This window comes from Bos taurus, chromosome 27 (genome assembly GCF_002263795.3).
Source record: "Bos taurus isolate L1 Dominette 01449 registration number 42190680 breed Hereford chromosome 27, ARS-UCD2.0, whole genome shotgun sequence".
Lineage (NCBI taxonomy): Eukaryota > Metazoa > Chordata > Mammalia > Artiodactyla > Bovidae > Bos > Bos taurus.
Genome location: NC_037354.1, coordinates 42,269,382 through 42,846,097, shown reverse-complemented (window position 1 = coordinate 42,846,097; position 576,716 = coordinate 42,269,382). Strand labels below are relative to the sequence as shown.

At 45.3% G+C, this 576,716-nt stretch overlaps 2 protein-coding genes, 2 long non-coding RNA genes and 1 other non-coding gene across 9 annotated transcripts; 2 read left to right on the top strand and 3 right to left on the bottom strand.

The window, feature by feature from the left end:
* Positions 1 to 27,724: 27,724 nt before the first annotated feature.
* Positions 27,725 to 48,121, bottom strand: LOC104976146 (uncharacterized). Its single transcript, XR_816117.4, has 4 exons — positions 47,564 to 48,121; positions 46,567 to 46,742; positions 42,254 to 42,380; positions 27,725 to 31,066 (listed from the first exon to the last, which is right to left on the bottom strand). It is a non-coding gene; the product is annotated as an uncharacterized lncRNA (long non-coding RNA).
* A 100,519-nt stretch (positions 48,122 to 148,640) lies between these two features.
* UBE2E2 (ubiquitin conjugating enzyme E2 E2) lies at positions 148,641 to 522,513 on the top strand. 3 transcript variants are annotated; one of them, XM_024986323.2, is made up of 6 exons: positions 148,641 to 148,829; positions 154,183 to 154,366; positions 165,367 to 165,417; positions 437,039 to 437,171; positions 469,469 to 469,616; positions 521,747 to 522,099. In XM_024986323.2, exons 2-6 carry the CDS (start codon positions 154,191 to 154,193, stop codon positions 521,842 to 521,844), a joined length of 606 nt encoding a protein of 201 aa, XP_024842091.1. In that variant the 5' UTR covers positions 148,641 to 148,829; positions 154,183 to 154,190; the 3' UTR covers positions 521,845 to 522,099. The 3 variants fall into 3 exon arrangements, with proteins under 3 accessions (XP_024842091.1, NP_001178119.1, XP_024842092.1); NM_001191190.2 differs by lacking the exon at positions 148,641 to 148,829 and having other exon boundaries at positions 154,189 to 154,366; positions 521,747 to 522,513; XM_024986324.2 differs by lacking the exons at positions 148,641 to 148,829; positions 154,183 to 154,366; positions 165,367 to 165,417 and adding an exon at positions 315,897 to 315,931.
* On the bottom strand, positions 165,342 to 167,831 carry LOC112444598 (uncharacterized). 3 transcript variants are annotated; one of them, XR_009493196.1, is made up of 2 exons: positions 167,267 to 167,831; positions 165,342 to 166,638 (listed from the first exon to the last, which is right to left on the bottom strand). XR_009493196.1 is itself a non-coding variant. In XM_059882392.1 (2 exons), the coding sequence occupies exons 1-2, from the start codon at positions 167,776 to 167,778 to the stop codon at positions 165,946 to 165,948; spliced, it is 705 nt and encodes a 234-aa protein (XP_059738375.1). In that variant the 5' UTR covers positions 167,779 to 167,821; the 3' UTR covers positions 165,342 to 165,945. The 3 variants fall into 3 exon arrangements, 2 of the variants coding, with proteins under 2 accessions (XP_059738375.1, XP_024842172.2); XM_059882392.1 differs by having other exon boundaries at positions 165,342 to 166,138; positions 167,267 to 167,821; XM_024986404.2 differs by having other exon boundaries at positions 165,342 to 165,579; positions 167,267 to 167,801.
* LOC132344079 (uncharacterized) lies at positions 475,065 to 476,536 on the bottom strand. The gene is made up of 2 exons (XR_009493197.1): positions 476,270 to 476,536; positions 475,065 to 475,290 (listed from the first exon to the last, which is right to left on the bottom strand). It is a non-coding gene; the product is annotated as an uncharacterized lncRNA (long non-coding RNA).
* Positions 506,901 to 506,979, top strand: MIR6532 (microRNA mir-6532). The gene has a single exon (NR_107806.1). It is a non-coding gene; the product is annotated as a microRNA mir-6532 (primary transcript).
* Positions 522,514 to 576,716: the final 54,203 nt, after the last annotated feature.

The window sequence follows — 576,716 nt, the reverse complement described above, 5'->3', positions numbered from 1 at the left end:
ATGGTCAACCATCCGCTATTGTTGTTTTTTAAATTTAATCATTCTTTGTGTTTATTTTTTAACTGGAGGATAATTGCTTTACAATGCGGCGGTGGTCTCCACCCTACATCAACGCAAATCAGTCATAATGACATATGTGGCCCTCCCCTTCGCACCTCCCTCCCACCCCATCCCACTCCTCCAGATGATACAGAGTGAAGTCAAAAGGAGAAAAACAAATACTGGGTACTAACGCATGTATATGGAATCTAGAAAAATAGTACTGATGAGCCAGTTTACAGAGAAGAAATGGAGACACAGACGTGAAGAACCGCCTGGGGAACACCGCGGAGGAAGGCGAGGCCAGGACCCACTGAGAGGAGCCATCCGCTCTGATCCCGCTAATCAAGGGGCTACGCCGGCCCAGAGGTCTCCTGCCTGCTCCCCTCCAGCACGGGGATCTGTTCTCCCCGAGGAGAATCACACAAAACTCCAGCTTGCCTGGTTTTTCCTGGCTGCCTCTCCTCCCAGGCACCCCTTGTCTTCCCTGCTCTTTTGAGGACACGGTCTAAACCTACTACTCAGGAACTGTGGGGAGAAATGTGTTTACCAATACACAATGAAACTGAGTTTCAGAGAAGATGAACATGCTCCTGGTCACAGAGCTAATCGGTGTAGAAGATAAGATTAAAATAATGCTGTCTCAGACTTGGCAGTGTGTGCACTCCATCAAAGCCTCAAAGCTCTGGAATCTTCCGGGAGCAGCCTCTCTGATCTCCCCAGCGGCCTTCACACTGCAGGCAAGTACAGATGACCCCCCACCCCCGGCAAACACCCCCAACCTCCACGTGTCTTTTTTCTGGATGGAGGAGACAGTCCAAAGCTCCCTCCCCTGTAAATCCGGGACCGCACTTTGCTTTCACCAAGGTCACAGCCAAACTCAAGTCTTAGCAACACTTGCATGGTTTGCTTTTTTTCCCTTTATCCAGAAAATACAATCTCTCAAAAAATGTGAAAAAAAATTGGAACAAATTCAAGGGACAAGTCTTCTGGAATGGGAAGAATTAATGTAATGATGATGCCCTATTTTTAAGTGAGGCTTTGCCAAGGTCATGTTCATATACTAATTGGAACTAGCTGTATTGATACTAATCATACTTGGCAGAGACTCGGATTTAATGGATAAGAATTATTTGAACTAGCAAGTCAAAGCATGAATCCAACCAGCTACAAAGCCCTGCTTACCAAGTCATTTCATTTGGGTTATGTAAGTACAATTATTGATGCTCTTTACAGTTTTTATGCTCCAACGTGAGCAGCCATCTCTTCCTATATTCTTATGTATACTATTCCTCATTTAGCAAAGTCCTATTTTTCCTTGATATGGCAGAGATAACCCTTAAAGTCCATCTTGAAATTATCACCAATTTTAAGATGATATTGGTCGTATCAAAAATAATGAAATTTTAATACAATATCAACATTATCTGTGGATTTTAAAAACAAACATAACATCTTGATTTTTAAGTGGTATCTCTCACTACCATGGGTCACTAATAGTCACACACCTGCTAAGAATTTTAAAAATGCCCCCAAATATTATTGCCATTTAATTCGTCCCATTCTTCTTAATTATGTGATTGTGTGGAAAAATTGAAACCTATTTCGATAATCTTTTCTAAATAACGTTTTCTTTTGTATAGGTTTATTTATTTTCCGGTTATTTGTTTTTGGCCGAGTGCTTTGCCGCTGTGCACGGGCTTTCTCTAGTTGGGTTGAGCGGGCTTTCTCCAGCTGTGGCGGGCTTCTCTTGCAGTGGCTTCTTCCATTGAGGAGCACAGTCTCTAGGGTACAGGGCCTTCAGTAGCTGCTGTGCACGGTCTCGACAGTTGCAACTCACAGGCTCTAGAGCCCGGACTCAGCAGTTGTGGTGCATGGGCTCAGCTCTCTGTGACATGGGGGATCTTCCTGGACCAGGCATTGAACTTGTGTCTCCTGCATCGGCAGATGGATTCTTTACCACTGAGCCATCAGGGAAGCCCAAGAAGCTTTTCTTTTCCCCTTATTTTATTTTCTAAAGTGGTTATGCTCAATGTTATATAAAATATTTTATTACTACCATTTGATTTTATCAGTTCTCCCTTCTAAAAGTGTGCAATAGGCGTAATACCAGCCACGGCCAAGAAAACCATGAAATTTATAGCCCACATGGGAGCGCTTCTCAGATCAAAAGGGGGTGCAGTTAATGAATACATCAGGCATAAGCCAACTCTGTCCTAGGCAAGCTGAGAAGTATAATCAGCCCAGCCCAGGGGTCCCTATCCAAACAAAGTGTCCTGAGTAAAATTTTCAAAGGATAAAGCTGAATACACAGAGATTCTCATTGGTACAGAATTACATATTAATGAAAATCAAGAAGCAATCTAATATGGGTAAAATTAAGGTAAGGGAATGTGAGCTTAATTCTAAATATAATCTGGTATTATATAACCATAAAAACTAATGGTCTTGAAGATGATATGACAGCATAAAATGGCACGAAAAATACCTATCATATATTCTTGAGTAAAAAGCGAGCACAGCTTCCAATCAACCCTGGACGCAGAGCTATGTAAAATTTCATGCAGAATCATCCAAGGATAAAGCATGACCAGCTATGGAATCTGTGGGGCTCTTCTGAGCGGGGGACCCTGTGTCACTGCCAAGGTCACAGGCCTCTGAAACCCGAGGACAGACCAGCTGCAAAGAGAGAAAATGAAAGCAAGTGAGTCATTTATCAGGGTTATGGGATTTGTTGGTTTTATTTTTGTTATTGCTATTATAAGGTCATTTTTCCATAAATTAAATGAAAAAGACTTTCACTACTAGTATATCTTTAGTTAGCATAGTAAGCGAAACTTTGTTTTGACAGTGTGGACATTTTCTGCCAGCCTAAAAATAGACACACCCTAGAGCTCTTGCTCTCAGTCGTGCCTGGACACCAGCAGTTCCTTTGCCACCTTATGAGTTTAACGTCCACACTTCACTCATAGAGGTTCTAACGCAGCAGATCTGCAACAAAGCATTTGAAAATCAGCCACAACATATTATAAAAGGCCTTTTCCAAGAAAAGGATTTCAAGTGTTGGTTTTGGCCTTTGGGATCTCATTCTCTTTCAAAAATAGCACATTTTTCATAATTCAATCATGACGACACGTCGTGTGGGGAAGGGGTGTGATCTGTGGTTTTGAGTGGATGCTCTGTTTGGGGTTTGTTTTGCCCATTTCCATTCACTCAACCTGGAGATTCTCCCCCTAGGTTAACTTTCAAAATAATATATAAGCTATGAAATTCTATGGTAAAATGATATTCTATTTGTAAGAAGCCCAAGGGAAAATGTTAGATACAGAGAAGGAGAAATTTGTTTAAAGAATTGTTGAGATTTTTTTTTCCATCTTTATGTCTTCCAGCATGGCTTTATATGGGGTTTATTGTGGTGACCACAAAACGTATGAATGACAGTATTCCAGACAATAGGTAATTAACCACAGATTCATCCATGGATTCATCCATGTACGAAGGATGTAACTGACAAACCCACCATGCATTTCTCAACACAAGCATCATCTCTTTGCAATGTCTGTCATGGGCACTGGCAGAATCAGAATTAGGGTGAGCACGTGAGGCATCCAAGGCGAAAACTAAGGAGGCCCTTGCCCGACCCAGAGAACAGGTGCCTCCTTAAATTTTGCGCCTGGTTTACCCTGCTGGCCGCACCCTGAGCACAGGAGGCGAGACTTAGAGCATGCGTGCTGTAATCCATCTTCCTGACTCTGGAACCAAATAACCAGTTTCCCTTAACAGATTTTCAGAGAACATTCTCAATCGTCAGTAATTGTTTGAATTGGACGTTATCTTCAGGAAATCTGGCTTTTAAGTATCCATTAACAGTATGACATTTACACCTGATTAAGTCCTTGGATGACATACATAGAATCTCTGTACCCTTTATTCTGTATTTTTAGACCTAAAGATGACCTTTAAACAAAGCGTCACCCGCCGCTTCCACATTCCAGAGAGGAATCAGGAGCCCTTTGCAAACAAGCTAGCTCTTTGTCCTCTGCTGGTTGGCATTGCTTTGAGAAGTAACAAGGAGTAAGAAAAAAGGGATGTTTCCGGAGGGGGTAGAAACAGGGGATGATGATTGTCTACTCTGACTGCACACAGTTCATCTCAGTTCTGGGCACTCTTTTCAACCTACAGCCCCAGTTCACCAAGTTAGGTGCTACAGCTTTTGCTGTTCAGAGCAAATGGAGCAAACATTGCCCCAGCAGCCAGCCTTGGCATCGCCTAAGAGTTGGTTGGAAATACAGAATCTCTGGTCCCTCTCTAGACCTGCCGCATCGGTACCTGCATTTTAACAAGACCCCCAGCAGCAGATGTTATCACACTGAGAGGCATCTCCTGTTCCAGCCCACTCCTTCTCCAACAGCGTTCCCAATAGTACTGACGTCAGAAGCAAATGGGCCAACACATCACAAAGAGCCCAGGCTTACCTGTCTCTGAGCGGCGGTGGCCGCTAGCCCTTGGTGTGTTTGGCCAACCTCACAATGGGTTTCTGCCTTGGTTACTAATTAGCAGACTGAGATCAGCACTCTGTCTCAATTCACACTCTTTGGCAATCCCATTCTGTGCCCCACAGGACTTGGGAAATTTGTGGGAGTGATTTGGGTTTGTCACGGGATTGGGTGTGCTATTGATAGGCAGGAGTCAAGGATAATAACGTTCTGCCATCCGTGGCATAACCTTGCATACAAAGAGGGGCCCTGCATGCTACGAAAATGCCAAGCATCCCACTGGGCATTCCTGGAGGTGAAAAATACATCCATCAGTCTATGGGGTCACACAGAGTCGGGCACAACTGAAGTGACTTAGCAGCAGCAGCAGCTTGCACTTGGCTGCAAAAAGAAAGAAAAAAAAATATCCATCATTATGCGAGTCCAGAACCCAGCTGTGTTTCACACAGGAGCGCAAAGTATTTGGGCAAGAATGCAACTAGCTGTGCAAATCAAGGGAAGTCAAACAGGTTTTTCAGCAAGATTTGTTTATGAATTACCTGAGAAATCACATTCAATGGCAATGCCTCTCCTGATAATTCAATTGCCGATTCGACACGCCTGTGTAGGGCTGCATTTGTGGATACAAGCTCTTCTGGGTTATACCTTTTAAGGCCAAGTGTATGCCAGGTGCCAGCAGCACTGACATAATCAGGAAGTTACCAGAAATTCGAATCCTCAGGCACGATGGTAAAGAATCCTCCTGCCAATGCAGGAGACACAGGAGCTGCTGGTTCGACCACTGGGTTGGGAAGATCCCCTGGAATGGGAAATGACAACCCACACCAGTATTCTTGCCTGGAAAAGTCCATGGACGGAGGAGCCTGGTGGGCTACAGTCCATAGGGTCACAAAGAGTCAGACAGGACTGAGCATAGAACAAAACACACCTACCGCCTAATGAGCCAGAATCTACCTTTTCACAAGATCCCAAGGAGATGTGCACGCAGGTAAGTTTGGGGAACACTGTTCCCAGGGTTTGTACGCAAGCATTCTATATTAAAATAAATTGTATCCGTTCATTTTTTCTTTTTTATTTATAGTTAGGGCATTCTGATTTTTATAAAGTACCTGTGTAGAGAATTTTATCAATGAATGTTAAGTGGATATAACAAATATTTGTGGTTTTTTTTTATATTTTTAGCATTGGATCTTTTGCCAGTTTGTATTTCTTTTGTCAAACACATGCAAATCCTTTTTTATGTTTAATTTTTATTTTATATTGGGATATAGTTGATTTACAGTGTTGTGTTAGTTCTAAGCATTTTGTGTTAAATAGAGAACATTGTGTCAGTGATTATCAGTCCTTTTTGTCCTAAAAATACTCACTGCAGACTGGGAGCCACCCAATTAATGGTATCACCATTGACAGAAACTCCTGTTACCGCCACCCACGAACCAGATGGATCACCTTAGACGATCACAGCAAGCCAAATCAGGGTCAAACCCCAGGGTTCTCTGGGATCAAGACTTGCCTTTTCCCTCACGGCCATCCTCTTACTCTCAATGATCAACCCCATGGCCAAGTTAGTAACCCCCCTCCTCCCAGGACCATGGTTTCCCTGGTCACTCAGATGGTAAAGCCTCTACCTACAATGCAGGAGATCCGGGTTCAATCCCTGAGTCAATGCCCTGGAGAAGGGAATGGCCACTCACTCCAGCATTCTTGCCTGGGGAATTCCACGGGCAGAGGAGCCTGGTGGGCTACAGTCCATGCAGTCACAAAGAAACAGACACGACCGAGCAACTAATACACACCCCCCGCTGCAAAATTTTCTCCTACTGTATCCACGAAAGTTTTTCAAATCCTAATATGCTCTGCAAGCAACCCCACCAGAGTAACGAAGCCGGTACAGATAGAATCTATTAACAGTGGCCTTGAAACTCTAAGATTATATATGAGACTTTCTGAGCCTCCAGAGTGTTACATACACCCACAGGCAACTGGATACAAAAACACACTTCCAGAGCCAAAGTGGATGATCTGGCAGGGATAAGATGGGTCAGTGTTGATACTTGTATAACAGGTTATCTTTCTTCATTATGGCATAAACACTCAAAGAAATGTTTATTTCAATTATAAAAGCTAAATGACATAATCTTAGTTTGAATTATGCCACTGTCAAGAGAATTAGAATCCGAATCACCCAAGTTTCAGCTACACTAATTATCTAGGAAAATCTAATCATTTCCAAATAAAGAAACATTTGACCTTGTGTATGTGAAGCACACTAGAATTACCATTTGGGCAAAACTTTTTGAGGGCACACTATATATTTCTGGTATTTATGGCATTTTCATATGTTCTGGTTCAGTTTCCAGCAATACAAAGAGAAATACCCAGTTTCCCAGTTATATTTCCTGGTTAGGGGCTTTGTATGAGTCATTTATGAGGCTGCCCTGGTGGCTAAGTGCTAAAGAATCCGCCTGCCAATGCAGGAGACTCGGGTTCCATCCCTGGGTCAGGAAGATCCCCTGGAGGAGAAAACGGCAGCCCACTCAAGCATTCTTGTTTGGGAAATCCCATGGACAGAGGATATTTAAGATAGTACAGGTATAAAGCAGGAAAAGAGCACTTTAAAAAGTCCGAAAACCACAGGACTTCCCTGGTGTTCAGTGGTTAAGACTCTGTGCTTTCAATGTGGAGGGTGTGGGTTTGATCCCTGGTCGGGTACTAAGATCCAACATCCCGCAGAGCGTGGTCAGAAAGAAAAATAAAAAAGGAAGACTGGCACTTAGCCACTGTGTTGCATTATCAGCACTGTGATTCCAGTTCAAATATCAAACTCTGCAAATCAGTCCCCACTTCTACAAAGGACGTCAGTGGACCCAAGGGCCTCTCACTTTCTTTCCAGCTAGAACATGTGATCATAGCCAACGAGCGAATGAGTAAATGCATTCTTTGAACTGTACAGAAATTTTGTCACATCTCCAAACTCAACCTCAGTATTAGATCTCTTGATGATCTTGCAAGGGATTTGAACTGTCAATCAACCCTTGGCTATATATATTCTTGGAAGAAAGCAATGTCATTCTTGATACAAAAAGTCAGGTACAATTTGTTTCTAAAGTAATGTTTTAACTTTTTTTTCTCTTTTTTTTAAATTTTTTTAGTATGTTAACTTTTTTGCCCTCCTGAGTAAAATTAACTAGCATTTTTGATCAAATGGAATTCAGAGAATAGGCCACAAGAAAAGGGGTCACAAACCCCAGGCAAAAGGAAATCCACAGGACATTGAAAATGCTGGTGATAAAGGGCAGAAAAGCAGTTAACATGTATGATAATAACCTAGATTTACCTAAATTCCTAAACTCTAGTGACTTAAATTCCATCCGTTTGAAAGACTTCATCTGTACAGGTTATCATCTGTTTAAATACTTTTCTCATATTTTTGCAGCAATATAAAGCAGATTGTAGGCATTTACGGCAAGTCTTTGGTGACGTGGCAAAATCTACCAAAATTCAAAACGTGTTTGACCTTTGATTCAACAGCTCTACTTCTTCCATTCCATTCAACAAATACTGCCACAAACACAGAAAGATGTGTACGTAGGAGGTTTTTCACTGCAAGGTGGTTTGCAATGGAGAAAAACGCGAGGCAACCTGAATAAATAGCCGGCAGTAAGACAGCAGTCATGTACGCTGTATGCTCATTTCACTCTGAAGTAACTTTGATTTACAGAGAAGTTGCAAAGACAGTACAACGAATTTCCACATACCCTGTACTGAGAATCCCCAAATGCGAACATTTTATTACAATTGCTTTATTTTCTCTCTCTCTCTCTCTACACACACACACACACACACACACACACAAGCAAATCTGTCATTTACAGCAAAATTTAAAAACATTTCTTCCTAAGCAAATCAAAACTACAATGAGGTACCCCCTCAGTTCAGTCAGAATCAGATCAGATCAGATCAGTCGCTGAGTCGTATCCGACTCTTTTCGACCCCATGAATCACAGCACGCCAGGCCTCCCTGTCCATCACCAACTCTCGGAGTTCACTCAGACTCACGTCCATCGAGTCAGTGATGCCATCCAGCCATCTCATCCTGTCGTCCCCTTCTCCTCCTGCCCCCAATCCCTCCCAGCATCAGAGTCGTTTCCAATGAATCAACTCTTCGCATGAGGTGGCCGAAGTACTGGAGTTTCAGCTTTAGCATCATTCCTTCCAAAGAAATCCCAGGGCTGATCTCCTCCAGAATGGACTGGTTGGATCTCCTTGCAGTCCAAGGGACTCTGAAGAGTCTTCTCCAACACCACAGTTCAAAAGCATCAATTCTTCAGCGCTCAGTCAGAATGGCTATCATTAAAAAGTCTACAAATAACAAACGCTGAAAAGGGCGTAGAGCAAAAGGAACCCTCCTACACTGCTGGTGGGAACGCGAATTGGTGCAGCCGCGATAGAAAAGAGTCTGGAGGTTCCTCAGAAAACTAGAAATACCGTATGATCTGGCAATTCCACTCCTGGATATATATTTAGAGAAAACCATAGTTCAAAAGAATATGTGCACTCCAGTGTTCATAGCAGCACTATTACACTAGTCAGAACGTGGACGCGACCTAAGTGCCCACCGACAGAGGGCTGCAAAAAGGAAAACTGTGGCACAGATATGCATGGAATATCACTCAGCCATTAAAAAAGATGAAAGAATGTCATTTGCAGCAACATGGATGGATCTGGAGATGCTCATACTAAGTGAAGTAAGTCAGAGACAGACAAATACTATATGATATCCCTTCTATGTGGAGTCTAATATGACGCAAATGAACCTATCAGTGAAGCAGAAGCAGACTCACAGAGGCAGAGACGGCTCCTGGTTGCCAAGGGGCTTGGGGGTGGGCAGGGATAGGTTGGGAGTTTGAGGTTAGCAGATGCAGGTTCTTACATTCAGAATGGATAAGCAGCAAGGTTCCACTGTGCAGCACCAAGAATTGTATACTCAGTGTGGTAAACTATGATGGAAAAGAACATATATATACTATACAGATATATGTCATTTTGCTGTACAGCTGAAACTAATAAACTTGTAAGTTAACTACACCTCAATAAAATTAATTTTTCAAAATAAAGATAAATGAAAATATTTGTTTCTTTTTGCCCCAGGAGTGGGCATGGCGTGCACTTGTTAGGTCTTTTGAGCTCCCTTTAATCTGGGAGCATCCCTTGGTCTTCTGTCTTTCGTGACCTTAGAGAGGACAATCTGGTTCTTTCGTATGGAAGGCCTTTCAGTTTGGCTTTTGTCTGACGGTTATCTGACTCAGTCATGCATCTGTAAGTAACTGTGTACTTGGTGACATCAAAGACCTGGGGATATTCTGCTAAGGGGAAAACGCGGTCATGTTCATCATGGTCAACAGAAAGCAGAGGACCCACTGAAAGAATCTAAAGAAGGCTATTTTGACAGAGGGACGCTTTTCAGAGGCGCAGGTGCGGTTAAGGGAGCAGCGCGGGGTCAAGGGGAGCGCCACACAGCGGGAGCGCGTCCCGGGTGGGCAGAGGAAGGCACCGGGAGCTGGAGACGAGGGGCCGCCGCGACTGGGGTCCAGCGGGCTCAGACCGCAAGCCCTCCTGAGGAGAGTGCGCTCCCCCCGCCCCACGCAGGAGGGACAGAAGGCTGCGCCTCCTCCCACCTCAGACAGGGGCGCCTCTGAGGCGGCTGCAGGGGCTGCTTGGAAAGACGGGGGCGGCGGCACGGCGCAGACACGGGCAGTCGGTTTCCCACCTGGACGTGTGCGCGGCCAGCAGAGCTGAGGACGGCGCCCCGCTCCCCATGCCGGAGGAGACGCCTGGAGACCGAGGCCAAGGGAGGGGTGGGGGGCGAGAGACCAGCGGAGAGAGGGTCCAGAGCCCACCCCTCAGGTTTCTTTCTTTTTTTGGCCTCCCTGCCTGCACTGTCCTTGTTCCCCAACCAAGACTCGAACCCGCGCCCCGCCCCGGCACTGGGAACACACTGGACCCCCGGAGAAGTCCTCTCCCTCAGGGTCCCGATTTCTGAAGGACATGGAAGAGGAGGTTCCTGCAGGTGTCTGCCGGCCTTCAAGACGGTTTCAGCCAGTTGAGACTGCAGAACCCTTCTGAGAAGCGCCCGAGTTGGGTGTTTTAGGAGGCGAAGGCGTGGCCTGTGGAAGAATGGCGGCGGACGCCATGCTTGTCCGGAAGACCTAGCCAGGCGAGCCCGGGAGCTGCACGTGCCTGCAGAGCTGAGCGGAAGCAAGCGCTGCGGCAAGGGGCGTGTGCGGACTCCCACCATCCCTGAGCTCACGAAGGCTAGGGTAGCGGACGCAGCCGAGGAAGCGAAGGCCGCCAGCCAGCCCCAGCCGCACGGCCACAGGGACCAGCTGCAACCGCACGCACTGCCGGCCTTCCCTGGGCGTGGGGAGGAGACCTTCTCTGAACTGCATTTGAGACTGACGTTTTCAAATAAATAGAATCCTGAATGTTGAAATGAAACCATTCTAACCACTGAACATAACAAACTTATGAAGAGGAGCTGAGATTTCATTAAGGAGCCCACTCAGCACCAGAAGAAAAAGGGAGGTTTAAAATAATATATCCATTTTTGGAACTTCTCTGGTGGTTCAGTGGTTAAAATTCTGCGCTCCCAAAGCGGGGGGCACAGGTTCGATCCCTGGTTGCAGAACTAACATCCCACAAGCTGCACGGTCAAAAAGAAAAGAAAAGTCACTTTTTAAAAAATGAAATTATTTCATATTTATGCTCCAATTAATTGTGCTCCTCAATAAATCTTTACATTTAAAAAGTGAAGTATATATAGAGATGCAAATAAGAATTAGAAGTGCATTGAATTGCTAATTATTAACAATCGTTAATATCTAAGGGAGAAGGCAATGGCACCCCACTCCAGTACTGTTGCCTGGAAAATCCCATGGATGGAGGAGCCTGGTAGGCTGCAGTCCATGGGGTCGCACAGAGTCGGACATGACTGAAGCGACTTAGCAGCAGCAGCAGTTAATATCTAAAGGGCTTCTCAGGTGGTTCAGTAATCCGCCTGCAATGCAGGAGACACAGGAGACTTAGGTTTGATTCCTGGGTCGAGAACATTCCCAGGAAGAAAGCATGGCAACCCGCTCCAGTACTCTCGCCAAGAGAATCCTATGGACAGAGGAGCCTGGCGGGCTACAGTCCATAAGGTCGAAGAGTAGGACACGACTGAAGCAACTGAGCGTGTGTGTAATACATGAAGGGAAAATGAGATTATGAAAAGTAACAAGGATGGAAGAGAAATTCTTTGGTATTTGAAACATAGTAAGCCATGTATTTGCCTATTACTTCTAGAGTTATTGTAAGGGAAAAGAGGCTTTCTGGCATTTTCTCAGTGAGGCACTGTGAGTGATACATCATGAGGGCCAGAGAGGTCCATTCCTGCAAAGCCTTCATCCAAAGACCTGGCCCCAGAGACGCTCAGTCTCCTCCCTCACCTTCAATCCACCTTCCTCGGTGGTGTCTTACATTAAACGTGATGGTCCAAACGTCATTTTATGTTTAAAACTGAAAAACCATTAGAAAAAATACTGCAAATGCCATTATGATCTTAGTCATCTCCTTTTGAAGGCTCAGTACTCAACGGGTTTCTTCATAGATGAACTTAGCATTTGTTCAGTGCTTTCAGTAGATTTGTGTTTACTTCACTCTGCCCAGGTTCCTCCTGTGGTCTTAGAATGTGTTCTCTGCTTCCCATGAACACAGCCGCGACTGAAAGCTTTCCTTATCTGCATGGCTCTGAGTGCCTCCTCTCGAGCTGTCTCTCCCGTGCCTCCTCTCGATCTGTCTCTCCCGTGATCCGTCTCTCCTGTGGAGCGTCTCCAGGGAGCCTCCCAGGAAAGCACACGTGCGGTTCTGAAGGTCCAGGAGGGCCCACAAAGGCTCAGCTTCTCCCCTGGCTCCACGGCCCCATGAGCGTCTCCTGCCCGCTTTCCTGGCTCACACCCATCACACCTCTGGTACTTCTGCTGCAAGGCCTGCAATGCTCCCGGACAGCTCACTCCCAGCCTCCATCACCCCTACAGGCATTTACGAGGGCCTACTATGTGGGGGCTATCTGGAGGCTAGAGGACAGCAATGATGAAATACGCTCAACCTTGGCTGGCCACACACCAAGGCCTGGACCTTCCCCTCGCTTCCTGACCCCAGTTGGCCAAGAACTATATTCTAAGCTTAGCATGAATACCACCCCTCTAATTCTTTTTTTCAAAAGTGACCGCCATGATGATCTTGGCTGTCAATTCTGTACTTTCAGCTGGTTGATAAACAAACAAATCCAAGCTATAGTTCATTTCCTTTCACATTTTCTGCCCGTGATAACCTACGTCTCTGGGTCATGAACAGGGTAATCTTAGTTTTATGAGCAGAGAAAGTTGGTAACAGTAATTTTTAAAAGATGTTATTTTACAAAACAAAACCAGACAGGACTTGACTGGATCCCATGGGGGACTGTGACCGCCCTTGAAGTGCCGTCACAGTTCCACTGGTCGCTGAATGGGCTTAAATCAACTTTGTGATGAACTTCTCTGGCATAAAGATTCATGTGGGACAAAAATGGGGCTCAACATTTATTCTTCTCTTGCTGTTCTTCCCGTAACTCTAAACTCCCTGAAAGGGCTACAAAATAGTTTAGGGACTTTAGTTCAAAACATCTGATTTATTGTGATTGTCCCAGCTCTCTGCTTACTTGTGCCTTTGAATAAAGTTAATCCTAATGTAACGTTTCATATATGAAGCACATCTTTTAAAAAACCTTTACTTACTTCCCTTCATGGGGTCTTGGTTGCAGCATGTGGGATCTAGTTCCCTGACTGGGGATCAAACCCAGGCCCCTGCGTTGGGAGCTTGGAGACTCAGCCCCTGGACCTTCAGGAAGTCTCCCCGAGCACATCCTCAACGAACTTTTTGTTAATTTCTCACTTACCAAAATAAAACTTTCAACAGAATTGTTTCTCTACATTGAGTTCACACTTTTTTTATTTGAGAGGAAAAGAGACAAAATTTCAAAGCAAATGAAATGTACAGGCTAGAAAAGATGGAAAATTAATAAATCCATGGCGTGTGAACTCACTTCTAAACCTGCCTCAGGGGATCAACTAAATATTGTGTCTGTTGGGACAATATTGTGAATCAGCTTTAGAATCAAGCTTGGTTATAAATAGTCCTCCACCAATATTTCAAACTCCTGGATGGTATGTTTTCTGGATTTTCTTCAACAATAAGTTGACGACCAAAAACATTAAGTAACATATTCTACAGCCGTGTTGATCTACAGCTGAAACTGAAATCTTCTATTTAAATAGAGTGGAACTGTGAGGAATAATCAGTTTGTTGGTATAAAACCATTGCTCCTGTTGAATCTTCAACGTCCATTCCCTCAGTTTCCTGCTCAGCTTGAAGCTGAATCCTTATCCTCTACTCCGCCCTCATTCCCAAGTCACATTCCTTTTAAACACAAACTCAACTCTTGTCCCTCAAGCCGCTTCTCCCCAAACTATTCCTGAACAGTATTTCATTCCCGCCAGAACCAAATTCCAACGGAAGGAATGTGCCTCGAAGCCAGAACCTTATCTTTTTATAGAACAGAGCAGCATCCACAGCTACTTGACCTGGACAGCAAGTATCGCATCCCCAGTGCCACGTGCTGGAGAGCTTGGTGACGGAATACCTTGGGCAAGAAAGCTACAGGAAATTCCAAGAGGAGGATCGGGGCCAAATCCTGCAACTAATTTAATTTAGCCTGACAAATCACAACATGTAATTGATAATAGCAGTGAACACCAAAAAAAAAAAGCACAAACGTTAATCCTTAGGCACTACGCTCAAGATATTCAATTATAGCTTGGAAAAATACATGTAATAAAATATACAGATTAACGCTTATAAAACTGTTAGCCTTCTCGGCATCTGCTGCACTTAATCTGATGTGCTCAGTAAGGCATTGAATAGAAGCCCTTGCTCAGGTACTGTCCACGTTATAAACCCGACACCCTACATATTAGGCATTAACAAATACAGGTGGTCACTTGAATATTCACACAAACTGCATAAGCCACTACTTCTTTTGATCCCTATAAAAGCGCTCCCTTGGTTTGGAATTATCACTTGTTAACCAGTGAACAAGTGAAGTTTCTCAGTCATGTCCAACTCTTTGCAATCTCATGGACTGTATGTAGCCTACCAGGCTCCTCCATCTATGGAATTTTCCAGGCAAGAATACTGGAGTGGGTAGCCATTTTCTTCTCCAGGGGATCTTCCCGCCCCAGGGATCGAAGCCAAGTCTCCTGCACTGCAGGCAGACGCTTTACCATCTGAGCTACCAGGGAAAGCACTGTTGATTACTAATCTTGAGGAAACTGTAGAAAACAAGTACCGAAAACTTTTCAATGGGGAAAGAGGTAAATTCCACAAATTTTATACAAGGGCTGTCCAATGGAAATATTATAGCTATAATAAAAAATGTTAAAAGAAGCAGATGAAATAAATGTTAACAGTATTTTAATTTAGCTCAATATATCCAAAATATTACCATTTTATGTAATAAGTATAAGCAGTTATTGACAAAATATTTTAAATCCTTTTTTCATGTGTCCAAAATATGATTATGTATTTTTATTGAAATATAGGTCACATTCAACACTATGACAGTTCAGGTGTACTACACAATGATTTGATCTTTGCATAAATTATGAAATGGGCTTCCCAGGTGGCTCAGTGGTGAAGACTCTGCCTGCCAACACAGAAGACATGCGAGACTCCAGTTTGATCCCAGGATTGGGAAGAGCCCCTGGAGAAGGAAATGGCAAGCCACTCCAGTACTCTTGTCTGGAGAATCCCACAGACAGAGGAGCCCGGTGGGCTACAGTCTACAGCATCACAGAGGGTCGGAAACAACTCAGCACACACACACACAGATCAGAATTCTGAAACGATCACACTCTCTATTAACCATCTATTCACATGCAAAGTTATTACAGTGTTACTGACCACATTCCTTACTCTGTATGTTACACACTGTAAGTTATTTGTATACGACTGGAGGTTTATGCCTCTTAATCCCCATCACTTAATTCTCCCATCCTCTCTCTCAAGCCCCACCCTTCTGGCAGTGACCAGTTTGTTATCTATGTCTATGAATCTGTTTTCATTGTGCTTTATTTTGCTTTTAGATTTCACATATAGGTGAAATCAGGCAGTATTTGTCTTTCTCTGATGTATTTCATTTAGCATAATACCCTCTAGATCCATCTGTGGGGCCACCAATGACAAGATTTTAGTGGCTGAGTAATACTCCACTGTGTGTATGTGGGTGTATATGTGTATACCTCACATCTTCTGTATCCATTCATCTGTTAATGGACATGGGTTGCTTCTATACCCTGGCAATTGTAACTAGAACTGCCATGATCATTGGAAGGCATATATCTTTTCAAATTAGGATTAGTATAGTTTGAAATCGGAAAGTATGATACCTATAGATATTTTTCTCTCTCAAGATCATTTTGGCTGTTCTGAGTCTTTAGTGTTTCTATACAAAGTTTAGAATCATTTGTTCTAGCTCTACAAAAAAATGCATTTGGTATTTTGATAGGGATTTCACTGAATCTAGTTTGCCTTGGGTAGTATGATCATTTTTAAAATATTAACTCTTCTTATCAATGGCTATGTTATACCTTCCCACCTATTTATGTCATCCTTAATCTCATTAATTAATGTCTTATTTTGGTACTTTCAGAGAAGGCAATGGCACCCCACTCCAGTACTCTTGCCTGGAAAATCCCATGGATGGAGGAGCCTGGAAGGCTGCAGTCCATGGGGTCGCTGAGGGTCAGACATGACTGAGCAACTTCACTTTCACTTTTCACTTTTCTGCATTGGAGAAGGAAATGGCAACCCACTCCAGTGTTCTTGCCTGGAGAGTCCCAGGGACGGGGGAGCCTGGTGGGCTGCCGTCTATGGGGTCGCACAGAGTCGGACACGACTGAAGCGACTTAGCAGCAGCAGCAGCAGCAGCAGCATTGGTACTTTTCCAAATACAAGTATTCTGCCTCCTGGGTTAGATTTATTCCTAGGTGTTTTATTCTTTTTGATGCAATTTTAAATAGGATCATTATCTAAATTTATTTTTCGGACAGTTTGCTGTTATTATAGAAATGAAACAAATTTATTAACTTTGTATCCTGCAACTTTACTGAATTCATTTATTAGTTTTAAATTTTTTGGTGGCATCTTTAGGGTTTTAATACATAGTATCATGTATTTCCTTTCATCATGCTGAATATAAAATGTCACTCCTTTCTACCTGCAAAATTCTGCTGAAAATTCACCTAATCAACTTACGGGAGTTCCCTTGTGCATAACCACTGCTTTTCTCTGGTGCTTTTAACAGTCTCCCTGCATCTTTAACTTTCCATTTTAATCAGAATGTATCTTGGTCTGAAGCTCACTGTGTTTATCTTCTCTGGCACTGTTGTGTTTCCTGGATCTGATGTTGGTTTCCTTTTCCAGGTCAGAGTAGTTTTCAGCTATAGTCTTCAAATTAAGTCCTCTGCCCCAGAGTCTCTATTTTCTCCTACTGGCACCATGATATAACCAATGCTAATGTATTTGATGTTGCCCCAGAGATATCTTAAACTACCCTCATTAAAAATTTTTTCTGTTCTACTAGGGTGATCACTGCTGCTGAGTCTTCCAGCTTGCTGATCCATTCTTCAGTATCATGTAATATCCTACTGGTCCCTCCTAGTGCACTTTTTACTTCAGTCATTATATTCTTCCACTTTGTATGGCTCTTGTCTATATTTTCTGCCTCTTTGTTCAAGTTATTACTGTGTTCATCCATACTCCTTTTCTGAAGTTCACTGAGCATCCTTATGATCACCACCTTGAACTCTTTATCAAGCCAATTGCTTATCTCCACTCTGTTCAGTTCTTTCTCTGAAGTTTTGTCTTGCTCTTTCATTTGCAATGTATTACTCTACCACTTCATGTTTGCCTTGCCCCTGTGTTTATCTCCATGTAGTAGGTATCTTTGAGCTTCTCTGGTAGCTCAGCTGGTAAAGAATCCACCTGCAATGCAGGAGACCCCGTTTTGCCTCCTGAATTGGGAACATCCTCTGGAGAAGGAATAGGCTGCCCACTCCAGTATTCTTGGGCTTCCCTGGTGGCTCAGACAGTAAAGAATCTGCCTGCAATGTGGGAGACCTGGGTTCGATCCCTGGGTTGGGAAGATCCCCTGGAGAAGGGAAAGGCTACCAACTCTAATACTCTGGCCTGAAGAATTCCATGGACTGTATAGTCCATGGGGTCACAAAGAGTCAGACACAACTGAGTGATTTTCACTTTCAATAGGCATCTTGGTTATGTTTCCTGACCTTGCAGAAGAGGCCAATGGAGGAGACATCCTATGGAGACAGTAAGCACTCTCCATATGCTCTGCTGTGTGGGCTCCTCTGCTGTGACGGGCCAGCTGCTGTGAGAAGACTGGAAGGCTCTGCCCACCCCCCAGTTGGCTGCCAGGTCCTGTTTCATTCAGGGGCCGCTTGCCCAGTGGTGGACGGGGCCGGGCCTCCTCACAGCTGGCGTGTGGCCTGGGGGGCCCCGGACTGGTGCTGACCTCTGATACACAGGTGAGCCCCGCGTCAATAGGCTGGAGAAAAGGTGCCTAAATGGCACTTGGCAACACAAGTGTCCTCGTAATGGAATGAGCTCCCCAAAGAGACACCGCCAGAATTCTGTCCCGAGAGGGAGTCCAGCAGATGAGCCTGACCCAGGCACCTTTCAGATTCCTGCCTCTGAGCTGGGACTCAGAGAGCGTGAGATGTGCGTGAGCCCTTTAAGAGCAGAGTCTGTTTCCAACGGCTCCTGCACACAAGCTCTGTAGGCCTGCAGGGCCAGCTGCTTTGGGGGCTCCTCTTTCCGGTACAGCACTCCCAGGCTGGGGAGTCTGGAGTGGGGCATGGACCCCTCACGCCCTGGAGAGAAGCTTTGCAGCTGCAATTACCCTCCCACGTGTGGGTCTTCTCAGGCGGGCGGGTCTTAACTGCACCATGGGCCCGCTCTTCCTACCCATCTGTGTGTGTTTCCTTCTTTATATCTTTAGTTGTGGAAAATCTTGCTTCCTATTCCTTGGGTCCTTCTCATCAATAACTGGTTTTAAATAGTTTTAATGTTGGTGTACCCATAGGAAGAGGTGAGCTCAAAGTCTTACTCTGACATCTTGGTACCACCTCCAAGACATATCTTGTGCGTGTGTGTGTGTGTGTGTTAGTCACTCAATAGTGTCCAACTCTTTGTGACTCCATGAACTATAGCCCTCCAGGCTTCTCTGTCCACAGAATTCTCCAGGCAAGAATACAGGAGTGGGTTGCCATTCTCTTCTCCAGGGGATCTTCCTGACCCAGGGATCGAAGCTGTGTCTCCTGCATTGCAGGCAGGTCTCCTGCATTACCATCTGAGCCAGCAAGGAAGCCCATGTATCTTATACTTACACAATGTCTTAATTAGGACCAACCACATTTTGAGTGGTCTATAGCCACATGCAGCTGTTGGCTAACATTGGATTGTGCAGGTACTAACCGATAAGCTACTAACCCTGGCACAGTTCTAGAACTAATTTTATCTTGGCAGAGCCTGAAGCAAAAACTTATATACTACTACTTCATTAAAGCTGCGATGTCAGGAAGTAGACTTGAGACAAAGAGGGAGTGCAGCAAGGAAGGAAGGTCACCATGTTGGCTCATGGAATCATCTTCTGAGACCCGTAGATCATTGTGTCCCAGTAGAAGGAAGAATTCCTCAGCTAGCTTGCATCTCACCTTGACCCGAGCTTCCTTCACGGAACATTGACTCTCCCACACTTTCCAACTGCACAGAGCCTGACACCAGGTCAGATTCCACCACATCTCACAGCTTAGAGGCTACAAGGAAAGCCCAGAGAGGCAGTCAAGCAATGTTCAGCTGGGGCGGGAAGCAGGGCATGGTTGGGCTGTACCCACGAGAGTGTAGTTGCCATAGCAGCTGGGAAAACAAATGGCAGAGAGCCCCAGGGACAGGCGTGGCAGAGAGGACCTGCGGCGGTGGGTAAGGAGCGTCTGATGCGGTCAAGAGAAGAACGCACGAGTGACTAACAGCTGCCACTGATACACCCAGACTGAGTCATGGCAAGCTAAATTCACTTTATGCTTTGTTTAAAGCACCAGATGGGAAGGTTATGCTGTGATGTGCCTGAATCACCACCTCTCCATTGTCCGTCTAATCTTCCATTCTGAAGGAGCTTAATTCCTTTGTGCAAACCAAGCTTCATCCTCCTTGAATTTCCATATGAAAAGATTTTAAAGGCCCAAAAACCAATAACACCAAGACCAGAAAGCTTTGTCCTATTTCTCTTCTGATCCTAGGACCCAGTTCTGGTGACTGGGTTTCTGCTCTGTTCCTTAGCTTTGCACGTTTCCCCTCGATTTCCTTCCTCTTTCCCATGGAGCTGGAGATCCATCAGTCTGAGGCTGGTGTCATTCCTTTGCTTCTTTGTATCACCACATGTTAGCTTCCCAGGGCACTGATCTACCCAGAAGCCAGACGACGCGTCTCACTGGGCCTTCCAAGTGGAGATCTGCCTTGGTGTATCCTTGCCACCCTGGTCTCCACAAACTGCCTTCCTCAGCATTCCTGGACTTCCCATGACATGAGCAGAGTAATCTGTGCCCTAACTCTACCCTCCCAGGTATTTTTAAAGGGACAAATGTTCTCCCAAGTGAAAACATGTGCTGTTTTTTTGTTTGTTTATTTTCCCCTAGCAAGGGCCTTCTCCAGGGGCATCTGCTCCTCGTTCTGTAACCTGCACACCCCTCCTTCTGGTCAGACATGGCCCAGTCCCAAGGTGCATGGCTCAGTGAGCAGAAGCACATTTGTGCAAGTCCTTGCTTGCCCCCTTCACCTTTGCTGTCTGAAAAACATTTCCTCCACACTCTTCCAAAAACTCTTCTCATCCAGTCTCTGCTTGAATGTTCTCCCTCAGAGAGGCCCAGTCTAATGCAGATCTTTATTACATCTCAGTTCAGTTCAGTTCAGTTCAGTTGCTCAGTCGTGTTCGACTCTCTGTGACCCCATGAATCACAGCACGCCAGGCTTCCCTGTCCGTCACCAACTCCCAGAGCTTGCTCAAACTCATGTCCATTGAGTCAATGATGCCATCCAACCATCTCATCCTCTGTCATCCCCTTCTCCTCCCACCTTCAATCATTCCCAGCATCAGGGTCTTTTCCAATGAGTCAGCTCTTCGCATCAGGTGGCCAAAGTATTGGAGTTTCTGCTTCTGAATCAGTCCTTCCAGTGAATCTTCAGGACTGATTTCCTTTAGGATGCACTGGTTGGATCTCCTTGCAGGCCAAGGGGCTCTCAAGAATCTTCTCTAACACCACAGTTCAAAAGCATCAATTCCTCAGTGCTCAGCTTTCTTTATAGTCCAACTCTCACACCCATACATGATCACAGGAAAAACCATAGCCTTGACTAGATGCGCCTTAGTTGGCAAAGTAGTATCTCGACTTTTTAATATGCTATCTAGGTTTGTCATAGCTTTGCTTCCCAGGAGTAAGTGTCTTAATTTCATGGCTGCAGTCACCATCTGCAGTGATTTGGGAGCCCCCAAAAATAAAGTCTGTCACTGTTTCCATTGTTTCCCTATCTATTTGCCATGAAGTGATGGGACCAGATGCCATGATCTGTTTTCTGAATGTTGAGTTTTAGGCCAACTTTTTCACTCTCCTCTTTCACTTTCATCAAGAGGCTCTTTAGTTCTTTTCTTTCTGCCATAAGTGTGGTGTCATCTGCATATCTGAGGTTATTGATATTTCTCCCAGCAATCTTGGTTCCAGCTTGTGCTTCATGCAGTCCAGCATTTCTCATGATGTACTCTGCATATAAGTTAAATAAGCAGGGTGACAATATACCCTCAAAATTCATCATAATTTAAATATTATACACCTGTTTGCTATTTACTTATCTCTCTTTTATTTCAGACTCTATGGTCCATGAAAGTTAAAATAAACAGTTTATATCTAGTCCCCATCATAGTTTCAAAATCATTATTTTTTCAGTGAATGATCTACATATCTAGCAACTAGGCTCTTTATATTAAAAATCAAGGAGATGACCCCTTACACATAGCTGTGAAAAGAAGAGAAGTGAAAAGCAAAGGAAAAAAGGAAAGATATACCCATTTAACTGCAGAGTTCCAAGGAATAGCAAAGAGAGATAAGAAAGCCTTCTTCAGTGATCAGTGCAAAGAAATAGAGGAAAACAATAGAATAGGAAAGACTAGAGATCTCTTCAAGAAAATCAGATACCAAGGGAACATTTCATGCAAAGATGGGCACAATAAAGGATCCACAATACTATGGACCTAACAGAAGCAGAAGATATTAAGGAGAGGTGGCAAGAATATGCAGAAGAACTATACAAAAAAGATCTTCACAACCCAGATAATCACAATGATGTGATCACTCACCTAGAGCCAGACATCCTGGAATGTGAAGTCAAGTGGGCCTTAGGAAGCATCACTGTGAACAAAGCTAGTGCAGGTGATGGAATTCCAGTTGAGCTATTTCAAACCCTAAAAGATAATGCTGTGAAACTGCTGCAATCAATAGGTCAGCAAAATTGGAAAACTCAGCAGTGGCCCCAGGACCAGAAAAGGTCAGTTTTCATTCCAGTTCCAAAGAAAGGCAATGTCAAAGAATGCTCAAACTACCGCACAATTGCACTCATCTCGCAAAGTAATGCTCAAAATTCTCCAAGCCAGCCTTCAACAATACGTGGACTTCCAGATGTTCAAGCTGATTTTAGAAAAGGCAGAGGAACCAGAGATCAAATTGCCAACATCTGCTGGATCACAGAAAAAGGAAGAGAGTTCCAGAAAAACATCTATTTCTGCTTTATTGACTATGCCAAAGCCTTTGCCTGTGTGGATCACAATAAACTGTGGAAAATTCTGAAAGAGATGGGAATACCAGACCACCTGACCTGCCTCTTGAGAAATCTGTATGCAGGTCAGGAAGCAACAGTTAGAACTGGACATGGAACAACAGACTGGTTCCAAACTGGGAAAGGAGTATGCCAAGGCTATATATTGTCATCCTGCTTATTTAACTTATATGCAGAGTACATCATGAGAAATGCTGGGCTGGATGAAGCACAAGCTGGAATCAAGATTGCTGGGAGAAATATCACTAACTTCAGATATGCAGATGACACCACCCTTATGGCAGAAAGTGAAGAAGAACTAAAAAGCCTCTTGATGGAAGTGAAAGAGGAGCGTGAAAAAATTAAAGTTCAACATTCAGAAAACTAAGGTCATGGCATCTGGTCCCATCACTTCATGGCAAATAGATGGGGAAATAGTGGCTGACTTTATTTTCTTGGGCTCCAAAATCACGGCAGATGGTGACTGCAGCCATGAAATTAAAAGACGCTTGCTCCTTGGAAGGAGAGTTATGACCATTCTAGACAGTGTATTAAAAAGCAGAGATATTACTTTGCCAACAAAGGTCCATCTAGTCAAAGCTATGGTTTTTCCAGTCGTCATGTATGGATGTGAGAGTTGGACCATAAAGAAAGTACTGATGCTTTTGAACTGTGGTGTTGGAGAAGACTCTTGAGGGTCCTTGAAGTGCAAGGAGATCCAATCAGTCCATCCTAAAGGAAATCAGTCCTGAAGATTCATTGGAAGGACTGATTCGGAAGCAGAAACTCCAGTACTTTGGCCACCTGATGCGAAGAGCTGACTCATTGGAAAAGACCCTGATGCTGGGAAAGATTGAAGGTGGGAGGAGAAGGGGAAGACAGAGGATGAGATGGTTGGATGGCATCATCGACTCAATGGACATGAGTTTGAGTAAACTCCAGGAGTTGGTGATGGACAGGGAGGCCTAGCGTGCTGCCCTCCATGGGGTTGCAAAGAGTCAGACACAACTGAGAGGCTGAAGTGAGGAGTCAGGATCTGCCAAAAGTCAGGGAGGCAGCGTAATTTGTAAACCACTCGCTGACAGCACTAGAAAGTATCAGGACGGGGCAAACCGCAAAAAACAAACAAACAAAAAAAACTCTTAGTTCCTAAAGACGTTCAAACTCAAATTTCAAATGTGCTCTACTCGCCCAGTGTAGCTCAGCCTGGTCTCAGCCCGTTGCCTCTGCCAGCACTGCTGGGCTTCCTTAACTCCTGCAGGAATTCAGGACCCATGGATTCAGTGCCCTCCTAACTCTCAGAATAGCCTCGTTGGCACATTAATATGGAATGTGCCCCCCGGGACTTTGCATATGTTATTCCCTCCATTCCTTTCTCATCTGCCTTCTCCACATTCACTTTACAGAAGAAAGGCGAACAGTCACCTTCTTCAAGGAGCCTCTCCTGACCACTCCTGCCTGCTTCCCTTCTTGTGTGTTTGCACGGTACCTGGCACTCCTGTGTGCCTGTTTGTCTCCCTGCCAGACTCCCCCTAAGAGCTGGGACCATGCCCTGCTGTATCCTTGGTGCTTGGCACATTCCTTGGCATGGAATAGAATTCAAAATATTTGGAATAAACAAAGGACGCCGCCATAGGGATTCCCAGCTGGTTGACTCATCCTTCTGTGGAAGCCAAAGAATGGACCCAGACATGGATGAAGGTCGGGTGAAGGTCATGAACACTGCAACACAGGCGCCATCCCATGTGACGTCCTTTCTGAACGACTCCACTGAAGACGAGCTTTGCTCTGACTCGCGAGGCCTGCGAAGCCAGGCAGAAGTCAGGGTGTTGGGAAACGGCCAAAGAGAGGAGATAAGAGGTTGTGGCTGTGGTGAGTGTGGGTTGAGGTCATGGTTTCGTAAACCAAGTTTGAATATTTTTGTAAGTGCTGGGGTGCGTAGGACGGTGGAAGAGTGTGGGGAGGAGGCGTGGCTCCAGGTCGGAATGTGCCTGTTTACTGGATTCACTCTCCGGTGGTTTTACAAGCCTGAGGCTGGAGCCCAGTTTCACTTTTGCTTGCCAGAGAGACTGTGAGGGCTATTTTTAAAGTAGCAATGTTGGCAGGATCCTGTGAATTCATCTGTGTGTGCCCTTCCCACCCAAATTCTCGATTTATAACAGGGTTAGAACCTGGCTCCTGTTTCTCGTCGTACACGTGTAAATCCAGCTGGTTCTTTCTCCCTCTTAAATAAATGCACTGGTATTTGCTTTATTCTTGAATTTAATATCAGGATTGCTAAATGTCTGTTAAGGTTTAGGTGAATAGGGTTGATATAAATGGAGCCAAGAAACCCACATATTTTAGATGATGGGCAAAATTCTAATGCAGTCTCTCAAAAATATACCCAATGGAACCCTTTGGGATACTGGTCTTCTCTAAGTGATGCTCTCATAAATGCCTCCCTCCAAGAATCATGTCCAGCTAGAAGTATCTAACAACTAGTAGTATCCCCATTGATGTTAATCCTAAGAAAGTATAAATTTTGGGAAGCTATATGTGTGTAACTTTAATTCTCACAGCAACCTGCTGGGATAGGTGTTTGTAAAAGATCATGGTGTTACCCTGTGTAACCCCTAGACTTGCTGTGAACATTCTCCAAAGAGTGGAGAGGGGCTGAGAACTGAGTTAACAATAGATCATGCCCTCATGATGAAACCTCCACAAAAATCCCTGAAGTATGGTGTTCAGAGAGCCTCCAGGGTGTTGACAGATCTACGTGCCAGAGGGGTGGGGCATCCCAATAGGGATAGGAGCTGCTTGGGACCCTTCCAGTCTTCCTGCGTGTTCCTTCATCTGGCTATTCATCTGCATCCTTTATCATAGCCTTTATTATACAATAAACTGGTGAATGTGTTTTCCTGAGTTCTCTGAGCAGTTCTACCATGTGATTCAATCCAAGGAGGGGTCTTAGGACCTCTGACTTGTAGCCTAATCAGAAAATGAGAGTAACCTGGAGACTTACTACTTACTATTGACTTTTAAAATGAGGGCAGTCTTATGGGATTAGCCCTTAACGTATGGAGCTGCACTAACTCAGATCAGTATCAGAATTTAATTAAATTGCAGGACATCCAGCTGATGTCACAGAGATTACTTGGTGTGGGGGAAAAACATGTCTGATGGCAGAAGAATACTATGCTTGTGGGTATAAGCGAAGCAAGGCACCCCTAGAAAGTTTTTCCTATACGCCCCTCAATGATCTTCACCTTCTAATATTGTCATCCTTGTTTTAATCTTCTCCTCCTGGAGATGACTTTAGATAGACTGTATATATTCACTCCCTAAATAATTAAACGCTACTTCAGGAGACCCACAGGTAGGAGATGTGCTCAGCATCGGAGTCCCATCTCTTTGGCATTTAAAATGCACAGGCAGGCCAGCCAGCTCCTTACTGCTCACATCTGTATGTCCCTATAGGCAACAGATGCTGGGAATTCATGCTTCTCCCAGCCCTCAAACCATGATGGATAAGAGTTAGCAGACAAGTGCAGGAGCTCCCTCACCCCTGGGTAGGATCCCTGTGACATCCATATTCTACCAAACAGGTGCAGTCAGCCCCAAATGCATCACCAGTGAAAAAATGTCAGGTCACTGGGTGGGGAGTGAAGTGTGAAACCAAGCGAAATGAAAATAGAGGAGACAAGATGAAGGAAGAGATAACTGGCCAGGAGTATGGTGACCATCTTCTTATACCAGAGCCACGGACTTCAGCCAGGGCATACCTCCCAATGCCACCAAGTCATCCACTAGATGACAACACACGGATCCGGGCTGAGGACACCAGCATTTGTCCATAGCCACCACCGCAGAGTGCCTTACATGCAGATTATCCCCATGGGCAACTGAACTGGGGAGCTCTGAGAGACGCTCTGAGAGACGGTATAGAACATGGAGCTCTAAGCTGTATGCAGTCCATCGGAATGCAATCATCTGAACTTGTAAAAACCTGTCAATCTGAAGAAGGTCACTATGCTTTTTAAGAGATTTGAAGAACAGTGTTCAAATGCATAAGAATTCAGTCTCTTGATTTTTGTCTTGATTTGTGTCAGAGACCTTTGAGAAGTTACTTCACTTCTCTGAGCCTTAATTTTCTTACCTGTGAAATGGACACAATAATTCCTACTACATTTGGTAATGGTAAAATAAACTGCAAAGCAGCAAGTTTAGAGATAGAGAACCGCTTTCTTCAAAAAAAATTATTTTTTAATGGAGTATATATTATGCTACAATATTGGGTTGGTTCCTGCTGTACAACAAAATGGCTTTAAAATTCTTTAACTTGCAATGATAACAGTGCTGGCTGTTTTGCCTACACACCAGATTACTCAAGCGAAAATGGTAATATCAAGTCAAAGTCAATACTGGTGCATAATATAGATTGAATGTTCACATGCTAAATCTTAACCCCCAATGTGAGTGCATTTGGGAGGTGATTAGGTCATGAGGGTGGGACTCTTTACAGAAGAGAACTCCCTTCTTCGGTCTGCCACGTGAGGACACAGCAAAAAGACGTGTCTATGGGCTAGGAGGAGGGCTCTTCACCAGACACCAGATCTACAGGCACCTTGATCTTTGGCGTCTCAGCATCTGGCACTGTGAGAAAAAAAATGTTTGTTGTTTATAAGCCACTGGGTCTGTTGCATTCTGTTACAGCCCCCTGATGGGCCAAGAGAATATGCTTATGGTAAAAAACTCAACAGTGCCTGTTGGTATTGAAATACTTGATCTACAAATGTTAAAATAGCATTAATAATCTAATGCTGTTTTCAGATATATGCATCCAAAAATGTTTATTCCTTCAAACCTTTTTTGATAAAGTTTTCTTATTAAAGCTGTTATATGTAAAAGAAATATGCTATCAAAACGGTGAGACTTTATCTAAATAAGTTACCATCATCAGGTAAAAATGAATTTTGGATCTCAAAAAGCAAGATGATAGAGAAGATGAAGGCATAGCTCTCCACAATTGTGATTTTCAATTCATAAAATATAATGTGTAAAACCACACTGCTGCTGCTGCTAAGTCGCTTCAGTCATGTCTGACTCTGCGCGACCCCATAGACGGCAGCCCACCAAGCTACCCCGTCCCTGGGATTCTCCAGGCAAGAACACTGGAGTGGGATGCCATTGCCTTCTGCACTAGCACACACAAAGTTTATCGTTATAAGAACTGGTGGTTGGAAGCACCCATTTGAAGAGTTTGCATCTGGAAAACTTGGAGCTAGAGACAAAACTTAAATTCATAAGAGACTGCCAAACAAGATAAGCAGGCCTAAGTAGCCAAAAATACATAAACTTCAAATTTGTGAGAGAAGAACAGAAACGCTGTGTCATCTTGTAAGTATCCCAAGGTTCACAAAAGTAGTTCAAAAGCCCTGATCATCTCTGATAGATAGACACAGATATTTACATTAAAACACGCAACACTGCCATCATGATGAACAAAATTACCAATAGGTGACAAACATCTATGATTGAAACTTTTTTGGCCAATTTCTGTTTCAGTCCGTTCCCTTGGAGCCTCCAGTGCAGCCTGACACGTGGTAGACTTTAGAGAAACGCTCACTCCCTTCTATTCATCAGTATGGCGGCAGTACCAGCAAAGAAGAGAATGCTAATGCACATTTCTGAGTCCCAAATCCAAGCGCAAACCATCACCAAATAGGGACTATTGGTAAAAGCCCAGTCACGGGAAATTAAACACGAATGTTGCTATAAAGTGCTTTGGGGTTGTTCACGGGAGAAATGAATACCAAAGAGACAGAGACTGAGGGAGCCAGTCAGCATCGAACTGGATAACGGCTCAATAGTCGGGTCCTCCCCAAAGAGTAAGGTCCGGGAGGTCCAGAGCACTGCCTGGAACAAGCAGGCACAACGGAAGGGCTCAGAAACTGAACCTGCAGGAGATCCAGAGGAACTCTTAACACTTTCTTTTTACTCAGCCTGAGACGAGCCCTTATGTGGCCAGAGAAGACTGGCCCCAGTCCCGTCTCTGACCTCTAGCGCAGGTGGAGCCCTGCGATGGAAAACGAAGACACAGGGACAGCGCTTCTCCAGGAAAATACGTCCTCAGGAAGCTCAAGTCCTTTCACACGGATTTTGTGTTCATCAGATTTTGATTATTCATTTCTCCCAAAGATCTTTCTAAGAATGAAGTATGCACTGAGCCGTAAACACAAACATTCTGATTTTGGTGGTCTCAGTATCCAAAACTGTACCTTCCACCGTGCATTAAGCCAGTGGGAACCCACATTTAAAGGCATAAGACAGCTACAGATTTGTAAATGTAAGCTGCTCTCAGAAGGAATATGACCTTGGGAGGCATCCTTCTTTGGCCAAAGACAAGTCCGCGAGAGGGACTGGCTGGTTGGCTGGAGGCAGCCAACCCTCCAGGCAACTAGGAGAGTGAACACTGCAGTCCCGCAATGGGGGACCGTACTGCCTACGGCTTCTAAACACGCAGGTTAACTAGTGAGAGGCCGGTCTAAGGTGGAAATGGCACCTAAAAACCTGTTCTGGTTTTGGTCTAGTCGCTAAGTTGTGTCGACTCTTGCAGTCCCGTGACTGTAGCCTGCCAGGCTCCTCTGTCCCTGGGGTTTCCCAGGCAAGAACACTGGAATGGGTTGCCACTTCTGTTGCTGTCACAGTAACAAGACCCACCATCCCCTCCTCAATTCAAGATCCCTCTGAAGGCTCCTCCCAGCTGGAGTTCACACAGGATTAACCGAGGCCTTTGTGTGTTGACCGTGTTGCAATTCAACTACTCGCCCTGCACAAGCCTGTCTCCTTCACTCCTTCAATAGACATGGATTCTAAGAGCTCGCCCCGATAAATGGACTGTGTGCAAAAAAAGAAAATAAAGGTGTAAGACACTATGCCTTGAGTGTCCTTCCCTGATGTTCATCCCAGGCTCAGCCAGAAGCAGTTTGCCACCCTCACATCCTGATAAATGTATTCTCAGCTCGGATGCTACCATCAAACTTTCCAAAGCCATTAATCAAATTTCTTTTCACGTGGCTAGATGCAGTGCTGCTTCAGGACTTGCTGAGCTGCTCCATCTCAGAAGCCTGTGAGTGGCTGTTGAACGTCTTGGTGCCCTTGCCCACCCCTGCCCGTCACCGGGGTGGAGAGCTGCCTGTTGTTAGGCAGCGGGGCAGGGGCTCTAACCCAGCCGGCAGCTGCACCATCTTTATTGGAGAAAGCCCCTTGCCAGCGTTTTCTGAGCGATGGCAGAAAGAAGATGCTGGGAATTTGGCTCAGTGTTTCTCTTGGCCAGAATGATTTTATTTGGAAAGATTTGGTCTCGATGTAGAGAAGGTCTCTGCCTTCTTAAAGCATAAACAGTGACCTTATCCCAGAGACTCCATGCCACCAGGTTAGACCTTGTTGAAGAACCGCCAGGGTGTGCCCCATCTTCAGACTCACCCCTTGGATGACTTGGACTCTGTTTACCTGGTGAGTCCCAGTTCCAGTAAAGTCAGCCGCATGATAACTGCAAAAGCCAGTCTGCCAAGGGGAGAGTTATATATTTGTTTTGGGTGGTGATGGGGAAAATTTTTAGTCAAAATATATGATTTGTGACCAAAATTATTCATATGCTCTCGGGTTTGACTGCCTCGGCATGAACAAATAATCAAGAATACAAAAACATAGCCCAAGCTTTCAGGACTAGATCTTATTTGGGAACAGAGTGTTAAACCAATTACCAATCAAGGTTCTTGTTCTCCTTAATCAATAGAAACTGACTGGAGGCCAGACAAGAAGCTCAGACAAGGCTTTGCGGGGCAGAGGGGGGCCCTGCTGCAGCAGAAAGAGTGAGAACAAATAACCGTCTCCCCTGCTCACTCCCCAAGGAGAGGCGAGCTGCTTCCCTGTAAGGATGGGGTAGGGGTGTCCAGGGGTGAGCTGGAGGGTGTCTTGGATGGTCCGCCTGCCCCTTTGGGGTGCTGAGTGCAGCGGGCATGCGCAGGGCCCTGCTTTTGTTCCTGACTCTTCAGAAGCGCCTGCCCCTTTGGGGGTGCTGAGTGCAGCGGGCATGCGCAGGGCCCTGCTTTTGTTCCTGACTCTTCAGAAGTGGCAGTTGGGCTGTTTTGTCTTTTTGTACCTTTTGTCCGTAATTTGCTCCAACTGCACATGCACTCGGTTACTTTTAGCCCCTTAGAGTATCTGTGTATTTTGTTGCTCAAGGAGACATTTGTCCAGACACAGGAACTGAGCAAAGGGGCCCAGCCGGTCTCCCCACCGCACCAAACGTCCCAGCATGCAAAAGCAGTCCACACGCACAGGGCGCCTCTTGTTGGCACACGCCCACGACCTGGGAACTGGGCAGGTCCTTGTAGGCCGCAGTGCCCCTCCTTGAATCCTTGAGACACTGAGAGAGTCACACATCCCTCTGAACTTCAGAATTCCTGGAGGTGAGGAGATCAATTCAGCTTCGTTCCTGGGTGCCTGGTAGATAGCGGTCATTCTTTCATGTGCTGGGGACACGAAACGAGAAAGAAAAAGGAAAGGGCACTTCAGCCTTTATGAAGCTGAGATTTTTCTACTCCTCGAGTCTGGCTAGAGGCATAGACAAGATAACAAAACATGTAATGTTATCAGCACTTAGGAAGTACTTAACGTCAGGTCGTCCAGCTAGCCCCTCCCCTCAATTTGTTTCACAAATAAGTGCTACAGAGAGGAAGAGAAAATGGAGCGCGTCATTTCTGAACTATGTCTAGAAATCAAAAAACAAACCTGACCTAGGTAATATTTTTTTTCAAATTCCATATTCTGACGTAGCAGTGACTTGTAAAATCAGTTCAGTTGGTCAAGTCCAGCGTTTTCCTAAGTTGAAAAGTGAAATGGATGGACAAGCTGGTGGTCCACGGGTTAAGACCTGGCCTTCCAACACAGAGGGTGCGGGTTCAACACCTGGTCGGGGAACTCATCCCACACGCCCCACGGCCAAAAACCCAAAACAAAAAGCAGAAGCAGTATGGCAACAAACTCAATAGAGACTTTCTTTCTTTTCTTTAAAATAGAAAGCTGCTCTGTAAAACATTTTGAAAGACATTCCCTATAGTCCTATAGATTCTATTTACTTCCCAGAATTTACTTCCCAAAAGTAGAATAGATGGAAAGGGGTGTCTCCTTCTCAACGCATTTTCCAAAATCGGTACCTTCTCAGTAATTTCTAGATTAATACATTTACATGATGGTGTTAAAAACTATAGTGAAAACAGAGAAAGACAAATACCATGTGACATCAGGTATATGTGGGATCTACCATAAAAATGATACAAATGAACTTATTTACAAGACAGGAACAGACTCACAGATACAGAAAACAAGCCTACGGTTACCAAAGGGGAAGTCGGGGCGGGATAAACCAGGAGTTTGGATTACCACACACACACTATTGTGTATAAGACGGATAACCAACAAGGACCTGCTGTATAGTACAGGGAGCTCTACTCAATATTTTGTTATAACCTATAAGGGAAAAGAATCTGAAAAAGCATATATATACACACACACATACACACACACCCATATGTATACACACATCCATATGTAACTGAATCACTTTACTATATACCTACAAGTAATACATTGCTAACCAATTCTACTTCAATTAAAAAATAAAAATAAAGAATGAAAAACTGTCACAAAAAAATTAAATTGAGATATGAAAGCAAGACTGCATGGCAGGAAAAGAAAGTAGACGGACGCCATCTTCCTCCCCTCCAAGCAAGGGGACAGGTCTTGCCCCAGAGGTGCAGCTGTGCCCCAGCCCCAGAGGTACCTCCTCGGATGCGAGAACCCTGATACGTCTCTAACCCAGCCTAGAATCATCCAGCCCAGGTGCAACCTGAGGGCTCTCACCTGCGCCCGCACTGTTTCCATAGGCCTTACTCTCTCAGCACCCGTTCACCCTGTAGATCGTCCACCGCTGGGAACTGACTTTTTTCACTTTAGTCCTGAACAACTAGTAGGGGTTTTGCTGCAAATATCAAGTGCCCTTTTCACTTGGTGTGATAATTCTAGGTCTATCCATGTGGCTGTAATTGGGAACATTTCATTCTTTGTTACGGACGAGTGATATTTCATCGTGTGTGTGTGTGTGTGTGTGTGTGTGTCTATATATATACATACATCTTCATGCATTCAAGGCAATGAACTATATTTGTTATCTTGTAATAACCTATAATAAAAAAGGATCTGAAAAACATGTGTATATATAAAGCTATCATTGTGCTGTACCCTTGAAACTAACATAACACTATAAATTAACTACACTTCATATTTTGAAAATATGTATATCAATTGCCTTTAGAAAGCAGATGTTCTTAATCATTTTTATGTCTTCTTAGAATGACATTTTTAAATGCATAAAGTAAAAGGCATAGGGATTAAAAAGAAAGCAAAATATATTGAAATACAGTTGCTTAAAATTTTTTTAATATTTGTGATATAAAAATACAAAGAGTCCTTATTAATAAATTAAAACTGAACCTACTAGTGGTTCTACTACTGCTGTAATTTCAAAGTGATCATGAGATTAATATGCAGATGACACCACCCTTATGGCAGAAAGTGAAGAAGAACTAAAAGCCTCTTGATGAAAGTGAAAGAGGAGAGTAAAAACACTGGCTTAAAGCTCAACATTCAGAAAATGAAGATCATGGCATCCGGTCCCATCACTTCATGGGAAATAGATGGGGAAACAGTGGAAGCAGTGGCTGACTTTATTTTTCTGGGCTCCAAAATCACAGCAGATTGATTGCGGCCATGAAATTAAAAGATGCTTACTCCTTGGAAGGAAAGTTATGACCAACCTAGACAGCATATTAAAAAGTCAAGATACTACTTTGCCAACAAAGGCCCATCTAGTCAAAGCTATGATTTTTCCAGTAGTCACGTATGGATGTGAGAGTTGGACTATAAAGAAAGCTGAGCGCTGCAGAATTGATGCTTTTGAACTGTGGTGTTGGTGAAGACTTTTAAGAGTCCCTTGGACTGCAAGGAGATCCACCCAGTCCATCCTAAAGGAAATCAGTCCTGGGTATTCATTGGAAGGACTGATGAAGCTGAAACTCCAATATTTTGCCCACCTCATGCGAAGAGCTGACCCATTTGAAAAGACCCTGATGTTGGGAAACATTGAAGGCAGGAGGAGAAGGGGATGACAGAGGGTGAGATGGTTGGATGGCATCACCAACTCAATGGACATGAGTTTGGGTAAACTCTGGGAGTTGGTGATGGACAGGGAGGCCTGATGTGCTGTGGTTCATGGGGTCGCAAACAGTCGGACACGACTGAGTGGCTGAACTGAACTGAATGAGATTAAATAACATGTTGAGATATCTACAACATCAGCAATGTCATGAACACAAATGTGGCTTCTATTAGTGACAAAGGGAAGTTAGCAATGCCAGGGTGTGTTGCCTACACTCATAACTGGAGGAAACTCTGTATTTCTGTTAGAGTTAGTGAAGATGAAAATGGAATTGTTTTCACATCCAAGAGCATAGGCTCTGAATTCTACCTACGCAAAAGGTCCAGAGACTGCAGGGGAAGAGTCCCTAATGAGAGACAGGAGACAGCTCTAGGTTCTCTTAAAATCTCCCTACAAGGTAACAAAGAAAGCAAGCTCTGACAGAACCCTGCCATTTTAATTAGCAGGCTGTCCCAAGATACTTATGTACCCTGTCTTTAAACTGGATGAAATTCTGGTTCTCTGCCTTTATGGAGGTCTGACAGTACCTTATAGTAACGTCTTTCCCAAGCCAGTATGCCAAAATTCAAACACCCGGACTCCTGTAATTCTCAGACAAAGTTAGGCAACCAGCAACTTTCCAATTACTGGCTGGAAAGGACAGCTTAGGAACCACACTCTGGGCACTGTTGAAGGCTGCTGAACAACTGTGATCATGCAGCATGTATCACCCAGTGCAGAGGGCCTCCCTGGGGGCCCAGTGGCAAAGAATCTGCTTGCTAGTGCTGGAGACACGGGCTCCATCTGGGAAGACCCCACGGGCTGCGGAGTAACTAAGCCCTTGTGCCACAGCTATTGAGCCTGCGCTGCAGAGCCCATGAGCTGAGCCTGCGCTGTAGAGCCCATGAGCTGAGCCTGCGCTGCAGAGCCCATGAGCTGAGCCTGCGCTGCAGAGCCCATGAGCTGAGCCTGCGCTGCAGAGCCCATGAGCTGAGCCTGCGCTGTAGAGCCCATGAGCTGCAACCACCGAGCCCGTGTGGCACAGGTGCTGAGGAGCACCAAGAAAGCCTGTGCTCTGCGACAGAGAGCCGTCGCCATGAGACATCCCTGCACCGCAACGGGAGAGCAGCCCCTGCTCGCCACGACTAACGTAGAGCCCACTCAGCAAGGAAGTCCCAGCACAGCCAAAAATAAAATACATACTAAACTTCAAAAACAATTAAAATTAACCCGAGGCAGAGAGCCTGTTGCCATCCCGAAGGTTACAGACTGCAGGCTCTCTCATTCTTATCTTATCTTATTCCAAGATGCAATGCTCACATATTCAACGTCACATACAGCACAATCACCCAAGGAGAAAGGAGGCTGACTAAAAACCACGAGCGTAAGCACACCAAACATGTCCAACCTGAATTTCAGCCTCGCCCTGTTCGTATAAGAGTCGGGGCTGTCTTCTAGACAATTCCTCTATCTAGACCACTAATTTCACCAAAAAAAACCCCTCTATTTCTAGCCCCTCAGGTACTCATTAACAAACCCTGTGGTATCGATCAGAAATCAAGTCAACTGCTCAGAGTAGCTATCTCTGGAAGGTAGCCCCTTGATTAAATGCTGGCCACTCAATTCTGGAGGGTGTCATTCAGCAACTTCCTCTGGTGTCTGGATTAAAATGAACACAAATGCAGACTTATCACACAGATTATACTGGAAAATGTTTCTAAAGAATTACAGGTCACATACCTAATTATCACTCCTTTGGTAAGAACAACCTGTTAGGTTATTAAGCCACAACACTATTTTGGAAACAAGGATGTTCTCTTGTGTCTATCATCGAAAAGGATTTGGTTCCCTTTGTCTTTGAGTTGGGGCGCTGCAGTTACCCTCCATTAAATGCTGTTTTGCAAGCTTTGGGAAATGCCCAAATTTACAGTTTCAGGAGAGACGTCCCGTCATCCCCTTAGTGAAGCCTGGAGGGATCCAGTTCAACAAGCCTGTCCGGAGTGACTGAAAAGGATCAGGGATCAGCCCAAGGAAGAATCAGGAGGCAAACAGAGCCACAGAAGGTGGGGACCTGGTTGCTCTCTGAAAGTGACAAGCTGGAATTGAGTGCGAGAGAAGATGTTATTACAGCACAATTGAAGAAGCAGAGAAACAGCAAGTGGGACTGGAAAGGAAGACTTGGGGGCTAGAGAGAAGGGCAGATAATAGGCTTCCTCCTTGAATGTCAAAGCAATCTCACGAGCCCAGACAGCAGTGCCACGTACACTGGGCTGCGCCTGGTGAGACACAGACTGTAAAAACCACCCAGGTTAGGATCGCTTAAGGAAACGAGGAGGTGAAGCCCTCAGCTAACCCAGGAGTCGAAAGTCAGCCCAAACAGAACGCTGTGTGAAAACTGCCAAGAGAAAATGGCAACTATAGAAAGACAGAGGCAACTTAACTCACTCTGATCTGAAAAATAATTTTAAATAAAGAATGATGCTTCTAATAGCAGGTATACTGAATCACAAACAAAGCAAAGCCCATTAGAATGCCAAGGACGCAACAAATGGTCCCGATTATGGTAGAAAATACCTTTTAAAAAAATTCTGGGACTAAGCTAGACTACATTTCCTTCACAGGACTTGTGCCAGTTCTGACCCATCCATTGTGGATGAAAATGATAAAGCTCGTCCAGATATGGCCACGCAAAGCACTCACGCCTCTCTCCACACTGGCTCTGGGTTCTTGAAGAAGAGCATAGACTAAAAGCAGGGGAAAACATGAGTACCAATGAACAGTGGGATTATAAGTGATCTTTTTTCCACTTTTTTTCAACTTTCTATAACTTTTCAACTTTTCTGCTCAAAATCTGTATGATAACCAAACATCATAAAATATTTCAGGGGCTTCCCTGTTGGCTCCATGGTAAAGAATTTTCCTGCCCAATGCAAGAGACACAGGTTCTATCCCTGACCCAGGAGGATCCCACGTGCCAGAGCAACTAAGCCCAGGAAAGTTCAACCACTGAGCCTGTGCTCTAGAGCCTGGGAGCCACAACTGCTGAGCCCACACATTGCAGATGCTGCAGCCTGCGTGTCCCAGAGCCCGTTCTCTGCAACAAGAGAAGCTGCCACATGAGAAGCCCGTTCACTGCAACCAGAGAGTAGCCCCTCTCTCTGCGACCAGAGGGAGTCCACGCACCGCAGGGAAGACCCAGAACAGCCAAGAATAAGCGAAAACGACTTTCAAAATGCCAGTTTATGATGGAGAAATATACATGTATTTATATATAATTTATATATATATATATATAAAAATTCCTTTTTAAAGTGAGTCATCCCTACTTCCTTTGGTGACTCCGGATGGCATGGATTTTGCCATTTTGGTAGGTTTACTTGGGCTTCCCAGTTGATGCAAGTGGTAAAAACCCCACCTGCCAACGCAGGAGAGGTAAGAGATGTGAGGTCTATCCCAGGGTTGGGCAGATCCCCTGGAGAAGGGAACGGCAACCCACTTCAGTATTCTGGGCTGGAGAATCCCATGGACAGAGGAGCCTGGCGGGCTACAGTCCACGGGGTTGTAAAGACACGACTGAAGTGACTTAGCACGCACACAGGGAGACACTTGTTCACTAGTACACCCCTAACACCCAGGACAGGGCCAAGAACATTGTCGGCTTCCAAAACACATAGTTTGCAAAAACAAATTGTTTCTGGTATCCTTAACATTCTGCCTAGTATCTAATGCGCCTCTTAAAATGTGACAATCTCAACTAAATAAAATGCTTAAGACAAAGCCAAAATACTTCCCATATTCTCTTCATGGTGCAAAGTTTCCTGAGACTATTATGTCCATTACTAGGACTCTATTTATACAAACATGGCCTGAGATTGCACTTGATACTTTCTGGTTTTGTTTTTATAAGGGAAACACTGTTGGCTCATATTGATCTTGTAATCAACTCAAACCCTCAAGTCTTTTTCACATAATTTGCTGTCAGACCTGATTACCCTCCTTCTGCACTTGTACAATTGATTTTTTTGCCCCCAAATGCTAGACTTTAAATAATCCTTGTTAAGTTTTACCTTATTTGTTTTGGTCTATTATTGGAGTCCCCTGAGATGCTCTTGAATGCCTGATTCTGCAATCTTGGATATTACCCATCTCTCCACACGTGTCTTTGATAATGTTACCAACTTCTAAGTCTCCAGAAAGTGAAAGTGTAGTTGCTCAGTCGAGCTCGACTCTTTGTGACCCCATGGACTATAGCCTGTCAGGCTCCTCTGTCCATGGGATTCTCCAGGCAAGAGTACTGGAGTGGGCTGCCATTTCCTTCCACAGGGGCTCTTCCCCATCCAGGGATCGAACCCTGGTGTCCCACATTGCAGGCAGACTCTTTACCATCTGAGCCACCAGGGAAGTCCTCAGTCTCCAGAGTTGAGGATAAAGCTATTAAATGGATAAGAACAACAGAAAGATTTCATTGAGCACCATTAGCAAACTCATCCAGGCAGCAATGCTCTTGGGACAGGTATCACTGGATGCTAGATTTTAAAGAACTCATCACAGTCATCCAGTATACATTAGTATATTGTTGTACTATACTAATAGTACATTATATTAATGTATTACTTATATAATAAAATGCATATTAATACAAATGAAAAAAGATTAAATAGTCCCATATGAAAACTCTGTCAGTATCCTGGAGTAATTTCCTTGAACGTATGACAATTTCCTTTTAAATACCAAGGTGCCTTCTTACTGCTCATCATCTGTCCCAGACATCAGTCCTCTCTTAACTGCTGCTGCTGCTGCTAAGTCACCGTGTCCAACTCTGTGCGACCCCATAGACGGCAGCCCACCAGGCTCCTAACTGCAGTTGACAGTTATTCTTGAGAGGGAAGCCGGAAGAGCACACAGAGTCAAGCCGTCCTGCCCCTTCTGCTTTCTGGTGACATTGTACCATGTGTCCTGGCAGCTGTCCCCTTCCTCCTTTGTCTGGTGGCTACACAGCTGACCCTTGTCCTCTGCATTTTGTAAGGGCCAGCTGTCATCACTGGAGTGCGGCAGGCCATGATGGATCCTGCGAACGCAGACATGGTGGAAAAGAGAGGAAACCGGTTCTGTGGCAGGAGACCTGGTCCAGCAAGAGGGCTGGCCCTTGAAGAGGAGTAACCAGTAATCCAGTATTGAATGTCCAAAGAGTGTTGATTGGAGCTGGTGTCAGTACTCAAGAGTTTCTAGGCCTGGAGGTTTTGCTTAGTGGGTGCATGCTCAAATCCAGATGAAGCATCGTCTTCACCCTCGATGATGGAAATAGGTGACCAAGATGGGCAGTGTGTGGGGATGTTAAGGGGGCAAGGGTTCAGGGAGGAAACCTCAAATGATGGTGCTATCAGGCTAAGTAGAGGTGTGGTCTTAGTCCCAGAGTCACTCTTGGCCCTTGAGAAAAGGTGATGAGATCATGGTTCGGCATGATCCTTTTCAGCAGACCCCTAATATGCATATGGAATTTAGGAGATATATCTGGTCCTCCAAAAGAAGATAGTCCCCTAAGGCGAGAACGAGGACATGGTCCAAGAGAAAGTAGAAATGTCACGTTCAAAAGCAAAGACCTGGACCTCTCATGAGGACCCGATCTGTACCAGAGCCGGCAGCTGAAACAGCACCAGGACTGAAGCACATTAGCTAATTGGGCATCTCTGAAAAGCTGAAGGGAGGCCATGGGTCCTTGCCGCCATGTTCTGTCTCTCCACTTGCACACACTCTGAGCTGACACTCTCACAGCCTCTCACACCCTCTTTCCGTGTCCAGCACACTCATGCTCCCGACCAGCTCTCCTGCGTAACCCAGTCATTTCCTTTGCTGCTTCCTCTGCCCTCTGGAAAAGGAGGAATCAGAAAAGTCAAGACTGTGTGTGAAACCTGGTTGCAGAAAAAAGATTCCCGGAGCTATCTGAATAATTAGCATCTCATTTTATTCCTGTCTCTTATAGCTTTTCCACTTTTGAAATCTCTTCTAAGGAGACCTTACTAAATCCTCCTTTCTCATTCCATTATTCCAAGAGTGGAGAGCCTCACGAGATGGGTCCTAGCAAACTGGGAAAAGATATGCATTAATATAAAAATAAAATTTACGATATAAAATCAAGTTTGGACCGACCATCTTGACTTGCTTGGGACTTGAAGGGACTTTTACGATGTGGTTCTGGCGCCCAGACTGGGAAAGTCCCAGGCAAACCAAGCTGATCACCCTAAAACTGTAAGCAAACATTGCACCCGCCCGGAAAACCACCAAAATTTTCGTCTAAGTTTCTACTTCCTGGATTCCAAATAGAATTGTATTCCTTTATAATTTTTCCTTCAAACCACTGCTGCACACAGCACGCTGGTCTGACTAAGTCTGACCTCCTTCTTAACCTCTGTGAGATGTTGATAATTAGAACAGATCCACCCTTCAAATTTTCACCCAATCCATCCACTTCTCTTGATCTCTACAGGCTCCATCCTGGTTGAGGGCCTGGTCACTAAACACAAGCCCGGATGAAGACACTCACCTTCTTCCCAAGGGTTCTCAGGCTGAAGGAGAAGTTGTTTTTCATTTTTTCTTTTTCTTTTCTTCCATTTTGTGTTGAATTTCCAATCCATTATGAACCCACACTTTTGTAATGCTCAATAAAAACGGATTACTAGGAAAATGGTCATGCACCTGAGTCTTGAAACAACGTCAGATTTTCTCTGAGTTCCTACATGCTTCCTGTCCATTTCTATATCGACTTTGTCGTTCATAGGGAACAGTCAGACTTGCTGCCAAAGACCACACTTCAAGAAATGACATTCTAACAGACATCGCTTCCACGTTTTTCTCCTTTCTTCCTACCAAAAGAATCTAACACGATCTTTCAAAATGTAAATTAGATTGTGTCAGCCCACAGCTCACAAAACCACAGGAAGAGGGGGAGGGTTGTGAACAGACTTTCAAGACAGATCTCTCGGATTTAAATCTCTGCACACCACTTCATAGAGTTAGTGGCCCTGGGCAAGCCACCTCATTTCTACGTGTCCCATTTTCCTCATCTAAAAACTGCATCTGCTTCATAGGGTTGCCGCAAGGATTAAATGTGTTCATTTTTGTAAAATGCTTAGAACGACGTCTAAGGCATGGTAAGTACGTATGCTACTTTTACTGTTATTACGCATCATTAGCGTGGCCTACAGCATCCTGCCTTCATAAACGTCATGCGTCATTGTCATCGTTGTTTTCGTTATTTACATGGCCTATGAGTCCCTCCCTATCTCTCTAGCCTCATCTGAATAACTAAGGCATCAAGCCAGCCTCTTAACACAAGATAAAAGAACAATACATTCAGGATTTCATGCAGATCATCTGTGGAGGGCTAGATCATTTCTCATGGCATTTCTCAGGGACGGGGGAGCCTGGTGGGCTGCCGTCTATGGGGTCGCACAGAGTCGGACACAACTGAAGCAACTTAGCAGCAGATCATTTTTCATCTAATAGCCACCCCTTTCTCTCCACTTACGGGAGAACTGTATACGCACCCCCTTAACTTTGCAAGGGACCATGAGACTTGCTTTGGCCAATGTGGTGTTAACAAGCATGATCTTCACAGAGACTGGTGCGGTTGGGCTATGCTCTTGAGCTTCTACTGTCAGTATGAAATGAACAAGTTCTGGGCAGCCCACTGGCTGGCTCAGACGTGAATGGAGAAGGTTGAGAGCCACCTGGGTCAGACGTGAATGGAGCCTGCAGCCTGGGGCCAAGGCCACGCCAGCCAGTCTGAGCTCAGCAGGACTGCCCTGGCCATTGAAAGAGTGCCATTGAAAATGTTTTGTTTTTTGTTACACAGCTAAAGCTAACTGCTCACACTGTCTCACCTCTTTTCTTTTTCCTTTACTCTAAAATCTGTTTCTTGGGATTTTGTCCCATTTCATTGCCAGGAAACCCCACTCCTATATGCTGTAATGCATCTGGAGAAGTAGCACATTTGAAAAACAGCTCCTAGTCCATCCCATGATCTCAGAGTTTGGGCAAGCTCTTGAGGTTTTACTTTGGGCACTCAAAACCTCCAGTTTTTAATAAATGTCTTTTTAAAATGTTTATACAATACATACATATATAATACTTTATATACAGATAGAGATATAGCATTTTCTTGACAGATGCTACATAAAGTAAATCCAGAAGTACAGAAGTTGTCTCTTCGTTCCCCACCATCTTAGAATAAGCTCGGGTTTATACATAGAAGCTGAATGCAAATTGAGTGAAGAGTACAAGCAACAGAAGTGCAGTGGTCTCCATGCCAGGGGAACAGGCGAGCACAAAAGAAAAACTGAAGTTGTTATCAGTTCTGTTCCTTTCCTCCTAGATAATATAAAGCAGAAGCTAAGAACTCTACAGCTCTTAGATCAAGTTTAAAATTAATCTTAACACATGCCAGTGATATTCTAAAGGCACCCACCAATTTGTAATCAGGTTAATGATTGGCGTAGTACTCAAACATTTCCTTCATAGCTTTCTCTTAGAAGCTGTAAATAAATACTGACTCCGATGGTTTCCCAAAGCCATGGCACACTTCAGTCTTTTTCCTGCAAAGACAGAGGGAAATGATTACAGTAACGGCTCCTGAGGCCCCTGGGGAATGCAGACGTGGGCCTGGATCACTGCAGAGCTTCCTTCATTAGCCAGCTCCCAGTTCCTGTGAGTGCTCCTGGATGTCAGCTTGCTTCTGCTATAGATTATGCTCCTCCAAAAGCACTCCCTTCAGATGTTACTCCCACATGTCAAATGCACGACCACTTGAGAAAATATTTTGAAATTTGAACTGAAAAGGGAGCTGATGGGTCAATAGGGACCTTGTTCAGTTCAGGTCAGTCGCTCAGTCGTGTCCGACTCTGTGACCCCATGAATCGCAGCAAGCCAGGCCTCCCTGTCCATCACCAACTCCCAGAGTTCACTCAGACTCACGTCCATCGAGTCAGTGATGCCATACAGCCGTCTCATCCTCTGTCGTCCCCTTCTCCTCCTGCCCCCAATCCCTCCCAGCATCAGAGTCTTTTCCAATGAGTCAACTCTTCGCATGAGGTGGCCAAAGTATTGGAGTTTCAGCTTCAACATCAGTCCTTCCAATGAACATCCAGGACTGATCTCCTTTAGGATGGACTGGTTGGATGTACTTGAAGTCCAAGGGACTCTCAAGAGTCTTCACCAACACCACAGTTCAAAAGCATCAATTCTTCGGCGCTCAGCTTTCTTTATAGTCCAACTCTCACATCCATACGTGACCACTGGAAAAACCATAGCCTTGACTAGATGGACCTTTGTTGACAAAGTAATATCTCTGCTTTTTAATATGCTGTCTAGGTTGGTCATAACTTTCCTTCCAAGGAGTAAGCGTCTTTTAATTTCATGGCTGCAGTCACCATCTGCAATGATTTGGGAGCCCAAAAAAATAAAGTCTGACACTATTTCCATTGTTTCCCCATCTATTTCCCATGAAGTGATGGGACTGGATGCCATGATCTTCGTTTTCTGAATGTTGAGCTTTAAGCCAACTTTTTCACTCTCCTCTTTCACTTTCATCAATAGGCTCTTTAGTGTTTCTTCACTTTCTGCCATAAGGGTGGTGTTATCTGCATATCTGAAGTTATTGATATTTCTCCCAGCAATCTTGATTCCAGCTGTGCTTCCTCCAGCCCAGCGTTTCTCATGATGTACCCTTGTTAAAGTTAATATCCCTCCCTTTATAATTCGTTGACTGATGTGAAAAGAGTCTTGCAATGGTTTTTTAATGTCAGTTTGAAAGGTTTTTCTCAGTTTGACTTTTGGCCATGCTAAAAAGTTCATGGGATTTATGTTTTCTTAGCAAAATACACAGAAGTTCCTACTTGTAGGTCAGCACAGGGCTAGTGGGTGACAGCTATACTGCAACTTACCCAACCATCTACAGCTAAAAGCCAGAACTCAATTCACCTGCCCTGAGAAAGAGCAGGTGAGTTCTGCCCCTCCAGTCTACATAAAGCAGCGGGGGAGGGGACTCCTGCTGCTGCTGCTGCTAAGTCGCTTCAGTCGTGTCCGACTCTGTGCGACCCCATAGACGGCAGCCCACCAGGCTCCCCCGTCCCTGGGATTCTCCAGGCAAGAACACTGGAGTGGGTTGCCATTTCCTTCTCCAATGCGTGAAAGTGAAAAGTCAAAGTGAAGTCACTCAGTCGTGTCCGACTCTTAGCGACCCCATGGACTGCAGCCCACCAGGCTCCTCCGCCCATGGGATTTTCCAGGCAAAAGTACTGGAGTGGGGTGCCATTGCCTTCTCCGGGGGGCAGGGGGAGCAGGCTCCAAGTGCTCACTGGTGAATGGAGGTTGCGTCCGGAAGCAGCTGGCGACACCACGTGAAAGGTTGCCAACAAAAGTGTCCTGAGGGTGAAACCCCACCGCTCTTCTCGTCCGGCAGACAATCTGATTGGTTCTGCGGACCCGCTCCGGCGGCAAGCGCTGTCTTTACGTTTCTGTTTGTTTGTTTGTTTGGAGAGGATAAAACAAATTCTTTAGGCCAGCAAACATAGACGATATTTAGCATTAAAGCTAGTGGAATTGACTATTATCCTAAGATTAAAGCCAGGCAATGATATAAAGTAAATTGCAAAGGTTCTCTTTTCTCAATTACCTTTTTTTTTTTAACTGAAGTATCGGCTATTCACACTGTGTTAGTTTCAGGAGCACAACATAGTGATTTGCTATTTCTAAACGTTCCAAGCGATCACCGCAGTAAGTCTAGTTACCGTCTGTCACCATGCAAAGCTATTACGGTTTTACTGACGCCATTCCCCACGACGTACATCTCACCCGACGGTTCATCCACTTTTGAACTGCGAGCGCGTTGCTGTTAGTCCCCCCCCCACCTGTTTCAGTCATCCTCCACCGGCCCCCCTGCCCTTCTACCGCAAGCTGTTTCTTCTCTGTAGCTACTCGTCTGTCTGTTTTGTTATGTTTGTTCATTTGCTTGTTTTTTATATTCCAGTATAAGTGAAATCATATGGTATTTGGCTTTCTCTGATTCATTTCCCTTAGCATAACACCCTCTAGGTCCATCCACGTTGTCTCAAATGGCAAGACTTCCTTCTTTTCTGCGGCTTAGTAACACTCCATTGTGTGTGTATGTACCACGCCTCCTTTATCTAATCGCCCAGTTGATGGAAAGCTTCCATGTTGGCTATTCCATTGACTATTGTCATATGATGCAGTGAACATCAGAGTACTTGCAGGTATTCAAACAGTGCCTTTGTTTTCTTCCAATAATAGCTAGAAGTGAAACTGATGGGTCACATGTGGTTCTCTTTTTAATTTTTTGATGAAACTCCACATTGTTTTCCACAGGAGCTTCACCAATTTACAACTCCACCAACATTATCTCCACATTCTCATCAACACTTATTTGCTGTCTTTTTAACGACAGCCATTCTGACAGATATATATTCTTGCCTCTTTTATCGTAGATGAATCGACCACATAATTGACGGTTTATTTCTGGGCTCTCTGTCCCATTGATCTGTGTGCCTGTTTTTGTGCCAGCATCAGACTCTTTTGATGATAACAGCTTTGCAGTATAGTTTGAAATCAGGGGACATGATACCTCCAGCTTTATCCTCCCCTCTCAAAACTGCTCTGGCTATCTGGGGTCGTTGTGTTTCCATACAAATTTTAGAATTATTTTTTTTTCTTGTTCTGTAAAAGTACCATTGCTATTTTGATAGGGGTTGCATTGAATCTGTAGATGGCTTTAGGCAGTATGGTCCCTTTTTCTCCCAAACTCAGAGCATCTTCATGATCATTACCTTAAACTCTTTTTTTGGGTAGACTGCTTATCTCCACTTCACTTAATTCTTCTCCAGGAGTTTTAACTTGTTCCTTCACTTGGGAAATATTCCTGAGTCACCTAGTTTTCCTAGTTCTGTTTTTGTCTCTATCAGATGGTTCGGCTACCTTTCCTGCTCTTGGGAAGTGGTCTTCTTTAGGAAACATGCTGAGGGGCCCAAAGCGCACTCCTCTCGTCACCAGAAGCCTGTGCTCTCGGGTGGCCCACGTGCTCTCGGGGGGCCTGCCTGTCGTGGTGGCATCTACTGTGACCCAATCTGCTGCAGTGCCTTCCTCTTGCAGAAGACACCTGGCTGTCTGTAAGTGGGGCAGTGTCCCAGGGAGCTGGCTGCAGGAGACGGGGGGCCGAGGGCTGGGGTTGGCTTGCTGGTGGATTGGGGCTGGGTCCTGGGCCTCTGGCGGGAAAGCCCTCATGGTAACAGGCTGGGAGGGGAACTCCAAATGACACTTGCTACACCAGCGTCCTTGTGGTTGGACAAGCTCCCAAGATTGGCTGCCATGAGCGTCTACGTCGCCAAGGGGAGACCCAGTCACCTCCTGCCTCCCTGGTAAGCTCTCTAAGATCAGCAGGCGGGTCTGACCCACGGATCCTTTCAATTCAGGCCTTCCACTGGGACTCAGAGTTTGTGAGATTTTATTTTACAGAAGACCTTTAGCAAATGGAGTATCTGTTTCCTACGGCCCTCCAGCACTCCTGTGTGCAAGCTCCACTGGCCATCAGAGCCAGAGGTTCTGAGGCCTGTCTTCCCAGTGCAGGACCCCCCAGGCCACAAAGCCCTGTGTGGGGCTGGGACCTCTCACTCTAGGAGGAGACGCTCCGCAGCTGTCAGGGTCCTCCCGTCTGTGTGTCCCTACCCAGAGGCATGAGTCTCGGCTGCACCACAGCTCCACGCCTCTCACCTGTCTGGTGTGACTCCTTCCTCATATCTCTAGGTGTGGAAGATCTTTCTGGCAAGTCTTCCAGTTTTTCTCACCAATAGTTTCTCTGTAAATGGTTGTCATTTTGATGCCTGTGAGAGGCAAGGCCTTCATACTCTGTCATCTTGGCCACACCGCTCCCCCTTGAGCTTGGATGCCTGGATTAGTTGACAAAGAAGAACGTGAGCACAACAGTTCACAAAATCTCTGCATCAAACTCTTCCATAAAACATTGAAAATCATACATCATCTATCATGCATCCTCTAAACATAATTTAGAGACGAACAAGGAAATTATGGGAGACATGTAGCTAGTAATGCAATTTACATATTTTCAAGGACAAATTCTGTCAGTAAAAAAAGGTTTACAGTGGAAGTCCCCTCTTCACAAATAAAACACATAAGGTTGTAATAGCTGATTTACTGGGAGTTTGGGACTGACATGTACACACTGCTGTATTTAAAATTGATAACCAACAAGGACCAACTGGACAGCAAGGAGAACTCAGTTCAACATCCTGAAATAACACAAATGGAAAAAGACTTTGTAAAAGAATAGATACATGTATATAACTGAACCACTTTGCTGTATACCTGAAGCTAACACAGCATTATAAATCAACTACAGCCTAATATAAAAAATTGGGGGTTTCCCTGGGGGTCCAGTGGTTACGACTCTGTGCTTCCACTGCAGGGCACAGAGGTTCGATTCTTGGTTGGGGACCTAAGCTCCCACATGCCACAGGAGGTGGGCAAAAAAGTAAAATTAAATAAAACTAAAAATAAAAAAAAAGTTAAAGACACATGACTTTCTGATGTGTAGTATAAAATAATGAATCAAAATGAAAGCTGCAAAGACTGCTTATAACAAAGGCTGCTGAAAAGCAGAAGAAGGAGGAGGAGGAGACAAGAGGAGTTAAAGGCAGAGGAGGAAGGAGAGGAAAGGAAAGGGAAGGAGCAGGACCAGCCTCACCCTCACCCTTAGGAAGAGTCCGTACACGTGGCACAGCGACTGCATTGACCGACGGTCCTGAAACAAACGTTGAGCAGAAAGATGAAAGGAAAGCTGTCAGCGACTTGCACGCTGAGCTGGGTTTTGAGCGATCTGAGTCACAGCCTCATTTCCACCCTTGACGGAGTGATGGGCTTTGGGGCGATCAAGAGGCACTTGCACTCACTGGAGGCTGCTGTTCACTAAACACTTAGCCCGGATCACTGCGATGAACTGCAGTCTCCAAAATACTTGCTGCCCCTCCCTGCAGGCAAGCCCTTCCCTGGAGAGAAGTCACACCTTCTGCTCCTCTGATGAGACTTCCAAGGAGAAGCTTTAAGAGCCAGTATTTTTTCACCACGATCTCTTTATCCCTCTGTCAACCAGCAATGTCTCAAACAGAGGCTTCTCTGTGGGCCCGGCCCTGGAGCGAAGATCTTCACCAAAGGGAGCCAAGTCTGACCCAGCCTGGACCTGCAGCATGAGCAAGAAGGAAGGTAGCTGAAATCTGGGGGCGATTTGTTACCATAGTATAAAGACCAGAGCTGACTGATAAAATCAGACTGACCTAATTTAAGATTTAACTGAAATATAGAAGTTATGTTTCCCATGCTTATTCCCAGCTGAGTAAGACAGTATTCTGTCCCCCTTCCAGGACCGCCTGTGATAATAAATTTGTGGTTTTCAGTTCTTCAGCTACATATTAAAACATTTAGAATAAATAACCTCTCAAGTTCCTTCCAACTCAAGTGTTCTATGTTCTTCTGACTCCTTTCATAGACTTTCTTGAGTCTCGAGTGAGCTTTGTAAAGGCTTCTTCAGTGACATTCACCTCTGTGCTCGTGCGCTTAGTCGCTCGGGCGTCTCCGACTCTGTGTGACCCCATGGACTGTAGCCCGCCAGGCTCCTCTGTCCATGGGATTCTCCAGGCAAGAATGCAGGAGTGGGTTGCCCTGCCGTCCTCCAGGGGATCTTCCCAACCCAGGGATAGAACCCAGGTCTCCCACAGTGTGGGAGGATTCTTTACCGACTGAGCCACTAGGGAAAAGTAGTTATCTTAGACACATTCACTTAAGTGAGACCAAAAATATTTGCTTGTTACAAAAATTCCACAACTATTACTGCAGAGATCTAGAGCATATTGATTTGTACTCCTTGATACTTTCCTTTGTAAATTTGTTATTCAGGTTTTTATATATTTGCATACCATCTTTCTGATTAAATTGCAAGCATTTTTGTAAGAAAAAAAGGGTTTTTTATTTTTCTGTTACCTTGCTCCTTGCCATGCCTTATTATGTTTTAATAGTTGCTAAAGAACTTGCTTGTTAACCAATAAATATTTTTCTTAAATTCAGAATGATGGAAACCAGATTCAACAATAGGATAAAGCATTCATTGTAAAGATTTTAAAGATGGCAACAAATTTTCTGATGCTCCTCGGATCTAGAGACAAGAGTCTAACTTCCCTCCCACTGAATCTGGGCTAGCTTGAGAGGCTCGCCTGTAACCAAAATAATACAGCAAAAGTGATACTCTGTAACAAGTCAGAGAAAGTCATGCGGCGTCCATTTTGCTCACTGGAACGCTTACTCGCGGAGCCCCAAAGTGTAAGAAGAGCAAGTACTCTAGGCCACTACTCCACGCGGAAGCCCCAGCCACATGCAGAGGCCACACGGCACACACATCAGGAGAGACCCAGGAGAGCTCGGTTTTCAGGCCATCATAGCCTGTGAGCCGGATCTGTGATGGGAGAAACCTCCAGATAATTTCAGCGCCCAGCTATTAATGTCACCCCCAGCTGTCCGAGTCTTCCTAACAAGCGCACCAAGCTTCACGAAGTAGAGACAAATCCTTGCTCTGCCCTTTATAAATCTCTGAAACGCCCATGAAAATCCATAAGCATGGTAAAATGGCTGTTCTTTATGCTACTAAAATTTGGGGTGGTTTCTTACACAGCAATAGATAACTGGAACTTCCATAGGGTGTCTGCAAAAGTCAGCCAGACAAGTGTCACACAAAGAAGTGTGTGCAGCCACGCGCTTTCCTGCTTTGTCTATTTTCATTAGAGTGTAGCAACCCACTGGGGTAAACAGCTCTTCAGTAAGAGCAATCTGGAAGACAGGAGTGTTAAAGCATCAGGCAGAGATACAATCGAATTATTATCAAGCAATTGCAACATAAAAAGCGTAGGCGCCGGCAGCATCTGAGGGCCCATTCCTCTACCGTGCAGTTGCAACACCACAAAGGCAGCAGTCAGGGGTGTCATCACAAAGACAAGTGGAATCAATACGGACTCCAAAATGCATTACAGCCCACTTTAAAATAAATATGTAAAATCTGCTTTAAATTGATTCTAGCTCAGCGGGGAGCAAACTGCTATAACGATTTTTACACACGAAGCCCAGGGAAGAGAACCAGGAGGAAGCACCCAGCGTGCCCGGCTTGGGGTGGAGACGGGCGATCCACTGAAACTCACTGGTGACAAGGCGTCCTTTACGCAAGACAGGCTTCCCCTTACGGATACTGGAAGCTCTGCTCTGGGAGAGAAAAGCCAACATGTTTAAACAAGAACAGTTAGATACGACTATATATGACATCATAGAAAAAGCAAGAGAGTTCCAGAAAAACATCTATTTCTGCTTTATTGACTATGCCAAAGCCTTTGACTGTGTGGATCACAATAAACTGTGGAAAAGTCTGAAAGAGATGGGAATACCAGACCACCTGATCTGCCTCTTGAGAAATTTGTATGCAGGTCAGGAAGCCACAGTTAGAACTGGACATGGAACAACAGAATGGTTCCAAATAGGAAAAGGAGTTCGTCAAGGCTGTATATTGTCACCCCGTTTATTTAACTTATATGCAGACTACATCATGAGAAACCCTGGACTGGAAGAAACACAAACTGGAATCAAGATTGCCGGGAGAAATATCAATAACCTCAGATATGCGGATGACACCACCCTTATGGCAGAAAGTGAAGAAGAATTAAAGAGCCTCTTGATGAAAGTGAAAGAGGAGAGTGAAAAAGTTGGCTTAAAGCTCAACATTCAGAAAACGAAGATCATGGCATCCGGTCCCACCACTTCATGGGAAATAGATGAGTAAACAGTGGAAACAGTGTCAGACTTTATTTTTCTGGGCTCCAAAATCACTACAGATAGTGACTGCAGCCATGAAATTAAAAGACACTTACTCCTTGGAAGGAAAGTTATGACCAACCTAGATAGCATATTCAAAAGCAAAGACATTACTTTGTCAACAGAGGTTCGTCTAGTCAAGGCTATGGTTTTTCCTGTGGTCATGTATGGATGTGAGAATTGGACTGTGAACAAGGCTGAGCACCGAAGAATTGATGCTTGTGAACTGTGGTGTTGGAGAAGACTTTTGAGAGTCCCTTGGACTGCAAGGAGATCAGCCCTGGGATTTCTTTGGAAGGAATGATGCTAAAGCTGAAACTCCAGTACTTTGGCCACCTCATGCGAAGAGTTGACTCATTGGCAAAGACTCTGATGCTGGGAGGGATTGGGGTCAGGAGGAGAAGAGGACATCAGAGGATGAGATGGCTGGATGGCATCACTGACTCGATGGATGTGAGTCTCAGAGAACTCCGGGAGTTGGTGATGCACAGGGAGGCCTGGCGTGCTGGGATTCATGGGGTCACAAAGAGTCGGACATGACTGAGCGACTGATCTGATCTGATCTGATATATGACATATATGACTTATATGTGTATATATGTTTTAAAAAGCCAGTGCTCTTTCATGTCAGTTCAGTTGCCTAACAAGTCTGCCCTGAGGGAGCAACCAGGCGTATTAAGCTCGTTGGGGTTATTTCGCTTGGGTTTGCCTGGCTGGTTAGTTGGTCAGTTTTGTAGCCAGGTGCCATATTATTTTCTGTGCACTTAACATAGGCTTTATGACATTCTCTGCAGGGTACTACTCTAGGCACTAAAAGATACGGAAAGCATAAACCTTACCCTTGAGGAGCTTACATGTTAGTAAGGGAGATACAGGTGCAGCTGAAAGGTGACTATTGTGCGATAGCCAAGACATGGAAACAATCCAAGTGTCTACCCGTGAAGAATGGATAAAGAAGATGTGTTACGTATACACAGTGGACTACTACTCAGTGGAATAATGCCTTTTGCAGCAATGGGTGGACCTAGAGATTTGTCGTACTGTGTGAAGCAAGTTAGAAAGAGAAACACAAATATCATATGATACTGCTTATATGCAGAATCTAAAATATGACACAAACGAACATATCCACAACACGGAAACACGGACGCAGAGAACAGGCTGCGGGTCACCAAGGGGAGAGGAAGTGGGGATGGAGGGGAGGCTGGGGGTCGCCGAGGGGAGAGGAAGGGGGGATGGAGGGGAGGCTGGGGGTCGCCGAGGGGAGAGGAAGGGGGGGATGGAGGGGAGGCTGGGGGTCGCCGAGGGGAGAGGAAGGGGGGGATGGGGGGGAGGCTGGGGGTCGCGAAGGGGAGAGGAAGGGGGGATGAGGGGGAGGCTGGGGGTCGCCAAGGGGAGAGGAAGCGGGGGATGGAAGTGGGGAGGCTGCGGTCGGCAGACGTAAGCCTTTATATTTATATACAAGATGGATAAACAGCAATGTCCTACCACAGAGCAGAGGGACCTCTATCCAGATGATAAACCATAATGGAAGAGAATATTAAAAAAGAATGCATAGAGGTACAACTGAATCACTTTGCTGTACGGCAGCAATCAACACAACATTGTAAATCAACTATACTTCAATAAAAATATTCCAGCAGAAAAAGGTTAACTACTGTGCAAAGTAGGAGGTTCTAAGAGCAGAAAACAAAAGCTGTTTGGTACACACAAGCCTATATCAGAAGGTTTCAGTTGAATTTGGACATTAAATAGTCCAGATCACATCCATCCTTCTTTTCAAGATGGCAGCCTCCTTAGAAAAAATAATTTTGATTACATGCTTTTTTAAATCCCTCACCCTATCTTTCAGGTATGTTGCCACAAAGCATTGCTCACTAAATAAGTATGGAATTAATGAGTGCAGGGGACTTAGTGTAAGATCTGCCACTTAGAACCTATCCTCCCAGGTGTCACCAGTGGTAAAGAACTCACCTGCCAATGCAGGAGACCTAAGAGATGCAGGTTCAACCCTTGGGTTGGGAAGATCCCCTGGAGGAGGGCATGGCAACCACTCCAGGGTCCCTGCCTGGAGCATCCCATGGACAGAGGAGCCTGGAGGGCTACAGTCCAGAGGGTCACAAAGAGTCAGACACAAATGAGGCGACTTAGCACAAGAGCACCAAACCACCAGCCTGGTGTCCCGGGATCTCCTTGCCTATTGATACTTCCATGGTGTCCATGGTTCTTGTTCTTGTCCTCCCATTTTAAAAGCTGTCAATGTGGTTTTCGTAAAACTTGAAGTGTTACCTTCAGAATTTTGTATTTTGAGCTTTATCATGAATTGTGAAATAAAAGAGTTGGTTCCCTTCTCTTTCTACTCAAAATGGATAGATGAGCGTGTATTTCACCACCTCTGAATGACTCAAGTCCTGTCTTCATTCCCTACTTCCAGCCAGAAAGTGCTCCCTCAGTCACAGGGTCCACAGTCTGCCGGCTCTGGGAGGACCTCCGATAAAAGATGTATTGACTCTAAAATATGACGAGAAACCTGCAAAACTGAAATGAAAACTGCTTAAATACCTTTAAAGTATAAAGTTATATTCCCTGATGACTGCACCTCAACTTATACATAATTGCAGAGAACTTACACATAGTGTGGGCTACGGGCACATTTAACATATATGAAGAAAGCAGTGGACATGTATTAGCAAAGTCCGGATACAGAGGGGACGGTCCTCGGGCTCCAGCCTTTGCTCTGCCCACCCCCTGCTTTTCCCTAACGAGACTCTGGCTTTGTGCAGATGCTCATCACTTCTGCAGGCAGCTGAGTGTCTCAGGGAAAACCGACTCCAGTTCTAGAGATAAACTTTACGGTCTAATGGTGATGTCGCTCCCTTTGGCGGTGTTTAGTTCAGAAACCGGCACACAGCTCAACTCTGGCCAGTGAGACATGAAAAGTATCCTACTGAGGGACGGGTGTTCTGGGGGAAGCTTCTCCTCTTCTAAAAGAGAGATAGCCCCTTATGCCTGAAATTTCTCTGTCTGAACACGAGGTCTGGAACTATTCCAGCCATTTTGCTGAAACCTGAGGAAAAGCCAGCACTGAGGAGGGCAGAATGAAGAGGGAGAAAGTCCCCGGGTCCTTGACCACACAATCCAGCTGCTGACTCCTCTTAACCTTCTGGAACTTCCCGCTGCTGCTGTGCTCATGTCCGACCCTTCAGCGGCCCCACAGATGGCAGCCCACCAGGCTGCTCTGTCCACGGGATTCTCCAGGCAAGAGTACTGCAGTGGGTTGCCTTTCTTCTCCAGGGGATCTTTCCGACCCAGGGATGGAGCCCACGTCTCTTACGTCTCCTTGCATCGGCAGGCAGATCGTTCACCCCTGCTCCAGAACTCTGCTGGAACTTCCTACCACGTGAGATACACACATCTCCTCTGCTTAATCCAGTTTCATTCATTGTTTTCTTACTGCCTTCTAGGTACCCTGTCAGCCCACCCCAGGAGAAAGCATCCCAGTTCCCACGTTTCTGTTCTCATCTGTTTCAGGCATTTTCAAAGAGTGACCAAACATCTTTCTGTCACTGGTGGTAAGTCTCCCAAGCACAAGGATCACGTCACGCTGGTTCCAAGGTGGTTAGCGATACCTGTGTGAATAGAGCATGTGCTTTCTCACAGCAGTGTCATGCATTCGTTCTTTTTCTGGCCCAAGTACATTATCTATGTTTATATGTTTTCAGCTTCATATTGGAGAAGGCAATGGCAACCCACTCCAGTACTCTTGCCTGGAAAATCCCATGGATGGAGGAGCCTGGTAGGCTGCAGTCCATGGGGTCGCTGGGAGTCGGACACGACTGAGCGACTTCACTTTCCCTTTTCACTTTCATGCATTGGAGAAGGAAATGGCAACCCACTCCAGTGTTCTTGCCTGGAGAATCCCAGGGACGGGGGAGCCTGGTGGGCTGCTGTCTATGGGGTCACACAGAGTCCGACACGACTGAAGCGACTTAGCAGCAGCAGCAGCAGCTTCATATTATTCTTTCTTTTTGAAGTATATTTGGTTTACAATGTTGTGTTAGTTTCAGGTGTACAGATATCAGAGGTTGGTATATGTATAATATATATATGTTATATATATGTATATTTATAATAAAATTACATAATTATATATAAAGAATGTGCCTGCCAATGCAGGAGATGCAAGACGTGTGTTCAACCCAGTGATGCAACTGAGTGTGCACACACACACACACTCACACACATATATATATTCATTATTCAGTCTTTTTTTTGTAGATTATTACAAGATATTGAGTATAGTTCTCTGAGCTATAAAGTAGGTCCTTGCTGGTTATCTATTTTACGTTTAGTAGAGTATATCTGTTAATCTCAAACTCCTAATTCATCCCTCCCCTGACTCTTTCCCCTTTAATAACCAGAAGTTTGTTTCCTCTGTCTGACATTCACTCTTGCTGCTGCTGCTGCTGCCAAGTCACTTCAGTCGTGTCCGACTCTGTGCAACCCATAGACGGCAGCCCACCAGGTTCCCCCGTCCCTGGGATTCTCCAGGCAAGAACACTGGAGTGGGTTGCCATTTCTGTCTCCAATGCATGAAAGGAAAAGTGAAAGTGAAGTTGCTCAGTCGTGTCTGACTCTTAGCAACCCCATGGACTGCAGCCCACCAGGCTCCTCTGTCCATGGGATTTTCCAGGCGAGAGTACTGGAGTGGGGTGCCATTGCCTTCTCCGACATTCACTCTTGACAATGGCTAAATCCAGCCTTGTGTCTGGTTCAGTAAACTGTTGCCCATTGGCAAGTCCTCTGTAGTAGATTTCCAGCATGAAAGCCACTAATGAAGATATCAATTGCTTCTCCCTAAGTGTTCATTTGTGTGCTTATTTGGAACTTGACCTACAGAACCATGTGACTAATAAATTGGGTATTCTTGTAAGCCATTAAGTCTGTGACATTTGTTGCAGAGCACTAGAAAAGAACTAGGGTGTCATATAAATCATGCAAACATTTTTAACACACAAAATGAGTAATATATGCTGGGGGTCAGCAAACCACAGACCGTGGACTCAGTCAAGGCCATGATCTGTTTTTATACAGCCTACATGCTAAGGATGGGTTTTACATTTTTAAAGCTTTGTAAAAATTAACATTTCATGCAAGGATGGGCACAATAAAGGACAGAAATGGTAAGGACCTAACAGAAGCAGAAGAGATTAAGAAGAGGTGGCAAGAATACATAAAAGAACTATACAAAAAAGGCCTTAATGACCCAGATAACCTTGATGATGTGGTCACTCACCTACAGTCAGACATCTTGGAGTGTAAGTCAAGTGGGTCCTAGGAAGCATTACTATGAACAAAGCTAGTGGAAGTGGTGGAATTCTAGCTGAGCCATTTCAAATCCTAAAAGATGATGCTGTTAAAGTGTTGCATTTAATATGTCAGCAAATTTGGAAACCTTAGCAGTGGCCACAGGACTGGAAAAGGTCAATTTTCATTCCAATCCCAAAGAAAGGCAATGCCAAAGAATATTCAAACTATGGTACAATCGTGCTCATTTCACAGGCTAGCAAGGTAGCGCTCAAAATCCTTCAAGCCAAGCTTCAGCAGTACATGAACCAAGAAATTCCAGATGTTCAAGTCGGATTTAGAAAAGGATGAGGAACCACAGATCATACAGCTAACATTAGTTGGATTGTGGAGAAAGCAAGGGAACTCCAGAAAAACATCTATTTCTGCTTCATTGACTATACCAAAGCCTTTGACTGTGTGCATCACAACAAACTGTGGAAAATTCTGAAAGAGATGGGAATACCAGACCACCTTATCTGCCTCCTGAAAAACCTGTATGCAGGTCAAGAAGCAACAGTTAGAACTGGGCTTGGAACGATGGACTGGTTCAAAATTGGGAAGGAAGTACATCAAGGCTGTATATTGTCACTCTGCATATTTAACTTGTATTCAGAGTATATCATGGGAAATGCTGGGCTGAATTAATCACAAGTTGGAATCAAGATTTCCATGAGAAATATCAACAACCTCAGATACGCAGATACCACCACCCTAATGGCAGAAAGTGAAGAGGAACTAAAAACTCTTGATGAAAGTGAAAGAGGAGAGTGAAAAAGCTGACTTGAATCTCAACATTCATAAAACTAAGATCATGGCATCTGGTCCCATGTCTTCATGGCAAATAGAAGGGGAAAAGTGAAAACAGTGACAGATTTTATTTTCTTGAGCTCCAAAATCACTGCAGACCATGACTGCGGCCGTAGAATTAAACGATGCTTGCTTCTTGGAAGGAAAGCTATGAGAAACCTAGACAGCATATTGAAAAGCAGAGACACCACTTTGCCAACAAAGGTCCACATAATCATGTACAGGTGTGAGAGTTGGACTCTAAAAGAAGACTGAGCACCAAAGAATTGATGCTTTCAAATTGTGGTGCCAGAGAAGACTCTCAAGAATCCTTTGGACAGCAAGGACTCCAAGGGACAACAGAGGATGAGATGGTTAGGAAGCATCACTGACTCAATGAACATGAACTCTGAGAGATAGTGAAAGACAGGGCTGCTTGTGCTGTAGTCCATAGCGTCGCAAAGAGTTGGACATGACTTAGCAACTAAACAACAACAACAAAAAATTTTTAAAGAAGAATGTACGACAATGACTATATGTGGCCTTCAAAATCAAAACTGTTTCCTGTGTGGCCTTTTATGGAGCAGAAGGGCCCCTGTCACACTATCTATCACACTCTTATGCCTGAGGACGAGTGTCAGTACTGGTTCAGGGGCCACACTGCCGTGTCTTTCTGCATTTGGCCTCGCTGACCCGTTTCCCAACATCCTTCTCGCCTTGGGAGTTTGGTCTGCATAACCACAAGTGCCCCTGGTTCCAGGCTGGATGTGACACAGGGAGTCTGCCAAGCAGTCAGAGGGCAGGAGAAAGGGCAAGCTGGGGTGTCCATCCACTCCTTTGTCCTGAGCACCGCCTCAGGCAGGCACGACCCTCAACCAAAGGGCACAGCTCCTTTCGAGGCCTCTGACCTGTACCTTTTTCTCCTCTGGGGTCTGGGACCTGCTCGCTCTCTCCCCTTGGGCCAAGGGTATCAGCACCCTGACTTCCTTGTGATTTTCTACATTCGGCCCACACCTGTCTACTCACCTCTTCACTGAAGACTCTGCACTTCATTTGCCCTAAGTGGGGCCCGTGACTGATACACCCAACTCACCTAACTATCCTGGGACAGGAAGGGGAGACGAGGAACAGAAAACTTCCAAGTGAACAGCTGCGCTTGCTTTCTCATTCACAAAAGAACCTGAAGCAAATATAAAAGACTCTTCATCATGGCTGTTGCTGGTGGCAAAACAGACATAATTTTTATTTATTTTTTTCATAATTTAAAAAAATTTTTTTTGAATGCTAATTGCTTTACAATATTGTATAGGTTTCTAACATACCATTGACTCAGCCACAGGTATACACATGTCCCCGCCCTCGTGAGCCTCCCTCCCACCTCCCACCCCTCCAGGTTGTCCCAGAGCCTGGGTTTGAGTTCCCTGGGTCCTACAGCAAATCCCCCCGGCTGTCTGTTCCACAGATGGCAGTGCCTATGTTTCCACGGTGCTCTCTCCACTGCCCCACCCTCTCCATCTCCCTCTCCCCAGGTCTGTGAGTCTGTTCTCTGCCTGCGTCTCCACCGCTGCCCTGCAAATAGGTTCATCAGTATGGTCTTTCTAGACTCCACGTATATGCCTTACTATACAACATCTGATTTTCTCTTTCTGACATACTTCACTCTGTATGATCGGCTCTAGGTTCATCCACCTCATTAGTACTGACTCAAATTCATTCCTCTTTATGGCTGAGTAATATTCCACTGTTCATATGTACCATAGCTTCTTTATCCATTAATGTGTCAGCGAACACCTAGGTTGCTTCCATGTCCTAGCTCTTGTAAATAGTGCTACAGTGAACACTGGGGTACATGTGCCTTTTTGAATTATGGTTTTCTCAGGGTATGTGCCCCATAGTGGAATTGTTGCGTCATACGGTAGTTTTATTCCTAGTTTTTAAGGAACCTCCATATTGTCTTCCATAGTAGCTGTACAATTTACATTCCCACTGACAGTGCAAGAGGGTTCCCTTTTCTTCACATCCTCTCCAGCATTTATTGTTTATAGGTTTTTTTTGATGATGGCCATTCTGATCCATGTGAGGTGATATCTCATTGTGGTTTTGATCTGAATTTCTCTAATAATGAGCTACGTTGAGCATCTTTTCGTGTGTTTGTTAGCCATCTGTATGTCTTCTTTGGAGAAACATTTAAAACAGATGTAAACTTTTTAAATAAATAAATGTCATTTCCTCCTTTTTTTAATAAAATACTTGGAACATGTTATTTGGTGCTTAAACCTCCTTATCCTTAAGGGCAAACACAGGAGAGCTTGATGATAGCACAGGCCACTGCTGATACATGACCACAGTGAAACACAACAGGGGGATCTTCAGAGTGTTAGTAACAGTCTGCTGACAATTTCAGGAAGTGCACAGGGCAGGTTTAGTTCAGTGAATCTGAAGGGCGGATGGAACCCAGCGAGTAGCCCTGGCTGAAACAGGCCCACTGTGAGCCTGCATTAGGTCTCCGTGGTCTACTTCAGGGCCAGAGGTTCTTCAAACAGAAAAATAAAAAACCTTTATATATCTTAGTTATCTTTTAATATATTTATAGACACAGAAAATAAACTTGTTACCAAAGGGGAAGACGAGGGTGGGGGAGGGATAAATAAGGAGTTCAGGACTGACATAAGAAAAACCAGGGCTTACTGTGCAGCGCAGGGAGCTGTGGTCAGTGTCCAACGACAACCCACCTTCTGAGCACAGGGCATGTTCACTCTAAAGATGCTTCCCCCATGGCTCAGCCAGTAAAGAGTCTGCCTGCAAGGCAAGAGACCCAGGCTCCATCCTTGGGTCTGGAAGATCCCCTGGAGAAGGGAATGGCAATCCACGCCTGTATTCTTGCCCAGGAAATCCCATGGACAGAGGAGCCTGGAGGGCTACAGTCCATGAGGTCACAAAAGAGTCAGACACACAGACATGATTGAGTAACTAACATAATGGAAAAGAATCCAAAAAAAGTGTGTGTGTGTATATATATATATATATATATATATAACTGTGTCTTTACCAGCCATGCTATTTTGTATTAAGACTGTCAAAATCACTTATCTGAATTCAACTGACAGAGTCTTCCTGACTGGCCCCAGTCCTGCCTGCTGGCTGGGTACGTCTCCCAAATTGTACCTCCATCCTGACTCACAGCACCAAGACCTTCACGGCTCATCCCGCTCATCACCACCCAAGGCACGAAGCTGCAGAGGCAGCTCAGCCTGGGGCTGACTCCGCCCCACGGCCGCAGCGCTTCCCCGGGACGAGCTGTTCCCGCGGCTCTCCTCCCCGGAGCGCCCCAGCAGTTCTCCGTGCTGCTTACGGATGAAGTAATAAACTTTCCTGCCAGGACTTATAAAATGTTGCGGCTTTATGAGGCAGTGTCTCCTGCTGCTTTGGGCACAAGTCCAGCTGAAGCAAAGAATCCGGGAGGACATCAGAATGACAAAATGAACCATTGCACTAAGAACAGTGGAAAAGAAAAAATCACGTTCACGACGAACAAAGAGCATAGTAAGTGAGGTAAGTCAGAGAAAGACAAATGTCAGTGCCTTCACTCACGTGGAATCTGAAAGAACGATACAAAGAAACTGATGCACAAGACGGAAACACAGATCTCGAAATCAAACTTACAGATATCCAAAGGAGAAACAAGGCGGGAGGGATGAATCAGGAGGCTGGGATGGACACATACACGCAGCTATATATAAAATCGATGATCAAAGAGGGCACAGGGCACAGGCACTGCACGCAGCATTCTGTAATGACCTGTATGGAAACGAATCCGTAAAAGGCTGAATACACGCACATGGACGACAGAATCATTTTGCTTTAGGCATGAAACTAATACAACACTGTAAATGGACTATAATTCAAGACAATTTTTAAAAAAGAAAAAAGCTCATCTTCAGAGCAAATGCAAAAACATAAGACTACTAACTTGGATCTTTCTAGTGTGTGTATTTGTGTGTGTGTGCGCTCAGTCATGTCCAGCTCTTTGCGACCCCTGGACTGCAGCCCGCCAGGCTCCTCTGTCTGTAGAATTCTCCAGGCAATAATCCTAAAGTGGGTGGTCATCTACTGCAGAGGGGATCTGTCTAGGTGAGGTTACAAAAGTGAAATTCCTGAATTCATCATGAAAGAGAGCGTTACGTTTATTAGAAGACATTCTGCGTTTCTGAGGAGGATTTGCCGTCCCTCCTCCCCCAGTGCTATTAGATTCTTGATCGCCCCTGGGCAGGCATAGCTCGGGTTGGATCATCGGCCTCGCTCACTGAGGTTCTGACTTTCAGGGAAGTGCCTTTGGGGAGGTGTGCATGCTCAGTGCTTCCACGTATCCTCCTCTTTGTACCAGCTGTGTAAAGGATTTTTTCATCTTTATATAAGAGAAACCAAACCTGTGCAGGAACAGCCTGTCAGGAATACTTACAACTTTGCAGTTGACTCTCTCTTGTGTGTGATTTCTCAGCAAGGTGCTGCTGACAATATGTAACAGAATGTTGTAAAACCTACATTGTTTAACACCTCTGAGGGTGCCAAAGGAGACTCCATAAAGGGTGGGGCAGTGATTATTATTTATTTAAATTTATTAATCCTGGGCAGCATGCTAAACTCTAAAGAACACAGCATAGACAGAAGTGGATTGCCTCTCAAGGCCCATGCTTTCCTGAACAAACATGGAAGGGACTTTCACATTATCCTCGTGTAAGAATATGAGATAAAAATGCCTTGACTCCATGGACAAAGGCAGAAAAGTGCCAAAAAAAAAAAAGCCAAAGGCCTCCTGAGGCTTGTGTCTTCATTCATAATTTGCATCCATTTACAGCATGATCCTGGCGCTGGATCAAGGGTTAGCAAGCTACAGCCTGTGGGTGTGCCACCTGTTTCTGTAAATAAAGTTTCCTTGGAACTCAGCCATATCCATTTGTTCACATATTGTCTATGGAGGCTTTTGCACAGCAGAGATGAGTACTTGTGACAGAGACCATATGGCCAGCAGAGCCAGAAATATTTATTATCTGGTCCTTTCCAGAAAAGGTTTCCTGACCCCTGATCTAGACTGACCTGGGGAAAACATGAGCCAGATTTATAGTCATCTCAATAGGCTTACTGGTTAATGTACTTGTTCATCTTTACACATGCTAGGTCAGGTTCCATTTAACTTATCGGTTCATTAAGCATGGGGGAATGTCTGTTATTTTCCATGGAAGAGGAATGTGCACACAGTGGTGCAGGCATCATCCCTTGGGAGCAAAGGCACTCTGCCCACACGGAAATATAGGAGATTCCCACAGGGAAAGCCGGTCTCCCCCACTAAGTGTTCTGAAAAAGCCAAAGATCCAGATAGCTGGATGGACTTGAAGTTGAATAGATAGTTCGTAGAAGGAAGATTATACAAGACTTCATTCTACAGAGGACGCTAGTACACGGTTTAATTTATAGAACTGTTCTAAGTAAGATGTGAAAGCTATTGGCAGCATTAGGGTTTTATTGGTTTTATTTCAAAGCCCATGAGCTCTTGAAAAAAATCACTTGTCATCCACTTCCTAATTCTGTGGTTATAGTACATTGAACCACACACTTAACAGTGTGATAAAATCAAATGGCGTTTGTTTATTCAGAGACCACAGATGGCTTTCTTGATATGAAAGTACACAGTGCTTGAAAAGTGCTAGCCTGAAGGACTGCTGTTTAAGTCTTTTTGGAAGAACCACTTTCAGGGCTCCCACAAATGTGAACTTTGGAAAACTACTGTTGCATCTGAATAGGCCAGTAAAGGTGTCTAAATTACCCAGATGCATGGAAAGAACAGAAGTAACAGTTTTCCAGCACATACATGGTGCTTCAAATAGATGTCATATTTTGTTCAACAAGAATTAAATGCTATGACTTAATCTTACCTGCTTAACATCCAAGATCTGTTTCAGGGTTTTGGCAGCTAACATATGCACTCCCATGGCAACTGCATAAAAACATTATATAGATTGAAGTAGGGGGGAAATTCAAAACTTTTCAGACCCAGTTACTCCATGAAACTATTTTACAAGTGTCTTCTTATTTTGCAACAATTTTTAAAAATCTATTTGAACAATTTCTATCTTTCACTACCTGTACTTCTGAACAAAAGCACGTTTTTCACAAAGAACTATGAAGAAAATTCCAGGCTTATTCAGAGAACGGATAATGGATATTCTTAAGTAGAATCAAAACGAGCACCAAACAGATGAGTCGGGATTTGAGTTTTAGCCTTGGCTGGGGTAAACAATGAGATGAATGACCTTGACAAGTTACTTTCTGCCATGGGTTTCATTTTCTTCATCTGTAAAAGCAGGTGATTTAAATCAAATTCCCAGAGTGCTTTCAGCCCTAAATATTAACACAGTGATGACTAAAGCTTGGCATCAATTGTAGCTCTACGCAGTATTACTTCCAACCTTCTTTCAACCTCACTGCTACGCATGACAATGCCAGAGGGAGAAAACCACAATAAACAACATGAGTCTGATTCTCTGCTCCTGCCCTGGAAGGAGTCATCAGACATAGCTAGCTGGGCCACAGAGAACGTGCAATTCTCTGCCCCTCCTTAGCACCTCATACAAGATTAGACACAAGTTCGTTCTCGGTTTACCTAACTATATTATTTAAAAGAGTGAAATGAAGAGTGATTTTCAAAAAGAAGAATTCTGGGCCACTTGGAAGGGGCCTTTCCAGGTGGAACAGTGGTAAAGAATCTGCCTGCCGATGCCGGAGATGCAGGAGACGTGGGTGCAGCCCCTGGTCAGGAAGATCTCCTGGACAAGGAAATGGAAACCCACTCCAGGATTCTTGCCTAGAGAATCTGATGGATGGAGGAGCCTGGCAGACTACCATCCAGGGGATTGCAAACAGTCAGACACAACTGAGTGACTGAGCGTGTGTGCACGCACACACGCACACACACACACACACACACACGTCTCATGGGTCAACACATTGGCACCTTGCAGAGATAATCCTCCCTGAAGCACGCCACCCAGGCAGTTCTATAATCTGTCCTACAAATAGGGTGAGGTATTCCTAGCACTTTCAGATTTTGCTGATGGAAGGAAAATATGGTCCTGATTTGGAGAGCTGTTCAGCTGTTTCTTATAAAGTTAAACAAACATATAACCATCTGATGACTCAGAGAGAAATGGCTATTAGAATCACAATAGTTCACAAAAACTTCATACAATAGTAAGCTCTTCAAGTAAATAGGCTATCACAAGACTTCTGAAATTTTTTGGAAATGATATGAATTGTTGAATGATGATAACATCATGAACTTAAATATGACAATCTTTTCTAACAATAATTAGGAAGAATTAAGAATGTGAGAAAACGAAATTAAAAGGTAAATGTTTTGAATGACCAGGTTATGAAACTTAGTAGGGATGGCTTAAAACATTCAATATTTTCTCATATCAGCAAGGACTAGGCAAGCAGAAAGAAAACAATTAATAGACTATCTTATATTATGAAAGACCCTCCAGGAGGTAAGGGGTCCCAGAGAGAAGCTGATGATATAATAAACAATTAAAAGCAACCAAGCGAAACCTGCATAATGGCTAGATTTTTTTTTACTCTGCCACAGAGCATTAAAGACAACAAAGAAAACAGTGATATCCCTGAGCAATAATTCTCTTCTTTGAGTCATCTTATGTAAACCAGTAACTCCAGGGAGAGAGAGGCTTCAGTAAAAGTGAGAAGAAGTCTGACAATTTCTCAGACCCACCACCAACAGCGACGGAATGTGACAAACTCAGAAGACACTCAAATACTTTAATCCCACAATAACCTTACATGCAACAAACTCCAAACTCCTTCAGTTCAGTTCAGTCGCTCAGTCGTGTCCAACTCTTTGCGACACCAAGGACTGAAGCACGCCAGGCCTCCCTGTCCATCACCAACTCCCAGAGCTTGCTCAAACTCATGTCCATTGAGTCGGTGATGCCATCCAACCATCTCATCCTCTGTCATCCCCTTCTCCTCCCACCTTCAATCTTTCCCAGAATCAGGGTCTTTTCCAATGAGTCAGCTCTTCGCATCAGGTGGCCAAAGTATTGGAGTTTCAGCTTCAGTATTAGTCCTTCCAATGAATATTCAAGACTGATGTCCTTCAGGATGGACTGGTTGGATCTCCTTGCAGTCCAAGGGACTCTCAAGAGTCTTCTCCAACACCTCAGTTCAAAAGCATCAATTCTTCGGCGCTCAGCTTTCTTTATAGTCCAACTCTCACATATATATATGACCACTGGAAAAACCATAGCTTTGACTAGACAGACTTTTGTTGGCAAAGTAATGTCTCTGCTTTTGAATATGCTATCTAGCTTGGTCATAACTTTCCTTCCAAAGAGTAAGCGTCTTTTAATTTCATGGCTGTAGTCACCACCTGCAATGATTTTGGACCCCCAAAAATAAAATCTGTCACTATTTCCATTTTTCCCCCATCTATCTGCCATGAAGTGATGGCACCAGATGCCAAGATCTTAGTCTTTTTAATGTTGTGTTTTAAGCCAACTTTTTCACTCTCCTCTTTCACTTTCATCAAGAGGCTCTTTAGTTCTTCACTTTCTTCCATACGGGTGGTGTCATCTGCATATCTGAGGTTATTGATATTTCTCCCAGCAATCTTGATTCCAGCTTGTGCTTCATCCAGCCCAGCATTTCTCATGATGTACTCTGCATCCAAGTTAAATAAGCAGAGTAACAATATACAGCCTTGACATACTCCTTTTCCTATTTGGAACCAGTCTGTTGTTCCATGTCCTGTTCTGCTGCTGCTGCTGCTGCTGCTAAGTCGCTTCAGTCCTGTCCGACTCTGTGCCACCCCATAGACGCCAGCCCACTAGGCTCCTCTGTCCCTGGGATTCTCCAGGCAAGAATACTGGAGTGGGTTGCCATTTCCTTTTCCAATGCATGAAAAGTGAAAAGTGAAAGTAAAGTCGCTCAGTTGTGCCCGACTCTTAGCAACCCCATGGACTGCAGCCTACCAGGCTCCTCCGTCCATGGGATTTTCCAGGCAAGAGTACTGGAGTGGGGTGCCATTGCCTTCTCCGATGTCCCATTCTAACTGTTGCTATTTTACCTGCATACAGATTTCTCAAGAGGCAGGTCAGGTGGTCTGGTATTCCCATCTCTTTCAGAATTTTCCACAGCTTGTTGTGATCAACACAGTCAAAGGCTTTGGTGTAGTCAATAAAGCAGATGTTTTTCTGGAATTCTCTTGCTTTTTCAATGATCCAACGGATGTTGGCAATTTGATCTCTGGTTCCTCTGCCTTTTCTAAATCCAGTTTGAACATCTGGAAGTTCATGGTTCATGTTCTGTTAAAGCCTAGCTTGGAGAATTTTGAGCATTACTTTGCTAGGATGTGAGATGAGTGCAATTGTGCGGTAGTTTGAGCATTCTTTGGCATTGCCTTTCTTTGGGATTGGAATGAAAACTGACCCTTTCCAGTCCTGTGGCCACTGCTAAGCTTTCCAGATTTGCTGGCATATTGGGTGCAGCACTTTCACAGCATCATCTTTTAGGATTTGAAATAGCTCAACTGGAATTCCATCACCTCCACTAGCTTTGTTCATAGTGATGCTTCCTAAGGCCCACTTGACTTCACATTCCAGGATGTCTGGCTCTAGGTGAGTGATCACACCATCATGATTATCTAGGTCATGAAGATCTTTTTTGTACAGTTCTTCTGTGTATTCCTGCCACCTTTTCTTAATTTCTTCTGCTTCCATTAGGTCCATACCATTTCTGTCATTTATTGAGCCCATCTTTGCATGAAATGTTCCCTTGGTATCTCTAATTTTCTTGAAGATATTTCTAGTCTTTCCCAATCTATTGTTTTCCTCTATTTCTTTGCACTGATCACTGAGAAAGGCTTTCTTACCTCTCCTTGCTAGTCTTTGGAACTCTGCATTCAAATAGGTATATCTTTCCTTTTCTCCTTTGCCTTTCACTTCTCTTCTTTTCTCAGCTATTTGTAGGGCCTCCCCAGACAACCATTTTCCCTTTTCACATTTCTTTTTCCTGGGGATGGTCTTGATCACTGCCTCCTATACAATGTCACGAACCTCCATCCATATTTCTTCAGGCACTCTATCAGATCTAATCTCTTGAATCTATTTGTCAGCTCCACTTTATAATCGTAAGGGATTTGACTTAGACTCAACCTGAATGGTTTAGCAGTTTTCCCTACTTTCTTCAATTTAAGTCTGAATTTGTCAATGAGAAGTTCATGATCTGAGCCACAGTCAGCTCCCGGTCTTGTTTTTGCTGACTGTACAGGGCTTTTCCTTCTTTGGCTGCAAAGAATATAATCAATCTGATTTCCCAAACTCCTTACCCAGCCTTCAAAGCTCATCACAGCCTGACTACTGTATGCTTCCTGGTGTCACCTTGTGCTACCCTCCTCCTTACGCTGCATTCCAGGGTGTCCCCAGGGCTCCACTTGACCCAGCCTCCGGGGGGTCACACCAGCCTTGCTCTGGGCCTTGCAGGACCCTTTTTACTATCCTGAGTGTTGGCTTTGTCTTCCAGCTCTCAACTGACAGGTCTTCTCCCTGGAGTGATCCTCTGTGAGAGCCCAAGCTAAAAAGCCTTCCATCCAAATAAAGGGAAGCCTTAATCCATTTGTTATTTTTTTATGTTTGTTTTATGCTTTTTTTTTTAAGTTTTGGTTTTTTCTTATTTTCTGTCTACACCAGCTAGAATTTAAGCTCCATGAAAACTAGTGACTTATCTGTTTTGCCTGACACTGTTAACGAAAGAATTATTCTGACATTTGTTAAAACAGTAGAGAAGACACTCATCTGAGATAACCTCAATATGGGTATTGCAATAAAGAGAGGCGCTTAACTCCAAATATGGCAAAGACAGCTGGGGATTTACAGTCAGTGAGCATGTTGAAGGTAGGGGATAGAAGATGGATAATTACCAAGAGGAGATATCAGGGTGAGGGATTCTTAATTTACTGAGCCAACAGGATTCTTGCTGAAGGCAGACCAGGGTGATCAGATATCAAGGGTATAGAGGATGAGTTGGCAGGATGCTTTGCTAAGACTGGGTTCAGAGACCACAGATGGGATGAGGACCAAGGTTAAAGCTAGTCAAGGAAAGGGCTTGGTGGTTTGACCCTGGTGGCCTAGTGGTTAAACTCTGCAATGCAGGAGGCGTGGGTTCAATCCCTGGTCAGGGAACTAAGATCCCATAAGCCCTGTAGCGTGATCAAAACAAAAACAGCAGAAGAGAGAGCTTGGAGGAGCCTGGCTGAAGTTTGGTCAAGGAGAGTTTTTGCCAGCCTCTAGCAGGCTCTTGAAAATTATTGGCTGAAGGAATGAATGATTTGCTCAATATGATTTGCTCTTTAAATTTTTTAATTGCTTTACTTTCCCATTTCACCTTACTACCATAAACACTGACAACAGTAGAGATAAACCAGGAAAGAAAGCCAAAGAAGAAACTCTCCACTCCTTTCAAAGTAAAAAGAGTAAATCTTCACAATTAGTGGTATCTCCTCATGGCTCAGTCAGTAAAGAATCTGCCTGCTATGCAGAGAGATATGGGTCAAGAAGATCCCCTGGAGAAGGGAATGGCAGCCCACTCCAGTATTCTTGCTGAGAAACTGAACTGGCAGGCTACAGTTCATGGGGTCGCAAAGAGTCAAACACAACTGAGCAATTAAGTCTGTTCATTTATTTATCCCTCAAATATTTACTGAGAGTTCACTGTGATGCACTGGTTACTCTTCCAGGCCTAGACAGACACATCTGAAGGACACATCCTTGACTTCAAGTTCATTTTCACTGTCTGTTGAGTGATAAACCCTGAACAGAGTGGGGTATGGGAAGAGGAACAGCTGACATGGATAAAGGGCAGCAAGAACCCCTCTTGGCAGTGAGACCAGCAGAAGAAAGACTCAGGAAGAGAGCAGTGTGATGAGAACCTCACAAACGAAATACCCTACAATGTGCCGGAAACCCTCCCAACCTTCCACAAAATTCCAGACCCAAGGATGTGCCTGACATGACTCCATTTCGTGAGGAAGTCAGCACAAAGGCCACGCTGGGCCAAAAGTTTGTGCAGGGCTGAGGTTCAGCCAGGCAGCCAACAGAACACCTGCCCTTCCGGGCTGTGTTAATGGATTGGAAACGTGTGACTCTAAGTGGGAAAAGCATGTAGTTCACGTACTCCAGCACTGATGTCAAAGGGAAAAACATCACATAGACACTCAAGAAGGTACTCTTATTATTCCTGATCAAAGCAGAGGTTGTTGTTACCGTTGTTCAGTCGCTAAGTTGTGCCCGACGTCTTTGTGACCCCATGGACTGTAGCCCTCCAGGCTCCTCTGTCGGTGGGATTTCCCAGACAAGAATACTGGAGGGGGTTGCCATCTCCTCCTCCAGGGGCTCTTTCCAACTCACGGATCGAGCCTGCGTCTCCTGCAGGAGATTCTTTCCCACTGCGCCCCCAGGAATGCAGAGGGATGAAGAAAAGTGGCCCCGAGTGAACGCACTGTGGCCCCGAGACCGTCCCATGCCCTGCAGGCTCAGCGGCTCTCTCAGAGGACCGGGCCACAGGGGCGAGGACCCCAGGTGAGGCACCCACTGGGGATGCGGCTCTGGTCTGAAAGCTTTCGGCATCACCTGCACCCTCAGGAGGATGGAAGGTTCACAACCAAGCTGAAAACAATGTCTGGTAATAATAACTGTGCATGTTTAAAATGTAATCTAACCAAGATGTAAGGCTATCTTGGTATTTCCCAATGACTAGAAAAAGAAAGATTTTCTCATTTTTCAATTTTATCTCAGGAGTATCATAATCTAAGCCTGCTGCTGCTGCTGCTAAGTCTCTTCAGTCGTGTCCAACTCTGTGGAACCCCATAGACGGCAGCCCACCAGGCTCCCCCATCCCTGGGATTCTCCAGGCAAGAATACTGGAGGGGGTTACCATTTCCTTCTCCAGTGTATGAAAGTGAAAGTGAAGTTGCTCAGTCGTGTCCGACTCCTAGTGACCCCATGGACAGCAGCCTACCAGGCTCCTCCGTCCATGGGATTTTCCTACCAAGAGTACTGGAGTGGGTTGCCATTGCCTCCTCCTAATCTAAGGCTAGGTGAACCCAAACAGTAAAAGCAAAAAAAAAAAGGGGTTGATAAAGACCGGATCAATGTAAGATATATTTTGGCAGGGATTTCCAACACATGTTCGTTAAAAAAGCTGTGCTAATTGGAAGCTTTGCTTCTTCCATGTGAAAGCAGCTAATAAGAAGTTGATGGCAGCAGAATCAAGCACCAGAACCCCAGAAGGAAATTACAGATGTAATAGATACCTCTGGGTGCATACAAGACTTTTAAATCTAAATTGAATCTTTATTTAGAAATCAATTTATGTGGGGAGACTCTGCGCCCAAGGGTATTTGTTTGTTACTTTATGAACGTTTCAAGCCAGCAGCTTTTTTCTTTAGGTTATGAACGACTCTGACTAAATAAAATATGAGGATAGATTTTTGTAATAAATATCTCTGACAGTATCTATTTATTTGTCCATTGAAATGTGCAGGCTTTATCTAAAACAGTTATTTAACTCTCACACTATTTTATGAAATAAAACTGTCTCTAAATGACCAATTCCCCCTATGCCCTCCAAAGGAGCTGAAATAGTGATATTTTATCCTATTATCCTGGATGATAGGAGGTTAGTCTGACCTCCCCCCACCTTCCAAGGTAAAAAAACTACTTCGATTTGTTTAATCTCTGTTACCCACAGTAAAACATTACATGTGTGTGTGTACTTAGCAGCTCAGTCGTGTCCAACTCTCTGCAGCCCCATGGACTGCAGCCCACCAGGCTCCTCTGTCCTTGGGGTTCTCAGGCAAGAACACTGGAGTGGGTTGCTCTTTCCTTCTCCAGGGGACCTTCCTGGCCCAGGGATGGAAGCCCCGTCTCTGGCATCTCCCGCATTGGCAGGCACATTCTTGACACCAGCACCGCCTGGGAAGCCCCACATATTACGTAGTTTCTTTTAAAGAACAAGAGAGACATTTTTCTCTAGAGCTCTTACCAATGGCCCCTTTTAAAACCAGACTTCAACATCCTGAAAAAAGGGGGGCCGTACTTCAGGCAGAATCAGCTCTAGAGGAAGGCTGGCAGGAGGCTGGGGAGGGGGCCGGCAGGTAAGCAGGGAGAGAAAGTCGCTCCCTGACTCAGACAGGACCGGAGCAAGGCAACTGCTCCGCCTGGGGCGGGCAACGAAGCCGATGATCAGCAGTCCACACTACAGATTTCTTTTTTCTTAATTTTTTAAAATCTATTTATTTATTTTTAATCGGAAGATAACTACTTTACCCAGGATTTGTCAATTATGCTGCCTCTTGGATTCCCTGAGATGGTGCAACAGGCAGACTTTGCAAAATGCAAGGAGACAAACTCAAGAATCTGAGGGAAACATATGCAAATCACCCGTGCAACAGCTACATCAAATAATAAGGTAATGACCAAAAGATGAATTGTTTTGACTATAATCAGCACAGATTTGAAGTGGTGCGTGTATGAATCGTTCGCCCTCAGAGGCCAAGGTTTAGAAACAGCCTTCAAGGTCCAGTTTCTCTTGATCATTGAGTTGCATATTGAAGGTTCTTTTTTTCCAGGAAAAATTCCTGCTGTGGTTGAGAATTTCTTAATTACATTTTTAAGCTTTCTGCTATCATGGCAGAATACTGCAGAAAGTAATTACGGAGCTAATAAAAAAAATGGGAAACTTTATTTTGGTTTGTTTTCCCAAAAGCATACAATAAATGCAAAATTATAAACACAGATGTAAATGATTTGCTCCACATTTGTCTCAGCAAATTAAAATGCCATCTTCTCTTTATGAAGAAAATGTAGATTGTAACAATAGAGCACAACAAAGGAAGAAGGAAGACTACAGGTGGAATGTCAATCCAAAATCACTATGGGATTAAGGAAAAGCTAAGATACGACATAGCTAAGTAATTTCCAAAAAAAAAGTTATGATTAACACTATAGCAAATGTTTGTGGTAGAAATTTTGAGAAACATAAGAAATCCCTAAAAGAATAAAAAGAAGCACCCAAAAATCCAATATTCAAAATTAGAGAAAACTGAGCACTGCCCTTGGTGACTCGGTGGTTAAGATTTTACCTTCCAGTGCAGGAGTAGGGGTCCATGCCTAGTCAGGGAGCTAAGAGAATTTGATCACATGCCTCCTGGCCAAGCAGCAACACATAAAACAGATGCAGTATTATAACAAATTCAGTAAAGACTTTAAAAACGGTGCACATCAAAAAAAGCTCTAGAAAGTTAACATTTGAATACACACTTTCATTCTTTTTTCCAGTCCTATGTAAAGCGTTTTTGTTTTTTTTTTTTAATTTTTAATTGGAAGGTGATTGCTTTACAAGGTTGTATTGATTTCTGCCACGCAGCGAGTCGGATCAGCCATAAGTATGCGTAAGGCCCCGCCCCGTAGAGCCTCCCTCCCACCCTCGCCCCGTCCCAGCCTCTGGGCTGTCACCAGCGGGCTGAGCTCCTGTGCTTCCAGCGGCTTCCCACGAGCTGTCTGTTTCACACGTGGCGATGTATACGCTTCGATGCCACTCTCTCAGTTCGTCCCGCCCTCTCGTGCCCTCACTGTGTCCACAAGTGAGGGCACAGTCTGCATCCCTATTTCTGCCCTGCAGATAGGTTCGTCAGCACCATTTTTCTAGATTTCATACACATGTGTCATTACTCGATTTTTATTTTTCTCTTTCTGATTTACCTCACTCTGTATTACAGGCTCTAGGTTCATCCTCCTCCCTAGAACTGACTCAAATTCATTCCTTTTTATGGCTGAGTAATACTCTTTTGTATGTATTTACCACAACGTCTTTATCCATTCGTCTGTCAGTGGACATCTAGGTTGCTTCCATGTCATAGCTATTGTAAATAATGCTGGAATGAACATTGGGGTACATGCACCTTTTTTAACTTATGGTCTTCTCAGGGCATATGCCTAGTAGTGGGTCTTCGGGGTCATATGGTAGTTTTACTCCTAGTTTTAAGAAATCCCCACACAGGTCTCACGGTGGCTGTGTCTGTTTACATTCCCACCAGTAAATTCCCGCAACAGTGCAAGACGGTTCTCTTTCCTCCACACCCTCTCCAGCATTTATTGTTTGTAGATACTTTGATGATGGCCATTCTGACTGGTGTAAAGTGATACCTTGTTGTCATTTTGATTTGCATTTCTCTAATAATCAGCGCTGTTGAATATTTTTTCATGTGTTTGTTGGCCATCTGTATGTCTTCTTTGGAGAAACGTCTGTTTAGGTCCTCTGCCCATTTTCTGATCGGGTAGTTTGCTTCATATTGAGCTGCATGAGCTACTTGTATATTTGGGGGCATTAATCCTTTGTCAGTTGCTTCATTTGCAATTATTTTCTCACATTCTGAGGGTCGTCTTTTCATCTTGTTTATGGTTTCCTTTCCCAACCTAATCTTCCCTGGTGGCTCAGACAGTAAAGCGTGTGTCTACAATGCAGGAGACCTGGGTTCGATCCCTGGGTTGGGAAGATCCCCTGGAGAAGGAAATGGCAACCCACTCCAGTACTATTGCCTGGAAAATCCCATGGACAGAGGAGCCTGGTAGGCTACATACAGTCCATGGGGTCACAACTGAGCAACTTCACTTTCTTTCACTTTCCCAAGCAAACACTTTTTAAGTTTAATTAGGTCCCATTTGTTTAGTTTTGTTTTTATTTCCATTACTCCAGGAGGTGGATCATAGAAGATTTGCCACAATTTACATCATATAGTGTCCTGCCTATGTTTTCCTCTAAGAGTTTTATAGTTTCTGGTCTTAGAGTTAGGTCTTTAACCCATTTTGAGTTTCTCTTTGTGTCTAGTGTCAGCATGTGTGCTAATTTCATTCTTTTACATGTAGCTGTGCAGTTTTCCAGCCCCAGTTAGTGAGGAGACTGCCTTTTTTCCATTGTAGGTCCTGGCCTCCTTTGTCAAAGGTAAGATGCCAGTAGGATGTGGGCTTATCTCTGGGCTTTCTCTACTGCTCCATTGGTCTGTATTTCTGCTTTTTACCCCTGAGCCATCAGGCAGCCCCTTGCTCTTGGCTGCATGCATGCTCAGTCATTTAGTGTCTGACTCTTTGCAACCCAATAGACTGTAGCCTACTAGGCTTTTCTGTCCATGGAATTTCCTAGGCAAGAATACTGGAGTGGGTTGCCATTTCCTGCTCCAGGGATCTTCCCAACCCAAAGATTGAACACGCATCTCTTGCGTCTCCTGCATTTCAGGCTGATCTTTACCACTGAGCCATTGCCAAATTGATTAAACAAAAATAGTATCTGCTTCTACTTTCATTTTTCCAATAGCAGTCATGCTATTTCTTTATATTTATTTGTCATATGAATTTCTTGCTTTCCCAATTGCCTGTCCATTTTTCTAGTGGGCTGTTGAATTTTTCCTTACATAATGATATTCTATTAAGACTTTTAAAATATTATAATTCAGGTGGTTTTATCCAATCTGTCACTTGAGTTATAACCTTTCTGATGCTTTTTAACATACAATGTTTTTAGATTTTTAGATAATAAACCTATCGATATTTTCCAATCTTTTACTTTGTTTATATGCTTAGACTGGCCCACTCCCAAGATCATATAAATATTTACATTGTCTTCTTTAGTATTCTAATGAATTTAATTTCTAACATTTATTCCATAATTCACCTAGAATTTATGTTGGCGATGCAAAATCTTAACTTTATTCCTTCCCATATAACTAAACTCTGGACCAAATAACTCCTATTTATTTGATTTTTAAAACTCTTTTTTGAAACAGTGGAACACTTTCTTCAAACAAAATCTTACATGAGAAGCCACTGTATGTATTAAAAATAAAAGTGCTGCGGTGTCCACTGAACCAGAAGTGAGAAGAAATGAAGAGAGGAGGGAATTTTCTGCATCAGCCTTCAAGACCTCACAGGACACCATTTGCAAATCATTTTCCACCACCAGATTTGAAACGTCACTATTATGTTATAGGAGAAGGAAATGACAACCCTCTCCAGTATCCTTGCCTGGAAAATCTCATGGACAGAGGAGCGTGATGAGCTGCAGTCCATGGGGTCGCAAAGAGTTGGGCATGACTGAACGACTAACACACTAACACTATTATGTTATATGACCTACCTGAACGGGGACATTTGAATCTATCCATTTTATTCTAGTCATCTGTTCCTATACACTTCATCAGTTCAGTTCAGTCACTCAGTCATGTCCGACTCTTTGCAACCCCATGGACTGCAGTACGCCAGGCCTCCCTGTCCATCACCAATTCCCAGAGTTAACTCAAACTCATGTCCATTGAGTCGATGATGCCATCCAACTATCTCATCTTCTGTCGTCCCCTTCTCCTCCTGCCTTTGATCTTTACCAGCATCAGGGTCTTTTCCAATGAGTCAGCTCTTCACATCAGGTGGCCAAAGTATTGGTGCTTTAGCTTCAGCATCAGTCCTTCAAATGAATATTCAGGACTGATTTCCTTTAGGATGGACTGGTTGGATCTCCTTGCAGTCCAAGGGACTCTCAAGAGTCTTCTCCAACACCACAGTTTAAAACCATCAATTCTTAGGTGCTCAGCTTTCTTTGTAGTCCAACTCTCACATCCATACATGACTACTTGAAAAACCATAGCTTTGACCAGACAGACCTTTGTCGGCAAAGTAATGTCTCTGATTTTTAATATGTTATCTAGGTTGGTCATAGCTTTTCTTCCAAGGAGCAAGCGTCTTTTCATTTCATGGCTGCAGGCACCATCTGCAGTGATTTTGAAGCCTAAAAATATAAAGTTTGTCATTGTTTCCACTGTTTCCCCATCTATTTGCCATGAAGTGATGGGACCGGATGCCATGATCTTAGTTTCCTTAATGTTGAGTTTTGAGCCTTCTTTTTCACTCTCTTTCACTTTCATCAAGAGACTCTTTTGTTCTTACTCACTTTCTGCCATAAGTGTGGTCTCATCTGCATATCTGAGGTTATTGGTATTTCTCCCAGCAATCTTGATTCCAGCTTGTGCTTCTTCCAGCCCAGCGTTTATCATGATGTACTCTGCATATAAGTTAAATAAGCAGGGTGACAATATACAGCCTTGACATACTCCTTTTCCTATTTGGAACCAGTCTGTTGTTCCATGTCCAGTTCTAACTGTTGCTTCCTGACCTGCATACAGGTTTCTCAGGAGGCAGGTCAGGTGGTCTGGTATTCCCATACCTTGAAGAATTTTCCAGTTTATTGTGATCCACACAGTCAAAGGCTTTGTCATAGTCAATAAAACAGAAGGAGATGTGTTTCTGGAACTACTTTCTTTTTCGATGATCCAGTAGATGTTGGCAATTTGATCTCTGGGTCCTCTGCCTTTTTTAAAACCAGCTTAAACATCTGGAAGATCACATTCTGTTGAAGCCTGGCTTGGAGAATTTTGAGCATTACTTTGCTAGTGTATGAGATGAGTGCAATTGTGCAGTAGTTTGAGCATTCTTTGGCTCATTCATCAGTGCTCTGTTATTTTAAGTATTGTAACTCTGAAATATGCTTTTATATCCACACAACTACTCTCTATCTCACACACACAAACACGCACACACACACACATATATTCCGTCTCAATAATTTCTTGGATACTTGTATCCATTTACTGTTTCCATGTAAAGTTTTTTACAAATTCATTTTCCCCCAAAGCTACCAATAAAATTTCAGGAGGAATACATCCAAATTGTAAATTAATTTGAGGCTAATTGACATTCTAATATTGAGTCTTTCAATCGAAACTCAAAATATATTTTCCATATTTCAACTCAATTGTTCATATAACAAAGTTCACACGAGTTTTTTGGGGGTCGTGTCTTTGGGGTGGGGATTGGCTCTGCTGAGCCTTCGCTGCGGGGCACAGGCCTCTTAGTGGCAGCACACAGCCTTAGTTTCCCTGCGGCATGTGGTACGTTAGCTCCCTCACCAGAGATTGAACCCATGTTCCCCAACCAGGGATGAAACCCACGTCCCCTGCCTTGGAAAGCAGATTCTTAACACTGCATAAATTTTATACTCCATATTATGTTTTCAACTAAGCATTTTATATCGGTTTTATTACTATGATTGGAGTCATTACATTTTCCATCTTGTTATTATCTAGTAAAAGGAAAACTACTGATTTTTTTTTATCATTCTCTTAATGATTTTTGAAATTTTTCTGTTGATTCTTTGGGATCAGTAATCAAATTACCATCAAAGAACAATCTGACCTACACTTCGTGTTTCTTTTTCAAATCTTTTGGCATTGACTAAATACTCCAGAAGAATGTTGAATGGAAGAGGTGCCAAGTGAGGATCCTGCTTTTGCCCCTGACTTTGATAGCGATGCCTCAGGTGGTAGCTGTCGTTTGTCATATGTACTGTGTGAAGTAAGCATTCCAAGATGTTGATATAAATGTCGCTTTTATCCCATTAGTAAGAGTCTTCAAAAAAATAGATACTGACTTTTCTCAAACCCTTTGCAGCATCTGATTTTTTTCTCCTTTCAACTATTAATGTGATTGATTGCTTTGATATATTTCTCATGTCATCTCTGAATTTCTGAAAGTTATTGGTTAATTATATTAACATATGGTTATTTTAATATAATGCTGTATTTTATTTGTTTGAATTATATTTAAGAATTCTGCATCCATGTCTATAAGAGGAGTTGATGGTGTTTCAGTTTTGATTCTTTGTTAGGTTTTGGTATTACTGTTAAATTAGCTTCATAAATGATCTAGGAAGCTAAATCTAACATCATGATTTTAATAGGGTAAATTGCCAACACACTGTTCATGATCAGTAAATGATGAAAAAGTCCATTTGTATCACTGAAACAAATTTCCCTGGCAAGGTTAGACAATCAGTGGCCTTACAGTTGATGGTAAAGACTTTGAATGCAACCAACCCAGGAACCTGCAGGCGGAGTCCACCATAAAGATGAGCCATGCCGAGTGAGGGAAGTCAGACAGAGAAGGAGAAACAGCCTATGACACCCCTTACCTGTGGGATCTAAAAAGGAATGATACAAACGAACTTACTAAACAGGAAGACTCACAGACTGAGAGAATGAACTTCTGGTTGCCGGGGGGAAGGGATAGTTAGAGAATTTCGGATGGTCATGTCACTCTGCTATATATAAAATGGACCACCAGCAAGGCCCTACTGTACAGCACAGGGAACTCTGCTCAATGTTACGTGGCAGCCTGGATGGGACGGGAGTTTGGGGGAGAGTGGGTACACATATGAGAGAAGGCAATGGCACCCCACTCCAGTACTCCTACCTGGAAAATCCCATGGATGGAGGAGCCTTGGAAGGCTGAAGTCCATGGGGTCGCTGAGGGTCGGACACGACTGAGCGACTTCACTTTCACTTTTCACTTTCATGCACTGGAGAAGGAAATGGCAACCCACTCCAGTGTTCTTGCCTGGAGAATCACAGGAATGGGGGAGCCTGGTGGGCTGCCGTCTATGGGGTCGCACAGAGTCGGACACGACTGAAGCGACTTAGCAGCAGCAGCAGCAGGGTACACATATATGCATGGGTGAGTCCCTTGCCTGTTCAGCTGAAACTATCACAGCACTGTTAATCGGCTATACACCAATACAAAATTAGAAGTTCAAGAAAGAAATGAGTATTGAATTCCAATGCTTATCTTGATACAATTTGCAGGACTAGCATGCTTGAAAGGGTCATAGTGGTATGAGGTTCTTTGAAAATATGAAAGCACAAGTTATTTGTTAAGCAAAGTTAGCATGATGGAGATAAGCAAATGAAATTCCATTCAGCAAAGATTTACTGAGTACAACTGCTTTGCCAGACACTGTCTTAAATGCTATAGGATAGCCTCAAAATTCCATTTGGGATACTTGTTAGAGGCAAGATTCCTGAGCCCCACCCTCTGACTGCCTGAACCCGAATTACAGGAGGCGCATCAAGCTTGTTTGCTTTTTAATGGGCGTCCAGATTGTTCTTACCATCAGGAAATTTTAGGGTACTCTTGCTGTAGGAGACTCGAAATCAGACGGAAGTTTCCGGCAGCCTCATCAGTCGTGTGCAGAGCCCTGGTCCCTGTAGCTTGCACGGGACATCTGAGCTAGAGAAATGAATGTTTCCTCCCTATGTGGGCCCGAGGGCACAGGTCAGGAACAGCTCCCTAGAAGGACGTAGGGATGCAAACCAGTTATAAGTAATGGCCGTGGAATTTGTCTCACGATTTTACTGCAAAGCAAACTCACTCTTTGTACTTAATTGTACGTGTAAGTGCAGTGGCTTTGGAAGGCTGAGGGAAATTACAGAGGCCCAGGCCATCCTAAGCCATCATTTGGCGCCCTTACTGCTAGAGGAGTTAGGCCTGTCTCCGGAAATAGATGTAAACAAAAACAGCCAGATTCTTTGCCCTACTGAAAGAAAAAAGAAAAAAAAAAAAAAAAAACAGGAGGGAAAGGCAAGCCTTCCCCGTGGGACAGTTCTGAACGGAAACAGGAAGAAGGGGGTGAGAGCGGTCACTGGAGAAACTCACAGGGACCGCGAGTGTTTCAGATGGAGGACGGAACGCCGCCTGCGCAGAGGAGTGGCTCAGGGAGCAAACAGGTGAGGCTGTGAAAGCTAGAGGAGGAGGAACAGAAGGCGGAGCAGAGGAGCCCGGGGAAGAGTCTGAGGCAGCAGTTTCGGTGCGGAGGGTCCGCAAAGGCGGTTGCGGGCCGGATGTGGTTCGGGGCTCTGAAACTCCTCAGCAGGGAGGCAGGCTGACGATTTTCTGTGCATGTGCGTGCGTCAGTCGCTCAGCCGTGTTCGACCCTTTGTTACCCCATGGATTCTACCTGCTACCCTATCGGTTCAGGGTGGTTAGCGCTCTAAGGTGTTCTGCACGTGCGGACCGTGAACTGTACTTGGGGGGAGGAGACCAGCAGCCACCTCTGGAGGTTTCAGCTGCTTAACCCTAGGGGCGTCCCTGAGCACACCCTAGGGCCTCCCTGTAAACACCCTAGGACCACCCTGAGCACACCCTAGGGGGCGTCCCTGAGCACACCCTAGGGCCTCCCTGAGCACACCCTAGAGCCTCCCTGAGCACACCCTAGAGGCCTCCCTGAGCACACTCTAGGGGGCCTCCCTGAGCACACTCTAGGGGGCCTCCCTGAGCACACCCTAGGGCCTCGCTGAGAACACCCTAGAGCCTCCCTGAGCACACCCTAGGGGCCTCCCTGAGAACACTCTAGGGGGCCTCCCTGAGCACACCCTAGGGCCTCCCTGAGCACACCCTAGGGGGCTTCCCTGAGCACACCCTAGGGCCTCCCTGAGCACACCCTAGAGCCTCCCTGAGCACACCCTAGAGGCCTCCCTGAGCACACTCTAGGGGGCCTCCCTGAGCACACTCTAGGGGGCCTCCCTGAGCACACCCTAGGGCCTCGCTGAGAACACCCTAGAGCCTCCCTGAGCACACCCTAGGGGCCTCCCTGAGAACACTCTAGGGGGCCTCCCTGAGCACACCCTAGAGGCCTCCCTGAGCACACTCTAGGGGGCCTCCCTGAGCACAGCCTAGGGGCTGAACCATGCCTCCCAGAGGGTTCGTCTGGGACCAGAAGCATTCATGTCATGCGTAGAGTTGTTGGGGGTGCACATTCTTGACCTAGCCCAGTCCTCCTGACTGGGGAATTCTGTAGATAGGGTTTTGTACGCATGCTCAGTCATGTATGACTCCTGCGACCCCATGGACTGTAGCCCGCCAGGCTCCTCTGTCCGTGGGATTTTTTTTCCAGGCAAGAATACTGGAGTGGGTTGCCATTTTCTCCTCCAGGGGATCTTCCCGAATCACAGGTTGAATCTTCGTCTCCTCACCTCCTGCATTGGTGGACGGATTCAGCGCCTAGCAACATGGTATTAAGGGCCTGGGTGATTCTGAGGCCACCAACGTCTGAGAATCATGGTCCTAAAGAAAGGCCAGACTGATGCTGGGTCTTCCTTTCTCTGGCTTTTCTGGGTAAGATGCTACAGAAAAACCTGAATGAACTTTTTGGGCAACCCAATAGTTGCACCCAGGACTCAATCCATGCCTAGTCTACAGATTTACCCCTAGGCCACATCAAATTCGGGCTTCCCTCATAGCTCAGTTGGTAAATCACCTGCCTGCAATGCAGGAGACCTGGGTTCAATTCCTGGGTCGGGAAGATCCCCTGGAGAAGGAAATGGCAATCCACTCCAGTATTCTTGCCTGGAGAATCCCATAGACAGAGGAGCCTGGCAGGCTACAGTCCACGGGATCACAAGAGTCGGGGGTGGGTCTCGGCTTCCCCCAGCTACCGTGTCGTGTCCCTTGATTATTCGACTGCAGGCAACATACCCTGATCGATTCTGCATCCAGGTGTTACCTGACAGGTTAGTCCTCCCCTGGTTGTCTACTGGCCTGACCTACTGAGGGCCCAGAATGGCTGGGGGCTCCTTCACCCACCGCATGACAAGATGAGAGAAGGAACAACTTAGCTGAAGGAAGGAACAACAACTACAGTGAGGATGTCTGCCAACCGTCAGAGGGCCCAGGAAGATGAGAAAAGGCCCCTGCCTGGCTTTTGTAATTTATACGGACAAGTTGGCATGGTTTTGGCCATTCCCATGCCTACAGGTGAGCCAAAGCCACCTCAGACAGTATGCCTTGTTCTATCGGGGTCCCCAGGGCGAGACTTGGCCAGAACCCACTTTCTCCTCTTCCGCACGTCCAGTCTCAGACCCTAGGAGAGTTTTCCTCTGTCTGCTGACTCCCCACCACGTGTGCTGACTGTTCCCCTTGCTGGGACCCCAGCTCTGGTCCACACTCTGGGGCTGGTGTCCCTGCTCCCCATCCCAAAGAAATGACCTGACCCTTTCCGTCTCCCAGCCCTGGGTCCTGAACCACACAGCCAGAGTGTGTGTGGCACAGGCTCTTGAAGAAAAACCACACTGCACAAAGGAAACGAAGTGCATGAGAAGGTGACAAATAGAGGAGTCAACTGAAGGCCCAGGATATTCAGAAGAATTTTCAAGCTGAGGTCGGTGGTGCTTGTTTAAAGCTGAAAGGCAACCACCCAGGACCTAGTATGGCGTGCAGGAGACTACTCAGTATTCTGGAGTGACCTACATGAGCAAAGAATCTGAGAAAGAATGGACATATGCGTGACTGATCCACTTTGCTGTACACCTGAAACCCAACGTTGTACATCAACTATACTATAAAATAAAAATTAAATTAAAAAAATGAAACTGGAAGAGAAGGAGAGAGAGAAAATGAACATGCTTAAAGGGGACGTAAATACGACACTCAAATCTCCTTAGAGGCAGAGAGTGAAAGACTGTCTCCCTCGGAAGCTTTAAGGGAGAATAAAGTAGCTGACGATAATTCAGTGTTTTCTCTGAGCCACACACAGTCCCGAGTGCTTCATACACTGACTCAATGTATCCTCATACAAATCGTATGAAGTAGTTCCTATTAATACTCCTCTTAACAGATGAGGAAACTGAGGCATAGAGAGATACAGAAACTCACCCCAAATCAGACAGCTAACGAGAGACAGAGCCGGATTTGAGGCTGGGCAATCTGGTTCCACACTGTGCCCTTATCAGCTCCACAGCACTGTCTGTGAAGGGACAGAGGTTGACTGACAGCAGGTCCAGAGGAAGCCACGGGGAAGCCACCGGGAAACCCACTCTGGATATCCCCAACTCCTTTCCATAAAGAAAGAGATGAAAATTCCTAAGGAAGTGCTGTTCAATAAAAATACACTGTGAGGCACAAATGCAAACCACATTGACTTTAAACTTTCTAGTCATCGCATTTAAAAAATAAAAAGGATAAACAGCAAGGTCCTACTGGATGGCACAGGGATCTATATTCAATATCCTGTGATAAATCATAATGGAAAAGAATATTAAAAAGATGTATATATAACTGAGTCATAGCAGAAATTAACAAAACATTGAAAATTGACTAATACAATAAAGTTTTTAAAAAATAAGAAGAAACAGGTAAAATTGTTTGAATTAAACTCAGTGTATCCAAAATATTATAATTTCAATATTATAGTCAATGTTGCAATATGTTTTAAACATTATACCAGTCGCTGAGATATTTTACATTCCTTTTTGCATACTAACTCTTTGAAATTGACTGTGTGTTTTAAACTCAGTTTTAAAGTGGTTAATTTGGACCAGCCATATTTTAAGTACTCAAGAGCAGCATGTGGCAAGTGGCTACCGATATGGACAGGACGGGACTGAAGAGCCGCTGGAAGGAGGAGCGACAGAGAATCGAGATTCTCTGCTGAACCACAAAAGACGCCAGGATTCTTGGCCTCCGGAGGAGGAGAATTCAACCGGGGCCAGAGATGAGGCTTGATTGCTCAGAGCTTTTGTGTAATAAAGTTTGATTAAGGTATAAGAGAGAGAAAGCTTCTGGCACAGACATCAGAAGGGGGCAGAAAGACTGCCACCTCCCCCCTCCCCCCCATCTGCTAGTCTTTAGTCGGATGTTATACAGCTACTAGCAGTCTGCTAATTAAAGAAAGGAAATGTTTCAAAACTCAGAGAATGGCACCAGGCCCCACACCCACAAGATGCATTTTGAGATAACATTGGCACCAGGTGAGTCATCCCGAGCCATAAAACGATTGACGTGAATCTTGAAGAAAGGCAGATGCCCATACAAATACGTAGCTTCATTAAGATAGATTAGGAGAACAATGTATGATTATACCATACTGTTTGTCAAGTCTGTTCTGAGCCTTTAGGGGGAACCAACCTGAAGACAGAGTCTTGGGTAAAGGCATAGCACATTAACATAGCTTAAAACAAACATTTCCATAAGAAAAATGCACTGGCTAGCTCAAGGGTTGAGAAAACTTAAGTTTAGGTGGAACCAGGTGTCATTGTGGCAACACAGAATTTTAAGAGAAACCTCTTTTAAAATTTGTATAGAGAAGGGGAAAAAATATAACACTAGTTTGTTCCCTCCTGCTGCTTAAGAGAGAGGTAAAAAATGTCTGACACTTGCAGCCTATTTCCTCCACTGGGAGACTCCTGGCCTTCCTGCCTGTTACCCTCTCATGGATGCAGGTTAAGTATTTAAGAAGAGGGGAAACCCTAGAATACCTCTGGTTTGGATCTATCTCTGGTGGCTCAGACGGTAAAGAATCCCCCTGCAATGTAGGAGACCTGGTTTCAATCCCTGGGTTGGGAAGATCCCCTGAAGAAGGGAATGGCTACCCACTCCAGTATTCTGGCCTGGAGAATCCCATGGACTATAAAGTCCATGGGCTGGCAAAGAGTCGGACACAACTGAGAGATTTTTGCTTTCACTTTTTCACTTTGAGTAGTTGAAAAGAAACAAATAATAGGGCTGGCCAGGAAAAGCCAGATCTCCATGGAAATACACTGACACAAATCTATAGGCGTGTGTGCCTCTGTGTGTGCCCACACTGGGTACAAAGTTCGCATTCATGATCCATTGACCAGCAACCCACAAAATCTAACATCAATAAGGACTTCACATCTCCTCTGCAAAAAGGCTTAGTCTGCCTATGGTAGAACATAGTCTTTATTTTAATTAATAAAATGAAATTCAATTTTTGGAATTAATGTTGAGTTAATTTCAGGTTGTATCTTTTCCATCCACCTCCTCTCTAGTCTGCTACCCATGACCCCTGCTCCTCATTTTGGACGCCTGTGGCAACCTCACTGACTGTGGACTCGGGGCACCGTCTTTGCCCTTTGCACATGTATACCTCTCCCTCAGCTAGCTTTATTAATAACATGAAACCGTGTCCTGTGGAATGACACCAGAAGTCATTCTACTCGGGCACTTCCCTGGTGCTCAGTGGTAAAGAATCCACCTGCTGATGCACGAGACACGGGTTCGATCCCTGATCCGGGAAGATCCCACGTGCCACGGAGCAACTAAGCCCGCGTGCCACAACTACCGATCCGGCGGGCTCCAGAGCCCGGGGGCCACGAGCACGCACGTACCCTGGAGCCCGCGCTCTGCAGCGAGAGAAACGCTGCAGTGAGAAGCCGGAGCACCGCAACTAGACGGCAGCTCTCACTCTCCACGGCAGGGAGCAAAGCCTGCACAGCCACATAGACCCAGCACAGAGTAAACAAGTGATTAAAAAATCATTCCACTGAATACCTGCTTCAACGTGGCATCCTTTTCTCTAGCTAATGCCTTGCCTTTATTTAAAAGTCTGCCGTCTCTTTAGTAGCGAATGTTCATCAAGGACCAAAGAGCCAGAGAAGTGTTTAAATGTCATTTAGATTAAGAATCACAGGGCAGTTTGCCTAGAGGCCAGATTGGAAGATAGGCGTTGGGAAAAGAAAGTAAAACGACTGAGGAGCTGTATCTCTATGAATATAGTTTAAAACTATGGAGCAATATAATAGCTCTGCTCCTGAATATTCTTCCCTAGGGTAGGTAGGGAACACAGTATCGGAGGCCTTGCAGGCAGAACCGTCCCTTTTTCCAAGTTGGAAAATATCATCCTTTGATCAAAGAATGTGAGATCCTTTCATTTTCCCACTACAGTCAGTGTTTCAACTTCAAAAGCCACTTGCTGTTTCTGATCTGTTACCAGTCAGGCAGACACTTTAGTATAAGCTGCTATCTCCTTTATCACACGTACAGACTCGAGGATCCCGTGCAGCTCAAACCGCACAGCCCAAGACAGAAAGGTGGACCTGGGGGCCGAGAAAGTCAGCCTCACCACGGAAAGCTGCAGAGCCACTGAGAGACGTGCTGATGTCAGACGCAGGGGGGACTCAGCACGTCGCCCACGTGGCTGGGCGCAGCCTTCTGTTCCGAGTTACTTTCACTCCTGAGATCAGAATTGCCAGAAGGAAAAAGCCAGGATGTTGTTGGGCATGACTAGAAAGGAAGATACATTAACAAGCTCAAGTACCTAATACAGGGCAGGCACTGGGCTGTTTTTCAGGGACAGTGAACCTCACCGTCATCTCTGATGAGGAGGAGAGGCTGAGAGGAGCGACATACGCGCCTTAGGTTCACTCCTGAGTGGAAAGCCGTCATTCAAACCCCTTGCTCTCCAACCCTAAAGCCTGAGCTTTTTCTTCTCTTTCCCTTTTTAATTATCTTTCTCCTGAACACGCTGCTTCCAGAGAAACAGAGAGAGGGCTGGGTGTGATGGTCTGGGGACTGGTTTAGCCAGACGGCCAAGCCTGACCACACACATTTGTTTATTTGTTTTCGTTTTGTCCATTCTATGTACATCGTAATTGTGTCTCCCTCAAAAAAAAAAAAGAAAGAAAAAGGTTCAGTCAAAGAAATACAAGACACATGAGAACATCTCTGACTCATTTCCATAACAGACATCATATTTGCCAAAAGTTGTTGCATTTGCTAACTGGGCGGCTCACCAGTCTTAAGCTCCTGAGTCACTCACGTGCTTCGCTTCGGTGGGACCATGATGTCATGTTCTCCATCTGATTTTTTTCAGGAGCTCTTGGTATTGCTTATTCATATTATTCATTCAGCAGTGTTAGGCAACAAAAGACAATTAGACAAAGGACAAAAAAGGCAAAAGACAGCTGGGATGGAATGACCACTGGAATTGAACCAAACATGAACTAAGCCTTCAGTCCAGTAACAATTGTAACGTCCCAACTAGTTCTGTTTCGGTTTATTTACTCCTGTTTCCTTGTGTGATTGTTTGTGACGAATCATTTTCGTGTGTTTTCAATTATAAAAGTAATACAAGCTGTAGGACTATGTGCTCAGTAGCTTCTCTGTGCTTAGTTGCATGTGGGTCCTTTCATACGTCATCCATATGCTGTACAAACATTTAGAAGAAAGATTTTCTTACATTTTATAACAACAACATTCTACACACACTACTCATCAGTTCGTATTTTGTCACTTATTACAGTGCCTTTAGGTTGTACTTTATTCTCCTCCTCTGTGATATCTCTAGCAAAATATCTTTAATTTCTCGAGAGATGACCATTTAGGATGTTTTTAAGTTGGGGTTTTTTTGTTTGTTTGTTTTACTATGTGTGCATGGGTGCTCAGTCTCTTGAGTCGTGTCCAATTCTTTGCAGCCTTATGGACTGTAGCCCGCCAGGCTCCTCTGTCCACAGGATTCTCCAGGCAAGAATACTGGAGTGGGTTGCCATGCCCTTCCCCAGGGGATCTTCCCAACCCTGGGATCAAACCCAGGTCTCCTGCTTTGCAAGCAGATTGTTTACCTCTGATCCACCAGGGAAGCCCTGTTTTACAATAATAAATACTATTAAAACAAACTTCCTTGTGTACATGTACTTTTTTTTACAATAAGATACAGCCCCCAAAACAGAGCAATTGCTCTGGGCCTTTGCACATTCTCTTTGTATTATTAATATTATTAGACACAGGACTTAAGTGTATAGTTCAATTAGTTTTGACAAGAGCATATAACCCACCTCCTAATCAAAAAGTAGAATGTTTCCACCCAGTTCGAAAGTTTCCCTGTGTCCCTTCCTAGTCAAACCTGTCCTAATCAATCCCACCCATTCTGATCAACCATTGGTCTGATTTTGCCTGTTTCATAATTTCCTACCAACGGATCAGAAAATTTGATCTTTTTCCTTGTTTGGCTCCTTTGGTTCAGCATAATAGTTCTGCCTGCCCTCATTCCATTTTATTATACAGATATGGCACAATATTCATTTCTTTTTTATAATCATTTATTTTTAGTTGGAGGCTAATTGCTTTACAATATTGTGTTCGTTTCTGCCATATAGCAACATGGGTATGTGTATGTTCCCTCCCTCTTGCGCCTCCTTCCCAACTCCCACGCCCTCACACCCTCTAAGTTGTCACTGAGCATCGGATTTGCACTCCCAGATAGGGGCGTTCTGCCATACATTCAACTATTCTTCTGCTGACGAACATTTCAATTATTTCCGGTATGATGTTCCAGTAGATGACACTTCGATAACGCTCTTTGCACCCATGTATTTATGTCCTGGGAGTTCTTTCATCCCAGGATATAACCCCCAAAATGGGATAAAGAATTTTAAAGTTCTTTAAATTTTTAATTATGTTAGATACTGTCAGATTACCTTCCAAGGAGGTAAAAGCAATTCACATTCCTCCTGGTCCGTTTTCCCACACCTGTATCAACCTGAGAAGCTCTTTGGCTATCAGGGGGCTTCCCTGGTGGCTCAGCTGGTAAAGAATCCACCTGCAGTGTGGGAAAGACCTGGGTTCGATCCCTGGGTTGGGAAGATCCCCTGGAGAAGGGAAAGGCCACCCACTCCAGTATTCTGGCCTGGAGGATCCCATAGACTGTCGAGTCCATGGGGTGGCAAAGAGTCAGACACGACTGAGCGACCTTCACTTCACTTCACTTCACTTGGCTATCAGGGGTACTTCCCCTTAAGGGCTAAAAGCTCATTCATGGAGCAGCACCTACTAAAATACTAAAAATACACATACTGAGCACAAACTTTGTGTTGAGCACTTTGCTAGGTACTGGTGATAAAAAGGGAAGCAAAGCCTGACCCTCACCCTCAAAGTGTTAGTATTAGTGAGAGTGTTAGTCACTCAGTCACGTCTGACTCTTTGTGACCCCATGGACTGTAGCCCATCAAGGCTCCTCTGTCCATGGAGTTTTCCAGGCAAGGGTACTGGAGTGGGTTGCCATTTCCTTCCTCCAGGGGATCTTCCTGATCCAGGGATCAAACCTGGGTCTCCTGAATCACAGGCAGTTTCTTTACCATTGGAGCCACCAGGGAAGCTCCCTTACATGGCTTACAAGTCAAATAAGAAAAGTGGTGTGGTTGATACAGGAAGGAACGTTTCTGTGAGGCATCACAGGAGAGACAATTTGAGAAAGTCAGATTGTGAAGTCAGATAAAGAAGTGTGTGGCCAAAGGCTTCCAAATGCTAGCTCTGAAGAAGTCAGAACGAGTTGGATGAAGAAGAGGAAGAGTATTCTAGGCAGATGGAAGAGAGTAGGAGGGGCCAGAAAGTCATAAAACACTGACTGTCTGCATCAGAAATCCAGGGACATGGGGACTGTACGCAGCCTACCCGCAGAGGACACAAGGCATGCTACAGACAATGGTGGGGTTTCACATCTTGGCTACTGTGAACACTGCTGCAATAAACACTGAGATGCACGTATCTTTTTGAATCATGATTCTCTCCAGATGTAAGCCCAGGAGTGGGATTGCAAGGTCAGACTGTAGCTCTGTTTTAGTTTTTTTCAAGAAACCTCCATGCTATTCTCCACAGTGGTTGTACCGATTTACATTCCCACCAAGGGTGGGAGGCTTCCCTTTTCTCCACACCTTCTCCAGCATTTATTTTTGTAGATTTTTTTAATGATGGCCAGTCTGACTGGTGTGAGGTTATACCTCACTGTGTGGTTTAGGTTTGAATTTCTAAGCAAACTAAATGTCCATTGACAGAGGGATGGATAAAGAAAATGAGTAATGTACTATTACTCAGACATACTGAAGAACAAAATAAAGCCATCCACAGCAACACGAATGGACCTAGAGATTATCATAATAAGTGAAGTAAGTCAAAGACAAATATCATGTGATATCACTTATATGTGGCATCTAATAAAAAATGATACAAATGAACTTATTTACAAAACAGAAACTGATTCACAGATCTTGAAATCAAACTTAGGGTTACCAAGGGGAAATGGAAGAGGATGATAAATAGGAAGATTGGGATCAACATATACACACTGCTGCTGCTGCTGCTGCTGCTGTTAAGTTGCTTCAGTCGTGTCCAACTCTGTGCAACCCCATAGAGGGCAGCCCACCAGCCTCCCCCATCCCTGGGAATCTCCAGGCAAGAATACTGGAGTGGGTTGCCATTTCCTTCTCCAACGCATGAAAGTGAGAAGTGAAAGTGAAGTCGCTCAGTCGTGTCCTAGACCCCATGGACTGCATGCAGCCCACCAGGCTCCTCCATCCATGGGATTTTCCAGGCAAGAGTACTGGAGTGGGGTGCCATTGCCTTCTCCATATACACACTACTATATATAAAATAAATAATCAACAAGGACCTAATGTATAGGGCAAGAAACTCTACTCAATACTCTGTAATAAATTAGATAGGGAAAGAATTTGAAAAAGAATGGATATATATATATATATATACACATATATTTACACACATATGATTCACTTTGCTATATACCTGAAACTAACACAGGTATACAGTAAATCAACTATACTCCAATAAAATGTTTTTTTTTTTATTGGCAAAATTTGAATCAGGGCTATAGATTAGGTAATATAATGCTGTTTTATTGTTAAACTTTTTGAGTTTGATAACTGCCCTGTGATTGTATAAATGAATGCCTTGTTCTTAGAAATTACATACTAATAAAAAGGGCTTAATGTCTATGACTTACTCTCAAATGGTTCAGAAAACAGTATTATGTAGACAGGTAGATAAAATAGATTAGTTATTAAAATTGAAAACAAAGAGCACAAAAGATACTAAGTCAGAGAACTTTTTATCAAAATTAAATAAGAAGGACTGATGCTGAAGCTGAAACTCCAATACTTTGGCCACCTAATGCAAAGAGCTGACTCATTTGAAAAGACCCTGATGCTGGGAGGGATTGGGGGCAGAAGGAAAAGGGGACAACAGAGGATGAGATGGTTGGATGGCATCACAGACTCAATGGACATGGGTTTGGGTGGACTCTGGGAGTTGGTGATGGACAGGGAGGCCTGGTGTGCTGCAGTTCATGTGGTCACAAAGAGTCAGACATGACTGAGCAACTGAGCCACTGAACTGGAGTGGCCTTTATATCATACTCTGAATCATGATACCTAGGGGTTTATGAAACACTTGATCTTTCCTCTTAATGATATTAGTGTAAGAAATACATGCCATGTGGACTTAATGATAGTTTAGGGCAAAGGTTTGGGGTTTTTTGGGGGGTCTTATGAAAATTACACAAATATATTATTGGAGTAAAAAAATATCCTAGCTTATGTATCTGTGTATCATTTCATTTATTTTGTTCTGTGAAGACGTTGATTTGCAGGTGGTGGTTTACAAATGTATGCACTGAAATTTATAAAAGAAACAACCTTAAATAGTATTTTATTCAATAAAGGTATCCTGATTGAAGCATAAAAGAGATAGGTAAACAGGTAGATAGGTGGTAGGAAGAAGGATGGAGCAAATGTGAAAAAAATGTTAACAACTCGCAGATTTAGGTGAGGAATACGTAGGATTTTTTTGAACTGGCCAGGAATTTTTCTCTAAGTTTGAAGTTATTTCAAAATAAAAGTTTCTTGTATTAAGATTCAAAATAGAACAAGGCCTTCATTGACCTTCAGTCGGCTCTCTATGACTGGTGTGAATGACATGAAATGGAAGGCAGTGAGCTCTGAAGGAGAAAGTCAAACTGAAGCAAATTCTTGAGGAGACTTGTTTCCTGCTGAGAAATTTGAATGTCATCCTGAAAGCCATGCAAAGGAAAGGAGTGCTGGAACTCAACGGGAATGTTGAGAGTCCTTCAGCAGCTTTGAGGAGGTGGGCTCACCCTGGGACCAAGTGATGGGCAGGAGACCAGCTGGGAGGTGAGCACAGTGCATCAGACAAGAGAAGGCCTGGGGAGGCAAGAGCTGAGAAATGGAAAAAAGATACAGCAACCGTGTTAGGATGCTGCCTGACCCGGAAAGTGGAGGCTGTGGGAGGATTCTGGCTTGGCAAACTGGTCAGATGGTGAGTCAAGTCACCAAAACAGAGAGTGGAGATGCAGTGGAAAGCTCCAGAAGAGAGGATGAGTTCTGGGCTGGCCAGGAGGAGACTGACGTACACATGGAAAATTCAAGGGGAGGCTCGCAGAACCCAGCAATCTGGGCATGAGACACCAGCTTTAATGTCATCTGCATGTAGATGATTTGGGCTCCAATAAAGGACTGGTCCTTGAAGCTTTTTCCCTATTTCACCACTGTCAAGCCTAATGAGGGCATTTTATTTTCAAAAGGAAGCTAAAAGTGGGAAGTTGTTAGCCTACAATACCTAGAATGTCTTCTTCTCAGAACCTGTGGAAACAGGCCCATCTAAAAAATGTCATGAACAACTGCTCTACATTGAAAGAAGATAATTGTCACAATCTAGCAACATTTCCATTAAGTGCAACAGTGGTGAGCTGTTATGCAAAACACGGTCAGGGCTCATTGCACCATCGGAGCCAGAAGAGCATGTGAGCTCTGAACAAAAGGACAGACCTGACTCATCTCCATCACTCCCCCTTAGCTCAGTCAGGGGCTTTGCAGACACAAGAACCATGCAGACACGCCCCCAAAACCTCCACCACCACCACTCAAGCAACACTGGTTTCTGAGACTGTGTTACACCACATTGTCTGATGAGATTGGGAGGGAAAGTGGGAACCAGGAAACTTGCTACAAATGCAAATCCTTGGTCCCCACGCCAGACCTACTGAATCAAAACTGGGAAGTGGGCCCAGCTATCTGTGTTGGAGAAAACTCTTGAGAGTCCCTTGGACAGCAAGGAGATCCAACCAGTCCATCCTCAAGGAAATCAGTCCTGAATATTCACTGGAAGGACTGATGTTGAAGCTGAAATTCCAATACTTTGGCCACCTGATGCGAAGAACTGACTTATTTGAAAAGACCCGGATGCTAGGAAAGATTGAAGACGGGAGGAGAAGGGGATGAGAGAGGATGAGATGGTTGGATGGCATCACTGACTCAATGGACATCAGTTTGAGTAAGCTCCGGGAACTGGTGATAGACAGGGAGGCCTGGTGTGCTGCAGTCCATGGGGTCGCAAAGAGTCGGATACAACTGAGCGGTTGAACTGACTGATTGAGATAAGTGGATGAACATTTGCGGGGGGGGGGGGTAAAATTATATTAATTCCTCAAACCAAATACAAACTCCAAATGAATCTGAGTCTTTGTGACCCCATAGACTGTAGGTGGCAGGCTTCTCTGTCCATGGAATTTTCCAGGCAAGAATACTGGTGTGGGTTGCCATTTCCTTTTCCAGAGGTTCTTCACCACCCAGTGATCGAACTCGAGTGTCCTGCATTGCAGATGGATTCTTTACCACTGAGCCCCCTGGGAATCCTCATCTATTATATTGACAAACATTAAAAAGCTTGACAACATGATCTGCTGGTTGGTGAGGCTCTGGGGATCGTGAGGCAAGATCCTACATCGCTGGTAAGAATGTGCAATGAAGGCAAATTCCCCGAAAGAGGCAATTTCGACAATATTTAATGAAACTATGTAAGCGACTCAACTTGTAGGAGTTTATCCTACAACACTATGGAAAGACCACCTACACAAGGTCAATCAGTGCACCTTATCTGTAATTGCAAACATCAGAAACTACATAAAAGCCCAAGCAGAGAAGGTTGGCTTATTATCACAGCAGTCCTATGAAGCTGTAAAAAGAAGAATTATCTCTGTGAACTGATGCAAATTTATCTCCAGGAGATATTAATAAGATGAAAAAAAAAACTTTAAAAAGTAAAATGCAATAAAGGATATAGGTAGGAAGAGAATGCTCCCTTTAAGGAAAGAAGAAGGGGAATTAAAATAACATGCATTTATCTGTTATCTTTAAACCTCCTCGCAAAAAAACACAGGAAGAATAAGAGAGCAAAACACAGGTAGGAGGGGGCAAGATGAAAGGGATACAGGACAGAAAGATGCTTCTGACTATATCTTTCTATATAGTTTTGAGTTTTGGAACCATGTTACTCCTCTAGATAGTCAAAAATTAAATCAACAACAATGGGAAGGGCAAAAATGTTTAAAACTGAAAGCAGAGCACAGTAATGAATCCAGTTATATAATTTCAAGTGAATACCGTGTTCATAGTAACTGGGAAAGAAAAAGGAGAAAACCAGTTTGAGAAACGTTTGAGCAAAGTATTTGACTTCAAATATATACGTACAGGACTTGAGTCTTGTACAAGATTGCGGAGTGGGGGGAACTGCACGCCAAAGCTGAATTGTTTTTTTGTACATTTGTCATTGTCATGGTGTGAATGCAGTCATTTTGAAAGCATCTTGGATAAGCTGGAGCACTAAAGGAGCAAGTATCACCATCTCTAGGAGGCGTGGTTCTCAGTGTGGAAGAAGCGACACCCAAGTTACAGAACGGCAGAGGGTGAGAAAGCCCTTTGGAGATGGATTGGATTTGGAGACACTGCTGCTGCTGCTAAGTCCCTTCAGTGTCTGATTCTGTGCGACCCCATAGACGGCAGCCCACCAGGCTCCCCTGTCCTTGGGATTCTCCAGGCAAGAACACTGGAGTGGGTTGCCATTTCCTTCTCCAATGCATGAAAGTGAAAAGTGAAAGGGAAGTCACTCAGTTGTGTCCGACTCTTAGCGACCCCATGGACTGCAGCCCACCAGGCTCCTCCGTCCATGGGATTTTCCAGGCAAGAGTACTGGAGTGGGGTGCCATTGCCTTCTCTGTTGGAGACACTGGTGAGCCGTGATTTTTAACGTATGTGTGTGTCTTTTCAGGAATATGCACATATGTATACACACGTGTATACGTGTGCACGGGTCCCCAACCTCCAGGCCGCGGACCGGTATCTACTGTCAGATCAGCAGCAACATCAGATTACAAATGAAGCGCATAGTAAAAGTAATGCACTTGAATCACCCCAAAACCGTCCCCCCATTCCTTGTCCGTGGAAGAACTGTCTTCCACGAAGTAGGTCCCTGGTGCCAAAAAGGCTGGGGACCACTGCATGGGTGTGTGGATGTGTGAGTTTGTGTTTGTATATGTGTACATGCATGCATATGTTTTATTAACTTTGCCAAAAGGCCCTAGGAGCAAAGATACCTCAGTAGCAATGAACACATGGACCCCACTAAAAGGAAACAGGGCTCCTGAAAAATAGCCAGTTCTGGAGCCAGGGAAGAATAGATTCAAGATGAGCTTGGAATATGTGATTAAGGTCGTGCTCACAAAATTCGTGAGGCCAAGTCACAAAGACATGAGAATCAGCTTGAGGGGGTGCCCCTGGCCAAATCTGGGTTAAGTGAGTACCAAACATTTAAGGACAGTAATGAATTATAAACTATTGAGAGAAAAAAGGAATCTATAAGCTCTTACTTTTAATAAGCACATAAAGAAATGAGGGGGAAAGGAGAGATCTATTTACAGCAGAATGTCAAGTGCCAACTGGTAAAGGCAGGATATTGGAGTTTTGTACATTTTGCAACCATCGCAGAGAAAATGAGTTCAAGCAAGAATCAGCAACAGATGCTCAATCTAGGAGAAAGTTCAAGGAGGGGCAGAATACTTGCATGATCTCAACGTGTTTCCCACAGATTGCTTATTAGTTGTAAGACAAAAAAAAGAATGGTAACTCTACAGTGAAGACCCAGGACAACACTTGACAGGGTGATGGAAATTAACATCATTAATGTGAGCAAATCAGCATCACTTATGTGATATTCCAGCCAGGAATGCATCACCTAAATCTAATTACTAGGAAACATCAGGCGAACCCCAAAGAAAGGCTATGAAAACGTTCCAGATGAAAGGAGATTACTGAGACATGAACGCACAATGCAACACCCTACCCTAGACTGGATCCCGGACCGGGAACGAAGCTGGGGAGCGAGAAGGGGGCTAAAAAGGGCGTAACTGGGTCCATGGACAAGACGAGAATCCAGAGGAAAGGCCCTGTGTATTCGGGCTTTACCTGCTAAGGGGCCACGACGTATGCTACTGACTTCTAAATAAGTCACAAAATACATGTACTCATGTCCACATACATATATATACAGAGCTTCCCTGGTGGCTCAGTTGGTGAAGAATCTGCCTGCAATGCAGGAGATCCAGCTTCAGTCCCAGGGTGGGGAAGGGCCCCTGGAGAAGGAAATGGCAACCCTCTCCAGTATTCTTATCTGGAGAATCCCTTGGACAGGGGAGCCTGGCAGGCTACAGTCCATGGGGTCGCAAAGAGTCAGACACGACTTAGCAACTAAACCACCACACGTATATACACTTGCACACACAGTCTACACACACGCAGAGGGTGCACAAGGACCCTCTGGCGTAAAACGCAAGTAACAGGCGAAACTGGGAGAGGAAAGCTCTCATCTGTACTGTCCTTACTCCTTTTTTTTTTGGCTGCACTGCGTCTTCCTTGCTGAGGCCAGGCTCTCTCCAGGGCAGTGAGTGGGGGCTGCTCTCGTCATGGTGCACGGCTTCCCATCCCGCTGTTTTCTCCTGTTGCAAAGCCCGGACTTCAGAGCACACGGGCTTCAGTACTTGTGGTGCAAGGGCTGAGCTGCTTTGCGGCACGTGGGATCTTCGTTTCGTGACCAGGGATAGAACCTATGCCTATCTGCATTGGCAAGCAGATCCTTAACCACTGGACCACCAGGGAAGTCCCACTATTCTTAGTCTTTGAGCTTTTAGTACACTTAAAATTATTTCCAAATAAAAATCATTTATTTTTAAAAGAGCAGGCCATCAACATAATTTGAGAAAGCAAATGGTTTAGGCTAGCCCCCAGGAGTGTAGGTTAGTATCTAAAGAAGCCAGAAACTCATTTTCATCTAGATCTAAAAAATACCATAGGCCAATCTTAATTAAATGACTTTGCTATTTAATATTTATAAGGCCATTTGCTGATGTGGTTTTCATACAATGGCTTACAAATTATAGTATAACCAGTAGAGTAGAGGATATTTAATAAATAGTGATGACTGAGCAACGTGCCATGGATTAGCTGGGCACCTTCCTGAGAGACTTGAGAGGAAGACCTGCTGAACAGTCAGAAAACACTGGGATTCCTGACCAACCGCCTTTATAGATTTGAAATAGACGCTTCAGTTACATTAGTCTTAAAATTAGATCACATTTCTATTTTGTATTTCAGAATGATGTCTTGGGACTTCCCTGGCGGTCCAGTGGGTAGGAATCTGCCTTCCCAAGCAGGGGACGGGGTTCGATCCCCCATCAGGGGACTAGGATCCCACGTGCCATGGAGCAGCTGGGCCTGGGTGCTCTGAAGCTGGTGTGGGGCCACAGAAGGCTGCAGGCTGAACCCAGAGAAACCTGTGTGCCTCAATGAAGACCTAGCACAGACAAAGTCTAAACAAAGTCATATCTTAAACCCAAAGGTAGTATTTTTCGAATTTCTCATTTTTAGTGCTTGCCATTATCTAGATATTAATGTTGAGATTCCTAGGGAAAAGAAGACAGAAATACATATTTTGGGCCCTGTAAAAACTTAGCATCCTTTAGTTAACAGAGAGATACAGAGGCTGGCATCAGAACTTCTTTATTTCAATATTTACTTCCTAAGGACTAATGTAAACAGAATATAGCCTTTTGCTTTCTCTGTATTCGGACAGCTTGCATCCGTTGGCCAGCTCTGCCTTTCTCAAGGAGCTGAGGTTGGACCCCAGATGGATCCCAGGGGTCGGTTCGCATAACATGACTCCAGGCTTTGTTTTTCTGCATTTGTTTTATTTCAGTGGAACCTAATTTGTTCTAAATCTGAGATAGTGTTACTTCAAAAGCTTCCTGTTAATATACTGGAACAAAAAAGTATAATTTATGAATTATCTACTCCTTACAGCTGAATGAAATAAGCTAATTCTTTGCTGTTCACTTAACAGGCTAAGTCTGTATAGTCGTTAGTGGCTGTTAGCGAACAGTATTTGTTTTTTAAAAAAGTGTTTATAATTCCACCCTGCATTTCACATGTATTGGTTTTATATAATACATTTCTGATTAGGATAGGACTTTGAAAAGCCAGCAGTTCACTTCTCATAATTGGCTGCAGAAAATTCGATATCAGTCTTCTGCGGTAGACATCAAATCACGTCTCGCAGACGCAATGTACTTGGCTCTATTAGCCTGTGGTGATTTCAACACTGGAAGGCAGACAAGAAGCAGAATTGGAAGCACAGAGGGAAGAAGTAAATGCAGGAGAGAGGAAAAGAACAGGAGGGGAAAAGAGAAGAGGAAATAGCAGAGGCAGGAGAAATAGAAGGTCAGTGGGAAAGAAGGTGGAACAGCGAGAGGATAAGAAGATGGAAGAAGGGCTCGGAGGTAAAGAATCCGCCTCCAACGCGGGAGACCCTGGTCTGATCCCTGGCCAGGGGAAGTCCCACCCGCCAAGGAGCAGTTAGCCTGTGAGCCCCAACTGTGAGGCTGCGCTCGAGAACCCAGGAGCCCCAACTACTGAATCTGCTGTGACCTAGACCTGCGCTCTGCAATTAGAGACGCCCCACAATGAGAAGCCCGTGCAGCCCAACCAGAGAGCGGCTCCTGCACACCCCAGCAGGAGAAAAGCCTGCCCAGCAACCCAGACCCAGCACAGCCAAAATTAACCACATAAAAATAATACATAAAAATAACAAATAAATATTATATCTTCAAAAAAGAAAACAGAAGATGATAAAGCCCTAATTCAAAACTCTACACTCACCCCTGTGTTCACAGCAGCACGGTCACAACAGTTAAGACACGGGAGCAGTCTAAGTGTCCATCCACCGCCAAAAGGATAAAAAAGATGTGGGGGGAATGTAAACTGGGCAGCCACTGTGGAAACAGAATAGAGGGTCCTCAGAAAACTACAGCTAGAGCTGCCGTAGGATCCAGGGGCCCCACTCCTGGACACACATCCAGATAAAACTATAACTTGAAAAGATACACGCACCCCTATGCTCACAGCAGCAGTCTTCACAATGGCCAAGACATGCCAATAGGTGTCCATCAACAGAGGGATGAATAGAGAAGACACAGGGCGTGTGTGTGTGTGTGTGTGTGTGTGTGTGCGTGCGCGTGTGTGTGTGCGTGTGTGTGCGTGTGCGCACGCACAGTGAAGTACTACTCAGCCATAAAAAAGAATGAAATAATGCCACTCACAGCAACACAGATGGATCTAGAGATGATCATGCTAAGCAAAGTGAGTCAGAAAGAGATACACAGACACCACACAATATCACTTACATGTGAGATCTCAAATAGAACACAAATGAACATATCTACAAACCAAAAACAGACTCACAGACATAGACAACAAACTGCTGGTTCCCAAGGGGGAGGCAGGGTATGGGAGGGATGGATTGGGAGTCTGGGATTAGCTGGTGCAGCCTATGCTATACAGAATGGATAAACAACAAGATACAACTGTGTAGCTCAGGGACCTGTATTCAATAACCTGTGATAAGACATAAAAGAACACCCCAAAAAAGGGTGTTCGTATATTATATATATACGGACACACACACATTTATATAACTGAATCAGTTCACTGTACAGCAGAAATTAACACAACTACATTTCAATAAGCTTTCTTTAAAGGAAGAAAGGGAAAAGGAAAACAACGCAGAGGAGGAAAAGTGGGAGATGAGAATTCCTCTCTCAGCTGGGGTTTATTGAAAAGACCCTGAAATGGAACCTCTTTATTTACATTTTGTAAAAGGGAATACATTATGAGATCTGCAGGGAGAGACAGTGGTTTCCTATTTGGCCATTGCTTCTGTTTGTTTAACACATGTTTATTTTGTATAAGCTAGAACTTCGCTTGCATGAAGGTATTCCTTTATACTTGTACAGAATGTAAACTGATCTTTTAGAGCTAGGTGGTACCAACAGTAGATGCCTGGGCTGAACAGAGGCGCTGCAGCCCGCCTGGAATGGGCAAGAACTGGCAGCTATTAACGAAGCAGCTTTCTTCCAGCTGTCACTTGGTGCCACGCTTTGAAGCATCCTCTATGGAATGGTTTTAAACAAGCACAGACAGAACTTGTCACAGTATCATATAACCGCTATTGAACAGCTCTGAGCTTTGAATCAGCCGTGTAGCCTCTGTATTAAAAAAAGAAAACCAATCTGTCATGAAAGTGCATGAAAGTTGACAAGACTTCCTCTAATAGCTATATCCTGGGAATACATATTTATGAACATTTTTTTAAACACTAGCTTGGAAAACACATACTACCATGCTCAGATTGTTTAAAATGTGAACCTCTGACCTTAACAATCATAACAGCTTACTTCACAGCTAAACCTGTGGTTTATTCTGACCCTCAAGCAGCCTGTAATGTCCTCCATTAAAGAAAGAGGCTGTGTTTGTATTTCCTTTCAGGGTTTTAAGTTATGATTAAGTATAGACATTATTCAAAATAACTGTCTCAACTTGTCTTAATGTTTATATAATCTCTTTTCAGTATTTTAATTTATGAGTAGATACAGACATTAGTCAAAATAACTGTCTCAATGTGTCTTCTTGTTTGTAACAATTTCCAAACTATATCAATTATTCTCTAATATTCTATCATTATGGGGTTCCTGGTGGCTCAGATGGTAAAGAATCTGCCTGCAATGCAGGAGACCCAGGTTCGATCCTTGAGTCAGGAAGATCTCCAGGAGAAGGGAATGGCTTTCCACTCCAGTATTCTTGCCTGGAGAATTCCATGGACAGAGGAGCCTGGTGGGCTACAGTCCATGGGGTCACAAAGAGTCGGTGACTAAGTGACTAACACTTTCACTTTCTAGAATAAATGGTATCTTTGTTTTTCATTTATGACAGGATTTATTTCAGAATTCCCAATATGACAATACACAGACATCCAGAAAAACTCTCCACTATGTAATACCCTTAACAAACAGTTATACAATTCCAAGAGTGGCTTTCACATAAAAGACAACCATCAGTGTTACCACTGTCCTTGTTTATCTGCATGGCGTTCACAATTACATCTACAGTCTTCTTTGTTTGCCCTCCAAATAATATTATTGCCTTTTAAACAGGGGTCATCTGGGGCTTCCCAGGTGGGTCAGTGGTAAAGAATCCATCTGCCAATGTAGGAGAAACAAGTTTGATCCCTAGGTCGGGAAGATCTCTTAGAGGAGGAAATGGCAACCCACTCCAGTATTCTTCCCTGGAGAATCCCATCGACAGAGGAGCCTGGCGGGTCACATGGGGTCACAAAAAATCAGACATGACTTAGTAACTAAACAATAACAACATCTGAGGCAAAATGATCTGAAGATAACTTTGCCATCAATTAATTAAAGTTTCACTTACCTGGTAGCTCAGCTGGTAAAGAATCTGCCTGCAATGCAGGAAACCCCGGTTCAATTCGTGAGTCGGAATGATCCTCTGGAGAAGGGATAGACTATCCACTCCAGTATTCTTGGGCTTCCCTGGTGGCTCAGATGGTAAAGAATCCGCCTGCAACTCGGGAGACCTGGGTTTGATCCCTGGGTTGGGAAAATCCCCTGGAGGAGGGCATGGCAACCCACTCCAGTATTCTTGCCTGGAGAATCCCATGGACAGAGGAGCCTGGCGGGCTATGGTGCCTGGGGTCACAAAGGGTCAGACATGACTGAGCAACTAAGCATACAATCTAAGCTTCACTGTAATTCATAAGTTTCTAATTCTTGTACTTAAGACACTATTTCCTCCCATCTCTGCTTGTGACATTTATTTTAAATGAGACCTAAACACCAAGATTAGCTTACAAATTAAGACCAGAGTCAAATGCATTAGAACATAAAAACATAGATAAGAAATTAGAGAATTTTTGAGCTGATGAAAATGTTAAAGATAATGTATCCAACATTTTAAAAGAAACCGAAGTCCAGGGATGTGAAAAGGCTTTCCAAATCTTGCATGGCTAGTTGGGGCCATGAAGCTAGTTGTGAGAACAAGTAGAAAGCAGGCTAGGTATACTTGATAAGAAAATTAACGAAGTCTTGGCTGAAGCCGAAGCTCCAATACTTTGGCCACCTGATGCGAAGAGCGGACTCATTTGAAAAGACCCTGATACTGGGAAAGGCTGAAGGTGGGAGGAGAAGGGGATGACAGAGAATGAGATGGTTGGATGGCATCACCGACTCAATGGGCATGAGTTTGAACAATCTCCGGGAGATAGTAAAGGACGGGAAAGCCTGCTGTGCTGCAGTCCATGGGTCACAGAGTTGGACACGACTGAGCAACTGAACAACAACAACAGCATTTCACCGTATCCCAGGGGGTAGCCTTGTCAAGGGAGCACTGCCGGTGAGACCCAGCACCGCTGTGAGCTGTAACGCCCGCTCAACTGCCAAGGCTGCTCCTTCACCACAAGCCAGAGCCCCCGGGTTGGTTGGTTTGTTTTTAATTTCAGCGTCACTTTGAATATATGATCTGTCCCCAGACTCCACAAGCAGCATGTACACAGGACTGCTGGAGTTAGAACTACTAGACTCCTAAAAGCTAGTCAGCAGAAGACACCAGGCTGCTGGAGTTAGAGCTACTAGACTCCTAAAAGCTAGTCAGCAGAAGATACCAGGCTGCCAGCAAACGCGTGAAGAAAATGTTTTAAATCAGAAGTTCGCTCCCTGGTGCTTTTTTAACGAGTCAGGAAGCAGAAGGGGGAGGAAGGGCGTGTCGGCGAGAGCACCACATCTGTGACTAAGAAGAGGGGAAAACCTGCCGGTCCTCAAAGTGAAAATCCCCTTCTATTTTAAGGAACACTCTCTCAGTTGAACCAATCTCTCCAACGAGTAAATCGGGTTGGATCATATCCTCTTGGGACAGCTAAGTTTCCAAAGAATAAGCCTGTAATGCATCGATTAAAAAGGGAGAATGTCCTCTGACAGCTGAGGAGACCATCCGTTTCCGATGGCCTGTGCGTTCTGTTCGTGCGGCGCCGGGCGCAGAGGACCGGCGCTCAGCCAGCCCCCGGCTCAGCGCGGGCACAGCCTCCCGCGCGGCGCTCAGCCGGGGCTTCCGCGGGGACTTTTCCCCCGCGGGCCTCGCGAGGCGTGTCTCGGGGCGGAGGAGTAGATCTGACGGTGCTCGGACGACGTCGTCAGCTCTCAGGGTGAAACCATGTACTGAAGTCAGGCTGGACGGAGACGTTCATGCCGGCTCACCCATCTCAAGCGCAAACCACCCAAGTCCACACTGCAGACGCCCTTATTATCCACTCTGCCGCCATTTTTGGCTACGATTATCCTCTCCTCCACGTCTCTGAATTTATTCTACCACCTAACCCTCCTTATGAAAACGCCTACGCGTTTCTTAAATAATTGTGTTGTATATATTTAAAGAGTTTAACTAAAAAAAAATAAACCCTCCTTTTCCCAAGGAATTAGGAAAACCGGACTTCATTTCCATATTCCACAAAGACAATTATAGAGAAACAAACTAACCATAACATCGAGTGGTGGACAGCCTATTTATGAAGCTCCATGATGGCTCCATGGAGACGATGAAGCTCCATGATGGCTCCATAGAGACGAAGAGGCCCAGCTTTCGTCAAGAGCAAGGGCGCTATACATGGAATCTAAAAATAACAATACAAATGTACTTATTTATAAAACAGACTCCTGGAGTTAGAAAACAAATTTATGGTTACCAAAGGGGAATGGTTCAGTTCAGTTCAGTTCAGTCGCTCAGTCATGTCGGACTCTTTACGACCCCATGAATCTCAGCACACCAGGCCTCCCTGTCCATAATCACCTCCCGAAGTTCACTGAGACTCACGTCCATTGAGTCAGTGATGCCATCCAGCCATCTCATCCTCTGTCGTCCTCTTCTCCTCCTGCCCCCAATCCCTCCCAGCATCAGAGTCTTTGCCAATGAGTCAACTCTTCTCATGAGGTGGCCAAAGTACTGGAGTTTCAGCTTTAGCATCAGTCCTTCCAAAGAAATCCCAGGGCTGATCTCCTTCAGAATGGACTGGTTGGATCTCCTTGCAGTCCAAGGGGCTCTCAAGAGTCTTCTCCAACACCACAGTTCAAAAGCATCAATTCTTCAGCGCTCAGCTTTCTTCACAGTCCAACTCTTACATCCATACATGACCACTGGAAAAACCATAGCCTTGACTAGACGGACCTTTGTTGGCAAAGTAATGTCTCTGCTTTTGAATATGCTATCTAGGTTGGTCATAACTTTCCTTCCAAGGAGTAAGCGTCTTTTAATTTCATGGCTGCAGTCACCATCTGCAGTGATTTTGGAGCCCAGAAAAATAAAGTCTGACACTATTTCCATTGTTTCCCCATCTATTTCCCATGAAGTGGTGGGACCAGATGCCATGATCTTCGTTTTCTGAATGTTGAGCTTTAAGCCAACTTTTTCACTCTCTTCTTTCACTTTCAACAAGAGGCTTTTTAGTTCCTCTTCACTTTCTGCCAGAAGAGTGGTGTCATCTGCGTATCTGAGGTTATTGATATTTCTCCCAACAATCTTGATTCCAGCTTATGCTTCTTCCAGCCCAGCGTTTCTCATAATGTACTCTGCATAGAAATTAAATAAGCAGGGTGACAATATACAGCCTTGACGAACTCCTTTTGCTATTTGGAACCAGTCTGTTGTTCCATGTCCAATTCTAACTGTTGCTTCCTGACCTGCATACAGGTTTCTCAAGAGGCAGGTCAGGTGGTCTGGTATTCCCATCTCTTTCAGACTTTTCCACAGTTTATTGTGATTCACACAGTCAAAGGCTTTGGCATAGTCAATAAAGCAGAAATAGATGTTTTTCTGGAACTCTCTTGCTTTTTGATGATCCAGCAGATGTTGGCAATTTGATCTCTGGTTCCTCTGCCTTTTCTAAAACCAGCTTGAACATCTGGAAGTTCATGGTTCATGTACTGCTGAAGCCTGCCTTGGAGAATTTTGAGCATTACTTTTCTAGCGTGTGAGATGAGTGCAATTGTGTGGTAGTTTGAGCATTCTTTGGCATTGCCTTTCTTTGGGATTGGAATGAAAACTGACCTTTTCCAGTCCTGTGGCCACTGCTGAGTTTTCCAAATTTGCTGGCATATTGAGTGCAGCACTTTCACAACATCACCTTTTAGGATTTGAAATAGCTCAACTGGGATTCCATCACCTCCACTAGCTTTGTTCATAGTGATGCTTTCTAAGGCCCACTTGACTTCACATTCCAGGATGTCTGGCTCTAGGTCAGTGATCACACCATTGTGATTATCTGAGTCATGAAGATCTTTTTTGTACAGTTCTTCTGTGTATTCTTGCCACCTCTTCTTAATATCTTCTGCTTCTGTTAGGTCCATACCGTTTCTGTCCTTTATTGAGCCCATCTTTGCATGAAATGTTCCCTTGGTATCTCTTATTTTCTTGCTCTAGTCTTTCCCATTCCGTTGTTTTCCTCTATTTCTTTGCATTGATCATTGAGGAAGGCTTTCTTATCTCTCCTTGCTGTTCTTTGGAACTCTGCATTCAGATGCTTGTATCTTTCCTTTTCTCTTTTGCTTTTCGCTTCTCATCTTTTCAAAAGTTTTCACAGCTATTTGTAAGGCCTCCCCAGACAGCCATTTTGCTTTTTTGCATTTCTTTTCCATGGGGATGGTCTTGATCCCTGTCTCCTGTACAATGTCACGAATGTCTCCATCCATAGTTCATTAGGCACTCTATCAGATCTAGTCCCTTGAATCTGTTTGTCACTTCCACTGTACAATCATAAGGGATTTGATTTAGGTCATACCTGAATGGTCTAGTGGTTTTCCCTACTTTCTTAATTTAAGTCTGAATTTGGCAATAAGGAGTTCATGATCTGAGCCACAGTCAGCTCCCAGTCTTGTTTTTGCTGACTGTATAGAGCTTCTCCATCTTTGGCTGCAAAGAATATAATCAATCTGATTTTGGTGTTGACTATCTGGTGATGTCCATGTGTAGTCTTCTCTTGTGTTGTTGGAAGAGGGTGTTTGTTATGACCAGTGCATTTTCTTGGCAAAACTCTATTAGCCTTTGCTCTGCTTCATTCTGTACTCCAAGGCCAAATTTGCCTGTTACTCCAGGTGTTTCTTGACTTCCTACTTTTGCATTCAAGTCCCCTATAATGAAAAGGACATCTTTTTTGGGTGTTAGTTCTAAAAGGTCTTGTAGGTCTTCATAGAACCATTCAACTTCAGCTTCTTCCGCATTACTGGTTGGGGCATAGGCTTGGATTACTGTGATATTGAATGGTTTGCCTTGGAAACGAACAGAGATCATTCTGTCATTTTTGAGATTGCATCCAAGTACTGCAGGAGGGTTAGAGCAAGCTTATTTGATAAGAAAGACCTTATCAAGCAAAAGGAAGTTTCCAGTGAGGTTGCAGTTACCATCTAGATGGTAACAACTCCGGAATCTGTCTTTCCAGGCCAGACCTATTTCCTGAAACCGAGAGCTCAGCTGTCCACCCATCATCTCCGACTTCCTCCTCAGCTTGTCCTGAACTGAGCTGTCACTGTTCTCCTCAAAGGGGTGCCGTCCCCAGTTTTCCCTTCTCCAGCCCATGGCCACTCTACCCTTGTAAACACTCCCCCATACATCCTTTAATACATAATCTTTACTGGAGTGCAAGTTGCTTTACGATGTTGTGTTCGTTTCTTCTGTATAGCAGAATGGATCAATTGTATGTGCACATATCCCGTCTTTTGGGGGGTTTCCTTCCCATTTAGGTCACCACAGAGCAAGGAGTAGAGTTCCGTGTGCTGGACGGTAGGTTCTCATAATTATCTGTTTTATGCATAGTGCTGTATATACATCAATCCTCATCTCCCAATTCATCCACATCTTTCATCTCCCTGGTGTCCATATATTTGTTCTCTATGACTCTATCTCTGCTTTGCAAATAGGTTCATCTGTACCATTTTTCTAGGTTCCACATACATGATATTGTTAACACATGATATTTGTTTTCTTTTTTTGACTTATTTCACCCTGTATGACGGTCTCTAGGTCCATCCACGTCTCTACAAATTACCATGTTTGTTCCTTTTTATGCCTCAGTAATATTCCATTGTATGTATGTACCACATCCTCTTTATCCATTCGTCTGTTGATGGACAGCTAGGTTGTTTCCATGTCCTGGCTATTGTAAATAGTAATGCAATGAACATTGAAGTGTACGTGTGTATGTATCTTTTAGTATTTTGGTTTTCTCAGGGTATACTCCCAGTAGTGGAATTGCTGGGTCATATGGTAGTTCTGGGCTTCCCTAGTGACTCAGCGATAAAGAAACCGCCAGCTTGCAGGAGACACAGGAAATGCAGGCTTGATCCCTGGGTGGGGAAGATCCCCTGGAGGAGGGAATGGCAACCCACTCCAGTAACCTTGCCTGGAGAATCCCATGGACAGAGGAGCCTGGTGGTCAGACACCACTGAGCATGCTCACATGGTAGTTCTATTTTTAGTTGTGTTCCATAATGTTCTCCACAGTGAATGTTCCAATTTACATTCACCCAACAGTGTAGGCAGGTTCCCTTTTCTCCACACCCTCTGCAGCATTTATTCTTTGTAGATTTTTTGATGATGGTTCTTCTGACCACTGTGAGGTGATACTTCAATTCTCTAACAATTAGTGATTCAACCCTAGTCTTCTTTGGCTCTTTCTCACCTTTTCCACATCTAATCTGTCAGCAAGTCTGATGGTGCGGCCTTTGTTTTTTTAATTCTATTTGTTTTATTGTACTTCGCAGGTATTGTGTTTTTTACATGTTGAAGGCTTCTGGCAACACTGCCTCAAGCAAGTCTCCTGACACCATGTTCCAGCAGCATTTGCTCACATCACATTGGGTCTCTGCATCACATTTTGGTAATTCTGGCACTGTTTTTTAATTTAATTTCTATTTTATATTAGAGGATGGTTCATTTCCAGTGTTGTGTTAGTTTCAGGTGTATAGCAAAGTGAGTCCATTACGCATATACATATATCCATTCTTCTTCAGATTCTTTTCCCCATAGGTTATTACAGAGTACTGAGTGGAGCTCCCTGTGATATAAAGGAGGTCCTAGTTGGTTATCTAGTTTATATAGTAGTGTTTGTATGTCAATCCCAAACCTCCACCACCCTCACCCTGGTGCGGGCCACCAGCATCTCTGTATCCATCCTTGCTTCTCCGGACCTCATTTTCAACTCCACAGCCAGACGAATCCTTTTCAGATATAAGTCAGATCACATCCCTTTCTGCTTGACGCTCTTCCATAACTTCTCACTGGGCCCACAGTGCGACCCCGCTCTGACATGACACTCGTCTATTACCTCTCCCCTGTGCACATCCTCATCTCTTCCCCACTTTCCTCTCTTCCTGCCGCCCTACAACCTCCTCGCCAGGCCTGTGTTGCCCTGGGGGATTTGCACTGGCTCCTCACCCTCCTGGGAATCCCTTCCCCAGATCTCCAGGGTGACTTCTTTGAGTCTTTGTTCAAATCTCATTTTCTCAGTTTACCGGTTTCATTGCAACCGCTCTTATTCTCAGGAATTCTGATCCTTCTAACTCTATTTTTTTCTGTTCTTTTTTTCCCTACTTTCCCCCTCATTGCTAAAATACTATCTAATTTACCTATTTGTTATATTTATTATATATTCTGTGTATCCCCAGACTTCAATGTAAGTTCTAGGAGAAAAAGAATCTTGGAGTTTTGTTCACTGATGAATTGGAAGGGCCTGGCACTGGGCTGGTCACATGGTAGATGCTCAATAAATATTTGTGGAATGAATGCAGACAGAACTGAGTTCAAAGGAAGTAAGAAAGTGGAAAAGATGCAAAGTTAGAACAACCATGTCAGCGAGAACAGTCTCAGAATCAGAGCTCTGGGTGATGGTGCGGATCCTTGGGATGCGGTCACAGCAGGCAGGGCTGTGGTGAGGTCTGTGCAAGGGCGAGGGAGAGGGCAGGCGGGTCAGGAGAAAGAACAGACAGTGAGAAAGCTCAAGAATTAAAGCAGAAGAGCTTTTCTTACCATTGTCCTCAGAAAAGAAATAGAAAGGGAAAATTGGAAAATAATTTTTTTTAAGCGTTCAAAGTTTCATAGTAACCTTAAAAATATGTATCACTTCTCAAGTCAGTGTTTACCTTAAAGAAGGATGACTAGGACCGGCTTCTGTCCTAGGAACCCCTGTCATTGGCCATAATTGGGCTCTTGCACTGTTCCTGTTTGGAGCAGACGAGCATCAGGGAGAGCTTCCCAGGCAGCAATAGAAGAGGATCCATCCACTCTAAGCACAATTCCAGGGCCTGGGAATACAGAACTCTGTGCATAGGCAGTAACAGAAGAACCAACCAAGGGGAGAAAAAGAAATTCATTGGCTTTTGGAACATAAAAGTCCAGAGTTCTGTTGGTTTCAGGTCTGGCTTGATCTAGGCCCACAGGCAATGTTATTAAGAATCTGATGTTTCTAGCAGAAGACTGTTTTCCTCTGGCTTGGCGTCATTTCTAGACAGGCTTTACTAAGATAGGACCTGCAGCACTTATGGGTTTACACTTTGTCATTTTAGCTACCCCATCAGAAAGAGCCTCTTTGGCCTCATTCCAAGATACCTTCCAAGCTTCTCTCTCTTTGACCTCACTTGTGTCCCTCTCTAAACAAAGTGCCATGGCCAGGAGGTGTAGTCCTCTTTTCGTCTAGTCCTGGGTCTTGCACATGTCCACTCATGGAGCCAAAAGATGGATTACACATGAATTGATTAAAGAGAGGAATGACCCTCCAAAAAAAACCAAGGCTCTTTTAACAGAAAATGGGAAAAGGATGTTGAGTAAGCAGCAAAAATCTATTAATGGCTCTTTGGGCTTTTACAGGAGAGAACCTTACTGCTTACATAACAGTGGTCTCAGAAATGTGAAAGAAGCAAAGGGCAAAAACCATTTCTCTTAATTTAGAAAGTCCATGTTTTTGCAAGAGAAGTTATTTTCAGCAACTGCCATGGTTGAAGACAAGTTTCTTTCTTTCTTTATTTTTTAAATAAAACAATCCTAGACTCTGCTGAGACCTGAATCACCTTTTCCTTAGCAGATGTCTGATATTTCCTGCGTTCAATGCTGTGTCGTGCTGGTCTATGCTTAGTCACTTGAGTCGTGTCCATCTCTTTGCAATCCTGTGGACTGTAGCCTGCCAGGCTCCTCTGTCCATGGGGATTCTCCAGGCAGGAATACTGGAGTAATTTACCGTGCCCTCCTCCAGGGGATCTTCCCAACCCAGGGATGGAACCTTGGTCTCCTGCATTGCAGGCAGGTTCTTTACCAGCTGAGCTACCAGGGAAGCCCAGGTTCAATGCTAGGTACCACATAAGTACAGACAGAGCCAAAACGCACCGTCAGGGCCACCATGCTCCTGTCTTTCTCCACCTCTCCAGCCTTCTCTTTTGATCCCATCAAATGGCAGCATCTTGAGCCACCTGTTCTGGTCCCAGGCTCTCATAGCTGCCTGTCATCTTGTCCAATCCCTTTCCAGAAATCTCATCCTTTCTGGGACTTCCCAGGTGGCGCTGGTGGTAAAGAATCTGCCAGTAATGCAAGAGACACAAGAGACGCAGCTGCAGTCCCTGGGTTGGGAAGATCCCCTTGAGGAGGTAATGCCAACCCACTTCAGTATTCTTGCCTGGGAAATCCCATGGGCAGAGAAGCCTGGTGGGCTACAGTCCATGGGGCTGCAAAGAGTTGGACACGCCTGAGCAGCTAACCATTCACTTTTATTTTTCCAAGGACCAACATTAATGAAGACGTGTGTATGTCGCATCGTGTAGTCACTTTGAGGATGACAGCTGACTTTGGCTGACCTTGTCAGGTCCTGGTAGATCATCATCGTTTGCCTGTACCTCCCGAGTGTGTCTGGGAGCAGGAGAAGTGGATTCAGTTCTATTCCTTTCTGGGTTTTTTGGTGGGTTTGCACAGAGTTTAGTCTTCAGTTTCTTGGTAGGAATCTACCTGATCCCGTAGTTTATCTTATAAGGGTTCAAGTAGATTTATAATGTACGTATGCAAGTAACAGGGCAACTACAACACACCAATCACATCCTTGGAAACATCCAAAGAAGCAAAGATGCCAAAGTCAATCCTCCCTTCTGAACACACACAGTTCTTGCCCTAAGACCCCCTCCCGAAGACTGCAGGTGGCACTGAGCGTATGCACTAAAGGCATCGGGCCCCTGTGTTCATCACTGTGCCTTCGTGCTCAGTCGCTCAGTCGTGTCCGACTCATTGTGATCCCAAGGACTGTAGCCCACCAGGCTCCTCTGTCCATGGGATTCTTAAGGAAAGAATACTGGAGCAGGTTGCCACTTCCTTCGCCAGGGGATCTTCCTGACCCAAGGATCGAGCCCACATCTCTTGCATCTCTTGCATGGGCAAGGGAATTCTTTACCACTGCATCACCTGGGAAGGTGAGAGAAAAGGAGAAGCTCTCACATTTTCTGCCCACGTCCCGGGAAGCCTTCTCTCACTTACTCTGGGAGTGTGCCCATAGCTGAAGACCCTGCAGCCGCCCGCCCTCCACCCGGCAGTGGCCAGGCCTCCGGCCCTCTCCCTTCTCTGCACTCTGGCCTCACGGTCCCACCGCCTCTCCTTTGCTTTCAGACCCCCCGGAGATTCTCAAGGGGCCCACAGTGAAGGGCAGCTCTCCCTTTCTAACCTCAAAACGCACAATTCTGGTGACTTTTCCGGGGCATTGAGGGGTGGGGAGAGGAAAGTCTCTGTGACTTGACTGGGAATCAGCTTTTCAAAGGGTTACTAGACAAAGTCGCAGCCAAAGAGCAAGGACCTGCTTGGAGGGGGTGTCCCTGACAGCAGAGGCAGAGCCCTGCAAGACCTAGGCTGGTGAGAGGAGCCGAATCCTGCTCAGGTTCTAGGAAAGGATGGTTATCCTTTCGACCCCATGGACTGCAGCCCGCCAGGCTCCTCTGTCCGTGGGATTCTCCGGGCAAGAACACTGGAATGGGATGCCATGCCCTCCTCCAGGGGATCTTCCTGACCCAGGGATGGAATCCATGTCTCCTACGTCTCCTGTATTGGCAGGTAGATTCTTTATCGCTGGCACCACCGGGGAAGCCCTCAGTTATTTCTTTACTATTTTTCACTAAGCATGGAACCATGATTTGGCTTAGATTGTAAACTAGAGACGGTTCTGCAGTGGCAGCAGGACCTTGTCTCAGCCTGACTTCAGCTCTGTTCCCGCCAAAGCTTTTGGACCCTTTTCTACCTACTGTGTCTCCTTGAAGCCCTCAGCCCCCTCTTCATTATTGAAACTCCCTTCTGATTCTGGCACTTTGCAAATTCCCTAAGGTTATCTCACATGATCCTGCTTACCTCTGGGGGAAAACCTTCATCTTTCTAATATTTCCTAAGCTCCAGTTAGATAGCATCACTGACTCAAAGAACATGAATTCGAGCATACTCTGGGAGACAGTGGAGGACTGGGAAGTCAGGCGTGCTGCAGTCCACGGGGTCCCAAAGAGTCATACACGACTGAGTGACTGAAGCAAAATCTTCCTTTATTCTGAGATTCTTGATCATTCTTTGTGTACTCCAGCTTGCTCTAAGACCCCTCCAAAGGCCATCAACTCCCCTCTCCCTATTTTTGAGGATATTTTGTAGTTCTCATAGGGAAATGTATCTTAATTCTGAGTCCAGATATATGCCTTTTCCCTTGTCTTTTTCTGTGGATATCCAGTATTTTGGATTGTATTACACATACTTCAGATTTTTTGTCTGTTGTTTCATATTGTACTCTCATACTTTTTTGTGTACATATGTGAAAACAAGAATTATGGAATAATAAATAAGCATGGGAAGAATAAAAATAAAAATACAAGAAATAACACTTTCAGACATGAAATAAAATATTGAGTGATTTTTACAAGTTAAATCACAAGGGGTAGGAAGAAAAGCAATAATGTGTGTAATTTTAGCAAATTTTATCACATGCAAAATGTTGTATGAATCCTACTCTATTTTTCTCTTAACCAAATTTAGGTAACAAATGCTATTTCCAAACACTAGCACCAAAATGGATATGAAATGACACTGTATGCAGATATAAATATCCCCATAGAATATACACATGTATATATTCTCTATTTAGCTGTGCATTTAATATATGTATTCTCTATTTAGCTATATATGTACTATATATATAGAGAGAATTTATATAGAGTACTTACACAGAGAATAGGCAGTCTATATTTAACTGTATAGAAAATATACATACTTTCTATTTGGTCTAGAAAAATCTACCAATCTACTCCATCGTTCTCACAGTCCTATCCCACGTTTGCCAACGCGCCCCCGACACACACATCCTGACATAGTCGTCACGGACTGTATTCAGCTAAGAAGTTTCATGCAACATTCAGTCCACTCAGGCCAGTGGAGTTTCCTAGCTAGACACTTACAATATCTGTCCTATTGATGTTCATAAAAATTTTCTCATATGCATCTAGTGAGCTACTATTTGACTGTCATCTTTTATGTACCAACTAAATCATGAATTATTTTTAAATTTTAAAGTTTGTTTTTTAATATAAACTAAAAAGTTGAATGTGCAAACCCGAGTTGCCAGGCGTATCTATGCACCACAGTTTATTCCGAGAGCAGTGCTTCAGGCCATGCTGTTTAGTGTGGTCAGTCCTTCCACATCCATCAATTTCTTTCTTAAAACAGCCTAAAGAATAAGAGGTTAAAATACTATTTCTGTGCAAATCAAAACTGTACAAAACAATGAGGTATCACATCACCCCAGTCCGAACGGCTTTCATTAAAAAGTCTACAAATCACAAATGCTGGAGAGGAGGTGGAGAAAAGGGACCCCTCCTACACTATTGGTGGGAAGGTAAGTTGGTGCTGCCACTATGGAGAACAGTTTTAATTTTCAAAAAACTAAAAATGGAGAGTTTCCCTGGTGGTCCAGTGGTTAAGAGTCCATGCTCCCAGTGCCCAGGGCCTGGGTTCTATCCCCGGCCAGGGAACTAGATCCCACGTGCTACAATTAGGACCCAGCACAGGCAAAAAGAATGCAGTTGCCATATGGTCCTAGAACCCCACTCCTGGGTACATATCCAGACAAAGCTGTAGTTCAGAAGATACGTGCACCCCTGTGTTCACAGCAGCACTGTTCATAACAGCCAGGACGCGAAAACAACCTAAATGGCCATCGACAAGTGACAGGTGAATAAGACGTGGGCATACACACAGTGGAGTATCACTCAGCCATTAAAGAGAATGAGACAATGTCATCTGCAGCAACGTGGACGGACCTAGAGATTACCAGACTAAGTGAAGGAAGTCAGACGGAGAAAGATAAACGCCACGCGATGCCACGTACATGCAGAGTCTAGAACACGGCACAGATGAACTTCGCTGCAAAACAGAGAAAGACTCACGGCTACAGAGGATGGACCTGTGGTTGCCAAGGGAGGGGGCTGGGACGAAGCGAGGGTGTGGGACTGGCAGAGGCAGGCTGCTGTGCAGAACGGCTGAGCTCGGACCCACCGCACAGCACAAGGAGCTGTATTTGATACCCTGTGATAAACCACAGTGGAAAGGAAAAGTACATCACTTCCAGATTATTTTAACCAAACAAATAAAACATGAAGAACAAAACCTCTTTCAGAGACAGGAAACACTACTTCATCTGAGCTTCCGGAACTCTTTTCTTCTTCATACGATTTTTCATTAGTCAAGTAAGATGACCACAAAACTCAGCTTTCAAACTCCTTGTACCATTTCAAGGACCCATGCAGTGCATGCTGTCTGCATCCCACAGGATCAGCCTGAAGCCCCTCTCAAGCTGAGGCCACATCCTTGTTACCTCCTTCCTTACCCCATCCAGCTTCTGTGAACCCATCCTTCTGGGAACGCTTCCTCTATGAATCATCCAAACCAGAATCCCATCCCAGGCTCTATGGATCTGTGCAAGTCCTGAGCACGAAATTTCTCAAAACGAACCATTACTACCTTGATGACCTGCGTTAAACCTCAGAAACCAATGCTATCCTGCTCAGCTTTTTATTTTTATTTTTTTGCATATTCAATTTACAGCCATGTCAAATAATTTTCTAATTGAGATATAATTAATATTTAACATTATATGAGCTTCAGGTGTACACATAGTGGTTTGATATTTGTGTGGTTTGTGAAATGATGCCCACGGTAAGTCGAGCCATCATCTTACAGTTACAAGTCCCTTGACTGTGTTGAAAACCTTTGAGATCTACTCTTTCAGCAGTTTTCAAAACTGATATACAGTATTATTAATTCTAACCACCATTTTGGACATCACATCCCCGCAACTTGCTTGGTATTTCATATATAACATGCAATATTTATTTAATAACTGTAATACCAATAGTATTATTAAATATCTAAGATATCAGAGAATCTTAATGTAGCAGTGACCTTCTGGAGAAAGCTCTTACTGGCATTTGCAGCAAAATGTGGGTGGACCTAGAGAATATTTTGTTTAGGAAATGGAAGTCAGACAGAGAAAGACAAATATTGTATGATGTCACATATATGTTGAATCTAAATATATATATATGTAACAAGACAGAATCAGACTCACAGATGCAGAGGACAAACTAGTGGTTCCCGGTGGGGAGGAGGACTGGGGGAAGGGCAAGTTAGGGGCATAGGACTAAGAGACACAAACTACTGTGAATAAAGTAGATAAGCAACAAGGACATACTGTATAGTACGGGGAATTATAGCCACCATTGGAGCCTCCCTGGTGGCTCAGAGGTTAAAGCGTCTGCCTGGAATGAGGGAGACCCGGGTTCAATCCCTGGATCGGGAAGATCCCCTGGAGAAGGAAATGGCAACCCACTCCAGTACTCTTGCCTGGAGAATCCCATGGAAGGAGGAGCCTGGTGGGCTACAGTCCTTGGGGTCGCAAAGAGTCGGACACGACTGAGCGACTTCACTTTACTTTATCATTATAATAACTTTAATGAAGTATAATCTGTAAAAATACTGAATCGTTATTCTGTACACCTGAAATTAATATAATATTGTAAATCAACTAAAATTCAATAAAAATAAAGTAGCAAAGCTTTCACGCATACATTTAGAAGTGTGTAACTGTGGTTTGGAGAAGACTCTTGTGAGTCCTTGGACAGCAAGGAGATCCAACCAGTCGATCCTAAAGGAAATCAGTCCTGAATATTCATCGAAAGAACTGATGCTGAAGCTGAAGCTCCAATACTTGGGCCACCTGATGCGAAGAACTGAGTCATTGGAAAAGACCCTGATCTGGGAAAGATTGAAGGCGAGAGGAGAAGGGGAAGACAGGATGAGATGGTTGGACGGCATCATCGACTCAATGGACATGAGTTTGAGTAAACTCCGGGAGTTGGTGATGGACAGGGAGGCCTGGCGTGCTGCAGTCCATGGGGTTGCAAAGAGACAGACACGACTAAGGACTGAACTGAAGGCAGAAAGGATGCGCCAATTAAAAATATTCTGCTTTGAGTGGCAATTAGACTCTATACAAGAGCAAGAATTCAGCTGCCGACAGAGGATCAAAAGTAAATCTCCACAAATTTGTAGACAACAGTAATGGTTTCCTAGGCTGTTCCTTCAGTCTCCAGTAGCTTCTAGCTGTACGCTAGGTGTACAGAAATGTAGTGATGGTGTCTGGCCAAGCCAGAAAAAAACAGGATGATAATTAATCACCTCAACCTGGACTGAATTTTCAATGTTGTTTTAATGGCCCAGCCTTCCTCTGAGCTATCAAATCCTTCTCCAGAAGGAAAGAAATATGTGTAGCCAACTCTCAATTTTCAGCTTTAATGGAAGGACTATTCATGTCACAAATGCGTATTGAGTTCTGGCTTTGCTGTGTGCACAGCGCTCTGCTAGGTGCCCTGCAGAGCCAGAGGAGGGGATGAGAGGGAGGAGCCCAGGAGTGTGCTGAGCGCCGAGCCGCGGCGCTTGGCTGCAGCGCGCCAGGCCGGCCCCGGCCAACCCACGCCTGCAGACAGTCGACCTTCTCTGAGTCCCCGCCCCCTTCGGTTCCATTCCGTCTCACAGGTTACCTTTGCGTTCATTTGTTTTACCCTCTCTGCCAAATTAGAGAAACGCTGCTGCTTAAAAAGGCAGCCTGAACTCCTGCTTCTGCTTTCCTTCTACGCTTCCTCTCCCTGAGACCCCAACCTCTTCCTCCTGTGCTCCCTGGGGACAAGGGAATAAATAGAAAGCTATTTGGTCGAAAAAGCCACCGTGGATTGTCTAGCCAGGATGAAATGTGCTACAGCCGCGATTCAGTGAAAAATCACCCACCTGCAAGAAAGCCAAACATTTCTTTTTTATTTTATTTAAGTCTAGTTGATTTAAAATGCTGTGTTAACTTCTGTTATACAGCAAAGTGATGCTGATATACATACATACATACATATATATATATATATAAACACACACACGCACACATATATTTATATTCTTTTCCATTATGATTTATCCTGAAAGTAAAGTGAAAGTGAAAGTCACTCAGTCATGTCTGACTCTTTGCTACCCCAGGGTCTGTAGTTCACCAGGCTCCTCTGTCCATGGAATTCTCCAGGCAAAAACACTGGAGTGGGTAGCCGTTCTCTTCTCCAGGGGATCTTCCCAACTCAAGGATTGAACTCAGATCTCCTGCATTGCGGGTAGATTCTTAACCGTCTGAGCCACCAGGGAAGCCCAAGAATACTTGAGTGGGTAGCCTATTCCTTCTCCAGGGGCTATTCGGAGCTTAAGAATTGACCAGGGTCTCCTGCATTGCAGGCAGATTCTTTACCAGCTGAGCTACCAGGGAAGCCCATGGTTTATCCTAGGACGCTGAATATAGTGCCCTGTGCTGTACAATATGTCTCGTTGTTTAACCATTTTCTGTATAGCAGTTTGCATCTACTAATTCCAAACTCCCAATACACCCCTCCTTTTCCCCTCCCCTCTCAAATACTTCTTTTTACATTCGTGAACTTGGCAACTGTCAAAGAAGGTTCTAGCTCATTGGCAGAATGATGAGCCTAGTAATGACCCCTTATATTTACCTAGTGTTACAGAGTTTACAAAATCCTTTCACATACATTACTCCAATTTCCACAACAACCTTATGAAACTAGCCTGTTCCATCAGAGGAAACTAAGGCTCAGACAGGTTAAGTGTGTCCAAAGGCACCTTGAATCAAGCCTTTCAGCTCCAAGCCTTTCAGTTATTCCAGTATTACCTCCCTCAAGCTCCTGAGAACCCTAGATTCCCGTAAGTGTTTTCCCTGCCACTCCCCTGCTCAACAGCAACCACTACCTAAACCAGTAATCCCTCAGAGAGCTGGTCTCTGGGATATTACGACACATTCCACCCTCTGTACTACCACTTCTTTAAAAATCAGACATAACATAGGAACCATCATTGTATAACCAGTACTCACATTAACTGCATACCTTTTTCTCTCCACTCGGTGGGTAATAGTGTTGCAAGACACAATATTTTACTGACCAAAATGGTCTATAGACTACTTCAGAATTGAGAAAACTGATGTAAGGCATACCTTGCTAGGAATCATAAAAGGTTTGTTTTTTAAAAACTCTCCAGTTAAGAGGGAGGAAAGAATTCCTTGCATAATGAGACATGTTTGGCTCTCTGAATTTTTTTGGTATCTATTATTTTGGTATCTCTTCCAAGACTTAACTGTTTCATTTCTCATATGAAAAATGAAAGGGAAGGAGATTAAAGTTTTCAGCTTGGACCAGACATTGGAATGACGTGGGCGTGTTTTTTTAGGACGGAGGTTTAAAGTATTCACCCATAAGGAGTTTTGTATATTGCATCAATATTCTTATGCATTACACACTGATGAACAGTGCCGAAACCTACTATTTCTGATAACTATTGTCTATATCCGTTAACTCATTAGTTACCGGATGATGATATTCTAATTCTAATCTTCCCTCTGCTGCTGCTGCTAAGTCGCTTCAGTCGTGTCCGACTCTGTGCGACCCCATAGACGGCAGCCCACCAGGCTCCCCCATCCCTGGGATTCTCCAGGCAAGAATACTGGAGTGGGTTGCCATTTCCTTCTCCAACGCATGAAAGTGAGAAGTGAAAGTGAAGTCGCTCAGTCGTGTCGGACTCCTATCGACCCCATGGACTGCAGCCCGCCAGGCTCCTCGGTCCATGGGATTTTCCAGGCAAGAGTACTGGAGTGGGGTGCCATTGCCTTCTCCGAATCTTCCCTCTAACAGTATTCAAAAAACGGAAAAAATCTGAAAACACACACATAAAAATGGTATGTATGAAAAGTACGTGTGTGGGTGCTTGCTCAGTTGCTTAGTCGTGTGTGACCCTGTGACCCCGTGGACTGCAGCCCGCCAGCCTCCTCTGTCCATTGAATTCTCCAGGCAAGAACACTGGAGTGGCCTGCCAGTTCCTCCACTAGGTGATCTTCCCGGCCCAGGGATCAAACCCTTGTCTCCTGCACCTCCTGCATTGGTAGGAGGATTTTTTACCCAGACACAAAAACAGTAGGACATAATTTTCTCAATTTTCAATTTCACGTAAGCCAGGGGTGGCCAGCATTTTCTGTAAACAGTCAAATGGCAAATGTTTTCAGCTTTACAGGTTGCACAGTCTCTGTTGGGACTACTCAGCTCTTTCACTGCAGCACAAGAGCAGCCACAGACAATACGTAAGTGAGCAGTGTCGTTTATCGTGTCCTAATGAAACTGTTCACAGAGATAGGCAACAGGCTGGGTTTCACCTGTGCGCCACAGTTGGCTGGCCCCTGAGATAAGCCAAAACCTTTGCATTTTTGGACACAATTTAAAAATTTTTGACTTTTTCTAGTGGGCAATTTCAGTCATATAAAAAAGTTGGAAAATCAGTGTAATGATTTGGTATCCATCACTTCCCTTCATCAGTTATCAACTTAGAATGAATCTTGTTTAATCTAACTCCTTACCCACTTCCTTTTATCTGAATTATTTTGGGGTTTTTGTTTGTTTGTTTTGGCTCCCGCTGCACAGCTTGCAGGATTTTAGCTTGTGGCCAAAACAAACAACAAACCACCCTCCCAAGATCAAGAACAGAGTAGAATATAACTCTGCTTTTCACATTATGCGTAGTTATATGAATATTGTCAGCTGGATGAAGGAGGGTATCCACCAGTCTTGGTAGAAATTGTTTCAAACCACCAGCCCTCCCCTAACTTCACAGTTTATGGGCATTCAAGCCCCCTTCTCACTCCAACAATGCTTTTTCCAACTTTACATGACCATCTCAGACTCCAGCCTCTTGCATTTGAAATACAGTAAATGCCCCAACATACAAACACGAGAGTGTGTTCAGGTCCAGTGTATTCATAAGTCCAACAAAGTTAGCCTAGCCAGCCAACACTAAATGGCTATTGTAATTAATACATAAAAGGCAAACACAAACATAAAGACAACATTTTTAATCTTACAGTACAGTACCTTGAAAAGTACAGTAGTACCAACTGCGACCAGGGCTTCCTCGGTGGCTCAGAGACAAACAACCCGTTTGCAATGCAGGACACTCGGGTTCGATCCCTGGGTGGGAAAGACCTCCTGGAGAAGGAAATGACAACCCACTCCAATATTCTTGCCTGGTGAATTCCACGGACGGAGGAGCCTGGCAGGCTACAGTCCATGGGGTTGCAAAGAGTTGGACACAACTGAGCAACTACAGAATGATAACAAACCAGCTGCATCACCGCTGCTTTACACTTGCTTCCGGACGTCCTGGGCTTGAAATAGATCAGCACTACTGCAATGTTTACGGTACCGTACAGTAAAGTGCACAAAAGCACAGCCACCTGTAGGGGGCGCACACAGTAAAGTGCACAAAAGCACAGCCACCTGTAGGGGGCGCACACATGTGGCCACGTTCACCAGATACGGGAACTTACGTGACTGGGCATGAGATCACACGTTCGCATCTTTGAAAGTTCACCGCTTGGGGGTTCGGAAGTAGGAGGCTCACTCTACGTTCCGTATCCACATCATCTTGGTCTGGAAGAGAGGTCCTTTCCTACTTTACAGTTATTCCTACAGAATGTTCATGAAATCAACGATCGTTGCTGGTAACTTGGGGAAAGACGAAAGAGATGTTCACCTTATGTCAGGGTTTTCACCACCTCTGTGGTCGGGAGATACAGCCATCCTGAACTACCCTTTGACTCCGTTCTGTCCCACAGAACTTTCCATGATGATGGACATGTCCTGCTTCTTCTCTAATACAGTCATTATTACCACAGCGGGCTTCTGAGTGCTTGCACTGTGGCCAGTGTGAGTGAAAGATTCAATTTTGGAATGATTTAACTTTAATAGAAGCGTTTATACTTAAATAGCCATACGTGTCTAGTGGCCACCATATTTATATTAATTATGATTAATTATGTAATAACGCAGCCCTCGTCCCTTCCCTGTGGAACCGTGGTGTTCTGCCCACGTCCCAGACTCTCAGTCTCCCTCACTCTTCTTACCTCTTGCAGACCTTTCCGTAATTCACGCTGGGCAGTCTCTGTCTACCATGATGCCTTAGTACCTGAACAGCCATGACTACGGATCTCTGCTCACTGTGAGTCGACAAAATCCTCAGTCTTTGCACCACAGACTTGCTGCCTCCAACTTAGGGTTGATAATAGTAACTATCTCATGGATTTACACTGGGAATTAAATAAGCTAATATGTATAAAGCGGGAAGCATATCCCAAATAGGCCTAGCACGCGTGTGTCAGTCGCTTCAGTCGTGTCCGACTCCTTGCGACCCCACGGACTGCAGCCCGCCAGGTTCCTCTGCCCATGGGTTTCCCAGGCAAGAATACTGGAGTGGGTTTCTATTTCTTCCTCCAGGGGATTTTCCCAACCCAGGGATCAAACCCGCGTCTTACAACTCCTGCATTGGCAGGCAGATTCTTTACCTGGGAAGAATTCTTTACCTGTGCCACCTGGGAAGCCCAGGCCTAGCATAGGACATCCCAAAGAAAGTCATTTTCATGTCTGAAACGAGTCCTGACAATAAATGCTTGGGAGTAAAGATTTCACTTGTCACATAACTGTAGGCTGCAGGAGCCACATGGCCGCGTGTAGCTATCTAATTTAAGGTAATTAGAATGGACGTTTAGTTCGTCAGGTGTACTAGTCACATTTCAACTGCTCAGTGGCCGCGTATGCCTAGAGATGATCACCCGTAGGAAAGTTTCACTGGACAGTGACAAAACTTTGTCACTCCACGTCTAGGAACTCAGGAGAGAAGAATTGCCACAGTAGGTCAGAAAATCAATTCAGTTAGGGAAGACCAATCAGTAGCAGAGTGATCAATCTCGGTCATTCTTGCTGCCAAATCTGTATTCCCATGTTTCATTCTTCCCTTTCACCACTTCCTCGCCCATCGCGACAGTACTAATGAAATGCATTTAATAAATATCGTTAAAATACTGTTGACCTAATTTTCAATGTTATCAAGAACAGGTTCTTCAGAATTCATTTTCTTCTAAGGCTTCACAGCAGAGGAGATTATGTCTTTCTTTTTATTGATACTCTGTCATGTCTGGCAAAACACGGGGCACAATCCTGTTCATTTCCTGCAGTCACAGCATGGCTAGTCTCAATAGATAACTGAAAGAACATGTTTTACTTTGTCCCATTTGCTCACAGGTTGACAGAACCCAGTAAGGGAGGCAAGGACCCATTGTGTGTGAGTGTGTGTGTGTGTGTGTGTGTGTGTGTGTGTGTGTGTGTTTACCCATGTTCATCTCTGTGTCTATCTTCTGTCATTAACTGCAGTGAACTGGAGCTTGTCTGGGCAGCTAATGAACATTCCTCCCTTAAGCTGTTGTTCTCTTGGCCATTTGTTCCCAAGGGAAGGGAAATGTTACCATTAGTACATAATGGAAACTTTCTTCCAGCTTACAGAAGCTTATCCTAAGAGCACCCCGTATTGCTCTGAAAGCGGTTCTGAGCCTTGACTGCCAGAACACACCTGTCTTGACCTTGGTGGGAGCACAAAGAAAGACATACATGCTTTGTAGAGAAGAGCTCACGTGGTCCACCATCCCAAAGAGTGTTAGTTAGTGCTGTTTTCATTGGGAAAACAAAAGTAAGTAAATAAATAGTTATATACTATTAAATAATGAAAATAAAAGGAACTCACTGCTGATCTTCAAAACAAAAACTTAACCAAGTATTGTGGGTGTTTTATTCACAAATGGAAAAGAATCCAGATTCAAATGTAGGTGGCTGGAGTCAGACTCTCACTCTTTAGCAGGTTTGTGACCCTGGGCAAGCCACTTCTGAGCCATTGTTTACAGACATCTCTAAACCCTGGAGTCCAGGCATTTCTTTCTCTTTGGGGAGAAGAATGTCTTAGGTCCATTTCCCCAGGAAACAGGCTTCGAGATAGATTTCCTACCACGAGTTTTACAGAAGAGTGTCCTTGAGACCACCTGTGGGGACTAAGAAGAGCAGCATGGGCAGGGGGAGAGACTGGGCTGCAGCAGAGCCGGCAGCTGACAGGCCGGGAGCTAGGCCAGGCTAGCCCGGAGGAGTGGTCCCGCAGGGAGGTGAGGAGTCTGGCCTTCGAACTGGCGTGCTGTGCGGGCGGGCCTTTGGATAACGGCGGTTCCCAGAGAAGGACGTGAGCTGCCAGACCTCCCAGCAGCTGGGGATGGTCATGGGCGTGTGGAGGGGACATGGGCGTGGAGGGGGGAACGTGGGAGTGCGGGGAGGGGACTTGGGGGGGGGGACATGGCCGTGTGGGGGGCACGTGGGCGTGCGGTGGGGCAGACGTGGGCGCGAGGGGCAGGGGGACGTGGGCCCGTGTGGGGGACCTGAGCGTGTGGGTCCTGGAGGAGAGATCTGGGCAACCTTCACTCTTGAAAGGAAAGCCCATCTCCTTTCCTGCTCCAGGGATGGTCGTCACTATTCAAGTGTTCAGGCTGCCCTGCAGTGACCCAGGCAAGGCCATCGCGAGGATCTGCAATGAACTGCTTGTGTGAGGAGAGGTTCCCTAGAGAAAGACCCTGGCATGAAGATGTGTTCAAGTGACTTGTTAGGAAGTGTTCCCAGAGATCAGGAAAGAGAGGCCAGCAACGTCCTGCCCTGCAAGGCTAGCAAGCAATGTCCTGCCCCGCTCACTTTGGCTCAGTTCTGCAGGGGAGCTTGACTGATAGTAGAAGTACTTTGTCAAAGCTGACCCCTCAGTGGGCAAGGAAGCTGTCACAGCTATACCCTCATACCCATCAGGGAAAACTTAAATTCTTAGGCATCCCAACTCCTCACGAGCGGGCAAATTGAATTCCAGTCACTGGGGCTTCCCTGATAGCTCAGTTGGTAAAGAATCCACCTGCAATGCAGGAGACCCCAGTTCGATTTCTAGGTCGGGAAGATCCACTGGAGAAGGGATAGGCTACCCATTCCAGTATTCTTGGGCTTCTCTGGTGGCTCAGCTGGTAAAGAATCCGCCTGCAATGGGGGAGACCTGGTTTTGATCCCTGGGTTGGGAAGATCCTCTGGAGAGGATTCTGGGCGACTTTCACTTTCACTGGGGCAACCTTTCGGCAAAGACAGTGCAGCTGGTTTTACTGGGAACGAAAGCACGCAGGTAGCTCGTGAGCATTAGCATGGTTACTGGATGGACGAGGCTGTGAATGGAGAACTCAGAGCCGGAAGTCTGGGTCCGTCAGCCTTTAATAAGCTCACGGGGGACTCACTCAGGCTGCCTCTGAACCTGACGGCTTCACTTCCTCATCACCGTCTATCCTTCCGTGTGGGAAGGGGAAGTAATCAAACTGGCTAATCGCTCCTTTCTCAGCGTGATGACGCATTCTCTTATAAGCAAATGCTTACAAAAGAACACAGACATTCACCCTTTTCCCAAGGACAAGCAATGATTTTTTTGGATCATGACAATCCTAAAGTATCGATAGATGAACAAAACGCAGCATCGTTGTCATGACAAGAACCAATCCTAGCTTCATCCAACAGTTTTACAGATTACATCGTCTGAAAGAGCACTTTTAGAACCCACGGATGGTGCTATTAGAGACTGTCTCCTAAATCCCATATGCTTACTGGCCCGATGTTGGCAAAGTTTCTTTTTAGTTCATCTTGTAAGTGGATGCCCTGTAAGTGCGTCTCCTCAACGCAATAACTTTATGAATTGCTTTTCAGAGTAATTTTAAAGCGCTTTTACCATGATACCCAATACGAGTATTTGTGGAGTTATACTCCCAGTAATATTAATAGTAATTATTGCAGTGTTAAAAGTATTTATCTCCTTTTAAAATTTTTAGCTTGTTTCATCAGGTGACTCCTATCAGCATCTAAGGCTCATGTGAAAGAGAATCATTTCAGGCTAACAGCTGATTCCCAAAGAGTATTTTTTTTGTTCGAAATTTTAAAACTGAGAGCGACCCTCATATTAGGAGAAACACCATTAAGGACTTGGGCTTTAGGCAACCCCCTCTTTTATGGGCAACAATTTGAGGGTGCAACCCTCCTCTTATAATGGTAAACGAAACAAAAGGAAGCCAAGTTTTATCACGCTCAAGTGTTGGTTCCCACACGCAGATATGAAGAGGGCACTGTGAGGCAGACAGACAGCTTTATTAGACCTGCTATAAAGAGGCTTTCTTCACCTTCTTCTAGGGTCTCCTATAACTTTATTGATCTTGTCTACAAGGATGATACTGAACACATTTCTTTACAAAGGCAAGGAGGGGGTTTCTTCTCTTCCACCATATGACCGTTTTGAAGAAAGGACTTAGATATGATACCAAGTAGCGACATTGATGTCCCTGAGATGCTCTGAAAATGAAAATGAAATGCTCTGTTGATTATTCTCTTCATCCTCATAATTTACTTGAAAAGAAAAAGTTATCCATGTATTAAGTGTGCAATGTTCTAAGTGTCTAGATAAGAGATGTACATACTTTTTAAAACATGATTTACTAAAAAATCATAGACCACTTAAAATAAAGGCAATTTATAAAGTATTTTGCAAAGACTGTTTTATGATTACTGATGTACAAACTGTGGGAAGCATAAGTATATTGACATTTGGTCAGGGACCTAGAGTTTAATAGTATTCAGGGATTTTAAAAGAAAGTCACACTCTAAATTGGAAAGTATATAGGATTACCTGTAATCTGTGGCGAATTAACTTTTTGCCTTATTTTGCTAACATTCTGTTATTGGAATATTTGCTTTGTTTTGAAATAGCTTATGACTGTTTATAAATTACTATGATGCACAAGAAGCCTCGAATCACTAAGACACTGCAGAGGGCTCAGCAGTTTGACCTGGCATAACTCAAATTTCTTATCTGCAGAAAGAAGAGACACAATGTCTTATCACCTATGTTTTATCTGATTTTGATTGGGAATTCGAGCTATGTTTCTCATTCTGTTGAAGGCCTCCTGAAACCAGACAAAGGATCTCAAGGTAAAGAACAGGAAACGGGTATTGATTTCCTTTATCCACCCAGACTTTTTTATCATTTTGTTTTGTACTGTGATGGATTAGGGGAACAGGCCAGCAAATGCTTCACGTTTTCTACAGATCGGATGGGCTTTGGGGAAAAAGGATTTGAGGCACGTGCTAGTAAAGAAAAGAAACTCTAAAGCAGGTCTGGGTCAGTGTGATAAGTAGCGAGGTATATGTTCCTATATCAGGAGACTCCCAGCCTCCTAACCTCTGTCCCAGCGCCCTCAGCATTCTCTCACTGTGCACGCGTACGCAAGGGCAAACACGGACCCGACTGAAATAGACACCGATGCGTTCCTGAATCTAAGGTTCCTTTTGGCCATTTTTGTTTTTCCTTCCACTGGAGGGACTACAGTGATCAAAATGATGCTTCCTCACAAACATGGTTACAAAGGGGAAAGGGCTGGGACAGACTAGGAGTTTGGAATTGACATATACGCACAGTGTGTGTGTGTACTCAGCTGTGTCCAATTCCTTGTGACCCCATGGGTTACCGGGCTCCTCTGACCATGGAATTTTCCAGGCAAGAATACTGGAGTGGGTTGCCATTTCTTTCTCCAGGGGATCTTCCTGACCCAGGGTTCAGACCTGAGCCTCTTGTATCTCCTGCATTGGTAGATGGGTTCTTTACCACTGTGCCCCCGGAAAGCCCTATATACACACTTGTTGTTGTTCAGTCGTCCAGTCGTGTCTGTTGTCTGACTCTTTGTGACCCCATGGACTGCAGCACGCCAGGCCTCCCTGCCCCTCCCAGCTCCCGGAGCTTGCCCAAGTTCATGTTCATTGCATCAGTGATGCTGCCAGCCATCTCATCCTCTGACGCCCTCTCCTTCTGCCCTCAATATTCCCCAGCATCAGGGACTTTTCCGGTGAGGCGTCTGTTTGCATCAGATGACCAAACTACTGGAGCTTCCACTTCAGCATCAGTAACACTGCACTGTATATAAAGTAACCAACAAGGACCTATTGTATAGCACAGGGAATTCTACTCAATATTCTGTAATAACCTAAATGGGAAAAGAATTTGAGAAAGAATAGGTACATGTGTATGCGTAGCTGAATCACTGTGCTGTACACCTGAAACTAACACAGCGTTGTAAAGCGACTCTAGTGTAATACAAAATAAAATTTTTTTAAAAGCTTGCAGATCACTAAAAAAAAAAAAAGACACTTTCTCATTCTCACCTACAACATGCAGGTCAGTGTTTTTCAAAGTATCATCCTCAGAGAAAGTGTATCCAACCCTAAAAGGCAGATCCTACATGGGTTGAAGCAGAGTCTTAAGGAGGGGACCCAGGAATCTGCATCTCATCACAACAGTCTTCTGCACATTACGTTTGAAAGCCACTGCTATGGTTTGCTACACAGTATATAAATGCTAAATTAACGAAACTTGGTTTCGTTACAGGTACAGCCCTTCCCAGAGCTACTGGACACACTCATGAAAAGAAAATTAGGTCTAGGTTTCAGGCCTGCTCCGGGACCTCTAAGCACCCCAGCCCCCACCTCCCTACCCCTGTAAGGACTTTGCATTCTTTTTTCTCAGCAGTAACTTCTTTACAACATAATTAAGCAATCAATCATGTCTGAATGTTTCCGGGCCCCTCACCCTATCCCACCCACCTTTCTGTTTCTCCCTGACCTTCTTCTCATTCCCTTAAAGAGAGTAAGTTCAACAAACGGAAAAAGGAAAGACAAAATAATGCGCATAGAAATGTAGCCGTAGAATGAATGACTCTCCAACAGATACCAGCGGAGCAGCTGTACAGCAGGCAGTCTCTATTGTTTATTTATTTTTTTAATTTATTTAGAAACTGAGCGACTTGAGTGTGGGCTAGGTCACTTCAGTTGTGTCTGACTTTTGGTAATCCCGTGGACTACAGCCCATGAGGTTCCCCTGTCCATGGGATTCTCCAGGCAAGAAAACTGGAGTGGGTTGCCATTTCCTCCTCCAGCGGATCCTCCCAACCCAGGGATGGAACCTGTGTCTCCTGCGTCTCCTGCATTGCAGGCAGATTCTTTACTGCTGAGCCACCGGGAAAGCCCTTTTGACAATATGTATACACCTGTGCAAATTTCTCCACTCTCAAGATACATAAGCTGGCCCCTCGCCCCCAAAATGTCCCTCCTGTCCCCTTTCAGTTGATTTTACCCCACTCCTGATCTTCCAGTCCCAGGCAACCACTGACCTGCTTTTAACCACTACAGATAAATTTTGCCTGCTCTAGAGCTTCATAGAAATGGACTCATACCATGAATATTTTTTGTCTCTGGCTTTTTTTTTCTCTAAATAGAATGTTTTTGATATAAACATTTTTTCATGTGATTTTTCATGTTATAACATGTTTATTCATGTTATTGCATGTAAAGATATTACCCTATTGAGGGACATTTCCGCTGTTTCCACTTTGGAACTATGATGAACAAAGTTGTTTTTACTGTGTACAATTCTTTCTTGGGCGTATATTTTAATTTAGGGAGAGGGCAGGTAAATACCTTGCTTGCTCCTTGGAAGGAAAGCTGTAACAAACCTAGACAGCATATTAAAAAGCAGAGACATCACTTGGCAGACAAAGGTCCATCTAGTCAAAGCTATGGTTTTTCCAGTAGTCATGTATGGATGTGAGAGTTGGATCATAAACAAAGCTAAGTGCTGAAGAATTGATGCTTTTGAACTGTGTTGTTGGAGAAGACTCTTGAGAGTCCCTTAAACAGCAAGGAGATCCAACCAGCCCATCCTAAAGGAGATCAGTCCTGAATATTCATTGGAAGGACTGATGCTGAAGCTGAAGGTAAAGCTTCATTACTTTGGCCACCTGATGCAAAGAACTGACTCACTGGAAAAGACCCTGATGCTGGGAAGACTGAAAGCAAGAGGAGGAAAGGCCAGCAGAAGATGAGATTGTTAGATAGTATCACCAGTTCAATCGACATGAATCTGAGCAAGCTCCAGGAGACAGTGAGAGATAGCAAAGCCTGGCGTACTGCAGTCCATGGGGTTGCAAAGAGTCAGACACGACTTAGTGACTGAACAACAATACTTTGGAATGGAATTACTGTGTCCTATGGTATATATGTGGAGAAGGAAATGGCAACCCACTCCAGTGTTCTTGCCTGGAGAATCCCAGGGATGGGGGAGCCTGGTGGGCTGCCGTCTATGGGGTCGCACAGAGTCGGAAACAACTGAAGCGACTTAGCAGCAGCAGCAGCATAGTATATATGTATTTAATTTTATAAGGAGCTGCTGAACAGTTTTCCTAAGTGCTCGTTTCACTGATATTCCCACCAGGAATGAATGAGCATTCCGGTTGTTCCACATCCTCATAGACTCTCTTGAAAGCGTTTTCCGTTTTAGTCCTTTGGATAGGTGTGTAGGGATGTCTCACGGTGATTTGATTTTGCATTTCTCTCATGACTAATGATGATGAACATTTTTTTGTGTGCCGTTTATTCCCATTCATATAGTTTCTTTTCTGAAGTATCTGCTAAAGTCTTTTGCACATTTTAAATAGGTTATTTGTCTTCTTGGGCTTCCCTGGTAGCTCTGCTGGTAAAGAATTCACCTGCAATGCAGGAGACCCCGGTTGACTTCCTGGGTTGGGAAGATCCCCTGGAGAAGGGATAGGCTGCCCACTCCAGTGTTCTTGGGATTCCCTCGTGGCTCAGTTGGTAAAGAATCTGCCTGCAATGTGGGAGACCTGGGCTTGATCCTTGGGTTGGGAAGGGCATGGCAACCCACTCCAATATTCTTCCCTAAAGAATCTCCAAGGACAGAGGAGCCTGATGGGCTACAGTCCATGGGGTTGCAAAGAGTTGGATATGACTGACTGACTATCTGTGCATTCGTCTTCTTAAACATATGCATGTGTGCGCGTGCACACACACACATACACACACACTACTCCTGACACTGAGCTTAAGGGATCAGTTTTACTGGTAAGGATCAGACTGAGTGGTAAAGGCTGGAGTCTTTTTGTGTATGGGACATGGACTTTTGTCCCATCGAAGCTGCAAAGAACTGGAACCTAGGATTAACCTTTCCCTTGCTTTGTTTTGAAACAGCACAGAGATTCGGTGGGTAGGCTGGAGTCAAGCACATGTGGGCTCCAGCACTTACTAAATGCATGGCTTTGGACAAGGTGCCAAATTAAGCTGACTCAGTTTTCTCTGCTGTTAAATGGGGCTATGCTCACCTCGTAGTGTGCTGTGATATTTAAATGAGGTTATTTAGAGCACTTTGAACTGTCCAAATACAAAGTGAACTCTCAGTAAATATTGGCTGCTATCAATCAGGGTGAAGAATCTGAGTAACATGATTAACATACTCACCCAACCACATTCTTTCCAGAATCCTTATCTATACAGTATCATCTCTGTCCTCCAGACCTCACCTCTGTTTCTACAACTGTTTTCTAGATAAGCAATCTCTGGAGACAATTTCCTTTTGCCTGCAGGTGATTTTCATAAGTATCAGTAGAGAAGGAGGTAGATTGAAGGTAGTTTTTACCCGATAAGGTTTTAAATTTTATATCAATTTATACCCATTTGCTCCTCAGAAGTCTAATTCTTTTTAGAATATTTCAACAAAGACCTGAGATAACTGAAAGTTCAAGAGAAGGAAGAGAAACTAGACTTGCCCCAGCAGGAGGCTGGCAGGAACATTTGACAATTAGATGCTTTTATTTCAGGGTAGAAAATTAGTTGCCTCTAAGACAAAGAGAGGAAGTGAAACTTTAACAGCTTTTGGCTTTGAACTTCAGGAAGCCCTAAACATTCCTGATGACACATTACTACATTACTAATGGGGGGAAAAAAGAAAGAATTCTGATGTATTAGATCAATAGAATAAAAGACAAAAGCACATGATCGTCTCAATAGACACAGAAAAGCATTCGGAAAAAATCCAACATTCGTTCATAACAGAAACTCTGAAACTATGAATAGGACCTCCTCAACCTGATAAAGGACAGAAAAACCCCACAGCTAACATCACACTTAATGCAAAATGCTGAATGCTTTCCTTCTCAGATCACAAACAAGGTAAAGATGTCTGCTTTTGCCAATGTTATTTAACCTTACGCCGGTTTCTACAGTGCAATACGAAATTTCTTTTTAAATTAGGGACATCCAGACTGGGAAAAAAAGAAGTAAAATTATCTTCATTCGCAGATGGCTTGATCTTGTATGAAAATCCAGAACAATCCCCTCAAATTTTACCGGAACTCCTAAAGAACTTTAATAAGATTACAAGAGCAATGAGCAAAAATTAATAATATCTCTATATGCCTGCAATGAAAAAACAGAAACTGAAATTAAGAAAATGACTCCTTCACAATAAAAGCAAAGACAGCAAAATAGTGAGGAACAAATTTAACAGAAGAAATGCAAGACTTGAACACTGAAAGCTATAAAACATCATTGAAAGAAATTACAGAAGATTTAAGTAAATGAAGGGCTCCCCTGGTGGGGGTAAGCTCAGACAGTAAAGAATCTGCCTGCAATGCAGGAAACTTGAGTTCAATCCCTGGGTCAGGAAGATCTCCTGGAGAAGGAAATGGCAACCCACTCCAGGATTCTTGCCTGGGAGATCCCATGGACAGAGGAGCCTGGAGGGCTCTAGTCCATGGGGTCGCAAAGAGTCAGACACAACTCTTTAACCAATAGTTTCACAAGAAAATGAAAGGGCATTTCATGTTCATGGATTGGAAAGCTAAACAGTGTCTGCTCAAGACGGCTGTTCTCCTCTTGCTGAACTGTAACTTCAGTGTGAAGTGAAGTGAAGTGAAGTGAAGTTGCTCAGTTGTGTCTGACTCTTTGCGACCCCATGGACTGTAGCCTACCAGGCTCCTCCGTCCATGGGATTTTCCAGGCAAGAGTACTGGAGTGAGGTGCCATTGCCTTCTCCAAACTTCAGCATAAACCCTGTCAAAGTCCTGCCAGAGAGGGCTGCCTGTGAGCTTGGACAAGGGTGCGGATGGAAGCCTGCCAGCTGCTCCTTTCTCTTTCCATGAGCCGGGTAGTGAGGAACTCCGTGTGTGTGTGTGTGTGTGTGTGTGTCTGTGTCTGTGTCTCTGTGTGTATCTGAGTGTGAGTGTGTGTGTGTGTGTGTGTGTCTGTGTGTGGTGTGTGTCTGAGTGTGAGTGTGTGTCTGAGTGTCAGTGTGTGTTGTGTATGTGTGTCTGTGTGTGAGTGTGTCTGTCTCTGTATGTGTGTCTGTATCTCTGTATCTGAGTGTGTGTATGTGTGTGTGTCTGAGTGTGAGTGTGTGTCTATGTGTGTATCTGAGTGTGAGTGTGTCTATGTGTGGTGTGTGTGTCTGTGTGTGTGTGTGTGTTGTGTGTGTGTGTGTGAGTACGTCTGTCTGTGGGTGTCTCTCTCTCTGTGTGTGAGTCCCAGCCCATGGCTATAACTTCCAACCTTTTCTCTCCTCGCCCCGTCACAAACAGCTTCCTTTTGGCCAGCCCTTCAACTACTAAAAACAAAATCCTCTTTTAGCAGCACAGAGCAGGACAGAGAATAAACAGTTGCGGAGGAAGAGCTCTCTCCGAGCCATTTCAGTAGCAAACAGCTCTGTTCACTGGAGGCCGAGACGTGGGCTCCTAGACCCCCTCAGAAGGGAGCCAGAAGTGTCCTCTGAAACAGCCTCTCGGACTTCAACATGCAGACACGTCAGCGTGGATCTTGTTAGAATGTGGATTTAGCGGGTGGAAGAGCAGGCACGAGGCACGGCCACCTCGACAGCATCCAGGTGGCGGATGCGCCGCCGCCGGGCTGCGGCCCACACTTGGAGCAGCAGAGCCCTGGGTCACGGGCCCCACCGAGCTGGGTCCATGGTCAGAACTCACAGCGGACTGAACAGGAGAGACAGCAAGGCGCGTGGAAGGCCGCCCAGTACTAGGACGCCTTCTTCACCTGCCGCTGGGCTCGGTGGTGACGGCCGACAGGGAGCCAAGGAACGGTGTTTGCGGCGCTAGTTCTCGAGGGGTTCATAGTCCAGCGGGCATGTTAGATACAAATAAAGAAGTGCAGGGCATTGTGCAACGAGGAATAGTAGGCAGATGTGTATCGATGACACAGCAGAGGCGAGTCATGTCTGGGCAAACCTTGAGGGGTGCACCGGGCTCCGCAGAGAACAAAGCGGGAAAGGGGCTCACAGCAAAGGGGCGGATGGATCTGTGGTAGGCTGCATTTTCCAAAGAAGGCTGCAGCAATATCTCTAGCCTCATAAAACCTTCTAGAAATTTCCACTCTCCTATCATGATGTGACATTTAATTCCCTTCCCCTTGAACGTGGGTGGATTTATGAATGACTTCCATAAATACAATATGGAGAAATGACACTTTGTGACTTGAGGTTAGATTAAAAACCAACATTTAGTTTTTGTCTGGTTTTCTTTGGCTGCTTGCTTTTAGAACCAAGCCACCACGCTGTGAAGAAGCTAAGAAGCCCACAGAGACTCTCAGCGGTGAGGAACTGAGGGCCCACCCATGAGTCCTGTTGAGCTCAGAGCCAGCTACTGACACGGACTTGCTAGCCACGTGAATGAGGCATCGGGAAAGCAGGCGCGCCAGTCTTTAGTCAAACTGCAGGGAGCAGAGATAAGCCAACCCACCAACCCTGGCTGAATTTCAGATTCATGAGCAAAATAAACGATTTTTGATGCTTACCAACTTTCAGAGTGCTTTATTTCACAGCAGTACATTTCAGGAAAAACATGCAAAGGTGAAGAAGTGAGAATCAGCCTGGTGTTTCAAAACACAACACAAATACAGGCATGTTTATATATGCAACTCAGCTACTAGGAACGAAAGCAGAAAGGTATGGGAAATGTTTGGCACACTGAATTTGTGATGTGGAGGGGGAAAAGTTTCATCAACAGAGTGTTCATAGTGTTAGTGTAATACAGTTGTCTTTGCAGTCAGCCACGCTCGGATTAATTATTCATGGCTTTGCCAGAAGACGTGCTGGATGTAAGTGTATTTATCCAACCAATTTTCTTGCTGGTAAAAGCAAATTCTTGTTGAAAAGAAAATAATAATGATCTGCTATTGTGTGTGCTCTGGAGATGAAGCCCAGGGTGACAATTTCAAAAGAAATCACTTAATAGTTTTTACTACTAAAGTGAAAACATGATATTAATATAATTTCAAAAAATTACAATCTTATCTGAAATCTTCTAAGGAGGCTACATCCCCACATTCTTGGGATAAAAGTACACAACTTGGACCTGTCATCAGTCCCGTTTCTTTTCGTCCTTGCAGTTCTGAGATAACCAACCAAGAGTCTCTGAAAGAGGTAAATGTGTCACTATTCTTTAATGCCGAGAATCTTATTTTCTGTAACCCTATGGTGGGTGCATGCTAACTGGAGAGAAAAAGATTTAGAATGCACTGAATTGATACACCGAGGTTCTTTCCTGGGCTGTGGAGTTTGGAATCAGGGATTCCTGGGATGCAAATAGCAGATGACATGTACCTTCCTTCTGCTCCCAGCTAAGCGGCCCCTCCTGGGATACTGGGTTCAGTTCCTGACAATATGTTTCAGTAGGAACATAGACAAGTCAGGGTGTGTTTGGAGGAGAGGGGCTTAAATGGTGGTGGAACAGAAACCTGTGTCACAAGATGAAGAACTGGAGAGAAGAGGAATGTTTCCTAGGGGAGGAAACAACTCACCAGGCGTGTTGTCTGCTCAGTTGGATGGTCATGTTCTACTCTTTTCGACCCCATGGACTGTAGCCCACCAGGCTCCTCTGTCCATGAGATTTCCCAGGCAAGAATGCTGGAGCAGGTTGCCATTTCCTTCTCCAGGGGATCTTTCTGACCCAGGAACTGAACCCCTGTCTCTCGAAGCTCCTGCATTGACAGGTAGATTCTTTCCCACTGCGTCACCTGGGAATCCCGTGGGGCATGTTGTTGTCCAGTCCCTAAGCCGTGTCTGACTCTGCGACCTCGTGAACTGCAACACGCCAGGCTTCTCTGACCTCCACCATCTCCTGGAGTTTGCTCAGACTTCTGTCCACGGAGCAGGTGATGCCCTCCAACTATCTCATCCTCTATCACCCCCTTCTCCTCCTGCCCTTTATCTTTATCAGCATCAGGGCCTTTTCCAATGAGTGGGTTCTTCACATCAGGTGGCCAAAGTATTGGAGCTTCAACTTCAGCATCAGTCCTTCCAGTGAATATTCAGGGTTGATTTCCTTTAGGATGGACTGGTTGGATCTCCTTGTAGTCCAAAGGACTCTCAAGAGTCTTCTCCAGCATCACAGTTCAAAAGCACCAATTAGGCCCTCAGCCTTCTTTATGGTCTAACTCTCATATGACTAACTCAATGACTACTTGGAAAAACCATAGGTTTGACTACAGGGACCTTTGTCAGCAAGGTGATACCTCTGCTTTTTAATACTGTCTAGGTTTGTCATATCTCTTCTTCCAAGGAGCAAGCCTCTTTTAATTTTATGGTTGCAAGTTAGCCATATTTAAATAATGAAAGAGCTTTCTTGCAGGAGAGCTGGTAGCATAACTCCATAGTCCCAAAAGCATAAGAGAAAAGAATTGGGAAGCAATTTAGGGGAGAAGAGAGATGTCCAAACTGGATGTCCAACTGTCCAATGATGGAGTTGGCTATGGGGGAGGTAGGAAGTCCCATCTCTAGAGACATTCAAGTAAATTATCTTGAAAGAATTCTAAATGAGGTAGTAATTGGATTGGACATCCTGCAAAATCCTCCTGAGCAGGACCCTGTGAGGCTCCTGGGCACGGGAGCCTTTCTGTGTCCACTGTTTCTTGTTTGCAAGGAGTAGATTCCGTGACCTTCCCGGAGTTCCAAAAGGCAGATTCCAACTACAGTCAATCAGGGAGGGAAGGTGATATGGAGACAAGGGAGGAACAGTCAAGAAACATTAGTGCAGCCTTGGGCAGGGTCCTGGTTCCCCTCCAGGGATACACACAACAGTAACTTTGAGCTCTTTGGAAGTAAAGCTATGACCAACCTAGACAGCATATTAAAAAGCAGAGACATTACTTTGCCAACAAAGGTCCTTCTAGTCCAAGCTATGGTTTTTCCAGTAGTCATGTATGAATGTGAGAGTTGGACTATAAGGAAAGCTGAGTGCTGAAGAATTGATGTTTTTGAGCTGTGGTGTTGGAGAAGACGCTTGAGAGTCCCTTGGACTGCAAGGAGATCCAACCAGTCAATCCTAAAGGAGATCAGTCTGACATTCATTGGAGGGACTGATGCTGAACCTGAAGCTCCGATACTTCGGTCACCTGATACAAGGAGCTGACTCACTGGAAAAGACCCTGATACTAGGAAAGATTGAAGGCAGGAAGAGAAGGGGACGACAGAGGATGAGAGTGTATCCTCTGTGTTGTGTCACGCGAGTGTATGTTCCTCGGTTCTTTGTCTCGTCACAACAAAGATTTGGAGCGACGGACATTAAAGCCCTCGGAGCGTCACAGCTCTCGGGTCTTGGACAAACCGTGCTACAGCTCTTAGGCAAATCAGTGTTACAGCTCTATTTTATTTAGAAGGTAGCAGGAGAGTGAGAGAGAGAGAGAGAAAGAAAAGAGCGCACGCATGCGGTAGAGAGAGTCCATGAGAAAGCGCTTTGGCTCCTCCTTTTATATGTTTTTTCCTCCACCTGGGCCTGCCCTATGCAAATTGGGCTTAGCCAGGAGTGCTGTTTGTTCTGCCTGAAGTTTTCACTCTGGTCCTCGGACCTTCCTTGTCTGTTAGCCACCGCCATTTTGGACTCCTTTTCCCTATTCTACCTACCTATCATTCCCCCCTCAAGAGATGGGAGGCCCAATTCTTTGGGAATAGGGGCATCAAGGTCTTTCTGGCTACTTCCTGCTGAACTGGGACAGTGAGGGGTATTGGGCCTCCCCCTCTTGCTAGTCTCAATCCTCAGAGTCCTTATAGCGGTGTCCAAGGGTGTGTGATATTTTCCGTGGTCAGCTGTAGTTTTATATCTTTGTTGAACTGGCACTGCAATGTTGTAGCTGGTTGACCTGGGCAGAGACAAAACAGGTTAGACAATTGACAGTACATGGAATAATCATAGGCATCATCGATATAGCATAACAAGGACTAGTAGGGACATTGGTCAATTTTAAATTCACATGGCCAGGATGGCTCAAGTCCCTCCTTGTTCAGGGATCAGAAGATCTATCTCCTGTCTGTTTTGGAGTACAGTCTCTGTCAAGCTGTGTTGGCTCCTTAGAGTTATCCTGAGAAATCTTATCCCCAGAAACCAGATTTTGGGTGTGTTCATTAGAATGGCACTCATTGGTAGTTCTGAATAGGTATCTGAGATCTCCCAGGGACTCACAGGTGTATTGAGTGTCCTCTTCTGTTTTCTTTCATGGCTTGACTCATGAGTAGTGAATCCAGGAGTCATGTCCTGGTACCTTGACTGCTGTGGGGGTAGAAAGTATTACAGGGTAGGGGCCCTTCCATGTGGGCTGGAGTTGAGCCTTTGGGGACCCATCTTTCCAGACTTTAATTAGGACTTGAGTCCCTGGAGCATATAGTGGTGACTCTTCAGAATCTTTTGGGTCCTGGTTCATACCCCACAAGCGTATATCCTGTTGGAATTGCCCAATGGCCATGGTATAAGACCGCAGGGTCTGAACCTCTGGATCTAGGAAGAGGTCATTGACATAAACAAAAGGTCTCCCATATAGCATCTCATAAGGACTAAGACCAAACTGTTCTTTAGAGGCAATGCGGGTGCGGAGGAGAGCTATTGGTAAAGCCTCCTTCCATCCCAGGGAGGTCTCCTGGGTTATCTTTTTATCACCGATTTTAGGAATTGATTGGCTCTTTCTACTTTTCCTGAAGACTGAGGCCTCCAGGCACAATGGAGATAATAAGTAATGCCCAATGCTTTCCAGACCCCTTGGGTGACCTTAGAAGTGAATGATGTCCCATTGTCACTTTGTAATGACCTGGGCAGACCAAATCTTGGAATGATTTCATGGAGCAGTTTTTTAATCACCTCCGGGTGGGAAAGCCTTCAATCCATCCTGTGAATGTTTCTATCATGACTAATAGGTATTTATACCCTTGAGAAACTGGCATCTGGGTGAAGTCCATCTGCCAGTCCTCTCCTGGGTAGGCCCCACGTCGTTGGATGGGCTGGGCCAGCTGGGGTCTTCGAGCTCCTTGGGGGTTGTTTAATTGGCAAATGGGACAAGAGGAGACCACCTGTCTTATAGTTGTTTGGAGGCCTGTTCCTCTGAAGGACCTTTCTAGTAATCTTTGGAGGGCCTTTTCTCCTAAATGAGTAGTGGCATTTAAGGAGTTAACCAACTTCCATTGGAGGTTTCCAGGTAGAAAAAGGAGTCTCTCCTTTTGGAACCATCCCATATGATCTTCTTGAAAGCCCTCGCTCTTAGCTTTAAGAGTCTCACCTTCAGTATATGAAGGAGTTTCTGGCAAATTAGTCTGTGGAACTAAGGTGGCAATCCCTATTAGGTCATGGTTCTGTAATACTGCTCTCCTAGCTGCCTGATCAGCTGCTTGGTTCCCTCGTGCCACTTCCATGCTCCCTTTTTGGTGTCCTTTACAGTGGGAGACTGAAACCTCAGTGGGCAGGTGGACTGCCTCCAAGAGTCAAATCTGATCACCATATTTGATTGGGGACCCTCGGGTGGTCAAGTGGCCCCTTTCTTTCCCAAACAGCCGCATGTGCATGTAGCACCAGAAAGGCATACTTGGAGTCAGTGTCAATGGCTATTCTTTTTCCTTTTCCCAGGTCTAAAGCTTGAGTCAGGGCTATGAGCTCAGCTAATTGGACTGAAGTACCTGGTGGCAGAGGCTTAGCCTCTATGGTCTCAAAATTGGAGACTACTTTTTCCGGCTCTCCTTTTTCCATCCAAGACAAAGCTGCCTCCATCAGTGTACCAGATTTCCTCAGGATTGGTCAGAGGATCTGACAATCCCTCTTGGGGTTTTGTCCAGTGGTCCAAGGTTTCTAGACAAGAGTGAAAGGGGAGAGAGCCCTCGGGGGTAGGGAGGAGGGTGGCTGGGTTAAGAACCTCACAAGGGGATATAGTGAGGCCTGGATTTTCCATCAGCATTACTTGATATCTGAGGATTCTTTGATCAGACATCCATAAATGGCCTTTCCCATTTAGGAGTTGTTTCACTTGGTGGCTGGTAAAAATAGTTAGTTTGCCCCCAAAGGAGAGTTTTAAAGCATCTTCTATCATGATTGCAATTACTGCAAGATTTCGAAGGCAGGGGGGCCAACCTCGGGTAGTTGGATCAAGCCTCTTGGATAAGTAAGCTACAGGCTGGGGCTCAGATCCCAACCTTTGAGTTAACACTCCCAAGGCTATTTCCTCTCTTTCATGGACATAAAATTGGAATGCTTTTTTTGGGTCTGGCAACCTCAAGGCAAGTGCCTGAGTTAAGGCCTGTTTTAGTGTAGCCTCTGCCTCCTTTTGGAGAAGGCAATGGCACCCCACTCCAGTACTCTTGCCTGGAAAATCCCATGGACAGAGGAGCCTGGTAGGCTGAAGTCCATGAGGTCGATGAGTCGGACACGACTGAACGACTTCACTTTCACTTTTACTTTCATGCATTGGAGAAGGAAATGGCAACCCACTCCAGTATTCTTGCCTGGGGAATCCCAGGGACGCGAGAGCCTGGTGGGCTGCCATCTATGGGGTCGAACTGGGTCGGACACGACTGAAGTGACTTAGCAGCAGCAGCAGCAGCTGCCTCCTTTTGAGGAGTTCCCCACATCAGTGGGATTGAATCATCTCGTCCCTTTAAGCTTTCATATAAGGGCTGGGCAATTAGACCATAGTTGGGTATCCAGATTCTACAATAACCAGTTAGCCCCAGGAAAGCTCGCAATTGTTTTCAAGTCGTGGGGGAGGGCAACTGGAGGATTCCTTGTACCCGATCAGAGGACAGCCTCCTGGACTCATGTGTAATCTGAACTCCCAAGTAAGTGACCTTTGTCTCGACCATCTGTGCCTTAGCACGGGAGACTTTATCTCCCCTTTCTGCCAAGAAGTTTAGAACCTGAATTGCATGTTGTTGAGCACTTTTCTCATCTGGACAGCAGATTAGTAGGTCATCTACGTATTGTAATATTTTCCCATTAGGTCCCAGGTCCAGATCTAGGAGATCCCAGCTAAGGGCCTGTCCAAATAGGTGGGGGCTATCTCTGAACCCCTGAGGTAATACTGTCCAAGTCATCTGTTGGTGTTTTTATCCTGGGTCCTCCCACTCAAAGGCAAAAATATATTGGGATTCTTTAGCCAGTGGTATGCAAAAAAAAATGCATCTTTGAGATCCAAGACTGTAAACCACTTGGCACTGGGTGGGATTTCTCCCAAGATTACATAGGGACTGGGTACTGTGGGATGGAGGGGGACTACAGCTTCATTTATGATCCGGAAATCTTGAACCAGTCGCCAGGTTCCGTCCTTTTTCTTTACTGAGAGAATTGGGATGTTACATGGCAAACTGGTGGGGACCAATAGCCCACAAGCAAGGAATTTATTTATTAAAGGCTGTAGTCCCCCCCGAGCCTCTCTTTTGAGAGGATATTGTTTCCGGTTAGGAAACCGAGTGGGATCTCGGAGGACAATGATGACCGGTTCAGCTTGGTGGGCTCGTCCAGGAATCCCCTGGTCCCACACCTGGGGGTTAATTTTGTCTTCCCATAGTTTTTGGTCCCTCTCTATTGAAGGTGTAATGGGTTCTTCAGTAGTGACCAGGAGCTGTAGAGCTCTAGGGGCTGAAAAACTTCCCATCACAAGGGTGGTCCCCAGTTTAGTGAGTATATCTCTTCCCAGTAAGGGGGTAGGACACTCAGGGACCACCAGAAACTGGTGGGAAAATATTTGTCCATCCCAGCAACAAAGAGCTCGGGTGAATCTTTTAGGAGTTGCTTTTCCTGTAGCACCCAAAGTGGTACAGGTTTGGGAGGAGAAGGCTCCAGAGTAGGAGATCAAGACAAAGTAGGTAGCCCCTGTGTCAACCCAGAAATTCTCGGACCTACCTGCCGCATCCAGTTGCACCCTCGGCTCCAGCCCCGTGATGGTTATCTGTGACAGGCGGGCTGGCTGGAGCGGGCCGCTTCAGTCCTCTTAAACCATCGTGAGGGTAGGCTTGGCACTTGACCTTGAGGCTCTTGGGTCCCGAGGGCAGAGTGCTGCCCAATGTCCCAGTCGATGGCATTTGTGGCAAGCCGTTCTAGGAGACTTGTCACGGTTTGGACACTCTTTGGCCCAATGCCCTGCCTGTCTACAGATCAGGCATTTGTCTCGTGCCTTGTCCCTCAAGGACTCCGGGTTTGCCATAGGGCTTCTCTGGAGGGCGGCCAGCATCTGGGCATGCCTTGTCTCTTTTTCCCTATTCTACCTGCCTAACGGTTGGATGGCATCACTGATTCGATGAATATGAATTTGAGCAAGCTCCGGAGGTGGTGATGGACAGGGAAGCCTGGAGTGCTGCAGTCCACGGGGTTGCAGAGTCAGACATGACTGAACAACTGAACTGAACCGAACTTGAGCTCTTTACAGAACCCCCAACAAATGGAAGAGGACACCTGAGGCCAGATTAAAGGAACCAGAGAAGTTTAACGGGAGACCATTGAATGCAGGCCCTGCACACACCCTGATCCTTTTCAGTAACCCCACCCTTGGGCCCTTGAACCATTGTTGTAAAACTTCTCACCAAATCCTCCCAGGTCAGGACACACACTTTTTCAAGGCACTAGCCGTGTGTCCTCCTTGGCCCGGCAAAGCAACAGAGCTATTCTTTTCTACTTCACCCAAAATTTGTCTCTGAGATTCGGGTCGGTACTGGTGTAGAGAGGCTCAGTTTTCAGCATCACGATTGCCAAGAGCTTTGAACTTCTTCAGAAGCCCCATCCCATGTACTCAGGGCATTATTGGGTATATTCCCACAGGTAGTCATAACAGAACCCATTCTTTCTACTTCTGGATCCTGTCAGTGGTGACACTTCCTGACGCCTCAAAGCCTATGAGATCCTGGAGATAATTGACAGTTTATCCCTGACAGCTCCATGGAGGCCGCCCTGGGCCACAGCTGCCCACTGTGCCAAGCCATCGTCCCACTGGTCCCACGTCCACTGTTCTGACAACCTGGCAACACCTCCCTTTCTCGTGCTCCACTGTGCCATGGTTGTCAAGCCAGGGTCCCATAATGCTGAACAGAGTTTATGGGCAAATAGCTGTTCCTGTTTTCTTCCTCTTGGACTTCACTAATAGTTTACAAGGACTGAGTTGGGATAATCAGATGGCAACAGATTTTATGTCTGGCTTAAAACTGCCTTTCCCCAGAGGGATGTTCTCATCATACTTGAGCAGCATTCTAAGTCTCCAAATCCTTCTTCCTTACGGTCAAGTCTTCTTAGGTCACTCCTTGGTCCTTCATAGTAATGTCTTCCCTAAGGGCTTGCTTTACTAGCAGGTGCACACCAGACATTCTGAATCCCAGGTTGGGCAAATGAGACTCAAGCTGTGGCCTTGTCTTCTTCCCTTTCCCCTATTTTCCTCTATCTTTTATGATTCTATGAAGCGTGAGAACAGAGGAAGATAAACATAATGGGAACACACGCTTCATGGTAGGGGAAAGGAGAACCATGTGGTGTGGATGGCTTAATTGAATTTTTTTCTGTTTATTTATTTATATTTTATATTGGAGTGTAATTGATTTACAATGTATTGGTTTCAGGTGTACAACAAAGTGAATCTGTGATACACACACATACACACACACACACACACACATATATATACAAATATCCACTCTTATTTCAGATTCTTTTCCCAAACAGGTTATTACAGAGCATTGAGAAGAGTTTCCTGTGCTATACAGTATGCCCTTGTTGGTTATCTATTTTATACATAGCAGTGTGTATCTATTAATCACAACCTCCCAATTTATCCCTCTACACCATCTTTTTAAGCGAATTAAAAAAATTTCAGTGTGATGTTTATTCTACTAAATAGTGGGACTAAAAGAAGTCCTCATATAATTTAGCAGTTTCAAAGTGATTGGTCAGCCTGCATAGGATTTCACTGCAGAAAATCTAGTCTATATATCAGGGGAAAAAATATCCAGAAGCTTGCTGATAGCATTTGCAAAACGATTTTTATTACTCATCCAATACTAATTATAAAATTTGAGAGATCAACTAAGAGAAATTTGCATATGCTCTTTATAAAGATATTTACACACACATCTGCCTTAACTGATACTCTCTAACTTGTGGGTTAAGATATAGGGTGTTGTGAGTTTCCGTGGAAAAGCTATGGATGGTGGGGGAAGAGGATGTCTGCCATTCACTTTGAACAGACAGAGGAAGAACTGTGTTTAGCTCTTCCAACTGAACCTTCCTTACAGGTGAATAGCTCAGTTTTGGTATATGTCAGAGGGAAAACAAGCCAATTCTTGGAATTCTTGCATATTTCTTCAGAGCATCCTTTAGTAGGTCCTTCTCTCTTATCTTTAAAAAAAAGGATGCATGTACAAATCTATGTTTTTAACACTGGACTCACGCTGAAGTGCCCTGACATTCATTAACTCGAGAGCCGAAGTGCTGATTGCAAATCCCAGCTCTGCTGTGTGACTCTGCCAAGTGACTTTATTCCCTGTCTTTCAGTGTTCTCATCTGTGCAGTGGGTGAGTGAATGAAACCACCCTTATGGGCTGTTTGTGGGTCAGTATATGTATAAAGTGCTGGAATTTTGCCTGGTGCCAGTTAAGAACATGCTACATGTTAACATTATTATTGAAGAAATTAGAGTAACGCCTATTACACCAGCAACTGAAAGAGGTCAGTTTCATTCTCTCAACCAATATTACTGAATATATATAGTAATGATCCCCGGCCAATGAAATCCTTCTTCCCAAAGTGCTTATATGAGGAGGGGAGAGGGACAGAGGAGCAGAGGAGAAGGGGGGGACTAACAGAAATAAGTAAAAAATATATTATTTCATATATTATTTCAGATTTATTATGATGATCTTAAAGCAGATATATTTAAAATCGATAACCAACAAGAACCTACTGTACAGCACATGAAACTCTACTCAGTGTTATGTGGCAGCCTTGACAGGAGGGGAGTTTCAGGGAGAATGGATACATGGATATGTATGGTTGAGTCCCTTTGCTGTTCACCTGAAATTATCACAACTTTGTTGGTTAATTGGCCATGCTCCAGTACAAAATAAAAAAAATTTTTTTAAGAAGAAAAATAAAGCAGAGATTAGATAAGAGATGCTGGAGGAGGAAAGAATACAATAGAGCAAACTGTAAGTCAGATGTCTTGAGGTCGGGTAATGTTTGGTGTGGTCCATATGAGCAAGGAGGCCAGAGTGGCTGCAGGGGGAAAAGAGAGGAGGAAGCCACACTTCGTGAGGTCGGAGGGGTTCTGGCTGGGGTGGCAGGGGGATCCTGGGGTGGCTTGTAGCCATTGTTGCCATCCTTTGGCTGTTCTTTAGGATAAGAAGCCACTCCAGGTTTTGAGAAGAGGAGAGAAATAACCTAACCTATATGGTAAAGGATCACTTGGACTGTTGGGTGGGGCCTGGGGGCTGGGGTGCGTGGGCGAGTGCATGGGGGAATAGAAAGATCAAGTCAGAGGCCGTTATGGAGAGATGCTGGTGGCTTGGACCAGGGAATTAGCTGTGGGGAGGGAGATGGCAAACAGTGAATACTTCCATGTGTATTTTTGAAGGCAGATGTAGACGGAATCTGCCAAGGAATTGAATATCGTGTATAAAGGATAGAAAAGCTCTGAGAGGACAGGGATATTTTTCTCTTTTATTCAACGTCATGTCCCAATCACCTAGATAGTGCCTGGTACGCAATATTCCCTGAACCAATGAAAAAGGTAGCTGATTTGTATTACAATGCCCTACTTAAACTCAGCGAATACTATAAAGCAGCTAAAACATCTACAGCCATTTCTCCAAAGAAGACATGCAGATGGCTAAGAGGCACATGAAAAGATGCTCTATATCAATAATTATTAGCAAAATGTGGATCAAAACTACAATGAGGTATCACCTCACACTGGTCCCCTGGAGAAGGGAATGGCTACCCACTCCAGTATTCTTGCCTGGAGAATTCCAAGGACAGAGGAGCCTGCCGGACTATAGCCCATGGGGTTGCAAAGAACTGGACACGACTGAGTGACTGACACATGTACACATACATATACACAACCGTGTGTAAACAGGTAGCTAGTGGGAAGCTGGAGAAGGCAATGGCACCCCCTCCAGTACTGTTGCCTGGAAAATCCCATGGATGGAGGAGCCTGGTAGGCTGCAGTCCATGGGGTCGAGAAGAGTCAGACATGACTGAGTGACTTTACTTTCACTTTCCACTTTCATGCATTGGAGAAGGAAATGGCAACCCACTCCCAGTGTTCTTGCCTGGAGAATCCCATGGACGGAAAAGCCTGGTAGGCTTCAGTCCATGGGGTTGCACAGAGTCGGACACGACTGAAGTGACTTAGCAACAGCAGCAGCAGCAGTGGGAAGCTGCTGCTTAGCACAGGAGCTCAGCTTGGTGTTCTGTGATGACCAAGAGGGATGGAACAGGGTTGGGGGTGGGAGGGACATTCAAGTGGGAGGTGTGTATACATATAGCTGATACACTTTGTCCTACAGCAGAAACCAATAGAACATTGTAAAGCAAGTTATGACCAACCTAGATAGCATATTCAAAAGCAGAGACATTACCTTGCCAACAAAGTTTCGTCTAGTCAAGGCTATGGTTTTTCCTGGGGTCATGTATGGATGTGAGAATTGGACTGTGAAGAAGGCTGAGCGCCGAAGAATTAATGCTTTTGAACTGTGGTGTTGGAGAAGACTCTTGAGAGTCCCTTGGACTGCAAGGAGATCCAATCAGTCCATTTTGAAGGAGATCAGCCCTGGGATTTCTTTGGAAGGAATGATGCTAAAGCTGAAACTCCAGTACTTTGGCCACCTCATGCGAAGAGCTGACTCATTGGCAAAGACTCTGATGCTGGGAGGGTTTGGGGTCAGGAGGAGAAGGGGACGACAGAGGATGAGATGGCTGGATGGAATCACTGACTCGATGGACTCGTGAGTCTCAGTGAACTCCGGGAGTTGGTGTTGGACTGGGAGGCCTGGGGTGCTGCGATTCATGGGGTCACAAAGAGTCGGACACGACTGAGCGACTGATCTGATCTGATCTGATCTGAAAGCAACTGCTGCTGCTGCTGCTAAGTCGCTTCAGTCGTGTCCGACTCTGTGCGACCCCATAGACGGCAGCCCACCAGGCTCCCCTGTCCCTGGGATTCTCCAGGCAAGAACACTGGAGTGGGTTGCCATTTCCTTCTCCAATGCATGAAAGTGGAAAGTGAAAGTGAAGTTGCTCAGTCGTGTCCGACTCTTAGCGACCCCATGGACTGCAGCCCACCAGGCTCCTCCATCCATGGGATTTTCCAGGCAAGAGTGCTGGAGTGGGGTGCCATTGCCTTCTCTAATCAAAAAAAAAAAACAAGTACAGATAAATGAAGTCCTGTAGCAACTATCAGTTTCAGCATTTAAGCAGTGAAGCCTTTTCCTTTCTTCAGGTTAGACACTGTCACTGCTGCGTGCCTGGCCCTCTGCTGCCAATGACCAGGACTGAAAAAGGCTTGGATAACTTTCTGTAATAGAAGAGTACTTCATTACAAAATATTCATGGTGAACATACAGAAACCAACAGGAAATACACCTTAGAGTATAGGAAAGAGTAGCTTATTTGGAGAAAACAGAGACCTAAGAAATGGGGATTCTCTCATGTATCCTCACTAGACAACTGCAAAACATACAGGAACACAGTCAATAAAATGAGAACATTAATACACAAGGATTTCATGAGGTAAAATAAGTTATATACCGCATTTCAGACAATCTACGAAATGGCTTATTTAGGTCATATTCTAAATATTAAAAAATACAATGCATTTTATGTCATCTTTTCCTATTAATATACTGCAGCATTTGAGAGAGATAGATGGCTACATAATTGATGATAAGCCCAGGATATGGTGATTTCTAATCCCCCAGTACACATTTTAGAGTTTAAGGGTAATCAGGTTTGTTGATATCCTTGAGTGACACACAGAGTTGGTATACAAGAGCACACCCACGTTTTGGTCCGTGGTGATTCATGGAGACTAGAAGCAATCTTCAGGGAAATTACAAAGTACCTGTCAATTCTTAAAGATGACATTTGATAAAAGGATGTTCCGTTCTAGACCTATGTTCGGGGAACCTCGACTGTCTCCTGTCCTTTGAGTCACCCGCGGGGCTGTCTTCAGGTCTGCTGGGCAGGACATTTTGTCCACATACACTGACAGCTTCAGGGTCTTTATTCAGAACATGTTTAGGGGCAGCAATAGCCATCAACCGGAAGAGGACCTGCGGCGAAGGTGGAGGTGGGGGAATTGTGTGGAAGCAGAGTTTGCACAGCAGACATAGGTTTGTGCTTTTCTAACGGTTATTCGGGGGACCTCATGACTCCCCTGGTGGCTGAGATGGTAAAGAATCTGCCTGAAGAGCAGGGGACCTGGGTTCGATCCCCGGGTGGGTAAGATCCCCTGGAGGAGGAAATGGCAACCCAGTCCAGTATTGTTGCCTGGAGAATCCCATGCACAGAGGGGCCTGGGGGGCTACAGTCTGTGGGGTCGCAGAGTCGGACACGACTGAATGACTAACACACACGCCCCGTGTCGTGGGGTCACCCACAGCCCCGCTCCTGTTCCCACAGCCTCCGACTGCCCCCCACTCGCACGGCCCCCACAGCCCGGGCCCCAGGGGGCGCGGAGGGCCCTACGCGCCGCAGAGCCGGCCGAGGGGCCCGCCTCAGCCCGGCCGGCCGGCGGGAAGTTTTCCACCCCGGGCGCGAGTGGGCATCGCGCGTCCCGGGGGAGTGCGCCCGGGGTCCACGCCGCAGCCGCCGGGAGGGAGCTCCGAGCCGGGGCGTCGCCAGGGCGGCAGCGGCAGGCGGTGAAGCGCCGCTCCTGCCTCGCCTCAGGGCGAGCCGCACCCGGCAGCGCGTCCCTTTAACGCGCGCGCCCGTCAAGGTGCCCGCGGCCCTCCCGATCGGCCCGGCAGCCTCCCTCCCGCGCCTCGCGGGCCCTGGCTCTCTGTCCCGGGGGGCGTCCCTCGCCCGCCCCCGCCGCCGTCCGCTCGCGGGGCTCGGTTGTCACTTCACTTTCCCTCGGCGCCCCGCGGGCGCGCGCGGCGGAGAGGGGGCGGGGCGGCGCGGGGCTCGCGCTCTCGCGCTCTCTGCCGGGCGCGCGCGGGCACGCTCCCTCGCGGGCACGCGCAGCGGGGGCGGGGCGGCGCGGGGCGGGGGCGGGGCGGCGCGGCGGGCTGGCGCGGGGCTCGCGGTCTCGCGGTCTCTCCCGGGCGCGCGCGCGGGCACGCTCCCCCGCGGGCGCGCGCGCGGACGGCCGGGCGGCGGCGGCGGCGGCGGCGGCGGCGGCGGCGGCGGCTCACGGAGGCGGGGGCTCCACTTCCAGGACTCAGGGGCGGCGACAGCGCCAGCCGCGGGCAGCAGGCTCTGCAGCCGGAGCTGGAACGGCCGGGCGCGGCGGCGGCGCCGGGGGTGAGTCCGGCGGGCACAGGCGTGGCCGGGCGGTCCGCTGTGCGGGGCGGGGGTGCAGGTTCGGAGACCGGACGGCCCGCGGGGACGTCGATCCCCGGGGCCTCGTCGGCGCCCCTGCCCCCCGCGTCCCCTCAGCGCCCTGTCCCCGGGCTGGGGCTCGATCCCGCGACCGCGCGGACGGCCTCGCTCGGGTGCCGGAAGCCCCGCGCCCCTCCCCCTCCCTCCCCTCCCCCCGGCGCCCCCTCCCCCTTCGGACCTCGCGTCCCAGTCTTTGGCCGCCCGCCGCCCCTTCCCTGTCCAGCGCTCCCGGAACCAAGTCTCCGGGAAAGTGCAGGACGAGCGAGTGTCAAGGGGAAGTGCCGGCCCGGCCGCACGCGGGGTCCCTGCGGACCTGCCCCCCGTCATCGCCGCCGGCGGGGTCCCTGCGGGTCCCCCCACCCCCCGGGCCGGGGGCCGTGCGGCGTCCGCCCTGCGGCGGGCCGTGTGTTGTCCCCGCTTTGTGAAGCCCGCAGTCCGCGGTCCGAGCCCGTTTTCCTCGGCTCGGTCCTCCGCAGCCCAGCTGGCTCGGTTCGAAGCCGGGTTCCACCCCCAGCCTCCCCTCTTTCTCCCCCCCTCCCTGTCTCCTCGCTCCCAGTGTTTTCATCCCCTTGCCCTTTACTATTTCTAATGAAGATAAAGCGGAGCTTCTTGTGGCTTCTCCCCCCCCCCCCCGCTCCCCTCCGACCGACCAGAAATGTCCAATCCATCTTCTCTTAAGGAAATTAAGGCCGCTTTGCAAGGATCTCTCGTCCTGTGCTCGGTGGCTGTTAGACCCATTTGCATGTTGCCCAGATTCACGGTTTTGCATTGTGTATTCTTGAGCGTCTACGCAAATATTTTTTTATTTAAAAGTGCAAAAGGAAATGCTAGGGTTTACCTTAAGAGTATCTTGCCATCTCGCCTTTCAGAAAAATTTTAAATTCTTCTTAGTTTTTTTTTTTCTTTTAATCTCCGATTCTTAAAAAAGTATGTTTCTGAATAGGTGAGGATTCGTTCTGGACCTTGGGAGTCTACAAATTTGTGTTGACTCACTTTGGATGCCCCTTGGCTCTTGAGAGTTCTGTCTGTGGGCTGATGCCAGTGATGGAGGGTTTTCGTATAATATCATACCCCATTATAGAAAGGTGTTCATCGCCACACCATAGCACTTTTCCCCTCAAATCTTGGCTGTTCTCCTATTATTTTCTGCATAAATATCCTTGCAGGTAAGTTAAAAGTAGTATAAATAATTTAATTTTGCGTTTTACAAAAGTTTAGAAACGTGGCTGGGAAGGCAAATGGCAAGAAATGGGACAGAATTAAGCGTTTTCCTGTTGGTGAAAGCTCAAAGGAACACTTGCTTCTGCAGTTTTATACTATGAGATGCAGTTCTGAGGCTTATCTGGACGGTAATCTGGATTCACGGAGTGACTATAGTTGTTTCTATGTTATCAATCATATTTATCACCAAATCATCTCATTTCTATGGAACATGTGAGTTTATTTTCATACGTTGCTAATTTCCGGGACTGTAATTTACAATATAGAATACACAGCTAAATACCCTTTTAGATAATTTTTGAGTTGAAGAAAGAACAATATTCAGACTTTTAATGTAACACTTCTTTGAGGAAAGTTCGATTTTACTATCTTATGTTTAGAAAATGAGTATTTGAGTGCAAAGTAAAAATCTTTATCTTTGAAACTATCATGGAAGAGTAGCTCCCTGTTTATAACCCTGGGATTCCAGTTTATCTTCACTCTAGATTAGCTAATTGGATCCAATTAGCTATTTAAGAATTCATCTTAAAAGATAATTTTAAAGTGCTGATTTAGAAGATAACATTCACTTCATGTATTTCTTTTTTATTTTTTTATTTTATGTGTCCTGCGGCTTGCGGAATCTTAGTTCTCTAACTAGGAATTGAACCCATACCCTCTGTACTGGGGACACAGGAGTCCCTTGAAGATAACATTGAGAGAGTTTTAATTCAGGAAATTAAAAAAAGAAGTTGTTTATTTTTGGCTGTGCTCAGTCTTTGTTTCTGCAGGGGCCTCTCGCCAGTTGCCTTGAGCATGGGCTGCTCTGTGCTGGTCTTCTCCGCGGTGGCTTCTCTTTCAGAGGAGCCCCAGCTCTAGGGCGCTCAGGCTTCAGTAGTTGGGGTGCATGAGCCTAGTCGCTCTGCAGTATGTGGGATCTTCCAGACCAGGGATTGAACCCATGTCTCCTGCATTGGCAGGCGGATTCTTTACCATTGAGCCACCAGGGAAGCCCAGAAAGTTTTTTTTTTTTTACTCATTTGTACTTTAGAGAGACAAAACACCAGTCTTGCAGCTGATTAAAATGTGTACAGACTGTTTTTTCTTCATAAAAATTAGTTGCCACCTAAGTAGTACGGTAATTTTTCCCCACACTGTTTCTGTAATTAGACATTCAAAAACTATTAATAAAACCCACAGAACTTCCCCTTACTCTTAGTATTTGAACAGGATATGAAAACTGTGTTTCTGAAAGCTTCTTTTATAGTGGTTATTTGTGGCCTTAGGTGAATTTATCATCCGTTGGTTGATTTGGATGAAATAAGGCTTCTTAGGTCAAAAGTGGAACTCTTTTTTCCTTACTGTGAAACTGTAGAAATTATACACCTATTTGAGTATTTTAATAGTTTCCTAGTGAGACTAATTTTAGTTTTCTGATACTGTGGGGCAGTTTATGAAATTTGGATTTCAGACTGTGGCTCAGATTATATCACTGAGTAGTCTTCTAAGTAATTATATATGCTCATGGCATTATTAGATATTATGTAATGACACATAAATAAGAATATTAAGACAAATATGTAGCTTTATAACTAATGGAATATACAACTGAAATTCTAGGCATAGTTTGTCAAACTAAAACTGGAGCTTCAGTAAAAAAGAATTTTACTTCATTTTGGTTTTCATGCATTTGTCATCTAATGGATTGCTTCTAGTTTAAGACATAAAAGGATTTCTCACTCGTTTCACATATCTCAAAATATTGCCAGCAGCGTTTTGCTGCATGTGAGGGCCTTTCCCTAAGAATTACTCTCTTTCTTACTCCCATGCACAGCTGTTGTCACAGGCTCTTATGTACATACTTACAAGGGTTTAAACTCATTATTATTTTTTTACTGAAGTAAGCTGAAAAAAAAATCAGCGGTAAATCCAAGGATGAGAATTTTAAGTGAAATAAAAATGAAAATAAAAAAGAAAGCAAGAAACATGTCAGGACTGTTCCAGCTGGATGTGGAACATACTGATATAAAATCTTGGGATTCTATTAAGTGACTCTAGTGCTCCAGCTGAGGAGACTTTTGTGCTCCATTTAAAGGGAGGGAAACCCGTTGGGTTTCTCCCACTTCAGAGCTGTCCGGGCAGACCTGTTTTTGTTTGGCGTGAAGAAAGGGAGCAGCTGAGGGTGATGGGGCTGTATCTTGTGATGTCTTATTGAAGGCATTCAGGATTTTCTGCTGGCTCTTCGCCCCCTCTGCTTCCCGCTTCCTCAGTTCTCTTTCGGGTTTGTCTTAACCTTTCTCATTTCAACCACTTCAAGTTCTGTGTTTTGAAATCACTTTGATTTAGAGCAAGCTACAGGTGAAATAGAGCGAGCTGTAAGTTGAATCTTCAGTGAGGAAGAATTTCATTATTGTCAGCTCGCTCTACATTTGGACCAGTTGTAGTAATCAAGCAGTGCTTTATTTGAGGTATCTTTCTTTTACATATTAAGTCTTATTTTTGATTTATCAAATACAGTTTGAAGTCTTAATTTGACTAAGAGTTACATAGTATCTTTTGTCCCCATTTATCTGTGATTCTTAAAGGTGACTTTGTGTTGTTGGTGTCGCTCCTTAAAGGTGCTTCTGTGTTTGCAGAGGCGCCCCAGAAGGTAGGTGTGCCAGCTCCGGTGGTTCTGCGGGGACAGCAACATGGTGACAGTCTGCGCTTGGGTTTTGTCAGTTTGGTTTTGGATTTGTCAGTAAACTCTAAGCTAGTTGGGTCACAGGGGATGTCCTCATGGTAATAAGACTCAGAAATCGATTATGATAGAATGATCGTTGCCACGAGAGAACTGGAATTTTTTGTGCATTATCTAGATTGTGACAGCTTACCCATGTACCAAGATACCGAGAAGACTGAGCTGGTAATCAGAGTTGCTTGTGGAGCAAAGGGACTTTGAAAGCCTCGAGGTGTATTTCATCCTGGCCGTGGCGGGAAAGACAGGCTCCTTCGGTGTCTCCGTACAGTCTTCATCACCTGTGAAACCTGGTTGCTTGGTGTATCGTGGGATCAGGGCTGGCACCGTCCTATGGCTCAGTTTCTATTTAGAAGCACAGAGGCCTCTGTGTTCTTCTGTTATCACAAAAGTGATATTACTTAAAACAGTTGACTGACTTAGAGGATTTGAACCGTAGCCCAGCCGGAGGATGTATTCCTGTAGTATTGGTGCCAGCGTTTGCCCTGTTCCTCTGATCCTGTGGCCATTTTTACTGACCTCTCTTACAGCACCTAGCAAGTTTTCTTACCCCCGAATCAACTTGCTATCCTAGGACCCAGGAGCCCCGCACAGTGCCCGGTTGGGGAGCACAATTTTTTTTTTTCCGATAACACTTTATTGACATGTAATTCATGTATTACAAAATCCACTCTTTTAAAATGTATAGCTTGGTGGTTTTTGAATGTTTAGAGTTGTACATCACCATTATCTAATTTAAGAACATTTTCATCACCCCTTAAGGAAACTTTGCACCCATTAACTTTGTACCATTCCCATTCTTCCCTCACTCCCAGCCCCTGGCGGTCACTTACTGACTTTTCTGTCTCTGTGTATTTGCCGATTCTGGACGGTTCGAACAAATGGAGTCGTGCAGTTTGCAGCCCTTTGTGCCTGGTGTCTTTCACTGAACGTCATGTTTTCAAAGTTTACCCACGATGTAGCTTGCACATGCCGTACTCCATTCCTGTATATGGCTGGATGGCATTCCATTGCTCGGATAATCCCACATTTGGTTTATCTGTTCGTTGTCAGCTGATGGGTATTTGAGTTGTTTCCTCTTTTTGGGTCTGTGAATAATGTTGCTGTGAACATATTGTGTATATATATTTGTTTTCATTTCTTTTCTCAGTACATTTTGAATGGATGAAGGAACAGTTTTGGCATTTCCCAAAGCTGTTACGTAAAGTGACCAAGTCATTAATTTTATAGTGATTTTTCTTTGGTTCCTGTAAGATTCACTTTCTCTCTGTTCTCAGGCGACCTTTCTGCAGTCCTCCCCCAACTGAGTAAATTATTTTTTTTGACTCTTTAATCCAGGATCTAAAATGTCCACTGAGGCACAAAGAGTTGACGACAGTCCAGGCACTAGTGGAGGAAGCTCCGATGGAGACCAGCGCGAAAGCGTCCAACAGGAACCAGAGAGAGAACAGGTTCAGCCCAAGAAAAAGGAAGGGAAGATATCCAGCAAAACAGCTGCTAAATTGTCTACTAGTGCTAAAAGGTACCTCAGTTATGGTAACTTCTTTGCTTTTAGTATCAATTTATGACCTGAAGTTCTGTCTTTCTCTTGCATTTAATCATTTTTCTGGGATATGGACCATGAAGTTCATGGACTTTTTCTTCTTCAAGATTATATTTCTTTTTCATGATTTTAATTGTATGCAATATGAACTTTCTGGTATTTAAGGTCAGTTAAACAGCATGGCAGAATTATAAACTACATATCCATAGTGTATGCGTATGTATTGTTAGGTGAATATGAATAGGAAAGTGCATGTAAAAGTGTGATAATTTGTTTTATGGTTGCTTGACCATTTATTTTATTGAGCAGCAGAGAATAAAAGTGGGAGTCTGTTGAAATAGTTACTGGATGATTATCTCCACTCACTGTTAGTAAAGTGAGCAATGCGGGAGTTAATAACAATACAATGGGAAAGACCAGAGATCTCTTCAAGAAAATTGGTATCACTTCAAGATACCAAGGGAACATTTCATGCAAAGATGGGCACAATAAAAGACAGTAACAGTATGGACCTAACAGAAGTAGAAGATATTAAGAAGTGGCAAGAATACACGGAAGAGCTATACAAAAAAGATCTTCAGGACCCAGATAACCACGATGGTGTGATCACTCACCTAGAGCCAGACATCCTGGAGTCCAAAGTCAAGTGGGCCTTAGGAAGCATCACGACGACAAAGCTAGTGCAGGTGATGGAATTCCAGCTGAGCTATTTCAAATCCTAAAAGATGACGCCGTAAAAGTGCTGCAGTCAATATGCCAGCAAATTTGGAAACCTCAGCAGTGGCCACAGGTGGAAAAGGTCAGTTTTTATTCCAATCCCAAAGAAAGGCAATGCCAGAGAAGGCTCAAACTACTGCACAATTGCACCATCTCACACTCTAGCAAAGTAATGCTTGAAATTCTCCAAGCCAGGCTTCAACAGTACGTGAAGCCTGAACTTGAGATGCTTAAGCTGGATTTAGAAAAGGCAGAGGAACCAGAGATCAAATTGCCAACATCTGTTGGATTACAGAAAAAGCAAAAGAATTCCAGAAAAACATCTACTTCTGCTTCGTTGACTATGCTAAAGCCTTTGACTGTAGATCACAACAAACTGTGGAAAATTCTTAAAGAGATGGGAATACAGACCTCCTTACCTGCTTCCTGAGAAATCTGTATGCAGGTCAAGAAGCAACAGTTAGAACTGGACATGGAACAACAGACTGGTTCGAAATTGGGAAAGGAGTGTACGTCAAGGCTGTATATTGTCACCCTGCTTATTTAACTTCTATGTAGAGTACCTCATGCAAAATACTGGGCTGGATGAAGCACAAGCTGGAATCAAGATTGCCAGGAGAAATATCAATAACCTCACATCTGCAGATGACACCACCCTTATGGCAGAAAGTGAAGAAGAACTGAAGAGCCTCTTGATGAAAGTGAAAGAGAGTGAAAACCCTGGCTTAAAACGTAACATTGAAAAAACTAAGATCATGGCTTCCAATCCCATCACTTCATGGCAAATGGATGGGGAAACAATGGACACAGTGACAGACTTTATTTTTTTGGGCTCCAAAATCACTGCAGATGGTGATTGCAGCCATAAAATTAAAAGACACTTGCTCCTTGGAAGAAAAGCTATGACCCACCTAGATAGCATATTCAAAAGCAGAGACATTACTTTGCCAGCAAAGGCCCAAGTCAAAGCTATGGTTTTTCCAGTAGTCATGTATGGATGTGAGAGTTGGACCATAAAGAAGACTAAGCACTGAAGAATTGATGCTTTTGAACTATGGTGTTGGAGAAGACTGTTGAGAGTCCCTTGGACTGCAAGGAGATCCAACCAGTCAACCCTAAAGTAAATCAGCCCTGAATATTCATTGGAAGGACTGATGCTGAAGCTCCAATACCTTGGCCACCTGATGGGAGGATAGAATATCTCTTGGTAAATACTTTAAAGGTGAATTGAATCTAGTAGAGTCTTTCCTGGTCCTGTGATACCCCGTCTGAGAATTTTGAGCCTTGTGGACTGTCTGATCGTTGAATTACAGCTTCATCCTTTGCTGGTGGTGTGGATGAGGGAACGCATCCCAGAGGTTGTACCCCACGTGGACTGGAGGACCTTGGTTCTCTCTGGTCGAGTTGGTCCACAGGTTGGGAAGACCTTTCTCAGGCCCACTTCGGGCCATGCCTTTCTGGGGAGAGTTGTTAGAGCGACGGTGCGCTGGCCATTCTAAGGGCCTCGGGTAGCCAGTTTCCCTTCCCGGAAGCGTGTGGCCGATGCCCACCCTCTGCTGAAGGAGCCATGAGGAAGTCAGACAGCCTGGGACTTGAACCCCTCCGATGTCTGTACTGGGTGGCAGGAAGGGCTCCGTGTGCTCCTGCCGGCACAGCGCAGGTCCAGGGCCCTCAGCTCACGGGCCCCGCACCTCTGCTGCCCAGTCACAGCAGAGAATGACCGCCTGCAGGGAATGCTGGTGGACTAGGGTAGAACAGAGTGGGGCTGGATAAATAGACATTTAGAGGAAGGAAGGAAGTGAGGTGGGTGTGTGCGGGCAAGAGATACTCAGGTACAGACCGTGGCCTGCTTAACTGAGGGCGTGCCAGGTGGCTCAGACAGTAAAGAATCCGCCTGCAATGTGTGCGACCCGGGTCCAGAAGATCCCCTGGAGGAGGGCGTGGCAGCCCCTGGAGACTCCCATGGACCGAGGAGCGCATGGGGTCGCAAAGAGTGGGACACGGCTGAGCGACTAAGCACACAGCCCCTGAGAGTGAGTGTGCTGTTGGAGAGCGGGGAGGACGGCCCGCTGGTGGGATGTGCTGGTCTGCCCTGCCCCCGTGTCTGCCTCTGGGGGGTCTCCCCGCCGCCCCCCCGCCCCCCCTCCGCCGTGTCAGGGTGCCACCACGAGCACGGCAGAGCATCCTGCTGGGCGATGGAGCAGAGCCCGCAGTCTGTGCGGAGGTGAGGGAACGGGGACGTGTGTGAAAGCGAGGATTGGATGAGGCTTTTTCAATAAGGGTCATTCTTTACTTCGTTTTCCTACAATGTGTACGAAGTTGAGATTACATATTCAAACCTAGTTTTCCTTTTTCCTGCTGTTTAACTTGGGGATAAAATTTATTTTTGAGTGCGTGTGTGAAGAATCCAGGACAGTGTCTGATGGGCACATAATAGGAATTAGTATGGCATTGGTGAAAGTAAGAAGTGTCTTTTGAGTTGCTTCCTGGCTGAAAAAAAATCCCTCCGTTGGCAAATTTATTCTTGTGAATCTGTGATTTTCAAACTGTGACTGATGACTTTCCTCTAGACAGTTTCTGGGTGGCTTATGGTTGAGTATCTGAGGGGGTTTAGGCATTTACTATTTTTTTGAATATAAAATGCTGTTTCATGGCAGATTTTTAGGTAAAAATCAAAAACCCAATACTAAAAGCTGAATTCTCTTCCTTTCCTTCTCCCAGTTTAGCTGATAGTGGAAGTTGGTTTTGCCCGTCTCTGCGTTAGATCCTTTTCTTTTGTTGAGCAGGCGTCTCTTTTGGCTACACCGGGCCTTAGTGGTGCGTGCGGGGTCTTTGCAGGTAGAGCACGTGGGGTCTAGTTCCCTGACCGGGGCTGGAACCCGGGCTCTCTGCATTGGGAGCATGGAGTCTTAGCCACCCGACCACCAGGGAAGTCCCTCTGCCTAAGTTCTAACAACTGAGGGAAAATATTGGGAATCTTGATGACAGGGACTCAACATGTTTTTAATTCACCTCGTGCCTAGCATAGTATTTATGTACTGGCTGCCTTAGAACCTAGAGTTTGTTGCGAGGCTTGGATCTTCCACAGAGATTAGAATCCTAGTACTAATGTGTTCAGAAGATCAAAGTTGGAGGTAGTTTCACAATAAAATTCTAATTTATTATTATTGATAATTGATTTTTATGCAGATGAGACATCTTTTCCAAGTAGTGTCATTTTGTGGGAGAGTTAAATCAGCAGTGCAGAGCTTGCACTGTAGAGGCAGAATCCGGGCTAGAGTCTAGGTCCTGGCGCTTAGTTGCTCTGTGATTAGATACATAGTTTAACATTTCCAAGCCTCATCTTTCTCATCTGTAAAATGGAGACAGCAGTAGCCCGTCTTCACAGGGCCAGTGTGAGGGTGGAAAGTGGTAAAACTTATTTGGCACACAGAAGGGTTTCATACACTGATGCTGCTGTTCTTAGCCTTTGTGCCAGTTCAAGCCTCCAGCAGTAGTTTACTAAGTCCATGTGATAAATTTAGGAAAATGAAGTTTGTGTTAATGCTATGAGGACTTAGTGCTTTTTGTTAAAATAGTAACAGATGCTGTCATTATATATACATTTTATAGTAACTCAAGAAAAGTACTTTGCTTATAGGTGTTCAGTTGCATAAAATATGCTGTAATTGTATAATTAATCATTAGGTATAGAAATGTGTTTTCTTGAAAAAAAAAATCTCAGTTTTCAGGTGTTACAGAAAAGTAACATTGGATACAGAAAATATTAAATTGGAATTTTATTTAAACAATAGTATAAATTAATTTCTGTCTGTTTCAGAGTTAAGAGGGAGATTACAGTTACTTCTTGATGCATTTTTGCTCTTCCATGGCATGAAATTATTTCTTAAAAAATCAGAATGCTTTTTAGCATGGTCTGTTCTCTTCATAATTTTATGTGATTTTATTGGATACAATGTAACATTGTCCTAGAAATGATATTTGGTTTTAGACTCTAAATTGTTGTTAGGCTGGAAGGTTGATTTCAGTGTATTTCACTGTGAAATTTTATTATAATACATGGGCCAATCTGTTTCTTTTCCACATGAGAATGAAGTACTCTTTATAGATTATCTTTTGTAATTTTTGTATTTTATTGATTCTGAATGTTCATTTAAAATTTTCAGTGTTCCTGAAATCAGGATGCAGCTTACTGTTGATGTGCAGAATCATTAATTTAGATTGTCTTAAAAATTGAGCAGTTTTTTTGAATCACAGATGAATAGTATGTATCACCACTCAGAATTAAGCTCTGGATTTATTACTTGCAGTGGCTCTGTGTTTTTTAAGTTAATTCAGAGATTGCTTTGAGATTTAAGAAATTTTAGTAACTAGTTGCATGATGTTTTGAGAATGAGTTCATTTTGGAAGGTTTTGAGGAATGCAGACCATAGGGGAATACAGAAAGTCATCTAAGTGGATGAAGTTTTTTTTCTAAATAACTGTTAAGAAAATACCTTTGTGAATCCCCAAGTCCATATATTCATGTTCTCCTTGGCCCTGAGTGAGTTACTGAGTTTTCTTGAAACTCAAATATGTGTTTGTGTTTGAAACATCTTGGTATATGTACAGCTTCATTTTTCTGAACCATTAATCCAGTATGTTGGCATTAAAACGAGTGCTTCATGTCTTCTCCACTTTGGTTCAGTTTTGGTGCCGTGGTCTTCAGTTCAGTCTGAATGAGTCATCATTATCTCCCCTTCCCTGCCCCCCACTCCTCTTTCTTTTTAGCAGATGACAGTCACATGTAACACTCCTACCGTTCCTGGAACATTTAAGGTTTTAGGTGAAGTTGAACAAACTGAAATTTAGTTTGCATTTTGCTTCTGACTTGTTTCAGTACCCATGTGCAGTTGCTGACTTACGTATCATGATAACCAAGGAAGTGGCACTGCTGGGCAGAAATTGGAGATATAGACAGTTGTCTAGTGCATTTGTGTCTAAAGAAATAATTTTGTCTTAAAAATTCTCATACGAGAGAGGAGAGGTTGTTTTGTTTGTTTGACTTAGCAAGATAAGTGCTTGTCTTTTCACCTGAACAGCGCGCAGTTACTAGCCTGAGTTTCCTAAATGGGAACTGATAAAATGGTAGTTCTTAAAGAATTCTGTGAGATTTATTTAATTCACTTTTAATAGCCTAAGATCATCATGTAAAAGTGCACTGTAAGTGTGAATTACTGATACTTTTTCATTTTTCCTCACCCTAAGGGACAGTGCCCGAAATAGCTGCCTTCCTTATTACCCCACATGTCAAGGCGGAGAAACTTAATACATACCATGATCACAACTTTTGAGATAGAATTGAATTGCTGTCATTGAAAACAGCAGGACATCTTGCAGCCGTTTAAATAGCAATTCTTAGTATAATCTTTTCTGTCAAGAGAAATACAGCCATTCTTTGGTAGCAGTGGCTCAAAATATATTGTAACGCACTGACTCACTGCTCAAAATTGTCAGGTTTATCAGTAAATTGCTTTTTGTATTGAATAATTAGATTTAGAATGATAGACATCTGGAGGGGTTTCAAGTTCCATTATAGAATTCTGCGACAAAATTATGACATCAGTTTTTTAAACCAAAAGGGACAGTATAAGCATATAGCAAGATGAATTATTTGAAAATCCCTAGGAAGTTCTTTTACATTAAAATTGTTTTCTTTGACACTTTAAGCATGCTCTTTTGGTTCTCTGAGTTTAAAAACAAAAGTATGTGTTTGTACATACACACGCACACACTCATTTGGATATACACATCTGAATCACTTTTCTGTATACTTGAAACTAGCACAATATTGTAAATCAACTATGCTTAAATAAAAAAATTTTTGTAAAAGTTTTTCATGTTTCTGGTAACAGTACAGAGACATTCTTATTACAAAGCAACAGTTTTCTGTTCACATACTTTCCCTGTCACAATTCCTTTAGCTGACTATGGCTTGACCTTAAGTAATATACCTACTTTTTGAATTGTTAAATAATACCTTTTGTCTCCTTGCTGTGAACTTTTAGGATGTTCAGCAGCTTGTTCACCTGCTTTCTTGTCCCTCCTCCCAGTTAATGACACTCATACTTTTAAAAAAAGTATTGGAGGGATGGGGTGGGAGGGAGGTGGGGGGGCAGTTCAGAATGGGGGACACATGTGCACCCATGGCTGATTCATGTCAATATATGGCAAAAGCCACTACAATATTGTAAAGTAACTAGCCTCCAATTAAAATAAATAATTAAGAAAAAAGAGTATTGGTTGTCTTTCTAAATGAAATAGTATATTTAAGCCACTGTTGCTCATTCCTTCGCATTTCAGCAGTACTCGTTGGTTCCCGACTTTGTAAAATGGGGATATTAGTGCCTTTGTTCTTCCTTCTGTCTACTCACCCCCCACCATCCACTTTTAGTTGGTTTCTATTAGCTACACTTGACTTTACATCTTCATGGTTAGTAGTAGTTCCATTTTACAGTGTGTAACTACAACCTCTTACCTGTGCTTTATCGATAATAAAAGGCCAATAAACTCTGTAGGTTTACCTGTTTCGTGCTAGGCCAGCCGGGGTGTTAGGATCAGATTTCCTATCGGTCCAGTCTTAGGATCTCTTAGCAATCAATGCAAAGAAACAGAGGAAGACAATAGAATGGCAAAGATGAGAGATCTCTGCAAGAAAATTAGAGATACCAAGGGAACACTTCATGCACAGATGGGCACAATAAAGGACAGAAATGGTATGGACCTAACAGAAGCAGAAGATATTAAGAAGAGATGGCAAGAATGCATAGAAGAACTGTACAAAAAAGATCTTCACGGCCCAGATAATCACGATGGTGTCATCACTCACCTAGAGCCAGACATCCTGGAATGTGAAGTCAAATGGGCCTTAGAAAGCATGACTATGAACAAAGCTAGTGGAGGTGATGGAATTCCAGTGGAGCTGTTTCAAATCCTGAAAGATGATGCTGTGAAAGTGCTGCACTCAATATGCCAGCAAATTTGGAAAACTCAGCAGTGGCCACAGGACTGGAAAAGGTCAGTTTTCATTCCAATCCCAAAGAAAGACAATGTCAAAGAATGCTCAAACTACCATACAATTGCACTCATCTCACACGCTGGTAAAGTAATGCTCAAAATTCTCCAAGCCAGGCTTCAGCAATACATGAACCATGAACTTTCACATGTTCAAGCAGGATTTAGAAAAGGCAGAGGAACCAGACATCAAATTGCCAAGATCCACTGGATCACAGAAAAAGCAAGAGAGTTCCAGAAAAACATCTATTTCTGCTTTATTGACTATGCCTAAGCCTTTGACTTTGTGGATCACAACAAACTATGCAAATTCTGAAAGAGATGGGAATACCGACCACCTGACGGCCTCTTGAGAAATCTGTATGCAGGTCAAGAAGCAACAGTTAGAACTGGACATAGAACAACAGACTGCTTCCAAATAGGAAAAGGAGTACGTCAAGGCTGTATATTGTCACCCTGCTTATTTAACTTATATGCAGAGTACATCATGAGAAACGCTGGGCTGGATGAAGCACAAGCTGGAATCAAGATTGCTGGGAGAAATATCAATAACCTCAGATATGCAGATGACACCACCCTTATGGCAGAAAGTGAAGAGGAACTAAAAAGCCTCTTGATGAAAGTGAAAGTGGAGAGTGAAAAAGTTGGCTTAAAACTCAACATACAGGAAACTAAGATCATGGCATCTGGTTCCATTACTTCATGGCAAATACATGGGGAAACAGTGGCTGACTTTATTTTTTTGGCCTCCAAAATCACTGCAGATGGTGACTACAGCCATGAAATTAAAAGATGCTTGTTCCTTGGAAGAAAAGCTATTACCAACCTAGACAGCTTATTGAAAAACAGAGACATTACTTTGCTGACAAAGGTCCGTCTAGTCAAAGCTATGGTTTTTCTAGTAGTCACGTATGGATGTGAGAGTTGGACTATGAAAAAAACTTACTGCTGAAGAATTGATGCTTTTGAACTGTGGTGTTGGAGAAGACTCTTGAGAGTGCCTTGGAGAGTAAGGAGATCAAACCAGTCCATCCTAAAGGAAATCAGTCCTGAATAGTCATTGGAAGGACTGATGTGGAAGCTGAAACTCCAATCCTTTGGCCACCTGCTGTGAAGAACTGACTCATTGGAAAAGACCCTGATGATGTGAAAGATTGAGGGGAGGAGGAGAAGGGGACGACAGAGGATGAGATGGTTGGATGGCATCACCAACTTGATGGACATGAGTTTGAGCAAGCTCTGGGAGTTGGTGATGGATAGGGAAGCCTGGCGTGCTGCAGTCCATGGGGTCCAAAGAGTCGGACATGACTGAGCAACTGAACTAGTATCTTAATGCTACACAGTGAATCATAGCATTTAGGCAAATACCTTCTTTTTATCCCAAGCAAGTATCTGTTACTTGATTAAAAGTATTTTCTGTTTTAGTTTCATCCCTGTTCGCTCTGTGATTTTCTTACCGAGTTGTTTCTCTTGTGGGACTTCTGTTTTCCTCGCGAGAGTAGCATATCTTTATTATACCCTTATATGGTCTATGCCCTCTGGACCATCTCAACCTGGTATATGGTTTGATTTATACCACGCACTTTGTCTTCCAAATTCAGTGAAGTTTCTCCACCAGTGGTGTCCACCCCCGTTCTTTGTCTTTTACTCCTCGTCGCGCTTTCTGTATCTGTGCCCCCGCCGTCACCCTGGGGTGCTGAAGGAGTGGAGGTGAATGTGTGTGCTCTCAGTTTGCTGCCTTTAACCTGGACTTAACCTGTTTTGCTTTAAAGTGTCTGTTCTATTTATACTTTTGTGTGAAATCCACAGAGGGTGTTCTGTATCAGATATTTGAGACTTCTCTTATTTAGTTCTGTGCCGTATGTACTTTAAGTGCACATGAACACACTGTAGAATCTCCGAAGTCTCAGTGGGACAGCGGAATTAATAGGTTTTTTATTTTTGGCATTAGATTTGTTAGTCTTGGTCTATGTATCGATGTGAGAATTGGAGGGTAAAGAAGGCTGAACGCCAAAGAGTTGATGCTTTTTGAACTGTGGTGCTGGTGAAAACTCTGGAGAGTCCCTTGGACTACAAGAAGATCAAACCAGTCAATCATAAAGGAAAGCAATCCTGAATATTCACTGGAAGGACTGGTGCTGAAGCTCCAATACTTTGCCCACCTGCTGCAAAGAACCCACTCATTGGAAAAGACCCCGATGCTGGGAAAGATTGAAGGTGGGAGGAGAAGGGGACGACAGAGGATGAGATAGTTGGCTGGCATCACCGACTCGATGGACATGAGTTTGAGCACACTCCGGGAGACTGAGAAGGACAGGGAGGCCTGGCGTGCTGCCGTCCATGCAGTCGAAGAGAGTCCAATAGGACTTAACCAGTGAACAACAAACAACAACTATTTCCTAACATCTTGCCCACCTTGAGTCACACGACTTAGAAAAGCGATAGTTATATCTGTACCAGAAATTTCATTCGGGGAAGGGTACTGGAGTGTGTTGCCATTTCTTTCTCCAGGGGGTTGTCCTAGCCCAGACTCAAATCCACGTCTCCTGCGTTGGCAGGTGGATTCTTTACCACTGAGTCACCCGGGAAGCTCATATAGGTGGTTAGGTGAAGTAAAAAATAAAAGATGAAAATAACACATGAGGGTAAAAACAGGTTTTTAAAATAAAAATTCTTTTATTTCCTCTTTGCAGAAAGCGTATGCTTAGTGTTAGCAGTGGTTTGAGTTTCCCTGGAAGCCCAGCTGGTATAGAATCCGCCTGAAATGCAGAAGACCCTGGTTCCATTCCTGGGTTGAGAAGATCCCCTGGAGAAGGGCATGGCCACCCACTCCAGTATTCTTGCCTGGAGAATCCCATGGACAGAGGAACCTGTTGGGCTATAGTGTGTGGGGTTGCAAAGAGTTAGACATGACTGAACAACTCAGCACAGCACAGCACAACAGTGGCTTAAAGTTGTGATTTAAGTCATGCTGTTGGTTAGAGATGGAGGCACAGATAGTGGCTGGTCTCCTAACTCTTTGTAGATGCATTGTGGAAACCAGCAGAAATCGCTACTTTGTTGGTACTGTGTATGATGATTTATACAATGATAGTATTTCAAATTAAAAGCACACAAATAGTAAAGATTAGTGTAAAAGTGTAAAATTTAATGGAATATTAAAAGAGTAGAGACATTTTAATGTAACTTTCTTTGTCTTTATTTTCAAGAATTCAGAAGGAACTTGCAGAAATTACATTGGACCCACCTCCCAACTGTAGGTAAGTACTTAATGGATTTTTATTTATTTGTATCTTTTGCAGAAGGTGTAACTGAACTGTTGGTCTGATGTGTCAACTGGAAACATGGTTGCGTTTTGGACTTAAGTGACTGTGAAGACAGTGGTTGTGGTGGTCTCCAGGCAGAGTGGAATCTTCACGAGTCTGTTTGTCGTGGTAGATGGAGTTGCCAAAAAAAGAGTAATGCAATAACAGTAAGATAATGGAATTATAGGGTAACACATACAGTGATCTTTTGGTGGAAGAGGTGTTGGAGTTTTAACTGATTTCTTTCATGATAGAGTAATACTGTGGCTAAAATATTTGCTGTTTGATAATTTATTCAGTTGTTATCTTGCTGAAAATTGATTTTAGGAGTGCTGGAACATTAAACAGTGTTTCTTCATGGTTTACGTTATTTCTTATAGTCCTGGGTTGTGGTGATTGGAGGCAGTGAGGTTAAGTTTAAAGCACTCTCTCCATTATGACCACATACCCTCAATTTTCTAGTTGGAGTTTACTGATGGGAAGTTAAAGTGCTTGCTTGGAGTTGATTAATGATGTACACAGAGAAGGAGGGAAGTTAGCTTCTGCTGTATCTCGGATCTGGCACAGTAGTTGGAAGATGGCTGTTTGACTACTTGAAGACATTTGTTTGTATTCTGATGTCAGTTCAGTGTTGGAACCAAGCCAGTGCGGAGTTTTGTAGTTAAAGTTGGTAGCGCTGTGCGTCAGAGGTGAGAGGACGAGCTTCAATACTGAGTACATTGTTGGTATGATTTCTGATTTTACTGAACTTATTTTAATATGAAAGCAAAGTAACAGCTCTGGGTATTAATGGAAGTGAAAAATTTGTAGGTGGCTATATGGCTAATTGACAGCCGTTTTTGTGTAGGAAAAATTCTATTAAGACTTAATGTTTGTAGTGAATTTATTATAGTTCTTTACGTGAGAGTCACATAGAGTATATAAACTTGTAGTAATAATGATCAAAGAATATTTCACTCAACCAGAACAAATAATTCTTGGTTAGGAAAAGCTGTTGAGTAGTCAGGTGTTTTTGTCACAATTAGGCTGTTACATCAGAGCTGTTTCAGATGTCACATTTTGTTTAAGCTTTGGTGGCCAGTTCGTGTAAATGGATTGATTTGTGGAAAAAATTCAGTTTGAATTAAACTTAAAGTCTCTTGTTTCGTAGGGTAGTATTTGTTTTAATGTTTGAATCTTAAAAAAAAAATAAATAGTGTTTTACCACGTATTTCTGTTACCTTTTTACAAACAACTGAAATGGTAAATATGTGAACTTAGTTTATACACTTGCTTAAACTCTGAAAACAGATTATTGGCAAAATAAACTAATTGCTTTGTTTTAATGAGCTTGTTTAGGGCTCATTTTTGATGAATGTAATCCACGTATAATATGCAATGATTAGAGTTTGCAGTTTTGCTATCAGATATATTATTTCCTGGTGCATTACTCTAATTTAGCTTTGACTTGTTACAGATAATAATTTAACTTAGATTAAACCAATATATTATAAATGTGCATGGAAACTGAAAATTCTGAGGAAAAAAATTACATAATGGTTATTCCTTAACTAAAATGGTTAGATCATAGTTTAGCCTAAAAAAGAAACACTTAACTATGGAAATTTGGGGCTTTAGTTTTTCATTGAGCCTTAGTTAAAGTGTACTGGTTGTGCAAGCAAAATATTTGTAATAGTTTTTCATTAAAAAAATGTTGATGTCACGTATAATTAGCCCCTCAGTTTCAAGAAAGAAACCTACTCAGTTGTATCCCCCCCCCCCCCGTTTTATTGAGATACTGACATATAACATTGTAGAAAGATACCTTGTTTGGTGGATTTGCTGGCTTATGGAAACTTTCAGTGAAATCCTTTTATCCATGTGAAGACTGGATAGCTCAGATTGCTTCAGAACAAGGACTACCAGTGCAGCTTCTTTGATTGATCCCCAGATAGCTGATGGACTGATCAGGCAGAGACGAAGGTCGTGCCCCTCTTCATGTTTGTGGCTCCCCTGTGGCAGAGGGTCCTCTGTGCTGGGCTGCCTGGAAGTGGGGGATCCTGCCGCCCCCTGCGGGCCCTTCTCCTCACGCCCACGGCCCTGCGAGCGAGCCCTGCCCCTTACGTCGACGCTCCCTTCGGGCTCTACCCCGCACGTCCACGGCCATGCAGGCCCTGCCCCATACGTCGACGCTCCCTGCGGGCCCCACCCCTCACTTTGATGGCCATGCGGGCCCCGCCCCTCACGTAGACGCTCCCTGCTGGCCCTGTCCCACACGTCCAGGGCCATGCGAGCCCCGCCCCTCAAGTCCACGGCCATGCGTGCCCCGCCCCTCATGTCGACGCCCTCTGAGGGCCCCGCCCCCTCACGTGGACACTCCCTGCCCTGCCCCTCACTTAGAGGGCCATGTGAGCCCTGCCCCTGACGTCCACGCACCCTGTAGGCCCCGCCCCTCACGTCTATGGCCATGCGGGCCTAGCCCTTCACATAGACGGCCGTGCGGGCCGTGCCCCTCACGTCGAGGGCCATGCGAGCCCTGCCCCTGACGTCCACGCACCCTGCGGGCCCCGCCCCTCATGTTCACGGCCATGCAGGCCCCGCCCTTCACATGGACGGCCATCCGTGGCCATGTGCTTGCTCCTATGAGGATTACCGTGGTCTTTGGATTTTTTTGATTGTGGTTTACAGTAAATCTGCTCACCTATATTTTAGTGACAATGCAGTAACTATCTTCAGAAAGAGAAGTTAGAACATAATTTGGTTTATTTTTGGCACAAACTTAACGTCAACAGTACTTCTGTAGTTGATTTTTTTAAAGTCCTGTGCTGCCTTCCTGTGTGTGTGAATGACTAATGAGTTTATAGAAGTGTGGTGAACCGAACCCATCTGCCGGAGAGAGTCAGAGTCCCGCCCACCTCGTCTCCGAGTGTCCTTTCCCAGGACACCTGCCTCTCGCAGCCCTGCCCTTGGGGGGCTTGGGCGGGCCAGCTCCTTTGCCACGGATGGAGAGTGTGTGCAGGCGCCTCGGGCTCAGGTGGTCAGAGCGGAGAAGGGTGTGACCTCCGCGGGGTCTCGGTGAGGGTGCGTGTGTACCGCGTTCCACTGGACTGTGCTTTAGTCTTCTTTTCTCAAACTGAGGCGGTAATGCAGCCCCGTTCTGTGGTTGTGTCGGGTTAGAGATGAGACCTCGGAACTTCAGTGCATCTCTTGTGATGTCCGCTAAGCGACTCTGGGGTTCCTAGTACAGGAACCAGCATGTGTTTGTCTTCTGCGGTAGTATTGTCCAAGGTCTTCTTTCCCCTTGCACAGGTTTTCAACAGACTTAAGTCTTTTAAGAGTCTGCACAAAATATTTTGATGATCAGTTATTTCTTTGTATAGGAAATACCTGCCTATACAGTTTTTGGGTTTCTTTTCACTTTTTTTTGGTCATTGTTTTTGAGGTAGAAGTGCAGTAATATGTTTTTGTTTTTTTTTTTTTTTTAGGCTGGATTAAGTTAATTGTTTTATAACAGAATTAATGTTTAAAACTAAAACTTTATGATTTATCTAAGAAAAAAGTTTCTATTCACAAAACTGTAGGGTCTGTAGGATCATAGGCATAGGAAAGTGTATGTAATCTGGGCGAAATCTGGTTACATACTTAGAGTATTGTCTGTAAATGGTACAGGTGCTTTGCTCAGTCTCAGTTTGTGCGATGAGAACATAATTGGCCCGCGGAATTTGAAGGGCTCTCTCCGAGGCCTCTGCAGGTGCCCACGTGTTGGTCCCACCCTGAGTTGGGGGTGCTGGCTGGCGGCTGCAGTTGCTCACTGCCTCAGTGGCCTGCACACCAGCTTAGCCTGTAGATGACTGTGCCGTGACTTTGAGGATTCCGCACAGTCGTCAAAAATGCAGACCCAAAGTCTGTAAATGTGCTGGTGTGTTCATTTCTAATTCCTCAATGCTAGTGGGAGACTGGCAGCTAGCTAGAAAAATTTCTGAATTAAAATAAAAGTTTGTGTCATCCTGAGGATAACCTGTGTCTCTGTATTGCACAGAAGCTAGATTCAAATTCCGTTATGATTGGATACTGCCCAAATTTATATTAGCTTTATAAGCATGGAAATGACAGAGATCTTTGCTACTTTTTAAAAATAGAGACTGTGGTAAAATGATTCACTTGGATTTTGGTTTTTGATTTACTATTTGAGCAAATAAAAGGAGAAAATACTTAAGAGGATGTATTTCAGTTATATTAGCAGTTTTTACTTTTACTGCTGTGTTTCAATTATCTACTCATTGAACACAGGCTCTGCTTTATTTTTAATTGTAACAGCTTTATTGAGATGTAATTTGAAGTATAAATTTCAGTGAATTTTAGTGTATTCACTGCTTTATATCTGTCACAATCAATTTTGCATTCAGATCACCCCAAAAGATAGACCATACCTTTTAGCAATCATTCCTTTCCCATTTCCTCCCAATTCACCACCACCCAGCCCTCGGCAACCATCGGTCTTCTTCTGTCTCTATAAATTCGCCTTTGGGACATTTTGTATAAATGGAATCATATAATATGTGGTCTTCTGCGACTGGCTTCTTTCATGAAGCACAGTGTTTGCAAGAGTCATCCATGTTGTAGCACTCATCAGCACTTTACTTCTGACTCTGAATAATATTCCATTGTGGGGCTATATTACATCCTATGTATCTGTCCATCAGTTGATGGAAGTTTGCATTGTTTCCACTTTGTGGTTATTGTGAATAATGCTGCTGTGAACATTTGTGTACAAAGTTTTGTGTGGACATTTGTTTTCATTTCTCTTGGGTGTAGCTAGACCTAGGAGTGGAATTGCTGGGTCAGGCACTAACTGTGTTTCACCTTTCGGGGAACTGCCGGAACATTCCAGGGTGGCTGCACTGTTTTATCTTCCCAACAGCAGAGTATCAGAGTTCCGGTTTCTCCGCAGCCTTAGCAACTGTTACCGTGTCTTTTAATGACGGCCCTCCTTGTCAGTGTGAAGTGCTGCGTCACTGTGGTCTGGATATTTGTTACCCTGTTGAATAACGATCTTGATGACTATCTTTTCATATACTTTTTGGACATTTTTGTGTCTTGTTTAGAGAAATGTCTATTCAAATTCTTTGACAATTTTTAAGTTGCTTTGTCTTTTTTGTTGTTGAGGTGTAAGTACTGTTTATTTATTTTGACTACAAGTCCCATATCAGATATATGGTTTGCAAATATTTTCTTTCATTCTGTGGATAGTCTTCTTGCCTGGAGAATCCCTTGGACAGAGGAGCCTGGCGGGCTGCAGTCCATGGGTCGCAAAGAGTCAGACATGACTGAAGCAACTGAGCATGTGTGCACACTGCGTCCTTTCTTGCACTCTCTGCACGTGGAAGAGGAGGCCTGGCAATGATTCAGAACCATCCGCAGGAGAAGGGGCCCTGGTGCCCGAGCCAGTCTCTGCCTTGCTTCCCCTCCCGCACCCCACTGCTCTCAGGTCTCCTGATGTTATGACTCCTTTATCTGACTTACCCAGTTGGCTGAGAGTTCTTTCTTTAGTCTCTGGACTTCACATGTTTGCAGTCACTTGATGTTCGGTGGCCCCTTGAGGGAACGGATATACTTGCTGTGCTCGGAAGCTGGAGTCCGTGGACGCTCCAGTGTTGGCGGCGGTGTTGCGAGGTCTGTAGTCCCAGCATTGCCTCAGTTAATCTTCCTGAGTCTGCAGGAGGGAGGCTCTGGTTTTAGGTAGGATTTCACAGGTGGGAAGACAGACTCAGACAGGTTAGCTCACTTGTTCAAGGTTATACAGCGGTGCAGTGCAGAACGCAGATTTCAGGCTCCAGAGCCCAGGTGATTTGAGCCTTTGCTGTGCTGACTTCCTTTTGCAGAACAGACACAGGAGAGTTGTCTAGAACAGCACTGACCCACAGAACTTTCTGTTAGGATGGAAGTGGTCTGTATCTGGCATCCAGCGCAGTAGCTATTTAGCACTTGAACGATAGCTAATCTGAGTAATTTATAATTTTACTAAAATTTAATTCAAATTTAGGAGACCACAGATGACTAGGAACTACTGTGTCACATAGTACAGACTTAGAAACATGAACATGTCTCACGCTCACATTTATGCTTCACTTAATGCTAGGTGAGACTAAACGAGCAGGTCATTTTGAGTTTGTTAAAGGGTACTTACAGTTATGCGTTTGTCTTTCCCCACCCTTCCTACCAACCACCATTATTTTCTAAGAGCCAGCGACCCTTAATGAATTTTTTAGAGCATCACACAAAATGCCCTTAATTAAGTAAAAGACCCATATAAATATTAGTATTATATAGTATGGTTAAAATTTTTTTATTTTTTTTAACAAAGTGAAAGTGACATCGAAAGCATTGTTTTTAGGTGGACTCATAGGATTTTGAAACAGGAAAGCGTATGGTCTGGCGTCCCTCCAACCAGAGAGAAGTCAGCACTCTGATGAGGACACAGTTTCATGACAGAGCCCGGTCCAGCATTCAGTTCTGATAGTCGATGTGTTGCTGATTTCACTGACAGAATGGATATGTTTTATACACTTAGAAAATGTAGATACCATTAATGTAAACAAGGAAAATTGGAAGTCTTATCTGCGATCAGAAAGGACATTGGAAGGGAACTGGAGTTACCTCGGCTGGGGGAGTGAGGGGCACCGTAGCTGTGTTTAACTGTTTTCAGAGCCAGAAAATGGAAGAGAGACTCGTCTCCCTCCATGGGGTTTCAGGGTGTGGAATTAGCGCTGCTGTGTTAAATCAGAAGGAAACCGCTTCCTTCATGATACAAAGTCTTCATCTTCGTCCGGAGCCGTCCAGAGAGATGATGGACAGCTCGGGAGGTAGGTAGTGTGTGCCTCTTCTCTGGAGGAATTAAAAATGAGTCCGTCTGCTTATTTCAGAGGCGTTTTCAGGTCTCAGATGCAAGGCAGCGCTGGAATGTGTTTCCAGCCACTGGACTCGGCTTCATCTCCCTCATCCGTGGATCGCGAGTCGGTTTCTCCCTCTCCTTTGCCTTCTTGGAGCCTGTGGTTCATAATTTGTATAGTTTATTGGCCTGGCTGTTTTATTTAAAACAGCTAATTTGTTATACGTTGTATATATGAGTTAGTAAGTGAGGCTTTTATTTCTTTGTCTATTTATAACTTTCAAATATATAAGAAAAGGATGATACATGAAGAGTATTTGTGTAGCAGACCTATTCCATTCTTAATTACATGCATTAATGGGAAATTAATAATTTCCTATGTCATCTAAGGTGAAAATACAGCATTTAAGAACCATGGCATATGGATTATAGATGGTATTGGAATAATGTATAAAATGTTTTAAGTAATAAATTCAGGGTAGCCTCCCCCAAAATGTAAATGTGGGTGTGGTGACTGTCTAAACAAGTGGTAGCTGTCTCATTGATTCTTTCTCCTTTTTCACATTACAAGCCAGATGTGTCTAAAGCAAGGAAAGATCGTTGAACAGTTCTTCCTGTTTTTGTGCTCGCCAGAGGTGTGGGTCTGTGGACTGGTGACTGATGGAGAAGTAGAGCTGTGCGTGGTTCTGATGTGATCGTTCTCCGTACTGGGAATATTCTGTTACTCTCCTGTTTGCCATCTTTTTAGGAAGTAGGGGTTTGCCTGGAGACATGACCACATTTCGTATAGCTCTGTAATCAGTCGGCTGGGGACCCCTGACAGTGGATTCTGGAGACGGTAAACTTAGGTTGAGCAGATCTCTACTCTTCTGTGCGGAAGGTAGTCAGATGGATGTTCAGTTGGACACACAGATGGAAACGCACCCAGTGACCTTCCGATCCTCCGTGGTCAGACCCCATGAGCTGGGAGGTCCAGCTGGGGAGTTTTGACTAGTCTACAAGGCAGAGATTGAATTGGAGTCAGCACGCTTGTCCAGGTAGGAGATCGGGCAGGCTTACATGGATGTTTGTGTGCTTGCAACATTCACTTCATAAGGTGGGCAGAGTCAGGGACTGGCGTATTGATTGATGCCCTGTGGTCTGCTGGAGGCTTGGGAAAGAGGGGGTCTCCTCACACCCTGATCCCTGCAGCTTCGGATAAGTGCTTATTGAGATGAGGAGGAGAGAGCAGACATGCACACTGCCGTGTTGTTAAAGAGTAAGAATTTGTCACAGGGATAAGAATAACCTTCATGTTTGATAAAGCACCCGGCCAGAGATTAATAGGCAAGCCTTTGAATAGGCTCCGAATGGTATCGGTGCCTGAGAAACAGCAAAATAAAATTATGTTCTTGAATAAGAGTGTGTAAAGTGCTATTGTATTCCAAAAATAGCTATTATTAGGTTAAGTGAGTAATAAAATAAGCTGAGTAGGGTGTATTTTGAAATTAATAGTTGCTCAGTCGTCTCTGACTCTTTGCGACCTGGTGGACTGTAGCCCACCAGGCTCCTCTGTCCATGGGATTCTCCAGGCAAGAATCCTGGAGTGGGTTGCCATGCCCTCCTCCAGGAATAGCCGTTTAACACCAAACAAGTGTTTCCTAAGAGCCGGTTGTGTGGTCGGCACCATGCTGGGGTGCAGTTCGCCCCAAGGAGAGAAGGGGCGAAGGGGCGTGCAGCCCGGGCAGCGCAGAGGCGCTTCTGGGAAGGCAGACTGGGAGGTCACTGCAGAAATCCAGGACTGCCCTGGGAGGGAGGGGGCAGGGAACAGATGAGACAACACGCAGGTGCCGGATTTTAGTGTGGAACCTACCTGTCCTCTGGGTTGGGAAGGCTCTAATAAGGAGGTGACATCTAAACCGAGAGCGGAAGGGGATGCTCTGAGAGTTCCCGAGGTGAGGAGGCCCCTGGCCGCGGCCGGGAGCGGCAGGGATCCTGGGATGGGGCGGGACGGGGGGCGGGGAGCAAAGTGCGAGTGCAAAGTGAGGCTGGCCTGAGTGAGTCGAGCCGGTTTGGGTCTCATGAGGCTTCTGGGCTGGAGGCCGGCTGCTCCTCGGCGGGGAGGCAGGACGGCGTTCTGGAAGGGCTGGACTGGGACGCATCTTGGAGGAGAAGTGGTGGGGCTTGGGGTGATGGCAGGTATGGGGATGTGGGAGAAGTCTGATCGAGATTGAGGCTATTGGGGAGAGGGGGGCTCCTGTTCCTGCGAGGACTGCGGAGGGAGCGGGCTCGCAGGCCTCTCTGGCCGTGTTAACTGGGAGCGGTTAGCACTTCCAGGTGGAGAGGTCAGACAGGCGGCCGGTCATGAGCTGGAGTCCGCGGAGAGCTGGAAATACCACTTCAAAGTTGTCATCGTAAAGACATGGAAAGGGTGTGTGGGGAAAGAAGGGGACCCAAGGCGAGGCCGTCTGGAACCACGGGTTTGGAGTTGGGAGGAGGGGCCTGAAGGAGGCGGAGGAGCCGGCCTGCGGGGAGGGTGTGTGTGTGTGTGTGTGTGTGTGTGTGTGTGTGTGTGTGTGTGTGTGTGTGTGTGTGTGTGTGCAGGGGGAGGTGTGTGAGGCTGGGAGGGTGTGTGTGTGTGTGTGTGTGTGTGTGTGTGTGTGTGTGTGCGTGCGTGCAGGGGGAGGTGTGTGAGGCTGGGCCGGGAGGGTGTGTGTGTGTGTGTGTGTGTGTGTGTGTGTGCAGGGGGAGGTGTGTGAGGCCGGGCCGGGAGGGGGTGTGTGTGTGTGTGTGTGTGTGTGCAGGGGGAGGTGTGTGAGGCCGGGCCGGGAGGGGGTGTGTGTGTGTGTGTGTGTGTGTGCAGGGGGAGGTGTGTCAGGCCGGGCTGGGAGGGTCTGTGTGTGTGTGTGTGCGTGCAGGGGGAGGTGTGTGAGGCCTGGGGGGGGGGGGGGCGTGGCAGGGGAGAGGGGGCCGGGCCTCGGTTCCTGGTGGTCCTGGGGGCTTCCCAGTGGTCAGGATGCCACATCCACTGCCAGGAGCACAGGTTTGGTCCTGGGTCGGGAAACTAGGATCCTACATGTGACTCAGCCAGAAGGAAAAAATTAAATTGATTATGAATGAAAATTTTAAGTGAATGAAAAGTGGAGTAGCACTGTAATTGTTGGCTGATGGCTCAGAGGTAAAGAACCCTCCTGCTGGTGCAGGAGACACAGGAGACACGGGTTCAACCGCTGGGTCAGCAAGATCCCCTGCAGAAGAAAATGGCAGCCCACTCCAGTATTTTTGCCTGGAAAATTCCGTGGACAGAGGCACCTGGTGGGCTGCAGTCCATGAGGTCACAGAGAGTCTGACAGACTTAGTGACCAGACAGCAACAGTGAAGATTGTAATTACTTTTCCCACCAGGAAAGTGATAAGTGAGTAAGGACCATCACGTTGCATTGAGATTTCCAGAGGAGTTCTTTTATAATTTCCCAAGATGATTCACATTACCTTTTCAGGCAGACTCCATAATTGGGCTCAGGAAGGCATGCCTTTTCCCTTTGGGGTGCAAGGTCCTGCCCATCTGAACGCTGGCCGGTCATGCTCAGGGACCACTTTATTAGGGAGACTTTTGAGAACTCGCAGCCCGCGTGACTGCGGACTTACCGCAGTGGGGTGTGCCCCTGTCGTCTTCTGTTCTTAGCCGGGTGCCTTCCTCCTGGAGAAGCCACTGCTGGCGGCCTGTGAGTTTGCATGTGGCTGGCTCCCATCCTCTGGGAGCACAGATTGCGTGTGGTCAGCACGCCCTGGTCTTCGCTTCCGGCGCCGAGAAAGGGCCGTCAGGGCTGCTGTAGGAGGGGATCAGCACAGGCTGCTCTTGGAGCGCGGGTGGCGCCGCTGTCCTCACGGACGCTTCCTGTGGGTGTGTGGCTGGCCTGGCCTGTGGCCGTGCCTGCCTGCATCCAGGTGTGCAGGGGTCAGACACAGCAGCAGAGCAGGAGAGCCGTTCCCTCCCCGGCACCCGGGCGTAGCCTTTTCCCACGTCTTCTACCAGGACCTCAGGGCCTCGCTCAGACGTCGCTTCGTTTGCTGACTCTCTGCCCCCTGCACGCCCGCAGCACGCGCACCCCCGGCACCTGGCACCCCCGCACCCCCAGCACCCGGGCGTAGCCTTTTCCCACGTCTTCTACCGGGACCTCAGGGCCTCGCTCAGACGTCGCTTCGTTTGCTGACTCTCTGCCCCCCGCACGCCCGCAGCACGCGCGTCCCCGGCACCCGGGCGTAGCCTTTTCCCACGTCTTCTATCGGGACCTCAGGGCCTGGCTCAGACGTTGTTTCGTTCGCTGACTGCCCCCTGCACGCCCACAGCACGCGCTGCTTCGGGTCAGAGAGGCAGTACTGCCCAGCCGTTTCCGCGGCAGGGACTGCCTAGGTTTTACACGTTTATCCTCTTGGTCTAGTTCCGTGGTTTCTCTCAGTTCCCTTACCTGTAAAATGCCATGAGTCTGTGAAGATTGTGTGAGTTGTGTGTGTAAAGGACTCAAGAGTAGGCCCCAGCTCATAGGGCTCAGGAGTTGTTAGCCGTTGTGCAGTTATCAATATTTATAAGGGTTATATGCATTTACTGTCTTCATTTGTTTTGAGGATGGTGAAGGCATATGACATGTAATTCACTATCTTCTCAACATGGTATATTGAATGTAAGAGGCACTCAATATTTTTTGCATTAGTAAATTATTGAGGCAGAGAACTAAATGTTTTGTTTTTCTCTAAAATACTAGGCATACACATGGATGTCAAGTGTGACCCTAGATGCTTGGTGGTCAGTATCTCTTCTATACGATGCAGTTAATAAACAGAATCATAATGCATTTGTTAAATATATATATATATATATATATAAAATTTTTGTAATACGAACCCAAGCTTGGTTTTAAGCACTCATAGTTTCCTGTGAGGAGAGGGGAAATCTTTTTTTAAGATAAAAAATTTTCAGTGTTTTCCAGTTTGTCTTTTCTCATGATAAGCTCAACAGCCATGTCTATATGACTAAATTCAGTGTAAACGGGCAGCTTGGCATTTTAATCACCTCATTTCCAAGGGCTCAGTGCTCTGGGGATGTGGGATTCTTAACTTTCAGAGATGAGAATCTTAACTGTTGAAATAAGACCGACTCACTCGAAATAGAGAAAAATACCAAATGGTATACAAAGGAAGTGTGATATTATTAAAATAGTAAAATAATTAATCTAGCAGTCTTGTTTGTTATTCACCAAAAGCCTTTTGAGCACCTCTTTCTCATTGGATTCAGAACCTCTGAATTTTAATCCAAGATCTGCCACTGAGAAATTGAACAAGTCCTTTATCTTTACTTGCTCTACTTACTCACAGGCTGATAAAAAGATCAAATATAATGATGTGTATGAGCGCTTCTAGGACACTAAAGCGTTCTGCAAATATGAAGAGTTGTGTAATGTTAAATTGTCGGAGGCAGATCGTATGTGTGGTGACAGTTAAGAATCAGTGACGGCTGGGATAGTCAGGGTGAACCTTAGGGGTGGGTCTGATTGTCCCCCAGAAAACATCAGGGGAAAGAGTGCTTTTAAAAGCTAATACCTAGGTGGGAGGGGACGTGGGTAAACCTATGGCTGATTCATGTTGATATTTGGTAGAAACCAACATAATACTGTAAAGCAATTATCCATCAATTACAAATAAATAATTTTTTTAAAAAAGCCAATACCCAGGATTGGTGAAGTAGTTAGGAAAAGAAGAGTATGTTGGAAAATTGTCCAGTTGTGTTTTATTGAACATGAAGTGTATACTGCGTGACTGAATTCATTGAGCAACTGGAATATCCTTTCAAATTTTCAATTTTTTCTATTTCTAAAATGGGTTTTGCATTTTCCTCCCCTCTGAAACAGTATATAACAAGTTTAATATTTTCTTATTAGTTTAGGGCCTTCCTCTGCAATGCAGGGATTGGTAAAGAACTGCTGAGTTAGTGAGGTGTGTTGGGCTTATACCTAATGCCTTCAAAGGATCTTTGGATACTATCTTTTGTTAAGTTGACATATGCACCCTTTTGGAGAGCGTAATCCAGTGGTTTAGTGTATTCACGGAGTCGGGCAGCCTCAGCCCTTAAACTACTCCCAGAGCGTTTTTATCGCCCACAGAAACCCAAACCCCGAGAGCCGTCGTCCCCTGTCCTTGCCACTGCCAGGCCCTGGCAGCCGCGGGCTGGCTTTGTCTGTGGCTTGTCTGCGGACATTGCACCCAAATGGGATCCTACAAGCTGTGGCCTTTTGTGTCTAGCTTCTTTCACTGAAAACATTCAGTTTTAGAATAAAAAAAAAGCTAGTCAAATTAATAGAGTGCAGTTGGAAGGAGATTTAAGAGAGCCCGTGAGAGGAGGAAGGTGAACTAAGAGGAAAAGGATGAGATCAGAGGAAGTTCAGATTCTGCGAAGTGTCTGTGAGCTTGTCACTGGGCTGTTACTGGGCGATGAAGCAGAGGCGGTTCTGAAAGGTATGCTGATACTTCCTGCCTGGTTGATGATAATTGGATTTTGAAGAAAGAAGTAATATCCTCTTCATGTATAGAAGTGCTAAATGAGCCCTTTGGAAAGGAGTTGGAAAACAGATTATTACTACAATCAACCTTTGATTAGTATGATTTCAGCTTTTATTCCTCTTTTAAAGTATAATTCCCACGAATTTTCCCCAGTTTCCATTTCTTGAGGTATATAGGGTTCTTGCTCCATGATGCCAACCTTATCCTTGGTTTATATATATATATTGTGTGTGTGTGTGTGTGTATAAATTAATGGTAGAGCAACCAGTTAAGTTTTGCAAATATTGACTGAGAGAGTAGGCATCAGTAATTTCCCTTTATACCTTATTGCTTAATATTTAAGGTTAGGATAATTGGTTAAATATTCATATTTTATTAATTGGTGAAAGTGAAAGTCACTCAGTTGTGTCCAACTCTTCGCTACCCCATGGACTGAAGCCCACCAGGCTCCTCTGTCCATGGAATTCTCCAGGCCAGAATACTGGAGTGGGTAGCCGTTCCTTTCTCCAGGTGATTTTCCCAACCCAGAGGTCAAACCCAAGTCTCCTGTATTGCGGGTGGATTCTTTACCAGTGGAGCCAACATGGAAGCCCAAGAATACTGGAGTGCCCACTCCAGCCTATCTTGTCTCCAGGGGATCTTCCTGACCCAGGAATTGAACTGGGGTCCCATGCATTGCAAGCAGATTCTTTACTGGCTGAGCCACCAGGGAAGCCCTTATTAATTGATAATTCCCATTTTTCATTTACTTCATTGACAGTCTTACAATCTCCCCATGTCAGTTAACTTAGTGATTCTTACAGGGTTTTAATTTTTTGTTTTGTTTTAAAGTTGTGCAAATGCATTCACCTTTATAACCAAAAAAAATCTTGTTAGGTAAACGGCTGACTTGGGTAATGCCTGAATATGGCAGTGTGTGTAGCTGCATGGCAATATTCTTATTTAACATCAGTACTCAGTTCTGATTGTACCATGTTATCCTTAATAAACAGGCATGATCCAGTTGTTTTGTTTCGGGAGGAAACCTATCATTAAATAGTTTTGTTTCTTTGGTGCACAATAGCGCTGTTTACGACACCATTAGAAATCTGCCAGGCTTACTGTGTCTGCAGTGAAAGATACGGACAAAGCCTGACAGAGTCTTTGGGCATTTTCACCTCTAAGCATTATACATCTGCTGGAGGGCCGAATTAAGCCTTCTGTATTGTTGAGCTGTGATTATTTAAGCTGACTGGATAGCCTAAGTATTTTTTCCGTTTGCCCACATTCACTTTTCATGTAATCTTTATTGATGGAGCATTACTTGGAGGTACTAAATGAAGATTAGTAATAGTGAAAATTTATTATATTGATTAGTCAAGTTGATGTTAATAGTTAAGATTTAATCTTGTTTAAAATTTATTTTTGCTTAGCTGCCTCTAAAATAAACTCTGCCACTTAAATTTTAACCTCTGTGTCTAGCTGCCTGTTCAATGTTCCATTTGAATATTTCTTAGTTACCTCAAAAGAGGAACAGGTCCAAAACTGAACCCCTGTTTTCCAGTCCAAGTCCAGCTCACCCACAGTCTTCATCTCAGTTAAAGGCAGCTCACCGTTCCAGTTAGCAGGAAACCCTGGAGTCATCCTAGATTTCTTTCTTCCTCTGTCTACATTCATCCTGTCCACACATTCTCTTAGCCCTGCCTTCAGAATGAATATCCCTAGAGTTTAACCACTGCTCCCTTCCTTGTCGTCCGAGCCATCTCCCTTTCTTGCCTGAATTAATTGCCATGGCTTCCCACCAGCTCTCCCCACTTCTGTCTGTCCTGTGCACTCTGTTCTTAGTACGAGAGAATGGTCCTTTTAAGGTGGAGGTCAGAGCGTTTTCCTGCCGGGACTCCCATCACAGCGGCCTGTGACATGGTTAGTGGTCAGGTCCCGCTCCTCTCCCTGACCTCGCTGCCTCTTGCCTCCGGTGCTCCTGTTGCAGGAGCTCTTTCCTGTTCTTCAGACGCGCCAGGCGTGCTCCCCCCAGGTCTCTGCGAGCCTCTGTCCTTTGCCTGGATGGCTCTTCTTTCAAAAGCTGCCTGACTGGCTCCCTGATCTTCGTTCTTTTCTCAGCTGCCAGCGCACTGAGCTGCTCTCATCACTCTGCCATAGCTCGCCCAATCTCCTTTACCCAATCTCCAACAATGACTTCTGTGATTTGCCTGTGATCCCTGCTTTCCCATCAACGTATTAGTGTTCTGAGGGCACTGATGGTTTACATGTTCAGGAGAGTGTATGTTGCCAGCAGGACATTACTGGCACCCTAGGAGCCGCCGCTGTGTACCCTTCCATCACTCTGCTCCCCAAGTCTGATGGCCTTTAGCATTGTTTTAGTTTATTGGGTGTCATCTCCCACGAATACAGCGCAGCTGCAGATGAGTAGTCTGTGCACAGAGCTCTGTCCCTCAGGGGAGGCCAGGGTGGCAGCTTGCTCTTGCCTTGTCTTGTCCGGTATCTCATGAGCGGTCCACAGAGCTGAGGTGTCCTTTGCAACACCGAGATTATTTTTTCTAGTTTATGGAAATGCGTTTTAAACTGTTTTTTACAGTCCTCTTTGCTTATGAATGTAAATGTCACAGGAACAACAGCCTTCGCCACTTTACTAGATCTCTGTGATTTAGCTGATGAGAATTTCATTCTGTTGACAGTATGGAGCACTTTGCAGGTGAATATCAAGGTTAATTGTCAGACTGAAAAGTGAAGCAGTACATTGTACATCTTTCTGCTGAGAAAAATGGAATTGTTACCATTAAAATGATATTAGGTTAATAAGTTGGTTAATAAAAGCAATTAAAACCAGATTTTCTTACAACTTGCCATAAGTGCTTTGCTTGAAAATAAAAAAGATCAAATGACTGGTGAAATTAAAAAAAAAAGAGAGAGAACTGCAATACTTTAGTGGACACTATTTTGATTTGGGTTTTTGGTGAACAAAATTATTCTTCACGTGCTGCACAAGATCCAGTAATATGAACAAACAATATTATCATTTGTTGAGCACTTATTATGTATTGGTTCTCATGGTTTATTTTTTATGCTTCCAACAGTTTTATAATGGCACATACTATAATTTCACTCTTCTAAACATGTTTCATTCAATTTCCAAGCCTCAGTTTTCTTATCAGACCTCAAATACTGGGCTCCTTACCCTACATCCTGTTTCCCCTCCCCCAGCTTCTACCTAATTCTTTATTTTGTATTTGATACTCTGACTTTCCTCTAAAGAGCAGTGTATACTCATTTTGAAGTTAATGGCTTTTTTTAAGGAAATAGTTTATTTAATGTTAATTTTAACATCGTTCTCTGGCTCAGCAAAAACATTATTCTACTATTCAGGCATAATTGTTTTGGCAAGTTTATAGCATCTTTTCAGGCATTGGTTAGGCTAATTGAACATCTGAATACCTTTATGGTATTACAGTTTTTTTGGTTCTCTGTAACTGATGCTTCTTTTTCTTGGCCCTGAAGGCTTTCTTGGAGCTTCCCAGATGGCACTAGCAGCAAAAGAACCCACCTGCCAAGCAGGAGACGTAAGAAAGTCGGGTTTGACCCCTGGGTTGGGAAGATCCCCTGCAGTAGGAGATGGCCACGCACTCCGGGATTCTTGCCTGGAGAATCCCATGGCCGAGGAGCCTGGCGGCCCACAGTCTCTGGGGTCACAGAGAGTCGGACACGACTGAAGCGACTTAGCCCAACACGGCCAGACTTTCTTAGCACATAGTTCTCTCAGAATCCTTAATACAAGAAGACGCGGCAGATTTCCCTCCACCTGATGCCAGTTTACTTAACTACAAGAAGACGCAGCAGATTTCCTCCCACCTAATGCCAGTTTAGAGAAGGCGTGTGTTTCTGTGGCGCTGTGCTGCGTCAGGACTTTTCCTCAGGCCGTGTCTGTCCGTTTTCATTTTTGCTGCTTTAGGTGCTGCTGTGTGTCTGTGGTGCGGACTTGGCAGTTCCCTCTCCAGCCAGGCTTTTTCTTTTAAACTTGTGCAGCTTTCGTTCTCATTATTATTATATTTATTAAGGGTGATTTCATAGAAAACATATACTCTCAGTTTTATATGGGAAAAAAAAAGTATATTGTTACAGGAAAAAATTTTCAGTATGCTTGTTTGTTTTTTGATTTTTTGGAGACATACTTAGGAGAAACTTAAGAGTATGCCTTATGCAGAAACTTTAAGACTAAATGATCCTTAGTAATGGATTCTCACCGTATGTTGCCAAGTTCATATTTGCATATTTGTATAATCTATCCTGATTTCAGATATTCCTCCTTATTTTCTCTTTATTAAAGACATTTATAAATGAAAATACCCTTTGGGCCTACTTATTATGGTCTAGTAATGTGCTTAGCCAATATTTAAGGCACTATGGAGATACTCACAAAGAGAGTTAAGATAGTGAAAGATATTGAGTTCACAGGTCTGTTTACATGAGAATGGAGGGTCCTAAATGAAGAAAAAAACCTACAGAGTATTTGCTGTCGGTAAAAGAGGATGTATAACTGATGATGATAAATAGTTTATTCATTGTTCTGTTAGTCTTTAGCTTTGTGGAAATTTTATTTTCTAATACACATTCTCCCTTTTAACAAGTCACGTGACTGTGTAGTCTACTTCTCACAATTAGTGTTCATTAGCTTCCTGAATATTGGAGGACGAAATGGCAACCCACTCCAGTGTTCTTGTCTGGAGAATCCCAGGGATGGGGGAGCCTGGTGGGCTGCTGTCTGTGGGGTCGCACAGAGTCGGACACGACTGACGTGACTTAGCAGCAGCAGCAGCAGGCAGCAGCTTCCTTAATGGAGATTTTTACAGTCAGCGTGGAAGAGGGCCCACTTTTTGTTGCTGGTGCGCCAGCATGGTTACCCACACAAGGTTCGTCTGTCACAGCTGACTGAGTACGAGAACAGTGCTTCAGAGAGGGGAGCACGCAGAAGGCGAGTGCAGGGCAGCGGCGTGGGAGGCCGCCCGGCCGCAGTAGTGCCTTCAGTGGGCAGTTCGTAAATGCGTGAGCACCCGCTTACATTTTTCAGGTAATACGAGCTAAAATGTCTGATTTTAATGGCCATTTCTGTTACACTGTTGCAAGGAAATAATGGAAATTTTGCTTGGAGAAATGATTGTATTGGAGAAGTGTTGTGTATACTTCAATTCTGAAAGCCTGAGCTCTTTTTACAAATGGGTAATGAAATTCACTCAAAGACAAGTTTTTTTTGGCGGAGGGGGGCGGTTTCTGATTTTATTGAATTAGACCTAAAGAAAAATTATATATTCCAGTAACTAAATAGTAATACATTTGCAATAGATAGTGTGCAGAGAATTTAGGGTTTTGCTCAGTCTACGTTTTCTGGGGAAGTTCAGATTTCAGATACTCTGCCTTATTTTCTCTTTATTAAATACATTTACAAGTGAAAATACCCTTTGGGCCTACTTATTATGGTCTGTTAAGTGTGCTTAGCCAATATCCCCACAAGGCACTGTGGGGATACACACAAAGAAAGTTAAGATAGTGAAAGATACTGAGACCACAGTTCTATTTACATGAGAATGGAGGGTCCTAAATGAAGACACAACAAAAAGCCCTACAGCGTATTTTCTGTCTGGTAACGGAGGAAATATAACTGATAATGCTAAATAGGTTGCACATTGTTCTAAAATAGGTACGAGGGAGATGCGGAGTTCTCACCTGTGACTGCGCCGAACACTGTGCTCTTCCTCAGTTAATCCGCGTGCGTCTGTCTCGGGGCGTCTGTACCCTATTTGTGCTGTTGTGGAGACTGAGTCCCAGAGAGCTTACATTGTTGAAACTCACACGAAGCCAGAATTCAAATCCTAACTTTAAATCCCATTTTCTTTCCACTAAACCATAATAAATGGCTAGAAACCCTCAAAGGACATAATTTCTTCAAACTTGAGTAGATTGGCACGGTGTTGGATGTCATCAGTGAAATGCTCACAACTGAACTTATCAAAGAAGGAATTGGATAGGCGATGGTGACTGCAGCCATGAAATTAAAAGACGCTTACTCCTTGGAAGGAAAGTTATGACCAACCTAGATAGCATATTCAAAAGCAGAGACATCACTTTGCCAACAAAGGTTCGTCTAGTCAAGGCTATGGTTTTTCCTGGGGTCATGTATGGATGTGAGAGTTGGACTATGAAGAAGGCTGAGTGCCGAAGAATTGATGCTTTTGAACAGTGGTGTTGGAGAAGACTCTTGAGAGTCCCTTGGACTGCAAGGAGATCCAACCAGTCCATTCTGAAGGAGATCAGCCCTGGGATTTCTTTGGAAGGAATGATGCTAAAGCTGAAACTCTAGTACTTTGGCCACCTCATGCGAAGAGTTGACTCATTGGCAAAGACTCTGATGCTGGGAGGGATTGGGGACAGGAGGAGAAGGGGACGCCAGAGGATGAGATGGCTGGATGGCATCACTGACTCGATGGACGTGAGTCTGAGTGAATTCCGGGGGTTGATGATGGACAGGGAGGCCTGGCATGCTGCGATTCATGGGGTCGCAAAGAGTCGGACACGACTGAGCGACTGATCTGATCTGATCTATTTGGTTCCTGAAAGTAGCAATCCAGGTTAGTAAGGGACTCTTGATATTCATAATAATAGCATGAGAGATTAAAGTCATTAGAGGAAGCAAGTAGTTTTGTTCAGTAATAATACATTGCATTAGAAAGGCACTTTATAGTTTTAAAGGACACTTCCATATCTGTTACCTGAGCACCTTAAACTTTTCTTTAGATCTGCCAAATGATTGGTTTTGTTCCCTCTTGAACCTTTCTCAGGTAAGGAAGAACCATGCTTCTTTAAGTACAGAAACTGTCTTTGAGAATTTACATACATAGATCTTGTTGGGCAGTTATGGACAAATGGATGGCTCAATGAATAAACAAAAGGACAGGACTCGAAAGGAGTAACGAGACTCTTCCAGTTGTTGAAAATAGACAATAAAATGTATTTTGAGCATAGACTACCTGGTCATATAATCAGTTAAAGATGAGGCACTTCATTAAATCTTCTCAAACCATAATGGCATGTATCTTCCCCAAGAATTACATGAGGGGGTGTGACAGCACGCCTGGGTCCCTGCCTGGCACTTGGTAGGTATTCAGTCACTGCTGTTAAGTGAGGAGGTAACCACAGTGGACTTTCTAGTCTTACTCTTTTTTCCATTTTTCAAAAAGCCAATTCCCAAAGAATACAAACAAAAAAAAGAATTTTTTAATTGCTGAAATATTATAAAACTATACTAGTTTTCTTTTAGGAAAGGGGACCCCTTCCAGGGCCTAAAACTGGGCTCTTGTCTAACACTTGGAAATCAATTGTCCAAGGAGACACATGTGCTGACAAAACCGATTTTATTGGGAAGGGCGCCCGGCGGAAAACAGGAGGCTGAGGGAACCCAGGAGAACTGCTCTGTCTCATGGCTTGTAGTCTCGGGCTGGCGCCTGCCTCATTCAGCCAAGATGACGCCAGAGAGAAGGATTCTGGGAGGTGGTCTGACAGGTGGTGTCTCCTTTTGACCTTTCCCGAACTCTTCTGGTCGGTGGAGGCTTATTAGTTCCCTGTTCCTCACCAGGCCCTCCTGTCTTAAAACAACTCGTGCAGATGGTTACTATGGTGTCTGGCCAGGGTGGGCGATCTCAGTCAGTGTGCGTCACAGTTTTACAAGTTACTGTTCTGCAGTTGTATTATCTTGTTCTTTATTGTCTGATGTTTCAATCAGAAAATAAGCTGGTTATGTATTACTTATATCTATGAGTCTGTCAACTTTGAGGCAGAGATGTTTGGGCCTGAAGAGGAAGAATTCTTTCAGGGTGTTGGAAAGGCATCTTCACGACAGTGAGTTGAACATAGAGGCTCCTTTGCAAAGGCACTTCCCATCTCAGCTCTCTCCCAGAAATTAGCTAATAAAACAATTCTGCTGACGTTTACTCCCCCGCCCCTTTACGAAGAGAAACAATACTTGTGAAAAATCACTAGCAAATTCAGTTTGGTTTTCCATTGTGCCCAAATAGCAACCCTAAAACTCTAAGTTGTGAAAGTCTTAGTGTTGCATTTTAAAAGAATGGTATTGCTGTGCAAAGCGTTTGATCAACGTAAAGCTTCAGAAGAGTCCATTGCCTGTACCAGGCAAGTGTGTTTTTCTCCGGTGCCCAATTCTTACAGACTTTGTTCTTATTTCTCTCTGTTGCAGAAGCGCAGATCATGTTGCCGTGTGTGTGTGTGTGTGTGTGTGTGTGTGTGTGTGTGTGGTTAAACACATTCTCTTCCATCAGCAGGGCGATCACTGACTGACCTGATGCGCCGGCCCTCACACATTGCTGTAGATGATTCCATCAGGTGACAGCCTGAATGACAGGCATCCGATTCCATTTTTAGACGTGGGAATACACACCAGTCAGTGTGATCCGACTTACCCCACATCCTCACTGGTGTTCCTCTCATTTTTATAGAGAGGAAAGGAATTTCTGTGGAATTTCCTTAAGACTTCAGCTTAATTTTATACTATAATCCGTGACTGAAGGAAGGGTTAAGGGGACCAGGTGAAATTTGAAATTGTTCCTCAGAATCTGAATTCTGTCAGCTAAGTGGAATATTGAAAGTTTAGAACATTCAGCACAAAAACATCTCCTGACCAGTTTGTATATGGAAACCATAAAAAAAAAAAAAAGTGCCACGTTATATGGCTAAGTTAGAAACAGTGAGGTTGTATGGCATCAGAACTGTTGATACTTTTAGAATTTTTAGGCAAACATTCTCTCACATCATTGTGTCATAATTAACCTTTGTAGATTCAGGTGTTCATACTTAATCTCCCTTGAAGAAAGGAGAGCATGCGTGGGGGACATGCTGTTTAAGGAGAGCAGGTGCAAGCGGTTGGGCCTTTGCTGCCTTCTCGTTGGTGCGTGTGTGTCCCTCAGTGGGAGATGAGAGATGCTCTCCCCTTCATCCGTTCTCAGCAGGATGAGCAGTGCCCCAGCAGCACTCGAGGAAAACGGGCTGTGCCGGCCCAGCTGGCGGATGTCACTGTCCTGGCTGGTTTAAGGAGGTGGTGCTGCTTGTTTAGTTGCTCAGTCGTGTCTGACTCTCTGCGACCCCATGAACTGTAGCCCACCAGGCTCCTCTGTCCATGGGATTTTCCAGGCAAGAATACTGGAGTGGGTTGCCATTTCTTTCTGGTTTAAGGAGGTACTCAGAGGTAATTTTTTGACTGTGTACAATTTTTTCCTTTTATGGTGACTTTAGAATCTAATTCTGGAGTAAGATGTGATTTTGCTGTAATTTTACGTGAATTAAAGATTAACTCACCAACAGAGCTGAAGCCAAATGGAGGCATTTGAGAGCAAATGGCTTTGAAAAATCCTGGACATTCAGTGAGATACTCAGAGAAATAAGTCTTTAATCAATCTGTTTTCATTAAAGACTGCTTAGTATATTTTCCCTGATGCTGGGAAAGATTGAAGACAGGAGGAGAAGGGGACGACAGAGGATGAGATGGTTGGATGGCATCACTGACTCAATGGACATGAGTTTGAGCAAGGTCTGGGAGTTGGTCATGGACAGGGAACCCTGGTGTGCTGCAGTTCATGGGGTCACAAAAAGTTGGATATGACTGAATGTCTGAACTGAACTGAGTATATTTTCCATCTCCTTAAAACTTTGACCAGAGAGAAAAAGTGGGAAGCAAGAGATTGATTCAGGATAGATATAGATAAATTAGCTAAGATTAGGGATTGTAGTGATGTTAACAGTAAATGTCTACATTAAGTAAAAATCAGATCATTTTAATTAAATCTGGCTTAAGTTAAAAAGGCTTCTATAGTAACATAAAGTTTTAAATATATGTATTCTTTTTTTAATGTAAAGTATTTATTTGTTTTCAGTTTTTAATTATATTTTCATCAGCATAACATTTCTAAACCATTTCAGACTTATGGCCCTTATTTATAGTTACATCTACAGCCTGTCATGTTAAATAAATTGTAAATGTATATATTCTTGAAGGATTATATAATAGCTGGTAAGACACAAATGTCAGACCCTGCCAACCCTGTCTAATCTTCACAGTTCTGAGTGGGTCAAGAGACCCCATTTGGGAGCTTGCCCTGGGATTTCTTTGGAAGCAATGATGCTAAAGCTGAAACTCCAGTACTTTGGCCACCTTGTGCGAAGAGTTGACTCACTGGAAAAGAGTCTGATGCTGGGAGGGATTGGGGACAGGGGAGAAGGGGGCGACAGAGGATGAGATGGCTGGATGGCATCACTGACTCGACGGACGTGAGTCTGAGTGAACTCCAGGAGTTGGTGATGGACAGGTAGGCCTGGCGTGCTGCGATACATGGGGTCGCAAAGAGTCGGACACGACTGAGCGACCGATCTGATCTGATCTGATGTGTTAACCTAACTTAAGGTCTCAGATGTCCCCTTCAGTGTGGAAAGTGCCTGCTTTTAGGAGCTAGACTAGGCCTTGTTGTTGTTGTTCAGTCGCCCAGTTGTGTCCGACTCTCTGTGACCCCATGGACTGCAGCACGCTAGGCTTCCCTGTCCTTCACCATCTCCTGGAGCTTGCTTAAACTCATGACCGTCGAATCAGAGATGCCATCCAACCATTTCATCCTCTCTCGTTCCCTTCTCCTCTCGCCTTCAATCTTTCCCAGCATCAGGGTCTTTTCCAATGAATCGGCTCTTCACATCAGGTGGCCAAAATATTGAAGCTTCAGCTTCAGCATCAGTCCTTCCAATGAATATTCAGGACTGATTTCCTTTAGGATGGACTGGTTGGATCTCCTTGCAGTCCAAGGGACTCTCAAGAGTCTTCTCCAACACCACAGTATCAGTTCTTAGGCATTCAGCTTTCTTTATAGTCCAGCTCTCACATCCATACACGGCTACTGGAAAAACTATAGCTTTGACTAGACGGACCTTTGTTGGCAAAGTAATGTCTCTTCTTTTTAATATGCTGTCTAGGCTAGATCTAGACTCAGTGAAAATTTTCTCATTTTGTATCAGAGGCTCTAATGAACATGAGGCTGGAGAGTGGTGACATCACCTCATTTCTACCTTATATCAAACTAGATTATCACAAAGCTGGTTAGTTCTATATTTTAGTACCATTCCGTAATATCTTACCAGTCTTTTTAAATGCAGTTATATGGTAAATATTTTTTCATCTGCGTCTCCCGTGACACTGTCTGTTCAGATGTTTGACCATCCTTTTATAAGAACTCACATGACAGATTTTTCAGGGGTTTGGTTTCAGAGTGAAGTTTTCTTGCAGACTGGCATGTTCCTTCTGTCAGCCACTGAGAATTATTTAGCCTGTTGTGCTTTCTATTAATATTTGCTTTGGCTGCAAAGGAGCTTGGAGTTACAGTTCATTTAATCACAGTACCTTTATTAACCTAGGCTTTTGATGGGGTAAATTTCTCCTCTAGCTCACTGTGGCTGGAGGTTTTAAACCATCCTCTATGTATCAGCTTCAGGGAGTGCATGAACCCCTTTGAAATGATAGGAAAAATTATTTGTGTGTTCACCTGGGAACTTGGGGAGTTTCCTTGGCTTTTATCAAAATTTCAGTGACTTGTACCTGCTGCTCAAAGGTGAGGAACCATTGTTCTCTGGACTGGCTATTCATTTTATATTTTAATGGTCTCACAAAGTCTCTTGTTATAATCTGCTTGTAACCTTTTTGGCAATAGGTTGATTGTAAATCATACCTATACATTCAAATCATTATCCGTTTCTCAGTTTTGTCAGAAAATTCTCTGACAAGTAAGTTAATTTTATCAACCAGTTCTCTGTAATTTTAAAAGGCACGGAGTCTTAGGAGCATAAAGAATAGTTGATGTATTCATGCAAATCATGTACCTACTACATTTATTTTCTTTTAAAGGAGCTTTTCCCTCTTAAATTTATTGCCTTAAATGTTGTTGTTCAGTAGCCCAGTCGTGTCCAACTCTTTGTGACCCCATGGACTGCAGCACGCCAGGCCTCCCTGTCCCTTACCATCTTCTGAAGTTTGCCCAAGTTCACATCCATTGATGACATCCAGCCATCTCATCCTCTGATGTCCTCTGCTTCTTCTGCCCTCAATATTTTCCAGCATCAGGGACTTTTCCAATGAGTCGCCTCTTCACATCAGATGACCAAAACACTGGAGCTTCAGCTTCAGCATCAGTCTTTCCGACTGTTCAGGGTTAATTTCCCTTAAGATTGTCTGGTTTGGTCTCCTTGCTCTCCGAGGGACTCTCAGGAGTCTCCTCCAGCACCACGGTTTGAAGGCATCAGTTCTTTGGTGCTCTGCCTTCTGTACCATCTCACAACCGTACATGACCACTGGGAAGACCACAGCCTTCACTATACAGATATGTGTTGGCAGAGGAGAGTCTCTGCTTTTCAACACTGTCTGGGTTTGTCATCGCTTTCCTGCAAGAAGCAGTCGTCTTCTGACTCCATGGCTGCCGTCACCGTCTGCAGTGATTCTAAGCCCAAGGAGAGAAGCTCTGTCACTGCTTCCATCTCTTCCCCTTCTATCTGCTGTGAAGTGATGGGGCCGATGAGTCTTAAGCCGGCCCTTCCACTCTCCTCCTTCACACTCATCAGGAGACTGTTTAGTTCCTCTTCACTTTCTGCCATTAGAGTGGTATCATCTGCACTTCTGAGGCTGTTGATGTTTCTCCTGCCTATCTTGGTTCCAGCTTGTCACTCACCCAGCCTGGCATTTCTCATGATGTGCTCAGTGTATAGATTAAACGGACAGGATGACAGCAGACAGCCCTGTCATACTCCTTTAATATTCCCTTAAACAGGGAATAGTAAATTATTTGTAAAATGATGAATTAATTTATATTTTGACTTAACATTTTAAGCCATTAAATGTATAGAAACAGTCCGGAAAAATGATTAGAATGGCTAGAATCTTTTCTGTTTACCCACCAAAGGAAGAAGATGAAGGAATATGGTTTACATGTATAGAGTTTGGCTATACATGTAATATATATACATGTAAACCATATTCCTTCATCTTCTTCTTTTGTTTGGTGGGTAAACAGAAAAGATTCTAGCCATTCTAATCATTTTTCCGGACTGTTTCTATTTTAGGAGAAACAACTCCCAAAATACACAGGGTAGGGTTACCAGCCATTTTTAGCTAGACCCGCACATTTACAGGTAAAAGTTACATCCACTGGAGGAAATGAAGCCTGTGCTGCCAGCCTCACTACTCAGATTAACTTCCACGGCTGTCATTTTAAGTGGTTTTCATATTTTTCAAATGCAAGTTATACTGACAGGTACTCTACAGAAATGTGCTATAATCTAAGGGGCACATGGATTATGTTTTTGATTATAGAGGCTTTTTGGTCTAATTGAGTGTTCTTTTGCAACAAAATAAAATTACTCAATTTGGAAAAAGGGAGTAAAGCCATCTGCTTTTCACTAGGCGATGTCTTGGTGGTTTAAATCTATAAGTTGTATGTAAATACATATTTTTCTCCCGAAGAGCTGATGACTGACAAAAAAAATACCACTACCAAAGTGTCATTATAATAAAAGCGATTGTGTCTGTGAATTACACAGCAGTGTGAGTTATGGTGTGGATTATAACAAATCACTCCTGGTTATAGAACCCTGTGAGTAACAGAGATCCAAGACTGAAGACTGTGGAAAATGAATCCCATGCTACCATCCAGCTTGCTACTCTGCAGGCTTGGTATGTGGAAAAAGAATTTGTATGACTTAACCACACACATTAAAATTTGGTGTGCCAAGAAAAACAGATTTTCTTAAACGATATGATTTATATTCCCACAATAGCAAGAACAGATCTGCAGCATTGTCTTGTCCTTCTTTATAAAGTGTATTCTACTTTTATATTCATATTGATTGAACAGCCTATAAAGACACTGGTAAGATTATAATAATGGGTAATATTTTCCACATTTTATCTCTTAGTGAGGAGTATTTGAACATTTATTGAATGTGAATGGCATGTGAATGGTTCTGAAGTAGGTTTGTGGGAGCTGGCAGAGATGACACATACTTCTTAGCCATTAGCTCAAGGGTTAAATATAAAAGAAAATGAAACTAAGAGGAAGATGTAGCTCTAACTGAAAACATGTTGGTTGTGCGTCAGCAGCAAGAGAAACGTTCATAACCTTTGATTCAGTAATTTAACACAAGGGACCCCCGCTTATGGCAAATAATTAAAAATAAGGACTGTGATGTGTGACAGTGAAATGTGAAAGTAAACAATATTATGTGACTAGAAATGGCTAAAGTTAATCCTTTGGATGTTTATGTATCTAATAAAAACCAATGGGCAAACTATATAACAATATGAAAAGATGCATGTAAAAGGGAGTAGATGATACTGTATATCAAAATTATAAGTTTATAAAATATACATATTTTAAATATTTGAAAGGAAAATAAGAAAATTTAATTTCTAATTAATTTAATTAATCTGGGTTCAAGTAATGAAGTTACAGATGCTCTCCTTTCCTCCCTTCTTGTTTCTCTGAAATAGTGTTACACTAATTTAAAAAGTTAAATGTAGATTTATATTTTTAAGACAGTTTAGTTCTTTTTTTTTTTAATATAAATTTATTTGGATGCTTGGGGCTGGTGCACTGGGACGACCCAGAGGGACAGTTTAGTTCTTGTTCTCAAGGAACTGCTAGTCTATTGGGATAGAACTACGATAAAAAGAAATATGTTATTCGCGTGAGAGAAAATTCAGTGCTCTGGGAAGACTCTTGAAATTCAGTTTTCTACATACTGGATTCTTGTAAAGTCAGATGAACCTTAAAAGTTAATATTTCTTAATGAAATAAACTGAATTTTTAAAGGCACTGAAAATGTCTAAGAATCTAAAACTCATTGAGATGCTGTTTTTTGTTCACATCTTGATGGTAGAACCATAAATTTACATCCTGTACTGTTGTGCTGGGAATAGTCAGCTAGGCGTTTATTTAAATACATTTGTGGAACGCTTATAAACCCTCCTAGGCATGCATCTGGGGGTGAGGATGAATGAAGAATGTGGTCTCAGCTCCATGGGAGCTTTGTATCTGATTAGACCTTGCGCTCAGTCACGCTTTATTAAATGCTTCCATCAGTGTTTACATCAAGAATGACTTGAAACCATGGGAAAGAGGGAATTTTGACTGAGGGATGCAGGGAAGACTTCCCCAAGGTTAAGACAGGCTGTGAGCCTTGGAGGATGATAAAAGGTCACGAAATAAGCAGTATTTTTTTCATGGATCCCTGGAAGGCAGCAGAGGATCCATGAAATAAATGAAAGGAAGGAACATGGAATGACATGAGTAAAGGCACAGAAATGTCCTGGGTTTAAGGGACATCCAGGTTGCCGTGCATTTCTGGAGCTGTAAATAAGTAGGTGCGTGGGGCCAGTGAAAGGAGAGTTGGTAGCCAGTATTCGAGAAGCTGCCCCTGCTAGTCTGTGCCAGTGACTTAGTGCACAGAGGTGAAGATGGTTCTGTCCTCAGGGAACACGTAGTCCAGTGTGGGGAACGAGAATTAACTAAAATCCAGTATATTGGTTTAAATTTGTTCATCAAGATTTTGGGGAGCTTTATTAAAATTCCTTTCACGAAGTCCTGACTCCAGACAGCGTGGTGTTTCTTGTTCTAAAGGAAACCATCAGATGTTGTAGGACTACAGGAGGGGAAGGGGGCTCTGATTATGCCTGGAAAGGCGGCCGGAAGAGTGACCCGGAGGACTTGCTGTAGGAGGCTGTGTGTGAGCCTGGCTCGAGGGGTGAGTGCCAGTTAGGGGCAGGTGGGAGTGAGGAGAAGAGCAGTCTGAAAACACAGGTGTAGCTGGATAATTAAAGGGACGCGGGCGGCTCTGTTGGTTTCTTTAAGGCATTTTTGCATGTGCATCATGTGTCAGTAAACGTATGACCACGTTTAAAAGAAGTTTGGTGATGAGAGGATTAAGCCAGTGCCACCTAGGTGGTCTGTGATCTCACATGACTTGGCCAGCTTCGACACATCTAGAGCAGTTTGTCGGGAGACGGTAAGGACAATTTAAGCGGTGGTTTTTATTTAATTTTAAAACAAACAGCACAGTTTAAAAGGTAAAAGTTTCCTATTTATTAATGATATGCTGTATGAGCAGAAAGCAAAAATTCAGGAATTCAGGGAGGCAACTAAAGAGAGTTGAGAAATACAGATATAGAAAGAGCTACAATAGGGAGAAATGACGCTCCCAAATAATGGATATGGTCTTGGTGGGAAGTGGTGGGTAGGTCTTGGAGCTCTCCGTTTTCTGTCTCACGGAAGAATGAGCTTCTGAATCCTTTGCTTTTTTTTTTTTTTTTTTAATCACAAATAGGGTCTTTGTCTTCACTTTCAGCAGATTTAGCTTCTTTTAATCTAAACTGTTTTAGTGTTGGGTAAATTTCCAGGAGCTGTGGATGAGATACTAAAGCACAGCAGCTTTTGAGAGTACTTGTTAATAAACTTACTTTCCCAGACCAGGCTTTGAAGTTAATTCAGGAAAAGCCAGAGACACTGCCCATCCTTACCCTGTGAGGCAGCCGTGGAGGTCCTTCTGTTTGTCTGCTCTTAGGAACAAAACCGGCATGGGAATCATGCCGCCTGATTTTTCTTTTGTTCTTATACATTTTAGATTACAAAGTTCTGTTCGTGTATGTGCACTTGCAGTGTGTGTGGTAAGTGAAGTGAAAGGCGCTCAGTTGTGTCCACCTCTTTGCCACCCCATGGACTATAGAGTCCACGGAATTCTCCAGGCCAGAATACTGGAGTGGGGAGCCTTTCCCTTCTCCAGGGGATCTTCCCAACCCAGGGTTCGAACCCAGGTCTCCTGCATTGCAGGAGGAGTTTTTACCAGCTGAGCCACAAGGGAAGCCCAAGTATGGTAAATACTTTGCTAAAATGAATAGGATTGCATTTATAATCATTTCTAATTAATATGATAATTGTTTATTTTAGCTATTTAAATATCTCATGTTGAATGCTTGGAGACTTATATTACTGTTTTTATTAGTCTTTTATTTTAGAAGATATTCCATAACTGGATGTATATGCCTCTGTGCATTTTTATTAGTAATATACACTAAAATAACTTCTTGGACAAGAAACAAGTTAGTTTAAACTATATTCCTGAAGGATATGTTATTTTATCCAAGAGCATTTTAGTTCTTAGTTACAAACTCCAAAAAGTGAGAAAAGTATGAGGTTAACATCAATTTCTTTTAATGCAGTTAACAAACTCCTTTTGGAATTAGTGGTGTATGTAAATTCTTCATAATAATGTTATTACTAAATTAGGTCAGTGCCTGGCTGCCTGTTTTGATCTGAGTTCTTTCTACTTTTTAATGCAGTGCATTAGATATTGCTTTGATATTTAGTTATTTACTTAGAATCTTTATATACTTGTTCTAAGGCTCATGCATGTAAACACACACACACTCTCAGACTCTGACACCGCCCCAGAATCACTTTCTCCTTACTATGGTCCACGTCCGCTTTATTCCGCCAGAGGTTGCTAGCATGGCATCTGGTCTAGCCTGAGTAATAGGAAGCTTATTTCAGTTCTGCTAACGCATCTGCATGTTTCGATAGAACAAAAGGCACTTAAAAAAGAGTAGAAATCTGTCTGTCTGGCAGCTGTGAATCAAGTACACAGTGGCAGCGAGTTGGTTGTTTCTCCGTTTCCCTTGGAGGTTTGAGGGATGGGTGTTTGGATGGGCCTTTCCTTCGAGTGGACGGGGCCGCGGGAGAGCTGTGGGTGAGTCCTGAGCCACGGCTCCTCTGTGCGTCTGCATCTTTCAGGAGAGGCCGGGCCAGAGCTCTCCTGGTCTCACTGTCCGTCCGTGGGGTGGACGCAGTGGCAGCACCTGGCTCCGGCCGAGACCCATCTTGGTGGCCGTGCCCACCCAGCTCCTCTCCGCCGGCGCTGCACGCCCTGCCCCCTGCCCCGGCGGTGACAGCCCGAGCCCAGGTCCGGTGCTGCAGCTCCCGTCTGAGCGCCCGGCTCCTGAGGGGGGTTCTGGACAGCACAGCGCTGCTGCTCAGCTGCACGCCTTACCCTGCTAAAGGGAAGGAAAGTTTTTAGGACTCTCTCTGGCTTCTTACTTTTTGTTTTTAGCTTCGAGGTACATTTGAAGCCAGAAAATACTCAGTATCTAGTACTAAACATGTCACTCTCACTTTCATCTCTCCGTTTTTAATTTGGAGAAAGTATCAGTATTTTGTAGAAAATGTATAGTATACAGACTGGCATTCACCTCATCTTTCTTCATCCTCCAGGACTATAAGACTGATAATCAGAATGACATCTACCCCTGATATAACTCCTTATATTCTGTGTTTTTGCTTTTCTTTATTCAGATCTGCTTCTCTCATGTGTTCAGCCACTGCCATTAAAAACAAAAATCCCTTCCAAGGAGAAATGAGTGTTAGAAATGGATTTAAAAAGAAAAGGTTAATGAGAAGAGCTGACAGTACATATATAACCATGTGATTGCTCTGTAAATTATGCGTTAATTACCCTGATAAAGGAGGCTGAGCCCAGCACAGGGACAGACCGGTGTCGGCAGGACAGGGTGGCAACTGCACGTAAGAGATTAGAGCGTGTAATCGAACACCCTGGAGATAAGGCAGCGGCTGACACGTGAATAGGCGGCAGGGGCCGAGTGGTCGGTGCTGCACCGGAGGAGCAGAGACGATGATGAGTAGACGAGAGGGGGAGATGTCACCACAGGGTAGGCTGGAACACGAGAGAGGATGAGTCGTGGCACTGGAAATGATCTTGCTGTGAGTGGGGTGAGCAGTGATAGTAAAAAGGAGAAAAACAACTCAAGGTGATCCATGGTCTATCGAAAAAAGTCACCTATTAATGTACTGCTTTTGAATGGCCATTTTTAAAGAACTTTGCCTTTCTACAGTATTTTTTATTAATAATGACAGTAAAGCTACCAAAACCCAGATGCTTATGTTGATTTTAACTATCATATTTCTTTTGGTGGTGGTCTTCTAAAAATGGATGTAACCTCCCATAAGGACAATGTTTTTGACTTATACGCAGTAAAAGACTTACCCTGAAATACGGAAAATCTTTGGCAACTTTAAGGTACCATTTTAATACAAATGAAGTCTGGGGTGCTGTTTGGTACCTGCAAATTATTTTTTGAATGCGCCTTATTTTTAGAGCAGTTTTAGCGGAGATCTCCGCATACTCCCACACTGGCGGACCGCGGCCGGGGGTCCCGGTGTCACAGCTGGCGAGCTCCCGCTGACACATGCTTCCGCTCTGAGCCCGTGGGCCACTGCAGGGGGCTCGCCCAGGTGCTGGGGCAGACGGGCGTGTCATCAGACAGATTTGTTCGCAGCGCGTCTCCCTGAGGCCGGCATCGGGGAGGCGCAGGCGGGCACCCTCTCTCCCGGCGGGCGTCCCCTGCCGCCCCCTCTGCAGAGCCCAGGACGGCGGCCGGGCGGCCTCCCCGCGCCGCCGCCTCCCTTGGCAATGTCCCTTCCGGGGAGATGCTGCGCCGTCCACTCTGCAGAGGCCGCCCGGGGACGGCGGCCTGACACGCAGCCTCGTGTGAGAGCAGGTGTACAGTTCCATCATGAAGTCGCTCCGTTAAAAAGACATGTTTATTTTAAAGGAAAGTAACTACTGAGCCTAAGGCCAGAGGTGGATGGCCTCCCCGTGGTGGAGGGGGCTCCTGCCTGACAGGCTGCCCCGCGGCCATCCGTGAACCGGCGGAGGCGAGCACGTGACCCTCCCTGCTGGACACCTGCCCACCTCCTCACCCGGCTCTGCAGCTTGTCACGGGGCGCCGCACCTCCAGCTCCCATCGGCTGTTCTGTGCATACGGCCATGTGTGTGTTTCTGCGCTCTTCTCTCCAGTCATCCCGCCGTCTCCTCCGACTGTGTCTGAAGTCTGTTCTTTACATCTGTGTCTCCTTTGCTCCCCTATGTGGACATAGGATCGTTGGTACCATCTTTATAGATCCCATATATGTGTGCTAATATGCGATATTTGTCTTTCTCTTTCTGACTGACTTCACTCTGTATGATAGGCGCTAGGTTCATCCACTTTATTAGAACTGACTCAAATGCATTCCTTGTTACAGCTGAGTAATGTGTATGTGTACCACAACTTCCTTATTGATTCATCTGCTGATGGACATCAAGGTTGCTTCCATGTCCTACCTGTTGTTCTTAGACTATTAATGATGGCCATTCTGTGAGCTGATACCTCATTGTAGTTTTGATTTGCATTTGACATCTGGTTTTAAAATGAGTGTTGCAGTGGGCACAGAGTCATGAAAAGGCACTTTAGATGATGGGAAATACGTAGAACATGAATGTTATCAACCAGTACCTCTGTGGGGTTTTAGGAGTCATGGCTGGCCCACTGAAGGGCCATCTCCTCTCTCCTGAAAACACAAGGCTCTAGATCACCAGACCACTGTCCGTGGGGATCTGTGTGTGGGGGGGGGAGGGGGCATGCACACATGTGTGCACAGACTGTCTCCTTGTGATGCTTGCAAGTATGTGTTTGTGTTCACGTGTGATCCCAAGATCTGCTCATTTTTGTAAAATTTAAGTAATTTTGGAGGCATCATTTTCTAAGATATTAGTTTTTTTCCCTTTTCTCTAAATAGTTAGTGAAAATGTTGCATTGTTACTATATTATTTCTGCTCATGAAAGAACAGTATTATAAAAAAAAAATCATTCAAATGCTGAAATGTTTTTTTAGAGTAGAATTTGATGACCAAAGCTTATTGCATGTGTATGGTTGCATGTAGAAAAATTACCTTACATCATAGCTACCCTGTGGAAATTGCTTGTTGAATGATTTAGCATATTTGAAGAGATTCATGGTGATCCAGTTTCTTAAAGGCAAGATTTCTGTGAAAGATTTCAGGTAAAGTTGTCTAGAGAACTTTCCCAATTCAGAAATAAAATTCACTGAATTTGTTTACCTTTTTCTGCTTTATAGTATCAACAAGAGTTACAGGTAGAAAATGTATGGAACTAGATGGACAGATTGCAAAATCCAACTTACATTCATTAAAGATAATCAGATCAGATCAGTCGCTCAGTCGTGTCCGACCCTTTGTGACCCCATGAATCGCAGCATGCCAGGCCTCCCTGTCCATCACCAACTCCTGGAGTTCACTGAGACTCACGTCCATCGAATCAGTGATGCCATCCAGCCATCTCATCCTCTGTCATCCCCTTCTCCTCCTGCCCTCAATCCCTCCCAGCATCAGAGTCTTTGCCAATGAGTCAACTCTTCGCATGAGGTAGCCAAAGTACTGGAGTTTCAGCTTTAGCATCATTCCTTCCAAAGAAATCCCAGGGCTGATCTCCTTCAGAATGGACTGGTTGGATCTCCTTGCAGTCCAAGGGACTCTCAAGAGTCTTCTCCAACACCACAGTTCAAAAGCATCGATTCTTCAGCACTCAGCCTTCTTCATAGTCCAACTCTCACATCCATACATGACCACAGGAAAAACCATAGCTTTGACTAGACGGACCTTTGTTGGCAAAGTAATGTCTCTGCTTTTGAATATGCTATCTAGGTTGGTCATAACCTTCCTTCCAAGGAGTAAGCGCCTTCTAATTTCATGGCTGCAGTCACCATCTACAGTGATTTTGGAGCCCAGAAAAATAAAGTCTGACACTGTTTCCACTGTTTCCCCATCTATTTCCCATGAAGTGGTGGGACCGGATGCCATGATCTTTGTTTTCTGAATGTTGAGCTTTAAGCCAACCTTTTCACTCTCCACTTTCACTTTCATCAAGAGGCTTTTTAGTTCCTCTTCACTTTCTGTCATAAGGGTGGTGTCATCTGCATATCTGAGGTTAATGATATTTCTCCCGGCAATCTTGATTCCAACTTGTGTTTCTTCTAGTCCAGCGTTTCTCATGATGTACTCTGTATATAAGTTAAATAAACAGGGTGACAATATACAGCCTTGACGTACTCCTTTTCCTATTTGGAACCAGTCTGTTGTTCCATGTCCAGTTCTAACTGTTGCTTCCTGACTGCATACAGATTTCTCAAGAGGCAGATCAGGTGGTCTGGTATTCCCATCTCTTTCAGACTTTTCCACAGTTTATTGTGATCCACACAGTCAAAGGCTTTGGCATAGTCAATAAAGCAGAAATAGATGCTTTTCTGGAACTCTCTTGCTTTTTCTATGATCCAGCGGATGTTGGCAATTTGACCTCTGGTTCCTCTGCCTTTTCTAAAACCAGCTTGAACGTCAGGAAGTTCATGGTTAACATATTGCTGAAGCCTGGCTTGGAGAATTTTGAGCATTACTTTACTAGCGTGTGATGAGATGAGTCAATTGTGCGGTTGTTTGAGCATTCTTTGGCATTGCCTTTCTTTAGGAGAGATAGGCTTAAGCCTCCCACCTCCCTGTGTTGCTTGTTTTCTTCTTCAGTAACAAGCCTCTATATTGGGCAAGCCAGACTGCAGCTTATTTTCGCATCTGTACTCGCGTCTCTGCAGCAGCAACCACAGTGGTAGCGTAGTTGGCGTGTATCGGGCGCTTGCTGTGAGCTAGGTGCGTGTTTCTTATACCACCCGTATGTGTGGGGACTACAGTTACCTGTGCTTTGCACTTGAGAAAGTGACACTCACAGGAATTGAGTAACTTGCCGACATGTAACATTCTGGGAGATGGAGGTAGGATTCTAACCTCGAAAATCTAACCTTTGCTCCCGATCTCTACAGAATCAGTAGGGGTAGAGGAAGAAGAAGGAAACATTGAATGCTCATGTCTTCAAGTCCCACAAGTCTTGGGACTCAACCATGAATTTGACTCTAAATTTCCTAGAGCAAAAGAAAAAAAAGTGGGAAGGGTAAAAGGGAGAGTACCATCTAAAATCTTTTTCTTGGGACTTAATGCTCAAATAGAGCCCGTTTGTGGGAGCCTCCAAGGGAGACTCACTGGGATCAGATAGTGGAAATGATTTCTTCATAACACCGCCTACAGTATATTGGTAATGGGTTTAATAGGATTTTTTTTTTTAATCCCACAACAAACCATGAGGCCAGAATGCCCAAGCGTGATCAGGGCACTGAGATGCCATGTTGTTGTGGACCGCTTCCCTGGTAGCTCACTGATAAAAAATCTGCCTGCAATGCAGGAGACCCGGTTCAATTCCTAGGTTGGGAAGATCCCCTGGAGAAGGGATAGGCTACTCACTCCGGTATTCTTGGGCTTCCCTTGTGGCTCAGCTGGTAAAGAATCCTCCTTCAATGGGGGAGACTGGGATTTGATCCCTGGGTTGGGAAGATCCCCAGGAGAAGGGAAAGGCTACCCACTCCAATATTCTGGCCTGGAGAATTCCATGGAGTGTATAGTACATGGGGTCGCAAAGAGTCAGACACGACTGAGCGACTTTCACTTTCACGCTTGCATGGAGTGGCTCGATCCATTTGTAAAATCCAGCCTGCTCCCTCAGAATGGAAGAATATACTTGCAAACAAAGCAACACATAAGGGATTAATCTCCAGAATGTACAAACAGCTCATGCAGCTAAGTATCAAAGAAACAAACAACCCAATCAAAAATGGGTGGTAGATCTAAATAGACATTTCTCCAAAGAAGACGTGTATGGCTAAAAAAACATGAAAAGATGTTCAACATCATTAATTATTGTGTCTGGGTGTTCAGTCATGTCCAACTCTTTGCGACCCCATGGATCGTACGTGCCAGGCTCCTCTGTCCATAGAATTTTCCAGGCAAGAATACTGGAGTGGGTTGCCATTTCCTGCTCTAGGGGATCTTCCCAACCCAGGGATCAAACCTGCATTTCCTGCATTGGCAGATGGATTCTTTACCACTGTGCCAACTGGGAAGCTCTAATTATTAGAGAAATACAAATCAAAGTACAGTGAGGTATTGCCAGTTAGAATAACCATCATCAAAAAATCTATAAACGATAAATGTTAGAGAGGGTGTGGAGAAAAGAGAACCTTCCTTCACTGTTGGTGGGAATGTAAATTGGTATAGACACTATTGTGGACAGTATGGAGGTTCCTTATAAAGCTAAAATAGAGCTATATATGATCCCACTCCTGGGCTTATATCCTGAAGAAGACTATAATTTGGAAGGATGTATGCTAGCCACATTATTTACAGTAGCTTGGACATGGAAGCAACCTAAATATCTATTGGCTGAGGAAAGGATCAAGAAGTGGTGTGCATATACAGTGGAGTATTACTCAGCCGTAGATCCCCGTTACTGGCGGCAGGCATCTGAGCACTTTAGCACAAGTGTGCACACGCACCAGGAGGCCGAGGCCCGGGCCGGTGCTCAGGAGGACTCCCGACGTGAAGGCACCAGGTGGGGGGTCCTCACCGAGCCCCCGCCCTTCCACCATCAGCCGTAGAAAGGATGAACTAATGCCATTCGCGGTGACATGGATGGGCCTGCAGATTGCGATACAGGTGAAGTACGTCGGAAAGAGAGAGATGCCGTGTAATGTTGCTTATACGTGGAGCCCAGGGAAACGGTACAGGTGAACTTACCTGCAAACAGAAATGGTCACGGACGTAGAAAACAAACTTACGGACACAAGGGGGGAAGTGGGGGTGGGGTGAACTGGGAGGTTGGGATTGGCGCACACACACTGCTGATCCTCTGGGTGAAATTGGTAGCTGATGCGGATCCGCTGCACAGCCAGGGACTCTGCTCAGGGCTCCGTGGTGACCTAAATGGGAAGGAAATCCAAAACAGAATGGATGTATGGGTGTGTATTCCTGATTCACCTTGCTGGGCAGTAGAAAGTAACACAACATTGTAAAGCAACTGGAGTTCAGTAAAAAATTTTTTAAAATCCGGAATATGGAGAGGAATGAAATAGATGACTGCATATTTGCCACTTAATCCCGTCTTTGTTTCTACTTCAGAAATCCCAGAGTATACTTTGTGTGTACTTTAAATGAGCAGATCCTGGGTAACATCTCTGTTTTGAAAATTGAGAAGTATAAACAAGAAACATCGTGACAGTTGTTCATTTGATTAAGCTCACCCTTGAGTGGGTGATTCTCTCAGGCCAGGGACTGGCATGGAAGCCAAGAAGTTGAATTTCCAGTAAGAAAGCGTTTTTCAGGTCTGTGGAGTGAGCAGAGAAGTGCCACGTCAGAGAGGACCGAAGTGCCCAGTGTTGCAGGGACAGGCCCTCGGTGCCTTAGCAGGGGCAGCGTCAGTTCAGTTCAGGTCGTGTCTAACTCTTGTGACCCCATGAATTGCAGCACGCCAGGCCTCCCTGTCCATCACCAACTCCCGGAGTTCACTCAGACTCACGTCCATCGAGTCAGTGATGCCATCCAGCCATCTCATCCTCTGGGGTCCACTTCTCCTCCTGCCCCCAATCCCTCCCAGCATCAGAGTCTTTGCCAATGAGTCAACTCTTCGCATGAGGTGGCCAAAGTACTGGAGTTTCAGCTTTAGCATCATTCCTTCCAAAGAACACCCAGGGCTGATCTCCTTCAGAATGGACTGGTTGGATCTCCTTGCAGTCCAAGGGACTCTCAAGAGTCTTCTCCAACACCACAGTTCAGAAGCATCAATTCTTCAGCGCTCAGCCTTCTTCACAGTCCAACTCTCACATCCATACATGACCACTGGAAAAACCATAGCTTTGACTAGACGGACCTTTGTTGGCAAAGTAATGTCTCTGCTTTTGAATATGCTATCTAGGTTGGTCATAACTTTTCTTCCAAGGAGTAAACATCTTTTAATTTCATGGCTGCAGTCACCATCTACAGTGATTTTGGAGCACCCAAAATAAGGTCTGACACTGTTTCCACTGTGTCCCCATCTATTTCCCATGAAGTGGTGGGACTGGATGCCATGATCTTTGTTTTCTCAATGTTGAGCTTTAAGCCAACGTTTTCACTCTCGTCTTTCACCTTCATCAAGAGGCTTTTTAGTTCCTCTTCACTTTCTGCTATAAGGGTGGTGTCATCTGCAGTGTCAGGGGTTTAGTAAACCTCAGTGCTCTGGGCTGGGAAGGAACGCAGGGCAGGGAACTGGCAGCTCCTTGTGTAGCCTGCGCCTTAGGCGCACGCTGTCCTGGGGAGCAGGAGAGACCCGGGGTTGAAGGAAGAACTTGGTGTAAGGACTTGAGGAAGCCTGAGGCCGTTCACATGCCTCGGCGAGGGAACCAGCAAGGAAGAAGGTGAAGGTGAAGTGCCGACGACAGGGCTGCACCCGTGCGTCTGGGGTGCAGGTGATGCGGCTTGGAGGGGCTGGGGTCAGTGCGCCGTGCATCCGGGGCACGGGTGAGGGGGCTCAGTGCGCCGTGCATCTGAGGTGTAGGGATGGGTCCTGGAGGGGCTGGGGCTCAGGTCGCGGCTGCAGACGGTGGCCAACAGACCAGCCCCCCGAGAGGTGCAGGGCTCTCCCACCCACTGCCCACCCTCCCCAGTCACACAGCACCGCACACATGCGGATGAGGTCTAGGAAAGCGGGGTGAAGGCTGGGGGCCAGTCACGAGTGGTGACCCGCCTGGAAAGGTAAGTGGGCCCAGCAGCGGCTCTCTCCTAACCCTGGACATGGAGCTGTTGTGGGAGGGGAGTTAGGCGAGCCAGCCGGGAAGGTGGAATAGGCTGGAGGGTGACGCAGAAGCGGGCATGCTGGTGAAAATGCGAGTGCTTCCTTTGCTCTCTTCCCAGCAGCTGACTCTGCTGCTGCCCTGGGCCCCGGGGCTTCCTCATCCAGGGAGGTGCGTGTGCAGGGGGCCGGGAGCCTCCCCTAAGGAAGCTGTGTGCTCCTCTCTCACAGGGTGTTGGTGTGGGGTGGGCCATGCCTGGGAAACCCACTTAAGGTTGGCAGGGACAGTTAAAAGTGAAAGACCAAAGGCCTTAGGGGCCACGATGCCTTTGGGACACATTGAAATAAAGAAATACTGATGATGCTCAGAGATGGTACTGGAGAGGGCCCGCCTGCCCAGATCAGAGCTCACCCTCCAAAGGGAGAGGGTTTTGGGGCTGGATGAGGGGCACAGGACAGAGGGAGATGCTCACTGCCCTGCAGGGGCCTTCAGTAGGGCATCATCTGTTCTGGGCACCAAGCCCAGTATTCCAGCAGTGGCTGAGGTGGATTGTATGCGATGCTCGAGCGCTCCGTGGGCAGAAAGCCGAAAGCCTGTGTCATTGGACGTGGTTGGAGAGAAAAGTCGTAGACGGAGGAACACGGCATGTAGCTTAACGTGGCAGGGGCCCGGCAGGAGGGTGGGGTGCATTCTTTAACCTGCTTTATACATGAATGGCGTGTTTTCTTGGGCCCTGGTGGCCTGGTAGTCAGGAGTCATGACACAGGGCCATGGGAACCCCAGGAACCAGGTGGGGTCTCCGTGTGGAGCCCCTTCTGTACGGCTGGGGCTCCGGAAGGGCCCTCTCCAGGTGCCGGCCTGGTGGCTGCTGCTCGTCCGGCCTCGTAGCTGCCAGCGGCAGAGGCTAGAGAGGCCCTTCCTGCTGGGCCCTGTCTCTGCGGTCAGGACTCCTCGCCTTTTCTGCCACTTCCCCTCTGGGGAGCAAGCTAGGGTAACCTTATATCTAGTGGGCTCCCCTGCCACCGCTTTTCCGCATCCAGGCAGGGGGCAGTGGACGGGGGATGGCATCGCAAGAGGGAGCTTTCTGACCCTCACCCCAGCTGAGGCTTCCTGCGGCCCTGAGCCTGGTTCCAGCCCCCACTCCAGCCCCAAGGTGCACACCAGGCGCAGCCTCGACAGCAGTGCAGGGGAGCCCCAGGCTGGGCGTGCCCCTCGTCTGCACAGACCCATGCCCAGGGGTAATGTCCGAGTGGCGGAGTCGTCCTGACCCGCCAGCAGTGTTCAGCAGGCTGTCCCTGACCGGGTCCACGTGCGTCCTCCAGCGGTGAGCGCCCTGGAGGAGCAGATTGCACCGTCTCCACGCCTCTGTCACCTGTGCCTCATCGCACACAGCGGCATTCCAGAGGAGGCGGGGCAGTCAGGACGGGAGACGTGCGCCTTGAGTCTCTGGAACTTGCCTTCTGATGGGCCTGCGGGGGATACGAGGGTGAGTGTTGGAGCCGGTGTGTGTGGGAGGACTGTGAAGTGGGGGCGTTGTGGATCCAGGGAAACAAAGCCAGCAGGATGCGTGCATGTCTGCACGCGTACACACACACACACACACACACACACACACACAGCCTCGTTTGTCATCAGGAGTCGGCTCACTCGCCTGATGATGGAGGCTGAGAAGTCCCAGATCCGTGGTCCCAGCAGAGCCATTTCAGTCCAAAAGCTGGCGGGCTCTGGAGCCAGAAAGAGCTGATGCTTCAGTGGAGTTGAAGGCAGAAGACTCATGTCTTTGGTGACGCCATCAGGCAGGAAGGGTTCCCTCTTACCCCAGGAGGGCTCAGCCTTTTTATTCTGTTCAGGTTTGAGTGAGAACCACCCACATTAGGTAAGGCAGTCTGCTTTACCAGCCAGGGCTGCAAATGTTAATGTGATTTAAAAACACCCTTGCGGGCACCCTCAGAATAGCATTTGACTAAACGTCTGCCCCCTCCCACCCAAGTCAAGGTGATACATAAAATTAGCCATCACTGATGGTTTGCATGACTAGAACAATTTTATAGTATAAAATGCAGTGTGATAATTCTACAGCATCATGACATAAGTGAATGAACTTCTGAAATTGCTAAATTAGGAATAGTTTTCCCACTTTCTGGAATTATTTTCATTTGAAGTTGACATAGTACATGCTGTTAAGAGTGAGTGAGATATTGATAAACTTGACTGTTCTCGTGTTTAACTCATTCTTGTGTAGAAATCCTGTGATGTAATGGGGAAGGTACTTTGATGAAAGGAGGAGGGTCAAATATTACATACAGGACAGGGCTTTATCTTTTGGAAGTGTAGCGGCAATGAGTTGCTAGGTTGCTGTATTTTTTCTTCTACATGTAGCGCTAATTTCTGGTCTTGGCTCGTGTTTAACATCAACTGCAGTTTGGAATGTAAAAAACTAGTCTATTGTGGTAGCCTTTTAAGTTATAAAGACTCATATTGTTGAGGAAATGCCTATATTCATTAAGAAAATGGTTTTCAAAGTCCACATATTCGTCGTATGTTTCACAAGTTGTTCTTTATGACTGCAGTTCTTTACTTAAAAATGATGCAATGGATATTCTTTTAGATAAGTATTCTGCATAGCTCTCATTTTTTTACAATACATACTGGAGAGTTAGTAAGGAAATGGAGTGGAGCTGTCTCAGTGTCCACTTTTTGAACAGTTTTAATAAGTGTTCCTAGTTGCCCTCATTTATTCACTCTTATAAAAATAAATGTTGATAAGAACAGCTGGCTTGCACTGAGTGCTGGTCTGAACCTGGGCTTCCAGAGGGTTGTTTGATTTCATCCTCAGAATAACCTTGTGAGACAGGTGGTGATGTTGCTGTCAGGAGGCTGGCGATGCGCGCCTCCTGTGTGCAGAGCTCTGTGCTAGGCAGGGGCTGCAGGGATCTCTAGACTGACTTTCTTAGTTCCCACAGGCAGGGGCTGCAGGGATCTCAAGACTGACTTTCTTAGTTCCCACAGGCAGGGGCTGCAGGGATCTCAAGACTGACCACCTTGGTACCCACAGGCAGGGACTGCAGGGATCTCAAGACTGACTTCCTTGGTACCCACATTCCCGAGGAAAAGACTTGGGGACAGGCGGCAGTAATTCCTCTCCTTTTATGAATGATCACTGTGAGAAAGGCTCTGAAAGAGTTCTTGGGGCTATTTTGAAAGTGTATCACATGGGGTGCGGGAAGAGGTGGTAGGGAAGAAATTTTCTTTGAAAAAACACTTTTGCAGCTAACTTGAACTGCAGAGTGGAGCAGGAGGGTTTTAGGCTGAGGGGGCAGCATGCGGATGGAAGGTGCCAGAATAGATCTGCGTGACTAGGGTTCTGAGGCATCTGGTGTGGAGGGGCTCAGACTGAGCCTGGACTAGATCACACAGGGTCTCTCTGGGTTTGAGAAAGAGTTTGTTCTTTTTCCTGAAAGCAGCGGGCAGCCTTTGTGTGTTTTATGTGGAGGGGTCCCAAGAGGATTTACTTTTTAAAAAGGACACTTTGGCTGCTGTGTGGACAATGGATTTGTAATGTATGACATCTTCTATTGCCTTATAATTTCCAGCAACCCTTTTATCAATCAGTATGATAGATAGAGGTGCTTAAATTTCTTAAACAGAAACCAGACACTTAAGAAATCCCCAGTCACAGTACTGGGGGCGGGCATTGAAGGGATGGCTTTCCAGAGAGGGAAGGGATGGTTCAAGGTCTAGACATCGGAGAACTCCCATTTCCCTTTTGTCACAATGTCCAGAAGACTGAGTTTGCATTTGAAACAGAATATGTTGTCCGCCAGACCCAGATTCATTAAAAATCTGAACTGAGCTTCTTTCAGTTCATAGTAATGCTTGCTTCCGTTCCCTCAGACCCCCACAGACCGCCTGAGATGGGATGGCACGTGAGGGGCTCACTGAAGGATACAGAAGGCTTGGGAGGTGGGCGAGACCCAGCGTGGGAAAGGCAAGCAGGGATGAGCGTAGTTTTGCTTTATTTTAGTTTTCCCCTTTCTCCGTTATTTACTTCACGATGCCGGTGGGAGGAAGGCGGCCGCCTGGCTTGCGCGCAGGTTGGTGGTTGCAGCGGCTCCGTGACTCAGGCGCTGGTCTCCTCTAGAAGCTCCTTCAGTGCTTGCCTGCCTAAGAGACGAGCGCAAGTTACTTCCCAGTTCTTAGGATTGTAGTCCTGCAGAAAGCACACGCTTTCTAGTTTTTTTGTTTCAAGAAACGAACTTTTAAAATCTGAATATGAGAAAATTGTTCTGCTCTGAAGTAAGTTAAAAATAATTAACTGAAAATTATTAGTATAAAGTAATGAGAGATTGGGCTTCCCTGGTGGTAAAGAATCTGCCTGCCAATGCAAGAGAAATGGATTCGATCCCTGAGTCAGGAATATTCCCTGGAGGAGGACATGGCAACCCACGCCAGTGTCCTTGCCGGGGCAATCCTATGGACAGAGGAGCCTGGCGGGCTACAGTCCATGCGGTAACAAGAGTTGGACAGACTTAGCGGTCGAACAGCAGCAAACAACAGCAGCAACAAAGAGGTTACTTTCTGTTAGTGCCGGCCTCCTTCGTTCTCCTTCTTTGACTCTTTTCATGGCCTCAAGAAAATCAGAGATACCAAAGGAATATTTCATGCAAAGATGGGCTCGATAAAGGACAGAAATGGTATGGACCTAACAGAAGCAGAAGATATTAAAAAGAGATGGCAAGAATACACAGAAGAACTGTACAAAAAAGATCTTCACGACCCAGATAATTACGATGGTGTGATCACTGACCTAGAGCCAGACATCCTGGAATGTGAAGTCAAGTGGGCCTTAGAAAGCATCACTATGAACAAGGCTAGTGGAGGTGATGGAATTCCAGTGGACCTATTTCAAATCCTGAAAGATGATGCTGTGAAAGTGATGCACTCAATATGCCAGCAAATTTGGAAAACTCAGCAGTGGCCACAGGACTGGAAAAGGTCAGTTTTCATTCCAATCCCTAAGAAAGGCAATGCCAAAGAATGCTCAAACTACCGCACAATTGCACTCATCTCACACGCTAGTAAAGTAATGCTCAAAATTCTCCAAGCCAGGCTTCAGCAATATGTTAACCATGAACTTCCTGATGTTCAAGCTGGTTTTAGAAAAGGCAGAGGAACCAGAGGTCAAATTGCCAACACCCGCTGGATCATGGAAAAAGCAAGAGAGTTCCAGAAAAGCATCTATTTCTGCTTTATTGACTATGCCAAAGCCTTTGACTGTGTGGATCACAATAAACTGTGGAAAATTCTTCAGGAGATGGGAATACCAGACCACCTGATCTGCCTCTTGAGAAATCTGTATGCAGGTCAGGAAGCAACAGTTAGAACTGGACATGGAACAACAGACTGTTTCCAAATAGGAAAAGGAGTTCGTCAAGGCTGTATATTGTCACCCTGTTTATTTAACTTCTATGCAGAGTACATCATGAGAAATGCTGGACTGGAAGAAACACAAGTTGGAATCAAGATTGCTGGGAGAAATGTCAATAACCTCAGATATGCAGATGACACCACCCTTATGACAGAAAGTGAAGAGGAACTAAAACCCTCTTGATGAAAGTGAAAGTGGAGAGTGAAAAAGTTGGCTTAAAACTCAACATTCAGAAAGCAAAGATCATGGCATCCAGTCCCATCACTTCATGGGAAATAGATGGGAAACAGTGGAAACAGTGTCAGACTTTATTTTTCTGGGCTCCAAAATCACTGTAGATGGTGACTGCAGCCATGAAATTAGAAGGCGCTTACTCCTTGGAAGGAAAGTTATGACCAACCTAGATAGCATATTCAAAAGCAGAGACATTACTTTACCAACAAAGGTCCGTCTAGTCAAGGCTATGGTTTTTCCTGTGGTCATGTATGTGAAGAAGGCTGAGTGCCGAAGAATTGATGCTTTTGAACTGTGGTGTTGGAGAAGACTCTTGAGATTCCCTTGGACTGCAAGGAGATCCAACCAGTCCATTCTGAAGGAGATCAGCCCTGGGATTTCTTTGGAAGGAATGATGCTAAAGCTGAAACTCCAGTACTTTGGCCACCTCATGCGACGAGTTGACTCATTGGCAAAGACTCTGATGCTGGGAGGGATTGGGGGCGGAAGGAGAAGGGGACGACAGAGGATGAGATGGCTGGATGGCATCACTGACTTGATGGACGTGAGTCTGAGTGAACTCCGGGAGTTGGTGATGGACAGGGAGGCCTGGCGTGCTGCAATTCATGGGGTCGCAAAGAGTCGGACACGACTGAGTGATCTGATCTGATGGCCTCAGAAGGAAAAACAAGGTAGGAAGCTTATACAGCACTGATGTATCTCGTGCTGCTTTCTGCTGCTAGCATGAATGAATGAATCTTGTGTCGCAAGTGTCGTAACATATAACACATATATGTGGGTCGTGGCAGACTGTGTGATCAGATGATCACGTTCCTTTTCCTTTGACTGTGTGGTTAAACCTGAGTGTAGCAAAGCTATAAAAATCACAAGGGGGGAAAGTGGGTTGTGTTTTGAAGTAGTCTTTAATCATTGTGAGCAAAAACAAAATAGAAAAATTTCTCAGGATATTATCATGGGATACTATTGCACGTTGTGAGCATTTGTATTTTTGTTGGTCTTCATTTCTGGTCGTGACTGTGATTTGGGGATTATTTCATTATATAAACACTGACAAAGAAAAAGTTAATCATGGTATTAATACTGTTACAGAATAATTTTTTTGTATTGACCTAAGGAAGAAATAGAGAAGTTTTGTTCTTTTAAAATTCTTTTCAAAACAAAGCAAAATAAGGCTAGGTTACTTTAAGCAGTTGCAGTGTTCTGGGAAAACAAAAGCTGTGGTCCACATGCTTTTGATAGTAGACATTGTGACCGTATCGTGTGTGCTTTCTTAATAATGTCTGATGTTATCAAATTGATTAACTCAACGTGGGGCCTAATCAGATTTAACTATGGTTGGCAGCTGTACACCAGAAGAATAGTTAATACAGAAGGGGAATGAAATTAGCTTTTTAATCAGCTGTGTTAAATACGGAACTAAAAAATGTATCAAATGTGTTCATTGTTTCACAGCAACATGTGCAACTATTGTATTCACAACAGTAGCCTTCCCAATATCCTTCCTGATAAAATCCTGACTGATGCTTTCAAAGATTGGCTACTGCCAAAAGCTGGACATGCTAATTAGATTTTCATCTGATAATTGATAGTGTGGGTTTCAAGCATTTACGATTTCCTGCGGGCTTCAAAAGTCAACATTTGTATCCATATATTATATTTACTGTGTAAACCTCAGACTAGTCAACCCATCTAAGAACTAGAACCCGAACCACTGATGACTCTTCCTTGGAGCAACATAAATATTTCTCGGAGAAATTAGTCATTGCAAAAATAATTATTTTCCTTTTTGCTTTTAAAAATATATTCATGAAAAGTTAATGAATGATACATAAGAAGGAGCCCTAAATTAAGGGGTTGTGATTAATTCTGATTCTGCTCGTAACTGTAGCTTGAGCCGTGGAGTGTTTAAGGCCGTGATCGCCTGCTTTGTCAGGCCATTCAGGACTCTACCGTTTTGACCAGAACAGCAAACATACCAGCTTCCTTGAAAACACTGTTTTGATGTGCTGAGAATCTCTCTTGAGGATAACAGTCATTAATTAAGCTTTAAGGACTAATTTTCAACTGTTCAGAAATAAGCATGACAAAAATAGTCTGAATTTCTGAATTGTGTAGCATGAAGTGTATGCACAGAATTTTCTATTCCGCTTGGTGTGACATCCAGCTTTTAGTCAGTCTTCTAAAGCTGTTGAGCTAGTAAAACTTTGAGTGTTCAAATCTTCTGCAGTCAAATGTTATCGTCTGGAATTAAGGTAACAAAATAGCTGATAAGTGAGCGAAAAGATATGCAGATTATGTGGGGCAATTGTCACCCTCTGGGTTAGAGATCAGTTTTCCAAATAAATGTACATTAAAGTATTCTTAGATGCCTTGTATGTTAACACATAATTATGTTAAATGCATGTATAAGACACAGTGTATGTTAAATTTCTCAGGTTGCTTAAGATTTCTAACTTAATTAGTACAGTGTCATGACTAATTTTAATTCAGAGAGTTAAATATATTGAATTTAGGAAAAAGAAGCAATATGTGTCATTTAAAGAAGATACAGTATCCCCAACAGGTCCCCACTGTGAGAGAACGTAAATTTTACAGGTTTGATAAGTCCCTAAATATGTTCAGTCAGATAACTTACTCAAATGTAATCTTAACTGTAATCTTGCAGGTGAGAGTAAAAATATTTCAGGTTCAAGAGGGATTGTTTGAGGAGTTTTGATGGCCAGTAAGCAGGAGTTTACAGTGAGCGTGTGTCTACTGTCACTGTCACTTTATTTTAATGTGTGTCTAGACCTGGAGGCGCCTGTTGAACTCTGTGTACATTTCCTAGGTGTGACTTCCGAAAGATACTGAGCGGTTGCTTAGCTGCATTAAATTATAAATAGTAATGAGATGATCAATGATAATTTATGAAATCTGAAACTAATTTAGAATAAAAGGAATTGATTTGTGGTAGAATACAGCAATAACTTTTGCATAAATATACCATTAAAACCATAATTGCTAAAATCCTAGCAGTATAGAACCAGACATAGCAATATTAGACATGATTTATGACCTACTGATAGTTTAAGCGGATATTCACATGTTCATTTTGTGACTTTTTTGGATCATGGGGTGATAAATCATTCATTAGACTAAATTGTTACTTTTTAATGTTATTAGAATTTACATACACTTTGCCAATCAGATCTTGGGTAAGTTTTTAAAGGTTGGAGGTTGGGTAGAAACAAATTCATCATTTAATTTATTCTCTATTAAAAGCATGGTTTTAAAACAACTGCCATTTTTAAAAAAATGTATTATTCTTTACAGGTGATAAAGTAATATGTTCTGTTCAGTCGTTGAGGTGTGATTTCAGGAAATGCTTACCCTCTCTCCTCAGGATCTCTGTCACCACTTGCTCACTGATGCTTAAAATCAGTTAGTAGTCAGCAGTGCACTTCATTCACCTATTAGGAAGCCATAAATGCAGATAAGTCTGGGAGAGAAAACAGGTTTGAATTATTGCTGTATTAAGACTGAAATGATTAATACCAAATTCCTTTTCTGAGGCGGCTTTGGTAGAGATCACAGTGAGATAGGACGGAGCTCCTACAAGACGGAGCACAGTGGGACAGGATGGGATGGGATGGAGCTCCTACAGGATGGAGCAAAGTGGGAGAGGATGGGAGAGGATGGAGCTCCTACAGGACGGAGCACAGTGGGAGAGGATGGAGCTCCTATAGGATGGAGCACAGTGGGAGAGGATGGAAGAGGATGGAGCTCCTACTGGACAGAGCACAGTGGGACAGGCTGGGAGAGGATGGAGCTCCTATAGGATGGAGCACAGTGGGAGAGGATGGAGCTCCTATAGGATGGAGAACAGTGGGAGAGGATGGAGCTCCTACTGGACGGAGCACAGTGGGACAGGCTGGGATGGGATGGAGCTCGTAAGCCAGGGAGGCCAAGGGACCAAAGGACTCGCTGTAACCTGTTTGATCTCGCCAGGGGCAGTCCCTGTGATTAAGTCCATTTGTAAAACGGTTCGGAGAGGTGTTTTGTTCTCTTCCTTTTTTAACTCTCTTGTGCAGCTGCCTCTGGTAGTCAGTGCCGCATCCCTGAGGGAGTCTGTTCCCGGTGAGAGTTTTGCTGGTTTCTGCTGGGAAATGCCAGCGCCGTGCACACCCTGGAGCCCCCTCTCCCCCGCAGAAGGTGCTGGTGCAGACCAGGACCCCTCGGCACCGCTTCAGCTCGGGAGCTCTGAGCATCGTGAAGAGGCCAGACGTGGGCACGCGGCGTCTTTGGCCCTGCCTGGTTTCACTGCCTGCTCTTTCCCATCTCGTTAGCTCCTGTCCAGTGTGGTGTTGCTGTTTCCTCGGGAAGCCGCCTGACCTCGAGGCAGGCCTGATGACCTGACCGTCTTGTTCGCTCAGAAGTGCAGCCTTCTTCCAGTGGCACCTGGCGTGACTGTCCTCACACCCGCTGCCTGCCTTGTCACCCTCGGCTTGGGCTCAGTAAATACTTGTTGCATAAAGGAGATGCAGCTTCTCTGTCTGCTCCTTATTTTCCTTTTCTGTTTTGACTGATTCTGTTACCTTCTCTCACTTTACATTCAGAATTCCCATAGAGAGTCTGATGGGTCGGTTACCATCTAGCCTGCAGTGACCAGATTCCCACACCGGCTGTCTCCTCAGCCGTGGGTTTCTCTTCCATTCACCCTCTGCTGGCTTGCTTTTGACTAGGGTGTGGAGTCCTGTTCTGATGACTGTGGCTTGTGTGAATGGCTGGCCTGATCCAGAGTTTAATAAGCCATCAATCCCTCATGGGCAAGCAAGGATTACTGTGGTTGGCCTCTAGTAGAGTGTGAATGGGGAAATGTATTTTATCTTCTAAACATGCTATTTATTTATTTATACATTAACGAGAAACATTAGTTTTTATGGGGGATATATTATATGGAAAGCATGTATTACGATGGTTGAATGTAAAACTTCTAATGAAAAAGTTGTATTTTTGTCTAGAGGAAGAACTTCTGAAGATTTCATTTTTAAGTATATTTGCTTATATACACTTACAGCTACTTACATTCATATTATATTTGTAGGTATACCTGTATATCCACACTTAGGTAAATCTACTTATAACCATCATGTCTTCCTAATATTAAAAATTACAATTGTGGTCCATCATTTATTGAACTAAACACTGTATGAAAATAGCATCTGTTTTTCTTAAATTTTCTATAATTTATTTTTAATCTTAAGAATAAATAACCAGAAAATCTTGTGAGTAGAAAACTGTTCTTTCAACTATACTTATAAAATAAATTTAAGAAAAGCTGTTTCTGAAAATTCCATTAATGATAACATGTCTGTTAAATCCCTTAGAAATCTATGAAGTATAAAGTAGTGTGAATTATTTTTACTGAAGAAGTGGCTATGAGCCGACTCCCAGCAGTGGGCTCACTGCTCACTAACGAAGTGCGTCCTTTATTGTAGGTGCAGTGTTAGTCTGGTCTTCCAAGTGATCCTGGAAGCTGGGGGGAATTACTTAATTTTGCAGATAAAGCTCAGGATATAGTCGCTTGTTCTCAAAGCTTTGTAACCAGCAAGGAAGAAACAGCAGAGACTCAAACCAACCTCCGTCTTACTCCAAAGCACAGCCCTCTCCTCTGCGCTGCTCGAAGCATCTCCTGTCCTGTACACATTACTCCACTGCTGTGAATGGAATTTCTAAAAAAATATATCACTGTAGGAGCCTCTGAGAAATTACTTACTACATTGCCCCTTACAATATTTCATCCAGGGTGTTCCGTCATCCCAGTATAGCTGGCCAAGGATGAATGTTCATTGTAATGAATTAAGTATGACCATTACTCACAGGCTTACCTTCTAATGTAATTATGCATCAGCTTCTATCCTATTGTGAGCAATCTTCTTTGCTTTTCTCCCACCACACTTTGATATAAGCAAAAGCACACACATATAAAATTCTCATGTTGATAGCTGATAAATTATAGGGCTTTTTATAGGAGATAATACCCCACAGAGTTTGAAATCACTTTATCTAAGTTGTAAATAAAATTTGCTTTGTATACTTAGCAGTAATCTGTAGTTGATCATCCCAAGCCTTGTATTCTTCAGTGTGAAATTTAGAGTTTTAGTCCTCCTTCAGGATAAAAATTCTATTTTTATATGCCAACAAACGTGATTTAAAAACTAGAGTGAAGTTAAAAAGTAGAGTCAGTGTATTGTCAAAGTAGTGAATATGAAAATAGATTCAGCTTTTATTCTTCGTATTCCATAAACATTTATAGAAGCCTCAATTCAAAAAAATGGAACAGTAAATTAATTTGATAATGAGCTAGGTTAGTTTGTAGGGGTGAGGATTAGCTCTGTAAGATAGTGATGTTAGTGTATTAGAGTAGGCAGAACTTGGATGGAGCTAAAATTCATGCTTTCTCAGATTAAATGGTAGCCTCATGATTCCAGAGGGGGGTCTAATCTGTCACGATAGTTTTAAAAAAGGCTGTTTTTTTGGTCATTAAAAGTCTTATATCAAGAGAAGTCAATAAATGCCACCCTCCTCTGTCCACTCTTGAGAATGCAGACTAATAGGTCATGGGTCCACAGTGCCCCCAAGGCAACCAGTACAAGTTTGTTTATTTTTTTTCTTTTTCTTTCTAGAAAGTTGAAACTGTTTTTGTAGATAAAACTCAGGCTTTGAAAAGGGTCACTTGCTCTCAAAATTTGTAACTAGCAAGAGGGGAGAGCTGAGATGTGAACCCACCTTCATCTTCTGCCAGAACACCTGCTCTTTCCCCATATTGTCTGACAGATCTTACAGATTTCACGACCTTAGACCAGTGGCTCTCCAGGTGTGGTCTCCAGACCTGGGCCTTGTTAGGAGGGCAGGTTATCAACAGAAGCTCCTGGGTGCGGCCAGGACCCTGTCTCAGCAGGCCCTCCTGCTGTTTCCTGAGCAGGCCAGACGTTCAAGAATCACGGCCCAAGGTATCTTTGCAGTTTGAACCCTTAAGAGCACAGGTACGAGGGGCTGTGTACAGTGTAGGGCAGTTTGTCCTTGGAGCGGTGTTAGGAATAAACCTGGTCTGTGACTGGTTGACTGTAATTCAAGTACTGTCTGAATTAATAATACTGTATTTCAGCTCCAATTCCCAGTAAGGGAAATTTCTTAAAAGCAATCCAAATAGTTCAGTTCAGTTTGGTTCAGTCGCTCAGTCGTGTCTAACTCTTTGTGACCCCATGAATCGCAGCACGCCAGGCCTCCCTGTCCATCACCAACTCCTGGAGTTCACCCAAACCCACATCCATCAAGTCAGTGATGCCATCCAGCCATCTCATCCTCTGGGGTCCCCTTCTCCTCCTGCCCCCCATCCCTCCCAGCATCAGAGTCTTTTCCAAAGAGTCAACTCTTCGCATGAGGTGGCCAAAGTACTGGAGTTTCAGCTTTAGCATCATTCCTTCCAAGGAAATCCCAGGGCTGATCTCCTTTAGAATGGACTGGTTGGATCTCCTTGCAGTCCAAGGGACTCTCAAGAGTCTTCTCCAACACCACAGTTCAAAAGCATCAATTCTTCAGTGCTCAGCTTTCTTCACAGTCCAACTCTCACATCCATACATGACCACTGGAAAAACCACAGCCTTGACTAGATAGTAAGTGATCAAAATTTGGTTTACCTGGTTTGCTATTTTTAAAAGTAGCCATTAGTCATAATGTTTCTATTTTAGACTTAACTGTATTTATAGAGTTAGAATTTGGGTAAGAACTACATAATATTTATGTATTATGAAGCATAAATATGAAAAACATTTTTTTTACATTAAAGAGAAGTTATAATATTTAATTTTAATAAAATATATGTGATTTAACAATTATCTCTTATTGGCTTCACATGTGCTAATAAAATATTTGGACATTTTATCAAGAAATTTTGCTAAAATAGTGTAAGGTAATTTTATTATTTCCCAGTGAGTGCTTCAGTAAAGAATCTTTGCACTGATTGGATATTTGATGATATGAAGACATTATTATTTGTGTTTGTTTGTGTAAGAGAGGAGATGATACTTTGCTGCTACTGCTGCTAAGTCGCTTCAGTCGTGTCTGACTCTGTGCGACCCCATAGACGGCAGCCCACCAGGCTCCCCTGTCCCTGGGATTCTCCAGGCAAGAATACTGGAGTGGGTTGCCATTTCCTTTTCCAATGCATGAAAGTGAAAAGTGAAAGTGAAGTCTCTCAGTCATGTCTGACTCTTAGCAACCCCATGGACTTCAGCCTACCAGGCTCCTCTGTCCATGGGATTTTCCAGGCAAGAGTACTGGAGTGGGGTGCCATTGCCTTCTCCGATGATACTTTGGGTATGTTCAATAGGGGGCATGTTTGGTTTTTACAGATAAGGTATAATTTCACCTGTAAATATTTTCAGTATGTATCTGGGATTTGCTTTAAAATAATTGGAATGGGGGTAATGAGAATTAATACATGGGGTAGGACAGAAACATGGTCAGTCGTGAACTGGTAATTGTTGGAGCTGAAGAAGGGGGTTATGGTCTGAATGTGTGTGTCCCCCAACCTGCCCGCCAGTTCATGTGTTGAAATCCTAACGCCTGACATGAGGCATCAGGAGGTTGGGGCTTTTGGGGAGGTGCTTCAGTCGTGAGGGTGGAGGTGTCACGAACGGGGTTTGTGATCATAAAAGTCCCACAGGGCCCCCTTGGCCCTTCCACCCCGCAGGGTGCAGCCACTGCCCCGTGACTCAGGCTCTCACCAGAACGCCGCCATCCCGGTGCCTTGCTCTTGGGCTTCCCAGCATCCAGAACTGTGGTGAGTTAGCTTCTGTTGTTTGTAAGCTGCCCAGTCTTCCTGAAGGGACTAAGGGTGTATAATAAGAGGATACACTCTTACTCCTCCTGCATTGGCAGGCAGGCCACTTGGGAAGCCTGAAAGTCTGCCAGTGACCTCCTGTAATGTAAAATTGGAAAGAAAAAAACCCAACATTGACAACTAGCTCAGCAGCCTTCCCACACAGTGAGAGTTTGTTGCTTTGATTGACTTTCTCAGAACCCAGATGATATTATAATGTTAATAGAAATTTTTTTCTGAGCAAAAAGCAGTTTTACACATTGCCACTTCCAGGTATCATTTTTCAAATGTGATGTGTGATTCTGGATGAAAAACTAATAAAACTGTCACTTTAAAATGCCATGCGATGCTGCCGTAAGTGATAAAACACAGGGCCCATTTCCAGACCCGATGTTTAGAACGGCATTCTGATTATCTTTACATTTCTCCTTGTATGTTTTGAATATGCACATTAGCTGAAGATCGTATCACTTTCAGTGCTTCCTATTTAGCTTTATTAGTATTTCTTTCCATTTCTAATAGAAATACTTCCTATTAGTATATCTTACTATTTAGTTATAGTTACATTATTTCAGTTAAGACTTCCAGGAGATCAAACTAATCCATTCTACAGGAAATCAAGCCTGAATATTCATTGGAAGGACTGATGCTGAAGCTGAAGCTCCAATACTTTGGCCAGCTGATGTGAAGAACCGTCTCATTGGAAAAGACCCTGATGCTGGGAAAGATTGAAGGCAGGAGGAGAAGGGGACAACAGAGGATGAGATGGTTGGGTAGCATCAGCGTCTCAATGGACATGAGTTTTAGCAAACTCCGGGAGATAGTGAAGGACTGGGAAGCCTGGCGTTCTGCTGTACATGGGGTTGCGAAGATTCAAACACGGCTTAATGGAACAACAACAAAGTTATGACGCTATAAAGAAATGGCAGGTGCCAGTGACATTACAATTAAAGCCTTTTATTATCAGGTTGTAATAAATTGTAGTTAAAATTTCTACTTTAGGAACGTAATAGTTCTCTAAAAGTGATTTTTCTTAATGTGATAAAAAATTTTTCCTTAAGATATGATTATACTTTTTGCATAAAGATGATTGATAGACTTTAATTTCTCTTGTGTGTGTTTTCAAAATTGACTAAAGAGAATTCAGTTAAATATCTCTAAAGAAAAATTTGAGTTCACAAAAGGGTGAATATAAAAGACATTTAAAGTCAATTAAATTACTCATGAAAGGTGGATTTTAGAAAGCATGCATAAGAATTATTTGCAACCCCATGGGCTGTAGCCTACCAAGCTCCTCTGTCCATGGGATTTTCCAGGCAGTAGTCCTGGAGTGGATTGCCATTTCCTTCTCCAGGGGATCTTCCCAACCCAGGGATCAAACCCGGGTCTCCCGCATTGTAGACAGATGCTTTACCGTCTGAGCCACCAGGGAAGATAACTATTTGTCATAGCAAAATTCAAATATATGTTTCCTCCGCTGAGCAGATTGGGACCTACTAGGTAGTAGCTGATGTGTCTTGTTAGGTCAGGACAGTAAGTGAGAGAGTATTTAATTTAGATGGTGGGCCTGTTCTTGACTCTGTTCAGGACACGTGGGGTCCATGGCCTGGAACACTGTTTCTCACACTGAATGTGGGTGAGAATCATCTGGAGAGCTTGTTAAAAATGCAGATTTTGTTTCCAGTAGGTCTGAAATGGGACTAAGACACTGCATTCCTGGTGATTTCAGGGCAGGTCTGAAAGACCACTCTACAGGAAAGGACAGGGTGATCATCGTTGTGATTTAGTATTGGAATCTCTGTGAAATATGGGCTTTAAAATAATTTTCATGGGCTTGCAGAATACTGTTGGCTTACAACTGCTGCTTGCCTCTGCAGGATTTTTGCTGATTGGATACAAATGCCCCTTGAGGTGGAATCGGAATTGAGCAAGCTGGGAGGCCTTTGTGAGTTAGGGAAAGGTGCCAGGACTCTGCACGGCAGCCCGGAACCCGAGCCCTCACTGGCTCCCTGGACTGACTGACGCGCTTTGTGCAGGACACAGATTTGCAGGTTACTCTGGTGATTCTGCCTTGTTTGACCTCAGAGTACAAAGTTACAGAACAGTATGCAAAAATGTATAAAAATGATGGTTACATTCTATGATAATATATATAATTATATATTACACATCAGTGATAATAAAGTCAGCTGTTCAGAAAGTATAATAAGCAAAGCGGGAAGTCTTATCTTTTCATGTGTTGTAGTAGTAGGGTTTTCCTCTACCATTTTGATGTACTTGCTTTAACAGTTAGGATTGTGGTATGCAGCGCAGGTGAACTAAAATGCGGAGTGCGTAGGCGCATATAAGCAGCATCCTGCTGACCATGCTCACTGAGACAGCAGCTACATCCACAGATTTGTGAGGTAGAGAAGTGGCTCTCAAATGTATCATATCAGGCAAGATGAGAAAAATAAGGTAATGTGGTGAGGCTGTAATACTTACAGGTTTATTTATGGGACTGTTCACTATTTGTTACTGTTTCTGACTTACGTTGGAGTTCGCTTCTTTGTGAAGCAGTGTTGGAAATGTATTAGAAGTGTATTTCTGTGTGTGTGCTCGTGTGCAGGCGTACATACCCATGCTACCTCAGGTCCTGGGCTTTTTTTTTTTTTTTGTAAAGGGAGAAACAACTTCTCTTCCTGGCCTTTTAGAAAGAGGAGGAGTACCGAGGCTGAGACTGGTAGAATTTGGAGTGAGATAAAAGGATAGCCTTCTTTCACTTCCCTCACCTCTCAGAGGCCCTTCGCTTGTCTCTCAAGTGTCTCAAGCCCTGCCAGCTCTTTGTGGCAGGCAGTCATGAAGATTCCCCTGTGCTGGGAGCAGCCTCGGCCTTCGGAGCTCCTTGGAGGAGCCTGGTGGCCAAGCCCCTGTTCTGCTCTCGTTGCCTGTGTAGCCCTTAAAAAGCCTCGACAAAGCTCTGCAACCTGTTTGTACCTCTTTGGAGTCATATTTAAAATCAGGATAATAGTTCACCCCTGGTGTGGTGCTTGCGTGAGCAATAAACATCTGGCACGGTGCCAGTCACGTAATGAGCACTCAGCTGCTGTATTGTCCTCGTCTATGCGGTAATTTCAGTTGTGTGGGAAGGAGCAGAACAGATTAAATAAAACAGGATTAAAGAAGAATTCACATTCCTACCCCAATTCTGCTTCAGTCCCTCTATGTTTGATCTGCTTTCCAGGTAATTCTTTCATTTAAGACGTTACCCTGTGTCACATTGAATACGTTATTCTAAAGATCCTCTCGCAGTGAGCTTCATCTTGAGCCTGACTTAACCACTCAGATTGATTCTGGGTGCTCACACACATGGAAGGGCAGAGATACGAAACTGTTCATTTTGTCTGACACTGTATCTGTAGTGCCTAACAGCACCTTCAGCATGGGGTCAGCCCTCAGAGTTTCATGAGATAACACAGTCTTTTTAGAAAGATGGAGAGCAAACGTGTCCTAGGCCTGTTAGAGGGACCTTAACGGTGAATTCACAAAAATGAGAAATGAATCGTCTGTGAGTATTCTTCCCACAGCTTGTTAAAGAAAAAGTCAGATGAGCTGTATTTAAATCAGAATCTTATTCTCTGGTATAAAATTCTTTAATTCCACTTTAGAAGTCATATAATAATGATTCTTTTGAATAAGAAATAATGATTCTTTTGAATAAGAAACTTATTTTTTAGGCAGTGAGGATGCTCATAAGCATAATCTATAAAGTAGAAGCATGTTTTTGTTTTTTTTTTACCTTGAATAATTTACTGCTGCTGCTGCTACTGCTAAGTCGATTCAGTCGTGTCCGACTCTGTGCGACCCCAGAGACAGCAGCCCACCAGGCTCCCCCGTCCCTGGGATTCTCCAGGCAAGAACACTGGAGTGGCTTGCCATTTCCTTCTCCAATGCATGAAAGTGAAAGTGAAGCCGCTCAGTCGTGTCCGACCCTCAGCGACCCCATGGACCGAAACCTTCCAGGCTCCTCCGTCCATGGGATTTTCCAGGCAAGAGTATTGGAGTGGGGTGCCATCACCTTAATTTACTAGGTCACTGAATAAAAATGCTAAGAAACTAATAGTTTCGCAATAATTGTGCCATGATCTTAATTCTGAGTGAGGCGTTTTCAACTGCATGTTAGTAGAAGAAAAAACTTAAATGTTTAACTTAATGTAAAACATTATTCACAGCATAAAGATAGGTAAAAAGCAGATCTTACTGAGTCAGAATGAATAAATCAGTGTCTGGTGAAACTAGGAAAAATACTAGTATTTAGTATATGCTTTTTCCTGATGTAATTTGTATGTGTGGTCAGCTAATTTTAAAATAGTAGACTATTTGACATAGGTTTATTGATGAGAAACTTTGATTTTTCAATTGGGATGATGTTATCTTCTAACTTCCTTGATTATAATCTTAATTACTCTACCAGATAAGAAAAGATAATCAAGAAATGACTTATCTGGTTTCCTTTGCTCTTTATCATCTGTCTGTTCAGTTCACAATAGAGGGGTTTTGTTGTATCTTTTTATTTCATCATTATTTCTTATAAAGATATTCTATTCAAGTATGTTGTAGCTTAACTATAGCAAGGCAGGTAATTATTGCCTCAGTCTAAAAGATGCTTGCTCCTTGGAAGAAAAGCTGTGACCAACCTAGACAGCATATTAAAAAGCAGAGATATAGTTTGCCAACAAAGGTCTGTCTAGTCAAAGCTACGGTTTTTCTAGTAGTCAAGTATGGGTATGAGAGTTGGGCTATAAAGAAAGCTGAGCACTGAAGAATTGATGCTTTTGAACTGTGGTGTTGGAGAAGACTCTTGAGAGTCCCTTGAACTGCAAGGAGATCCAACCAGTTCATCCTAAAGGAGATCAGTCCTGAATATTCATTGGAGGAACTGATGCTGAAGCTCCAGTACCTTGGCCACCTGATGGGAAGAACTGACTCATTGGAAAAGACCCTGATGCTGGGAAAGATTGAAGGCAGGAGGAGAAGGGGATGACAGAGGATGAGATGGTTTGATGGCATCACCGACTCAATGGATTTGGGTTTGAGCAAGCTTTGGAAGTTGGTGATGGACAGGGAGGCCTGGGGTCCATGGGGTCGCACAGAGTCAGACAGGTCTGAGCGACTGAACTGAACGGATTGACAAAGCTGCTCTGTGAAGTCAGTTACTCTACTGAATACAGAAACTTCCTTGTTTCCTTCTGCCTGAGACTGAGTCTAAAACCACTTCTCATAACTTCCTGTTCTTACTGTTTTCTGTTCAAATATATATGAATATCTGCAGTTAAACAATCATGTGTAAGCCTTTTACATGTAGTACCCATCTCTCCTTTGCTGCTGGTGTCGTTTCCCCTGTCTCTGGTCCTGCTACCTTCACTCACTGTTGGGTGATGCTACAGAGCAGCTGTGTCTCTCCCCGCAGGCCCAGTGCCTTCCTCCTTGCTGGATTCCAGTGTCTGCTTTGGCTCAGTGGAGTCATCTCCTCCCTCGATTTCTGCAGTGCTGTGCTGATCTCTGAAACAGGTTTTTTGGTCCCTTTGCTGGTTTCCTTTCATGCCCCAAAGTCTTTTTCTGAAGCTGAGGTTCTAATCCTCCACTTCTGTCTCTTTGAAGGTTGCAGATTCCCTCAAAGAGGTCTCTGTTAGTGATGTGAAGGAGTGAATGGTCTGCGTTAGGGACAGGTGATGAGAAAGCAGATCCCTGCCGATGGAAGTACTGCTGTTGGCTTCCTTTCACGTGGGGAAAAAGGAGTCGGCTGTAATCAGACCTTCTAATTAGGGAAAGTGTGGGGACTCTAAACTTTTATATGAAGTACTGCAGGTTTTGAATGTTGGCAGTTAGCTGAAGTTCAGGATACCCCAGGGAGAGGCAGTTGACGTGGTATGCTGGTTGGAAGGGCTTCCACGTTGTGCTGGTGCTGAAGAACCTGCCCGTGATGCAAGAGGTGTAAAGAGACGTGTGTTCGATCCCTGGGTCAGGAAGATCCCCTGGAGGAGGAAATGGCAACCCCCTCCAGTACTCTGGCCTGGAGAATCCCATGGACAGAGGAGCCTGGTGGGCTGTGGTCCATGGGGTCGCACAGAGTCAGACATGACTGGAGCGACTTAGCATGCCCACGCATGCTGGTTGGAAAGGGTGTTCGTGGCTGGTGTGCTGCACAGCCCTTGGGTCTGTAGTCTGCATTACAGTACACACCACCGTGCTACAGGGAGCAGTGTCTTTGAGATTGCCTTCAGCTGCATTTCACAGCAAGTGCATGCCTTGTAATTTATTACATGAATATTGTTTGGGGGTGAATATTGCTGGAGATGGGAAATAAACGTCCCCTGCCACAACTGTTTCTTTCTACTTCTACTATTTCTTCTACTACCCATTCTACTTCTTTTTTCAAAAAATCCAGTGGTTCTGATTAGGTAGGAACCTGCTGAATATGATTCTCTTTCAGATTCTCAGAGACTCTATAATCTTATCCTTACCTTACCAAAGTATATTTCCCACTAGGATAGAGGGAGAGAAATATGTCACTCTTCTGCCACAACTGTTTCATTCCTCTCTCTGTTTTTTTTTTAACCACAGTCCAAGCAAACATGACTATGGACCTCTGACCTGTGACCCCTGCTCTGAGTCTTGGAGAGCTCACATATTCTCATGGCTTCAAACATTTCTAAATAGAAGGTGGAAAACTTAAGCTTGGGTTCCTTTTCAGGTTTTGGCTGGTGACTTGGGCGTTGCAGTTCTTCGTCCATCTGTTGGCTGAACTTTGAAAAGGAGGCAGGCACTCATCTGCCCAGAATGATGGAGCCACTCGCTCAAGGGCCTTTCCGCTCCAAAAGTGTCTGCCTCTCCTGTTCCCTGTCTGACCTCTCTCACACTCGGTCTCATGTGAAGTTTCTTTGGACTTTTGGGCCATTTTGATACTTCAGTATTTCTATTCTTAACCAGTTTAAAATTATCATGTCTGGAATTGAGCTTGCTTTTCTTCCCAATCTAGTTCTTTTTCATTTCCTTGACCTAATCCTTTTCCTGATAATTCAGACTTCTGAGAAGTTGCTGATTCGTGTCATCCATACAGCAGGCCTCTGGCCCAGGAATGCCCGAGACTCTGCAGCCAGCATTTGCTCTGTAGCCTATCTCCATGTAGCTTAGCTCCTCATGTCCACAATGTGCCCTACAGCAATTTCCAGTCGAGTGTCAACAAAACTACCCATTCTACTTCTTTTTTCAAAAAATCCAGTGGGTCTGATTAGGTAGGAGCCTACCAAATATGTTTCTCTTTCAGATTCTCAGAGACTCTATAATCTTATCCTTACCTTACCAAGCTATATTGCCCACTAGGATAGTTACTACTCCAACTTACTATTGTTCAGTCGCTAACTCATGTCTAACTCAGCGCAGTACCAAGGGCTGCAGCGCACCAGGCTTCCTTGTCCTTCATTATCTCCCTGAACTCGGTCAAACTCATGTCCTTCGAATCGGTGACGCCATCCAACCATCTCATCCTCTGTCTTCCCCTTCTCCTCCCCTCTTCAGTCTTTCCCAGCATCAGGGTCTTTGCCATTGAGTCAGCACTTCGCATCAGGTGGCCAAAGTATTGGAGCTTCAGCATCAACATCAGTCCTTCCAATGAATACCCAGGACTGATTTCCTTTAGGATTGACTGGTTGGATCTCCTTGCAGTCCAAGGGACTCTCGAGTCTTCTCTAGCACCACAGTTCAAAAGCATGGATTCTTCAGTGCTCAGCCTTCTTTTTGGTCCAACTCTCACATCCATACATGACTACTTGAAAAACCATAACTTTGAGTAAATGGACCTTTGTTGGCAAAGTGATATCTCTGCTTTTTAATATGCTGTCTAGGTTGGTCATAGCTTTTCTTCCAAGGAGCAAGAGTGTTTTAACTTCATGGCTGCAGTCACCATCTACAATGATTTTGGAGCCCAAGAAAATGAAGTCTGTCACTGTGTCCATTGTTTCCCCATCTATTGCCATGAAGTGATGGGACCGAATGCCATGATCTTTGTTCTCTGAATGTTGAGCTTTAAGCCAGCTTTTTCACTCTCCTCTTTCACTTTCATCGAGAGGCTCTTAGTTCCTCTGGCTTTCTTCTATTAGGGTCCTATCATCTGCATGTCTGAGGTTGTTGGTATTGCTCCCAGCACTGTTGATTCCAGCTTGTGATTAAACCAGCCCTACATTCTGCTTGCATATGGGCTTCCCAGGTGGCACTAGTGGTAAAGACCCCGTTTGCCAATGAAGGAGATTTCATAGACCTTGGTTTGATCCCTGGGTGGGCAGATCTCCTGGAGAAGGGCATGGCATCCCACTCCAGTATTCTTGCCTGGAGAATTCTACAGACAGAGGAACCTGGTGGGCTACAGGCCTTAGGGTCATGAAAGAGTCAGACACAACAGAAGTGACTTAGCACACACGCATGCACTCTGCACATAAGTTAAATGAGCAGGTGACAACATACAGCCTTGATATATTCCTTTCCCTATTTTCAACCAATCCATTTTTCCGTATCTGGTTCTAACTCTTGTTTCTTGACCTGCATAAAGTTTTCTGAGGAGGCAGGTAAGGTGGTCTGTTATTCCCATCTCTAAGAATCTTCCACAGTATGTTGTGATCTACAGTCAAAGGCTTTAGCATAGTCAATGAAGCAGAAGTAGATGTTTTTCCAGAATTCCTTTTCTTTCTCTACAATCCAACAGATGTTGGCAACTTGATCTCTGGTTCCTCTGCCTTTTCTAAGTCCAGCTTGTAGATCTGGAAGATCTTGGTTCATGTGCTGTTAAAGCTGAGCTTGGAAGATTTTGTGCATGACCTTGCGAGCATGTGAAATGAGTGCAGTTCTACAGTAGTTTGAACATTCTTTGACTGTATCCTTCTTTGAGATTGCAATGAAAATTGACCTGTTCCAGTCCTGTGACCATTGCTGAGTTTTCCAAATTTGCTGGCATACTGAGTGCAGCACTTTCATAGCATCATCTTTTAGGATTTGAAATAGCTCAGCTGGAATTCCATCACCTCCACTAGCTTTGTTTGTAGTAATGCTTCTTAAGGCCCACTTGACTTCACACCCCAGAGTGTCTGACTCTAAGTGAGTAAACACTGCATTGTGGTTATCTGGGTCACTGAGACCTGTTTTGTATAGTTCCTCCTTTGTGTGTATTTTTGCTGCCTCTTCTTACTTGCTTCTGTTTCTGTTAGATCCTTGCCATTTCTGCCCTTCATTGTGCCCTTCTTTGGATGAAATGGTCCCTTGATATCTCCCTTTTTGGGAGGTGCTTTATTACTGGTTGTGTCTCCTGTCCATGTCATTTTCTTTTCCTTTTCTAGCAACCCCCTCCCCTGCCCCAATCTTAATAGCCTAATTTCATGCTTTCCAGAAATTTTCTCTGGGGAAGATTTTTTTCCTTTTATGTTGGTTTTAGAACCAACACATTAAACACACACAGACACATTTTTAAACTCTTAACTTTTATTTGTATTGCCATCAGATAAAGAAAGAAGTGCAATTTATTTTTTATTATTAGGTACAAATTTCCATATTTAATTCCGCTTCAGAAGTCATGCAGTGTGTTTCTTTCCAACTGAGAAACATTGCCCTTAGGTGATGAGGACGGTTTGAAGTATAATCTGTATGGTAGATCCATCATCTGCATAAATGCGGGGTGATGCCTTTCCAGTGACTAGTGTAGCATTTTAAATCTACAGAGTTACTGTTCTTCTCAGGCTGCAGGCACTGGGAATAAAGCAGAAGTCAGTTAGTGAGCCAGGGTCACAATAGCTTGTTCCAAGGGCTGGAAGCAGAGCTGGGTGACCCCGTCTGCCGAAGCCTGTGGAGGGACAGTGGCCCTCTTGGCCCTGGAGACCCCTGTGCTGCTCCTCACAGGAATCTTGAACCCTGCTGCTCTGGCCGCGTTCCGGCCAGTGCAGTGGTTATGCTCTTAGTCTTAGCTGAGCTCCCGCTGTTGGATGCAGTCCTGTGAGCTGGTCTAGCCAGGGCACTGGGCTTATTGGCACCTCTGCTCTGAAAGGGTCTCCTTATCTTTATTCCTTGACCGTGGAGCAATATCGTTTCTACTGCTCAGCAGTTAATACTATCCTCCATGGAAGAATTGACATTTTATATTCAGTGTAGGGTGTATTTGACTTCACTGTTTACTTAAGAACAAAACTGACCTTGGACATGTCAACGTAAACATGATGACATTGTAGCAAAAGGGTTAAATATTTTCAAATAAAGATAATTGGGATCAACCTTAGAAACATAGAGACCTTTAAAATTTTTGACACTCAAAAACCACTGTTTTATGCCACGTTATAAATCAGCTGTTCTAAAGTTTATTTTTGTCTCAGGATATTACAGTCATAAAAATTTTTGGATTATATCTGTTGATATTTGCTGAATTAGGAATTTAAACACATTTAAAATACACTTAATTTTTTAAAAGAGCAATAGTAAACCCACTCTATGTTAACATAGATTTTATGAGAAATATGTTAATTTAAACATATTTTAAAAAAATCCCTTGAAGAACAGCATTATTTCACATCTTTGCAAATGTCTTTAATGTCTGACTTACTAGACCACAGCTGCATTCTGGTTTTCTAGTCTGTTGTTATATGTCATTTCATTTGAAGGTTATGAAGAAAATCCTCACACACATATATAGTTGGAAAAAGGAAGAACGCGTTAACAGATTGTTCAGGTAATTGTGGATATTGTTCTTTGATCATATACCAAAAGTTGAAAAATAGTGGTTTTTGTGCATTAGTTGCAGTGTAGAATCCAAAACCACATCAGTGGACTTTTCCTACTGTGTTACATGAAAGTGCACTGATTGTCTTATACTTCGCATGCATGCATTTATTCCCTTACTGGGTGTGTGTTTGTGTGCACACACATTTAATCTCTGCTATTTTCTTGTATTTTCAACAATTCTCTTACCCTTGCGTGATTTTGTGACATGAATTTTGGTCATTTGGGCCTTACTGAGACTCTTGTGTTGTGCAGACTTTCCAAATGTTGATAGATTTCACTGTGTAGTATCAACAACTGTTGGTTCTCTAACATCACCACTGACCACATCACCACTGACCACGTGACCACCGACCACAGCAGGAGAATTGTTTAAGTATTGGCAGCAGATGTGGTTTCCAAAATTCTGATTTTTTGCTGGGAGGGTCAAATTTTATTACTGGCAACCAATACTTTAAGTTGATTTTCTTAATATGACAGGCTCATTCAGTTACTGTTTTAGATAATACCTGCTATATACCCATGTCTGAATTAACATGATTTATCAGTCAGTCATTCTTTCAAGGAAGAATGATGTTCCGTGGAAAAAGTAGCTAATCCAGGTCGCAGCTCTACCAGATACACAAGTGCTTTGCTTCAACACAGCCATCTTTCTAGGTATGCAGTAGAAAGGTATGCATGCTCAAGGGCAAATATTTAATACTTCTGATGGTTTTTATTGCTTTAACAAGAACAAATGGAGCCGATTTTTCTTTCTTACCTGCAGGTCGTACAGTTTGGGGCCATTGTTTAGCTTTTGAGGTAAGACACCAACAGTTTACCTGCTGTTGCGTTGGCATCCTCATTATTAATGTCAATGCAACGAGAAAAGGCGAATGCTGTCTTAGTATTATTATGAGCTAGTTTTGACTTCATTAGCCCTCTGGAAGTGTCCCTGAGATGTTCAGAAGTCTGTGGACCACACTTTGAGAACTGCATTTATATCTCTTGTAGGAGACAGTATTTAATGTTTTCTTTTCTTCTGACATATAAAATATAACCATTCTTTTACCTTGCTCATTTCATTTACTTCGCTATTCTCTAAGAACATTAGTGTGAAAACCTTTGTCATTTTCTAACCCTAGGCCTTTGTTATTAGTTTGTTCAAAAGATAATACTATCATATTAATAACTATGCTTGGATGAGCCTTCAGAAATTAATGGTAGATGAAAAACAGAAGAGACTGAAAACGGAGTTTACAAGAACTTACACTAGAAACCTGCCAGGCTACTGAAGGAGTTTAAATAAAGTTTTAAGTGTATTTTATTTTATTGAAATAATAACAATTGAGGATCAGCTGCTTTGTGTGCCCAAATCTAATTCCAAAGCTGTCTGTTCTGTTCTTCAGCAAGTCATTTGAGCTTTCTATGCCTCCACTCCCTTAACAGCTGTTAATTCTGGGATGTACGTCGGAGAACAGAAGTGACTTCCAGGGAAGGAAGCACAGTTCTTTCCTTAAACCCCCAACAGTGTAAGAGTTTTTCCTTAAACCCCTTTCCACGCCCCCACTCCTGGCCCAGGACATGTATTCACGTATTTTCAGAAATGAATGGTGTCTGTCTGAATGTTAAACGTCTATCAAAGAAGGTAAAAATGTTGTGGTTTAGATTATAGATATCAATAAGATTCCAGTCAAAACACATCAAAGAGGTGAATAAATCACCTAGTTACAGTCCTTCCTTCTTGGCTGCAAATGTTGCTGTTGCTCAGCGTCTCTGATTTCTGATTTATGGCCAGACAGGTATATACATTCTCTCTCCACTTCGCTACTCCTGGTTGACTTTCTCACGGCACTGCCATTCCATCTGGAATGACAAGCAATGAGCCAGTGGGTACTGCAGAGCCAGGGCCACCAGCCAACCGTGGACGCTGGGTCCCGAGCCCCGCTCAGCCAGGCGTGCACTGTGCGGAGAGTTCTGACTGTCTCCCGTGAATCCAGATGTGCTGTACATACACGTTATTACATTTTAAATATTAGATTTTAGATATTCTTTAAACTAGATTCTATTATTAAACATTAATTCATCAAGAAAATTAAGGAAGTCTTAATTGTTTGACTTAACTAAGGAGAACTGACACTTTTTCCGTGCGTTTGTGGGAAGTCTGTTTAATAAAGAGGTGCTATGCTCTGAAATGCCGGAAAAGCATCAGAGAAGCTGGCCTTCAGGGGGTGCGCTAATCTGGAGATATTTGGGGTAGAAGTGGTGCTCATATCTGATTAAATTTGTTCTGCGTAACGTTCTGTCCCCTCTTTCTATTTTGTGAATTAAAAGAATACCGTACTTACTCTGTTGTGAATATCTTTTCTGAGTACATTAATAATAGTCTCTCCTCTGTATATACGGTCTTTCTTCAAGTTGCTCCGTCTTGTTTGATGCCCGGTGGTTGTTGTCACTTGTCTGTATTACGGGCCGGGTTTCTGAAATCTGCTAAATCGCTGTTACCAGCTTCTGTGCTTTCCAGCTCCCCAAACGTAATGCTTTCACCTCTTTTCTCCTTACCTCCAGGCTGAGGGATTTATGCGTTTTTACAAGTTTTTCTCTGTCGTTTTAATAGGGCTTTGTAAGGGAACAAATATATCGATGTGTTTGTTCTCTTTCCGTCTTTACTTTGATGGAAATTTGTTTATTTAGATGAAGAATTTATGCTGTTTTCATTTCAAACCAGAAGTTGAGTTCAGCAAGCAAGTACTAAACCATGACAGTGGTTTAAAAAATAGTTATAACAATCATGTTTTTATACTTCACAGGTTCTATAAAATCATCTCATGGCTTCTGTAATATTGCTTATGGATTATCATGGGTTGTTTTTGTTCAAAGGTTACAAGATTTTTTTTAAAGATTAGAAAAAAAGGTTACAGGATTTTTTCATTGTTAGAATTATTTTTCAAACCACATTTTTATTTACAAAGTGAATCAGGGCATTGTCAGTGAATTAAATAGAAATGGATATCTTAACACTCTATACCTTAAGCCGTAAATCACAATTAGGAAAAGATTTGTAGAGCACAGAAGTAGTTTGGTTTTGAATATGTTTAATTTTGCATATGTGTACACTTCTCCTGACCTACTAATCAAGTGGCTCCTTGTAGGAAGGTGAGTTTCAAGAATAAACTCCCTTGACATTTTTTACAGATGCCCCCAAGTACTAGTGGCCTTGGGGTGAGTAGTGGCGTGTCCGTAGGTGCTGGAATCAGGACTTGGCTTAGACCGTAACCCCAGGACCTCTAAGCTTATCTGCTTGACAGAGCAGAACACGGTGATGACACCTTGCCTTTAGATTGCCACCAGGACTGTGTGTGTTTAGTCGCTCAGTCGTGTCCAGCTCTGCGACCCCGGGACTGTGTAGCCCACCAGCCTCTGTCCATGGGGTTCTCCTGGCAGGAACCCTGGGTGGTCAGTGCCTTCTCCGGCCATCAGTGCTAACGGAGGTGAGGCGTGCACAGAACCTGGAGTGAGCCAGGCGCTTCGATACGTGTTTGTCTCCCCGGTAAGCCTGCAGTCCAGCTTTCCTCTCTCAGGGTGGCAGATGCCAACTCTCCCCTCATTTTCTCATTGTGCATGATCTGTGCATATTGGTGTGATCGTCCTTCAGTGTGGAGAATCCATCCCATGCTATATTGTATTCAGCTAAATTAACAATAAAATCGGAAGGTGATTTATACAAGGGGGGTATTGTTTTTACACTAATAAATGCTAAGGTAATGGCAGTAGTTTTGCTATCATTGACAGTCATTATAAAAATTTTACCATGGCTTGTATTAAAAAAAAAAAAAAGTTGAGTCTTTTTCATTTGAAGACAGAATTGTTCCCGTTAGACACATGACATCTGTTAGTCTCTCAAAATTTACTGTGATTTGCATAGATCATATTCACAAAAGGAACACAGATAGCTTAGGTGCTAGGTGAAATTTCAGATACCTCCTACTTCATCCTGTGGCAGCTGTGTCTTCAGCATGAAGTGCTGGAGCTGTGATGATGAAATGTGTGTTATTTATTGCTGCGTAACAAACTACTCCAAACGCTTATTATCTCATAGTTTGTGTGAGTCAGGATTCAGGCGCAGCGGTTGGGCCAAGTCTGGTTTGGGGCTCGCTCATGGGGTTGCTGACTGACCATCACCTGAAGGTGTGACTGGGGCTCGAGGGTCTACTTCCACGGGGGCTCAGTCATGCCTGCCGAGGTGGTGCCAGTTGCTGGCAAGAGGCCTCATTTTTCCACACATGGGTGCCTCCACAGGTTCCAGAGTTGTCCCCAGGACACAGTGCTTGAATTCCCCTGGACGAGCTTTCAGGAGGGAGGTAGGGGCCGGGAGAGAGGCGGGTGGGGAGAGGGAAGGGGCCGTCTGAGCAGACTGCCTCCCCGGTCACGTCCTTTTCCCTGAAGCCAGGCGCTAAGCCTGGTCCGCCTGCAGCAGGAGGGCCGTCGTTAGACTCTAGCTCGGAAGTCATGGGCGAATATTAAAGTCACCACAGGCAGGTATCTTTGCTTCAGACACTCCGTCTCACATGACTTGAGGCTGTAGGCACGTGGGTAGCCATGCGTTAGTGGTGTCTGCCTCTCAGCCATGGTCGCTGCTGTCAGTACCAACATGAAACAGGAACAGTGTTGTCAAGGGCGGCATGCACCAAGGCATGGACTCTTTTGAAAACTGTTAATTCAGCATTTTGACTTGGGTGTCCTACCTTTTCCTCAAATTCGAAAGATCTATAATCTGACCCACCAAACCCATCCTCAGAGCAGCTCTCTTCGCTTCCTGTTGTCACTGCTGAGGGTTTATCTCCCCGTCCCCTTGATCTGTGGCTGAGCCCCCTCATAAGCAGGCCTCTCGAACGACTCACACTCGCCGTCTCGGTCTGCATTTCTCCTGTCCTGATCTCGTCCCACCTGTCACTGCCCTGTGACTCAAGACAGATTCTTAGTGCCCAGATATTGTAGGGTTCTGAGATCTGCTCCCAGCATCTCCAGTTGGTTTTTCTTTCTTTTTTCTAAACCTACGTCATTACTCCTTTCTGCCAGATTGGAGAGATTCTACCACAGAAAGATAGTAGTGAATGTTCCCAGTATGTTTCTCATCTTGTTTTATGGGATAAAAGTCAAGTCCTATATCTAAAGAATTCTCTGAGACCTAAATGTCCAGAGGGAGAGGATAGTGCCACGTTGAGTCCTTTATGGAGAGGCTGATGGAGGGAGAGTGGGGAGGGAGAGGAGGGAGACAGGACCCTTCAAGTGACAGAGAGGGGCCCTCACTGACAGGAGGCGTGTGGGAGCACCACCGCAGAGTGAGGGGAGGGAGAGGAGGGAGACAGGACCCTTCAGGTGATGGAGAGGGGCCCTCACTGACAGGAAGGGCCTGGGAGCACCACCGCAGAGTAGGGAGGGAGAGGAGGGAGACAGGACCCTTCAGGTGACGGAGAGGGGCCCTCACTGACAGGAGGCGTGTGGGAGCACCACTGCAGAGTAGGGAACTGGCTGGTAATGTCAGTGCTCCCTCGACTGGGTGGCGTGCTTCTCAGGAGGAGAGCATTGGGCTGTTAGTTAACATATATTTTAAAACATATATTTATTTATTTTTATTAAAAAAAAAAAAAAACAGCTAGAGAAAGGGCATTGTTACCCAGTCCAGTGTGCTTGCCTGGGAAATCCCATGGTCAGAAACGCCTGGCAGGCTGCAGTCACGGGGTCACAAAGAGCCAGACACGACTGAGCAACTAAGCATGCATGCTCTTTTATAAAAAATACATTCTCATCAGGTTATAACTTGAAAATGTTCATTAAAGAAACACTTTACAAACTAACAGGCAAGAAAGAGTTAAAATGGCCACTGTATCTGTGTTAACAATCTGCTTATACACTGTCTGGGTAAATTAATATTTCCTTCTGTAGTTTTGAGTATTATTTTAAGATTGCATTCCATTGTCCCAGTTGTTAAAAAGTATCTTCATGACAGAAAAGAACATACGTTAATTCTGAGAAGTCAGTGAACAGTAAATGGAGAGAAATTGATAGTCTGTTACTTTGTAGAGAATAAAGGATCTTCAAACCATAATTTCTTATTTTATAACTGTAAACCAAATTGATATTACGATTAATCTAAATTGACCGTGTTAACCAAAATTGATCGAAGCCTGGTTTGATGATCTTGTTAATCTTCCAGGATAAACAGGAAGGCACTGGGTGTGTTACTTTTGTTCTTTCCCAGCCTTAGCCCTGATGACCTCACTGGTCTGAACTGGGCCTGGCCGTCCGGCCAGAGCTTGAGCTCTTGATGAGAAGACTTCCAGGTGAGCACGCTCTCCTTACGTGCTGTGCTCCTGACCCTCCTCGAGACGTGTGTGCTGACCTCAGTACTGCGCTGTGATTCCTTCCATTTCAGCTGACACCTGCAGAGTGCTGACCTCAGGACGGATGCCTGCTGGGCCCTTTTATGTGTTCTAACAGTGGGTTCTCAGAACAGCCCTGTGACAGAGGCGGCCCTTCACTTCTTTGCAGAGTGTCCTCCTGTGCCGAGACAGCTGGTCGGGACCCAGCTGCGGGCCCACGCCTGGCCCGCAGACAGGGCTTGTTCGGTGGTGGGCTCAGAGAAAGCAGGGTCCCCGAGTTTTACCTGGACTGCCGCGTGCCTGGTGCAGAGAATCCCCGCGCTGTGGCCTGCAGCGCGTCCGCCCCAGCTGACCCGCTGCGGCCCTCACAGTCCCGAGGAGCCGTTCGCTCTGCCGGCACACGGCTCCCCTCTCCTCTGAGCTCGGCCATTGTCTCCCTGGGGCGGCCCCACACGGCTCTTCATGCCTTTTCAGGTGCGACTTCTCTCTAATTCTGGCAAGTTGCAGGCTGTAATAGCTACAGTTTGGTTACAGTTTCATTAAGCTGCTCACCGGTTGAAAGTGTGGAGACGAGCCGTAGTGCAGTCAGAGCTGAGCCGGCAGGAAGGAGGGACCCTGCTCTCACTTTCTCACCCCCGCTTCCCCGACCCCCAGCCGAGGCATCCACTCCAGCCTTGGGCCCTGGGGGCGGTCTGTCCTGGACGTTTCATACAGTGGGACCGCGCAAGCTTTGTGCAGCTGGCGTCCTCCTTTAACCACGTCCTCGAGGCTCGCTGTTCAGGGAGGTTGCATATCTGCCCTGCGGTCAGCCGGAGACTGGCAGCCCGGCCTGCCCTCTCAAGTCTGCTCAGGAGGCACGGCTCTGGTCGTGTGCAGTGTTGAGGAGCAGCAGGAACCACTGTGGTTTTGGTGGGCTCTCTTCCTGCCCTGGTGTCCTGCCAACGCTGTGTCTGTCATCGTCGCGCTCAGCGGGTAGCGTCTTCGTTCCCGGCTGTTTAGCTTCTAGGGCTGCTGTAACCAGTCACCACAGACGGGGTGCCTGAACGGAAACGTGTTGTCTCACAGTTCTGAAGTCCGGAAGTCCAGAACCAAGGGGCCCGCGGGGCCAGCCCGCCTGAGACCACAGGCAACGGCGCTTCCTGGCCTCCGAGCGGGGGTACTGGCCGGCGCCTTCGGTGTGCGTCGGCGTGCGCACGCCGGTCTCCACGTCCGCCATCACCGCTGTGCATGTGTGTCCACCTTCTCTCTGCTTATGAGGACACCAGGCATAGTGGATTAGGGTCCACTCTAATGACCTTCTCTTTAACTTGGTTACATCTGCAAAGACTCTGTTTCCAGATGAGGTCCCATCGCAGATGCTTAGGACCTCAGCCCTTTGGAGGAAGAGGCCATTCTTTCTGTCCCAGGAACTGGTTGCTCTCTGTGGTCAGCACGCTCGGGGGCAGAGAGGGCTGCGCATCCTGCGTCTGGCTCCGTGGCCAGCATCAGGGCGCTGCCCATCTCTGCCGCTGGCCCGGACGCCCTCCTGGGCTCGTGGGGAAGGCTGGCCTTCACCAGCATCCCACCCGCAGCTTCCCTGTAGGGCAAGAGGTGTGTGTGCTAGTGTGTGAAGGGGTAGACGCAGATCCTGCTGCCCAGCATGAATCCCCCGCAGCCCAGATCTAGTCGTGGGAACCAGGAGTGGCAGGACAGGTGCTGCCTCCTGCCGCCCGCTCCTCGTGGGTCTTCTGTAGCCCAGAACCGAGGCCATGGGAGCTGCCTGTGTTCGCTGACTGTTGCCTCCACAGGGCGGGGCTCTGCCACGCCAGGGACCTGCGTGGTCCACCTGCTGGAACAGGTCTTCACAGCACAGGGCTGGGGACGCGGTCTGGCTGGAAAGCCGTGGCCTTCCTCTGTTATTACCGAGCACTCATGGATTTTATTAAATAAATGCATTGCAGTTTGTGGCAAGCCTTTTGATTGATCTCCAGGGACTCTGAATCCTTGTCTTTGCTAATTTTTGCCAGATTAATAAATAGTGTGGAGGAAACGGACGAAGGTTCTGCCAGCTCTTCACACAGCCATTCTAGAAAATTTTGCCCATTAACTACTTTTAAAGCAGTATCTTTGAGGGTGGGGTAGTGAGACAGACACAGGGCTGGATGGCAGGTCGCTGCTCAGGGAGCTTAGGCCGTAGAGGAATCATTTCCATTAGTGCTGGTGTAATTTTTCAACAAAATCAACCTTTGAAAACTTTTACAATCCCTTGTTAAAGGATTGAAATCATTTCTTACTTGATTTAATAGCCTCCTTTTTCTACCTACAGAGAAAACATTTAGAAATAAATGGTTAGAAAGAATCCTCAATAATGTTTCATTTCAGCAAGTAAAGTTTTGCCTGGATTGTTTGATGGGCTAATTATGTAAGTTAAATCTTCATTTCACTGAAAGCTGGACGTTTTCATAATGAACTTGTAGCACCTCTCTTTCGTGGTTATTTACTTGATGTAAATGTCACTATCCGGGCTGCGATTTTTTTTTTTCTTATTCAGTTAGTTGAAAGGACCAGCAAGATATCCTGAAAGCTTTTTAAAAACTCTGAATGTATTTGTTGGGTTAGCATTCTTGTAGTGATTAGTTTTAACTAAGCTGAGCCATGGTGACTCAGGGGTAAAGAATCTGCCTGCCAAGCAGGAGACACAAGTTTGATTCCTGGGTTGGAAAGATCCCCTGGAGAAGGCAATGGGAACCCACTCCAGTATTTTTACCTGGGAAATCCCGATGAACAAAGGAGCCTGGCGGGCTACACTTCACAGGGTCGCAAAGACTCGACATGACTTAGCTACTACACAACAGTAGTAGCAAAGCTGAGTTCTAACTTTAAGAGATTTCTAAAATTCAAAGCTGTTGTAAATCTGGGTTCTTTCTCCCAGACCGAAGTACTGGGAGATCACTCTGACATGTCATCAATAATGAGGAATAATCCCAAGGTACTGTTTAATGTTTTCTGTAAAGCTTTGTAGGCTTTGTGCCTTACTGTACATTTATAGGACTCTAACTGCCTCTTGATGAAAGTGAAAGAGGAGAGTGAAAAAGTTGGCTTGAAGTTCAACATTCAGAAAACTAAGATCGTGTCATCTGGTCCCATCACTTCATGGGAAATAGATGGGGAAACAGTGGAAACAGTGTCAGACTTTATTTTGGGGGGCTCCAAAATCACTGCAGATGGTGACTGCAGCCATGAAATTAAAAGACGCTTACTCCTTGGAAGGAAAGTCATGACCAACCTAGATAGCCTATTAAAAAGCAGAGACATTACTTTGCCAACAAAGGTCCGTCTAGTCAAGGCTATGGTTTTTCCATTGGTCATATATGGATGTGAGAGTTGGACTGTGAAGAAAGCTGAGTGCCCGAGAATTGATGCTTTTGAACTGTGGTGTTGGAGAAGACTCTTGAGAGTCCCATGGACTGCAAGGAGATCCAACCAGTCCATTCTAAAGGAGATCAGTCCTGGGTGTTCTTTGGAAGGAATGATGCTAAAGCTGAAACTCCAGTACTTTGGTCACCTCATGTGAAGAGCTGACTCATTGGAAAAGACTCTGATTCTGGGAGGGATTGGGGACAGGAGGAAAAGGAGATGACAGAGGATGAGATGGCTGGATGGCATCACTGACTCGATGGACGTGAGTCTGAGTGAACTCCGGGAATTGGTGATGGACAGGGAGGCCTGGCATGCTGCAATTCATGGGGTCGCTAAGAGTCGGACACGACTGAACAACTGAACTGAACTGCCTCTCTGCATATGTTCATTTATTACTAATTCTTTTCATTGGAATTTTAGATGTTTGAAACTTAGATTTTGTTTAGTCCCACTCCATCATTTTGATGAAGTAATTGAAATACTTAGAGATTACTAAAGTATCTAAGCCTTAGAATTTAAGATTGCATATTTAACTATAGGGGTTAGAAGAAAACGGTAACACTTCCCAAAGCCAGGAAGCAATGTGTAGTTCTCCTTTTTCAGGAAGCTTAGTAGTCACCTACGCATGTGAGAGTTGGACTATAAAAAAATCTGAGAGCCGAAGAATTGATGCTTTTGAACGGTGGTGTTGGAGAAGACTCCTGAGAGTCCCTTGGACTGCAAGGAGATCCAACCAGTCCATCCTAAAGGAGATCAGTCCTGAATATTCATTGGAAGGACTGATGCTGAAGCTGAAGCTCCAATACTTTGGCCACCTGATGTGAAGTGCTGACTCATTTGAAAAGACCCTGATGCTGGGAAAGATTGAAGGTGGGACGAGAAGGGGACGACAGATGATGAGATGGTTGGATGGCATCACCAAGGCAATGAATGTGGGTTTGAGCACGCTCCGGGAGCTGGTGAAGGACAGGGAGGCCTGGCTGCTGCGATTCATGGGGTCACAAAGGGTTGGACACAGCTGAGCGGCTGAACTCAAGAACTGCTGTGTGTTCTTCCTTAAAACAGAACAGACTAGAATACGTAATACTCATTATTTTGTCGCACATTAATGTGATTCTTAGGCTTAACTAAGCCAGAGTCCTGATTTTTTTTTCCTAGTGGAAAGCATTTCCTTGTCTTGCTCAACATTGTTGTTTCAGTAAATCATAAATAGCTGTCAGTATAAACGTAAAATCTTATCTATGTACCTCATTTAAAGTATTTTAGAACTTGCAAATCAGAAATTAATTAATTCAAGATTTACTAGGTCTTAAAAAGTACAGTTTGCTGTGCTTATTGCTGTATATTGATAAACTTTCTGTGTATTTTTATATTTGATCCTTATAGGCACTTGATGAAGGTAGGCCGGACAACCTTTATTATTTCCACTTTATAGATGGAGAAACTGAGTTTTGAAGTTTAACTTGCCTCAATTTTATGACCTTAATAATTGACTCCATGTCACTGATCATTCATGGTAGCATTCTTATTTCTTCCAATGACTGCAAAAGTCTTACTGATTATTATTTTAGTGAATTTAAGAGGAATAATCTGTGTTATTTGGCTTGACCCCAGAGCTAACCCAGGAGGGAGGCTTAGAAGTTCAACTCCCCTTCAGGCTGGGATTTCTTTCCTCTTCCTTTCAGTAGAGTTCCGCCCTTGTCCCAGTTGTAGCTCAGGCGCCCCCTTCTCGGTGCAGCCTGCCTTCACTCAGAGGGGACGAAGTCTTGTGCTCCTCTGTGCTCTCTGCGGTGCTGGGTGCCTGCCCCATTCCGTACAGTAGTATTTGTTGATACCACGAGTGAGCCTCCTTGAAGGCAAAAACCGTGATGAACCTCTGCACTTCTCCAGGACCTCACGTGAAGCACAGTGTGAAGCGCAGTCGGTGTTTTCATATGGGTGGGACTTCCTGGCGGTCCAGTGGATAGGAGTCCACCTGCCCGTGCTGGGGACATAGGCTCCATCCCTGGTCCGGAGAGACCCCACGCGCCTTGGGGCAACTAACCCCATGCACCACAACTGCTGAGCCCGCGCTCCACAAGAGAAGCCACCGCGATGAAAAGCCCTCCTGTCGCAGCCAGAGAGCAGCCCTGCTTGCCGCAACTAGAGAGAGCCTGCGTGCAGCAACGAAGACCCAGTGTAGCAAAAATAAAGACATTTGTAAAATAAATGGATGAATGAATGTGTGCCATGGACTGTGCAAGCCCAGCGTGGCCCCTGGGACTCTGGACCAACCTGCAGTGTTAGGTGTTAGAGCGCTCACTGCCTGATGTTCCCTTGTGTTTTGATGCATCAGGACTCTGAAGTCCCCAGTTTTTGCTGGTTCAGTTTATTCCTGCTCTACTTCATCTCTTAGGGTTAATTGGGATGTGAATCAGACAGTTTCATTGTAATGTTGCCTTAGTTCAACCTGTGATTTTACTAAAAACATTAAGTATTGTTCAGGACATTTAATTTCCTACACATGAAGCTTTGTTGTTTGAAGTCTGTCATATTTGTCTAAATGTGTTTAAAAACAAATATCTTAGTTAAAGCCCGACTACCACACAAGTGAGTTCAAGAAAGAGCAGAGTTCCTTGTGAAACATGAAGAGAATTAAAGGTGGATACATCCGGCAAGGTCTGGTTCGGGTCTGATGAACCAGTTCGTGTGTTTCTGTGCTTCCCACCTATGCCTTCTGGCAGCAAACCAGTCCTGCTGTTTATAAGCTTCAGTACCAGACCGTGGTACAGGAGCCTTCAGTCTTGCCACTTATTAGCAGATTCTTTAAATTTTACATGTGAAAAAGAATGAAAGTAATTAGGTTATTTGTGCCTCATCCCTATTATGTCTGCCTTCCATTATCATAGGTAACAATGACTTATCTGTAATTGACTAAAATTTCAAGAAAGAGAAGTAGTTAAGAAATGCTTCCTCAAGATTTTTTTTCCACACTTTTCTCTTGGGAAAAGAATTAAAAAGAAAAAAAAGACTAAAGTGGATTCTGATGATTTTCTTTATCTATGGTGTTTTGTTAAATTGTGTTTTCTATAATGAATAGTAGAATTGGCTGTTTTGAATTACAGGAGGTGGCACATATGATAAAGACTGTGGTTTTATGTCTGTTCAACATTTCAAGGTGGAACTGAAATGAAACTGTAAATATTTTAACAACACCAATTGCTTCTGCCACTAACCAGGATTAGTCCTTAATGAAAGCTAGATCTGCTGATACAAAGTTAATGTGAAGCAGGGTCCTTGTTTAATAACAGGCAAACTTTAGCAATTTTGAGTTGGCTGGGCACACATTCATTTTGTTCCCTAAGAATACAAATATTAAAATACATAAATATTTACATTTAATAATAAAATGTGTTTTATGTTTAGTAAATATGCATGACGGAGAAGGCAGTGGCACCCCACTCCAGTACTCTTGCCTGGAAAATCCCATGGACAGAGGAGCCTGGTAGGCTGCAGTCCATGGGGTCGCTGAGGGTCGGACACGACTGAGCGACTTCACTTTCAATTTTCACTTTCATGCATTGGAGAAGGAAATGGCAACCCACTCCAGTGTTCTTGCCTGGAGAATCCCAGGGACGGGGGAGCCTGGTGGGCTGCCGTCTATGGGGTCGCACAGAGTCAGAGACGACTGAAGTGACTTAGCAGCAGCAAATATGCATAAAACAGTAATATATTGAAAAGCAAAGGAAAACATTCAATTTGTATAATCATTCCACAGTTTACATACCAGTCTGATATTGGCTGAAGGAAGGAGACCAGTTCTTCAGATTATTAAACTGCCTGGAATATACCATGCTTTGTAGAAGCTTCTTGAATAGTGGTAGCTATTAAGATTTTACTGTTAGAATTTGAACCCTCTTACACTGTTGGTGGGAATGCAAACTAGTACAGCCACTATGGAGAACAGTGTGGAGATTCCTTAAAAAACTGGGAATAGAACTGCCTTATGATCCAGCAATCCCACTGCTGGGCATACACACTGAGGAAACCAGAAGGGAAAGAGACACGTGTACCCCAATGTTCATCGCAGCACTGTTTATAATAGCCAGGACATGGAAGCAACCTAGATGTCCATCAGCAGAGGAATGGATAAGAAAGCTGTGGTACATATACACAATGGAGTATTACTCAGCCATTAAAAAGAATTCATTTGAATCAGTTCTAATGAGGTGGATGAAACTGGAGCCTATTATACAGAGTGAAGTAAGACAGAAGGAAAAACACCAATACAGTATACTAACACATACATATGGAATTTAGAAAGATGATAACAATAACCCTGTGTTCGAGACAGCAAAAGAGACACTGATGTATGGAACAGTCTTATGGACTCTGTGGGAGAGGGAGAGGGTGGGAGGATTTGGGAGAATGGCATTGAAACATGTAAAATATCATGTAGGAAACGAGATGCCAGTCCGGGTTCGATGCATGATACTGGATGCTTGGGGCTGGTGCACTGGGACAACCCAGAGGGATGCTATGGGGAGGGAGGAGGGAGGAGGGTTCAGGATGGGGAGCACATGTATACCTGTGATGGATTCATTTTGATGTTTGGCAAAACTAATACAATTATGTAAAGTTTAAAAATAAAGTAAAATTTAAAAAAAATAGATCTTTAGTATTCTGTAAAGAACGTTAAAATATATTTTATAGGATAGCCTAAGTAATTTCCATTTTCATTCTTTTCTTGGATTTTTAAATCCAAAGCAATAGATTTACAAATTTAGCCTTCATCCAAAGGAGTCAGAGTATTCCACTTACTTGAGGTTTCCTGAGCAGCTGTGAAGATCCTCTTGAGTTTATTTGTTCATTTTCCAGCGTGAAACTCGAATGGTCAGCCCATGCAAGATCATGTACTACTTGGAAAATAAAGCACTTCTGCCTCGCCCGTATCATTGCATGAAGGTCTGATAGAGGAAGGAAGGGGCTGGGGGAACCGAGTGCCCTGTTCTACGCCTCCCCTCCCGTCCCAGAGTAATTATTAATCGTACCCCGCCTCTCACTTTCAGATGTCCTGCTTTGAAGGATAAGTTATATGGTCAAACTCTGAATAACTGTATAAACCTCAGGCTGAGGTCAAGCCCACTTCAGGTGAAGCATTAAGAAAATTTAGCGGGGGCGCTGGAGTTGACCTCAGTGAGGGTGGGAAAGACCAAGCATCTTAAATCGGACACTTTGCTAGCTGATAAGTATCAGGTGGCAAAGGGTGGGCATCTGGTTCTTGGAAACTCCCCAACGTAAATCAAAGTTTACAGAGTCTCCTCTCGGGTTTTCACTTCTCACACGTTCCATAAACTGCAGCCTGAGAGGAGAAGAGAAGGGCGCCACGTCCAGTGTCCTCTCGGGTTTTCACTTCTCACACGTTCCATAAACTGCAGCCTGAGAGGAGAAGAGAAGAGAAGGGCGCCACATCCAGCACTGCTGCTGTGTTCATCTTTGGTAAAACTCTTTGAAGCAGCTGCTGGGATTTTTATGTTTTTAAAAGTCATAAAAGAGAAACATTTGAGTGGTTTCCATTGCTTGATTTTTCTAAATCACTTAATCTTACTAAAAATACTGATTATGAAGTAAGAGAAAGATTATAATTAATGTCAGATAGCTTGAAAAAAGTTTGAAGTTGTGTAGTTTTGTGTTCAGAAATGTTTCTGCCGGCTTTAGTGATATAAAATTTAATCTGCAGTATGGAGTAATCTACTGCCCCTCTTTTCCTCCCACCACTGGTCACATCATTTCACTAATGAGAAACTCTTTAACCTTATGATCGAGAAATGCTTGTGTAAGGCCAGTACAGATAAGACTGTTACTCTGGAATTGCTGTACCTATTCTCTAAGACAATGAAGGCATATGACTTCACCTTCTGTCTTTTCTTCCTGTTGGCACGGCAGTCACGTTCGCTTAGTAAAGCACTGATTGTCTCTCCTTAGCCACGTGCACCAGAGAAACAGCCTGAGCGCGTGGGGCAAGCGCACGCGACAGAATCGCTAGGCGGGCATCGCGTTGTGGACGGCGCTGCAGCTGGCAGCAGTCCTGCTGGAATGAAAAGCGAACGATCACCCAAAATAGCAGGCTGTGCCCTGGTGAAGTAAGCCAGAATTCCTGCTCTGTTTCATCTCATCAACCCTAGGGTGGCTGGACAAAATTTTACAAATGAGTGAAATCGTACACAGGTCTGAAAAAAGCATGATAAGGTTCAGATAACACGTCTGTGTGCAGGTTAGGAGTTAGTGTGGTCTAGGAGCTTGTGAAGAGGACATTTTCCAGGCTTTGATGTCATGAAATGTCATTTCATATTTGTTTCATCTTAGTTGTGGGATGATAGGAATGTGCTCATTTCTTATTTAACAGTGATTATTGTATATAATAATTAACTCAGCTTGTTATTTATTATTATAAGCATTGAACAGTGGTCATACTATAAATATTGAGGCTATCAAGTATTTTTTTGGTGACCTAATGTGAAAAGTAATGAAGCATTTCAGAATAATTTGGTACAGTGAAAAAGAAAAAAGGCATGAAGCATGCTAGTCATCTTGACAGGCAGGTTTCCTGATCTGAGGGACAGAAGGTCAGATTACAGAATCTGCACAAGTGCCTTCTCCCTCTCTGCGTGTCTTTAAGTCTGTATAGTAGACTCCTGTTTGTTTTGACTGGAATCTCCTGGTCTCCGTGGTCTTTCTGCACATGTCCTGTTTAAACCAAGATGTTCATTCTTGGTCCTTCCCTCTTGCCCAGGATCTTGTTTGCTATATTAGATGTTGGTTTCTCTTGAGAATAACAAAAGGATAATTTTTGACATATACCTTAGTTTTTAATGGTATGAAAATTAAGGTAGTAATATATAGATGGAGGTGCAGAAGGAAATGGCAACCCACTCCAGTATTCTTGTCTGGGAAATCCCATGGACAGAGGAGTCTGGCCAGGCCACAGTCCATGGGGTCGTGAGAGTCTTGGCGTCTAAACCGCCACATATAGATGTAAGAATTTTTTCCTACTAGATAATAGAGCATTCTGGTTATAGCTGGAAGTCAAATCGAGTAGACAAATATTTATGAAGCTTCTAAATATGAACATGGCTCCCCTCTGAGAATGGGCATCAAAAATTTTGCTTTGAATGAACAGTGAATACATTTTTACCAGGTGTTTTGGGAGATGAAATTGCATGTTTATTTTCTTTCTGTGTTTGCCTTGAAATTGACAGTTAAAGGCAAATGCAGGGCTTATATTTTTGCCAAAGTCCAAGGCACAATAGAAGGCTGAAAATTGTTAGGTTGGCGGGCAAGAGGGCAGATTCTCTGCCAAATGGCTCTAAATGAGTTGATACAAGGAATTCAAATATTAGGTTTTGATGAAAGATTGTTGAATTTCCTCAATGTTGGTGTCTCCTTTGGTATGCAAGCTAATTAGACAACAACAACTAATTGGACCAATGGCTTAGACAGCTTGCCTCTGTTGGCACAGATGCCAGAGGGCGGAGCAGTTGGCGTTACTGCCAGCCAGGAAGATGTCCATCAAGGCTTCACTGTTAACGTCTTCAGACCTCTCCCGGCACGCTCTCGGAGAACCTTGCCTTAAATGACCGTTGGTAGCAAGGGTGTTCCAGGAGATCCCTACTGCTGTCACTGTCTGTAATGTTGGTGTTATTTATACTCGCCTGTCTTAATGTATTTCAGCAACCGCAAGTTCTCCCACTCCAGAAAAATGGAGAAATCCCCTATTTGGGAAGAACAAAAATGATTACAGAGCATCCTGCTTCGTGTTGAGTGATAACTTGCCACAGAACAGATGATCGTAGTCGTAACTGTGCATGGAAACACCCAGGACTCCTGTTAAAGGTTGGGACTCCTGGGGCACAACCCCGTCCACTCTAACGCAGCAGGTCTGGGAGGAAGCCGTGGAAGCCAGCCTTTCCCCGGCTTACCCGAACTGGAGCCTGCCTCCTTAATTAGTCGGAAGTCAGAGAGGACTGTAAGGCCAAAGCGCTTATAAACAGTTTAAAACAGATTTGGCCTGTAATAAGTACTTCGGAGTCAAACAGTACTCCTCTGTCGCAGTGATTTAGCCATGTTTGTTTACACAGTTACTTCTAAGATCAAACCAAATTAGTGTCCTGGCCACAGAAAGCTTATTTGAGGTCACACCTTTTGTCTAAAGAGCTTATTTATTGTTCCTCAAGGAGAATGCATAAGATTTACTGTTGACTGAAAAAGGTTAGGGCCACGTTGTTATACTGCTTAATTACTTTTGCTTATCCTTTTGCAATGCTGTAACACTTGGGTACTTTATTCACATAATTGATAGGTTGGTTGGCCACCATGTAATAAAGGTGTGGTTTTCAAAGCAGAACATGTTATCTTAAGGAAGTGTTTGGCAGGTATGTTTAGACGGTTAGTGATTTCTTTGATATCATTCACTAGCTTAAATATCTTAATGATTTTTTAAAAAATCAATGCAATTAAATTCTTTCCAAACCTGTTTAAATGATGCTTGTTTAAAGGAAAGGGTTATCTTCTAGTTTCTTTTCAAACGATAGTGATAGGACTTAATAACGTTGATTACTTTGTGCCAGTCGCTGTCTTAAACCCTCATTTAATCCTTAACATTGATTCACTATGAAAAAAGTTAATGGTCCCTTAAGTATGTACCTTTCCATTTCATTATATTGGTTTTTTTAAATTAAACTTTTTAGGTCCAGGTAACTGTAGATTCAACAACAGCCATAAGACAAGATAAACGGATTCCTTGGACTCTTTGCAGGTCTTTCTATCCTCGTAACAAGGTCTTTCCCAGAACAGAAGTTTTCACTTTGGACGAGAATTAGCTAGCTTATCCGGAGAAGGCAATGGCACCCCACTCCAGTACTCTTGCCTGGAAAATCCCATGGATGGAGGAGCCTGGTGGGCTACCGTCTATGGGGTTGCTAGGAGTCGGACACGACTGAAGCGACTTAGCAGCAGCAGCAGCAGCTGGCTTATCAAGTTGTACTTTAGTGGGTGATGCTTTTGGTGTCAAGTCTGAGAATTCTTTGCCTAGTCTTAGGTCACCAGGATTTGGGGGTGTGGGCCTGTGAGTGAGATTTTAAACTTCATTTCTTATTTGGCATGATCATTTATCACAGCCAGTGAACGAATGCTGATCCATCGTTGTTGAGTCGGGCTCATGTTTTGTTCGTGTTTTCTTAGTTTTGGGTCCCAGGACCTCATCTGGACGTCCTGTCACACCTTCCATCCTGTGTCCAGGGTGTGTGTCCTCAACACACCATCGCTGCTGGTGTTCCGTCTGATCACGGGGCTTGGGTCCTGCTCTCCAGGTGTCCCCTTCCACCTACCCTGTAATCATCGGAAGTCCGAGCGGCTCACCTGAAGGGTGGGGAGTTAAGTCCCACCCACACATTTTCATTTTCTTTTAGTTCTGTCTGTTTTATTCTTTGAGACGTCCAGTTCGGCACATGGGTTATTTTATACCAATGTTGTTATCTAAAGGTTTGGGGATTTTCCTGTTGTGTGTTGTTGATTTCTAGTGTAAGTCCATTATAGTGAAAATATACTCTGATTGCAGTTCTTTTAAACTTTTTGAAATTTGTTTTATGACCCAGGATGTGGCCTGTCTTGGGGACTTGGGCTCATGCAATCTGCTCTTGTTGGGTGGAGTGTTATACGTATGTTAATTATATGCTGATGGTTGATGATTTGTTCTGTTTTTCTATACCCATCTTGATTTTCTTTTATTTTTAGATAAGCCGGGTTTAGGTTTTAAATGTTTTCATGAAGTTTTTTTAAAATTCTTTATACTAAGGTTGGGGTACCTGTGTGGATGCCCCAACCACAGAGAAATTAGAAAATGGAATATTGGCATGAAACAGCACAGAGAGCGCCTCATTCACTGAGTCAGCCTTTTGGTCATGAAACAAATATTTGTTGACTACCTCACATGTGCCAGGAATCGTTTAGGTGCTGGAGACATCAGTTCAGTTCAGCGCAGTCGCTCAGTCGTGTCCAACTCTTTGTAAGCCCGTGCACACCAGACCTCCCTGTCCATCACCAACTCCTGGAGCTTACCCAAACTCATGTGTATCACGTTGGTGATGCCATCCAACCATCTCATCCTCTGTCATCCCCTTCTCCTCCCACCTTCAATCTTTCCCAGCATCAGGGTCTTTTCCAATGAGTCAGTTCTTTGCATTAGGTGGCCACAGTATTGGAGTTTCAGCTTCAGCATCAGTCCTTCCAATGAATATTTAGGACTGATTTCCTTTAGGAGGACTGGTTGCATCTCCTTGCAGTCCAAGGGACTCTCAAGAGTCTTCTCCAGCACCACAGTTCAAAAGCATCAATTCTTCGGCACTCAGCTTTCTTTATAGTCCAACTCTCACATTCATACATGACTACTGGAAACACCATAGCCTTGACTAGATGGACCTTTGCTGGCAAAGTAATGTCTCTGCTTTTTAATATGCTGTCTAGGTTGGTAATGGACAAAACAGAAGGAAAACAAAACAAAACGTGACTGGCCCGGGGTTTGCATTCTGGCGGAGGAAGAAGCAAGTGGAACATTAAATGAATTATATTGGATTCAGAAGGGAATAAATGCTGTGGAGTAAAGTCAGTCTGGGAAGGGGGCAGACATGGGTGCCAGTGAAGGGTAACGGGTGGGGGATGTGGTTTTGTTCCGACAGGGTGATGGGAGAAGAGCTCTCTGATGAGTTGACATTTGAGCAGAGACTTTAAGATGGTAAGAGATCAGGCTGTGTTGGTTTCATTTCTCTGGGAGAGAAGATCTCAGGCAGAGGGTATGCTGGCATGCTAGACAAGGAGGCTGTGTGGACAGAGCGGGGGGTGGGGGCAGGCGGGGGGCGCAGGTCAGCGGAGCAGGGGACACCCTGAACCCCGAGGGCATCATGAAGACGTGAGCTTTGTGAGGTGGGAAGTCACCAGGGAGTTCTGAGCAAGGGGTAACATGGTTTAGCTTTCATGTCAAGAGAAACGTTTGGTCATTTGTGTATATTTACTTGATCTGTTTAATAAAAGACAGTGGAGAGGTGGGAATTAAATGAATGGATTAATTTTTTTTTTAAAGAGGAAGGCAGGCTAGATAATTTCAAAGTGTTTTTTCACTTCCCAAACCCCTTTACTTCTTTACCTTTCATAAGTCTAAAGCAGTCGATTTGTAATTTAAGAAGTGTGAGGGGGCTGTGGAGCGATTCTAAATGTGACCTGGGAGTGACTTTAGGGGAACACCCTCTGGTTCCTGTTGGGCAGGTGACACGCCGTGGTACCCGTTGAGGGATTCACTGGGGACATCTCACCAAAAGTGACAGAGACTGGCCCCTGGGCCACGCCGCTGCTCTCCTCGGCCGCAGCGGACCGGGCGCGTCACGCCCACTCGAGCTGAGCGCTGCGCACGGGGTGGCCACAGCAAGGACAGATGCACTCGCCGGGGCCGGCGCAGCAGAGGGGCCGCGGGCCGCTGCCGACAGGGCCCCCGCGACCCCGCTCTCACACTGCGGGGGCCTAGCCACGGCTCTTTTTCTGACGGGCCGTTTCGTTTAAGTCTCAGTGAAATAAGGACAAGAAAAGACAAGCATGAGAAAATCGTGTCTGTGGATAAAGAAGGAAACGATGATCACAGTGACTAAAGGCTACAGGAAATGTGCAAAGGTCGTTTTTCACGGATGCCATGAAAAGTGGATTTTGCAGAGGTTGAAGCAAAGGGTTTATATGAGGTATGATAAAAATCCAGTCCAGTTCGCCTTTTTAAAGAATTAAATAATAAATACCAAGAAAGGAAGAGTGCATACCTTGGGCCTTATGTGATGGTGGTCTCACAGCCTCTGTTAGAGTTTCTAAACTGTACCCTGCAGGGTCATCTGTGACCACAAGCTCCTCAAACCTTCATGAATTGTGCGTGAACATGTCTCCAGAGTTAAACACCCTTCTAGGGACCTCTGCATATGTGTGTCTTACACTTTGTTTCAATTTGAACCCTGCCTCTACTGCTAAACCAAAAAGTCCTTGTAGGTATTAGCATGGAACAGATTACCTTCTCATAATCCTCCATAGATGCTTTCCATACAGCAGGGACTCTCCGGATGCTTTCTGATACAACAGCTTAGGTAAGCTGTAACTGATCAGAAAGTCAGACAGCAGGACCATTAATAATAAGAATTATAATTATATTTTCTGATCCAAATGTCAAAATAATGGGGTCTGACAGCACATCAGAATCTTTGAAAATTGAGTGACCAGAGAATTCAAGGTATAAGCTCTTTGTATCTAGAGAAGAAAATACTTTTTCTCAGGTTTGAAATCCTGTTACCTAATCTGGGGGCTTCCCAGGAGGCACAGGGGTGAAAAATCCACATGCCGGTGCCAGGAGACACAAGAGATGGGAGTCTGATCCTGGTTGGGAAGGTCCCCTGGAGAAGGAAATGGCAGCCCACTGCAGGATTCTTGCCTGGAGAATCCCATGGACAGAGGAGCCTACCAGGCTGCAGTCCCTGGGGTCGCAAGAGTAGAACACGACTGAGCACTCACTTGCACACACGTCCTAATTCACTGTGTAAAATCCTTGACCAGTATGCACTGATTAGCCTATTTCGAGAAGTTGTATCTGTATCGAAACTGTATGACAATGGCTCTTTTAAACGTGAAAAGTCACGGATGCCTGTCTCATATTAAAAATTTTATGATACGTTTAAATAAGTCTGAAAATAAGTGCAGTGGCCGAACAGATCTGGTCTAATAATACCCATTAGACAAATATATTTTGTTATTTATCTACAAAATAGACTCAGGTTTTCAAAGAATCAGTCTTTATGTAAGCATCTTTATTTCTTTCTGTCCTCCCTATAGTTACGATTAAAGGCAGTGTCAAGTAGTTTCAGAGTGGGGAGTAGCCCAGACATTCAGCCCTGACCCAGAGAGATAAATGTGTTAGTAATTCTGTGTGGTCGCAGTGAGCTAACTTTGTGCCAACAAGTTGGGGGAAAATCAGTTTGTTTTAAAAAGTCAAATTCCATCACACTAACTTCCTTCCTAGTTTCTCCATTTCTGACAGTAATCCTGATAAAAACAAAACGATGCTACTGACGATGCTGCCGCTCTGGGGCCAGGTTAAGCTGTTGCTCGGAATACCTTCTCTTCTGGCAGAACTCGGGCGCCTCGTGTGCACAGCGGGCTCGCGTGCTCCGGTGCTTCTGCAGGAAGCCCTCTGACAGTGGAAGGCCGAGCGGGTGATTTCTCGGGGTTCCTGTGGCCACTTTGTCTCCACCACACATTCTAGCAGCTCATCATGCGGGACTGGTGACATCCTCTGGCTGGTCTTCCGAATGTAATTCTGTTTGCCCCTGAAAATATAATGAGCTGGGTGGATGCCTTCTTCTCTTTCCCATGCCTGTATTTACAGATCTCAGTTCTAGAAATGCATACATTTAAATAGACTCCCCCATTTTGCTTTTAATGTGAATTAGGAGTCTTATTACTTTCATTTACGAAAAAAGTTACCAAATGATTATCCTCCTTGTTCTTGACCTCAATGCTTTTATCAGTAAGTCCCCCTAAAAGGGCCTCATTTAGAGACACATTGTTGAGGCTGTCCTTGACGAAAGAGCAGAATCTCTTTTAATGCACTGTTACATTTTAATGTAATAAAATTCCTGATAAGGTTGGACCAGGTGTTTTCAGTATAATTATAACAGATTTATGTGACTTTTTAAGTAGTGAGCTCTCCTGTAGCTCTATAATTTTGAAAATCATGCTGACCAGAATAACACTTCTTTAAATCTAACCAGAGCTGCCAAGATACTTTAAGAAATCATTCTTGTTTACAACCAGGAAAGGTCTGGAGGAGGGGGTCATTTAATCCACTCCACAAATATGGGATCTAAAATACAGAAAGTTTAAATGGCACATAATAGACTCTCAGGACGTGTTGGATCTTGTTCACCAAAGCGCTAGGTAAATCGATAGACTCAAGATTAAAGCTGAATCGTTCTGACCCTTCATTTAAAAAGCATCCTCAGTGAAGGAAGGCTCACATCAGGCCACGAGGTGGACCCCCGCACAGCAAGTCAAGGAAGAGAGGTGCTCTCTTGCACGCACCACCTTTTCCTTTAACATTTAACTATCTTTTCCTTTAACATTGTTCAGCTCCCCACTCAAGCCATCTCTTCTACTGCAGAATTTAACTGTTTTGTGACTTCAGTAATAATCATGAAAATACATACTAAACCTCATTAATATAAAGCCTAAACTATTTGGGAAAGTTGATTTAAATTATCTGCTGTTTATTAGAGAATTTAATCTCAGGGAGTGGGGAGGGAGCTTCCTGAGGGAGGGGTGTGTGTGTGTGTGTGTGTATAATTATGACTGATTCGTGTTGATGTACGGCTGAAACTATTGTAAAGCAATTTTCCTCCAATTAAAAAAAAAGAATGTAATCTCTGAAGAGACAAAATTTGTTTTTCTTAAAGCAGCAACCTTAGTTTGTGATTCTTAACCCAGATTCTATGAGTGATTAATGAAAGGGCTTCTGCAGCATCCTTTAAAGGACTGTTCTCATCTCTTAGAAAGTTTCTGATGGGCAGCACTCAGAAACTGACTGAACACATCAATTCGCAACAATGTTGATATTGACCTAAAAGTGGGAATCATTTAAAGACAGAGGCTCAAATACTCAGGGCAAGCAGCCACAGTAGACAGATGGCCATGCCCTTGGTTTTCTTCTTTGCTGATAGCTTGTGCTAGAAAATAATGCTTTCTGTCTCAACAAGGTACAGATACGATGTAATGAAATTAAAATTGGCTAATTTTGCTTTAGATAAGGACACTTTCAAAAAGTATTGCAGATTTCATTAAATAGAAGGCCATACTTTCTCATTCAGTTGCTTGTAGTGAAATGAGTGGGTGGGTCAGTCTTGGCGACCCTTCGGGACCCCGTGGACTGTACAGGCCGTGGGATACTGGAGTGGGTGGGATACTGGAGCGGGTGGGGTACTGGAGTGGGTGGCTGTGCCCTTCTCCATCGCTTGTTTGTAATGCTGTCCCTAGCGGACACGCCTCGGCTTAGTAGTAACCAGAGTCAAGCCGCACCCCTGCGGCCACTCCGGCTACGCTGGTGGTGTCTTCTCTGGGTGTGCTGTGTGGATGGAGCTATGCAGTGAGTGGCCCAGTTTCTTTCTTCTTAGTAGTTTGTGGTGTTTGTGCTGGGTTTCCTGTAAGCAGGTCTTAATTAGCGAAGATTTGTAAGTCCCTGTTCCTGTCAAGACAGGCAGAAACCAGTCTTGGCATATAAAGTTGGCAGGCTGGCCGATAAAAAAAGGACTGTAATGTTGGGAATAATTTTTTTAAAGAAACTTTTACAAGGTCAGATCTTTATATTTTCATGTGTAATAACAACATATGCTGATGAAAGTATGTGGATTAAATCACAAACCAGTTAAATTCTGTTTGTTTGGAGGGTACAGATATCACCTGAAATAACAGATCGGTAAATGTATCTCAGGAATCAAAAATATGAGAGAATGGATTGCTGAATGGAGAAGCTGTTAGACATTAAGGAATGTTGCAGTTTTCTGAAATAGTGTCAGTATTTGCCCTGAAGTTGATCAAAACAAAACTTAACCCTGCCTGTGAAAGTGCGGATAGGCTCTGCTAAAGATCGTGTCTGATTTCTGAAGCAGTTTCCTCCGTGTCAGCTGTGAGGTACCCATCGCATTAAGTGTCAGGGCAGGATTACAGAGCGAGCCCTGGAGTCCAGCCAGTTTATCATCCTTGAAGCTCTGTGGAATGCTGTTAGCACGATTGGAAATAGATGGCAGAAGGCTGTCCAAACAGCCGCTGCACGGGGATCTAAGCTGGGGGATCACAGCCCAGGCTGACGGAAGAAGTGCCGGAGGGCACGCCGAGCCCGGCACCAGAGGGCCAGATGGCTCAGAGCGGCCGGAACGGTCGTCTCTGGGAACGCAGTAATCAGAAGCAAAGGGGCTTCTTTACACCAAAGCCACTGACGACAGCGTGGACCTAAAGCGATGGCTTGCAAACAGGGGCAGAATACATGAATAATAGTTGCAGTTCAACTCAAAGGACAGTTTAATACAGGCATCATGAAAAGGATTAATTAAATACTTCCTTTAGTTCAGAAGCCGTTAAAATTATCTTTCATTATCAAGGTAGCAGCAACCTTAACTACTTATCAAAGACAGAATTTTAAATTATGTTGGTTTGGGTAAAAAAATAATAACAAATGCCCAAATGTAGTTTTCTAGGGTAGAAATGACCCTCCCACCTGCAGGATAAGACATCATTCTGCACATGTTCAGTGCTTAGATAAATTGTGGAGTCAATTTATTCATAGTTTTCTGTGACATGAAGCCAAAATCTTTTTCATTAGAAATATTGTATTTTATTGATAGGGACATGGGCTGTTTGCCTGTCCATGTGCCTTTGAGTAAGTCATATTGGTATAATAATATACAATGATTTAGTTTAAAAGTTCTGTAGCATAAGAGTGTCACATCACACTTGAAGAAATGAGAAAAAAACAGCCAGATAAGGATCCAGAGGAAAGTATATTTTCAGATATAGCCAGCCCCCTATCTTAAAGCAAGTTATATCCCTAAGTTTCCTCAAAATAAATAACAGAAACTTAGAATCACTTTTCCAAAGGATAATAAAAAGCAGATAGGTTCACAGACTGGCTCACAGGTGCCAATTTAACACATAAAGTACCTAAAATATACATTTAAAAACTAAGATAACCACTGTGAAAATGTACATGCGTGCTCAGTCGCTCAGGCGTGTCCAGCTCTTTTCTACCCCATGGATTGCAGCCTGCCAGGCTCCTCTGTCCATGGGATAGTCCAGGCAAGAATATTGGAGCGGGTTGCCATTTCCTATTCCAGGAGATCTTGCCGATTCAGGGATCAAACCCATGTCACCAGTTGCTGTTGTTCAGCCACTCAGTCATGTCCGACTCTTTGTGATCCCAGGGACTGCAGCGTGCCAGGCTTCCCTGTCCTTCACTTTCTCCCAGAGTTTGCTCAAACTCATATCCATCGAGTTGGTGATGCCATCCAACCATCTCATCCTCTGTCCCCCTTCTCCTCCTGCCCTCAATCTCTCCCAGCATCAGGGTCATTTCCAGTGAGTCAGCCCTTTGCATCAGGTGGCCAAAGTATTGGAGTTTCAGCTTCAGCATCAATCATTCAAATGAATATTCAGGCTTGATTTCCTCCCTGCCCACCAGAGCAAAAACCCAGTTTTACCCACAGCCAGTCCGTCCCTTTAGGAAGCTTGCACAAGCTTCTTAGCCTAATCCATCAGACAGTAAACAGAATAAAAACCACAGTCACAGAAAACTAACCAAAATGATGACACAGATCACAGCCTTGTGTAACCTAATGAAACCATGAGCCATGCCATGTGGGGTCACCCACGACAGATGGGTCATGACGGAGAGTTCTGACAAAACGCTGTCCACTGGGGAAGGGGATGGCAAACCACTTCAGCCTTGAGAACCCCATGAACAGCATGAAAAAGCATGTCTCCAGAGTCTTCCTGCATTGGCAGGTGATTCTTTACCACTGAGCCACTGGGGCACTCCAACCACTGAGAATACATACCATTAATTAAGCAAAATGGAAGAAATTGAAGAAATAAGGCGATAAAATAGTCAAGTATTAAATGATCCCTTTGCAGAAAAGCTGTTTAAAAGAAGGTGATTCTAAAACAGTAGCTTGTAAAAACGAACAGAGGATACAGATAATGTCTGCCACTAGAGTCACAGGATGACGTGATCCAGCAGTGAGGAAAAGGTTAGTTCCCATTAAAGCAGATACGGAGTTGTTTGAACGTTTTGGACTCTATTTTGAAATTTGTATTGGAGAAGGGCAGGTGTTTTAAAAGTCAGTATTAAGGGGAAACTAGAAGCCTTGATTTCTTCCTCTGCTTATCCCTTAAAAGCCAGTTGACCTCTTTCTCATTCTATATATTGATGCTCGTTGGTGATTTCAGCTACTTCTAGTGTTTAAGCATCATCTATTTGCAGGACTTCCAAATCTATACTCCTAATCTATAGCTTTTCTCATATATTTGCTAGTGTTTATGTTCAACTATCTACTGAATATTTCCACACAGATGTTCCCCTGACACTTTAAATTCACTGTGTCCAAACCCCAAAATGTTACTGTACATAAAACTCTTCAACTGCTCTTTTTGGCCTTCAGATAAAGCATATAAAGTCTTTAACTTGAATTGCATACCTTTATGGTTTACATGTGTCTATCCCAGTTACCTCTTACCTCCTGGCACAATGAAGGGCTGACCTTCTAGCAATTTAGTGGAAAAAAAAAAAAAAAGCACATGCCACATCTTCTCTTGTCTGGTCCTTCGCACATGCTTTTAAAAGTGTAAAGAAACTGTAGAAAAACACAATAAACGTATAACAGCTGTTTGTTTTGAAGTGTAAATTTCCTTGCGTTTGTAATCCTAAATGCTACTCAAGCCATGGATTTTAATTACGTGCGTTCGAGGAAACCCATGTTGACCTGAAACACACTGCCTGCCAGATATTTCCCCAGCAAAGAAGAGCTCATATGATTAGCAGAGAATTGCAGCTCACAGTCCACTACCATAGCGAGCCACCAGCCACCTGCAAAGTCCCCGACTGGGGAAATAAAATGCTCTTATAGAGGGAAAGACAGTTGGGAGGGCTGTAATAAAGAGAGCCCATGGCTTTTATTGGCTTAGTCCTTGCCTGGAAAGAAGAGCAGCTTTCTCCTTCCTGCCGGGCTCTGCCGTCTTCACAGGCTGTGATTCACTGTGCTCACAGCAAAGGCAGGCACTTAGCTTTTAACAGTAGGAGTACCTGTAACATAATTTAAATTATGTTATTGTGTCAAACATTTCGTAAGCTGTAGATAATAAAGTTGTTAATCCCGGAGAATTATCAATAAGTATAAAATCTCTGAAGACATAGCCACTGTTTTAAAAAATGGGTTATTGTACCTCCTACACTGTTTGTGGGGATGTAAACTGATGCAGCCACTATGGAAAACAGTCTGAAAGTCCCCCCAAAACTAAAGGTAGAGGTGCCTTCTGGTCTAGAAGTACTCTTAATTCAAAAAGATTCATGCACCCTGTGTTCACAGCAGCACGGTTCACAACAGCCAGGACGCGAGGCAACCGAAATGTCCACTGACAGGAATGGATAAAGAAGATGTGGGTGTGTGTACATATACACGTGGGTGTGCACGTATAGACACGTGTGTGTGTACATATACACACGTGCGTGCGTATATACACGTGTATGTGTGTGTACATATACACGTGTGTGCACATATATACACGTGTGTGTACATATACACACGTGCGCGCGTATATACGTGTGTGTACATATACACGTGGGTGCGCACGTATATACACGTGTGTGCACATATACACGTGCACGCGCGTATATACACGTGTATGTGTGTGTACATATGCATGTGTGTGTGCGTATATGCGCACACATACACACAGTGAAATACTACTCAGCCATGAAAAGAATGAAATCATGCTCTTCGCAGCGACATGTGTGGACCTAGAGATGATCATACTGGGTGAAGTAGGACAGAGAGACACGGAACATGATACCATTTATATGCGGAATCTGAAATGACACAGATGAAGCTGTCTATAAATAGAGACAGACTCACAGAGAGAGCAGACTTTGGTTGCCAGAGGCCGTGGGGGTAGGGGATGGAGCGGAAGCCCTGGATTAGCAGATGCCGACTATTACCCAGAGAAAGGACGGAAGTGAGGCCCTGCCGAGTTACGCCCGGGGTGGGAGTGAGGAGGAGGACCGTGGAGACTGGCCCGCTGGCCGTGCGGGACCCTGTGGCTGGCAGCCGCCTGCCACCCTCCCGCTCAGCCTGCGTCTTCCCTCAGCCTCCAGGTCACAGTGGCCTGAGACACTGGGAGACTGGTGTCTAACATTGTTAATACAACAGGGCACCGAAGAAAGCGCCTTTATTTCCATCTAAAAGTCAGTCACTTACCTGAAACAGGACTTGATGAATCGAGCTCCCAAAAAGAATAAATTGGCTTTGTACTGAATTCTCATTGGAAGAAAAAAGTACCAGCAGGCGTTTCTAAGTGATACTTGTAAGGTGTTGTGTTTTATAAGTCATCTGTCCCTTCCTGAACTGATCCTCCGTAATTCAGAACGGCAAGAGCTGCTTTGCTACCTACCTTTCAGCCACAGGATCCTGGCAGGACAGTCCTGAGGAGCCGTGCAGAGTGTGGAAGGAGTGACTAACACAGACACATGCCCACATCCACCACCACGTCACCACCTTTCAGATTTTTTTAAAAATAAGCTCAATCCTGGGCTTGCAAAAGTCCCCTTAACCTGTTTTCTCTGAGACACTGGGTGTAAACTGATGGCTTATGATCATTTGCCATTTTCTGTTCGTGGACAGGAGGGTTTATAGATTTACTGAGGTATTGGATAGCTTTTCTCATTTCGCTAATGGAACATTTCTTTTCACGTTTACCTAGAAAGAAACGATATCTGATCATCTGATTTGAGCCCCGTGCTAGTCTGCATTGTAACCTAACCATGAACCTCTGAAACTAACACTGCTAATACCATCTTCAGACTGCTTTAAATGTGGGAAAATAAGAGAGATCAACAGGGAGATTATCTAAGTCTTCCTTAGAAAAGAAGAATGAAATAAAGTTCGCTTGCAGTGAAGAGGGCAGGGAGCACAGGCGCCTTCACAGACGCGGTCAGAGCGGCACAGTGCTGTGTGGGCCTTCAGATGGGTCACAGGGCCGGCTTACTGAGGATGGAGACGCAGTTGAGTTCAAGCAGGTCCCAACTGCTACGCTAGTTATGTATCACAGTTTGCTCTGTCCGGCTAATTATTTAGAGCCTGGAATTCACTTAGCAATTTATTTTGTATACTGTTCTTAAAGTCCTATGATTGTTCATTAAAAAAAAACAAAAACAAAAAGTAAGCTGCAGTATTCCTGAAATACGGAACATCGTTAGCAATCCAATTCTGAATCAAGGGAAAGAGTACTCACAGGTGTAATTAAAACAAAGCAAGCAAACACCCGTATGTCCACGTCGGTATACTGAGGTCCCCTTAGATCCCCGTTACTGGCGGCGGACGTCTGAGCACTTCAGCGCAAGTGTGCACACGCGCCTGGAGGCCGAGGCCCGGGCCGGTGCTCAGCAGGACTCCCGACGTGAAGGCACCGGGTGGGGGGTCCTCACCGAGCCCCCTGCTGTTCCGCCATCAGCAGGGTCCCGGCTCCGGGTCTCCCTCCGGGGTTCCCGGGACGCGGGCGCTGTGTCCGCAGCGGGCACACAGGGCAGAAAGGGGGGTTCAGGAGCCCCGATGGGCCCCGAAGGGAGGCCCGCGGCCCTCTGCCTGCAGCGACCACGGTGACTCGGCCAGCAGAGCCTGCTCACAGAAATCTTAACAAGAGGACGTTTTGGTGGGATTTTTTATTCCCGGTAGAGAAGTTTCGTAGTGTTAACAGTTTCTTTTTTTTCATGGTACACCGGTGCTCTTAATATTTCTCCCCTTGCATTCAAGGTAGAGTAGCAGCTTTAGCCCTGCTCTGGTCTCGCTCTCCCCTCGCCCCGCAGACCCCTGCTGCACTGGCTGGCTCGGAGCTTGTCTGGCAGACCATAGCCCCTTCTGCCCCTGGGCGCCGCACGCTTTCCTTGTGGTCCCAGCTTCCTTGCCTTCACCCCTTGCAGATTTTCAGCTGAGATGCCGCCTCCTCAGCAGGCGTATTTAACTGTCTGCTGGCTGTCTCTCCCGTTAGCTGAGTCGCTCAGGAGGGTAGGAACCGTGCCAATGAGTTTCTTCTCTGTACCCAGAGTTTAGCGCTGTGCCTGAGATAGTGAGAACTCCATGAGCACCCAGTCCTGGAGGATCAAGTGGGAATCTCTGTGGAACATTTCTTCAGGGGTGACGAGCTGCTTTATAACTGACACTTTAAAATCACCGATGCTTTACTAACTCCCCAGGCAGATGCCCCGTCTCATGACAAAACAGTATCAAAATACTTTCGAAAGGAGCCTCTCTCCCAAAGATACAAATACTTACGTAGCAGCACTGTTACTGAAGAAGCACTTCTGTGTGTGAGAGGCACGGAGACCACAACAGAGTTTGCACAGACGTTAGCACACCACTGCTCCTGAAGGTGTAGGAGGGGGAGTCAGAGATTTGTCAAGCAGGATTAGCGTTAATACTCTTCTGTTAAGTAAATTTTAGGTCCGTCAAACAAATAATATTTTAAGTTGCAATATCAGTTATCCACTTTTGTTTATTAGTTCAGTTTCCAGAGCTTCAGCCAAGTTGTGTAACTTCTGTACTTTTTCTCCTAGCCCTATACTAATTCTCTTGCAGGCTTTTAAAATCAACACACTTTTTAAATTTAAGTAAATACACTTATTACCCATTAGTAAAAAATTTGAGAGCTACCTGCAAGCATTTTGCTGCCGACAGCTGACCTAGTCTGAAAGACATGAGCTTGATCTGCTGGTCACTGCAGAGAAGGGGTTTGGTTACATAGCACACGTGCTATTAAGGTTGTGAAGGACGGACACCTCATATTCAGCTCTAGTGTCCACGTGTATATTGTAGGAGTAATCAGTACCACAGTGGCATTTTTCAGGTGCAGCACACGTAGCTTTGAAACCTTAAAAATAATTCAAAAGCGTTTTCAGTGAAACTTCTATATAGAGTGGTGAAAGTAAAGTGTGTATGATCTTAAGGTAAACTGTGGGATTCTTTTACTCCTCGTTTGCGGTTAGCTTTGAGTATATGCTGCTTACTGGCTGACTTTCCTTTTTAGACAGGTGAATAAACATCATGGGTTTGAGCTCACTTTGTGTTCTTATTTTAAGAAACTTGTGTGGTTTCCTGTTCTGCTTTTAAATACCTCTCAGCTGTAGCCATAAATCTCACATTATAGCAGATTAAGAAAATACCATTGGAGGAATGGCCAACTTTAAGACGCCAGGCGTGGCTGTCGGACATTGGCAAGGGCCGTGCGTGTCCTCCCCAGCAGAGTGCAGCCATACGTCCAGTTGCTTCTAGGGATAAAAATGCGATTAATTACAGGTCTTCATTTGCTACAGGCATACATATAAGTGGTGTGTAAAAGCTGTTGAAAACTTGATATTTCAAATATTATTAAGATTTTTAAAATAACGTAATTAAGCTAGTGGCTAAGTGGGTGAAGAATCCACCTGCAATGCAGAAGATGCGGGTTCAGTCCCTGGGTCAGGAAGTTACCCGAGAAGGAAATGGCAACCCACTCCGGCATTCTTGCCTGGAAAATCCCATGGACGGAGGAGCCTCGCAGGCTACAGTCCAGGGGGTCGCAGAGTCAGGCATGACTTAGCTACTAACCAACAAACATACCAGGTGCTACACTAAGCACTTTATCTGTTATTTCATTTAATTGTCTCAAAACCCGAAGGGAGATAAGGAACTGAGGCTTGAAAAGTGTAAAGTAGCTTGCTAGAGGCCACCTGGCTAGTGAGGTGCACAGGTGAAATTTCACACACAACTGTTGGATCCCAGAGCCTGAGCTCCATACGCTTTCCACTTCAGATTCTAAGACCGTCTTTCAAACAGGCCCTCCCAGTATTCTGTGCAGTATCGTAGAATAGGATCCAGCAGATAAACAGGCCACAGACTGATCTAGCAGATGTGGAAATCATCCTCCTGGTGTCTCTCACATCCAGGCTTTTGCACATCTTCAAACTCTGGTCTCCTAAAGGTGGAAATAATATTGATCTCACTGTGAAAATAATCAGGCAGCAGTACCATAAACTGCCATTAATGATTGCCTAGATTTATTACAGCAAGCAAAACCACAGGGTAGATTGTTTAGACGCAGACTGAAGTGTACATACTCGGCTGCTTCTGCTTCAGTGTGCTTGCTGAAGGAAGCGATCTCATCATTCCAGGTGTGTGGGTCCCCAGGTTCGCCGATGGAGAACAGCGCAGATTCCATCACGGTCAGGGGTTTGGTTCCCTGGTAGCTTGTCAGCTGTCCACCCTCAGAGACAGAAGGTGGGCTCAGTGCCAGCCAGCTACATGGTATGTTTGGGTGAATCTAGTGATCGGAGAGAAGCATGGCTAACACCCAGGTCTCGAGGAGATGCTTGAGACTGAAGCTAGTAAGAATACACATCAAACGTAAATTACATACAGGAAATGCCTGCAAAAGCAGCACATCTGGCTTGTGATTTGAAAGACAAGTATCTCAGTGCACATTGTTAGGTAGCGGCCCACCTGAAATCTATTCAGTGGAAGAAATATACAGATGTGCGTGTTATAGCCGAGGGCATGCACCATGCACACAGTTATTAATAGTTTACATACATTCCTTTATATGTTTTAATTACAGTACTTTTGGATTATGTACTCCTTATTATATGATGCTTTACTAAACAGTGTATCACTGATACTGTTTTATGAAACCCGCATGTTTCATATGGGCTGCTTGTGGAATCCTTAGTGAGAGTACTTTGACTCTGTGCAATCTTGGCCTTTTACACTAACTCTAGAATCAGCCTACACGTTAGCTTTGACTCTAGAGTACAGAAATAAGGAGATTGATGTGGTAGTAACAACTATAATAAGAAGTGGCCGTTTCATGGATCTGGACATGTTACAGTTTAAAAAATTTTGAAGTGTGTTTGCAAATACCCAAGAGCAAAGGTGCCCTAATTATACGTAGCTGGTCACGGTTCTTCGTACAGAAACATGCGGAGAAAAGGGAAAGATACTTAATATTACTAATAATGGCATGAGAAACGTTCACTAAACACCCATCTGAAGTGCGGTTTGCCCACTAGAGTCTCTGCAGCAGAGAGGAGGCCTCCTGTCTACATATACGATCACTCCTATTGCTCACGCAGTCGTCGTTATCTGACGTGTGTGTGCTGCGGCCCACGCCCTCTGACCAGGTTATGAATGAATTACAGATCAGGTGTTTTTCACCTTGTAGCCACTGTAGTGCCTGAACTGAGGGTGCCAGCATCTCAAAGCCATCAGGTGAATGTTTCTGTTTCTTGGATTAGGTAGCATTCTTGCGGCAAATTAAAAAGTGATTTACTAGTTTGTAAATCAGTCTCTTGTGAGTTTGGAAAACACAGATTAAGTTCTCAGAGTTGATTGCCTTGGGTGAACTGACAAAATCAGACTTCAGTGGAATGCACATGTGTCAGAAAGGGACGGGGCAGAGCGCTCACGCGTTCCTGCGCGTGAAGGCCTGGTTGCTTCTCCAGTGTGTATCCCTGGGGTTTCACGGTCAGCCGGCCTCTTCCTGTGCCGCGCTCTCGGATGCCGCATCACATCTTGTGATGTCCAAGTAGGAGTAAGAGTGTAGATTTCTTTTTATTCTTTTTCTTTTTGTCTTCTATTATTATAGAAAAACATAACTCTCCACTTCTTGAATGGATTTTAATGTATATAAGCATAGTAAAGGAAGAAAATCTCTTTATATAATCTAGAGATTTAAACAGTCAGACTGACAAATGAACAAAAGTGGTAATTTTATTAGCAATCCATACAGGCAAGAGGCAGCAGTTCTGTCTTGAAAGTCCCAGCAAATCTGATCTGTATACTGTGAGTGCAGTTCACAGGATGGTTCTTTAAGTCGCAAGACAATGGGTTTTACTCTGAAGCTACATCCTGAAAGGAGAAAAATGAACTTAAAGCCAATATTAACAGGTGATAATTAAATTACGGGTTATGCATGCTTAATGTCATAGACTAAGGCAAGATGGGACACCTGGAGGCCTTTAACTGTAATAACTGGAGTCAGTGTCTGAAGTAGGGTTTTACAGGGGCTTCCCAGGAGGCGCTAGTGGTAAACAGCACACCTGCCAACGCAGGAGACGTAAGATACATGGGTTCCATCCCGGGGTCGATAAGATCCCCTGGAGGAGGGCATGACAGCCTGTTCCAGTATTCTTGCCTGGGAAATCACATGGACAGAGGAGCCCAGTGGGCTGCCGTTCATGGGGTCGCAAAGACTCAGACACGACCGAAGCGCACCGTAGCACGTTAACGATGGTCGGTTAGTAGCAACTCAGAAAGCAAACGGTTTTCTTACTAAAGCATGTTTTGCTAATTCAGATTCATACCTATACCTTTAAATGTATAGAATAATTTATAGGCAGTAATCTATCTTTTTAAAAAGATAAATAAAAAGAATATAAAACATTTGTCAGATTTTAAACTCAATAAGTTTGAAAGACCCATGATTGGTTACCTTCGTATTCTAAAGAACTGGGTACAAGAAAAATTAAACCATTTAATTTTATTATTAAAGATGAAAAATCCCCAGTTGAAATGTTCATTCTATTACAAAGATTTTATGCCATGTAAGTTTGACTTAATGCTTGAAGTACTAGATGGTTATTCCACATTAATTATATAGCAATGCTATAGGCTTCATGTAGGAATTGTATCACAGTAATAACAGTCCTCTTTGCAAAAAGTTTTTTGTTTTGTTTTATAGAACATTTAGTGAACATCTGCATTTACAGTGCTCTAAAACATAGTTATCACATTAACTTTGAAATACTTAATGTTACTTACTTGTATTTTGGGCTTTTGTTAAATAATCCCAGCCTCTCCTAAGAGGTTCATACTGTTATGACTAGAGTGAGCATATTATTTATCAGCCAAACTCTTGGGGAGTGAGAGGAAACACTTACTCAAAATAAATCTGCCGGGACAGCCTGTAAACCAGGAGGTATGTCGCCCAGTGTGATAGTAGACTGTTAAACATTATAGTCCAGTACCTGCACCGTCAGACACCCTGACCATCAAAGCAGTGCATCTGTGGCGAAAGGCTTTCAGAGTCCCTGTTTGGGAAAACTGGGCTGGGCTGCTGTGAGGTCTGGGTCTTCCTCGCCTCCAGGTCTCTCCAGGACTTGTTCTTGTTGTCATTTTCACCAGGACGCGTCCAGCATCTCGTCCCGGCACGTGAGGATGAACTGGGTGGAACCTCGGGTCCCAGACTAGGAGAGCCGTGTGCTGGAGTTGTGTAAAGCCGTGGTGGGAATGAAGGGGCTTGGGGACCATACAGGGAGGCCGGGCTCTCCTTCCTGGTTAAACTCCGCGGGAGCGTCTCTCACGGGATGGCCAGAATTTGAAACACCAGTTTGGTGTTTTACTCAGTATCCCTGGAGAGAAAGACAGTGACCATTAATGAGATACGACTGATAAGGGATTCATAATCCAACACGTATAGACAGCTCATACAACTCAAATCAGGAGAACAAACCACCCGTTTAAAAAATGGGCAGAAGAACTCAATAGACATCTTTCCGAAGAAGAAATGCAGATGGTCAGCAGCACAACACCCTTAATCGTGTGGGAAATGCAAGTCAGAGCCACAGTGAGATACCACTTCACAGCTGCCAGAACAACTATTCTCACAAATTACACAAATGTTGATAAGATTGTGTCGAAAAAGAAATTCTTGTGCACTGTTGATGGGGATATAAATTGGTGCAGCCTCCGTGAGAAATGGGATTGCAGATTTCTCAAAACACTAAAAATAGAAGTACCATGGCAGTGCCGAGTTGCTTCAGCAGCTCTGACTCTGTGGCCCCGAGCCTGGCAGGCTCCTCAGGCATGGGATTCTCCAGGCAAGGGTACTGGAAGGGGCTGCTGTTCCCTCCTCCAGGGATCTTCCCGACCCAAAGATCACACTCGGGTCTCTCATGCCTCCTGCACCGGCGGGCAAGCTCTGTACTGCTGGCACCACCTGGGAAGCCCGGGTACCAGGGAACTCACTGGGTACTGGGCATCCTGGACCCAGTAATCCCACTCCTGGGTACATGTCCCCCAAACGCAAAGACACTAATTTAAAAAGATACATGCATTCCCAGTGTTCATAGCAGCACTGTTTATAGTAACCAAGATACAGAAAGAAACTCCACCGATAGAGGAATGGATAAGAATGTGGCACGTGTGTATAAGGCAGTATTACTCATCCATAGGAAAGAACAAAGCAATGTTGTTTGCAGCAACAAGGACGAACTTAAGGGCGTTGTGTTAGTGAAATCAATCAGAAATAAAAACACTGTGATATCAGTTACACGTGAAATCTAAAATTACCACAAAGCAGTCAATACAGCAAAAGAAGCAGATGTGGCAGATAGAACAAACTAGTGGTTACCCACGGGGAGAAGGATGTGGGGAGGGGCAGTATAGGGCCGGGGCCAAGAGGGACAAACTGCTGCTGCTGCTGCTGCTGCTGCTAAGTCGCATCAGTCGTGTCCGACTCTGTGCGGCCCCATAGATGGCAGCCCACCAGGCTCTCCCATCCCTGGGATTCTCCAGGCAAGAACACTGGAGTGCGTTGCCATTTCGTTCTCCAATGCATGAATGTAAAAGTGAAAGTGAAGTCACTCAGCTGTGTCCGACTCTTAGTGACCCCACGGACTGTAGCCCACCAGGCTCCTCCGTCCATGGGATTTTCCAGACGAGAGTACTGGAGTGGGGTCCCATTGCCTTCTCCAGAGGGACAAACTACTGGGTATCTAATAAACTGTAAGCCTACATACCACACAGGGGATATATCCAGCATTTTGTTGCTGTTGTTTAGTCGCTCAGTCGTGTCCAACTCTGTGCGACCCCATGGACCGCAGCACGCCAGGCCTCCCTATCCATCACCAACTCCCGGAGTTCACTCAGACTCATGTCCATTGAGTCAGTGATGCCATCCAACCATCTCATCCTCTGTCGTCCCCTTCTCCTCCCGCCTTCAATCTTTCCCAGCATCAAGGTCTTTTCCAATGAGTCTTCGAATCAGGTGGCCAAAGTGTTGGAGTTTCAGCTTCAACATCAGTCCTTCCAATGAACACCCAGGACTGATCTCCTTTAGGAGGGACTGGTTGGATCTCAAGGAGATCATTCCAATGATCTAGTGATCACCTAGAGGACTCTCAAGAGTCTTCTCCAACACCACAGTTCAAAAGCATCAATTCTGCAGTGCTCAGCTTTTTTTATAGTCCAACTCTCACATCCATATATGACTACTGGAAAAACCATAGCTTTGACTAGACATACCTTTGTTGGGAAAGTAATGTCTCGGCTTTTTAATATGCTGTCTAGATTGGTCATAACATTTCTTCCAAGGAGCAAGCGTCTTTTTATTTCATGGCTGCAGTCACCGTCTGCAGCGATTTTGGAGCCCAGAAAAATAGTCTGTCACTATTTCCACTGTTTGCCTATTTCCCATGAAGTGATGGGACCAGATGCCATGATCTGAGATTTCTGAATGTTGAGTTTAAGCCAACTTTTTCACTCTCCTCTTTCACTTTCACCAAGAGGCTCTTTAGTTCTTTTTTGCTTTCTGCCCTAAGGGTGGTGTCATCTGCATATCTGAGGTTATTGACATTTCTCCCGGCAGTCTCTATTCCAGCTTGTGCTTCATCCAGCCCTCGGTTTCTCCTGATGTACTCTGCGTATAGATTAAATAAGCAGGGTGACAATATACAGCCTTGACGAATTCTGTTCTGATTTGGAACCAGTCTGTTGTTCCATGTCCAGTTCTAACTGTTGCTTCCTGACTTACATACAGATTTCTCAAGAGGCAGGTCAGGTGGTCTGGTATTCTCATCTGTTTAAGAACTTTCCAGAGTTTGTTGTGGTCCACACAGTCAAAGGCTTTGGCATAGTCAACAAAGCAGAAATAGATGTTTTTCTGGAACTCTCTTGCTTTTTCGTTGATCCAGCAGATGTTGGCAATTTGATCTCTAGTTCCTCTGACTTTTCTAAAACCAGCTTGAACATCTAGAAGTTCACAGTTTATGTATTGCTGAAGCCTGGCTTGGAGAACTTTGAGCATTACTTTGCTAGCGTGTGAGATGAGTGCAATTGTGCGGTAGTTTGAGCATTCTTTGGCATTGCCTTTCTTTGGGATTGGAATGAAAACTGACCCTTTCCAGTCCTGTGGCCACTGCTGAGTTTTCCAAATTTGCTGGCATATTGAGTGCAGCACTGTCACAGCATCATCTTTCAGGATTTGAAATAGCTCCACTGGAATTCCATCACCTCCACTAGCTTTGTTCGTAGTGATGCTTGCTAAGGCCCACTTGACTTCACACTCCAGGAGGTCTGGCTCTAGGTGAGTGATCACACCATCGTGGTTATCTGGGTCATGAAGATCTTTTTTGTACAGTTCTTCTGTGTGTTCTTGTCACCTTTTCTTAATGTCTCTGCTTCCATGAGGTGCATCCATCTCTGCCCTTTATTGTGCTCGTCTTGGCATGAAATGCTCCCTTGGTCCCTGATTTTCTCAAAGTGATCTCTAGTTTTTCCTACTCTGTTGTTTTCCTCTATTTCTGAGGAAGGCTTTCGTATCTCTCCTTGCTATTCTTTGGAACTCTGCATTCAGATGGGTATATCTTTTCTTTTCTGCTTTGCCTTTCGCTTCTCTTCTTTTCTCAGCTATGTGTATGGCCTCATCAGACTACCATTTTGCTTTTTTGCATTTCTTTTTTTGGGGATGATTTTGATCACTACCTCCTGTACAGTGTTGTGAACCTCCGTCCATAGTTCTTCAGACACTCTTTCAGATAGAATCCCTTGAATCTATTTGTCACTTCCACTGTATAATAGTAAGGGATTTGGTTTAGGTCATACCTGAATAGCCTAGTGGTTTTCCCTATTTTCTTCAATTTAAGTCTGAATTTTGCAATAAGAGAAAAAAAGATTAAAAAAAAAACTCCAATATTTTATAATAATTATCAATGGAGTAAAACCTTTAAAAATTGTGAATCATTATTGTACACTTGTAACTCATGTAGTATTATACAATAACTACATTTCAATAACAAGTACATAAAAGAGAAAAAAAAAAGACCATTAGAGTGGTGATTAAGTTCTCCAGGATTCTGGAGACAGGAGAATGGGACGTGTCTAGCATCCCTCTTCAGTTCATGCATTTTTCCTGCTGCTGGAGATGATGTTTTGAACAGGGAGGGCTCAACATTTATACGAATAAGGGGCCACAAAAGCGGGGCAGGTCAGGCAAGAGGGGAAGGGCCTCGGGAGCACATAGTGGGGTGGCCTCAGCCAGAGTAGGTATGAGAACGTGGTGTGTGGGAGAGAGGGCGTGCTTCCGGGGAGCAGCCCGCGGGCGCGGCCAGCTGCAGGCGGACAGTGAGAGAAGCACGTCTGTGTGGACACACGGCCTGGTACTAACCCACGCCTGGCCAGTCCTCTCATGTGTTAAACAGGTCTGTCATCTTCTCAGAAAAAGAGCAGCATGAGTAGACTCGCTCTGTTTTTCCCTTGTTCCAGTGATTTTCACAGCCATGCCTCTGCGCTCCCAGGAAAAAAGAACGGTCTCGTAGCTTCATATTATCTTTAAATGTGCTTTTGTTGCGTGCTTATCTGCACTGGCGGACGTTCAGTGTACAGACCCCACGGTGCATGCTCCATTTTTAAAATGGGGAAACCACGTAAGGAAGTTAAATGAGGAAAGACAGAAAAACATCAAAACAGAGTGCACATAGCAAGGTTAAATTGAGTCCCGTTAACCCCCTGCTGACAGCAACTGATAGTGTAGAAGCGGCAGCAGGAATCTGAAACACAGGTTACTGTTGGGCAATTTCAGCTCATGACAGTTACAAATGAAATATATCGGCCAGTTTTTCTTCCTAGGGTATCCCTTTAAAGAACATTTAAAAGGTAACATCACAGATGCTACTTGGTATATATGCAGTAGAAATAACACAAGCTAAAATAATATCTTAGTCTGAAGTTAGAATTCAAGTGAGTTTTCCGCATGCCTGTAAAAAAGTAAGGTATAATTTATGTGCCACAAAGTATATAAACATGAAGTTTTATTTATCCATCATATAACTCAGTGACTTTTCAGATAGGAACAAACCCCTGTAAACAGCAATCCGATCAAAGTTCTGAACCTTGTCACCGCCCCAGGAAGTTCCATCATGCCTCTCAAAACCATGTCAGTAGTTATTCAGAGGTTTGGTTCACTAGTTATTCTCAATTTACCTCCAGTTCTATATAAACGACCGTTATCAGTTTCAAAATTACAGGCTTGTAGCATGTAGCCTTCTCCTCTCCCCAGTGTGTTTCCAGAACAGTTCTCTTCCACTTTTGGCCTTATTCTCTCATATTCAGCTAAATGGAAAACAGCTCTTATTTCACGGGTAAGTAGATAATTAAATAACAATGACATAGTCACCTTGGTTGAAAACTTGCTCTTTGAGAATATACGTAATTGAGAAAATCTGAGAACCAATCGACGACATTGAATGGAAAGTATAAAATATTCATAACACTGTACATAGGGTATACATATTTAACAGCTTAAAACCCATCCCTTAGAAATACGTCCACAGCTGGTTGTGGATTTTATTGCACAGGAGAAGTTCTAGTTGTGTCTTTGAAACTTCTCAAGGCCCGTAAGTGATAGCGTTGGTTCTTCTTCTCTGCTCTGCCCGCTTTTCTGAGGAAGCCGCCCTCAGGAAGGCTTGTTTGCCTGTTTGTCTTCCTCCTGGTGTCTTCTGCTGGAGTTACTCTCTGCTTGCCTCCATCTCTTTTTCTTCCCATCTTCAGAGCTCACCACCGACTTTTCTCTCTGTTTTCCTGTGAGTCCAGTGGTGCTGTGGCCACCCCTGCTGGAGCATGAACTTCCTCACTCCACGCCCAGGTCCCTAAAAACTGAAGGCTGCTCACAGCGCCGTGGCTCCTCAGCGTTTCACAGAACACGCCTATCCATTCTTCGTTTGCACCGTTCCTAGGAAAGGACAGCAGACACTCACTGAGAAAGCTTTTTAACTATCGGGCATTTTATCCTATCCTGTTTCTCTTAGAATACTTATATAGAAAGGCTATATACAAAATACCAGGGCAGTCTTTTCCTGGATTCCCGTTACTGTATGAGGTTTACTCCATTTTAAATTCAGAAACTGAATGTTTCTTTAATTATCTCAGAGACCACTTGTTGCAAGTAGTCCGTGCATCTCCAGGTTTTGTGTGGCGCCGGAAGCTGCTGGGAGGGAGGGACAGGCGCCCCCTGCCGGCAGGGTGACGCGCTGCGGGGCGTGCGCAGTGAAGGCCTGGACTGCGGGGACGGGCAGACTTAGGACAGGGTCAGGAAGGCGATCTGGTGGAGCAGTGACAGGACGAGAAAAGATAGCTTTACAAGGAGTGCAGACAGGGTAAGAGAGAGCAGTAAAGCTGCGGCATCGTTAGCGCCACTGAATCAAAGCAAAGCCAAACAAAGAAAACCCTCGCTTTTGAAAACTAAATATAGACTGGCCCTGTGATCCCGCCGTCCCTGGGCATACATCCAGACAGAACTCGAACCCGAGGGATTCATGTTCCCCTGTGTTCACAGCAGCACTGTTCACAAGCTCCAAGACAGCCTCCACGTGGAGACAGCCTCCACGTCCACGACAGAGGAAGGGATAAAGACGACATGGGGTGGGGGGCGGTGTGTGTACAGTAGAATACCACTTAGCCATCAGAAAGAATGAAATGCTGCCATTTGCAGCAACATGGATGAAGCTAGAGATTATCGTCCTAAATGAAGTCAGTCAGAGAAAACAAATACAATATGATATCATTTATATGTGGAACCTGAAATATGACATAAATGAGCCTATCCATGAAGCGGAAACAGAATCATGGGCCTAGAGAACATGCTGGTGCTTGCCAAGGGGGCTGGGGGTGGAGGAGGGAAAGACTGGGACTTTGGGATAAACAGATGCAAACTAGTGTGCATAGAATGCATGAAAATGAACAGGGTCGTGCCGTACAGCATAGGGGGAACTATATTCAGTATCCTGTGAAAAGCCATTTGTTGTTGTTGAGTCAGCAAGTCAGGTCCAACTCTTTGCCACCCCATGGACTGTAACCTGCAAGGCTCCTCTGTCCCTAAGATTTTCCAGGCAAGGATACTGGTTGGGATTGACATTTCTTTCTCCAGGGGATCTTCCTGACCTAGGAGTCAAACCGGCATCTCCTGTTTTGCAGGCAGATTCTTTACCACTGAGTCACCAGGGAAGCCCATAATAAGTCATAATGGAAAAGAATGTATGTGTGTAGATAGATAACTAAATCACTTTGTTGTATGGCAGAAATTAGCACAATATTGTAAATCAACTGTACTTCATTTAAAAAAAATAAAATTTAGGAAGTATCCTGCTTTTGGCTAAAAAAAGGGGGGAACAAAACATGGAATAGAGCAGAAGTGTGTTCTGACGACTGAGTTGATCGAGCTTTGGAGAAATTTTCACAGCTGTAAAATAGTAATTAACAATGAAAGAGCTTATATTTTGCACTTCCTAATAGGGCTATTAGTGTCTAGAAAGGCAACAGATATGAAATACCTAAGAGATTTGAGGGGGTTTTTCCCCCATTAAACTTTGTTTTATTGGGTCTCAGAATCCTCTGACAGGGTTTGGTCAGGTTGTTTCCATCAGAAAGTACTGATTTAAAAAACTAAGAAAGCCGCCCCATGCGTGAACAAATGACCCACAAAGCCTCTGCGCTCCTCTGAAGGCTTAGTGAGGCACTGTAATCATTAACTACTCTTTCTCTATAACTTAAACGGCCAGTCGGGAGAAACAGCTCTGAGACCACTCTTCTATCACTGGTGAAGACTGGGGGCAAGTATTAGGGGCAATACTCATTTAGCCTTCCAAGTGTGGGGGCAGACTTGGTGACCTTGACAGCTCCTGCTGCCGTCTTGTCCACTGCCTTGATGACACCCGCAGGAACTGTTTGCCACGTGTCACGAACAGCAAAATGGCCCAGAGGAAGATATTTAGAGAAGCTGTCAGCACACGTAGGCTTGCCAGGAACCGTATCAACCAGAGCAGCATCACCAGATTTCCAGAGTTTGGGGCCGTCCTCCAGCTTCTTCCCCGAATGGCAGTCAAGCTTCTCTTTGAGCTCAGCAAACGTACAAGCAGAGTGAGCTGTGTGACAGTCAGCACAGATGCCTGGCCATGGTTGATTGTCCCTGGGTGGCTCAGGATAACTCCCTGAGCCGTGAAGCCAGCTGCTCCATCGGTGGCTCCCTTTGCTGTTAACAGCCATGTTGCCTTTGCTGTGATGAACATCTTTGACAGACAAGTTCTTGACATTGAAGCCCACGTTGTCCCCAGAAAAGAGCTTCACTCCAAGTTTCACGGTGCATTTTAACAGACTTTTTACTTACTAAATAAGACTTTAAGTAAGTAAGACTTTTTACTTACAAATGTCTTTAACAGACATTTTACTTACAAGGTTGATGGCAACACCATGCTGGATTTGAAAACACAGGTCTCCATGGGGACAGCACCAGCCTGGCCACTAGTTTTGTGGCCGTCCCGGAGGGGCAGATGCAGGGGTTTGTCGGTGGGATGTGTTGGTGGTGGGATGCAGACCAGAGCTTCCGGCAGGGTAGCCCCACCAGCGTTCCTGTCTTCACTGGTGGGGTTTTCCATCTCCCGAACCACAGTTCGTCCTTGACTCCAGCATGTCGTCACCGTTCCAACCGGAAGGTGACACACATGCTGTGTCAGGGTTGAAGCCAGTTTTCTTAACATGGGTGCTCACTTCCTTTGATTTCCTTGTTTTCTTCTGGCTGCAGGGTGGCTGCTGGAATCCACTTTGGTAGCACTAACGCTGAGTTGTTTGACACCCAGTGTGTGAGTGTGAAGAGCGCGCTCACGGGGTCTGCCCGCTCTCCTGATTTGCGTTCTGCAGGACCAGCACCAGCAGTAAGAGCAGCTCAGTCAAAACCTGCGATGCGCCTGCCGTCCTGTGTGTGAGAGTCTCTGTGTCTGGAGGCATCGGTGATGGTCACATAACCCCTGCTGGTCTTGAATTGTCGCAGGGAGATGCCAGTGGTGATGCCACACTTGGATTCAGCTCTCAGTGTGTCTGAACCTGAAATGGACTCGAAGGAGCCCTTTCCCGTCTCCGGCAGCCTGGTTCTCTTCTCAGTGGCTGTCTTGTCGATCCCATCACATTTATAGATCCGATGGCCCGTAGTGGGAGATTTGCCCAAGTCGACGTGTCCAGGGATTCCCTGGTGGCTGAGACGATAAAGAGTCCACCTGCAACGCAGGAGACCTGTGTTCAGTTCCTGGGTGGGGAAGAGCCTCTGGAGAAAGAAATGGCAGCCCACTCCAGTGCTCTTGCCTGGAGAATCCCATGGACGGAGGAGCCTGGTGGGCTACAGGCCACGGGGTTGGTCGCAGAGAGTCGGACACGACTGAGCGACTTCACTTTCACATTTGTCCAGTGAAGATGTTTATAGTTTTTTCTTTCCCACTTTGGCTTAGATTTAGGAGTGGTTTTTTATGACACCTGTTGTGGCACTAAACCTGTTGCAAAAAAGTGAGAGGACTTTTCACTTTTTCTTTTTGAGAGAATTTTTTAAAGGTGATATAAAACGAATCTAAAATTGACCTGAAATTCTCAGTGTAAATGCTTGGTTTAGGGATTAGACCTAGGTAAGTATGACCACTGCTGCAGTTACACTAACTAGGCTCATATGGGGAAAGATCAGTCCTCAGGCTTCTAAAACGATCCCTGGATGCAGTGAAGTGAAATGTCTCCCTTCTGTATCTTACTTCCCAAGTAGGCAACTCAAGGGACCTTGATGCCTGCCTCTAACACAAGACAGAACTTTGTTCAGAGCAGAAAACCAGGCATGGTGGCTGGCTGATTTCAGTGTGGCAACTGTCATATTTCTAAGGACCTATCCCTAAAGTGTGCCTAATGCCTCAGCAGGCTTGGTGATTCATGCAGAGGGGGAAACAGCCACAGAGCTAGTCTCGGAGGATATATTATACCAACAATATGATGGTGTGTATGTGAACCAGTAACTTGTAAGATTCCGACAGCTTTAAAGAGTGTAATCCCATGGTTTCTGTTAGGAGAGAATGTAAGAAACCAGTTCAGTGATGCATTGTGGCTGTATGTACGAAGTACATCCTTATTTGGTTATTCATGCTAGAGGACAACAGTTTTTTAAAAAATACAACCAACCAATGCAATAAAGCAGTAACTTCTGAAGTTTTGCTCATCTGAAGAGGCGTTTTTCTAGGAAGGCCATTATTGCTGGGACCCACACAGTTCTGTGTACATGGCCTACCAGGCTAATTTAGACTCCTTCCTCATGCACTGTTTGATGTTGAAGAGATTATTTTTTTAACAATAAAAACAGAATCTTTGACCAAAGGCCACGATCAAAGCTGCTCTTTGAAAGAGAAGTAAAATATTCAAACAATAAAATCCCAGATTCTGTTGTTATAAAAGACTATAAAATATCTGTATCTCCTCCTTCAGCTCATGACTATATCAAAACCAAATCCTAGTATTGTAGAGTAATGGGTTATAAAAAAATACACATTGTAAAATCATGGCAGATCAATGGCAATCACAGGTTCCACTAAATAGACACTTTGAAAATACTAATAAGCTATTAGTAGTAGTAGATTTACTTCATGAGGTCAGGTAGTCTTTTTTCTTTTTGAAAAGTGAAAGTGAAGTTGCTCAGTCGTGTCCGACTCTTTGCGACCCCATGGACTGTAGCCTATCAGGTTCCTCCATCCATGGGATTCTCCAGGCAAGAGTACTGGAGGGGGTTGTCATTTCCCTCTCCAGGGGATCTTCCCAACCCAGGAATCGAACCCGGGTCTCCCACATTGCAGGCAGTCACTTTACCATCTGAGCCATGAGGTTTGTTTTAGGAATCTAATTTCGCTAACTCCATAGCTTTCCTTCTATTTTGACTCATGAGTCTGCTGAGATGAGAATGTATTTGTGGAATCTCTCTCAATAACAAACATTGAGAGAGTGCTTGAGCAGGAAACATTTTTACTAGACTCTGAATAGCCAACGTACAGAAAGATATAGAAGTGTATTTTTACAGCATGGCCTGATGAAGTTTTTATGAATTTCATTTAATATGCACCAAGACCATATTTAAACTCTGAAGTGAATGCTTCTTTATACCAAGGGAAAACATTGTCGTGCAGAGCACAAACTTGAGAGCTGGAATCGCTTGTCTTTAACTTTGAAGACCCTCACCAGCTGCCTGACTTTTCTGTCTCCTTCTCTGAGAAGTCGGGATGACTGACCCTGACCTTGGGAGGACAGCTTCACACACTGTCCAGTGGAGCACGTGCACAGCAGGAGCTTCAGGGATGGCCACCACCACCACCACTCATCTTCTGTCATAATCTAGGCGGTTTCTGTTAGGATTACAATTCTTACAGAGTTCTATATATAGTCATAAAGATAATTAAAAGAGATTAAGTGAAATGTTCTATTTATTAAGTATTAAGAAATACACTATACCGGTTCCTACAGTTAAAAAAACATCTCCCCCCTCCAAAAAAACTGCATAGGCAAACAAAAGCCTTCACAGAATGAAGTGATCATTTACAAAATTCAGTTCATTTCAGTTGCTTGGTCACGTCCAGCTCTTTGCGACCCCATGGACTGCAGCACGCCAGGCCTCCCTGTCCATCACCAACTCCTGGAGCTTACTCAAACTCATGTTCATCGAGTCGGTGATGCCATCTAACCGTCTCATCTTCTGTCATCCCTTCTCCTCCTGCCTTCAATCTTTCCCAGCATTAGGGGCTTTTCCAGTGAGTCAGTTCTTCGCATCAGGCGGCCAAAATATTGGAGTTTCAGCTTCAGCATCAGTCCTTCCAGTGAATATTCAAGACTGATTTCCTTTAGGATTGGCTGATTTGGTCTCCTTTGCAGTCCATGGGACTCTCAAGAAACACCACAGTTAAAAAAAAAAAAATAACACGAAAAAACTGCTTAGGCAAACAAGCCATCACAAAATGAAGTGACCACTTAGAAAAATTAGTCCTAACACAAACATTACTTCTGTTTAACACCAATGCCTGTCTATATAGACACTCATCCTATCAGAGACTAGTTTCTCAGCAAATACACGGCAAGTTTAATTCAACTATGAAGTGAAACTGGAAGTTTTTCAGAAGATTTCCTGAACTGAATTAAAGCGATGAAGAACTGCTGAGATCACGTTCCCAGCCACCAGGAAGCAGGAGAGCCAACAAGGACGACCGCAGAACAGCGCTGCAGAGCGACTGCCTGTCGGGGGACCGAGAGAAGCCCTGAAAAACGGCGAAGCGGTTTACTATTTCCTGTAAAAAATCGTGTGTTTATCATCCTGTAGAAACCAAATACGCAGTAAAAAGCCTCATAATGTGTTACCAAACATATGAAAAATCATGACAATAAAACAATCAGTTTTCACTGTTCTGCTAATTAGAACACTGTTTCAGTTTGGTAGAGGTTTTCTTAACTGAGTGAAAATCGACTTATTTTTCTATTCGTTTTTAGTGTATAATTCTCACGGTTTACTCTGTTTTATCCTAGCTTTCATTGATTTCACGTTAAGGAGCCTTTTCATGGACTTATCCTCAGAAAACAAGTACCTACTCTATATGAAATAAAAGTTTGTATAAGAACTATTAAAAATTTTAGATTACATAAAGTGATACAGATGTTTCTCTGTATTACCTTTGCTTCACACTCAAATAGGTGGTTTTATGTAAAGTGGCCATGGTTATATAAAGAATATCCAGCAATATCTTCAACTTATAAAAAGGAATTTCTTCTGAGGAGTTCATATTACTTCCTATAAAATTTATAAATCGGTCCATCTTCAGCCTGAAATAGCTTTTTTTTCCCTCTGGTGAAGAACAGGCTAGAATGCCATAGGAATGACCGTGGTAAACCCCAAGCTAGTGATCTTCCCAGATACAGTCACACCTCCTTCATCTGAGCTCACTGGAGTTGACGTGTTAACCGGAAAGCCTGCTGTGATGGCTGTGAGAGGTCTTCCCGGCTTCCTCGGGACGATTTCATTATTCTTGCTTCTGTGCTCCTCAGTAGTACCTGGAGCACAACCAGTCACGTCCTCGGTGGGGTCTGTGTTCTTGGCCTGTGTGTGTCTTTGAACCACTCCCCAGCAGACTCAGGATACAGACCACAGCTCACGGCTCTTTGTCTCCATAGCATCCAGTCCACGTCTGGCACGGTAGAAACGCGATTCTTCTTTGTCACAGAGAGGAAGGAGGTGGGAGGGAGGAGGAAACACTCAGACTCCTTTTCTAACAATTTCTTCTTAACAGAAATCTTTCTAGTCTACAGCACTCTCTCCTTTTTCTTACCATACAAAGTAAGTTAAACATGCTTGTGAAACTTTTTTGGATGGCTAAGGGCCAGAGTTTGGAACACTGAATTACACTCTGCTATATAATAAGGATGCTTTTCAGTACTATTTGGATTCCTAGGTTGATCTTTCCAGGAATTCATTACTGTGGGGCCTTTCCAGCAGGGTATGCCTCTTGTAATTTGCATGAGGAGCTGAAGACTGACAGGGAGAACCGGTTACAGGAGCCGGTAAGCCGGCAGCCTTCAGGAGCATGGTAGGCTGGCCGCCTTCCTGGAGAACCGGTTACAGGAGCCGGTAAGCCGGCAGCCTTGGTGCTCAAGGCCGCCCTGGATCCAGGGCTGGCTCCGTGGCCGCTCACACTGTCCTCTGTGCTCCTAAGGACTTGGGGGTTTGTTCCCACCTTCATAGTTTAGAAAGTTAGTTCATATTTGGTTCCATTATCTCTGTTTTACAAAATTTCGCCTTCTAAATACATTAGAATTCTGAATTTTCAAAGTGCCCTCAGGATGCAAGTATAATATTTTAAGTAATTAAAAGGCTTAATTTTATAAAAACCAAAAACCTCTTACTGCTCAACTAAGCATTCCACAAAGATAAAAATGTGTCATTTTGCAATGTCCAGAGAAAGACAAGAACGAAAAGTTCCGTGTCTTAAGTCTTGGTTTTTAACAGCTGCAAGTGTTTATTTGTAGATCAGGGTCCATTTCAAATAATGCTGCCATCAGAGCAGTTTCCAGAGTCCACACATCCCAGTAATAGATGTCGAGAGAAGTTGTTCAGAAATTGCTCTTCAAGTGATTCCAGCAGGAGGAATGGCTGGATGGCACTTTGTTTCCTTAGAGGCGGGGCTTGCACAGAAATCCTCCCGGGTCGGTTCATCTCTGACCCGGCCTGAGGGGCGGAGGCCGTCTCTTGGGGCGCGGCCAGATCCATGCCTGCCTGTGTCTCTGCGTCCCCACCCGAGCAGGAATGCACACGAGCCTGCAGGGCCAGCTGCCGCTCCCCGGAGCAGCACCACGATCCTGTAAGGGTGTAGGAAACGTGAGCAGAGACACAGAAGTAGTCACTTGTCCGGAGTCTGGGAGACGCAGCAGAGCGCGAGCTCCGACAGAAGTGTGAGGCTGACGGTGCAGATGCTGACATGTGAGCTGCTGACCTGGTGACGGGGGCTGACGGGGGGGGCACGTCTGGCTCCTTCACCCGTCACTCCATCCCTGGCACACACCCCCGCACAGCGCGTGAACAGCAGAGCGTGAGGAGAGCGCACACACGAGGGGCACGTCTGCTTCTGAGATGTGTGTTACTGCCCAGGTTACTGACTGACTGAGTCTCGGTTTGCAGAGTTACAGGAGGATTAGCTGAGATGCCCTGTACAATCAACAGGTTACTGACACAGGCGAGCACTCAGGCCCGGGTGGTTTGTGACACATTCATTTAAAGCTCAGAATGTGTTTTCCTGCTTTCCTTAGAGACAAATATTTAGGTATTTAAAGACCTCTTTTCAGTTCCCTTGTGATATTCTGACAGGTACTTTGAAGTAAAAGGAATAGATACGAGCAGAGCAAAAGCGATAGTTATAAGCAAGACGTGATTGTCTTTAACCATATAATTTAATAGATTGCTTTGTAATTTATAGTTGTAGAACAAGTCTATCAGTTTGGTTCTGACATACTCAGATACTCAAAAGAAATCCTAAAATGCAGGTCTCATCTATTAAGTTTTTTACAAAGGTACTTATTGACATCTTTGATTGAACTATTCAAAACTCATTTCAGCATTTCATTTAAAGATGTTTGTTATATAGAATATTTTATTGCAAGAAGCATGTTAGATGTTTCTACACTAATTTTATTGGCAGAGCTTAATGAATTTTATGAACCATTGTAGACAAAATGTTTTTTAAAAACTGTGTTTATTTGGCCCTGATATTTTGATTCAACAGGGAGAGTAACTACACTGTTGTATACCATATGGGCATTTTAACAGACCTTTCTATAAAAAGCAATTAGTAGCTAATTGAGAACTCTGACAAAACAACAAAAGCCTATGTGGAGTATATAGATACTTTTCCAAGTGGTTCTGCCATCAGTTTTCTCCTTCCTAAAGTAGATTTCCTTTGTCTTTGAAATGTAGCAGTTTCAGAGGAGGAATTTCTACCTAAATATAGATGATACATGTTTAGGAATCAAGAGCATCAGGCAGTGTCTAGAGTCAGATCTGGAGAGAAGGAAATGGCATCCCACTCCAGTATTCTTGCCTGGAGAATCCCGTGGACAGAGGAGCCTGGTGGGCTGCCGTCTGTGGGGTCACACAGAATCAGACACAACTGAAGCGACTTAGCAGCAGCAGCAGCAGAGTCAGAACATCCCCAGAGATATAATCCTTTGGTTCCTCCAGTTCTTTTTAGTTATCTCTCCATTAAGTATATTTATTTTCTGAAAATCGTCTGTAGTGATTGAGAGCTCTCATGTAGAATTAATGGCTTTAATGGAAAGGCTATGCTCCCAGGGTCCTGAAATCCTGTTTGGAATGAAACTCCACATATAAAATTAAAAGATAAAAAAAAATCCTAAAGCTGCCTGTTATAATGGCTACTGTTGGAAATTGAAAAGGAATCAGATACTTAAATATTTTCAGTGGATATGCTTACAGTCATGTGTGTGTGTGTGTGTTTGCACGTGAACACACTTCTCCAGGCACTGCATTTTCAGGACTCGGTAGATGAAAGCTGGCCCTTTAGAAGAAGGAATAAAGTAAGTGATGAGACAGCAGGTAGGAAAAAGCACCTTGGGTGACAAACACCGTCACCGCTTCTCGCTTCTCAGACGTCAGTCCCCACACATCCACTCTCCATTGCTTCTCAGACATCAGTCCCCACACACCCACTCTCCATGCCCGAGCCAAGTGTGCTGCTGACTGAGTAGTTCTCTGTTCTTGTTCCTTGTTCCCTGTCCCTTCTGGTCCATGGAAGCATTATACCGCCCCACTCCTTGCAGTCGAGCAAGACCAAGAGACAGTTCTGGGCCAGGCGAAAGCGTTTAATGGCCCATTTGAGACGGACCACTCTCTCCGTTTCTGCTGCTGGCAGGAGGCTCTGAGCAGCCTGGGTGACTACGCTGCTGACGTTGGAGTCAGAACCCAGGGGAGTCACTCAGGTGCACCGTTGCTGTGTGGAGGGAGAAGTAAACCTTTGCTGTTTAAACACTGAAGTTGGGATATCATTTGTTACACAGCATAACTTAGCCTGTCCTGATTGATGACAGAGATTTAATGTTTGTTTTTCTTCCGAGGGCTAGTTCCCAGAGCTGCTTGGAGTTTGTGTGAGGTTTACTGAAAGGGGAGGATTGTGTCCCGCACACATTCCAGAGTAAAGCGTCCTGATGCTGAGCAGAGGAAATCTTTGGGGGGAGTATTCCAAATAGAGATGAGAAGGTGAAGTCAAGGAGTATACTTGGGGTCTAGGAAGAGATGCAGTTATCAACAAAAGGGAATTCTGAAAAAGTGTTCAGAGAACGTATGAAAGGGAAGAATTTGTCTGCAGTGTCAGTCTGGTGAGGATGAAGCCTTAGTCCTAACCTCCCCTCTTTTGCTTACCTAACAGTACTGAACTGCAGGCTGAATCTGTGCAGTCCTTGGGATTCGATTTTGAATGAGCAAGAATTATTTGTCCACTTCACGACCAGTATTTCTTCGTTATCAGTGACTGTTGTTCTGTAGGTGCCTGTTGGGCTCAAGCCCTTTGATCACCTGACCACACTGGATATGTTCCGTCCTGTTTCCTGACCGTCCTCCTAGGTTCTGACTCACTTTTCCCCTGGTTCCAAGGACAGTCCAGAGATTGTCTGAAAAAACTTTAAGAGATGGCAGAGTAACAATAAAATTCAGAAAATATTAAATCATTCACATGAGAGCTAAAATTTTTAAAATACAGTTGTCAAGGGTATGTACATATTGCATATATACTGCTTTACATGGCCAGTGAGTGGTAGCATGGTGTTTTTTTAATCCTTTAAGAATCGTGCGGGGCTTCCCAGGTGGCTCAGTGGGTGAAGAATCCGCCTGCTATGCAGGTGATGAAGGCAGATGTGGGTTCGATCCCCAGGAAGAGGGCATGGCAACCCACTCCAGTATTCTCTCCTGGAGAGTCCCATGGACAGAGGAGCCTGATGGGCCACAGTCCATGGGGTCGCATGGAGTCGGACACGAGTGAAATATCTGTGCACGCGTGCAAGGATGGTGCTGTAGAAAAAGGAAGTCACATTAATGATTCAGTGCAGGTCTTGCAGATCAGGGATTTTAGTTTCTATGGAGGTCATGACAGTACTATTATAGTTTCAGCTTTTCTAGTGTAAGCGTTATACATTGGCCAGTCCCAATCTACGGTGCGTAAGAAAAGCAGCTTTGTTTTCTAAAGTGATCTTTTTCTAGTTCTTAGCTGCCTTTCCAAATCATGGTATAAAATAGTCAACCTTGCCTTTGAAAAAGGTATCTCAGCGTTTTCTCACTTGAAATACTTTGTCTTGTCTGATAAATCAGTCCATCAAAATCTCTGCTCCTCTCAGGGGTCCCCCTCCCTCCTAATCGAGAGGGCGTTGGGGGATGGAGGATCACGGCTCCTCCTGCTGTGCTTCCGGTGAGAGCGCTGACGGGGTCACGGCTCCTCCTGCTCTGCTTCCGGTGAGAGCGCCGAAGGGGTCACGGCTCCTCCTGCTCTGCTTCCGGTGAGAGCGCCTGTGGGGTGGGCCCTAGGCCTCAGGCCGGTTCTCACCACCTCCGCCCGGGCTGTGGGAGCCGTGCAGGAGGGACAGAGGCGTGCGGTTCTGGCCACGCACAGGCAGTCTGCCCTGCTGCGGTCCCCTGGCTCTGGATACTAAGTCAGCTTTAGTCCTGTGGTCCCCGCAGCACTTCAGATTCCTTATTGGAATCTAGAAACTCCTAGCTGCTCTCACTGCACTCCCTGGGAACGTGTGGAACCCTGTAAAACCTGCCCTCTGTCCACCAGCTTGGGAAATCCTGCTGGGACTTCAATCCTCTGTCCATTACCACTGTGTCACGGAGAACACAACACTCTGTCCCGAACAGGGCTGTCTGAAAGGCTTGCAGTTTCCGCAGGCTCTTGGCTCAGAGAAGCAAGCATCAGCCTACAAGTTCGGGGAGTAGCCTCTAGCTTTCCTCAGAGTCTAGTCTTGTCCCCGCTCTTAGTGTGGAAGCTGCGGAGGATGAAGGGAAATTGGTCCCTCCTCAGGACCACCACAACCCTAGGCTCATCCACTCAGAATTCTGTATATCCACCAACATTTCTAGACATTCTAGAAAAGAATGGTATTTTCTTTGCAAGGTATTTGGAATTATTACTCTATGATTATAATATAGTTAATCCTCCAAATGCGTTTTTTCTTATGTAAATAAGAAATTTGGAAGTTCTCTAAAAACCTTTTTACCACATGAAAGTCTGGCTTACAAGCTTTGGACTTAGAAAAAAAAAATCTATGTTCAAACTCAAAGTTAAGCTTCCCGGTTGTAGGCAGCAATCCTGAGCAGTAAGTTTCAGCTTCATGGGTGAATTGAGGATAGTCTTAATGGCAGGTGTGGGGGTGGAGTAAGGAGAGGGGAGTGGCATGACTGAAAAAAGAAAGGGCATTGGATAACATTAAGCATGCAGCTGTATTATCCTCAGTAGTAACTGGCCATCAGAAGATGGCGTCACTTCGCTGGAGTGGGGCCGCTGATTGCAATCCCTTAGTACCTATGGTACCCACTGTGGGCTCCTGTGTAACTTCGTTTTCTCCTTCAGAAAGCAGGTTGAGCCAGAAGTTTTCAGGAATGAACCAAGTTTTCCAGAATATAATAAGGAAATAATTGTGTTTTCTCCAAAACTGTCCATAAGCCAGGTGGCACTACTGGTAAAGAACCCGCCTGCCAATGCTGGAGACGTAAGAGACTCTGGATTCGACCCCTGGATCGGGACCATCCACTGGAAGAAGACATGGCAACCCACTCCAGTATTCTTGCCTGGAGAATTCCATGGACAGAGGAGCCTGGTGGGCTGCTGTCCATAGGGTCCCAGAGAGTCAGATACGACCTGAAACGACTTAGCAAGCATGCACATCCATGACCCAGTGATAAGTAAAAAGTAAAACTTGCAGAAAACAGGGATGAATTTTGTATTTGTCTAGTGTTGAGAATCGGAGAAGGCAATGGCACCCCACTCCAGTACTCTTGCCTGGAAAATCCCATGGATGGAGGAGCCTGGAAGGCTGCAGTCCATGGGGTCGCTGAGGGTTGGACACAACTGAGCGACTTCATTTTCACTTTTCACTTTCATTCATTGGAGAAGGAAATGGCAACCCACTCCAGTGTTCTTGCCTGGAGAATCCCAGGGACGGGGGAGCCTGTTGGGCTGCCGTCTATGGGGTCGCACAGAGTTGGACACGACTGAAGCGACTTAGCAGCAGCAGCAGTGTTGAGAATAAAATTTTATTGATGGTAAAAAAAAAACACACTATACACAGTTTAGGGGTATTATTTATGCAAGAGAACATTTTATGAATGTGAAATACAGTGTAGTCTTTAGTGAAACAGTGAATGCCTTTATGAGTGTATGCACTTTTGTAGTCGAAACTGCACTTGCAGTCAGTAAAAATAGTATCTTGTCTCTGCCAGTGGGCTGCTTGCAGATCTTTAATAGCTAAATACATTTCACTGAAAGTTATGCCTTGAGAGTTGGGAAAATGTCACTTTCAGCCTACGTGTAATGATAGTATCTGAAAGCAAAATCTGGACTCAGTAGATTAATTATAAGGGAAAGGTACTAATCTTTTATTATTCTAGGATTTTAGCACCTCAACTGAAGGCATTTGGCAAATGTGGGACAAATTTTCACATAGCTGAGTGTTTTATTTTGGTCAAATAAAGAACTTTTTGTCTAACAAAAGACAACTTTTCTTGAAACTCAACAGGCTGCCAGTTTTATTTCACTATTAATTATTAGCTTTAAAATAAACACATAGTTAGAAAGTACCTTTTACGGAAAGGGAAACCCGGAGTTACCTAGGCGTAAAAATTACCGGGGAGTAGAATGTGCTCGCACAGAACGACATATGAATCGCATAGAACAGCCTTCTGTCACAGCACCGTGATCAACGCAGTCAGCAATAGCTGAAAACCCTTAGTTGCTGCTAGCTGCCTTGGGTGAGATGGTTTTTTTTCCTCCTCAGTATCCTAAGGTCAGTTTATTGCACTCCTACCCAAACAGCGCCTGGGGCTATGCTCAGGTTAAATAATTGAAAATAATGAAAGGAAATATTTTAGTAATCAAAATGAGAACATGAGGATCTTGTTTAATCAAATGTGCAGCAGCAGTTGCTCAAAAAAGGATTGCAAAGAAAGTTTTATTAAGGCAATTTAAATGTATAACTTGACAATAAAGAAAGTTTATTTTGTTTTCGTTGATATTCAGTTACTAAGTGACGTCTGACTCTGTGACCCCATGGACTGTAGCCTGCCAGGCTCCTCTGTCTAAGGAATTCTCCAGACAAGAATACTAGTCGGTTGCCATTTCCTTCTCCAAGGGATCTTCCGGACCCAGGGATTGAACCTGTATCTCCTGCATTGGCAAGCAGATTCTTTACTACTGAGCCACCAAGGAAGCCCATTTATCAGTTTAGCAGACTCTAGTTTTTGATGCCTATAGCTTTCATTTTTATTTTAATTTTATCTTATTTCATTTTATTTTCCATGCTATGCCAGGATCTTAATTCCCTGACCAAGGATTGAACCTGGGGCCATGGCACTGAAAACACTGAATCTTAACCACTGGACCACCAGGAAACTCCATGTAACTTTAGTTTTAAAAATTTCAGTGACTAGTAGTATTCTTCTAACCATTTTCTTGTATGACTATTAGTTTTGTGAGTAGTCAGTGCTATTAAAATGGAATTCAAGTTAATTTTTGAACTTTAATGAACTAGTTACATTAAGTATTGGTTTAGAAATGTGACAGATTTCTGTGTATTATTTTTGTATCCTGTAGCTTTGCTCACTTCATTGATGATCACTAGTAGTTCTCTGGTGACATCTTTAGGATTTTGTATCTATAGTATCATGTCCTCAGCAAACAGTGACAGTTTTATTGTTTCCTTTGCAAAATGGATTTCTTTTGTTTTTCTTCTCTGATTGCTGTGGCTAGGAAAACCACAAACATGTTGAATAAAAGAGTGGGCATCCTTGTTTTGTTCCTGATCTTAGAGGAAATGCTTTTAGCTTTTCACTGTTGAGTATATTAGTTATCAGTTCAGTTCAGTTGCACAGTTGTGTCCGACTCTTTGCGACCCCATGAATCGCAGCACACCAGGCCTCCCTGTCCATCACCAACTCCTGGAGTTCACTCAGACTCATGTCCATTGAGTCAGTGGTGCCATCCAGCCATCTCATCCTCTGTCGTCCTCTTCTCCTCCTGCCCCTAATCCCTCCCAGCATCAGAGTCTTTGCCAATGAGTCAACTCTTCGCATGAGGTAGCCAAAGTACTGGAGCTTCAGCTTTAGCATCATTCCTTCCAAAGAAATCCCAGGGCTGATCTCCTTCAGAATGGACTGGTTGGATCTCCTTGCAGTCCAAGGGACTCTCAAGAGTCTTCTCCAACACCACAGTTCAAAAGCATCAATTCTTAAGCACTCAGCTTTCTTCACAGTCCAACTCTCACATCCATACATGACCACTGGAAAAACCATATGTCATGTATGGCCTTTATTATGCTGAGTTATGTTCCCTCTATGTTAGGTTTCTGGAGAGTTGTTATTATAAATAGGTGTTGAACTTTATCAAAAACTTTTTAGGCATCTTTTGAGATGATCATGCAGTGTTTAATTCTTTAGTTTGTTAATATGATGTATTTTTCATATGGTGTATTAATCAATACAGTCAATCAATCAATAATCACATTGATTGATTTGCAGACCACTGGAAAATCTTTGCATCCCTGGGATAAATCCTACTTGATTTTGATGATGTTATTGTTCTTGTTTAGTCTCTAAGTCTGACTCTTGTGACCAAGTGGACTGTAGCCAGGTTCCTCTGTCCATGGGTTTTCCCAGGAAAAAATACTGGAGTGGGTTGCCCTTTCCTTCTCTGGGGGATCTTCCCAATCCAGGGATCAAACCCACATTTCCTGCATTCCAGGTGGAATCTTTGCTGCTGGGCCACCAGGGAAGCTCGACATACGGTCTTTTTAATGTATTGCTGGATTTGGTTTCCGAGTATTTTGTTGAAGATTTTTGCGTTTATGCTCATCGGTGATACTGGCCTGTGAAGTATCAGAAAGAGAAATTAACAAACCAATCCCATTTACCACTGCATCAAAAAGAATAAGATACCTAGGAATAAACCTACCTAAGGAGGCAAAAGACTTATACATTAAAAACTATGACACTGATGAAAGAAATCAAAGTTGACTCAAACATCTGGAGAGATACATCGTGTTCTTGGATTGGAAGAATTGATATTGTTAAAATGACCATACTACCCAGGGCAGTCTACAGATACAGCACAATCCCTTTAAAAATACCAATGGCATTTTTTATAGAACTAGAACAAAAAATTTTTTAATTTCTGTGAAAACACAAAAGACCCTGAATAGCCAAAACAATCTTGAGAAAGAAGAACGGAGTGAAAGGAATCACTGCCCTGACTTCACACTGTCCTACAAAACTACAGCAATGAAAACGGTACTAGCACAAAAACATGCACATTTATCGATGAGACAGGATGGAGAGCACAGAAATAAACCCGTGCACTTACAGTCAATCAGTCTGTGATAAAGGAGGCAGGAATATACAATGGGGAAGATACAGTTTTTCACTAAGTGGTGATGGGAAAAGGGGATAGGTACATGTAGAAGAATGAAATTAGAGCATTCTCAAACACTGTATATAGAACGCAACTCCAAATGCATTAAGGACCTAAATGTAAGACTACTGCTGCTGCTAAGTCGCTTCAGTCGTGTCCGACTCTGTGCGACCCCATAGACAGCAGCCCACCAGGCTCCTCGGTCCATGGGATTCTCCAGGCAAGAACACTGGAGTGGGTTGCCATTTCCTTCTCCAATGCGTGAAAGTGAAAAGTGAAAGTGAAGTCGCTTCAGTCGTGTCCGACTCTTAGCGACCCCATGGACTGCAGCCCACCAGGCTCCTCGGTCCATGGGATTTTCCAGGCAAGAGAACTGGAGTGGGGTGCCATTGCCTTCTCCGAAATGTAAGACTAGATACTGCAAAACTCCCAGGGGAAATATAAATCACACGTATATATTTTTTGGATCTGTCTTCTAAAGGAAAGGAAATAAAAGCAGAAATAAGCAGCTGAGAGCTAATAAACTGAAAAGCTTTTGTGCAGCAAAGGAAACCATCAACAAAATGAATAAAAAACAAAACTACTGAATGGGAGGAAATATTTGCAACTAATAAGGCCAGTAAGGGGTTATTATCCAAAATACAAGAACAGGTCATACAGCTCAACATTAAAAAACAACTTGACTGAAAAATGGGCAGAACTGAATAGATATTTTCCCCGGGGGGAAATGCAGCCAACAGGACATGAGAAGATGCTTGCCACTAATAATCATCAGGGAAATGCCAATCAAAGCCCACTGAGCTCACCCCTCAGAATGGCTGTCAATGGAAAAGAGAAACCCACATGTAGCAAATGCTGATGAGAATGTGGAGAAAAGGGAACCCTTGTACATTGTTGATGGGAATGTAAATTGGTGCATATACTGTGGAAAACAGTATGGAGATTTTTCAAAAAACTAAAAATAGAACTGCTCTATGACCTAGCAGTTCCACTCCTGGATACATAGCCCCCAAAGCACAAAGACACTCTTTGGAAAAGATACGTGTACCCCAGTGTTCATAGCAGCATTATTCACAGTTGCCAAGATATAGAAGCAATCTAAATACCCATCAACCAGTGAATGGATAAAGAAAATGTGTAGTACCTATGTGTGGAATACTACTCAGCCATAAAAAAGAGTGAAATAATGCCATTTACAGCAAGATGGCTGGACCTAGAGTTTATCAAACTAAGTGAAATAAATCAGAAGAGAAAGACAAATACGATGTTACTTAAATGTGGAATATAACAAAATGATACAAATGAACTTATTTATGAAACAAAGATAGACTTACAGACTTAGAGAACAAATTTATAATGGTCATCAGCGAGGAAGGGTCGTGGGGAGGGATAGATTGGGAGTCTGGTACTGACGTGTACACACTACTGTATATAAAATAGATAACCATCAGGGCTCACTGTGTAACTCAGAGGACCCTCCTCAATATTGTGTAAAAATTAAAAGGGAAAATAAGTTGAAAAAGAACACCTGTTTATGTGTAACTGAGCCACTCTGCTGTGCACCTGAAAGTAGCACATTGTTAAGCAGCTGTACTCCCAAAATATTAAAGGTTTTAAAAATTAAAAATTATTGCTTTTGTAATAGTTATTGTGATGAAAATTCTGAAGTACACTTGACCTTACTATTTCTTAAGCCACATAAAGTAAATGACGCGTAACAAAATGATGAAGACAAAAGAATTGTATTGATCTACTGTGCTGAGAACCGCTAAACTCAGCATGTTGTCTTCATAAACCTGTTTATATTTTAATAACCAGTAGGAATTTAATACAGGGCAGGGTATCCAGAAAACGAACAGCTCACTGTTAATCAAGAATTCACTGACGTAACCCTTCCCTGTGTGTAGCTAAGAGAGTCATTCAATTTTCTATCTGCTGCAGCCACACCAGTTTGCAAAGGTCAGTTGAAATGTAGTGCACAGTTTGGGAGGGGATCTGCACATGCAAATTAATGGCAGCTGGTAGCTCTAGTCAGAGACAGAACTAGACCTGTGCAGACAAGTGCGTCAGTGTGGCCAAACACCCCTTAAAACTTCTCTGCGTCCAGGATCTTGTGAGAATGTTGTCTGCACCCTCCAGGACTGCAGAGTGGGGGATGGTCTGCAGTTGAAATCCAAGGAAGAAAACCTCACGTACGCAATGTTCTTTTCTCTCCCCACAAACTTTTCTTTTTCAAAAAATTATTTCCTCATTTAATTAATTCATCATCTCATTCATTAACACTTACTAATCACAGAGGTGCTAGGTTCTCTGCTATATGAAATTTAATATTGCACTGTCCACATTCATAGGAGTGCAAGTCTGGAGGAAGACCCAGGCGTGTTAACAAACAATTGTAGAACAGTGTGATAAGACTACACGATTTGTGGATAAAGATCAAAGAGAATGACTTTTTATCTTTAAAGAGATGTCTTTGAGAAATATTTTTAACATGCCTAAATATTTTAATATTTTATGTAAATAACATTTAAATAATTTGCTTAAGATCCTCTGTGAAGATTGTCTCCAATAAAGGATGCACAGGCTAACCTCACTCTGCATTTCTTCGCACTTTATCACTTGACTCACCCCATGCTGTCTCATTAACATCCATACTTTCACTCTCCATTTTTCACCCATTCACTTATTTCTTGCAGTGGGATCCTGCAGGAAAGCCACTCAGAGAGACAGTGGGAAGTGATGGTAGGAATGGATGTGATTATGCTCACTCATGTTAAGACAAAAAATGTCCTGAGACATTAGCTTGCTTCTCAGAGTATGCCCAGGTTCACCTTAAAGACTTAAGCACAAAGAGTTTTGTGGCTCTGAGGCTTTTTATGGGCTTTCCTTGGTGGCTCAGAAGGTAAAGAATCTGCCTCCAATGTGGGAGACTGACGTTCCATCCCTGAGTCCAGAAGATTGAGGTTCTTAATTACAGACAGCAGGCATTGCCCAATACGTGACCTCAGGAAAATTTTTCTGGAATGTTTTGTGACAAGTTAAGTGTCTCTGAAGTTGAAAAGGGAGAGTAAGCTGGTGCCTCTATTGTGAAATGTCAAGGACCATTAAGAGGGAATAAAAATCTCTGAACCAGATAAATCAAAGCACTTCTGTTTGAAGAAAAACAGATTGAGCGTAACCTATGACATGGTTAGACACCCCCAAATCTGCAGATTCCTGATAAATCAGAACTGGAAACAAAGTATAAGAAAACTTGTGGAGTATTTATTTAGCATAGCAAATTATTTGCCTGTTTGGAAAGCCGGTTTTGGTTGGTATTTTTGGTTTTTAGAGCCACTGTTGTGTAAAAGTAAAACGATGTCATAAGCCCAAATTGAAACCTACTCAAGCACCACGAGACTGAATGGATAACTTACGATAGACTCCCACAATGGCTTCCTACAGCAGTGGATTAAGGATGAATAAACCACAGCTACGCAAACATGGAACCTCACAGAGTGTTGAGCAGCAGAATTTGGGCCCGAGAGCACACGTGCTGTATGATTCCAGCCACGTGGTCCCAGGCGGTCCAGGGTCCTCAGTGCTGTTGGAAGGCCAGATGGTGACCATTTGGAAGAGGCAGGACTCGGTAACTGAAAGGGAGCCTAAGATGTTGGCGATGTTCTATTCGTGATCTGGGGACACTCCTGACCTGGGACAGGTTCCGCAGGTGTGCCCCCTGTAGGAGAGTTCTTCACACGGTATGCTTACAGTCAGGCCCTTTCCTGTGTGCAGGCTGTACTTGACAGAAGTACACCTACAAAGTAACGGACTTGTTCACTTCAGAAGACTTCTGGAAAAACGGAATACATTGCCTATTTAATCGCCCATCTTGCTTTTATCTTCATTTTATACTGGTCATAAGCTAGTCCCATGTCATGCAATATGTTTCATTGAAGGACTTTTAATACTTTCATTACCTTAAGATATTTTTGAAAATAAGGGAATATTCATTATGTAGGTATTCATTCACACATATACAGTAGAAAGTAATGATGGGAGAAAAGTTCTCCAAAGGAAATGCTTCTTTCTATAATTTGTCCAGAAGCACCAGTTCTTTCAACTGTAAGGCTAGAGTTGCTTTAGCTTTACACAATTATGAAGTAGGGCAAATAACATAAAATGTATTCTTGGCCCTAAAGTTTATTAAAGGAAGTTTCCCCTTTCTTTTCTGTCAAATTCACCTCGTCAACACAGGCTGACGCTAAATATTAATTTACTTTCCATAGTATTTGCAATGGAAAAATATAAACATGTATTTTTTGCATCAGGAACAAGTCAGAAATTAAAAATTAACATGTATGAATAAATATCAAAGTTTAATATAAATAAATACATTGGTACACTACAGAATGCTCTGCGTTCTGCATCCAGAGGCATGATTTACATAATGTTAAAATTCAGTTTATGACCATGGGCTAGTTCACAAAATCTCACAGAGATTAAAATAAATGTTTATAAAGCAACAGAGAATATTCTATGTAATCTAATCAGCTAAGACAAATACTTCATAATGCCTTGATTCCCCTTTCAGTCTAGAGAAATGTAAATAGTGTTACATCAGCGCTTTCCCTCCCTTACCGATCTAGCCATATTTGACATTTCAAAGTCTCTCTTGTGAACAATAAATTAAAAAAAATCTAGGCAGGAAGTCAACAAATGTTTTTCCCTTTTCACTTCCCTGCTGTCAGTCATTAGGTCTGTTTTATGGGACTGTATACACATAATTTTTTAGTCTTTAATCTTTGGGGGTTTTTTTTCTCATACTTTTACCGCATCTCATTGCTTCTTTTTGAGAATTAGGATAAAGTGATATACAGCGGAATGCTGTTTACTTTTTGTAGGGAGGAAATGTGGCCAGATGTGTTTCCAAATAGTTTGATCAATGATTATACTACTAAAATTATTGAGACATTTTTAGGAAAGAAGAAAGGGACGGAAGGAAAGGGGAAAAGTCATGATCTATTTATTTTTTTATCATCACATCTTACTTGTTCACTCGCATTTTATTTACCCACTTTTGGCCGTGCTGGGTCTGTGGCCCTCGCGGGCTTCCTCTGCGGTGCGCGGGGCTGCTCCCTGTTAGGGAGCGCAGGCTTCCCGTCGCCGTTAGGGAGCGCAGGCTTCCCATCGCAGTGGCTCTGCTTGTTGAGGAGCACGGGCTCTGGGTGCACGCGCTTCCGTAGTTGAGGTGCACAGGCCTGGTGTTCCATGGCGTGTGGGGTCATCCTGGACCAGGGACTGAACGTGGGTCCCCTGCGTTGGCAGGTGGATTTTCATCCGGTGGACCACCAGGGAAGCTGCAAAGGTCATGATGTAGAATGTAGTGTATGCAAGTAAGTGTCGTTGTGGGGGTATAGTTTTAGCTGTTCGCAGCTGCCCGCTGATTTAGATGCTAATAAAATGTAGGCTTATACCTAAACTTTTGTTGTTGTTTTCTTGCCAAGTCATGTCCAACACAGGGATTGAACCTGCACTTCCTGCGTTGGCAGGCGGATTCTTTACCACTGAGCCACCAGAGAAGCCCCATACCTAAACTTAGGTATGCTTAAATGTTTAGCTTGTGGTCTTTTACATTGAAGGTAAAGGGCACAAGTAGAAAAATGTGTGTATTACAAGTGAAGGGCCAGGGTTCCTAAGTGAAATAAGACCTACACTGCTGTGCATTAGAATCTCAGTAGTATAGCTCTGAATAATTACATCTCAGTTTCCTTATCCAGAAAATGGGTATAGGGCTTTTTACCTAAAATTATAAAGATCAAATGAGTTTATACATATCAATAGCTTAAAATAGTGTCTGTCACCCAGGAAGTCCTTTATAGACGTTCACCATTATTTCTACAATTAACATCAAGACCAATAAGATAATCTGTGGCTTCCTAGTATGCATGTGGTCCGAACACCAGTATTCAATGTTACCACCTATTGGGGAAGTGGAACCTTGGGTTGCTGGCAAGACTTAGATCCACACATGCCATGCCAGGCCTCTGATCCTGTGAGCGTATTATTCTTGAGATCATGGTCTGTATTTCAGAAGGAGCACTCATCATTTCGTGATAAAGATACAATGACCTCTTCATTTGTTCAGTCAGAGGGGTTTCCAGAGAAGCTGCGTGGGGTCTCCCTGGTTGTTCCTGGGGGTGCAGGCCGCAGTGAGAGGTCGGGACGCACAGAAGCGGAGGCGGTGAGGGGAGCAGGGGGAGGAGCGCAGGGCTGCTTAGACGCACACGCGGGGTCCGGGCCGCGCGAAGGGCCGTGGACCTGGGCGTGCTTCTCCCCAGCCCGGCTCCCGGGTGCTCACAGGGCCGTGCGTCCAGGGCCCCCCAGCGTGTGTTCCTCCCTGCTTTGATTCATTCGCAGGCTAAGGGAGAAAAGTAATTTCCAATGCAGGCCAACAAGGGTTTTCAGGACTCGAGATTTTGTGTTGTTTTTTCTTGAAAATTCTCACCGTGCACCCACCTAGGATCATTCCTCAGAAAAACAGTATTTTCCATGTGTCGGTTTTTTCCTAACATTTTGAAACATATATTTTAGTTTGTTTTAAGGAGGATTTATTTTAAGGAGGATTAGGTGTGATTATGTACTTAATGATGACAACCTGTAATTATTTTTATGATCATCAGTTATTAAGATTTCCTGTTTGTCTTTGAAGAGCATGACAGGTGTTTGTAGTTACCTTCCAAGAAGAAAAGATTACAGTTACGTAGTAGATGCAGATTATTTTTGCTCACTCGTCAAAAACCAGCTTATACTCTATATTTTAGCTAACAACTCAATGTAAGTAAATGTTGACAGTTTTGAATTCTGAAAACCTGATTACTAAATAGACAAAATCTTTTTAAGAGTAATGGCTCTTGAGAAGTTGAGCACGATTGTTCACTCATTGCAGTGCTGTAGAAGAATTGGGGCCCAGCAGAGCTAGGTTCACATGCAGTCTGCTGTATGTTGATTGTACAGCCCTTTGCAAAACAGTTAAGCTTGTGGACCTCAGCTTATCCACCTGTGAAGTGGTAAATGACTGAAACTCACAGTATTATCCAAATACTGAAAGATTTTGAATGCTTCCCTTCGTTTTGTCCTAACCCCTTTTCTGTAAATATTGCTGCTGCTGCTAAGTCGCTTCAGTCGTGTCCGACTCTGTGCCACCCCATAGACGGCAGCCCACCAGGCTTCCCCGTCCCTGGGATTCTCCAGGCAAGAACACTGGAGTGGGTGTAAATATTGCAGTATACCTAATTATCCCGAATAATTAAGAATGACTAAAACAGACACAAAATTAATCACACTGACCTCTTTGATTATTTTAACTCAAGTTGAAAATAATTTGAGAAAGCACAGTTACTATATTTTCTTAAAGTAATTTAAAGATACGTGGTGATAACATAATGAAAGTATACCTGTTCCCAAGATAATATTGAAGAAGAGCTTGGGAAGACTGAAATAACCCTCCAGTCAGGTAAACAGTCAGGGGCAGAGCCAAGAAAAAGCAAGTACGTGTCAAAAGCAAAGAGAGCTTGTCACTAGCAGTGTTTCATGATTAAATCTGAAATGTGCATGTGTGCGTGTGAGCCCAGTCGTATCCGCTTCTTTGTGACACCACAGATTGTAGCCCATCACGCTCCTGTGTCCTGGCATTTTCCAGGCAATAGAATGAGCTAAATTTAACAAAACCAGCCTCAACTGTATCATCTTTTCTCACCTATTAAATGGAAGAAAACTTTAAATTGGGGGCTCTGTCTTTTAAATTTTTTATTTAATTTTTAAATTTTGAAGTAGGTTTTTTTTTAAGTTGTGAAAATAAAGTTTCTTCACAAAGAATGCTCGTGTGCCCTTATCTCAGCTTCATCAAGTGTTAATGTCCTATATATAACCACAATGCAAGTATCAAAATAAGAAAAAAATTAACATTAATATTACTCTCTTACCCGATCGACAGGCCTTCATTCTCATCTTGTTAATCTTCCTAGTAATGCCCTTCCAGTCTAGGTTCTAATCCAGGACCCCCCGTTGCACTGACTCATCAAGTCGCCTTAGGTCCCTTTAATCTGCCTAGTTCCTCTGTTGTTTGGCAGCCTTGACACTTGTGGAGAGCACTGTCGGTAACGTGTGCCGTGGCCCCTGGAAAGCGGCGATGTGTCCTCCTCAGCAGAGCAGGCCCGGGAGCACACGACTCCATGTGCCCCATTCAGGCGAGTCTGCTTTGGCCATGTGGTGGAGGAGACATCCGCTTCCTCTGCTGTAGAGTTGCTGTTTTCCTTTGTGATTGGAATCTTGCTTTGTGACTGTAAATACCATGTTTACAATCTCAGTCTTCACTAACGGCTGGGTCTTCCCTGACTGTTTTGTTTCTCAGTGCTGATTTCCCATTTCCACCCTTTCTTCTACATGTTTCATCGGAGTTCTGTGGCAAGGAGGAGTTTTCTTTTCTCCCTTACATGCTTAGTTGTAGCTGGGTATCTGTTTTCACTCTGTGGATTAAAAGTCATTTCTATCCTTGTTTAAATTGTTCCTGGTTTGGCCACTGAGAGCTCACTAAAGTCAACTCCTCTGTCCTGTGATATGCTTCCGTCATTTTTTGAACATTTTCTTACTTTCTGGCACTCAAGTCCTTCCTGGCTTATCCCATACTTCCTCCGCCTCCCTTGCCAGTCCTGAAGTCGCCGTTTCTCCAGGGAGCCCTGATTCCTTTGTTCATTGTTCTAGTGCTTAGAAACCAGGACCTGAGCACTAGATGGTGTTCACTGGTGACATGATAGCACTGCTTCCAGGCCCTCTCATGAACAGAGCTAGGGGAGATGTAATGTATACATATCCTATTTTGATATCAATGTCCAGTCTAAAACTATTGGCTTCTCCAGTTTCAGTTCAACTTTACAAGGTTGATCATAGCTTCCCTACAAATAAAGAATTATTTGGAGCTCTTTTCTCTGACAAAAGAGACTTGTTTCCTAATATCCACAATGTGTTTATTTGCCCAAGCTTTGATGTACATAGTTGTTTCAGAATTGCTAACTCACACTTTAGATTTTGCTGAGTTTTAATAAGAGCATAGTTGTTGCTGTTCAGTCACTCAGTCGTGTCTGACTCTTTGCGACCCCACGGACTGCAGCACTCCAGGCCTCCCTGTCCATTGCCAACTCCCGAGCTTGCTCAAACTCATGTCCATCCAGTCGGTGATGCCATCCATCCATCTCATCCTCTGTCGTCTCCTTCTCCTCCTGCCCTCAGTCTTTCCCAGCATCAGGTCTTTTCCAGTGAGTCAGCTCTTTGCATCTGGTGGTCAGAGTATTGGAGCTTTAGCTTCAGCATTAGTTCTTCCAATGAACACCCAGGACTGATTTCCTTTAGGATGGACTGGTTGGATCTCCTTGCAGTCCAAGGGACTCTGAAAAGTCTTCTCCAACATCACAGTTCAAAAGCATCAATTCTTTCACACTCAGCTTTCTTCTTTCTTTATGGTCCACCTCTCACATCCATACTTGACTACATAGTTTTCACTATATGGACTTTGGTTGGCAAAGTTATGTCTCTGCTTTTTAATATGATGTCTAGGTTTGTTTTTTAATACGATGTCTAGGTTTGAGCATAGTTAGGAATTTTAAATGAACATAGTTAGACTGGCACATTTTGATTCTAAAATGCACAGAAGACATGTCCAGTTATGTAGTGAACTAGTGGAAGTATACCAAAAAGCATTGCTTCCAGTCTTTTTTTTTTTTCCTTCAACTTCATTGAAACATAATTGACATTCAGCACTCAATAAGTTTAAGGTTGACTTACATATGGCAGTGAAAATGGTCAATAAGCAGTTTATAATAGGAATAGAAAAGAGTTTCACTTAAGCCAAACTGAGGACTCTAGCCTGGAACAGAGCCTCCTAAATGACCATGGAGAAGAAGAGTTTTCATCAGTTTTCTGTCTTGTCAGAACCAAGAACATCAACACGACAGGGAGACATTCCTTCAGGACTTCCAACTAAGTCAGTATGTACTTGGTGAGTCAGCGTGGCTCAGCAGCCGGAAAGGGAGTTTTCTCATCAGAGGAGGGCCACCGTCAGCATCCCAGGTCAAGAGTCGTTCATTCTTTTTTTTAACATAGATGTTCTTTCCTTCTGGTGAATGTTGCCTTTTCCTTTAATAATCAAAGCAGATGTATGGTGTATGTTTGATAGGCCACCAATAGGCTGTTTCATTTAGCATAAAATTCAAGTTAACTCCTGCATAAGACAGAATGATTCCGCATAACTCAGTATGGGAAAGTTTCTCTTATCCCGTATATATGGAAGTGATGAGCACAGTAATTTTAGTGAACATCCATCATCCCATATAGATATGAGATTTACTATAAATTAAAGAAATAGAAAAACAAGTTTTTCCCTTGCAGTGAGAACTCTTTAAGATTTGCCCTCCGCAGCTTTCACGTGTGGCATTCAGCTGTGTTAACTGTGGTCACGGAGTTGTGCGTTACACCCCCAGTACTTGTTTGTCTTACAGCTGAAAGTCTGGTGCCTTTTGCCCACCCTCCACTCCCACATGTGGAAGTCCCAAATCTGATCTCTTTTTCTATGAATTTGTTTCACCTTCAATACTAAGTTAATTCCTGGTACACAGATAGTAATGCAGTGTTTCTGTGCCATTTCAAAAGGATCACTGTGACAATTCTAGTTACAGTAAGTCACCGAACAAAGATGTTACAGTTGCTGACTGTATTCCCCACACTGAGCGTTTCACACCCGTGACTCATTTATCACGTAACTGAAAGTTTACTCCTCCTGGTTGCCCTCGTCTCTCTCCTCCCCCACTGCAGTCCCCTCTGGCAGCTGCCGGTTTGTTCTCGCTATCTGTGACTCTGTTTCTGCTCTGCTGTGTTCATTTGCTTTTGAGATTCTCCACAGAAGCGAAACCATACAGTATTTGTCTTCCCCAGTCTGACTGATTTAGCTTAGCATAATACCCACTAGGTCCGTCTGTGTTCTATAAATGGCAAGATTTCACTCTTTTTTGTGACTGAGTACAAAACAACCAAAAAAAGCAGTATTCCACTGTGTGTATCTACCACATCTTCTTTATCTGTTATTTTGTTGATAGGCATTTAGGTTGCGTCCATATCTTGGCTTTTGTAAACATTGCTCTGGTGTGCATAGGGTACATGTATATTTTTGAATCAATGTTATTGTTTTCTTCTGACAAATACCCAGGCGTGGAATTTCTGCATCTTACAGTAGTTCTATTTTTAATTTTCTGAGGTGCCCCAGGTTGTTTTTCATAGAGATTGCATCAGTTTAGATTCTCACCAACAGTGCATGAGGGTTTGCTTCTCTCCACATCCTTGGCCATGCGTATCATTTGTTGTCTTTTTGATAACAGTCATTCTGATAGATGTGAGCTGACATCCAGTTGTGGTTTTGGATTTTATTTCCCTGATAGTTCGTAACATTGAGCACCTTTTCGTGTGGCTACTGGCCACCCATACGTGTTCTTAGGGGAAAATGTCTATTTGTAATTCTCTGCCCAGTTAAAGGAATATTTATCCATCTGTGGCTGCCCTGGGCCTCTGTTGCTGCACCGACCGCCCTCCAGGTGTGCGTGGGCTGCTCCTCGCGTGGCTCCTCTTGTGGAGTGCTGCCCCAGGGTGCTCACGCTCAGTAGTGGTGGGAACGGGCTTGGTTGCTCCACCTCCTGTGGGGTCTTTCTGAACCAGGAATCAAACCCAGGTCCCTGCATTGGCAGGCAGATTCTTAACCAGGCAGATTCTTAACCAGGGACCACCAGGGACGTCGTCCTCTACCCAGTTTTTATCTGTTTGCTTTTTTGGTTTTGAGTTCAGTTGGGATATACAGATGCACCCTTATGTGCTGTATCATTTGTAAATATATTACTCCATTCAGTCGGGGACCTTTTTGCCTTGTTAATATTTTGTTCACTGTGCACATTCACTTTTACTTTTGTTTCACTTGCCTGAAGGGATGTATTCAAAAAATATTACCAGTAAGACTGATGTCAAATTCCATATTGCCTGTGTTCCTTCCAGGACTTAATAGTTTCGGGCCATACACTGAAGTCTTGAGTCTTTTTCCATCTACTCTGGGGCATGGTGTAAAAGAGCAGTTTGACACTTTTGCAAGTAGCTGTCCAGTTTTCTCAACACCATCTATTGAAGAGGCTGTTTTCCCCTGTTGTATGCTCTTGCCTCCTTTTTCGTGGACTAGCTGCCCTTGTAAGTGTGGGTTATTTCTGGGCTCAATTCTGCCCCTTTGATCTGTGTATCTGTTTTTTTGCCAGTGCCGTACTGTGTGCATTGCTGTAGCTTTGAAGTACAGTCTGAAGTCAGGGAGTGTGATTCCTCAGCTTTGTTTGTTCTTTCTTAAGACTGTTTTGTCTATTCAGGGTCTTTTGTGTTTCCATACAAATTTTAGAATTGTCTGTTCTAGTTTTGTGAAAAATGCCATTGGTATTTTCATAAGGATTGCATTGAATCTGCAGATTGCCTTGGGAAGTATGGCAATATTAATAATACAAATTCCTTCGATCCATTAACATGCTATTAAAAAAATGAAAAGAATCTGTAGTTTGTATTATCTTTTATTTCTTTCATCAGTGTTGTACGGTTTTCCAATTACAGGTCTTTTTATCTCCTTAGATAATTTTATTTCTGGGTATTTTATTCTCTTTGACATGATTATAAATGGAATTGTTGTCTTAATTTTTCTTGCTGATTCTTTGTTGTTAGTGTGTAGATATGCGACAGATTTCTGTAGATTAGTTTTGTATCCTAGAACTTTACAGAATTCATTGACTAGTAGGTTTTTGGAGATGTCAGGAGGATTTTCTATGCATAGTATCATGGCATCTGCAAACATTAACAGTTTTACTTCTTCCTTTCTAATTTGGATCCCTTTTATTTCTTTCTCTGGCCTGATTGCTATGGTTAGGACTTCCAATACTGTGTTGAATAAAAGTGGCCAAAATGGGTACTCTTGTCTTGACTCAGAGGAAATGCTTCAGCTTTTCACACTTGAGTTGTGAGTATGATGTTAACTGTGGACTAATGGTCTTTGTTATGCTGAAGAATTTCCCTATATACCCATTTTGTGGAGAGTTTTTATCATGAATGAATTTTAAATTTTGTACAAAGATTTTATCTGCATCTATTGAGATGATTACGTGACTTTTGTTTTTCAACTTCAAGTCAGTCGTTGATTGATTTGCAGATACTGAACCATTCCTGGCATCCCTGGAAGAAATCCTGCTGATCACCCTTTAAATGTCTTTTCGTAACAAAATAATTTAATCCGTCTTTAGGAATTGGGGAAAGTTTGTGCTTTTTATTCCTATAGATCCTTAAAAAGTCAGAATCTAGTTTTATTTCTCAGGAAGTGACATATGAGAACTACTTTATTGCAACTGTTGTTCTTTTCTCCCTTTCTTCTCCTTTCTTTTTTCTTTTGGTACAATTATTTCTCTGCAACTTGTGTTACTTAAACATATTAGCAAACTAGTGATTTCAAAACCATAATATAAAAGCTAAACAATCTCAGTTCTTTTAGAAGTAAAAAACCATATTGCTCTCTCATTTTAGAAAACGAGATGGTCTTGCTCAAGAGCAGACCATGTATCATAAAAGGATGAACCAACCTCTTGCGTTAGTGACTGATGGCTGAGGATGGTGAAGTGTTTTATATATTGAGGCATCAGGGAAGTTTACACTACCTCCTGTGTCACCAGACTTTTGAGCAGAGTTCAGTTCAGTTCAGTTGCTCAGTCGTGTCCGACTCCTTGCGACCCCATGAATCGCAGCACGCCAGGCCTCCCTGTCCATCAACAACTCCTGGAGTTCACCCAGACTCACGTCCATCGAGTCAGTGATGCCATCCAGCCATCTCATCCTCTGACGTCCCCTTCTCCTCCTGCCCCCAATCCCTCCCAGCATCAGAGTCTTTTCCAGTGAGTCAGCTCTTCGCATGAGGTGGCCAAAGTATTGGAGTTTCAGCTTTAGCATCAGTCCTTCCAAAGAACACCCAGGACTGATCTCCTTTAGAATGGACTGGTTGGATCTCCTTGCAGTTCAAGGGACTCTCAAGAGTCTTCTCCAACACCACAGTTCAAAAGCATCAATTCTTCAGTGCTCAGCTTTCTTCACAGTCCAACTCTCACATCCATACATGACCACAGGAAAAACCATAGCCTTGACTAGATGGACCTTTGTTGGCAAAGTAATGTCTCTGCTTTTGAATATGCTATCTAGGTTGGTCATAATTTTCCTTCCAAGGAGTTAGCGTCTTTTAATTTCATGGCTGAAATCACCATCTGCAGTGATTTTGGAGCCCCCTAGATATAAAGTCTGACACTGTTTCCACTGTTTCCCCATCTACTTCCCATGAAGTGATAGGACCAGATGCCATGATCTTTGTTTTCTGAATGTTGAGCGTTAAGCCAACTTTTTCACTCTGCTCTTTCACTTTCATCAAGAGGCTTTTTAGTTCCTCTTCACTTTCTGCCATAAGGGTGGTGTCATCTGCATATCTGAGGTTATTGATATTTCTCCCAGCAATCTTGATTCCAGCTTGTGCTTCTTCCAGCCCAGCATTTCTCATGATGTACTCTGCATAGAAGTTAAATAAGCAGGGTGACAATATACAGCCTTGATATACTCCTTTTCCTATTTGGAACCAGTCTGTTCCATGTCCAGTTCTAAATGTTGCTTCCTGACTTGCATGTAGGTTTCTCAAAAGACAGGTCAGGTGGTCTGGTATTCCCATCTCTTGAAGAATTTTCCACAGTTTATTGTGATCCACACAGGAGAGTAGCTAAGTCAAAAACTTTACCTTTTACCCTGTTCATAATAATTATTATGACTTTTGAATAAACCATTGTTTATAACCCTTAATTTTACTACCCTGCATAATGTTTTAAATGAATTAATGTATACTTTGCTTTCTTAGAAATAAACTAAGCATTCACTTTTATTTCGCCCAAATGTAAAACAAGTAAAAGTAATGAGCTTCCGGGGACGGCATTTTACTCTTCTTGACGTTGTTACTCTGCATACTTACAGTGGATTAAAGCTAAGCTTGAAGTATAAGTTGAAAGCAAGCCTATGAGCTCTAAATATTTTTAAAAACCTTGAAAGATTATTTTAAACGTATAAAGCATATGTATAATTACGAAAACAAGTACAATTAAAACTGGAAGTCTGGCCCATCAAATTGTTTACCGTTTGAGTTTTCTACAGTAGCTAGCTTGAGTTTTTCACTATGTTCTAAATCTTCTGTAATAAAAATGTACTTTTATAACCAGATGCTTTTAAATTTAATTTTTAAATTGTGATTATATGTATATACACATGTACAGCATAAATTCGCCATTTAAATAATTTTAAATGTGCACTGCAGAGGCATTAAGTACATTGAATTTTTATACAGCCATCACCACCATCGGTCTCTAGATTCAGATAATTTTTCGAATGAACATTATTTTCTAAGTCATCCGTAATTTTTTTCCTTCAAAACTAACCATGTTTCTTGGGACTTCCTTGGTGGTCCAACAATTAAGACAACTTGCTCCCAACGTGGGGGTCCCTGGTTTGATTCCTGGTCAGGGAACTAGATCCCACATGCCGAAACTAAAGGATCTCTCACACCGCAACGAAGATCTGGAGTGCTGCAACCAAGACTCAGCACAGCCAAATAAATAAATGAATAAAAAGAAATATATATTTAAAAGATCCTGTTTCCTGTATTGCCACAGGATAGTTAAGGCAAAGCTGACTTGCCTTCTTTTAATGAAATCAAATGTAAGTTACAGCAGTGCTGAAGATAAAAATACTTAAAGAGCCTACAAACAAAATCCAGCCTTAGTGTTTTAAGAAGAAGCTTTATTTCAAATACATGTGACTACTACGTATGTGGGCATTTGTTTAAAATAAAACCAAATTTTCATTTCATTTAAAAGAATTCGCCTTCTAAGCCAATGTTTTGAATAAAACTGTTAGCATACCTACCTGGTTTAAATAAAAATACTTCATATAGATTCAAAATAAAAAGATTTGTTAAATTTGTGAAAATTTTCTACTTCCCCCCCACTTAAGGTATTTAATTCACTTACCATCACCCACGCTGCCCCCAGACACACAGTGTATTCTGTGATGTGTTATCCTTTTGTGGGTGCTGGTTAATTTCATAGATTATAAGTCATGGACAAATGAACTAATACATTTTAAAGAAATGCACTGCTTTCCACAAACCATTATATAAAATACATACACACAGTGTTGGCTTTGTGTTTTAAGCTTCGTTTGTAAACCTGACATAAAACTTTTTCTTGATGTTTAGGTATATTCTGTCAGTGAGCTGACCTGCAGTTTGGCCTGTACAGACTATTTTTAATATACCCTTCAAATACAAAGTTTATAAATTTGAGATAGTCTCAATCAGTGATTTATATTTCAGACACTTAGTTTAGGGTTTTATAGCATGGTTGGTTTTTAAATTTAATTTAGAATTTAGTGTTTTCCTAATCTGTGAGAAGTTAGTACATACTCCATTAAAAGGATTCCATGGTGAAGTGAATTTCCAACAAATGCTTTCTTCCATATCCCTTTCTTTGAACATTTTTAACAAATATGTTTCTGTGACACCCAGTAGTAAAGATGTCTATTTCAATTTAACTTCCTGTGTCTCAGCTTTTTGAAGATGGACTCATTTGCATATGACATCTGCTAACATTCCCAAGAAATGATGGTCTGTATTAATCTACTGATCCAAGAAATAATATTATTTATATTATTTCAGAAATTTACCCCATTCCCTCCCCAAAATGGCTTCCCCAGTGGCTCAGTGGTAGAGAATCCACCTGCCAATGCAGGAGATGTGGGTTTGATCCCTGGATCAAGAAGATCCCCTAGAGAAGGGAATGGCAACCCACTCCAGTATTCTTGGCTGGAAAATCCCATGGGCAGAGAAGACTGGCAGGCTACAGTCCACAGGGTTGCAAAGAATTGGACACTACTTAGCAACTCCATAGACTTCCCTGGTAGCTCAGCTGGTAAAGAATCCTCCTGCCATGCTGGAGACCCCGGTTCAATTCCTGGGTCAGGAAGATCCGCTGAAGAAGGGATAGGCTACCCACTCCGGTATTCTTGGGCTTCCCTGGTGGCTCAGCTGGTAAAGAATCCTCCTGCCATGCAGGAGACCCTGGTTCGACTCCTGGGTCAGGAAGATCCGCTGAAGAAGGGATAGGCTACCCTCTCTGGTATTTTTGGGCTTCCCTGGTGGCTCAGACGGGAGAGAATCTGCCTGCAATACAGGAGACCTGAGTTTGATCCCTGGATTGGGAGGATCCCCTGGAGAAGGCAAAGGCTACCCACTCCAGCATTCTGGCCTGGGGAATTCCATGGACAGAGGAGCCTGGCAGGCTATAGTCCATGGGGTGGCAAAGAGTCGGACACAACTGAGCGAGCGACTTTCACTGGCAACTAAACAGCCAACGACCCCCTCCCCCCAGTAAAGCCTAACATTTCTATGATTTGGTCAAAATAGACCAATAGAAAGGGTGAAAATAGACTAGACCACTGAAAACCAGACTCAATCTTGCCCCATTCTTTTTCCCCCTTCATAATCGATAGCCTAATTCTTTTGTCTTTGAACTCCAAGGATTCAGCAAACCGTTAGAGAAATAAATATATTTGAGAGCCACAAAATGACTACTGATTCAAAGCATCACAGAGGGAAAGAAGTGCCTGGATCATTCACACAACCAGAAAACCGGTTTGGAAATTCTGGCTTAGTACTCATTTCTGTGCATATTTGCTAGAACTCAAGCACTAAAGCCTTATTTCTCTCAAATTTGCACACAGTAAAAGTCCTGATTGAATCATAAATGTAAAGATCTTTATAGAAAACCAGTGAGAAATTTGACAAATTAGCTAAATGTTAAGCAAAAGAGACAGCTAATCTGGATTATTCGTGTCTCAATAGCAGTTCTCCTGTCTTAATCGCACAGCCAGTTGCCTCTCTCCAGAGTGTGTGGCCAACTGCATTCTCATCCAGAAAAAAACATTAGAAGGGCTGCTCCTGGAGACTTCAAAACAGCACAGCAGCAGAGAGCAAGAAGTATCCAGCTTTTAGTCAGCACAAAATATGCGAGCATAGTTTACTGACTGACTGTCATGAATTTCTTGTCGTCTTGTCTGAAACATATGCCTGTTGTTCAAATTCCACTCTAGATGATCTGAAAGAAACTCAAGTTATAATTTCTTCAGTTATGTTTTGTTTTGAAATTTTCAGTCATTAAAGCAGGATGAAATGAATATGTTGTCTGTTTTTGTGCGTCCTGTAAGTATGTACCGCTGACACTCAGCTGTAGAGTGTTTACATCACAGCGACTGTTGCCCCCGTCATTCATGACGGAGAAAGGGGTCTTGAGGGCTCAGATCACATAGCAGGATGAAGAGACTTTTGAGAAGCTTTCTATAACCACAGAAACCAAAAACAACAAAAAAAAATCACTGCAAAAATATTAATAAGTTTTACTGGAGTCAAGAAGATGAACTGTTAGTGTATTTTTTAAAAGGAAAATCATATACTTGTTTTTTTTACTGAAATGGCTTGTTAGTAACGTTAGTGTATATTGTAAGCCTTGTGTAAGGCTAATAGTTGTTTCTTTTCTAAATAATAAGAAAAATCAAGTTAATGTTGCTCTTTCTGAGCAGACAAAATGCACCAGCAACTGAAATGTTTAATTTAACAAATGAGGCTTTTGGAAGAACATGAGCTTTGCAAAGTTATAGGAAGTGAACCTAAGTCTTAGATTATAGTACGTATGTTATCAGAGGCTGCTTAACCTCTGTAAGCCTTGATTTATTCATCTGTTAAACTGACTGGTAGAAATATATCTGTATTTCTCAGAATTATTATGAGTATTAAGGGACGCACACAAGGGGTCAAGTGTAAATTCTTGTAAACTGTAAACTCCCTACTTACCAGATGCTACTTGGTTCTACCATTGCTTGCTATTGTTGCTACTAATCATAAGACATGGAGTTATAAATACTTCCAAGTAATTTTAATACTGTTAGTCACCACTCTGACTGCTCTAATCAAGACAAATGAATTTAAAGGCAGCTCTGTGGAGAGTCTTCTTAATTTTTTCTCTCTCAGGTGAAAAAAAAGAAAAGTGAAGTAGGCAGGTGCTTTTGTTTTTGTGCCAGAAAACTTATCCTAAGGTTGTTCTGCCTCCTCATCGCCAATCTGGATCATCAGCATCTCTTTTTAGCCCTCGTAACTCTCGCACTTCTCCAAGAAAGGTATTTAATACGTATGCAAGGCTGGTCACTCACATGTCAGTACCTTATTCCCTCAAGGCAGCCTTCCAAGGGACTGGCGTAAACATCATTTCGGATGAGCTTGTTAATAACTGAAAGAGGTTTTAGGTGTGGGAGTTTAAACACATGTAAAACTGAAAAAGAGCTTTTCCTTTAAAACCCTGGAAGCTCAGGACCCGCTGCATTTGGTAGCCTTCCAAGACCCCCGGGACCAGTGTGACAGCCACTGATCTCAGAGAGCCTCCCAGGCTGTTACTGCTTCAGATTAACGCTGAAGCTGGAGTCTGTTCGGTGTTCAAGAGCAGCTCCAGCACCGAGGTAAGGGTGGGCCTTGCAGGTGGGGCAGGGAAGCAACAGGCAGGAGTCGCCCATCACACTCTCCCCAGTGTCGTCACAAGTCTCCTCTCCACTGAGCGCTCGTCACCTGTGTCGGGAAGCGTGCAGCTGGATTTTCCAGCACTGGCAGCACGCACCCCTGTCACCACTGCTCTCTGAGTTTCTGCTGAGTGCAGGCGCTTACAGCGTCCTGTGAGTTTCTGCGGTACGGCGGGGCGCAGCAGCTGCGCGTGTACACACATGCCCTCATTTCTGGTCCCTTCCCACTGAGGTCACCGCAGAGCACTGAGCAGAGTCCCCTGTGCGGCAGTGGGTCCCCGCTGGTTACCTCTTCTGTGCATGGAATCTGGTGTGTACTCGTCACTCCTTGTCATCCCTCTTTGAAAGTGCCAGAGGAGTCTTTGTAAAGTGTAAAGTGACTTCAAGCGCTAGTGGAAAACATTTGCTTGGCACCCAGAAGTGGCTTCCTCGGTACCTAAATACTACGCTTTCTGCCAGTGAAAACGCCGCCTGATAAAGTTCCCGGACAGAAATACGCACATCTGCCAACAGCGCTGGCCGCCAGGAAGCGCACGGCTGAGGCGCGCAGAAGCAGCCTTTTCCTTAGCCCAGTGTTTGGGCCTGTTGTTCCTCCTTTGTTACATGGGTCCCATTCCCTTTCCTTCTTTCAGTGGTCTTGTTACTTACAGCTTTTAGATTGTAGTGACCACATGATTTTTAATGGGATTTTCAATGATTTACCTTTAAGGGCTGTCACGTATTGCATTTCCTTTTCAGAAGTAACAAGATACAAATAAATAACAAGATTAATAAATAACACAAAACGGGCATTTGGACAAAAATTACCATTAATTTCCTTTACAATGACTGCTCCTGGGAAGGATAGTTAATAAAGAGGAAAAAGAATGAAAACTTGAAATTGAGCTTCAAATGGATGGAATGTGACATTATATACATGTATTCTGAACTACCTGATAATCTTCAGCTACCTGAGAAAAACTGCCAGCGGTTTTTCAAAGAAATTAAGGCTGTAGGAACCTGCATTTCGTTGCCATTCTTTGCAGTCTTGATTCATGATCATTTGTGGAGTACTGTAAAACTATCGGTAAATAAGGACCAGTCACACTGTCTGAACAGTATCTCTCAGCATTTGCCTGCTTCTGTAATTACACTGTGATTATTTTTTATTGTTGACAGTAAAATATGTAGCATATTTCACAAGTGGAATTCTCACTGCCAGTCTCTTAAAGTACTGTTGTTTGGGGGATATTCTATATGCTAATTAACATTGTTGTCTTATACTTTTGGTCATAGAAAGCCGTTCTCTTTAGGACGTTCAGGGAGAAGAGATCTCACTAAAAGCTTTATGGCATTATGGTGGTCTGTTTACAAACGCATTCTTACTGAAATGTAAGTTACTTTTTAAATATCTGAGGAATTTAAAGCTTTTAATAATAATGCTTTAATATACATGTAATATTTCATCATTTAGTGAAGAGCTACATATTAATACTCTGATATTAATAAAATATTTTATATATTAGAAAATGTAATACTTTGACTTTGTCAGCTCCCATCCTACTTAAATACTAAGCTGGCATTTTTGAAAGAAAATGGAAACACACTAAGAAGGCAAATATCTGAGGTGGTAGATTATTTTCATAATTGGTTTTGATGTCTGTCTGTTATTTTATTGTCCCGCATTAAACTGACTCATTGCAAAACTTAGAAAAGTTTTTTTTATAAAGAATTGAGTCATCTCCTTGTACAGTCATTTTGCTGGTTTCTTTATGCCATTTTGTAACACTAAACAAAGCTATCTTTATTAATTCTCTCAAATAAATCACTTCTTTCAGGAAAGCTATTCAAGGGATACTTGCTGAATTTCTCTCCGAGTTGATGGCATTCAGCTTACTTTGAAAGCTCTTTGTATTTTAAACTCTGCTCCAGGATAAACAAAAGCAAATTTCGCTCCTCCTAAGTAGTTCCTATCTGATCTTTGATTAAAAAAAAAAAACTGAAAACAATACACGAATTTTTATAGCTTACAGAAGTGAAATTTTCATATATACAAATACTGTTTTTGATTGAATTGGATGCCTAATTCATGCTTTTCAGTTTCAAGTCTTCCCAAAACTTTAAGATTATTTCTCCTTTGAAACTTTAAACCAAAACTTGGAAGTTTTAGGTGTGTTCCTTTGCCAGAGTGTGAACTGGAAAATGAATGAACAACTGAAAGAGAAGAACCTGTTCGAGGCTTTTGTATCAGAAACTGTGTCTGCTGTTCCCCACCTTCAGTTAGAGATTCACTTGATTTATCACATACCTATTAAGATTCAGTTATCCCTGGACAGAAGAATGGATCAGAATAGAACAGAATATAAAATCTTAGAGTATACCAAGAACGTGTGGGAATTTGGTATATAAAAAAGTGAGAAATCTTTAGTGAGTTACATTTTAAGGACATGAAACTTCACAGAAATCTTGAACTTTGTTCAGTAATTTCGTTATTACTAATAGCAGTATTGCAACTTTAAAAATTTTTTATGTTTATATATAAAAACAGATAAGCATGTTATTAGAACTCAAGATATTCAGCATAACAGAAAGTTACAAATGAAATAAAAGTTATAAAATGAAAGAAGCTAGGGAAGAATCCTACAATGTCCAGTTTGAATGGTTACCATCAATATGAGCTCATGATATTTCAGTTCCTGTTCCATCCACATAAAAGGCAGTTCCCAGAGCAATGAGTATACCTATGCCCAGATCTTGCTGTTACCTTTCCCCACTGAAAGACAGCAGTTCCCTGGAGAAGAGGCTGATTCCAGGTGTAGGGAGGGAAAGTGTAAAATGAGCCTGAGATCATATTAAAAGATGCTCAGCGTCACTATTCATAATGGAAATGCAAATCAAAACCACAATCACCTTACACCTGTCAAAATGGCTATCATCCAAAAGGGCACATAACAAATGCTGGCAAGAACGTGGAAAAAAGGGAACCCTCTTACCCTGTTGGTGGGAATGTGAGTGGGTGCTGCCACTATGGAGAACAGTACGGAGGCGCCTCAAAAAACTAATAATAGAGCTACCATAGGACACAGCAGGTCCACTCCTATGTGTGTATAAATGTTTAAAAAGCCCACCCCACTAATTTGAAGCGGTACATGCACCCCAGTATTCATAATATTGGTATTTCCAATAGGCAAGATGTGGAAGCAACCTAAATGTCCATCCACAGATGAATGGATAAAGAAGATGCGGTGTATGTATGCACACGAGGGAATACTACTCAGCCACGAACAGAACAAAAGTTTGCCATTTGCAGCAACATGGATGAACTTGGAGGGTTTTATGCTAAGTGAACTAAGTCAGAGAAAGATGTGTACTATATGATATCATTGATATGTGGAATCTGAAAAACACCACAAACGAGTGAATGAAGCAAAAGAAACAAACTCACAGATACAGAGAACAAGCCAGTGGTTACCAGTGGGAAGGGGGCAAGGGCAGCATGGGTTTGGGGAGTGGTAGGTGTAACCTACTGGGTATAAGGTATTCTCAAGGATATATTGTACAAATGGGGAACATAGCCTATGTTTTGAAATAACTATAAATGGAAAGTAGCCTTTAAACATTGTATAAAAATGTAAGAAAAGATAGTCTATGAGTCAGATCTGCCAAATTTTTACAATTTTTATAAACCAAATTCCTGGCACAGGATCTGAAATACACTGAGACCTTGAAAAGTGCTGAAAGAATTCATTGTGTTTTATTGTATTTTTCATCTATTTACAGTCTTTTTAAAAAGATTAATTCTGATGTTAACTGCCCTTCTTAGTTCTGTGGCATGTGTAAATTTCTCGTTTTTGTTCTTCCGTGAAAATTACCCGAAAAGTGTTAAAAGGGACTGGACAAGGTCCAAAGCGTGTCACACTTTACAAGTTGCAACTTGATCTCAAACTATTAATTAGTACTGTTTGAGTTTGGTCCTTCAATTAACTAAAGATCCACCTACTTCTCTATCTTGAATATCATAGGATAGCTTAGCAAATGTCTTGCAAATCTTGGTATACCACGTTCTTATAATTCTTTCAGTCCTGTTAGACTATTAAGAGAAGAAAATAAAGATCTTTTAGTAAGACTTATTTAATCACTGTTCCTTTTCTCATAGGTGGGCAAAAATACATACTTTTGAAAGCAGAAGCATTTTGCTTAATTTGCTATCTACTGCCACCCTGATTTTTTCTGTAATTCTTTACCTAGTACCTTGGTTCCTATATAAATGTTTTCAGTCTTATGGGAATCATTTTAATTAAAATGCGTTTTTAAACTGCCATGCCAGAGTTGACTAGCTGAGAACTAAAAGCCTCTTATCATGAAAAAGTAGTTGTCAAGCTGGTGGGGTGACTTGCTCAGGCACTGAGAGGTTTTGCTGATTCTGTGAGCTGTGTGGGTGTCAGGGGTCACCGTACGATGAGAGGGAGCTGAATAAGACAGGAAGCACAAAGCTCACCTATTTCTAATTCTGATAGGCCAGCGTGGGGTATGTGCAGGTGTCTTGCTGGTTTCAGCGTTAGGCATATAGACTCCCTACCGTCCCTTCACGTAGAGTCGGCCTAGGCGGAAAGGAAGGGAAGGCACGAGCTGGCAAAGGGGAGCAGTTTATCAAAAGCATCACGGAGTGTGTGTCATGCCTCAGAAATTATCCTGTCTTGAATCATTCCAAATACTGTATGTCTGTCATAACAGTTTATCAAAGCCTGCTAGGTTTTTGGCTGAGGCTGAATGGGTGTCATGGCTGAAATAATCTAATAGTTATCCATCTGTGAAAATAGTGAAAGTGTTAGCTGCTCAGTCGTGTCTGACTCTTTGTGACCTCGTGGACTGTAGCCCACCAGGCTCCTCTGTCCATGGGATTCTCCAGGCCAGAATACTGGAGTGGGTTGCCATTCCCTTCTCCAGGGGATCTTCCCAACCCAGGGATCAAACCTGGGTCTTCTGCATTGCAGGCAGATGATTTACCAACTGAGGTCCACAGGTGTGGACCCTTATACGTTTGCAATGTTTGTTGACCCATTAAACTATATTTTTCTAAAACTTAAATTTATTTCAAAGCCATCCTAAGCATAGCATTTTTCTTCTGTGAAATTGGTGAAGCCATTTCAGTTGCTTCCCTCCTGCTTTTCAGTTTTTCTCTTGGTATTTCCAGTTGTCAGCAGCTCCAGACACTCTAGAGGGCTCTGCAAAACACTCCTTGTGGGAATGGTTTCCTCACACTCTTCGAATTCATTTTTGGAGAAATTGTTCACATAAAACTGATTGAGTATTACTTACTTTGTACAGGATAATATTTACTAAGAATATGGAGGTTATATTCACATGGATATATTTTTCTTTAGTTTGTTGGGGTTGCTTTTTTTTTTTGGAGTATATGATTTAGCAGACTCCCAGCAAGGTTATTTATTTTAATCCTGTCTTTTAAAAATCTCTTTCTGGTTTATCTTTGTAGATGCTTTCCACTTTGAACAACCTTGCATTGAAAGGGTATGTAAAACTCAGATTTACTGTTACTGTGGTTTTTCATATGTTCTATATTAATAAAAATATCATTATATCTTTGCTTTTGGCATTCATACTTATTTATATCTGAATCACAAGTCATTATCACATTTCAATAAATTAATAAGTAATATAAATATATGTTTGTATTTGTGTATATGAAAAAGTGAAAAGTGTGAAAGTGTTAGTTGCTCAGTCGCGTCTGACTCTTTGCAGCCCCATAGACTGTAGTAGTCATGGAGGACAGGGGAGCCTGGCATGCGGCAGTCCATGGGGTCGCAGAGAGTCGGACCTGACTTAGCAACTGAGCAAAAACAACGGGAATTATACTCAGTATATTGTAACAACCTGGAATGGAATATAATCTGAAGAATATCTGAATCACTGTGCTATATACCTGAAAATAACGCAATATTATAAATCAACTATAATTCATTTAAAAAAACTTTGATTATTTGGGTTCCTGGGGTGACTTGTAGGACACTGGTCATTTTATTTCTTTTAATTTATATTTTTCCCTTTTTTGCCTTTTTATTTTGAAATAATTTCAGGGTTATGGGAAGTTGCAAGAAGAGGAAAAATAATTTTTATGTACCCTTTGGTCACATTCCCCAAATATTGAAGCTTTACCACGTTTACTTAATTATTCCTTCTCTCTGTCTAGAAACACACAGACAAGCTTGTTTTGTTTTGCTTTGTTTTTTTGGCTGGTCTATTTGAAATCTAGTTAGAGATGTGATGCCTTTTTACCTCTAAATAAGTTGACCTATATTTCCTAAAAACCAAGGTATACTTTTATATAATCAGAGTACGTTTGTAATCATCAGAGTATTGCACTGATACCCGTATTACTATCTAGTCTACAAACCTTGTGTCCATGTCATCAGTTGTCCCCATAGGAGGCCCTGTGACGCCTCCTCTGACTTATGCTGCCCAGACATGTAACGCAGCTCTGACCACAAAGAAACGGCACGCGCAGCCCTGTGGAGGAGGCTCTGCAAGGCGCCTGGTCTACCTGTTACATAAATGCCACTGTTCTAAGAAGACTGAGGAACTGGCCAGATGAGGGAGACTGAAATGACGGAGAAGCTGTCTTAGACTGGGCGGAGGAAGGGTCGTGTGTGTGTGTGCGTGTGTGTGTGTGTGTGTGTGCATGTTCTGTAAACTGTAAATGTCATTATTGGAACAGCTATATTTTTTAAATACTGGTTTCATAATAGTCTAAAATAGATTTATAGTGTACCTGTAAACGAAACTTCAGGAATGAGAACTTTATCTTGGCTGTATTAACACCAAGAGCTCATCAAAATTTTTTATGGGATATCTGTGACGTGCTGTGTCCAGGGATGATGAAAAGATTTAGAAATATGATCACTGTCCCAAGGAGACATAAAATCTCAGCTTTTTTTTTTTTCAGCCTGTGCCTGTCTTGTACAAACAACCAAAGCACATACCCTCTTTAATTTAAAATCTCAAATTAAACTCAGGTATCTCTGCCATGTGAGTCTGTTTGCTTCCTGAGTTTGTGTAATGAAGGATGCCTCATTATTTATGAAATATGTTTGGTCCCTAGATTGTGGTTGCTGCTGCTGCTAAGTCGCTTCAGTCGTGTCCGACTCTGTGCGACCCCAGAGACGGCAGCCCACCAGGCTTCCCCGTCCCTGGGATTCTCCAGGCAAGAACACTAGAGTGGGTTGCCATTTCCTTCTCCAATGCATGAAAGTGAAAAATGAGAGTGAAGTCGCTCAGTCGTGTCCGACTCTAGCAACCCCATGGACTGCAGCCTACCAGGCTTCTGCATCCATGGGATTTTCCAGGCAAAAGTACTGGAGTGGGGTGCCATCGCCTTCTCCGAGATTGTGGTTAGTGAATAATAATAAGAGCTTGAATAGTGAAGGAAAACAGCTCCACCTTAAAGAGTTTTTTATGTTTCCTGAGTCTGGATAGTGGGACTTTAGTTAGAATTTAGACTGTAAGGGATATGTGTATCACATCTTAAACTAGTAAAACTGTAACAGATGGAATGAAGTGATCAAGACAATATTTTACCCCTCCATTACTGCTGTGCCCTGTACCCTTTGAATATAAGGATACTCCACAAGAATATGTATTCCTCTCTAAAAATAATTCTCACAGAAATTTAATAACTAGATTATGGTAATATCTCAGTGTTCTGTTTATGCTGACTTATACGGTTGTCTATATACATATGCCCGTAGGTGAAACGGTTTAGCAAGTAGATTAAAATGTGGGTATGAAAGCAATTAAAGGACTCGATCCACATAATGATAGTACTGCAGTTGCTACAAGATAAGGTCTGTAACTGATTCTGCTGAGACCGCTGGCAGGGTAGAAAGCCCTTTTTTGAAATAAGCCTTAATAATGCAGACTAGTGAATAATAGATAATATTCTGCTAACATGTAATCAGTTCCTTCAACAACACATTTACCTAATAAATGCCCAACTCCGTGCGGACTGTGTCTGCGTGGGGCCTGGCCATGTGAACACTGGACTCTGGTAGAATTCTCTGCGCTCAAGAGGCGGGGTTTATGGGCTGGAGACAGGGCGTGAATGTGCATCTGGCTCTTGCACTTACTAGCGACTTGAACTTGGGCGAACTGTTAAACTCTGTGTGCCCCGCTCCTCCATGTGGTTAATAAAGGAGAGAAGGCGGAGAATTCTGAGAGCATCTACCTTGTGGGGTTTTGTGAGGATTAAACAAACAAATGTATGAAGGGCTTGGAAAAATGCCTAGTGTAATAAGTGTCAGTTATTTTTGTTTTTTTAATGTGAAGACAGATAGTTAGAAACAAGTACACATTAAGGGAAACTTGGCCTGGTCTGGAGGGTCAGTAAAGGCTTTCTTGGGGATGGCCCTTGCGGCCTGAGAAGTTCAGGCTGACTGCACAGGGAAAGAATCCCAGGCTGGGAACAGCAGGCGTGGCGGCCTGGAGGAAGCCTGGGCAGAGTAAGGTGGGGACCCGTCCCGGCTGAGTCTCCTGTGGCCTCGGAGAGCTTTCAGAAGGGTGGTTTTAAGCAAGGAAGAGTCTCGTCTTAAAAGGATCGTTGTGCACGCGTTCTGAAAAGTGTTCGGAGCACACTGTTGACAAGTAGTAAGGTCGTAGCTGAGGGTAAGGTGGGAGGCAGATAGAAGCGGGCACATCAAAATACGTGCGGGTCAGCAAATGACATGACTTCATGTTTTACTGGAGGTGAGGGTGAGGGAGGAGAAACGCCAGTGCAGACTCCCGAGATAGCAGATAGAAGGGCGATACGTGCAGGTGAGTTCAGAGAGCTGAGGGGTGTTCTGTTGTAAAGAGACTGAGGATGTCGTATGGAGTTTGCCGATAATATCGAGGAAGTTGGGAGCAGTGATTCTCCAGGTGTGGTCCCTGGGCCAGCAGCATCACCTGGGCACTTGTTAGAAATATGAATTATCAGGCCCTACCCTGGACTGACTGAGTCAGAAATGCTGCATATGAGACCCTCCAGTCTGTGTTCTAACAAGCCCTCAGATGGTTCACATGGCTCTGCTGCCTGGGAAAAATGGAGAACACCATCCTCAGAGGCACAGTGGAAAGGTTTAGGAAGAGAGACAAGTGTGTGTCGGAGCCAAGGACTTGATTGCTTTTGTGGAATGACAGCACTTCGGGGGCAGGGAGTCGGCGAACCACAGCCTGTACGACAGGTCTAGCCCACTGCCAGCTTCGGGAGAGCCACCAGCTCAGATGCCTTCACTGCTTCTGTCGTTGAAACGGATCCCAGTGGGGCTCGTGCTACAGAACCCTCTTCCCAAGGCCTGAGACACGGATTTGATCCCTGGGTCGGGAAGATCCCCTGGAGAAGGAGATGGCAGCCCGCTCCAGTATTCTTGCCTGGAGAACCCCATGGATGGAGGAGCCTCATGGGCTACCATCCGTGGGAATAAACGTGGGAAGTAGGGTTCCTCAGCACTGCCTGGTTTTTGCCAAAGTCGTCGCTGCATTTGGCAATGTCTGAGCTTGTAGTCTTGGTCTTTCTGCTCTGTCCAGCTTTGGGGAATGGATGGCGCATCACCGAGAACCTAAGAATACAGGTCTGAGGAGAGACGTGGCAGTGACAGCATCAGATGTGGGAAGTTCAGGAGACTTTTCCCTTTACATTCATGGTGAACTTGGTATAAAATGTCTCTTTAAAGGGATGTGTGCTAAGTGAACATTTTCAGCTCACCTCTATATTTTTGTCAAAATGACATTTGCCTAGTTTTATTTTTATGTCTTTACCAGTAGAATAAATCTTCTGAAAATTATTATAAATGCCGTCGTTTCTGCCAGGAGAATTCAAGAAATTCTGAAGGAAAAATAACGCCTCTACGTTGATGATGCATCTTATTTCTGGATTTAAACCTTGAAATCAGGTCTCAGAAACACAAACTTCATAGTAAATACTTCATTGTTAGTGTAATTATGAGAAAACTAGTAGAAGATACACTTTTTCTTCTTAGAAGTTACAGCCATGTGTGATGAACTGAGAAATACAATCCAAACTAAAAATTTAGCGATGTAAAAGCCAATTCAAATTATTTACAAAATTCTGTCCACAATACATGGGCTTCCCTGGTAGCTCAGTGGTAAAGAATCTGCCTGCTATGCAGGAGACCCAGGTTCCATCCCTGGGTCAGGAAGATCCCCTGGAGGAGGAAATGGCAACCCACTCTAGTGTTCTTACCTGGAGGACCCAATGGAGGAACCTGGTGGGCTACAGTCCATGGGGTCGCAAAGAGTCGGACACGACTGAGTGACTGACCTCGCAGGTGCACAGTTCAATTTTCTTCTCCTCCCAAGCAGTGCCTTTACATCACACGCTAGTGAAGTAATGCTCAACATTCTCTAAGCCAGGCTTCAGCAATACATGAACCGTGAACTTCCAGATGTTCAAGCTGGTTTTAGAAAAGGCAGAGGAACCAGAGATCAAATTGCCAACATCTGCTGGATCATCAAAAAAGCAAGAGAGTTCCAGAAAAACATCTATTTCTGCTTTATTGACTATGCCAAAGCCTTTGACTGTGTGGATCACAATAAACTGTGGAAAATTCTTCAAGAGATGGAAATACCAGACCACCTGACCTGCCTCTTGAGAAACCTACATGCAAGTCAGGAAGCAACAGTTAGAACTGGACATGGAACAACAGACTGGTTCCAAATAGGAAAAGGAGTACGTCAAGGCTGTATATTGTCACCCTGCTTATTTAACTTCTATGCAGAGTACATCATGAGAAATGCTAGGCTGGAAGAAGCACAAGCTGGAATCAAGATTGCCGGGAGAAATATCAATAACCTCAGATATGCAGATGACACCACCCTTATGGCAGAAAGTGAATAGGAACTAAAAAGCCTCTTGATGAAAGTGAAAGTGGAGAGTAAAAAAGTTGGCTTAAAGCTCAACATTCAGAAAACGAAGATCATGTCATCTGGTCCCATCACTTCATGGGAAATAGACAGGGAAAGTGTGGAAACAGTGTCAGACTTTATTTTTTTAGGCTCCAAAATCACTGCAGATGGTGATTGCAGCCATGAAATTAAAAGACTCTTACTCCTTGGAAGAAAAGTTATGACCAACCTAGATAGCATATTGAAAAGCAGAGACATTACTTTGCCACCAAAGGTCTGTCTAGTCAAGGCTATGGTCTTTCCAGTGGTTATGTATAGATGTGAGAGTTGGACTGTGAAGAAAGTTGAGCGCTGAAGAATTGATGCTTTTGAACTGTGGTGTTGGAGAAGACTCTTGAGAGTCCCTTGGTCTGCAAGGAGATTCAACCGGTCCATCCTAAAGGAGATCAGTCCTGGGTGTTCATTGGAGGGACTGATGCTGAAGCTGAAACTCCAGTACTTTGGCCACCTCATGTGAAGAGTTGACTCATTGGAAAAGACTCTGATGCTGGGAGGGATTGGGGGCAGGAGGAGAAAGGGACAACAGAGGATGAGATGGCTGGATGGCATCACTGACTCGATGGACATGAGTTTGAGTGAAGTCCGGGAGTTGTTGATGGACAGGGAGGCCTGGTGTGCTGCGATTCATGGGGTCGCAAAGAGTCGGACACGATGAGCGACTGAACTGAACTGAACTGAACTGATTTCCATTAGGGGCTTCCCTAGTGGCTCAGCTGGTAAAGAATCTGCCTGCCATGCAAGAAACCCGGGTTCAGTCCCTGGTCAGGAAGATCCCCTGGAGGAGAGCATGGCAACCCACTCTAGTATTCTTGCCTGGAGAATCCCAGAGATAGAGGAGCATGGCAGACTATAGTCCAGGGGGTCACACACAGTCAGACACGACTTAGTGACTAACCATCACCATTTCCATTACGAAATATATTTATTTATGTTAACATTTGCTAGCGTGAAAGTGGAAAAAAAAATCCTGTATACACCATCTGTGGGCTCTTTCTCGCTTTGCTGAAGTACTTGCATCCTCCTTTGGCACCTGAGCTGAGAATTACGCTCCTTCCTCGACTGCACAGCAGGTTGCTTAGATTACTCCCTTCTCTTGAACCTTCTAATATTTCAGAGCGTGAAAACGGCAACGCCTTCCTGTCTGAGCTATTATCATCCCATTGGTCAAACAAAATGCTGCCGATGAGATTTTATGAAGCCCTGTTAATGTAGTTTTGCAGATTTTATGAGCTTTTATTTTGCAAAATAGATTTGCCAGAATACCGAAGTCAGGAAACCCTATTTCTGTTACAAAGACACGCTAACCTTCCTACAGATTAGAATTCTTGGCTAATCTCTTCGCCTACTAAACCACATGTGGTCATAAAAGAAAACACACGGAAAGCAATCAAGTGAGCCGTTTAATGTATAGATGAGGAAAAACAGTGGGTGAGTTGATGTGTCCTGTGGGTGGGAGCCTGTGGCTGGCGGCAGGCAGCTCGCTCTCAGAGTTCTTCCTGAAATCTGCAAGTGGATGCACATGTCCGTGTGAGTGTGAGTGTGTGTGTACTTCCAAAACCCTTCTTCCATGATCCCATGCCTTTCAGTACCACATTTAGGTACAAAAATTCACTTCCTGTCAACTCACATAGAAAACCAAGTCCCTATCAAATTGTATCAAGTTGGCCAAGAAGCTTGTTCAGGTTTCCCTAAATTTTCTGGGAAAACCCAGAGGAACTTTTTGGCCAATCCAGTGTTGATGTTTAAACCCTCAGATTCCTTTTTCCGCCCTGAGACTTCTTTCCTTCGCTCTCTTCCTCCCTCCCCTTCTCCCTCCTTCTCTCCTGCTTCTTCTGGTACTTGGGACTCTTTCTGGGTGCAAGAGATGCAGCTGTGAACAACCGCTGAAGAATTCAGCCTGTGGGCTAATGTGGCAGGACTCAAGGGACAACTGAGGAAGAGGAGCAGACGCCTTGTGCTCCGTCGGCAAGTAAAACCTGGGCTTCTGCTGGAGAAGGGCTGTGTGCCCAGAGAGTGCGTGGCTAGGAGGCCTCTCGGGAGCTGATGGTGGAGCTGTGGCCTGGCGGTCTTAGAAGGACTATCATGTTAGTGTCTTGGGGAGGACGTTCTGTTTAGAGAGGCTCGTGTAGAGCCTAAGACAGGAGCCAGGTCCTGGAAAGAAGGCTGGATGGCTGGAAAGTGTGGTGAAAAGATGGTGTGAGGTGAGCCCGTGCTGTGTAGGCTGGGGAAGGAGTATGGGTGAAGTCCTCAAAGCAAGAAGAATGATGGTAGCAACCTCTGCACAGTGACTCATTTGCTCTGTGTCAAGGACTCTGCTTGGCGTATTTTCGTGTATTATCCAATTTAATTCTCGAAATTCTATGAGATAAATACTGTTATCCTCATTTTTCAGATGAGAATATGGAGGCTCAGAGAGGGTTCATTAAGATCAAGTGTCTGTGAAGTGGAGACAAAGGAGCGTTTTCTTTGCACCCTGGTCCAGTGGGTTGCAAAGCCTGTGCTCTCAACTGCCCTGCTGTGGGGAATCTGTACTGTTCTTAGCTTTCCCCTTTTGTTCCCTTTATCCCTCAAAAAGGTTCTCCTTCGGCCATGCCAATGCTGGGACGTGGCGGAGAAGCCCTTGACACTCCCCTGAAGCTGGCTTCCCGCCTCCCTGTATTTATTTCTCCCACTGTCACTCTCAGCCCCTTCCTTGGCAACTTACCCTGTCCTTACTGGCAAAGAACATAAACTTAGAATAAGATGAGGGCGTTGTACAACAGTTTCCAAGCAACGTCAGCCCCAGGACAGCGGTCCTGCTTGGTGACCGCTGCTGCTTCCAAATGAAGTGCAGCGGGGATGGGCTAAGAGACCCATCCAGCCAGAGCGATTTTCAGGGTTTTTCTGCTTTCACTCAGTATTAGTGTACTCCTTAAACATGAGTAGTAGTTAAGGATCAGAATTGAGAAAGTTTAGAAAATGCCTCGAGAACTCTAATCTGGGAGCTGGTATTTTGTATTTCAAGAATACAATTAGGGACGTCCCTGGCGGTGGCGTGGATAGGAATCCGCCAGCCCGTGCAGGGTACACAGGTTCAATCCCTGACCGGGAGAGATCCCACGTGCCGCCGAGAGCTAAACCTGTGTGCTGCAACTTCCGAGCCTGTGTTCTGGAGCCCTTGAACCGCCAGACCAGACCCGCGTGCTGTAGCTGCTGAAGCCCACGCGCCCAGAGCCCGCGCTCCACCCCACGGGAAGCCGCTGCGGCCCGCACCCAGCAACAGAGAGGAGCCCCCACACCCTGCAACAGAGGAGAGCCCCGCACCCTGCAGTGGAGAGGAGTCCTGCACCCTGCAGCGGAGGGAAGCCCCGCACCCCACAATGGAGGGAAGCCCCCGCACCCCGCAATGGAGGGGAGTCCACGCACCCCGCAACGGAGGGGAGCCCCGCACCCCACAACGGAGGGGAGCCCCGCACCCCACAACGGAGGGAAGCCCCCGCACCCTTCAACGGATGGGAGCCCCGCACCCTGCAGTGGAGGAGAGCCCCGCACCCCACAGCGGAGAGGAGCCCCACACCCTGCACTAGAGGGGAGCCCCACACCCCACAGCAGAGAGGAGCCCCGCACCCCACAATAGAGGGGAGCCCCGCACCCTGCAGCAGAGGGGAGCCCCGTACCCCACAGCGGAGGGGAGCCCCGCAGCATAGAGGAGCCCCACACCCCACAACGGAGGGGAGCCCCGCACCCCGTAGCAGAGGGGAGCCCCGCACCCCACAGCACAGAGGAGCCCCGCACCCCACAGCATAGAATAGCCCCGCACCCCACAGCGGAGAGGAGCCCTGCAACCCGCTGTGGAGGGGAGCCCCGCACCCCACAGGGGAGGGGAGCCCCGCAACATAGAGAAGCCCCCGCACCCTGCAGCGGAGGGGAGCCCCCGCACCCCGCAGCAGAGAGGAGCCCCCGCACCCCGCAGCGGAGGGGGGCCCCCACACCCCACAGCATAGAGGAGTCCCGCAGCCCGCCGCAGAGAGGAGCCCCGCACCCCGCAGCGGAGGGGAGCCCGAGCAGCACTGAAGACACAGCGCTGCCAAAGATGAATGAATGAATAAAAAGTACGTTAATGATTTTAGCCACAGCGTCGTGAAGATTTCGACCATATTATACAAACATACGTGTGTGTGTATGGCTTCCTTGCATTAGATACAAAATAGAAAAAACAACTTCATCTGACTTGTGTTTAGGTATATAGCTGTTCTAGTTATGTGTTTTTAAATGGGCATCTATTAGCAGTAATACAAAGGCGCGTTTTTATTTCAGTAATTTTCCAAGATACCTCCCTTCAGATCCAGCACTAGACGCCTTGCGGCTGTGACTCCGCTGAAGGCCCAGAGGGAGCCTGCGGCCTCAAAGCGCTGCTGTTTGCACCCAAGTCCGTGCCGTGGTTGAGCCCGGCCCCCCTCGCCCTGCCTGGGGCTGGACGGGCTGCAGACTGCCTGGGGACGGGGGCGTTGGGGCCACGGGTGCACGTCGGAGGCTGCTTTTAGAAGGGGAGGGGTTGCTTATACTTAGAATTAATAAGCAAAAATTCTTTCCTAAAATGAGGCAAAGATTACAAAGCAGAACTTAATGAAACTAAAATGGATTTAACCTCTTGAGTCAATGTGATTATTTTTGTACAGTTATTACTTAAGGCAGTACTTGATCTGAGCATTCAGGGAAATACCCATAGGCAGGATTTCATGGTCGTTGCAGTGACGGTCAGAAGCAGATAAAAACTGCACCTCTCAAACATTTTCAGTTTCACTTTCCTGGGATCTAATAAAATGAGCCTTGAACCGTTCACTGAGGAGGCCTGATTTTAAAATCCAGCCTAATGTTTTGTTCCGCTGTTTGTCGATTGTGGACGTCAAGTGATACGACACTGCATGGAGAAGTTGCTGTTGGCTCTGCACACGGGTTACAGGAGTAACGCTGCAGCCATGCAGCAGGGCTCTGCCATCAGCGTGGTAAATCCCCCGTGACTCCGTGTGATGAGTGCCGGGCTCTGCCATCAGCATGGTAAATCCCCCCGTGACTCCATGCAGCAGGGCTCTGTCATCAGCATGGTAAATCCCCCGTGACTCCATGTGATGAGTGCCCTGGCGGAGTAGCAGTGACTTCAGAAACAGTCGGAGAACAAGCTAAAGCGCCCTGCTTACAGCAGGAGGAGACTCAGCCCTGTCAATAACCAGAGAGTGGGCCGTCGGCGCGTCTCATGAGCGTCTCTGGATCTTTCTCTAGCCTCTCACCGCCGTCTCCCTTTTCTCTTTGGTTCTGTGCAGGGACTAGAAGCAAAGTACTACTGACTGTATCTGAGAAACAACCTCTGCCTATAATCTCTGGATTCCCCTCCTGTGACGTTACTTTCTAAGAGAATGATGTTGGATTACACACTGCGAGGCATAATACACTTATTTCTTTATAAACTCAGTAATAATGAGATTCTGCATGTTGGAATACCATATGATGAATATCTGTATTGGTGTCTATCGAACATTGGCTTTTTATGTGACTGCAGTAAGATTTGAACTGTATGAACTATTATTCTTCCCGCCCCTCCCTCTCCACTTAACTCTGCATTCATCAAAGTAAATGCCCAGCTCAGTGGAGTGTTTCTGTAACAGGTGAGAATTACCTTAGACCTCCTCCCCATTGGATTCCCAGGTGGTGCTAGTGGTAAAGAACCTGCCTGCCAAATGCAGGGGATGAAGAGACACGGCTTTGAGCCCTGGGTTGGGAAAATCCCCTGGAGAAGGGATTGGCAGCCCCCTCCAGTATTCTTGCCTGGAGAATCCCATGGACAGAGGGGCCCGGCGGGCTACAGTCCGTGGGGTCGCAAAGAGTCGGGCGAAACTGAGCACGCACGCTTACTCCCCATAACCCACAGGCTTATCGTCGTCATCACATAGACCGATTATTCCTACATTAAGCTCTGAGTCTGTTTTTCATGTTATTTGATGAATAGATTGCTTGAATGACTGTTAGAAATATAGCATTTGGAATTGAACAGGTTATGAGTGACAACTGGCTACTGTTTTTCTCTTCTTTTTTTTTTTTTATTGTTTTATCAGTGTGTTCGTAGCAGTCCCAGCCAGGTACCTTGTTTTGCAAAGATTTTTTTGAGGTCAGCATTCTTGGCAGTTTAAGAAGCAGGTTTAATGCTCTATGCTTAAGATAATGGCCAGCTGTAGCACTCAGTTCAGTTCAGCCGCTTGGCCGTGTCCAACTCTTTGCGGCCCCAAGGACAGCAGCGTCCGCGTTCCAGGATTTGTCAAACCTGTGAAGTCTGCAGTCAGAACTCCTTTGGCAACGGGCAGAGGCACTTTGCCTGTAAATTCCCATCAGTTTTCTGTGCTGTCTAATCATATTAAATTGTGGGTATTTTGAGTGCAAGAGAACCTGAGATACAAGTAGTTTACCACAGCCTGTTACCCATTGTTCTATTTAGTTCAGCCACTTTGTTAGTATTAGAAATCTGGCTTCTTTGATTCAGGTAGTTAGGTATTTCTCTAATGTGAAATAAAGTGTGGACAAAGTTGATGCTGCTTACAAGTCAGGAATTTTTGAGAAATATAGCAATGGATTTCTTTATAATATCCTTGGGTTTATTTTCATTAATTTTATAGATGGTAAGTCACATGGTATAGTATAACACGCTGGACAGGTTTCAGTTTGAATTCCAAATCTTTTTGCTTTGTAAACTTGGTCAGGTCTGCCAACTCCTTGAGCGTTTGTGTCTGTTTTTCAAAGCGTGAGTGATATACCTACCGCACTGAGCTGTGAGAATGGAATAGGGTTATGCGAAACGTCCAGCACAGTGGCTGGTGTCTTTCTTAGAGTTCTGAAGTTTCAGCGCTTGTAAGTGGCGCGTATCAGTCAAAAGTCAGGTCCTCGGACAGAAACGGGTTTTCAGTCACAGCATGTGTTACCAGCTGGTAGAAAGTCTGGGTTCTGGCAGATGGTCATGTAGATCGATCTAACATTTTTGGCTAGTATTTCCCTGTAAAATTCTGTTAAGGACTTTTCTCAAGAATTCTAAACGTCAGTAAGAATTGGCTGAAAAGGAAGGAGAGGCGCTGAGAGATGTGCAGGGCCTCGCCCCGGGGGGTGTTGAGAACAGGCCTTTGGTGAGATGCAGGACGGACGAGGAGAACCGGGCGGTCTGAGAGAGACTGAGCTGGGCAGACACCTTTAGTTTGGTTTTGGCTTTGCTTAGAATATTTGTAGTTCCCAGGATGACTCATTTTGTTGTTGTTTTGTTGCTAAGTCATGTCTGACTCTTCTGCGACCCCATGGACCGGAGCCTGCCAGGCTCCTCTAACCCAAGGAATTCTCCAGGCAAGAATATTGGAGTGGGTAGCCATGGCCTCCTCCAGGGGATCTTCCCAAACCAGGGATCGAACCCCCATCTCCTACACTGGCAGGCAGATTCCTCACTGCTGAGCCACCAGGCAAACCCATTACTCATTTTAGGTATTCATAAATTTGCGTAAAGCTCTCAGTTGGAGGCAGCCCTTTATCCCCAACTCAAATCTAGATCAAAATAACAGAAATCATCACGGTACTGTTCCTGATGTCACTCAAAATAACTTTCTAAAGGATACTTTAGTCCATGAAGATCACTAATGCTTGTTTTAAAAAATGAACGATGACAGTAACTTGAGTATAAAACGGGATCACCTAGAAGTTTCGTATCAGCTGCCGGAAGGTAGAACCAGAAAGTAAAAGCAGTGTTCATCTCTCCAAGGCTGTGCCGTTCATAAAGATCTGGCGATGTAGAGAACAGGGGGGAAGTTCCTTAAGAATCTAAAAATAGAACCACGGTGTGATCCAGCATCCCACCCTGAGCATATATCCGGACAAACACATGGTTCAAAGGGTGCCTGCAGCCCAGTGTTCACTGCAGCACTGTTACAGCAGCCAACATGTGGAAGTAACCTAAACACAAAGGATGAGTGGATAAAGAAAATGCGCCCCGTGTGTACAATGAGATATTCAGTTCAGTTCAGTTCAGTCGCTCAGTCGTGTCTGACTCTTTGCGACCCTGTGAATCGCAGCACGCCAGGCCTCCCTGTCCATCACCAACTCCCGGAGTTCACCCAGACTCACGTCCATCGAGACGGTGATGCCATCCAGCCATCTCATCCTCTGTCGTCCCCTTCTCCTCCTGGCCCCAATCCCTCCCAGCATCAGAGTCTTTTCCAATGAGTCAGCTCTTCGAATGAAGTGGCCAAAGTACTGGAGTTTCAGCTTTAGCATCATTCCTTCCAAAGAACACCCAGGGCTGATCTCCTTTAGAATGGACTGGTTGGATCTCCTTGCAGTCCCAGGGACTCTCAAGAGTCTCCTCCAACACCACAGTTCAAAAGCATCAACTCTTTGACACTCATCTTTCTTCACAGTCCAACTCTCACATCCATACATGACCACAGGAAAAACCATAGCCCTGACTAGACGGACCTTTGTTGGCAAAGTAATGTCTCTGCTTTTGAATATGCTATCTAGGTTGGTCATAACTTTCCTTCCAAGGAGTAAGCGTCTTTTAATTTCATGGCTTATTACTGAGCCATAAAAAAGAATGAATTAAGACCACTTGCAGCAACATGAATGGACCTGGGGATTATCACACTAAGTGGAGTAAGTCAGACAGAGAAAGACAGTACATGTGATATTGCTTGTGTGTGGAATCTTACAAAATAAATGACACAAGTGAACTGATTACAGAACAAACTCACAGACTCTGAGAAGGAGCTTACGGTTACCAGGGGAAAAGGGTGGGGACGGTGGGATAACAGATACACACTTCTCTATTGAAAATAGATAACCAGTGAGGAGCTGCTGAATAGCACTAGGGATTCTGCCCAATCTTCTGTGATAACCTAAATGGGGAAAGACTGGAAAAGAGCAGAGATATGCAGGTGTGTAACTGGTTCACTTTGCTGCACACCTAAAAATAAACAGTGTTGTTAACGACTACTGCTGCTGCTGCTAAGTTGCTCAGTCATGTCCGACCCTCAGCGGCCCCATGGACTGCAGCCCACCAGGCTCCTCCATCCATGGGATTCTCCAGGCAAGCATACTGGAGTGGGGTGCCATTGCCTTCTCCTGGGTTAACAACTACAGTCCAGGATAAAATAGAGGGTTTGGCGGTTATTTTGCAGCTTCCTTCTCCTGTCTTCCTTCTGCTACCTCCCTTTCCTGTTCTTCCTCTTTGTCGCAGTGAGGCGGCGTCCTGGGAAGGACAGGTCCTGCGCCGGGTTCATATCCCGGCTCATTCTTTGTCGAAGTGAGGCGGCGTCCTGGGAAGGGCAGATCCTGCGCCAGGTTCGTATCCCGGCTCATTCTTTGTCGCAGTGAGGCGGCGTCCTGGGAAGGGCAGGCCCTGCGCCAGGTTCATATCCCTTCCTTCTCCTGTCTTCCTTCTGCTACCTCCCTTTCCTGATCTCCGTCCGTGTTCTTCCTCTTTGTCGCGGTGAGGCGGCGTCCTGGGAAGGACAGGCCCTGCGCCAGGTTCGTATCCCGGCTCATTCTTTGTCGCAGTGAGGCGGCGTCCTGGGAAGGACAGGCCCTGCGCCAGGCTCGTATCCCGGCTCATTCACTCACCCCTTGTCTGATCTCAGACTGATCTTGTTCATCTCTGAGCACGGGTCCATTTCCATATCTGAAAACTGGAGAGAATCATGCCTAATTTATGAGGTTACTGGAAAAAACGAGGAAACAGGTTTCAGGAACTCGTTTAGGAAGTAGGAGTTTTTAATATTATTATTAGGCATCCGGTTGAAACTACAGAGTAACACGGCATAATAAAGCACAGACAAATAAATGTGATGACTCATGGGTTGCTCAGAGGGTCCCAGGTGGCACCAGTGGTAAAGCACCTGCCTGCCAAGGCAGGAGATACAACAGATGAGGGTTCGATCCCCGGGTCGGGAAGATCCCCTGGAGGAGGAGACGGCAGCCCACTCCAGTGTTCTTGCCTGGAGAATCCCACGGACAGAGGAGCCTGGTGGGCTACAGTCCATGGGGTCACAAAGAGTCGGACACGACTGAAGCGACTTAGCACCTGTGCTTGGGTTGCTTAATAAAAGATTTTGGTTAAAGAGGAGGTGGAAACTAACCATTAAAATGAGTTTTCTAAAAATTATCTGTGGAGTTATCCACTAACCCTGTCTTCTGACACTGTGATAATTGAGTTGACTGTAAGAAAGACGGAATAAGGAAGAAGTTCTCCTGCCAACTTAGAGAAAATGTGCGTGCCCAGAGGCAGGCTTGTCCGGCATTATTGGAGGCAATGCTTTAAAACCCAGCCAGCAGTGCTTGAGACTTCCCTGGTGATGGATTGCCTGCCAAACTCTGCCACCAAGCATTCCATTTAATTCACTTATCTCTCTTGGCATAGCTTCCTTACAAAGCCGGCGCCCTCACAGGGGGAGAAAGGTCAGCAGGAAAGCCCATTCTAAATCTTAAAGCAACACTACTTGTGATATTTTGAATTCACAGGCTATTTTCTCCCCAAACTCCTCAGTCGTTTTGGATCCATAGTTTTCTTCAGTTTCATAAGCTAAAGATATTCTCCACAGGATGTCATCAAGATGGCATATTCTTTCTTTTTCTCGGGATAGCCCTGGCTGTCAGAATGGCCCCAAAAAGAGGACTTGCCACTGTGCACGTGGCCCGTCTGCTCCCTCACACGCTCCTCCCGCCCCGGAGCCTGTGTCCAGAACCGCCTGTCAGGCGTCCGGGGAGAGAAGCTAAAGCCCCGGTGAGGCCCGAGACGGTCTGGCCTCACGCTGACAGCCCGCATTCCCTGCGGGTCTTCTCTGTGTCTGTGACCACAGCTTGGGTCTCAGTGTCCACGGATGTCAAATTATGTTCTAACGTCTTGATGTCTTGATTAGCTACAGGGATCTTTTTTGAAAAATTTTAAACTTGAAATTGTGAAAATGTTCAAACACACACAAAAGTGGGGAATTAAGACCCTAGGCACCTAAGTGACTTCCGATACCCTCAGTAACGGCTGGGCTATTGTGTCTCTCTCTCCTACACTTCTCCCACCTTTTGCGGTTGAGGGTTTGTGTGTGTGTGTGTGTGTGTGGAGTATTTTTGAAGAAAATGCCAGTCCTCATATGATTAGACTCTTAAGTTTTCATTTTCCCACAGAAAACCTGAAACTTTCAAGTCTTTGACTTATGCCCCCCCTTCACCTCCCCTCCCCACCTTGGAAAGAATTGCCGGTAGTACAGAAACGTAAAACATTGTTTTCCAGAGATTTCTGACTTTATAATAATCTTGCTTCAGTAGTGCTTTATTAGAAGTTTTTAAAACCCCAGGTGGGTATGGGAAGCTTCTGAAATTAATGCAGGTATTTGTATGTATGGGTATTTGTAGTGTTTTGGTTTTTTATTTTTCATGGTAGGGGGAATCGGGTGATATATTTCATTAAAGTTTTGAAGCAGGCTCTGGCTGGGAGATTTGAGCCTGAGTAGCAAGTGTACAGGTAAGCTCGTCACCTGATTTTGGGGCCCGGCCTCAGTGGAAGTGCTCTGCAGTCTGAGCTTGATAGAGGATCTGTTAAACACACTAGCACAGCATGAAGCTGTCTTCCTAAGGTAACACTGAAATAATTCTGCTTACCATTCTGTATTTACGGAGACAGAGCCATTAGGAAAAGACTATAAAGAAATGCTTTCCACACATTTTTTGGAAAAGGATTATTTAAAGCTAGATAGGTTATATGTTTGTGGCCCCAAGATCAAGTTGTCAGTCTCCTCCGGTGTCTGTAAGGAGATACAGTTTTTTCGTTTTGTGCCCATGAAGTGTTTTCGAAGGAAGGCCATTTAGTATTGATTTGGGCTGGACATGTCGTTTGTTAGGAAACGGGTGCAGTTCTTTAAGAGAAGCCCGCCTGCCGGGTGGCCGCAGGCATTGGAACCTCCCTTCCGCCCTTCGCCCAGGGACGGTGGAGGCTCAGCTCTGAGGCCTCAGCTGAGGCCGCCTCCCCGGGGCTGTGTCCTTAGGGTGTGACGTGCAGAACCTGGATCAGAAATGCAGTTCTCCCCGTTGAACCCCAGAACTGGAAATCAGAAGGCGTGTTTGATGACAGTGAAACCTGCCCACTGAAGCAGGACCAGCCTGGTCTCCGGGCCACGGTTCACAGAGACGCCCCGAGTTTTGACAGTACTGTAGTTTTGTCTTCTTTTCCTTTGAGGGTACACTTGCTGCTTGGAATACGCTTGTCAGGTTTGTGGTTTCGCTTTACCTGGATGGAGAATCAAGCATGAGCGAAGGCGTAGGGTTGTGTTGGTTCGTGATGATTCCCTTCAGTTCAGTTGTATCCGGCTCTTTGTGACCCCGTGAACCGCAGCACGCCAGGCCTCCCTGTCCATCACCAACTCCCGGAGCTTGCTCAAACTCATGTCCATTAAGTCAGTGATGCCATCCAACCATCTCATCCTCTGTCGTCCCCTTCTCCTCCTGTCCTCATACTTTCCCAGCATCAGGGTCTTTTGAAATGAGTTAGCTCTTCGCATCAGGTGGCCAAAGTATTGGAGTTTCAGCTTCAACATCAGTCCTTCCAATGAGTATTCAGGGTTGATCTCCTTTAGGATGGACTGGTTGGATCTCCTTACAGTCCAAGGGACTCTCAAGAGTCTTCTCCAACACCACGGTTCAAAATCATCAATTCTTTGGCACTCAGCTTTCTTTGTAGTCCATCTCTCACATCCATAAATGACCACTGGAAAAACCATAGCCTTCACTCGACAGACCTTTGTTGAGAAAATAATGTCTCTGCTTTTTAATATGCTGTCTAGGTTGGTCATAACTTTCTTTCCAAGGAGTAAGCGTTTTTTAATTTCATGGCTGCAATCACCATCTGCAGTGATTTTGGAGCCCAGAAAAATAAAGTCAGCCACTGTTTCCACTGTTTCCCCATCTATTTGCCATGAAGTGATGGGACCAGAAGCCATGATCTTAGTTTTCTGAATGTTGAGCTTTAAGCCAACTTTTGCACTCTGCTCTTTCACTTTCATCAAGAGGCTCTTTAGTTCTTCTTCACTTTCTGCCATAAGGGTGGTGTCATCTGCATATCTGAGGTTATTGATATTTCTCCCAGCATTCTTGATTCCAGCTTGTGCTTCCTTCAGCCCAGCGTTTCTCATGATGTACTCTGCATATAAGTTAAATAAGCAGAGTGACAATGTACAGCCTTGATGAACTCCTTTTCCTATTTGGAATCAGTCTGATGTTCCATGTCCAGTTCTAACTATTGCTTCCTGACCTGCATACAGGTTTCTCAAGAGGCAGGTCAGGTGGTGTGGTATTCCCATCTCTTTCAGAATTTTCCACAGTTTATTGTGATCCACACAGTCAAAGGCTTTGGCATAGTCAATAAAGCAGAAATAGATGTTTTTCTGGAACTCTCTTGCTTTTTCCATGATCCAGCGGATGTTGGCAATTTGGTTTCTGGTTCCTCTGCCTTTTCTAAAACCAACTTGAACATCTGGAAGTTCATGGTTCATGCACTGCTGAAGCCTGGCTTGGAGAATTTTGAGCATTACTTTACTAGCGTGTGAGATGAGTGCAATTGTGCAGTAGTTTGAGCATTCTTTGGCATTGCCTTTCTTAGGGGTTGGAATGAAAACTGACCTTTTCCAGTCCTGTGGCCACTGCCAGGGATTGTAAAGTAACGCTCTCAACAATCAGTGTGGGTAGCGTGACTGAGAGCAGGCCGCTGTGGGTGGGGCAGTGCTTCGTCTCCTCTTTGCAGGCAGTTGTTAGGTCTGAGAGCCCCAGTCCCGGGACAGAGCAGTGGGCGGCTCGCCAGCCTGAGTGTGGGCCTCACCAGGCCTCATGGCGCCTCCTGGTTAGGAAGGGTGTTTCTGACAGGTTTGTCTGCTGGGCAGCTGTTCCCAGTGCTGGCTGTGCTTTCTCAAGGGTGATGGAAGATGTGTACCCCTGCTGTGTCGGCCACACGCCTGAGGAAGAGTGCAGGCCGATGAGTGTGCAGGGACCAGGGCGCGCGTATCTGCTGCACCTTTAAACACTCAGTGCAGCATCACTGATGCGGGGAAAGCGCAGCAGAGAGAGTTACAGGGGCTGACCACTGGAAACCAGTGTGGATCACGGAAGGAGAGGCTTCTGGGGCTGTGACAGAGTGCTCAGTTGTCTCAGTCGTGTCCGACTCTTTGCAACCCCAGGAACTGTAGCCTGCCAGGCTCCTCTGTCCTTGGAGGTTCTCCAGGCAAGAATACTGGAGTGGGTTGCCATGCCATCCTCCAGGGGACCTTCCCGACCCAGGGATCAAACCCAGGTCTCCTGCATTGCAGGCTGAATCTTGAGCTTAACTAAAGGTGCAAAGATGCTGTGTTAAAATAAGATCACATCTACGAGTTCCAGGGGCTACAACTTGAACATAAGCTTTTTCAAGGAGACAAGTTAACCCCAGTCCGTGATCCACGGGTAAGCAGAAGTGTTAGTTTTCAGTGTTAGATTCAGAGTTGTGGTTTTATTTCCTCTCGGTTCTATTATAAAATTTTTAATTGCAGAATTAAAAAGTAGACAGTGGTTTTCTGACACAGTGGGAACTCGTGTTAAGTGAGAGATGATTTTGCTTTGTAGAGAGTGTTTGCTTACATTTTTTTGTTTTATTTTCTCTCTATAGCCCTTAAATAACAGTTTTAACCTTTAGGGTATGATTTCTTGATTTTTCCTGTTATTTTCAGTTGCTCATGTACTCGACACAGATTTCAGAAAGACGTGTCAAGAGAGTAAATATAGGGTGGGAGTTAACTAGGTATCACCTCTTTTGTTTAGCACACACATAAAAATGAGGCGTGCGTGTTCTGAATGTTCTAATAAGCCTAGTCGATTGTGGGGATTCGAGTTGAAGACTGCTATGATTGAGGAAATGTGCAGGACGCTCAGTTTTTCTTTCCTACTGATTTTACCTTTACAGAAGTCCCATGAAGTAAGTTAGAATATGTGTTACGTACACTTAAACGATGGGAAAACGGAAGTATACAGAGTTACTGTGAATCCTGGTGGTGTACCCAGTGAAGGGGGTCTGCGTGGATAACACGAACACAGGGCAGATCACAGGTCCCCTGCTCTCGGGGCAGTGAGATCTAGTGTGAAGTGTAGACTAGCAACACGCATTTATGTTTAATGTTAGCGTGCATGCTAGAGGTGTCTGTAAGCTGCTTTGGCAGCAAGTGGTGAGCTGTGGCAAAAAAGAAGCGAAAATTCTTAAGGAAAAACAGACGGCAAACAGACCATTCCTTCCTTCTGTTGCCCCCCCTTTTTTCCCATCTCGCCCCTCTTACCGCCCCTGGAACTCGCATACAGTTTCTCAGTTTTAATAAGTTAGGTGAAAAATTAAAGAGAATGCTTGCGGCAGAATAATGTGTTCTCCAGGATCAAGTGCGGCTACATCACAGACCAGAAACTCAGGAGCAGGCAAACTGTCCCAGCTCAGGGAAACCCAGGAGTCAGGCAGCAGAGTGTTTCCTGCAGGTGAAGCCCGGAAGAAGGCACCTCAGCTTCTGCCCCGCACACGGTGCGTGCGGTCAGCACTGTCCACACCCCCTGAGGGGCGTCACCTGCGGCTGGGAGGACGGGGCCCAGTGGGGTCCAGCAGGCCCGGGCTCTGCTCCAGATGCACCGTGGCTGCTGGTCTTTGGCCCAGCGCTCCTGGGGGAGGCGAGCCTTCTGCCCTCTTGTTCTCGAGGAGGAAGGTGAAGCTCTTCTGTTTTCTCCCTTGGAGATTCGGAGTGATCCTGGGCCTCACCAGCATGTCTGTTGGTTACTGAGGGCATCCTAGGAACAGTTGGGGGCTTCCCTGGTAGCTCAGCTGGTAAAGAATCTGCCTGCAATGCAGGAGATCCCAGTTCAATTCCTGGGTCAGGAAGATCCGCTGGAGAAGGGATAGGCTGCCCACTCCAGTATTCTTGGGCTTCCCTGGTGGGTCAGCTGGTAAAGAATCCGCCTGCAATGCGGGAAACCTGGGTTTGATCCCTGGGTTGGGAAGATCCCCTGGAGAAGGGAAAGGCGACCCACTCCAGTATTTTGGCCTGGAGAATTCCATGGACTGTATAGTCCATGGGGTCACAAAGAGTCGGACACAACTGAGCGACTTTCGCTAAGAAGAGTTGGGAGCAAAAAAAGATTGAGGTCAAATTTATATTTGCTAAATTAAATTTAAAATTTTCAATATTACAACTTAAAAGTATGCCAGTAGTTTCTTCTACATGAATGTCTGAAAAGCATGGTGGGACTGTCCTCGCTGTCTCCTTAATAGCAGTATTCTTTTAGGCAGGTTAAGTTCTCCATTATACTTCCTTCCACCGGAAGACAGGCTGAGCATGAAGATTAGGCACTTAGTTCATGCACGCTGCCTTCCAAGGAGTCAGTGAGTGTTAGTTGCTGTTATAATTAATGCAGAATTTTAGTATTAGTTTATAAAAAGCTTTAATGCATCTTTGTTAACCACGCGTTATTAAAATTAATAATTCTAATGAGAACCAAGTGAAAGCACAGTTGTTTTTCTCTGTGCATGAATAATTAAAACTGAGCAAGCAGCACATGTTCGTGACACTGTGGACCCCGTACGTAGTTAATGTACATTCGCAGAAGTGGCAGACCCTCCAGAGACAGTGTGGAATTACCAATGATTATAATCACATATCTAATTAAGTGGGATAACTTTTAATGTATATGAATATCCCTAATATATGTAACTGTTTCTAATGTAGATAGATGGCCTTTGTTAATAAAATGCATTGCAGTTGTTTATAATTTCCATTATATCATAAAATTTATTTTCAGTGTTTTTAAAGATTGTTGTTGTTATTAAAAATCCTTTACCTTCTAAAGCAGCTTATTTGTACACTAGCTCATTTTGGAAGGATATAGTTTTATTTAGTAATAGTGGCAGCAGCAAGACTAAAGTGGTTTTAGAGAACTTTCAAAGGCAGAATGCTCTTAGCTGACATTTTTTTCCTGGACAGTTTTGACAAGGTTCAAGTATCTAACCACTCTATGCAAAGTTAGAGGTAAACGATTAGTAGAATTCCTGCTGGGTGAATAGTTGATTGAAACAGGAAGATTGGGATATCGATTCCTCAAGATGTTTAGAAACTGCGGTTCAATTAAGTTAAGTTTAGATGCCTATTTCTACGATAGGAAAGACTCCAGAGACCGTCTTTCCCCTCGTACCTTCATTCAAGTAGACTTAGAACCTGGTATTCGGGTGCAGTGGTTCTCAAGGTGTGGTCCAGTCCCCAGAAGCAGCACCACTTGGGGGACTTGTCAGGAATGTTCGACCTCCTGTCGCGCCCCTTAGAGAATCAGAAACTCTGTTCTGGAAGCCCAGAAACCTGTGCTTAACAGGCCTTCCAGGTAATTCTGATGCAAGCGAAGCTTGAGTATCATTGCTCTTTATCACACTGGATCCCTGACAAACAAGGGAAACTCTTGTCAAGATGCTTACTGAAAAAAATATAGACTTCCGCTCATCATGTGATTAACATTAAGCGAAAATTTCCCTTCAGCTTTGTAACAGAAACAAGTAAGTGTTTCAAGCCATTAATCCGAAGTTCATATCATACTGATTTCTGCAGTAGTATGGCTAATATCCCTTTGGTTGTAACTTTTTCTGACACTGTTTTAACTCTCCACCTTTCTTTAGGGAAAAGACTGAAAGTTTTAAATTTCAAGTTCCAGCTGTAGTCATTAAGGTCAGGCCAGCCTTATCATTTGGTAACGCCCCACCCCGCGCCCCCCAGCCCCCCGCTTGCCTCACCTCCCAGAGACTCAGTCAGTCTGAATGGATTGACTTTCCTCAACTTCTAATGGTCCTCCTTCACCTTCGGGCACAAGAGATGCAGTTACCTCTGTCTGGAAGCACCCTCTTGCCCAGCTCTTCACCGTGCCCTGTTCATTCTTTAGGTTGAGCTTAGACGTCTCCTGAGGCAGACCCTGCTTGCCTTCCCTCTGCTCACAGAGGTCTGCACGCCGGGCGGTGCTGGCTCATGTGTCGCCCTGTAGCCCGTGATGCACCGTGCACACACCCCTCGGAGATCATGCGGGCTGGTTCCAGACCCCCACAGTAAAGCCAGTAACAATAAAGCAAGTCACATGAATTTTTTGGTTCCCGAGTGCATATGAAAGTTACGTTTACACGATACGGAGTCTGTTAGGTATGCAATAGTTTATATCTTTAAAAACAAATGTGAGTACCTAATTTTAAAGTACTTTATTGCTGAAAATGCTGAACATGATGTTCAGTGGCGTGAGCCTTCAGGGAGGTGTAATCTTTTTGCTGGTGGAAAGTCTTGCCTCCACGTTAGCGGTTGCTGGCTGATCAGGCTGTTCTGAAGGTTCAGGTGGCTGTGGCGATTTCTTAAAATGAGACGATTTACTCTTCGTCTTCTGAACGATCTCTCTGCAGCATAGAATGCTACTTGACCGCATTTTACCCACAGTAGAACTTCCTTCAAAATTGAAGTCAATCCTCTCAAACCCTGCTGCTGCCTTATCACCTAAATTTGTTCAGTGGTTTAAATCCTTCGTCATTTCAACAGTCTTCACCGCATCTTCACCAATAGTTTCCATCTCAGGAAACCTTTTTGTTTGCTCATCCAGAAGAAGCCGTGCCTCATCAGTTCCCGTTCTAGCCTGAGACTTCAGCAGCTCAGTCACATCTTCAGGCTCCACTTCTCATTCCGGTTGTGCTGTTTGCACATCTGCAGCATCACTTGCTCCACTGCAGTCTCGTACCCCTCACAGCCACCCATGAGGGTTAGAGTAAGCTGCTTCCAAGCACCTGTTCTCAAATGTTCTTAACAGCATCTAGGATGGCGAGTCCTTTCTGGAGGTTTTCAGTTGACTTTATTCAGATCCATCCGGGGAATCACCGTCTATGGCAGCCGTAGCTTTATGAAATGTATTTCTTAAATAATAAGATTTGAAGGTCAAACTACTCCTTGATCCATGGGCTCCAGGATGGAAGTTGTCAGCCAGTGTGAACACAACTTGCATATCCTACATCTCCATCAGAACTCTTGGGTGACCGGGTACATTGTCAGTGAGCAGTGATGTTTTGAAAGGAATCTTTTTTCTGAGCAGTATGTCTCAACAGTGGGCTTAAAACATTCAGTAAACCATTTTGTGAACAGATGTATGTGCTGTCACCGGGCTTTGTTGTTCCATTTCTAGAGCACAGGCAGAGCAGATTTAGCATCATTCTTGAGGGCCCCAGGCTTCAACTTCAACTTAACCAGATGCATTAACACCTAACAAGAGACTCAGCCTGTCCTTTGAAGCTTTGCAACTGGACACTGACTTCTCCTCTGTAGCTAGGAAAGTCCTAGATGGCTTCTTGTTCAAATATAAGACTGTCTTATCTGCATTGAAAGATCTGTTGTTTAGTGTGGTCACCTTCATGGTTTATCTCAGCTAGATATCCTGGATAACTCGCTGCAGCTTCTGTATCAGCATTTACTGCTTCACGCTGTACTTTAATTTTAAGGGGACGGCTTCCTTCCTTCAACCTCATGAACCAACATCTGCTAGCTTCAGACTTTTCTTCTGCCACAGATCACTATCACAAAATAATAATAAGAAACTTATCACAAGAATTACCAAACTGTGCCACAGAGACATGAAGTGAGCAAATGCGGTTTGAAAAACAGTGCTGATAGGCTGACTCAGTGCAGGGGGATCAGTGTGATACCTGTCAAGGAAAGTACTCAAGTACAGACTTGCGCTCAACTTCCAAAGGTTATGAGCTAGATGTTACCATGTATTTTCCAAGTTAAATTTCATAATGGGGATTTATTTTTATTTTTTTTGGCCAAAGAAAGGGGTTCAATGAATCAGTGTCAGTAGCTCAAGAAATAGTGGATTAGCCATTAAAAAAAAAAAAAAACCTGCATCCAGGTAGATGACCCAAATAGGCAGGTGAATTCATTCATCACCTTGTTATGTTATGATTAAAGCTGATCTAAAGGTAACTGTTCTTACACAAATAATGATTATTGGATATATTCCTGTAGGAATTTGGCATTTAGTCTTGGAAGGATAGTATTTCACCTCTGCTGCTGTTATACCATAAATTTGGTTTATTTGTGTTTTAAACTTGAAATATTTTAAATTAACCAAAGTAACTACTGACAGAAGAACCAGAAAACCCCAACGTCCATATCTGGTTGGTCGGATTGACAAAGATTAAAAAGACAAAACGCAGCTTGTCAGGGATGTGGGGGTATAGGCAGCGTCATAAGCTGTTGGTGAAGCTGTAAATGTGTATTTTTTATTTTTATATATATATATACACACACACATATATATGTAGGTATGTGTATATACGTATATATGTATGTACAGTCAGAGCTGTGGGTTTTCCAGTAGTCACGTATGGATGTGAGAGTAGGACAATAAAGAAAGCTGAGCGCTGAAGAATTGATGCTTTTGAACTGTTGAGAAGACTCTTGAGAGTCCCTTGGACTGCAAGGAGATCCAACCAGTCAGTTCTAAAGGAAATCAGTCCTGAATATTCATTGGAAGGACTGATGCTGAAGCTGAAACTCCAATACTTGACCACTGATGCAAAGAACTGACTCATTTGAAAAGACCCTGATGCTGGGAAAGATTGAAGGCAGGAGGAAAAGGGGACGACAGAGGATGAGACGGTTGGATGGCATCACCGACTCAATGGACATAAGTTTGAGTAAACTCTGTGAGTTGGTGATGGACAGGGAAGCCTGGTGTGCTGCAGTCCATGGCGTCACAAACAGTCGGACACTACTGAGCAATTGAACTGACTGGTGTGTGTGTGTGTGTGTGTGTGTGTAAGGATTTCCTTACTGTGTTAAGTAAATGGGGGGAAGTGATTACATAGCTATATATTACTTAAGGAAAGGAAACATTTCGGAAGGAAATACATTAAAATAACAACAGATTTCTGGGAAGTCATTGTGTGGAGTAGTATGTGAAAGTCACTCAGTCATGTCCAACTCTACGACCCCATGGACTATACAGTCCATGGGATTCTCCAAGCCAGAATACTGGAGTGGGTAGCCTTTCCCTTCTCCAGGGGGATCTTCCTGACCCAGGGATTGAACCCATGTCTTCTGCTTTGCAGGCAGATTCTTTACGAGCTGAGCCATAAGGGAAGCCCTGTGGAGTAGTGTAAAACTCAGATATTTTGAATTTGTGTGTGTTTTCCACAGACTTCTAGTATAGTGGTTCTCAAACTTTGGTAACTCAGTAACTTGTCAGACTTCTTGTTAAATATATTCGTTAATAGCCCCAATCCCAAAGAACCTAATTTTTTAAATGTTTTTTAACTTAATTTTTCCCTGGAGGAGAAATGCTTTGCAGCGCTGTGTTGGTTTCTGCTGTGCAGCGTGAATGTGTAGCACACACGCGTGCCCTCGCTCCTGATGCTGCCCCCAGCCCGCCCCACCCCTCCGCTCCAGTTGCCGGGCGCCGGGCTGGGCTCGCTGTGGCGGCACCACCCCACTCGCTGTGTGTCTCACACGTGGCAGTGTTCGTGTGTCAGTCCTTCTCTCTCAGTTCATCCCCCCTCCTTCCCCACCATGTCCGCAAGTCCGTTCCCTTCAGCTGTCTCTATTCCTGCTCCACAAATAGATTCATCAGTACCTTTTCTAGATTCCATGTACATGCGTTATGTCCACTGACAGATGATTAAAGATGTGGTGCGTATATGCAATGGAATATTACTCAGCCATAAAGAGGAACCAGTGAGAGTTAGTTGAACTGAAGTGGGTGAACCTAGAGCCTGTCACACAGAGTGAAGTCAGAGAGAGAATCTAACTTAGTGTGAGTCTGGAAACCACACTGTCAGCAACATTGCTGATTTGTTGTATAGTTTCTCTTCCTACCATCTATATATGATACTACTAGAAAATTATTAATAGCACAGTTCAGTTCAGTTCAGTCACTCAGTTGTGTCCGACTCTTTGCAACCCTGTGAACCGCAGCATGTCAGACCTCCCTGTCCATCACCAACTCCTGGAGTCCACCCAAACCCATGTCCATTGAGTCAGTGATGCCATCCAACCATCTCATCCTCTGTCGTCCCCTCCTCCTCCTGCCCTCAATCTTTCCCAGCATCAGTGTCTTTTCAAATGAGTCAGCTCTTCACATCAGGTGGCCAAAGTATTGGAGTTCCAGCTTCAGCATCAATCCTTCCAATGAATATTCAGGACTGATATCCTTTAGGATGGACTCATTGGATCTCCTTGCAATCCAAGGGACTCTCAAGAGTCTTCTCCAACACCATAGTTCAAAAGCATCAATTCTTCAGCGCTCAGCTTTCTTTGTAGTCCAACTCTCACATCCATACATGACCACTGGAAAACCCATAACCTTGACTAGACGGACCTTTGTTGACAAAGTTATGTCTTTGCTTTTTAATATGCTGTCTACGTTGGTCATAACTTTCCTTCCAAGGAGTAAGTGTCTTTTCATTTCTTGGCTGCAATCACCATCTGCAGTGATTTTGGAGCCCAGAAAAATAAAAGTCTGACACTGTTTCCACTGTTTCCCCATCTATTTCCCATGAAGTGATGGGACAGGATGCCATGACCTTAGTTTTCTGAATGTTGAGCTTTAAGCCAACCTTTTCACTCTCCTCTTTCACTTTCATCAAGAAGCTCTTTAGTTCTTCTTCACTTTCTGCCATAATGGTGGTGTCATCTGCATATCTGAGGTTATTGATATTTCTCCCAGCATTCTTGATTCCAGTTTGTGCTTCTTCCAGCCCAGCATTTCTCATGATGTACTCTGCATATAAGTTAAATAGGCAGGGTGACAATATACAGCCTTGTCATACACTTTTTCCTATTTGGAACCATCTGTTGTTCCATGTCCGGTTCTAACTGTTGCTTCCTGACCTGCATACAGGTTTCTCAAGAGGCAGGTCAGGTGGTGTGGTATTCCCATCTCTTTCAGAATTTTCCACAGTTTATTGTGATCCACACAGTCAAAGGCTTTGGCATAGTCAGTAAAGCAGAAATAGATGTTTTTCTGGAACTCTCTTGCTTTTTCCATGATCCAGCGGATGTTGGCAATTTGATCTCTGGTTCCTCTGCCTTTTCTAAAACCAGCTTGAACATCTGGAAGTTCACGGTTCACGTATTGCTGAAGCCTGGCTTGGAGACTTTTGAGCATTACTAGCAGGAGAAGGCAATGGCACCCCACTCCAGTACACTTGCCTGGAAAATCCCATGGACGGAGGAGCCTGGTAGGCTGCAGTCCATCGGGTCGAGAAGAGTCGGCCACGACTGAGTGACTTCACTTTCACTTTTCACTTTCATGCATTGGAGAAGGCAGTGGCACCCCACTCCAGTACTCTTGCCTGGAAAATCCCATGGATGGAGGAGCCTGGTGGGCTGCAGTCCATGGGGTCGCTAAGAGTCGGACACGTCTGAGCGACTTCACTTTCGCTTTTGACTTTCATGCATTGGAGGAGGAAATGGCAACCCACTCCAGTGTTCTTACCTGGAGAATCCCAGGGACGGGGGAGTCTAGTGGGCTGCCGTCTATGGGGTCGCACAGAGTCAGACACGACTGAAGCGACTTAGCAGCAGCATGTGAGATGAATGCAATTGCATGGTAGTTTGGGCATTCTTTGGCATTGCCTTTCTTTGACAGAATGTGGTCCACTGGAGAAGGGATTGGCAAACCACTTCAGTATTCTTGCCTTGAGAACCCCATGAACAGTATTAATAGCACATGTGATTGTTATATATGGTTGTGCATATAACTAAAAAGTATTTACGTGTATGTAAGGCCTAGCCTCAGAGAATGCTAGGACTCCCTGTATGCTTTAGGAGTGACACAATGCGTATTTTCTGCCAGATATAAACTGTTAGAAACTCAGTCATGGTGTTTAGATTCTTTTGAATAAAGACTTCTGTTATCTGGGGAAAAAAAGAGATGTTGAAAACAATAGAGCAATAAACAAAGATAAAGTAGAATATATTCTGTTTAATTCCATGAGAAGGTAAAAGCGATGTTCAAAGTTATATCTCACTTTAATAGTCCTCATTCTAATGTGATAAAGGATGCACCTGATTCATGTTATAAAACAAATACTAAACTCTGACTAGACAAACTGGAAGCTATTTAAGACTCCAATTTATTACAGTTCCCACTGAGATTAGGTTTTTTGCCCTTGATAACATGAAGCTTTTCCTGACTCTTAAGTGGCTGTTTCTTCTATCCTCCTTTTTTCTCTTCTCTGTGTCAAATTTTAGTTTAATACAGCATCTGACCTCTGTGGTTTGAAAAACCGAATTTGTATAAAACTATTTAGAATATAGTAAAATCACATGTTACTTCCTTAAGGATTATTTGATACAGATCTTCTATAAATTAAAATACGTTGCAAAGAAGTCAAGTGTTTGATGAAATAATATGATGTGTGTATTGTATGAGAGCTGTATCGGCAACAGGTAACGCTGAGGGACCTTTCTGTGTTACACATTTATCCAAGTCAGTTTGATCGTCCGTGTTTTTTCAGGTTCTTTGGGTGATTGTCACAGCCTTGCTTCAGGTGAACTGAGAAACCAGCCCAAATGTTGCCCTGCGTGCAAACCCGTGCTGTCAGGCAGACACAAAAACAATCATAGAACCTTTTTCAAGTAAAGTTCCTGCTTTGTCATTTTAAACATGCACAGACAGCCCGAAGGCAGGGAAATATCATTCTCATGGTGGGATTAGCTAACTTTCTGGTCTGATCAGGCCTCAGCAAACTGTGCTGAGTTGAGAAGGGTGTTTGGTGCAGGAGCAAGGTGATCATGGCCGTGCTTGCAGCTCAGAAGGAGTTAGACTGTGGGACTCGCCTGAGGAGCCACTCCATTCAGGCCGAGGTGGAGAAGCCTGGCTGCTCCTTCTGACAGTCACGTGTTTTGGACACTGTTTATTTCCCTGGTGAAATTTATTGCCGGCATCTGTGGTGCACAGAGATGAGCCTCCAGTGGGGGGTGCAGGCGAGATACTGGATGCGAGGAAAGACGCTCGGTCCAGCTGCCTCTGAAGTTAAAGTCCCCGAGCAAGCTAACCAAGCACTCTCAGAGTGGTAATTCCTGATTAGGTCCTTCACATGTTAACTTGTGTATACAGTTAATGCATGCATGTTGTATGATCGTATTGATATTCTTCAGGTTTCAAATATGATCGGTGAGTGGTCTGTGAAAAATCAGTGGGCTCAACAAGTTTGCTTCACTGTAATTTGGGATGAGATGACGCAGAAGTGCACTGCATGTACCAGTGTTATTCTGTGAGCCTTTTCTTTCAGTTACAGATGCAAATACCACTGGGTGGTGATGAAAATGTGTATCCTACTGTGAGTCACAGACAAAAATGGTTGAAATCAGCAGTTAGTGTTTTAAATTACAGGTGAGATACAACCGTAACTTCTGTCAATCCTAGATTTATAGGAGAATAGAATTTACTGGCTTCTTGAGAGTTATTTTAGTAACTAAAAATCTAAGCCTTTCCCTATTTTCAAAGTTAATGTTACTCTTACACAGAACTGGCAGCTAAGATAGTAACTGAAAAAGAAAACAGTGTTCTTTGTTGAAAAGCACATCTTATGCTAGGCATTCTATCAACAACAGACTCTTTCTGGAGGCGTTAAAATCACTGTTAGGATAGATCTTTCGTGTTAGCATATAGACAGACTCCCTGAATCTTCGGAACGACCGTAGAAGAAGACGTGATGGGATGGGCGGTCACGGCGGTGATGAGCTCAGTGCCTCACTCAGTTCAGTTCAGTTCAGTCGCTCAGTCCTGTCTGACTCTTTGCAACCCCATGAATCGCAGCACGCCAGGCCTCCCTGTCCATCACCAACTCCCGGAGTTCACTCAGACTCACGTCCATCGAGTCGGTGATGCCATCCAGCCATCTCATCCTCTGTCGTCCCCTTCTCCTCCTGCCCCCAGTCCCTCCCAGCGTCAGAGTCTTCCAATGAGTCAGCTCTTTGCAGTGCTTCAGTCCTGCTGCGGCTTTGCAGGTGATACTTTAATGCGGTTAAAATCCCTTCGGTGGGAAGAGCGTCAGGTTAGAGGCCTCAGCGCCTGCCCTGGTCTTCCTCATCTCCTCTCTCACAAATGGTACTTCCCAGCTGTGCCGTCTAACGCTGGGGCTCCCCCATCTCTGGCTGCACAGAGGCTTCCAATGTAAAAATAGAGCTGCCAGCCCGTCACCCTCACAGTGAGCTGCTTTCCTTGTTCTGTGTGTGCAGATGGTTCTCCTGCCAGATCTTCCTCCGGAAGCCGCTCAGGCCTTTCAGGGGCTCTGGGAGGTGCCCCATCGGACTCGCCAGGGCAGGTGTGGGTGCGCCTGGAGGATTCGTGTTCCGTTCTGCAGGGGTCTGCAGAGCGGATTCCCGCTCACCTGGTGTGCACGGTCTTAGAGAGACCCTCTATGGACGGGGAGCCCTTTCCTTCCCCTTTTGGTCCCTGTGCCTGGTGTAGCATCTCACAGACAGAAGCAGCCGCATACACAGTGGTCAGGGGGCCGCATGGGGCACTGATTTCACTGACGCTGTCTTCTCTGGAGGCCCACTCAGCCCGTTTGAATTGCATGACACCCACCCCGTGGACTGGGGACACTCCCTTCTCCCCAGTCTTGCTCAGGCTGCGAAGCCCTGAAGACTCAGCCTCACTCCTCAAAGAAGAGGTTTCAAAACTGGCAGTCAGACTTGCATGGATGCTGACAAAATGCTGGCTGATAGTCTTCCAAGTCTCAACATGTAGGCATAAGGACAGATGAGCAGAGCACTTACGAGGCATTTAGGAGGTGACAGATGTCCGTGATCAGTCATGAGAACAGGTAGCCCTCGTCTGCTGTAGAACTCAGGATTTTCTAACAAGTTATGGTTTAAGTTAGGTTCAATCACCTACTGAACGTGAGCTCATTGAGGACATGAGATATGTCTGTCCATACGTATTTTTTATCATTCATTAATTTGATGCCTATGAATAAGATATAACTTTGCAATAAGAATGCCAGTGATATTCTAAATACAATTTTCCTTTCATTATAAAAGAAAATGGGCCACCTTACAGAGCCTTTGGAGGTAAGAAAATCTGCAGAAAGGTGATGAAAACCGTTTGTGATCTCACTATCCTGAGATGGTCAATATCAACTTGTTGATATCTTTTCAAGTTTTTATTCTATTTGTGCCTGTGTATAATTTTTATAAAACTTGGATAAAATTAATTCTGTAGTTTGCTTTTTATTTTCCACTGAGCAGTTTCCCCATATCATTAAAGAAGTCTCCAAACATATAATTTGTAAAGACTTCATATTCTGCTCTCTGACAGTATTATAATTTATTTAACCACTTTTCTGTTTTTGGATAAACTGTTTCCATTTAAAGTACCTAAGTGTCAGTACTCGCCCTGTAACCTCTGCAGCCGCCCACATAGTGCATTTACGAGCAGCAGCCCAGGAAACACATAAGGATGAGTGGGATGGATTTCCCAGAAGGAACGCTGGAACTGCCACTGAGCCGGACTCTTGAATAAAATGAAGGAGCCGACCAGAAAGCTTATATATGAGGTCTTTCTAACCTTAAAGTTTTATGATTATGTGAGTTGGATAAATCTTTCTAATCTACTTTTCCATGGTCAGAGCCGCATCTTGTTCTGGAGACGTGTGTGTAAAGGGTGGACAAGGCTCTTCTATGTGGGTGCTGGAAGTGCAGGCTTTGGAGAGCCGCGCAGGAGACCGGCAGCTCTGAGAAGCAGGGCCATGCCGTCTGTGGCCCCCGCTGCATCTGCAGCCTGGGGACAATCGTGCTCCTCGTTCTAACTTCCCCGACAGCGCTTTACAGTTCTCTTCACCATCTGCACCAGAACCGCTTGCAAAGAGGCAAGAATCGTCACGAAGTGTTGAGTCATGATATCCCTTGGTATGTATATAGGCAGCTGAGTTTAAAGCCTGCTCCTCCTGTGACGTCTCCCAGACTCCCCTTCTTTCCAGGAAGGAGTGGTCTTTACGTCTGCATCTCTCAGCCTGTGTTATTAGGCCCACAGATGCTCCAGGCGCGGTGCTGGCTACTCAGGAACAGAGGAAGAGGATAAGGACTGTTCTCAGACTTGGAAAGAGAAGGTCATGTGGGTCAGATACAAGCAGTAGCGTCCTTGTTCCTGTCCCTTTCTTTCAAGTGAGGAAGCATGAGTTTAGTTTTATCAGGGAAACTTTCCTGAAAGGTAACACTTTCCCAAAGGGCACGGTCTGCTTTATCCTGTGTAAACCAGTAGTGTCTGAGCATCCTACAGGATTGTCCATGGGACATTTCTCTGTTAGCTTGAAGAATAATTCTCAGACCATTTAGACAGAAATGCAGCAGATGATATTTTATACATGTTTGTGGTGACATAAATTCTTATGTAATTAGGTAACCAGCATGCTATTACAGTCTATTAAAACCTGGCCTGAGAGATGGTCTTATGCTTATCCAAAAGACGGAAGGTAACAGGAATAAATGCAGTCACAAAATTTGGCTTTGATGGTAGGTTTGTTTACCAGGGTTGACTAAAAGATCAGATTTGTCGGTCTGTGAGTCAGAACATTAATGGCATGGTATTTGCATATAATCTATGCATAGCCTCCTATATCCTTTAAACCATCTCTAAATTACATATAATACTTAATATATTGCAGATGCTATGTAATCAGTGGTAAATACAATGTAAATACTATGTAAATAGTTGCTGGGCCCAACAAATTCAAGTTTTGCTCTTTGGAACTTCTTGGAATTTTTAATTCCAAATATTTTTGATCCATGGTAGGTTAATCCATGGATGCAGAACCCATGGATATGGAGGGCTGACTATATCAGCTGTTTGCTTGGAAAATACTGTTTCTAGAAGCTGGCGTTCTACCCAGTGGTGAATGATTTGTCAGGAGGATACAACGAAGGTTTTAGACTAGATGACATTTCAAGTTTTTTCCTATCCTGAAATTCTTGAATCTCTAAGTTCTAGGTCCCTGTTTCTTAGCTATTCTGCAAATTCTCACGTGTATGTTTCACAGAGAGTGAATACCCGCCCTCCCCCCTACCCCCCATACTGGGCAAATGAGTTCATTACTGTTAAGAAAAGTAGTACACACACACACTTACTCTGCTGCATCGGGCCTTAGTCGCAGTATCTTCCCTTGCAGCGCCGGAACTCTGGTTTTGGCACACAGGCGCAGCAGTTGTGGGCGGGGCTTAATCGCCTTGTGACGCTGGGGTCTTCGCTCGCCAACCTGGGATCTAACCCACATACCCTACGTGGATTCTTAACTACTAGACCACCCAAGAAGTCGCGAGTCCATTTCTCTTAAATATTGGTTTTCTCTTCTTGTCTACTTACAGTAGAAGATGAAGAGTTTGCAGTTCTTGCTTAAAAGGTCCCTTCTATGTTAAGGAATCGCAGCGTTCAGCGAAAGCTTGACAGTCTCTGAAGCTGTGATCGTTTTGTTCTCCTGAGCACGTCTAGATGAGCTCACCTAGTGCTCTAACTGAAGTTTCCTCCAGTTCTCACGCCCCAGATAAGTATAGTTCGTTAGCAATGCAACAGGAAGTGAACTAAACATGATTTTAAAAAACGCTTACCTGGAACTGTCTTACATTTTCATTATCTTAATAGTGAGGATCTGAGAGTAAAGCCCTGCACTTTCATTTTTCTCCTCCATATACATAATCTTTCCTGAAGATGTAATATGGGAGCGAGTGTCTATTTCTGGTCATAGCTCGTATTTTAATGTTTAACAGTTATTTTTCTCTTATCAGGATGGCAGTTAGTATATTGCCAGCCTAGATAAGAGTTCCTGGTCTTCTTTCGCTTAACTGCTTTTTATTACTTTATAACAAACTAACACTGTAACCTGTAGTAATGTTTGCATGACCAGTGCGTTCATTCGTTTCTAAGTCAGTTATTGTTAGAGGTACCAGGTGCTTTAAACACATATCTTAAACTGAAATAAGGGCCATTGCACTTTTGCAAAACGTGTGAAATCTTTATAAGGACACTCATGAATATTGTCAGTGGGAATAGAGTGTAAACCTCATATCCCTTCTTGAACCTTAAGATGGGAGTGCAGAGGTCCTGGTGCTGCCCGTCTGTACAAGCAAGGACCACCCCCCACCCGCCTTCGGTTCGTGGTGCTCAGGAAGACTCCTTTGGCCCAGCTTAGTTCCTGAATCTGGGAGTTGGCCTCTTTGAAGAGTGGTTGGGAGCATTCCTGAGAATTTCGAGAATGAGTGGATATCTTAAGAGTTTCTCTTCAAGCTCTTCCTCCCTGACTCGTTTGGAAAGATAAGTACTATTGGATAATTCTGTTTAATTCAGTGGTTATTTACTGTGCCAAGCTCTACAGGAGATACCAAATTAAATAAGATGGAAATCTTCTGTAGTCAACCAGAGAGGTCTAAGAAATAAATAATTTGTAATATAGTATTAATGAAAAGATAGCAAAGACTTGCAGTTATCACATTAAGGTACAAATGACTTCCTAACTGAATCCATTTATCTACAATCAGGCACTAAAGCAGCAGTCAGTGGACGGATCCCCTCTAATGGAGGAACGGGCAGCCTTTCTCTGTGGAGAGCAGATATTAATGGACGAGAATACCTTTGTTCTTCCTGTGTTTGCCTTAATTAATACTGAATTTGATGGCTGCTGCTTCTAGTTTCTAAGGATAAAGTATGGAACATTTAATCCTATTGTTTGGATTAATGAGCATTCTTTTTACCATCTTGTGCACATTGTACCATTAATGAAAGTTCTGCTGCAGGCAAAATATTTTATTTGAGAACGAAAAAGTGAATTGAGATATAGTATTGTGTAAGAGGTTCTTAGTGAATGAAGTATTGTGTCAGCTTGATCTCAGCTGAGGCTAAGATACTCTGATAGCTGTGAGATGGTAAAGTAATGGGGAAGTTTAGAGAAGTGGGACTGATTTATGTGACTCAGTCTGATTTATAGTTGGTGAAGTTTATTTTACCTCTATGATTTGGTAGATGTACTCAGCCAAGTAAGTATCAGCTTTCAAGCCATGTTTACTCACAAGCCTTCTAATAATAGCATCAATTCTGCTAGTAGTATGAATGATGAAATCAAAATCAACATTTACTTCAATCTTTTTATACTTTACTGTGTTTTTACCATTTGACTGTGGGACATTCCAGGCTTCCCTGGTGGCGTTAGTGTTAAATGACGTGCCTGCCAATGCAGGAGACATACGAGACGCGGGTTCGATCACTGGGTTGGGAAGGTCCCCTGGAGGAGGGCCTGGCAGCCCACTCCAGTGTTCTTGCCTGGAGAGTCCCGTGGACAGAAGAGCCTGGTGGGCTGTAGTCCACAGGGTCACCAAGAGCCAGACACGACTGAAGCCCTCAGCACACACACGTGCACATGGGGCATTTCAGTCATATACAGAGCACAGGATTAGCACAATGAAGGCTGTTGCCCATCACCTCCGTCAACACGTGGCCACACTGTACCCCCACCTCCCCCCACCTCACTTCTCATTTAAAGCAAATCCAGGCGTCACATGATTTCCTTATACATATTTCAGCATGTGACTCTGTAAGTAAGGACCTTTTTATCTTGAAACATAACTATAATACTACTGAAAAAAAAAAAAAAAAGCTGTTTTCACACTCCAGTATTCTTTTCTGGAGAATTCCATGGACAGAGGACCCTGGCAGGCTACAGCCCATGGGGTTGCAAAGAGTCAGACAGGACTGGGTGACTAACACTTTTGCTTTCAGAAAGTAAGAAATGCTGGAGTCCAGCCAGGTTCCCATGACTTTAAGTAGCTCTAGGTAGTTGGACAAGCCATTAAACCTTCCCCTTTCCATGCTTTCTTGTCTTTAAAAAGAGAAAGTTCAACAAGGTAGTCTCCAAACTCCCATCTGTCCCTCGCACTTGTAATTGGAGAAATGAGGACGCTTCCAGTGTCTGGTCCAGCATGTGCGGGGCCTGCAGGACATCCCTGTGTGCTAGCAGGTAAAAAGTCGAAGAAACTGAGAAGTCAGCAGCTGTCCTTAGATCTGTCAGAGACGTGGGGTCACAGGGCAGACTGCTGCCCCAACTCTGAAGAGACGAGACCGACAAACACAGAGAATCACAACCGACTGGAGGAGAAACGTCCGGGGAGACCAGCACTGGGGTAAGAAGCCCTGAACCGTAAGTGATGAATTGCCGGAGGTTCCCAGGGACAAGTCTGAGGGTTCAGAACCCCAGGGGGACCCCGTCAGAGAGGCTCCACAGTTTTGGAGGTTTCCTCCAGGAACTGGATGAGGTTCTGACAGTGAACCTCCTGCAGCGGGAGAGGAAAGAACCATGTTGAACTATCCTGGGCATTCTGTTTTTCATCACAAAGGATGTCCTTAGAGAAACTATCAGAGCCAAAACTGCTGGGGATTGATGAGCCTAAGAGATCCGGGGGAGGGAAGTACTCAACCCCAGCCCGCTGCGGTCATCCTGTGCTACCTAAGTGGGGGAACCGAGACGCACTGAAGCTCACGTTTCAGAGACAAAGGCTCACTGAAAGAATGATTTCATTTTGAGCAGACTGCGCAAGATAATGAAGGACAAGGAGATAGTGAAGGGCAGGGAAGCCTGGCTTGCTGCAGTCCACGGGGTCGCAAAGAGTTGGACACAGCTGAGCAACTGAACAACCAAAATTAACCATAGGACTCGAAAATGCTTCCTCTATTCCTGTACCTTACACTGCATCACACTCAGTACCTGCTTCAAGCAGTTCCCTTTACCCAGCACGTCACAGCCATCTGTCAAGAAGAAATCACCAGGCATTCCAGAAGACAAAACCATGGGTTGAAGAGACAGGGCGAGTAACAGAAGCAGACTCCAATAGGGCAGGGTTGTTGGAATGATAAACTGGGAGTTGAAAACAAATTGTGATTAAAATGCTAAGGACTCTGATGACTGAAAGAGACAGGATGCAAGAACAGATGGGCATGTGAGCAGAGGATGGAAACTCTATGGAGGAATCAAAAAGGAATCCCAGAGATCAGAAACACCAACAGAAATGAAGACTGCCTTCAGTGGGCTTAGCAGGAGACTGGACACGGCTGAAGGGAGAGTCTCCGAGCAGGAGGGTATGTCAGTGAACCTTCCAAAAAGTAAAAGCAAAGAGAGCAAAGACGGAAAAAACTGAACATCCAAGAACTGCGGGACCACTCCAGGAATATCCATAGCGTTCACAGGACGCAAATGCCACTGAGGAGAACAGAGGGAAGAAATACGTGAAGCAGTGAAGACTGAGATTCCCCCAAGTTCATGTCGAACATGAAACTACAGATCCAGGGGGCTCAGAGAACACCGGGCAGGACCAGTGCCCCCTAAACTGCACCTCGGCATGCCATGTTCACACCACACCCCGCAACTGTCCTGGCGAGGTCCTTGTGCTGACGGTCTCAGATATGTCTGTGCACCTACTATGCATGTACATCCAACTCCGTTCTCTCCCCAGAGCTCCAGACCCACCCGCACCCCTGCCGACTTGACATTTTCACTTGGATGCTTTACGGACACCTCAAACTTTACGTGTGAAAGGGGAGCAGTTGATTTACTCTCCATCTTTGCCCAGCTCTCCGTGGTACACCATCCACCCAATAACTGAGGCCAGAGCTCCAGAGATTGGTGCTCCCTGTCAGTCATCCCCCCATGCTGTTCAGCACAGGGTCCTGCCCACAGTGCCTGCCAGCGCATCCTCTCCATAGCATCCTGTTCTCACTTGCACTCTTGGCCCTGCCCCCATCAGTCTTTACAGAGTAGCCCAAGCAATTCTCATAAGATAGAGGTGGGGACTTCGTCTCTCTAGGGACATCCCATAAGGCTTGGAATAAAATCCAGCTCTGAGCTCCCAAGGTGCCCCGAAGCCCCTACATGGCCTGGCCCTGCCGCCCTCGCCCTCCACCTCCTCCCTGTTATCTGAGGACCTCTCCCAGTCTTTCCCCGCTCACGGACCCAGTCCATTCTGCCTCCCTCCCACCTCCTGCTCGCCACCTTCTCATGCTGTAGGTCTCAGCTTCAGTACCCCTGACTTGGGAGGCTTTTCTTACCACCACGTAACCACAACAGCTCCCTCTCCGTGTTTGTTACCTTCCTAGCAACTCTCGCTTGGTCTGCTGTGTGGGTTTTGTCTGCTGCCGCACTGGGACACAAGCTCCCCCAGGGAAGGGCTGTGTCTGCCGACCTTGCCATTATAGCTCCTGGTCTCCAGGAGACTTCCCTGGTGGCTCAGACGGTAAAGCATCTGTCTACAATGCAGGAGACCTGGGTTCAATCCCTGGGTCGGGAAGATCTCCTGGAGAAGGAAATGGCACCCTACTCCAGTGTTCTTGCCTAGAAAATCCCATAGACGGAGGAGCCTGGTAGGCTATAGTCCATGGGGTCACAAAGAGTCGGACACAACTGAGCGACTTCTCCAGGAGAGGCCGCCACATACCTGACACTCCAGACATACTTGGTGGGTGGGTGGATGAATGGATGGATGGAGGGAGGGAAGGAGGGGACCCGTGAGGGCAGCAGGGAGGTGTGGAAAGCGTGGCTAAGTCAGGAGGAATGGAGACCAGGAAGAAAGCAATGGGGAGGGGAATCTTCTAGACAGGAGCGCAGTACGGACAGAGGTAGAGGAATGCGCGAAGCGGGTATAACGGCTGACCCTGACATCCGCTGCACCCCACGGACTAGTCCAAGCCACTCATCGTTTCCCTCGTGTGGATGGGCCTGAGGGGCACTGGGCCGAGCAAGGTCTGGGGATGTTTTCCTCACGTCCGTGAAGGAGTGGGCAGAAAGAGATGTGTCCTCCCCATCCTTGGAGGTGGTCCTGTCCAGAGCAGAGGGCCCAAGCTCCTGCAGCTGTTTCGCTCCCCGACGGGAGAGGAGGCCGTCACAGAGAAGGAAGGGACCAGAGCTAGGGCTCCGCTCGGGCTCTGCACTCGGGTGTTTCTCTCCTGGATCTGCAGTAAGGCATGCAGTGGGTGCCCACTTTCCTCAGCTCAGCTTCGTTTAGAGGGTCTGACAGCCTCACTGAAACAGTGGAAATGTCAGTAGAGAAGGAAGCACATTCAACTGAGTACTTTGGCACCTGATGCGGAGAGCTGACTCTGGAGAAGACCCTGATGCTGGGAGAGATTGAAGGAGGACCAGAAGGGACGACAGAGGATGAGATGGTTGGATGGCATCACCGACTTGATGGACGTGAGTTTGAGCAAGCCCAGGGAGACGGTGAAGGACAGGGTAGCCTGGCGTGCTGCAGTCCGTGGGGTCACAGAGTCAGACAGTCTAGCAACTGAACAACAGCAAGGAATTCATTGGGAAAAGGTTAGGTTTTGAGACTCAAGGCCTTTGAATGATAGATGGAAGTGGTCTATACGGTGCTGAAGAACAAAAAATCTGAGTGCAGACTGCCTGAACTTACTGTTTCCACTAGTTTCTGGCCGTGTGACCTAGGGCGAGTTCTTTAACCTTTTGCTGCCTTGTGCTTTTGCGTCAGTAATGCCTGTCCCATAGGGTTGTTCTGAGGAGTAAACGACTTCATCCATGGAAAGCTTGTTGGCTATGATTCCTAATGGTGCTGAAATATATTTTAAAGTTAGTCCACAAGCATCTGTCCATAAGAACCCATTAGGAACTTTGTGGAATGCTGGGTCCCATTGCCAGAGCGTTTTCCCCGGTGGCTGGATTGGGCCAGCGCACCTGCCCCTGTCCGGGTGAGTCTGCCGCAGCGCGCCCCAGAGCTCAGCAGAGAAACCGCAGAAACCCGTAGAGACGATGGGGCTTACAGCTGTGAAGCGAGGTCTGCTGGGAAATTCATCTTTAGGGTATCTTTGCTGGGAACTGGAGGCTGAAGAACCGAAATGAGACGTTGCATGAGATACGGCAAAGGTAGTCTTGTCAGACTTTGGTATAAAACAGCACTTTGCGGTGTTGAGCCTGTGGCCCTCAAAGAACAAAGGTCCCACCGAAAAGACGAGAGACTGTCAGAAAGGTGAGGACGTGTGCCGGGAATCCATCCTGTTCAATAGGCTGGGAGCCCCCGGGGCCGTGCTTGCGGGCCGTGAGGAGATGCGGGCTGAAGGGGTCTCCGGAGGGGCCGGGAAGGGGGGTCTCTGCAGGAGCCGCGGTCGGGGGTGGTTCTCCGGAGGGGCCGGGAGGGGTCTCTGAAGGAGCCGGACAGGCCTTGGGGAGCGCGGGTCCCACCCGCCGGCCGTCGGGAGCGCGGCTGGATGCGCTTCCGTTCAGTTTCTGAGGCGCTAACATCGGGATTACATTGCTTCAGGTTCTGTATCGCTGTAATTACTTTTTTATGTTTACTGTAGTTTTGGTAACTTTTCCATAGTTTACAGTTCTCTTTTTATCTTCTTTTGTTTAAGATTCAGTTGATTAAAGACTGAGTTTTGTCACCTATCCTAGAACATGCCCCTACACTGGATACTTCACACACATTATTTATAATCCTCACAGCAGCTTTGCAAGGTAAACACATTTCCTTTGTAGGGGAGAAAAGTAAGGCTCAAAGAGGTTACATCACCCACCTCAAGTCATGCTAAGTGAGAACTCAAACTGACTTCTGTCCAGGAGGTCCTTGCTCCAAGGTTTCCCCTGCTGTTTTCAGTCGTGCACCTAACACTGAAGGCTTAACTGTGCTTAATCATTTGTTTGAAATCTCTGAAGGGACTTTTCATTGAGATGCTATCAGTCTGCTTTTTAATGATGCATAGAGCAGGTCGTGTTACTGATGAATAGTGAGGAACAAATAGATCCTGAGGTGCCTAGTTTATCTTTTAAGGAAGGAAACTATCATTATTTGGATATTTTAACCTTCACATCCATATATCATATTTTCATATGAGACATTAAATCTATTTACCCCGTTTTAGTGAATGATGTACTTTTCGCCTCTGGATTATTGCTCCAATTTCTCCTTCCTCTCTCTGTCCAAATAAATTACCATAAGGATAAACCTATTTTTTGTGTGAAGAATAGGAAAGGAAACTTCAGCTATTAAAACTGAAAAAAAAAAAATGCCTTTGTGTCTGGAAAAAAAAAATCTGTTTTTTTTTGAGATAGGAAGAAAAGTAGCTGAATACTCTACAGTTTGAGAATCATCCAGAAAATGTCTAGCTGAATTCCAGATACTCAACAGATGTTTTAACATAGTAGCCAGCTTTTTTGTATCATTATAGGAATCAAATATATTGTCTAAACAGTGTGGGAAAGATGTTCAGTAGAGCCTTGTGAATTAATTGGAGAGTTTCCCTGCTAGTAGAGCACTGATATATTTCTAGGAACTTGTGAGGCATCAAAAAAGCAAGTTGAGAACACTGTCCACTCCTTGGTAGCCCCACGAACTGTACCCAGACTCCTCTCTCCAGGAGAATTCCCAGGCAGGAATACTGGGGTGGGTTGCCGTTTCCTTCACCAGAGAATCTTCCTGACTCAGGGATCGAACCGGCGTGTCTTACGTCTCCTGCATTGGCGGACGGATTCTTTAACCACTGCACCACCTGGGGAGCCCATTCATAGAATCAGGTTTTCTTTAAAATGTTTGCAAGAAAACACACTATAGTGATACAGCTTCCCTGTCACTCTCATCAGTTCACGACGGCTCTGGCACGTGACCCTGGTAAGCACAGTAACCCACCCGGCTTTCTAGAACCACCAGAGTCCTGTCCTTGATGGTGCTCTTGTCACACACGTGTTGATGGAGCCCGTGGGGGCTCACACGACGCTGACGTGCACACGCGGCTCCTGGAAGTGGGCAGCGTCAGGTCTGAGCGCTGAGCCCGCTCAGTCTCACAAGGGTTGGTGCACTGTCTGCAGAATGCTCGCAGACGCTCTCCCGTGAATTTCACAGCAGCACCATCTCTGCCTTTTATTTCCCTAACCCCCCTCCCGTCCTGCGCATCTCCCGTGAATTTCACAGCAGCGCCGTCTCCGCCTTTTATTTCCCTAACCCCCCCTCCCCTCCTGCCCTCAGTGGTTCACTTCCCCCCCCACCCCCGCCCCCGTATCTGAAGGGTAGGAAACGTGAGTGTGTAAGGAATGGTGGGTCAGAGAACAAACAAGAGGAAGGAGGAGGAAATCAGCTTGTAAACTGGTTACAGTGGTTCTTGGTTTGGGTGGGGGTTTTGTTTTTAAGGAACAGTGGAATATTACTCGGCCATAAGGAACTCTTTGTTCAAACAGAATTCGACCCCAGACTCTAGAACACGTCACAGTTGGAGTGCTGCCGTAGGGGTGGACATACAAAGCTGAATCCTTCCTCACGGGCCCCTCCTCCTCTGAGAAGGGCACGGGACAAAGGGGAGTCTTTTAAATAACGTACAAGGGCACTATTTGAAAATTACTGCTCTGCAACAGTGATCCCCTGCTTTTTGGAGTATACTGAGTCCAAAGAGGGGGAAGATGGATTTTACTGCCTAAGAGGAAGTCAGCAAGCTTTGTGTGTGAGCTCAGTGTGTGAAAGGTATTGAATTGCATACCTTCATAGATTTTATAATGTGAATAAGCAGACTGCTGGTTTATCTTTTTGTAATTTTCCTGTTAAGACTGTCCCTTTTCTTAATAAGAGATGTAGTCTCCAATTTTTGTTACTCTTCGGAAATGGTTCAAGTACAGTATAGTATGATTACTACAGATGGATTGCAACCATTAAAAGCTCTCTGATTTTTCTTGAGCTGTTAATTGTATTGTCCTTTTCTTAGGTAACAACACATTACAGAGCTATCTTATGAGCTGCATGGCGAGGTTTAGAGATTTATCACCATTCAGATGTATCTGAGGATCGCCTCTTAAATACAAAACAGAGCTTTGAAGTGACAATAAAATAGTATAAACAGAATTTTACTCTCTGAAAGCCACTTTATTGGCAATAACCACTGTATAAAGAAAAACCTTCCTGTTCTCAAGTAATTTCCATTTGTTTGAAGTACTAAGCCTTGCAAACAGGAGGTGAAGGGCCTGAGTTTGGTTCTAAATGATGGCATAACAGAAATACATTTATGTGATGCTTAAGCCTCAATATTTGGGAATTAAAATTAATTCAAAATATTTTCAGTAAGAATGTGGCCAGATTGGCTCACATACTATAGTGAAGCTGATGATCAGAAACTTCTGATGTACAATTGCTTATTTACAGTTCTTCAAGCTGTTCATGTAAAACCATCTTTAAATCTAATACCTTAAACTGAAAAGCATGTAAGTAAACCCTACTAATCATGATCACTTGGAAATGTACAACTATTCCTCCAGAAGATGTGGATGAATGTTCTGCAGCCAAACCCAGAAAACAGCGTTTCGGTCATCTCTGTAAAATACTCTGTTTTATCAAATGCCATAATCATATCACAAGCACTTTCAAATTCCAAACTGGTGCATCAAGAAAACAAGCAAGAGTCTTTGCCTTTCTTAATTCTGATTACCCTAATTTAGGATAAATAAGATAAATAATACCTCCTTAATTAATGCTTTAAGATGGTGGACTGAAAGGTGCCGTAAAGTGCCAATTACTGTTTGTTTGAACACTCTGTGTGTTTAGTAAGTAAAAGGTGGAATAAAAGGAAAAGCCAAAATTTGTGACAAATAGTACCAGCATTTAAATGCAAATTTCCAGAAATGATTCTCACATTAGACTGGAGACAGCCTTTTTTTCGTTGGGTGAGATGATTTTAATGGTTTGAGTATTCAGCAGGCTTTGTATCGTATGACCGCCCTCACCGGGTGCCTGCTCTACCGTGTGTGGCTGAGTTTCCGCCGTAAAGCTCTACACAACTCTAGCATGTTCCCATTTCCTCTCTGCTTCCTTTTCCCGACAAGTGTCAGAGAATAGTGCTTCCTACTGTTCTGTCCCCGTTTAGTAGTAGTTTTCTCGTTTTTTAATATTTCATATTCAATTAAAGATAACTTCAGTACTTTAGAAAGTTCCCCCGCTCCTCCCTAGAGTAATGTGTTTATATGTGGATTCGTTTGAGATAACAGTAACATGCAGACTGCTACTTTTATTTTTTTTTACTGTTCCTAATGAAATTGATAAGCTCTACATGTGGTCCTGTGAGAATAGAGATTGTTTGATTTTGTGATAAAAAGATTCCTGATTATGCTGTAGCTGGAAATTCTAAACACTCTATTTTCAGCTTTCAATGCCGTGAATAAGTCCTCTACTCATGTATGTGATGCGATGTTAATGGAATCATGTATGTGATGCGAAGTTAATGGAAGCATGTGTGTGATGCGATGTTAATGGAATCATGTATGTGATGCGATGTTAATGGAATAATGTATGTGATGCGATGTTAATGGAAGCATGTGTGTGATGCGATGTTAATGGAAGCAAAAGTAAAAATTTATAGTAGAACACTTGTACCCGCGTGTCTATTCCTTCAGCAAACAACTGCTGAATGTCACTTTCTATATGCCTGGCACCTGGATTACTGCAGCATACCAAACAAAATCTTGTTCTCAACGACTGTATCTTTTCCACCAACTGAATTGCTATATTATCGTTTTTTTGCCCATGAAGAACTAGACTGGCTTCACAACAGTAAACAAAAACATCGTGAGTTTGTACCTGTGAAAGTCAGCTGGTTAAACCCTGTGAAGCTGGAGTCCTGCGATGTGTGGTTTTAGGTAAATGGTGGTAGAGTTCTTGATGTGTTTTAAAGAAAGTTAATGCAGATAAATGTTCTGGATTAATGTCAACAGTAAATGCAGATGGTTTTTGAGCATTTTTTGGCGCTATAAATTGGTTTAAATTTTTTTAAAACAAAGTGATGCAGATTTGCATAGGCTGATGACATCTTATTGGCTATAATTAACCAGAATATGTGATATCTGAATATTGAAAATACCATGCAGTATTAAGGAATCAAGAAAATGCCTTGTCTTTATGGCTTAAAAAATTATTTTAAATACGGAGCTAAGTTATACCCACAAACTATTCAGCCCAAGGGGAAGGTAGACTTAACAGAGTGAGTGTAAATGAAAAATCTGACCCATGAGTGGTTCTGTTTTATCAGTTTATAACCCTTAAGAAAAGTTAGTTATGAGGAGTCCCCTGGAAATCCAGTGGTTGGGGCTGAGGATTTTCACTGCAGTGGCCTGGCTTCAGTCCTTGGTTGGGGAACTAAGATCCCGCAGGTCAGCGCAGTGCAGCCTAAATAAATAAATAAAAGTTAATTATGGAAACACATCGTGTCTTGTTTTTTTCCAGGATGTAAAATATGGAAATACATATAGACAAGCAATGATAAAAAATTTTAAGCTACCTTGTTTTGTAGTATGGATAAATGAGAGACTTCCTTTTTTTCTCATTTGCATTTAAAAAGATGAATCCTCACTGTTATATTTAATTATTTATAATATAGTGAAAAACACTTCCTTTGAACATATAAAGATTCCCAATAATCTGCAGCTAATATGCATTGTCTGAAGCTAATAGATTAGACAGAAAATACTGCTCCTGTTTGAGTAAAAGTTAATCTTATTGAGATCAGCCAATATACTTACCTACAGTGTGTGAGCAGTGGGTGTCCTGCTCATTTTTATTACATACTCTATCACTGTGCAATTTACTTGTAACGTGTTAGCAGTAATCCACTTTAAGCCATGCTTACATATATATTGAATGTGGTAGCCAAGGAGCTGTATTAAAAAGGCATACTTAAAAAGTATCTGAAAATGGCATTCAGTTGCTTACTGAGTAACATAACCTGGATTATGGTTTACCTCAGACTTTATAATAAGTAATGTTTCAGAATTACACTAGAATTATGAAGAAGGTAAAGTTTGTATCCCCCAAAGAGGCAAGTAGACATCAGCTCTACTAAACTAACCGAAATCTAAAAAGTCAAAAGCCTCTCAGTACGGAAGACTCTCAACGTGATCACCCACTGTGTGTCCAGAAGGATATTTACTAATGGAAGTCTCTCACCTCCCTCTTGTATAGTTCTAAAATTTCATTTTAACATGACTATATAAGATAACGTATTTCATAATTCTCCTCCTTTTCAAATACATAAACACAAATGTGTGTAAATTAGGTAATTATGTAACAATTTGAAAGACAGGAAACAGATGCATTGGGGTGTGTGTGAATGTGTGTTGAAACAAGTTGAGATGTGATAAAGAGAAAAAACTCTGAAGAGAAGGAAATTCCACCAGAGCGAAGCTTTATTAGCTCCGTTTTCCCCCCTTGTCTCATATCTGGGCAACCAGATTTTTCATTTGTTTAAAACTAAAGCATTGGCACACACAGTGTTAGCTAGTCCAGAAGCCTTTTACCACTATCAATTGCTACATTTGCATATCAAGATTCTCACTAAGCACGGCTGAACCTACCATTCAGTATCTCGAAAGCAGTCTTGGTTTCAGGTTTACTTTCGTCACTGGCCCCAAAACCCTTATGAATTCTCTTTGTAGTCCTTTAGGTGTTGACTGGCATTGAAATGCTGGATACGTGTGTGCTCAGGCGTGTCCGACTCTCTGCGCCCCCACGGGCTGTAGCCCGCCAGGCTCCTCTGTCCATGGGATTCTCCAGGCAGGAATACTGGAGTTGGATGGCCATCTCCTCCTCCAAGGGTCTTCTGACCAGGGATTGAACCCATATCTCTCGCATCTCACAATCACATCCACACTGATGTGGATTCTTTACTTCTCTGCCTCCTGGGAAGCCCAATGGAAATGCTCTTATTTCTAATAAGGCAGATTGTGTTTTAACCAAATCTGGTCGGTCTGTCATTTTTATCCACACCTGTGGTTTCCAGGTCAGCTGTTACTAATTGTACCTTCGATTGGTTTTAAATTAGTTGTGGTGACGTAGGAGGTGACAGGGTGGGGTGGTCTCAGACCCGACCAAGAGTCTGGCACCGACCCCTGGACGCAGAGCTCCCAGCAGCGCCCAGGGTCAACCTCCTCAATCCTCGTCCTCAAAAGGAAATGCTTGGTGGTGAAGGTTAATGCCACAGCCTGAGGCCTGAGGTCTGAGTCACACATCCAGGGAGAGACTGGTGTTTTGTTTGTTTATTGGAGTGTAGCTGGTGTATAATGTGGTGTTAGTTTCAGCAAAGGATTCAGTTATGCAGTCAGGGAGCCACTTAGCAGCTCTGTGGCCTTGAGCAGGTTACTGAACCTTTGTGGGCCTGAGTTTCCTTGTCTGTAAAATTGGAATGGTGTGTGATAGAACCCCATCCTGATCGGGATGTAAAGGCATATAACAGTGCCTGACGCATAAGAGACGGTGTAATAAGTTATTCCAAATTAGATGGTGAAGGCTGTCAGCGGAGGAGGTGCCATATATGCATCTAGAAGGGGCTTTGTAAATGTTGCATTTCCTAGATGTTCCATTCCTGACAGACCTGCCTTTTCTTTTTTTTTTAAATTGAAGAAAAGTTAATTTACAGTGTTCCCAGGTATACAGCAAAATGGTTGTTTTTATATATATGTATGTATGATGTTCATATGAATTCTTTTTTGGATTCTTTTCTGTTACAGGTTATTACAGGGTATTGAGCGTCGCTCCCTGTGCTGTGTGGTGGGGTCTTGTTCACCTGTTTTACACACAGTCATGTGTGTCTGTGCACCCCAGACTCCTGACTTGCCCCCCGCCCCGTCCCGCCCCTGTTGTAAGTGCACGCTTGCTCTCTGTCACTGAGTGGCTGCCTTGATGGCCTTCTCACTCCTTGATGAGAAGGGGATGCCCGCCGTGGGGTTGTAGGAAAGTCTGAACACACTGAAGTCCACTGGGAGATGAGGCGGGGGCTGCGGGGAGGAGACCCTGGGAGATGAGGTGGGGGCTCTGGGGAGGGAACCCTGGGAGATGAGGCAGGGGCTCCGGGGAGGGAACCCCGGGAGATAAGATGAGGCTGGGGCTCTGGGGAGGGGAACCCCGGGAGATGAGGTGGGGGCTCTGGGGAGGGAACCCTGGAAGATAAGATGAGGCGGGGGCTCCAGGGAGGGGAACCCCGGGAGATGAGGTGGGGGCTCTGGGGAGGGAACCCCGGGAGATAAGATGAGGTGGGGGCTCCGGGGAGGGGACCGTGGGAGATGAGGCAGGGGCTCCAGGGAGGGAACCCTGGGAGATGAGGTGGGGGCTCTGGGGAGGGAACCCCAGGAGATGAGGCAGGGGCTCCAGGGAGGGAACCCCGGGAGATAAGATGAGGCGGGGGCTCCAGGGAGGGGAACCCCGGGAGATGAGGTGGGGGCTCTGGGGAGGGAACCCCGGAAGATAAGATGAGGCGGGGGCTCCAGGGAGGGGACCCCGGGAGATGAGGCGGGGGCTGCGGGGAGGGGACCCCAGAAGATAAGATGAGGCGGGGACTCCAGGGAGGGGACCCCGGGAGATGAAGCGGGGGCTGCGGGGAGGGGACCCCGGGAGATGAGGCGGGGGCTGCGGGGAGGGGACCCCGGGAGATGAGGCGGGGTCTCCGGGGAGGGGACCCCAGAAGATAAGATGAGGTGGGAGCTCTGGGGAGGGAACCCCGGAAGATAAGAAGAGGCGGGGGCTGCGGGGAGGGGACCCCGGGAGATGAGGCAGGGGCTCCGGGGAGGGGACCCCGGGAGATGAGGCGGGGGCTGCGGGGAGGGGACCCCGGGAGATGAGGCGGGGGCTCCGGGGAGTGGACCCTGGGAGATGAGGCGGGGGCTCCGGGGAGGGGACCCTGGGAGATGAGGCGGGTGCTCAGGGAGGGGCCGCTGCAGGCCCTGAAGGTTGGAGGCGAGCTGCATCTGTCTGCAGGGGGCAGCTCTGTGGTTCGAAGTGAGGGGCAGCCCCTGGTCCCCAGGAGGCTGTGATGGACTTGTTCGGATGGTTCAGGTAGGCAGCTGCGCCCTGCTCCCATGCGCCAGGCAGGAAGACCCCTGAGCCCTTCAGGAAGGAGAGCTAGAGGTCTGTGTGCTCAGGGCAGGGTGCGAGGGCAGCCCACAAGGCTTTCCTGATTTTTCAGATGACCTTGGTCCTTGTCTTCCGGTGTCTACCTCACAGCTAAACCGGGATGGTAACGTGGAGTCTCCAGTCTACACCCACGTTTATTCCCCTGCTGTGTGGCATTTCTTCCCCTGGCTAGAATCACGTGTTGTCATTTTGTTAGGAGCTAAGTATTTTCCTTTCTCTGGGCATTTCCTATGAACTTACACACTGTAGTATTAGTATCTGTTGTATTCTCACAGAAGACTAGAGCACTCTCATCTGGGAAAGAATTTGAGAACTAGCTTTTCCTTTTAAAGGAAATTTGAGTGTAAGTGCTAATTGTATCTTGATTTCGAGTGTTCTTCTTCCCAGAGACAACATTTTTTCTTTCAAGAATTCTGCCTTCCCTTCCCAAATTCCTGTTTCCCCATACGCGTCGTTGTTGCTATTAGATCTTTCTCACACTCGCTTCACACTCGTGCAGCTGGCTTCCCCCAGGTCTGCAATGCCCGCGTCTCCAGTCACATCTCCCGTGTTAGACTTTTCCAGCTTCTCCTGCTCACGGTGACGTCCACCCCATTCTTACACTGTAGGCTGAATGCAGCAAGAAATACCTCAAAACCTGAGAGATGATTCCTGCCATTGACACACTGACACTCTTAGTGTGGAGAATAAGAAATGAGGATTGCACGCGCGTGCGTGCTAGGTCACGTCAGTCATGTCCAAGGCTTTGTGACCCCATGGACCATAGCCTGCCAGGATTCTCCAGGCAAGAATGCTGGAGTGGGTTGCTGTTTCCTTCTCCAGGGGATCTTCCTGACCCGGGGATCGCAGGTCTCTGCCATCTCCTGCCTCGGCAGGCAGGTTGTTTACCACTGGCGCCGCCTCGGAAGCCCCGAGGCTTGCAGGGTGAGAGGCGAATCAGAGCGCGCGGACGTCCTCATGGAGGTGCCGCGAGCCGCCTCTGCCCGCCCGGCGGCCCCGCCTCTGCTGCGCCTCCGCTCTGCCACTGGCTCTGGCCACAGCGGCCTGTGTTCTGCGTCTCGCCTTTCTAGTTTCCATGCAGTGGTTTACATCTCATGTTTATTTACTTGTTTGTCCTTTTCTGCCTGTGCTGGGCCTTCCTCGCAGCGCGGGCTTTTCTTGGTTTGCAGTGAGTCCTCAGTCTTCTCATCGCAGTGGCTCTCCCGGACGCAGCGCTCAGGCTCTGGAGGTCGGTGGGGGGCGTGCCCGGGTTTAGTTGCCCTGAGGCATGTGGGATCTTCCCACACCAGGGATCGAACCGGCGTCCCCAGCATTAGCAGGCGGATTCCTGTCCACCATGGACGCCCTCTCCGTGCCTTTCCTCGGCCTGTAGTACTCTTTCCTCCACGTCTGACTCCTCCTCTTCTTTTGGGCCTCTTCCCAGCTGTCGTCTTTAAGAACACATCCCTCGACTGTGCTTTTGCAAAGCTGACCCTGTTGGCTGTTCCACGCCAAGTGGTTGCCAGGTCAACCTCTTACCGTCCATGTGATTTTTTCCCCCCAAGATAATTCATTTCTTTGTGCCGCAGTTTGCTAATCTATGAAATGGGGATATTTTAATGGATTAGGTTGTCGTGAGAGTTGACAGCATGTAAAGTGCTGATCGTGAGTCGCTGGTGGAGAGGGAGTGCTCAGTAAACAGTTTCTAATCATCTTTATCATGAAGAGTAAAGAGGTACCAACCCAGTAAGGTGCAGGAGATCAGAAGGGGAAAGTCCTTGAGTCCCGCATCACCAGGTCCCTTCCTCGCCCGGGCAGATTTGAGCATTCCTGTGTCTCTGCTGCCTCTCGATTGTAGCCCGCAGACGGCACCCGACCTCCTCCTTTGCAGCTCCCGGGGTCCTCCCCCACGACACTGACCTTGGTCTTGCTTGTATCGTCACTGTGTGTCTGCTCCCATGGAAATGGGGGTCCTGCAGCTCTGCCCCCTGGCACCCTTGTGCTCTGTACTCTGGACAGGTGACCACCTACTCAGTCGCAATAAGGAACAGTCAGGGAGACGCTGTGACATCAGCACCATTAAAACTCCCGGTGTGGGCACGTGGGTGCGGGGTGATCGGGGTGCCTCTGAGCGCCAGTTACTGGAGGTGGTCCAGCTGGAGCTGCGGGAGACACGCTGTTCATGCATGTGCAGCTGGTGCTGGAGTCAGTCTAACTCAACAGACATTTGATGAGCGTCATTTCATGCCAGTCTCCGGGCTAAGACATGTCCAACTCTTTGTGACCCATGGACTGTACCCGCCAGCTCCTCTGTCCATGGGACTCTCCAGGCAGGAATACTGGAGTGGGTTGCCACACCCTTCTCCAGGAGATCTTCCCGACCCTGGGATCAAACCCACGTCAGGCGGGTTCTTTTACCCACTGAAAGTGATGGTTGGGAGCACAGATAGACTCTGTATAGGTTCCCTTAAAGCGTTTAAAGTGGATCCAGACAAGACTTGAGTGTAGAGAAGAGACGGGCGATCCACACAAGCTCCAGACAGAGCACAGGTAGGGGTGTGGAGTGGGGCGGGCAGGGGCCCAGGCTCCTGGAGAAGAGGGCTCCTCGTCTGGAGCGCGGGGCAGCAAGGTTGGTCCTTGCGGGAAGGGGCAGCCGCGCCGGGGTCCTTCCTGGACAGTCCCCATGCATGGGGAGCCCGGTGGGCACAGCCCGTGGGGTCACAGTCAGACACGACTGAGCATGCGTGAGGGACCCCACGTCGTGGAGAGTTTAGGGTACCAGAAATGGAGCATGGGCTTTGTCCTGTAGATGTTAAGGAGCCTGTGGAGGTGCGGGCAGAAGATAGGAGTAGTGCTCAAAACTAGAGCATACATCGCTGTCTTTTCTCTGGGTTCACAGGTTCCTTGTTTGAGGAGGTTTGAGTGGAAAGGGACAGATCTCAACTTGTGTCAGGCTCTTTTAGTCCTTGTACAATTTTGGTGCTGAGTAAATTTTACAGTACAGCAACAGATGTCGGGCAGTCGTTAACCCCTGAGTCATTAATTACTCTTTAGTGAGTGATGTTTAAAGAATTGAGGTTGTCCTTTTCACTGTGGTGTATGTATCATAACCTTGATATTTTCTTGAAATATTTATGAAATTAGTTCCTGTGCATGTGGCCCATCCCATGTGCAAATGGAAGAGAGAAAATTAACGTAGTTCATAAATGGAAATATTTGGTTTCAGCTCTACTCAGATTGAAACCAGCAAAGAGTCAGAATGACTGTCGTTCTGTGATCGTCAGGCTCATCCCCAGAGCGCCACAGTTTCTAACTTCTTATGAGGTTTGTATCTTCTTTGCATCCTTGTTTGAACATTCATCATACTACACAATTGATAGCTATTCTTGTCTTCATTTTAAGGCAAACGTGAATGTTATTAGATTTATTCCCGAATGACTGAAAGTGGAAGTGAAAGTGTTGGTTGCTCAGTTATGTCCGACTCTTTGCAACCCCTTGGACTGTGGCCAAATAACTGAGTGTCAAATTATTTTCATCAACAAGTATATCTGATAAGAGTACAAAGTTTGGAGTAAGAACTCAGTGCCCACCTGCCTGCTAAGTCACTCAGTCATGTCTGACTCTATGCAGTGCTATGGACTGTAGCCCGCCAGGCTCCTCTGTCCATGGGATTCACAGGCAAGAAGACTGGAGCGGGCTGCCATTTCCTCCTCCAGGGGATCTTCCCGACCCAGGGCTCGAACCTGCATCTCTTATGTCTCCTGCACTGGCAGGCGGGTTCTTTACCACTACTGCCACCTGGGAGGCTCCAGGAATTCAGTAACACTTGTAAATCGGTTGATCCAGAAAAGTGAAATATTTTATCTTTCTTGACATTGAGTTTGTGATGTTTCACCTTTTATATGTGATTTTTAAACGACCTGTTATGTTTATAAGATCCTTCTGCAGATGAAGACTCTTGTCCCCTGGTGTACATTCCAGAAGGAAGCCATGTGTCTGAATTCCTTCATAATTGTTGTCACATATTGTGACTTGTCAGATGCAGGGATCCAGGGACCAAAGGGAAACAGAATGTGTCTGAACCTGTGCCAGGAGAGACTGCCAGCCTGCGGGCCCCTCCCTGGGTCTGTGCCCTGGGCTAGGCCAGGGGTGCTCACGGGTCAGTGTTAGGATTCAGGTAGAGCTGGGAATGAGAGGAGACTTTCAGGTGAGCCTTGGTGCTGGCAGCTGCCCAAAGCCCCTGACACCCTAGAGAGCATGAGAGGGGATCCTGGGGGAGCTGGAGAGAATGGTATGCCCTCTCTCCAGGAGGATTCTCCCCCTCTCCAGGAGGACTCTCCCCCCTCTCCAGGAGGACTCTCTCCCCTCGCTCCAGGAGGACTCTCCCCCCTCTCTAGGAAGACTCTCCCCACCTCTCCAGGAGGACTCTGCCCCCTCTCTCCAGGAGGATTTCCCCCCTCTCCAGGAGTACTCGCCCTCCTCTTTCCAGGAGTATTCTCTTCCCTCTCCAGGAGGATTCTCGGCCCTCTCCAGGAGGATTCTCCCTCCTCTCCAGCAGGACTCTTTCCCCCATCTCCAGGAGGACTCTCCCCACCTTTCCAGGAGGACTCTTCCCCCCTCTCTCCAGGAGGATTCTCCCTCTCTCCAGGAAGATTCTCCCCCTCTCCAGGAGGACTCTCCCCCCTCTCCAGGAGGACTCTCTCCCCTCTCCAGGAGGACTCTCCCCCCTCGCTCCAGGAGGACTCTCTCCCCTCTTCAGGAGGACTCTCTCCCCTCGCTCCAGGAGGACTCTCTCCCCTCTCTAGGAAGACGCTCCCCCCTCTCTCCAGGAGGATTCTCCCCCCTCTCCAGGAGGACTCTGCCCCCTCTCTCCAGGAGGATTCTCCCCCCTCTCTCCAGGAGGATTCTCCACCCCCCGTCCAGGAGGACTCTCTGGCCTGTCCTCTTAGCAACTGTCTTCACCACCCATCCCCAGAAGTTCGCAGCCCCCATCCCTTGACAATCTTTGAAGAGGGAAAGGCAGTCTGTTAGCTTAACGCGTGTAGTAGGTTGACATCTTCAGCCAGAATGCCTCTGGCCCCGCCACCTTGTCGGGCGGGTTTGCGGCTCCAGTTCCGAGGCCCTCTCCGCGCCCCCTGGTCTCAGTATCCACGGCTTGCACGCCTCCCTGGTCTGAAGAGTTTATCCCAATGAGCCACCGGCAGAGCCCAAAAAGCTCTATTCGTTAACCACAGACATTCTTTTGTTTTACGTAAATACCTAACAAGATGTCAGATGAACCTGCATGATCTCCATGTTAACATCTGTACCTCAAAGTCTAAACAGACCAAGGGTTCGTATGGTGTGAACAGAAATAGTTCAGCATCAAAAGAGAGAAGGATGTTTCTTGACAGAAAGGAAGTGATCACAGAGCGTGCCCGCCAAACAGATCTGTCAGGGCTTTGAAATGCAGAGCCGGTAGGTAAGACCCTGAGGTGAAGGATGAACCATCAGCCTGTCTCTGTTTAGGTTGATTTGTGTGCGACTGGTAAGCTTCGCCTTTAGGAGAATTGTTTTCAGATACTAAATAACTGTAAAGACTTGAGTTATTGACTTGGATTTTGGGGGAAGACGTCGCCTACCGTTTTGTCCCCCAGGTCCTTCCCTGCTCTCCCTAGAGTTGGCACTTGGTGACCCCCAGTGGGACAGCTGGATGTTTCAGTTCCGAGGCTTGTCTCTGGTTAGACAGGCCAGGGGTCTGCTGAAACAAGCCCAGGAAACTTGAAACGCCTAGAGGCGTTATTGAGCACCCTCTGCTGCTCACAGTTCAGTTGGAATTCTAAAAAGAAGATGGCCTGGAGAGGCTGAGCTCTGGTGTAAACCCGTCAGGGATGCTGGGCCGGCTCTCAAGCCTCTGGAGTCACCCGTCCTGACGCTGTGAAGCCTCTAATGAAGACTCAGTCCCCTCTGGTGTCGGCACGCAGCCGTTGTGCCTGTGGGAGGATGAGAATCAGTGGAGTACCGTCCCTCTGATTAAGCCTGAGTCAGAAAACTGGGGGAGGAGAGCTCAGTGTGGAGGCCGTGCGCCAGCTCTCAGGAGGGGGCCAGAGGGTGTGTTGTGCAGAAACGCCCACTGACGTGGTCTTCTCTGTGACCAGAGCAGACCCCAGCTCTGCTGACCGGTGTCTCTGATCCTGCCTGATTTTTTAATGGATTTGTATTGGCCTATAGCCTCCTTGCACTGCTGGGTTAGTCTCTGCTGTGCAGCGGTGACTCCGCTGTGTGTGGACACACCGCTTGTCTGTGTTTGGATTCCGTCCCATCTGGGGCCCACGGAGCCCTTGAGTGCAGATCCTTGATCTGTGCAGAAGGTCCTCGTTGGCCCTCTCTTCCATGCTCACGCTTGGTCACTCAGTCGTGTCCAACTCTGCGACCCCATGGACACATGCCTCTGTGTGGGATTCTCCAGCGAGAATACGGGAGCAGGTACCCATTCTGGTCTCCAGGGGATCTTCCCCACCCAGGGACTGAACCCTGGTCTCCTGCACTGCAGGCAGATTCCTTGCCACTGACCCACCAGGGAAGCCCAGTGACTTGTTTTATACGTAGCGTCGACAGTATATGCGTGTCAGTCCCAGTCTCCCAGGCCCTCCCATCCCCCAGGCCCCCTTGTTATCCATAATTTGTTCTCTATTGGGTCTCTATTCCCACTTTGCAGATAAGGGCAGCTGTACCATTTTTCCAGATTTTTAAGTTATAGTGTATTTGGTATAGCTTTGTGCCATTGTTTTTGAAAGACAGTTGTTAATTGTATAATACTTAAGCCAATATTATAAGCTAAAAATTTTAAACGCATTTTTTAATTACCAAAAGCAGTGGCAGCAAATAAAACTCTCCAGTTGGCTGCTTTGAAACTCTTGTGTGTATTTACACTGCTCTGACACTCATGTTCAAAAACATTTCACATTTATTTAAGAACTTCAAGACTGTTTTTACAAAGCTTTGTGGTTTAAATTTTGGTTCCTTGAGTTTTTTGTTGTTCACTATAACTTCAGATTTAAATGTGGCCTGTGTTATACATGCTGTAAAAATAAAGACTCTCTGGAGAAAGGCAACAGCATATGATGTCACTCATATGTGGAATCTGATTTTTTTTAAATGATACAAATGAACTTCCTACAAAAGAGAAACAGACTCACAAACTGAGAAGATGAATCTATGATTACGGAAAAGGAAATGTAGAACGGAGGGATCGGTCAGGAGCTTAAGGTCGCCATACAGACGCTGCGGCACGTGAGCCTGGTTGCCGGCGAGCGCCTGCTGCGTGGGCTGCGTCGCCAGCGAGGGCCTGCCGTGTGGCGCAGAAAACCCTGCTCAGTGCTTTGTCACGACCTGTGTGAAACCAGAACCCGAAACAGAACAAGTGTGTGTGTGCACGCATAACTGAGCCGCTGTGCTGTGCACCTAAACCGACACAGCGCTGTTAAAAACAGAAGATAAAACCTGTCTGGAAGTTAGAAGAACAGCATAAGTATATTTCACTAAAGCCCTGGAGTGTGGTTACAGTCATTAAACGTTAATCATAGTAGGATTAGGGGTATTGACTGAAAATGGACAGGAAATTAGAGTGAAATTCAGACAGGGCTCTTTTTTTTATATACATTGAATTAAATAAAAGAGAAGTTTAATGAGCTAAAGAAGAATACCACAACTTTCCTAAACTTTAAAAAATTAAATTCTGTGGCTGGCAGACTGTGCGGCTCCTTATAACCGAAGTTGACATTGTTCCATACCTGTGGCCTTTGTGATTAATTCTGAGTATTCAGAGAAAGATTTGTTTTCTGACCCTAGGTGTTCATGAAGGCATATGAAGCATTTCTATGAACTCCCCTGTTCTCCTGTGTGTAACAGGGGAAATTTTGCTGTGAAATACCTACCCAGGGAGCTGAGCGTTCCATTTTTCTTCTGTAGCATCTCCTTATGGGAGCTTATGTTACAAGCCTTTTATCTTATTTTTTGATATCTAAGCTTTTTATAAAAACAAAAATCATTCAAAGACAGAATTTTGTAAATGAATGGCTTAGCCACGAGTTCACCCTCTCCTCAGCCCGGATCCCCCCAGCCTGCCCTCCGAGAGGCAGAGGTCCGCTTCCTGGCTTCTGGCTCCTTCCACAGTTTGCCTGGGGTGTTTCCGCACCTGCCAGAGGAACGTGGTTTGAAGAAGACTAACATCCAACACGCTTCTATTTGCATATTATTTCATTTCCTTTGATAATGCATCATACCAAATGGTCCCCGAAGTCAGCCTCTGACATAATCAAAAAGCATCAGCTCCTTCATGCACTCACGCTCAGTCACGTCCGACTCTTTGCGACCCCGTGGGCTGTAGCCCCCCAGGCTCCTTGGTCCAGGGGATTCTCCAGGCAGGAGACTGGAGGGGGTGCTGTTTCCTCCTCCAGGGGGTCTTCCACAGCTCCTTACATGTGGACTCTCTGCCCTGGTGGACTCCCTCCCGGGAATACGGTCCTTGCCAGTTTTCCGCCCCCTCTCCGGCCAGTGTGCCTCTTCTTTTCCAGTCACTGTCCTTCTCGTGGCCCCCGTGTTAGGCCCGCTTTTCTTCTCACCCCGCCTCCTCCCTGATGACCCCGGCTCCACCCGTGACCCCACGCACCAGCTCTGAGCTCGTGCGTGGATCGTGAAGACCCCGCTCCTGTGAGGCTCATCTTAGCTCAGGTGCCCCAGAAAAAGAGCCTGAAGGAGCAGGCTATGTGCAGTTCCTTAACGGGGGCCAGCACCCCAGGAGGCGGGAGCTTGGGGAGTGTGGTCAGGCGGGAGGGAGAGCTCGCACGCGTGTGCACAGCTGGGACTGCCCAGTCCTCTGCAGTCACAGCCCGAGACGTCCACCCTTGTGTCCGGAGAGAGTCCTTGGGAGAGGAGCAAGCCCGTGGCCTTGGTTAACGGTCGGTGTTGAAAGAAGCAGCTTGTTCTTTTCCTTTGAGAGCGTGTCCCCGGCCTGTCCCTGTGCCCCAGGCTTCTTGACGACACGAGCAGAGTGCTGTGTGTCTCCTCGCTGTAGCGTGTGTCCCTGCGGCGCTCTGGAGTGCTTTCCGTCTCTTGCCGCAGTTCCCGTGCGGTCAGCCGTGGAGAGGGCTGGGTCAGCCGCTGCGGAGGGTGGAGATGGTCCAGGCCCCTGCAGACTGAGTGTTCAGGGAGGTCGGGAGAGTCCACATCACATGCCGGGGCAGGGCTGAAACCTGTCTGTCCCCACCGAAGGTGACGCCGCGCAGCACACAGAAGCTGGGCCCCCGAGCCGGGCCGCGTGCGGTCACAGCCCGCGTGACAGGCACTGCTGCCCGACTGCGCCACTGTGAGCTGACAGCGGTCCCTACGCGTGTCCCTTGCTGTTGTTTTGTTCTGCCGGGCCACTGGAAGTATAGAAAGGGGGTGTGGTGAGGAGCCCTCGCTCCGGGTCTTTAAGACTTTGGTGACGTTCTCACCTTAGGTCTTCCCATCCACGCGCCGTTGCTCTTGGGTTACTGTGTCAAGTGGGGATGGACCTGGGGGGGCAGGCTCAGAGGTGTAGTCTCGGCCCTTCTCACGCAAATGATGCCCATTCTCCACGTCCAGGAACCATCTGAGGGTCTCCCAGAGACACGCTTGCAGTCAAGCAGTGACCCCGTTGTTGCCCCGCCCCGCTGACCCCCATTCCAACCAGACGGACACGATGGCGTTTCAGGTTCCCCAGCACGGCCGCTGTGCACAGCCCTGCGCTCACGGTCCTCAGAGGTCTGCAGTCTCCCCAGGGCGTCCTCTTCTGCCTCACACCCTACCCTCGGCCTGGGGCACGTCTTCCTTGGGTGTTTGTGTCCGGCCTCCCTGGCCAGGGCAGATCAGGCGTATGGCACTCTGCGCCATGTGCGTCTCCTCTGTAATACTTAAATAACTGTGGTTTTGTAAGAGTTCTCTGTGTTTCTCGATTAAGGGCCGTCCCTGTGTTTCTTGATTAAGGGCAGTCCCTTCGAAGGCCCTGGAGGGTCGTGTCTCGCCCTGCTCTGCGCTCTGCCCCCGGCTTAGCGCCTGCATGACATTCAGGAGGTTGATAGCTATCGGAGGGATGAGTGACCTGTTACCTGGGAAGCAGAAAGCAGAGGAGATGAATTTCACCCGGTCTCAGGAGCCCTGTTACTCTGGCTCAGCAAGTCTAAGAAGTCCTTCCCCCGCCCCGGTATTTTAACATTTCTAATGTCAGTTGCTTTGAGCCAGGTAGCTGTTGTGAATCTAGTTGTTATTGCCTAGCCAGACAAAAAAAACAAAATAAACAAAACACTTGTAAACAGCATCAGCAGCTTGGAACAAAATTACAGGGGCAACAGCAGATAAGATGAGAGAGACACTGTCAACAAGGCTCTGGATGACACAGAGGACTACATTTCGCAATAAAACAGTCACCTCGGAGCTAAAAAGTGGTGCAGGAGGTTTGAAATCTGAACGTGAAGAAGTTCTAGGAATCCATTTTCTTGGCTCACGTAATATCACTTTTGAGCACAAATAAAAAGGTGAGCATGTATCCTGTTCTACCTACTAGGAGAGCGCAGTCAATGAGTGTGATTTCTCTGCGATGAGAAATCACCTAGTTATAGTTCAGCTTGGCAGTGCTGAAATTTCTTGGTGTTTCTCAAGAGTTCATCATCATTTTACATTTGGCAAATATTATATACAGCAGTGAAAGTTAATCGCTCAGTCATGTCTGACTCTGCCCTCCCACAAGCTGTAGCCTGCCCGGCTCCTCTGTCCATGGAATTCTCCAGGCAAGAGTACTGGAGTGTGTTGCCATTTCCTTCTCCTATATACAGCAGTATGTAATATCATATACAGCGGTATATAATACAGATTGTATATTGTATATAGTCGTCTTCTGGGCCTCTGTTAAAATGTATGGTAGCTGGTAGGAATTACGGAGGCATCTCTTTCCCCAGGCCAGCCTCGCAGCTGGATGTGGGTCTGTGAGCCCCTCTCCACCAGCTGCCTTTGGGAAGTGGAACAGCAGGACTCTGCGGCAGCTTCAGCTAGCCCAAGTTTTATAAAAAATAATTTTCTCTTACAGTTGAGAACAGAACATTCTCCACAGTTTTAGGCACTGCTAGATGGGGAAACAGTGGAAACAGTGTCAGACTTTATTTTTCTGGGCTCCAGAATCACTGCAGATGGTGACTGCAGCCATGAAATTAAAAGACGCTTACTCCTTGGAAGGAAAGTTATGACCAACCTAGATAGCATATTCAAAAGCAGAGACATTACTTTGCCAACAAAGGTCCGTCTAGTCAAGGCTATGGTTTTTCCAGTGGTCATGTATGGATGTGAGAGTTGGACTGTGATGAAGGTTGAGCACCGAAGAATTGATGCTTTTGAACTGTGGTGTTGGAGAAAACTCTTGAGAGTCCCTTGGACTGCAAGGAGATCCAACCAGTCCATTATGAAGGAAATCAGCCCTGGGGTTTCTTTGGAAGGAATGATGCTGAAGCTGAAACTCCAGTCCTTTGGCCACCTCATGTGAAGAGTTGACTCATTGGAAAAGACTCTGATGCTGGGAGGGATTGGGGGCAAGAGGAGAAGGGGACGACAGAGGATGAGATGGCTGGATGGCATCACTGAGTCGATGGACGTGAGTCTGAGTGAACTCCAGGAGTTGGTGATGGACAGGGAGGCCTGGCGTGCTGCGATTCATGGGGTTGAAAAGAGTCGGACACGACTGAGCGACTGATCTGATCTGATCTGATCCTGCTTTTAAATGGTGTGACTTGGAAAAAAAGGTTATAAGGAAAAACTTGGACTAGATGGCAAGGTGACTGTCATTCAGAAGAATGAGTTTCTATTTTTTTTATTTAATTTTTATTTCATATTGGACTATATACAGTTCACTTGGGCTTCCCTGGTGGCTCACACAGTAAAGAATCCGCCTGCAATGCAGGAGACCTGAGTTCAATCCCTGGGTCGGGAAGACCCTCTGGAGGAGGAAATGGCAACCCGCTCCAGTACTCTTGCCTGGGAATCCCACAGACAGAGGAGCCTGGCAGATACAGACCCTGGAGTCTCAGAGAGACATAGCTGGGCGACTGAGCACACTCACAAAGCACACTGACAGAGCACACTCACAGTTCACTTACAGAACACACTCACAGAGCACACTCACAGTTCACTTACAGAGCATACTCACAGGGCACACTCACAGTTCACTCAGAGCACACTCACAGTTCACTCACAGGGCACACTCACAGTTCACTTACAGAGCACACTCACAGGGCACACTCACAGAGCACACTCACAGTTCACTCACAGAGCACACTCACAGTTCACTCACAGAGCACACTCACAGCACACTCACAGTTCACTTACAGGGCACACTCACAGTTCACTTACACAGCACACTCACAGAGCACACTCACAGGGCACACTCACAGTTCACTTACAGAGCACACTCACAGAGCACACTCACAGGGCACACTCACAGAGCACACTCACAGGGCACACTCACAGTTCACTTACAGAGCACACTCACAGGGCACACTCACAGTTCACTCACAGAGCACACTCACAGAGCACACTCACAGTTCACTCACAGAGCACACTCACAGAGCACACTCACAGGGCACACTCACAGGGCACACTCACAGTTCACTTACAGAGCACACTCACAGGGCACACTCACAGTTCACTCACAGAGCACACTCACAGAGCTCATTCACAGTTCACTTGCAGAGCACACTCACAGGGCACACTCACAGCACACTCACAGTTCACTTGCAGAGCACTCACAGAACACACTCACAGTTCACTCACAGAGCACACTCACAGAGCACACTCACAGAGCTCACTTACAGAACACACAGAGCACACTCACAGTTCACTTACAGAGCACACTCACAGAGATCACTCACAGAGCACACCCACAGTTCACTCACAGAGTCGCGTTGGTTTCAGGAGTGCAGCAAAGTGATTCAGTTACACACACACGTCTGTTCTTTTTCAGATTCTTTTCCCATGTTATTAACAGAGTATTGAGTAGAGTTCCCTGTGATAAGCTTCTCTTTAAAAGCCATTCTTTTTAAGGCAGTTTTTTCCCCTAACGGATAAGCCTGTTGTGAAGTTTTGATCTGGGGATATCAGGGTGTTTCTGGGTAGACAGGAAGTCTAGCAGAATTTAATTTTGATTGAGACTGTCCGGGTCAGCAACCTCATAATCTTTTGAGAATGAAGCTCGGGCTCTGAAGCTTTCCAATCCCACTCCTGGGAACTTTGCTCGGCTCCTGAAAGGCGTGCCTGCCTTTGATGTTTGATATGGATCTTGGTGTTTATGTCCGTGGTTTTTGTTTGACCTATACTCTGGGGCCACTTTTCAAACTGCTTGTGCCAAAATTTTAATTTTTACAACCTTACCTGGCCACAGCAGCTAAACTTCATTTACTCACTACAATTAAGATTTTCAGTAGAATTAAAAAGCAGTCTACTAAATGAGTAGTTTTGATGCAGGGCTGCCATGAGGGCACTGATAAGAAGCTAATCAGGAAGGATGTTAGCTCCTGTTGTGGGAAACATTCAGGCTCACATGAACTACTTAGATTCTAGACTCCTTCCAGTGATGGGAAAGGCATTTCTATCATGAATTGAAAAGGGTTATAGTTATATTTTGGGTTTGTAATTTATATTCAGATGTATCATCTGATGTATGTAAAATGGCTTTCCCGCTTAGGACCCCATGTCCACCCCCTGCCCACTGTGGGGCCCACAGAGAAGGTCCCTTTGTAGCACCCCGACCCCTCCTGGCCCGGTGGGAGCACAGGCGATCACAGAGCCTGGGGGGAGGCCGCCCCTCGGAGGATGAGGAGCCAGTCAGACAGCGCCGGGGCCGGTGGGCCTGGTGGGAAGAGCACAGGTTTCGGCACACACGGCCTGTGCACTCCTCCCCGCTTCTCACGGTTCGCTGCAAAATGAAATTCTCTCATCTTTTTGTTACCAACCAGGGTTCCTGGCTTCCCTCATCCACAGACATCGACTAGGGGCCAGACAGGAGCTCAGGCCAGGCCCTACTGGGCCCCTGCTGCACAGGAGCAGGGGACAAGCGCCAGCTCCCCTTGTCACTCCCTGGGGGCGGGGACGCCACCCTCCTTACCTGGGGCGAGGGTGCGGTGTGCCCTGGGCTCAGGCTGGAGGCTGTCTTAGCTGGCCCGCCCGCCCCTTGGTGGTGTCGACTCCAGGGGCCACGCGCGCTACCCTTCACTTTTGTTCCTGGGTCCTCAGAAATGGCCACTGGGGGGTTGGTCTCCTGGTATCTTAGTGTCCGTAGCTCGCGGCCCCTGCTAGTTTCTCTGTATTTTGTTGCTGCCGTAGACGTTTATCTAGACTGCAGCGAAGGGTCTCAGGTCCCAGCCAGCCTTGGTTTCAGTGCTTTTTAGAAGTGTGATGTTGTCCATTATCCAGAGAAATCTATGGCATTTTATTAAATTGGGCCTGTGACCTTACTGCCCATAAAATACACTGGCAAAAAGAGTTTGAACCGGAGAGATGTAGGGTGACTCTTCCAGTTTCAGAATGTCCGTGGGAAGATGCCACCGTCAGGATGCATAGTACAGCTGAAACCATGAAGACGCTCATCACCCATAGAGAACATTCTGTGCGTGAGGCTTTCATGGGGCTGTTTATAGCTAGCCACGCTGTGAGGGATCAACAAGCTGTTACACTGATTTCCTAAAATCTGTTTGAAAGAAATGACAGGTCCTTGTTTCCTTTGACCATTTCGTCACCATTAACTGCGACCAAATCATAGAATGGTCAGGAGAAGTAAATGGATGGAATTCAGACATTTGCTCATTTTTAACTCTAATTTTAAACAATCAGATGGCATGAGAATGAGGAGCCATGGAAATTTGTGAGATTTTCTTGTGCTTGATTACATTTTCTCTCTTCCACCACTGCCCATGACTGATAATTAAAAGGCACTTACCCTTATCTTTCGGAGAAGGCAATGGCACCCCACTCCAGTACTCCTGCCTGGAAAATCCCATGGACGGGGGAGCCGGTGGGCTGCCGTCTATGGGCTCACACAGAGTCGGACACGACGAAGTGACTTAGCAGCAGCAGCAACCCTTATTTTTTGTCTTGATTGGGAAAACCCTTGTGCGGTTCACCGTAATCTTCTCAGATCTAGTTTGACTAGATCTGAGATTCGAACAGTCCCGTCGTGGTCATTTCTCCTGGGAGGCCGAGCGCCAGGAGAAATGACCACACATCATGGTTAATCAGTTCACCCAACCCTGTTTTGAATTAACTGAGTGACCCAGTAAGCAGCATTTTTAATATCTCATAGAGAGAAAGACTCAACACTGGCTAACAGTGAAATTTCCTGTTTTTCACTGGCAGGAACCCCAGCCCCATAATGGGGAAGGTCCCACCAGTGCGAAGGCCCCACGCAGGGGCCCCTCCCCTAGGGAGGAGTGTACCCCCGAAGAGGAGCCCCCGGCCACGGCCGCGACACGCGAGTACAGCAGCAGCAGTGGGACCTCAGCTCGTGCTCGGTCTCTCGGTGTCCGTCTGTCTGCCGGGAGAATTGGCCAGACCCTCGTCTTTTTCATCTTCAACATTCAGAAAAGGAGCCTCCTTTCAGCAGGTTTAACAGAAATTGTTCGGACAGGAGGCGAGGGCTCTCGGTCGAGGCTCAGGTCAGGTGTCAGGAGTGGAACATTCTGTGCCGTCTTGAGCAGTTCTGTTCCATGGAACTTTCTGCAGCAACGGAAATGTTCCGCGCCCGCACTTTCCAGCACAGTAAACCGCTCACCACGGGCAGCTCCAGAGGGCTTGAGATGTCGTGCAACTGAGGGATGTAATTTTAACTTAGCTCTCCACGGGCGACTACTACTACTACTACTACTTCTACTACTACTAAGTCGCTTCAGTCGTGTCCGACTCTGTGGGACCCCATAGACGGCAGCCCACCAGGCTCCCCCGTCCCTGGGATTCTCCAAGCAAGAACACTGGAGTGGGTTGCCAACGGGCGACTAGTGGCTGCTAAAATGGACAGTGAATGCCCATGTCTAGTCTGTGGGCCAGAGCTGTCCCACCTCTTTGGCCATTTCCACAGAGGTACCTCTCCACTGCTGTGTGCTGTGCTTAGGCACGCAGTCGTGTCTGACTCTTTGCGACCCCATGGACTGCAGCCCGCCAGGCACCTCTGTCCATGAGGTTCTCCAGGCAGGAGTACTGGAGTGGGTTGCCATTCCCTGCTCCAGGGGATCTTCCCCACCCAGGGACTGAAACCGGGTCTCCTGCACTGCAGGCAGATTCTTTAACGTCTGAGCCACCAGGGAAGCCCCCAGGGCTACAGCATTTATGCCTCGACTGCTATTCCTTTCATAATCCAGCAAAATTTTCTTTGTATTATATCCATTATTGTAAATATGATTCTCTAATAGAAAATATTTAAGTTAAAGATTCTCATCTCAAAACATATTCACCCATATTGCCCTTAGGTAGTTTTAATTACTTTATGATCTTGAGAAAAGGTATTCAGTCTTTAAGATTATAAAGTAGTTTTAATATCTGTTTAAATATCCCAGCTTTATTTTCTTCTTTACATGTTTTAATTTCAGCTTCAGTGTATATGCAGAAGTAATTGTACACATTAAACTCACTTTCCCATTTTATTATTCCTTTTTAAATGAGACTATAAAATAGCCTACATCAGTACAGTATGTGCAGTGCTATTACCAAACATTACATTCAGCACTTACTCTTTAAAATGCAGTACTTAGAAGTTTCAAAGTTTGGTTCTGATAGGCAGGTTATTGAAATTATAGATGAATTAAATCTGTAGTTTTAACTGCTGGAGTCAATGTCCTTCCACTATCGGGATATCATTAAAAATTGCTCACATCATAAGATGTAAGGGAAATTATGTGTGGGGTATGTGGGAACTTTTAAGCTATCCATGCAGTTTTTCTGTAGATATAAAATTATTCTGAATTTTTTTAAAGTTTATTTTTTTAATTGCCTACATCATATTTTCTCATGCCGTCTGTTTACATTTGTTAACATGGCTGTGTATGCCTCCCAAGCAAGACTCCTCAGGTCAGCCATGGATAGCACGTATGTCTCACAACATGGCAACTTCAGAATATCCCTGAGAGGTAACAGTGTCATAATTTTACAGGTGAGGCAGCAGAGGCGTGACATGCACAGTAATTCGGCCAGGGTTACTAGCTGGTCCATGGCAGGACAAGAATCTGAAGCCAGCAAGTCAGTGTTTATAACCACTGCACTGAGTCACCTCTTAAGGAATCTCGATCATGCAGTAGAAGATTTCTTGTCTCTGCTATCAAGGTAGCAGGCAGACTCTCCACTGTAAGAAATCTAAAATATAGTAATGCCCTGGTAATAAATTACCTTTAAACTAAAAAACACAGAAGCAGGCTCGATGTGTGTTACATTGATTCAGACTTTGTACAGTGGTTCATTATTTTTATGAGTGAGGAACATGTTCATATTCTTGCCAGGAAATGTCTATTGGTGTGGTTTTTAAGATTGATGTGTGGTTCATTAAGGGTGGCCAAAGATGAAAGAAGGAAGAGAGACCAGCACCTAAAGGGCAAGGGGGATGTGGGTGGTTATCTCATAAAGACAACATTTTTATGAGACTACAGTTTTAAGGAACTTAGAGTAATTTGTGACATAACATTCTATTGTCTCTGTTATTTTACCATTTTCCTATCACAGTGCTTTGTTTTATCATGTATGATAATGATAATAATAATGTATATTATTCCTATACATTAAATCATAGAGATCTTTGTTAGAATTTAAAATGGAAACAATTGCAAGTGAAACTGCAACATTTCTTTGAGATGTTTTTTGTGGGCCTTGGAAATATTTTCTTTGGCTGAAAATAGGGAAGAAAAAATATTAATAGTTCAGAAATGATTTCAGGTGGAATACAGGGGTTCATCTACTCGTTTAATGATTGTATACCCATTGTTGGACTAACATATTCAATAGCATGGTATATCTAACTTTGTGTGAATATAAGGTCATGCATTTACTTGTCAGCATGAGACATGATATGAAATGTTTTACAGGAACTTGAATCATGAACAGCTGCCTTTCTTACCAGGTCATTCCTTTTCTGTTCGTGTATACGCTTTGGAGGGCTTTCCAGGTCATGCTAGTGGTAAAGAACCCCTCTGCCAATGCAGGAGACATAAGAGACCTGGGTTCCATCCATGAGTCCAGAAGATCCCCTGGAGGAGGGCATTGCAACCCACTCCAGTATTTTTGCCTGGGGAATCCCATGGACAGAGGAGCCTGGCAGGCTCCTAGTTCATAGGGTCACAAAGAGTCAGACACGACTGAAGTGACTTAGCACGCGTGCGTACACTTTGGAACCAGCTGGGCAACCGTCTGTTGTCTTTTGCAAACTATTTGGATTTGAGCATGGTGCTCTCTTGCTGAGAATGTATGTTTACCGTCTCTATTAACATTTTTGTGAACATGTAGAAGGTTCAGGGGAAAGGTCATGCTTGCAAAATAAGGAAATTTTAAGCTCAAGTACACACTGACCAATTAAAATCTAGGTTCAGATTATTGATTTAGAATGACATCCTAACTTGATCTAGCTATCATCTTGCAGATTCATGTTCCCTAAGGTTGTTGAGTTGCTGCTGCCTAATTGTGTGTTGGGCAGAGGAGAAGTGAAGCTTTGTTTCTGATGGGAAAATGACATTTAATGCTTACATTTTTTAAAGGACAGTGTGTGCTGAGAGATCTGGTTAAGACCAGTAAGGAGGAAAAGAATTGGAGGACTGCAATTTATTCCAAAATGCCTGTGATTCAACAGTTAGCTAAGATAGACAAGTTGTACGCCAATGGATTCTGTTCTCCACAGCACAGGGCACCCCCTTTGCTCAGATACCAACTGTGTGTCCTGGATTTCCCAGAACAAGCCAGCTTACTGAGATTCCACCCTGTTTTTTAACATGAATGCGCTATTGCTTAGACCACCAGTTCAGTTCAGTCACTCAGTCATGTCTGACTCTTTGTGATCCCATGGACCGCAGCACGCCAGCCCTCCCTGTCCATCACCAACTCCCAGAGTTTACTCAAACTCATGTCCATTGAGTCCGTGATGCCATCCAACCATCTCATCCTCTGTCATCCCCTTCTCCTCCTGCCTTCAGTCTTTCCCAACATCAGGGCCTTTCCCAATGAGTCAGTTCTTCCCATCTGGTGGTCAAAGTGTTGGAGTTTCAGCTTCAGCATCAGTCCTTCCAATGAATATTCAGGACTGATCTCCTTTAGGATGGACTGGTTGGATCTTTGCAGTCCAAGAGACTCTCAAGAGTCTTCTCCAACACCACAGCTCAGAAGCATCAATTCTTCGGTGCTCAGCTTTCTTTATGGTCCAACTCTCACATCCATACATGACCACAGGGAAAACCATAGCTTTGACTATACAGGCCTTTGGCGGCAATGTCTCTACTTTTTAACAGGACTTAGACCATAAATCCTATTTTTTTCAAAAATAGCATATTTAGAAAAAATGACTACTGTACAAAATAAATGGTAGGTCAGGTTTCGGGGAGCAGTTTTGCATCTGAAAAGTAACTGAAGTGTACTTAAGATTTAGGTAGCTAAGTTTGAATCTGCTATTCTGTAACAGGTAAGTGCCAACTCTGGGGGAGCATCTTAGCTTAATGCCTACATTTAAATGTGTCAGTTCAATCAGCCTAGTTGGTGTATTTGCTACATGTTATTAAAAATAATACCTTTTTTGTTAAAATGAATGGAGAGTTTTAAATTCATCCATTTATTTTGGAAACTATATTCTCGAGCTCTCAATTTGTTTCTACTTTTCATTGTGAGCAAAAGAGAAAATACTTTGTATCTTTAATCTATTTTTTCTTAATTATTTTTAATTAAAGCATAATTAAACTACTGTGTTGGTGTCTGCCGTCCACTGACATGGATCAGTCACAGGTGTACACATGTCCCCGCCCTCGTGAGCCTCCCTCCCACCTCCCACCCCATCCCACCCCCCTAGGTTGTCCCAGAGCCCCGGTTTGAGTTCCCTGAGTCCTATGGCAAATTCCCACTGGCTGTCTGTTTTACATATGTCTTTAACCTATTTTTAAAGAGAGGATGGGTATGAATATGGTTTAAAGGAAGTTCAAAAGAATAAATATCATTCAAAGAAAAAAAGCCCCATGATTAAAGTGTTAGCTTGCTTTTTCTTTCTACATATTTACTTCTCACTTAAAAACAGTACAATCGTGAAAGTTGCTACATCCTAAGAGTTCTTGTCACCTGGAAAATAATTTTTTGCTATTTCTTTAATTTTGTATTGTAAGAGGTGATGGATGTTTGCTAAACTTACTGTGGTCATCATTTCATGGTGAATGTAAGTCAGCTTGTATACAGTGCCGTATGCCAATTATCTCAATAAAACTAGTAGAAAAATAACTTTTTTAAATGATACAAATATTAAATGACTAGAACCAGTAGTTTGGGGATTTAAAAAATCCATTTATACGCCTTTCTGAGTCAGGAAGGGGAATTGTTGAAGATCCTAATAAAGTATAAATCAAGATACCGCATGTAAGCCACTTTACAAAGCAGATAATAAATAGAATTTTTATTACAGGTGTTCCTAATTGTCAGCAACTGACAGAGCTTTCTTGCAGGGTACCGGGTCAGTCACAGCTCTTTCCGGGATGTGTTTGCACGTTGGAGCAGGAAGCCCCTTTCAGGTTTTAAGATGTTGATAATGCCTTAAGGGCCCTCTTCCTGGGCTTCCACAGGCCTGCTTTCATGGAAGATAAATGACTGAAAGCCAGTAGCTCAGAGGTCTGCTGTAAAATAACCTAAAAGTACAGTTTTCTGTCCTCTTGAGCTTCACAGTAGGGAGGCAGCATTTCTGAGATATTTGCAGGTTCTGTAAACGTCTGGTGCTAAGTCCAGGCATTCGTTAGAGTCACAGACTGAGCCAGAGTGTTTACTCGGTTTTGTTCTGTTTGAATTTTTTATACGCAACTGAGTTTTTTGATGCCCATTAGCCGCTCTTAAATGTGATTGATTTTCATACTTTGCAACTGATTTTTTAAATTTTTATAGTACTTAAATATGGTTTACTTCTTTCATACATATGTGTATTAGTTATTAATTTATATCAGATTATTATAGCTTATTAATAGCAGGTTATTAGTAAGAGCTTATTATTTTAGAAGAGCAAAAATCCTTGGAAAAGAATTTTTATTTTGAATGGTGCTACCCATGCAAGGAGTCCCTGCTTTAAAAGCTTCGAACTGGGTTAGACCTTCAAGGACATCTCTTCTCCGAGAGCTTTCCACCTGCCCTCTGAAATCCGATTTAAGCCTCCTGTTCCACCTCGTGTCTTCTTTAGCCTCAAAGAACTTCAAGACGGAAATTATGGGATAAATTCTCAGAAAGCTTAAGACAACAGAGCTGGAGGCTCGAGGAAGCTAGCAAGCCGATTAGCAGAGTGAGCCTGCTTAATTAATGCCGGCTTCCCCGCCGGGACGGGAGACCCGTCCACCAGGGCCGCGGCCCGGCCGCCTGCGCGGGTCCCTGACGGCTCCCGTCCGCGCCGCGTGTGGTCCAGTGCGCAGGCAGTGATGCCGCGTAAACAAACCCGGAGCGGCAGCGCTGTTGAAGCTGCATGTGACCTGTGGGACAGTCTTAAGAGGCCGATCTTCTTAAACTGCGAAAGATGCAAGCGCTGGAGGGAACCTGGACCTCCTTTCGAGCCGTACAGCGTGTTTACTAGTCAACTTAGGCTTTGATCAGATTCTCCACATTGCACGGGGCGTGTTCGAGGCATTTTGGTCCTCTGGGTTCCACTCGGCAGTGCGCTTTGCTCCTTGACGGATGTGTCAGACATGCTCACAAGTCACTGAGGCCACGGGCGGGGCCTTGACCCGGACGAGCTCAATGGGGTAGCCGGTCTTGCTGCCCTGGCGAGGCCTGCCCCGCCGAGAACAGCCGGCTGTGTGTTCTGCTCTCGCCTCCTTCTGGAAGACGACCTGGACAGGTGGGCTTCCAAAGGCTTCTTGGTACGCGGAGTCAGTCCAGGGGCAGAATTGTCCACAGAACCGAATGTAAGCAGTTCTGTGTTCTAACTGAACCGTGAACACCAACCTAGCCACCAGTAGGAAGTACCTTTTGTGTCTACCAGACAAGACAAGTAGTATTAGATCAAAAAGGAAGGTAATCATGAGTTGCCTATAGTTGATGCACGTGCTGATTTGATAACTCTGATTTCACCTCATCTTTTGCAAGTCGTGCTTTGAACTAGAGCTCTCTTCGGATTCCGTCTTCTGCCCTAACTGTTGGGGGCAGTGGGGCCACACACACGAAACTAAACCCAGATCGTCTGTGCTCACCAGTTACCCCTGTTACATTTTCAAAGCCTGCTTTTTGGTTTTTTAAATAAGCAAATCTACCCACCAGAAGTTCCATAAAGGCCGATCTGGACCCCTGCGACTGTTGCTCTTGAAATGTATTTTCCACTCCTGCAGTTGCCTTGTAGCCGGTAGAATAAAATAAATTAAAACAGTTTTTTTTAAATTTTATATTGAGTATATGACATGCGTGCATGCTCAGTCGTGTCCGACTCTTTGCAACCCATGGGCTCTAGCCCACCAGACTCCTCTGTCCATGGAATTCTTCAGGCAAAAATACTGGAGTGGGTTGCCGTTTCCTTCTCCAGGGGATCTTCCTGACCCAGGGATCAAACCCACATATCATGCGTCTCCTGATTGGCAGGCAGATTCTTCACCACTGTGCCACCTGGGAGGTCCTATATTGGGGTACACTGGCTTTATAATCCACGATACATTTTTTTAAAAACCTTACACAGCTTAATAGAAAAGCAAACAAAAAACCCAGTTAAAAAAGGAGGAGAGGCTCTAACTAGATGTTTTTCCAGGGAAGACGCGCAGATGGCCAACAGGTTCAGGGAGACACTCTGGACATCACGAGCCGCAGGGAAATGCAGATCAGAACTACAATCAAGCATCACCCCACACCTGTAAGAATGGCTGTTACCAAAAAACAAGAAATGGCAAGTGTTGGCAAGAACGTGGAGAAACGGGAGCCCTTACCTGCTGCTGGAGGGAATGTCAATTAGTGCAGTTATTATGGAAAACAGTGGGGAATCCTCAAAAAATCAAAACTAGAGCTACCGTATAACCCAGCAGTTCCACTTCTTGGTGTTTATGCAAAGGAAACAACGTCACTATCTTGAAGATATATCTGCACCCCAGTGTTCAGTGCAGCATTATTTCCAGTACCCAAGACATGGAAACAAGAGATCATCAAAATTTTATTATTAATGTGGCCTGTCTACCATTGAATATTATTCAGTAATAAAAAGAAAAAAAATCCTAAGGTTTGTCACAATATGGATGGACCTTGAGGGCATTATATCAAGACAAATACCAATACTGCATGATCTCACATATGAAATCTGAAAAAAAAAAAAACATAAAAATGAAACTGAAACCATTGATACAGAGAAGAGACTGATGGTTGCCAGAGGCAGCGGGTGAAACATTTGAAGGAGGCCAAAAGCTGCAAGTTTCTGATTATAAAATAAACAACTCACGGGGATGTAATACACAGAATGGTGATTGTAATTAACGTTACTAGATTTGAAAGTTGCTTAAAGAGATTTTTTTTAACCAGTCATCTTTTGTTGGGTGTTGGTTCTCCTCTGGGCTGTGAAGGGATTCAGGGCTTCACAGCAGAGGTCACGGTCAGGATGCAGGGTCCGCCCTCCTCCGTGGCACCTACTCGGCTGCTCTTGTTTAGGAGTCTTGTAAGAACAGTGACAGTTGGGCAGCGCTTGAGCCCCCGGCACCATAGGGAGCCCCGCAACGCTCCCGGGCTCCGTGCCGAAATGCCAGCTGCAGCACCGGTAACCGCCTCTCTGGGACCCTCCGGCAGTGCCTCAGGGCCGAGACCCCACTGTAGCCTCCAGCTTCGCAGCCCCCTTCATTTGACATCAGGGGTCAACTGAGCCATCAGAATGGAGTTTTTTCTTTCAAAAGCAGTCTGCTCATTGACAAAGCAGATGTGGCTAAGAAAGATGAGAAATATTGACAGCAAAACTTGTAACCAATGCACATAGTTGAATTCCATGCAAAATTAGCTCAGTTGTCAGTAAAATCTGCCTAACTGATAAATTTTAGTTCTTCCTGAGCTTCTAATCTTGAGAGAATGCATGGTAAAGAACCATAACATATTTACAAATGCAGATGTGATTATGAAGCAACATAGAAATGAACCAAAATAGGAGAAGGGAAGAAGACTGCAAATGTTCTTTTACAGCGGGGAGCCACACACACAGCCCAAGCTCCGCAGGAGCCTTTCCGGGGCCCTGAGGTCTGCCGCAGACTCCGCACAGGAGCAGTGTCCGCGCCTCAGGCCACTGCAGGCTGTCAGGGCTGTTCCTGGGGAAGGGCTGGCCCTCATAGAGAGGGATTTTGCCCATCTTAGTCCCATGTTCCTCAGAACTTCTGTGATCTGGGAAGGAAATGGCAACCCACTCCAGTATTCTTGCCTGGAGAATCCCATGGACAGAGGAGCCTGGTGGCCTGCAGTCCATGGGGTCGCAAGAGTCAGACATGACTGAGCGACTAACTTTCACTTTCACTTTCTGTCCCATATTCCTCAGAACATCTGTGATCTGGGAAAACCACAGACCAGAGTGAAGCCCCCTTCTTTGAGCATCCTTTCTATATAATGAATCAGATAATTTTGTTTGTTTTAAATGTTTCCAAGGAAAAGAAAAAGCTATGAAATGTATTTTGTGCTGAACAAGTGTATTCTGAATAGCTAAAAGGTTCCCAGCTGGTTCCTAAGCTGGCTCTCACGTTCACAGCGGTGCCGGGCAGCCTCACCCAGCGGCGGACACTTGCTGAGTCTTTTTAGGGTTTGGACCAGATGCGATTGGTGGACTTTGAGGCATTGAGCTGCCTTTCGTTAAGTCCTTCAACACATGGTTGGAGTTGGTGTGCCAGCCAGAGATATGAGGTAAAGCACTTCAGAAAATGCAAAAATTGCATTCAGAAGACCTGGGTTCAAATCTCTGCCAAACCACAACCACCTCAATGGCCTGGTGGTCCCTGGGTTTTTTTGGCCCTGACATGCCAGTTGCATGTGCCATGCAGGATGCTTTCTTGCGGGGGGAGGGGTTGGCTTGGTGCTCAGACTGTTATCCTGGCTCTCCATCTCTGTTTCCTGTATCTTCATCCATAAAGTGGTTGTGGTACCTCCTGCATAAGTTAATATAAAAGTCTCTCAAAATCTGTATGATTTTTGGTGTGTAAATCCCGGGCGGTGCAGTGGTAAAGAACCTGCCGGCCAGTGCAGAAGACACAGGAGATTCAGGTTCGATTCCTAGGTCAGGAAGATCCTCTGGAGGAGGAAATGGCAGCCCACTCCACTATACTTGCCTGGAGCATCCCATGGACAGAGGAGCCTACAGTCTATGGGGTCACAAAGAGTGGAACATGACTGAGCAACTGAGTATGCACGCTCAAGCCTTCTAGAGCTTCTTCTTACCATTTTTATTACTATTATTAGGGTTAATGAGATGTTGGACAGCATGCTATAAACTTTATGATATATAATCAGAGGAGATTAAATAAGTAGATAAATATCTGTAATGTAAGGAGAATGATAATAATATAAAGGTCTTTGGTAGTTACAGAAAGGAGAGTTGTTTTTTTTTTTCATCTAGGTTATCATGGGAGTGTTCTTGGAAGCAGTAGTTTTTGAGCTTGGCCTTAAAGGAACATGAAAATGTGGGCAGCTTGGGCTGGAGGTGCTGACGGTGGTGAAGGGCATTCAAGGAAAACCAAGTATCTGGAAAAAAAAAATGATTTATTACCAAGTTACCGTCCTGATCTCAGAGAAGTGACACATTTGCGTGTGTTGGCGTGTGCTGTGTCTGTGTGAACACAGCCTGTTTTAGGCACAGGAAATTCTCACAGTGTTTTGTTATTCACAAAATGCTTTAATTTCCACAGAAATTGCTAAGATAGGTTTTGTTATTTCCATTTTCTGGGTAAGGAAACGGAGGCTGTCCCAGCAGTGGTTGGTAGAAGGGGAACCAGCTGGACAAGCACCAAACTCCATGCCTGTCCACAGCCCTACTGCCTCTGTTAGTGTAAGCGGGAACGGTCTTAAGGCCATCACCCCAACATTGCTTTCTTAAAATGCGTGCCATGTTCAGAAGGGCTGGAGAAGCCACCTGGATGACCCCTGAACTGTAAATGGAACCCCAGACCCGCAAGTGGCTGCTGACAAAGCTTAAGGCAGCCTCAAAGCCAGTGTTCCTTTTGTTGTTTTCATGGAGTGTGGTTGCTTTCGATGCTGTGTCAGTTTCTGCTGTATACAACGAGTTGAATCAGCTATATGTACACACGTATCCCCCTTTTTTGGATCTCCGTCCCATTTAGGTCGCCGCAGAGCATCAAGGAGAGTCCCCTGAGCTGCGCAGTGGGGTGGGTTGTCCTTGGTCGGCTGTTTTATGTCGTTTCAATGATGTGAGAGTGTCAGACGCAGCCTCCCCGTTCATCCCGCCCTCCCCTTTCCCTCCTGGTGTCCACGTGTCTGCCCTGCACATCTGCATCTCTCTTCCTACTTTGTAAACAAGATCGTCTATACCAATTTTGTTCAGATTACACATATATGTGTATTAATACATGGTATTTTTCTTCTTTTCTGACTTGACTTTACTCTGTATGAAGATGTCTACATAAATACAGTGGAATATTACTCAACCATAGAAAGTAACGAAATTGGGTCATTTGTAGAGACGTGGACCAACCTAAAGCAAGTGTTCCGATTAACTCTGTGTGACATACTTGCTCTGATTTGCCATAATTAGCTGCCGTTTGCTAGGTAGTTATGATTCAGATATGATTGTCTTTATTAAATTGAAACTGACCAATAAATGAATATCAGGTCTTAAGCTGTGCTTCAGTGTGTTCTTGATTCAAAGATATTTATAAAAATAAGTAAAAAATTACACATTGATATTAGGAAATCACAAATTGACAATAGTCAAATAATTAAAATAGTCCTCTATTCATAGACCATAATACTCTGAACAATGGTACTCTTCCCATTTGTATTATTTCCTTTTAAAAGGATTGTCATGTGGATCAAATAGCATGACTTGCATTTATTATTTTTTTAGCTGACACAGTAAACCACAGAAGACTGTGCTCTTTCCATCAAATCTCTGAGACAGATATTTCTAGTATTAAAAGAATACATCATATTTCCATGAATATGCTATTGCGTATTTGTTACATTTTAAGTATGAAGTGAACACACGTCTACTTGAAATGTCTTGATTACATTGCATATTCTGAAAGCTCACAATACTCCAATAAGACTGTTACTTCAAGAGGAAAATGACTATATGATGTGACATTTATATTAAATGTGATTTTCATCTACTATATAGGGTTTTCTGAAATTATAATAAACTGTAATTTCACCCAGTTCTGGTTGCATTGTAAGCTTGGGAGTGAAGTGATTTGTCATAAATACCCCACTATGGGATTTATTTGGAATACAGTGTAACATATTTTTCATTTCTAATAATACAAGATTAGGATCATTCACTGTGAAATATTGTATCATTGTACAGCGTAAATCAGAAGTGTCTCCCTGTTGCTCCCACTGTATTGTACTGATTTTAACTGGATGTCTTCATTGTCTTAACATTTTCTCTACTTTATATGCTGCTTATTCTTCATACTGCTAAGAATTGTGTATGAATATATGCCTTTGTTACCAAATGTGTATCAAGAACTTCTGTTAGCATTTTGGAGAAGGAGTAATACTTTCAGCTAGCTTAAAACTCAGCATTCAAAAAACAAAGATCATGGCATCCAGTCCCATCTAATTCTCCTTCAGTTCAGTTCAGTCCAGTCGCTCAGTCGTGTCCGACTCTTTGCGACCCCATGAATCGCAGCATGCCAGGCCTCCCTGTCCATCACCAACTCCCGGAGTTCACTCAAACTCATGTCCATCGAGTCGGTGATGCCATCCAGCCATCTCACCCTCCGTCGTCCCCTTCTCCTCCTGCCCCCATCCTTATGTGGTAGCAAATGCCAGAGATGATTAGGTTTACTTTGAAAAACCGGTGAGTCTCCTCTGATGGTTTTTAATCTGTCCACACAGGTGTGTGATGCTCTGTGATAAAAAAAAAAAACTCAGCTTCTCACAGCTCGTGTCTGCTGTGCAGGACCTGGGCTGAGCCCTGGGGTTTCTGCACCCCAGCTCAGGAGACTAACCGTCCAGCCGCACCCCTGGGTGCTAGGTCCACCCACGCCAGTCTAGGCAGGCAGCGGAAGTGGAGACAGGACAGCAGTTGAGTGATACCTGGGCCCTTCTAGGTCAAGGAAAGAATGAGACCGGTTCTCGGCCAGATATCAACGTGGACAATTGCTGTCTATGGGGGAGGTGCCGTATGCACACCTAGAAGGGGCTCAATAAATGTTGCATTCACTAAATGTTGCATTCCTAAAGAGCCTGCCTTTTCTTTTCTTTTTTTTTTTTTTTTAATAATGGAAGTTTGCCTTTTTTGGACACATTCTGTTTTATGTTTTAATTGGAGTGTAACTGCTTTAGGGCTTCATATGTGAATCCTCACAGCAGTCCTGCGATGGAGGTAATGTTCTCATCTCCACCGAAGGAGCTGAGACAGAATTTCTGAAAGAATAGGTAACACAGCTGGTGAGCGGTAGGACTGAGACAGAACTGAGGTCTGTGCGATTCCAGAACCCAGGCTGCTCTGACCCCCTGCAACAGGTCCTCTGAATCACACCGAAAACACTGCCCTTCCTCCCGTGTTAGACCCCGCCCCTGAAAGTCAGCACGGTCCAAAAGACCTGTTGTCCTGAAGTTATTTGAGAACTGGTGATTTCGTGGCTTTGCCCTGCAGCAGGACCCTTGAGATTTTGCTGGTTAGGGGCACCTGACGGTAAGATGAAAATGATGACTCTGGCTCCCCGGGGGCTTCCCGGGTGGCGCAGTAAGTGGTACCTGCCGATGCAGGAGGTGCAGCTTCCTGCCGTGGGTCAGGAAGATGCCCTGGAGGAGGGAAAGGCACCCTCCCCAGTGTTCTGGCCTGGAGAATCCCAGGGACAGAGGAGTCTAGCGGGCTACAGCCCACGGGGTCGCAGGGAGTCGGACACGACTGAGCGCACACATACACGCGCTGGCCCCGCAGAGACCACTGCTGCTGATGCAGCGGCCAAACTGGAAATAGTCTGGTGAACAGAAGTGGGCTTTGCTCCTGTTGCCCCCCAGGTCAGGCCTCTGGAGCTCTGTCTGCCCTTCGCACCCCCAAATCCCAGTCTCCCTTCAGCTTCCTGGCTCTAACACAAAAGCTCTTTGGAGCAGTATTTATCAAAGGAAAAATGTACTTATTTAACCATAACTGAGAGTTACATAGCATGCCTCAATTTTTTACAAAATCTCTGGTTTGATCAGTTTTCTCATTTCAGTGCGTGAGTGTGCATTTGTGTGTATAGGCTCACACTGTTTAGAGTTGGGTGAATTTCCACAGTTTACAGTGATAGAGGAGTACTTTAACTTGTCCTCTTATCAGGAAAACAGCTGTAAACTGACCTTCTGAAGTATGGTGCTTTACCAAATATGGAGGTGTGCAGAATGATTACTGGCAGTACAAAATAAGCATATTTTAAATGTATAATCACCTATGTTAATTTTAAAGTATTTCTATTGGGAAAACTATTTAACGAGTACATCAAAGCCATGACTTATTGATTTTTAAATTGAGGTGAAACTAGGTATTTTTTTGACCCACTCCAGTGTTCTTGCCTGGAGAATCCCAGGCACGGCGGAGCCTGGTGGGCTGCTGTCTATGGGGTCGCACAGAGCCAAACGCGACTGACGTGACTTAGCAGCAGCAGCAGCAGGTGTTTTTTTGAAAGGGCGTAAATAATGGATGTTTTGCTCTTTTATTTTGAATTTGTTCATTTTTTGTCATGCTGGGTCTTCATTGCGGCACAGGCACTCCTCCAGCGGTGTCAAGCGGAGGCCCCTGGAGCCGTGCTGGGTGGGCTTCTCGAGGTGCTTCCCTCTCGTGGGGTGGGGCCTCTCCGGGTGCTGCCCTCTTGTGGGGCGGGGCTTCTCGAGGTGCTGCCCTCTTGTGGGCGGGGCTTCTCAGGGTGCTGCCCTCTTGTGGGCGGGGCTTCTCAGGGTGCTGCCCTCTTGTGGGGTGGGGCTCCTCGAGGTGCTGCCCTCTTGTGGGCGGGGCTTCTCCGGGTGCTGCCCTCTTGTGGGCGGGGCTTCTCAGGGTGCTGCCCTCTTGTGGGCGGGGCTGGCAGGGTGCTGCCCTCTCGTGGGGTGGGGCTTCTCGGGGTGCTGCCCTCTTGTGGGCGGGGCTGGTGGGGTGCTGCCCTCTTGTGGGGTGGGGCTCCTCGAGGTGCTGCCCTCTTGTGGGGCGGGGCTTCTCGGGGTGCTTCCCTCTCGTGGGGCGGGGCTTCTCGGGGTGCTGCACTCTTGTGGGCAGGGCTTCTTGGGGTGCTGCCCTCTCGTGGGGTGGTGCTTCTCGAGGTGCTGCCCTCTTGCAGGCGGGGCTGCCAGGGTGCTGCCTTCTTGCGGGGCGGGGCTGTCGGGGGCGCAGGCTTCAGCTCTTTCCGCCGGGGGCTCGGTAGGCGCGATTTCCGGTCTCTACAGCGAAGACTCAGTAGTTGGGACGCACAGGCTTAGCTGCTCCCTGACATGTGGAATTTTCCTCTATCAGGGACTGAACCCTTGTCTCCTGGATTGGCAGGCGGATAGTTTACCACTGAGCCACCAGGGAAGCCTGGTATTTTGCTTTAAAAAAAAAAAGTTAAAATTCTAAAGCAAGTCTACTAGAGTTAGTACCTGAATAGACAGGTGCACGTACAGATGATGTGTGCAGAGCACTGGTCCGTGACACACACAGTTACCGAGTTTCCTTTAGCAGCGCCTCCTGTGTAATGAATCTTGGTGGTTCCTGCCTTGTGGCAGTCTCTCAGGGAAACGCTGGATTGTGTCTTCTTTGCCTTCTAGGAAACTCTTGACAGGATGTTTGGTCTTGTTTCAAAATCACAGTTAACTTCTGAGTCTTGTTTCCTTATTTTTCTTATAGCAATCTATTATTTGCTAGCTCTGTCACAATGAGTGAGGCCCCATAGGGTTTATTACTCTGATGTGTTTGCAAAATGAATGCAACACAGCAATTATTTTTCTTGGTAATTAAAATGAGATCTTACTATGGAGAAGTCTGAGATAAAACTTCAAAGCAGTTATCCCCTGAAAAAATTAGATCGTCACTAAAGTCAGCTACCAGGAATAATAAGTGCTCTGTTAAACCTGAAATGTGTGCTCCATTGGGATTTCACGGGAACTACTGGTCATATAATAGACTTCATTACATGTTCTTATAGTGTTTGGATTTGGCCTGCATGGGAAACCTCTGGCGTCAAGGTTTTCTCTCCTCAGCGTTTGATCTTTTAAGTGTGCTTTTCCTCTGTGGTGTTACGGTTGAAAATGATTTGAAAGCCTAAGATTTGTGCTTGGGTGAAGCGTTTGTTTGTTTGGTCTGTTGGTTTTCATGGAGAAATAGCGGCAGAAGGAGCGTGAGGTTTGGCGCCCAGCGCACGTGGCTCGGACGCCTGAGCCTGCTCTTGCTTTTCCGGTGGCTTTGGGCGACACGCCTCGGTTCCCCCAACTGGAAATGGGCCGAACCCGCCTCCTTAAAAGAGCTGCGGCCCGGGTGGATGTGGGGGCTGCAGAGGGACAGAGTAGGTAGATGGTAACGGTGGGTTTTCTTCTCTGTCACTGGCAGTGACTCCCTAGATCACAGTTCCGGAGCCCTGATACTCCAGGCCTCACTGCCCTTCCCGGCCACATTCTCCCCACCAGCTTCTGCAGAGGCTCCCTGGCTCCACGTGGACATGCTGACCCCCGGCTCACCTTCCGTGCCCTCCCCAGCCCAGGCCTCTGCCTTCTCTCTTCCCAGACCTTTTCATTGGCCCTGTGTGACATTGCCCTTGAATGTCACTTTACTCTGTTTTATCTGGATTTCTATCCGATAGAGTACAGTTCAGCAGTTATGTTTCCCTCCACTTCCTTTGTTCAGGTCTTACTTTCTCCAGCCAAATTACAAGTGCTCAGAGGCAAGGAGCGCTGTATCCCACATTTTTCCCATATTACCCACAATATGAAGAAAGAGGACATTAAATCAGACCCACTGAGAAAATGGAAAATCGTAGAATAAAACAAGGGCATAACGCATTCTGATCCATTTACTCCGTGGATGGTTATGCTTCATTAAACGTCTACCATAGTGCCTTCCCTGCTCATAGGAGTCACTAGGAAATGCGTTGCCATCCGCTTCACTGGGGGAGGTGCCTCACACCCAGTAATGGAAACGAGACGGAGAAGAGCGAATGCACTGAATCCCTGAGGTCAAGAGGACCTGGACCCAAATTTTATTGCTGTGGCTACATGACCTTGGGCGGCTCCCTGAACATTAGTGTGAAACTGAGGGGATCGAGGGGAGTGGGGAAGCAAACAGCTGCTGAAACAGGGACACAGACTTGGGCCGGAAGGCTGAAGTCTTGTATCTGCAGCTGATCTGCTGCACGTGGGTTCTCGATAAAGTCATACGTGTCCTGATCGCCTCGCTCTGAGCCGAGCCCGATGAGATCCAAGGCACAGGGCTGTTAGGGTTACATCGAAACGTGTGCATGTTGATGCCTGGTGTCTTGTGGGCAGGTACTAAATGTTGTGTTCATCTTTTTTTAATATCTTTATTTTCTATTGAAGTATACTTGATTAACAATGTGTTGGTTTCAGGTTACAGCAGAGTGACTCAGTTGTACATAAATGTGTTTATTTTTGAACAAACCTCTGTGGATATATGTTGCCTCAGTTATAAAATGATGGACTTCAGTTAGAGAATCACCAAAACCCCTTTGAGTTTTAATTTCTTATGTCAGGAACCTCAGAGAGAAGATCATAGGTTAAGAATATTATATTTTAAAAGCTCATTAGGAATCTTTTCTCTGCCTAATAGAAGCAGTTGCAACAAAACCAAAAAGAAAACGGATACAGCTGAATTAGAATGGACATTACCGTACGGCTTCACCTTTGACATCATGCTGGTGGCCCCTGTGGCGTCTCCCCCTTGAGTTCTGGAGTTCCATTCTGCCCACTAAGAATGGCTGTATTTGCATTCTGTGTGTGGGAGTCACTCAGTCGTGTCCAACTCTTTATGACCCCACGGACTGCAGCCTGCCAGGCTCCTCTATCCGTGGGGTGCTCCAGGCAAGAATACTGGAGTGTGTTGCCATTCCCTTCTCCAGAGGATCTTCCCAACCCAGGGATCGAACCCAGGTCTCCTGCACTGCAGGCAGATTCTTTACTGTCTGAGCCACCAGGGAAGCCCATATTTGCAGTCTTAGGATGGTCGAGTACCTCGGTAATAATTTAAAGCAGAGTTGAGCCCATCGAGTTGATGAGCACTTGCTGGCAGAAGAAGAGCTATATTTTATCATTCGTGTGTCACCTTTGACTTCTCCTTCACATTACACATAATTAAACAAGCTCTGAGAGAACATAGCATTGGTTCACTTCCTTTTTCAGGGAGAGATTCTGCCGACTGAAGACACACACGAGAACCACTGCCAATCTGTGTGTTTTCACTTAGGTACTCTATTTCTAAAATAGACACAAAATTACAGTCTTCTCTTTCACAACTTTTCTGCACACTCAGTCCTTCAGTATGGCCGTTTCTGGCAGGTTTCTGGATAAGGGTTTACGGTGCCTGGTTTTACAGAGCTGGCATGTTGCTCAGTAGGCAAATGCTACAAGGCCCAGGTACTACCAACCTGAGTCTTCGGATTAAAGAAGCTGGTCCCTGGCAGGCAGGTTGGAGAACTTAAGAACATCAGAGTAACAAGAGGCTTCCTGGGAAGGCCATGTCCAACCAGTCATCACACATGGAGGTCCCGGCCAGTAGACTGGGGCCCACCAGCAGATCCAGCGTGGGCCTTGCAGGGCTCTGGCCAAATGACTCCCCTGCAGCTGGCTCTGTTACCTGGTGTGCCAGACTGCAGCCTGGCACCGTGGCGCTGCCCTGCTTACCCTCTGGAGGTTGTGCCACCAGGGACACGAAGGTCTCTGCCTCCAGAAGGGTGACAGACCCTGATCTCTCTGATCCGGGGTGGCAGGCAGGCCCAGGGGTCCAGTTTCACAGGTAAATGGTGTTCGGTGGTATGCGCCAGGGTGCTTGCCTTTCCCAGGAGGCATCACACCTTCCTCCACAAATACTGGCTATAGGGTTTGGTTTTTATTTTTTCTGAAGTTGTAGGGGAAATTGCAATTTTAAATATATAAGACCAAGTAGAAAAAAATCAAACTTGGTTAATGATTTCTGAGATGCATGTGTCACTTTAAATTTTCACATTTGTTCTAAATAATTGCACAACTTAAGAACCACATTTGATACCATAGTTGATATTCAGGTAGCAGTAAACTGGAGGAGAAATAAGACCAATAAAAACTGTTAACAGAAACATAAAAGCGTGTAAGAAATAAGACCTTCTCCACAAGCCCTTGAAAAACATGACAGATTATTAAAAGGTATGCTTTTTGCTTCAACTCTGGATGTGGTTCTTGCATCAGTTTATTTTTGCAAAGACTAATTCTGTTTTATGAGTTGGTTCACTTCACTTTTGCTTTAAGTACTGATTTTAAATGGTGATTCCTGAACAGTGACGTTCAGATAGTTTTAACTGCATAATTCTTTCTTCAAACGAAATATTTCATGAAAGTCAGTGTCTATACTGGATCCCTCTGTTTGAAGCGGGGCGCAGAAAGGAAAACAGAGGTGTGTGTACACACAGATGCGCACACACCTACATCGCCCACGCTTCTCAGAACTGCAGTTCAAAGATCACTGGTGTTTTACTTCCTATGACTAATAGCCGCGGTTCATAGTATTCTTAAGTAGACCTTGAGCAATAATTAGTTTAAATTGAAAAAATACAAACTTAAGGGCAAAGATTCCTAGAAGATGGTGGCAGCAGTGGCATTGTTGACAAATCTCTCCAGAAAGGCAGTAGCTAGAATACAAAACCCCAACCTTCAGAGAGCAGCCACATCAAGCCAGTGACCCCCAAACCCCTGTACTAGCAAGGTAAGGGCAGACTGCTGACAACTGTGGGATTCCTGTAGAGTCAGTAACCGTGTGGAAGGAAGCACAGGAAGCAGGCCGCTGATGGTCTGAGAAGAGGAGTTCCCTCAGGCTGCCGAGAGGTCCACCGAGCCAGCGGGGTAGCCGTGAGACTGGGTGTGTGGACATGATGCTAAAGCAGCCGGAGCCTTCTGAACTCTTGAATCGAGCAAACCAAAGCTCTCTTCCAAGACAGGTCCTCTCACTGAGAAAAGCAGTCCCAGTTGAGCAGGATGCGGCAGTATGGGAGAAGGCAGAAAAAGTCCAGGTAAAAAGCAGCTGATGACAGCATAGACAGTTCCACGGAGCGGAAGGCTGCTTTTTAAAAAGTCACTTTGTGAAAACAACAAAAGGGAAAGTTCAAGAATCGTGAAGTTGGAAAAACTATCCTAGTCTCTCCCTTTGAAAGTACAGGAGAACTTATTTCATGAAAAACAAAACAAAACCCCGAAAAACCAAGCAAAATAAAATTCAGAGCAGAGTGGTCAGGAAGCATCAGTTAGAACTGGACATGGAACAACAGACTGGTTCCAAATAGGAAAAGGAGTTCGTCAAGGCTGTGTATTGTCACCCTGTGTATTTAACTTCTATGCAGAGTACATCATGAGAAACGCTGGACTGGAAGAAGCACAAGCTGGAATCAAGATTGCTGGGAGAAATCTCAATAACCTCAGATATGCAGATGACACCACCCTTATGGCAGAAAGTGAAGAGGAACTAAAAAGCCTCTTGGTAAAAGTGAAAGTGGAGAGTGAAAAAGTTGGCTTAAAGCTCAACATTCAGAAAACGAAGATCATGGCATCCGGTCCCATCACTTCATGGCAAATAGATGTGGAAACAGTGTCAGACTTTATTTTTCTGGGCTCCAAAATCACTGCAGATGGTGACTGCAGCCATGAAATTAAAAGACGCTTACTCCTTGGAAGGAAAATTATGACCAACCTAGATAGCATATGGAAAAGCAGAGACATTACTTTGCCAACAAAGGTCCATCTAGTCAAGGCTATGGTTTTTCCAGTGGTCATGTATGGATGTGAGAGTTGGACTGTGAAGAAGGCTGAGCACTGAAGAATTGATGCTTTTGAACTGTGGTGTTGGAGAAAACTCTTGAGAGTCCCTTGGACTGCAAGGAGATCCAACCAGTCCATTCTGAAGGAGATCAGCCCTGGGGTTTCTTTGGAAGGAATGATGCTAAAGCTGAAACTCCAGTCCTTTGGCCACCTCATGTGAAGAGTTGACTCATTGGAAAAGACTCTGATGCTGGGAGGGATTGGGGGCAAGAGGAGAAGGGGACGACAGAGGATGAGATGGCTGGATGGCATCACTGACTTGATGGACATGAGTTTGAGTGAAGTCCGGGAGTTGGTGATGGACAGGGAGGCCTGGTGTGCTGCGTTCATGGGGTCGAAAAGAGTCGGACACGACTGAGCGACTGATCTGATCTGATCTGATCTGAATATCCCTGTCATGAAAACATGCCCCCCACAAAGCCTATAAAATAGATGCAAACAATAAACCATTATTTTGAAACAAGGTTTAAAAATGTTTCGAATGATAGAGGGTGAGAAAGAAAATATAAATCAGAGTTAGATCAGAATTAGGTGATTGGAGAAGAATCCTGGAACATATTTAAGGTACTCAAGGCTGGAAAACGTAAGCCGCCAGTTTTCTACCCAGTCGAACTTAACTGGCAAGTGTACTGAGCACAGACAGAGTTACACACAGTATGAGAAGCGAGCTGCTGCTCTCGAGAGTCCTTGCCGAGGAGTCAGTAGAGAATGAGCTTCAGACAACCCCCTCCAAAACCAAACCACCAGGAAGCTCAGAGAAGTGGTGAAATTCTCCCAGAACTTGCATCGTGGCCTCGTGACTGAGTCCGGCCCTTGACATGGAGAGGCAGAAATGCAAGGTACCTCCAGGCCCCATCCTCCACGCAGTCTTCACTGACTGGCTGGCCGGGTGCAAAGATTCAGCAAAGTGTTCTTGGACACCAGCAGAAATCCCATTACTGTTATTCCAGACAGCTCAAAGTAGCATCTGTGCTTTGCTACTTCAAGATGGCAATAATTATTAGGTTTACTAGATTAGATTAAAAGTTGTCATTTAATTGAGGAAATGCATCTGCAACAATTTTAATACTTTGGTAACTATTATAATTAATTATAGAATAAATATATAATGAAATACAATAATTGTAAATACTTCAGTATAATCTGTGTCCTTGATAATACTATGCATTTTATGCTGTGCATTTAAAAACATTATTCTGAGAAGAGGTCCATAGCTTTACTAACCTGCTGGATGAGTCATGAGCAAAGAAGAGGTTCAGAACTCCTGAGTTAAACTGAAGGAGACACGGGTCTCGAAATTCATAGGAGCCTTCTTTCCACTCTGTCACCACACAGTGAAAATGGCTTGAGCAAGAAATAGACTTCTGTTTAAGTGAAAACTATATAAAGGAAAAAAGAAACAGTGTGGAAGAAAGTCCTTACGGGATTTTATCCGAATGCTCTCGTAGAAAGAGCATTAGTTTTTCTGAGAGTTGAGGAGCTCTCTGCTCTTCACAGTCAGTTTGCATGGTCTTTCCTGATCATCCCCAGAGGTCAGCAGAAGCCCCAGCCTGTCTGCTTTGCAGCTGGGCCTCCAGACCAGACGCACCCTCTGTTACCTGCCTGAGCCGCAGGGCTGTGCTGGTTCTTACTGTAAAGTGCAACTCAGGAGTTTGGGATTAGCAGCTGCTCAGTATGAGATAGGTAAACTATTATACGTAAAACAGACAGTCAGCAAGGTCCTTCCCTATAGCACAGGAAGCAATATTCAGTATCTTGTAATAATGGAAGGTTATTATATAGTGGATGCTGAAGCTGAAGCTCCAATACTTTGGCCACCTGATGACTCACTAGAAAAGACCCCGTTGCTGGGAAAGATTGAAGGCGGGAGGGGAAGGGGACAACAGAGGATGAGATGGTTGGATGGCATCACTGACTGGATGGGCGTGAGTTTGAGTAAACTCCGGGAGTTGGTGATGGACAGGGAAGCCTGGCATGCTGCAGTCCATGGGGTCGCAAAGAGTCTGACACAACTGAGTGACTGAACAACAACAAATTACATAATGGAAAAGAAGCTGAGAAAGAACATATATATGTGGTATTACTAAATCATTTTGCTATACACCTGAAGCTAACACATTGTAAATCAACTATACTCCAATTTTTTAAAAAAGAAAATTCGATTCAAAGTATGCTTCTCCAAGGGCACTGTGTGGGTATCAGACACCAGCAGATATGCTTCAGTATACTTTTGATTGTTTTCTATCACAAGCAGCCTCATGAGATTAAGACAGAATTTTCATTATGGACTTGATTGCTAGGGGGGCTTCCGAGGGACTCTCACCCACCTTCCACACCCTTGTGAGTGTGAGCTGAGGACCAGGTGTGGTCAGGTTCACCCTTGGTCGCTCAGCACAGGTGCCCGACGAGGCTCAGCCACGCTGCCCACGTGTGACATCAGGACTGTGTTCCCCTGGCCGCAGTCTCCCCTCCTCACCCTCTTTCCTGCTTCCCTCACGTCCCGGTGGGATTGCCTTCAGTCATTCTCTAAAACTTCCTGGGAAAACTTTCCCAGTTCGCTAGCTTTTTTTCTTCTCGAGCTCAGAAAAAGATTTTCTCCATCTTTCTTTCTTAAAGCTGTTTATTTCTTTTCTTTCCCTCGTGCATTTGGTTACTGTGACTTTGAATGAATTAAAATGAATAAATGAGAAATAAAAACAAATGACCTTTATTATTCAAATACATTTGCCCTTAAATATTGCCTGTAAAGGAGAAGGCAATATCACCCCACTCCAGTACTCTTGCCTGGAAAATCCCATGGATGGAGGAGCCTGGAAGGCTGCAGTCCATGGGGTCGCTAAGAGTCGGGTACGACAGAGCGACTTCACTTTCACTTTTCACTTTTATGCACTGGAGAAAGAAATGGCAACCCACTCCAGTGTTCTTGCCTGGAGAATCCCAGGGACGGGGGAGCCTGGTGGGCTGCCGTCTATGGGGTTGCACAGAGTCGGACACGACTGAAGCGACTTAGCAGCAGCAGCAGCATTGCCTGAAAACAGGTGATTAAACTTCAGAAGACCCAGATTTATCTGGTGACAATTATGAATATAAAACATTCTCTTACCGTTTCTTGTTTCTCGATGCAATACCTGAAATTCCAATTAGCATCATTTTTAACTGTTCTAGCGCTGATACAGGTGACTTTTCAATCTTCCTCTGTTACTTAGAGGTTGAGAAATACGGATTTTTTTTTTTACTTTTTAATTTAATTTTTATTTTATATGGGAATATAATTGATTTATTACAGTGTTGTGTTAATTTCAGTTATGCCTGCGTGCATGTGCATGCTAAGTCACTTCAGTCATGTCCAACTCTTTGTGACCCCATGGACTGTAGCCTGCCAGGCTCCTCTGTCCCCTGGATTCTCCCGGCAAGAGCCCTGGAGTGGGTTGCCATGCCCTCCTGCAGCGGATCCTCCCGACCCAGGGATGGAACCTGCATCTCTTATGTCTCCTGCATTGACAGACGGGTTCTTTACCACTAGTGCCACCATATACATATATCTGTTCTTTTTCAGATTCTTTTCCCACTTAGTTTATTACAGAATACTAAGCAGAGTTCCCTGTGCTATATAGTAGGTCCTTCTTGGTTCTCTCGTTTGTGTATAGTAATGGGTACGACACAGGATTCTATGTTCATGAAGCTGACAGTCTTGAGAGAAGAGGGTGGTACATGGAACCCCTCTGACCCCCAGACCGTGTGTTCTCTGAGCGCTCTCCTGCAGCGTCTTGACGGCCCTCCCCCAGCAGAGTGCCCCCGGGTGCTCGCTCAGCTCCCCTGCAGAGTGCGCCTAGGTGCCCGCTCAGCTCCCCCGCAGAGTGCACCTGGGCGCCTGCTCAGCCTCTCTCGCCAGAGCGCGCCCGGGCGCCCGCTCAGCTCCCTGCAGAGTGCGCCTGGGCACCCGCTCAGCCTCCCCCGGTAGAGTGCACCCGGGCGCCTGCTCAGCCTCCCCCACAGAGTGCGCCTGGGCGCCCACTCAGCCTCCCCCGGCAGAGTGCCCCCGAGTACCCACTCAGGCTCCCCCAGCCCCCGGGTGCCCGCTCAGCCTCCCCCAGCCCCCCAGTGCCCGCTCAGGCTCCCCCGACAGAGTGCGCCTTGGTGCCCACTCAGCTCCGCCTCAGTTTGCCCCTGGATGCCCACTCAGCCTCCCCCGGCAGAGTGTGCCTGGGCGCCTGCTTAGCGTCCTCCGTTTGGCGCGTTTTTGCTGCATGTCAGTGTCCGGTCCCTCCTTCCCGTGAGGTCCCCTCCTAGGAATGGGCTGCAGGAGTCATCTTTGTTACCCCCTTTCCTCCGTCACTGGGGTGGCTGTGTTTCCAGCCCCCTGGTCGCTGCTTTCCAGGCCCTTCTGGTATTTCTGTGACAGTGTCAGAAAGGCTACTCCGACCGAACAGAGCCTCAGGCAGGCATCTCTGTTCTTGGGGTGTTTCTCTCCTCCCTGCTCCTACTGTCTGGGAGAAAGCGTTTCTCAGAGGGTTTTGTCTCTGAACCAGTTTTCTTTTTTTCTAATTTATTTATTTCTAACTGGAGAATAATCGCTTTACCGTGCTGTGTTGGTTTCTGCCAGCATCACGATGAATCAGCCACAGGTTTGCATGGGTCCCCGCCCTCGTGAACCTCCCTCCCACCCCCCAAGGTTGCCACAGAGCACTGCTTTGAGCTCCTGGCATCACACAGCAAATCCCCACTGGCCGTCTGCTTTGCACAGGGCAATGATGCATGTTTCCATGCTACCCTTGAAACTCTGTGCCCTCTCCTTCCCCCGCCGCGTCCAAAAGTCTGTTCTCTGTGTCTGTGCCTCCATCGCTGCCCTGCAGACAGGAACACCAGCACCATCTTTCTAGATTCCTTATCTATGTGTTGATAAATGATACTTCTTTTTCTCTTTCTGACTTACTTCCCTCTTACTTCGCAGGCTCTAGGTTCAGCCTGATTGGAGTTTTTAGCAACATTCTTAGGAAGAGGGTCCCGTTCTCTTTTCAGCTCTTCCTTCACGTCTTTCTCTTGGTCTGCACGGGTAATAACTTTATTAGGAATAGGTAGCACAGTGCAGTTGAATAAAATGCAGTTCTTAATAAGTCAAAGTGTCAGTCAGTTAGGGTTTATGGAGAAGCAGGAACCTGCCAGGAGATGAGAGTGAGTTTTCCTATGGGTTTATTCTTTAAGGATGATTAACCAGGAAACAGAAGCAGATCTCACTTGTTTCGGTTATATTTCTCAGGGAGACACACACCTGTCTTTGAAATCCTGAGCCAAGTTCACAGACATATTAGCAAGTCTTTCATTTTTTCCTGACGTTTGACTGTTCTAGTAAAAGGAACAGCATGTTTATTGCTGTTTATTCTAAGAGAAATATACTAATATGTGATAATGTCATAACTATTGAAACATAGATCTTTCACCTTCATGGAAATTAGTTTAACCACCATGCAAGGCCATTGGGTTGGAAACCTGAGCTTTACAGGGGAGCCTATGAATACTCATAATATGTCTACAAGTTGAGCCTTTTTAAAGAGAATTAAAAGCCTGATTTGATCTGTCATCCACAGTCTAAGTAAGGTTCTAAGTTTAAGAACAGAGAAGTCACTGAGTCTCTGGTAACTTATTGCGCTTTGGAAATGGACCACTACAAACCCAAGAAAAAGCAGGGGACACCCAAGAATTCCTGTTCACTGTGAGTTATAATCTCTTCTATTAGTGTTTGGAGTTCACCTTCCCTTTCCACATTGTTTTCAGCATTGCCCAAATAACCCAACCAACAAAGATGCTTTGTAAAGTAGATTTCCCTTATCCAACATATTGTTTTATCAATATTGATTTCCTTTTCTCTGTGTTCTTACTGCTGTTGTTTTTGAAATTTAGTGGTATTTTTGAAATTTGAAAATAGTATTGGTGTTTTGATGGCTTGGGTATTTTATTTAATTTTATTTTGTATATGTACATGTGTAGTATAGTTGATGTACAGTGTTCTGTTAGTTTCAGGTGTACAGCAAAGTGATTCAGTCGTGTCTGACTCTTTGCGACCCCATGGAGGGTAGCCCGCCAGGCTCCTCTGTCCATGGGATTCTCCAGGCAAGAATACTGGAGTGGGTTGCCCTGCCCTCCCCCAGGAGGATCTTCCCAACCCAGGGATTGAACGTGGGTCTCTTGCATTGCAAGCAAATTCTTTACCATCAGAGCCACCAGGGAAGCTTACAGGGTTTTGAGCAGAGTCCCCTGTGCTACACAGTAGGTCCTTGTTAATTGTCTGTTTTATATATGGTGTTGTGTATATGTAAATCCCAAGCTCCTAGTTTATCACCCCCTTCCCCTTTGGTCGCCGTAAGTTTGTTTTATATGTCTGTGAATCTGTTTCTATTTTGTAATCAAGTTTGTTTGTATTATTTTTTAAGATTCTGCATATAAATGACATCATATGATATTTGTCTTTTACTTCACTTGGTATATTTTCTTAACACTGACAGAGGGTATAGACATTAAGTATAATTATTATGCTAGATGCATTAAGATTTATGAAATTGGCAGTAGAACATCACTGCAAGACATTCACCCACTGTTTAAATGTGACGACTCTAAATGGTGTGATTTCCCATTCTGTGTCCAGTGTTTAATAAACTATTCTTTGATACTTCCATCCTGCGTAGTATAAAAGCTGTCATATGAGTTGCTGCTACCCACATGATACTAAAAGTTACATGAAAAGTCACATTGGAAATGTTACAACAATAACTGATGAACCCCAGAGTTTAGTGTTTTCGATTGCAACATTGATTGATCTCTGGAAATTTAATTCCTTTTTGTTCCTTTTATTAAAAACATTCTCTGTCTTTTTCTTAAGGTTATGCTGCTGAACTAAAGACATATAATCATTTTAAAAACTACAATTTTTAAAAATCACATTGTGAATACTTAGCATGCTCTGGTCATAAACAGTATAATTGTGTTTTCAGTGAATAAATTTTTAGCCTAAAATAGAAACAATTCTTACATGAATTAGGAGAGTTTCTCTTGATATTTTGCAAATCCTTAGCCAGCTGTGAACTTACAACTAAATCATATTACACTTCACAGAGGAAGCAGTTCATTATGTGCTAATGTATTTTAGGAGCTTTTATATGATTCTTTTTGGTTTGGAAAAAAATGTAACTTAGAGACATAGATACCTACATGTCACAGATACCAAAATGTTCCATATATGTCTTTTAGGTTTGGTTTTGTTTCTAGTCATCAGGAATCACTACCTTCACCAAACCTGTTTTGTTCACCATTATTTCTCATCACCAGCCAAATGATAGATTTACTTGTTTGCTCACTGTTATCTTCCCCTCATTAGAATACAGATTTTATGAAATCGAGGCCTTTGGATTTGTTCAGTGCTAAATGTATTACCTAGACCAGTACCAGACACAATGAAGGAGTTTCGAATAAATTTGTTGAATAAAGGAACCAATAAATTCATTTTGTTTTACTTTTTTTTTATTTAACATGTTTTGAATATTTCTTTATGTTATTAAAGAGTAAGTAAGTAAGGTCGCTCAGTCGTGCCCGACTCTTTGCGACCCCGTGGACTGTAGCCCACCAGGCTCCTCTGTCCGGGCGGAGCAGACCGGGATTCTCCAGGCAAGAATACTGGAGTGGGTTGCCATTTCCTTCTCCAGGGGAGCTTCCCCACCCAGGGATCGAACCCAGGTCTCCCACATTGCAGGCAGACGCTTTAACCTCTGAGCCACCGGGGAAGACCCTTATTAAAGAGTAAAATACCTTTTTAAAAATGAAGCCATGATCCATTAAAGCAGTCAAATATAAATCAAATCCAGCAGAGGTGTTTTCGTAACTCCACTTTGGTTAAACAGAGATTGTCAACAACAGTTTACAGAGTCTGTATTCTGATCACCACACCTTTTTTGGAAAAAAATAAAAGGACATAAGCTTTACAGTAAAATTTATTCTAAAGAGTGAAATAATTCCATTTGCAACAACATGGATGGGCCGAGAGACTGTCATGCTAAGTGAAGTCGGACAGAGAAAGACAAACACCATTGATGTCACTTACATGTGGAATCCAAAAAACTGATACTAATGAACTTACAGAACAGAAATGGTCTCACAGACTTAGAAAATAAACGTGCATTACCAAAGGGGAAATGGGAGGGAGGAGGGGTCAGTTAGGAGTTTGGGATGGACACACACACACACGGACTGTGTGTGTGTGTGTGTGTATGTAGTATACTGTGTAATACTCTGTGTAAAATAGGGGAAAAGGCAAGATGGCTGTCTGGGGAGGCCTTACAAATAACTGTGAAAAGAAGAGAAGCGAAAAGCAAAGGAGAAAAGGAAAGATATAAGCATCTGAATGCAGAGTTCCAAAGAATAGCAAGAAGAGATAAGAAAGCCTTCTTCAGCGATCAATGCAAAGAAATAGAGGAAAACAACAGAATGGGAAAGACTAGAGATCTCTTCAAGAAAATTAGAGATACCAAGGAAACATTTCATGCAAAGATGAGCTGGATAAAGGACAGAAATGGTATGGACCTAACAGAAGCAGAAGATATTAAGAAGAGATGGCAAGAATACACAGAAGAACTGTACAAAAAAGATCTTCACGACCCAGATAATCACGATGGTGTGATCATTGACCGAGAGCCAGACATCCTGGAATGTGAAGTCAAGTGGGCCTTAGAAAGTATCACTACGAACAAAGCTAGTGGAGGTGATGGAATTCCAGTTGAGCTATTCCAAGTCCTGAAGGATGATGCTATGAAACTGCTACACTCAATATGCCAGCAAATTTGGAAAACTCAGCAGTGGCCACAGGACTGGAAAAGGTCAGTTTTCATTCCAATCCCAAAGAAAGGCAATGCCAAAGAATGCTCAAACTACCGCACAATTGCACTCATCTCACAAGCTAGTAAAGTAATGCTCAAAATTCTCCAAGCCAGGCTTCAGCAATATGTGAACCATGAACTTCCTGATGTTCAAGCTGGTTTTAGAAAAGGCAGAGGAAACAGAGATCAAATTGTCAACATCTGCTGGATCATGGAAAAAGCAAGAGAGTTCCAGAAAAACATCTATTTCTGCTTTATTGACTATGCCAAAGCCTTTGACTGTGTGGATCACAATAAACTGTGGAAAATTCTGAAAGAGATGGGAATACCAGACCACCTGATCTGCCTCTTGAGAAATTTGTATGCAGGTCAGGAAGCAACAGACACGACTCAGCGACTTCCCTTTCACTTTTCACTTTCATGCATTGGAGAAGGAAATAGCAAGCCACTCCAGTGTTCTTGCCTGGAGAATCCCAGAGACAGGGGAGCCTGGTGGGCTGCCATCTATGGGGTCGCACAGAGTCGGACACGACTGAAGTGACTTAGCAGCAGCAGCAGGAAGCAACAGTTAGAACTGGACATGGAACAACAGACTGGTTCCAAATAGGAAAAGGAGTACGTCAAGGCTGTATATTGTCACCCTGCGTATTTATCTTCTGTGCAGAGTACATCATGAGAAACGCTGGACTGGAAGAAGCACAAGCTGGAATCAAGATTGCCGGGAGAAATATCAATAACCTCAGATATGCAGATGACACCACCCTTATGGCAGAAAGTGAAGAGGAACTAAAAAGCCTCTTGATGAAAGTGAAAGAGGAGAGTGAAAAGGTTGGCTTAAAGCTCAACATTCAGAAAACGAAGATCATGGCATCCAGGCCCATCACTTCATGGGAAATAGATAGGGAAACAGTGGAAACAGTGTCAGACTTTATTTCTGGGGGCTCCAAAATCACTGCAGATGGTGATTGCAGCCATGAAATTAAAAGACAATTACTCCTTGGAAGGAAAGTTATAACCAACCTAGATAGCATATTGAAAAGTGGAGACATTACTTTGCCAACAAAGGTCCGTCTAGGCAAGGCTATGGTTTTTCCAGTGGTCATGTATGGATGTGAGAGTTGGACTGTGAAGAAGGCTGAGCACCCGAAGAATTGATGCTTTTGAACTGTGGTGTTGGAGAAGACTCTTGAGAGTCCCTTGGACTGCAAGGAGATCCAACCAGTCCATTCTGAAGGAGATCAGCCCTGGGATTTCTTTGGAAGGAATGATGCTAAAGCTGAAACTCCAGTACTTTGGCCACCTCATATGAAGAGTTGACTCATTGGAAAAGACTGATGCTGGGAGGGATTGAGGACAGGAGGAGAAGGGGACGACAGAGGATGAGATGGCTGGATGGCATCACTGACTCGATGGATGTGAGTCTGAGTGAACTCCGGGAGTTGGTGATGGACAGGGAGGCCTAGCGTGCTGAGATTCATGGGGTTACAAAGAGTCGGACACGACTGAGTGACTGAACTGAACTGAAGATAACCGTGATCTAAACACTGCAAAGTAGCTACTGGCATCCCAGCTCACTTTTCTTTTACTATATATTCATTTTCACTGAGCTGAGTAAAATTGTAAATTTTGTAGCACAGAGGAGTTGAGGGGCTAGGGAGCCAAGGATCAAGCAAACTGAAATTGGACATTTTAACTTGAATGTGTATAAAAACAGATCAGTTGAAATCTCCCCACCCTCACATCTCCCCACCACTCCCCCAAAATAAAATAATTTAAAACTGTATTGATTTTATAAATAATATTTGAGAGCAGCATCATATTACCAGTAACATTAGTAAAACTAGGATGTAGCTAATGTAACACATATGACAGTATTGGGGGAAGATCTCACTGTAGAGAAATGAGTTATATGCTGGCACTAAAATTTTTAACATATTCAAGCTGAGCATTTGTACACAGAGGAGTTTTCTTTAAAGGAAACCCAAGAAAGACATTGTTTTTTGTCATAACAGAATTTTAAATTAACTGTTTGTTTTGGAATGACTCTGGATTTACAGGGAGGTTGGAAAGATAGTACAGAGTCTTTCCAGATACACTTCACCCAGTTTCTCAACTTAAATTCTTATCTTATTAATTTTTATAATAAGAAAAAGGCTCCATTTTATAAAGAATGGAGCCTAAGTAGACATGACTACTAAATAATGTGGTATCCTGGAAGGAATCCTGGAACAGAAAAAGGACATTAGGTTAAAACTAAGGGACTCGCAATATACTGTGGACTGTAGTTCATAACAGTGATGAGTCAGTGTGAACTCATTAATTGTAATAAATGGAGTAAACTAATATAAGATTTTATTAATAGAATAAAGCGGCTGTTGAGTATATGAGAACTGTGAACTGTCTTTGCCATGTTTCTATAAAGCTAAAATTTTAAAATAAAAAGGTTAGTTTCAAAAGTGTCACCTTCCCCCAAAACAAACTTAATATATATATTCATTCAGTATCTACTCTGCCCTCAGCACTTTGCTCAGTGTTACAAGTGTCAGTTCTTTGTGGGTTCACGCGGTACATCAGAAAACATTCTTGGAGTTTCTGCTGTGTTCCTGACCGTGCTGCGCCTACATTAGACGCGGTGTCTGTGTCTGGGGTCTCTGGTCTGCTCAGGGCAGCAGACAGCGCAGCCTGAGATAAGACTGCAGTAGAGATGGAAGTCATGGGCTTAGGCAGCCAGGGGCCGGGGGTGGACTGATGTCAAGTGTTACTAGTACAAGATGACTAACTCTGAGAGGGAAGCAATGCACCAAAAAGCAAAGGAAATGTAAACAATTAAAAACACAATTAGAAGGCAATGGCAAAGGTATACAATGTTCAAAAGAAAGAAGAGTCATGAGAACACCTGTGTCCAATGGTGACTCGTTACCTGCAGGACTAGAAAGTGCAAGATTGCTGGTCCCAGTGGAAGTCAAGTCCTTACATAGAAAACTGATGTGAGAAAGGAAAACACTAAGAATGTAACCTGTGACATAGACAGAAAGCCCTTTGACATAAATCCCAGAATTTTTTTTTGATCTGTCTCCTAAAGTAAAGGAAATAAAAGCAAAAATTAACAAATGAGACCTAATTAAACTTAAAAACTTTTGCACAGTGAAGGAAAACATCGACAAAAAGACAAGCTACTGAATGGGAAAAGGTATCTACAAATGATATGACTCATAAGGGATTAATGTCCAAGATATATAAACAGCTCATGCAGCTCAATATAGAATAGTAATAATAATTGGGTTAAAAATAGGCAGAACTGAGTAGATACCATGCCAAAGAGGAAATGCAGATGGCCAACAGGCAAGTGAACAAATGCTCAGCATCACTGGATGTCAGGGAAATATGAATCAAAACCACAGTAAGATAACACCTCCCACCCGTCAGAATGGCCGTCATCAGAACGTCCACAGAAAGCAAAAGCTGGCGAGGATGTGGAAAAACGGACCCTCGTACACTGTTGGTGGGCGTGTAAATTGGTGCAGCCACTGTGGGAAAAAAGTACGGAGGCTTCTCAGAACATTGAAAACAGAACTGTGACATGATCCAGCAATTCTACGCCTGGATGTGTATCCGGAAAAAAAAAACAAGCACTAATTTGAAAAAAAAAAAAAAAATGCATACATCCCAGTGTTCATAGCAGCATTATTTACAATAGCCAAGACACAGAAGCAACCCAAGTGTCCCAGCACCAGTCAATGGATAAGGAAGATGTGGCACACACATATATAGTGGGATATTACTCAGCCATAAAAAGAATGAAATAATGCTATTTACAGCAACATGGAGGGTATTATGGTAAGTGAAATAAGAACAAGAAAGACAAATACTGTATGATGTCACTAATACGTGGAATCTTAAAATTCCCACAAACTATTGAGCTTAATAAGAAAGAAGCAGATGCAAAGAAATAGAGAACAAGCTGGTGGTTACTCTTGGGGGTGGGGGAGCGGGGGTGTAAGACAGGCTAAGACATATCCTACAACACGGGGAACACGGCTGGTGTTTTATGATAACTAAGTGGACTGTAGCCTTTAAAATTGTCCAAAGAATTAAAAACAAGGGGAAAATATAAGCTGCAAGAGCAAACGGAGGACTTCTGTTCTCCTGGATGAGAAGCTGATCTGGACTAAAATTGCAAATCCAGGTCCGCTCTCATTTCGTCATCCTTTTACCTACTACATGCAGAGAATCGTCTTTAAGTTAGAGGTACAGAAAATTAGAGAAGATTCAAAGAACCAAAAGAGGCATAAAAATGGAAACTAAATGCCATTGTAAAAGCCATGAAATTGCTTAGTACCAAAGAAAAGATCATATCTTCCTAACCTTCCAGTAATGGGAAAGGTTATCATCAAAAGGGCAGTGATATGGTCTTATTTTTGTTTGCTTAATGATTTCTGCTCTAATTTTTATTTCTTTTCTTCTGCATACTTCAGTTTTTAATAATTTTTGTTTTTGCTGTGTTATTTTTGGCTGCGCTGGGACTTCGCTCCTGTGCATGGCTTTCTCAGGTTGCGGTGGGTGAGGGCTGCCCTTCCCTGCAGGGTGAGGTTTCTCGTCGTGCTGGCTTGTCTTGTTCCGAGCGTAGGCCCTCGGCACACAGGCTCCGTGGTTGTGGCGGATGGGCTCAGTTGCTCCTCGGCTTGTGGGATCTTCCCAGCCCAAGAATCGAACCTGTGTCCCCTGCGTTGGCAGGCAGATTCTTATCCACCACACCACCAGGGAGGTCCGATATGGTCTTATAAACAGCAGTAGAGGAAAAGCCTTAAATTTAGCAAAATTAAGCTCAAGAGCAAACTTTTAGTTAAAAAAATTAAACAGTGACTTTAAAGTCAGTAATAGGAGGAAGCTGCCCTCTTTAATTTAGGCAGATGTCCTGCCCTTTGTTGGAAGTCTAGAAACAGATCACTGTTTCCAGCTGTTCAGGTAAATAGGGTACTCTTTGGTCTGAATATGATATTAGATACTAACAGCATTTTAGCAAGTCTATAAAATATCAGTGACTGTTTTGTGGTCCTAACATATAAATATGACAGTAGATTTGGACTTGGGTTCCCAAAGGGAAATTAAATCCATCAAAAGCAACGAAGAATCCCAGCTGGCAGAAGCAGCACTTGACAGATTCAAATAAGACAGGGTTTTCCTGTAATATATTCTGTTCTGAACCTTTGTTTCAGCTTTAACATTTCTATTTCTTTAAATGCTATTTCAGCCAGTCCACCTGCATCAAACGAATAATAGCTTTTCATAAGTAGTAGCAGTTTTTTTTCTGCATGTAGATAAGAGGAGTGGCCCACCTTTAGGAGCAGTGTTTTTTCTCTAGACTCAGACTCCTCTTTTTTTCCATGGGAATTAATTACTGGTGCTTTCAGAGCTTTGCTTTTATGTACTATGTATATTGGAGGCACACTGTCCTTAGCGTTTGTTTCCGTTTATAAAGAATACAATTAGCCTTTTTAATGTTTAGTTCAGTCACAATTAAAGCTCCCCTAATGGTTAGGGATTGGTCTTTCCAGGGCTGAGAAGGTGTTTTTAATTATTCATTCCTCCGTTTGTTTCTTACAGCCGCCTCAGCTGTGCTTTATTATTCAAAGGTTAATGCAAACCAAGAAGTGGGTAAATTAAATCGGCTCGGCAGCCCTCAGAGGCGGCAGCCCCTGGAAGATGGAGATGGGCAGTGAAAGTTACTTCTCCCACTGCAGCCCTGCCAAAAGCAGAGCCCCGAAACCCCTCAAAGGCAGCCCACATCGACGGGAACTATTCGGGGACCCTGCAGATTGGTGGTTCTTAAGTACACATCTTCAATAAAATCTGTGTTTTGCTTACAAAGAGAGAAGGCAGTGGCCAAAATCAGAAGGATAATCATAGCTTCTGTTGAAAATGGATGTAGATGCCATGACTAATGAACTTTGTATAAGAGTGAATCAGCAAGTTGGCAAAGATGGTTTAGATGATCTTATTTGCAAGACGGAAATAGAGACACGGGGTAGAGAACAAACATATGGACACCAAGCGGGGAAGGAGGGCGGGATGAATTGGGAGTTGGGATTGACATCTCTACACCATTGATACTGTGTATGAAACTAATGAGAACCTCCTGTGCAGCACAAGAGCTCTACTCTGCTCCGTGATGACCAAAATGGGAAGGAAATCCATAAAAGAGGGAAACATAGGGCTTCTCTGGTGGCTCAGATGGTAAAGAGTCTGCCTACAATGCGGGAGACCCAGGTTCTGTCCCTGGGTTGGGGAGATCCCCTGGAGAAGGCAGTGGCACCCCACTCCAGTGTTCTTGCCTGGAAAATCCCATGGACGGAGGAGCCTTGTGGGCTACAATCCGTGGGGTAACAAAGAGTCGGACACGATTGAGCGACTTCACTTCACTTCATAGCTGATTCACCTTGCTGTACAGCAGAAACTAAGCCAACATTGTAAAGCAACTACACTCCAATAAGAATTCACTTTAAAAAAGAGTAAATCAGCAAGCTGAGTGTTGGAAGTCACTTGTGTAAATGTTTTACAAGGGCTGACGGCAGAGTCTCCCATGAAAATGAGGGCATTCTGGACTGACCTTAGACAGCTGAGCAGTGTGGACATGTTGTAACCTGACCCCAGGAGCCAAGCAGGGAGCAAAGTGTTTCCAGAGCTTCTCATTTGCTTCCCTTTGAAGAATGTGTGTTCTTTTCAGCTACGGAATCAGAATTGTATAGACTCCTAAGGATGCCTGATCGCCATAAGGGCTCAGATGACGTAGGGGTGAGGTTTCGTGAGCACGCTAGCCGTCAAAGAGGAGCTTCTGAGTCTTCTGTTGCTGCTCCATGCTCCCTCCTCCACCAGGCTGTTGCGTGTGGGCTGACCTCTTAAATTCACTGGAGATGACCAGACTAAGTAAAGTAAATCAGAGAAGACAAATACCATGTGTTATCACTCATACGTGGAATCTAACTTTTTTTTAATGGTACAAATGAACGTTTTTTACAAAACAGAAACAGACTCACACACACTTAGAGCGACTGTGTGGTCATCAAAGCGGGGAGGTGAGGGAAGTGGTAAACGGGGCTGGAATTTACACATATGTATAGAATAGATAACCAGAGGGCACCTGCTGTGTGGCAGAGGGAACTCTGCCTAACATTCTGAAAAAGATAGGTACTGAGATATGTTTAGCTGAACCACTTTGCCGTATGCCTGAAACCAGCACACCATTGTAAATCAACTCTATGCAGATAAAAGTATAAAAGACCTTCATGTCCAGCTGGGACGCACCTGTGCCAGGAGCCCCCAGGGCCCGGTCAGACGCCCGTCTCCTGTCACAGAGTGGGTGCGACGGGTGCCAGGAGCCCCCAGGGCCTGGTCAGGTCCCCGTCTCCTCTGACGGAGCAGGTATGACAGGTGCCAGGAGCCCCCAGGGCCCGGTCAGGCCCCCGTCTCCTCTCACGGAGAGGGTACGACAGGTGCCAGGAGCCCCCAGGGCCCAGTCAGGTGCCCATCTCCTCTCACGGAGCAGGTATGACAGGTGCCAGGAGCCCCCAGGGCCCGGTCAGGCCCCCGTCTCCTCTCACGGAGCAGGTGCAATGGGTCCCAGGATCCCCCAAGGCCCAGTCATGTGCCCGTCTCCTCTCACGGAGCGGGTGCAACATGTGCCAGGAGCCGCCAGAGCCCAGTCAGGCACCCGTCTCCTCTCATGGCGCAGGTGCGACGGGTGCCGGGAGCCCCCAGGGCCCAGTCAGGTGCCCGTCTCCTCTCACGGAGCGGGTGTGACAGGTGCCAGGAGCCCCCAGGGCCGGGTCAGGCACCCGTCTCCTCTCACGGTGCGGGTGCGACGGGTGGGCTCATGCCACTTCCCTGTCTTCACTCCCGGGGCCACAGCCTCCTCTATCTTCTCATTGCTACTGATGGGATGAAAGGAAAGAAGGACAGATGATGAAATCTGTGCAGGTCACTGAAAATCTGAAATTTTTTTAAAGCACAAGCTTTATTTCATGAAATCCATTGTAGCGTAGTCGGAAATCCAGGTTTATGAGATTTAATAGGGGTTTAAGGAGGAAAGAAGTAGGTGGAATCATCTAAGTTGAGGCTCATCATCCCATCGCACCAAGCTGTGGTGAAGGTTAAAAGAAGATGATGCTTCTGAAAGGTTTTGTGAACTCCCTAAAGCCCTCCAGAGGGAAAGAGTATTAAATCATAACTGAATGTTGCTACCGGAAGACTGTTAACTAAGTTGCTAAGTGTGTGTCCAGGTTGGATTTTTGTTTCCTGGGAGCGTAAAGGCTCTTCTGCTTTCACTGGTCCCTGTCTGTCCGTGTAGCCAGTTCCCATCTCTCCCGACCGAGTGTGCGGGGCTCTGCTGTGCCTTTCAGTTCATCACCAGGGCCGCCATCCCGCATTCATTCGGCACTGAGCCCGGCTGTCAGAGCGCTGGGTGGGAGGAGACGAGCTTTTGAATCAGGCCATCCAGGGTGTGGACGTTCCTGGTGGCTCAGAGGTTAAAGCGTCTACCTGCAATGCAGGAGACCTGGGTTTGATCCCTGGGTCGGAAAGATCCCCTGGAGAAGGAAATGGTACCCCACGCCAGTACTCTTGCCTGGAGAATCCCATGGATGGAGGAGACTGGTGGGCTACAGTCCATGGGGTCACAAAGAGTCAGACATGACTGAGTGACTTTACTTTCACTTTTCACTTTCACGCATTGGAGAAGGAACTGGCAACCCACTCCAGTGTTCTTGCCTGGAGGATCCCAGGGACGGGGGAGCCTGGTGGGCTGCCATCTATGGGGTCGCACAGAGTTGGACACGACTGAGCGACTTCACTTTCTTTCATCCAGGATGTGAGACTCAGTTCCAGCATTTACTGTGTAACCTTGGGCGAGCCCCTGATCTCCTCTGAGCCTGAGTTTCAGTTAAGAGTAAGTTCACAGAGTGGCCGTAATTTGAAGGAATTTATGTTAAGGGTAATAGTTACCACCCGCTCTTTACCAGGAGCTGTACTTGACACTTATGTGTATTTAAGCCTCAGGACAGCCCCACAGGTAAACGGCGTTCCCTTCTGTAGAGCGGCGTGGAACAGGCCTGCACGGCGTCTGGGGTACGGAGATCGTACTCTGTCCAGGGTTTCTCTGTGTGATCCCCACTCAGACACTTCGTCGATGTCAGCCTCCGGTGTCCACACCACCCCCCCACAGCTCTTTTCCTAACGTAGGTTCTGCCCAGTGGACCTGCGTGCTGTCGCTGCTTTCTGGGGTGACGTGAAGTGAAGGTCGTTCAGTCGTGTCCGACTCTCCATGACCCCATGGACTGTACACTCCGTGGGATTCTCCAGGCCAGAACACCGCAGTGGGCAGCCTTTCCCTCCTCCAGGGAATCTTCCCAACCCAGGGATCGAACCCAGGTCTCTCGCATTGCAGGCGGATTCTTTACCAGCTGAGCTGCCAGGGAAGCTGCTCTCTGGACCACACTTTGAGACCCCCGGTGGCTCCATAACCTTTGACGGTGGCTCTCAGCCCCACGTGCTCGTTCAGTTCTGACTGAGTTGGTCTTGGGTGGGACCCAGGCTTTTTTTGTTAAGTTCCAGAAACAGGTCAAACTTGTTTTTAAAGCACTAGACTCCCCTTATCCTCATTCCCCCTTTATTCACTGAATATGTGTGCGTTCAGTCGCTGTCGTGTCTGACTCTCTGTGACCCCGTGGACTGCAGCCCCCAGGCTCCTCTGACCATGGGATTCTCCGGGATCTTCCCCACCCAGGGATCGAACCCACATCTCTTGCACCTCCTGCCTTGGCAGGCAGACTCTTCACCACTTCACCACCTGGGAAGCCTGTGTGTTGAGTTTCTTGGTTGAATCTCTGGAGGGGGCAGACAGATTAGTGATGGAAGCCTGCAGCTCCCGGGAGCGTCACAGTAGAAAACCCCCCAGACCCCAGGTGCTGTCACAGCCCTTAAGACCCTGCCCTGCCTCGGCTCGGGCCGGCGTGTTTGCTGTGCTCCAGATAGGGAGCCCGCTTTCCCCTCCCTGCTTTTTACCCCTCCCGCCCCCTCACTTGTCAGGTCCGTGCCTGTGGAAATCGACTTTATCTTTCACACAATACGTGGCAGAGGCGGAACTCAGACCTGGCTCTGTCCCTCTGAAGCCGTCTGCTGTACTGCTGTGCTGTCTTAATAGCCTAGTGTTCTATCCAGGTGTGTATTATTTTTCAACAAACACTTCTTAAGTCTCTGTGTGTGCAGTTTACTTTTGCCATGAGTCTTTTTTTTAATTTTTAGTTTATTTTTGGCTGTGCTGGCCTTCGCTGCGGCACACAGGGTTTCTCCAGTTGCAGCGGGTGATCGCTCTAGTTGCGCTGGTTAAGTTCCGAGTTGTGAGCCCCTCCTGTGCTCGCTCTAGTTGTGATGGTTAAGTTCCACATTGTGAGGCGCTCCTACGGTGGTTTCGCTCCTTGCGGAGCACAGGCTGTAGCGTGTGCAGGCTTCAGTAGTTGCGACTCCCTGGCTGTAGGTCACAGAGTCAGTAGTTGGGGCGCACGGGCTTAGTTGCTCCACAGCATGTGGGGTCTTCCCAGCCCAGGGATCAAACCCATGTCTCCTGCATTGGCAGGCGGCCTCTTTGCCACTGAGCCACCAGGGAAGCCTGCCATTAGCGTTTGGGTTGATTTGTTTCCTCTCCTCTGGGCTAACCTTGGCCTCCAGGCAGCGGGTGAAAGAAAGCGGTGACGGCGGGTCTTAGGGCACATGGCAGCGTCGGGGATGCAAAGAAAAGCACGCAGGTTGCAGGATACACTGAATAAGCCAGTTTACTTTTTTGGAGTAAATTAGGCAGCTCCATGAAGGAGCTGTTGCTCACCATTTTCCTGTGGAAGAAACAAAGATGATCTCAGCCAGTGAAAATGTGTCCAGTATATAGGAGGTATCTAACCTACTTGAGAAACAAAATTGCCTTGATGGAAACTCTGTATACAAATAAACACATAAATCTTAGCTCCCCTAAGAATCATTAACTGTCCTCAAGTTCTGCCCCTTCTGAAGGTTCAAATAGAATTTTCACTTTGGTATCATTTAAATGTCAGAAAGTCATAAAGCTGCCTTTGAAAAGGTACCAGGGAATCTTGCATTCTGTCACCTTCAGTGGTAACGTTTTGGAGAATTGCAGTGTTTTGAGAAGGATTTGGCTCCCTGTAAACTGCACCCGGGCAGCAGTGGCTTGTCTGCTTGTCACAGGCTTGTTTAACCTGCAGATAAGATCAGGAGGCACGTTAGAGCTCTCCAGCCTCCAGTCTGACTCTCGGGGTGGGCTGGAGATCTTACCCAATAAAGACGCAGTTCGTGCCTCCTGGGCTAGCTCCTAAATTGTTCTCACAATGCAGATAAGACAGGCTAATTCTGGAGGCCTGGGGACCTTCAGAGCTCTCAGTTCCCACACAGATGAGAGAAAATGCACAGGACAAAAGCAGGGTGGCAAGGAAAGGTAGTTTCCCTAAAGAAATGAAGAGAGTCCTCAAGGATCACTATTTCTCCTTTGAAAAATTTAAAGAGAGAGAGAATGTGGTAGCTGAAATAAAAATGGCTGTTTACCAGACCTGGATCTGCCCTGAAACCTGCCCAGGATGTGAAGTACAAGAAAGTCCAGGCCTTGCCTGGTGGTCTAGTGGTTAGGAATCCACCTTGCAGTGCGGGGGACAGCGGTTCCATCCCTGGTGCAGGAAGGTCCCACAAGCTGTGGGGCAGCTGAGCGCGCGCACCGCGACACTGAGCCCGCGGGCCGCGGCTCCTGATGCTGGAGCCTCCAGAGCCCGTGCTCCGCAGCAGGAGAGGCCGCCGCGGTGAGAAGCCTGCGCAGCACAGCGGGAGAACGGCCCACCACAGCCAGGAAATACAGACAGAAATCCACCTTTTAAAGAAGGAAAATCCAGGGCAGGCTTGCCCTCTGGTCTGCTGTGTCGAGCAGAGCAGTTCATGGGCAGTGGCCACGTGGCTTTTCCGGTCAAGTCTGCTGTCTGGCGGGCAGTGGTGAGGTGGGAAGAGCTGTCGCTGGGGTCAGACGCTCACTGTTCTTCTCTAGGTGTGGGCTGGGGCGAAGCAATCCACTCTGCTGACCCTTCATTTTATCACCTTTCAAATGAAGGCTTTGAATCTGAAGTGGTCCCCAGTGGAAGAAGAGCTTTTTCATTTTTCAAATTATTTCGTCCCCCCACCCACCCCCTTAGCAATGCTAAGAATCGCTGCTGCAATGGGTCATTTCTTCTGCAAGGAGATAAGAGTACATGGAAAAAGACTCAGAAAGATTGAGACTGACTCCATCACCCTATTGCTAGAGTCCTCTCAGCTCATGTAGGATTAAAAATTCTATAATTCAGTATTTTAACTACTGCTGATTGATTTTATGCCTAATTGTCTCAGTTGGTGGATTCCAGTCCCATTCTAGTGTTTGCTTCTGTGTGATGAAAAAGTTGAATTATTGATACATGGTTTCCAAAGTCTTTATAATTCTAACCTTATTTCTAACAACGCAGATATGTAAAATAAGATGAGGTTTTTTTTGACCCTGTAATGTATCTTTGTGCTTACAAGTGAGTGCCTCTTAAGGAAGTTAGCTTAGAAAGGAAAGTAAGAATATAGGGAGGATACACAGTTTTTTCTCTGAGCTCTTCCTTCCTGCTTCCCAGTTTCTCTGTTTTTACCTGCTGTTTCATAGTTATGTCTCTTAAAATTACGTCTGTTAATAATAAATGCTGGAGAGGGTGTGGAGAAAAGGGAACCCTCTTACACTGTTGGTGGGAATGCAAACTAGTACAGCCACTATGGAGAACAGTGTGGAGATTCCTTAAAAAACTGGAAATAGAACTGCCTTATGATCCAGCAATCCCACTGCTGGGCATACACACTGAGGAAACCAGAAGGGAAAGAGACACGTGTACCCCAATGTTCATCGCAGCACTGTTTATAATAGCCAGGACATGGAAGCAACCTAGATGCCCATCAGCAGATGAATGGATAAGAAAGCTGTGGTACATATACACAATGGAGTATTACTCAGCCATTAAAAAGAATACATTTGAATCAGTTCTAATGAGGTGGATGAAACTGGAGCCTATTATACAGAGTGAAGTAAGCCAGAAGGAAAAACATAAATACAGTATACTAACGCATATATATGGAATTTAGAAAGATGGTAACAATAACCCTGTGTACGAGACAGCAAAAGAGACACTGATGTATAGAACAGTCTTATGGACTCTGTGGGAGAGGGAGAGGGTGGGAAGATTTGGGAGAATGGCATTGAAACATGTAAAATATCATGTAAGAAACGAGTTGCCAGTCCAGGTTCGATGCACGATACTGGATGCTTGGGGCTGGTGCACTGGGACGACCCAGAGGGAGGGTATGGGGAGGGAGGAGGGAGGAGGGTTCGGGATGGGGAACACATGTATACCTGTGGCGGATTCATTTTGGTATTTGGCAAAACTAATACAATTATGTAAAGTTTAAAAATAAAATTAGAAAGAAAAAAAAAATTACGTCTGTTACAAAGTTGTGCACTCAGTGTAATATATCACATATTAGGAGAAATAAACGCACACACACACTCCTGAAAGTGTGCCTTCTTTGGTAACTTGTAGGAGGTTAGTTTTTGACTTGGCATACTACCTGGCTAGCTCCTGCAGGCCCTGGGAAATGCTGTGACTCTTAAGCGGTAATTATTTTGCACCGTTAACAAAAGATCCAAGGTAGAGGAGCAGCGACATCTAAGATTCGGTAAAAAGAGGAGTTAGAGGCGCTGCCCTGGTGGCTCGGTGGTGAAGAATCTGCCTGCCAGCGCACGGGAGTGCTTTATCGCTTAGTCGTGTCTGACTCTGCAACCCCATGGACTTCAGCACTCCAGGCTTCCCTGTCCGTCACCATCCCCTGGAGCTTGCTCAAACTCATGTCCATTGAGTCAGTGATGCCATCCAACCATCTCATCCTCTCTTGCCGCCTTCTCCTCCTGCCTTCAATCTTTCCCAGCATCAGGGTCTTTAATAATGAGTTCGCTCTTAGCATCACATGGTCAAGTGTTCAAGTTTCATCTTCAGCATCAGTCCTTCCAGTGAATGTTCAGGATTGATTTCCTTTAGGATTGACTGGTTTGATCTCCTTGCAGGCAAAGGGACTCTCAAGAGTTTTCTGCAACACCACAGTTTGAAAGCATCAATGCAGGATACATGGTTTGATTGCTGGGTCAGGAAGATCCCCTAGAGAAGCAACCCACTCCAGTATTCTTGCCTGGGAAATCCCATTGACAGACGAGCCTGGCGGGCTTCCAGTCCATGGGGTCACCGACTAAACTACGACAACTGTAGTCAAATGAATGTTTCCCCATGTTTGCATCCCAATCTGAAAAGTCTGATTAAGGATAAAGATCCTTCCCGTTTTTTAAAGCACTTTTTCACAAAAAGTAACAATTCATTTTTAGGGATACCTTGAGAATAAGCCCCAGACTCTTATGAGCTGGAAAGAAACTGTGAAATAGTAACGGGAGGAAACCGTCCAGCTCTGCTTGGAGTTTAGAATACACAGTGGATCTTTTCTTTCCTGTTTTCATTGTCTTTCCTTTTAGGATTTCACCCTTTTGCCTGATTCCCCTTTTCTTTTTTTAAAAATTTCTTGTTTTAGGTATGAGTGTAGTTGATTCACAGTGCTGTGTTAGGTTTGGGTGTACAGCAGAGTGATTTTGTTAAATATATTCAGTACTGCGACATTCTGAGTTCCTGAGATGTTACAGTGGTGTTGATGATACCGGTCTTGTAGGAAAAATTACTGAACAAACACGGGACCCTCGGGAGTCTGTGAGAGACTTTCTCTGTTGGGCCTCTCAAGAGCTGCCATCCTGGCTTATTCTCTCAGCACCCTCTCGGTGATCAGGGATGCCCCTTCACCATCAGGGCAAGTTCTTCTTTCCTCTGATCCAGATAATGTTGTTTCTTAACTCTTCTTTGCCCAGTATTAAAGGCCCCATAAACAACTTTTTATAATGCCATGTTTGCATAGAACGTTACTCCTGCCTTTAGGGGTAGAAGATGCCCTGGAGGAGAAGGCAGTTAAGACCTAAAGGACAAATAGGATGGTCAGACCTGCAGAGCATCTTCTCCAGAAGCTCCCAAAAGAGCCCAGGCCCCATGGAGTTTCTGTAGGTGGTTCCAGTACCACTGGAGGATGGAGTTGGAGGAGGGCAAGTTCAAAGCATGAGGCCAGAGAAATCAGCTAGAGCCAGATCTTTATGGACGACTTCGTGTGTGCCTGAGAAATGGAGAAGCCAGAGAAACAGGGAAACACAATCCCATTTACAAGGTTTTCTGGAGACTGTTCTTCCCTTTAGTGGAAGGATGGGAGGAAAGCAAGACTGGAGGCAGGAAATCACAGAGGATGCTTCTGCCGCCGTGAAAGTGACAGAGGACACAGCCAGGAGACAGGTCAGAAAGACACTAGGAAGTAGGGCTCGACAGGCTCTGTGGAAACTTAGAGGCGAAGGAAGGAGCAGGCCTCCCTGTGCATCACCAGCTCCCAGAGCGCACTCAAACTCATGTCCGTTGGGTCGGTGATGCCATCCAACCATCTCATCCTCTGTCGTCCCCTGCTCCTCCCGCCTTCAATCTTCCCTAGCACCAGGGTCTTTTCCAGTGAGTGAGGTCTTCACATCAGGTGGCCAAAGTGGAGTTTCAGCTTCAGCATCAGTCCTTCCAATGAACATTCAGGACTGATTTCTTTTAGGATGGACTGGTTGGATCTCCTTGCTGTCCAAGGGACTCTCACGATAGCAAAAATTAATACATTGTAAATCAACTACACAAAATAAAGCTTGGCCAGGTTGACTCTCAGGTTTCTGATCAGGTTAAAGATTCCATCAGTGTCTGGCAGGTCGATTATCAAAGGTGATCGATGAGACCAGCATGTGGGAGGTGAGCAAACAAGGCGGTGGAGGGTAGGGCCCCGAAGGAGGCAGACTCAGCATGTGGGAGGTGAGCAAACAAGGCGGTGGAGGGTAGGGCCCCGAAGGAGGCAGACTCAGCATGTGGGAGGTGAGCAAACAAGGCGGTGGAGGGTAGGGCCCCGAAGGAGGCAGACTGAGGAGGAGGAGGAGGATGCCCGTCATGTGTACATGGTCTCAGTAGCCTGTTTTCTAGTCCTAGGGTCTTGAAACCTTTGTTAGGAAACCACCAGGCAGTTAGCCTTTCGAGTGAGCTGGTGCGCTTCTGTGGGTGGCCACAGGCGGAACTGCAACCTCAGCAGCAGCCCACATTTGGAGACTTACTATTTGGGCCCTTCTCAGCCCATTTCCCAAGCTCTGTGAGTGCAGTTCTACTGAAATTTTACATTTCAGGTTGGTGCTGTGATGGCCCCATTTTACAGATGAGAAAACTAAGGCATAGAGAGATGACATATTTTCCCAGAGTCAAGTAGGCATCCCGGCTTCCCCAACGGCTCAGTGAGTAAAGAACCCACCCATAATGCATAAGACACAGGAGACGTGGGTTGCATCCCTGGGTTGGGAAGATCCCCTGGAGAAGGAAATGGCAACCCACTCCAGTATTCCTGTCTGGAGAATCCCACGGACAGAGGAGCCTGGCGGGCTGCAGTCCATGGGTCACACAGAGTCAGCTGTGACTGCGCACACACAGGTGCTCATGCAGGGGCGGGGCTGAGATGCAGACAGGCCTTGTGGCTTGGAGCCTGCCCCCCAGCATCAGCGCTGCTCCGTGCTACAGGCGTCTCCTGGCACCAGCCTCTGTCTGACCAGTTTACGGAAGAAGGGATCATTAAAAGCATAAAATACTGCAACGTCTGATGCTCACCTTTCTGATCCAGCCAAAGTGTATAAAAGCCTGTTCTTCCACGTCGTATAGGTCCTGACATATTAAACGCACCCCAGTCACTGTGGGTCTGCGCTGTGCGTGTGTGTGACCACGAGCCACGTGGACCTATTTGGATTTAAATTCACTGAAACTAAGCGAGGTTTCAGATCCACTTCCTCATCCTCACTGGCCTCATTTCAGGTGCCAAATGGCCACGTGTAGCTGATGGTTACAGCACCAGCTCAGGATGAAAACGTGAACATTCCCACCATCACAGAAAGTAGATTCAAGGCAGTTCTGTTGAATAGAAATATAATATGAAGCATGTGTGTAATTTAAAATTTTCTAGCAGCCACACTTAAAAAAGTAAAAAGAGGTAGGTGAAATTAATTTTAATATATCTTGGCCCGGTATACTCCAAGTATCATTTCAGCATGTAATGAATAGTAATGATGCAGTTCCCTTTCTTCTGCATTGTCATCAAAGTTTGGTGTTTATTTTATTTTCACAACACATCTTATTTTTTACTGGTATTATAAAAACTTTTTTTTGCACTGTGAATTCTTTTTTCCTTTATTTTTATTGAGGTATAGCTGATTTATAATATTTCATAAATTTCAGATGTACAACATAGTGATTCACAATTTATAAAATATTGGCTATATTTCCTGTGCTGTACAATATATTCTTTTTAAGTTTTTTTCATTTTAAATTCAATTTTTAAAGGTTACTTTCCATTCACAGTTATTACAGTTTTACGAGGCATTGGCTTGTGTTCCCCATGTTGTACTATAACCCTTGAGCCTGTCTTACACCAAAGAGTTTGCACCTCCTGCTCCCCCACCCCTGTGTGCCCCCTGACCGCTGGTATAACTAGTTTGTTCTCTATGTCTGTGAGTCTGCTTCCGTTTGGTAATATTAGCCATTTTGTAGTATTTTTTAGATTCCACATACGTGTGAGATCTACAGCATCTCTGTCTCTCTGACTTAATTCACTTAATGCCCTCTGAGTCCTTCCTTGTAGCTGCAAATGGCGACACTTGACTCGCTTCTATGGCTGAGGAATATCCATTGTGTACTGCGTCGTCTTTATCCATTCATCTGTTGATGGACAGTTAGGTTGCTCCTGTTATCCTGGCAGTTGTAAATGACACTATGAATACTGGGGTGCGTGTATCTTTTTGAACTAATGTTTTTGTGTTTTTTCAGCTATATACCCAGGAGTAGGATTGCTGGCTGGAAGGGTAGTTCTAGTTTTTGAGAAATCTCCACGTGCTGTTTTTCCACAGTGGCTGCGCTCAGCAGTGTGCAGATACCCCCTTTGTTCTGCTTCGTCACCTGCATTTGCTGTCTGTGTTCCCTCTGATGATGGCCATCCTGACAGGTGTGAGATGGTATCTCATTACGGCTTTCACTTGCATTTCCTGGTTAGGGGTGTTGAGCATCTTTTCATGACAGTACGTCTTACCTTGAGCCAGCTACAGTTCAAGTCCTCCATGGCTGCATAGCCACCATATTGTCCAACACCATTGTAGACACTCAAGCTAAGGTTTCTCAGCTGGGATGTATTAAAATGATTGTGTGACAGAGGGCTGTGTAGTTCATGGACCTCTGCTATAAGCTTTGGGATTATACGTGGTGCAGATAGACGATTTCTAAGATGATGGAGGTGGCCAGGTTGCCAAGGCTCAATCTGTGTATTAAGGAAATAATATTAGTGTTAAATACATTTTAAAACACCAGTGTCAAGCTCTTGATTCATCCTTGTCCTCCCCAGCATTTCTCCTTGGGGTTTACACACGCACACTACATGAGACAGAGAATCAGCAGAAACCTACTGTGTAGCACAGCGAACGCTGTTCGGTCTTCTGTGATGACCTGTGTGGGCAAGAACCTGGGAAAGAATGAGCGTGTGCGTATGTATAACTGAACCACGCTGCTGTCCACTGAAACCGACACAGCATTGTACATCAACTATACTGCAGTGAGACCTTTAGAAACTAGAAATAAAGCACAAATCTTTTCAGATAGTTTGTCACTGCTAGTATTTTCTCAAAAAGGCACATTTTGGCAGCATGAACCAACTCAGAGTGATATTGTTAATGGAGTTGTTTAATCCACTGTTAATGACTTCGAAGAAGCAGTAAAATTTGGAGTTCTGACTGAGAGCCAGATAAAACTTGCATCAGGCGTAACTGGAATATGCATTATCTGCAGACACTGCCCACTTTCTGGAGTGCCTCCTGCCGTCTGCTTTCGAGTTCCTTCTTTGGAGGCACAATTTGGTGACTCCTTATTACTTACATTATATAACTAACTGTGATGGCCATTCTTGGGAAATTATCTTTAAATGTCTCAAAGGGATTCTTAAATTACATCTTTGGATTTGGGAACTGCGTCTCTGCTCCTTGGTTCCTAGTTGTGTGCTCTCCCCTTTGCATTTTTTTTTAATTAAATTTCTTCACTTACCTTGAAGTAATGTTGTAAATACAAACCTATAATTTACTCGACTTTTAAGTCCTTCCTTCTAATAAACTTATCTGTTTGTGTTGCGTCTAAGAAAGTGTGAGTCGCTCAGTTGTGTTTGACTCTTTGCAACCCCATGGACTGTAGCCCGCCAGGCCCCTCTGTCCATGGAATTCTCCAGGCCAGAACACTGGAGTGGGTTGCCATTCCCTTCTCCAGGGTATCTTCCCAACCCAGGGATCGAACCCTCGTCTCTTGCATTGCAGACAGATTCTTATAGTCTGAGCCACCTGGGAAGCCCATATTTTTTTAATTAAATTTCTTCATGTCCCTTGAAGTAATGTTGTAACTACAAACCTATAATTTACTTTTAAGCCCTTCCTACTAATAAACTTACCATTCACTTTGGGTCTAATTATAGCTCAGGACATAACCGTGTGCATTATTTATCTGAATGAGTGAGCTTGTCTGGCAACAAGATGCTGTGTTGGCACAGCCTCACTGTCATCTGACCTGAATGTTCTGTCTGCACCTCACTGCCCCCTTCAGGGGAGGAGGCCAGTGGTCAGATGGGGCAGGAAGGCTGGGCCCCAGTCCTTTGAATTTTATTTCAGTACTTGGCGATGAACTTGGCTAACTGTGATTTTATTTTTAGTATTTAAATAAGAGAAATCAAAGCCTCGAAATGAAATCAAAGCCTTCTTCAGATCTGTTTCCTCCCATCACCTGGTCCAACTCTCCCACGTTCCTTGCACAGCTGCCCTGTTGAATTTAGGTATGTTTTTCCAGTTCATTTCTTGGAAGGCACTGACACCGATATGTATCCATAAATGATACAAAGTATTGTTTTATGTCTAGTTCCTAGGGTAGGACCACACAGTGCTGCAACTTCCTGTTCTCACGTGGCAGCTTGGTCGGCTTTTTCTGCATACTTAATATGAAAAATTGATACAGATCTAAGAATATGTTAATGTCTAATACCTAAGGAAGTTATGAAACCTCGTAGTAAACAGATAGCTCATCCTGAGAAGGAGAGCACCCCCAGAACCCCTGAAGCTCCTCCTGAGCTCTGCTCTCCACCCTCCAGTTGTCCCCAGGAGAGGCCTCTCTGGAACATTTAGTGTCTGTCCCTCCCCAGTTACCTTTCTTGTTTGTTTTTATACTTTGTAGAAATAGTGTTGTTTGGTGCATATTCCTTTTATACTTGCTTTTCGTATTCGTTAGGATATTCTTAAGGTTTCTCAATGTTGGTTTATATGTTTTCACTGCTGTGAAGTGTTCCTTTGGGTGAATTTACACCTTTTTCTATCAGTGGGCACTTCTGTCACTGCACGATTTTGCTGTTTCATAACTTACTTAGGCAAGTATATTCTGGACACGAGAATTTCGCCCATTTTATATGACCCCAGTTTATGGCTTGCCGTGTCACTCTCTTTAGTCAAACTGTAAAGCTTTTGACCTTTGCATTTAAGTGCTTAATCCATCTACAACAGAGGTTTGTATGTTTGCGTGCCAAGTCGCTTCAGTCGTGTCTGACTCAAAGCGACCCCGTGGACTGCAGCCCGCCGGGCTCCTCTGTGCATAGGATTCTCCAGGCAGGAATACTGGAGTGGGTTTCCTTGCCCTCCTCCAGCGGGTCTTCCCGACCCGGTGATCAAACCCACGTCTCTTTAAGCCTCCTACATTTGCAGGCAGGTTTTTTACCACTAGTGTCAACTGGGTGAGGTAGAAATTCAGTTTCTCTGTTGTCCAAAGACCAAACTGTTTTCTCAGCCCCATCAGTTCCAACATCTGTCAGATTTTCATTCTGCGTAGAAAAGTTTAAAGAGCTTCCTTAAGGTCCCAAAAGCGTCCTGGAGTCAATGTGTCCAGTTTGGTTTTTTAAAAATCTGTTGGACTTTTGGTTAGAATTACATTGAATCAAGGAAAAATTGACATCCCCAGGGTCCTGGGTCTTCCTACCTATAAACTTGGTGTCTTCATTTATTTAATTTCCTTGAGTGTATTTCAATGTGTTTTATAGCTTTCTCCATAAAAATCTTATATATTTTTCCTGAACTCTATTCATAGGTTCCTTGTATTTTTAATACTATTGTAAAAAGTATTTTAAAATGTATTTTCTAATATTGTTGGTGTGTTGAAATGCAGTTGATTTTTGTCTGTTTATCTTATATCCTGCTACTATGTTAAACTTTTATTAAATTTAGTAAATTGCACATAGATTTGGGTAGCTTTCTCCTGTGTACATAAATACCATAAATGCCAACCATTTTATTTCTTCCATCCCAGTCCATAAATACTTTGTTTTTCAATTTATGTCTTTCATACCTTGATGGATATGAGCTCTAGTACAGTCATGATTGGAAATGGATTTAGTGGGCATCTTTGTCTTGAGCCTCAATTTTTAAAGCATTTGCTTTTAATATTTTACCATTGAATATTATGTTGCTATGAGGTTTCTGGTATATGCTTTTTATCAAGTTAAAGAAGTTTCTTACTATTCTGAATTTGCTAGGAGTTTTTTCATGAATAGCTATCATTAAAATTTATTGAGTGCTTTTTTCTTCACCTATTGTGATTGTGATTTTTTTCTACTTTAATGTGTTGTTAAGTACATTACATTAATAATCTGCTGTTATTAAACTGTCCTTGCATTTCCAGAATAATCCCAAATTGGTTAAGGTGCATGCCTTTTTGGCGTCGTTTCATCTGTCACCGTACGAAACTATTCTGCGATTACTGGCTGTATTTCCCGCTCTGTGCGTCTCATACCTGTGACTCATCTATCTTGTCACTGCAGTTTTGTCCCGCTTAACCATCCGCCCCTCTCTCTACCCTTCCTCCCATTTGGCAACCACCTGTCTGCTCTCTGTATCTGTGAGTCTGTTCTGTTTCCGAACACGTGTTCTTTGGTTTTGTTTTCGAGATGCTGCATGTCGGTGAGATCCTGTGGCATTTGTCTTTCTGCGTCCGACCTGTTTCATTCAGCGTCGTGCCCTCGAGGTCATCTGTGCTGTCCCGAACGGCGAGATTGCCGTCTATATGGCTCAGTAATATTATACACACACACACACACACACACATAGAAACACACACATTCCATATTTTCTTCTATATTTAATACATACATTTGTTTTTATACCATATATAATAGTATTATGTATGTGCTGTGTACTAGCTTGTTTCAGTCACGTCCGACTCTTTGTGACCCATGGACTCTACACCCTGCCAGGCTCCTGTGTCCTTGGAATTCTCCAGGCAAGAACACTGGAGTGGGTCACCATGCCTTCTTCCAGGAGATCTTCCTGACCTAGGGATCCAACCCATGTCTCTTAGTCTCATGCATTGCAGGCAGGTTCTTTAGCACTAGCACCACCTGGGAAGCCCCTATATTATTATTTATATATATGCACATCTTCTGGGTATGTGTCCAAAGAAATGAAAACCGTAATTTGAGAAGAATATGCATCCCAGTGTTCACTGCAACATTGCTTACGTGGCCAACATATGTATAAATATATGCCATAGATGAAGTGAAGTGAAATGCTAGTTGCTCAGTCGTGTCTGACTCTTTGGGACCCCATGGACTGTAGCCCACCAGGCTTCTCTGTCCATGGAATTCTCCAGGCAGGAGTACTGGAGTGGAGAGCCATTCCTTTCTCCAAGGGATTTTCCCAACCCAGGGACCAAACCTGGGTCTCCCGCATTGCAGGCAGATTCCTTACAGCCTGAGCCGCCAGGGAAACCCATGTCATAGACACAATGCAATGCGTGTATATGTGTCATAGATATAATACATACATATGTATATCATAGATGTAATGCATATATGCATGTCATAGATATAATGCATACATGTCATAGATATAATGCGTATATATGTCATAGATACAATACATACATATGTATATCATAGATATATGTATATATATTTGTCATAGATATAATGCATATATATATATAAAAAATACGACGCCACATGTTCTTCATCCATTCGTCTACTGACGGGCACTTAGGTCGCTTTTGTGTCTTGGCCATTGTGAGCAACGCTGCAGTGAACGCTGGGATGCATATTCTTTTCACATCACTGTCTCCATGTCTTTGGATACATACCCAGAAGTGAAATTGTTGGACTGTGTGGTAGCTCTACTTTCAGTTTTCTGAGGAGCCTCCACAGTTTTCCACAGCGGCCGCACCAGTTCACATTCCCACCAGGAGTGCAGAAGGTTCCCTTTCTCTCTTCACGTCCTTGTCAACACCTGTTAGTTGCCGTCTTTCTGATGACTGCCGCTCTGACGGGTGTGAGACGATACCCATTGTGGTTTTGATTTGCATTTTGTGATTAGTGATGTTGAGCGGCTTTTCCTGAGCTTGTTGGCCTTGGGATGTCTTCTTTGGAGAAATGTCTGTTTGGGTCCCCTGCCCACCTCTTAATAGGTTGTATGTTTTTTTGTGTTGAGATGTATGAGTTCTTCATGTTCTCTGGATATTATCCCCTTAACGAATTTGTCATTTGCAAATACCTTCTCCCATTCAATAGGCTGCCATTTCATTTCAAAGATAGTTTCCTTCACTTGCAAAAGCTAGTTTGATGTAGCTTTCGTTTAGTTTGATGTAGAGCAACTTCACTTTCACTTTTCACTTTCATGCATTGGAGAAGGAAGTGGCAGCCCACTCCAGTGTTCTTGCCTGGAGAATCCCAGGGATGGGGGAGCCTGGTGGACTGCTGTCTATGGGGTTGCACAGAGTCGGACACGACTGAAGCAACTTAGCAGCAGCAGCAGCAATCCCATTTGTTCATTTTTGCATTTGTTCCCCTAGCCTGAGAGACACATCCCCAAAATTGTTGCTAAGACAGATGTCAAAGAGTGTACTGCATTTGTTTTCTTCTCGGAGTTTTATGGGCTTGGGGCTTACATTTAAGTCTTTAATCCATTGTGAGTTTAATGGTATAAGTGGTGTGAGAAAGTCCGGTCTGATTCTTGCATGTTGGTGTCCAGTTTTTCCAACACCATTTATTAAAGGGGCTGTCTTTTCCCTAGTGTATTGATGTATTCTTCCTCCATTGTCATAGATAATGATTCATGCTTTTTTGGTCTCCTGTTCAACAATGAAATTGTTGTAGATACGAACTAATTTCACAATATGAAAGAAGACATATCTTTGTTGGCAATAAAATCTTCTCAAGCACCTTAACAGGGTTGCCCACTTTGCTGCAGGGTGTGAGGGGATTTCTGGCTGATGTACTGTGAGGTCGGTGTGACAGGAAGAACACTAGAGGGCTTAATTATAATCTCGCTTTGCCTTCTGTTACTCGGGAAGAATGGGGACAGTTCAGTTGGCTCGTGTGGGTCTTCTTCTCGTCCAGAGTCTCTCTGCAGCTGGGGAGCAAGGTGTGCCGCTGGTAGCCAAACTTCCCGCGCTTGGCTGCTATTCCAGCAGCAGCATCTGACAAACTCTTACTTACTGAGTACCAAGAACAAGGCAGAACCTGTTCTTGGAGGACTTCCAGAGAGGGACGGAAAAGCAAACAGTTTCAAAGCACAGGTATAAAACAAAATGATGCATCCTGTCTTCCACAGACCACCCTAGCGGGACACTGGGTACATTAGCAGGGAGTCTTCGGGTGGAGTGAGAAAAGAAGATTCAGATGTGATGCTTGAGCTGAATCTTGTGAATGATGACCATTTCCTGATCTCCATCACCCTCATTGGTGCTTTTCGTTAACAAAAGCATTAGACTATTTTTTTTTTTCTTTAGCGCTCCTTCTAGCTTTGAAAATTTGTCTCTTTGACCTTATACCACCCTTTCAGGGTCTCAGAAATAATTTTATGCTTTATTAAACATTTTGCTGCAGTAAAAATTAATTTAAAAATTTTGCTTCTGGTCTGTGGTCCTTGGAATCCTTTGTTTCATGGGTTTGAGGTTATGAATGGCAAAACGGAACTTCTTGGTTCTGTATTACTTAGTAATACCAACATATTTCATTTATAGAATACTGACGATATTGACAAGTGAATCCTCATTTGGAATTGACCTATTAACTTTGGTGTGTTTTCTATGGAATGGCTCAATTTGTTGTTATCATAAATAGATATTTTTACAATTCCAAGCTTTCTATCATCTCTAAGCACATTTCATTTGTATGTCTTATTTCAGTGCTGGACCCAAAGGAGACAACATTTATGAATGGAGGTCAACTATATTGGGACCCCCAGGATCTGTCTATGAAGGCGGGGTGTTCTTTCTTGACATAACCTTTTCACCTGACTATCCGTTTAAACCCCCCAAGGTCAGTATGATGTATTCATCCATTTTTAGCTATATGTATTATCGCTTATTTTTATATATATATACATATTCTTCAGGATGCACACCTAGGGATGCATGTCTGTTCTGTTAGCATAGACAACTTCCCAGGACTGATTGTATGTAAATGGAAAAATGATTGTGTCTTCCCTAACCCCAACCTTTGACGCGCAACTCATTGTTCCTTCTCATCCTTTCTCGTATTGCCTTTTTTTTGTGGTGTATGTTTTAAGGTAACATCAGACAGCCTGTTAATGGGTGGAAGTAGGAGACGGGATGGGCTGGTGCCAGCTCCGGGGCCTGGAGATCCAGGCGTGGCCTGGGCTGAGGGAGCCCCTCCAGGAGCTGGCCTGGGCGCCGGCCGGGAGCCCCGAGCCCTGGGGCCGCCGCAGCTCAGCTGCCCACAGGGAGTGCACACGTGTCAGACGAAGGCGTGTGCACACACGTTAGACGAAGAGACCGAACAGTCGTGTCAGGAAAATTCAGTAAGGGAGAATGTGTGTTTGTCCATTAATAAAAATGATGGGCTGATGAAAAGTCATACATAAACGACTAAAGAAAGTCCGAGAGCCCAGCGTTGTCAGGAGGTGGGTGATGGAATTCACTTAGGATGCGATTATTCCCTTTAAGCATCTTCACATTACTTTCTGCTGCATGTAAGTCAGACGTGCGATGACTTCAGATCCATCCCCGTTCTGAAGATGTTTTGTCTTAGACTGGCGCTCAGCTGGTCGACAACATTGTGTTGGTTTCAGGTGTGCAGCGAGGTGATTCAGGTATCCACATACTTGTGTCTACTCGTTTGCAAGTTCTTGTCCCATGTAGGTTGTCACAGAATGTTGAGCAGAGCTCCCTGTGCTCTACAGGAGGTCCTTGCTGGTTATCTGGTCTAAGCATAGCAGTCATTCTCCACGTTGGAAATGGAAAGACCCAGAGAACACTGACTCTCTCTGTTGGCCACCAAGACAGAATTTTCCTTTGACCTGGCTTCAATTCTGAATGTTGTGGGTTCGAGTGAACACTTTAAAAAGCAAGGCTCGGCCTTCACCTTCCCCGTGACGTCCCAGGGTCCCCTCCCTGCCTCCCATGCCCCTTTCTATTTTTCTTCTCTTCTTTCCTCTCCACTGAGACTTGGCTGTTATTTTGGTATCAATGCAAGAAGTAATGACTGTGGTTTTACCAAATAGGAGAGGCAGGCAGAGAAACTAGGTAACTTGCCCAGCATATCCTAACACTGTCAGGACTGAAGCCAGGACGGCACACAGGACATCTTACCCAGGATGCCACAGCCGGCGGCCCCTGGCCCCCCAGGGCTGCGTTTGGTCCATTTCAGTGGTGAAGCCACAGTACTGCTGACCTTTATTTCCTCCTTTGAATGGGTGGGGACCGCGCGGCCTTCTCTTCTTTGCACCAGCCCCCGAGTTGTCTGCATACCTGTCGCTCTGCCAGGGACGTGCAGGCCTTTCCGGGCAGTCCCTTCAGTAACAGAGATGCCGATGGGCAGGGGAGCCAGGGGCTCGGATGAGGCAGTTGTGCTGCTCGGGAGCCCAATACAGTCTGTTCTATGAAACATACATCTCAGAAAAAGCGTGGGCATTTCCAGCTTCTGCAGGACAGAAGTGCATCGATTAAACAAAGCAAGGAGGGAAAGCAGGTAGGTCCGACAGTCCCATTTCTGAAAAGGTGTCTCTGACGGGCTCGGAGGAAAGGCCAAAACCAACAGGATGGAACGGAAACAGCTCAGTGGGGAGCATGTCATTGAAAATCAGAGCGAGGTCCTGATACAGGACAGGAAATGGAGACTTGCTCTGTTTCCATATAAGTAATAATGTGTGGGCTTCTGACTGAGTACAGTTCTGTGGGAACTGCAAGGTCCTGAGACCTTAAGCAGATACTCTTAGGAGCACAGTCTCTGGAACTCTGAGCCCATCGTGCAGTGCCTACAACGCCTCATTCACTTCCGAGCTCTTCGTTTTTAGGAGGGCACACAGGAGTAAGCTGGGGAGGGAAAGAGTTAGCAGTCTGCAGTTTCTCCACTGGCTCAAGCTCTGCATTGGGCAGCCGCGAGCCAAGCCGTCCCTCTTCCAAATACCCTAGTAAGACTGGGATTTTCCCTTTCACAGAGGAGAGAACTTACATGAGGCTTAGAGAGGTTTTCTAATAATAAGCAACCAGGAATCTACTGAACTTGGCCTCCAGGGACCATGTCCTTTCCACTGAATTATACATAGTTACCCTGGAGATGTTTACTAGGAAAAATAGGTCCTGGGAGGAATGTGATAGCTGTCCTTTGATGTCCATGGCATGGGTTGTGTTAGACTGGCTTCTGGGTGACTGGATGGGACAAAAATAGAAGGGGCGGGCATCAGTCATAGGGAAGCAGATTTCGATTCCCTTGGGGGAAGACCTGACCCATCGTGGGACAGCCTGCTTCTGAATAGCTCTACCTCTGAGAAAGGGCTTCCCTTTCCTGGGAGTGTTCAAAGCAAACAGCTGAACTGGAACCTGTCAAGAAGATTGCCAGAAAAAAATTAAATCCCTCCAGCGGATAAATCTGCTTAGACAATCCATGAGGACAAAGGAAAATCAAACTTTGGGTATTGGATCATCATTTAAGTGCACAGGTACTAGAAACCTGAAGGAAGTTTTAAAAGAAATTGTCACCAGCTAATTTGTCGGTTTTAGAAGTCAGATTTTGTGGACAGAAGTATGACTTGAAGGGGGAAAGTTGGCACGTGTCTTGAAAGCTTTTCACTAAGACAGACTCACTCACTAATAATTCGGAAGTGCCATGCCCGGCCTTTCAGGTCTCCTGTTGCTCTCAACAGCGCATGTCTGGGGTTAAGTCTTGCTTTAGGTGGCGCTAGTGGTAAAGAACCCGCCTGCCAGTGCAGGAGACATAAGAGACGAGGGCTCGATACCTGGGTCGGGAAGATCCCCTGGAGGAGGGCTTGGCTGCCCACTCCAGTCTTCTTCCTGGAGAATCCCACGGACAGGGGAGCCTGGCAGGCTCTAGTCCATTGGATTGCAGAAAGCCGGACAGGACTGAGGTGACTTAGCATGCACGCACGCACTGGCTTTTATTTCTCTGTTGCCTTCATCCTTTTTTCTTTTTCCAACAACCTTAGGCACACGCTTGGATTTATGTAACATTTTCTGATACCCTCAAGAGTGAACCAGGGTAGCTGTACTTGTCAGAGAAAATGGTGAGAGAGAGCAGAGGCTCACGAATAAATCTGACTGCCCATCTGCGTGCATGCTAAGTCACTTGAGTCGCGGACAACCCCATGGCCCTATGGACTGTAGCCCCCCAGGCTCCTCTGTCCAGGGGATTCCCCAGGCAAGAATACTGGAGTGGGTTGATTGGCTATCTATTTGTTATCAGGTATCTACCGTAAAATGAACCTTTATGCCTGTAGCATGACAGAATCCCTGAGGTCCCTTTTCCCAAACTCTCAGACTGGGAATCGTTACTGAGAACTTGTAAATACTTCAGTGCTCAACTTTATCACTTAAAGGTCACTGGGGTGACATGGATGTACCTTCTTGCCGTGGGAACGTTTGGGGAGTAGAGCGTCATCAGTTTGAACATCCCACATTCTAGTACCTAATTTTTCACGATTTCAGATGAATCATTCCAATCATTTCTTCCAGAATTCCCCAAAATTCTAATAAGGCAAGCAAAACAAATGTTTAATGAAGTATGTAATGTTATTACACTTCATATTCTAGTTTTACTTGGAGAAGGAAATGGCAACCCACTGCAGTATTCTTGCCTGGGAAATCCCATTGACAGAGGAGCCTGGTGGGCTTCAGACAGTCCATGGGGTTGCAAAAGAGTCAGACATGACCTCGCAACTAAACAGCAAACATGACCAGTTTTAAATTAGTCAAGTCCTGGTTGTACTTTCAAATGCTGTGTCTCAGTACTAAGTCTTGGTACGCTGATTTTCTTTCATCAGTATGTTCATGCCTCTCTTCCTAAATCTGCAGCGTCTGTTTCATGACCCTAGTAGCCGTATCTAATGCCAAGTCTTTAGCTGAATACTTCACCACCAATGATAGGATTATTTCTCTGAAAAAAATATCTGCTTAGTGAAACTATATCCAGGAATAGTGTATATATAGCCAAAAAGAAAAGCATAATAAATCTCAAGTATGTCTCAGTCTTTTAATACTGTATTTCTTCTTCAGTGTAGACATACATTTTAATGTTATAATTCAGATATCTACTTATTTGTAAAGTAGGAACTGTTTTATATCTTATTGGAGATAACATTTTTAATATTCATGTCATAGATAATTTTACTCTGCTCAAAACCAGCACTTTCTGAGTAGTCTAATGTGTACTTGAAAATTTCAGAGGAGAAATAACGGAATATATTATATGCGTGCATCATTCTTTTTGCTGAAAAGCCCTTGGAAAGATCGCAGCACACTGTGTCTGGCGGCTCCTGCCTTGGAGACGCCGGTGACGCGCAGCCTAAGGGTGAGGAGTCTTCCTCGCTTTAGCAGCTCAGGTCTGTGTTTTACAGGAGAAACACACAGACATAGCCTATTCATAATTTGGCTTTTTCTGTCTCTCTGTGGACCTTTGAAAAAATAAGTGGGCCTTCCATACAGACCTAAGAGTGGGCCGACAGGAGGCGCGGACACGCCCGCTGTTCCTTCATGAGGGTGTCTCAGGCCACCTGTCCCCCAGGGAAATGCACTGTCTGATGCTCTTGTCTCTTACTGGAAAGCACTGTTCTCTTGGGAAGGGCAGCACAGTATCTGTTGGTGGATGTTTTCCAGAACAGAATGATAAAATTTGTACCTAGCATGTTTAAAAGAATAAACAGAAAAACTACAGGCATACATTGTCTGTGTGAGAAAAAAACTCTTCAATACTATCTAAAAACTTTTAAATATAGTTTGTTCTTCCATTACAAATTGCATCAAATACATATTTAAATAAATCTTAACTTAGAGATCATTTCAGAGTGTCTTGTCTGTTTTATGGTTTGATTTTGGTTTTATAAAATTTACTATGGTTTGCTGACTTTTCTCAGCTAATAGGAAAGGTATTCCTTGCTTTCATACAATGAAATAGATCATTTAGGTCCATCAGAGTTTCAACATTTTCATTTTATTATCCTCATCATATTAATATTTCAACCTTAAATTGTAAGTCAAGGCTAATGATGAATAACGTAGCTAACTGGTTACCCAGGAAGCAGCAATACCCAGCATCTGAAAGCCAGCGAGCGCTCTGTAACTGAAGTTCCCCATAGTTCTATTCTAACCCGGGTATCGTTATCTCTTGTTTTCATTGTCATTGCTGCTGTGCTCAAAGAAGAAAGCTGACAAGCGTCTCCCGGCACCTTCAGAGGATGCTGTGGTTCACTGTGTAAAACCGCTCCTGCTCACTCTCTGTGATCTTAGAGAGAGGACACCCAGCTGCCTTGAAGTGCCGTGCAAGTGCTCATTTGTTTTGTTTTGTTTTGTTTTACATAATTTTTAGAGAAATGTTTAATTCTATACAATATACATACACAAACAGCACAAATTATAGGTGTGGAAACTGATAAATATTCACAAAGAAAAGCATTTGTGTAACTATAACCCCAGTCAAGAAACTGAGCACCACCAGCAAGTCGGAGGTCCCCCACTAGCCCCGCCCTGGTCGCTGCTCCCCGCGCTGGGGCACTAACAGACTGTCTGCTTCATTTCGTTTCTCTAAGTCTTGTTTTTTTTTTTAAAGAAATGTGTCCTTTTATTTATACTTTCAAGTGCTTGGCATGAAGATCATAATACCATCTTATTTTTTAAACCTTTTTCCCCTTTTAAACTTTCCGACATTAGAACTGCTCTTTTCGCTCTTTGTCTTTTGATCAGCATTACTGGGGATTCTCTTAGACCTTTCAGGAGAAGCACAGGTGTTCGTTTCTCCTTTTATATGTTTATGTTTTATTTCGTTCGTCTGTGCTCTCTACTTTCATTTTCATGATCTTTTTCCTTTTCCTTTTTGAAAGGATTTAATTTGTGTCTTTTCCTAAGTTCTTAAAATGGATAGATTATTGATTTTTTTTTAATTGGAGACTAATTGCTTTACAATATTAGGTTTTTGCCATACATGGACATGAATCAGCCATGGGTGTTTTTTAAGCTATTTTCAGCAATATACCAATATATATTTAAGACTATTATCCCCAGTAAGCATGGTCTTTTCTATATCTTACATGTTTTGGTACATCCTATTTTTATTATTCAGTTTACTGACTTTTAAATTTCCACTTTTAAATCACAAAATTTGTGATTTCTCTTCTCACCTGTGTTTATTCGGAGGATTTTCTGAATGCACCTGTTTTTGACTGAGTTCCTACGTTCATGTAAAGCCCAGACACGGGTCAGGAGCTTGCAACCAGACTGCACTGCCTGTCTGACACGTGCGGTTGAGCACCCAACAGTCAGCTCCCGCAGCAAGCTCATCATTAAACGCCCTGCCCACTCCTGCCCAGCCCGGTCCCCCAGGGCCCTCCCCTCAATGAATGGAAACCGACTTTTCTAGTTGCTAAAGCAAAAAAGCTTGAGGTCCTCCTTGACTCTCTCACACAGCCTAGCCAGATCCAGTCTCACCGGCTCAAAATAAATGCTCACAAGAAACCCAGACTCCTCCCGTCTAGGAACACGCTTTCCAGTGGTCCTCCAGCCTTGGCCGCCACCAGCTGCTCCCCTGCCTGGCTCGCTGGGGAGGCTCCCGTCTGATCCCCCTGGTCCGACCCTGCCCTTCCTTGGTGCCTGCCCGGGTACCACATGGTCCTGTTATAATGAAAGTCAGAAGATGTCCATTCTTCGCCTAAAACCTTCCCGTGATTCTCACCTCACCAAGTAAAAGCACGCCGAGCCTTCCAGAATCTCACTGAAGTCACCAGCTGTCTGTCTTGACTCAGAGACTCCAAGCGGTCTCCTTCCATGGAGTGGTGACGTTTGCCCTTCCTTCCGCCTGCTTTGTCCGCCCAGAAATCCTCATGGTCCACTCCCTTCTTCCCTGCAGGCGTCTGCTCAAGTGTCACCTTTCCAGGGGAGTCTCGAGTGACAACTCCTGAGCACCTTTCGCTCCTGAGCACCCCACCACCAAACTTGACTTTTCTCCATAGCACTTCCCCCAGCATCCTGCATTTCTCTGAGTTGGTTATGCTTCCCTTTCTCTAGTTAGCGTGTGAGCTCCATGGACACAGGGTCAGCTCTATATTTATGTTGCTTCTCTGGTGGCTCAGACGATAAAAGAATCCACCTACAATACGGGAGACCTGGGTTTGATTCCGGGGTCAGGAAGATCCCCTGGAGAAGAGAAAGACTACCCACTCCAGTATTCTGGGGCTTCCCTAGTGGCTCAGCTGGTAAAGAATCCGCCTGCAATGTGGGAGACCTGGGTTTGATCCTTGGGTTGGGAAAGTCCCCTGGAGGAGGGCATGGCAACCCCCTCCAGTTTTCTTGCCTGGAGAATCCCATGGACAGAGGAGCCTGGCGGGCTATGGTCCATGGGGCTGCAAAGAGTCAGACATAAGCACAGCACACAGCTGTATTCCCAGCATCCAGAGCAATGCCTGGTGATGCAGTAGGCATACAGTGAAAACGTATACATACATACAGTATACATACACACAGTATACATACGTACGTACATACATACATACAGTATACATACATACATACATAGTGAAAATGTATGCATACCTACAGTATACATACATACATACATAGTGAAAATGTATGCATACATACAGTATACATACATACATACATACAGTATACATACATACATAGTGAAAATGTATGCATACATACAGTATACATACATACATACATAGTGAAAATGTATGCATACATACAGTATACATACGTACATACATAGTGAAAATGTATGCATACATACAGTATACATACGTACATACATAGTGAAAATGTATGCATACATACAGTATACATACATACATACATAGTGAAAATGTATGCATACATACAGTATACATACGTACACACACATATAGTATACATACAGTATACATACATACATACATAGTGAAAATGTATGCATACCTACAGTATACATACATACATAGTGAAAATGTATGCATACCTACAGTATACATACATACATACATACATAGTGAAAATGTATGCATACCTACAGTATACATACATACATACATAGTGAAAATGTATGCATACATACAGTATACATACATACATACATAGTGAAAATGTATGCATACATACAGTATACATACATACATACATACAGTATACATACATACATAGTGAAAATGTATGCATACATACAGTATACATACATACATACATACAGTATACATACATACATACATAGTGAAAATGTATGCATACATACAGTATACATACGTACATACATAGTGAAAATGTATGCATACATACAGTATACATACGTACACACACATATAGTATACATACAGTATACATACATACATACATACATAGTGAAAATGTATGCATACATACAGTATACATACATACATACATAGTGAAAATGTATGCATACATACAGTATACATACGTACACACACATATAGTATACATACAGTATACATACATACATACAGTATACACGCATACAGTATACATACAGTATACATACATAGTGAAAACGTATGCGTACATACAGTATACATACATACAGTATACATGCATACATACAGTATACATACAGTGAAAATGTATACATACATACAGTGAAAACGTATGCATACATACAGTATACATGCATACATACATACATACAGTGAAAGCGTATGCCTAACCTAATCCTTGCAGCTTTGCCACAGAGACAGCACTCGCCCCGGCCCCGCCCCACTCTCATCGGTCAGAACGCTGCAGCCCTTGGAGAGCGTGTGCACACAGGCCACGCAGGAGGTGGACAGCGGAGCTGGAGTCCAAAGCCAGTTCCAAACTGAACTTTCCCCAATTACAGACAGATGTTAATTGCCTAAATCCTTGCAAGAAGGAACACTTGCTCTTAGAATTCACACTGTGGTATAAATTCATGATATTAGATCATCCTCTAAATCGGGTTCTGGGAGGGGGATGAAGGAAGCGACACAAGCAGGAAAGGGCACTGTGGAGAGGTGTTGAGCGCCCGTGTTCCAGTTTGCCAAAGGCACCGGAGGCTCTTCACCAGTGGGTTCCTAACCAGCAGGCCCTGAGGTCATAATTCTGTGTTGAGCAGTAAATACTGATCTCTGATGCTGAGGGCGGAGGAGAAGGGGACAGAGGATGAGACGGCTGGATGCTGAGGGCAGAGGAGAAGGGGAGACAGAGGGTGAGACGGCTGGATGCTGAGGGCAGGAGGAGAAGGAGAGACAGAGGGTGAGATGGCTGGATGCTGAGGGCAGGAGGAGAAGGGGAGACAGGGTGAGATGGCTGGATGCTGAGGGCAGGAGGAGAAGGGGAGACAGAGGGTGAGATGGCTGGATGCTGAGGGCAGGAGGAGAAGGGGAGACAGAGGGTGAGACGGCTGGATGCTGAGGGCAGGAGGAGAAGGGAGACAGTGGATGAGATGGCTGGATGGCATCACTGACTCGATGGACATGAGTCTGGGTGAACTCCGGGAGTTAGTGATGGACAGGGAGGCCTGGCATGCTGCGATTCATGGGGTCACAAAGAGTCGGACACGACTGAGTGACTGAACTGAACCGAACTGAAGCTAAAGGAGAAGTCGTTTGCTGGATGCAGACGGAACATACCTCAACACAATAAAGGCCGTATACCACAGGCCCACAGGTAGTATTATACTCAATGGAGAGAAACCGAGAGTGTCTCCTTTATGGTCATGCACAAGGCAAGGAGGCCACCCTCAGTGCTCTTCTTCAGCGTGGCACCAATAGAAGTCCCAGCCAGAGCAGTTAGGCAGCACGAAGAGATAAAGCTGTGCAGATCAGGATGGAAGAAGTATAGCTTTTGTTTTCTGATGATATGAACCTGTATAGAGAAAACCCCAAAGAATTAGTCAAAAAACTGTTGGAATTTATTAATGATTTCAGTAAAGTGGCAGGATACAAAATCAACACACAGAAATCAATTGTATTCCTTCACACTAACGATGAAGCATCTGAAAAAGAAACAAAACCATCCCATTCCCAACAGCATAAAAAACAGTGAAATAACTGGAATGAATTTATCCAAGGAATGAAAGATCAGTACAATGAAAACTACAGAACCTGCTGAAAGAAATTGTAGAAGACAAACAATTGGAAGGATGTCTCGTGTTTGTGGGTCAGAAGAAATAATATTGATAAAATGCCCATACTACCCAAAGCCATCTGCAGATTCAGTGCAATCCCCATTAAAATGACAAAGACATTCTTCACAGAAATAGAAAGAACAATCCTAAAATTTGGGCAGAACCGTGAAAGATCCTGAATAGTCAAGAAAGAACAAAACTGGAGTCCTTGTGCTCCTGGACTTCCAACTATACTATAAAGTCATAGTAATAAAAACAGGTACTGCTGCAGAATAGGCACATCTACTAGCGGAACAGACTAGAGATCCCAGAACTATATGATCCGCTGACATTTCAACAAGGGATCCAAGAAGACCCAATAGGGAAAGGAAAACCTCTTCAGCAAATGGTGCTGGGAAAACTAGAAACTCACACGGAACAATGAAATAAGACCCCTATCTCACACCACTGGGAAAAATCAACTCAAAATGGATCAAAGACTTAAACATAAGACCTGATACCCTAAAACTTGAGAGTCCCTTGGAATGCAAGGACATCCAACCAGTCCATCCTAAAGGAAATCAACCCTGAATATTCATTGGAAGGACTGATGCTGAAGCTGAAGCGCCAGTGCTTCGGCCACCTGATGCGAAGAGCTGACTCATTGGAAAAGACCCTGATGCTGGGAAAGATTGAAGGCAGGAGGAGAAGGGGACGACAGAGGATGAGATGGTTGGATGGCATCACCGACTCAATGGACATGAATTTGAGCAAATTTTGGGCGGTCGTGAAGGACAGGGAAGCCTGGCGTGCTGCAGTCCATGGGATCAGAGTCAGACATGACTCAGCAACTGAACTATAACAACCCTAGTACTTGCAGAAAAAACAGGGAAGAAGCTCTTCCTTACGGGTTTTGGCAATAATTTGGGGGGAGGGGCGTGACACCAAAGCCACAAACAATAACGAAAATAAAAAATGGCAGCACATCAAATCCGCAAGCTCCAGCCCAGCAGACAAGTAACAGAATGAAAAGACAGCCTACGAAATGAAAGACTGTCTCTGCAAGGCATACATTGGCAAGAGGTTAGTATCTAAAATGTATAAAGTGAAAGTGAAAATGTTAGTTGCTCGGTTGTGTCTGACTTTGTGACCCCATGGACTGTAGCCCACCAGCCTCCTCTGTCTGTGGAATTCTCCAGGCAAGAATCCTGGAGTGGGTAGCCATTCTCTTCTCCAGGGGATCTTCCCAACCTGAGGATCGAACCCAGGTCTCCAGCGTTGCAGGCAGATTCTTTATTGACATTCAGTCAGTTCAACAACAACGACAAAAATGATAGAAAAATGGCAGAAGAGCTCAATAGACATTTCTCCAAAGAAGACATACAGATGGCCAACAGGACATGAGAAGATGCTCAGCCTCACGCACCATCGGGATGGAAGTCACAGCCACAGTGAGCTGCCCTCTCACCTGTCAGAATGGCTGTCACGAAACAGACAAGACAAGTGCTGGTGAGGACGTGGTGAAAGGAGACCCAGCCCCTGTTGGTCGAAGTGAAGACGGGTCCAGCTACTGTGGAGGCTCCTCCAAAAAATTAAAAACGGGTTTACTTACCACAGGATCTAACAATTCCACTTCTGAGTGTATACCGACAGGAAATGAAAACAGGAATTCAGCAAGGTGCACGCACCCTCATTTTTATTGTGGCACTGTTCACAGTTACCAGGACACAGATACAGCCCAAATGCCCATCAGCAGATGAATGGATAAAAAAGATACATATACACAGTGGACTATTTTTCAGCCATGAGAAAAAAAAATATCCTCCCGTGTGTGACAGTATTGAGCACATCGTCCTAAGTGAGATGAGTCAGACAGACAAAGCCAAGTGCTGTATGACGGTAGTACTTCTATGTGGAATCTAAAAACACTAAATGTGTGAAAAACAGAAAGATGGTGATCACCAGAGGACGGAGGGGAGGGGTAAGAGTAATGGTGTTTAAAGGTTCAAACCTGTAATGAGTACTAAATAAGCCGCAGAAATCTAATGCATCTCCATGATGAATATAAACAATAATATTGTACTGTAATTACACAGTTGATAAATAATTACTTCATCAGCAGTCGTGTTACAGAACACAAATTAATCAAAGTAACACTTTGCACACTTTAAACGCACGCAGTGTTGCACATCAAATTGATTCCGATAGGTGAAGAGATGGGAGGATGGATTACGGATAGGTCCGAGGGTAGATAGATACATAGATACGCACATAGTTAGACATGCGTGTGTGGATACATAGGCATGTACGTAGGTAGACTGACCGCCTTTCTACACGGAGATTCTGACCCTGGCCTGGCTAGTCTTGAGACTGCTCTTTTCCAGTGAGTCAGCTCTTCACATCAGGTGACTAAAGTATTGGAGCTTCAGCTTCAGCATCCATCCTTCCAGTGGATAGTCAGGACTGGTTTCCTTTAGGATGGACTGGTTGGATCTCTTTGCAGTCCAAGGAACTAGTTACCATTAGATAAGAGTGAGATGTAAAGAATCCCTTATAATATGAAACATTCCTTCGGTAAAACTAAGTGGTTCCTCAGTGCTCGACAGGGAGGCCAGCAGAGCTATGCTAATAGCCTCACAGTGCTGCACTAAGTTGCTCAGTCGTGTCTCACTCTCTGTGACCCCACGGACTGCAGCCCGCCAGGCCCCTCTGTCCACGGGATTCTCCAGGCAGGAACACTGGAGTGGGTTGCCATGCCCTCCTCCAGGGGATCCTCCCAACCCAGGGATGGAACCCACGGTCCTTCACGTCTCCTGCATTGGCAGGCGTATGATTTACGACAAGCGGCAGTTCTCAGTGTTCTTTTGGGGGTGAGGAGGTAAGGGGACAAGCATATTCCATCTTTCTGAGGTGCCTCAACACAGAGGTCACTAAAGAACCACCTCTTGGAGCAGGAGGTTGGGGTTAGTAGATGTGATCTGTTCTGTATGGAACTGACCAGCCGCAGGCCCTACTGTACAGCACAGGGAACTCTCCCCTGTGATAAACCTTAATGGAAAGATTATAAGAATACGCATGTATGTTTCCGTAACTGAATCACTTAGTTATATACAGTAATTAACACAGTAGAAATCAACTGTACATCAATTTAAAAACTAAAACTAAAAAAAAAAGAATGGTTGCCCTTGGAGTCTTTCCCCAGCTGTCGGCAGGAGGACCCCGGGGTGGCCGAGGCAGCCGCGGTTTTTCAGCCGTTTCGGGCGGCTGATGCTGCAGTGTCCGCCCCTCTCCCGGCGCCTGCTCCACGCAGTGGCGCGGGCTGCCCACCGTCCCTCCACGGCCCCTCTTCTTTGCTGGGTCGCCTATATCTTGATTTCACTCTTAATTTGCCCAGGTGTTCAGACATTATATCAAAAAGCCTTCCACGCTGTTGGTCATAGAACACCCATTTTGAGAGCTTGAAGTAAGTCCGCCTCACTGACTGTAGAGGACTCGTTCCTCGAGGGACCAGTTTACAGGCCCAGGGTGAGGCCGCCCTGTGCCCAGCGCTCCGCACCCCGGTCATCCCGGCGCAGCTGCGACCAGAGCTGCAGAGAGACCGGCTCCTGCTCTGCTGGGGACCCCCGGCCTCCCCGCCTTCCAGCAGGCCTCTCCACCTCCCGTGTCGGGAGCTCCCCGGCACACCAGGAGCCGCTCTCCACAGATGTTTGACGAATACCCACTGCAATATTCTGAGTGGGGAAGCTCAAATGCTTCAAAAATTAGATAAATCTAAATGCCAGTTGTCAAGTCATACTAAAATATTGTTTGTTTACCTTTTGTTGACAGACTTGGTTTTTCTCGCCTTCAGTAATCTCACAGCGATGGCAGGTCATTTTACAGAATAAGAACAACCATAATAACGACTGTCGCATTTCTTCTCTTTGCTAAAAGCACTTTACCTGAATTCCCACTCTATCAGAACTTGACCTGAAAAAGCTATTGAATCCCCGTGTCATTAACTTTTCTGTCTAAAGTCAAACTGTTGAGATCTAGAATTCATAGATAAATTTCTTTATCCTCTTCCTGGTTTTTTCTGTTATTTCCTAAAATCTCTGAGGTATGGATTGTTTTCTTGTGTGTATTTGTATTGGTTGGTTTTCCTTCCTCCTTGTAAATTTTTTACTTACAATTGGAATTACTTCAACTAGAAGCACTTGAATTCCTCTGAACCTGCCTTTATTTGTAAATAAAGCTTCTTTATTTGTAAAATGAGGATAATAGTAACAGCATCCTCACAGTGTGATTATGAAGGTCACATTATGTGACGAGTGCACACTGGTTACAGTGGAGCCTGGCCCATCGTTGGCCGTCTTGTAATTTATGATTCTAACTGTAGACAGCATTTTCTGTGACATACATGCTGTGCTTTTTAACTTTATGGCACAAACATTACCCCACCCCACCCCAGAATACACACAGACTTTGGAAACTTCTGTGGTATTTATGACTACTCTGCCGATTTCAGAGGAAAGTGTCTGTCGTGTAGCACTCGCTGAACATTCAGGCATCCAGCCAACTCTGTAATTGCTGTTAATTCACTGTATCATTAACAGAATTAGTCATTGTTTCAGTTTAGACTGCGCTCAGATGCAGTTCACTTCTAGACTGTTGTGGGCTATATGAAAAATCAAATTGTCACTTCCAGCTAGCGATGATGAATACTTTGTTTTTGGTTGCATGAATGTTGAATTATTAATCTCTTAAGATAAATAACTGGCACTTCCTATGTCTGCAAACATAAAATGTATTACTTCTTTTCCAAGGGATAAAAGAAGTCTGTATATCACTTTCATTTTACGCTTAGCAAAACTGTAAACAGGCTACATCTTACGGAGTTGCCTCCGGTAATGTGAGACCTGTAAAAAATGCAAAGCAAACACAAAGCGCTGCATTCTCCTTACGTTTATGTTTATGTCACTCTAATTGTACAGCGACTGTCATATGGCCGGTCATCGATGACACACTCGACGTGGACTCCATTAAGGATCTCAGCTGTTACGCTTCGCAATTAACTGTCATTATGTATGAGACACTTCTGCAGTTATAAAGCAGAAATGAATCATCTTGTCTTAGAAGTGTAGGATCGTTGGCCATTTGTTAAATGATGTCTTCTCTTTGCAGTGCCAATTAATAAATAAGTGTTGTTGGATCAACAGTGCCCCACGTAATGGTTTTAAGTTCAGGGTCCCCAGGAAGAGCTGTTCCACTCTCTGATTTGGGAGGCGGGAGGTGATCCCCTTGTGGGAATATTTAACTCAGAGCTTCAGGTTCTGCTTTCAATGGACCTTCAGGTATTGCGTATGTGCTCAGTGAATGAAAACATGGGAATGTGTGAGTGGTATTTGGGGCATAAGTTCCTGTTTAGATACTAGATCACTTCCCTCTCAACTATTTGGGATTCAGCAGTTTTTGAATCCATATATGACTATATGACTGGAAAATTTGTCTGAGCCATGAAAACCCATTTGTAGGAAACTCAAGTGTTCAGCTTTTTAAAAACTTTCCTAACTGTTTGAAAGGACTGTATTTCTTTTTTTCAATACTCTTTTTTAATTAATTTATTTTATTTAATTAATTTATTTAAATTAATTTAAGTAATTTACTTAATTGGAGGCTAATTGCTTTACAATATTGTGGTGGTTTTTACTGTACATTGACATGAATCAGCCATGGGTGTACACGTGTCCTACCGTCTTGAACCCCTCTCCCACCTCCCACTTCCCTTCCCACCCCATCCCTCTGGGTTGTCCCAGAGCACCAGCTTTGAGCGCCCTGCTTCATGCATCAAACTTGCACTGGTCATCTATTTTACATGTTTCAATGCTATTTTCTCACCTTCTCCCACAGAGTCCAAAAGTCTGTTCTCTGCATCTGTGTCTCCTTTGCTGTCTTGCATATAGGGTCATCATTGCCATCGTTCTAAATGCCATATATACGCATTAATATACTGTTTTGGTATTTCTCTTTCTGACTTCCTTCATTCTGTATAATAGGCTCTTGTTTTATCCACCTCATTAGAACTGACTCAAATGTGTTCTTTTTACAGTTGAGTAATAGTCCATTATGTATATGTGCCACAATTTCCTTATCCATTCTTCTGCCAGTGGACATCTAAGGCTATTCAAATTCAAGCCTTCGAACGGTTAAGTTGTACTCCTCGAAGCATCCTATTGCTGCTGTATTGTTGAATTTCTGTATTTTCCTTTTATAAAAAACTGATTTGAGGGTGGAAACCTCTATTTGAACATAAGTTGACCAAGAGGTAACTTTCCTGCCTTATATTTTGGTATATGTAATATTGGATGAATGCAAAACTAGAAAGTCAAGAGATACCCAGAATAACACGCAAGTTTGGCCTTGGAGTACAAAATGAAGCAGAGAAAAGGCTCACAGAGTTTTGCCAAGAGAATGACTGGTCATAGCAAATACCATCTTCCAACAACACAAGAGATGACTCTACACATGGACACACCAGATGGTCAGTACCAAAATCAGATTGATTATATTCTTTGCACCCAAAGATGGAGAAACTATACAGTCAGCAAAAACAAAATCTGATGACTGTAGCTCAGGTAATCAGCTCTTTATTGCAAAATTCAGGCTTAAATTGAAAAAAGTACAGAAAACCACTAGGCCATTCAGGTGTGACCTACTTCACATCCCTTATGATTATACAGTGGAAGCGATGAATAGACTCAGGGGATTAGGTCTGGTCAACAGTACCTGAAGAACTACAGATGGAGGTGTGCAACACTGTGCAGGAGGCGGAGACCGAAACCATCCCAAGGGGAAAAAATGCAAGAAGGCAAAGTGGTCGTCTGAGGAGACTGTACACATAGCTGAGAAAAGAAGAGAGGCGAAAGGCAAGGAAGAATGGGAAAGTTATACGAACTGAATGCAGAGTTCCAAAGAATAGGAGGGAGAGATAAGAAGGCCTTCTTAAGTGACCAATGCAAAGAAATAGAGGAAAACAACGGAGTGGGAAAGACTAGAGATCTCTCCAAGCAAACTGGACATATCAGGGGAACATTTCGTGAAGGATGGGCACGATACAGGACAGGAATGGTAAGGACCTAACTGAAGCAGTGGAGAGTAAGAAGAGGTGGCAGAAATGCACAGAACTGCACGAAAAAGGTCTTAATGACCTGGATGACCACGACGGTGTGGTCACTCACTTAGGGCCAGACATCCTGGAGTATGAAGTCAAGTGGGCCTCACGAGCATTACTGTGTGCAAAACCGGTGATGGTGACGGAATTCCAGCTGAGCTATTTCAAGTTCTAAAAGATGGTGCTGTTAAAGTGCTACACTCAGTATGTGAGCAAATTTCGAAAACTCAATAGTGGCCACAGGACTGGAAAAGGTAAGTGTTATCATTCCAATCCCAAAGAAGGGCAGTGCCAAAGAATGTGCAGACTGCTGTGCAGTTGCACTCATTTGACATGCTAGTAAGGCTATACTCAAAATCCTTCAAACTAGGCTTCAGCAAGTATGTGAACTGAGAACTTCCAGATGTACAATCTGGGTTTAGAAAAGGCAGAGGAACCAGAGATCAAATTGCCAACATCTGTTGGATTATAGAGAAAGCAAGGGAGAAGGCAATGGCACCCCACTCCAGTACTCTTGCCTGGAAAATCCCACGGACAGAGGAGCCTGGTAGGCTGCAGTCGCTGATTCAGACACGACTGAGCGACTTCACTTTCACTTTTCACTTTCATGCATTGGAGAAGGAAATGGCAACTCACTCCAGTGTTCTTGCCTGGAGAATCCCAGGGACGGGGAAGCCTGGTGGGCTGCAGTCTATGGGGTCGCACAGAGTCAGACACGACTGAAATGACTTAGCAGTAGCATCAGCAGAGAAAGCAAGGAAATGCCAGAAAAACATCTACTTCTGCTTCATTGACTACACTTACACCTTTGATTGTGCGGATCACAACAAACTGTGGAAAACTCCTAAAGAGATGGGAATACCAGACCACTTTACCTGCCTCCTGAGAAATCTGTATGCAGGTCGAGAAGCAACCGTTAGAACCAGCATGAAAGAATGGACTGGTTCCAAATTGGGAAAGGAGTATTCAAGGCTGTGTATTGTCACCGTGCTTGTTTAACTTCTTTGCAGAATACATCATGCGAAATGGTGGGCTGCATGAATCACAAGCTGAAATCAAGATTGCTTAGAGAAATATCAACAGCCTGAGATATGCAGATGAAACCACTCTAATGGCAGAAACTGAAGAGAATCTAAGAGCCTCCTGATGAAAGAGGAGAGTGAAAAAGCTGGCTTAAAGTTCAACATTCAGAAAACTAAGATCATGGCATCTGGTCCCATCACTTCATGGGAAATAGATGGGGAAACAGTGGAGGTGGTGACATATTTTGTTTTCTTAGGCTCCAAAATCATTGTGGACGGTGATTGCAGCCATGAAATTAAGGCGCTTGCTCCTTGGAAGAAAAGCCATGACAAACCTAGACGAGGTTTCAAAAGCAAAGACGTCACTTTGCCAACAAAGGTTCTTGTAGTCAAAGCTGCGTTTATCCCAGTAGTCATGAATGGATGTGAGTGTTAGACCATAAAGAAGGCTGAGCACCGAAGGACTGATGCTTTTGAATTGTGGGTGCTAGAGAAGACTTTTGAGTCGAGTCCTTGGGACTGCAAGGAGATCAAACCCGTTGATTCTAATGGAAATCAACCCTGATTATTCATTGGAAGGACTTTTGCTGAAGCTGAAGCTCCATTACTTTGACCACTCAATGTGAAGAGCTGACTCACTGGAAAAGACCCTGATGCTGGGCAAGATTGAGGGCAGGAGGAGAAGAGGACAGAGGATGAGATGGTTGGATGGCATCACCAACTCAATGGACATGAATCTGAGCAAACTCTGGGAGATACTGGAGGAGAAAAGAGCCTGGAGTGTTATAGCCCATGAGGTGACAAGACTCAGACTCAACTTAGTGAGTGAATAACAATAACAACAATATTGGGTTGACCAAAAACTTTGTTCAGGTTCGGGAAATCCCGAATGAACTTTGTGGGCAACCCGACACAGTCTGCTCTCAAACTAGTGTTGCGTTCATAAGCCCACGAAGAAGCAAATGCAAAACACTCCATCAGCCCATGCACGTGAGATTTCTGCAGAAAAATCCTGTATCCTGAGAATGAGCTCACACTCAGTGACCCCCATCTGCACTGTGACGCAGTCCTGCCATAAAGGGGGATCCAGTAGAGACCATCATTGAAGCTTGAGGCAGCAGAACGGGTCGAGAGAGACACGGTCACTGTTGAGGCCACACAAGGGGGGAAAGGAAGCACAGCAAGAGAGAGAGAGCCACGAACAGAAAAGAGCACGCACGCGCGAAGAACCAGGCTGAGCCTGATGCGGCGTGTGCTCCTGAATGTCCTGTGCACACTGGATGCTTATCAGAAGGAGTCTAGTGACCGGTCCCTAGTCCAGTCTTCACGGGCATCCTGTCTTGCCAGAGGTTGGAGTGGGCGATCGCTGTGTGGTTGGAATGGGCCCTGGGAACTGACCAGGGAGCCCCAGCTTGCTGAGCAGGCCAGGGAAAAGGGTCTAGTCGAGCGTGTTTCCACGTCTATACTTAAAAGGGACTGAGAAAGACTTTCTTAAACTTCAGTGTCTATGCTATGAAGTTTCTTATTTTTTTCCCAATCATTTAAATTGTACTTGAAGCGCTCAGAAAGTTGCTCTGGTCCACAAGCAAATGGAACATGCTCTGTGGCGTCGTTCGCCACATGGATGTCATCTTCACGAGGTTTCTAACTGATATTTCATTCTCATTCTCTTACTGCCACTTATCAAGGTGGAATCTGTTTCCAGGTTCTTTTTTAAACTGTGGGAGGGTTTTTGTTTTGTTTCACTGTTGTTTATTACTTTAGTCTTAACGACACGTGGTTCCCCTCACTTACAGTGAGTTTTTGCGGGTTTGATGTTGCCGCTGATACTCTGGTCTTAGGGTGTGTTCATTGCTGGGACAGTGCTCTTGAGTCGGTTTTGAGAGAAGAGCACTTGAGATGTCAAGGAGGGTGGTACAACTGACATTTTTTAATGTACTGTAACAAGCTGTTCAAATAAACACTTTCGTGGTCAGCCTCTGGCCAACACCCACTTGAATGATGGTAACCCTGCTGTTTTTGGATCTTCCTCATATGGCTCACTGATTTATGGCACAGAGGCTCCAAATATTTCCTCTCTGGGTCTCCATGGAAAAGTCTTTTTAGGAGGAATGTGCTTCTCACTGATCTCAGACTTCCTCAGTAAAATCACAGTGCTATTTATCTCCTGATCAAAAAAAATGTTTGAAAAGTGGAAGCTAAAAATAGAGGTTATTACTGAAGTCTTATTTGAATTGATCATTTTTACTGTCATTATCAGCTTTCCAGCTCTGAGGTGTTTATTTTCTTTACAGTAGTTTTCTAAATTATGTGTAGAATCTGCTGGTCAGAAATAGTGGGTTGGCCAAAAACTTTGTTCAGGTTTTTTTATTTGCTGCTCCCCAGGTGGCTCAGTGAGTAAAGAATCCACCTGCAATGCAGGAGATGCAGGTTCGACCCCTGGGTCAGAAAGATCCCCTGGAGGACGGCATGGCGACCCACTCCAGTATTCTTGCCTGGAGCATCCATGGACAGAGGAGCCTGGCGGGGGTCAAAAAGAGTGGACACGACTGAAGCAACTGAGCGTGCACACACACACGGAAGCCTGAGTTAACTTTTTGGCCAACTCAATACCCTCCTGAAGTGCTTCTTCTCTGTCTCAACTCTCTCCTACACAACCTCCCGCCATGTTCAGAACAGCAGTGTGTCTGTGCGTGGACTGTTGTCTGTGGTGGGACAGAGACCACATGCTGAAAGTTCAGGAGGTGGGAGATTATTGCACGAACACACGACGCTGCGATGCTCCTTAGATCCCGGAGGGGTGCAGAGCAGCAGGCCCTCCTGCTGCCGGGGGCCTGGCCTCGGGGGAGGACTCACCTTAGACCGCAGTCATCACAGAGGATGACCAAGGGGGTAGCTGGTTATTTTCCCATTTTTCACATGAGGAAACTGAACCCCAGATGCTACCTTGACCTGTCCAACGTCAGGATTCCAGCCCGAGTCCTCACACCCAAAACTATATATTCTTTCAAAATTGTTTTGCAGTGTTGAGTAGACTCAAAGGTAAAAACAACCAGCTCTGATACATGCAGTAACTTAGATGGGTCACAAGAGCATTATGCTGAAAAAACCCCGCTTCAGAACGCAGCACCCTGTGTGATTCCGTTCATCACGCGTTCTTGAAGTGACAGATTTGTAGAGATGAGGGGCAGAGTCGTGTTGTTGAGAATTCAGAAGGGAGGGACGCAGGGGTGACCGTGGACCTTGGAAGGGTCTCACAGAGGACATTTGTGATGGACTGTTTGTTCTCTGCTTGACGGTGGTGGCGGCCACACAAATCTACAGGTGATAAAGCCCACAGAAACACATTTACATGAGTGCGTGTAACGCTGGAATGCCTGGGGGAGGTCAGTGACGGCGTCGGGGTCAGCTTCCTGTGATTTGACGCTGTCGTTAGGCGAATTGTTACCCCTGGGGGGACGTAGGGAGGAGGTATGTGATCTGTCTGTATTGTTTCATACAACTGCCTGTGAATCTGTCGTTGCCTCCGAATTAAGTTTAAAAAATAATAAAAGAGGTGTTGAGGCTGAGCAGGAGAGCGTGGACTTTAGGTCAACAAAGTTTTCAAATTCCGGCTCCACCACTTACCAGTTCTTTAACCTCTCTGTCCCTGCCTCTTTTTTTTTTTTAACCGCAGTAAGTTTAGTGAATATTTATCATCTCATATAGACCCAAAATTAAATAGGAAACATTTTTTGTTAAAAAATTAAGTTTTTATTTCCATAAACCGTTAGGATTTACCCTCTTAGCCACTTGCAGATGTGACGTAAGCCCTGCTCTTTGTACCTGTCCCGTTGAGCACCACATCCTTGCTGCTGTTGCTCGGTTGCCGAGTCATGTCGTGTTCTTTGCAGCCCCAGGACTGCAGCGTGCCAGGCTGCCCTGTCCTTCACGGCTTGTTTATCTTAAAACTGTGTATCTTTTAACTGCCTTCATCCTGTCCCCTCTCTGCCCACAAATCTGACCTTTTTCTGAGTCTGTTTGGTTCTGAAGTAGAATGGACCTACAACACTGTGTTACTTCCCAACACACGACACAGTGATTCGATATCTCTGTACAGTTCAGAATGATCACCACGATTAGTCCAGTGACCAAGTGTCACCCTCCGAGGATACTACCTAGTTTTTGACAGTATTCCCCACTCTCACCCTCCGAGGATACTACCTAGTTTTTGACGGTATTCCCCACTCTCACCCTCCGAGGATACTACCTAGTTTTTGACGGTATTCCCCACTCTCACCCTCCGAGGATACTACCTAGTTTTGACGGTATTCCCCCCTCTCACCCTCCGAGGATACTACCCAGTTTTTGACGGTATTCCCCCCTCTCACCCTCCGAGGATACTACCTAGTTTCGACGGTATTCCCCACTCTCACCCTGTGAGGATACTACCTAGTTTCGACGGTATTCCCCACTCTCACCCTCCGAGGATACTACCTAGTTTCGACGGTATTCCCCACTCTCACCCTGCGAGGATACTACCTAGTTTTGACGGTATTCCCCCCTCTCACCCTGCGAGGATACTACCTAGTTTTGACGGTATTCCCCCCTCTCACCCTGCGAGGATACTACCTAGTTTTGATGGTATTCCCCACTCTCACCCTCCGAGGATACTACCTAGTTTTGACGGTATTCCCCACTCTCACCCTCCGAGGATACTACCTAGTTTCGACGGTATTCCCCACTCTCACCCTGCGAGGATACTACCTAGTTTCGACGGTATTCCCCACTCTCACCCTGCGAGGATACTACCTAGTTTTGACGGTATTCCCCCCTCTCACCCTGCGAGGATACTACCTAGTTTTGACGGTATTCCCCCCTCTCACCCTCCGAGGATACTACCTAGTTTCGACGGTATTCCCCACTCTCACCCTGCGAGGATACTACCTAGTTTTGACGGTATTCCCCACTCTCACCCTGCGAGGATACTACCTAGTTTTGACGGTATTCCCCCCTCTCACCCTGCGAGGATACTACCTAGTTTTGACGGTATTCCCCACTCTCACCCTCCGAGGATACTACCTAGTTTCGACGGTATTCCCCACTCTCACCCTGCGAGGATACTACCTAGTTTTGACGGTATTCCCCCCTCTCACCCTGCGAGGATACTACCTAGTTTTGACGGTATCCCCCCTCTCACCCTCCAAGGATACTACCTAGTTTTGACGGTATTCCCCCACTCTCACCCTGCGAGGATACTACCTAGTTTTGACAGTATCCCCCCTCTCACCCTGCGAGGATACTACCTAGTTTTGACGGTATCCCCCCTCTCACCCTGCGAGGATACTACCTAGTTTTGACGGTATTCCCCCCTCTCACCCTCCGAGGATACTACCTAGTTTTGACGGTATCCCCCCTCTCACCCTGCGAGGATACTACCTAGTTTTGACGGTATTCCCCACTCTCACCCTGCGAGGATACTACCTAGTTTTGACGGTATTCCCCACTCTCTGCGCTTCACACCTGTGACTCGTTTATTCTGTAACTGCAAGTTTGGCCTCTTAGTCTCCATCACCTATTTCTCTCCCCTCCCCACCAACCTCCCTGTGGCAACCACCTGTTTGTTCTGTGACTATTTCTTCTTGGTTTTTTCATTTGTTTTGTTTTTTAGATTCCACATGTAAGGAAAATCGTACAGGATTTATCTTTCTCTGTCTGGCTGACTTCAATTAGCATTAAACCCTGTAGGTCCATTTCTGTTGTTGCAAATGGCAAGATTTCATTCTTTTTTATGGCTGAGTAATATTTGAGCAAACTCTGGGAGATGGTGAAGGACAGGGAAGCCTGGGGTGCTGCAGTCCACGGGGTTGCAAAGAGTTGGACACGACTGAGCAACTGAACAACAATAATCCATCGTGTGTGTGCATATGCTACATCCTTATCCATTCACTTACTGAGGGAACATACACTGCTTCATATCTTGACGCTGCAGCACCTTCGTGAGCATATGGGTACATGCGTCTTTTCAGGTCAATGTGTTCATCTTTTTCGGATAATACCCAGGCGTGGAATTGCTGGGTCGTATGATAAGAACGTAAATTAGTGCAGCAACAATGGCGAACAGTATAAGGATTCCTCAGTTTCTTTATTTAAAAAAGGTTTTTAAAATTTTATTCAGATAGCACTGACATACAGTATTGTGTTCGTTTCAGGTGTATGGTGCAGTAATTTGATATATGATTATATTTTTAGTAAGTATCACAGTAAGTTTAATTAGCATCTGTCACCTCCCACAGTTTATTTTTAAAGTGAGCACAGTAATAATACTTCCCTCCTTTAGTTGTTTTGATGATTAGCTGGCCCAGGGTAGTCAGTCAATATCTAATAGGTTTTTTTTTGTTTAATTGATTTTCAGTGTTGTGTTAGTCTCAGGTGTACAGCACAGTGATTCCATTGTACACATACATACATTCACTCTGTAATAACCACATGGGATTGAGTGAGCTCCCTGTACTATACGGTAGGAGTTTGGGATTCACATTTACCCACCTAGATACAGACAATAGGTAACCAACAAGGCTCTACTGTACAGCACAGGAAACTCTACTCAGATAGGTTTTTAAAATACTGTGTTATATACAAACGCAACTCATCGTTTACACTGGATCATAGAAATACTGTCTTTTTATCTAGCACTTTAAGGGCCAGGTACTCTCACTTCTCTGCAGAATTTTGATATCACAGGTATTCTTTTATTAACTTCTGCCCGTTTCTTTCTACTTTCATGGGATTTACTCTATTCATTTTTCTTCCTTAGATGTATACTTAGCTCATTAATGTCTTTCTTCCTTTTTAATATATGCACTTAAAACGGTAGATTTCTCTTTTACAACTGTTTTAGCCAAATCACAAATTCTGGTACTGACAACCCAGCATTTTTATTGTCACTGAGTTATATCTTAACTGATTTTTTTCTTTGATCCAAGAATTATTTGAAAATAGGTGTTTTAGTTCGCAGTCCTCTGATGGGAGATCTGTATGGACTTAGGAATCCTTTGAAGTGTATTACGCTTTCTTTGTGGCTTAGCATGCGATCAGCTTTTAATAAATATTCTTACGTGCTTTTGAATGAAATCGTACAGGATGTCACTTTCTGAAACTCGGTTTTTTTCACTCGGCGTAATTCCCTTTCGATCCATCTACGTTGTTGTGAGTGGTGGTTTTTATTGTTGAGTAGTAAGCATTCCACGAGGGCTTCCCACGTGGCTCAGTGGTAAAGAACTCGCCTGCCAGTGCAGGAGACACTGGAGAGTCGGGTTCGATCCCTGGGTCGGGAAGATCCCCTGGAGGAGGGCATGGCGCCCACGCCGGTATTCACGCCTAGAAAATCCCATGGACAGAGGAGCCTGGTGGACCACAGTCCATGGGGTCACCAAAGAGTCAGACATGAGTGGGCGACTAAGAACAACAATAGTATTTCATGATATGGATGTGCCAGTTTGTTTAACCATTTACCCATTGAAGGACAAATGGGTTCTTTCTCATTTTTACTTATTAAAAATAAAGCTGCTATGAACATTTCTGTATATTTGTGTGAGCATAGTTTTTATTTTTTGGGGATAAACGCCCAAGAGTGCAATTGTTGGGATGTCTGGTGAGCTCATATTTAGCTCTGTAACAAGTTGCCAGCCTTCTTTCCAGAGCAGCTGTGCCATTTGACACCCGTGCCAGCAGTGACCCGGTTTCTCTGCATACACCTCGCTGACATTTAGTGTATCAACATGCTTTACTTTTCATTCCAATCCCAAAGGTAATGCCAGAGAATGCTCAAACTGCCACACAATTGCACTCATCTCACACGCTAGTAAAGTAATGCTCAAGTAATTCTCCAAGCCAGGCTTAAGCAATATGTGAACTGTGAATTTCCAGATGTTCAAGCTGGTTTTAGAAAAGGCAGAGGAAACAGAGATCAAATTGCCAACATCGGATGGATCATCGAAAAAGCAAGAGAGTTCCAGAAAAACATCTATTTCTGCTTTATTAACTATGCCAAAACCTTTGACTGTGTGGATCACAGTAAACTGTGGAAAATTCTGAAAGAGATGAGAATACCAGACCACCTGACCTGCCTCTTGAGAAATTTGTATGCAGGTCAGGAAGCAACAGTTAGAACTGGACATGGAACAACAGACTGGTTCCAGATAGGAAAAGGAGTTCGTCAAGGCTGTATATTGTCACCCTGCTTATTTAACTTATAATGCGGAGTACATCATGAGAAACGCTGGACTGGAAGAAGCACAAGCTGGAATCAAGATTATTGCCGGGAGAAATAACAATAACCTCACATATGCAGATGACACCACCCTTATGGCAGAAAGTGAAGAGGAACTGAAAAGCCTCTTGATGAAAGTGAAAAAGGAGAGTGAAAAAGTTGGCTTAAAGCTCAACGTTCAGAAAACGAAGATCATGGCATCCGGTCCCATCACTTCATGGGAAATAGATGGGAAAACAGTGGAAACAGTGTCAGACTTTATTTTTCTGGGCTCCAAAATCACTGCAGATGGTGACTGCAGCCATGAAATTAAAAGACGCTTACTCCTTGGAAGGAAAGTTATGACCAACCTAGATAGCATATGCAAAAACAGAGGCATTACTTTGCCAACAAAGGTCTGTCTAGTCAAGGCTATGGTTTTTCCAGTGGTCATGTATGGATGCAAGAGTTGGACTGTGAAGAAAGCTGAGCGGCAAAGAACTGATACTTTTGAACTGTGGTGTTTGGAGAAGACTCTTGAGAGTCCCTTGGACTGCAAGGAGATCCAACCAGTCCATTCTGAAGGAGATCAGCCCTGGGATTTCTTTGGAAGGAATGATGCTAAAGCTGAAACTCCAGTACTTTGGCCACCTCATGTGAAGAGTTGACTCATTGGAAAAGACTCTGATGCTGGGAGGGCTTGGGGGCAGGAAGAAAAGGGGACGACAGAGGATGAGATGGCTGGATGGCATCACCGACTTGATGGACGTGAATTTGAGTGAACTCCGGGAGATGGTGATGGACAGGGAGGCCTGGCGTGCTGCGATTCATGGGGTCTCAAAGAGTCGGACACGACTGAACAACTGAACTGAACTGACTGCTGCTCTACTTTACCATCTGCAGGGTGTACTGCCACCTCCCTGAGCCTTTCAGTTGCATTTCCTTAGTTGCTAATGATGTTGAACACTTTCTTGTGATTATTTGCTGAGAATGGAATTTCATCTTCATTCAGTCCCTTGATTTTTTTAAATTTGGTTTTTCATATTTTCAGGATCCTTCCTAGGTTTTGGTCTTGTTGACCAAACCTACTTCAGTGAAAATGTCCCTCTGTGACTGTAGATGTATCATTTTCTCTGTATAATTCTGCCAACTTTTGCTTTTTATATTTTTCTCTGTGTTGTTACGGAGAAGGCAATGGCACCCCACTCCAGTACTCTTGCCTGGAAAATACCATGGACGGAGGAGCCTGGTAGGCTGCAGTCCATGGGGTCTCGAAGAGTCGGACACAACTGAGCGACTTCACTTTCACTTTCTTGCTTTGGAGAAGGAAATGGCAACCCACTCCAGTGTTCTTGCCTGGAGAATCCCAGGGATGGGGGAGCCTGGTGGGCTTCCGTCTATGGGGTCGCACAGAGTCGGACACGACTGAAGCGACTTAGCAGCAGCAGCAGCAGCTGTGTTGTTAGGTAGAGCACATTCAGAATTGTCCCATCTTCCTGATGAATTATTCATTTCATCATAATGCAGTTGTTCTCTTTATTCATTTTTGCCCTAAATATATATTTGTATGGCTTGCCTTAATCATATATTTGATCTGATAGTAATAGAGTCATTTAAGCTCCTCTTTAGTTAGTGTTTGCATAGCCTGTGTGCTCTGAATTGAGCATTCTCAGGGGAGACACTTTTCTCCCAGTTACGGTGCTGATAATTCCACCCCCAGGGCTTCCCCAGCACGTGTCTTAGCTCGCTCTCTCCCATAAGGTGTTACCTTTTCAGGTTCAGACGTTTGCTAAAAGGCTGGCTGCTCAGGTGTCATACTTTATATAGGGCTCGTGGCTCAGACGGTAAAGAATCTGCCTGCAGTGTAGGAGGCCAAGGTTTGATTCCTGGGTCGGGAAGGGAATGGCAACCCATTTCAGTGTTCTTGCCTGGAGAATCCCATGGACAGAGGAGCCTGGAGGGCCACAGTCCACGGGGTTGCAAAGCTTTGGACACGACTGAGCAACTAAGCAGCTCAGCTCCGAATCCTCGTCACGTATAGACCTAAGGTTCCGTCTCCTTCCTCCATGAGGGCATCAAACCCAAGCCCCACCCCAGACAGCGACACCGCAGGCCCGTGTGCCTGCTGTGATTTTCAGGTTTCCGTTTCAGCATCTGGGGATGCCCCGTGTAACTTCATACTTGCATTTTAAGGAATGTTAGTTATAAACATAGTTATAAAACTACATTGAGGAATGTGTTTTTTCCTTCAGCATTTCTGCGTGTTTGGGATGTGTAGGGGTCGGGGGATGGCCAAGTTATCTGGTCTGGGGTTTTGCTAACAGAGCAGGCAGTTCCCACGAGGAAAGCTCATGTAGCCTGAGAAAGGCGTCATGTTGAACAGTTGCAGAAGCCTGGATGTGTCCTTTCTGACCTTGACATCGTAAGGATTCAGCACATCTGATGTTTTGGACCCTGGAAGCTCTGCTGGAGTGATAGCACCTACGAAGACCTGCAGTGTGTATTTCTTGTTCAGAGTCACTTTGAACTTAGGGTACCAGAAGGACTGGTCTTGAGAACACCAAGATTTTTTTTTAATATTTCAGCTTATAAATTTGAGACCATTTATTAACACGATGTTAATAAACAGCATTAAAATTTCATTGTTGCTTACATAAGACTTTTGTAAAACAGAATTCTACCAGTTATAAAACTGATAAGTTTTCCAACTGAAGTTCTTTAAAAATGTTTCTAAGCATGTTTCAAAATTACGCCTAAGCAAAGTACAGCAGTAATCTAGCTATTATAGATAGGCTGCAGTAATAGTACATTCAAAATACAGAATTGAAGGAGGAAGACGTCTGTATATTGTAACTAGTATAGCTTCTCCATAAACTAATTGCATTATTTACATACTTGCTCTAGTTCATGTTTTTAAATTGTAATGTAGAATAATATTCATTTCCTTTTTGTAATATTGCCATGTTTTTTTAAGTTTTCTAAATGTACAAAATCCTTCAAATAATTGGAATCTAAGAAAAGTTTCCTTTCAAGTTTTTACTTTTGAACATTTCCTTCTTTGAACTTTTTTTAGAGCCTTGAGTCAGTTTTCGCCTTAGAAGCATTCCTGCAGTTGCACCAAGAGTAAACTCAATCCCCAGAACATTCGTTAAATGATTAGACTTTCGTTAAATGATTAGAATTCATCAGAAGCAGAATGTCATGACCTTGCCACTGGAGTTTAGTCCTCTGTGCCCAGAATGACAAGTTCTGAAATAAAGATTTTGTTTATTGATTCTTCTTGTGTGCCAAAGGAACAATTAAGTGTTTGTTGTTGTTCAGTCGCTCAGTCGTCTCTGCCTCTTTGTGACCCCGTGGACTGCAGCTCACCAGGCTCCTTTGTCCTCCACCGTCTCACAGAGTTGCTCAGATTCATATGCATTGAGTCAGTGATGCTAACTAACCATCTCATCCTCTGTCACCCTCTTCTCCTTTTGCCTTTTAATCCTTCCCGGCATCAAGGTCTTTTCCAGTGAATTGGCCCTAAGCATCAGGTGACCAAAGTATTGGAGCTTCAGCTTCAGCATCAGTCCTTCCAATGTATATTCAGGGTCGATTTCCTTTAGGACTAACTGGTTTGGTCTCCTTGCAGTCCAAGGGACTCTCAAGAGTCTTCTCCAACACCACAGTTCAAAAGCATCAATTCTTTGGCATTCAGCCTTCTTTATGGTCCTCCTCTCATATCCATACATTACTTTTAATACACTGTCTAGGTTGGTCTCAAGTTTCCTTCCAAAGAGCAAGTGTCTTTGAATTTCATGGCTGCAGTCACCATCTGCAGTGATTTTGGAGCCCAAGAAAACAAAGTCTCTCACTGTTTCCATTGTTTCTCGATCTACTTGCCATGAAGTGATGGGACGGAATGCCATGAGTTAGTTTTTGAATGTTGAGTTTTAAGCCAACTTTTTCACCCTTCTCTTTCATCCTCGTCAAGAGGCTCTTTAGTTCCTCTGCTTTTAGAGTGGTGTCATCTGCATATCTGAGGTTATTGATATTTCTCCCGCCAATCGTGATTCCAGCTTGTGAATCATTCAGCCTGGCATTTTGCATGACATATGGTGCATATAAGTTAAATAAGCAGGGTGACAATATACAGCCTTGTCATACTTCTTTCCCAATTTTGAACCAGCCAGTTGTCCCATATCTGGTTCTAATTGTTGCTTCTTGACCTGCATACATGTTTCTCAGAAGACAGTTAAAATGGTTTGGTATTCCCATCTCTTTAAAAATTTTCCACAGTTTGTTGTGATCCACACAGTCAGAATCTTTAGAGTAGTCAGTGAAGCAGAAATAGATATTTTTCTGGAATTCCCTTGCTTTCTCCAGGATCCAGCCAATGACCGTTGGATTATTTTGTCTAATAAAAGGTGTGTCTACAAGTCAGGATGGCCATCATCAAGTAGTCTCCAAGCAATGGATGCTGGAGAGGATGTGGATAAAAGGAGCCCTCCTACACTGTTGGTGGCAATGCAGTTTGATACAACCACTATGGAGAATACAGTGGAGGTTCTTAAAGAGGGATCCCACTCCTGAGTATATATCTGGAGAAAACCATAATATGAAAACATTCATGCCCCCCAGTGTTCATAGCAGCACTATTTACAATAACCCAGACATGGAAGCAACCTCAATGTCCAGTGTGTGTGTGTGTGTGTGTGTGTGTGTGTGGTGTATGTGTGTGTGTGTGTGTGATGTGTGTGTGTGTGTGGTGTGTGGGTGTGTGGTGTGTGTGTGTGTGTGGTGTGTGTGTGTGTGGTGTGTGTGTGTGGTGTGTGTGTACGTTGTGTGTGTGTGTGTGTGTGTGGTGTGTGTGTGGTATGTGTGTGTGTGTGGTGTGTGTGTGTGGTGTATGTGTGTGTGTGTATGTTGTGTGTACGTTGTGTGTGTGTGTGTTGTGTATGTGCTCAGTTGTGTCCAACTGTTTGCAATCCCACAGACTACAGCCCACCAGACTCCTCTGTCCATGGAATTTTCCAGGCAAGAATAATGGAACAGGTTGCCATTTCCTTTGTCAAAATGCCCAGAGGAAGAGATAAAGAAGATGTGGTTTTTAAATATATATATATATATACACACACACACACTGGAATATTTTTCAGCCATATAAAAGAATTAAATAATGCCACATGCAGCTATATAGATGGATGTAGAGATTATCATATTAAATGAAGTAAGTCAGAGACATATCAGATGATATCACTTATATGTAGAATCTAGAAAAAGTTGTACAAATGAACTTACTTACAAAACAGAAATAGACTTACAGACATAGAAAACAAACTTATGGCCGCCAAAGTGGATTGGGGGTGAGGGGGAAGCATAAATTAGGAGATTGAAATTAACATACACACACTACTATATATAAAGTAGATCACCAACAAGGATCTACTGTATAGCACAGGGAACTCAATATTCTGTGATAACCTATATGAGTAAAGAATCTGAAAGAGAATCAATGTATGTGTATGTATAACTGAATGACTTGACTGTACCCCTGAAACCAACACAATCTCATAAGTCAGCTGTACTCCCAACAAAACTTTTTAAAGATGAAAGCAGACCAGCGGCGTGGCTGTTCACGCAGCTGTGTGTTCTCTTCTAGGTCACCTTCCGCACCAGAATCTATCACTGTAACATCAACAGCCAAGGCGTGATCTGCCTGGACATCCTGAAGGACAACTGGAGCCCGGCCCTCACCATCTCTAAAGTGCTCCTGTCCATCTGCTCCCTCCTGACAGACTGCAACCCCGGTAAGATTCCCAGCGGCGGAGGGCTGGAGCCGCGCCAGGCTGCAGCATCAGCCCTCGGTCCGCTGTTTACCACCAGGACCACCACTGGCACGGTTACTTTTATTATTATTGATTTTAAATTTCCATCATTTGTAACTCCTTTCTTTTTCAGTGTAGTCCAGTCATTAGTCTTTTTAAAACCCATTATTTGCCAAAAAGGAGAAAGCACAGTGTGTAATCAGAGTGAATGAAAAATCATTTTATATGGGGAAGTGCATTTAAAGAATGCCTCACATTCTGCTGCCAAATCATAAATAGGAATTCAAACTGAATAGCCTAATCTTTAATTTGGAGAAGGAAATGGCAACCCACTCCAGTGTTCTTGCCTGGAGAATCCCATGGACGGAGAAGCCTGGTAGGCTGCAGTCCATGGGGTCGCACAGAGTCGGACACGACTGAAGCGACTTGGCAATCTTTAATTAGATGCCCACCAGAAGATGCTCGTTTGAGAGATGAGGACTATTAAAATCCAACAGCCCCTCAGGCAGCACCACGGAGAGGTCACCATTTGGCATTTTCATAACCGTGCGTCCTTACGAGCCGAGCCGTTAAGAGCCGAAAAGCTCCTGAGCTAGGAAACGCCGGGCAAGGCCGCAGGGCAACGCTGCCTCCCTGCCTGCTGGTGTGCTTCCCGCCGCGAGTTCTCCTTCCGGGTCTTCCTGGGTGTGTGAGTGCACGGCTCTGCCCAGCCGCTTCTAGCTCAAAGACAAGCCAACTGCCAATAGTTTACGTATCTGGGGATTTGGGGGGAAAATAACAGAAGTCCAAAGGGTTTTCATTGGGGTTTTCATCGATATTCTCAGTGAGAAGTTCTTCTTTCAGTGTTTAATTAATAGTCTTAATACTTTTGGGGATTCCGTCTTCCAAGTTCAGGAAATGCACTCACTAGATAAGCGAAGTTTCAGACAAGAGAGAAATGGCAAGTGGGAACTAGGATCTCTTGGGACCCGGGCTGATTAATAAAGCGTGTAGAAATTGTCATCTTTTCCATCTTTGTATGTTTGCTGTTTTTCAGTAGTAAAAAATTATTTTTAATGACATTTAAAAACATTTAGTTAAATTGTGATACATGTAAACTATATATAACAAATCAATGCTCTTAACACCAAGAAACTAAAATATAATTGTGCAAGATTATAAAATGTTTTTTAGTTAATTTATACCAAATGCCAGATTGTGTAGTTCAACCGTGATGCACAAATTTAAAACTGAACATACACTTTGTTCTTTCAATCTCACTATTCCTGTTTCAATCCCATTTGTTGGTATTATGGTGTGTAACCTCATTTGGAGGTTGTGTCATCAAAACACTTTTCTTGTATGTGGTATTTCCTTTGGGAAATGTTGCACCACAGGACTACAATCTGCCTCCGCACTTCCCAGAAAGTAATTCTGGCATTTGCTGATACTTGGAGGGCAGTGTTTTTTAGAGAAAAAATTTATTTTGAGAGGTAAGTCACTTATTCAAGAAACTTTTTGTGTCAAGTTATTATGCTGTACACCTTAAACTCAGTTTTGTGTGTCAATTGTATCTCAGGGAAAGGAAGAAAAATAAATTTTTGAGACTCTACTATCTATGAGGCAGTTTTGACCACAAGGTAAATTTCTTATACATGGAATATACATAGAATAAGGCATCAGGTCACACTTAGGACACTTGTGCCAAGAGACAGCCTTACCCTAGTGGGAACCACATTAACAGAAATGGACCCGTCACCCTGTTCTCCTGCGTTCCAGAACAGCCTTCTCTCAGCACTCGAAAGGTTTCTGTTCCATAAATTAGTTTCCTTTTTCTGTGTCACAGGAAATTACAGATACATTCCACAGGGAAAAAAAAAAAGCATTTATAAAAATCATCCTTGATGGAAACAAAATCACATAAACAGATTTTGAAGATCATGCTATGAATATTAAGAAAAAGCCTAAAGCTAACAATGTTCCTTAAGTTTCACCAACTAGAGATGGCTTATCTGGTATCATAATAGAATCTTATCTGTAAAGTACATGGTAACAAACTAAATATTCATCCTTTAACACATAAAAAAGATTTCTAATTTGTACATCATTATATGTATATTTATGTTCACACTTCTAGAGTCTTAAAAAAAAATTACCCAAAACAAGTCAAAATGTCCATTGTTTTGTTCGGTGGGTTTATTTCACATTGTTTTCTGGTACCCTTCCCTCCATTCTCCGTCAATTTTTTTCTCCAGATTTATGTTGAACTTCAATCTGGCCTGTTTTCATGTGATCACAAATGTAGGTTTAACAGGATATGAATAACGACTTTCCTGCACTGAATCCATGCAGCTGTTTTCACACCAGAAATGCTGTCAGCTCAGAAGTAGGTTTTGCAATAAAGACACAGGTTTAACCAACTTTGTGAGGGCTATCATTCTTGTTCCTACATAAACTGGGGCGAGGGTGTCATCTTTTTTCATACTTTTCTCTTAATTTATATTTATCTCTTCCAAGAATTTGGCCCATTCAAAGCAAATGTTTCAGGGTAAGGCTACACACCCTGTCTTGCTTGATAGAGTCAGCAAATATAGATCTCAAAACCAGCTCCACTGTTTATTACCGGTGTGACCTTGTACCAGCCGTTTAACTTTGCTCAGCCTCCATTTCTTGTATAAAACAGAGATTATCCTCAGCTGTACCTAAGTCACAGGATTCCTGTGAGTTTAAAAGGAGATGATGTATGTGAAAACCCATTATAAACAGTAACGGGTTGCTCTTGATGTTATTTCCCAGAGTATTTAGGACTCCAGATGTACAAACATGAGATGCGATCCAAGCCCAGGAGGCTGCATTTAACGGAGAGAAGGTAGAATTGAAGACTCTCTCGCACACCACCTCCTGGGCAACTGACACGTTGGGACTTTTCATCTGAAGAAAGCCTAGCCCTGAATTCCTCCGTCCATAAACTGTAACGCTGTGTGTTAGGAGTGCTGAGACCCTCTCATCTCTGGGGAAGGATCGCTCAGAGGGCGGTGTCCGACAGCGCGCAGGCCGTTGAGGGTGCCCCGAGCGCTCGGTCCCGGGGCCGTGGTGGGGGTCTCCCTGCGGGCCTCCGTGGGCTGGCCACGCTTGGCAGGGGGCCCCTGGGCCCGACGCGGCGCCTGCTTGCCCACGCAGGCCTAGCCGCCGGCGGGTGGCCGTGACCGCTGCCAGGACAGAGAGCTGGAGCTGTAGAGGCTGAGAAGCCCGAAGCTCCGCACCAGGGACTCCCCTGGCGGTCCGGGGCGAGACTCCGCGCTCCCAGTGTTGGGGGCTCGGTTTCCATCCCTGACTGAGGAACCGGCTCCTCCTGCTGCGACTAAAGATCCCTCCTGCTGCAGCTAAGACCCAGTGCAGCGGAAATAAATAAATGTTTTTTTTGATAAAAACAAAGGTCAGCAGCAGCCTCCCGGCTCCCCTGACAGTGAGCACGGTTTCATCCAGGAGTCGCTGAAGTTTACACTTGTAAACACATTTCCATTTTTTCATGGAACGCTCCTATTTGTAAACACTCTGTCAAGCATATGTAACATTTAAGCTCTCTTCTACTTAATTTCATCTTTTAAAGTTTGTTTTTGCTGTTTTGTGGCTTTTTTCAAACGCTTAGCTGTTTTAGCATATCCTTTATATAAAATCTGTTATTTAAAATCTGCCTGCGTAATGGTCTTCAGGCCTATAACTATTAATAATGGGTGCTTTCCCTCACACAAAACGAACTATCCTGAGGATACTGACAATTATGAAATAAAAAAAGGTCAGCAGTTTCCTGTCCCAGAGGCTTTATTCACAGAGTAGTGTCCAGAAATATTAATCTCTTTTTCATGAATCTTCGTATCATCTGGCATGGCTTCACTAATCTCAGTTCTCCTTTCTGCTGCGCTCCTGCGGCTTTTGAAAGGGTTATGACCTTGTTTGATTCTTCCATTGTTGCTGTTGTTTTTCCCTAAGTGCTGAAATGGAGATGCTGGCATTTCATAATATGGGGAAATTTTGGAAAGACAGCTTGGTGGTTATAAACTTTTTTGTTCCACACTCTGAGTTCATTTGTACCTAAGCCTCTGTCTCTGTTGCATGTTCTTAATAGAACCATCCAGGCCTTTTGTTGCTCTAAATTTCTGCTTAGCTGCTAAGCTTTCTCGGTGATTCTGACTGTGAGCATCGGATTACTGACTCCTCTCTGCCTCAGTCTTCTTGTCTGTAAAACAGGTTTAATGATAGTGCCTGCCTCAGGAGATGTCATGAGATTCTTGTCCTCTGATGAAGTTATTTGATTCATAATGTGATTTTGATGCTGCATTATGAAAAAAATTCCCCCCAAGACATGGCTCTTAGGAGATAATCAAAAGTTGGAAAACAGAGTATTTGATATTGAGGAATTGTTGCCAGAAATTTTTAGGCATAAGAAAATGAAATGGCAATTATGAATTTTCTATACATGCTTTCCTTTTAAAGATCCATACTGAGTTCTTTGCAAATGCACCCTTTATCTCATCCGCGGTCACCTGCTTCAGACCACAGGCTGCCTGTGGAGAGCCTGGACAGTAGGGCCCTGCATCCGTAAACAGCCATGAGGTCCTCGTCCTCCACTTCTCAAGCAGGCAGAGCTGCCCCGGCCAGGCCAGAAGGTGCCCTGAGTGCACCCACAAACATCACACCCGCCCCCTCCCTCCATCACCTCCCAAATAAGAATCTGGGGTTGGTTACTCCCAGTCTTTGATTTATGCAGATCTTCATTAGAACAAGTAGATCTAAGAACAGCAGCGAATTAACCCTCTGTCTTAACACAGTGAGGAAGCCGAGGGTACACGCAGTGCAGTGTCGTTGGTAGGAGCTCTGGTCCTTGCAGACGGATTCAGTGGAGGAAGGAACCTCTCCCCGTGGCCTGGCCATGGTGTTCCAGCGCCCCCCTTCCCCAGCATCACTGCGCTTGGTTTCACATCTCTTACAGACTGTTCAATGTAAACAACAAATACAATCCTTATCCACCAGTCGTCTCAGATATCTTAACTTTGATCGTTATTAATTGCTTGTCTTTGACCTGGTTATGGTTACATAGTAAATTGTGTTGCTATTAAATATTTAAAAATTTTAGTTGCTAGTGACTGCTGAGTGGTGGAGACAGGATTAATTATTTTAACACAGAGATGTTTGTGTCATTATTTACACTAAGGTGGTGAGCTGTTAGACTGATGAAAGCTACATAAATGGAATTTAAGAGGATTCCATTGCTTACGACAGCAACACAAACCTTTCTACTCCTGCACTTGAGAACTGGCAGAGAATAATTTATTTCACTGAAATTTAGAGAAAACTGCAAAAGTGATAACCTACCTATTTTCAAAGCAGGCTATTTTAGCAGGAATGCCAAGAAGAAACGTTGATTTTTCTAAAACAGACATTACAGATGGCTGTGTAGACATCAGATTTCTTCTGATGCCTTTGACTTTTTATTCACGCGAGAAACTTAAAAAGTAGACAGAGATGGTACAGCATACACTAACTTCAAGCTATTTTCTTTGTGAAACTTTGGCTTCCCTCTGAGAATATTGCGTGCTGAATTCCAAAAGTCGTTCTAATCAGGACTTCCAAATATGGATATAGTCTGTAATTTGCAGTCATTTATCTTCTCGGACACCTTATACAAGAAAAACAAAGCTGTAGTTGTATGTAGTTAAATCAGTCTACCTGGTATTTTAAATACCAGGAGAGTAAATAAAGTCCACAAAATGTACTGTGTGCAGGGCCTCGGTTCTGGCTCAGGAGTCGCTGCTGCCTCCTGGGGACCCTGCTCCCGTGGCGACCATAGGCTTACTCAGATCAGATTGGAAACATGCCGTGTAGGGTGTGGAGGCTCTAGAAAAACTGAGGCTTCATTGAGAAGGATGAATAAAATCGGGGTGTGTGCATCATTAAAGAAAATAATATTTCAGTTGTGTGAATTAAGGAAGTTTCACAGAAATTATTCTATACCATCATAAATTAGGCTTAAAAAAACAGAAAATAACAATTCTGAGATATTCCCCTTGATCTATATATTTATAAATGTGACGGATTGTTTCCCTACTTTGTCATTCTGTAGAAAGGCAGGCTTTATAGTTGTTTTACAAGGTATTTTGGTGTTTAACAATGAAACTGAAAGATCCAGCTGAATGACTTTCCAGGAAATACAGGATGATAAAGGAGAGTTTAAGTTATCTAACCATGGGTTTAGACTTCGGATTGCCGTGCAGTGAAACAAGTGAAAAGGATTCGTCTTTGAGACAGAGTTGGCAGGAAAGGCCTGGGGGCTTCAGCGTGTAGGTGAGAGGTGAAGGCACAGTGTGCTAACCTTGAGTGTTTCTCCTTGGTGTAAGTTAGTGTTTCTCTAACACAACCATCTCTTTGCTGTCTTTCCTGAACAGCCAAAGTGCCTAGGCTAAAAAGAACATTGGCTGTTTATTATTTTTTGATAGATCATTGTCCAAAAATCCTAACCTTCCAAAGCTGTGTTGCTTTCCTAGTTAAATCCATTGCCTTAGTAGGTCTGGTTCTTTTAAAACGGCAAAAACTAGGCTTTATCATATTTGTTGACACATGGGAAGAGCTGAACTTAGAATGTGCCAGTGAAGTTTCACCTTCTCAGTGTAAGCAAAGGGCGGTCGGGGAAGCTGCTGCCAGTGGTAGCAAGGAGAACACATCCTTATGTTTGGCATCGGCTGCTTCTCTGGCTTCCGCTTCCTTCTCTGAGCAGGAGGAGCTGCTCTCCGCGTTCCTAAAGCGGGGGGCGGACCCGGGGGGCAGTCCAATCCACTCTCTTCTCGACCATTATGAGGTCATCCCCTCATCCTCTGTAAGGAGTCTGATTGGTGTGTCCTTGGACAGCGTGTCCAGTCAAAGTCTCATCATTTCAGTGCAGTTAAGAAGGTTAGCCTGATTAGCAGGCCTTTTTAATGAACTGTGGAAATTTCACAGGAGTGAAGACCCAATCCTTCTAAGCACTCATAGGAAACATTGGTAAACGTTTAGACTGGGCACCCTGGAGACTCTGCTTTATCAAGGAAAGGAGTGAAAGTGAGTTTTTCACATTCAGAAAAATAGAGAAAATGATTATAACGAACCCTAATGTATCCCTCACCTAATCTAGATTCAAAACGTACCTTTATATTGGGGTTGGGGTATCTTTACAGGTTAGCAAGTACGTTTTTAGACGGGCTGAGTAGTCTCAGATAGTACTGCTTTCTACAATTCATTTTCATGGTAACTCTTTTTAAAAAAAAAAGGAAACCGTCAGCTTCAGCACAGGTTTTCGTGCATAAATAGGATTAATACTCATTTCTGAAGGGTGCAGCGTGTGTTGCGCCCTTCAGAAACGAATGTGGAAGGTAGGCCACTGAAGAAAGTCTTCTTTTATAAGGAGAAATGAAGATAAGCTATTTAAGTGACACCCGTTTCAAATTGTTGATGCTACCCTATTGTTATTAATATGGAAATGTTATAATTCTGAAAAGTTTAATAAAAATCCTCTAATTGCCCAGAAACTCACTTGTGTGTAGATGAAACATTAGGTGATTTAATGTTTTGCCTTCTTAATTTGAGTATTTGAGATTGTGATACCTTGGGAAAATATTGTGGTTAGGAAAGCCTGAAGACTTCACGGAAGCCCACCAGCGCCCAGCCCCCCTCACAGCTCAGGAGCCGTCCGTGCTTCCCCTTGCTTGCTGCTTTCAGTATTTATTGACTTTGTGGCTGCGTCAAGTGTTCATTACAGCACTCAGATCCTCACTGATCTGCAGGGTCTGTCCTTGAGGTGCGCGGGCTCTCTGGTTGCGGCTCGCAGGTTCCGTCCCTCCAAGGCGTGCAGGGTCGCAGTTCCATGACCGGGGACCGCAAGGCAGATCCTTGCCCACTGGGCCACCCAGGAAGTCCCAACTTCTTCCTTTCTAATTCATCTTCCAGTCAATATCTGACCCGGGTAAGGGGCCGTCAGTAATAGCACATGCAGTATTCTTATTGTAAAAAGAAGATGCTTCTAAAATGTAAGACTAATTATTCCTACCCAACAGCAATAACGTCTTTCTCTTTTTCTCCTGTGTCTGTTTGTCCTTTAAGAGATCCTTGAGCCCAGTGCTTGTTATGGGTGTTGAATTTCTGGTTTGTGTCATGTTAGTGAGGACTTTGAACACCGAGCAGTATAGGCGCTCCTTTAAACCACAGGCACATGTCTCTCAATGACAGGTGTGTTCCTGGCGGAAAATAACAAATCACCATATTTTAGGTGTATTTGAAGAACCTTCTGCTGGAGAACATTCCATGAAGAAGGCAAGTGAAGCATTTTTAAACTTGAATGATGACTTCCCCATTTGTTTTTTCTTAAAAGTGCAAGAGTTTTTCCCCCTAATTCAACACTGCCTTTCCTATGAGGTAAAGTGATGTGAAAGTCGCTCAGTCGTGTCCGACTCTTTGTGACCCCATGGACTGTATAGGATTCTCCAGGCAAGAATCCTGGAGTGGGTAGCCTTTCTCTTCTCCAGGGTATCTTCCCAACCCAGGGATCAAACCCAAGTCTCCTGCATTGCAGGCAGATTCTTTACCAACTGAGCTGTCAGGGAAGCTCCCCCATCGCCCACATCACCCATGCGACACTGAGGTGCCTGGGCCCACTGACAGCAGCCTGCTGCAGTGTGCCTGTGGGCAAGAGAGCAGGCGGGCCCTTGTGGGGTGACATCACGTCCCTGGAGAGCCCCTCCATCACCCCAGACCCCAGCCCCTGACTTCTGTGCAGACCAGCTCCCGCGGTGGAAACGCAGTCATCCACATTCTAATTCAGATCCACGAGAGAAATTTGTATAACGGAGAGGTCTTTTCTTTTAACCGGACAGTCTCTTTTGTTGGCCGCACTGAGCCTTGGTTGCTGTGCACGGGCTTCCTCTCGTTGTGGCACGTGGGGCTCCTCTTCATCGCGATAAGGGGCTTCTCACAGCAGAGATTTCTCTCTTACAGAGCCCAGGCTCTCAGCCCCCAGGCTTGTGGGATCCTCCCAGACCAGGGATTGAACCCGTGTCCCCTGCATTGGCACGTGGATTCTTATCCACCGTGCCACCAGGGAAGTCCAAGGAGATGTCTTTATATTGAGCTTTGGATGTCAGCACTGGGTTTTCAGAAGAAGAACTCTAGAAAACAGCACCCAGCTACAGTGTATGAACAAATAACCCTGCTTCTCTGGGGCAAAGACACACAAAAGTGCCAGCCACCCTGGTCCTCCATAGGAGGACGCATTTACTCTAGGAACATGTTATCTAAGGAAAGGTCACATAAGGCTGGTGTGTTAACCCTAGCCCTGACCTCAGCCTTGTCCAGTATAATTCTGCATCTGCAGAGAATGCATCTTTTCAGTGGAGTCACATTCCAAATACCATGGCTAGCTTAGACTTAGGGTTAATCACATCTGAGCCTCTGTTCAGTTCAGTTCAGTTCAGTCCCTCAGTCGTGTCCAACTCTTTGCAACCCCATGAATCGCAGCACGCCAGGCCTCCCTGTCCATCACCAACTCCCAGAGTTCACCCAAACCCACGTCCATCGAGTCAGTGATGCCATCTAGCCATCTCATCCTCTGTCATCCCCTTCTCCTCCTGCCCCCAATCCCTCTCAGCATCAGAGTCTTTTCCAATGAGTCAACTCTTCGCATGAGGTGGCCAAAGTACTGGAGTTTCAGCTTCAGCATCATTCCTTCCAAAGAACACCCAGGACTGATGGGAAGGATAAAAATGGTAGAGACCTAGTAGACATTAAAGAGATCAAGAAGAGATGGAAAGAATACATGGAAGAACTGTATAAAAAAAGATCTTAATAAACCGGATTACTGTGATAGTGTGGTTAGTCACCCAGAGCCAGACATTCTGGAGTGCGAAGTCAAGTGGGCATTAAGAAGCACTGCTGTTAGTAAAGCTAGTGGATGTGATCAAATTCCAGCAGAACTATTCAAATCCTTAAAGGATGATGCCGTCAAGGTTTTGCATTCATTATGTCAACAAATCTGGAAGACCCAACAGTGGCCACAGGACTAGAAAAGGTCAATCCTCATCCCAATTCCCAAGAAGCGTGGTACCAAAGAATGTGCTAGCCATCGGACAGTTATACTCATCTCCCATGCTAGGAAGGTCATACTTAAAATCTTACATGCTAATCTGCAATATTATGCAAACTAAGAACTTCCAGATGTCCAAGCTGGGTTTAGAAAAGGAAGAGGAACTAGAGATCAAATTGCAAACATTTGCTGGATTACAGAGAAAGCAAGGGAATTTCAGAAAAACATCTGTCTCTGTTTCATTGACTGCACCAACGCCTTTGTGTGGATCATGGCAATCTGTGGAGAGCTGTTAGAGAGATGGGAATACCAGACCATCCTACCCGTCTCCTGAGAAACCTGTATGAGGGTCAAGAAGCAACCTGTTAGAACCCATATGGAACAACTGATTGGTTCAAGATCGAGAGGAGAGTAAAGGGGGCTGTCTGCTGTCACCCTGATTGTTTAACCTAAACGCTGAGCACGTCACGAGAAATGCCGGGCTGGGTGAGCTACACACTGGAATTAAGATAGGTGGGAGAAACATCAGCAACCTCAGATATGCGGATGATACCACTCTAATGGCAGAAAACAAAGAGGAACTAAAGAGCCTCTTAATGAGGGTGAAGTAGGGGAGTGAAAGAGCTGGCTTAAGATGAAATATTTTAAAAAAGCTAAGATCATGGCATCAGCCCCATCACTTCTTGACAAATAGAAGGGGAAGTGGTGGAAGCGGTGAGAGATCCTCTTCTTGGGCTCAGAATCGCTGCAGACGGTGACTGCAGCCATGAAATCAGGAGATGATTGCTTCTCGGCAGGAAAGCTACGACAAACCTAGACAGTGTGTTGAGAATCAGACACATTACTCTACCAACAGAGGTCCATATAGTCAAGGCTGTGGTCTTCCCAGGGGCCAGTAGGATGTGAGAGCTGGACCATAAAGAAGGCAGAGTGCCGAAGAATTGATGCCTTCAAACCATGGTGCTGGAGAAGACTCCTGAGAGTCCCTTGGACTGCAAGGACACCAAACCAGACAGTCCTAAAGGAAATCAGTCCTGAATATTCACTGGAAGGACTGATGTTGAAGCTGCAGCTGCAGTATTTTGGTCATCTGATGCGAACAGTTGACTTACTGGAAAAGTCCCTGATGCTGGGAAAGAGTTGAGGGCAGGAGAAGAGGGCGTCAGAGGATGAGATGGCTGGACAGCATCACCGATGCAATCAACATGAACTTAGACAAACTCCAGGAGATGCTGACGGACAGGGAGGCCTGGCGTGCTGCAGTCCATGGGGTCGCAAAGAGTCTGACATGACTGGGCGACTGAACAACAGCAACAATCACATCTGAGTTCAAAGTAGCCTGTGTCCAATCTGGTAAAAGTTTTTAAGTGAAAGATGACTGTTTGTGGGAGGGTTTGTTTCTTGTCTGTTCAGTTCTCTGGAAAGCTGATTTAAAGGCACAGTTATTGTAACTAGGCAAAGAAGCCTTTGACTTATATGCAGAAGTTGCATTTGGGGAACTCAGTTCAGGCCACGTGTGTCTTCATAGTGTGGATGAGGACACCTTGGGTAAAGAAAGGGGCTCTAGATGTATATACTCCTTGATTGTATATCTGGAGTGGCTTTTTCTTTTTTCAGGTAGAATTATCTTTCTTGTGTTTTCTTATAAAAATAATACATACTTACTAAATTTTTCTTAAATCAACTGTCATTTAAAGAGAAGTATTTAATTTCCGTTTGCGGCTCTGCAGACTTCAGTTCAGTGGTGGCGGTGCTGGCGGTTTAGTTGCCAAGTCCTGTCTGACTCTTTGTGACCCCATGTCTGTAGCCCGCCAGGCTCCTCTGTCCATGGAATTCTCCAGGCAAGAACACTGCAGTGGGTTGCCATTTCCTTCTCCAGGGGATCTTCCCGACCCCGGGATCGAACCCAGGTCTCCTGCATTGCAGGCAGACGCTTTACCGTCTGAGCTACAAGGGAAGATTCAGTTCAGTGGGACTCAGCAAAGTGTATTTGTTCTTTAAGTTTGTCTCATCTGGTGTAAATTTGGACTCACTGACCTCAGCTCTTAGCCCTGGCTTTGACCTACTTCTCCTTAACACTCCCTGTGCCGATTTTCTTGTCCCTTAATATAAATCTAGACGTGGATCAGCAGTTGCTACCAGTTTTTGTTATAAGTCTATTGCTGTCTCTGTAATAAAATCCTCTTATTTTATTTGTGTAGAAGTCGATCTCATTAAAAAGCTGCTGTACATATCAACTTCTGATGGACATTCTCTTCGTTTTACGTTTGGAGAGTGTCACGCAGGGGTTCTCCTACTTAGAAATCAGCACTCATCTGTTTTTTCCTTAGAGAAGCATGTAGTGCATGGTGGAGTGGTTGGAACGAGCGCTTGTCCGTTTCTCCACTCTCCCCAAACTGAAGTCTTCCTCCACTAAAATCAGTTAATGGATGTATTTCTCCGTGTAAACTTTAGTAAATTTTCTGTATTTGAGGTGTGTTTCTCCCCCTAAATTATCTTCAGATCTCTGATGTCTAATGTTCTTTTGAATATTGGCTAAAGCTGTTGAAATTCCTGTTCCATCCTCGTCAGTGAAAGGCTCTGAAAACACAAATAAGAAATTGAAAAGTGAAGCAGACCCTTAATATAAACAAACACCATCTTTCCTCACATGGAAATGTGACTTTCACTTGGACTCTCTGTCCAGCCCGTGGTTCAAAGACTGTCTTTCCCTTACTTGAGAGATTTCTGAAGAAGCAAGAACATTTAGGCTAGATTTTAATGAACTTTTTCTTGATTATTTCTTTTTTAAAATGTTTTATTTATTTACTGACTTTTCTTTTTGGCTGAGCCGGGTCTTGGCTGCTGCTCAGGTGTTCTCTAGCTGCAGGAAGCAGGGGCTGCCCTCTGGTTGAGGGGCATGGGCCTCAGTACTTGCGGTGCCCACGGGCTCAGTTGCTCTGCCGCACATGGGATCTTCCCAGACCAGGGATCCAGCCTGCATTGGCAGGCGGATTCCTTACCACTGGACCGCCAGGGAGGTCCTCTTTAATTATTTCTTAAATTAAGATCATTTAAAGATAAAGATCGCAGTGATGAAAAAGGACTCGTTAATGCCCCTCAGTTCAGAGTAAAGCAAGTTTCGTTTTAAATGACAGGGAAAGAATTATGCAAGACTTGTATCTTTTAGGTCAAAGGTCTTTCCTGTTCCCCTAGATAACCTCTCCTGTGGGTGTTTTGTTTTGTCTTTAAAGTTTAGGGCCAGTAATAAGTGCCTCACTCTTTAAATGAGTCCTCTTTCCTCTGTCGTCACGTCTTTATTTTCACTCTGGTCCTGAGGTAGTTCAGCACTAATTTAATGCTCAGGCACAGTCGCTCCATTAACCCTTGTGATGATCCCCACTGCTTTTCTACACCTCTGTCCACGCGCTTTATTATGACTTACTCTGTTTCTGTGGTAATTATTTTATTGAGCATAACTATTATATTGCACATCATTTGACTCTCTTTGGCAGAGTGAGGCATATAATAAGAGATTAAAGTTTCTCTTGTGGTAGGTCCAAGGGGACCATTTCGTAACGTCCCAGCATTCTCTGCCTGGGTTTATTTACAGCTGTGTCAGGAGAGACATCACTGTGTCAGGCTTTGCTCAGCAGTTTCATTCCAACAAGATGTATTTTTCCTGTCTGTTGTCCAGCTACCCTGTGGTCTCCAGGTCTCCACACACACGGAAAGGTTCCCACTGTTATTCCAAGGCAGGGATTTGCTTCAGGTGTCTTTTCTACATTTAGAATATGTCTTAATGGAAATGATGAGATTGTTAAGTAACTGAAAATTGTCTGTGTAATTCTCTTCGATTTTCACTCTATGCCACTTCTGAAACTCCAAGTTCTATTTCTTGGTTGGTTGATTTCTTTTGTAATTCAGACTTCCCTCCCCTTCTCTGTCCATATCTGTAATGCCGTGGTCTGTTAATACTCGTCAGTAGATGGAATCATTCTAATGATATTTATTGTCAGAAACACCTGTGCCTGCTTTTCAAAAGACAGCATGGATTTCGCTGCTGCTGTTTAGCCGCTCAGTCGTGTCTGACTCTCTGTGACCCCGTGGACTGTAGGCCTCCAGGCTCCTCTGTCCATGGGATTCTCCAGGCAAGAACACTGGAGTGGGTTGCCCTGCTCTCCTCCAGGGGATCTTCCAAACCCAGGAATCGAACCCACATCTCCTGCGTTGGCAGGCGGATTCTTTACCGCTGAGCCACCTGGGAAGTGGATTTTTACTTTATGTAAATGGATTTGCTTTATGGATTTTACTTTATGTAAATTTTAAAAGTGAATATGTTTTTAAAATGTGATGGCTCAGCAGGTAAAGAATTCGCCTGCTGATGTAGGAAACACAGGTTTGATCCGTGGGTTTGGAAGATCCCCTGGAAAAGAGCGGGGCAGCCCACTCCCACATTCTTGCCTGGAGAATCCCATGGGCAGAGGAGCCAGGTGGGCCACAGTCCATGGGGTCACACAGAGGTGGACACGACTGAGCAACTCAGCACAGCACAGCATGAAACGCCCTCCGGGATGGTGACTTGCACGCAATACCCGCCTCGGAAGGACCCTCGGCCTGAGGCGCGGACCCCCCAATCGCCCGATCGCTTTTCTCCCCGTCCAAGTCCCCTTGTAGCTGTCATGTCCCCCTTTCAGCCGAGCGGGCAGGGAGGACCACCTTCTGAGAGCACTGACCTCGCCCGGGCAGCCGTGGGAGGCCCCCCCTGTGACCTCACTGTCTGTGAACACTCTGTGCCCAGAGCATTTGTTGACGAAGCGGCTCTGTGAGAAAACCCGAGGGAAGAGTGGTCCTCTCCGGAGGGGAGCCCTGGACTTGCTCCTCTTCTTGCGGATAGAAACAGCCAATCCCGGGAGAGCCATACTCCATCGCTGCCTGGCCACAGCAGCCGGGCCATCACTGCCTTCGAAAGACCCCCCAACCCCCCGCTTCCCGGAGTCCTGATAGGAAGAGCAGTCACGAGGAAGTCAGCGAGCCACAGCCAAGGTTATCCACAAGGTAGTGTAACGCACACCGTCTTCTGAAAGAGTGGCTAGAGCTTCAGGAGCCCTTCCTTCCTCATCTCTGACCTGCCGCCCTGAGCCCTGGGACTCTGCTGCGCATCACCCCCTGGGCTTTGTTGTTAAAAACAGAGACCCTCTGCACAAAGCCCACCTGGCCCGGGCTCTGCTTCGCCTGCTCCCTCGAGCCCGAAGGGTCTCCCTGTCCTGCAGAGGTGCCACCGAGCTGGCACAGGGACGGTGTGCTTCTGTGGGGCAGAGCTTGAGTGGGCGCATCTGTCTTTGGCAGTCCCTTCTCCTCTCTCCCTTTGCCCTCCAGCAGGACTCTTCTCTTTTATTTGTGTTCCCAGTCTCCTAGTTTTTCTGCTGAGTCTTCTCTTTTTCTTTCTTTTTACCCTTATTGTTTGCCTGCTGCCCTACCTCTCTTTTTTTCCAGTCAAAGTATAGTAAATTTCCGGTATTTGTTTCAGATGTACAACATAGCGATTCAGATTTTTGTAAATTATACTCCCTTTAAAGTTATTACCAAATATTGGTATTTCCTGTGCTATACCGACGCTCCTTGTAGCTTATCTGTCGGCTTCCCTGGTAGCTCAGCTGGTAAAGAATCCGCCTGCAATGAGGGAGACCTGGGTTCCATCCCTGGGTTGGGAAGATCCCCTGAAGAAGGGAAAGGTTACCCACTCCAGTGTTCTTGCCTGGAGAATTCCGTGGACAGAGGAGCCTGGTGGGCTGCAGTCCATGGGGTCGCAGAGTCAGACACGGCTGAGCTGCTAAGCGCAGCACAGCACAGCCTGTCTGTTACATACACAGCAGTCTGGCTCTCACCTCCTTCCCTTCTCCTGTCTGCCCCTACGCCTCTACTGGTAGTCACTCCACATCTGTGAGGCTGCTTCTGTTTTGTTATATTCATCTGTTCATTTTTTTAGATTCCACGTGTATCGATGAACACACACAGCGTCTGCTCTTCTCTTTCTGACTTAGGCTACTGACTGTGTGTTCTCTAGGTCCGTACGCATCGCTGCAGATGGCAGAATTTCGTTCTTTTCATGGCTAAGTTGCATTCTATTGTGTATATATGTAAATATCTCATCTTCTTCAGTCTGTGGATGGCCACTTAGCTTGCTTCCCTGTCTTGCCTACTGTAAATAATGCTCTTATAAACACTGGGGTGCAGATGCCTTTTTGAAGTAGTGTTTTCCTTTTCTTCTAATATATACCTGGGAGTGGCATTGCTGGATCACATGGTAGGTCTAGTTTTAATTTTTTGAGAAATCTCCATATTGTTTCCAGTCGTGGCTGCACCGATTTACGTTCCCACCAGCAGTGAATTAAGGTTCCCTTTTCTCCGCGTCTTTGCCGACATTTATCGTTTGTGGTCTTTTTGATTGTGGCCATTCTGACAGGTGTGAGCTGATACCTCATGGTTTTGATTTCTATTTATTTCCCTGATAATGAGTGATGGTGCAGGCATCTTTTCATCTGCTTGTTGACTATCTGTATGGCCTCTTTGAAACAAATGTCTGTTCAGGTCTTCTGCCCCCTTTTTTTTTTTTAATTGGGTTGTTTGTTTTTCTGGGGTTGAATTGTGTGAACCCTTTGTATATTTTAGATGTTAACCCCTTACCAGACATATCATTTGCAAGTATCTTCTCCCATTTAGTAGACTGTCTTTTCATTTTGTTGATGGTTTCCTTTGCTGCGCAAACGCTTATAAGTTTAATTAGGTCTCGTTTGTTTATTTTCGCTCTTATTTCCCTTGCTTGAGGAGACAGATCCAAAAAAATATGGCTAAGACTTACGTCAAAGAGTGGATCCCTGTGTTTTCTTCTAGGAGTTGTATGGTTTCAGGCCTTACGCTTAGGCTTTAAGCCCCACTGAGCTTGTTTCTGTGTGTGCTGTGAGGCGATGCTCCAGGTTCGTTCTTTTACACACAGCTGTGCAGTTTTCTCAGCACCCTTGTTGAAGGGACTGTCTTCTCCCCATGCTGCTCCTTAACTTTTTTAACCTTTCTTTCACCCAGAAAAATGTTTTTTAAAAAAAAGGAAGGAAAAATTTTAAAAGAAGTAAATATAAACTATCTTTTTGATTTATTTTTACTTTGCAAGAGCTTTATTTATTATTCTCTCTATAATCAGATGACTTAGCCTGTAGCGTCTGTTGGCCGAGGACAACCTTGGAATATTCCATTTTGCTCCACGTGCCAAGCGGTGACTCTTGTTCTTCGGGTGTGCCAAGGCAGGAGTGGCCCGCCAACTCTCAAAAGGGGGCTGGTGTCAGCGCTGACACTGTGGATGAGCGCGGAGCACCGCGCCAGAGCTGGCGCTGTTCTAAGCCAGGACCTCCCTTCTTAATGCCGGGGCCTCTTTCTGCAGCTAAGCAGCTTCTTTTCCTAATCTAGTTTGGAAAATATATTAAATGCAAAGCTCCGTGTTCTGTAAGTGCCACTGCCAAAGCAGCGTCAGGCACACAGCCCGATGATCTCATTTTGATGCTCTTAATGTCCTTGCCCTGTGTATGGATGGCCGCATTTTCCTGGATTTTATTTGTTTGGGTATTTATTTTGGCCACGCTGAGTCCTCGTAGCTGTGCCCGGGCTCTCTTCCATTGTGCCGAGCGGGACCTCCTCTGCAGCTGCAGTCTCGGCCTCCCAGGGCGGCAGCTGCGCTCGTTGCAGAGCCTGGGCCCTGGGCGTGTGGGCTCAGTTGCTGTGGTGCACAGGCTTAGTTGCTCCAAGGCAGGTGGAATCTTCCCAGACCAGGGATCAAACCCATGTCCTCTACATTGGCAGGCGGGATGTCATCCATTGTACCACCAGGGAAGTCCTTGGTGGCAGGATTTACAATGAAAACACTGGAGTTAGTGCATAGTGTAAGATGGTTTCTGTTGTTCAGCTCTTAGCTGTTGCCCTGATCTTTGCTGTGTTCTTGCCTGAGTTCTCTAAGATCTCGAGTCTGACTCACAGTCACATACCTTCACATGCATCTTTCCTGCTGACCTCCTCGCCAGACTCACCAGTGCCAGGCAGACCATGACTACAGCGAAGGTTGTGCTTCGCCGTGTTAAATGAAATATCAGGTCATGGGGACCAGATCACACTGAGCCTGACGATGTCGGGAAAGCTAGCGTGTTCTGTTGCCCCCCTCTCTCATTCACTAGATCAGTCAGCGTCTTCACTTGTAAGACCATGTTTCTGACCCACCTTTCCAGAGTAACTGTGAAGACACGGGGGCTCTGCATCTGTAACCCCTTGAAGGTGGTGCGTATTGTATGGACTGTATTAAACTGAAGGCCATGGGCCCTTGCTAGCTCTGCAAGGTGTGATAACCTTCAAGATGGCAAAAACACATTTTGGTTTCTCGAATAAGATCTTTAAATGGCTTCTAGTTCTGTGCATTTGGAGTTTCACATGTGACGGAACCTACTTTCTAGAAGGAAGACTAAAAGGAAGAATGAATTGTACATCAAGCTTGACTTAATGACTTCAGTTTGCAGTAGTCTCCTGTCTTTATTAGATTATTCAAATATTCAGTGCTATCCTCTGCCCAAAATCTGCCTCTTTATTCCCAGCATGCATAAGGCACGAACTGCATGCCCTCATGCAACCCCATCCAATCAGAGAACTCCCCAGGAAATGTTGCCTATTTCAAGTTCAAGCCTTTATTAATCTTTACTGCCACCCTTGAGTTCCTTTACTCTTATGTGTGTGCCTGGTCAGTTGTATCCAACTCTTTGCAACCCCATGGACTGTAGCCCACCAGGCTCCTCTGTGCATGGGATTCTCCAGGCCAGAATGCTGGAGAGGGTTGCCATGCCCTCCTCCAGGGGATCTTCCCAATCCAGGGTTGGAACCTGCATCTCTTGCATTGGCCAGTAGATTCTTTATCACTGGGAAGCCCAAATACAAGTCGTAGGTCTAAAGACAGCTTAAAACATGTCAGAACATCATATTGGATGGCAGACTCCTGAAGATCAGAGGTTATGTCTAGTTAAGGTAGGAGTGAAATGTATCTAATTTGTAATGCGATTTGAACAAATTTAATTACTGAACTAGATAGCCTTTATTGTCCAGACTGTTTATAATGTTTTTAAAATACGTCAAAGTTGACTTCTGCTTCTGGCCATGAAGAAATAATGGAAACCAGATTTATACTCCTGCCTTAAACAACTAGAAAACTAGGCAGTGGACGACAGTCAGGGAAACAAGCGAAGTAAAGCCCACAGCTGCTCCCAGTTACTGCCTAGAGGAGCGTCGAGGCTGCACGGCAGGGAGGGAGAATCCAGAGAGAGCCCAGCTGTCCCCCTGAGTGGAGGAGACGGCGATGGGGTTTGGAGACTGAGATGTCTTACCTTGTGGGGCAGAGACCCAGGAAGAGGGGCTGCACAGAGAGGAAGCTCCAGAGACCGAAAAGGGATTTGAATCTGTGCATTTATTAGTATCGGAAGCCACCTGGGGTTGGGGGAGAGCCTCCATAGAGCAGTAGACTGTATTCCTTAGCTCACAGAAGGCTCCCGTGAGCGGGAAGACCTCACCATACACAGGAGGCATGCAGTCCTCAGAAGAGGTCTCATAACATAAGGGTAAATGAGCTTTGTGCCAAAGACTGCTCTGGACCTGGCCTAACAAAGTTTGAAAGCAAGCTCAAAAGGATTGAACTTTGCCTAAATAAATACATACTAGAATGAAGTACCACATTCTTTAGGGGAATGCAACAAATTCCACCACCCAACAACGTAAAATTACAGTGTTGTACATCCAATAAAGTAAGACGGGGCTTTTTAAAAGCAGGGAAATGGAACCCATAAATCAGTACAAAAACTAATTCATATAGGCTAACCCAGAAATGACAGAGATGATGGAATTAAGTAGGCAAGAACGGTACTAACACCTATTATACATGAATTCTGTGTGCCTAAGAAAGTGGGTTCCATCCCTGATCAGGGAACTAGATCCCACATGCCATGCAACCAAAAAAAAAAAAAGATGTAAATGAAACTTGCAAAGATAAAAAATATGGTATCTGACATTAAAAAAGTACCTTGGATGGAGTCACAGCAATTAGATACAGTAGAAGAAAAGGAGAAGGAAATGGCAACCCACTCCAGTGTTCTTGCCTGGAGAATCCCAGGGATGGGGGAGCCTGGTGGGCTGCCGTCTATGGGGTCGCACAGAGTCGGACACGACTGAAGCGACGCAGCAGCAGCAGCAGCAGAAGAAAAGATCAGTGAAACTGAAGGTAGTAGTAGAAGCTGTTCACAATAAAGGAAGAGAAGCAAAGGCCCCAAAGAAGGAAAATGACTAGAGCTTCAGTGAGCTGTGGCAACAGGAGCTGCCTAACATGCTTGTAATTGGAGTCCCAGGAAAAGGAGTCAGGAAATAAAAAATATTTGAAGAAATAATGGAGGAATTTCCACTTCTACTAACAGGGATGGGTTTGCCCTCCCACCTAAAACAACCAAACAGATTTGACTACACAAAAGTTTTTGAAATTCTATGTGGCAGAAATGCCATACAAGGTTAGCAGATACCAATCTTGGAACATATCATGGGCAGAGAGGTACTGTTCCTAGTGTAGGAAGAACTGTAAGTCAACAAGTAAAACAACCAATGACTCAGTAGGAAAAATGGGAAAATGACCTAAGCAAGCAATTCAAACTCTCGTAAATACTGACCAAAATGAGATTTCTCTTTAACCACAATCGACAGAAATGAAAGATTAATAACATCCTATACAGGGAGTATATAGGGAAAGACACATTTATACACTGCTTGTTGTATATGGATTGGTACAGCATTTTTCAAGGACAATTTGGAGGCACCTGTCAAAATGTAAAATGCTCATAAACTCTGAGCAGCAATCTCACTTCAGTGAGTCCATCCTGTATGAATACTCACACGTGCTCACTGATACACATACAGGGAATACTCCACAGCATTTGAGATTATAAGCAAAAATCTGGAAAAGTTCTTAATATGCATCATTACAGAATGGTTAAATAGATGCTTAAAGCTGTCATAAAAGAGGAAAACTCACAATATGATGTACTTTGATCTGTTTTTAAAAGCTGACCTCACTCACAAACACTCCGAGATATACATGTTTGTCTGTAAACACATAGGAGAATGTGGAAATGCATGTCAGACTGTTAAAAAGAACATGTTCTTTGAGGTTAGAATGTGAAGGTATAAGTTCGGAGAGGATTTACTTTTACATTTGTTTTATTGTTTGAATTTTTTAAGTAAATAATTTAAAATTTTATATAGCTAAAAATTTTTAAATAAGCATTGGTAAATTAAAATGAGAAAAGTTGAAATTAAATTTTAGTTGATAGAGTCTTTTCAGTTAGTTTCTGAAGCATTATTGTAATTTTTAATCAATATTTTCAAATGTTTTCAGCTCTTTTCTTCTTGATATGTAAATGCTTAAGAATTGACTAGCGTGCATGTCTTTTACTTAATTAGAACCAAAATATTAGCTGTTAAACTGGTCAGAAATTCATGTTGGCTGTAGTAGAAGTGTGCAAATATTCAGACGCAGTAAAGTGTGATCACTTTGTAAACATTCTCTGTACCCTTCCTAGTTTTAAAATGCTGGTCTCTTTCCATTCACTCCAGTCACTGACGATTCATTCCTAATAAGAGGTTTCCCTCTTTGTCTTGAGGAACTAGCTTCTTTTTATAAATAATTGGTAATGTGTCTGTTTACTGCTCACCTGTGCTGTGTTCAATTTAGAGAGTGTCAGAAACTCATTAGGAAATAAGAATACTAACACAGTTCAGAATTAAAGGAGAAGCATTTCCATTTTCCTCAGGAGGTTTTGCTACCCTTGGCATCAGCAAGGTGACTCCTCCGGCTGCCTCTTGAGAACAGGAAGCGCTGGGACAACATCACCCTCCCTCTGCTGGGTACCAGGAGGAAATGTAACCTCCTGTTCCTCTTGTGGTCTTCCTCATAGATAATTAGAATGCTTTTGCAGTTTTCCTTTTTACTTTCAAAATGCAGGTTACATGTTTCCTTTAACCTGGCATCCCAGTGGCATACATTGCCATCATAGAATCAACGACAAGATAGGACAGAGAGTTTTTTTACACCAAGATGGAAATTCTTAAACGATTTTGAGGTTTTCTTCTTAAATGTTCTTTAGTCTAACGTTCTTTAAACATTTATAGAGGCGCCGTGCATCATCGAATCAGTGGCATCATCGAATCAGTGATGGCATTATGACCCTCATGCCCTCGTCTGCCCCCTGAAAATCTGTGCTCAGATTCTCTGTGTGTGGCCCAAGAGATAAAATTTAGATCTGACTTCATGCCCTAATTATGCACCCACGTGACTAGAGTTGGCTTTTCACCAGCCACTGTTTGACTGACTTCACTCCCAGTGAAAATAAATGTTTTTATGGTGGGAAGAAACTTAGACCAGGGTCTTGGTAAGTCTTGCTTAGTACCAGGGTGTGAAGGCTGCACGTGGTGAGTTTCTGAACCAAAGCTGATCCTTAGGGATCTCCCAGGGTCATCCCTGGACTCAACAGGGAAAAGAGGTGTCTTCCAGATTGTCCCAGGGAAAGCCAGGAAACATTGCCCATCAAGAGTCAGCCTATGGAATGGGAAAAGATATCTGCAAATGGTATGACAGAGAAGGGATTAATATTCAAAAAATATTGAATACAAATAGCTCATACAACTAAACAGCAAAATACAAACAACCCAATTAAAAAATGGGCAGGAGACCTGAATAAACATTTTTCCAAAGCGGACATACAGATGGCCAAGAGGCACATGAAAAGATGCTCAACATCACTAATCATCAGAGAAGTGCAAATCAGAACCCCAGTGGGACACACCTCCCACCTGTCAGAAAGGCTGTCATCAGGGGTCTACAAACAGCAAGTGTTGGCAAGGGTGGGGAAGAAAGGGGGCCTCATGCACTGTTGGTGGGGGGTAATTTCGTGTAGCTACTGTGGAAAACAATATGGAGGTTTCTCAGAAAACTGAAAACAGAACTACTGTATGACCCAGCGATTCCACTCCTGGGTGGTGGTGGTGTTCAGTCGCCAAGTCGTGTCCAGTTCTGTGCGACCCCACGGACTGCAGCACACCAGGCCTCCCTGTCCTTCACCGTCTCCCGGAGTTTACTCAAACTCAGGTCCATTGAGTCAGTGATGCCATCCAACCATCTCATCCTCTGTCGTCCCCTTCTCCTCCTGCCTTCAATCTTTCCCAGCATCAGGGTCTTTTCCAAAGAGTTGGTTTCTTTTCCACTTCTGAATATGTTCCTGAAAACAAAACAAACCCACTCATTTGGAAAGATACATGCACCCCGGAGTTAATGGCAGCACTGTTTACAGTTACCAAGATAGGGAAGCAGCCTGCATGACTGCCTCATTTAATGCTCTTAACCACTCTGGGGTGGGTATTCGTGTTCCCTGCTTTTTGCAGATGAAGACACGGGCTCCGAGAGGCTGGGGGCTTGTCCGGGGCAGGCCAGAACTGGGGCTTCCGTTTGGGAATTCCCACGGGAGCCTGCGCCCCTCCCCGCCGGTCCTGCGCCCCCGCCGTGGTCTCCGGGTCACACCACTGAGATGCCACTTCTCCGCGCGGACACCACGCGGGTGCCCCATGCTTGGTCACTTGGTCGTCCAGCAACACGTACCAAGCTCCAGTTCTGGTCCTAGGCCAGAGCAGGTGGACGCGGGTAGTTAAAACACTTCGGTTCAAGGCCCTGCCCTTAAGGACACTGAAGTCCAAGAGCTGGACCATGAGTGACCCAGCCCCGTGACCCAGAGGCTGGGAGCAGCACGTGTGTTCCCCGGCCGTGTGCCACGGGACCCGCTCCGCCAGGGTGCCCCGTGGGCAGAAGCCTCTCCCTCTCTGCCCGTGCTGTGCCGGGTACGCAGCGTGCTTTCAGGGGGCCCCGAGGGCCTTCCTCAGCCTTTCTGCTGGGTGTCTGCCCCCCAGGCTGGGAAGGAGCCTCACACCGCTGACTCGGAGTGGGGCAGGGTGGCGTGCAGTGACTGAGCCCTTCCTCTGTCCTCGGCCTCCCACAGCAGGCTGCGTCCTTGACAGCCAAACACGTTAGACCTGAGAGGTGAGCTTCCGCAGCTCATCCCCCGCCCATCCGTGTCCCCCAGACAAAGGGCCCCTGTCTCCTCACCGCCCCCCAATTCAGAGGACCCCCTCAATCTGTACAGAGATCATGAGAAGGAGGAGGACTCTGGGGGCAAGATCCCAGAAGCTAGGCTGAGACCAGTCCCTGTCCAACAGGACACTGTCGTCACAATGTCTGACGTGCATCACAGGAGCCCGCTGCAGCACACTCACACGCGTGTATAAAAGGGGCCCAGCACACTCTAACTCTCCAGGTGCACGGTTTTCATCGTGTGCTCAGGACTGTCCAGCTTGGAGTGAGGTAGAGGATATCCGAACCTCCCACACAAGCGAAGTATAAATGCTCCTGCATCTATTCTGTGCAGAGTCCGTGTTTTCCTCAGAAGACCATCTGCCGATACTGACCTCTGCTGAGTCCGAGTTTCCAGTATCTTTCCCAAGGTCCCTGCAGCTACAGGGCACCTGCTCTCGGCACGTAACAGCACTCTGCACGCCTCTGTGTGAACAGGCACCCAGGCTCAGCATCTTTTCTGAGTGCTCTTCATCCACCCCAGTCTTACCAGTATCCCTGACATGCACCCCTTCACACAAACTATGTGCACAGATTTCCTTTTCATATTTTCTGTCTAATTTTTTTATTTTCGGCTGCATCTGGTCTTGGCTGAGGCACTCAGGCTCTTCACTGCGTGTGCAGGTTTCTCTACTTGCAGTGCCCAGCCGTCTTTGCTCCGCAGCAGCTTAGCTGCTCACATGGGCATATGGGGTCTTAGTTCCCAACCAGGGAACACCCCCCTGTCCCCTGCATTGCAAGGTGGATTCTTAAACCCTGAACCACCAGGGAAGTCCCTCACACAAATTTCCGAATATAAAATAATGTTCCTGTTCACTTTTAGTCATTTTAAATTTGCCTAGTAGTAAATAGCCATTGCAATTATTATCAGTTACTCTAATTTTACAGAATCCTCGATTCAGCACGTTTATTTTTAGTGTCTAAAGTTGGAAAGCTCTGTGCTGGGCACTGCAGGGGGTTCTGTGGGAGCTAAGATCACAGCTACAGGAATGTTCTTCCAACCACTTAGACTGTAATAGAGGGTGGGTCAGAAATCCAGGAAGTGCAGAAATAGCAGACCACACTGTTGGACTGGGGAGGGTATGACTGAAGAGATGGGGTGCCCAGGGAGACTGTCACACACTCTCGAACAAGGAAACGTGGGGATGAGGACGTGAGAAGGATGACTGACCAGGGGCCTTGCGTGGTGGGAAAGGATGCTGGAGATGGGAAAGATGGCTTGCTATCACAGACCCCCCAACACAGGAAGAGCAGCCTCTAAGGGTGTGCCGTGGACTGAGCTCTGTTCCCCCAAAACTCAGGTGCAGAAGTCCTGACTCCTGACATGACAGTATTTGTAGACTGGGTTTATAAGGAGGTAATTAAGGCTAAATGAAGTCATAAGGGTGGGGCCCTGGCCCAGTAGGATTAGTGCCCTCATAGGAAGAGACATCAGAGAGCTAGTTTCTCCTCTCACTGCCCTGTGAGGACCCAGGGAAGGTGGCTGTCCCCACACCAGGAGGAGAACCCTCACCGGAAACTGAACTGGACCTTCAGCCTCCAGAACTATGAGGTCAGTTTCTGTTGTGGAAGTCACCCAGTTGTTAGCATTTTGTTATGTCCCAGCCGATTGGAATGGGACATTCACAAAGCTCCTGCCAGAATGTTGGTAAGAATACTCTGCATCAGGTACCAGCTCCCAGGGGGCCTTGGAGCTTAACTGGAGGAGATTCCCTCAATTTTCTGGACACAGCAGTATCCAGTGGCCTCGAAGGAGAATCTGGTGTTGTTTTCCTTCAAATGTTAGACTTTCTTCCTCCTATTCTGACTCATCATGGGATGCCCTGCTTTAGGAAAGGCTGATGGTGAACATCTGTTTAACTAAATTCAGATGTCACAGCTATTGAGCACAAGGTCAAGACAGTCTAAACGAGGAAGGTCACCAAGGAGAGGTTTGAGGTTTGGATGTGTCTGCATTTCCAAGGACTTGATTGTCAAGAGGTAACACGGAGAACTTGCACTCACCTGTATGATTCTACTCTGCAGCTCGGTGCCTGCACGACCAGGAGCTTGGGTTCTCTTCCATATGCAAAGAGTCTGGATCACTGTTTCTTTTTTATAATAACTTCTTTGCAAATCGCACTCTCGCACTTTAAGAACATAAGGTTCTGTGGCATCTCCATCAGCTGACCTCATCTCCCCATCAGTTCTTACCATGTGAATGCTAGCGCAGTCTGGAACGCTCCCCAGCTCCACTCCAGGCCTTGAACATGCAGCTGAGGCCCTCAGGCATCCAGGAGAACACTGAGCTGTTGCGTGACTAAAATTTCAGAAGCCTTCTTTCCTCCGTTTGGTCACACTTAAGTGTAACAAACACTAGGTCAGGAAGCAGTGGTGTTCATCCTGGTCCTTACTCTCCTTTTAGGGAGGCCCCTGGAAGGAAAAGAAAGGGAATACATGGAGCCTGATAACTGTAGACAGAAAGGAAAAGCAACGATATTATGAACGTATTTATAACAGCGTTACAAAGAAAAAGAAAGGATAACGGCACAGAAGTGTGACTTGTGGGCAGGAGTGGAGCAGTCTCCCATAGCAGATCAGTGTCTAGACAGCTGCAGTTTCTTGGAAGAATACTTCAGTATGCCGGTAGCCGTAACCCTGGGGCCTTTGTTTTTGTCCACGATCGCTAATCTCCCGTTTACGTGTACAAACTGCCGTAGCTCTTAAAGTGGATCATGCATTCACCATTCAGAATTTGACAGTTGTTTCTGAAGCAATTGGTTCAGTTTTCTAAATGCCTCTGTTCTCTTCCTTTTTTAAAAAAATCCCAGTCATTGACGATAGTTCTTTGGATTCTTTTAGCTTTCTCAAAGCTGTACCATATAAAACAACGCTACCTCAAAAATAAACATGGAAAGAAAACAGATTAGAATTGTTGATATTGTGTCAGGGTTTAAAAACCAACTGATTCCAGATTTAAGATGAAACCAGTATTACACACATGCATTGTTTACAAGAAATGAAAGATTCACCCTTAAAATATGTATTGCACACTTACCGTTTAGAATGTTACCCTTTATGCTAGTCAAGTGGCTTAATCCATATATATCTCAAGAATCCAGTCTTCCTCTGTACCAAGACTCCTACACAATTTTAAAACAAATTCTATCATTCTATGATTCTGAAACAGCACAAACAGAATCAGTATGTTCTGTAAAATGTTTCCTTTCTTTGCCTATCAGTTATGTAGTCCATACAGCTGATGAGATTCAACTTCTGATCATTCACTGTTTTCCAAAGATAAAGAACGTAGCAGGCCTGATCCATAGCTTTTTTCAAGGGTAAGTTTTCAGTTCTCTAATAGCAAGTTACTCTCACTGTATTTCTCTTATGCTCTTGTCTGTAAACAAGGCTTAAGCAGCCCTCCTTGGAGATTGTAGGGATCTGACAAATTCCATTAGAAAGTCAATCTGGCTTTTTGTTTCTCTTGACATCGCCATAGAAGGTCAGCCTGTCTCTGAGAGGAACCTGTCAAAATGGCTGTCTTACTGCATTTCTTATTGTTATTCTCTGGGGTGATATCCCTTGAAGGTCATATTATAGAAGGTCTTATCAAAGGAGCGTCAACAATAGTGGCCGGGCAAGAGTTGGTTCCACCTAATGAGATATGTCCTCCAAAGCCACTCTCAGCTTGATGCCCTAACAAAACCCAGTTGCCTCAAAACTTCGCCGTGACGTTAGGTTTCGTCTCAAAAAAAACCATGTCAGATCTGTACATTCATCCTCCACCCTCCGAAGTACACTGCTCTAACAGCTTTTATTCTCTCAGTCTGGGATGAAAGGCCAGATAAATGCAAGTATGCAAACAGCATTTTGCTTTATTATTGCCACTTCTCTGCCTCACGCTTTTACACCCCTAAGCAGACACACACACAGACATATCTATAAATACATGTTTTCAGTTTCGATGCCTGGGTCTCAGGCTTATTTAAAGGCAAGTCTGGTCAGTGAGTCCAGACTGTGAGATGTGGACCATCCCGAAATCAAACCACCTCAAATAAGAGACAGTTCAGGGCACCAGCTCATGAGCAGCTTCTCCCTGAAGTGGACTCATCGTGTTTAACTCACAGACCATCGTCCTTCATCTGACTTGGAAGGTAGTGTCGTGGATGAGGGGGTGGCCGCCCCCACTTGTGGGACCTGACGCTGTTTCCCAGCAGCCATCACCTGGATATTGCCTGTCCAGGATGGACATATTATTTTGCCTGTTTCAGCACTTCTGGCCGCTAAAGCCTGCTCATCTACATGTTACTATTGACTAGTTCAAGTGCTAAAACCAAATGTTTATAAACACCTCCGTCCCCATGATAAGTGAAGTACCACTTCCTAAGAACTTGGAATGGCATCGGTCAGATAAACCATCTGGAGTCAGAGCACAAGCATCATGTGATGACTCGGCTGACCCTCTTTCAGCTCCACAGACTTCAGTTCTGACATTAAACATAACCAGCTAATGAAAGTATTTGTGTCATCCCTAGAGAAACAATTACTTATTTTTAGTTTGGTTTGTAACTTGATTATAGATTGATGGTGTACTTGTTAGTACAGCCCTGCACCTTCTGAGGAATCCACGTGCATTTGATTAAGCATTTAGCATCGCTCCCAGGGGCAGGCAGAGTCCCAGAGAGCCAGTGGACGTGGAAGGCACGGAACATCTGTTTTCCTGCCCTGTGATCAGCCTTCACCATGACCTGCCAGCCCCACACTGGATTACCTGGAGGCCTCTCTGTGTCAGATATCGGGCACCAGAGACTTGAACTTAGTACAAATGAGAATTAAATTACTGGGCTAATTTTCATTTCCGATTTTAAACAACATTGTAATAAGAGATGGTCGTGTTTGCCCAACACCAGCTGTCTGTCCTGCCATGAGGCGGTTATGCGTCCTTCCCTTTTTCTTTTTCGAACAGTGTTGAATTAAGGACACAAGCATCTACTTGTCACTCTAATACGAATTTTAAGGCCTGTTAGAATAGTTAGCGCGAGTTGCCACCACAGTGGCTTGGCACCGCGGACCTTAGAAATAACCTCTAATTCAGCTCAATGCCAGTGCTTGTTAATTCTGTTATTTTTCAGGGAATAGTTCTCCAGGATTATTTTGATTTATTACTGGTTTTTTAGGATTATCCTAGACTGAGTAATTTAAGTATGCAAAGCCCTATAGGTACCTGCTGGACCTGATTTGCAAGTGAAAATGCAGTCATTGTTCACGCAGATAAGTGGCTGTGTCCTCACTCAGAGGCCAGAGGCAGTTCAGTCTCAGGATCCCTTCCTCCCACCCCACCCTCACACAGACACACACACCCTCACACACACACACCCTCACACACACACACACACACACACACCCTCACACACACACACACCCTCACACACACACACACACCCTCACATACACACACCCCTTCACACTCACACATACACACACCCTCACACACACACACTCTAACATATATACACACACCCTCAAAAACTCATACCCTCACACACACACACCCTTACACACACCCTCACACTCACACATACACACACCCTCACACACACACTAACATACACACATACCCACCCTCACACACATGCACACACCCTCACACACACATACCCTCGCACACACACGAAAACCCTCACACACACACACCCTCACACACACACACACACCCACCCTCACACACACACACAGGCACACCCTCACACTCACACATACACACACCCTCTCTCACACACACACACACACACTCTAACATACACACACACATTCTCACACACACACCATCAAAAACTCATACCCTCACACGCACACACACACACACCCTCACACTCACACACCCTCACACACACACACACCCTCTCACACACATATACACACCCTCACACTCACACACACCCTAACACACACACCCTCACACACACGCCCTCACACACACACACACACACCCTCACACACACATGCACACACACACACACTGTCACACACACGCACGCACCCTTACACACACATACACACACCCTCACATTCACACACACTCACACACACACACACCCTCACATTCACACACACCCTCACACATGCACCCTTACACACACATACACACACCCTTACACACACATACACCCTCACACTCACACACACACCCACACACACACCCACACACACACACCCTTACACACACACATACTCAACCCTCGTATCTCTTAATAAAGAACTGGATGTCTCTCCTGATGTGCTGAGCACTTCATATTATTTACCTCTATTAATGATTTCCTCTTTGAAGCTCTTTATGTTTTATCTGAAAAAATAAACATTTTTGAAGAATTCAGTAAATTTTAAACTGATAATTTAGGAATATATGCAAGAATCCTCACTAGATATACTCTATAAGGGAAATGTTGGTAAGTAGATGCAATTAAAAGAAGATCCATTCTACTCATTTTATTTGCCACAAATAGTCATTGAGGTATATTTTCCACAGGGCTGTATATTTTGTTTGGTTTTCTAAACCTCAGTAAGACAGTATGGTATATGTCAGTGCCCAGAATTTGCTTACTGGTCTTATACAAAATGGGGAAAATTTTAACAGGTCTAGACAGTTGATTGAATCTTAAAACTGTATATTTTAAAAAAGAATCATTCTTAAAAACAATCACGGTGTGTGTGTATGAGTGTACTAAGTTGCTTCAGTCGTGTCCAACTCTGTGCAACCCCATGGACTGTAGCCACCAGACTCCTCTGTCCATGGATTCTCCAGGCAGGAATACTGGAGTGGGTTGCCATTCCCTCCTTCAAGGGAGTCTTCCCAACCCAGGAACTGAACCCGCATCTCTTATGTCTCCTGCATTGGCAGGCATGTTCTTTACCACCTGGGAAGTATGTGAAGAGTAGTTATTTAAACTAATTTGCAAGTGAAATTGTAATTGTTCAGGCACATGTGAGTGCATCCTCATTTAGGGGCAGTGGGTCTATTCACTGCTTACCCTCCCCCAAAAGAAAACAGCTCTAGATGTGTAATCTCCATGCAAATCTCGTCAGCATATTTACACTGGAAACAAATGTAGCCAATTATAGAAAAATAGGTGGAACTATTCAAAGCATTCATTACCTCTTTCAGGGCAATGGGATAAATTAAACTTCATAAAACTGCTGTAAAAATAACTACTTTAGAATTTAAGTACAGTTGTGTAATTTACTGCTGGTTACCAGATTCCATTTCAACAGAAAAATTTAGCTTCCAAAAAAAAGACTCCCAATGAAGTGCTGCGTCTGAAAACCCGGAGCCATGCCCCCACAAGCATTTAAAGATTAGGGCCCTGTGTGGCCCGTTTCACGCTGCATCAAGAGGGGCCCTTCTGGGCTTCCCTGGCGGTCCTGTGGTTAAGATGCCACGCTTCCCCTGGAGGGGGCTGAGGTTTGGTCCCTGGTCCGGGAGATCCTGCATGCCATGAGATGCAACCAAAAAGGAAAAAAAAAAGAGTGGCCTTTCCAGTCCAAAAAGTACCCCCAACGGTTTAAACCGTCTTGATTAAATACAGTGGTGGGATAAGGCCCCTGAGAGTGGGGTTCCTGCCAGCCTCCGGCTCCGAGTTGAGAGCAGTGTCTCCCACCCATCAAAGGATCTGCAGGGTCAGAGCAGGAAGCGAGCTTCCTCCAACCCATTCCCTCCATTTTAATAACGAATCTGGGAGGAAGAATTCAAGTACTGTCATAGGAACGATCCCCCGGAGTAGGAAATGGGAACCCACTACGGCGGGTTCTTGCCTGGAGAATCCCATGGACAAAGCAGCCTGCGGGCCACAGCCCGTGGGGCCGCAAAGAGTTGGGCATGACTGAGCAACTGAGCACGCACACCGCACAGGCGTCAGTGTTATTTGCAAAGTTAAGCTTCAGCGTGGGTCAGATTCTCATGAGTGATGACTTGTGGAGGCAGCTCCCTGAGGAGTCATCGTCCGAATCAGGCTTATGAAGCGAGGACAGAGACACTGCTGGACTCACAGCCTGCACTGCGTCCCTTCCAGCGGCAGAGTGCAGGCTGGCTCGCAGCTCTGTGGCGTGAAGAACCCCAAGTTCCTCTGAGTCCAAGCCAAATTACGCACCTACTCCTTTGCTCCAGTTATTTTGTGTCAGTTTCATTTCTCTGGGCTAAATGGGGTCTCCGGAGTTCTCTTTAAAAAGGTACAAACCTCTGGAAAAGATGGCCTATTCGGTGCCAGTCACATTGAGATCCAATATATGATCATTTCCTCTGGGAGAGGAAGATCTGTGAGTGTCAAGAAGGGAAAGTGGCTACGGCAGGGAGTTAGCCAGATGGGGACGAGGCAGCCAGATCAAGGGGCATTTTCCCTGCTTTGCAGAGTTGCACTGCAGTTAGCTAGAGGCCCAGTTCTGTGGGTTTGTTTTGGTTTTGTCTTTTTAAAACTTTTTTTTTGAAGTATAGTTGATTTACAGTGTTGTGTTGATTTCCGCTCTACAGCAAAGTAATTAAGTTACATGTGTGTATGTATATACATGTGTATGTATGTGTGTGTGTATATATATATATATATAAAGATATATATAGGGAGAGGTGGGAATACCAGACCACCTTACCTGTCTCCTGAGAAACCTGTATGCAGGTTAGAAGCAGTAATGAGATCCTTACATGCAACAACACGCTGGTTCACACTCCAGAAAGGAGTGCGACAAGGCTGTGTATTGTCACCCTGTTTGTTAACTTACACGCAGAGTACATTATGTGAAACGCTGGGTCGGATGAAACACAAGCGATTGCCAGGAGAAATATCAGCAACCTCAGATATGCAGATGATATCACTCTGATGGCAGAAAGGGAAGGGGAACTAAAGAGCCTCCTGACTAGGGTGAAAGAGGAGACTGAAAAAGCTGGCGTAAAGCTCAGCATTCGAAAACTAAGATCTTGGCATCTGGTCCCATCACTTCATGGAAAAAGATGCTGGGAAAGACTGAAGGCAAAGGGCGAAGGGGTGGCTGAAGGCAAAGGGTGAAGGGGTGACAGAGGATCTCTGAGATGATTAGATAGCATCGTGGACCCAATGAACGAACATGAGTTTGAGCAAACTCCAGGAGATAGTGAAGGACAGGAGAGCCTGGCATGCTGCGGTCCATGCGGCCACAACTTAGTGACTGAACACACACACAGAAGTTTTGTATTCCTTTCCATCAGGGTGACAGGATATGGAGTGTAGCTCCCTGTGCTGTGCGGTAGGACCGTGTCTATCCATCTGTGTATAAAGGCTCACATCTGCTGACCCCAGGCCCCACTCCCTCCTCCGCCAACCCCCTCCCCCAGGCGACCACTGGTCTGCTCTTCATGTGCCTGAGTCTTTTTCTGTTTGTAGACAGATTCATTTGTGTCCTGTTTTAGATTTACATGTGAGTAACATCTTACGGTGTTTGTCTTTCTCTTTCTGCCTTACTTCACTTAGTGTGATCATCTCTGCGTCTGCCCATGTTGCTACAGATGGCATTGTTTCACTCTTTTTATGGCTGGGTGGTGTTCCATTGTGTGTATGGACCACGCCTTTACCCTCGTCTTTATCCGCTCCTGTCCATGGACATTTACGTGTTCGCCTTGTCTCGGCTGCTGTGAGCAGTGCTGCTATGAACAAGGGTGTATCTTTTGGATTAGATTTGTCTGGATATATGCCCAGAAGTGGGATTTCTGGATCCTATGGTAGTTCTTAGAGAAGAAAATGGCACCCCCACTCCAGTATTCTTGGCTGGAGAATCCCATGGACCAAGGAGCCTGATGGACTAGAGTCCATGGGGTTGCAAAGAGTCAGACACGCAGACAAAACTGCGACTAACAGTTTTCCCACTTTGACTTTCAGGATAGTTCAGTTTTTAGCTTTTTGAGGAAACTCCACACTATTCTCCGCAGTGGGGGCACCACCTCACATTCTCGCCAACAGTGTGAGAGGACTCCTCTTTCTCCACAACTGAGAGAGACCCCGTTCTGCATTACTGTACGCTCCCGAAGAGTGAGGGGCTGCAGAGCTTTGCTGCGTGGCTTTGTCCCAAAGTAGCCTGGAGTTTCCTTACAGTGAGAGCAGCTGGCCGCCATCCTGAGAGGGGTTAAGGTAAGAAAGGTCAGCGTGTTACTGTGGCCAGTGCAGCAAGGCTTGTTCAGGGTCACCCAAGGCCTACTTAGGGGAGCAGCAACAAGCAGAGGGCTGGGCTTTCTGCCCTGGGGGGGTGAGAGGGCCCATCTGGCTCCAGAGAAGTTGGCTTAACTCTGTGAGGGTTTAAAATCCAGATTAGAAAAATCCCACAATGGGCATATGGAACCCCTCTCCCATATGGGATAAGGTGATTCTCCTAAATCAGCATGGTTTTGGAGGGTTTAATGTGTCAGTTACTTTTCTTCCCTCCTCTCTGTGTTTTAAGAGCCCCTTCCTGAGACCTCTGTCTTCATCCTCAGAGACGGGTGTTCCTAAGGAAGACTAGAGCGACGGTTCTGATGCAGACTCACCCACTTGTCAGGAGTCACTGCTCGTGAGGCTCCTCGAGCAGCGACTCCTGACAACTAAGGAGGAGTGCAGAGCATCAGAGCAGCCCCTGTTGAAGATAAAATATGATTAAGACATAGAAAAATAATTGAATGGGTAAAAACCATCTGGGACATCATGCAGGTTATTGGCCAAAAGGAATCTTTATGCATAGTTGGCCCTGCCCTGGGGAATCTCATGGCAAGGGAGAAGGGACAGTGGAAAACAGAGGGTATGAAAAGAGGGGCCTTTGGGACCAGGTTCATGTCTCTGCAGAATAAAGTTACTTCATTTGGGAGAGAAAAGACTGAAAACGGGGATGCTCAAGGGCATTTTGATGGTGCCGGGAGGAGATGACAGAGGCCCTGAAGAGGTGGAAGGGGGCAAGGGCCACAGATATTTGGGGACCAGCGCCCCCAGGACTTGGTTTCCTCACCACTGTGCCAGCGTCACTGGTGAATGCGTGCACTTGGCTGTGCCTGGTCTCCCGCAAATGCCCAGGGCAGGCTTGCTGTGCCAGAAGAACACTCCAAGATCAGTGACTATTACTTAGTCAGTTCACGGTCCCCAGAGGATCAGTCCACCTGTCATCCATCCCCCATTTTGTGCTAGTAGAAAAATGGAAAGCAAGATTCACAATTTACTACTTATGACGTGTTAGAATTTGTTTGACATGGTTCTTTATCTATGTAAGAAGGATACAGTAAGGGTTTGAATCCTGGAAGTCAGTCTGCCCACCTGGCTGAAGCAGAAGTAGGAGAGGAGCTGTATATATAGACAAAGTTTGCTCCACTGGTATAACATGTTGCCCAAGGGGTTACAACAAAGGAGGTTCAAGTTCAGGCAAGATGCCAATAAAATAGAAAACAACTGAATACAGACTAATATGTGCATAATCACTCAGTCGTGTCTGACTCCGTGTGACCCCATGGACTGCAGCCCGCCAGGCTCCTCTGTCCATGGATTCTCCAGGCAAGAACACTGGAGTGGGTTGCCATGCCCTCTTCCAGGGGATCTTCCCGACTCATGGATCAAACCCAGGTCTCCTGCGCTGCAGGTGGATTCTTTACTATCTGAGCCACCAGGGAATCCCAGTTCAGAGTACATTACAAAGCTACAGTAATCACAACAGAATGGTAATATACCGGAAGGGTATTATACACAGTGAAATAAGACAGAAAGACAGGTAGTGTATGATATATACTGGAATCTTAAAAAGATACAACAAATTAATGAAAGTAACAAAAAGAAGCAGACTCAAGGGTACAGAGAACCCCTGGGGAGAAGGAAGAAGGGAAGGGCACGTTGGGAGATTAAAAGATACAAGCTACTGCATATAAAATAAGCTACAAAGTATGTTATACAACACAAGGAATATAATACTTTATAATAATTATAAAATGGAGGATAACCTTTAAAAATTGCGAATCACTATGTTGTACACTGAAACATGTATAATATTGTACATCAGCCGTGCCTCAGTTTAAACAAAAGAAGAATTGAAACCTTCAGAAAGAGACAAAAAGGAGTCGAAGTCAAGCAAGAGGTCATTTACAGGAAGTCGATCATACTGCGTGCTTTAGACCGAAAGCAGAGAGAGAAGACAATGGCACTCCACCCCAGTACTCTTGCCTGGAAAATCCCATGGGCGGAGGAGCCTGGTAGGCTGTAGTCCACGGGGTCGCTAAGAGTTGGACACGACTGAGCGACTTCACTTTCACTTTTCACTTTTCTGCATTGGAGAAGGAAATGGCAACCCACTCCAGTATTCTTGCCTGGAGAATCCCAGGGACGGGGGAGCCTGGTGGGCTGCCATCTATGGGGTCGCACAGAATCGGACACAACTGAAGCGACTTAGCAGCAGCAGCAGCAGAGATAGCTAAATATTAAATCACAAAAGGAGATTTACACTGGGGCTGCCCAGATGCTTCCTCACTCATATGAGTGACTTGGAGCCGCTGATCCCATAGGGATAAAGTCATTCAGGCTCAAGTGTGGGAAGGAGGAAGGCTGTCTATCAGAAATCAGCTCCCTCCATCCTGACCAGTGGGACTGCTCATTAACTCATTCATCAAACAGACACGTATGGGACGGTCATCGTCAGTACCCCAGACTGTCTGCTGTCTTTGTGACTGAGACCGCAAGAGGCCCTGCCCACCCCAAAGGAGGAGACGGAGCAAGACCTCAGCCCACACCTCCTGGGAGCGGCACTGCCCAGGGCGGAAGCGTCCACGAGACTCACCGGGCTGTCTTGGCTACACACGGCCAGCCCTCAGCGACAGGCAGAAGCATCCAGTCCACCGAAACCACTGACGTTCTGGTCCGGCTTTGGCGCTGCGCGGGGGGTTTCTGCCTGTGGACTCCAGCGCAGACGCCCCAGGGCGGTGCAGACTGGGCGCGTGTGGTGGCCCAGGGCCCTGCTGCCTTCACATCCTTCTCCAGCCGTCTCCTGTCCTGTTCTGTGTGCTGAACAGCAGTGCGGACAGGAAAGACGGTTTGAGAGGGAAAGAGATGCACTAGAGTACAGTCTTTGGCGGGCGGACTACGTGTAAGGACTGTGGGACGAAAAAGCACTTTTTTAGGTTGAAGAAAAGGTGTGTGTTACAAATACTGATGCTAAAGCTGAAACTCCAGTAGTTTGGCCACCTCATGCGAAGAGTTGACTCACTGGAAAAGACTGATGCTGGGAGGGATTGGGAGCAGGAGGAAAAGGGGACGACAGAGGATGAGATGGCTGGATGGCATCACCGACTTGAAGGACGTGAGTCTGAGTGAACTCCGGGAGCTGGTGAGGGACAGGGAGGCCTGGCGTGCTGCGATTCATGAGGTCGCAAAGAGTCGGACATGACTGAGCGACTGAACTGAACTGAACTGAAGAGTGTTGTTGTCATTTTTACTTCCATCAGGGTTAGAAGTAGAGGGAAGACAGGATTGGGATAATCTTTGGTCCCTTGTAGACACAGGCCATGAGAAAAATACTCCAGTTGGAGAGGATTTATTTTCCATAGTTGGCAGGAACACGTTTGTAGAGAACATGGTGTGTGTGTGTGTATGTATATATATATATATTTTTTTTTTTCTAACTGGACACCTGGTAGGCGTCCAGTGGGTGTAAGCTATTCTGTCTTTAAAATCTGGCATCCTCAGATACTGACAGTGTTGGTGAGAATGAGAACTGGACCCTCACAGATTGCCTGTGGCGATGTGAATCCTCTTCAGACAACATTTTGGCAGTTCGGCGAGTGATTAAGTGCAGAGTTACCATTTGGCCAGGTACTTCCACCGCTGCGTATTTATCCAAGAGAAATGAAACCAGGTCCATGCAAAACCTGTACACAAATGTTCACAGCAAGACCATTCACAGTGCCCAAAAAGCGTGCACCATCCACGTGTCCATCAGCTAGTGAATGGGTAAATATAATATGGTGTGAGCATACAGTGGAATATTATTTGGCAGTAAAAAAGAATGAAGCAGTGATGCATGCTTTGTGAAAGAAGCCAGTCGCAAAAGACCACATGTTGGATGATTCCATTTATGTGAAACGTCCAGGATAGGCAAATACGTAGAGACAGAAAGAGGAGTGGACCCCTCGGGCTGGAGGATATGGAGGTACAGGATGTACCTTTGGGATCTTTGGGAAATGAAAATGTTCTAAAGTGGGTTATGGCTGCAGTCGTGTCCCGCTGTGAATGTACTAACGGCCACTGAAGTGTGCGCATGAAATGGGTTGATTATATGGTATGTGAATTACATGTCAGTAAAGCTGCTTTTTAAAAAATTTAGCTTTGACATCTCAGCATCGTGGACTCCTTCCTACTTGTTGCAGCCACAGCTCTTTTGCAGAGGTGGGAAAGTAACGTGAATCTCCGGTGTCTTAAGTCCAGCACTGTAAGGATATTTTCTGAGAGTTCATTAGGAATTATTGCCTAACTAAGCCTGGAATTGCAATCCGATAGCTTCTCAGTGGGAATGGACCGTCTGTGCTGCTGGGTGGATGAGCCTATGCTAACAGACGCTTTCCATTTCAAAACACACATTGATTTAGGGTACGTGGCTCTGCTGTGTGGCCTGAGAGAACAAGTTTTGCTGTATTGAGAAACATTTTATCAACAGTATACTTCAGGTTATAGCGGTGTATTTGTGGAGCCGACTCAGGGGGCATCAATACAGAATGGCTTTAATTTTCTGCAGTCTCTGCCTTAGGCCAAGTTTTGTCGAATTTTGCTTTTGCATCCCTTAACAGTATTTAGCAGCATTCGGATCACTTCCAGGTAGTAGACCATCAGTCTGGTCCATCTTTAAAGTCTCCTGTCTTGCTGATTTAAATCTGATTCCATTTCCCCTCTGTGAGGATAGAGCAGGTCTGGTTCTGACCCCTCCTCTCTCCCTTCCCAAGGCCTGACTCCTAGGCTGTGGGGCAGAGAGAGGATGAGCACAGGTCTGTTTACCTAGGGCCACGCTTCTTTGACAAGCAGCCTCCTGCCGTCCATACCTTCGGATGACACATGTCAAAATGCTGCTTCTTGTAGGTCGTGGAAGGCCTCAGTTTCCAGGCACCTAGTGTGAAAACTGGCCGCCCTGGCCCAGGTTCCCCGGCCAAGCCCTTCCCCACGGCACTGGGGACTTTTTAAAATGGTGGGGGGCAGAAGTGGAATGATGTCACATGCTTGAGTACATACCTGTTTATTATACACTCACTAATGTGAAGTGGACGCAATTCGCAGATAGTAAAAAATACAGTACTCTTTAGTGCAAATCGCATGTAGCCAAAGGCCTCTGGGGATTTTTACAGCGTGCGTGTGTGCTCACGACCTCGCGACCGGGGTCTTTTGCAACCCCTGGACTGTAGCCCGCCAGGCTTCACTGTCTTTGGAATTCTCCAGGCAAGAACACGGGAGTGGGTGGCCATTTCCTTCTCCAGGGGATCTTCCCAACCCAGGGATCGATCAAAGCCTCATCTCTTACTCTCCTGCATTGGCAGGTGAATTCTTCACCAATGTACCACCTGGGAGTCCCTGGTTTTTGCAGCTGTAACTGACAAAAGAGAGTAGTTCTAACATGGATGTTGGGTAATATTTTAAGTTAGGAACTAAGGCCAAAGTTAGACAAAGAAGGTGTCAGAGCCCCACCTGTTAGCCTTTCCACGTGCCTCACGGGGGCAAGGCGCACGGCAGCGTGCCTTGTTCTTCCGCCAGACAGATAGAGGGGACTTGTGAAAACACTCTGGGGGCCAATAATGATAACGGTAAAAGAATTAAGAAATGATGAGTTTTAAGTATTGATTACCCTGATAAGTCATTTAATTGCAACTTTATATCACTTAATTTTTGAGAATGGCTGTTTCATTTTCTAAAAATTTAAACACTGGCTGGCCAGCCGGCTCCAGAATCCCACCGCCCTCCCATAAAGCATCCTCCGAAAAGCCTCTGGGCTCTGGGCCCCTCTCCTGGGGGCACACCCCTGATCAGATGCAGGGATGCTGGAGACCTCCACCTCGGCGCTCCGGGGGGTGCTCCTCACACCCGCCAGCCGACGTAAACCCCCGGCCGGGGATGGCACTTCAGAGCCTCCTGCTCACGGGCGCCCGGCTTCACTGGTGGCACGTTCCTCGCTGGTGGTACCGAGCACAAGCTCACGCGCCCGACAGAGAGAGAGGGTCAGACACACCGAACAGCAAACACCGGAGTTTGCAGCAGAGACAGATCTACTGCAGGGCCACGCGGGGGAGCGGTGGCTCATGCCCCCAGACCCCGAGCTCCCAGAAGCGGTTCAGCAAAGTATCAAAGACCAGGGGAGGGAGGCGCAGGGCTGATTGTTGCAGACTTCTTGGTATCAGAGTCCTTGGCTCTTGGCAGCTGTCCACATCGGTGAGGTCCCGTGTCCCTACAAACCTCCCACATGACAGATGATATTCTCTGTCATGAATGTAGCCTTTTATCCCTGTGTGAATGAAGTGTTACCCCTTCAAGGTCGGAGCCTTGAGAAGGGGCTCTGCCTCAGGCTCTGCGCAACATTCCTAACTCAAACACAAGCAATAGAATAATACAAAGGTTAAAGTAAAAGAACAGATGTAGTATGGAGTCGGATTTGTTCTTCCCAATTGCAGTGGCTTCAAGAGGAAAAAGCCTTCTTCTTCCAGTTTGGTGGTGGGAGGAGGGGACACAGGGGTGCTGACCTCCGCACCCTGCACTGCACTCCCGGCAGGTTAGCGTCGCGTGCCCCCAGACCCCCTCCTCTCCTGCAGGCCCCCTTCTCCTCCCGCAGACCCCCTCCTCCTCTCCCACAGACCCTCTCCTCCTCTCCGGCAGACCCCCTTCTTCTCCCACAGACCCCCTTCTCTCCTCCTGCAGACCCCCTCCTCCTCCCGCAGACCCCCTCCTCCTCTCCCGCAGACCCCCTCCTCCTCCCGCAGACCCCCTTCTCCTCCCACAGACCCCCTTCTCCTCTCCCGCAGACCCTCTCCTCCTCTCCCACAGATCCCCTTCTTCTCCCACAGACCCCCTTCTCTCCTCCTGCAGACCCCCTCCTCCTCCCGCAGACCCCCTTCTCTCCTCTCTTGCAGACCCCCTCCTCCTCCTGCAGACCCCCTTCTCCTCCCACAGACCCCCTTCTCCTCTCCTAAAGGCCCCCTTCTCCTCCCACAGACCCCCTTCTCTCCTCCTGCAGATCCCCTCCTCCTCCCACAGACCCCCTTCTCTCCTCTTCCACAGACCCCCTTCTCCTCCCACAGACCCCCTCCTCCTCCCGCAGACCCCCTCCTTCTCTCCTGCACTGTCTGGTAGACTTCTGGGCCCTGCAGAGCCCGCTCGTCTTCCCTGAGCACGTCCTATGAAGACACATGTCCCTCTAGGAGCTGGGGCCCTTGGATCCTCTTTTAGGATCACTGGGTACTAATTTTGGGGTAATGACACATCTTGCTAGACTTGTATGACGCTTTGTGTGGCATTCTCAAAGTCAAATCTAGTTGGATTGCAGCCACCACTTGGTTCAAATCATAGCCATGATGATTTTCTCCCTAAATTATTTTATGAACCCCGCCCCACCACACACATGATACAGATATATACACATACATATCTATAGATACATATGTGTAGACAGATAGATGGGCTTCCCTGGGGGCTCCGTGGTAAAAAAATCTGCCTGCCAGTGCAAGAGATGCAAGTTCAATGCCTGGGTCGGGAAGATCCCCTGGAGAGGGAATGGCAACCCACTCCAGTATTCTTGCCTGGAAAATCCCATGGACAGAGGAGCCTGGCAGGCTACAGTCCACGGGGTCACAAAAGAGTCCGACATGACTTGGCAAGTAAACAGCAGCAACAAATATATATTCTTTAAATATATATATATGTATCTATATGTATTTTTCCAAGGATCTTAACAACCTTCTGGTCTGAGTTAGGCCTGTAATTAATAGTCTGGTTTTCCCACATTCTAAAGTATGAAAACTTTAACTTTGCCCTACTCACTTGATGCTTAATTAGTAGACCCTGAGGAATTCAGATAGCCCTAAATCTTGATAACATTCTTCAAAGAGACCTGAAAAATTCCTGTACCCCCAGGGGAAATAGCTTTAATTGCTCCAAGTCTTAACCTCAAGATTATAGTTCTCCAAATGAAACGCAAGTGAAGGAAAGAAATGAGGAAGGCTAGGAAGTTATCCTGCCAGTTATCAAGCATACCATTAAAGTGTAACAAGGAAAACAGGAGTAAATAAAGCAAGAGGCAGATTAATTGGATGAAGGAATATTGAGCACAGAAGCAGGCCCGGACACTTATGGGAATCGTGTGTGTGATAAAACCAGCATTACACAAACAGCTACTATCTGTAAATACAGGAGAATATTCTAGAATACTGGAGTGAGTGGAGAAAGCCTGCTAGTACGCATGATATCACGCTAAAAAATATTTAAGAAAGACTGACTTATTTAAGTACTGAAGGTCTTTACCCTTGTGTGACAAGAGACGCTGTGCACCGGGTTAGAGGACAGACGCTTTGGAGAAAGTATTTCCTCCACATGTAATAGATAAACAATATTTCCCTTAGAGGTGGGCTGAACTTATTTTGGCTGAATGCTAAATAACCAATGTTAAAAAAATCAATGAACAGCTTAAGCCAAGGGTGAACGTTCCCCCCATATAATGATCTTCTGAAAAAGAAGAATAAATATGAAATTTTATCTTAAGAATCTAAGTAATCTTACAGTATTATTATTGAAAATTGGAGGGGATTCCCCAGCGGTCGGATGGTTAGGGCTCCGTGCTTCCCCTGCTGGAGGCCCGTGTCAGGAAACTATGATCCCACAAGCCTCGTGACGTGGCCAAAAGAAATTTTTGTTTTAATCCATAGAAAATTGGATATGTTTTTAAAGTTTGTCGTAACGACGTCACTGTGTCATTTCTTGGCACTACCATCTTCTAGGCGACTCTTCTGCACGTGTACAAGATTTCGATGTTTTTGCCTGACGAAAAGGATGCATTTCTTCTTCTGTCTATTCCAGTGTGATTACTGTTAGTGGGGCTTTTGCTATCAGATTGGTGCAGTTTCCTTTTTCTCTAACAGTGGCACAAAGGTAGAGACCTAAAGATCTGGCTGACGGTGACCACCGTGAAGTGTCTTTGAAGTCCCCCCACAAACTGAAGCTGTGCGCAGCATGTCTAAAGCCAGAGTCCCCTGAATATTTGAGAAGCCCCCAGAAGATTTTTGCACTTGTATTTCTTATTGCTTGCTTCACTTCCTGCTTCCCACAGTCCCTGGACGCGCGGCTTCCTCTGCCGGCAGCCACCAGTTGTTGCCAAGCCTTTGCTCCCGGTGGCGGAGTCTGCCGGGCACCATCGTGCAGCATCTGCTGTGCCAGGAGACTTTTCCATAGATCACTGCTCATCCATCTCACTGTGAACATTTGTACTGAGGACATGTGAAGAGAATTCCAGGTCTTTTCCTTATATGTCACATGGTTTGTCTTTGACTGAAAAAGATTTTCAGTCCCAAGTTACATTCATCATGCTTACCAATATTCTAATTACCAGTATTCAGATATTAGCAATAAGCCCAAATGATGGTTTTGTTTACTAAGTATGATAGCAACCTGATCTTTGATCTCCACAAGTTCAGCAAATCTCAAAATAACATCAAAGAGGCATTTGTTGGTTTAATCTTCCAAAAACTAAAGCAGTTTGACTTTTGAATACTGAAGCCAAAGCTGACCTTAAGTGCATGCTTAATATTTATAATATATAAAATATGCCTTCACATCAGTAAAGAAAAAATGGACAAAAAACATGAAGAAGCACATCACAGGAGAAGAAATGGAAATGGTGAGCAAACACGAGAGCATGTTAAAACCTCAGTAGCTATCAGATCAGAGCAAGGCGCAACCATGACGGGATTTTTGTTTGTTACCTTGACAAAAAAAAAATATATATATATATATTAAAGATTGGTAATGCAGTGTTGGTGAGAATATCCAGAAACAGAGTAGACTGTACACCCTTCTTTGAAGGACCTTTTGGTAGTATTCACCAAAAGTTCAAAATCTGTACTCTCTGCTCCAATGTTGTCACCTAGAAGAACCCACCCTCCAGAATGACTCCAGTGTGTGCTCAAAATATGTGTACAAGATAGTAAAAGTCCTGATAGTGAAAAACCAAACCTAGTCTCAGTGTGCATCAGGAGGGGATAGAAAAATAAATGCTGAATAACTATGCAAGGAATACCCTGTAGGTACTAAAAATAATCAGCTCAATCTATTTGTGCTATCAGAGAAACACAACTTGTGTATTGGCCCAGAGGAGAATGCAAGCTGCAGAATCATGTGATTCCCACTGGGTTTAAATATAAGTAAAGAAAAAAGTCTAGAGCAATGAGCATCCAACTGTTAACAGTGGTCACCTTGAGATGGGAAAGATACAGAGATGGAGGGGAAGTGAAGGGAAGAAGAGAGCGTGCTTTACATCATATGTGTTTCTTTATTTCTTGAATATATTAAAATGAGCATAAGTTACTTTTTAATTTCATAAAAGATTTAAATAAATCCAGGCTAGACCAAACCATGGAAGAAAAGTCCCCTGAAAGACACAAAAATGAGCTAGACCTCATTGTAATGCTGACCTACAGGAAGGCTCCAGTGACTTGGTGAGTAGTAGCTGAAGGAATAAATGTTCATCCTGGGGATCATGGAACAGCTGGAGGAGCAACAGTTTGTAGCCTGCAAGAATCCAAGAAATGGCAAAGCACAAACCACAAATTTCAATAATAAAGTTTAAGAAAACAACCACCAGGGCTTCCCTGGTGGCTCAGTGGTAAAGAATCCATCTGCCAATGGAGGGGACACGGGTTCAATCCCTAGTCTGGGAAGACGCCATGTGCCGTGGAGCAGCTAAGCTGAGCCTGCGCTCCGGAGCCCACTCACGGCCATGAAGGGCAGCCCCTGCTCGCAGCAACTAGAGACACCCCCGAGCATCGATGAAGACCCAGTCCAGGGAAAATAAATGACTGCATACTAAAACCAAAACAGCCAGGAGGAAGGTGAAAGCAAAGCTGCTGGACTGTCCTCCAGGGCCCCTTTCCTGACTTGCTAACCATGTGTGGAGAAGAACGTTCTGTGATGAGCCAGCACATAAGGCCAGTGTGACAAAGGGGACACCTGCCTCACGGAGTCACTGCTCTTTCTGGCTGTTATTTTTGTGTGTTCTTTCCTTGTCCTCTATCCATTCATACATCCTCGCAGAGACACGGTGTTAACAAGCAAGAAGCGGAGACAGAGGAACGGGGCAGGGTCCCATGAGGGCAGCAGTCTGCTTAGCAACCTCCCTAGGACCTGGAACATAGTAGGGCCTCAGCAGTGACAGTTGTCTGGAGCAAATGCGTGGGTTGCCCTCCAGTGGGAATTGTGGATCTTTGCTAAACAAGCAACTGAAAAGTGGTATTCTCAGTGCAGTGATAGAGGTATGGACGGACCAGACAGAAATGGGGCACAGACGCCTGCTACGAAGCCCCTAGACACATCCCTGAGCAGGCTCTGTCTGAGCTAAAATTTGAGACGTTCACAGAAGCCCACCAGACAGAGGAAGTCAGAGAAGCAAAGGTGCAAAGAGCTGTGAGCGAGCGGGGCCTATTGGAGAAGCTGCGAGTCCGCTGATTGCGGGTTACAGCATGGGATGGGGAGGCCAGAAAGATTAGTCTAGATCATGACGTTCTCAGGAGCCGTGCTAAGGGCCTTGCTGGTTTGGGTTGAGTTTGTAATTTGTTTTATTGAAGTATAGTTGACGTGCAGTGTTCTGTTAATGTCTGCAGTATAGCAGCGCCTCAGTTATGTGTGCACATTCTTTCTCATCTTCTTTTCCTCTGTGGTTTGGCACAGGACATGGAATGTGGCTCCCTGTGCTGCACAGAAGGACCTTGTTCTGTGTGCATTCTCTCTGCAGGACTTTGCATCTGCTGACCCCAGCCTCCCACCCCATCCCTCCCCCTCCCCCTCCCCCTGGGCAACCATAGGTCTGTTCTTGATATCTATGAGTCAGTTTTGTTATTAAGTTCATTGTGTCATATTTCAGATTCCATGTGTAAGGGATATCACACAGTATTTGTCTCTCTCTGACTTATTTCACTAAACGTAATCCCGTTCATGCCCATCATGTTGCTGCAGATTGCAACATTTCATTCTTTTGCCTCACTAAGTAGTATCCCGCTATATATATGTGCCACATCTTCTTTATTCAGTGGACATCTGGGTTGTTTCCATGTCCTGAGTTTTCTGAGTATTGCTGCTATAAACATTGGGGTGCATGGATCTTTTGGAATTATAGTTTCGTCCCAGGAGTGAGACTGCTGGATCACGTGGTAGCTCTATTTTTAGTTTTTTGAGGAGCCTCCGCACCATTTACATTCCCACCAGCAGTGCAGGAGGGCTCCCTTGTCTCCACCCCCTCTCCAGCACGTTCATTATTCCACACCGCACTGTGCTGAATGTGGAATCTTAGTTCTCCCACCAGGGATTGGACCCAGACCCATGGTCAGTGAAAGCATCGAGTCCCAACACTGGACCACTCCAGCATTTATTGTTTGTAGGTTCTTTCAACAGTGGCTATTCTGGCTGGTGTGAGGTGGTACCTCACTGCAGTTTTGATTGGCATTTCTCTAATAATTACATGAAATCCCATGGACAGAGGAGCCTGGTGGGCTATAATCCGTGGGGTCACAAGGGAGTTGGACATGACTTAGTGAGTAAAACAACAACAGTAATTACATGCCAAGGACTTTGGATTTTATCTGAAGAGTGTCTTCAAGAATAATCCTATTTATATTTTTTAAAAGATGCACATGGATATTCATTTGCTGTCCTTATTTTGAAAACAATAGCAGAAATTTTGTGTGTGCCTGACAATATTTCAGTCCATTGGCTTCTTTTAACAGCTGTGGGGCAGCTCCTGCCATTGCCTTCGTCTTGTAGTTGAGGAAACCAAGGCACCAAGTCCCTTCTCTGACCTGGTGCTGCTATGGGTGGAGCCCAGATACAGAGGCAGGCAGCCTCGACCCAGAGCCCACCCCCTTTTCCCTTATCCTGGGCTGCTTTTCTTTGTTTCTTTAAGGACATACATGTTTTCTTAAGGAAAGAAAGTCAAAAAAACTTTTTCGCGTGGTTTCTCCTGTGCCACCTACCATCCAGGAGAGAATGATTTGGGGCCTTGCGGGTAGAACCCCTCTGCGGCTCAGCCGGCCGCCCGTCCTCCACTGCTCGCCGTCAGCTGCCTCTCGCCCGCTTTGTTCTTCCAGGTGTGTATAAGTTTACTTTTGGTGGTGCTGGTCCTCGTGGCTGTTGCGGGGTTTCTCTAGCTGCGCGAGTGCAGGTGACTCCAGCCGTGCTGCGCGGGGCTCCCCCGCGGTGGCCTCTCTCGCGTGGCCCACGGGTTCTGGGTGCGCGCTTCGGCGGCTGCAGCTCGTGGGCCCGGAGGCTCCGGCTCCGGCTCCGGCTCCGGAGCCCGGCCCGGCGGTTGTGGCCCTCGGGCTTCCTTGTTCCAGGGCATGTTCGACCTTCCCAGACCAGGAGTCAAGCAAGCCAGGTAAGCGGGTTCAGTCCGCCGAGCCAGCGGGAGGCCGCCTCCTGCAGTCGGCACCCGCGTCTCCCCGCTCTCCTGGACGGGCTGTGAAGCCTCCCGGTGTCCGGGGTTCCTCGCAGAGGGGGGCCTTCAGACAGGGTCCCAGGGGTTCCCTGAGCCTCTCCCTTCCAGAATCGCAGGAGCGCCTCACGCAGTCCCCGGAAAGGGCTGGGTTGGCGCGCTCAGCCTCCTTAGGCGCCCCCAGCTTTCACTGAGCCGCCCTCTGCGCCTGGCCCTGCGGGGACGCGGAGGTGAGCCCAGGAAGTAGAGAAGGAGCAAAAAGAAGTGGGGCTCCCATCACGAGGGATTTGCTGACTTAAGCCTCCACTCAGGTACTGTTTCATTGCTTCCATTGTGCCAGCAAAAAAAGCGATGGCTGATTTTTACACACAGGCGAGGTGCCGCGGGTTAGGGATCCGGTCCCTAAACCGGATGGCGGAGAAGCGTTCCCTGCTCCCACCCCCGTGCTTTTCCGTTGACCACACCGTGAATCCTGTACGGGGACCCGCTCATACACACCACCCTGCCAGCTAGGAGAATCGAGTGCTTACCATCACCTCACCCTGTGCTGTGAGCCGAGCCAAGTGTGAACACACTCCTCAGAAATTCAGACAAATAGTGAATGAAAGAGAGCAGACGATGCAGGAGACTTAAATTTCACTTTACTCATTCATGGATGAACTTTGTGGGTTTTCTTTAGTAAAGAGGAAGACTGACAGGTGATCATCTCAGAGATTGATAGAGACTTGGGAAAGCAGTAGCAGTCTAGAAGCCAAAATGATGGGGAAATTTTCCTTCTGTTGTAAAAAGGAATTGATAGAGAAACAAGGTTGAGTAATTTATGTTTGGAGACTGTTATTTCATCCCTGGTGTAGCTCTGTCCATGAAATATGAAACCTTACAGCAAGAGTCAATCTTCCCTCAGGTCATGATTATAAATATACTGTACAAGGAGTATCTTATTCCTCCAAATGCACTGCAGTTGTCATGGACACACATTTATTGCCTAGTTTCATTTGGTTACTTGTAGTCTTAACTGTCTTCTGTTCAGCAAAATATTTTAGCATTGAACTGTTTGATAACACATGATTTTAAAATTTCATTTTATACTTTTATTCCTTCATTAATACTTTTAAGATTTGCATAAATTTACAAAGATGCACACACAATAATATTCTTCACAGCATTGTTTATTAAGCAAAAAAAAAAAAAAAGTAGAAAGAACCCATATATCTCTAAACAGGAAATTGATTTTTAATTCAGATTAATATTTTAAATGTTGCGGACTTCCCTGGTGGCTCAGTGGTTAAGAATCAGCCTGCCAATAGAGGAGACACACAGGTTCAATCCCTGGTCTGGGTGGATCCACATGCTGCTGAGCAGCTAAACCCGCCACCACAACCCCTGAGCCTGTGCTCTAGAGCCTGGGGGCGTAACTACTGAGCCCAGTGCTAGAACCTGCGCTCAGCAACAAGAGGAGCCACCTCAGTGCGAAGCCTGCACGCTGCTGCTCTCTGCAGCTAGAGAAATCAGTGAAGACCCAGCGAAGCCAAAACTAAAAGGAATCAATTAATTAATGCCTTTTAAAAGTTTACAAAAAGTAAATAAATAAGATGATGCACAGGGAATATAATAACTTTGTATGGAGTCTAATCTATAAAAATACTAAATTACTATGTTGTACACCTGAACCTAACATAGTAATATTGACATGTCAGTTACACTTGAATTTAAAAAAATAAAAATGATGAGGTAGGATGTAATTCCTGAAACAGAAAGTTATTCACCATATAATGAGTTTTTTTAAAGGTTGCAAAAGCAGACTGACCTTTTTTTTTTTCCTTGTATGTTTGGAAGAGAAGTCTGGAAGACGGAAGTCAGCGTGTTAACAGTGCTTCTTTCAGTGAATTTGCAGCCAGTTTTCACTTACAACTTTCTGTCTTATGTGTTGTGTGAGGTGGCTTTGTAAATTATTATTTTTATATTTAGTATGTATAATTTTGCAGATGGAAAAATATTTCTGTTTTAAAAACTGAGCTCGAAAAGGTGAAAGGAACTCTGAAAGGAATTTACTGCTAATTATTTAAGCATATACAAAAAGAAGTCTGCACAGTGTGAGTGAGGTTTCTTCCTCCTCGGCCCCTGCTGAAATAGTCTGAATGCTCTTCCTCACCCCTGAGCTTCCTGTTCCTCGTCCTTCACCTGTCTGCCTCTCCCTTTGTGAAGGAACAGCGGACTCTTGTTCCCCGTTAGCCCATCCTCCGTGCATTAGAACATTAAAATCACTGCTCATTCTTCTGACTTAAGCCAGTCCTTTACCGTGACCGGTTAAGTGAGGAAGCTCAGATGGCCCTTTTGCACCTCTCTCATGTTGGGTGTATTTAACCAAACAGCCGACTTGACTGGTGTAGACCTGAGCTCTGTCCAGGGCGCCCAAGTTCTTTGCCTTCCCGAAACTGGAACTGGATGATTTGTTTCAAAGGTACAGAAATGGGACTCACACCTCTCTTTGGCCCTTTTTAGACTCTAATATAAAGTCATTACTTTAGTCTGAACTGAAAGACAGTATTTTTTAAGAAGATATCTTGCCAATCCCAGATATTTGTGTCTACATTTGGTACTGCTGGTCTGAGTCATCTTGAACCCTGGCTGGGCTGGTTGAGGTGACAAGTTTCACCCTTTGGGCAGGTGAAAGTCCAGAGTCACAAAGAGCAGGCGGAGAGGCAGACGTTTGTAACAGACCCGTGATAACGAGTCAGTGTAAGAAACTTAACAAGCTTAGGGCAAACCCAAGCAAGCTTAAGGGAAGTTCATGAAAGCTGAAGCAGTCTTGGGGCTCCCTGGCGGCCCAGTGCTTGGGACTGTGCTTCTGTTGCAGGGGACACGGGTTCAGTCCCTGGTCGGGGAACTAACACCCCACAACTCACTAGGTGAGGCCCCAAGGGAAAAACAGCCCCCTAAAAATGGTGTATTAGTAATGTTAGATCTGTAACAAAATGTTTTTAAAAAGCAGGGGTTTGTTGGGAGGACTTTCAGAGGCTGTTATCGTCAGCCTCCGCAGATTCTGAAAAGGTGGTGCTTCCCTTACACTCTGATTATTGAGAAGCTGTGACATTGAAAGTCTTACTCAGGATTTTCCTCAGGTTACAAGGTTATCAGACCGCAGGCACCCTGCCATCTTCTTTGCTTATTTTTTTTTAATTTATTACCAACTTTTGCTCATTTTTTTCTCTTTTGGTGCTTTCTTATCCACTTGCTCTAATACACACAAATTCTCAACACCAAAAGTACAGGAACTAAAATTCGAAGGGAAATGAAAGAGTGGAGGGAAACCAGTGCCTTCTGGGATCTCCAGAAACCTAAAGGACGTTTTTTCAGTTGCTCTGAATGGTCTTCATTAGCCCTGGATCCTGTCTGAGTGGAGGAGTGTCCCGGGAGCCTGCAGGGAGAAGGGGGCTCCAGCTCCAGGCCTGGAGCCCCCCTCCTTAGGCTGAGCTTCCTCCCGTGGCAGCTCCAGTATGTTCAAGTTTGAGGACGTGGTTAAGTCAGTGAGTTGTCAGCTGTGAGTAACATCCTCACTACTTTTGTAACAGAGAACCCTATGACTTTGATAAGGGCTTCCCTGGTGGCTCAGGCCTTAAAGAATCCACCTGCTCATGCAGGAGACGCAGGTTCGATCCCTGGGTCAGGAAGATCTGCTGGAGGAAGAAATGGCAACACATTTCAGTGTTCTTGTCTGGAGAATCCCATGGACAGAGGACCTGGTGGGTTACAGTCCATGAGGCTGCAGAGTGGGACATGGCTGAGCAACTCAAACACACACACACACCCGGCTTGGTAATTCCCAAATACAGAGACACTATGTCACCCACTCACTCACTTGCTGCTGCCCCCAACCCCAGCAGTAATCAGGGTGGAGACCAGGCTCCGCCCACTCGCATCTTCTCGGGGAAGGAAATGCTCCCTGAAAACCAGGGGGGACGGCGGCAGGTGTCTGCCTGCTGGGGCCCGGGGAGCCTTGTCCGGACCGTGACGAGGCGGCAGGGCTGCAGCGATGCGGTCCCGGGCGGGCGGCACGCAGCCTCCAGCTTTTCCGCCCGCGCCCCGACACCCCGTGTCCCCGGCTCCGGGGGGCCGAGCGCTGGCCCGACTGACCTGCCTCTGCTTCCTTTGCAGCTGACCCGCTGGTCGGCAGCATCGCCACACAGTACATGACCAACAGGGCGGAGCACGACCGGATGGCCAGACAGTGGACCAAGCGGTACGCCACATAGCGCCGGCGGCAGCTCCGCGCGGGCCGTCCGCGCTGCCCGCCGGCTTGTTACCTTTGGAACCGTCTTGCGATGGAGCGTCATCCAGCCCCACTCCTGTTCCTTTGCTCCCACCCCTTCCTGTTTTATCCCCTTTTTAATTTCCATTAACTTGAAAGATCTGGTCTTTTTTTTTAATCCCCCCCTCCACGTGGATGGGAACTTTGGTTTTCAGTGCGAACAATGTGGGATCTGTAATAATAAGAGCTTTCTTACCAAGCTTTGTATTCCTGTGTGGTTTTGTTCCTTACTGTCCATTTTCTTTTGACCCTTCTTCCTTTTCTGTGATCTTCAGGAAGACACGAATTCAGAATTCTATCTCGTTTCTACTTCCATGTAGCGCTTAGGATTAAGTTTTTTGTACTGAAGTCTTTATCGGTGGGTGCATGCTACTGGGAACCAGATTTTGTACAAACGCTTCAATCACAATCACTGTGCATTACTGAAGACTCTGTTTATCACTAGCCTTCTGTCCCCACACCGAAGGCTGCTGGATTGAACAAAATAATATGTATTTTGATTTACTGCAAGTGCTTGTACATTTCTTAGGGACCTGGCGCTTTTGACTGTGGATCAGTTGATGTACACTTGGATTATTAAAGCGCTCAATAAATCACTGTGGCTGATAAATGCACTTCTGATAGCCCGGCATTTGCTTTGTATCCTGGTGACCGACACAGCGCTCCGCGCAGTGAGGCTTGCCTAATTCAATTACAGGTTCAAGTGTGTTTTTTCATCTCAAACCTGGGAGGTCCCTTTGCAGTTGAGTTGCCAGCTGAGGAGGTTCCCCAGCTGTCAGTGGCCTGACGATTTTATGGTTGTCTCAGATCACTCTTGTTTTGCGTATTGGCTGGACGTCACTTTCGTACGGACATCTTTTCTGTTACCACCTTCTTGATGCAACAGTTCAAATATGTGACTCCTAAAATAGGCTTCTAGTGAAATTGAGGGCTGGGCTGATCGTTGGGTTAAACCACTTTTGACTTTATTTCTCCCTTCTTTTTCGTCTTAAGATGGTTACAGTGATTGCCCTTGGTTTGGAGTTTGTTTTTCCTCTATAGTTTTAGCGGAAAAAGCAAACTCAACTTGTATCAGCCGTGGTCAGCACGTTCAGTGACAAGGTTTGTCTGTCTGGCTTTGACCTTCAGGCTTTTTTAAGTTTGCAGCTACAGGAGGCAGAGGAAACGTGTGTGGTGTGGCTTGAAAACCACACTGCCGTGCTTATTAATATTCAGGTTTCTTTGTGTTGACAAGGCCTGTTGGAAACTCCTGCTTCAGCTAATTACAGTTACAAGCCCACCTTACAGCTCAGTCTCATTTAAGGAACCTCGTTACTGTTAAACAGTAGGATTTACAAGTGTAAGGTATTTACCTCTAAATGTTAATATTTCTGAACTTCAATTTTAGTAACTTTATCAGAAACGTCTTAAACATCTGATTCAGAAGGTGTACTTTCTGTTGCTTTTTAGCAGTTGGAAAGAAATCCTAAAGAAAATGATGTTTAAACACTGTAAATGACACTTTGAAATCATTTTACCATCCATTGTATTTAAATACAGTTTTCAGCTTACAGAACACCATACAGTTTCTGTTGCAGCTTTTCAAGTCTAGCGAGCATAACCACAGACAGCGTGTATGAATGGGCACGGCTGTGTTCCAATAAAGCTTTATTGACCAGAGCAGTTGGTAGCCAGATTTGGCCCACAAGTTGTAGCCTGTCCCTGCCTGTTACAGACCACCATAGACGGTGTGAAAAGAATCAGATAACTGTGTGTTTAACATTTCTCTACTTAAAATAATACAAACTTAATTAATATAATACAAGACATTTTTTAAAAATTACCCAGACCGTTTTATTGCCTGCAGTCTTTCTCACCATAAGGTTTTTATGTTGACTTTATTGCTTTAGGTGAAAAAATTCAACCCTAAAAGCATTAAATTCATTTTCACATGAAATTTTATTAAACGGATTTTTGTTACTTTTAACTGATTAAACCAGTCTCATGATATTAATAGTGACTTTTATAGACAGTATTTAAATTCAGTTTGCCTTTCTTCTCTTAAAGCATCAGCTGCATGGAATACACATTTTGATGGTCTCTCCAGTATACTACATCTACATCTCCTGTCTGTCTGTACTTTAGATCATTTAAAAATATGTATTTTTTAGGAGACAGAAATTACAACAATTCTAGTAGGAAATCCTACCAACCACAAATCTGTGTTTGCTATTCCATGAGGCATTTTCAGGTATTATGTCAATTTGATATGAAGAGTTTATAAAACTCCTTTCCTTAGTGTTATGAACTTCAAGTACTTAATGACAAACAAGTGTACCTTCCCTTCAAACTCTGAAAGCTGGACAAACTCCAGAGAGACCAAGAAACTTTTAGTTGAGCCTGTTAAGTCTAGATTTCAGATAACATGGTAATTTTACTTGAAATCTATAACAGCAGGCAATACAGTTTTAATAAGTTTTCAGTACTGTTTGTAAAATAAGACTTGGGAGTAGTTTAATAGTCAGAAACCTAAGTAGTTTTGCTAGTAATTATGGAGATAATATTGGCCTTGTACCCTAATATTGTTTAACATTCCAAACCAGTTATTGCTAGTTGTCGTCTTTTGTAGCTTTGTTAAATAAAATGTTGGCAGATCCTTGACTGAGGCAGGACCATTGGTCATTGAGAAAGTAGTTTGAAATGATATTTATTGATCTTAAATCATTCAGAAGGCTGTGGCCTTAATTTATCCTAAAATTGAAGATAAATAAAGCATTGCTCATTTGTTCTTCTACAAGAATCTACAAGAATTGAAGACAACAAATGCAGTAGTCAATCTTTTCTTCTTATGATGAGAGTGTAAACCCAGAAGTTTATCCTAGAATACTGATTTGGGAATTCGGGAGAAAGGAAGTATTTATTCAGAATGTACTATATGCCAAGCCATATGTTACCTAATAAAACCTCAGCCCAGCTTTGGAGGGTGCAGGTGGCTATCATAATCTGAACATTTGTAACCCCCAAAAATTCCTGAGTTGAAATCCTAAGTCCCAAGGCGATGATATTATGAGGTGGGGTTTTTAAGAGGAGATTAGGTCAAAAGGGTGGGGCTCTTGTGATTGGGATTAGTGCTCTTATAAAAGAGACCCCAGACAGCTCCCAAGCCCCATTCCATCACGTGAGGACACAGTGAGATGCTGCAGTCTCGCCGGGAGAGGGCCTCCACTGGAACCCAGCACCTGTTGGCACTTGGTCTCAGGCTTCCAGCCTCCAGAACTGTGAGCAGTGCATTTCTGTTGCTTATGAGCCACCTGGCCTGTGGCTTGTGTAGCAGCCTGAACAGAGTCAGACCGTGGCCCCACGTCACGCACAGCTAACAAAGTACCACAGTGAGTTTCCCACCCAGGCTTGACAGCAGAGCCCCTCCTGTCGACCACCAAGCCCAGCACACCTCTCTTCTAACCACGGAGCCATACTGGGGAGAGAACTGGCCTCATTCAGTCTTACAGTCTGCACAGTTTGGGGCGGTGGGGTGCCATCTTCAGGAAGTGGGAGAAGTTGTTGAAGGAGATGTGGACCTGGTGTCAGATGAGAAATCAAAACGCACTTCCAGTCTTGGAGAGGCTGCTTTATGAACGCCCAGCCCTGGGGAGACGCCACGTGAAACACCTGCCAGTTTCTCTGCATCTCAGCCCTGCCGTGAAAACACTGCTGACTGTTACCAGGCTGGGCAGTTTTTAATGTCTCTACACTTTGTGCTTTAAAAAGTGATACCTTTGTAGACAACAGACTCCTGGCTGCCAAGGTGAAAGGGGTTGAGGGAGGCGTGGGGAGGAGCTTGGGGTTGGCGGACGCAAGCTTTAAATATAGAATGGAGGGACAAGAAGGGCCTACTGCGTGCCACAGAGAACTACATTCAACATCCTGTGATAAACCATAACGGAAAAGAGCATTTTAAAAAGAATGTATACATGTGTAGAACTACATGTGTAGAACTGAATTACTTTGCTGTACAGCAGAAACTGGGCTTTCCCGGTGGCTCAGCAATAAAGAATCTGCTTGCAATGTGGAAGATAGCCCACAATGCAGGAGATGCGGGTTCAGTCCTTGGACTGGGAAGATCCCCTGGAGAAGGAAAATGGCAACCCACTCCAGTATTCTTGCCTGGGAAATCCCATAGACAGAGGAGTCTGGAGGGCTACAGTCCATGCAGTCACAAGAGTTGGACACAACTGAGTGACTACACCATCACCACACCACAGCAGTAACTCACACAATGGTGTAAATCACCTGTGTTTTGCTTAAACTATCAATAAAGCAATAACAGCAGTCCATACTTGAGATCCAACCAGTCCATTCTGAAGGAGATCAGCCCTGGGATTTCTTTGGAAGGAATGATGCTAAAGCTGAAACTCCAGTACTTTGGCCACCTCATGCGAAGAGTTGACTCATTGGAAAAGACTCTGATGCTGGGAGGGATTGGGGGCAGGAGGAGAAGGGGACGACAGAGGATGAGATGGCTGGATGGCATCGCTGACTCAATGAACGTGAGTCTCAGTGAACTCCGGGAGTTGGTGATGGACAGGGAGGCCTGGCGTGCTGCGATTCATGGGGTCGCAAAGAGTTGGACATGACTGAGCGACTGATCTGATTGATCTGATCTGATACTTTATGCAGTCTTTTTTAAAAAAGAAATATGTTTGTAATTAATACAGAAAGCAGTTGAAATTGTACAAAATAGCCCTACGAGAGGATTCTGACCTACACATGTAAACACGTCCCCTCTGTAAGGTTGCAGGCCTGCGGCATGGTCACCCCACACAGGCACCTGGCACCCCGTCATCGTCCTCAGAGGACGTCTGCTGCAGGCCGAGCACTTCCTGCTGCATAGGATCTGGGAGTTGAGGCCGACATCCAAGGACCTCCTGTGGTAGCCAGCACCTCCCACATCCAGGCTGTCCCGGGGGAGCTCCCGGTCCCCTGGGCCTGGGACATTCTATCTCCTCTTTCACACTCACATTTCACCAGGAGCGCTGACGATGAGCATTAGGGGGTCAGGCTTACCCCAGTTTGGTGGGACTTCCCCTTTAAAACAGAAAGGCCCGTGTCTCAGGGACGCCCTTGGTCTGAGACCCACAGGAGCTTTTGTGCCAGGACTGAACTTAAGCAAAAGTCTTATGTATCACACAGGGCTGGTTGCTTCCACAGAAACACTATTTGAGGAAGCTGCGTTTTACTCAATGTACAGAGATCCTGTTAGAAAAGATGTGCCCTCAATAGAAGCAACCTAGATATCCATCGACAGATGAATGAATAAAGAAGCTGTGGTACATATATGTGATGGGATATTACTCAGCCATAAAAAAAGGAACATGTTTGAGTTGGTTCTAATGAGATGGATGAACCTGGAGCCTATCATTCAAAATGAAGTGAGAAAGAGAAAAACAAATATTAATGCATATATGTGAAATCCACAAAGTACTGACGATCCTATTTGCAGACATAAAGAACAGACAGGACACAGTGAGGGAAGAGGAGGGTGGGATTATTTGAGAGCGTAGCATTGAAATGTATACGGTACCAGATGTAAAGTAGGCAGCCAGTGGGAATCTGCTGTATGAGGCAGGGAGCTCAAACCGGTGCTCTGTGACAACGCAGCAGGGTGGGAAGGAGTGGAAGGCAGTTTGAGAGGGAGGGGACACACACAGACCTGTGGCTGATTCATGTTTGATGTATGGCAGAAACCAGCACAGTACTGTAAAGTAATCATCCTCCAGTTAAAATAAAACTTTGAAAGAAGATGTGCCCTCCATGGCTGGCAGCATTCCTGTATATGCCACTCTCTGTCTTTCACATCCAGCCACCTTCTCTCAGTCCCTGCTCTGGAAACAAATGTGAGTAATTGAAGCTAATTGCGACCTTTCCTTACGTCTTCAAACCTGGCTTCAAGTGCGTTTGCCTTCCTACGAGGAGGCTTACTCCTAATGAGTGGTCTGAAACATAATACGCCTTTCAATAGGATTTTTTGAAAAGGCAAATTCCTGAATTTTAAAAGATCTCTCATATAGGGGCCCAGACCGGAGAACAGAGGAGATAATGTGACCTCCTATCTTTTTTCTTTTTTTCTCTCGAGTGGATTTTTTAAAAAAATTTTATTGGAGTGTGGTTGGTTTCAGATGTGTAAGTTTCAGGGGCACAACACAGTGAGTCAGTTACACAAATGCATATAACCATTGTTTCTTAGGTCCTTTTCCCATGTAGATCATTGCAGAGTACTGAGGAGAGGGCCTTACTAGTCATCTGCTTTACGAGGGGTAATGTCTGCCCATCCCAGCCTCCCAATTTACCCCTCCCCCACCACCATCCCCCACTTGGTCACCGGAAGTTTGTTTTCTACATCTGTGAGTATTTCTGTTCTGTAAATAAGTTCATTTGTACCATTTTTTTAGATTTCACATATAAACGACATCATGTGATGTTTGTCTTTCTCTGACTCCACTTACAGAGGATCATCTCGAGGTCCGTCCACGTTGCTGCCCGTGGCGTTATTTCATTCTTCTTTATGGCCACTACTGAACATAGCAGCCAGTGAGCCCAACCAGAGAATTCAGGCAGCTGTGGAGCCCAGCCTGCTTGCTGGAGTGGGAGTTATCAAGCATATGGTAGCATTTCTTATCTGTAGATGACAAAAAAAATCTTGGCCTTCTGACGGGGGTAAAATTCTTTTATAAGTAGTAGTTGTGAAAGGCTTGAGATTCTAGAAGTCTGTGAAAATTGTGTGCCTTTGGACAACAAACGTAGATTTCTGTAGTGGAACATTTAGGGCTTCTGTTTCTTCTTCACAAGCTCATTTTAATTCTGTTTGCTGGATTAAAAGGGTGATGTCTCATCCTCATCATTGTCATTATCATCTCAGTGGTGACCCCTCCTTCAGCACAGGCTGTGGAAAACACTGTGTGAATATACGTATGTGACGTATAATCTCACTCAGCCATTGCTATAATCTCCCAAGATGTGTGTTATTCTCATCACATAGATGTGAAACTGACCAAAGATTCCAGTAGATCCAGACTCCTGTAACTGCTCAGCAGCAGAGCTGGGTCTCAAGCCCAGACCTGTGTGGCTGTGAAAACCAGGCGTGGAAACCCCTGGGGCACCATCTCCCAGCCCAAGGAAACGCGGTGGCCCTCACTGCAGACCTCCCAGCTAGTGAAGGAAGAAATTACTGTGTTTACACAACCAGAACCCTGAAAACTTGTGTTCAGTGGACCTCAGGTCAAGCAAAATACTATATGTAGCTCCACCAGGTCTGAGAGAGCCTTGGGAGGAAAGCAAGGGGGACAAAGCAGGAGGAAGTGAGGGGGACCCTCCAGTCCGTCTGGAGGACACGGAGCCAGACAGCCACCCAGTCAGACACCCAGGGAGCCACCAAGCCAGCCACCTGGTCAACCAGCAGGCCAGCCACCCAGCCAGACATGAAACTAGCCACCCAGTCAGACACCCAGGGAGCCACTGAACCAGCCACCTGGTCAACCAGCAGGCCAGCCACCCGATCAGACACCAGGCCAGCCTCCCAGTCAGACACCCAGGGAGCCACCAAACCAGCCACCTGATCAACCAGCAGGCCAGCCACCCGATCAGACACCAGGCCAGCCTCCCAGTCAGACACCCAGGGAGCCACCAAACCAGCCACCTGGTCAACCAGCAGCCAGTTCCGGGGTCCCCAGCCCCCCAGTCAGCCACAGGGTCGGACACAGACCCCACCCTGGAGCCAGCTATCAGCAGCTCCGCAGCCCTTCTCTGCCTTCCGGCAGCTGGTTTGTGCTTGTTACTTTCTTGTCTTACCCCGCCCCCCCGCCCCCCCCCCCACCGCCCTAGTCTCCATGGGACGATTTCTAGTCATTTTCTAGCTGAATTCAGTAGAAAAATAATGTTTATTCACTTTGCGGCCCATTTGGCCAGAACATGTCTCTATTCCATGAAATACTGTGTCAACATGTTCACGGTTCAGAATCACGGCGCACCCCTCGCAGCCGGTTGTGTGTCAGGCTGGATGAAACTAAAACGTCACCCTCCTTTTCCTCTGCTGTGGATCCCGTCAAGTTCGCAGCCGGTTATGTGTCAGGCTGGATGAAACTAAAACGTCACCCTCCTTTTCCTCTGCTGCGGATCCCGTCCGTCACCCTCCTTTTCCCCTGCTGCGGATCCCGTCGAGTCGCCCTCAGCAGGCGGCACTGGCGCTCTCAGCAGAAATGCCAGGCTTCAGAGTAAAGACCTGGCCCGTCCAGCCTCCTGACGCCGCGCAGGCCCAAACCAGGGCAGAGAGGAGCGAGAGGAGTAGAGTGTGTGTGTGTCTCCCTCTCTCTCACACGCACACGCACACTCAGACAATCTGGCTCCCTCTCTGCTGCCTTCCTGAACGCACTCCCTCAGGCACACCCACTGACCCCAGAGACGACAGCATTTCCTGGCAGCCCCCCTCACACCCCCGGAGCCCCCCACGCTGTAACCCCGCTCCCAAAGCTCCCTTCCCTCTGGGCTCACCTTCCGAACGTGTCCACACTCCGATGTTTCCCGCCCTGTCGTCTCGCCTTCTCCCTCCTGGGAGGATCTCCTCGCTCATCTCACGTGCTTCCTGACGACCTTGATGTCCGTCACCCAGTGTCTCTTGCAAACACCAGCTCCGCATCTCCACCTTCCTCCCAAGGATGGGTGCATGGAAACCCCACGGGCACAGCAAACTGTGTATCTTAAGTTGAACTCATGCACTGTCTGCCTGTGTCCCATCCCTAAACCGTGTCCAGATGCAGGACCCGCAGAGATAAAAGGCCAAGTACATCCCGCCAGGAACCAGTCGCCCAACACCAGGTACGTTCTGTCCCCCGAATGGGGACGGCCAGGTGACTAGCTCCAGCCAGGGCATGGGAGCCGGTGAGCTGGGCCCCAGGCAGGCACACGGCCTCCCTCCAGCCACGTGCCTATCTACCCGCTGGAAGGGAAAACACCCGCCTTGTTCCTATCCTGCGTTCTTAACCCAGAAATAGGAAAGGGTTCAGACTGAGTTACCGGCTTCCCTGGTGGCTCAGTGGTAAAGAAATCTGTCTGCCGATGCAGGAGACGCAAGAGACTCAGGTTATGCCTGGTCTGGGAAGATTCCATGTGCCGCAGCAACTGAGCTCCTGCACCACAACTGCTGAGCCCGAGTGCTGCAGTTACTGAAGCCCAGGGGCCCTCGAGCCGGTGCTCCGCCACGAGGAGGGGCTGCTGCAACGGGAAGCCCCTCGCATGGCGACTACAGAGGAGCCGCTGCTCGCTGCAACTAGAGGAAGCCCATGTGCAGCAATGGAGACCCAGGGCAGCCAAAATCAAGCAAATAAAAAATTTTAATGTTTTTTTAAAAACTGAATTAAAAGGGGAAAAGTGCACCGGAAACTAACATTGCAAATCAGCCACACTCCAATAAAACATTTTCACTTAAAAAAAAAAGAGGAAGAGAAAAGTCTAATAGGGACAGAGCAGAAACCCTGGATCAGTGGAGATTCACAGGTTTTCCCAAAATGATTAGCTCTGGTGAAATTTATTTCAGGTATTTCACAGGTGCTTCTGTTTAAAGCTCACCCCACCTTCCTATCTCCAGCAGGACACAAGAAGCCATAACAGCCGCTGCTTTCCAGGAAGGGGGTCAGGATATTATAGGTTGGAACTGGGAAGAAGGCATTTTACCAGCTTCCTTTAGCATTGTGTGAATTTTAACCATATGCAACTGCCATACTTTCAGAAAATAAAAGCCACCACCCAACCAATACAAAATTCTCTCCAGCAGACACTCGGAGGGCAGTTAGGTGAACCATCTTCACCCACAGAACACCTTGCCTTTGGATAATAACAGCACAAATGAGCTCATAAAGATGCTGGAAACACCAGGTCGGCCTTGTCACCCACAAAGACGGAGCACAGATGTGCAGAGCTCTTTTTTTTTTAATTTTGATTTTATATTGAAGAGTAATTGATTTACAAGCTGTGTTAGTTTCACGTGGTTTGCGGGGGAGGTATTCTGTTTTCGTTTGTGTTTTTTTTTTTTTTTTTGCAAACCTCGTTTCTGACTAATTTTAGGATGCCAAGAAATGGGCGCTGGCTCGGGCCCTAGAGGCTCCAGGCCACCAAAGGGCTAACTGAACTCAAGTGAGAGGATGGGTTCCGGCCCTGCCCCGGCACGGACTGGCCATCACCTCTCCGTGGCTCCTTTTCCTCTTCTACAAAGTGTGACTTGTAAGGTCGCTCAGAGGCTCTGATCTGTGGTCCTGTGTGGACACAGGGCGGGCTTCCCTACAGGCCCGGCAGACACAGCTTCTGCCCCTACCGCCCAGAGAGCCTGAAACGCTCATGTGGAGGCTGCCTTCCTGCTCCGATTTTGGGGTTATTTGTCCAAATGCCTGCCAGCCCCCATCCAGGTTAGACAATGTGTTTTCCACAGGGTGTTTCCAGCCAGAGGGGCTAGATAGGAAAATGATTCAGGGTAATTTGCGGACAAGACTGATTTTAATAGTTGTGTGTTTCTGTTTACTATATTGGTGTATTCTGTTTACCATTAACAGCCTCATGCTGTGTGATCCTGGCTCTCCATTTATGGTATGGAGTATTATGGTCTTGATAAAAATAAATAAATCGGAGGCAATAGCAAATAGTAGTACAGGTGCAGGCTATTCAGGAGAGCCGTCACAGAGGTGGCCTTAAATGTGACTCGAGTTCGGGACTTGCCTGGCAGTCCAGCAGTTAAGACTCTGGGCTTCCACTGCCCGGGCGTGGGTTCAATCTCTGGTTGGGAAACTAACCGCATGCCAAAAAGTTTAAAAAAATAAAAAACAGAAAGGAGGGAAGGAAAGGAAGATGAACGAGGACTTCGCTGCTGTCCCAGGATAAGAACCTGCCGGCAGTGCAGGAGACGCGGGTTCAGTTCCCGGCTCCAGGAAGGTCCCACACGCCATGGAGCAGCTGAGCCCGAGGCCCGCGGTTACCGAAGCCCGGGGTCCAGAGCCTGTGCTCAGCGAGGACAACAGCCGCAGGAGTGAGAAGCCGGAACGTCGCACCGAAGAGCAGCCCCACCGTCCACAGCCAGAGGGAGTCTGCTCGCAGCGAAGAGGGCCCAGCGCAGCCAAAAATCAATAAATAAAATCATTTTTAAAAGGGAGAAGCAATGACTGCAGTCAGAGGAACACGATGCGCTGAATCGTGTCCTTCCAAACCTGAGGGGTGCAAGTCCTAAACCCGGTGGAACCTGCGGAACCTCATTTGGGAACGAGGTTCTTGCGGTCGAGCTTTGTGAGGTTGTGCTGGGGTCCCCTGGAGTGACTGGCGGCCCCTCAGGAGGCCCTGCGGGCTCAGACGGCCCGGGAGCGGGGAGCGGGGCCGCCTGGGACGCGAGCAGGCGGCGCGGCTCAGAATAACCCGCGTCTCCCTGACGCCTCAGGGGGCTGGGGTCAGAATAGCGGGGCGCAGGGCTGCTCTCGGGGCATCCCTGTGGCCCCAGCGCAGCTCCCCACGTCCAGGCCCCGACGCCGCGGGCCGAGAGGTCTGAGCAGGTGACGCTCAGCGCCCGGACGAAGCTCGCTGAGACCCCCTCCTGGCGGCTGGTGTGGGACGCCTGAGCTGGCCTCTCTGGAACCTTCTCTTGTATGTTTTTCTTTTTAGATTCCACATGTAAGCAACACTGTATGATATTTGTCTTTCTCCGTCTCATTCGCTTTACTTAGTCTGATAATTTCTTACAAATGAACTTATTTACCAAACAGAAATAGACCTACAGACATAGAAAACAAACTCACCGCTACCAAAGAGGGAAGCGGGGGAGAAGTAAATTGGGAGATCGGGTTAAGGGACACACACACTGTGTATGCCTGTGGCCGATCCATGCTGATGTATAGCAAAACCATCGCAATATTGTAAACTAATTATCCTCCAATTAAAATAGATAAATTAACTTTTAGAAAATAAATAGATAAATAGCAAGGTCCTACTGTATAGCACAGGAAATTCTACTCCATATTATGTAATAGCCTATAATGAAATAACATATATACCTACATATATATATTTTTTCTTTTTTGGATTCTTTTCCATTAAATTAAAAAAAATAGCATATATAATCAGATCTTTTTACTTTTGCAAAAATTATTAGTTTTAAAGAGAATCTTTTATGCATGTTATTTTGTTGTCAAATATGATAAAATAATATGAATATTATTACCGCACACAAATTCTTAAAAATGATGAATGCTTAACTACAAGGATCTTGGTAATGTATCTGGTCTCCACAATTGTAACTTGATTATTGATCATCAAATCAAACCAATAAATTCCTAAAAATAAAGATGACACTGTTGTTTAAAAAAGAAAAGAGTTTTCTCTTGCCTCCGCTAACTCTGCTAGGAGTCATCGCCCGCTAGAGGATCAGGGAAGGCTTCCTGGTCCTTGAGACATGGAAGAAATGGAAACGAGTCTATTCCATGGAGAAAGACGACTGAACAAAGATGCTGGGTGAGGCCAGCCCAGGTTCATAGGGGCGGGAACCAGCAGGAGGGTTCTGTCCACAGCAGACTTAGGAGCGGCTGGAGTGCAGGCAGCAGAACCCGCTGGAAACTGCCGGAGATGGCAGGGCCTGAGCTCAGCGGTGCCGAGATGCGAGGGACCCCAGGGCCCAGGAGAGCCTCTGGGGATGGCGGAATGGCCTGGAGGTAAGGTCTCGGGACGGCGGGCATGGGGACAGCCTGCCACAATGGACCTCAGAATGCTCCGGGAAGCAGAGGAACGCGACACTCACCCATCCACGACTGAGAGCTTTGCGGGAAACGTTCACAAGCCCTTATGGGCTGAAGACGGTTTTTACCCCTGGTTTATAGGTGAGAAAAGGGCGGCTAAGAAAGGTTCATGAACTCACCCAGCATCCTACTTCTGGGAGTTGTAGAACTGGAATTCAACCCAGGCCCGCCAACCCCAAAGCCCATAAAACTTTTTCAAAGACATACTTAATAACAATTTAATGTAAGAGACTCTTGAATTCTTTTTTTTCACACTTTTTCAAACTTTATAAACATGCCGTAAAAATGCACAGATCTTGGATGTTGATTCTGATGAATTTTGACAGTTGCGTCCATCTGTGTAACCACCTCCCAAAACAAGATGTAAAACATTTCATTCGTCCCTGAACATTCCTTTCTGCCTCTTTCCTGCCAATTCCCCTCCCGACCCCTGGGGACATATTCTGATTTCTATCTCTGCAGTTTGCCTGTGTCAAGTCCGTCTGAAGTGAGGGCCTAATCTGCTGTGTCTGGCTTCTCTCAGCACGTTCGGAGGGATTCATCTGTGTTATTGCGAGTATCAGTAATTCAAAGCGCTGTTTACCTCTGAGCACCTGATCAGCAGGTAAGTACTGTGTTGGTAAGACTTATGAGCATGTCTGTGGGCTGTCCCTCTTGGCTTTCTCAGAAGCTGACCTGCATCCTAGTCCATGTGCATGAGAGGAAGTTAGCGTCGCCTGCAGAAGGAAATCCAGGAGAAGGCCCAAAGTGACTGCTTTCCCTCGGGCACAGCTTTTGAATTAACTTGGCTACATCACGGCTCTCAGACCACACTTTGGACGACAGCTTCTTGGTGGTCATGGTGTTGTTTCCAATGCAATACCTTTTATCCAAAGGCACACTGAGTAAATATGCTGAGGTCTGTGATATTTTGACCTCCAAGCAGACGAAAACACATCAGCAACTTGGTCAACATAGCAGCGTCTTGTCCGAGATGACCCTATGGCACAGATTTGAAGTGTTCACCTGCATGGACCCAGCTGGCCAAGAAGATGCAGAACCGCACCTCCTCTGACCCTCAGCTTTCTAGTTACAGCTGCCTAGTCCCTAAGAACCTGAGAGCTCACGCTTTATTTCTCTCTGATGATGTTATCTATGTATTCCTCGAGATGCAGCTTGAGAGCAAAGTAACCATGAGTTCAGAGTTGAAAACTTGGAGATAAAGACATGAAGAGAGAAGGATGAACTTGGAAAGAATGATCCTCCCCCAGTCCTCTTCCCTAGACCCCTCTTAGTCCTTTGGTGAGTTCAAAACAGACCTTCATTCCTTTGCATTCTGTGTACAAACTAGATTTACGTACCTTCGTGTGTTATTACTTGTACGAGTGTGTGTACTTAGTCACTCGGTTGTGTCTGACTCTCTGTGACCCCATGGACTGTAGCCCACCAGGCTCCTCAGTCCACAGGATTTCCCAAGCAAGAATCCTGGAGTGGGTTGCCATTCCCTGCTCCAGAGGTTCTTCCCAACCCAGGGATTGAACCCCGGGTCTCCTGCACTGCAGGCACATTCTCTGCTGTCTGAGGTACCAGGGAAGCCCTTACCTGTGTGCACTTATTTTAATTGTTCAGTTGACAGTTTTCTGCCTGTGGAAACAGTTGACATATCTTGGATACATCATAATTCTTTTCCCACTAAAATTGGTGAGAAAACAATTGTTTCTTGAATGACTTTGCCCCTAGTAGCAAATTCTCAGGGATGGATTCGTCGGTTCAGCAGGGACCTGTGGCTTTAGATTTCAAAACTGGGATCTGCAGACAATGAGCTTGAATTGTCTATCCCACTAAGCTCCTGAGGTCTGTCCATGAGCGGGGACTTTTGTAAAAGCAATGTAGGCAGAAAGCACCCGTGAAGAACAGCAGCTCCTTCCCCTCCCAGAGGCAGGAAGGCAGGGAGGAGAGGAGAGAGACGTAAGACGTGCAGAAGCCTCGTGTTCCTCCAGGCCAGGGCTCACCACATGCAGGGGCCACTGCCACCGACCAGCGTTCTTGGCATCTTTGCTGCTGCTAAGTCACTTCAGTCGTCTCCGACTCTGTGCAACCCCATGGACTGCAGCCCACCAGGCTCCTCCATCCATGGGATTTTCCAGGCAAGAGTACTGGAGCGGGGTGCCATTGCCTTCTCCATTGGCCTCCTTAATCAATAGGAAAAATTTTTTTTCTTTTTCTTTTGTTTCATTGGACTTTTTTCCCCACTGGGAGTCAGTAGAAATTGATCAAGGCTGAAGTCAGAATTCAGGCAAGGCTTTACTGGGGCCCCTGCTCAGCAGGAGGGAGGGCGAGCAAGCAGCAGGTGCCCTGGTTCACGCACTCCCGGGGGGCGGAGGGGAGCTGGGCCTTGTGTGGGTGAGGGTGGGGGGTGCCTTAGGGTCCGCCCGCCCCTTTGGTTGGTGATGCTGAGGGCAGGGCGCGTGCGCAGTACCCTGCCTTTGCTCCTGGCTCTTCAGAAGCAGCAGTTGAGTTTTTGGTCTTTTCAGGCCTTATTGTCCATAATTTGCCCCAACTGTACTTGCACAGAGTTATCTTTAGTCCTTTATCGTTTCTTTGTATTCTGTCGCTGGAGGAGAGGTGTGTCCAGGTACAAGCACTGCAGCCAGGGGTCCCAGGGCCCAGCCTGGGACCTGTCTCAGCACTGGGCATCGGCTCCTCGGAAGAAACCCAGGCCAGGCCCGCAGGAGGGAGGCCCTGGCGGTCAGCTCCTGAGGCGTCCACAGACTCTGCGGCCGGCGCCCAGGGGCTCAAGACCCGTCTCGCGGGACTGGAGAGGCCACCCCCGGTGTGGGGTCCTCGGTCACAGCGGCCCAGACCTCAGAGGACATTTCCCCAGAACCTCACCCCGGGGACCCCACCACAGGGCAGACCCCCAACGCTCAGCAGGCACTCACCATGTGGGCACCTCACTGGCCCTTCTTCGGCCCCTCACCCACTACTGGGGGCTTCTCAGGTGGCTGCAGTGGGAGAGAGCCTGCCTGCCAATGCAGGAGATGTAAGAGACGCAGGTTCGATCCCTGGGTTGGGAGGTTCTCCTGGAGAAGGGATAGGCTACCCACTCCGGTATTCTTGGGCTCCCCTGGTGGTTCAGACATTAAAGCATCCGCCTGCAATGCAGGAGACCTGGGTTTGATCCCTGGGTTGGGAAGATCCCCTGGAGAAGGTCAAAGCAAACCACTCCAGTATTCTTGCCTGGAGAATCCCCACGGACAGAAGAGCCTGGTGGGCTACAGTCCCTGGGGTCACAGAGTCAGACACGACAGCAACTGAGCACACACACAGCCCACAGGCGACGCCCCAGGACAGCGGCCCTGCACAGGGACCACAGACTCCGAGCCTACAAGCCTGGGGCCGAGAGGGCGTCCAAGGAGAGCTGGGGAGTGAGCGGCAAAGCCCAGCTCCAGGAACGCTCAGGGAAGGTGACCCGGCTCCCAGGCAACAGAGACCCCCAGGCCGGGGGTGGGTGTGTGTCTCTGTGTATGCATGTGTGCAGATGCCCACATTAGCATACAGGCTAAATTAAAAGCAGCTAGAGAACAAATCCAACACGTATTCCTTATTTGGGTTCTCATTTTAAACAATCTGTAAAAAAAAAGAAAAAAAATCTTAGAAAAGGGAGTTGTAATGAGTTTAAGGGGGACCTTTCACGTCTTTGGTATAATAATAGTAGGATAGTTTTTATTTTTATTTTTTAAGAATCCTTACAGATACATCACGAAACGTTCGTGGATGAAATGATGTAGTATTTGGGATTTGCTTCAAAGTGATCAATGTCAGGGAGTTTATAGAAGAAAGATAAAAGACCAGGGGCTGTGTGTTCATACTGCTAAACCTGGGCAGCGGGAACACAAGGGTTCTGGTACTGTTTGGTACATTTCTGAACATGGCTGAGGCTCTCCGTAGTTGGATGTAAGGAAAGATGGGAAAGAGGTGGTGGGCACTTAGGAAGGGGGTCACACAGGGCCCAGGCCTCAGGAGGAGGTGCAGGACCCCAGGGTGTGAGCACGGGCCTCGGGTCCACTGGAGCCGGGAGACAGAGCAGCCGGGCGAGGTGGGCCCGGCAGGGGGCCTGCCTTCCACCTCATGTCCCTGCGTCCAGAGGGCAGCGTGGTCTGAACTGTCTGCATTATTGCCTGTACCTGCCGGCCCCACGAGAGCAAAGCAGATGGAGCCAAAGAAACAAAACAGAGAGAGAGGTTTATGAGGCCCTGGGAAAATTAGGTACGACTACCGAGGGTTCTTAGGAGGGAAGGGAGAAAAACCGAGAGGAAGGGGGTTAATTTTGCTCCCAAGCTAAGAGTGCAGATGAGGGAAGGCCCACTCACGGGTGCAAGGCCTGAAAAGGAGGGTGTGCTGTCAAGAATTCCCATATGGAAATCTCACGTCTGCAAAGTGAAAAGTGTGAGTCGCTCAGTCGAGTCTGACTCTGTGTAACCCCATGGACTGCAGCCCGACAGGCTCCGCTTTCCATGGGATTCTCCAGGCAAGAATACTGGAGGGGGGCTGCCATTTCCCCTGTCCGACTCTGTGACCCCACGGACTGCAGCCCGACAGGCTCCACTGTCCACAGGATTCTCCAGACGAGAACACTCAAGGGGGCTGCCACACCCTCCTCCGGGGGTCTTCCCGACCAGAGTGGAGCCCAGGCTCCTGGAGTGGTTTTAAAATAAACACTGATGAGAGGCTGTCCTGTCCTGGTTTCTACTGTTTATATACTTAGGGCTCATTCACTACCTATTTCTAAGAAGGGATTTAAAGACTCTGCTGGTATTAATTCACAGAGGTTCTCAGGAAATGTGTAAGCTTTGAAACCTCAATCAGTGTTGCAGTGCTGGCCAAACTTACTGCTAATTCTGGTTAACATGATGGGCTTGCCTGGTGGCTCAGTCGGTAAAGAATCAGCCCACAGTGCAGGAGACCCAGGTTCGATCCCTGGGTCGGGATGATCCCCTGGAGAAGGAAATAGCAACGCGCTCTAGTATTCTGGCCTGGAAAAGCCCCAGGGACAGAGGAGCCTGGCGGGCTACAGTCCATAGGGTCGCAAAGAGTCGAGCATGACTGAGCGACTAACACACACACGCACGTGTTGCCAGCACCTCAGTCATTCAGGTTCCAAAGGGTGTTTTAAGTACTGAGATGATAGAGAAAAAGAAATTAAGGGAGGAATTGTTTTTCCACCTACATTTTACATGGCCTGAAAATCTAGGACTCAAGAACTTGAGATAAGACTTTCCTGGTAGCTCAGAAGATAAGAATCCTCCAGAATCCTCCTCCCAGTGCAAGGGACACAGGTTCGATCCCTGGTCTGAGAAGATCCCACATGCCAAGGAACAGCTAAGCCCGTGCACCACAATTACTGAAGCCCGTGTGCCTAGAGCGTGTGCTCTCCACCGAGAGAAGACGCTGCAATGAGATGCCTGTGCACCGCAGAGAAGGGGAACCCCTGCTCAGCACTGCTAGAGAGAGCCGGGGCAGCAGCAGAGACCCCGCATCACGGAAACCAAGTGAAAAATAAGTTTATTCCATTAAAAAAAAAAGAACTTGAGACAGACATTTTGGAGAAAATGAGCGTGGGAAACACCTCCCCCGAGGGACAGCGACCATGCCCACGAAACCCAAAGACAGAGTTCTGGGAAGTTCAGAGCACGATGTTGGGTGTCCACCCCGGGAAGGACAGCCTCTGCCTTCCTCTGATACGCATTTACCAACTGCATGGCTTTCCTTCTGATCTTGCAGAGAGCGTGACCTTTCCCTGAACCTTTGGCGCGAAGAGGTGGGCACAGGGCTTTGCCATCGTCTGTGGCACACCCTCACCAGCAAGGACAGCCCCCAGGGACCACGGCCAGCAGGCCTGCGACAGCCTTTCCGGCCCCGGCCCCCAGGAATTTGAAATGCAGCCGGACTCTTAGGGCCCAGGCCATGCGCCTAGGAGAGAGGCTTCAGTGGGCTTGGGTTTCAGACAGAGCTTCCCAGCTGGCTTGGGTTTGGGGTGGCTGTTTAGCGTCTGTGAGTGTATTGAGGATTAAACGAGAACAGTTAGCTTAAACACTGAGCCCAGATCGGGCCCCTGTCAGGCGCTGAGTCTGTGCGATCGACCATTGTTATTACTCATCGCTGCTCTTGCTGGCATTATTATTTCGCGGGCATAGCCGACGAGCGGGCAGCGCGCGCCCGGACCCCAGCCGGCGTGTGCCGAGGCCGGAAGGAAACCCGACCACCTCCCGGCGCGGAGGCCGACCCCGCAGGCCTGGGCGCGCGGCTCCCCGCTGCGGCCAGCCGGCTACGATGAGAAAGGGCTTCTAGAGAAAGCTCCTTTGGGCTGGGGGCTTGTTGTGTCCCTAAGCGTGGGGACAGCCCCTCCCGCCGCCAAGCGGTGTTTTCTGGGCTGCAGACGGCCGGTCTGTGATGCCCGCGTCCGTCAGGCTGGGTGTCGTGCCCCGGGGCTCCCCCGCGGCAGGCCTGCTTCAGCCCTGTTACGGAATCCCAGAATCCCGGTTGAGTGGGTGGCCTTCCTCTGAGAAGGGGGAGTGGGTTTCAAGGCCAGGCAGGTGAGTGTGAAACTTCCTACCAGTGCAGGGGGGTGGGGGGCGGTTCCAGCTGGTTTGCTGCCGTTTGCTGGCATATTGAAGGGTCCGAACCTCCTGATCTGACTTCGCTGGAGAAGGCCAACCTGAACCGATGAGCTGGGGGTGAGGAGGGGGCAACAAGGAACAGCTGATCAATAGGGAAGCCCTTTTCGCACCCCAGGGTGGACCCAAAGCCAGTGTGGATGTGAGGTCCAGGGGGCAAGTGCAGGGTCTCTGTGAAGCAGAAAGGCCCTGGACACAGGGTCACCTGCTGCCTAGTCGGGGGCACTGCTGTGTCCCCCCAGGAAGGAGCCCAAAGGGTCCCCTTGTAGAGCCCACGCCAAGCTGGCTGCCTCTGCTCAGAGCCAGAGGGAGAGGCAAGGAAGACACCAGCTTTCTGCTCCAGAAATGTTTTAAGAAAATCGTCTTTGGGAATTCCCTGGTGGTCCAGTGCCCCGGCCCAGGTTCAATCCCTGGTCAGGGAGCTAAGATCCTGCAAGACGCGCAGTGCAGCCAACAACAAGAAAGAAAGAAAAAGGTATCTTTGCAATAATTGTTGATGTTATTGTTCAGTCGCTAAGTCATGTCCAACTCTTTGTGACCCCGTGGACTGCAGCACGCCAGGCCTCCCTGTCCATCACCAACTCCCGGAGTTCACCCAAACTCATGTCCATCAAGTCGGAGATGCCATCCAACCGTCTCATCCCCTGTTGTCCCCTTCTCCTCCCGTCTTCAATCTTTCCCAGCATCAGGGTCTTTTCCAGTGAGTCAGTTCTTCGCATCAGGTGGCCAAAGCATTGGAGCTTCAGCTTCAGCATCAGTCCTTCCAATGAATATTCAGGGTTGATTTCCTTTAGAATTGACTGGCTTGATCTCCTTGCAATAATTAGGTTCTGTTAAAAGAAAAAGGGGGAAGAGGGAGAGAAGCCTGAACATAGTTCATGTTGTGAAAATGAGCTCATAATTAGCTTATTTAAAATTTCAGAGATAAAACTTCTCAAGCAGAAATTTAGAATTTTCTTCCTAAAGGTTGCTGGCTTCAGAGTGTGATATGCAGCTTTCACTGTCCAAACAGCTCTCTCCTAAGACTGACAGCTCGTTACCTCCTTCCTCAGGAAGGCAATTTATCTCATTTCAGGCTCTCACAAATGAAAAGAAACAGGGCCCTAATCTTTTTATGGCGGGAGTGAAAATGTTTTGTGTAGGTAATTTGAACACAAGCTAGATTTTTCCAGGTGATTTTATATCATTGCCATAAACTTTTATTGAATTAAGATAATAGTGCTTTGAATTTATATGTCACATATTTTTAGAGGGAGCAAAGCACACTCATATATATCCCCTTGATTTTTAAAAAATCCCCATCAAAGACTTCAAAAACAAACTTACAATTACCAAAGGGGAAAGATGGGAGGAAAGGATACATTAGGAGTTTGGGACTAACATCCTCACAATGCTATATATAAAACAGATAATCAACAGAGACCTACATAGAGCACAGGGAAAGGAATCTGAAAAAAGAGTGGATATACGTGTCACTGAAGCACTTTGCTATACATCTGAAACTAACACAACTTTGCAAATCAACTATACTCCAGTATCAAATAAAAAATACATTTACAAAATTCCTGTGAAGAAAGATCAAGCCCTGTCATTCTTATAAAACAAAATCTACGATTTCAATGTTTTTGCCTTTCTCTTTAGTCCAAGATATGTTTGAGCCCTGTAAGAAATTCTTTTATTCACAAAAGAATTCCCTCATAACTGCTAGAAACACTTTAATTTTACTCTATGATACTGCTTTAAAACTTCTATATGGCTTCATGAATTCTGACTTTGAAGCTGCAACTTCTGAAATCTTACTTTCTCTTTTTAAACATCAGTCTCAAAAATAATCTTTTTCCACATTTAAAAGATCAGAGGAACTGTTTAAACCCATCTTTAAGACAGGAATATGATTGAATGTCAATCCCCCTTTTTCACAGATGCCTCAAACTATAAAAGAAACTCCTTGCCTTTTCATTATGAAGAAGAATTTATTGGAAGAAGTGACTATTCCAGTCACTCTAGGGAGCAATTTAGAAAGTTGTAACATTTTCCTCGCTTGTGGGTTTTGCCAGAGGAGGGAAAAAAATATTAATAGAAGTCGCCACTGTCACAATCATAGAAGACTATGGGGTGGGGGGGGTGCAAATGTGCACTTTGAGTGCAAATGTGCAAATGTGTTCATCAGGAGAAAGCTTTCTAAAATTAAGGTATAATTCACATACAATAAAACTCACCTTCTTAAAGAGTACAGATCAGTGGGCTTTAGTATGAAGTTGTGCAACTATTACCACTGTCTAATTCGAGAACATCCCACAATTCCAAAAAGAGGCCCTTTACCCCTTAGGTGTTATTGTCCATCCGCCCTCACCCCCAGACCCTGGCAGTCATGAGCCTGCTTCCTGTCTGGAAAAATTCACGTGTTACAGGCGTTTCACACAAGTGGACTCACATCCCGTGGCCTCACACCCCGTGGACTCACACCCTGTGGACTCACACCCCGTGGCCTTTTCTCTCTGGCTTCTTTCACTTAGCAGGTCCCGGTAGGAGCATGTATCCATATGTATCCATCCGTTTGGTTTTATGCTGAGCAATCATTGTGTGGATAGACATACTTTATCTATCCATCAGTTGGTAGCCATGTGGCTCGCTTCCACTTTGAGTCTCAGTTCAGTTCAGTTCAGTCGCTCAGTCGTGTCCTACTCTCTGCAACCCCATGAATCGCAGCATGCCAGGCCTCCCTGTCCATCACCAACTCCCGGAGTTCACTCAGACTCACATCCATCAAGTCAGTGATGCCATCCAGCCATCTCATCCTCTGTTATCCCCTTCTCCTCCTGCCCCAATCCCTCCCAGTATCAGAGTCTTTTCTAATGAGTCAACTCTTCGCATGAGGTGGCCAAAGTACTGGAGTTTCAGCTTCAGCATTCCTTCCAAAGAAATCCCAGGGCTGATCTCCTTTAGAATGGACTGGTTGGATCCTCCTTGCAGTCCAAGGGACTCTCAAGAGTCTTCCCCAACACCACAGTTCAAAAGCATCAATTTTTTGGCACTCAGCTTTCTTCACAGTCCAACTCTCACACCCATACATGACCACAGGAAAAACCATAGCCTTGACTAGACGGACTTTTGTTGGCAAAGTAATGTCTTTGCTTTTCAATATGCTATCTAGGTTGGTCATAACTTTCCTTCCAAGGAGTAAGTGTCTTTTAATGTCATGGCTGCAGACACCATCTGCAGTGATTTTGGAGTCCAAAAAAAATAAAGTCTGACACTGTTTCCACTGTTTCCCCATCTATTTGCCATGAAGTGATGGGACCAGATGCTATGATCTTCGTTTTCTGAATGTTGAGCTTTAAGCCAACTTTTTCACTCTCCTCTTTCACTTTCATCAAGAGGCTTTTAAGTTCCCTTCACTTTCTGCCATAAGGGTGGTGTCATCTGCATATCTGAGGTTATTGATATTTCTCCCAGCAGTCTTGATTCCAGCTTGTGCTTCTTCCAGCCCGGCATTTCTCATGATGTGCTCTACATATAAGTTAAATAATGAGTCTACTGTGAGTAATACTGCTATGAGCATTCAGGTACAAGTGTTTCTGTGAATATATATTTTCAATTATATCTCCTTGTGTAGGTCATCAAAGAAGGTTTGCAAGATAGGATGTAACTGTTTTTCCCCCAAAGACCGAACATCCGCTACTTGATTGACGCAGTGCCACAACTCATTTCTAAGTCTGCCCCTTTAGCAGCGGACGATGCGTTCTCTGTGGTCGCGATGTGAGTGATGAGTGGATAGTGAGGACTGGCTCAGAGGGCTGTCCTCTCGGGCACTCCTCCTCTGCGCCACCCCCCCCACCCCATCTCACTGCAGCCCCAACACGCCCCACGAGCCACACGCGCGGACGGCAGGGCTGCCACCGCGTGGCCCGGCCTCCTGAGCTGGCGAGGCCAGAGGCGGATCAGAGCGCCGCCTCGCACCCCTGGCCCCTGCTTCAGGCCCGCCACGGCCCACGGCCGCCTGCACCTGCTCCCCAGGGGCTGGAGGGACAAAGCTGAGCTCAAGCCCCTGGTCAAGTTCACCCACACCGAGGCGGGGGTTGGGCTTTCAAGGTCTGGGCTTGTGCTGTTCAATCTCCCCTTCCCATGCCCCCCAACCTTCCTGAATCTCCAAGACTCCCACTCCTCCCTGGAGATGGGCTAGTCGTCTTCAGCCCCCAGCAGGGCCACCTACATTCTTTTCCAACAGGTTGAACATTGACTAATCCAATAGATAGGGGAAAAGCAGAAACAGTGGCAGATTTTATTTTCTTAGGCTCCAAAATCATTGCCAATGGTGACTGCAACCATGAAATTAAAAGATGCTTGCTCTTTGGAAGAAAAGCTATGACTAACCTAGAAAAGGTATTAAAAAGCAAAGACATCACTTGGTCAACAAAGTCCCTATAGGCAATTCCTATAGGAAAAACCCTATGGTATGGTTTTTCCAGTAGTCATGTGTGGATATGAGAGTTAGACCATAAAGAAGGCTGAGTGCTGAATTAATGTTTTCAAACTGTGGTGTTGGAGAAGACTCTTGAGAGTCTCTTGAACAGCAAGAAGATCCAACCAGTCCATCCTAAAGGAAGTCAGTCCTCAGTGTTCATTGGAACGACTAATGCTGAAGCTGAAACTCCAATACTTCGGCCAGCTGATTCGAAGAGTTGACTCATTTGAAAAGACCCTGATGCTGGGAAAGATTGAAGGATGAGATGGTTGGATGGCATCACCGACTCAATGGACATGAGTTTGAGCAAACTTTGGGAGTTGGTGATGGACAGGGAAGCCTGGCATGCTGCAGTCCACGGGGTCACAAACAGTTGGACATGACTGAGCGACTGAACAACAACCACAAAATGAACTTGGCTCTTGTCCTTGTTTCTGCTGAAGGTGGAAAACCTAATCTTGCCAATTCAAAACAACCGGTTGCTTTCAGCATCAAAACCCTGCCCTCCTGGAATAACTGCTCCTCAAGTGGCCGAAGTGATAGGCGGCTGCCCCAGAGTGTGCCCCTGTCACCCCAGCCTCTGCGTGGCCTCTGTGACCACAGCTGGGCCACCAGGACTGGCTCAAGAGGTGCGCCCAGGACCACTCGGCGCTCTCCAGCGGGACTCTCCTGGATGGCTGGTGTCCCCGGCCACAGCATGGAGAGGCAGGCCGTCAGTGCTTTGCTTTCCAATCCCCTGACCTGTCCAAGGTGTCCACACCTCCACTGTGTTTCGGGGCTCACTCCAAGTCAGAATCCCAGAACGCTGGGGGACGTCTCAGAGACCCCGCCTCAAAACTCGGGTCCTGTCCTCTGCACACTGTCCTCCTCTCCTAAGGTGGGGAGGCGCTGTTTCCATCGCCGCTTCTCCTGGACGCTCCAGAGGATGGTCCTGGACATATGCTCTCTGGACCAGCCCGAGCAGCACCCGGCCCCGGAGGCCAGACCCAGGCACTGGGTCCACCCTGTTTCCAGTGTCCCGGGCACCCCGCCTCCAGCTCCTGACATTGGAAACCAGGCCTGGGGCATTCCCTGGGGGTCCAGAGAGGACTTTGTCTCTCACAGCTGAAGGCGTGGCTTTAACCCCTGGTCAGGGAACTAAGATCCAACAAGACGCATAGCCAAAAACAACAGCAAAAGAAAAAAATAAGCAAGTCTGGAGTTCAAATGCACTTTTCTTCTTTAAGAACTAGGCTTTCAAAACTTATTTCCACTTTATGTAGTCAAAGCTGAGAGCCGGCTGAAAGCCACACTTCATTTCAGCGGCCTTCATGAGAGGTGATGGACCACAGCCAACTGCAGGTATGCAAAGTGTACTGTTTGATAAATTTTGACTTATGTGAGCATCCAGGGAACAGCAGCCCGCTCCAGTGTTCTGGCCTGGAGAATCCCAGGGGCAGAGGAGCCTGGTGGGCTGCCGTCCATGGGGTCGCAGAGTCGGACACGACTGAAGCGACTTAGCATCAGCAACAGCAAGCATCCAGGAAACCAGCTCCCCAGCCAAGATGATAAAACCGCTCCATCACTCTGAGACATTTCCTGTCGTCAGGAGTTTTGCTTCTAGTTTTGATAGGTTTCTCTTTCTGTCCTGGACAAGCCTCAGCCCATCTCTGTGGTGGGAGACGGAGGAGCTGCCCGGAAAGAAGACCCACTGGCCGATGATGCCGGCCTTGTCTCAGGACAGAGTCCCTCTGCACTGGAAGCTCAGAGGGAGGCCTGGCTTCTGAGCCCCAGAAAACAGGACAGGCACTCTCCTGACCCCGGGGTCCGGTGCAGCGAGGAATCCGTGCACTTATGACCAGCGGGATGTGTCTCAGCAGAGAGTGCCCAGGAGAGAACTGCAGGGGGCTAGCCTGTTGAGACTGAAGACGTGCCAGGGCTGGGTCTGTGACCGGAGCCCCAGGGTGGGCGTGGACAGGCTGGGCGGGCCGCAGACAGGACCGCAGCTGTGCTCTGGGGGCTCCCGGAGCCCTCGGGGCCTGGGACCCCCGCCCAGGTCTTCCTCACTGGGTCCTTGATCGTGGGCAGCTTCCCATCTGCTCTTATGTCACTATTTAGTTCTCTCTGTGCCCATGAGGTTTTTAATATTTATCTCTGTTCAGGCTGTGGGCTTATGAGCCCCAAACCCTCAATTTGGTGTGTAATGCATGTCACAGTCATTTTTATTTTTTAATTTATTTATTATATTTATTTTTGGCCACACCCTGCAGCTTGTGGAACTTCCCCAGCCAGGGGTCAAACCCGTGCCCACTGCCTCAGGAAAATGGAGGCTTAACTGCTGCACCACCAGGGGAATCCCTGGCACAGTTTATGTCACTGCATGAAATTTACTCAGCTCTGACTCCACCCTGACTTTGCCCAGAATGGAGACATTCGGTCTCAGGCTCAAGGTATGCTGTTCTGTCTTACTGTTCCCGGAAATCTAACAATACTCTTTTGAAGACAGTTTCTTTCCCTGTGGAAAGTGCTCCTGGAACTCTGCATTGACGCTTTTTTCTTTTTCCTGCTTCATGTGCTGTTAAGATGTCCAAGAGAAGCTATTCCAATTGACTCCACTGGGTGTGAGGATATGAGTTTGTGGAAGTTCTTAAGGAACTTTTTGCTTTCCTGATAAAAGGATTAGATGCAAGCAGACAGCCCTTATTTCTTCACCTCTTCTTCTAGTCTTGGCTGTGGATGGGATGGCAGGAGCCCTGGCCACCTTTTTGCAACCATGAGGGAAAACCCAAGGAAGTCTCAGAGTTACACACTGTGTTAGTCTAGGCCTGTCAGAAAGCAGGTGCCTGGTGGCTCAGACAGTAAAGTGTCTGCCTACAATGTGGGAGACCCAGGTTTAATCCCTGGGCTGGGAAGATCTGGAGAAGGAAATGGCAACCCACTCCAGTACTCTTGCCTGGAAAATCCCATGGACGGAGGAGCCTGGTAGGCTATAGTCTATGGGGTCGCAGAGTCAGAAACGACTGAGCGACTTCACTCACTTAAATGGGATTAAACGTGCAAGGATTTCACTAGGGGAGAGGCCTGCACGAGGGGAAGTAGGAAGCGATCTGAGGAAGACAGGGAGAGACGTCAGGCTTTGACTGAGTCTGACCCCAAATGAAGAAGAGAGGGAGAGAAGGTTGTCCTGTCAGGCGAGTGTATGCTCCTGGGTTCTGTCTCGTCACAACAAAGATTTGGAGCGACGGACATTAAAGCCCTCGGAGCGTCACAGCTCTCGGGTCTTGGACAGACCGTGTTATAGATCTTAGACAAATCAGTGTTACAGCTCTATTTTATTTAGACGATAGCAGGAGAATCCACCCTCGAAGCGTGAGGGCATGCCAACCCAAAGACGGGAAGAGAAGAGCCTGGAGGAGCCCACTAGCGTGCGGGGGTGGGGAGAGAGAAAGAGAGCGAGCTTTTTGACTCTTTTTATATGTTTTCCCTGGGCCTGCCCTATGCAAATTGGGCTAGCCAGGAGTGCTGTTTGTTCTACGTGAAGTCCTCACTCCCTTGATCTTCCCTTGACCTTCCTCTGTTCTATTTTCGCGGGCTTTTCCCTTCCTTGTCTTTTAGCCACCGCCATTTTGGACTCCTGTTTCCTATTCTAACTACCTAACATCTAAAAGTCCAGTGAAGCCATCAGGGAGTCTTCAAACCCAAGTTGGCCGTCAGGGGAGACCCAGGTCTCCTAGGAGGGGTCTGTGTTGGTACCTGTGATGCTCCATCATTGGGAGGGAGTCGCCCATGGCTTGGGCACAAACATTGCGATGAATTTTTAAATGCAACAGATGGAACCCTTAGTCGGTTATGCTCCCTGCAGCACAGGACCAGAAGGCATATTCCCACAGCCACAACACCAATCTTTGCATTACTTGAACCATCGCCTCAAACTAACTTCCTCTGGAACATTGGCTATCAGAGAAAATAAGTTCCTACACATCTGTAGATGCAATATCCTATTTTCTATAACTGGCCTCACTGCATGCATTCCTGACAGACACACCCGTCACTGCCCCCACGAAGCCCGCCCCGCCCCTGCTGCGGGGCTTCTCTCTTCCCTCCTTCCTCCCCACACCCGTGCTTCTCCCCTCCCCCGTCCTCCCTTCACTGTCTCCTAAAGAGCAGCTTAACTCTGTCTCCTTCACACTTGAACTCCTGCCAGCGCCCAGCCCTCAAGGTCCCACCCTCAACCCCAAGTTGAAAGGCCTTATCAAGTTGTTTTTCCAGACCAGCACCATTCCCCGCCCCCAGGAGAATTCTGGAGCCAGGTGGTAAGCTCGAGATTCCAGCTCACTGCACGGGTCCTTGCAAGCACATGCAGCAGCCACCGCAACGGTTCTCAAGGGCAGGGTGCTCAGCGTCCCCCGACATGTACAAACTCCTCAAAACTGGGACTCTATCTTTCCATGTATAATTCAGTTTTGTTACAAATCATTTAAAAATATAGAAAATTATCCAAAATAACACTCACCGAAAAACCATGTAGGTTTAACAAATGGTAACACGATTGAATCTTCTTTTGAGAAATAAATTATTACAGCTGATAATAATGACAATAATTTCAACACTTATAGAGTGTTCAATATGTGCCAGCCTGTGTACTAAGTACTTCATATGTATCAACCCCTTTAAATCTCATAAAATCTGTGAAGTATGTATTACTATTGTCCCACTTCATAGACAAGGAACCTGGGCACAGAAGTGGTAAGTTACTAATAAATGAGACTTCCCTGGCAGTCTAGTGGTTAAAACCCCACCTTCCAATGCAGGAGGCCCAGGTTCGCTCCCTGGTTGGGGAACTAAGTTCCCAAATGCCACAGGCTGCTGCCAAAAAAAAAAATTATTTTTAAAGAGATATATAAATATATGAGCCAAATTGTAAGCCCAGGCAGGCTAGACTAGATTCAATTTTGGAATCATATTTGATGTATTATTATGCTTAGAATATAATAATTACCCAACAAATATTTGTTGAAGGAATGAATAAAGCTCATTAATTTAGTGAGTCAATAAATCCATGACTGGCTTGCAGTGCTGGGAGAATCAAGCTTGAGGAGGTGATCAGAGCTCTTTGTGAGACCACCCAAGCCGTAAGGATCGTACATTTTCTGTTGAAATGCAGCTAGCTTGGTTCCCGGATGTTTTCTGTCTCCCTCATCTGGCAGCTTCCTGCAGGGAGAGCCGTCCCTCTTGTATTAGCTGTTGCTGCCGGACAACTCATCCCAGTATTAGGTGCCTGAAAGCAAGGGGCCCGTTCTCTCTCGCGGTCACCATGGCTCAGGGGGGACGCGGGCCCCTGCTCCACCTCCCCGGAGCCGGGATGGGTCCCGGAGGACTGGGAGCCGGGTCAGCGGGCATCCGCTCACCTGCACGGCGGCTGTGGCTGAGGCGCTGTCAGCCGGCTCTTCCTTACAGCATGGAGGCTGGGGCCCAAGGGCGAGGGACTCAGAGAATTAGGCAGAACCGTGTGGTCTTTGATGACCTCAGAAGTCACGTGGTATCACTTCCACCTCCTTCTCCTGGGCAGGGAAATGTCCAGGGTCAGCCTGGGTTCAAGGGAAGGGAAGGCAGATGCTTGCCCTCGGTGGGGGCACGTCGCCCTCACAGTGTCAGGAGAGCAGGCAGGAGGCAGACGTGAACCGCGGGGCTCAGAAACGTACACTGTACCGGTTTTCTTTCCACTGGAGAACCTTTGATTCCTAGCCTGAACTGGATCCCGTTAAAATGAATGAGAATATACGAATCTTCAGTCCCGTGGATGTGTAACATACAGCACAATTGATACAATCAATAATATGGTGATAACTTTGTGTGGGGAAGACGGTCATTAGGCTTTCCATGGTGGTCATTTCATAATGTATGCAGAGGTCAGTCATTCTGTAGCAGAAAGTGGTATGGCAACAGGAGTTCAATAAAAATAAATAAATTACCACGGGGAAAAAATTTAGTAAATAAAATACACTAGAGTGGACTTGATCAGCGTGTCCACTGTTAGAGCAGGAGGAGCAAAACCGACCGTAAGGTCACCTCCAGTCCAGCTGGTTCCATGCTCTTCTCTTTCCCTGTTCAAACGCTATCAGACCTTAAGACACTGAACCTGCAGGCTGCTGAAGTCCTCGCCAGTCTCCCTTTCCGTCCTTCCAGAGTGTTTTTCTCTGCAGTGATGTGGTCAGTTCCTCCCTCCGCTTCACTTTGTCTCCTGAACCCAGGTCCAAGGTCGTGAGGCTGCAGGTCTATGGTGCCAGCCCCACCCACGGTCTCATCAGTGAACCTGACTCAGGATCCGGTGCAGATCAGGGTGCTGCACCTCCCTCATCCACACGCCAAGAGCGGCTGCCTGGCTGGTCCACGCTCCCACGATGGAGCAGAGTAGCCCACACCTCGAAGAAGTAAAGGCAGCAAGCCTATTTGCCAGTTACTCTCTGTGTCCTGATAGAGAATACCTGCTTCCCCTAATGGAGCATGGAAACGTAATAAAGTGGAAAAGCCTCTGAAAGAGGAGGTTGTGACATCTTTGCTCAGAAGGAGAGGGGCAGATAGGTTTTCACACTCACAGCGCACACCTGGGACTCTTCTGAGTGGCGGTAAGTGGAGTAAACCCTTCGTGTTTTCTTCGGTTGCAACCAGAGAAAGTGCTAAGTGTGCTGAGTTGGAGATGATCTGCTAAGGTTCTCGGTGCCCTGAGTATATGAAACACCCAGGCTCAGGGCAGCGCTGCCTTATCTGGAACTGTTCCTAGACTGAGCGCAGGAGAAGGCCGTGTCTAGACAGCATCACTGCTGCTCGTTCTGAAGGCAAGCCAGCCTTTCTTCGTCCTGCGACCACTCGGCTTCCACTGTCCCTGCTTAAACAGCTTTGTGACGTGGCCACGCTTTTCCTAAGGAATGAGTTATTTAAGCACTCTAATGTAATCATCCCAAGACGATCTTCCTTCATCGATTTAATAAAATTAAAGCGTGTTTTCTTTTTGTTAATATCTTCAACTGCCATCTGCTTTCAATGTGGATCTAATAAGACACCGGAAAGTATGAGAAACAGATCATGTTGACAAAGGAGTCTCTCTCTTTTTCAAAAAGTGTGTGAATAAAATTTTGAAATACCCATGAGGGGTGCAAAAAATAATCTACCAGACTTTTTAGTTGAAAGAGATTTTATTTCATAGCAAGAGCTGGTCATGTAAAACGATTCTTTCAAATATAGACCCCAGGCTTCCGGGTAACTGTGTTATTTTTAGGACAAATAAGGTGTTTTCTGCTCATTTATTGTTTTCCAGAAACCCTTCGAAGTCTGGTTTTCAGTCCTACGTGTGTGTCTGGATACTGACACAGACACACCCGCCCCACCCTGTAGCTGCTGCTGCCGTGTTTGCTGGATGGTTGGTTGGTTGAATGACCCGACTGAAATGATCCTGCAAAGTCTAGCTTCCGGCTGTGCCAGTCTTTCATGGACTTGCTCGGTTTTCTGCCACCTTGCTCTTCCTTTTTGGCCTGGGCCCCCAAGAAGTCACTTCTGCTGTATATAAGCTAGTTATTGGTCAAAGCTGTGCCTGACTTACTGCTATGCTCAGTATTCTCTAATAACTGTGAGATGTCGATGAAATCTTACTAAAGAAACAGGAACCTGCCTAAAGTTGCAAAAACACGGCTGCAATCTTGGTCTCTTAGCACACATTACTTTAAATAATTATTCAAGTTCTAGAAACTGTCCTTCAGATTTCAAACTTTAAATTGAAAATAAACATGAAATCCGTCATTTACTGACCCAGTACTGGATATCTAGATGGACGGATGGCTGACAGATGGAAACTGAAAGATTTATTCCATTGGTGTGCGGTGCTTTGTTATCATGGGAGATTAAATAGAAACAATGAAAAACAAAGCAAAAACAGAAGCTGTGCTTGATCCCCCAGGGCTGGTCAGGTTCTGACCTGGTACAGTGGTTCGTGTGGGGCTGGGAGTTGCTGTTAGTTTGGGGGTCCCTTAGAGTCCCGTGACTGCTCCTCTCTGACGGCCCCCAGGGGCGGGGGTGCGCCTTAGGCATCACACAGTCCTCAGCCTGCCGGGGCCACTGGGCTCGCGTTTCTGAGCCTGGCTCCTGGGAGCTGCCCTTGTGTCAGGGGACTCCACTGTCAGTCCGTATTCGGTCGGGGGTTGTGGCTAAGCCCCTCGAGTCCCTGGGTCTGTCTGAGACCTGGGGAATGCTTTCGGGTCCACTCACATCCTGCTGTCATTGCCCACCCCCACCCCGGCCCCCTGGGGCCTAGAGAACGTGCACAGAGTTGACTGGGATCCCCGGAGGTCTCCAGGGAGGCCTCCGCCTGCTTCTGTTAAACTCCGGTCCGCGTGGCTGCTTTTCTTGCATCAGACTTACCAGCCTCTCCACTTCCTCCAGGACCCCCGTGGGTGACGACATCCTTACACATGGAGCTCTCCACTCCACTCCGGTTCAAGCGGTCCTCCCAGCAGAGTCCTCTAGGTCACCTCCCCCACCCGTGGGTGACGAGACCCTGATGTGTGGAGCTCTCCACTCCACTCCGGTCAAGCAGTCCTCCCAGTAGAGCTCTGAGCTCTGTATCTTTAAGCTTACTTTCCCCACTCCCTTCACCCTCCCCTCCACCCTTGAGCTGATGCTCTGCACCACTACTCAGGCCTGGGGTCAGGGGCCCACTTTCCCCAAAGTAATAACCCCGCCTCTTAACAATTGTGTGGGCTTCCCAGGTGGTTCAGATGGTAGAGGATCTGCCTGCCAATGCAGGAGACACGGGTTCGATATCTGAGTCAGGAAGATCCCCTGGAGGAGGGCATGACAACCCACTCCAGTATTCCTGCCTGGAGAATCCCATGGACAGAGGGGCTGCAGCCCTGGGGGCTGCAGTCGTTGGGGTCTCACAGAGTCGGACACGACTGAGTGTGCACACATGTAACAACCATATGCTGGGGGGCCGGCCCTGGCAGCTCTGGTTTCTTGGCTTCTTCCTTGCAGCAGGGAGCCTCTGCCCAATTAGCCCATAAGCTAGGCTGGGGTGGGGTGACAGTGACCCCGAGTTTTCTCCTCCAGAGACTGTGAGGAGGCGGGCGGGGAGAGGGACTCTGGTGCTCTTGGCTGTCCTGACCAGAGGAAGGCTCCCCTCCTGCAACAGGGGAGCAGGCGGCCTGAGCTGCCCCCCAGGGGAATCCGCAGCCTCAGCCTGGGAGTGGGGCCCACCGCAGCAGAGGGTCCCGGGAGGCCCGCCCCACTACAGAGCTGTGGGTGCAGGCCAGGAAGTGGGTGCACTCCAAACGCCACTAATGTTCACTGTTCTTTCTAAGGTTTTCTTGAATGACTAATTTTTCATTTGTTGCCCACCTTTTGAGCAGTCTCTAGAGACTCTAAATGATTCCTTGTTTTGTAATTTTCACCAGTTAAATTCTGCTTTGCTGGAGAGAGGGTCTGCTGAGGCCTTCCTCCTTCATTCAGGAAGTCCTGTTCTTCACTGATACTTTCTTTACCTCTGTCTTTAATCGAGCGATGAGCCCTTGACCACTCCATCTGGGAGGCTGTGAGATGAGAAACCGTGGGAAATAGTGACATGCGGACGGTACCTGAGAAGAGCGCCTTACAAACGCCGGGTGCTTCTTCAGATTTCAAATGATTCATATATTTTTGCTTCCTCCCCCTCAAAGTTATCAAACAGAATGTGTGCGGCTCATTTCATTGTATACCATGAATATGTGACATGCCGCATTTTCAAATTGGAAGGAGACATCAGACAACTGAAGGCGTAACTCCCAGGAGAGCAGAACTTGCTCTTCTAGTTTTCCAATTTTTGTGCGAAATAGGAAACGGTAGTCAAACAACAAATGATGTCTTTAAAATGGTATTTTAAAATTGAGTGCTGTTTCTGGGCATCACAAATTATTCATAACTCAGCAGGGTCATAGCAAGCTTCATGTTCTCAAAGGAATGCATTTTCTTTTCCAATACACAGGCCCCAGTAGACAAAGAGTTGAATTAAGACTTTCCCTCCTATCAGCAACAATGTCGAAGTTTGGACTTGAGAAAGAATACAATTTCAAATGAAAAGCACTCAAATATAACATTTTAAAATAGATAACTTTATACTTAAACAGTTATCATGTTAAAAGAACTAATCATATTTCATTTTCTCCAGGGAAAAATAAAACCACCATATTTAATAACTCTTGCCTGGAAAATCCCATGGATGGAGGAGCCTGGTGGGCTGCAGTCCATGGGGTCGCTAAGAGTCAGACACGACTGAGCGACTTCACTTTCACGCATTGGAGAAGGAAATGGCAACCACTCCAGTGTTCTTGCTTGGAGAATCCCAGGGACGGGGGAGCCTGGTGGGCTGCCATCTATGGGGTCGCATAGAGTCGGACACGAATTAAGTGACTTAGCAGCAGCAGCAGCCATACTTGTTCCACTGGGATGGGAGAGTTTGAGTCTGATAAGTTGTGAATTATTTTTTAAAAATATCAATGTAACTCTAATGGTGTACTAATAAATTTCCATTCACAGAGCTTCCAGTCTTTTATTCATAACCTGTAAGGAGTGTGGTATGGAGCTGTGACTAAAGTTTCTTGAAGGTGATTCTAATAGCTTTGCCCATTTCCACAGCCGTATGTATCTCAGCCACAGGTGACTGGGCAGCTGTTCCTTAATGCCTGGCAGCATCCTGTAAACCTTTCAGAAGCAATTGGCTCATGGAAAGCCATAGCATGCTAAGATTGTAAACCCCAGGGAAACTGAGACAGGAAAATCATGCAATTTTTCCCAAAGCCCAGGCTCAGTAATGCTCAGTCGCTTCAGTCGTGTCTGACTCTTTGCGGCCCCATGGACTGTAGCCCACCAGGCTCCTCTGTCCATGGGATTCCCCAGGCAAGAATACTGGAGTGAATTGCCATGGCCTCCTCCAGCAGATCTTCCTGACCCCCTCCAGCAGATCTTCCTGACCCAGGGGTCAAATCCACGTCTCCTGCGCCTCCTGAATTGCAGGCAGATTCTTTACCGCTGAGCCACCAGGGAAGCCCAATAACTGGTGGAGACAAAACTAAAACCCAGGTCTCCCCATTTCCTCTGGTGGCTTCTCCCCACATTAAGTCAGACACATTATGTCCTGAAATAATAAAAAGGATGCAAGCAGACATCCCGTAATGGTAACATGGGTTTTTGACCCTTCAGTTGATAGGGTTTTCCTAAGCTTTCTCCTTGCACGGTGCTTTGAAGCAGTGGTGCTTGTCGTCAGAGTGTTGACGGTCTCACTGTGAAGACAAGGAGGGCAAGGCTTCGTTAAAGGGTCTGCCCAGCATCACACCGGTGGGGGCAGGGGGCCCAGAGTCTGAACCCAGACCTGCCACCCACACGAGTGTTTCAGACCCTGAGTGGGACCCAGTGCACACTGATGACCGAGGTGCTACAGGAGCCACATGGATGCACCAGACAAGCCCTGCCCTCCACGTTGCACACCCACCCAGCCTCCCGCACGCCTTCCCATCGCGTGTATCTACACCACACGCCCGGCTCGAAACTGCCACCAAGACTCTCCCAGCCTCAGTCAAAGTCCGCCAACATTTTACCTTGGAGTAAGTTATTCAATCTCTCCGTGCCTTGGTTTTCACTTTTAAAAAAGCTAAACATTCCCAACCTATGATCCAGCAATCCCACTCCTGGGCATATATCCAGAAAAAAAAAAAAAAACATAATTTGAAAAGATACATGCACCCCAATATTCATAGTGGCACTCTTTATACTAGCCAAAGCATGGAAGCTACCTAAGTGTCCTCTGGCAGATGAATGGAGGAAGAAGACATGGTCTATGGGAAGACGCAGTCCATGTATATCGATACAATGAAATATGACTCAGCCGTTAAATATGACTGAGATATGACTCAGCCGTTAAGAAGGAAACAATGCCGTTTGTAGCAACATGGGCGGACCTAGAGGTTGTGGAACTAAGTGAAGTCAGAAAAAGGCAAATGTGACATGGCTTATATGGGGAATCTAAAAACTGATACAAATGAACTTATGAAACAGGAACAGACTCACAGACTCTGCAAACAAAGGTATGGTTGCCACAGGGGAAAGGTCGGTGGGGGAAGGGATGCATCTGGGGATTGAGACGGGCACACGCACTCTACTACACAGAAAACAGAGAACCAGCAAGGACCCCCCGGCAGCATGCGGGACTCTGCTCAGTGACCTGTACAACCCAAAAGTGAAAAGAGTCTGAGCAAGGACACAGGGGCGTGCATAACCGAACCAGTTTGCTGTCACCAGAAACCAACACAAGACTGTAAATCAACTGCACTTCAATATAAAAAATTTTTAATGTTTTAAGTTAAAACCAAAGCACTCCCGACCATAATAAAGAGCAGCAAAGACCAGCTGATTACATCACAAATACAAAACACTAACGTGCAAGAGTGGCCCGTGGCGCCGTGAGCAACACTCTCCCAGCATCTCTGCACAACAATGCCTTGTTCTCCGCTGGACTAAGTCCACACTGAGTCTAGTCTCACCAAGACGTCTTAGTCTCTGTCTGGGTAGCCTGTATCTTTCTCTATGAAAAATAACTCTCATATCGTATCTACACATGGTTGGATGGCGTCACCTACTCAATGGACATGAGTTTGGGTCAACTCCGGGAGTTGGTGATGGACAGGGAGGCCTGGCGGGCTGCAGTCCATGGGATCGCAAAGAGTTGGACATGACTGAGCAACTGAACTGAACTGAACACAACCCCATGTGCATTGAGAACAAAGGCTTTGAGGGTAAGAAAAGACGTGACTGCCGGGAATTTCTGCAATTCGAGTCACCTCTCCTTTATATGAAGGAAATTAGTTCATTTCCTAACACTGAACAGAGCACAGTGGTCAAAAGAGTGGTAAAATAATAGAAAGAACAGGGGAGGGTTGTCTTTGAGAACGAGCGTTTCAGTAATGTTACATAAAAAACCACTCCCAGGGCTCCCCTTGTGGCTCAGTGGTAAAGAACCCACCTGCCCATGCAAGAGAAACAGGGTCGATCCCTGGTCCGGGAAGATCCCTTAGTTGCCACGGAGCACCTAAGCCCCTGAGCTGCAGCTACTGAGCCTGTGCTCCAGAGCCGGGGATCCCCAGCGACTGAAGCCCGTGCACCTGGAGCCCGCTCTGCAACAAAGGAAGCTGGCACAGCGAGCGGCCCAGCACCGCAGCTAGAGAGGAGCCCCGCAGCAACGAAGACGCAGCACAGCCAAAAACACCCCAGAACGTAATGGCTTCAGCTAGAGAGGAGCCCCGCAGCAACGAAGACGCAGCACAGCCAAAACACCCCAGAACGTAATGGCTTCAGCTAGAGAGGAGCCCCGCAGCAACAAAGACGCAGCACAGCCAAAAACACCCCAGAACGTAATGGCTTCAGTCAAGCACACTTTATCATTTCTCAGAAAGCGGCGTCTCAGCAGGGTCCCATGGGTGACTGTCATCTGTCGGCCGCAGCTATTGGCCAGGGGCGTCCTCATCCTCCACGGCCTCTTACGTGGCCCCCGTGGATGCAGGCAGGCCTCTTAGGGAAAAGCTGGCGAGGGCGCACCCCCACTGCAGGCTGTGGGTCAAAGCACGTCGCCAGAGTCAACTCAGATGCGAGAGGGGGCCAGCAGGCCCCAGCTCTAGATGGGGGAAGTGATGAGCTCCTTCAGAAAGGGGAGCCGTCACGGGTGGCTGTCTTTGTAGGCTCCCTCCCACAGAGGGAGTTAGGAAATGGGAACCTGTGACCTCTGTTTTCAAACTCCAGACCTGCAGACGAGGTAGCGGAGCCGGGAGAGGCTGTAGAGTTGTCAGAAGGCTCCAGCAGCTCTGAAGACTGCAGCTCGGCACTTCTAGTTAACAGAGGGAGTGACCTGCTCTGAGGTCTTCTGGAAATTCAGCAGGACGGCACCACCATATTCCCACTCCCCTCACCCTGGGCAGGGACCGAAACAGGGCTAACTGAGGTAGAGAGTATCAGCGATGGAGCTGTGTCCCTTTCAAAATTCATAGGTTCACGTCTGAAAGCTCAGCACCCCAGAAGGTGTCAGAAAGGCTAACACCGAAAAGCCTGTTAGATCCCAAGAACAAATGTTGGTAAGAATGTGCTGAAAAAAAAAACCCTTATACACTGCTGGTGAGAATGCAAACTGATATAGCCATCTTGGAAGACAATACGGAGTTTTTCCTCAAAAAGCTAATATTAGAACTACCCTGCTGCTGCTGCTGCTGCTGCTGCTGCTAAGTCGCTTCAGTCGTGTCCGACTCTGTGTGACCCCATAGATGGCAGCCCATCAGGCTCCCCTGTCCCTGGGATTCTCCAGGCAAGAACACTGGGGTGGGTTGCCATTTCCTCCTCCAATGCATGAAAGTGAAAAGTGAAAGTGAAGACGCTCAGGCGTGTCTGACTCTTAGTGACCCCATGGACTGCAGCCCACCAGGCTCTAGCAATTCCACTCCTGGGTATATATCTGAAGAACCTGGAAAACGAATTCCAAGAAACACAAGCACATCAAGGTGCACAGCAGCATTATTTACAACAGCCAGGACATGCAAGCAACCCGTGTCTACCCATCAGCAGAGGCAGGGATAAAGAAGGTATGGTACACACACATGGAGTACACACGCATGGAGTATACATGCATATGGAGTACATGCGTATGGAGTATACATGCATGGAGTACACATGCATGGAGTATACATGTATGGAGTACACATGTGAATGAAGTACACGCGTATGGAGTACACATGCGTATGGAGTACGTGCATATGGAGTACATGCGTATGGAGTACACGTGTATGGAGTACACACGCATGGGGTACACGCCTATGGAGTACACACACATGGGGTACACGTGTATGGAGTACACACGCATGGGGTACACGAGTATGGTGTTCTCCTCACCCACTGAAACAACGACGTGTTGCCACCTGCAGCAACATGGGTGGACTTGGAGGGGATCACGCTTAGTGAAGTAAGGCAGGCAGGGAAAGACAGATACTGGATAATAGATTCCACAGGAGAGCGAGCGAAACAAGAAAGAAACAGACTCAGATACAGAGAACAAACTAGTGCTGGCTCCCGGGAGGGGAGGGAAGGGGGAGGGGCAAGATCAGGAGGAGATTAAGAGGAACAACTACTGTGTGTAAAAGAGATAAGCTGTGAGGATACATGCATAGCACAGGGAATACCGTCAACCTTTTGAAATAACTTTAAAGGGAGTATAATCGATACAAATATTGAAATCACTGTGCTGTGTATCTGAAACTATATACTGTAAGTCAACTGTATTTCAATGTAAAAAAAAGAAGATCCCAATCCAGTGGGAGTGAATAATAATAATATCCACTGTGAATAATAATAAAATTCAATGTGAATAATAATAATCATAATTCATAATAAGAGAGCCATGAAGTTAGAGGAGGCTGTGGGTGGGCCCTGACCCACAGCCGGTGTCCCGAGCAGGGGCTGAGGCCACGCAGGAGACGCGGGGGCCCTGCACAGAGGGGCGACCGTGGGCAGAGGCAACAGAAGGGGGACCACAGCCAGCGAGGAGAAAGCGGCTCTGGGACAACAACTTCTGCTGTTTAAGCCACAAGGATCGTGGTGTTTTGTCAGGGCAGCCGGGCCTGCGGGAGGGGCCCCGGGGAGTCGGGGGAAGGCCTCCAGCCAGGAGCGCTGCTGGAGGCCCCAGGGCTGGTGTGGACGCTGACGGGGCATGGGTCCTGAGACCCAGATGGGGTCGCACGGGGGAGATGCGGCCGAGCCTTGTGGAGCCCTCTCTGTGCCTACACAAACTGGAATTAGATGCCAGCACTGAAAACAAGGGATTTTACCCTGTGATCACCTTGGCCCAGTGGTAGAGAATCTTCCTGCTAACGTAGGAGACGCAAGAAACATGGGTTTGATCCCTGGGTCAGGAAGACTCCCTGGAGGAGGGCATGGCAGCCCACTCCAATATTCTTGCCTGGAGAATCCCATGGACAGAGGAGCCTGGTGGGCTGCAGTCCGTAGAGTCACAAAGAGTCAGACAAACCAATCATGCACGCATTTCATTTCCACCTATTTGGGAAGAGAACCCAAAAGAGAATAGATGAACTATATGCATGGCCGAGTCACTGATGCACACCTGAAACTAACACAGCACTGTGAACCAACTAGACTCCAGAAATTCAAAAAACGTTTCAATGCTTATCAACAACCCCTCCCCCCAAAAAAGAGGATTTCCAGCTTCTCTTGGAAAATCAGTAGAACTGGCCTCCCTGGCCCTGTGTTAGAAGGGCCTTGGTTCCCACCTGAATCCTAGTCGTGGAAGCTGAGTTCTGTGAATTACAAGTGGAAAGAAAAATAAGCACATTCTATCAGATGACGGTACTTTGGAATTTGGGGATTGGAAGTTTTCATGGTAATTTCCGTCTTGTCATTACTGTAGTTCAGTTCAGTCACTCAGTCGTGTCTGACTCTTTGCAACCCCATGGACGGCAGCACGCCAGGCCTCCCTGTCCATCACCAACTCCCAGAGCTTGCTCAAACTCAATCTCCATCAAGTCGGTGATGCCATCCAACCATCTCATCCTCTGTTGTCCCCTTCTCCTCCTGCCTTCAGTCTTTCCCAGCATCGGGGTCTTTTCCAGTGATTACAGGGTCGTTACTGTAAAAAGAGTGTGATTCACCTGCTCAACCCTGTTCCTTGTGATTACAGTGGAAGAAGTTAGATAATTGCCATATCCAAAAGATGTGGAATCTTCCAATGCCCCAGCTAGGGCTTTTAAAGAGTTTTCATGATCTTAAACTGAGTTTTCATAGGTGTTTCTATTTCTGGAAGACATTGGAATAGCTTTAAGTGTGCGTGTGTGTTCAAGTTGCTTCTCACTTGACGCTCTCAGATATGCTTCGGCAGCTTATAAATTCCTGCTTTGGTGTAATGAACACTCATTATAATTTGCACATCAAACAAGAGGGCCCAGTTCCTCTAGCTGAGGGAGACTGGTTGAATTTCTAGGCTTTTGAGAAACCCACAACAATCCCGGTTGTTAATGTTCTTTCTACAGAATGTCTCAGACAGAATTAGCAACAGTTAGGGCTCAGATGGGCTTCTCAGACGGCGCTTGTGGTCAAGAACCCACCTGCCAATGCAAGAGGCATAAGAGATGAAGGTTCAATCCCTGGGTCAGGAAGATCCCCTGGAGGAGGAAATGGCAACCCACTCCAATATTCTTGCCTGAAAAATCCTACGGACAGAGGAGCCTAGAGGGCTACAGTCCATGGGGTACCAAAGACTCAGACACGATCGAAGCGCCTTAGCACGCACGCAGGGCTCAGATAGGAGTTGCTTTCCTTTCTTCCGAGGCACCTGGTGGGTTTGCAAGCGGATCACCGCGGTGCCCGGGTTACAGTAGGCACTTAGAGACTCCGGAGCCGCTCTTTCCTGGGCATTGGCTGTTTCATCTCCACTTGGGAGGGCTGGTTCTAGAACAGGAGGGTCCCTGGTGGTTCACAAAGGACTCCCAACAGCACAAAGACACAGCCGCTGACTGGGACGGCTCCCTCGGGCCTCTGCCCCACCCTGTCCCCACCCTTGTCTCGCAGGGACCCCCGCTGCACCCACCCCGCCTCCACAGAAGCCCCACCCCATGGCCCCTTGGGGTTCTCGGGGGACTCCCTCGCGCATCCCTGGACCCACCCTCGCCTGTAGGAAGCCTCGGACGGCAGGGCCGTCCCCACCAGGCCCATCAGGGTGGGGGGCATCCCCGATCCAGCCTGGCCCGTGGAAGGCAGCCCCCTTCCCACAGGGCTGTGCCTCAGCCACCCGCTGGCCAGGCCTGCGGCAAGCACGGCCTCCCACCCTGACCAGCCAAGGTTCCTGGCCTCCTTCATCAGGAGAAAGAGGTCAGACGCCAGACAAGAAACCCAGGCCAGGCTTTCTTGGGGCCCCGCCGCACAGCAGGCCCTGAGCACGAGTACCAGGCTCCCCAGCCCGCTCCCTGGTGGTGCAAGCTGGTCCCCCAGATGGTGACTGCAGGGGTGGGTCCGGGGCTCAGGCCAGAGGGGTGGCTGAGTGGGCCAGTGAGAGTTGCTCAGTCGTGTCCAACTCTTGTGATCCCGTGGAGTGTAGCCCGCCAGGCTCCTCCATCCTTGGGATGCTCTGGGCAAGAACCCTGGAGAGGGTTGCTATTCTCTTCTCCAGGGCATCTTCCCGACTCAGGGATGGAATTGCATCGCAGGCAGACTCTTCACCGTCTGAGCCACCAGGGAAGCCCCCCCCATGGCAACACCCCTGCAGCAGGAGAGGCCGCACCAGGGCTCACCCAGGAGAAGGTTAGAACAAGGTGGGCGTCTGCTGGCATCAGGGCTGGCATCGCTGCTCTGCTGAGGGTCACCTTCGTGGCCTGGGGCTGTCACGGCCGCCGTGGCCACCGTGTCTGTGGTCGGGAGCGGGGAGGTGGGACACAGCGTTTCCATCGAGGACGCACAGATCTTCCCAGCAGCCCGGCCACCACTCCCTCTCGCATCTCAGTGGCCAGAGCTGAGGATGTGACCATCCTCCCTGCCCGGAGCGGGCTCAGCCCCCGCTGCTCGGTCAGATGTGAATAAGGAAACAGGAGGACCGGGTGCTCTGGCCAGCATCTCGGGACCCAGCAGGGCCCCTTGGGAATGGAGTCAGCACTGCGGATAGCAGCACAGAGTCGGACCGGGTCCTTCAGCTCATCGCTGAGTGCCCGCAGCTGCCCAGAAGCCCTCGCCTGACCGTCTACAGACTCCCAGGCACAGGAGGTTAGCAACTTTCTCACGCTCAGTCAATTGGGTTGAATGTTCTGTTACCCTGAACGTCTCCAAGGGCTCCTAACGTGATGCTCCTTTTAGAGACGAGGAGGCTGATATCCGAAGGGAGGACGGAACCTGACCGAGGTCGCGTAGCTGACGCGGCAGAGCTGGGCTCGGGACCAAGGGCTGACTCTTGCCTCCACACCCTGCAGTTAATCCAGCTTTTCACTGCCATCGCTGATTCACATACTTCTGATGTTGTAAGAACTGCTCAGACATGCCGAACTTACTCAAAAACTTGTCTTTGACTTTTCGGGCTTCCTCCATGAGTTCAGGACTGGGCCATTTCCTGTGGAACCGGGTTCTCTAGAACATCAGTAGACTTGCACAAATCACATTCAAGTCAAATCCGCAGATTTATTACTAGTTTTCAGGGTGACATCAGTTTTGTTTAGTTTTGTTTTGTTTTTAAATAGGCAGTAATGATGCCTGGATATAAAACAAAGATATGCTGGATAGTGAGTTCCAATGTTATCTTATTTCAGTGGACAAATGTGCCCTACCTGTGGGAGCGGTGTGGGCAGGGAGTGGCTGCTGAACATCTGTGAATTCTCATACTGTGAATAAAAGGATGTGGATGCAGCAGTATAATCAACAAAAGTCTAAGACCTCCTTCTCAAACAGCTTACGGCCCGAGACCTGGATGGAATCAGGAGAGCAGCTGTCCTAGCCTCCTGCCTGCCGTGACAGGAGTCCTTCCAACACCCCAGGAGTGGCCCCTCGGAAACATTCCGGGTGAGGACAGCCTTCCCCATCCTTCCTGTCCGAAAGCTTCTGATATTGTACTGATTGCACATTTTGTCATAAACAATGTCGGTCTTCTTCACAACACAGTGGATAGCAGCTTGTCAAAAGACAGATGGTAGCAAATGTGGGAAAGCCTTTGTCATGTTTACTCCCAAGAAGATGCCATGATGAGCCACCAGGAGGTGCCCCCCACCAACCAGGTGACCAATCCTGTACTCCTTCACCCAGAGCTAACCTGAGATAGAAATGGATACACAACCTGTCTATGAACTGGATGTAGGTGAGGAGTTACTTTGGGCTTCCCGGGTAATTCAGCTAGTGAAGAATCCTCCTGCAATGCAGGAGACCTGGGTTCAATTCCTGGGTCAGGAAGTTCCCCTGGAGAAGGGATAGGCTAAGCTACCCACTCCAATGTTCTTGGGCTTCCCTGGTGGCTTGGATGATAAAGAATCCGCCAGCAATGCAGAAGACCTGGGTTCAATCCCAGGGTTGGGAAGATCCCCTGGAGAAGGGAAAGGCTACCCACCCCAGTATTCTGGCCTGCAGAATCCCATGGACAGAGGAGCCTGGTGGGCTCCATGGGGTTGAAAAGAGTCAGACACGACTGAGTGACTAAGCACAGCACACAAGGAGTTACCTCAACGTGTTGTTTGACTCAAAGGTGACCTTTGAGAGGGAAGGATGACCTTCTAAAAACTACCTCCGTTGTCTACCAAAGCACAGATGGGTTTGGTGTTCAGAGTTCGCTCACAGACCAGCAGTCTCCACCCACACTCTCCCTGTCTCTAAAGATGCTCTCTAGAGGCAAGCACTTTCGAATCTTCTAGCTATTTCTTCTGGTGTTTGTACTTCTATTTCTCATCCTGTGTCAATATTGTTATCTCTTGATTTTTCCTTTTTTTTGGGGGGGGGTGGGGGGTGGGGTCGAGGGAACCAAACAAAACTGAGTAGTTTAATTGCGTGCCAGAAAAAAGTTAGGACTACTGATCATTTGATTGAAGTCGCTCAGTCGTGTCTGACTCTTTGCGACCCCATGGACTGTAGCCTACTAGGCTCCTCTGTCCAGTGGATTTTCCAGGCAATAGTACTGGAGTGGATTGCCATTTCCTTCTCCAGCGGATTTTCCCGAACCAGGGATCGAACCCGGGTCTCCCGCATTGTAGACAGACGCTTTCCCGCCTGAGCCTCCAGGAAAGTCCGGGACTAGTGACAAGAATACGCAGAACTATGCAGCGGCCCACAAAGTAAAGTTTACAATGTCTGGAATCCCATCAACAATTACGAAGCTTGCAAAAAAAAAAAAAAAAAACAAGCATTCTGTTTTGCCCAACAGGGACGGACAACCCAAAATAAAGAGAAAAACCGTGAGCTTTCTTTCCCTCTTACACGTCATCTGTTTTTTCCCCTCGTGCAGAAAACGAGGGTTAAGGGTGCGCACACCTCCCCGCCCCGCCTGCTGTCTCCCCGCCCCGCACACCCGGGCCCGCCCTCTCCTGGCTTCCAGACTTGGCGACGGCACAGGCTTGGGCGAGTCCACGTGGAGTATTTACACTTTGAGGACGATGTAGATCTTGTTCACAGCTGAGCCGGGCCACGGAATTCAGAAGGAATAAAGAGGTGCGAGCTGACCTCACGGGCAGAGCGAGCTCGGGTGCAGGCCGGGTGCGCAGGGCTCTCTGGAATGTTCCCCGCAGTCACCCAGACCGCGGGGCAGGGCTGCCCCTGTCTGCCCAGATCCAGACCAGGCGGGCTCCTGGGGAGGCAGGTGGGGCTTCCTTCCTGAGGGCAGGCGGAGGTGGCGGTCCGCGCAGAAGCCGAACAAAGAGCAGGAGCGCAGGGAAACCGAAGGCTGCGGATCGACGCCCCAGCGCCCTCCGCCCGCAGACTTCTTCCTCCCCCCGGGCTCTGGCAACGGCAGACAAGGATCCTGTGGAGCGCTTTCCTCCTTCCAGGCGACTCCCCGTCCTCGCGCCCTTCAGTGACTCACTAGCCTCCGTGTGCTTCTCTGCCGTGGACGCGGCGGCGGGAGCAAGGCCCTGCGCTCCGCGCCCTCCGGTGGTCCCGGGGCGCCCCGGGCCAGCACCTCTCCTCGGGGGTCCCTGGGGCAGCCGGGGTGGGGCGGAGGCGGGGGGAGTTCCAGGAGCCCTGACATGGAGTCACGCCTGCGGGGAAGGGGAGGCTTATGCTCGTCTGCCTTCACTTGGATTAAAGAGTCAGGGGGGTTTGTTTATAAAATAAACTGACGTGAACTTATTTACAAAATAGATTCACAAAGAAAGTGAATGAACGGTTACCTAAGGGGGAATGGGGGTGGGGAGATGCCTTAGGAGCTTGGGATTAAGAGACACCCATTAGCATACATAGAATAGTAAAACAAGGGCCTGCTGAACAGCACAGGGCTCTGTAGTCAACGTCTTGCAATAAACTACAATGGAACAGACTCTGGAAAAGAGAAGACAAATGTGGACCTAACACAACACGAAATCAACTCTTCCTCAACTTAAATAAATAAAACACCGTCTGATATCACTTACATGTGGAGTCTAAAACAGGACGCAAATTCACCTGTCTAGGAAGCAGAAACAGACTCACAGACGAGAGAGTAGACCCATGGCTGCCAAGGGGGAGTGGGGAGGGGAAGGATGGCTTGAAAGATTGGGGTGAGCAGATGCAAACTGTTTGTTATACAGAGAAACAGCAAGGTCCTGCTGCGTAGCACAGGGCTGTTGCTGTTCAGGCGCTCAGTCGGGCAGACTCTTTGCGACCCCATGGACTGCAGGGTCCACGCCAGGCTTCCCTGTCCATCACTATCTCCTAGAGCTTGCTCAAACTCATGTCCATTGAGTCAGTGATGCCATCCAGGGAACTATATTCAAAGTCCTGAGATAAGCCATAATGGAAAAGAATATAAAAAAGAATGTATATATATGTGCGTGTGTGTGCGTGTATGTATAACTCAGTTACTTTGCTGTACAGCAGAAACTAAGACAACATTGTAAATAAACTATACTTCAATAAAAAAAATCTTTTTAATGTTGCCACAAGGAATTAGGAATTCACATCCAAATGTAAGTTCCTCTAACGTCTACCAAATACAGTGGACTAAATCTTTAAGAAGTCCTCACTTACTAAAGCTCCGCATATGTGTTTGTACAAGAGGATGCAGTCTCTGGGCCTATCACTTTTATTTCTGCCCTAAGAAATTCTCCGTATTGTTCCTAAGTTTTAGTCTGCAGTCTCTTGATGGGAAAATAGAAATATCTAGGGATTTAATTATAAGTTCTGGTCCAAGAGTTATTTTTCAAGATGTATAGGGAGGAGTTGAACCCAAGAACACCTCACTGCCTTTTTTCCCCTTTTCTATTAATGGAAATGTTCAAATTACCTAAAAAACAAAAACCCAAAAAACAAGCACCTGAGTGTCCCTGTTCATTTTCAAACGCTCAGCTTCAGTTTCTAAACAACAAAAGTCCTCCGCTTCTGAAACTCACAGTTACTTTTCTAAGCAGCTTCCTTCGAGCGGTTCCCTTTTAGCGGCTTTCTTTTCCGGGTCTCTAAACCTGTGAAGATTCAGTTATGCAAAGGAGGTTACAAGTGCCGTCTTCAAAGGAGGGGAAGCCAGAAGTGGATGTGAAAAAAAGCCACGTGGGCCGTGGGGACTGTTTCTTGAGAAAGCAGACCTTCCTCTTGTCTTCATGAGACATGAGCAGACCTCGCCCCAGTCATGACAGACGGGTCAGATTTAGGGCTCGCCCTTGGCACTCAACTGGGCTCGACTAAAACTCAGCCAGTGGCAGAGGTGATGAAAGAACCCATCTGAGATGGGATTTGAGGCCACGTGGTAATAAGAGTTCACAAGAGGATTTTGCGGCCTGCAAAGGGGCTTTTACAAACGTTGAAATTTTAAGTTCTTTGAACAGCTGCGTGGTGACAAGAACAGTGGGGAATATTTGCTGAGTGCTGACTGCGTCAGGCCCTGCGAACGCGCCTTCCCTGGTTAACTCTTTTGACCCGCATGATTGGTCCTTCAGTATTGGCATCCGCTCCAATCACCTCTAAAGAAGTGGGCGGGGGCTTCGCCGGTGGCTCAGTGGTAAAGAATCCACCTGCTAATGCAGGAGGCGAGGGTTCGATCCCTGGGTCAGGAAGATCCCATGGAGGAGGGCATGGCAACCCACTCCAGAATTCTTGCCTGGAGAATCCCATGGACAGAGGAGCCTGGAGGGCCGCAGTCCACAGGGTCGCAGGGAGTCAGACAGGACGAAGCGACTGAGCACAATGAACATAATCACCACAGAGAGGAAGACAGGTCACGTGACAGACACGAGGCTGCGCTGGTACTTGAACCCCAGCATCCAGGCCCCCGGGTCTGTATTCTTAACCACTGTCCCACTATCAGGCAGTCCTCCTTTCCCACTCCAGGGAGGGCGTCCGGCTCATTTCACAATTCAAAGCAGAGACCCACAGCCTAGCTTATACAAGTCCACACGGCTAGCAAGGGGGCAGAAAAAAGAGTTAAAACTCTCGGGTCTAGCTCCAAGTCTGGTGAACCCACACATCGGACCACCTTCCCCCATCACCTAGCTTACCAGGCAAAGCTGGCGGGGACCCGTTTGTCTTTCTGGCAGACCGGGACTCGAGGGCATTCACCCGAGGCACAGAAATGAAGCAATCTCCAAAAAACTCCATCATCAAAATGAATAATAGCTATGCATTATTTTTAATCAAAATCAATATAATATTTGATGCAAATTTTACAAAATTAATTCAAAAAATGATAATCGGGATATCAACAATTTAAATAAAAGTCATCTCAGTCCAGTCCCAAATGCCTTTTCAAGACTTTCCCCCAGTTCTGGCAATTCTTAGTTATTCAATTTCTTCATGCCTTGCTCTTGAAGAAAGACTTGAAAATCGTAAAGTGTGAATCATTTATTCCAAGGGTATTTACATTTAATACCTCGGGCGTGAAGGAATTTGATTCAGTGAGAATTGCCAGGATTGGGGAAAGGACTTAAAAAAGAATTGGGACAGGACTCAGCTTTATCTTTTCTTTAAATGTTTGATTTTGTGCTCCCCATGGATTTCTGTATTAATTTTGATTTTTAAAAATATTATTTGAGAGACTTCCCTGGGAGTCTAGTGGTTAAGAATCCGCCTAACAGTGCAGGAGACATGGGTTTGATCCCAGATCCAGGAAGATCCCAGGTGCCAAGGAGCAGCTAAGCCTGTGTGCCCCACAACCTCAGACCGTGAGCCCCAGGGCCCAGGACCACACCCTCTGAGCCCGTGCGCCTGGAGCCTGCACTCTGCACCAAGAGAAGTCACTGCAGTGAGAGGCCTGCTCACCCCACCTAGGGAGTAGCCCCCACTCCCCGCAGAGAAAGCCTGAGCACAACAGTGAAGACCCAGCACAGCCAGAACTAAAAATAAAATTTTAAAAGCGTATTATTTGATTACTGAGTCTTGGGCAACCCGGTAAGTTTCGTTTGCATCTAGTATAGGGCCCGGAAATCGGTGAAGATGAGGTGTTTTCAAAACCAGGAATAACCCTAATATGAAGCTGCACACGGCGCAGTTGCAGGGTGGCGGGACCCTGGGCAGGCGCCCACCGTGTGCTGCCCTCTCTGCCTAGGTCCCGGAGAGGGTGCGACACCCTTGCATGACACTCTGAACACAAGAGAACTCAGAGCAGCTCAGTGAGTTGCTCAAGGCCAAACAGGAAGCAGGCTGGGAGCCAGGATCTGAGTCTGATTCTCTCTTCATGGCGAAGGCGGGGCAGTGGTCTGTCTGCAGTGAAACAGGGGTAAACAGGAGAGAGCATGGCGTTGCTGGACAGGCTTTCAGCATGGCTTGAAGTTCCACGTGACGGCTTTTCAGTGGGAAGAAAACCCAAAACAGACAAGCGCTTCGGGAGTAAATAGCACCTAAAATAATTTTGAAGCAGCCCCTTAAGATCATTTTTTCGACTTTATTGAGGTCCATATTCAAGTGTAAAATTTGGTCAGTTTGGACCGAAGCAGGCACCTGTGGAATCACTCCCACACCAAGATAGCATTTTCATCCCCCAAATTTTCTTGTGCCCATTTGTAACCCATCCATCTGTCCAGCCCTGACTCCAGGCAGCTGCTGACCTGCTTTCTGTCTCTGTGGATTTGTTTGCATTTTCTAGTATTTTAAATAAATAAATTCATACAGTATGAATGACTTTTTCTTTAGCTCTTTTTCCTCAGCACAGTTGTTTTTAGATTTATCCATGCTGTCAAAGTATCAACAGCTCCTGCCTTTCTATTGCTGGGTGGCGTTCTGTTGTGTGGATGTACATCAACAGCGCCTGCCTTTCTATTGCTGGGTGGTATTCTGTTGTATGGATGTACAATTGTTTATGCAGTCACCTGATGTTTGTTTTCAGTATCTTATATTTTTATGTACATAAATGATAGATTTTTAGATACTTTAACCAGCTTAAAAAATTACATGTTCATTTAAACAGAAAGAGACTCACAGACTTAGAGAATAAACTTATGGTTGCTGCAGGGAAGAATGTGGGATGAGACAGAGTTTGGGATGGACACGTACACACTGCTACACTTAAAATGGATAACCAGCAAGGACCTGTACAGGACAGGGGACTCTGCTCAATGTTGTGTGGGAGGGGAGTTTAGGGGAGAATGGCCACATACATATGGATGCCTGAGTCCCTTCTCTGCTCATCTGAAACTATCACAACATGGGAAGGAGGTTCTGGAGGGAGGGGCCACATGTATACCTGTGGCTGATTCATGTTGATGTATGGCAGAAACCAACACAATATAGTAAAGCAATTATCCTTCAATTAAAAATAAATAAATTTTTAAATGTGCTATAAGGCATTTGCTAAAAAAAAAAAAACGAAAACCTATCACAACGTTTGTTAATTGGCTATATCCCAATAAAATTAAAAGTTTAAAAAATGATAAATAAAATAAAAAAGCATAATAGGATAAATAACATAGGAGTAAAAGAAAAAAATTGCATGTTCTTCCTGAACTCCTAATCACCCTGATATAGCAGGGTAATGCTATGTATCTCCAAGAGCACAAAAAATGTACTTCCCAGCCTCTTTGCACCTGGGTATGCAGGGCCCTGTGGCCATTCTGGGCCGATGTGGTATGAGCAGAGGAGATGAGACGTTTTCCCCAGTGGAGGAGGCAAGCTGTCTCTGCAAGTTCCAGTCTCTCTCTCCTCCTTCTGCAGGGGGAGGGGGGGCCGTGATTAGCTGGTAGAACCATCGACCAGGTGGGGCCCTCAGTCAGCAGATGGAAGCAGTGGCCTTGACCTGCCATCAACTTCACATCCTGGAGAAATAACCTCTCCTTAAGCTGGGCCTGTTTGTTACTGCAGCACAAGCCTAGCCTTTCCTGACTGACACACTTCAGCTCAGCAAACCCTCGCTTTACAAACACAAGGAGACTGTGCTGGTGAAGTTTCTACCAAGGCTGAATGGAGTCCAACCAGTGAAGTTTTTACTATTTAGAGTTATCTACGGGTGCAGTCCACGGGGGTCACAGAAGAGTCAGGCTTGACTGAGCTGAGCGACTAAACAACAAAAAAGAAATCTACTAACACTGTACCATTACAGACCTCTTTGCCCTTTGGTGCATGGGACGGAAATGTAAGTATTCTGAAGAGGAGTAGGGGGGGATGCAATAAAGAAAGGGGAAAACATGTGTGACTATTATGTACTTGCAACTCACCTACATTAACTTATTTAATTGTCACAACTCCAAGGAGATATTCATAGCCTCATTTGTACAAAGGAAAAAAACTGAGACCCAAGAGGTTCCTAGGATACACAGCTGGTAAGCAGCAGTTTCAGAATTAAAATCTGCGTCTGCCTAACTCACAGCTGCCTCGTTGCTTGCCCTGTCAGATTGGGAAATGCCGAAGAAGGTGAGACAAAGCCCTCCCAGCACCCACCACTCCCGTCTATGTGCCAAGTCCAGTTAGCTATGGTCCAAGCTGGACGCTCAGGCAGAAGGCTCTGGACACTTGGCCACGGCAGCCAAAGTGCCCCCAGCCTGGGCCAAGTAGACGAGTGAGGGGGTGAAGACAGAGCAGGGCAGGGAGCCGGGGCTCCAGGCCCAGACCTGCCTCTGTCCTGGGGGGCTCTGTGGCCTCAGGCAGAGTCAGCCAAGGTGTCGGAGCCGGATTCCCAGGTTCGAGCAGGCACGCTCGGCACTAGGTGGATGGAAACCCAGAGGTGCCAGCCAAGCCTGGGCTCGTCTCGGGCTCTCTGGCCTCGGCCTGAGACATTTGCAGGCAGGCGTAGTGTTGTCACCGAAGGAGGTCACGCTCTCCGTGTTCTTCCCTTTCCTAAGTGCACCTCGTGCAGACCTCAGGACTCCCAGCTGTTCTCATAAGAAAGCACCTGTGAGAAGCCTACCACTCAAGATCCTAACTCCTGTTCTCTGAAGACTTTGATCTCCTGGTACAACGTCTCTTGCGGGAGTACTGGCATGCTGGGGGACCAGGCTGGGGGAGCCCTCATGGGCCCTGAGGGTTTGCCCATTTCTGCAGAGGGTGCACCCTCAGAGGTGGGGTGGGATCATTGCTTTTTCTCAGCCCTACAAAGCCCCCACCTCCTCTGCTCTGGGGGCTAGGGGTAGGGGGTCCCCAGCCCAAGGTAGAGGAGCTGAGCTAAACCCATCACAGCAGTTGAATATCTTGCGTTTATGGGCATCAAGCCACAACTATATTACATATGTGGATGAAGTCACTGTCTTAGAAGATTGGAAGAGTCCCACCTTCTATATTTTATCATTTGGTATTCCAGGAAAGAGAGCGTGCTCATGGTAACTTTGAATATTTCTTTCCCCATTCTTCCTTTTTTTTCCCCCAAAAGCATTGAATATGATCAAAAAGATAGATGCAATAAAGATGCACTCTTTAAGTCAAGTTTCATCTTCTTAAACAATAAATAAAATGTAGGGGGTTTTGTTGTATTTTAAATAGAACTCTGCCGGGAGTGGGGAAAGGTGTTCGTCCTTAGCAATCATTGTTTTCTCAAGGAGAAAAGACCTGAAAAGATGACTGACTGGGCTTCCCAGGTGACTCAGTGGTAAAGAATCTGCCTACCAATGCAGGAGAAACCAATTGGATTTCTGGTCCAGGCAAATCCCACGTGCTGCAGAGCCGCTACCAAGCCTGTGTTCTGGAGTCCTCGAGCCCCAGCCACCAACGTGTGTGCTCCTGCCCACGAGCTACGACTCCCGAGCCCGTGTGCCTAAAGCCTGTGCCCCGCAACAAGAGGAACCACCACGATGAGATGCCCAGCACCGCAACTAGAGAGCAACCCCTGTTTGCTGCAGCCAGAGAAAGCCTGGGCAGCAGCCAAGACCCAGCTCAGCCTACAGTAAATACATAAAGAAATTAATTAAACTAAAGAAAGAATCGTTGGCCAATGACCAGCGTATTGAAGCATGAAATACTTGAGTAAGGCTGTGATTATTTGTGTGCCATTTCTCAACCACACCGCCTGCACCCTGATGGGCTCCTGTTCACTGCCTGTCACTCCAGCCCCCATGGTGCTTCTGAGCTCTCTAAGCAGGTAGTTAGTATATCCACGTCCTTAATAACAAGTATTGGATCTGTTATACACCTGAATCCTGGGCTACAATCAGGTGACTGGATCCCTGGGACCTTTGGAGGGAAGGTGCTTCGTGTGAATAGAGACACAGCAGAAGCAGTGCCCCTGTAGGGCTGCAGGCTGGGTCTCACTCACAGCACCAGGAGCGGAGAGCCACCGGGCACGCCAGGATGCTGCTGCAGATGGTGGGGTGCCCTCGGATTCACCCCGCCTCGCTGGAAGTCAGCATAAAAGGATCGTAAGCGGGAACTGGTGGCATTTTAAGAAGCTCAGAATAATTTTATGCGAGCTGTTGTAAAAACGCTGGTCACAAATTCCTGCTGCTGCTGCTGCTGCTAAGTTGCTTCAGTCGTGTCTGACTCTGTGCGACCCCATAGACGGCAGCCCACCAGGCTGCCCCGTCCCTGGGATTCTCCAGGCAAGAACACTGGAGTGGGTTGCCATTTCCTTCTCCAATGCATGAAAGTGAAAAGTGAAAGGGAAGTCGCTCAGTCGTGTCCGACTCTCTGTGAGCCCATGGACTGCAGCCCACCAGGCTCCTCCGTCCAAGGGATTTTCCAGGCAAGAGTACTGGAGTGGGGTGCACAATTCCTAGGGGTAAAAAATGTGACTTTAGGCCGAGGCTCAATTGCTATTTGGAAAAGAAGAGGAAAGAGAAACCAGATGAAGCCATTTGCTGACCACAGACGGTAGGAATCGGAGCTCTGAGTTCTGGGATGAGTATCATTCATTATTGTATGAGCTTGTGAGGATCACACGCCTGTCTGGCACAGAAGCGGAGAAGGGCTTTTAGGTACTGGGTCCTCACTTTCTTTTCTCCTCTCCAATGAATTATTTTTTCCTCTCCAATAAATTTTTTAATAATTTAAAATCTTCTAACTATTCTAAATCCCTCCGGCAAACCTCAAACTTGATCTTCATGGCTCGCTTTCAAAGTTCCATATTTCTACATAAGATTTTTTAGTACAATTTTTAACAATAAACAGTGAAAGCACTAGCATACCCACCACCCAGAAGGAACAAACAGACGTTGGCATTTGTCATTAAATAATTAAAAGCAACAGAATAAACATTACAGATAAAACGAAAGCCTCCGGGCTTCCCTGGTGGCACAGTGGATCAGAATCTGCCTGCCAATTCAGGGGACACGGGTTCGATCCCTGGCCCAGGAAGATCCCACACGCTGCAGAGCAACTAAGCCCATACGCCACAACTACTGAGCCGGGGCTCTGCAACGAGAGAGGCCACTGCAAGGAGGAGCCAGTGCGCCTCACCCAGAGAACAGCTCCCACCGGGGGCAAGTGGAGAAAGCCCTTGTCCAGCAAGGAAGACCCATCACAGCCAAAAGTTAATTAATTAAAATTACGTGAAGGTTGCTCAGTCGTGTCCAAATCTTTGCAACCCCGTGGACCAAACAGTCCATGAGATTCTCCAGGCCAGAATACTGGAGTGGGTAGCCTTTCCCTTCTCAAAGGGATCTTCCCAACCCAGGGATTGAACCCAGGTGTCCAGCATTGCAGGCAGATCCTTTACCAGCTGAGCCACCAGGGAAGCCCAATTAAAAAGCAAAAATGTTATTAAGAAATGAAAGCGTCCTCCAGCGCCTCCCCAAGGCGTGCACAATCGCGGACTTGGCGTGCGCGCTCCCTGCTCTGGCCGGGTTCTGCCCCTGCGCAG

Excerpts from the sequence above, each read along its gene's own strand:
- UBE2E2 (NM_001191190.2), top strand. The coding sequence starts at position 154,191 with ATGTCCACTGAGGCACAAAGAGTTGACGACAGTCCAGGCACTAGTGGA. Across the intron at positions 154,367-165,366 it reads TTGTCTACTAGTGCTAAAAG|AATTCAGAAGGAACTTGCAG; the intron begins GTACCTCAGTTA and ends TTTATTTTCAAG. Across the intron at positions 437,172-469,468 it reads ATCCGTTTAAACCCCCCAAG|GTCACCTTCCGCACCAGAAT; the intron begins GTCAGTATGATG and ends GTTCTCTTCTAG.
- LOC112444598 (XM_059882392.1), bottom strand. The coding sequence starts at position 167,778 with ATGAGGGGCGGGGCACGCATGGCCGTGGACTTGAGGGGCGGGGCTCGC. Across the intron at positions 166,139-167,266 it reads CAGCAAATCCACCAAACAAG|CGCTACCAACTTTAACTACA; the intron begins GTATCTTTCTAC and ends TCTGACGCACAG.